At 40.6% G+C, this 425,208-nt stretch overlaps 1 protein-coding gene across 4 annotated transcripts; it reads left to right on the forward strand.

The window, feature by feature from the left end:
- The first annotated feature begins 131,920 nt into the window (after nt 1-131,920).
- On the forward strand, nt 131,921-407,100 carry pappaa (pregnancy-associated plasma protein A, pappalysin 1a). 4 transcript variants are annotated; one of them, XM_052037112.1, is made up of 23 exons: nt 131,921-132,445; nt 157,540-158,596; nt 187,203-187,348; nt 188,716-189,009; nt 190,447-190,639; nt 192,258-192,379; nt 198,052-198,544; nt 231,588-231,716; nt 236,894-236,985; nt 242,389-242,585; nt 265,253-265,366; nt 266,927-267,062; nt 269,268-269,481; nt 287,139-287,307; nt 317,933-318,116; nt 323,316-323,526; nt 328,191-328,362; nt 330,492-330,639; nt 335,405-335,514; nt 340,979-341,050; nt 356,210-356,311; nt 360,958-361,098; nt 400,312-407,100. In XM_052037112.1, the coding sequence occupies exons 1-23, from the start codon at nt 132,031-132,033 to the stop codon at nt 400,423-400,425; spliced, it is 5,025 nt and encodes a 1,674-aa protein (XP_051893072.1). In that variant the 5' UTR covers nt 131,921-132,030; the 3' UTR covers nt 400,426-407,100. The 4 variants fall into 4 exon arrangements, with proteins under 4 accessions (XP_051893072.1, XP_051893073.1, XP_051893074.1 ...); XM_052037113.1 differs by having other exon boundaries at nt 356,213-356,311; XM_052037114.1 differs by lacking the exon at nt 360,958-361,098.
- Nucleotides 407,101-425,208: the final 18,108 nt, after the last annotated feature.

Below are 425,208 nucleotides of genomic sequence, written 5' to 3' on the forward strand. Positions count from 1 at the left end.
AACAGAATCAACATTTCAGGTCAAGACCCTTCATCATAATTGTTAAAGAGGATAATAACTTGATAATGAAAATAAAAGAGCTGGAAATCTGAAAATGCCAGAAACACTCAGCATGTCAGGCAGTGTCTATAGAAAGAGAAACAGAATTTATATTTCAGGCTGAAGACCCTTCACCAGATGAGCATTCCACAGAGATCTGATCTGCATTTCATAGCTTTTACATCTTCCTTTGTTTGTGTTCTCTCTCTACAACTGTCCTCATTAACTGGTCAACCAGTTGGCTTATCATCACAGTAACCATGGACTCACCCTGTCAAAAATATTCCCTTTGTTTCTATCCATCTCTCCCCTATCCTCACTGCAACTTAAAACAAACTCGCTGCAACAAAAGGTTTCTCTCTTTCGCAGTTCTGATGAGGGTTCTTTGCCCTGCGACAATAACTCTGTTGCTCTTTCCTTAGATGTTGTCTGACCTGCTGAATGCTTCCAACATTTTCTGTTTTTGCTTAGCAAGACACATTTTCTAATTGATTGTTGTTTAAGCATGAGAATTTGGAGCTATCTTTTGTCATTAGAAGAGCTGCATCAAAGATTACAAATAAATTAATCATCAGCTTCAGTCTCAAGAAATGAGTCAGTCAGAAAGGAGACCGTTAGTTGGCAGAGAGGTACTGAATTCATCAAGATATAAAGTTGTTTTCACATGAAATTATCTTTATACATATACATTTCAGTGCTGGCTTATTAGGGAGCTAATTATTAGCAGTATAAAAAGAACATATAATGTCTAAGGTTTGGATTGGAAACAGGAAAAGCAAATGTTAAACTGAAGAATGAAAACATGCAATCATAAAAGGTATGCGATAAATGGAATTAGAATAAGAACTACGACTTCCTCACAATTTCCTTGTGACTGAAATCTTGCAAGGACCAGGGAATATTTGTTTGGGAGTTCATTTAGTATCTATCAGAACAATTCTAAACACCAAGACAAAATCATTAATTTTCTGACATATTATTGTGGAAGAGGTACACCTTCAACTGATTTTAATTGAAAAGCAAATAGAACTGCAGATATTGGAAACCTGAAACAAAAAGAGAAAATGCTGAAAACACTCAACAAATCAGGCAGCATCTTTGGAAAGAGAAACAGAGTTAACATTTCAGGTCAATGATATTTCATCACAGCTTCCAACACATCTTGCTTTTATTTTCATTACTTTAATTAAAGAAGAAGGGAATCTGGGTTCATGGTGTAACAACTTGAGAAATATCGTAACCTAGCATTGAATATGATTGAGGAAAAGTAAATTCATGAAAGGGGAGGAATTGTTTGCTGTATGTCAATGGAACATGAGAAACAATTGATCTATTCAGCCTTTGCAGCCTGCTCCACTGTTCAGTTGGGAATTGATGTTGTGGCAAGGATTACACCAGCTCGGATCATAGTGAATGTTGGAGCTGGCTTGAGGAGCCAAGTGGTCCATTCTTGCTTCTATTTCTTCTGTTCTTATTCAAGGGGTGGGTGGAGGGGTGTACGGGAATGTACATATGTATAGGATCAGAAACAGCATTATAGTCACTGAACACTCATCCACAATCACCTTACCAGAAGACAGGTCTGGACCTGCAAGCAATGTAATTTAAACAAAATTAATCAGATTGGAGTAATAAGATTTGTTTGTGCTTCTATTTTAAAGTTGGATGGAGACTAATGAGACAAGGATATTCCTGACATTGAATCATAGGAACACAGAATCACGGATTTGGTTCAGCACAGGAGGAGGCCATTCAGCCCACAAAGTGCCAAAAAATGATAATCTCCAATAAATGGAATTCTTTCTACATCTGAGTTGAACCTCAACTGGACTAGCCACATAAATAGTGTGGCTACAAAATGAGGTCAGGGGCAGGGTATCCTGCAGTAAACAACTCATTTCCTGACACGTCAAAGCCTTTCTTTCATGTATGAGGCACAAGGCACATTTGCACCTCATCCAGGCAAATATTGTCCATTTGCCTGGATGAGTGCATCTCCAACATCACTCAAGACTAGCTTAATTGGCCTCCATCCACCACACTAAACGTTCATTTCCTCCACCATCATAGCACCTGGCTGCGACCTGAGCCATTTCCCAAACACATCATAATGCACCAACAACACCTCCCTAACCCACAACCTCCACCACCAAGAAGGACAAAGGCGCAAAATGCTTTGCAACATATCACCTCCTATGCGTTCCTTACCGGGTCATACATTTTTATGGCTTAGAATTATATCATAGAATCTTCATAGCCACTGGGTCTAAATCCTGGAAATCCCTATCCAATAGTACTATGGAAGGACCTTTGTAAGAAGGACTACCACAGTTCAAGATGGCTGCTCACCACTACCTTCTCGAGGTCAATTAGGGATGGCAATAAATGTGCCTGTGATGCCATTTGCCAAAAAATGAATTTACGAAAGCTATCTGCTTGACTAACAGTTGTCTGCAGTTTTAAAGTTATTTCTTTGTTGGAGAGATCATGGTTTAAGCAGAGTTAACATTCCATGACTTAAGTTTTAATCTTGTGCTGTATGTTTATTTTAACTTCTGAAACAGGCATGAACAGCTTGCACTGTGGAAGAGTGAGATCTGAGAATTTTTAGCCGGAGATGGGGTTACTTTGAAATAAGGGGCCTCACAATTGATGCACAAAGGAGAACAATTTGCCAAAAATTGAAGAAGCATATGGTGCAACAAATGGCCAGTGGTGAGCATAAATTTGGACAGATGTGAGTTAGAGGAGGAGGATGCTTCATCTTAGTGAGACTGTTTGCTCCTGATGGCCAATCAGCACATTTGGACCCTTGCAGCACCCCTTCCCTTGGGGAAAACCCCCTGAGGCACTTTGGCTGTTACTCCACGAATCTTACACTGTATCCAACACTCCATTAATCCCAAATTGCACTGTGCCAATCCTGACTGGTTCCCGCTGCCAGCAGTGGGTGCATCTTTCAGTGCTCCTCCACTACTTTAACTAACCAGGCCACCAAATGTAAAGAGGCATAACTTGCTGCTGACTGCTACCATTCCCACTTTGGAAACCTTCTGGTTCACTTGGCAATAGTGAACCAGAATTTCAGTAAAGCTTGCCACGGGACTGCTAATTACGGAAGAGACACTTGGGGCAATCTACCTCAGAGTTCCAACAGTTCTGCTTGCATCATATCAATGAGAAACGGCTGTAATTTATGTTACAAAGTGTGCTTTTTAAAGATGCTACAACAAGACAGTGAAAAAAATGACATTTTCTTAGGCAAGACAGTTAACTTTCAATTAACCCTTGTTTTCACTATAAAATAAAGCTTTTGATAATGATTCTTTTTAAACTGCTTAAACCTTGATATTTGATATTTATTATGTAATTTTAGATGGTAGCTTGAGTTCTATATTTATGATTAAGCATTCAGCAGGTCAGGCAGCAATGAGGAAAGAGAAAAGGGTTATTGTCTCGGGGCAAAGACCCCTCATCAGAACTGGGAATGTCCATATGGTGTTCAATGGCATTAGCCTCAATGAATTCCCCACTCACTGGCCAGAAACACAGCTTGGCCAACCATGTACGTACCATGGCTACAAGAGCAGATTGGAGATTGTGGTGACTGACTCAGCTAATTTCCTATCCATCACCTACAAGACACAAGTCAAGACTGTGATAAAATGTGCTTCATTTGTCAGAATGTGTGCTGATCCAACAAAGCTCAACAAGATCAACCTCATCCAGGGCAAAGAAGCCCAACTGGCTGGCACCCAAGAAGCCACCCAAATCTTTCTCTCCCTCCACCACGGGCACACGATGGCTGTAGTGTGCACCATCTACAAAACACTCCCAAACCTACAACAAAAATTAACACCATATCTGTGTACCATTATCCTGACTTGGACATAAATTTCCATTCCTTCATTGTTGCTAGGTCAAAGCCTTAAAATTCCCAACCTAAACACCATTGTGGGAGTACCTGGTACACACAGCTTGCAGCTCATCACCACTTTTGAAGAGTATCTAAAGAATGGTAAAAACAAAATATGGCCTTAGCAGTAATGTCTGCAACACATTATAAGTTAAAGCTATAGCCTGAAAATATCAATAGTTTGATACATGGTCTTGCTGTGAATTAGATATTTCAGATATCTAATCAGATATCTTTTCAGAATACCATTGGGGCCTATTTTCCTTACGATGGTATTTCTGGTGAAGTATTAGAAGTGAGTAAAACATCGCCTCAGTGTTAATAACATATACATTCAGGTATTATTTTGCATTTTATCCCTTGAAAAATGGATTAACTATTATTTGTAGGAATTGAGAAAAATGTTATTTTTCCCTGCTTGCTAACTTAGCAACTATAAAGTTAAATAGTAATATATTTTATTCCTGATCAGCAGAGACTGAATCTGATAGCTAAGCAACCTTTGTGAGTAATATGTATTTTAGCACTTCTACAGAAGCTGATGAATTAATGACAAATGATAAAAGCCTCCTGTACTGGCTAAACACACAGAGGAGATTAACACCAGGCCCCCATTAGGTTCTTAGGCTTTCTTAAGCACTAAAGGTTTCATTGTAATAGATGTGAACAACCTTTCACTTACTATAATTTGCTCTTCTAGATTTAACAGGTTTAACAAGTGCTTAAATTAATAGAAATGCCTGCTGAAATGCCAGCAAACTCAGAACTGACGTGTACATTTCTGCATGGAATGTGTTTCCAGATAAGCATTATGCAAGTTTGTTAACATCCCTTGAATTTAAATCAGTGTGGAAATCCACAGTGGGATGGTCCAACATAAAAAAAACAATGGCCTAAATTAAATGCAAAACTCTTGAGGTTCTCAATGAAATCTGGCAATCATTTTAAAATATATACATTTTCATTAATAAAAGAGTAATCTTGATTATACGGAGCTTACAGTTGTTTAACAATTACAGCTGAGGGGAAGGTTGGAATACTACTTGTTGCATGGAGAGAACAACAAAGCTTCTGACAGCACAGAAGGAGGTCATTTGACACATTGTGCCTGTGCCAGGTCTTTGAAAGTACTTTCAATTAGTCTGACTCCTACGCTTCTCCCCCTCGTCCTGCAAATTTTTCCTTGAATGTATGATTGAAGGGACAAGAGTGAAAGGTTTTCCAAGGAGACGCTGAAGAAATAGATCATTGTGAGTTTAACAGAACTGTGAGCCTGAACTCAGTGGGATGATCTTTAGAAGAATAAATACTGAAGGTGTATGATATGGTCTCCAGCCTGCACACCTGGAATAGGCAATGCAATGACAATCTTGGTGGCTCCAAGGCAATGCTTTGTGACAAACACTGACCCTTTCCCACCTCTTCTCCCGTTCCAGTTCAGATTAAAAAGCTACTCCAAATTCTATTTCCATTATCTTTAACTCTGTTGTTACTGGCTAATTCCACTAAACTGCTGCCATGGATGAGTAACAGAATCAATCATGTTGCCTATTATCCATTGCCATCGTCCACTCATTTACAGAGAGACATGGTGTGAAGTTGGCCCATATCTCCAACCCCGTTCTCACATGGGAATGATTGCCTTCACAGAAAAGGGAAGAGAAGAATAGCAGTACAATATGACTGGCTGCTTAAACATACTTGAACTCGTTCAGTATTTTTAAATAATGTGAATAGTGTTCTCACATTCTTACTCTTGTCCAGTAAGTAGAAGTAGCAAGTAATAACAGTTCATGTGTGACGACAAGATTCACTAAATTGAGTCTATTGTCCATCAATGTCGCATGAAGAAACAGAGACTTTGAAAGTAAACAGTCGTTGAATTTTACACCAGACTTTAATATTTTAAAATAAATTTTGACTGCAGTTACTTGTTACCTTATTTTAAACGGATGCTGTTGTTTTGGCATACAAATTCAGAATCGTACATGTCACCTTTTATTGTGGCATTTGTTATTTTGTGCAAAAGATCATGGATGTTTCTTTTTATTAGTCCAGTCAATTGTTGCTTCTGTAATGGAAAATATTCACTATTAGTGTACTGAGCTATAATGTGTAATTGCAAACTTAAAATGTGCACATCTACAGTTAGTCCACAGTGTTTGTGTTATACTTTTATTTTTATCTTGTTTTCTTTGAAAATGGTAGATGTTTACAAAAATATGGGTGTAGAGATGTCACTAGCCATACTTGAAAAGTTTTCATCTGTACCCATGTTAATTTTTTTTAGATATTCATTTTTTGGGACCTAGGTATCACTGGCAAGACCAGCATTTATTGTACATCTCTTATTGCTCTTGAACTGAATTGCTTATTGGGCCATTTCAGAGAGTTGAGAGCATTTAAGAATCAACTACATTGGTGGTCTAGGGTCGCATGCAGGCCAAACTGGGAGGCATGGCAAATTTCCTTTCCTGAAGGACATCAGTGAACCAAATGGGTTTTTGTGACAATCTAAGTCATAGTCATTATTTTTCTTCTAAATAAAAGTTCCAGATTAATTGAATTTAAATTCCTCGACTGTCATGGAGGGATTTGAACTCAGCTCTTTGAATTGCTAATCCAGGTAACAGGGATGGGTCACCAGTGCAGTATGTTAAACACTGGGCCGCCGTTATTCCTGATTGCAAGCATTCATACACTGTTCATGGAGAGTAAGACTCAATCTTAATTATTGAAGTCTACACAAATGAACATTTCTACAGTGTCCATTAAATAACAATCAGGTAAGAAACCTGGGCTGATTATTCCACTCCAGGAGCAATAAAACTGTTTACAATATCCAATTGTTGCCACATCCCAGACTAATTAGATTGCTTTCCTATTTTCTTGATTTGTCCTTAATTCCACAAATTATCTCATTGAAACTGGCTGTTGAAACATACCCAAAAAGACGGCTTAGAATAATGCCTGCATTGGCGAGCTGATTATTAAAATGAAAAAGGTAAGATTGGGATCTTTCCAGATTCCCAGAGGCATGGAACCTTTTCATTATGTTTTAAACACTGCGATAGAATTGATGCTATAGAGTCATATACAGCACAGAAACAGGTTCCTCAGCCCAATGTGTCCATGCCGACCAATGTGCCTACCTGAGTTAGTTCCATTTGCCTGTGTTTGGCCCATATCCCCCAAAACCTTTCCTATCCACATACCTGTCCAAAAGTTTTTTGAAAAACTGTAATTGTACCCATCTCTACCACTTCCTCTGATAGCTTGTTTAAAACTTGCCCCTCAGATCCCCTTTAAATGTTTCCCCTCTCACCTTAAAGCTATGTCCTGTGGTTTTAGACCCCCTACCCTGGGAAAAAGACTGACTGTCCACCTTTTCTATGCCCCTCGTGAATTTATAAACCTCTGCAAGGTCACCCCTCAGCCTCCTTTGCTCCAGGGATAATAGTCCCAGCCTATCCAGTCTCTCCTTATAACTCCAGCCCTCCAGTCTCGGCAACATCCTTATGAATCTTCTCTGCACCCTATTTAGCTTAATCCCATCCTTCCTATAGTATGGCAACCAGATCAGCATACAATATTCCAGATGCAGTCTCACCAAAGTCTTATACAGCTGTAACATGACATAAGATAAGATAAGATAAGATAAGATAAGATAAGATAAGATATTTATTTATTAGTCACATGTACATCGAAACACACAGTGACATGCGTCTTTTTGCGTTACTGAGAATGTGCTGGGGGGTAGCCCGCAAGTGTTGCCACTCTTCCGTTGCCTTCATATCATGCCCACAACTTCCTAACCCGTATGTCTTTGAAACATGGGAGGAAACCAGAGCACCCGGAGGAACCCACGCAAACACGGGGAGAATTTACAAACTCCCTGGTCGCTGGCACTGTAAAAGAGTTATGCTAACCGCTACACTACCGTGTCGACTCTTCTACTCAGTGCTCTGTCTGATAAAGGCAAGCGTATCACCATCTTGTCTACCTGTGTCGCTGCTTTCTGGGAACTATATACTTGTACCCCTGGGTCTCTCTGTTCTACAACACTCTCCAAGGCCCTATCATTTCAATATGTACATCCTGCCCTGGTTTAATTTCTCAAAATTCATCACTTCGCACTTGTCTGAGTTCAACTCCATCTGCCATTTCATTGCAAACTTTCCAAGTAACCTCAGACAACCTCCTTCCCTCCAATTTTGATGTCATCTGCAAATATAGCTCAAAAGCTTTAGCTAGCTTTTAGTATAGTATGGTATAGTTGAATGATATGTTGCAATGGCAATTAAAATGATTAGCTCTGTGGTTTATTGGACCTTAAACTATTTGAAAAATAGAAATTTTCATAAATAATAGGGGTGCATTAAAGCTGCTAATATTTAGTGGAATAAACACATACCAGTATGTTTGGTATTTATCTAATGCATAATACCACTGATTTGTGGAACTGGAAATGTATCAATTGTTTGACAAGTTACTAAAAAGGGAGTTCATGCTCCTGTAGTTGCTGATATACTTAGTTAAACCTTTGTCCCATTAATGGACTTTTCAAGTAATGGATAAAATCCTCCGGAGGGAATTGAAAATGCTTCATATAAAACAGATAGCAAGTATTAAATGCCCTCTATTCTTATTATAGCATCATGAAGTGTCAAGTAGATGAAATCCTATTCAAGTTTACAAAAAAATTGAAATCAATCTCATACAGAATGCTCATGGTTGAAGGGAATTGTTAGTGGTAACAATATAACAAGCTAATGGCCCTCATATCAATGCAATGTATTCCATATTCAGTGCTTCAACAATCTTTTTTCCAAACATAGTGAATTTTATAGACATGCCAATTATATATTCAGTATGTTAAGATCAAATAAAGCAGACATTAATTGCCCATTATATTTGAATGGATATGAGTTAATGATTCATTTCATTTTAAACGCCTTATTTTATTGACTAGCGACTGCAACTCTGTTGGTCTGATTTTATCCAGACTTCTTTCCATACAAGACACATACCCATATCAGATCACATCTCTGCAGACTGATTCTGGTTTGGGGTTAGGCTGTGTGCTACTCTTCTTCTTAGAGCTTAACCATTACATTGCATCTTACACAACTTGCAGCTCTGTCCATAAAAAAATACATACTTGAAGATTGTAATCATTATAGGTCTTCCTCCACTTTTCCTCCCTCTTAAAATGTTGGCTTTAATTCCTTAACTAAAATAAAATTAGAAAAAGTAGAAAACTGGTAACTGTAATAGGAGGTACAATGTGAATGGTGGAGACAAGTGTCCTTGAGGATCTTTAAAAGGTGCTTTTAATTCATCAGTTTTTAATATACCCAAATGTCCCAGCTAACTTTGCTACTACTTCGAATCACAAACTTATCAGATTTGCTCAAATTGGAACACTGGCAGAGCTGGAAAACGTACCTAAATATTTATTTTAACAAAATAACTTGGCAGGTAATTATTTATTTTAATTTAGTAGTGATGGCATACTGCATAAGTTGAAAGAAAGGCAAATGATTAGTTGAACTATCACAAAGAGACGGGAAGTAATAGAAATGTTGCATTCAATGCATAGGCAATGTTAAGCAGATTAAAGAATCATAACTTGCTGGGCATTTGTAGGAAGATTCAAAAGTTATCTTGAAGTTTCACTACATAATGCAATCACAAATATAAATGAAGATCAGCTTTGTTAAAGATGAAGATGAAGCAAAACTTCATTAAGGCATGAAAAGAATTAAATGCTGAAAAATAGATAACATTCTTATAACATCAAACCAAGGCTGTATGGCATAAATGTAAATTGGCGTAACATGAACTTTAAACATGGTTAGAAAGAAAGCTTTTAATTCAAATAATTATCAATGTTTATAAACCTCTGCCAGAACAGCAAAGAACTTTGTTTGCAAAGTGACATTTTTCACTATTACCCCCACACTGCCCACCCCAGCACTACCTTCAGATTGTTGAATCACTTTCTGCTCTCACCTCAAAATATTAACATCTTTTTACTTTGTTGTAGCTACTTACAGACATGTTGCATCTCTCCAAAATACTCCATTTCAGTTCACGATCTCAGCAGACACAGGTTCTAATTTTATTCCCATGTGAAATTGATTCATAACAATGTAGTAAGAAATATATCCTTGAGGATCTATTTGTTTCTGCTTGGAAAGATTTGAATGTTTCCATGCTAAAGGGGTAGCCCTCCTTTATAAATCTAATTCAAAAATTCAACTATCTAAATTCTGTTTGTTTAATTAGAAATAAAAAATGGCTTCTGAGAAATAGAACTATTTTTTAAACGAGTGTTCACAGCATACAATAAATTAAAATGGCAAGTTGTAAATTTCTACCTTGTTCCTTTTTACGGTACAACAGTAAGGAACATTTACTATTCCTGTTGCTCATTATGGGCCCGGTGGTTATCTGGCTGAAATTACTGTATACCCCAGATAGCTGAAAACCACAGATGTCCCAAGCAACACAGCAAATGATATATGTTCTGTCATAGCTGCGCTTCTCATGAGATAGAGTAAGTCTTCCCATAAGTAGCACACAAATAACATCGCCACATTCATCACAACATAACGTACTAATGGAGTCATGGACAAGACTACATCATTAATGAATAATGAAGACCGTGAAGATTTATACATGAGGTCAATGAAGATATCTTCAATTAATCCTGATTTGACCATCATGTGCAGTTTGAAATGCATCAATATTTGTTCAAGGTTGATTTACAATGAAGGCCTTTTTGGATCACTATTAATATAACAATTTATAAATCTCCACTAGGTGGTGATAGGGTATTCCTTGATAATTTCTCTATAGCAGACAAAGCCAACAACCATTTCAATTACAGATGTTCACAATGGCATGGCATAACTAGTTTGATGCTACCGTACCTACCTGCTATAAATCTGAAGTTCCTTGCAAGCAAAAATTATTTTATTATTCTATGCACACAGCACATTTCAAAATGATTGGCTTTTTACAAGGAAAGTAATTATCCCAAGACATAATTAAATTATGTTAATTGTATACTGAATTACAATTGATTCAATATGAATCAAACTATTACATAATGATACAGATATGTTATCCATGTATTAGTTACTTCTTCATTCCAAAGGGCAGTATTAAATGACCTTTGGAATCTAATGTCAGGCAGGTTTAAGATACTGTATTCGTAACTTTCTATAAGGACAGAAGTAGGTAACGAAATATATAAATATCTATGAAGTTAGATCAATATTTCTGTGTCACTAGTGTTATATTTTACTAGCATTCATTATTTAATAAATTAAAGATACGTATAGAAATGATTATGGACATAATAACAAAACATGCTCTTATCTTATTCAATTCATAGTCGTTAAAGATGCAAGTCTAGATGAGTTAAAGATGGTGGGGAAATGAACTTCACCTACATGTAGTTAATGTTGTGTACCAATGTATAGTATGATTTTGCAACCCCACTGTATAATTAAAAGTCATGAACCTAGCTGGCATCTATTGTGCCATCATTTGCAAACTACCACATTTTTCTGAAGCATCTCATGTCCCGTAAGGTCAAAAACATTCAGGGGCTCAAATAACTGTTTATCTGTTAAGTTATCAAATGTCAAATGAGCAAAAGGAAATGAGCGAAACAGAGTGATGGGCAGTGAATGATCAGCAGCACAACCAGCAATCAACTCTTTCTATTTTTTAAGTTATAACTTACAAACTATCAGGTACCAAAAACATTGCCTGTTAAATAGGCCACCTAATTTCTTCACACTGCACCTGATTCCCACTTTTTGCTTACACTCTGGTCAGTGAACATGTCTGGAAAGAAATGGGGTCTATCTAAAATACACAAGTTCAGAGTTTGATGGAATATTTTCCAGTTGCCTGATGGATACAAACTCCAACAATAGTCAACAAGGTTGATGCCATCTGAAATTAAAGAGCCCATTTAATTGGTACCTGATCCACCACATTAAAATGTATTCCCCCTTCCACTAGCAAATGTGATTTAGTGTGCACTATCTACAAAATACATTGCAACCACTTGAGCAGAACAACGTACCCCCTCCCTTCACCTCCACCACAAATCTGCAATCACTACCACACAGGACGATGGCAGCAGGTGGATGGGAATATACAGCCTCAAAGATTCCCTCCATGGTGCTGCGTAGCATACTATCATGTTGACCTGGAGGTTCCAGACCTGGAATCCATGAGACACCATAGGTCATCAAGAGCAGAATCAAATTTCACCACACCCTGCAATCTCATGGCCTGGCATATCTTCCCCGTGCCACCACTACCCCCACCCCCACCCCCATGCCCCTGCCACCACCACCCATCCACCCCACTTCCTTAGCACCAAGCTAGGGAACCAACCCTGCTTTAATGAGGAGTGTAGCAGAGCTTGCAAGGAGAGGCAACAAGATTACCAAGGTTCCAACTTGGTGAAACTGCAATGCAGAACTGTTAAACATCAGAAGGTGCAAGCAATGAAGATAAGCATTCCCAGAACCAACATCAGACTGAAGCTCTGCAGTCCTTTCAAATATGTGGTGAACACTCAAACTAACAGAAGGAGGAAATTCCATGAACATCCCCACTGAACTTATACCAGCTTCGACCTTCTGCAACCTCATGCAGGGTCAGTCACTCCTTTCGTTTCAGTAGAGAAAAGTGGCTTTCAGGAAGAATGGTAAATTTCAGGTAATTTCCTTTTTATGAACCGATTGAGTCAATTTAAATGTATTTGTTTAATTTAAGATGTTTTGCATTTTTCTTGTAATTTCTTAAAACTTTCAATGTTAATAAATTTCAATATTATATTTAATTTTAATATTTTTTGAATGTTTTCAAATGTTTGTGATTGTCAGAGACATTCAAAAAATTTCAAGGTATTTCACAGCTGGTTCACTTTGGGGACTGGGCTTCACTGGCTGTTACTAAAAATTACTGTGGGATTGACAACCAGAAATGACTTCACTAATAAGGTTGGAGCTGGCTTTGTTCAGGAAGTTCCCACTAGGGTATACACTCGAGGTATGAGTAGGTTTAGTAAGCAGTGGAACAGTGAGCAATGGAACACTCCAAGGAAACTCTGGGGAAAGATTTCAGGGAGAATGTAACCAGTACTTTTTATAGTTGCAGCAAAATTTCTTCCCTTTTTTTTATTCTAGCTCTTTAGTTTTTTATACTAACACACTAGATTTTAGAGATTGATGCAGATGGACTTTTAAATTTTTATGGACCTCCAATGGTTCTAAATTTTCACTATTTACATAAGGTTTCAAAAAGTCTTCTTATGATCGAGAAAGGAATGAAGTTTCAGGTGGTATAGTGTGTTGACAAAAAATATATAAACAGCTGTAGAGTTAGATTAAAAAAGGAAAGGATTTAGCTACAACTATAAAAAAAGTAGATGACACTCAACCTGAAATCTTGAGTGCAGCAGAACTGTAAATGCCAGAGTCAATAACCCCACTTGGTAAAGTAGATGGGTGTAGAAATGCATCATTCATTGTGAATGCTAATCACAATGTAGCAGTTGTATGTTGTTTCACTGACTTCAAATAGAGTACAATGCACAGCCAGTATCATGTTTTGTGCTTAATTCTCATGACCAAGGACTGCTTTCCAAATTCCTACTTTCTAAAACATTTCTGGGATTACTGAGTGGGTTTCACAGGATCTATTAAAATATGGAGGCATGCTTTAACAAACCTCCAGATATTGAGGAATGTAAAGAAACATTTATTGTGGATTGTCCACTTTTTTTTTCCAATTCCATAACTTAAAGCTATCAGAAAGTGCACACTAAGTATTGGAGGCCAGGAGAGGATTTAATGATTAACAACATCAGCGGAAAAGCCAAATGTTTAAGGATTTATGCTGAAAAAGTTATTCAATGAGAGAGGTTTTTTTTTATATCTTGCCAAACATCCTTGAAATGTCAATCAGTAGGTATGAGGGTTTCATTTCACAATCTAACAGGCCATAAAGAAAATAACTCTCTACAGACTTCAAGAAATAACGATCAGCTGTTAACTTGACTATTGAAAAGGGTTAGAATGGATGGTGTTTTTCAACTAGACAATTATAAGTATTTTTGTTTAATTTTAATTTAATTAAAATTTGTTTAAATTTAATTTCCAGTTGCATATCACTTCCCTACCGCAGCCTATTCATGAGTGAAATTTTACATCCAGGTTGTAAAATTGTGTATTATTTTGACCAAAAAGGGATTGTTCCCAATGACTGTTATGTGAACAGCATAATCACGGCAGAAAAATGTTTTAAACTCACAATTCATAACTAAAACAATCACAATAATGCCAATTTTTATATTTATTTGTCCCTTGAATATGTTACTGTCTAAATGCACCTCCTCTAAATGCACTGCTTACATTTGAATGGTTTGTAAATGTATGCACTTCCATGCTCACCATCATTTGAGTCAAGTGTTCCTATTTAAGGAAGCTGGCTTTGTGTTCTTGTTCAAAGTGAATGCCAAACTGATACAGTGGAACAGTTGTATTAAGACTTTGATCTTCAATGGGTTTTCCCTATTTTACAAGCTGCCCCTAGGTGGCATGGTTGCAGGGTATGATACTGGCACACAGTTTTCAATGACTCCAACTCAGACACCTATACCATTGCTGCAGAGTTAACCTCCTTAGGACATTGCCTGCAATCTTTCTTCAAGCAGCTCACTTCCTTATATTAAATGCCATTCATTGGGTTGAAATCGTGAAGGATGCCAATCACTCAAATACACAAGGCATCTGCTGGCTTACTCTGCATTGGATACGCTGAGTATCTGGCCTCCCAGCTTGACACCAGGCTGCTCCATACATGTGAAGGGTAAGTGAAGGGAACTGGCTGAACTTCATTTTAATTAATATTGAATGTTTAATTTATTTACATAAAATGGAAGCCGCTTAAGACAAATTTACTGTTTTTCATTTTTTTACATTTTTATTACACTTTGTAATATTTTAATTATCTTAATGTTTTTGAACTATTTGTAAATGTCTCCACTCGTACACTACTCTACCTCATGGAATGGCAACAGCAGTGAGGCTGACAGCTTGTTGGGGACGCAATGGTTGTAAGGGTGGACGTCCCTTGGAAGGCCTATGTGAGGTGTGGGTCAGGTTGAGCATACTCTGAACTGATCTCGTATTCACTTTTCTTTACTGTGCTAATATTTAACCTCCTTCTCTTCATGATTCACAGCATGTTTTGAATAAATTCAACATGCATCCTGGGGCAAATTAGGATGAGGAATCAACTCAACCAGTGCCAAAGACTCCAGCCTCAAATTTTACCTTTCAAGCCAACTGAAGAACTATTGAAAATCATGCTCTATTACGGTCTGACTGCATAATATATATGTCATGGATAGGACTGTATCTGTTCTCAATTCCTTTGAAGACTGTCCATTCACAAAAACAGTTGTGGTTGTTTACTCCAATGCTAGTCACTGTAAAGGAAAAGTCTAGACATTACTCTCTCAATCATTATTATTGGTTATATTATCTTTTCTGTTTTAATTCATGGATACCTATACCTATGTTTAGTAGATGGCCCTAAGAATTATGTATGAATCCTTCTGAATGATGCCATTACTCTCCCTAATTTAGCAACGCAGACAATATAGGAAGACGTGTTATATATTCCTGATAAGACACTTCAGAGCTATTTTCTTCATATTGAAAAGCCTGTTGCTTCAAGATGCAAAGACGTTCAACAGTTAACACTCAACTCTCCAAGATATTAAGCACTCAATTCCTCAGGCTGTCCAGTATAACGTTATGGCATGTTTGATGAATATCTTGAACACACTGCATACTTCTTTAGAACAGTACATCTACGCAGTACATCTACATGAATGCAAATTCTCCATACCTAACTTTACAATGATTTAGTTTCTGAAACTTACACCCAAGTTAGTGTAGACATTGTAATTTCATATTAATACTTGATATTGTATCTCAAGTCAAGGAACTCCTTCCCCCAAATTCTTTCCTGTTTTTCAGGGTTGGTGAAGGCATGTTGAAAAATTGGCACAGGGGCACTGATTGTTATCATGTTTACTCAGGAGAACGACTTCTGATTTCAAGAATACCCATCACTGACAAAACCCTGATCACAACCTGAAAACTGGGTGTGCACACAATCCATATGGTCACTGCTAAAACTTTTCGATTTTCTGTCAGCAAAAGTTGGTTCACAAGCATCCTTCAACAGCTGAGAAGCAGATATTTGAGAAGAGCGAGAGATACGATTGCACATTGATGCGATTTGTCAGATGAAAGATTATAGCAACATAGAACACTCCCCTTTTCCTGCTTGGTGGATCTTTGGTTGCCAGGCACTGAAAGAATGTGCCCTTCCAATTTCTTGCGGCAATATAAAAATATATCTGTGTGTGTGCGTGCATACGTGCGTGTATGTGTATGCATATGCATGTGTGCGCAGGTGTGCATATACATGTGCGTGTGCATGCATGTGTGTGTGTGTGTGTGCCTTCAGTTCTGCTGTAAACAAATACTGACCCACCTCCTTTCAGAAACTGAGTTGAATTTACAGAAATAATTTCTCTATGATGGCATGCTATCCCATATGACTGATGTACTTCAGGCAATAACTTCCTGTCGTCATCTATTTTGACACTGATGCTGGTTTCCTAAACCATACCACAAACCAGACTGGGATCAGGCAACATGGTATAAACAGGCGATCATCCTTACTTTCCTTTAAGTACTATTGTAGATGCTCAAGTCATGGCTCGTTGGCTGAGCTGACCCACAGCAGTGTGATCAGTCTGGGCTGCCGGACAATGGTTGCTGCTTTACTGCCAATTACTCCTTTATTGTCCTCATTGTGATCGATTTTCAGGAAAGATTTTGTCACTGTTTCTCTTGGAGAGGTTTAACCACATTGCTTGATAATATCTCTTGTCAATATTGCCATTGCCCTCCAACTGCCCTTTGTCATGAGAAGGAAGTTAGTGGTGATGAGTTGCCATGGCAGGTGAGGGCAAGCTTGTTAAAACATTCAATACCCATTTAGCTCCCACTTTTCTGTCTTCTATTTATATGTTTACGCAATTCAATAAGCAGTGTATCTCCCAAAATATTGAAGCTTAACCTGAAAATTTTCTTGCTTTAAAACTGTTCCCTGTTTGAACACTATTTTCTCCTATTAATTAATCAAAAGAACCATGTGCTCATCTTTGTAACTAATAGAAACACCCCTTTCCCTGCAAGCAATTATAGTACTTGTTTATTTTCGCCACATTTTGCCAGCCTAGATTCCATCCAGTCAGTTGCGAATATTTTCTGAAAAAACTGATAAGAATCCCGTCACAGGCTATGAGACATGCCAAACATACTTAACTGCAGACAGTTAATAAATAACTCCAAATATGAAGAGACCCTTCAGTTTAGCAATGGCTTATGAGTCATATTATATGCTCCATTATTGCTTTTTAAAGAGGGTCATCTGACAAATTTCCCCAAAGTGATTCCAAAACACACAGTGTTTGTCATAGATGCAGGCCACCCACCCTGTAAATGTCAACGAAAGTGAGCTGGCAGAGTAGAGAGATGATGGGATTCAATGAGGGAAATCAGAGGTGAGGAGGGAGAAGACTAATAACTTCCTCCTCATGAGAAAGTTGAACACTAATAAATGGCAGATATCAATATTTGATTAATAACCTGACCTCTGATAAAATGTTTGCCACAGCAATTGAAATTAACTCCTTGCTTTCTGGCGTAATTTCAAACATAAATGACTATTATAAATCTTATACACAACATTTTTGTACATGGCAACTTTTCATTACATGCCATGTGCACACTTCTTTTCAAAATAAAATGCATTGTAAATTCAATCATCAAAGCTATCAGCAAACTATTAACAGGAACCTAAGAAAATGGTTTAACTATCATAGTTTCCCAATAGAAAAAAATTGAAAAGGAATGAACATTAAATAGTACTCATTGGATTTGTCTGAATATTTATTGACAAAGCAAATAGGGTAACACAATACAGCATCATACAAATTCCTTTAAATCATTTAAAACACAATTGCTTTTTTTTGTTTCTTTTGAAGATAACTGATATACTTGGCATCCTGAATGTTTTCTGTAATAACATATGTAGGAATCTCACTGCAGTGTTACAAAGGATAGAGTTTAGATTAATTAGCAGAAGATAAGATGTTGATTTTGAAAATCCAGTCCTCTCTATATAAACACAATAGCAGATGGGATAATCCATTACAAAGACACAGGCCACACAGCCAAAAGTGCTGTGTAGCAGAAGAGTCACAATAAATACACACTATAAAAGAAAGAGCTTAATGTGTGAAATACATTGAAGCTTCGTTAAAACAACCTCTTCTTGCAGTTTTATTTGGTGGAATCTCAAAGCATTTATTCAAATTTGGTTAATTTTAGGGTTCTGTTCCATGATGTGATTTTTGGTTTTACATTGAGAAACAAATAACAAATTGTATCATTGGAAAGCATAAAGCTAGCAGGAACTTTTGCTCATCCCAAGTTTTATTACTTTAATTATTGTCCTTTCTTCCAACTTACTGCTTCACCACGTTGCTTTTAATTTGGAGAAAGTATTTTGCAATGTGGCAAGATGATGAATTCATTTAAAAAGCTCTTCAAAAGGGCTGGTGGATTTTCTAACACTCAAATCACACAGGTTTACTGGTTAAGGAAAGATACACCTTTTTCGAAGTTCAACCACAGGCAGATTTTCATTCCTTTTCCATCTCCCCCCAGGATTCATTCGTGTTTGACAATAGCTGCTCCTACTTTTTGTTTCAATGGAAATGAGATCAGTTGGTGAGGTGTGATAAGAGATATCCAGAAGATCTTTTATACTAGTTGACATAGATGTGGACCTTGCTAGCTTGGTGTTGTGAGTGAAGGGAACCGATTCGAAGGATCTCGAAAGTAAAGGACTCTGAACACAGTCTGGCAAGGAAGGATTTTATTTACAAAGACAGACCAGGGAAAATGGTAACGGGAATAACACACATACACACACGCACACACAGTTGATAGCGAGCGTGGGAGAATTGCAACAAGGGTAAAATACACACATGTACACACACACACACACACACACACACACACACACACACACACACACACACACGCAATGAACTGGGTACATACAATTAAGGAAAAACAACATGACACCTGCCACCCCTTGACTCAGTGCAGGCACAGCTCTATGCTACCAGGGATACTAACTAATTTCTCATAAACAGTGCACAGCTTACAAACTAGGCATCCCTTGGAGACAAAAAGAGACAGAACCAAGCACATGTGGCACTCTTTATAGTGCTGGAGGGCTGGGGGGTCCAGTCCAGGTAGTTCAAACAGGCCAATGGCCCGAGGCCAAGTACAAAGGTGCTTAATGGGACCAATGGTCAGGTGTGCACTGAGAGGTGGGGTGGAGCCAAACCTTGATTGACAGTGGTGTGTCTTTCGACCAGGTAATGGGCAGTGCTGTCATCTGACCAGGTAAGGGCAGTGTCGTCACGTGATAGCCACTACCCTCCACAATACACTTGGCCAGAAGTTGGCATTCATCCCTACTTGTTACTAAACTTCTGAACAGAATGGTTTGCTGGAACTTTTCAGAGAAGGTTTGGATTGGGGGTCTGGAGCCAGCAAAGACAAGAGGGGCCAATTTCCTTTCCTGGTGGATATCAATGAACCAGCTAGCTTTTAAGAGCAACCTGATAGTTTAATGGTTACTTTTACCCATAATGTCTTCTTAATTCCATCGCTGTTTAATTACACAAATGATCCAGATGTCATGGTGGGATATGATTGATAATCCAGGAGTCTGCATCCCAATCTAGTAACTAAACCATAATGGCAGCATACACCTGTTTATTGGTCTTTTCATTGCTCATAATCTACTGCACCATTAACATTTCCATCTGCTCAGCAATTGGCTCTGCCCTATGCCGCAGGTTTAATATTCTGTGAGCAATTTCCTGACACACTGAAAATATATCAGCATTCCTTCTTCATCACTGGGTCCAAGACCTAAAGCTTGCCACCCACAATGATAATGGAAGTGCCATCACCAGAAGGACTATAACCTTCTCAAGAACCATTTAGGACGAGCAATCAATACTGGCCTTGCCAGCAATTCCCATGTCCCATAAATGTATTAAAACATTGTGTGAGAGTGTTGTGGATATTTGAATGTTACCTCAGAGTCATGATAGGGATTATTGTTAGTGGAGAGAAGGAGTGAACTGCTTGGAGCACGGTGTGAAGTTAGTGATATGATCATTGGACTCTGGGATTTGATATTGTCCACAATGTCTTCACCACATGTGAAAGGGTATTAAACATATTTTGACATGGTGTCTCTGCCCTTAGGGCTATACTCCTGGCATAGACCTAATTTGAGATCTCTTCCTCTTTACACTTGATGATGAATTTACAAGGTTTTCTTGGTCCCCTCAAATGGAGGACCGCTCTTTCTCTCCACTTCGTCATCCGATGTGTTCAAAGCCAAAACACTCACACTCATGTTATTCCATGATTCCCTCAAAATATCCAAAATGAGGAATGAGCACCTCCCCTTTAAAGAGTGTTAGCACAGTTCAATTTGCATCAGCCCACTAACTGGTGCAAGAACAAACAAACTGCTGGAGGACCAGTTGAGTCAAGCAGCATCTGTGGAGGCAAAGGGACGGTTCAGGTTGGGACCTTGCGTCAGGACTGAGGTGCAGAGAGAAGGGGGCCAGTATAAAGAGGTGAGAGGAATGGGTGAGGCAGGGGCTGGTAGGTGATAGGTGGAAACAGGTGAGGTGGGGGATGATGGCCAGATGGAGCAGGGTGTGAAGTTAGTGGTATGATCATTGGGATTTGATGTTGGGAGAGGAGGAGCGGGAGGGGGAGTTTAGAGACGGAGGCTGGTGTGTGATAGGTGGAAAAAAACAGATAAGGAAAAGAAGTGAGCAGATGGAGCCAGGGTTCGGGCTTGTAGGGGGAGTGGGGGAGGAGAGGTAGTGGTAGAGACATAGGCATGAAGGTGATGTGGAATAAGATCAGAGAGGGATGATGGGCAGCTGGAACCAGATGGAGGAGGGTAATGAATCTGGGTAATGGTGGCGGTGGGGGGTGGGGTGCACTGGAGGAGGGAGGAAAGAGAAGGCGAACAAAGGGAGAGTGACCCTAGTTGGGCAGGAGGAGTGGGAAAGGGAGACTGAGGCTGTGGGTTACCTGAAACTGGAAAATTCATTGGGTTGTAGCTAACCCAGTGAAGTATGAGGTGACCACTCCAACTATCTACTGCCCATTTACACGGATCCTACATTCATCCCGTTATTTTTTTATTCTCCCCACATTCTCATCAACTTCCCCCAGGCTCTACCACTCACCTACAGTCTTGGGGCAATATCCAGTGGCCTATTAACCTATCAACCCACACGTCTTTGGAATGTGGGAGGGAACTGGAGCACCCACTGGAAGCCCTCGCAGTCACAGGGACAATATGGAAACTCCACACAGACAGAAGACGGGACTGAACCTAGGTCTCTGGTGCAGTGAGGCAGCAGTTCTCCAAACTGCACCACAGTGCCACCAAGTCAGGCTTTGCAGCAGCATCACAAACCTGCTCTGCCTTTCCAAATATACTTCATCGCCATAGTCCTTACACTGACTCACATTTCAACACTATTTTTTACTTCCTGTCACTGAAGCACACATACCTACAACCTGTGCCCCATATGTCCTTATCCATTCTACTCCATCAGCCAACTCTGCACACCTAACTACATTGCAAGCACAACCTTCCTCACCACCTTACGTATCATTAACCCCAAACTTTCCGCAAGGAGCTGCTTCTGGCAGTTAGTCTCCCTCACTGAATGCACAGCATCTCTGAGGTGAACATGACAACTTGTCCTTTATATTAGAACCTTATACAAAACACTGGAAACAGAGGTGAGACTTAAGTTGAAGACCTTTCATCAAAGCTGGGAAAGGGAGAAGACAAGTTAGCTTTAATTGCACAGAGGGTGGGGGAGAGATGGATAGGACAAAGGGAATAGGATGGGACCAGGATTACCATAACTTATTGTTGAAGTCACCTGGCTGATAGCTTAGGGAGGGAATTTTGAGAGAGAGAAGAAAGGGGACAAGTTAAAGCTGTGAAGTGTAGACTGGAACTGTTGCTGAAACCTGAAACCGAAAGGTCAATGCCCAGCAAGTCAGGCAGTGTCTGTGGAGAGAAATGCTACAGATGGATAACTTACATCTGAACTGGCTGGTACCCACAGAAACAAAGAAAGTGAGTTGGAGACACAAGGAACTGCAGATGCTGGAGTGCGGAGCAAAAAATAAACTGCTGGAGGAAATCAATGGGTCAGGTGGCAGCCGTGGAGGAAAATGGACCGTCGATGTTTCAGGATGAGACCCTTCATCCGGACTGAAAGGTAAAGGGGAGATAGCCAGTATAAAGAGCTGAGGGGAACGGGTGGAGCAAGAGCTGGCAAGTGGATCCAGGAGAAGAGGGTTATGAGGCAGATGGAGGAGGGAAGAGTGGAAATGGCCTGGGAGGTGATAGGCAGAGGCAACAGAGGACTGCAGATGATGGAATCTGAAAGGAAAGGACAGTGGAGCATGGAAACCAAATAAGGGAGGTGGGGTGGGAAGATGGGAAGAGTTGGGGGAGGGCACCCAGTGGGAGGGGTGTGTGGGTGATGGACAGGTGGAGTGGGGTGGAGGAGGGGAAAGAAACATGGTGATGGGGGCTGGGGTGGGTGTAGGAGAAACTGGGGAGATCAGGGGGAGAGAGAAATGGAACAGAAGGGGAGCAGGTGACCTGAAATCAGAGAATTCAATGTTCATGTCATCAGGTTGCAGACTACCCAGATGGAATACCAGGTGCTGTTATAGAGCCATGGAGCCATAGAATACTAGAGCAGGGAACTAGGCCCTTCAGCTCAACTCATCTGTGCTGACCAAGATTTTGGTATTGGTGTTGGTTTATTATTGTCACTTGTACCGAGGTACGGTGAAAAACTTGTCTTGCAAACCAATCATACAGGTCAATTCATTACACAGTGCAGTTACATTGAGTTTGTACAGATTGCATTGATGTAGTACAGGTAAAAACAATAACAGTACAGAGTAAAGTGTCACAGCTACAGAGAAAGTGCAGTGCAGGTAGACAATAAGGTGCAAGGTCACAGCAAGGTAGATTATGAGATGTCAATCTAAGCTAGTCCCATTTGCTCGTGTGTGATCCATATCCCTCTAAACCTTTCCTATTCATGTACCTGTCCAACTGCCTTTTAAATGTTGTTATTGTACCTGCCTCAACCAATTCCTCCAGCAGCTCCTTCCAGAAACTCACCGCCCTCTGTGTGAAGAAGTTGCCCTCAGGGTCCATTTTAAATCTTTCCCCTCTCACCTTAAACCTATGCCCTCTGGTTTTTGGTTCTTTTTCCTAGCTGTTCTGAACTATTCCTAAAGAAAGTGAGTTACCTGAAATTGTTGAATATTGAGTCTGGAAGGCCAAACAGAAGATGAGGTGCTGTTCCTCAAGCTTACACGGGGCCTTATTGGAACAGTGTAAGAAGCCAGACAGATCAGTTGGAGTGGGAGTGGGATGGAGAATTAAAGTTACAGGCAACTGGAAGCTTGGGGTCATCCCTGCTAACTGAATAAAATGCCCCACAAAATTGTCTCACAATCTGCATTTGAGTCTTCTGTTTTCTGCTTTTATTTCAGGTTTCCACCAACTCCGTTTTGTCAATTTTTCAGGAACTAAAATCTGCCTGCCACAAACTGCACAGCATACAGATGCAGAGGAGGAAGTCATGGAGATAAATGACACATCTGTTCCCAACCGAGACAGAGAGACTGGGGACTCACAGTTGCCTGATGACAGAATTAAAAATATCTCTGACACACATGCTGACTTTACTTCATCAATGACTGAACTGTGAGAAGCCTGAGAATCGTGATTGCCAAGGGTGTTAATTTGACACGACTAATTGATATCAGTTTCTTTTTCCCTTCCAAGCCCTCGCATGCAGAGCTGGAGCCTGTGGAAATACCTGAGGATAATTCCTCAGAGGGTTTCATTCCTCTGAGTTAGCACCACCACAGGGCATGCACCCCAGTTACTTCTGTGGGTCCATCAGGACACTTTGTTGGGTTTTCCAGCAGCTGGCTCTGAATTCACAAGCAAGCTCAAATAGATACGGGTGACCTGGACAGGGACAGATATGGAGATGCTGCCTCAGGAGAGGGGAGGGGAGGGGAGGGCAGGGCCACAAACACTGCAAGCTTGGTTCAAGTGGACACAACAAACTTTTAACACTCCCATGGATTGCAGTTAAATCTTCTCACTTTTCAGAAACCCATGCCTGAGGCATTTGTAGTATCTATGGATGTGCACATACCTTTAAAAAAAATGGATACCATGTGATATGACTGTTGATGCATTGTTTTATCAGCCACTGACTGTTGACTACCTTGAATAAAGGGTGTGATATTGATACAGCTCTCTCCTTGTTTCGTGCTAAACAGAACAAACAATGGACTAAATTAGCTTAGACCTTGTTCTGTTGCTACTTGGGAAGCAATAGATCATTAATCAAGAGTGAAGGAAAAAAGAACAGGGTTCGCTTGGCAGAACAGTGATTGTGGCAATCTGTGGATGTGGTGGATATGTTGGTGAACTCGAGAATTATGAAAAATCTCAGCTATTTGTTCTGCATGTGGAAGGAGGGGAGATATTCCTGAGAACAAACAATATTATCGATGTCCTGGGAGAGTACACAAAATGGAGGTACTCAGGCAAATGCAAAAAGAGTAGGGTGATATTTTTGTTGGGAGTAGAGCCTGAGATATGTAAGATGTTGGTGAGGTTACTGGTGCTCAGGACAAGGTCTTCTACCAGGGTATTGTAGAAGCCTTGAAGATAATTTTTAACTCATTCTTGTCAAGGAATCAGAAACCAAAAGAAATGATTGTTGACTAGGTAGTTAGGTGAGGAGATGCAATTTCAAGATCTTTCTTGGTTGGAAGATGGGGTATTATTTAGCCTGTTTGCTTGTTGATGAGAAAATCCAGACAGAACTTTTTGATACGGAGGGCTTTAACTACACTGAGGGCATTTCTGCCATGGAAATAACAGAGGTTGGGTTGGCTTGTTGCTCTGGATGGCAGGTACTGGACAGACACCAGTGATGGTGATGCCTCCTTTGACCACAGTGTGTGCCACATAGTCACAAACAGTGACCTTGGTGGGAAATGCTTGGGTTACAAGGCCTGGGACAACTATGGCAGACAAAAGAATGCTGTTACATAAAGATTACAGAGTCAAAGACCATTGAAGGTAAGCAGAATCCATTGTCAACTGCATCAGATTTATTGGCAAGCTGGTGGGTTCTTGATATTTCACGACATTGAACCTGTCCCTTAACGATGAGCAGATGATTGTGATTCAGGAGACCAGAAATATTTCACTATTAATGTGCAACAGGAGTTGTATGCTTATACCAAGTTGCCGTACAGTGTTGTGTTGGCTCCAAACATCCTTCAACACATTGCTGGACAAAATGCAGCAGGGAATCGTGAGTTGTCTGTGTAACCAAGATGGCAAGCTCGTTGCCTCTGAGATTGAACAGGTCGCCTGAGAAGGTTTTGGGTAAAGTACTTGGTAGACTGCAGAACTACAAAGTGCTGCCAAAACAGAGCAACCTGCATTCATGCAGGCTGAAGGTGTTTGTTTGGGATTTGGAATTAACAAGAATGGGCAGAGAACAGTCTGGGAGAAGGTGACAGCTGTGTTGGATGGTAGAGAGCCAACAAATGTTACTGAGCTTCACTCTTCCCTGGCACTAATTCAGTATAGTTTGAAAATTTTACAGGATTTGGCTGCAAGTTGAGTTCCCCTCGCAAGTTCTGAGGTGAGAAACAATAATATTGCATAAGCTATGTAGAACAAAAAATCATAGTGAATCCTTCTCAGTCCACTGTTATTTATACAAATTATTACAGCTGTCGTGTAATGTGGAGTGTATGTGGTCTTCACCCATGTCATGGTAACAAGCAATGGATACTAATTGGGCACACTTCTCACACCCTCACTTCCAAGGAGAGAAATTACCAACAGATTGAAAAGAAGGCTCTGGCTGATATTTTTCAGAAGCTTCCTGAAGCTTCATTCTGGTCACAGACTTCAGTCTATACTTCAGATCATTAATCAACTGGGAAGAGAAAAAGAATAGGTTTCCCTTGTCTCTCCGATGTCTGCCTGACCTGCTGAGTGTTTCCAGCACTATCTGTTTTCAGTTTCAGATCTCCAGCATATGCAGTATGAACAGGTGGCTTGCACACTACCAGATTCACCTGCTGTAAACACTGAACCGATTGCACTGGTAGAGGCTGCAGTCTTCTTTGTAATTTTGACTACTTTCTATCTGACTTCAGTGAACATGTTATTGGAAGCTAAATTATCCTTTGAGCCTTTGAAGTAGTATTGTCAATATCAATGCTCAGGGGTCAGAGGAATAATATTTTGAGATGTTTCAAACAGAGCAAGTAGTTAAGTGTATGTTTGGGAGAAACTGATGGTTTAGTACCAGTGGCCCAATGTGTTCATAAGTAAGGCTTTCTTTGCTTTATGCCTGGATCTATAATGAGTTAACTAACAGTGTGATAGCTATGATTGGCCAACAATGCCTTTACATCACGTCTTCTTCATCTTGTGCCCATTCTCCAAGTCCATGTTCTGTCCATTGGCTCACAAGTTGACCTCAGGAAGATCCCAAATTGTACTTGCCCATCCGCAGGTAGTGGTGCTGCGTGGTATTCCTCACACCTCAGTAGCAGGTCTCAGGCATTGCAGCTTATCCAACTTAACCATATTGACTCCTGATCATCTGAGTTAGGTACAGAAGTGGCCAAAGACCTTCCAGGTAGTCCATTCCTCATCTGCCCACAAGGAGCACCTAGCTTGCAGCCCCAGCAGCCTTCTGCACTGCGTTCACCAAGCAATTATATCATGTGACCAGTCAGGATGAGAGAAGGGAAAATAATAGTCATAATTTTCTCATCTAGAAATTTCATTGGCTAGAAATTGATCCTCAGTTACATGAGTTTGATGTGAGATACGGTGCTATATCTTTGTTGTATTCTGCTATTGAAAGTTGGTTCCATTGACTTCAATGGAATCAAATGCCAGAAGCAGAAAGCAATGCACATTCTCAGATGCCTCATTTAATACATATAACCTGGGATGAACTTCCACCCCTTTGTTCCTCCCATCATATCTGCTGGCAAGGCAGATTTTCAATGCTGTTGTAATTGAAAATAACAGAAGCCGTTCACGATTTCTGATTATTGATATTTTGTTACTGAACACTTCGATCACAAGATCAACAAAAGAAATTTTGACCAGGCCATCAAAATGGACGCACTAAATTAGGGTAAAAAAGTAATTAATCTACTCAATTTGAAGTGAAATTGAGTGAACAGGAAGCTCAGGTGCTGTATGCTTTCACAGAAATACCTTAAAATTAGATCAACTGATTGTTATTCCAGTTTCCAATACTGAAAATATTACCATTCAAAATATCTACCCTTCAGTAAAGCTATATCACTTATAGTTTTATTATTCCGATTAAAGTTCATTGACCTGAAAGTTTAACTTTATTTCCACATATTCTCCGTCATCTGCTGAGTATTTGTAACAGTTTCTGGTATTATTTAACTTTCTTTGAGTGCAGCACTAAAGAGGTATGTTACTTTTATCTTTGATCTGCTTTCATCCATAAACGCCAAGACCATAAAATGTCTAAACTACTTTGCACCAAATATATCTATGGCATGAAGTCTTTGTAATGAAACCTGTGATCCTTTGGATAGAGGGAAGAGAACTTCAGGCAAAATCTTAAGAAACAAAGGTTCAAATACCAAATGTTGTGAAGTAAAGTACTCACAGCAACTTTATAATTCGGGTGATATTGAACCATATTTTTTTCTGTCACAGGGTGAATAGTTGTGACTTGGATAAAACAATCAAGGTGAGTTTACCAATCCATTTCTTAATTCAGCAATGTATTTGTATTTGCAAATTTATGGTGCAATAGGATTGAATTTTGCTTTCCCTGTCTTTACAAACTTCCAGAATAAAGTGTAAGCAAGGAACTTGTATGAATTTATGCCACTTTCAGATGGTGACATCTGTCAGCTGAAGCACATGAAGTCATCAGTTTTCTTTGCAGTTTCATTACTAAGTGTCAAACCTTTGATGCATGAGGCATATGTTTAACTTTCTTTCGTTTTAATGCCAGCCCATTCTTGATGGTGTCAGGAAGTTTTATGAGTCGTTCTTGTGTTCCATCTGGACTATTTTTAATGAAAGCAACATCATCAAAGATGAGGCCATCCAAAGTGTTTGCAAGACTCCTCTTTAACTTTCTTGGCTGGGACATTCAACATTTCTTGAGTCAAATAACTTTCCAGATAACGCAGCTGATGATCAAGGTGGAGGACCAGGGCCAAAATATCTCTCTGAAGAGCTTTCAACTGTTTCATAAGGTGGCTGTCCCCAAGAATGAACCTTCTTGGGTTTGGGCATGAATTTTTTTGGGAGGGGGTGTATTGCTATGATTTCTTTTGTAATGGAAAGTAATCTATCTGCAGGAATCAAGCCACTAATCATTTTGAAATGAAGAGGTGATAAATAGTGGGAGATGTTGAATGGTTGTTTCTTTGGTATGGATGAGAACATAGTCAGTGAATCTTCTCTTGATTTGGAACCCGATCATTGTTTAGCTCTATAGAAATTTTTTAAGGACTGATTGTATTTTTCCAGAAGACCATCTGTCGTAGGCATTCACAATAACAAGATGTTACTTATCGACAGTACAATAAAATCTTACATCAATCAATCAAAACAATTAAATTACTTATCCAACAGCAAGCTCTCTGAGATATCATGTGTTATTATTTTTTTCTTTTTCCTTGACAATTGTTGAGGTCAAATGTTTACTTACAATAAAATGGCAGCAGGAAGAGAAATAAACTGGGAAAAAATGTACCAATAATTTGTGCAATAATTTGAAAAACTGTAATAATTGTGTTTGACTAAAAATATGGTTTGCTTAAAAAATTGCTTTAGCATAGAAACATAGAAAATAGGAACAGAAATAGGCCAGTTGACCTTTTGAGCCTGCTTCCCTATTCAATATGATGATGGCTGATGATCCGAATTCAGTACCCAGTTCCAGCTTTCTCCCTATATCCCTTGATGCCTCAAGCCCTAAAAACAGTACTTTTCTTCTTTGTGAATGTATTTACTGAGCTGGCTGTGATGATAACAATTATAGTTATGTGGCTGTATGTAAAATAAAATGTTCAAAACATATGGAAAATGGAATATTAGAAATGTTTCAATATAATTTGGTCGAACCAGAAATTGGGATGAACATGTTATTTTTTTCTTTAAACTGCTTGGTTAACTTCATCTAACTTCCTCATTTTCAACTCATTTCCCTTTTTTTTTGTCAAAGGCACCAATGTTTTGCTGGAATAAGAATTTTTCACCGCTGGTTACCTAGTGATACCCGATTCAGTTTGCCATTGTTCATTATTCACTGGTGAGCCTGCTACCAATATTGGGATAAGTGCAGGAATCTATTATTCAGGAATTGGTATCAGGGCACTTGGACAATAATGATAAATTTGAGCAGAATCAATGTGGATATATGAAAGGAAAATCATATTTGACAAATCTATTGAATCTTTAGAGGTTGTAAATAGCAAAATAAAGGTAAACCAGTTGATGTAGTGTGTATGGAGTTTCAGAAGGCATTCAATAAGGTGCCACACAAGATCAGTAAATAAGATTAGTGCAGGGTTTCGGCAATAATGTACTGGTATGCATTGATGATTGGTTAGTGAGCAGAAAATAGAGAGTAGGAATAAATAGGTCTATCTCATGTTGGTGAGTTATGACTAATCAGGTGCCACAGAGATTGGTGCTGGAGCCCTGGCCATTAACAATCAATATCAATGATCTGTATGAGGGTATGAAGTACAATCTGAAGTCTGTTGCTGATACAAAGCTGGGAGGCAGTTTGGGCTCCATGGAGATGCAGGCAGACTTCAGAGGGGCAGAGACTGTTAAGTCACCAAGTGAATGGACAAAGACAAGGCAAATGGAATACCATGTGGAAAAATGTGGAGTCATCCACTTTGACAGAAAATATAAAGAGAGACCGAGTATTTTTTTAAATGGTAAGAATTTGAAAGACGTTGATGTTCAGAGGCAGCTTGTTGTCCTCATGCACAAATCACCAAAAATAAATATGCCCGTTTCCAAACAATTAGGAAGGCAAATGTCATGATGGCTTTTATTGCAAGAGGAGAGGTATCTTGCTCCAGTTATAGTCAGCCCTAGTGTCATGTACGTGGAATATGTTGTTAAGGTCCGCTCTCCCTCCCTAAGAATGGATTTACTTGTGACAAGGTGCAGTTGTACGAGGAGTGATTCCATAGACCACGCCTGAACTCTCTTGAGTTTGGAAGAATGAGAGGTGATCTCATTGGAACATACACATTTTTTATGAGGCTTGACAGGATAAATGCTGAGTTGATGCCTTCCCCTGGCTCAAGTATTAAGCACCAAGAGCCAGAGTCTCAAAATAAGAGGTCAACCATTCAGGACAAAAGGTCTTCAACCAAAGGTCTTTGGAATATTCTACCCATTTTCTACAGATTTTTACAAATTAAAGGACTCAAGGAATAAGGGGTGCAAGCTGTGGTAAAAGATCTGCTGTGATTTGATTGAATAACCGCTGAATCACAAGAGGCTGAATAGCTGTGTCTTGTTTCCATTTCTTATGTTCTAGTGCTGGTCTGGACTTTGAGCTCTGTTGATTACTCCTGGCTAATTACTCCTTTCCTTCCCCAATTACTTCAGCCCACTGCTGTACCCTGTCTCTCACAATAGCCATTTCTGCTGGTTCTCCAAGGCTTCTACCAACCTTGTACAAAAGTTATGATTTAGGGTCAGAAGAACCCTCTCAAAAAAACTCCTTGATCTGCATTTCATATGGCATACTTTGATCAAAAATATACAAAGGGGAATTACAGCTGCTACTTAAACAGCAATTATGTAACCTTTCTAACCTATGTGTTCCCAAGGTTAGGAGCTAGACATTTATGAGCTATCTTAATTAACCACTAACTGACCTTAGCAGTTTATAAGCAAATAAAATTACCTGGATTTGCCTATAAAGACCGCTTCTCAATTGTGCTTAACCTCAACATGGGATTAAGCATAACTGCATCAGTTGCCAAATATTTTCACTGCTTTGCAGATACAGTCAGACCACCTTTGATTAACACAAGCTTTGCCAACATGTCTTGGAGTCACAGAGTCATAGAGTAATACAGCACGGATACAGGCCTTCAGCCCGAGTCCATGCCAACCATGGTGCCCACCCATGTAGTCCCAATTTCCTGCATTCGGCCCATATCCTTCTAAGCCCCACCCCACTTCCATGTACCTATACAAGTGCTTCTTAAATGATACTATTGTGCCTGCCTCAGCCATTTCCTCTGGAAGCTCATTCCACATACTCACCACCCTCTGATTGAAAAAGTTGCCCCTCAATTCCTTTGTAAATCTTTCCTCTCTCACCCTAAATCTATGCCTTGGAGTTTTGGATTCCCCTACCCTGGGGAAAAGACTGTTACTGTCCACCTTATAATTTTATAAACCTCGATAATATCACCCCTCATTCTCCTAGGAATAAAAAGACCTAGCCTGACCAACCTTTCCCTATAACTCAGGCCCTCTAGTCCTGGCAACATCCTCATAAATCTTTTCTGCACTCTTTCCAGTTTAACCACATCTTTCCTATAATAAGGTGACCAAAACTGCACACAGTACTCAAAGTGTGTCTCATCAGCGACTGATACAACTGTAACATAATGTCCCAACTCCAAAACTCAGTGCCCTGACTGATGAAGGCCAGTGTGATAAATGCCTTTTTCACCACCCTCTCTACCTGTGATGCCACTTCCAACGAACTATGCACTGTAGTCTTAGGTCCCTCTGTTCCATTACACTCCCTAGTGCCCTTCCATACATAGTATAAGTCCTACGCTGATTTGACTTTCCAAAATGCATCAGTTCACACTTATCTGTATTGAAATCTATTTGTCACTCCTCAGTCCACTTCCCTCATTGATCAAGATCCCCCTGTAATCTACGAGAAAATTCTTCACTATCAACAACACCTCCTAATTTCATGTCATCCGCAAACTTACTGATCAAGCCTTGTGTATTTGCATCCAAATTATTTTTATAAATAAGGAGTAACAAAGGTCCCAACATTGACCCCTGTGTCAGACCACTAGTCACTGGCCTCCATTCCAAGAAACAACCTTCAATCACCGCCCTCTGCTTCCTACCTCTGAGCCAATTTTGAAATCACCTAACTAACTCTCCCATGGGACCTAACCTTCCAGACCAGCCTACCATACAGAATCTCATTGAAGGCCTTGCTAAAGTCCAAATAGACAACACCCACTGCCCTACCCTTAGCTACCCTTTTGGTTACCTCTTCAAAATACTCTAGAAGGGTTGACAAACACAACTTTCCATGAACAAAGCCATGCTGACTCCTCCTAATCAGACTTTGTCTATCCAAATGCTGGTAGATCCTGTCCCTCAGAATTCCCTCCAGTAACTTCCCCACCACTGATGTCAGGCTGACTGGCCTATAGTTCCCCAGCTTGTCCTTGCTGCCCATCTTAAATAACTGAACAATGTTAGGCACATTCCAGTCTTCGGGAACTTCATCGGTGGCTAACGATGAAGCAAAAATCTCTGCAAGGGCCTCCGCAATTTCTCCTCTAGCCTCCCACAAAGTCCGAGATGCACTCGGTCAGGCCCTGGGGACTTATCCACCTTAATGCGCTGGAAGGCTGTTTTGGAGGACGTTCATATTACCTCACTGGTAATATGAATGTCCTCCAAAACATCTTCACTAGTTTCCCTTATCTCTTGAGCAATCATGATTTCCTCCTCAGTAAACACTAAGGAGAAATATTCATTAAAAATCCCACCCATCTCCTGTGGCTCAAGACGCAGGCAGCCCTGCTGATCTCCAAGGCAATCTACTCTCTCCCGAGCCACTCTTAAGAGTAAAATATAGCTATAGAACCTCTTGGGATTTTCCTCAACCTTATCTGTTAAATCCATCTCATAGCTCTCTTTTCCCTTCTGATCTCCCTCTTAAGAATATTCTTATTCTTTTTTATAGTCATACGAATACACATTTTGGAATACGAAGATAAATCGCAATCAAAAACATGATGAGTTTTTTTTAGTGGTGACTTTTGCTTTCCAACAAATACATTATCTTTGATATGCTTGTGTGCATTCTTGATCAGTCAGGTGGAAAATGAAAAAGTGAACAATATTTTGTGTGAATGCATGGATGAGGTGCATGGATCAAATTTTGTCCAGAATGGAACCAAATTTATTTCTGCAACTTCTCATCTGAATTGAGTCATTTCTTTACAATTCATTGCGAGTCAACTTATGTTTAATCTGCACAACTTGGCGTTGAAATTTCACCCATTGATGCAACAAATAAGTCAACATCTCACCATTGGATCTCTGCTTATCACGTAAGGACATTTGGCTGCTATTAGTGACTGAAACAAGATAATGGGAGGTCGCATTTCTGAGGAGGTTCTCCCAATTGTCTGCTGTATCTCTGCATGAAGATTCATCACCAGCCCAGAGAGGTCATGGAAATGCTGATTTTGCAGTTTTCCCAAAGTTCATCAAATGTCCCTCATGTACCTTAAGTGATCAGGAAAACTATCCCTTCCCTACACAACCTCTTCTACCAGAAATCTGCTTTCTTTTTGTTCATTAATTAAAATATGAAATTCGCATCATCACAGAAGCAAATTTAAACTATCAAGGAAATACAGAGAACACATTGACTTTTACTTACCTCAATGTACATTGTCATGTCATGTCACTTCACCTCAGCCCTTCAATTTTACGTTTTCACTTCCCAGCTCATACTAACTCCTATTTGCTTATCACCCCTACAATTACTGATCTATATTGGGTTCCATTTATGCAGCACTCTAATATTAATACTTCCAGTCTTGCAATCATCTCCTTCCATGGCTTTACTCCACCCTATCCCTATAATTGTCTCTTGCCTGATTTCTGCCTTAAATCTCTACGGTCTTCTAAATCTGAACTACAGGTCATCCTTACTACTTCATCATTGGCAATATTCGCAACTCCCAAAGCCCTAAACGCTGGAATTTCCTTCCTAACCTCTGTTTCTTTCTCTCTTGCCTTCTTTATGATGTTCCTTAAATTCTACCCATTTGATCAGCCTGGTCATCTGTCCTCATATTTCCTGGTGCCTTTGTATCAATTTGTGTCTGACCATGCTATTGCTGTGAAGCAATGTAAATCCAGGTTGATGCTGGTTTTTCATTTCAGCATGATGCAGTTGATCTATTTGCCTTCCTATATATGCGGATGGTAGGTATGTGTATGTGTGAGGGAGGAAAAGTGTGGTGGGAGAGGATTTATTTCTTCTTTTGAAACCTCTTTTTTCCCATGTTTTTGTTTTTTTAAAATTTTATTCATTACTAATCTCATAATCAAAGATCCATATCCTAACATTAACAGAAGTTCCGTCTACATGGTCTACATGACAGTTGAGCATTTTCAACATTTTCTATTTTTGTTTCAGATTTTCTTGAACCGTCAAGCTTGATCCATATTCCATGGAGTTTTTGCTACCCACGGTACTCAGTTTTTCATCCGTTTTCTTCTGGAGGATCAGGGACTGAGGGGCAACCTGATAGAAGTACAGAAAATCATGAGAGGCATGGATAGGGTTGATGAAGTTGGCCTGTAACCTTGATCTGGTAGTGTCTGCAAACTGGAGACTTCATAATGCCTCCCAAGCCAACTGACTAGTGGGTTGGCAAGACTTGTGCATCCTGAAGCACAAGTGGGTAAGTATCTCCTGGATCTACTCACTGCCCAACATTATGATCATTTCAAATATCCAGTCCCTTAATCTGAGTGACTCAATCCATTCTCTATCTCATCTACCTTCATCGCAGGGGATAGGCTAGTGACCAACGTCCATTACAAGCCCCAAGACTCTCAAAGCTACACTCCTCCCACCAACTTTCTGTAAAGACTCCTCTCCATTCTTCTTATTTCTCCATCTCCTCTGTATCTGGTATCTGTTCTGATGATGATGTTTTCCAGACGAGTGCTTTCAAGATGTTTTCCTTTTCCCTTAACCATGCTTTCCCCTGCAATGTATCTGACAGGACTCTCAACTAGATGTGCTCTATTTCCCGTATTTCTGCTCTCACTCACCTCCTTCTACTGAGCAAGAATAGAGTTCACCTTGTCCTCACCTTCCACACCACAAGCCTCTGCATTCATGCCCCTTAATTTCCACCACCTTCAACGTGATGCCCCCAATGGACATAACTGTTTCTCCCCTTCACTTTCAGAATTCTGAAGGGACCGTACCTACCGTGACTTCCTGGTTCCCTCTTCCATTGCCACCAACACTCAGTATTCCTCTTGTGGAAACTTCACTTATTCTTCTTCCAATCCAATATACTGGATTAGGTGCTCACAATGTGGTCTCCTCTACATCAGAGAAACTAGACACTGATTGGATGACTGCTCAGTGCAACACCATCATTCAGACTGCAGACGTGACGGTGCCTGTCACTTTAATTGTCCACTCTGCTCTCATTTTGACCTCTCTGCCTTTGGCCCCTTACATTGTTCTAACAAATTCCAACACAGGCTTGAGGAAGAGTATCTAATCTTCTGACTGAACACATCATAGCCCTCAGGACACTGAACTCAATCATTTTGATAAAACCTTTCCGGTTTGCATCGGAAGTGTCAGTCTGAAGAAAAGTCAGCAACCTTTCAACTTAACTCCTTTTTCCGTCTCTTCATCGATCTTGCCTGACCTTCTGGGTGTTTTTTTTTAGCATTTTAACCTTTTATTTCAGAATTTTAACATCTTCTGTTGCTCACGATCCCAGTGTTATTTGACCCTCTCTCATTCCTCTCTCTCCTCATTACTTTCCTTCCGCCAACATCTCCTTAGACAGATCACGTGATTAACCGGACTTCACATCCCTCTCTCAGCTGGCAACATCACCATGTGGAGCACTGTCTCACCATCAGTTCTAGTGAAAGATCAGTGACCTGAAACATTAACCAGATTTCCTCTTCTACAGATGCTGCCTTACCTGCTGAGTATTTCCGGCATTTTCTGTTTTCATTTCACATTTACAGCACCTGCAGTGTTTTTGCTTTTCATTCTAATTTATTCCCTTGAATATTGGTGCATGCTCAGGGCCAAGAGCTATGATAAGCAATTGCACCCATCTATCTCCACTGGCAATCCAACAATTCACTGAAATCAAGCACAAAGATTCCCCTGAATACGTGTCAACACCATTTTGCTCAACTTCAACTGGAAGTGTGTTAGGTATTTCGGATACATATACTGTCCAATCACAAACTGATTTGTTACAGTATCAATACACATGCTTCTTGTTGCTTCCTTGATCAATAAGATGGCCTTGAACGCACTGTTCTTATCACCCTCCTTAAATCTGCAATGGATTACATTCAATATGCCCATTTCCACTTCCTTGTTATCCAATTATACCATGTGTACATGGCCCCAGCTGTTCTAGAACTTTGACAACGTTCACTCGGGGCAAATAACATTGCCCCAGTGTTATTTGCCTGCTTTAACAGCAGCTCCTTCTCACAGGTACTTATACCCCCCGTAATACAGCCCATGCTGTCATAACCATGTATTCAGGTCACATTGAAGGGACATTCTGAGGCCGGGTAGTTCCTATAACATTTGTCTGATGCTTCCCACCTTTTGCACCCACATGACTCAAAGCCTTTTTGCCTTTTGCACTCACATGACCTCCAACTTTGCTGCTGAACTTACAGGCAGCATCCACATCACTTAGTGGGCTTGTACCTTACTTGCACCTTGGAATGAGCACCAAAGTAACTCTGGTGGCGTTATTAGCCTGAACATGTATTCACCAGGCAATTCCTCTGTTTCCTGGTTGCACATGCCAAATGTAGCTCTCCAAAAACTCTAACCATGCCATATTAAAATGTGTACTCCACGTTTTCACTGTGTTCACTGACTGCCATTACCACTGCTCTACTTACAGAACCCTGTTCCCTATTTTCTTCAATAGATTAATCTTCTGCCACCTCACCAAGCAACTCTTATGTGCTTGTGAATGGAAATAACAAAGGTCAAGCTTGCAACAGAGCATCCGTTATTGAAGGAAGTGACCCTCAATTGATAATGGGAGCTGGTACCACAATGTATCAAAAGTTATACTACATGGCACATTCAGTTCTTAAAGGACAAATTACATTTATAAACACTGTTCCATTATTTCAGCTTAAAAGTGAGTTAATAACTATGAACCATGCTCACACAAGGTTCCTCCAATATAACATCCCGAAATGCAACTTCCGGTAGAGTCAGAATAACAGCGTAATCGTGTGTTAGTCTTACAAATAGAGGCATAAAGTGTAGGGATAAAGATGTAATGATCCATCTATACAAAACATATCTAAAATAATGCAAATTCCAAAAATCTTTCAAATTAACAAAACACTAAATCACATGGTTGGTGAATCAATTATTATTGCCAGAATGCTCTGTTTTTTTTAACAAATTAAACATTGACTGAAATGAAGGCATCTCATGAATTAAACATCACCAGACTCAGCCGTCCCACAGCCAGGTCAGCATGATAAGCAAAAAGCATTTTTATACCACTGAAATCCCCAGTCCGGATGACAGATATCAGCAGAAGAGTTTTGAGAGGCCAGTGCAGAGATTAATCACTGTTAAATCACATGAAGCACCATCAAGTACCAGGTGAAGGTCCTTCTACCATATTCTAGAAACATTTCGAAAACCCAAACTCAGCAGACTAAGTTCAAAGAAATGATGTTTTTGAAACAATCCTATGGCTTGCTAAAGAGAAGCTCCCAATTTGGGCCACTTGTTTAATGAACAAGCTGGGTTCTTACAAACACAGAAAATGCTAGAAGAACTCAGCCAGTCAAGCAGCATCTGTAGAAAGAGAAACCGGCTTACCTTTTGGATCTGGGACCCTTCCCCTGACGATCATTTAATATCAAACAAATCTGAAAATAAAGCCAGTATCAAGAACAGTGACCATGAATCTATTGGGTTGACAGGAAATTCCAATTTAGTTCATTTATGTGATTTAGAAATGCAAACTGCCATCTTTATTTTGCCTATCTTATATATGGCTCCAGATCACAGCAACATGCTTGGCTCTTAAATGTTCTTTGATGTAGCTGAAGAAATCACTGAATTGTATCATATGAAAATACACAAGGATAATAATAACATCAGCTTTGTCGTCGGGTTCATACAGAATGAAGACACAACCAGCCCAGCTAACCATGCACTTACATCTGGTGACTGTGCACAAATTCGGAGAGCCGTCTCACTTAAACATCATTTCTTTCAGACAATATCCAAGTCAAACATCTGCGAATATCCCCAATTCTGACCTCATGACTGAGGGAAGAACAGATGAAGAAATTTGGAACTAGGGAACTGTCCAAATAACTCTTGTTGTGATATCAAAGAGATGATTGGCAGCCAACAATTCTCCTTTGTGGTAGGCAAGACTCCAGTTGCTGCAGAGCTTTTTCCTCATGCCCATCTCCTTCACTACTGCTCCTAGTTATGTGCGAACAGTCCTTGGATGGAAGCTTGAAAAACCATCACCCTTTGGGCCACTGACTCAGTGTTGGAATGCAGGAGAAGTGTGGATAGTTCCTTTCTAACTGGTACAATGAACTGAATGACGTCATTCCTCATCATAAGTATTCTCTGATCCTACATTTTGTCCCACCATCCCATCCCTGAGAAGTTGTGGGGCATCAGCTGCAATCTGGAATATCATATCCCTCACTCTGCACTTACCTGGTTCAGTGAGGAGTGTCGAAGACCATGGCTGAAGCAGCGCCAGGTCAAAGTTCTTCAAATACGCATCCACCTATTGTTTGAACGTGACTGGGGACAGTAATGAAGGAGGCACGGAGTGGAAGTGCCACTCTGATGAGTCTACGATGTGTAATTACATGCTTGTCATAAACATGGCAAAGCAATCTCACTTGCGAAAACATATTAAAGCTCTGTAATCTTGCCACATCCAGTCATGAAAAGTGGTGGATATCAACATAACAGGAAACAGCTCCATGAACATTCTTAAACTTAATGATGGCATAACCTAGCTTGGTAGTGCAAAGCATTTACAGCTGCCTTAATCCAGAAGTGATGAGTTGATAATTCATCCCTGCCTCTTGTGATCCTGAGTAATTTTCAGCTAACTCAATCCACTCCATGTGACGTCAAGAAATGGTTGAGTGCACAGGAAACAGCAAACACTTTGTACTCTGATAGCCTCCCAGTTGCAGTGTGATAAACCTATGCTCTAGAGTTATCTGCAGCTTTGCACAACTGTCCCAATACAGCAATGGCATCTACCACTCGAAGTGGAAAACTGTCCAGGTATGCCCCAACCACACAAAGCAGAATGAATTCACTCCAGCTATATGTCACCCAATCAGTTCAATCTCAATCAACTTCAAAATAATGCAATGTGCCATCTACTGTACCAGAACTTGTCATGGCTAAACCATGGGCAAAATAACTTCATTATAGAGTTGAGGTGAGAATGAGTATCCTTAACACTGCAGCAAATTTTGATTGAATGTGGAATCAAAGTCCATAAATAAAATTAAAGTCCACAGGGATAACTCCAGCAGCAGAAGTCCCGCTAGCATAAAGAAGGATTCTTGGAGGCCAATCACTTCAGCTTTAGGGCACAGTTGCAAGAGTTGTTCAGGGCAATACCTTCACCTTCTTCATGAATGTCCTTCCATCTACTGTGAGGTCAGAAGTGGGAATGTTCACAGATGATTGGAGCGTTGAATTTCAATTGTAATTCCACAAATAATGAAGCCATCGACTTTCACATAAAGCAAAATCAGGGGAACTGTATTATCAGGGAGACCATCTTATGGTGAGACCTTTGAAGAAAATCCCCTCTGCCATTTCAAATGAGAGTAAATAAGTCCTATGGTGTTATCTGAAGAAAAGTGAGAGAATTTCTCTGGCTAATATCTAACCCACGATCACGACCACAAAAATAAAGCAGTGTACCTGCACCTTGCTGCATTCAGAATACCTGCTGTGATTGTTTAGATAGCAAAGGAAAAGATGTTGTGAAGTAGTTTCATATATTCCAAGGTTAGGCACTTTGACCCATTGCTGGATTTAGACTAATGTTTGGGAGTGAGGGGAAAGTCATTTCCTTCAGAACCAGGGCCCCTGAGGCAATTTAAGAAAACAAGAAAATAATCTAATCCCAAATCTTGACCCATAATCCTAAAAAGGCCTTTTACAGGATCCTGGCTCTGCAAACAGCAAGATTTAGCACTTTGCCTGATTTTTCCATACAACCCTCCATGTGAGACAGTAAGGCTGAGGACACAACATCTTACATCGTTGACTGTTGCTGACCTGTGTGACTTGTGTTGTTGGCCCAATAGAACATTTTGAGAAGGTGAATAACTGTCCCTCCAAATCTGTGAATTGGTAATAAACTGAATGTTTATCGAAGTGGGGAGGTTAATTGGACCTTAGGCAACTGGTTTATCAGACAGGGAACAGTTTATCATAAGTAACAAATAAAGTCAAATCAATGCCTGTTGGTTAACAATTGCATAAAATAGTAAAACATACAGTTCTCGAAGAGGGAGTTAGATCTGGGGGATATTTAGCACTAATGCAAGCATAATAGGCCATGTTGCCTCAGTCTACCTATGGTACATTTGGACAGAATTTATATTCTAAATATCTTGTTTCTAAGCTGATACCAGATTTACTTCAAAGCAACAACTATACAGTTAGTTAAACTATTACATAGTTCAGTATGTCTTGCATCGTCCTATTGTTTTGCAATAGAATACTGTCTGCTCTTAATTATATTTTATCCTAATGCAGATGCACAAAAGGAATACCTTTTAGCAAGTGAATTATTTATATGTTGCTGGGAATTTTGGCAAGTGCACTGTTCCACTTTCAGTATTACTGTAAGTGCCACACTGATATTTTACACAAATCACCTGTTTTCAGTGCCAGCAAACATCATAATTAACAATGTGCCATTTACTGCATTTGGGAAAATATAGCTGTTCTGGTAAGATGGTTGGTTGTTGCCTTCAGTTACAGAATGTTCTAATTAATTATAGCCTTGAGTGCCGATATTTCAGGAAGATAATTGAAGTCTTTCTGAACTGTTTCCTGAATGTACAGGACTTCCTGAGTTTAATTGCTATTGTTGATATTTGGCTCTGTCCTTATCCTGGGACACATACCTACATTTCATGAAGCCTCTTCTTTGCAATTATACAACTTTTTCTATTAGAGGCAATCCTTTTATATTGTTATTATAGAAAAAGCCAACTTGATGACAAAGCATCTCTGTCAAGTCATTGCCTAGGCTCAGCTTAAGTGCATTCCACGTGTAGACAAGTTATGAAATCAATGCAAACTGAATGCTCCAGATACATAGAAGCTAAAGTAAGCTTACAAATCGAAGTTAAAACTCCTGACCTTAAGTCATCAAGGTATTTGCAGGTCACCTCTGATTAGCAGTGGTCCTCAACATAAAAGCAATTGTTTATTGTTTGATACTTGAGATTTGAAAGATTGCTGCAACTTCTCTTCTGATTGCATTTGGCTTCAACAGGTTGAATGTTGGAAGCATTGGGACATGGCAGGATGGTGTTCACCAACACTGCACCCAGGATAGAAGAATTTGCATTCATAAAGCACCTTTCATAATCAAAATGCTTTATAGTCATTTATGTACTTTGAAAGTTTATTCACTGCTGTAATATATTGAATTGGTTTCCAGTGAGAATGAAGGAATATAGGAAGATCCTATTACACACAATATACCTAGAAAATCAAGATATTCTTTCCTAAGCACTTGAAGTCATTAAGACAGAAGGGTCTATTTCTTCATGAAATGAGTGCCAAATGTAAACACAGTAAAAGGAACAATGTAGAGGTAGGCTGGTATGAATAGGCCACTACAGTACCATACATTACAAGATATTTTAAGTCTGTTTACAGACTTGAATGCAATATAAACAAAACAAATCCCAGAAACTTCACAATCTTAAATGCAGAGATCTGTTGTTTTTATAAGTTTGTGACTGATTCCTTTGAAGGGAATGGTGAATATCACAGTTTCACCATCCTCTGAGTGAAGAAAACTTCTCATCTCAGTCCAAATGAATGACTTGTTCATTCTGTGACTGTTTTCTCTAGCTCTTAACTCTTGAACCATTCTCTCAATATTAACTCTGCTAGGATCTTAGACTTTTCAATGAAATCTGCTTTTTTTCTGAGTTCCAGTGAAAATAGAACCATCTTAATAAATCTATCCTCACCTCATCTCATAAATCAATCTGGTGAATATATGCTACATTATTTGCAAGTCAAATGTATCCATTCTTACAGAGTTCAACAGCACGGAGAACACCTCAGATGTCAACTCACCAAAGCCAAGAGCAATTGCAGCAAGACTTCTTTATGCATTCTCCTCAAGGCTTGCATTCTCATCTAGCTTTGCTCTCTCATCAACCTTGGATGCATTACTCTCATTCTCTTTATCTAAGTCATTAATATAGAGGGTAAATAGTTGAGATCCTAATGCTGAACCTGTGACATTCCACTCAGAAAATTTGCCAACCTGAAAATAATTCCTTCTCTGTTATTAACCTCTTTTTTTTCAATCCATTAAGCAATATATTAGTGGTTACTATTACCACTGATCCCTTATTTTCTCCGATAACCATTGGTATGAGATCTTATTGAATATATTATGAAAACCCAGAAATATTCAGGAGGCGTCACATCAACAACCTCACACTCAACGTCAGCATGACCAATGAATTGATTGTGGACTGCAGGAAGGGGAAGTCAGGAGAACACACACCAGTCCTTATTGAGGGGTCAGCGGTGGAAAGGGTGAGCAGCTTCAAGTTCCTGGGCCCAACACATTGATACAATCATGAAGAAGGCATGCCAGTGGCTATACTTCATTAGGAGTTTGAGGAGATTTGGTATGTCACCAAAGACTCTTATAAATTTCTATAGATGTACGGTGGAGAACATTCCAACTGGTTGCATCATCGCCTGGTATGGAGGCTCCAATGCGTAGGATCTCAAGGGGCTTCAGAGGGTTGTAGACTCAGCCAGATCCATTATGGGCACAACCCTCCCCACCATCGAGGACATCTTCGAGGTACCTCAAGAAGGCGGCATCCATCATTAAGGACCCTCACCATTTGGGACAAGCCCTCTTCTTGTTACTACCATCAGGGAGGAGGTACAGGAGCCTGAAGACCCACACTTAATGATTCAGGAACTGCGTCTTCTCCTCCACCATCAGATTTCTGAATGATCCATAAACCCATGAATGCTACCTCATTATTCCTTTTTTTTGTGCATTATTTATTTATTTTTGTAATTTATAGATTCTTATCTTTGCACTGTACTGCTGCCGCAAACCCAATCAAGTATTGATTTTCTAAATAACCAATCATCACTTTCCCAATACTGAATTTCAGCAATAGGCTAGTGATTCACTAGTTGTCTCTCTTTTCTTGCATAAGAACATAAAAACATAAGAAAATGGGAACAGGAGTGGGTCATCCCACCCCCTCAAACCTGCCATGTCATTCAATGTGATCATGGTTGATCTGCCTTATGCTTCAGCCCTAATCTCTTCTTCTGTGCCGGTTCCCCATACCCCTCGATTCCCTGATCTTCCAAAACTTTACCTACTTTCTCTTTAATTATCCTCTATGATCCAGCCTCCCCAGTCCTTTAGCAGATAATTCCAGAGATTCACCATCCTTTGTGAGGATAATGGGAGTTGCTTCAAAATCTGAGGAATTTTGTAAGATGCATTTAATACTACTGCCATTACTTCAATTAGAACCTTAGGATGCAGGATATCATGTTCAAGGGATTGAGTAGCTTTGTGTCCCATTAATTTCTCCAGTACTTCCTCTTTATTAATATTAATTAGTTTAAGTTCCTCATTCTCATTTGACCCTTGGCTCCCAATACTTCTGGTATTTTATTTATGGCACCTGTCATGAAGAGAGCGACAGAATATTTGTTAGACATCTCAGACATTTCCTTATTCTCTATTATAATTCCCCTCAGACTCCAGCAGACCTAAGTTAAAGTACTTCCCTCTTTTTTCATAATTATCATACTCATAATCTTTATCTTCGTTTCTTGCTAGAATCACTCTCATGCAATAATTTTTTCAATTGTTTCAGTCATCCTTTGCTAGATTTTGAAGCTCTCTAAATCCACACTTTCATGACTTCTTCAAACTCTTATTTTAATTTTAGGTCTTCTAGGGTTTTAACCAATTTTCCTCACTAAGTTCACCAATTGTTCACCTCCAAGTTCTTTGTGGGATCTTATGACGGAATGATATTTGAAGTCACCTACGTTGGAAAAAATTGCACAGTTTTAATTTGACGTGTTCTGAGTCTGTAGTTAATTCCTGCCTTCAGAAATAACACAATCTGTGTACAAAGGGCTACATTTCAAACACATCACTTCCCACCTATCCTGAAAGACTCAAATTGACAAAGCTTCTCAGTTAGAGCCTTGTAGTAACTACAGCTCCTTTGGAATCAATTCAAACACAGAACACTGGAAGAACTCAGTGGCCAAGCAGCATCTGTGAAGACAAAAGGTATGAGCTGACGTTTCAGGTTGACATCTTGCATCAGGATTGAGAGGGAACTGGAAAGAATTGGGAATTGATTGAATTGTATTGAAAGAGAAGTAATTGGGATCAGTTCCCTTTTCGTTCTGTATTTTGATGCTGACTCTTCCTGTCAAAAGAATCCATTCAGCATTGGCTTTTTGGCTCTGTAGGGTTTCTACAGTCCTCCAAAGAGCTCATTTTTATTTCTAAAGTTGAGCTGTGAATAACTGCGCAGAAGTCTTATCTGAAGTCCAGAACACATTGTTGGGCCACAACTGAAATAACGTGTCCAGTTCTGGGTGCCATACTTCAGGAAAGATGTGAAGGCATTGGTGAAGGTGAAGAAGAGATTTATCAAAATCATTCCAGGGATGAGAGATTTTAGTTGCGTGGACAGACTGGAGAAACTGGGGTTGGTCTCCTTGGAAAAGAGGAGGCTCCAAACAGATCCATTGGAGATACTGAAAAGCATGAAGGGTATAAGCAGAATAGAACGAGAGAAACTGTTCCCTTTGGCAGAAGAGATCAAGATTGGCAAAGGAATCAAAATTGATGAAGAAATATATTTTTACTCAGTGAGTGGTTGAGCTCTAGAATGCACTGCAACAGTTCTAGTAACCTGCATTTTCCTATTTACTAAGTATTTATTTTAAAAAATTACAACCATTAACTTAATAAAGGTCTCAAAATTTCTACTTTGTTTCTGATACAGTGTTCCTGTCTGAAAAATCATCTGTATTAAAGTAAGTCTCATCTTTTTTTTTCCAGCAGTAATCTTAAATATATGTCTCTAATGAATGACCTATTGAGGATATAAAATCGCCTTTTGCTATTTGAATAAAGCTTTTAAGCATCACAGTCAAATCTTTCTTAAATATTTCTGCTCTAATGAAATAAGCCCCAGTCTCTCAGGTCTGTCATGATGAATAATTCTTCATATCCCTGGCATCAACTTAATGAGTCTCTCCTGTATCTTCTTCATGGTTTTGATATCCATCTTGAAGGAAAGATTCCAAAGTCCAATACAATTTTCTAGTTGTGACCCAGTCAACAATTTACATAGATTTAGATCTCCCTTTTGTTCTGTATTCTGTGCATATGATATAATTTGCTTCTTTAGCCGCTTGTCTTTTCAATATTTGTGCACCAGAATATCATACTGCTGGAGGTTTTATCGGCTAATGTGCTCAAAGTGCTTCACCTCACACTTCTCTTCAAGAAAGTTCTTCAGATGTCTATGGATCCACTTTATCAACCTGTCTATGACCTTCTTAAATTTGCTTCATAATTAGCCAAGTTCTTTCCTTTAGTGTCAGCTGCAAATGCATCTTACACCCAAGTACAGAATACTAATACCTACTGAGAAGAGCCATTGTGCCAACATCAATGCCTGGGGGATATCATTCCTCACAGTACACATAAGATCCATTAACCATTATTCTCAGTTTTCATTTTTTTTTCTCAACTGTCTATCCAGGCTGCTGCCTTCTGCTGAATGTTGTGTGCCTTTGTTTTATCATATGCAGAAATAATCAATGTTTCTTTTGGAAATATAGAAGAGCCACTGAATTTTCTTCAATAATATATTCCATTACTCACACAGAACTATTGAATTTGTCACACTATGTTTGTCTTTTACAATTCCTTGCCATCTATCCTTGATTAACCAATTTCAAAGCAGCAAAAACCCCCTGCAGAAGCTGGAAATCTGAAATAAAAATAGAAAATGCTGGAAATACTCAGTAGGTCAGGCAGCATCGGTGGAAGAGAAACAGAGTTAATCTTTCAGGTCAATAACCTTTCATCAAACTAAGAAAAGTCAGAAATTTAACACGGTTTACAGCCGAGAAGGTGGAGAGGTGGAGAGAACAAAGGGTGGAGATTGTCTGTGGCAGGGCGTATGTCCAAGAAAGACGGAATATCACAAGAGGTTAGCTGGGAGAACGTGGTGAAGGCTCGTCTGTCTGTCAGAAAGATCAGCTCTGACTAACAAGCATTCACCACCCCCTCTCTGCAAGCACCAACACCATTTGCATTGTTCAGTGCGTCCTGGCTTCTACCCTGTCATAGACAGTTGATTCGTTCTCTCCACCCCTCCCCCTTCTTGCAACTTAAGGTTAAGCTTAAACATGCTTGCTTTCTGACTTGACCTGATAGAAAGATCAACGATGAAAACATTGACAGTCTTCCACTCCACAGCTGCTGCTTGTCTTGCTGACTATTTCCTGCATTTACTGCTTCTTAAAATATTAACTTTCATTTATATTATGGCCTCTGGAAACTTATCCTTCACAGTTGCATCAGAAAGGAACAAATAACTAGCATTTGGATAATTCCTTTCTTAAGTCCTTCACAATTTAAAAAAATACTTTTGAACCTAAGTTATAGGAATGCAGTCAGCCAATTTTCAGACACAAAGTGGTTGGTGAATTCTTGTTAGTCAGATCTGATCTTTCTGGCAGACAGACGTGCCTTCATCATGCTCTGTCAGCTAGCGTCATCATCTCTTGTAATATCCAGTCTTTCTTGGATATACACCCTACCACTGACAGTCCTTTTGTTCTCTCTACCCCTTCACCTTCTCTGCTACAAACTGTTACATTTTTGACTTTTCTTAGTTTTGATGAAAGATTATGTTGCTTGTGATGATGTTCAGATAACTTTCATGTTGTTACTTGCAGGATGATATTGTCCAGAGAAAATTTCCATGCTCTTCTTTGAAATAGCACCATGGGTTGTTTAACCTGCACTTGAGACAGGTGGGTAGGAAGGTTGGTTAATTGTCCACTGTAAATTGCCCCTAGTGTATAGGTGAGTATAACATGATGGGAATGTGGAGAGAATAAAATGGGATCAGTGGAGTAAATGACAACTGTCCATTTCCCTCCACAGATGCTGCCTGACCTGTTGAGTTCCTCAGGTAGTTTGTTTGTTGCTCCAGATTCCAGCATTTACAGTCTCTTGTGTCTCCATTATGGCAGCTGAATTCGCAGCCACCAACAGATTTGGGGTGATCAAAAGATCAGGCTGAGGAAGTGCAGTTATCTGAGAGGATCATAAATCTGAAGGAATTGCAGAGACAGGGAAAAGTAATGTGAAAATGGGGGTGAAAATTAAAAACAAAACAAGCCATTGCTTTACCAGAAGCCACTGAAGGTCAGTAATCCCAGAGGTGGTGGTTAAGCAAGAATTGATGTGAGTTAGGACAACGGGAACAGAGCTTAGGATGTTTGCAACCTAACATAAGATATAAGAAGGGAGGCTGGTCTGAAGTGCATTGGAACAGTCAAGTCAAAAGGTAACAGAAGCATGAATGAGGGTTTTGGCATTAGCTGAGCTGAGGTAGAGGCAGGATCAGATAAGGTTGCATTGGTAATATTGGGAAGCCTTGGTAGAGGCACCAATTCATGGTCTACGGTTCATTTTGCAGTCAAATATGACAACAACAGTATGGATCACCAGAGTGCTAGGACAAAGAATGTTAATGACATTAACAAACTAAATTGGTTGATTGGTCTACTGGTCTGCTTTTCTTTAATTCTACCTCAGTCAGACATGCCACATTGGTATGTGTCCCATATTGAATGAACTTCAGGAAGATTGTCTCAAAGCTTCAGTTAGTTTGTCACAAATTTTTCTCAGTACTTCAGAATGCATACCATCAGGACAAGGTGGTCTTTTGACCTTGGGTTCTACCAATTAATTATCCCCTATTCCCTTATCAATGATTAATTATCAACTATTCCCTTAACTATCCTGTTAATTCCAATTTTTTGACTTTCTTGTTCTCTTTCATTCCTGCTTTAAGACTGTTGTGAAAATTGAGCTTAAGAAATTATACAATTCTTTGATGCTCTTCAATAATATCTCCTTCATCCCTAGTGATACCATATTAAACCGTGCATATATTCTTAAAATCCTGTGCACTATTGCTTCATTGTTTGTAAACTTGAGGAAGGGTGTGAAGTTCCTGGGGAGACTAGATTGGTTCTAAGGAATGAGGGATTTTGGTTACAAGGTTACACTGGAGAAGCTGGGGCTGTTCTCATAATGCAAAGGTTGGGAGGAGAATTGATGTATATGTACCAGATCATGACTTCATTTGAATTGGTAACTAGAGGGAAGCTGCTTCCATTTGCACATTGGCTGAGAACCAAGGGCAGAGACTTAAAACATTGACCAAAAAGTGATTGTGAGGATAAGCTTGTTTCTGCACGTAGCTCTAATGATTGGCACTGAGTGTCTGTAGGGGTAGTGAAAGTAAATTCAGTCAAGGCTTTCAAAATAAATCAGATAGGCAATTGAGTGCAGGCTATGGGGAAAGAAGGGTGTGTAGGGACTAACAAAATTCCTCTATCTGGCACAACATAGAGTCAATGGGCTATAACAATTCTACAATGCTAACAGACAGACCAGTAATTTTCCTAAACCTCCCTATTCTCTGCTTAATGTTGTTGTGTTATCAGCCTTAGACTTGACAGAATCAATAGTCCAGAGCAATACCTTATTTTGGTTGATGGTGTAATTCAATAAAGCATTGCAGTGCTTTATTTTGTCTGGGTGAGGAATGGAATCAGCTGGCTGAGATGCAATAAATATTTATAAGCACATATATTCCAGTTTATAGACGCTATTTAAAATTTGTAGGGATTTCAGAACCATATTGACACTGATCTACTCTTCCAATTGTACCAGAATGCAGGTATAATGAACAGGCAACCTCACTTCACTCCTCCTCCTTTCTAGACACCAAAATCTGAATTCCTGCAGAAAGGAAATGGCTCGTAATTTTCTGTAGGAATGAATCTAACAGCGTCTGCTATTAGTTAGAGTTGCTCTTATATTTTAAGTTACTAATTTTTTTCGTGTGGCAGGTTGGTCATAGAGTGAGTTAATGATGTTACATTGAGGAAAACCAGGCAGCTCTCTCCTTCCCACCCCCCACCCCCACGTCCACCCCCTTTTCTCTCTCTCTCTCTCTCTCTCTCTCTCTCTCTCTCTCTCTCTCTCTCTCTCTCTCTCCCTCTCTCTCCTCTCTCTCCTCTCTCTCTCTCTCTCTCTCTCTCTCTCTCTCTCTCTCTCATATTTCTAGGTTTCTTTCACTATCTTTATTTCTTTTTCAGTACCTGGCTACCAAGTTTTACACAGTATTCATCCCTCTTTACTGCCTCTGTTAATATCACAATTCTTCAATCTGATTAAAGAGCTACTTTGTCCCTTGTCACGTCAATTCACTGAGATAACTTGACTCTTTAATGAAGTATCATTTACAGAAATATATGGCAACATCTCAGCATTTTCAAGATACTTATGTTCATAATGCTGTCAATTATGTCAGTGGAATGATCTTGGAGACTACAGAGGTGCAACTAGGAGAGCTGCTGCTTTACAGCTCCAGTGACCTGGGTTCAATTCTCACCTCTGGTGCTGTATATATTTGTGTTGTGTGCAAGTGTGGACTTTGCACATTCTCCCTGTGACTGCATGAGTTTTCCCCAGTTGCTACGGTTTCCTCCCACATCTCAAAAATGAGTGGGCAAAATGAGTTAATTAGCAACTGTAAATTACCCCTGATGTGCAAGTCTCTGGTAGAATTAGGGTATGATTAGTATAAAAGGGTACTCAATGGTCGGTGTGGACTTGGTGGGCAGAAGGGCATGTTTCCATGCTGCATCTCTCTATAACTCATTGACCTTCAATTTTCCCATACTAGCCTGAACCTTTAACAAAGAAATAGAGCATAGCTTTAGAACAACATTAACATACCTCTGAATAAGCTACGTTAAATCATTCAAACCGGTCCAACACAGGCCAATATACAAAATACATATTCCAATCAAAATTGTCCCTCAGAGACTTTAAACTGCAACTGAACTTCTCTGTGTTCTGGTCAAAGGAAATGGGGAAAGGTAATGTATCAGCACTGCAATGCAAATTTCAAATTCCACAATGTGCTACGGGATCATTGCCCACGAAAACTGAAGATTGGTTAGCTGCTGAAAGTGCCAGCAGACACAATTAAGAGCTTTGGTTTCTTGTAGCAGCTGCACAATTACCTGGAGCTCTCTCGGGTCTGTACGCCATGTGGTTGTCAGTGTGTACCTATTAAAAACTGATACATATCGTGTTGTGCAGTTATAATGACACTGGCAGTCACTACCTTCTCAAGTATATGTTCCTTGGGTTAAACAGAACCTCTCCGGGTTCCTCACCTGTTCCAAAGCCATTTCTAAAAGCCTCCAGGTTATAAAGCAACGGGTCCTTCCCTCTAAAATTTGGTTTTCAGTGTGCAGATAAGCTACGCTAGAATGCGTGCTACACTTAATGAGATTTTCACCATTTCAAAATCTCAAATGGAACATCTGTGATCAACTTTGTGTTCTCTGCATTCTAGTTTTTGACTGCAGTGGATTATCTAAGGCATTTTGGTTCTGTGGCAAAATTTTCATCTCACTGATCATACAGTACAGCAGTTGGATGTAGATTTGACAAGATAAAAACTGGCTACGATATTGGTAGGTGAGGGAAGAAGGACAAATACACTTCTGAAGTAATTTGAAACTTCCAGGACTAAGACTGAGATTTTTATTATTTCAGGGTATCAAGAGGTACGGAGGAAAGGGAAACACTTGCGGTATAGGGACAGGTCAATTATTGCAGGGCAGGCTCAAGAGGCTGAGTACCCATTTCCCTTTTCTGCATTCAGCTGTGAATAACCTGGACTGGTGGCTGTATCAGGCACTTAAATGACAATGGAAACCTCACTAGTAATAAACAGCAGATTCAGTTTGAAGCAATCACAATCCCAATGGATCATTAGAGTCTTTGCTTAAAGATGAAGAATATCTGAATATTGTGCTCATCCAAACAATTATCACGGAGACAATAAACTTTTGAATCAAAGTTCTTGACTTTCCTAAATATATTGACAATGGAATTCTAGGTTCCCATTAGCTGACATATTTGCCTTGCTTATTGCATTGTGGTAAAAATCCCTGAATTTTGAATCCAGGCTAATATTTGAGAGATTAACAATATGCCCTCAACAACATGCTTTCAGATGATTCTAATGTTAGTGCACCTGAGTGTTTCCTGGCTCTGCCGCAATTAGTCCATTGCCCATTGCTCTGGCAATGAATAAAAGAACATTATTCAACTTCCAAACACAAGCTCAAAGAGCACCTCATCTTCCAACTTCCACAAAAACATTATCAAAAGCAGAAGATCTGAAATATTAAATATTTACAAGTGCTTTTAGATGTTTTGGATACTGTTAAAATTTAAAAATGTAATCATTTTCCAGTTCTTAAAATAAATTAAGTTTGTTTTGTAATACTTTGTAGATGTCCTTGGATGTCAGAAACCTACAGAGACCTATAAAAATTCTCGCAACTTTAACAGGGGTGTTATGGGGGCTGGGCTCCCTTAGCAAGTCTCTGATAGGTTTGTCAGTGCTCAGTCCATGCCACTTACTCTATTATTGGCAGTAATTGCATACAGCAAACCTGTGCCCTCAAAATCTGGCCTAATTTTCATCAGTGTTCTGCCCAATTTTCATGAGAGTCTTCAAAGTTGTTTTTGTTTCCTGTAATTTTTGTGAACTTAACAAACATGATCCTGGGACACTGATGAAATATCATTGACCTGAAATGTTAACTCTGCTTCTCTCTTCACAGATGTTGTCTGAGCTGCTGGGTATTTCTTGCAATCTCTTTTATTGCAGGTTTTGGAATCTGCAGTGTTCTGTATCTCACACTTCCAGCATTATCTTTTTTTCTCTCTCTCATATCTCCTCATCGGTTTCCTTCCACTTACATCTCTCCAGACAGATCACAGGTGATTAACCAGACTTCACCTCCTTCCCTTAGTTAGCAGTCATCATTTGCATCACAGTCTCTCCTGGTAACCACCCTGTCACTAATATCCCCCTGTAACAAACAAAATGCCGGAGGAATTCAGGGGGTTGAGCAGTGTCTGTGGAGGCAAATAGACAGTTTGGGGTCTAGACTCTTCATCTGGACTGAAAGATAGCCGGTATAAAGAGGTGAGGGGAAGGGTTGGAGCAAGAGCTGGCAAGTGGCAGGTGGATTCAGGTGAGGAAGGGTGATAGAGCAGATGAAGGAGGGAAGAGTGGAAATAGCGACAGGTAGGTGGAGGCAACAAAAGATGATGGAATTTGATAAGGAAGGAAGGCGGAGCAAGGAACCAAACAAGGGAGATAGGTTGGGCGGATGGGAGCAGCAGGGGGAGGGGACCCTGTGGGAGGAATGTGTGGGTGATGGGCAAATGGTGGAGGGGGGGGGAAGGAAGGGGAAAGAAACAGGGTGATGGGCTGGGGTCAGTGAAGGAAGAACTGGGTGGATCAGGAGGACAGAAAAGAGAGACAAGGGACAGAGGGGGAGCAGTTTACCTGAAAGTGGAGAACTCAATATTCATGCCGTTAGGTTCTTGACTACCCAGGTTTTCCTCCTCTATTTTGTATTTTGTTTGTTGCTCCAGATTCCAGCATCTGCAGCCTCTTGTGTCTCCACTAATATCCCTGTTATTCTATCCACCCCTTCGCCATCCATTCTGATGGAAGGTCACTGACCAGAAATGTTAACCCTGTTTCTCATCCAAAAATGCTGACTGACCTGCTGAGTATTTCTGGCACTTCCTGTTCTTATTTCAGATTTCTAGCATTTGCAGTGTGTCACTTTTGAAAGAACATTGACTGCAATTCTCTCACATAGAAGTCCACTGCAGCAGATTTGCCACTCTAAGATAGATGGACGTAAATTGAATTGGATAAAAGAATGGCTTTAAAAAAACTTAACAACTAATCATCCAAAAAAAAGATATCTAAGCAGAATTCAGTTGTTAATAATGTGGTACAGGGCTATGTGTTGGCACAATTGCTGTTTATCATTTTTTAAATGACAGCTCTCTGCAGTGAGCTGCAAAGAGTCAAAATTTTAAAAAAGGGCAGCAGAAATTGATATAACAAAAAACTAGTGTTGAATTTCTGCCAAACAGTACAATTCAGCTGCAGTAGTTCCAGAAAAAAAATTGAGTTGTAAATCTACGAATGCTTGTGTTGCTCATTATGCTTCATCAAAAATCACCTTGCTTGAGTCAGACCTTACCACACTTTCAATGAGAAATAATGGGGACTGCAAATTTTCTCCAACTGTACCTGGGGGGGGGGGGGGGTGGTCCATTATGTTTATTTTTAACAGTGCTCCTGTCACAAATTGATGCATTAATAAATAAAGTTAAATCTTTCCAATTGATCCCCTTAGGACAAGACATTTTTGGTCATTGATGGCTGGACGACTTTTAATCTTTTATGTCAGCCTAAAAGCTTATTAGAAGCTGAGGAAATGACTATCTTGATTGACTATTTTTCTTATTATTCTCATTATTGAAATTATATTGCACAAAATCAGCAGAAATAAACCAAGAGAGCCCCCAGTATGTTGAACACATAACTAAAATAGAGTAATGAATTCTTTGTAAGAAATAGGCACACCAGGCTATTATTGTCAAAAGTGGAAACACTTGCAGTCCTTCAAGTAAGGGTTGCACTAATGAAATAAAAGGACTGAGGGAATAAATACACCTCAGGCTTTTTAGGTTGGCTGTGGGGCTAACTTTACTATATTGGAATAATGATTTCTCCTCATGCAGAGCTGGCAATCCAATCAAAACAGCCTGCTTAGTCTCAAATGTTCTGGAAGATGACCCATTCACAGATGACTGTGTATTCCCTTGAACTAAATCAGGCATAATTCCCAGAAATTGCTCTTCCTATTTTGGAGTATTCTACCTGCCAAGTTGCAGAATACCTTTACTTTTGAGCCAATCACTAGGTTTCTACTCAGAGAACTCAACAAGGAAATAAGGTGTGAACCAATTCTTGATAATTTTTGGACTCTTTTTTGGAGCAGGATGCATTCAGCTGCAAACTGGGATATTTTGAATTTTTTGCACTTTTCATTTACACCACAATACCCTATCATGAGGAACTTGCAGCATACTAAATCTCTGCTCAGTGTTAATTCCCAATACTACCATTTTAATTTTAATTTTTTTGCATGCTCATACAATACTTTTACAACCAAAAAATGCCACATCTGTAGTCTGGATCATTTTAAGTGCAGTTGGTAACACTTACTTTTGGCTATGAATTAACAGGGGAAGACATTTTGTCCAGTAGTTTCCTACAAATAATGCAAGACACCTGCAAGCAAAGCCCAGTTGTTGTTACATTTACTGTTACACTTGAAATATGAATAACTGCAGCATACAGGGAAGGCAGAGGTAGACATCTCAATAGTATGATCAGTTAAATTTGTCAGGTGTGTCTCAGTGGTAGCATTGTTTACAGTCATACAGTCATAAAGTAAAGAAACAGGCCCTTTGGCCTAGATCATCAATGTCAACCAAGATGCCATCTAAGCTCGTCCCATTTGCCCATGTTTGTCCCATGCCCTCAGCCTTTCCTGTCCATGTACCTCTCCAAGTGTCTTTTAAATGTAGTTATTGTATGTCCTCAACCACTTCCTCTGGCAGCTCATTCCATATATGTACCACCTCTGTGTGAAGTTGCCCCTGCGGTCCCCGTTCAATCTTTCCCCTCTCACCTTAAACCTATGCCCTCTAGTTTTTAATTCCTTCTTCCTGGGAAAGAGACTGTGTGCATTCATCCTATCTATGCCCCTCATGCTTTTATACACCTCTATAAGGTCACTCCTCAGTCCACAAGGAATAAAGTCCAACCTCTCCCTATCACTCAGGCACTCAAGTCCTGGCAACATTCTCATAAGTCTTCTTTATCTTCTTAAATTCAGAAGGCTTTGGTTCCAAATCTGACTCCAGAAACCTGAACACTAACCGCCACAGTGTTGGATTACTGCTGTTTCTATCTTTCAGATGAGGCTTTAACTAAAGTTTATGCTTACAAGCAAATGTAAAAGATTCCTATTCAAGAAAGGGTAAGTAGCTATTCCTACTCAAATCTGTTCCTGAAACCAATACCAAAATGAAAGACAAACTAATCATTATCATATTGATGTTTGTAGCTTCTTGCTCTGCATAAAATGTCCCATCACGATACAATATAAATAAGCACAACAGTAAATACACTTCAAAATTTATGACAATAGGATTCTTTAACTGAATCATGAAATATTCTCAGACCACTTAGCAACTAATGCCTTAACAATTGTTTGACACCATTTCTTGCTAAAGAAAGCATTCAACCTGAAGTTACTTCTGTGGGGGGAAGAGGGTGGAAGAAAGAAAGAGGTCTGGACTCACATGACTAAATCTCTTTGTGTGCAATGTTTGGTAGGTGTAGTTGTATCATGTGAGAGGGCTTTTTAAAAAAAAATCAATCTATTATTTTCAGTATTAAGCAGTAATTTGAGTCACAAAAACAGAAAATGCTTGGGATACTCAGCAGGTCAGACAGTTGTGGAGACAGAAAGAAGGGCTCAATATTTCAGGCCAATGACCTTTCATCAAAGGCACTTGGTTCACAATTCCATCTGTATCAGTAGGTGAAGAGGAAATGGTTTAGCTAAAGACCAAAAAAACCTGGTAAAAATTCAACAGTGCCATACTGGTCCACAGAACAAAATCCACCCAAGCCCTACTCCACAGCACAACCAAAACTGCCAGTTCCCTCCCCACACCCCACGTTGCACCTCCTAATTGATGCAGTGCTCCAGTTCTACATTATTCATTCTCCTTGCCCATGCTCACAATGAGGGGAGTTGACTAAAAGGGAAAGATTTTAACAAAAGGGAATACTGGATCAATCATATTATTATATGGGAATTTCTCCACTCTATAATAGTCCACAGTTATGGTACATTAAAATGCTATATTTTTGGATGTAATACATTAAACGAGGAATCACTTGATGTTAAGTGTGTCACATAAACATGCTCTGTTGTAGTTGCCACTGACACTTAAATACTATTTCAATTTTGCCTTTGCTGGATTTGCTCACCTTCAATGTCAAGTATTTTTTTACTTGATGACGTAACATTGTTGAAATTAGTGTGGATTGCATTGAATCAGCACCAGGTACTCAATTTTTGAGTAAAGGAGCAGGTATTCTTCAAACCACCAAAATAAAACCTGACTGAAGAAAATTAGGTAACCTTTGAGCATATTAATTTGAAGAACAAGCAGCTGTTTTGAGGTGAACAGGGTTTCTGCAGTCAACAATGCATTACAAATAAGTTATCAATTCTCTTTCAAAGCATTAAAATTTGTCAGCAGAAAACCCGGGGAAATGTTTAGTGCACCAAGGATGATCTCAGAGATAAGCCTTTCTCTGACAATTAGTGAGACAGACTCATCATTTATGCAAAGTTAGATTCAAATTTAGCTGCATTCAGTTGTGGAGCAGAAACTCAATAACGGGAATGAAAGCAAAACAGTCAATCAAAATGCTTATGCATTCAGTATCTAATTTAGCATTATTCCATGAGCCAATAAAAGTTACATCATTAATTATCTCTAGTTTGTTTCTGGGAACTGATCAAATACCAGAACATTCTTCCTAAACTCCAGACAACTGAACATATGTTCAAGTGCAGGAAGGATCTACATTAGTGCTATTAAAAAGGATTTGTTTGAGTGCAATATATCCAAGTTCATTGATAATGCCAAGTGGGGTGTCAGTATGGGCTTTGAGGAGATTGCAGAGTGGTTTTGGGGAGATGTGGAGAATCTAAGTGAATGCATAAGGACATGACAAACAGAAGATAATGTGGAAAAAAACATAACGTCATCTACTTAAGTTTAAAAAAAAACAAAGTTGGAATAATTTTACAAATGGTGAAAGATTGAAAGGTGTTGGTGTTCTGAGAAATCTGTGTGTCCTTGTTAATAAATTATTGAAAGCTACCATGCAGGTTCAACAGGGAAATAGGAAAGCAAATGATATGTTGGCCTTTTTTGGTCAAGGATTTGAGTACAAGAGTGAAGGTATCTAACTACAATTGTATCAGGCCCTGGTGAGGTTGCACCTGGAATAGTGTGTGCAGGTATATATCCCTTTATCCCCGTATACAGGTGTGCATCCCTTTCTAACAAAGGATATATTTGTGACAGAGGGAGTGCAAATCAGAGAGAATCAAAATCAAGTGCAGCCATTCAAGACAGCGATAAGAAGAAATTTCTTCATCCAGAGATTATGAATCATTGGAGATTCCCACCCAAGAGGGCCACGGAGACTCAGTTGTTGAATATATTCAAGAAACTGATAGATTTTTGGATATTCAGTGCATCAAAGGTTATGGGGTTAGAGTAGAAAGTGGTGCTGAAGTGAGAGGTCAGTTTTGATCTCATTGAATGGTGGAATAGGCAAAAGAGGTCAAACAGTATACTCCTGCTTTTAGTTCTTAATTGTGTGCAGCTTCTAAGATCTGCTTTATCTCAATATAAACTATATTCTTATCCTGGCAACACTGAATTAACCCTGTGAACTGTAAGTTTCCAACTCCCTGACTTTCCAGTACTGAGTTAGACTCCTTTGTTGATTTATTGCACTCATTGTAAGAAAAACAAGTTCAGACCTTGCAAATTAGCTTCATATCTGGCTTCATACATGAAAATACTTGAGGAACTATGCAAAGCTTTTTGTGACTGAAAAAAAATTGAGAAGATATATGAATGATCTGGCTGATAATAGTCCAAATAAACAGTAGTCTGTACAAGAAAACACACTTGCTGTTTGGATTTCTACGATATTTTCTGCTCGAGTGTCTCTGGGACCTCCTCAGCTTTCTATCACCTTTCACAAATTAACAATGGCCTCTAATTTCCAGATTTATGTACACTTTTCATAATAATCACACATATTCAAAGAGTTTATTTTAATATTTAAGTATTAATATCACTTCTACCACTCACAGTTAGTGGCAGAGTTACTATGTGCAAGGATGTGCCCTTTTACAGCTACTGGCATCAGCATTGTAGAGTCTGGAGGTTCTGTAATTGGGGATACGGCAATAAGAATTACACATGCACCATCAATGGGGATCATCTGTGGCATCTCCCCAATCTAACCAAGTCAGGTTGGGTTTGCCTACTCCAAGAACAGCCTACTCCAAGAAATTTCTTTGCAAGGGTGTTACATCAAAACCTCACTCAAATATTTTCATTGGCTTCCATCTTCAGGGCTCCGGAAAGGAATAGCAGCAGTCCAAAACTAGGCCTTCAAAAGACCAGAGCCAACTCTGGTCATCATCCAAAGCCACAGAGAGTCTCTTCACCAGAAATTAACAATCTTCCACTGGCCTACTCCAGACACTGAGCATAAACTGCATAGAAGCATCAGCAAAGGCAAAGAACCTCTCCAAGTAAATGTGTCAGGTTAAGTAGTTTACTTATGTCTGGCATAGCTATTTTTGAAGGTATGAATTTACATCTGAGTATTGATTGAGTGTCAGGTTTTGTTTTGTCATTGTGGTCAAGAGAAAGTTGTGAGAAATCAAGGAACAGTAAGATGGGATCGACTTGGAATAGAGAATTGGAGTTAGAACTGGAACTGGGATTTGTTTTGCCCTTGTGTTGTACAACCTGGCCTGTACAGGCCACTTTATGTTCCCTCCTCCACTGCATCCTCCTCCTGACCAATTACTGGCCAGAGCTGAGGAATTAACCCAATGATTGTAGGGCATACAGAAGGCCACAATGAACCAGTCTGCTAAATGCTGCAATGCTGCCTTTGATCTGACCAGTAGAATTATAGCCCAAGCACACCAATATTCTGCCATATCAGATTGTGATTGGCAATATGGCATTTGCTGTACACACATTACCCTTGTACGTGGTTTGTGGACTGAAGTCTAAAGTCCTATTTTAAGAGTATGGCTATTAGCAGCAAGAACCCCTTTGATTTTGCATGGTTTGTCAAATATGACTGATCAAGTGTACTGACTGCTTCCGGGACAGTGGTTATTGCAATGCACCTTGCATAATTACATATGGCAGAATTTCCAGAGAGTGAAGTAGATTTGTTGTGGTATTTCTTGAAGTTTCAAAGCGCCACCCATAATACGGTGTGTCTGCATCTGTGACATCTCAGTGGCTGCAGCAAGGCCTTGGAGGATGATTAGAGACAGCTCTGATCTTAGGCCCAGACTTGGAATGTAATCCTGGCAATGTTGTGGACTTGCCTCAATAACCAAGGGAGAATGAGGTGAACTCAGCTCTCTGGGAAGAGAAAGTCTGTGACATCCCGAATACAACAGTGCACTGCTGCATGGGGAACGTTGCAACTGTCTCATTTCCAGTTTAGAAAGAGCTACTTGCAATGCAGTTCAAGTGCCATTCTGCACCAGCAGAATGTAGTGTCGGGGCCCTTACTGAAGTGGACCCACTTCACACATTGCTCTTCATTGAGGCAGATGTGTCAGAATTGCTCCTTGAATACCCTGAGTGAATAAAGACTCTTATTGATGACCCTGCTTCTCTCATCCTTTATCTTTTCTGACAGGTTGCTCTGCTCCACATGCTGTCTCTTCTTTCTACCCATCACACTGGTCTCCCAAGGGAATGACACCTCAAACATCCATATCTGATATTTGGAAAATCCTTGAAGATAAATTCCTTGCTTCTGAAACACCACTTCCTGTAAACTTCGTAAAATGTGACAAGACCTGGAGAAACACACAAAATGCTGGAGGAACTCAGCAGGTCAGGCAGCATCTGTGGAGGGAAATGAACAGTCAACATTTTGGGCCGAGACCCTTCATCAGACCTGGAGATATGACTGATTCCAAAACTGCATGCAAATGATCCCAACTAACAGTTCAGGAGTCTGACGGGGAAGGGGTTGCAGGTTATTCCTGCTGTTAAACCATGGATCCCTCTTGCAAGTTGAATAGATGATGACAGCTACATCAATGGGGTCCAGATTGGGAGCACTGATATCAATTCAATTTTGTCCATTAATTGACATAACAAATTGCCTGCTCTGCCTATAGCTGGCATCCAAGAGCAATGCACAGCTTATATCCTTTTCAGAAGAGCGGTCACCATGACTCAAGCAGCAAATGAATGCAAACACATGATAAAATGGACATCCAAACAACTGAGCCAAATGTTGTAATTAATGGATGACATCAAAGTTCTGGAGAAGGTGCAACAACTGGTAAACACAACAATACCCGAATAATAGGAGCTTTTATAATTAAGACTATAAGCTCCAAGAATTACGTCTATTTGTTTTTTGGAAACAAGAGCTTGACAAAAATATAATTTCAGTTTTTAGAATAACAGAAGATTTGGCCACAGTCAGATTGGATGGGTTAGTTGATATGGATAGGGGATGGCAGCCAGAGACTGCATGATGGTTAGGTTAGGTGCCAGGAAGTATTTGTTTTCAGAATCATTGGCTTCTGGGCCATTTGCTGGGTATGGAGTCTCTGTATTCCTTTAAAAGAGGATTTGGAAGCAAGCATCCCCAGTTGGACAGGAAAGCAAGCATGCTATTCAGCTGTAATTGTGAGTTATGACAGAGCTTTAGATCATCCATCCCAATATCTTCCTATGTAGTTCAATATAGACACTTTGATGATGGTCCTGTGAAACACTTTGTAGTGTTTAGCTTCACTGATGGTGTTGTAGAAATGGAGCGTTATTGTTGATGTAATTATGGGTTTTAACAAGCTTCTCTTGAGCAACACACAAAAAGATGGGGGAACTCAGCAGGTCAGGCATCTATGCTGTCTGAACTGCTGAGTTCCTCCAGCTTTTTGTGTGTTGCTCCAGATTTCCAGCATCTGCAGTCTCTCTTGTGTCCCCAACAAGCTTCTCTTGACCAGTTTATGGAATCAGAGAGGGGATTTCCAGGAATTGTTCCAAACCTTCATTGGAGTATTTTTTCCTATAGATTATAGAACTTGGCTGGCGGGAAGAAGAGTGGGGTTGGGGGTGAGAGGTGGGTAGAAGATGGGGAATAGTGGGTACAGAAAGATGATATTTATTCTGGCATCTCAGGAGGTGCCACAATAATCTTTTGCTATATTTCTGTCTGTTCGTATGCAAGTGAGATTCATCAGATTAATAATAACTCCAATAGAAGCAGGGGCATTAGTTTATGCAAGGAAAAACTTAGACAAGGCTCATTACAAAGCTTGCAGCTTTGAATGTTGGTTGACTCTGTGCATGGAACAGAGAAGTGCAGGATGGATCCTGTATGATATTTTGAGTGTTGTTGGACACCCTTCATTGCCTTTAACTTAATTTCATAGCTAAATGACATTCTCTTGGTGATGTATTTTAATTTTAATTGTCCTTATTATTTAATTCCACAAAAGATTCCTTTCCTGTTTGCTCTTAGTTCTGAGATTTTGCAATGTACATTTTATGAAGTTCATCTTGTATAATTGCAAAATGAACTAGATTGTTTTACTTTAAAGAGAATACAGAAAAGGAGAGACACAAGTCTGTTTTTCTCCGTGTAACAATATTCTGTACTTCATCCTAGGCCTCAGGTACCTGGTAGACAAGGTTTCACTCCAGTCATTTGGAGTTCCTGAATAAGAGAGTTCTTCTTTCCCATCCTCAGTATATACATTACCTTCAACTTCAACTACCCTATAACAATTCTGATGAATGGATTGACTTTAATTCAGGTGGGCTGTATTTCAGATTGGAACAATACTGGACTGACTGGAGTCAGCCACAATTGTTGTTCAAAGGAAACCCAATAATCTGAGAGTGAGATTTCTGGAACTTCTCTGTAAAGCCAAAGAATCAAAAATGTTTTGCTTAAATTCCCAATGGAAGAACTTCATATTGAATTCAGATAACATTTTTTTTGTGTGTCTGTGGCTTCCCCTCCTGATCTTTCAACTGGATTTAGCCAAAATCTACAAAAATGTTTCCAAATAAGTGACTGTGATAATGTCTAAGCACCCAATCCATGCCAAATTAACTTTGTTGTTGCAGAACATGAAGTTCAGTGACAGCCTGAAGCAATTGGGGGATTGTATCCTTTATAAATGCAAGTTGTTATTATTGTTTGTAAGATGGTTGATTTGATGTTTGATAGCCCCAGTGAGAAACTGAATTACTTAATGACTTCAGAGACTTTCCCCTGAGCAATGCTATCGACTTTATTAAAATATCTCAGAGATAGGAAACTCCGAACTCCTGTTTGTCATTTAAAACAACTTTCAATTAAATTATCTACATATTATAAAAAGTGCCTGTATTTCAAAAGTGCTTCGTTAACCTTTGGGACATCTAAATAACTTGAAAGGTACTAAGAAATGGAAATGTTTTGTTTACTGTGACCTTAGGTGAAAAAAATGTTGCTTTAAGGCTGTGCAGATTTCACATTTCTGAATTCTGACTCCGTCACTAACTTCGTCTGAAGATGTGTCCACCTTAAAACAAGAAACCTGCTGAAGCCACGGAGAATGGGTAGGATACTAAGAATGCATGCCTGTGGTGATATTCAGTCAAAGGTTAGGCTTGCTAGAAATCACTAGGTTTCACAAAGTTGGATAAATCAAACATTCAGCTGGTCTGCATCCAGATTCTGAGATGAGACATAGAAGTGAAAGAAACATGTACTGATAGAGTGGGGGAGATTTCATGAGGGATTTGGGGTGTGATTATGGGTGGGTTAGGCTCCAGATTAATGTGAACATGCATCCAAAGTAAGCTTGAATGACTTATGTTTTCTGTCCAGAACTTCCAGTGATCTCATTACAGGCTACTAATTAGACCACAGCAAGCCAATCAAAAATGGCAAATGGGTATCAGTGGGGTCATTTGAGGAATCTGCTATCTGTGGTGGAGGCTGCCGATCAATAATAGACAATCAGAAGATGTTAGCTTCCAAATTCATCCTGATGTACACGCACTTTGCAACCAGAAACTGAACACCATGCTGGCTAATTTCTCTATTTTTGTGTCTATTTTCTCCCAGTGATTACATGAAGATGGTTATTCTATCTGAATGTCCTCAACACAATGTTTCATTAGATAAATTTCTATCCAACTGCACTGAATGCTTTTGTGGTTTTAATTCTAAGATTGATTGTCTATGTACAAGTCACTAATGCCATGTTTGATCTGAATCAGAGATGCTTTAATCATTTTGTGATAGGTCATCTTACTGTCACGTGTATGATTCTAAGAGGGAATAACATATTAGATGCTGTGAACTTGCTTCCTCAGGTGGGAGGGTCTGGAACAAAGTGATATATTCTCAGGATAAGTGATTGGCTGAGATGGTAGTTTTTTCAGAGGGTTGTATATTCCTGGATTTTCCTATTCAGAGGGTTGTGGGTGCTTGGTCATTGCATCCATTCAAATCTGAGACAAGTAGATTTTTAGACCAAGAGATATGGGGATTGGGCACAAAAGTGGATGAGACGCAGGATCAGCCACGATCTTAATGAATGACAGAGCAGGCCTGAGGGGCCATATAACTTTCTCCTGCTTCCATTTCAATATCTTACTGAATGAGTCAAAGAAGATCTTGATGGGATTTATTTACCTTTCAAGCTGAGTCTATTTTGATGCAAACCTTGTAGATATTCTACTCATTCTGCTGCAAATAGTCATTCTGTCTTATGTGGTTGAATAAATAGAATTTACCATGATTTTACAAATTCATTCTTTTTTGCCAGCATGTTTTTGGCTAATTTTGTCTTCTAAACTCATTAACTTTCATTCTCCTCCTTATTTTTAGGAAGGAAACACTAAAATTTAGAGATAACTTTAACTTTGGAACAATACCTAAGAGCTTAGCTTGTCTGCTTGCCATATCGTTTGCAATTCCTTCTTGAGCTTTGATCCAGAGATTTTGGATTTTGCTTCTAAAACTCTATCACATTCACAATTTACAGTTACTTAAAATGTTCTGGTTCACTGCTGTTCAATTTTAGTCAACTTCTGCTTAAGTAGTTGCTTAACCTCTCATGCTTCATCTAATTTTCCGAAAATGCCTTTTGTAGTCTATCCATGGTTGAAAGGGTTAAGGATTGAAGTCAATTCTGATCGGAAAGTCTTCTTATTTGCCTTAGTATGGTCATTCCTTTCACAGGTATGATGCACATTGGAACCCGTCATTACTTAACTGGCAATTTACCATGGTATTGTAATTGAAAACAGTTTATTCATTCATAAATTTATGGATATTTACAATTTTTAGTCACAACTTGTACGTATATCATAAATTGCCTTATATGTCCAAGAACAAACCTTCTGTGATTGATGTTTTGGATGCATACATGCCAAATTTGGCTGAAACACCATATTCTCCTCAGGGAGAAGGGAGAGAGCAGGAATTCAGCAATTTAAGAAATAAGTTATAAATCATCAAAAGTTATGTTTAACTGAATTAATTTGAACCAACAAAACTCAGGTGATCTCAGGTTTCAAAAACCTTTTAAATTCATCTTCCATTTTGTGAGTACTACGTCAATACCTTTCAGGAAGTAATTACCTGATTCTGGCACTTTTGAATAACTGGAACACGGTAATATTGTTTATAGTTAACCTCATTGACTGTTTATCTGGCTGCAGCTCTTTGCGCTCCAGAATACTTTTTCAACGAATGAGATCTTAAAAGGCTACAAATTTTGTTATGTTCTCAAACTATTGAATTCAATGCCATGCAGTTCATTTCACTTGCACTTTTCCACTCAACATTTAAAATGGCATTTTAAAATGCATTCAAGATGTTGGAATAAAACTCAGGCTGACACACACAAGAATGAATTGAGTGACAAGGGTTGAGCAATCTGATATTTGCTTTTCAGTGGGCTGAAGTCCACAATAGAAGTAAGTCCCCAGTACAACACAAACCTGACAACTTTGCTCACAGTGGCTGCAAGGGTGGAAAGTGTAGAAAGCAGCAGGTTCACATGGTTTGCTACAAATAAATTGAGGTTTAAGAATATTATTAGCAGGCTATGTAAAATAGGGGTGGTGTACTGCTAACCATTTTATTTTTACCTAGTTTGGTAATGTTTGGTGCAGGAGATGGAATTCCAAAATGAAAAAATAATCCTTCCTTGGCAATAACATGTTTTACATCAATGGGAAGAAAATGCAACGTTTGTTTTGAAAGAACCAAATGAATAAGGTTGGACCAGATTTTGTGTTTGCAATGGTGGCAAAACCATAAGTGTTCTTGGTCATTACATTCCGAGACTGGTAGCAACATTTGGAGCACATCGAGTTTCTCCAGTTCAATAGTAATAAATCCAAACGTTGTTATCATTAAGTGATAACCTGCTCCTCTGCTGTATGCAGTGCCAAAGTCATCATAAGTGAAAAATAATTGAAATCATTGAACTGATAGGAAGTTCAACTTCTAACACATTATCTTCATTGTAAAAACACTTTAAAAAGGTAAGACTTGTTGAATGAGATATAACTGAGTTTTTTAACATTATCTAAAGTTGTAAATTAGAGAAATTAATGATGTAAAAGCCCTCCGGCCCTGAAAAGCTAACATTCAATTTGCAGATTCTCAAATTTCTTCATTCTATAATTTTAAAAAAGATTGAATATGCTCAATTACTTGAAAACAATGTCTGTGCATGATGTTTCAGTTTTCACCTTAATTCCTGGGCACGTTAATATTTTGCATGATTAAAAACTCATTTGTCAACAGGATTATTTAAAAATGAGAGTTTATTGGCTTTAATGAAAACAAATACCAGGAGAGGTGAACAATTGGCAGTTGATTAACTTATGTCCTCATCTGGGAAAAGGTGAATAGACCAGGGGACCTCAGAGATGCCATAATCATGGCTATCTTCCAAGAAGGAAGACAAGTCCTACCATGGTATCTACAGATGGATCTCCCTGACAGTAATCTCCCGGGTCTTCATCATCCATTTCCTCTCAGTGGCAATGGAGGTCCTTCCTGAATTGCAGTGAGAACTAGTTCATCCAGTGGCATAGTGGACACGATCTTCACTACGTGACAACTCCAAGTGCATGGGGCAGCACCAACTGCTAGGCATGGTCTCTTTCAAGCTCACTAAAGCCTCTGACTCTATCATTCAAGTGAAACTGTGGAACACCCTCCTCAAATTCAGTTGCCCACAGAAATTCATCACCATTTTAAATTTGTTTCATGATGGTATGCAAGTCATAAGCTATTCCAATGACGCTTGCATTTGCCCAGACTTGAGAGGTCAAGCTCTAAGCTATTGTTGACTCATCCATTGAAGCTTACAAGAGGATGGCCTTATATTCAACAGCTATAAGAAAGAAGCCACCTACCAACCTGTTCCTGTGGAATAGCATTGCCCCAGAACAACAGAGCTTCTTGCTAAGGTCCCAGAAATATGGACCACTTTCTATATCTCGGGAGCCAATTCTTGGTGAAGGTGGACATTGATTAGAATTTTGCCATTGCCTTCCATGCACCAACACAACTTTTGGTTGATTGAGGAAAAGAAAGTCTAAAGATCAAGGCCACAGACCTGGTACAAAACTCATCGTCTATCAGACATCAATAATCACTCCCTTCCTATATGTTTCTGACACCTGGATAATCTCAAAGGAACCACTATAATCAACTCCACAAAATCCTCTGAGTTCGCTAGAAGTTCACTAGAAAGACCACTGAAACAATATCAGTGTCCTCTCCCAGGTCATCTCCGGTTACAATATCCATTCCATTGCTCAGACCATATCTCTTGCATGCCCAACACAAGACCCCTGAAAAGGACACTCAGGTCCAAGTTCTGGCATGGTAAAAAATGACCAAGTGGGTAGAGGAAAAGATCCAAGGGTGTGCTCAAAGATTCCTTAAAAAGAATTGCAACATCTCCATTGACTGCTGGGACACTCTGATTCATGAGCACTCAATGTGGACAAGGAACATTTGGAATGGTATTGAGTCGATGAGTCAGAAGCATACTGAAATAATTGGCAGAAGGAGCTCACTGCCCCTCTCCACCCCCTGCCCCATCTGCAGAAGAGTCTGTGATTCCCACATTGGCCCCATCAGCCATCTCAGAACCCACAAATCTGGAGTGGAAGCAAGTCATCCTTGATCCTGAGGGTCTCTCTAAGAAGCAGAAGGAGAAGCACGAAGATACAATGACCAACCTGAACACCCAATATATCCTCCAAATATGAGCTAACACATTTAATGATGTATTGCGAAAGAAAGAAATTAAGTCCTGAAATATGTTTACTATCCACCAATCTCACCAAACCTCCACCCACTTTGAAACAGGATTTTTTACTTGGGTAGTATTAGGAAAGAGGAAGTCTGGAAATGGTGATGTCATCTGTTAGTTTAAATGGCCAATCGCATCAAAGAGCTTTCATTGACAAGATCTAAAGTTTGTATCATTTTTTAGGTATTTTAGAGGAAGCAGAACATAGATTGTGATGCATTCAGGATTAGAATTGAAGTTAAAATAAAAATAAACTTTTAAAAACATATTATTTTATAAACTATGAAATTTTGAAAGAATCATCTGACCAAATTAGACTCTGGACATAGGAAGTCTATTTAAAACCAGAGAGATTGTGAATCAATAATTGCAACTTGGTCCCCTTTTAAAATGTTACACCTCCTTCAACAAAGTGTAGCAGTTGCATGGATTTTTTTACACTGAGAGCAGTTGGTTCAGAGTTAATGTTCTTAGTCAATCACTAATTCCTGATTGCATTGGAGAAGGTTACAACTTCACAACTGTGAAGGATCACATGGTTGCTGACAGAAACTGCTGGATTTCCAGATTTAATTGGCTTGTGTGAACTTTGTTACATTAGAAGAAAATGATCACAATTTCTGCCATTCTCTGATAGCCCTGAACATTGTTAGCCTCACTATTAATCTTACCGCATATTCCATGCCAAAACTTCTTATTGGTAGGGAACATTAAGAAAACTTAAGATGCAAAAAATTTATCTCAGTACTCTACTCTCTGGTAAAAGGACCTCAAATCCTTGCAAAGATACTTAATGTAAGCATAGAATGTTTGTTTTTTAAATACTTTTCTGCTTTTCACATAGCATCTTGTACGTCCACATCCACTGTCAACCAACACCTTACCATTTAACATTCTGCACTTGTAATCCAAGGCAATGTATATTAATTGATTTTGCAAGCTATTATTGCTCAGTCCAAATCTCCCCTCGACTGCCCTTACATTCTCTGCAGAAACTGTCAAAGGAAAGTGATCAGCAAATCTGGCCTCTCATTTTCTGTTCTCTAACAGTGGCTAGTTGTCACAATGCTTCTAGTTCAACTTTCAGTTCTATGTGATTCAAATACCATTGGGGAAACTAAATCTTTCTTCAAATGTCCTGTGCCCTTGTTATGCAAGCATGGCACAGAGGAAATACAAAGCTAGTCATTTGGTCAACACTTACTTCTCAACCAACAAGAGGAAAACTGGTCCTTTAGTTCATTGTTGATTTTGGGAGCTTGCTATGCATACATTGGCTGGTTGCATTTTCTGGCCACAGTAACTATGCTTGTTGCCAGCTAAGAAAAGCTCTAAGTCACTTTGAAGACATGAAAGCCAGAAAATAAATGCAAATTCTTCTTTCCTTCTTTAACTTCCCTAATTCTACTAATTTTAATTCATCAAATCACCAATATATTTCGAAGGAAATAAGACTCCATCAATCAGTCAAAAACAACCATGAGGCATCATTTTCTCTCTGTAACAGATGTTCACAGAGTACAAACAGTAATGTTGCCCCATAAAATAATACCCCATCATAATATCTAAATGTTGTAACAGCAAGCAGCTGTTTTAAGTAACTTTGATGCCGTTGCAATTTTGTCACAAACACATCATTAATTTTTTTGTACACAATATTAAATTTTTTTACCAGAGGGCCAAAGGAGATGTTTACTCCACTAAGGCTGACATGAACAAAGAATTGCAGCTATAATATTCAGGGAATTACCACAAGAATATCCAATTATATGGTTCTTTCATGCCAGGTTTAATGGAGAGACCAATTAAAGTTGCTCATATGGTCAGATCTGAAGGGCGAAACTGACAGTAATCCTGCATTTTTAATTGTATGATAATGTCTGTTATTTCATTGCGATTCTTAGGCAAAATGAGAAATAGAGAAAATGTCTCTATATTTGCTAAAGAAATTGTTAAAGAAGCTGGAAAGTAGAGGAGTTTTAATTTAAAAAAATCCTGGCCTTGAGCATTACTGAGAAGATTAGCATTCCTTGTCCATTTCTAAGCACCTTTGAGAAGCTGGTGGTGAACTGTTGCACCTCTTTGGTAAAGGTACTTTTAAGGTGCTGTTCAATAAGGAAGTTGCAGAATTTTGCCCAGTTGTGATGAAGGAACAGCAATATATCTCCAACTTAGCTAAAGTTTAACTTGGGGGACTCTTGCAGATGGCAACACCTCCATTCCCCTGCACCTTCATCTCTCTCCTTCCCTTGTTAGGTTGTAGAGATCTCAGATTTCAAACGTGCTATCAAAGCAACCCTGAGCTATAGTGGTATAGAGAATGCAGCCACATTGAGCTGCTGGTACAGAGTCTGAATGTTTAACTTGGGAGATGTGGTGCCAGTTAAGTAAGATGCTTTATCTGGAATGATATTGAGCTATTTGAGGATTATTGAAGTGACGTTCATCCAAGCAAGTGTTGAACATTCCATCACATTCTGATTCATGTCTTGTAGATGTTGAAGTGGCTAATGCTGCGATTGAACCCCTGGGAACCAGCACGGATGAATTGGCTGGATGATCTCCCTCTGTGTCCTTATAAGTAGAAGAAGTTTTAGTGGCTTGCAAAACCCATACAGTGACAGCAAATCTTGCATCACATGATTGGCATTAGAAACTTAAATCAGTAAGAAAGTTGCTACTCCGTGCATCATCTTATCTACCACACCGCTTGGAGAACAGGTAGGCCTCTCTACATTGAGACTTTCTTTTTAGAGTAAGCCTTTGTTTCAAAATCAATTGATATTGCTGCTGTTTCCTGGCTTATTTCAACCTTTGTATTGAAAAATGACTTTTTCTTGCTGGCTGTTTTCGCATTACTTCATACAGCCTTCTTGGCTCTTGAGGCTCAGTGGCTTGTCTAAGGGTACACCCTATTACACCAAAAAACCACATTCATTTACATTGTAGAGTCACTCTTGATTGCATCTTTGTAGAATCTGGGGGGAGTTGATGAAAATGTGGGAAGAATAAAAAGTAACGGGATTAATGTAGGATTAGCATATATGGGTGGTTGATGGTCAACACGGATTTGGTGGGCCAACGGGTCTGCTTCAGTGCTGTCTGTTTCCATGACCCTGTATATGAGCCTGAAAACAGAAAAATCCTGAGGACCTGATCTAGATCCCATAAAACTGTAAAAAGTGGCAATTGACATAGTGGATATTCTGATTATAATTTACCAAAATTATAAAATGTATAATTATATCTATATATATTTTAATTTCCCTTCATTTTGATTTTCACCACTGTTTCACAATTAAATATCCAAATCAAACTTTTCATCATTATCTCAATCAATAGAATCTGGTCGTTAACCTTATTATCATAATCATCAGCAACACAAAAGCAGGCTTAAAGTAAAGGCAAGACAAAAGGCATTTGTAAATATTTGTGTAAGTCCAAATAAGCATAAGATGGCAATGGTTATGGGAGATGTTTCCCCAGTATTCTGTTGGAGATGAAATAATATAGAATGGAGAAGTTAAATTCTCATGAGCTACTTTTAAGTCTATTTCCTTCAGTAACTTCCAACTAATATGACAACCAATCTTTTTTTTTAATGTTACTCCATGCAGCAGGTGAAAAGAGAAATTACAAATATATACCCATCAACATATTTTTGAAAGATCATCACTATGTTATAGAGAGAAAGCATCATTCAATAAGTACACACCAAAAAAGGTAAATGCCTCTGTTTCTGTGCTGGTTAAGTATATTGGTCTGCTCACATCTCCTAGTCTCCCTCAAATGTTGTGAAAACATTTAAATCAAGTGGAAAGAACAGGGTCTTGGTTTGACAATCCCTCCAAAAGTTCAGGTTACACAGGATGGTCAGCCTGGATTATTTGCTCAAAATCTGGGAGTGGAGTTGAACCCATAGCTTCCTGGCTTTTTCAGCAATAATCCTACAAACTACACCATGGCAGATACCTCACTAAATCCAGAGCTGTTGTTGATTTGGAATACTTTCTACCAAGTTACGTCATTTTGAAAAAGGCTGATGAGGCCAGAATGGCCACACAGTGAAGCTCCAAGTAAAACAACTTTTCGTCTTCATAAGGAGTGCAGCTATGGATGAATGGAGGAATATCAACCCAATTTCATGAGTGGTTTGAAATGGTGACAAGAAACCATTCACCAAACACACCAATACAGAAACATTCCTCAGATTCCAACCAAAGACAATGGAGCACTAATTATTATTCAGCAATTTAAGAAGTTGATCAATTTGATTCTTCCCCTTCCCTTACAATTCTCATTACACGAGCAACCACTGTGAACCCAATGCTTGCCCTTTCAAAGGCAGCAAATTTAGATGAAATAAATTCTTACCCTGGCTAACTGCATTGAAATATATGGATGGACTTCATTCACATACTCTCATTTATATTTTAACAAGATCACTACTGGAGGCACCCATACAGCCATCTGAAAAATGTGTTCAGACAAATGTGGGCGACAAAATACAAATACACTCCATGGAGAGATACAGCAAGGGAATGGGCCCTTCACCCCAACAAGTCTGAGCTGAGCATCAACTACCATTCAAACTAATCCAACATTAATCCCACATTCTCGTCAACCCACCCCCCAAATTCTACCACTCATCTAGGGACAATTTACAATGGCCAATTAACCTAGCAACTTTTGGGATGTGGGAGGAAACCTGAGCACCTGGAGGAAAGCCACGTGGTCAGAGAGAAGACGTGCAGACTCCACACAGACAGTACTCAGGGTCAGGATTGAACTCAGGTTGTTGGTGCTGTGAGGCAGCAGCAATCAGTGGCACTCTGCTGCCTATTCTCCTTCTCCATTTTGAGCAGTCATTGGTCAGAGGTTCTCAGTAACCAGTGTGGATGTTGCATTCCATTGAGGAGGTTTTACATGCATGCTTTTATCATTCCTCGATTCACTCAGTAATCTCTTCCCGTGACAGAATTTTTGGATTAGTATCTGTTTTGGAAGTCTGGGGTAGGACATGTGAATGGTGTTGGCTGCCCATAAGAGGACATTGAGTGCAACTTGACCCCCTGGGGATGTTGCCCTGGGAGACGCTGACTTAGCTTTGTACATCCTTCCAATGAGTTTGGAGAATTTTGCAGGGAAAGAAGAGTTATATCTTCTCAGTGCTTTGAGGTGCCTGCTGTAGGCAGTCCAGGTCTCAGAAGAAGATAGGAGGGCAGGCATTTCTGCTTCCCAGTAGACCATAAATTTTGCGCTAGTTTTGAGATCTTGCTCTTCAAGCATCCTTTCCCTCAATTGACCATTGGTTGTGCTAGTCCATTGAAGTTGGTGGTGAAGTTCATCATCGATGTCTACCTTCAAGAGGGGGTTCTGAGATGTGGGAAGTGATTCACGTTTTCCAAGTTCTTATCATGAATCTTTCATGTCAGAGGGCAGTGAGGTGCAGTCGGGGTAGGTTGCTGGAGGACTTGACCAAGCAATGTTGATTGTAAGGCCCATTCTCTCCATTGCTTCAGTGAGTCTGTCAACAATAGCATGGAGCTCAGGCTCTGGGTGTGCACAAATACAAATATCTTCTGCATACTGCAGCTTGACTCTGTAGGTTAGGATGACCAGAGTCCATGAGAGTAGTTGCCATAAGTTGAACTGATTCCATTTAGTTCTGAAGATTAGCTCCACTCTCTTTAAAGGTTTGTTGGAGGAGAGGTGCAAGAGCATTTTAAAGTGCCTTCATGACTTTCTGTTCATTGAAGTTGCTAATATAATGTTATTATTGTGGAAAGGCAACAGAAAATACAGCAAATTTCCTTAATATAATGATAACATTATACATATGACCTTAACAAGCAATGAAAATTTTAAAACCACTTTAAAATGCTCCAAAATGATTCACAAACAAGTCCATTACTTTTTGAGAAGTGAATTTCAAAGAGTCATAATATGGTCTAACATAACAGGCAATTTGTGAGGTGCAGATTTCCATAAGCAGCAATAAGGGAACATTAAAAGGGAATCTGATTTATCATTATATGTTGAGCGATGTTGGCATATCTCTCCAGTTCTCTGAATAGAACCTTAGGAATTTTTAACATTCAAATGAACAGACAGGTAGTCCCTCAAATTAAAATGTCATCAAAAAGACAGCAACTACAACAGTGCAACAGTCCATCAGTTTTACATTCCATTGCTAGTCTCGATGATGTGTTGAAACTCTGTAATAGAGCTTAAACCATAGACTTAGTGACTCAGAGGTGAGACTGCTACCACCATGGAGACATTATTTAGATGATCTAAAACACCTGTTGAGTTCATTATCTGAAATGAAATAAAGTCCTTTGACAACATTACTAAAAGAATTTTTTCAGTCCAAAGAATGAATCTTAATTCTTATGAATGGCCAGTGATAAAAGATAATCACATCTGCAAACTATTTTACAAGACACCCATAAAATTCTCATAATGAGCAATCATTTTAATGCTCATGGTAATTGTCACTTTTTTTGTTTTTGATTTGGGTCCCCAGCATGAGGAAGCAGGGTGACAACATTTAAGAAGCATCTGGAGGTGCACTTGAATTGTTAAGGCATAGAAGACTGGTAAATGGGGTTAGCTTAGATAGGCACTTGATACCATGGATGAGGTGGACTGAAGGATCTATTTCTGTGCTGAATGACTCTCTGACTTGAGGTTTCCCAACCAGAAAGGGTCACTCAGGCCTATGGATAAAATTGCTGCCACATCTTGATCATTAGAGAAGGACCCCAGTGGCAATGATCGTCATTCTCAGCTACTCAGCTAAAAATCAACAACTTGCTTCAAGAGATTGGGATGTTGCAGAGGCAATTCCATGGATGATTTTAATGTCTAGTTTCCAAGCATCAAACAACCTTATAAATTCACTTATTTACATATCAGAAAGCAAAATAAATAAAATCAGTAAAATATTTGGCAGTGAGAAAGTCCTAATTATTCACTGAAACTCTCAAGTCTGTTTTGGCAAAATAGTCAAGGCTTTACCTCCTCCTGAAACAAGTCATTGTGATATGAAGTGCACGTGCAGGCAAATATAAGCCAGCAGAAAAAAGGGTTTCCATAAAATGTAACCCCTGCCTTCCACAGCAAGCCATATGTCATGTTTGTAAAAGCTAGCAGCTGGTCTGAAAGAAGAAATACCAGTTCAGTTTCTGTTCTGTTGCATAACACGTCATTACATTTCTTGCACGTCATTAAATTACCTTCGCGATGAGCCAAAGGAACTGTTTACCAAGGCTAACCACAGCATGAGGCTTTTCCCTGGCTCATGAGAGGTGAGGTGGGCTGTGATGAAATTGTACCTTCAAAGCTACTTCATATAGCAAAGTGCTGATTTCACATTGTTGTCAATGGGAAGGACAAGAGACAGGGTATTGAAATCACACCTGTCACAGAGTCGTGGAGAACAGAGAGGCGTCCTTTGGCCCACTGAGTCCACACCAATAACCAAGCACCCATTTTGCACTACTCCTATACTAATCCCACTGTATTCTCGCCAGAATCTCAGGGAAATTGAGAATCACATCAGCTCTCCCTAGATACTACCACTACACTACGGCTAATTAACCTAGTGATCCCCATGTCTTTGGGATGTACGAGGAACCCAGAGCACTTGGGGAGAACAGGGAGAACGTGCAAAATCCACACAGACAGTGCCAGAAATTGGGATTGAAATCATGTCATGGTCTGGAGATGTGAGGCTGCAGCTTTACCAGCTGTGTTGCAGCATTATCATTAACCAAAACTAACATCTATTAATGTACAAAGAGTGTGCAATGACCAGCAACACATCATGCAGGCTTGAGCCTGGGTCTATGACACTCCCAGACGTAGCTAATCCAATCTTTGACCTAAATGTCACATGAGAAATTGACCGTAGTATCACAAGGGCTTTTCCCCCTATACCTCAGTGTCAGTGGATTCCCTGAGCTAGTGAGGCTCACTGACAAAATAACAGTACAGGCAGATCCATGCCACCACTAGACCTCTCATTGTTGAATGTGAGGATGGGTTCAGAAGAAATAAGACCTGGGTAAATAATGAAGTTTATGAGAAAGAGTCAGAGAGTCATGGAGAGATACATCATTAGAAATCGGTACTTTGGCCCACTGAGTCTGCTCCAACCATCTACCACCCACTTACACTAATCCCATTTTATTCTCTCCATGTTCTCACCAAATCCCTCACAAATCCTACCATTCACCTACACACTAGGAGCAATTTACAGTGGTCAATTAACCTACCAACTTGCACATCTTTGGAATGTGGGAGGAAACTGGAGCAGCCAGAGGATACCCACGCGGTCACAGAGAGAACTTTCAAACTCCACACAGTCAGAAGCCAAGGTCAGGAATGAACCTACATCTCTGACACTGTAAGACATTGGCTCTACTAGCTGTTGATCAGGATAGATCAGGAAGTCATTGGCGTAACTGCATGAATTAGGGATAACATAAAGGTCTGAATTTTGTGGGAGTTTTGCAAGGATATGTTGGCATTCACTCCTGTAACCGTCCACACTTGCTCAAGCAAAAGAATGCAACTTCCAAATTTATATGTAAACATGGAATTCACAGACTTGTAGTCAGTTGTTCATGTAATTTTGTCTACTACACTCTTAATGCCAGACTCCTCATGGTTTACTTTGTAATTCCCATTAGATTTTTAATAAGTTTTAAATATTTTTGGATAGGTTAATCGACTTTTTATAGTTCTTAAGTGTCTTTGAATATTAAAAAAAACATTCACAATGTATTAACAGCTTTGACAGGCAGAATTTTTTTTCAGCTGTTTTATGGGTGGGGCTTGTTCTGGACACCTCCATGAAATGGCTTTTTGGTGCAGAAGGCCCTGTTACTGAGGATTGTCATTGAGATCCAGCAGACTAGATGTCAGTTGATGCCAATCAAGTAAGTGTGCACCTCTTTTTGGGCACTGAGTTACTGACTGAAAATTCAACAGAAATGGTTAATATGAAAGACATCATTAGAATTGAAATAATGAATGGGAAGCAGTATTTTCCACAACCAACCTAATAATGGAAATGCAAGAAAAATTGTGTGAGCAAATTTATACATTTAGTAAATGACAAAAAAAATGGTCATTGGGGTGATAACATTTCCAAATGGGTACAATAGAAAATAAAAGGACTCAACTTTCATAGTGCATAGAATTTACTTTGTAGCCAATATATAAAAAGAGAAGAATTGTTACTGGTTCTGATAAAAGGAGATGAAGCAGATGAGGTTGAAGTATTGGAGAACATCTGGCCAGTAGTGATCACAACAGTGTGTAAGATAATGATTGAAAGAGGAGATGCTAAAAATCTGAAATAAAACCAGTTAAAAGTTGGGACAACTTGTCAAATGGGAGGAATGGTCATCAATCCCTTATACTAACTTTTGATACCCATTGATACCAACGTCATCAACACCTTCCATTGTTTTGTTGATGTATGACAGTCAGCTGACGGAATGATAATTGGCTGGATATGTGCACGGGATACATCTGGGCAATATGTTGTGGATGTCAGTGCTACAGCAGGAATGGAACAGATTGGCTAGAGATCCTACTTCCCTGCATGTTGGACAACATACTTTTCAATTCAAATAATATATCTTTGGGGTACCATGAGAAGAACATTTAGCTTGCCTTCTGCTATGAGTATGCCAGTGACAGGAAATTGGAAATAGCAATGATATCTGCCACAAGTGATGAAGGTGTGACTTTGGTTGAATAAACTTTGGTTGAGGGATCCATTAGCTGCAACACACGAAGATAACTGTTCATAAAGCTTTACTTTTAAAAAAAAATCATGAACAATTAACTTGGGAATATCTATTTAAGCAAAATATCTTTAAAGCAAATAACCGCTGCTCTTTATGTGGATAAAATACCTACAAAGGATTCAGGAAAGGATACATTAGGAGGTCTTATCTGTGCCATGTTTTTTAGCTGTTGCCAAATGTGCTGTGTAAAGGAACAAAGTTGACAACACTTCTGTCCAGGGCGCAGAACCATGAACTGAAAATTCTCTCTGTACAATGGAGATCGATCAGCTGTGCCGCATGCTATTAACATCTGCTCCCCAAATTCAAAATGTATTATAGTGAACCACTGAAGTTTCTGTATGATATGTAATGGAGATAATGCATGACACCAACAGGGACAATGAAATTTCAACATATCGAGGAAGGCGAGATTGATGACATTGAGGATCACAAGGAAACAGCATGGTTCTCAGATATCCTTGCGGCAACATCACTTAATAAATCTCTGCTCCCCTACAATAAAAGGTCCTCTTTCCCAGTCCTATCATCACCCCAAGGCCAACATTGGTGCTGGTTTAAAGAGAGGAATCTCTGCCACTTTTACTCTGCCTCTACCTTGGGGCTGCAGCACAGATCTACAGAAGAGACGATAGGATGTCCTGGTGTGATTGAAGTTGCTATTCATTTAACTGCTAGGCCTATTCAAGAGAGAGATGATGGTGAGCCACAGGGCTGGCATACCACTGCACCCCTGAGACAATGTATGTCTTTGTGACAGAGGGTGCAAATGTAACATCCAGCTGCAGCAGTCCTTAAGGACCCCACATTGTCACTGGATACCTTGAATGTGTCAGACCTGCCATACAGTGAGTAGAGCTGCTTCCTCATAGCTCCAGTGACCCCAGGTTCAATCCTGATCTCTGGTGCTGTCTGTGTGGAGTCTGTGCGTTCTTCCTCTGACTGCGTGAGTTTCCTCCAAGTGCTTCGGTTTCCTCCCACATCACAAAGACCTGTGGTAGATTAATTGGCTGCAGTAAATTGCTCCTAGTGTTTAGAACTTGGGAGCAGTTGATGTGAATGTGGGGAGATTGAAGTGGGATGAGAATACGGTTCGTGTAAATGGGTGCTTGATGGTTGGTGCAGATTCATTAGGCTGAAGAGCCTGTATCCATGCTGCTTGTCTCTCTTATTCTAAGTTTCTTCTGAATTTACAAACAGTAATGACTCATCCTTCTCGGTGCAGGATGCCAATACAGCCCAGCAGTTCTCCTGAAGTCGAGCAGAAGGACATAGTAGCAGGAGGTGGCAGCCACCATTATAAACATCCAGTTCACTCTTTGAACTTGGCTTGCTGATCTTAGCACCACCATGTGCAAGAGAACCAGAATGGCTCAGTTTGTGCCTGTTGAAGGTTAAGGAATGTGCATGAAACAGCAGGTATAGGAAAGGAGGATATTTATCTTTCAGAATAATAGCAGGGGCTGACTATGCAAGGAGAAGCAGAAGGGATTCAGCAAGGCAGCAGAGATAGCACTGGAGAGAGAGGGAGATTAATACTGCCGGAGCTGATGTAGTATGGTACTAGTCCCAATGTTGATGAGATCATAACTTTTTCACAAGATCCCAAGACAAAGGAGCAGAAGTAGGCCATTTGGTCCATCGAGTCTGCTCCATCTCTGGTTTGCTGCTGTCACCACTTGACAACATTTGCTACATTTATATATTCTACCAGCTCCCTTCCATTGCTGCTGTTTAATTTTCCCAGATGGCTGGTACCCTTCACTTGGGAAAATCCTTTCCTTCCTGCAGTTGATCCATTCCATAAGCATCTCCACAGCACCAGAGGTTGCAGTCACCTTCTCCACCAACCTAAAAGATCATTATGGAAAAAGTGCACCTCCCCTTTAAGGAGTGCAGGCTGCCTTTATATAACAATACTGTCAGTTCCTCATCTTCCAAACAGGAAAATGTCCAGAGAGTGTGCCGATGACATCATTTGAAAATTAAAAGGATGCCTCATTATGAAAATAGTTTGGCCTCTCACAAAGACATCAGCATGGAGGTGATATAGAAAATGGGTGCTTGGGCTCCCTCATATGTTCCCAAATATTCAGCCACGCTTGATTTGTTTTTGGGAGCTTTATCTCCACCTACTGTAAAATTACTTTGAAAAGTCAAATCCAAATTGGATGGAACCTGGCAAAAATTTGGACTTAGCTCACACTCTGTGAACTGAAGGCACTCCGTGTGATCAGAACCTGTACATTGTTGATTCTGCTAAAGAGATGATGCCAGACATTAAATAATTGGTCTAACTCTGGCATACTTTGAAGAGTTACTGGAACACTGAGACAATGTCTGCAGTTAATAACTATTGTCAGCAGTTGTGCTGACCAAAGAGTTTTAACACAAAATTCTCACCATAAAACAACTACAGAAGGCAGACAACCTGATTGTGTGAAAAATCAATTACATTCTCAAGCCATTAAATGGTATTTGTGTTGGGACGCTTAGCTTGACTTTTGGGCACAGATTGGTCTGCTTCAACAACTGAGACATTCAATTTATTCTCAAATAAAAGGGAAGGTAATCCAAGTTTTATTTAAGTGTTTCATTATTCTTAAATTATCAGTCATAATGAACCACATTTATATAATAATATTTTATGTGACACATCTTTAACACATGCAGAAAGTTGGACTCACACATCACATTAATATGGTACATATTGAGTTAGCGAAAAAAAAAGCATTTGATATCAACGTATCAACGACATTTTCCAACCAGCCCCATTGTAATTTAGGCTAATGATAACATAATCCTTCTAATGGAATAATAGATAATCTTATATAGATTTAGTCCCATGACAAACAGAAAGATATCAAGCTTTCAGGACCTTTGAAAATCTCATTTGGCTCACCTGATGACTTGAAGGCTAAAACAAAGGCTTCTATTCCCTTGAGTATAAAAGATTAAAGGATGATCTAATTAAGCTATTTAAGGTTATTATTGGAACTTGACAGTAGGTTAAAGAAAAGCAATTTCCCATAGTGGGAAATCCCAGTACTAGGGGATACAACCATAAAGTTTCAACCAAGCAAATCAAAGATAGTATCAGTGGTATCACAGGTGGGTGTATTGTCTCATAAGGAAAGGTTGGACAGGTTAGGCTCTTAGTTACTGGAGTTTAGAAAAGTAAGTGGGATCCAACTGATACTTACTAGATTCTGAAGGGTCTTGACAGGGTGGATGAGGAGCAGATGTTTCCTGTTGTGGAAGAGTCTAGAACCAAGGGGTCACTGTTTGAAAATAAGGGGTTGTCCATTTAACATATCAATGAAGTGATTTTTTTTCTCTCTCTCAGAAGGTCGTGAGACTTTGGAAACATCTTCCTCCAAGAGTGGTAGAAGCAGAGTCTGTGAATATTTTTAAGGGAAGTGTTTCTTGAAAAGCAAATGGGCGAAAAATCACTGGGATTGCAGAATTAAGTTTATCATCAGAATAGCCACCACCTTTTTAAAAGCGGAGCAGTATGTGGAAATCTTCAACACTCTTCTCTCTATAGATCCGTGAGGCTCAGTCAATTGAACTTGCTAAACTTTTGCTCCTTAAGGGCACAAAGGGTTATAGATCCAAGGATGGATTACCCTTGATCTAACTGCGTGATGGAACCGGCATTGCTGGCAAGGCCAGAGCTACCCCTGTTCTGTATGCACCACACTGCATAACATTTAAACATATAAATCAGAAGAATGAAACTGGATCCCTGCTCTGTGTTCAGCGGGTTGCAATTCCAACAGTAGTATCACAAATATTGATAGGTTACATGAGGTGAGGTAAGTAGTGACCTACTGCACCGTCAAAGGTCTGAAAGATCTTCACTGAGAGGAGTCTCAGTGGATGTCTGTTTTGGGGAAATAATACACAAACAAGCCAAGGGAATACAATCTTCCAATTAACTGCTGAACAACTTACTCAGAGGATCAAAAGAAAAAGCCTGCCAGAAAAACCCGATGATAATAGTATTTAGTTGTAGTCACATAGCAACAAGAAAGGAGACTAATCCTCAATGGCTCAGTCAATTCAGGTAGTGAATAACTGAGTAATGTGGTCAAACCACCTCCCAGATTTGATTCCCCAGTCAATGCTGGGCCAGCTGATCAAAGTGTGAGAAATAGCTTCTGCACATTGAGGTTGTCAAAGGCAGGGGAGTAATTAGCCATGGCTTCAGTTACTGCTGAGTTAAAAACAAACTGCTGGAGGAACTCAACGGGTCAAACAGCATCTATGAGAGGAAAGGAATTGTCGATGTCTCGGGTCAAGACCCTGCATCAGAACTGAGAGTGGAGAGGGAAGATGGCCCATGTAAAGAGGAGAGGGGGATAAGTGGGACAGGGGCTGGTAGGTGACAGGGGAGTGAAGAGGGTGAGGGATGATGGGCAGAAGGAGCCAGAAAGCGACGGGGAAGGGTGGAGGTGGGAGAGGGAGGCAGGTGGGTGATAGGTGGAAGCAGGCAAGGTAAAGAAAAAGAAAGGAGCAGATGGAACCAGGTGATGGGAGTAATGGATGTCCAACCTTCAGACACCTCCATCCCCCATCAGGAAGGTCTTAAACCCCTCCGCTTCTTTCCGCAAAAGATTTGTTGCTACTGAGTTCTGCTCCCATGGAAAAGGGAGAGTAAAGTATTGAGATTGTGCACTCCAAGTAGCCATCAAAACACGTCAGCAACAGCATCCCCAAAAATAGATAAAGTGCAAAAAATACTCAAAGGCGGAGTCTCTCAGAAATTGGTCAAAAAGGTGTACTCTCCCGCCTTAAAAGATTGACATGTACAGTGTAACCCCAATCTCTCGTGTCTCAAAATAATTGACTTCTTTATATCACAGTTTGAGGTATACCAGGTATTATACAATATCCCAAGGTGGATATAGAAGACAAAGTCTATTGTGGTACAATATCTCATTAGGTTCTGCAGTTTTATTAACTTTATTAGATTATATTAGATTTACAAAGAGAAATTAATGGATTAAATAACTAGGTGGAGTTGTAGCAATCGGATTCTAATAGAGGCAAAAACGGAGTCACGAGAATCAGTGGGACCTACAGTATATGCCAGTGCTTCATTGACTGCAGACCTGTCTCTCAATGAGAGTCAAGGTGTGGAATTATTTCCCAGTGAGAATTAGTGTTTGTAAGACCCATTGCCAGTGAGAGCCAATGTCTGTGGAACCATACCTAGTGAGAAACAATACACGTGGGAGCTGTCCCCCGGGGAGAGTTGTTGTGAATAGGACCTGTCCCCTTGGGGAGTTGGTATCTCTCCTAAGTATAGTTACATGGAATTTTATGACTCCAATGTTCTCAGCAGTGTTTGCTACGCTCATCTGTCCCCCAGTTATTCTAGGGTCGCAGGGAGACAGTAACATTTCCAGCAGATTGGAACAAATCTTTATTAGTGCCTCTCATAATGATAGCATTGAGGAGGAAGCAATAGATTCTAGGAGAGGATTGGCAATCCAGCGTATCTGTTCTACAAGTTATAGCTGTGGGATACAGCAATGAAGACTGAATGGAAAGAATCGGGTGAATGTCAGGAAAATGTGCTCAAACTTTCTGTGTGTGCATGTGTGTTTAAGTACATGAGAAATGGTGAGGTAGCTTTCTATTGGGAGAGGGTGTTGGGTTAGGGAGCCATGTTGTGGGAGTGGAACTGAGGTGCAGATAGAGTCACAGAGTCATACAGCACAAAAAAGGGGTTCAAAAATCTGGTAAATGTTAGCTTATAATGCATGTGTTGATGTTACCCTGACACCCACATTATATCAAAGTTGCACTATCATTATTCTACCTATAAAGTGAGGAAGAAGGCTGAAAACATTTTGTTATTTGATAATTTACATTGAAAAATAATACCAACAGATCTACAGGTTTAATCATCTGTGAATCTGGCCAGAGGGAACTTCAAGAGCATGGCACCCACATCATGGCAGAAGCATCATTGATACCAGTCGCCCACAGAGACCTCATGGTCTCCCTTCCTTTATTTCGCCATCTCTGTCTCTACCCCAGTATGGATCCCGCTGAGGTTGGCAGGAGAATGGATAATTCATCTCTGCCTTCAGAAAAGCCTTCATGTTGTCTCTTGAGCAGGAAAATAGAACCTTTCAGTGTACAGAGTCCATGCCACTGACTCTAATAAGGCAAGCAGGAGGCTGCAAACTGAGTGCAGCAAAGTTCTACTGTTTTCTGCTCGGCTGCATTGCTTTCTCAACAAAGTTATGGCAGAAATCAAACTGAACCCTTAAGAACATTTAGGGCCAATATATCCCAGAAACCAAATTCATCAATAAAAAATAATAATGCTAATGGTCCAATGATGGTTTATAAGGACCAACCAAATCAATGTTTTATGATATAGTATTGATTAAAAGAAACTCTTCAACTCACACAAAATAAAAATTAATTTGCTCATAAAATCTCACTCTGCATACCCACACATAATTCCTATTCATTCTGCGATTAAAAAGAATCTTTGCTAGTAAACCTAATCATTTTCATAAGACATGACAAAGAAGATGAACCTTTGAAGATGCCAGGCATCATTAATCCTTAATATTACAAAGTGATAGACTGTGGCAAGAAAATTCAGTAACAACAACCTCTCATATCCAATGTCAAGCATAAAACCAAGAACATATATTTAAAGGACTCTATGTCCAATCCGCAAGACAGAAGCATTACCAATCCAATGCAAGGGCAATCACAAAATGTATCTTTTCACCTTCTGTTCAGTAAAACATTGTTGGAGTCTAATTCAATGGAACTCGGATTGCAAAGGCTTCAGGGAGTTTGAATATGTCCATAGAACATTATGAAATGAGAGGTATTCTATAAGATAACATTTGGATAAGTTTCCTGAATATGCCAGCTGCAGTTTTTAAGTACTGACCATTTAACAGAGTTAACCAATAACTGAGGTAAAAATGATGCTGCAGATCCAACATCTGAGGCATTCTTGAAGGTACAAAATGAGATCCAATTTGAAGTGCAATGCCTTGATGTAAAGAATTTGTTTGACAAATTGACAAACTGATGGTTAATGTGTTGCTGATGCATGTCTGGAATATGAGTCTCTTTCATTTACTTCAAGGCATTACATTTCAAATGCAATCTCATTTTGTATCTTCAAGAATGTCTCAGATTTTGTCTCTGTGGGTTTATTTTTACCCAGTGCCTAAAAACTCACTAATGTTGGCAGTCAAAGCTTAGGATGGAGATATCCAGAAGTCACATACTAAGATTGTTGGTCAGTCTCTGGGAATGTGAGCAAATCACACTTTCAGTTGATACAGGAACTGGTTCTGTGAATTATCCATCTGCAGGTTCATTCTTTCAAACTTCAGCCATCCAAAACAATTTGAAATAATGGACCTAATTTTGACTCTGGCCAGTAGTGTATCATGGCCGATAGCAAATCAAATGTCAATTTAAGTGAAAATTGGATGAACTATGAAACTGCTGCCAATCTGTAATCTCTGACTTAAACTATTTTCCAAAGGTAAAATTGCAGGCAATCACTTTTCAAGCAACTGTGAAATGAACAGGCTTTTAGATCCGTGGGGTTTTGTCTAATTTTAGTCTTAATTTCTCCAGTACTTCATTTTTAATAATATTAATAACTTAAGTTCCTCATGGTGATTAGACCCTTGATTCCATTCCATTTTTACCTCATTTATTGTGCAGTGAAGTCAGACACAAATTTTTCCTTTTATGTCCCAACCAATTCTTTACTCCTATTTCCCTATCATTGTCTCCTTGGGAACTACATTTAGTTTAGATACTTCTTGTTTTACATAGTTGCAGAAGCTCTTCCAATGTTCTTTCAAACTTCTTGTTAATTTACTTTCATAATCTCCTCTATCAATTTTTTGGTCATTCATTGCTTCTTTCTAATTCTTACCCAAACCTTAGACTTACTGCTCTTTCTGGGAGCATAATAACTATGTTCTTTCATTCCTAACCTCCTAAATTGACCATGGATGGATTAACTTTCCGGCAGAGCTATTACTTCCCTATGGAATTCATTGAGATTTTTGAAACATTTTTAAATGCTTGCCAATTGTGTCATTAGTTTGAATGTCCTTAATTTTCCCCTTTTTGCTAGATTTACATGTATTGACTTTATTTACTAATGCACTATCACCATTAAAGTTGTCTTTCCATTTCCCTATGTTTTAACCTGGTGAAACTGCACCTGGAATAACGTGTACAGGTCTCATAATGTAAGGAAGGATGTACTCGCGACAGAGGGAGTGCAACAAAGATTCATCAGATTTATTCCTGGGATGGGGAATTTGTTGTGAGGAGAAATTACGCAGACTGGGCCTATGTTTTGAAAGTTCAAAAGAGGTGACCTCATTGAAACATTCGAACTTCTTTCAAGGCTTAACAGGGTAGGTGCAGGGATGATGTTTCCACCAGGTGGGTTGTCTAGATTGGTCTCAGAATGAGACCTCAGCTATTCAGGACTGAGGTGATTAGAAAGTTCTTCACTCAGAGGGTAATGAATCCTTGGAATTTCCTACCCACAAGAGATATTGAGACTGGGACACTGAGTATATTTGAGACAGAGATTGACACTTCTTTTGTACATTAAGGTATTCAATTTCGGGAAAGAGGCCATAATCTCAGTGAATAGCCAAGCAGGTGTGAGGGGCCAAATGGTCCACTCCTGCTTCTTGTTCTAATGCTCCCATATACTAACGCTGCCTTGAGCTTCCTTGTAAATCACCTGAATCCTGTCCCCACATTTACTTCAGTCCTACCTACAGACCTGGATATCCAATTCATCAGCATGAGTTCTGGCCCAGTTTGCATGCATCTTGTCCCAACAGAACAGTTTCAGAGGCCAGAGTAAGGTAAATATTTTCACTGTGTTTGTAATGGGTTATCTACCCCTACAATTTGCATCCTTAATTGTGCTTGTTTTGAGAAAGGTTATTCCCCAAAGTTTGCTCCTCAAACTATTCAACACATTACTGAATGTAAAATTACTCAAGGGCAAGTGTAGTAACACAGTGTTTTAAAACATAGTTTTCAAAATTAAGTTCTACATCACATTTTTTGACATACAGATGGTGACTTAGTCCAGTTTGGTTGCCGCAATTGAAAGCATATATTCTTGATCAGTGCCAATACACCACTTGTAACCCAACTGTAAGTTATTAAAAATGACATTTGGAAAAATACATTGCAGTACTTGCTTGTTACACAGGGGTACAATAATTTCTGGAGCCTTCTCAAAATGCTTAGAACGAAGAACAATTGTTGGAAAATTCCAAAAGTGAATAATTTACTCAGGTGTCATGGCCAATTTAGTAGGCAAGTCCAACTTCTCATCCGATGATTATTAATCTTCTGAAAGATTATGGAGCCTCAAGGTGGATACAACTGACACAAACTTCTGTGACTTCGCATGCCGCAAACTTGCTTTTGGGCAACTTGTACAGAAGCTAAAAACAACACAGCCAAGTGGAAACTCTACCTCTTCATACGTGATTGTGCTAATATGGTGACTCTACTAGTGGCCTAACTTCACAAAAATATTGATCTAAAATGCCAACAATTAATTAAAAATTTCTGAAGACAAAACCTCATATAGGTTTCTCCATGACAGCCAGATAACAGCAAAACAGATTTTACCCCACCCCATTCCAAAATCAATCCCAGCACCCCATGAAAGAAGCACAATTTGTCTCCTATAAAATGACTTTGCCTTCATAATAGCCCACAGTATCTTAAAGCCCTAACAACAGCCAGTTGTTTAAAACAAATGGTCTTCAAAAGTTGCACAAACACATTGTTACATTTTTTACACATCATTAATTTTTTTTAGTTGATAGCCAAGGAGCTGTTTACTCTAAGAGTCTGAAATCATAGAAGGGCTTTTCGACAGACTGATAAGTGAAGTCAAAGGGGATTTTACCTTCCCTTTAATTAGCTTCCTCTGCCTCACCATTCTAGAAAAAAGAAAGACATTGGCCAAGTCACTTTACAGTGAATGGTTAAAAAAGAGAATAAAACACATCCTTTCAAAACAGACTTTATATCCCATCAGGTGTGATGGGGACGCAAATGCCCCATGACTTACTTTAAAAAGATTGTTTCAATATTCATCTCAATATATTGCCATCAAAATATCTCTGTTGGAATTGGTACATGGAATCAATCTAATTTTGAGCGCGTAATCTTTTATATCAACTGCGTATTTAATGTGGTCATCTCACAGTTGTTGGCGTCACTCCTGATTGAATTAAAGCATTGATCTTGCTCAGTGATCCTCCTTTTGAAAATACAAAGAAAAGCCATTGCTCAATCCAAATAAAAACATTCTCATTTCAATCACTTATTTCGAATGGATAAGCTCAGAGTTTGGAACCAGTCTGACACTTAACATTTATATGAGTACATCCTACTGTTCTTTCTGTACAGTGATTGAGCTGGTTCTGACTTGTTTTAACAGTATTACATTCAGATCTAGTGCCATTAGTTTTGGCTGCTCCCCACCCTGCTTCATTATAAAGTTCTTTCAATTGAAGCAGCACAAAGAAGTAGAGAAGGCATGTCAATTCTAAAATCTGCTCTCTCAAACATTTATGATGAGGTATTTGTTGATTTGATTATCTTTGAAGCTAAAGCATGTTTGACACTGAGCACATGCATTCCTAATGTTCATCTTTTATGCACATGTTAAGGTGCATTTTATATATTTGAATAAAATCTGCTCTGATGTGTACATGCGTGAGATACAAGAAAAAGAACAACTCACAACAGCTGCATTTTGACCTATGATTCATCTCTGAACTATTCATATGGCCCTCTCCCCAGTATCTATCTTTATAAAATATTACACTAAAATCATACCTACACTCTGATGCCTGACTACAAAGCATCAGGAAAATACATATCCCAGTTAGTCTTCCAACAGCTCTCAGGAAAGGTGATGGCTTCCTTGCTGTATCAGTTCAGCAAAAAGATTTTTAGAGGTATTGGAAGCCCTCAATCAATTCCAGATGACCTTGCATCTCTCAACTGCAAGTTCCGTGGACAGCTCTGTCAACATCAGTCATCTGACACCTTTCTCTTTAGGGTGACATTGGAATCATCTAGACATGGTAGAAAAAAAAAGGACCAGATCTGCAGAGCACTGCATTGATGCGGCATGCAATGTTAACTCATTCAGTGCTTGACTGATTCCCAAGGTAGCTACTTGATGCTAAAATTAAAGAGGCTTGTTTTTCAAGAATTATGAAGGAAAATAAAATGATTTAATAAGTGACTGTCCTTCTTGGCTTGGCTTAACAATTCCTTCATAAAGAGTTTCCCTGAGCTTGCTTTTAGGAGACAGAAGAAACCTGTGTTAGAAGCAGAAGCCGAAACATTTACTATCACGTTACCCTGAGCTTCTTAAACTTCAAATTACATTATAATATGAAAAAGTTACTTGTGAAATTGCCAGTCTGATAAGTTGAACAATAATTAAAAAATTGTTGGAACAAATGAATATAGAAATGAAAGTAGGCAGAATAAACATTTCCAGTTGCTTGAATTAAGCTTCCTATCTATCATGAAGCCAACCCAAACTTCCCTGACGGTCAAGATCATCAATATGTAAAAAATAAGTAAGAAAGGAAGCTGGATTAAGTGTTTGGAATATTTGTCTGGCAAGAATATGGACAATCCAATTCAGAGAAAGGGAGGAGGAAGGAAAAAGTGAAGATGTTGAATGTGAAGGATTAACAAGCTTTCCATTCTTGAAGAAGGTATGTATTGCTGCTTTTATCTGCTTAAAGAATTTTCCAGAAAATCTACAACCAAATTGAACTTGAAGATTCCACAACCATATTTAAGAACACCTCAATGAGAACGAGCAATCTATTTTAAAGACTCACCCATGCTCAGATATGAAGAGATCCTCAAAAGAAAACCGTACCAGTAATGAAAATAACTTGACATTGATCTAAAATGCTTAAAAAGGTAAACCCCTTGAGATTCTTAGTTGATATCAGGTAAATTATCAGTAAATATCTGCCAAACCAGTACCCTTTTGTGAAATGTGTTCCAATTCGATAAACCTGCAGCGTGATCATTGATTTTTTTTTAATCATCCCTAAATTAGATGCTCAAACCAAAGGTATAATGTTAAGTATATAGCTTCCCAATGCTCTTCAGTCTCCACTACTAACATCATTCCCCTCACCTTTTTAAACTGGATAGAGCCCTCTAGGCTGAAAGAAATACAATGAATTAATAATGAGAGTCTGGCATTACCTGCAGGAAGTGAAAGTAAATTGATTCCTCCAATAGCATTAACTTGACTAAAATAAGAAGTGTTAATCCTCACCAGTGTTTACCTGGGGAGATGCCTGCATTTGTCAGATGAAGTCCCAGTGTGCAACCCTGGCTAAAGCCAGCCAAAGCATCTTCCACCTCTGCTGTTGACTGCCCCTGCACTGCACCAAATAGTGCAGAGAGGTTGTGCCAACTTCCACACAATTCCAACTCTCATGCCCATGAATGAAAAAAGTTGCCTGCCAGGAGGAAAATAAGTGGAGCTTTAATTTAATTGTTAGGTTTAAATATTTTGCATTGTTTTAAGTGTGTAAGTGTGTGTGTGTGTGTGTGTGTGTGTGTGTGTGTGCGCGCGCGCGCGCGCACGCGTGTGTGTATACGAATGTCAGCGTGAATGTATTCATGCATTAGTCATTTAACTAATTTTTGAAATGCCTTGAATTATATTCCTAACAAATTTAATTTTTATTCCTTGGAAGTTGTATTGAATGTCTGTGAACCAGAGGCATTTGATAAATTTTAGCTTAACAGCAAGAGAGTCTGGGGGAAGGGCCGGAATGGCTGCCAAAGTCGTTCTGTGAGAGCGGCCTGACTCTCCGCACTGAAAAGTCCTCCAATACCAAGTTGACGTGTTGGGAACTGAGCTCCCAGGTGAAGACTGAAGCCAAAATCATTCTGGAAGAAGTAGCACAGCCCAGTGAGCAAGCTGTGTGCTCACCTCTGTGCAGTGGAGAATCTTCCCCTTTAAGGCGTGCCTTTGTAAATGGGAGTGAAAGAAAACGTGAGGATGAGACAATTGTAAGACTGTTGGATAGGCTGAATAACATTTGAAGGCACAATCATTTATGTTTTCTTGTCCAAAAAGTAGCCCAGGGCTAGTTGGAATATTTTGTGGGGCAGCAGAATAGATCTGGGCCCAGAATGGAATTTCATCAGTGCTGGATCTGAGAAATTTGGTTCAATTCCAGATCAATCTAAACAACTGTAAGGGTTCCAGGTGAATTGATTTTGGGCCAATGTAAACCCAGTTGCTTATGGATCTGGGCCACTTCACAAAATTGCCCCAATTTAAACTCAAATTTCTAATCATACTCAAGAGCCACTGGCAGAATGAGTGGAAAACTCTCACAAAGCAGCAGTCAGAACTGATCATCTCAGACTGAGGCAGAAGTAAGTTGTTATTTGTTGGGAGAGGCTAGAGGAGAATCTGCAATGGATGGAATTGCAGGGGGCTCAGTGACACAAATGGTAGAGCTGCTGCCTCACAGCTCCAGGATCGAACGCTTTCCTCAGTTGTTGTCTGTGTGGAGTTTGGACGTTCTCCCAGTGTGGTGTGGGTTTCCCCCAGGTCAGTTTCCTCGCGCATCCAAAGCCAAGCAGGTTGGTAGGTTAATCGGCCACTGCAGATGGTATTAGTCTAGGAATAGTACAAATGGGTGCTCGATGGCCGGCTTGGTGTGTCGAAGGGCCTGTTTCTCTGGTCTTTGGCTCTGGGACACAGCAGCTGTATGCTTGTACTGACCTGGTCTGGATGTGGAGGTCACTCTCCCTGACCCAAAGTAAACCATAGTCCAGCAGGGTGGTCTGAGCAGGGTGTAGCAGGCAGATGGAAGAACACCTATCGCCTGAATGCCCTTTCACCTTTGACAGCTGGCAAGCCCCACTTCCGTCTTTGGCAGCTCTCAAAACCGTCAAGGTAGCTGAGAAATATTTAAAATGTTAAAAGTTAAAGATTTGTTCCAAATTCTAAAATGTTAAATTAGCTAAAAAAGCCTAAAAGCACTTAGAGATAATTAAAAAAAACATTGAACTATACCAAAATAATTAAAGTAAAGCAACTTACCTTCCCCTTTTGCTTCATAGCTGCAGCTCTACAATTCCCTTTGGAATCAATAGGGCCCCGGCTCCAGTGCCAGATTTAACCCAGTGCAGGATCCAAGAGAAAATTTCCCAGAAATGCTGGGGTTTCCTGACAAAACTGAGCTTCATCCCTGTGGCAGAGTGAATTGGACAGTTGATATTCCCAATTCCATAAATTCAGGAATACCGCAAGTGCATGGAAGTTTCAGACTTATCTCCATTTAAATTGGTAAATGACAAGAGTCATATTTGGAAAGGTTGGCTTTGACCAGTAAGATCCAGATCAATACATCTGAGCAAGCTGTAGCTGATCAACATAAACATGATTCTGCTAATGGGTACCAGAGAAAAATGACCTCCGTTCCTCTGTAAATATCCCTCATTTTGGTGAGCTCAGAAAAACGACTGAAACTATAAAATACTCAGACTATAGAGAAATGAGATCTTTTTATCCAAAGGATAAATTTTTGTTATGCTGAAGGAATATATTCAGCTTTCTTGCCTAAACCTGTGACCAGCAGCCAGTTCCTCCTTCTTAAAAAATATCTCCAGTGGAAGTGGGGTCTACACATTAACTTCAGATTACACAAACATAATTCCAAAGAGATTCAGGGATCCATGTACACAGATCATTAAAAATGTCATGGAAAATAAGCAGAAAGGCCAAAGGAATTCCAGCCTGTGTATCTGGAATGTGAAAGGGCAGAAGTTATGCAGCGGTTATCTTAGGGACTGGAAGATATCTGGTGCTTTGTGTCCAGTCTCTCCACCTCAATATGAAGATATATTTGTCTGGGGGAGAATGCATGCTGACACTACCAGTATAATACCTAGACTCTCAGGGTTAACCTTTGAGAGGAGGATACACAAATTAGGGTCATTTGGAAGATTTGGAGGTGATTTGAATCAAATTTCACAAGGTAGAAGGGGGAACTGAAAGGATTGATGGTGCTAAACTATTACCGTCAGTTGATGTATTGATAATGATGATGATTATATGAACAGCAGCTAGTGTTTGGAGTAAAACAGTGAATGTGCTGCCTCACCTAAGCTCCTGAGTCCTGGGGCACTCTTCACTGTGGTTTCACCTGGAACCAGAATGAACAGCTGGGGACAAAGGAAATATCCTCAAAATCAGAGCTCGGTTTGGAAACCTTTTCACAGGCAAAGATTGGTAGAAGGTTGCAAGTTAACGTTAGGCGAACTGCTGACTTTATTTCTGAGATTGATAGATTTTTGGTCATTGAAGACAATGGGCCTAATCATGCTGAGTCTGTCCCCACCCCTTGCCAGGACTCACCACTGTGATTGGGAGGCCCTACCCCACAGGTCCTCTGCATTCTGCAGTGTGGTCTGGTCAGTGACAAGGCCTCAGGCAGTGCAGCAGAGAAGCCCATCCTCCTCCAACAAAATGCCCTGCCAACCTTGGACTGCTGCCAAAGGTGGGGGCAGGACTTGACCAACTGTGAAGGTTGTAGGTGACTACAAAAGTTTTAAAATGTCTCTGACAATCATCTTTATTTGTGCTTCAGTGCCCAAGAATGTCAGTTTCTTTTACTCATTAAACAGAGGTGAGGGCAAAAAAACCCCACAATGTTAATGCCTTTATATGTGACATAAAATTACATTGTATTAAAACAGAAAGAGTCCCGTTAACATAGATCTATCGCCCATTCTACCTGTAACAGCCTATCCATTTTCTTTGTCCCCTTTTACTCAGTTAGCTTGTGCTAAAGCTCCTCTGCTTTTCACTTCATTTATTACATGTGGCAGGAAACGATGCACAATGGAGGCAGATAAGCAGAAAAATAAGAATGTGCACAAGATGGTAAACATCCTGCATGATTATTCCATCTGAGTAGGCACAAGACAAGGAATGAGCCACCTGCCAATCCCAGAAAATCAAGGCAAAGTTAATAACTTTGATATTAAAGAGAGGAAGTGTCTTGGCAAGTTAACCGGTAAATAGTATTTATCCTAGAGCACAAGTTGTGTCAAGATAGGTAGTTTGTGAAGCCCTGAAATCATTAGGTGGGATCAGTGAACAGTGCAAAAGCATGAATAGAACAAAATAGATCAGAGTGGAACTAGAAGCAAAAAGGTGTAATTGGGCACAAATAATTATAAAACTATTGGTGTTACTTTTATCATGTGTAAAATAATGGACTAAATTAAAATGGATTTGACCTGCCTCCCAGATTCACAGCCTGGGGTTCCTGCCTGTTGACATTTATCTGGTCCAAGTGTCATCCACCACCATCTCATGATAATGCAACAAGTGCAAGTGTTAAGCATTTCCAAGTTAGCAAGATGGAGGACAATGACATTGCAGGCATGGATGTAGTTCAGAAATACTTTTCTTACATCACTTACCAAGAACCCACACAGTGTGACAAGGAGTGCATTAGTTAAAGAAAGGACAACTGCCAGGGACAGCATAATGCAGCACTGTCATTCCCTATGGGGAAGGGTGGGCATCTAAGAAGGCATAGCAAAGCCTCAGCAGCAAGTAGACCTCAGCCAATGTTTCAAGGAGACTAGCCCCAGCACAGGAAGCAAGGCTGGGGGCATTTTCACAGTTTTAAATGATGTCCAGTGACATTTAAAATATTTTATAATTACTTTAAATAATTAAAAATATAAAAATTGCATAAGACATTAAAATATTAAAAATAATTTAGAACTTTAAGAATGTAAGTAAGAAATAAATAACATATTTTCTCCAAATTTCTAGGCCAGTCAACTCCATTCTAATAAACAGGGATTTTACTCCTATCGAGGATCACAGAGATGGATTGTCCAGTGGACACTGCTTTGGACTGCCTATGGAAGTAGCAATGAAACATCTGCCACTCAGTCTGTTCAGAATTTCAGCCTGTCCATGGGATGTACTGACTGGAACCCCTTCAGAACTGCCAGACATAGCCACCCTGCTTTAGCTCAATGGATTTCTTCATCAGGAGTAAATAAGAGTATTACCTGTGGCATATTAACCATGGAAATTATAATCAATTAACGTCTCAGATCTGCAAGTCTTCAGTAGAACAAGGAATGAGAAAGAGTTTTTCTCTCTTTTCCAGTTCTGATGAAGAGACTCAGACCTTAAAGGTTACCTGTTTCTCTTTCCACAGATGCTGTCTGACTTGCTGTGTGTTTCCAGCATTTTCTGTTTTTGTTTCAGATTTCCAGCATCTGCATTTTTTTGATTTTCATTTGAAGTATAATCAGATTGAAAAGATCTTTGAGGGGTGCATCAACAAAAGACTGTGACAAGCATCTCAATGGGGAATTAATAATATTCCATATTAAACCACATTAGTTAAATTTAGAGCTGTGGGAATTCAGGGAAAAGTCTTGGATTTGGACAGAAACTGATTGAAGGGTGAAAAATAGTGGTACTTTTAACAGAACTAACCATGGCAAGTGGAGAAGATATAATGGTTCTTCAGTAACAGCTACAAGTAACACCATATTTCCAACTTATATAAATGACTTAAACTCATTTGTGTCCATGGTACCAGTGTGATCAGAAGAGACATGTTTATAATTACAAATTGGGTTGATCAAAATCTACAAGAAAGGAGAATGATGATGGTGGGTCTTATTTACCCAAAATATGGAAGAAACACAGATTAGAGAGAAAAATACATGACCCAAGTACTCAAAGTCGCTTGCATGGCTAATGAAGAAATTAGGAATTTTAGAACTTTGAGATTCAATATATCCAATGAATGTAAAGTGCCAATCATTAATATTGAAATATATATCCAAAACTGGAAAGTATGTCACCGAAAGTCCTACCTAAACAGAATAATGCTGTGGTCAGACCACACAGAGTGCATTTTCCCATTCTGGTAACCAAAACACATGGAAGATATTCAATCACATTGTAGAGAAGCATCATGAGCTTATCCTAAGTGTTAAAGATTTGAGCAATGAAAATACCTGTTTTTTTTTGCAGACTTCACAGGAATCATGTGAGAAAGGAATTAATCAAGTTTTTAAAGAAAAGAAAAATCTGGAAAACTGAATGATTTCAAGGAGACACAGGTTCAAATGAGCAAATGGTTCAAATGTTAATTTATATACTTAGCATCAATTTGTAATTATCTATATTTTGTTTCTTTTTCTTCTTTTCCTGTATATGTATATTTACTACATTTGTTAAATTGGATCCTGAAACGTAAGACCATTTAACAAACATTTTCCTAATTTGTTCTTTCCCTTATCTCCTCTTCTTTCATGGACTAGCTGCTCATATTCTCTCCCACTCAGGTCTATTCTTCTGGTGATGGCTATATAAATGCATCACGCTTCAATCAAGTATGCACAGCACTGTGCCATCCTTTATGTCTTTGTGCTGAATTCACACTTTCAAGGAGTCAGCTGATCCAGTTTCCTGACAGAAGTGAGAGCAGATAATGGTGTTGAAAGCCAAAATAAAACCCACATTTATGAAGTAATTGGAGTATTTCAGGATTGTGGCTCCTGCCACATTCTCCGAGCAATTAGTAATGGCCAATAAATACCCACAACCCAAAAATTAAATTAGAAGAAAAAAGTTCTCATTCCCATCTTCTGCCTTAAAAATGATGACAAGAATGTCTCTCTTGTGAGGTTATTCTCGACTAAGCTTGGAAATTACAAGTCCCCTGACAATCTAGGAAGAATAACTATCGAAATGGTTACTGAAAATTTAGCACACCGCATCACAATATTCAAGAAATGGAAAAATTCTGCCTGCTTAAATATTCCTAGGAAGTTCCACATGTATAGAGTTGAATATCTCAACCACAAGTGCACTATTATGTTTTCTGAAAAGTAACAACACATTTAAATTTACCTTCTTGCCATGGAATGATCACAAAAATTACAATATCAATCTGCTTGTTCAACAAAACTAGCCATCTGTTCTATGGTTAGAAAGGGATGCAAACTCTGCACCATGGCCAGTCTAAACTTCCTGCCAGCAGTGGGAAATTAGTAATTACCTCTCCATTTTGTCTCCATTTGGGGTTAAAGGGAACCAGGGAAATAAAGTACTGTTGACACAGAAATTCAGATACACTGTTGGACGTTTCCCCAGACTTACTTAATTTCATCAGGGCCACCGTTGCCAATCTGAGCTGGGCCTGCCCAGATGATGTCTATTTCCTCAAGTTATCATCTGCTCCAATTATGAATTAAGCCATTCATTTCTCACTCCCACATTGTAATATCCAGAAATGGGTCTGCATTGAGAAACAGTTTGAGTATCATTATTAATGGCTCAAGCTGCTTCTCAATGCAGACCCATTTCTGGATATTAGGAAACTTGCTAACTAAATCCTTCAAGTTGGTTCTGTCATTCATTTAGATCAGAGCTGATTTGCAATGGGATCGAAAATTACTTTTAATACCATCACCATATTTGCAGAATCACAAAATTCACAATTTGCCTCAAGTATTTATGCAAGAAATACTGGCAAGTTCCAAGGATTACTGGACCGAACTGCCTATTCGACCATAAACATCAGTATTCAGTAAACTCAAAGGACCAGGACACAATTGCCACAAACATGTATTAGATTGATACACCAAACCTACCAGCATTCTCTGAGTTACTTTGCAGAAGTCATAACAAGGTGCAGTTCCCAAAGGGCCGACTAAGTAAGAACATTGGCTCTGCCATCAGTCTTGCAGTACAATGGATATTCTCAGTAATTGTTTAATATAAATGCAACTCCTTAGTTCCCTTGTTCACCCTTCCAACTAAGTGAACTAACAAAAAATGAGGCTGAAATTTTCATTGTGAGTTTGAATCTGAATTAAAAGAGAAGTCTAAGTTGGACAGAAATTATCCATGTGATTGTGGATTGTGGATCACTCCAACTCTTTTAAATTGAGATAAAAAGCTCTTATAAAAATAAAAGCAACTTGAAGTATAAATTAAATAGATTTACTGAGACAAAAGAAAAGAACTATTGTAAGGTGAGAAAGCTCTCAAAATGATTCAGTGAATTTTAACTCAGAATGAAATTCGGAAAACTTGTCTGATGTCTGAATGATGCCCAATATTATAATTGAGCAAACTGGCTGGTAGTTTTTAGCGAAGTGATCCCTGCTTGAATAACAAATAAGTGTTAGTTTCTGTTGGATGTGCACATCAACCTGAATCATTAACTCTTTTTTTCTCCACAGACGCTGCCTTACCTGGTGAGTAGTTCCAGCATTTTCTATTTTTATTTCAGGTTTCAGGTCTGTAGTTTTTTTTTGATTTTCATAGTCTTTATACTTAACCTGCCAAAACATTCTTAAACAAAGAACACACTATTGTCCAGCTCCTTACTGATGTCAAATTGCTTGCATGCACCCATGCATTTACAAAGATATGCCATAGAATCAGTTAGAATATTTTCAGAGTCCCAGGTGTTGTCCAGGTGATGTGATCTTTGATGTGATAATATGAATAAAAAGGGTGCTTACATAAGACATTGATTAACTTGTAATGGTGCTGTCCTTGCCATGCCAGGTCGCTTTCCATTCGCTCCAAGTCAAGGTAAGTGAATGGGTACAGCTTGTTCCAGGGTGGTATTTGGATGCAGGTTACTGGGGTTGTTTACTTTCCATTTTGCACAAGATAGAACAATCTTTCAGTGTACACATTTGACTGAGAGATTAATGAAATTATTTTACCCTATTTTACAAGTAGAATTAAAACACCCTCACAGCATTCAGTTAAAATAAAACAACATCTCACATTCATCCAATGTTGCTACTGAGTATAAAGGAATCATGTTGACATCTCAACACATTGTTACCATGTGTAAACCGAGGTAACTATTACATTTAACATCTTGAACTGCTGAGCATTGCAATTCTGCCCTGTTCTGCTCAGTTGACAAGTGGGAACCAGACATCATCTAGTCAAAGAGTCACAGAGCAATACAGCATGGATACAGGCCCTTCAGCCCAACAAATCCATGGCAACCATTGTGTCCACCCATCTCGTTCCAATTTCCAGCATTCTGCCCATATCCCTCTAACGCACACCCCTCCATGTACCTATCCAAGTGCTTCTTAAATGATATTATTGTACCTGCCTCAACCACTTCCTCTGCAGCTTGTTTCATATACTCAACACCGTCTGTGTGAAAAAGTTGCCCCTCAATTCCTTTTTAAATCTTTCCCCTCTCAGCCTAAACCTACGCCTCCTAGTCTTGGATTCCCCTACCCTGGGGGGAAGACTGCTGCCACCCACCTTATCTATGCCCTTCATGAATTTATAAATTTCTATAAGGTCGCCCCTCACCCTCCTACACTCCAAGGAATGAAGACGTCCCCTGGCCAGCCTCTCCCTATTAACTCAGGCCCTCTGGTTCTGGCAACATCCTCATAAATCTTTTCTGCACTCCTTCCAGTTTAACCACATCTTTCATCTAACAGGGTGACCAAAACTGTACACAGTACTCCAAGTGCGGCCTCACCAACGACTTATACAACTGTAACATGAGGTCCCAACTCCTATACTCAACGTCCTGACTGATGAAGTATGCTAAACACCTTTTTCACCACTCTTTCTACCTGTGACACCACTTTCAAAGAACTATGCACTTGTACTCCTAGGTCATTCTGCTCCAATACACTTCCTAGTGCCCTACCATTTATAGTATAAGTCCTACACTGGTTTGACTTTCCAAAATGCATCACCTCACACTAATGTGTATTGAAATCCATTTGCCACTCCTCAGCCCACTTCCCTAACAAATCAAGATCCCCCTGTGATCTACGACAACCTTCTTCACTATCAACAACACCTCTTAATTTCGTGTCATCTGCAAATTTACTGATCAAACCTTGTGCATCTGCATCCCAATCATTTGTATAAATAGCAAATAACAAGGGTCCCAACACTGACCCCTGTGTCACACCACTATTCATCAACCTCCATTCCAAGAAACAACCTTCAACCACCACCCTCTGCTTCCTACCTCTGAGCCAATTTTGAATCCACCTAACTAACTCTCCCTGGATTTCATGGGACCTAACCTTCCAGACCAGCCTGCCGTGTCGGACCTTGAAGGCCTTGCTAAATTCCAAATAGACAACATCCACTGCCCTACCCTCATCTTGCTTTTCGGTTACGTCTTCAAAAAACTCTTAAAAGGTTATGTCAAGCACGACTTTCCACACACAAAGCCATGCTGACTCCTCCTATTTGGATAGACTCTGTCTATCCAAAAGCTGACAGATCCTGTCCCTCAGAATTCCCTCCACTAACTTCCCCACCACTGATGTCAGGCTGACCAGCCTATAGTTCCCTGGTTTGTCCTTGCTACCTTTCTTAAACAACAGGATGACATTAGCCACCTTCCAGTCATCGGGAACTTCACCAGTGGCTAATGATGAAGAAAATATCTCTGCAAGGGCCTCCGCAATTTCTTATTTAGCTTCCCACAAAGTCCAAGGATGCACTCAGTCAGGCCCTGGGGACTTATCCACCTTAATGCGCTGTAAGGCTGCAAACACCTCCTTTCTGATAATATGAATGTTCTCCAAAACATCTTCACTTGTCCCCCTTATCTCCTGAGCAACCATGGTTTTCTCCTCAGTAAACACTGAGAAAAAATATTTGTTACAAAACTCACCCATCTCCTGCGGCTCATAGGCAGCCTTGCTGATCTCTAAGGGGACCTTCTCTCTCCCTAGCCACCCTTACTCTTAATATAGCGATAGAACCTCTTGGGATTTTCCTTAAACTTACCTGCCATATCCATCTCATCCCCTCTCTTTGCCCTCCTGATTTCTCTCTTAAGTGTATTCTTAATCTTCCTATAGTCATCAAGGGATTCACTTATCCCCGACCTCCGAAACCCAAGGTATTCTTTCTTCTTTTTCTTGACAGGAGCCTCAATATCTCTCGTCAGCCAGGGTTCCCTAAACTTGCCAGGTTTACCCTTCACCCTAACAGGAACATGCTGTCCCTGGACTCTCAATATCACACTCTTAAAAGCCTCCCACTTGCTATTCGATCCTTTTCCCTTCAAACAGGCTCACTCAGTTGACCCCTGCTAGATCCTGCCTAATTCCTCCAAAATTATCCCTGCTCCAGTTTACGACCCTAACCTGTGGACCTGTCCTATCCTTTTCCATCACTATCTTAAAACTATTAGAATTATGGTCACTAGAGCCAAAGTTGTCCCTGACTGCCTCTTCAGTTACCTGCCCTACCTTGTTCCCTAAGAGGAGGTCCAGTATTTCACCTTCCCAAGTAGGGCCCTCCATATATTGACTCAGGAAACTTTCCTGGACACATTTCACAAATTCTATCCCGTCCAGGCCCTTAACACTCTGGGGTAGTCCAGTCAATTGCAGGGAAATTAAAATCTCCCACCAATACAACCCTATTATTCTTACAAATATGAGCAATTATTCCACACACCTGGTCCTCAAATTCCTGCTGACTGCTGCAGGGTCTATAATACAGCCCCACAAGAGTGACCCTTTCTTGTTTTGAAGTTCTACCCATATGGCCCCACTGGGTGATCCCCCCAAGAATGTCATCTCCAAGCACTGCTGTTATGTCCTCCCTTATCAAAAAGGCAACATCCCCTCCTCGCTTACCTGTACCCCTGTCACACCCATAGCATCTGTATCCTGGAATATTGAGCTGCCAGTCCTCCCCTTCTCTCAGCCGTGTTTCTGTTCCAACACAGATCTAACACAGATATCTGATCAGCAAACCCACCAACTGATAGCACTCCATCTTTCCCACCTTCTGTGGTCTTGTGGTTCACCCCTGGCTTGTATGTTTGTTTTAATGTTATCGACCTCGGCTGTTGCCAGAAGAACGGCTTGAGCTACTACTGGTTATCCAGATTTGTTGGAGACAAAAGCCCTTGAAGAAATATAATGGAGGGAAAGATAGGTGTAGAGGAGGGGGATGGGTGGTGGTGGAGAAAATTATAAATAACAATTATCACAGTCTTAAAGATTAAGGTTAAAATTGTCTGGATTGCTTTAAATTGCTGAGACAAAATGAAAGGGTTTATAAAGACGTGTTAATCTAACATTTATTCTTATACTGCTTGAAACATTCCAAATACAACATAGACAGATTCTTCAATGATAAATGTCTGACTTATTAGAAAAAATATATAAAGTTCCAGTACTTCAATAAGTGAGTTTGTTAAGCTTGAGGTACTTTAGAAAAAATTATATTGATCAATTTGTGATGTGCTCCCGATGAGGAGATCCTGATTCAAAAGCCATTCGCAACAGACATTGATAATTAGACTTCTCCAGATGGTGAATCTGCAGTCTGAGCCAAGGATATCTGTTTGTAGACAGAAGAAATGCAATGAAATAAATACCCTCCTGCATTATTTAAGTATGTCTCTTGGTCAAGTTGAAGGATATTTAGGGGGTGATGTTTTCAGGATGAATCAAGGACAGGGTAAATGTTTAGAGAGAAGGGAAAGTGAATAAAAAATAAAATTGGAGTGGGCTTCTGCATGGATCTGAAGGTGGTCAGTATTCAGAAGTAATTTTATCCTCAAACAAATTGCACATGATGATTATTAATTCTTGCATAATTATTATTCTATTTTCTTTCCAAAAGTTTTAAAACACAGATGTTACTGGCCTTTATTAAAATATGGTTTAGATGGAAACAAAATATAGAAAAGAAATATGTGCCAGTGGATTGGAAGATTGCCAAGCTAACATCCCTGCTCAAAACTAAATAGATAAACCAGTTAAATAATCGACAAATAGGCAAAATTAAGAAACAAATTTTAGCAGGTGAATGCATGGGGATGGATTGTTAGATGTGAGTGCAGTTAAGTAAGTTCCTTGAAGAAGTACTGAAGGATTTAAATTTTGAAAAAATGAATGGTTACATATGAATTTTCCAAGAGTGTATGATCTGATGTCATTTGAGAAGTTTGTCAATTAATTAATTAAAATATTGGTGAATAAGAAGTTGGTTAGAGATCAGAAAATGGCAGATACTAGTTGATGGTCCAGACTATACAGTTGTAATTAACTATCACATCCACTGTCATTACAGTGAAACTGACAGCAATTCCAGGTTATCTCAGCTGATGTAATTTAAGACTGGAATCCCAAAGATGCTGTCTGTGATTTAATGCTTCCCTGCCGGCTGTGCCATATGCAGCGTTTGCCTCTGTAATCAAGGGAAATCAGTGATTTCATGTAAATTTCAGATATTTACATAGTCTTCTCTGTAAAAATACCTCAAAAATGTGCTTTGTTACACAAGCTTTTACTAGGTTTTTAATAGTACACTCAACTTAGCAAACACTTTGATCCCAAATAAATATTTTTGTGTGTGTGTATTATAATTCCCTCATATAAATATTGCATAATATACATGAGTTTTCATATTTTCCTTTGATCTTTTAAAATACATTCATATTTCTGCTTCTGCTTTCTGTGCATGTACCTAGTATTATTGAGTGCAAAATAAACTGTTTAAAATGAGATAAAAGTTGCCCTTTTTCCTTCCTGTAAAAATTCAATATGAGTGGCTGATCTGCAGTTTAATGATATCACAACTGCTGGATGTCAGGGATTCCTTTTGAACTTATATCTGACAACAACCAATTTTGGAAGAAGTCTGTACCACAAAGACAACTGAGTCTTCAAGATCAGTGGTGAGTGCATTCAGGTGGCTGCCAAGCTGAAAAATCCAGACCATTGAATGTTTTCTGAACTGGAAGAGATAAAGAAATAATCTACCCCAGAGGTCTCTGTAAGTTCTACCACTTACCTCAATATAAATAAATAAGTCATGCTCAAGTATACTGTATATCAGGCTACAGAAAAACACATCAAACAATTGGCAGATTTGGTTGCACAAAGTGGACTCAATCAAAAGATCAATACAGATTTGGATGTTAAAGGAAACCAGGGATATGCAGTCAGTGCAGAATAGTGTGCATTTAGCCACTATTCTGCACTGAATGGCTGAATGGGCCTATGCTTGCTTCATTTTATGTTCTTTATGTTCTTTCTTTCCCAGCTTCATTTCTGGAGAGAGACCTTTAAATTGTCATGGTGCTCTTGGTTGAAGAATCAGTTGGTACTGATGCTTGCAATCAATGTCCAATGACCTCCTGCCCTTCTAAGCAGAATGTGTGCAGTTGCAGATTCTAGAGGAAAGGTTCAAACATGGACTAAAGCAGCAATGACGCATCTCATGCTTACCACAGAAATGAGGGCAGACTCTGACACCAGCAGTAGGGTAGGTAGTGGGGAAGAGAGCAATGGAAAGATGGAATTTGGAAAATTGAATCACAGAGCTACAAAAGTCTGAATAGGACGGTTGTGGCAAACTAAAGACGTATTTGAAATTGCAAGTAAATTTAAGGTCAATGGAAAAGCACTGGTATTTTTAATCATAGTGTCATACAACACAGAATCAGGCCCTTCAGCCTGTTATGCCCATGCTGGTCTTCAAGCACCACATGTACTAACATTTGGTCGGCAGCCTTCTGTGCCTTGACAATTCAAATGCTCGTCTGGATGCTTCTTAAATGTTGTGAGAGTAGCTGCCTCCACTACCCACTCAGGCAGTGTGTTCCAGCTCCCAACCACTCTCTGAATGAAAAAGTTCCTCCTCAGAATCCATATAAACCTTTTGCCCCCTAAACCTATGCCCTCTAGTTTTAGATACCTCTGCTATGGAGAAAAGTTTCCTACTATTTCTATCCGATCTACTCCCATCTTGAGTTTCTGCTGAAATCACATCAAGAGGGCTTGGTCATAACAGGAAGATAGGTGAACAGGACTCAAGGGTTAAGTACGGCCTAGGCCTTCTTCCAATGAGGAAGTCAGTACCTTCACCGGAAATATAATGTCCAGTCTGACTGTGTCACCTTCTAACCAAATTGTGCATAGTTTAAACTACCTGTTGGTATTGTTAACAGTTAGAATACAGCCCATGGATTTGTGAATGGGTAAGAGTTATGCATGAATTTGACATGTTGGCAAAAAATGTAAGCAGAAGGATGTTACAGAGTGGAATTAGTATCAAACCGAAAGAGGTACATGAAGACTAGTGCAGCGTCAAACAGGCCGCTAAGGTGGAGCCTAGTTTTTGGGATCCATGTCAGTTACTTTCATTTCTTTTCCCATTTTTATCCCTATGGAACCACAAATTTCTCCATTTGATTTCAAATGCTTCAACTTCATTCACTTCTGGTTTTGCACAAATTATGACTCTGTGTACAGCTGCTCAAATTATCTTTTTTTCTCTTGCTTTATGATCAGATCAATTTATTTTTATTTCCTGGTTTAGCTTGGACAATAACTCCACATCCACATCGCCAATTCCCTTCAGCATTTGGGGAAAAAAATCTTGGACTGCTTACAATTGGCCCCGGTACCTCTGGGCAAGGGAATGGAAAAGTCAGCCAGGGTTCCCCCTCCACTGTTATCCAGTGCTAGAAAATGTACTTTTGTGGATGTTGGATGTGGATACCATTGAGCTCAGCCATGGCATTCCTCTCACCATATCTAGACTCACACTTTGAAGAACATTCACTTGGATGAGACACTGGAAGATGGCTGGAGGCCTTAGAATCACATTCCCACCATGTATCAACTCATTCACGAATGGAACACAGAATATTATTGGGAACAGTGAAACTGCAGAGGGAAAACATCTAATTCCCCAATGTCCTCGCAGGCAGCAACTTTCTTTCCAACAAAATCATATTTCAATTCTTTCAGCCTCTAGTCATGCGCCAATTGACTCTAAACATAATAGCCTTTAAAGTGTAATAGAAAAATAAACATTTGCACCTTTTTTTAATGAGTGAACCATGCATAAACTGATGTTTTGCAGTATTTGTATTCATTTCCTGTTGAAGTCCTGTTGATTAGGAAATTGGACCAGCTATTTCTTGTCAACATTCAACATGTGTTATTTCTCTGTTATATATTGCATACATGATGACATCATCAACATGTGCCACGTGTGTTTCTAAATTCCTGGCAACAATTGGATCAAAAAGTTGTGACCTCTGTTGTTCACTCATAGATGTACAAAGGGCAAACCACACAGCAAGGCTGGAACACATGAATTAAAGGGTCTCCAATGGAACATCAATTTTAGTTTTATTGACTTGCCAACAATGATTTATAAGTGCTGTCCTTTGGCAGAGTGGAAGCATTGATAAAGACTGTAATAGCTGCTGTGATCTGTGGTCCCAATGATCGCTGTGGCAACAGTCCATTTGTGCACAGGGCTGGTGCAAGCACAACATAGCACAATCAGCCTTACCTCACTTCACTGCCTGTTTAATCATGTTCCCACTCAATTTCTCCCCTCCCGCTCCATTTCTCTACCTCTGTCTCCATTTCCCCCATCCTTCTCTGTTTTACTACCTCCCACTCCCCCTAATTTAGCTCATCTCTCTTGTCAGCCCTGTGTGGTTGCCACAGAGAGTGTATTTTAACAGTGTTGAAATGTTCCCGATGTGCAATGTGCAAATAAGATGGCAGCTGGGAGCACTACGAGCAGCTGATCTCTGTAAGTGCAAGGGTTGGCTTCTATCACTTTTAAGTGAGGGAATACCCACAATAGTGATTACTCAAACAAGAGAATCCAAATTTAGCAATAGTTTTGGTGACAAACAATTTGCCCACCAAGAATGGGCGAAATCCAATTAATATATCTTTGATGTTTTTGGGGAACATTTTCCAGTGTCCCAACATTTATATTGCACTAAATCGAGCAAAGGAATAGACACAATCATTCAGTGGGGGTGAAATAATGGAACACAAGTCTTCTGGCAGTCTTCAGGGTCTACATTGGATGGTTACAGGTTCTACTGGTCAGTATTTATGGAGTACGTACATCAAGTTCATCATCCAAAGCCCTGTGTTCAATGGCTAACTCAAGAACTGTCTATAGAATTCAGGAACTGCCCTCTGTGAAAGAAAGATCAAGTGACAAGTTTAAGAAATTCAGCATCCACATAGAAAACTGGGAGAACTCTGTCCACCATATTTCAAGCTGGAGCAGCCATGTCAAGCATGGCATATCCATTTTGGAGTGCCACTGGAAAGTCCAGGCTGAGACCCATAGGTGAGGCAAGAAACAGTGAGTGCTCCAACCTCCATCTGTCAAGTGGACTTGGAACCACTGTTAGAAAGCTTGCGGCTTCTTCATCAGGCACTTGTCCCACACAATTGCCAGACATTATTGACTAAATGACTTTGTTGCTTCTCCTTCTATCTGTTGTGAAAACAGAGAGCCTTCTTTAGCTAATGAAGGAATATCTACTCCGAGGTCTTTGCATTAAATGGTGTACAATTAGTCTGGAATGATATTGGATGCAATATCATTACAAGTTTCTGTGGTTATAATTCTTGTACCATAGTTGAATCAGAATGTTTATTCCTCAGCAGCAATCAATAGCAGGCTGCACTCCAGAGTTGCAGAGAAAAGTACCTCATATTCAGCAAGATGGTAAAATATAAAACAAAGGAAGCAAAGATACTGGAAATATGAAATAAAAACAGAAAATGCCAGAGATGCTCAGCAGGTCAGGCAGCATCAATGGAGAGAAGAACAAAGTTAACTTGTCAGGTTGATGACATTTCATCAGAAGATGGTGAACTGCCCTTCAGTGATATTGTTCAAGAAAGGATATAAGCAGTGCTCCATGATACCAGGGCAACATGTTTCTGTGATGTTGTCTGTCCATAAATCAGTAGCAAATTATGAGATTCTTTTCTGGCATCTAATGCTACTTTACCAGTTCACCACAATTACTGTTTCAGGACAAGAATAAATTGAATAGCACCATTTACTGCTCTTTTACTACTATTGAGACTATTGAACCGTTCCCGAGTATGATAAGATAGACTCATGACTTCACAATCTACCTTGTTATGACCTAGCACCTTGTCTACCTACACTGCACTTTCTCTGTGGCTGTGACACTTTACTCTGCATTCTGTATTGTTTTACTTTGTACTACCTCAATGCACTGTGTAATAAATTGACTTGTAGGAACTGTGTGCAAGACAAGTTTTTCACAGTACCTCAGTACAAGTAACAATAAGAAACCAATTCCATTTTAAGATTAAATCACTTAAGGTTAAGTCATCCAGGAACAGAAGTAGATCATGTCCTCCCTAGAGTCTGCACTACCATTCAATAAGATTGTGGCTGATCTGATTTTGGCTTCAAGACCTCTTTTCTGCCTTTTCCTCATAACCCTCAACTCCCCTTGGGACAAAAAAGTCCTACCTTAGTTTTGAATGTATTCAAAGATTCAGCCTCCAGAGGTCTCTACAGCTGAAAATCCCAAAGATTCCCAACCTTCTGAAAGAAGAAATAACTCTTCATCACCATCTTAAATGAGCGTCCCCTCATCCTGAGGCAATGCCCTCTAGGGCTGGAGAGCTCAAGAGCTCACAAGCAGAAACATCTTTTCAGCAGCTACCCTGTCAGAACCCTCTCAGAATCACATACGTTTTAAGAATGTCATCACTCGTTCTTCTAAACACCACTGTGTATAGACCTAACATGTCTATACCACGCTTCATTTCAGCAATTAACTCAGTTAACCTTCTCTGAACTGCCCCCAAAGTACTAATAATTCCTCTTTAAGTCAGAAACCAAATCTGTACACAGTGCTTCAGGTACTGGAGACACCAGAGACTGCAGATGCTGGAACCTGGAGCAACAAACAATCTGCTGGAGGAACTCAGTGGGTCGAGCAGCACCTGTGGGGGGAAAGGAATTGTCAATGTTTTGTGTCGAAACCCTGCATCGGTACACCAATTACTGTTTTAAAAATATCTTGTACCATTGAAGCAAGACTTCCCTTCTCTGATGCACCATCCCCTTTGCTTTTGCACAATCATTAATTATCATTTCAGATCAGTGACCTTTAATTTGATGAAAGGTCATCAACCTGAGACATTAACTCTGTTTATCTCTCCATGGCTTCTGTTTGAATTAATAAGTCTTTTCCAGCACTTTTTAAAATTTAAGATCTCCAGCATCTGCAGCATTTTGTTTTGCATTATTAGTCACCGTTCCGTTATTTGGCGGTGTCAGGATGTTCAGAATGGCATAATTGGTAGAGTTGTTCTGTATGTCATCAACAAGTCAGAGGGTACAAACAGGTATAATTCCAGAAAGGTCACCCACGCGATCACTTTTCATTTATTGGCGTAGGCAATGGCAGATGGAAATATTTTACCACAGGATGCATCATAAGCAAACCCAGTTCTGCTCTTGCTAATCAACCAGACCCTTGCGCAAACATACTTTTTAAAAGGACACCATATAATGAATGAGCAAGCTTTCATGCATAAAAAAACTATAAGTACAAATTACTTTACTTAATCCCCTTTATTTTTGTTTGAGTTTGATGCAAATTAATTGATAGGATGGAGATGTCTGAGATGAGTGCCCTAAGATATTGTATAATCAAGCAGTAAATTCATTTATATAAAGAGTATAATCTTCTACCAAATAATCTGTATTTGGATTTTGGTTGTAAGATAAATGTTGACCAGACACTGACAATAATTCCTGTACACACCTACAAAGTTAGTATAATAAGGGGCAATGCACACAAAATGCTGGAACTCAACAGGTCAGGCAGCATCTATGGAGGGAAATAAACAGTTGACACTTTGGGGTGAGACCCTTCATCAGGACTGGAGGCTGCAGAGGGGAGATCTCCAGAGGTGATGAGGTATAAGGTCTTTTGTTTCCACTTGTGAGACCAGCCACAGGCTTGATTGATTCTTCCCTTTGAAAGACAACCTAACCTGTTTCATGATTGTGCTTTCATGCTGATGTAGCTGTAGGTGTGTTTTAAGTTTCTTTTAAAAATGCCAACAAATTTTACTTCTGTATATAAGATTGAGTCATGTGAAGAAAAGGTAGCACATTTGACAGAGGCACCAAGGTGAAGGGTCAAGGTCCACAATCTGAAAAGAAAAATAATGCAAGCAGAGTATGTCGGGGAATCGTCCTTCAACGGTCTAACGCTTGGGTCCTTAAGATCCTGCAAATTATAGTAAATAAAACCAAGAATGTAACAGAACAGGGCAAATTTTCGATGCTCTGGATAAAAGCTAGCTGGAGTGCTGGGGAAGCTGTAGTGCTTTACATCCATCTGCATTGTGTACTTACATTCACTGGTCTTTTCAAAATAAACTTAGTTTGCCCAGGGAAATTAAGAAATTGTCCTTTGTAAAAACAGCAAAGGATAACATTCTAGAGGTTGAGGTAGTATGTGCTTCAACCCATCCAATCTTCAAACTACTGCAAAGTTGTTGGAGCATGGTTACATCAGTCGAGGAATAATTGTGAGTTCTTGAACCATTGAGAATAGCAGAACTTTCCTTCAAGAAGATGCTTAGGAAACATTACAATCTACAAAGAGAAAGTCAACATCATCACGTCTGTTTATTGAATCTTGTTAGAGGGGCTGTTTTTGATTCATGATATCTGGCATCAAATTCCCCTGCAAGAGTACAAGCTGCCATACCTGATCCTCATCCTTTGCAACATCCAAGCCTGCTTCTTTCCAGGGGATGAGTAGGACCAAGAACTATGGGTGACATCTTTCCTTCCGTAGCCCGGAAATGCTGAAACCATGAATAGTACGTGTGAAATTAGCCAGATTAGTTAAAGACCATGCCATTCCTGCCTCAGTAGCACACTAGGTGACTCAGTTTTCCACTCACCACCATGGGAGATAGTGGAAAAGTTATTTTTTATGCAAAATAAAAGAAGTATAATTTCACAAGGTAACTGCAAACATATTTCCAGCATTTAAAAATGATAAATTGATATCAAACCAATAAATGTAAAGGAAATTATATTAGCAATGTTAGAAAGTAAATAGGCAATTGTCACAATTACAGGTATATTTAAGCAGGTAGTTGATCTATGCATCCTTAGCTTGTTCTTACTACTTATGTAGTGTGCCTTACAAATTAGTGTTTTGACATAACACTGCAAGGATTGTAATTTTGTTCAGAATGCTGAAATTCAACTTCATCTGACAATTAATTATCAACAAATTCTGAATACGTTTAGCCCAAGAATGGCTGTGGTAATCTAATGAAGAGCGCACGCAGGTAGACTTGCCAGTGCCTTGTTAATGACAATGATATTTTGCACAGAGGATTGCCAAAAGAGTCTGATGGAAACAGTGCAATATCTCTTCAGGAGATCTAGGACGAGAAAGAATGGAGCAAATTTTTCTCCTCAACTAATCCATTTGAGGGATTCTGATACCAGACATCCGAAGGCTGAGAAGGATTGACAACTTGATTTCAAATCAGGTGCAGAACAGAAAGGGAAAGAAATGTAGATCATCTCCAACAACAATTGCAGTCTGAAGGAATGAAAATTCACACTTGCAATAGTTAATAAATGCTTTCTAATGTCAAAACAAAAGATTTGATTTAACTTTATGTGACCAGTTTACTTTATATCTACACTTTGAATGGGAACCCAGACAGGGAGATCAGGCCAATGTATCATTTGAAACTGGAGTAATTTCCTATATTTCACAATTACATTTCTTAAAAGAAGATATCCAATTCGATAACACAGTAACAGAGCAAATACTTAATGGTAAAAGTGCTTCGGAAACACCTTTAACATGAGTAAATATTGGTTAGTTAGCTTGGTTGCTCATATCTAAAAGAAAAAGTCAGATACCTAGTTTCATAGCTATAATCCATGTCTCCATTCTTTCTTTAAACATGAAACCTTAAGTGACAACTTTATGGGTTTATTCAGGGTCATCTTCATGGCTTGAATGTTTCCCTTGTGTCTCTGAACAAAATTAGACAGAAGGATAAATATGCAAGACTCCCTGGTTACTTTCAGTTTTACTGTAATACTTTGTAGTATGCTCTTAACTTATCTGACATATAATTAATCATTCCATTCATCTTTCTCAATTGCTGCCACATACTGATTAGCATGTAAGGTGTCAAAAATACCATCATATCCCATCTCCTTCCCATTACAGTCTAGTTATCTTTCTACTAGCTATAGTGTCCTTATGACACCCATTTACACATCAACATGTTTTCTTACTTGAACTGTATCAAATTTAGTCTGCCACTGAATTCGTTGGGCAGATTATATTCATTTAGTTTAGCTACTCCTGTCTGCTTTGCTCCATGGTATTATCTGTGAAGTTGACCAGTTTGCACCTAGAGCATCTGAATGGTAAGGTCGCACACACAAAATGATGTTACGGATTGGAGAGTAACACATTAGCATGGATAGAGAATCAGTTAAGGATCAGAAATCAGATAGCAGGAATAAGAGGCCTGTTTACAGGTTGGTAAGCTGTACTGGTCAAGTGCCAAAGGGATCATTGCTGGGCCCTCTTATAGTCATAATTTATATCAATGACTAAATTGAAAAGGCAGTTCGTAATATATCCAAGTTTTCCAATGATACAAAGCTAGGTGGGAGAATGCAAGGTGCAAGGAGTCTGCAGAAGGGTGTAAGTGGGTTAAGTGAGTGGACTAAATATTGCAGATGAAATACAGAATGGGAAAATGTAAGATTATGTACTTTATAATAGAATATAAATAGAATCGAATAGAATAGAAATTTTCACTTTGGAATAGAAAAGTAGAATATATTTTAAAAAGTGAGTAACTGGCAAATGTTGGTGTATAGAGGAATCTTGGTGTGATACTTCATGAGAAGGTAAGAAGTAAATATGCTGCTGGAGCAAGCAATCTATATGGTAAGAGGGCCTTTCAGGCAGGTTGAATTACAAAAGGTCTTGCTACAATTTACAGGACTGTGGTGAGACATCTTCTGTGTGCAGTTTGGACCTACAAACCAAAGGAAGGATGAACTTGAATTCAGTGCAATGTAGATTTACTCAATACATTCCTGATTTGAGAACTCTTCATTTAAGGAGACATTGGTGAAGACTGGTCAATGTTGACAAGAGTTTTGAACAATCAGATATACTGAAAAGAGTCTGAGAGGGATAAAGGGTGGATGTTGGGAAGTTATTTCCTTCAAACTGGAGAAACTAGAATGAGAGGGGATAGTTTCAGAATCAAGGGCTAGCCATTTAAGACTGAGGCAAAGGGAAACATTCTTGCACAAAGGATTGTAAATCTTTGGAATTCTCTACTACAGTGGCTGTGGATGTTCAGTCATTGTGTTTATTTAATGCTAGATCAACAGATTTTTGGATGCCAAGGCAATAAGAGGATATAAGGATCAGGCAGGAGTGTGGTCATGAGTCACAGCATCAGTCATGACCTTAGCAAATGGCAGAGCAAGCATGAGGGGCCATGTGGTGTACTCCTGCTTCTTTTTCTTATATCCGCAGTTGTTTCTATTCCTAACACTAAAGCAGAAGGCACCAAATTCATTTCCCTTACCCACTCTGCCCTTGACCCTAATGAGAATGCCTTTTGCTCTTTCTTTCAATTCTTTATACTCATGCAGGTTTAGCATGAGTGAAATCCATAAGAAATATTACCAAAAGGATTTTAGGGAATCAAAAACATTTTTAACTTCTGTGAAGTTGTCGCTTCTTCAAAATGAAGTTTAGTCAAACAGAAGAATTCATTTCTAAAACTGTACCAGTGTATTTATGATATATTCTCATTCTATCTGAAGGGCTGTCATCACTTCATAAAGTACTTCACTAATTTCATATTTTATTATTTCCATTATTTGGCAATATGTTCTCTAGGTAATGGCTCATCTGCATTCAATTAATACACTAGTAATTGTATAGTGTAATATATTTGTATGTAGATATGTAAATAAGTCACACAGGCAAATGTAGCACTGTCATTATATATGTGGCAGAGCAAAAGTATTAGTTGTTTTTATTCTGTAATTAAATCTGCTCCACGTTCTGGAGATTAGGATAGATAGCACACACCAGTATTAGAAGACTGGCTCACAGACCAACTCTAACTATACCGCAATCTGCTTTTCTTCAATTTCTTTGAAACGTGGAGTTTCCTAGCACTATCTCATCACCATCTCTCATGACCCCTCCACCATGTGTAAGTTTTCAGACATCTTGTTCGACATTCAAGCAAAAATTTACACCCATTAAATACTGGGGAAAATCAAAGCCATTCTCTTTGGTCAACACAAGCTACATTTCTCAGGTAATTACTTCATCCCCCTCCCTTGCCACTGTCTCTGAACCAAGCTGCTTAAATCATATTTGACACCAAGTTAAACTTGAGACGATTTATCCACACCACACGAAAGCCTGCCTATTGTCTCTGTTATGCCATCTGATTCCACATTTAATTCAGCACTTTCACTCCTGAACTCCTCATTTGCAATCTTTAGGTCTGATTATTGCTAGTCTGTCTCCCTCATATTGTACTCCTAAACTTGAGGTTATCTATAACTCTGCCTAACCAACTCACAACACATTGTGCTTGTTGACTTCCTGTGAAGCAATATTTTGACTTTAAAATTCTGTCCTTGGGTTCCAAATCTTCCACTGCCTTTCCCCTTCCCTCTCTCTGCAATCTCTTTCAAACTTACTATGTCCTGAGATGTCTGCTCACCTCCCAATCTGACTTCCTGGTCATCCTGACTGAAATCCCCACACTATTGGTGGCTCTGATACTGATGATGACCTAATTCCAAAACTTTCCTCCTTAAATCATTTTGTCTCTCTAACTCCCTTCCCTTCTTTAGGACATACCCTACCTACCTCTTTAGCCAAGCTTTTGGTCATCTGCATTGAAATCTTTTAATGTGGTACAGATCCAAACTTGGTCTGACAATGTCCCTGTGAACTGCCTTCAAACGTCTGGCTTTGTTAAAGAAGTTATTTCACAAGTTATAATTGTTGATCTGCTCACCACTAACAACTGACTTGCTATCTGATCACTGGACAATGTATTTCCGATTGTGTTTAGCATTTGTATCCATACACATTTCAAGTTCCCCCTTTAACTACTTATACTTGCTTAAATTCTAATTAAAGTGATTACTCCATTTCTTTATACACTCAGAAGCCACCAGACATGTCGAACATTTTCCAGCATTTTCAATTCTTTATTTCAAATTTCTATTTTATAACTGTGAATATTCCAGTATGTTGATATTTGTTCAATCTGAGTTGGAGCCTTGATTTAATAAATTAAAATATTCCTTTATATAAAGCTGTAGAACTGTTGATTTATTCAACAGATTAATAACGATTTAGTTAGCGATAACAAGTAAATGGGTTTTATTACTTGCTGTATATTTTCACTTTGAATCATAAAGTAATACATGTAATGCCAATGATATATTGGGAATCTTTTATACATTTCACCATTCTGTTTTTCACAGTATTGAATAGTTTTACAGCTCAAATGTCCTCTGTTGCTGTCATACCCTAATATTTTTCATGCCATGTTCATTTTTCCATACAAGGCTCATATTTTCCATTCTGCCTGTAAAGTTACTACATCAAAGCAAATGAGACACTGGAAATATTATTTTATAAAAACACCAGCTACCTCAAAGTATCTTCAAGTCACTTGTTCCAATACATATCATTCTTGTAAAACGTGGTCTTCATTTCAAACTGCCAAGAAAACAGATGTCAGGCTGCTGCACTAAAGAAAGAACTATCTTCTCCAGCAACCACCACCAAGCTTTCCAATTAGCTTCATTAATAATACAAAACGAACTAGTGAAGGCAACAATTTTAATTCAGTATCCAAATGTCAATTGTGATGTTTGACAATTTGTAGCCTGTAGGTAGATCAAGTAATTGTGATCATTCAGCCTTTCAGATGCCTCTGGGGATTTTCATGAAGAAAATGAAATGCCCAGCCATCAAACTACATTGTAAGTCTAAGCATTTAGAGGATCTGTCTAGGGATTGTATCATATCTTCCCCTCAATGACATGGTGTGTCCCTTTGGAGCCTTTATAGCCAGAAGGTGCCAGCCACACAATAAATCTGCTCTTGCGATGCACACAAGAAATGGGAGGGAGATTGGCAGTCTCAGCACCAAAACAGTGGGTGGTAAGATCCCAATTTCACAGCCCATTCCTTGATTTATAGAACAAAGGATCTCATTGCCTAAAAATTCACCCTAAACCAATAGAGCTAATTGCACTCTCTTGTAGTGTGAGCATGTCCAATCAAGCAGTGATTCAAGCTCTGCCTCTTAAATTTATTCCATTGACATCCTATCATATAATGTGTTTAATATTACTAACTAGAAAAGAGTTTCAAGCCAAAGAGCTTTCTCACTTTGTTCAGATGTGTATAGCATTGACACCTGAGTCCTGCATGTATTTTAGTTAGTGCCATTTTGTTAACATTGCCCCTTCCTATGTTCCCTACCAAGCTGAATCATGTCACATTTCCCTACATTAAAGCTCATCTGCCATGGTCTGCCCATGTTACCAGTTTGCCTTTGCCCGCCTGAAATCTGATACTATCCTCCTAACTATTTAATACATTTTAAACCTTTACCTCAGTTGCAGTGAAATTATACACACAAGTGTAATGTGGCCCAGGTAGTTAATATGAATCATTAGTAGTGGAAGTCCCAACAACTACGAATGGGTATTCCTCTCCAGTGTGAAGTGAAGTGTCTGAAAAACACCATCCCAACTACACTTAGTCTTCTGTTCCTCAGCATATTTCACCTTATGCAGTTACTGCTCCTCTAATATGTAAGGTTTCAAATTTTGCCAACAGACCCATTATATAATATTTTATCAAACATCTTGGGGAGTCCATATGCACAATATGAACCAAATATCAGCCCTCATCCATCCAACTCTTCTGTTACATCATCAAAAGAACGCAATCATATTTGTCAAACATGATTTGCCTTTGACTAATCAGTGCTGGTTTTCAGTTATTCTTCCAAGTGCCAATTAATATTATCCAAGAGTAACATCTTGAAAACTTCCCCTACCTGACTGTTTACATTTCCCCTACATCAATGTTTACATTTATCCCTGGTTCTTTGAACCAGGGTGTAATATTTGCAGACCTCCTGAACCACTTGAGGATTGAAAGCAGCGAGTTACTAACTTTCACGCTTATTTCTCTTAGTATCGAGAAAGTATTCCATCTGGACCTATTGACATTGTCACATTGAGTACTAGCAACCTTAAGTACATCCTTTTCATCTATTTTTACTCTCATTAAGCTCACCAAAATGCTCCTCTTTACTGCTGCCTTGGTATCTTCCTTCTTTTTATTGAAGAACAATCCCAAGTACTTCTTCAGCCATGGTTATGCCTTCTGCCTCATCAATTATATTTCTGTTTTGGTCACTGTTCCTCTTCACCCTTCCTTTGATGACCCTACATGTCTGGTAAAGGCTTGCTTATTCCCTATGATATTAACATAATGTGTTTCTACTTCCTTTTTATCATTTCTCTCTTGTACTTTTTGTATGTAGTTTGCCTCTCTACTGAATTATTAATCTAATATTTATCATATGTTCCTTTACTTGTATCAGTTTAATCTCTATTTCTACCCCCTGCCTCAGATATCTTTTCTTTCTTCATCATGGAATCCTGAAGCCAGATAATATCCACTTTGAAGGCCTGACATTGCTCAGTTATTATTTTACCTGCCAATCATTGATTCCAGATCTTCTTTCAATTCTCTGAAACTTGCTCTGCCCCAGTAGAATGTTTTCACAATTGATTTTCCTTTGTCCTTTTCTATAATGACTTCAAACTTAATGATATTGACTTTCCCAAATAGTTCTGCACGCAAACATATTTTCTTTGCTTCACTTCATTTGCTGAAACAAGATGTAACACTGCTTGATTGGGCTGGAAACATACAGATAAGAAGGAATCCCTATCACACTGACTCACAATTTCTCCAGCACCCCAGACTGGATTTCCCTCCACATTCTTACTTTCCCTCACAATAACTGAAGTACCCCATTATCGAAACTGTATAGGTCTTGCATAATTCTGCAATGTTTGCAAATTTGGTCCTCTCTACCATGCCCAGTCCAGTACAATAACTACTCTGCTTTCCTTATTTCAAAACAAACGTGTTCTATTGCTCCTTAAAATGCATCATTCCTTCACAATATTTCCTGAATAAATCATTGCCAGGACTATTGAGTATCCATTCATCCTCTTGTTTCAACCAGGTCATAACTCCTTGCACCTGTGGATCAGCACATTTTTACCACACCCTGGGCATTTACTCACAAGCAAAATAAACCCATTCAAATATATCTTGCACTTCCCTTTATCTCATATTCCTTCTTTTGCTGAACTATTTTTAAAAATCTAATGCCATTTGTCTCTTAATCGGATGTGCACTCTCATCTTGAAGACTTCTTCCTGATTCCCTTCTCCACGACAGATCAGTTTAAGCCCTTGGTTTAACTCCAACTCCCAGCCACATGAAGGTACAACCTTTCCATCATGCACATCCTTTTTGATGCAGAACTTCTCATATCCCAGGGATTAGAACTTCTCCCTCCTCCAGCAGTTCCCAGCCATCCATGATCCTGATTTATCCTACGTTTCCTACACTCGGTGCTGCGACCTTTCCTGTTTGTTACATACATTAATGATTTGGGTATGAATGTAGGGGTTATGATTAATATGATTTGAATATGACATTGTTGATAGTGAGAAAGATAGTCACAGGCTATAGGATGTTATTGAACACTTGGTAAGATGGGAAGAGCACTGGCAGATGGAATTTAATTCTGTTAAGTGTGAGGTGATGAACTTTGGGGGACAAACAAGGGTAAAACAATGAATGTTTGGGCCTTTGAGAGTACCAAGAAACAGAGGGACCTCAGTATACAAGTCCAAGGATCTCTGAAGGTGGCAGCATAGCTCGATAAGTTGGTGAAGAAGTCATATGGGATACATGCCGCCATTCAGTGGGACACTGAATATAAGTGCAGGGAGATTATGGTACAAATTTATAAAACATTGGTTTGGCTACAGCTGGAGTACTGTGCACAGTTCTGGTCACGACACAATAGGAAGTGTGTAATTGCTCTGGAGAGGGTGCAGAGGAGATTCATTAAGATTTCACCTGGGACGGAGTGATTCAGTTATGAGGAGAGATTGAGTTTGTTTTACTTGAAGTGGACAAGGCTGAGGGGGGTACTGAGAGGCATAGACATGGTAAATAGTAGGAAACTTACTTCCCCATTACAGAGGTGCCTAAAACTAGAAAGCATGTTTAGGGTAAAGGAAAGAGATTTGGAAGGGATCTCAGCAAGAATTTTTTAACCAGGATATTGGTTTGAATCTGGAATGTATTGCTTGATGGGGTGGTGCAGGCAGTTACTCTCACACATTTAAGAAGTATCTGGACGAGTACTTAAATTGCCAAGGCATAGAATGCTATGGACCAAGTGCCGGCAAGTGTGATTGGAATATATAGGTACTTAATGATCGGCACAGAAATGATGGGCCAAAAGGGCCTGTTTCTGTGCTGGATGATTCGGTGACTCTCTGGGAATGTGGGTAAGGGAATGGCTAATGGAATTTAATTTAGACAAGTCCTAAGCAACACATTTTGGGATGTTAAACCAAGCTAAGATATACACAGTGAATGGCAGGGCCCTCAGGAGTGTTATTGAACAGTGAGACCTTGGAGTACAAGTACATCGTTTCCCAAAAGTGCCGAGACAGGTACACAGAATGGTGAAAAAGGCATATGGTATGCTTGTCTCTGACAGCCGAAGCATTGAGTATGGGAGTTGGGACATCATATTACTGTTGTACAAATCATTAGTTTGACCACACCTGAAGCATTGTGTGCAGTGCTGTTCACCCCACTATTGGAAGGATGTGATTAAATGAGAGTGCGTGCAGAAAATATTCATAGGAAAGTTGCCTGGACTGGAGGGCTTGAGCTATAAGGATAGACGGCATAGGCTGGCACTGTCTTCCCCAGAGTGAAGGAGGCTGAGGGGTGACCTTAAAGAGGTTTATAAAATTATGAGGCACAAAGATAAGGTAGATAGGCAGTCATTTTCTCACGGTAGGGGAATCTAAAATTAGAGGGCAAAGGTTTAAGGTGATAGAGGAAATATTTAAAGGGGATCTGAGGGGCAACTTTTACACAGGGAGGGTGGTGGATAAGTAGAATGAGCTGCCAGAGGAGGTGGACAGGAACATGGATAGGAAAGGTTTGGAAGTATATGAGCCAAACGCAGGCAACTGGGAATTGAGTAGATAGCAACCTTGGTTGGCACAGACAAGTTGGGCCAAAGGGCCTGTTTCTGTGCTGTATAACTCTAAGACACTCACTGGGACGTAGGACTAGGTGCATCATTAATTTCCTTTGCAACTGCTGAAGCTCAGCATGTGGAACCTTGAATGTTATCCTGTCGCATTGATTGCAACAAGGATCACGATATCATCCCCTTCTTCCACAAAATATTTTTTAAGCATTCAGAAATGGGTCTCAGCCAAGAACCAGGGAGCCAAGACATCATGTGAGACAGAAACAGAAAATGCAGGAAACACTCAGCAGATTAGGCAGCATCTGTGGAAAGAGAAACAGAGCTAATGTTTCAGTTCCTTTGCCAGGTTTCCAGCATCTGCAGTTTTTCTTTCGATTTTCACATCTCGTGATTGTATCGTGTTGGTTTTACAGTCATGTGTACTGAAGAGAATATAGAACACAGAACAAAGAACAATACAGCACGGGAACTGGCTCTTTGACCATGATATCTGTGCTGACCACGATGCCAATCCACACTAATCCCATCTGCCTGCATATAGACTATACCCCTCCATTCCCCACCTGTTCATGTGTTTGTCTAAATGTCCATCTTAAACATTGCTATTGTTTCTGCTTCCACTACCTCCTCTGGTAGCTCGTTCCAGGCTCCTACCACTCTGCAAAAAGAGTTGCCTCGTAAATCTCCTTTAAACTTTCCCCCTCTTACTTTAAAGCTATTCCCACAAGTATTGGATAATCTCGATCCCTCTATTATATATGTTGTGAAAAGATATTATTTTCCTTCTTCCTCCTCTTCTTCTTCGAGGATGATTTGCTTGCTCTCCTACTCTGTGAACTCTGAGGTGACTTATGTGGCTAATGAGAGACCCACAAATTTTGCAACAGGTGGGGCTGTAAGTACCTGTGGGGGCAGGTGGGTAGTTTAGCCCAGGCTTTTGTGTGTTTCAAATGGATGGGCTCAAGGTTCTCAGTGCTATCCCAAATCCCACTCCACTTTGGACAAGGGATTCCCTGGAATCAGTGGGTTTGATGCATTATTTCAATGAGGTTTCAAAAACATGCTTGGATCTTTTCCTTGGTCCATCTGTGGTGGCGCTGAGAGTCTTATATCTGCCATGCAAACAATGTGACCTGCCTAATGGACATGCTCAGTATCATTAGAATTTCTGGAGACAGCACTGGTGGTTTCTTTGAGTTGTTTGCAGTTGGTTGTCCATGTTTCAGAAGCATATGGGAGGGTGGGGATGAACTCTGCCCAGTCGATCATATGTTCTTTCCTGGGACTGAGGCCTTAGTTTTCAAGCTTCCTCTTCTACAGATGGCCAAATACTGTGCCGGTAGAGTGAAGGTGATGGTGAACTTCACCAATGATGCCTCCGCTGAGAGTTGATTTCCAAGATATGGGAATTGATCCTCATTTTCCACAGTCTTGCAAAGGTCCTTTAATGCCAAAGAGTAGTGTTGTACAGCAGAGACAGGTTAAGAGAGGACCTTCATTTAGCGGATGTTGAGGACGAGGTCCATCTTCTTGCTTGCTTCATGAATGAGTCGACAATGACTTGGAACATGCTCACACACAATCATCATCTGCACACTGCAATTAGACTGGCGAGGCTGGAGCTGAAGCAACACAGTTGAAAACTTTCCCACTATTCCTGTAGATTAGCTCCAATCCAGTGAGAAGCTGATTGGAGGTGAGGTACAGCAACGCAATGAGAAACAGATCAGCTGCAAAATGTAGCACTTACTGAGGAACCCAGCTGACTGAATATTCATTATCACTGTTCTATAGCTTTAAAACATAACAACTAGATAAAATTTTGTTTTGATTACAACACACTCTCTGCACTACTCAACACCAATCAAAAATGTTTGGCTAATTTTTTCAGGCACATAAAAATCAACTTAAATTGGAGGAAAGCGTAAGTTTATTACCAGTACTTAACTACTTGAACGATTTGTCACACTAACAAAACTGCATAATTCTTCTCTTCCCCTGGCATTTTGTACACATTTTAAAATTATATTTCAAAAATAAACTTTATTCATAAAAATAAACGCAAGAAATAAAAAAAATGCATGGCTTTCTTTACCCTCATAATGCCATTCAGTCGATACATTCATTGTGTTATTCGGCCTATATATTTGTACTGTTAGCACATTCTATGTATAAGCACCACAGTTAACATATTGATATATATAACTTATTGACAACACTGACCAACACTCCTCCATCAGTTCTCAGTGTCAGGATTTCACCACCCACCATGTAGACTATGACCAAAGTTAATATTAAGTTTCGCTTCATTGAAGCCCATTTCATTTACCAATAGACCCGATGATACGATGAACTGGTTTACCCACTTTAATTCTAAGTTAAGGGAAGCAAGAGCAAAACAATTATTCAAAGCAGTATTGTGGGTTCATGATAGAAGAGAAGGTGATCCTGCTTAAACTTAGCTAAATGATTACAGGCTGAAAGAAATTATTGGTTAAATACTTGTATAATTAATGTTTGCATCCATCCATGATTGTGCAGTGGTTGTTTTCGAGTAAACTATGAACAAAAAATCTCTAAAGTGGAATGTAAATTTTGTTATCTTCTTTTATTAAATAGAAGCCTATTTTCCTTTCCATGTTTTTATTGATTAGATTTTAGGTTTTCAATTAACTTTCACCTCAGCAAAATTAACACTAAAACTCAGACCGCAGCTCTGCTCTTTTGACGATACAGCAGAAACTTTTATCATGCACTGATTTCATTCTGAACTATCGATAGCCTTTTGATTTTCAATGACATAGGCTTTTTCTGATGAAGAATTCACGTCTAAAGTTTATCTATTCCCTTCAAAAATGTTGATTGGCTCATTGAGTGTTTCTGTAATTCTTTTAATAATTAAAACTGTAGATATATGATTTAGTTTATTGTTTGAAAAATTCCTTTGAAGGATTTCTGTGATTTATCCTCAACAAGCTCTATTGTACCAGTCAGTAGAAATACTTATTTGCTAGTTTCCCTAACAAGAGCAATTTGCTGAAAGGAATGCTTTGGTCAACAAAGACGTTTCCATTGATACTCCTTGTTTGCAAAGAATAAGGTGAGAAATCTGTAAAAGATGCAGTGTCCCATGGTCAGATTGATTGCACACTGAATGGGTGGAACATAGGCATCATTCAAAGTCAATGGGTGGAATTTTCCTTTCCATTCAAAACCAATAGATGGAATTTCCCACTATTCATAGTCAATGGTGGAATCTACCCTTTCATTCAGAGTCAAAGGTAGAATATTTCTTAAAGTAACAATAGGAAGTTTGTGAACCCTGAATCCCAATCCATCCCCATTATTGTATTTATTTCCCGTCATCAATGCACCTTATCTACCTCCACCATGACTGTTCAATCCATTACCAGGGTGGTGTTATCAGATGCGTAACTATCTCTGGATTACCAGAAACACAACTTAATGACGACCAGCTGACAATGCTAAATGGAGGTAGACTTACAGTGTTATAGTCATAATTCCTCTCTCATAAAGCACTTTTAAAATGTGATTTTGTCAAATATTATCTGAACAGATCCACTAAAGTAAATCTGATCTCAATGAAAGACTGTGGTGTGATAAGAATCACCAGAAAATAAATTTGAACAGAAGAGTGCATTTCCAGCAATCCCATTAATGTATAATGTCAGCTCACAAGCCACAATTAAATAAATATGAATCACATTGTTGAGATGACACATCACATTGTGCAAACAATTGCAACTTTTACAGCATTTTCCTACAAATCATTCAATACAAATCATCTGTTAATGAAAAAGAACCCATTCTTTTAAAGGATGTCCCAAGGGACAAATCATGGCAGCATCATTAAATGGACTGATTGAGATGTCTCTTGTCAGAATAAAATGATAAGTTTATCATAAATGCATTATTTCCAAGTAAACCATATGCCCATCCTATCAAGCACCTTCTGCCCCAATTGTACCAAGGTCTGATCCAGCATTGGCCTTATCAGTCCACTCAGAACCTACAGAATTGATGTGGGAAATAAGTCATTCTCAATTCTGGTGGATGGCCTCTGAAGAAGAGGCCAAATGTATCATGTGTCTATCATTTTATTTGGAATGGTAATTGGCAGAAATTTGTGCAGTTTACATTTACAACTTCTACTCTTGAATTGGAAAGTTTTTGATAAGAAATATAAAATGCAGTTCTTTTCCTATTGGATTAGGATTTGAGGTACAATGGTAGCCTATCCCAATCAGCCATTTTTATTGTTGAATATTTCTGATGCTTATGCCGAGATTTTGTGTTCAATACCAAGCTCTGGTTTGCAGGATCTTTCAGTCTGAAACCTGTGTTATTGCTTCCACACCTGCTCTGCTTGAATGTAGAGTTTAGAAATTGCCCAAACTGCATTATTTGTGCATTGGAGTCAATGTATGACTCTCATAATGTTTTCTGTCGAAATAAATAACATCAAATACAGACTGAGATATGACAGGCTAAAGATGCACTTTATATTCAGTTATATTAATGTTGGTATAATTAAAAAGATGCTTTAAGTGAAGGAGGGCATGGAGAGGGGAGAGCAATAGGAGAATTTTGTGAAGAGTAATGCAATGGAGTTCTGAATGGGCAGGTGGAATTTTGGAGACCAGCACATAGTGAAGAGGAAAATGAAGGTGACATGGAATATGAGTTTCGGCAGCATTTGGCAATGGGAGATGGTGATTTTTCATTGGTGAAAGCAAGCATATTTGATGATAGACTAAATGTCAGACATGCACATTTTCAGAGTAAAGGATACCAAGGTTGTGCACTATTGAATTGAGCCTGAGCAGGCATCCAGGATGAGGGATGGGAATGAGTCCAAACAGATGGTTTTGATTTTACCAATGTTGAATTGCACAAAGTTCTGCCTCATGCATGACTTGAAATCACACGGGAAATACAATAAATTAGGCAAATATTTGAGTACAAGACAACTAGATTTTAAAACAAGCAGTTCATTCAAGGTCTTATCAACTCTTCTGAAACAGTTAGACTCGTTTCAGCAACACAACAATCAATAAAAGTCCAATGAACTAGCATGTCCAATCTTCCAATGTTCTTTGGAATGTTCTGAGTTCATAAAAGGTGCTATATAAAGGAAGTCTTTTCCTTTCCATCTCTTACTTTGAATATCATTTATCAGCTACAGTTTTTAATTTGGCTACATACAAAAACATTCTTGGAGTTCTTCACCACTGAGGACATTTCAGAACAAGCAGGAAACTCTTTGAAGGATAAAAGTACGCCATCCAAATGAAAATACTACGTAATAACATTTTTATAACTTTAAAGAACTATTACTTTGATGCATTCCAGTTAGGAAGGTTAAAGATAAAATCTCAATAAAATCAGATTTAAGTCTGACTGTAGACAGGTGAAATTCATATGTGCAATTCCTGGATGTGAAATGAATGATTGGTGCCAATTTAGATACTCAGTCCTCTAAATATGGCCTTTAACTAATCCAGTTCACAGGAACAAAGGCAAAATAACTGCTTTGAAGATGAGGAATTTTTTTAAAGTCTCTTCAGAAGCAAGCTACTATATAAAAAGTAACATAACATTTAAATTTGTGAGCAGTAAGTGTCTTCCTGATTTTTATCCATGGAGGTAATCCCATCCTCAATCATCATTAATGCATGTACACTTGGCACTAAGGCAGTTGAGAATAAGAAGACTAGATGACAGTTCTTCAAAGCTCAGGAAAGCTGAAATATGCCACTCCATTTTTGTTGTACATCCAGTACTTATATTTGGGTCTCTCTTCATCTGTGTGGCTCAATCGCTTTGAGAAGCCTAATATTTTGCAGGTACGCAGCTTCAGTGTTTCACATTGCTGCTATAGCTGCCTATATTTACTTTCTTTTTCACCTTGGCTTGGTGTTACTATTGACTGCCTCATGTTTGCATGTTATTCCTATACTTGACAAATTGCTGTTTCTAATGCATAAGAAGTAACAGTTTTCTGGATCTGATATTTCGGGCTTATTCTGAAGGATGATTTTGCTTAAATTACACCAACATCAAATTATTTTTTTTCATTCAGTTTGATTTCAATACACAATTATAACTTGAACTCTTATTGAACCAGCATAAAATTCCTAGCTATTCAACTCAAAAGTTGAACTGGAAACTTTAGGTAATTCAATCACAACTAATAAGATGAAAATGTAGGAGAGTGAGGAGTGTACTATTTAAAAACATAGTGTGGGACACTTAAGAGTCAATTTATTGGTGTATAATTAAAGTAAATCATTACCTTTGCAATAAATTTTAAAAAACCTTGTAAAACCATAATAATCTGGAACTGGTATATTTCTCAATATATATTCGGCACATACACTTTCATCAGAGCTACACTGCCTGTACACTGTCTGCATGCAGTTTAATAAACTTATTTTCACAATTCACCAGAATGACAGTTTCCAGGTCAGGCCCATCCTAAGATGTTCAGTAAAACACATCCTTTGTTTGCCAATGACCCATTTAAAGTGTGCCACCTCATACAATGCATCTGAGGATAGACGGACTGTACACAAGTGTTAATGTAAAAACAAAACGCACAAGAATGAAGCGACGTACAGTGGGGCTGCATTACTCATGTTCTAGAGTAGAAAAAGTTCCAATGACAGCGTTGTTGGGTACTCTATTAAAGACTTCAAAAACACCAACACGCCTGAGTGCTCTTATTTGATTGGGTTTGACAACAAACTTCAAACTGGTCCCTTTATATTCTATTAGTTTACGAAACTGAATGTATAAACTAATTTGTCTGCTGCACAGCCCCATACTGCTGTTGCCAAGGGGACAACGGGACCTCTTCGTTTATATATCGTCCAGATGTTCTATCGACAACCAAACAGCTTTCATGAACGCGCAGGACAACTTCCCTGCGATGAAGTCGATGCCTGTCAGTGGGCGAGCCCTCAGACCTCTTTAAAGCAAGTCATTCCGCATTTGGCCTGCTTGTGAAGATTTCTAAACAGATGTTAAAATTATTAATACAGTTTGGAATTTTGGGGGATTTGCAAGTTTTACTCTAAGACCAATTCTCCAGGGAGGTCTGTCAAAGAACTAACTTTGTAAAGCTACCATTAAAATGTTTTTATTAGGGGCGAGTATGTTATCTATACTGTAACCTTTCATCTCGCACTTTTAAACAGTTATACAACAGTTTTAGAGTTTGTCCAATTCACTGCTACCGCAATAGGAAAGTAGCATTTTGCGCTTCAACTAATGATTCAACGTTCATCCAAATGTGTTCAAATCAATAAATCTATCGTGTTCATTTTCATTGAAAAATCAATGCAGGCTTCACCACCAACCGAAAACAGCGAGCTAATAGTTACATTATTAGGTCGTTTCGGTTGACATATATTAGTCTAATCCATTTTATTTTGCCACAATAGCGCATTAAAGACCAATTTGTCCATTGATCTGCTCAGCTCGTAAATGTTTCAATGCCTTTTCCAGGTAATGGTCAAGACATTTTTTTGTAAATATTTCTATGCGTCAGTCTTTCAAAAAGGGCTATAAGAACGTCTAGAATATATATGAAAATTGTGGGAAATCATGTGAACAAAACCACTTACAAGGAGTGTTTATTCCAGGGCGATCGATAGCACATTGAATATCCCAAGGAAATAAATGAAACTTCCTTTATAAAACATCTTTTGAAACACTTAGTGACGAACCATGTGGCCAAATATATGAGGGGCACCGTTCTCATCGCCCAGACAGAATCAATGTGTAACGCTCCCAAATCTGCTCTCTTTTTTTGCACATTTTTCTCAAAAAGTTTCCAAATGTATTTCTTAATGTTATTGCGTTACGATCTAATTCTCGTGCGTAATACCCATTAACGGCAAAAATTGTGTCGATCACCATTTGTAGAGATGGGATATTAAATGGAGGACTATTTATTCCCCACTCGCCCAAAATTTCCACGTGAAAAGTGAACTGGTCAAACTATTTACATGGTGTTTCCAGACAACCGTTAATCTCGGTGTGAGGGGTCTGTTTTGTTCACTGTCTCTCAGTGCTGTAAACCTCGCACTGGGTTGGAGTTCTGCCCTGAGATCCATACTTAAATAGCGCTGGGTAAGGAGGTGACTCACTGTAGGGGTTGGACATGAAAACCGAAACAGAAAAAAATAACAGGGGGCGACGGGGGTTGGGGTGGCCATTTACAAAAACGCACAGGAGAGCTCAGAATCCAGCCAGTTTCAAACCAGTGATCAACTGGCTGAACTGTTAGGCCTACTCATCACTGAGATCTCAATGAGCTCAGCCTACAACCCAGAGTAAAATCGCCCATCCCTCAGCGCAGCTCTGTCCACCAGCAGCGACTGCAATCGCAGGCAAACGCACAGGTATTGCACCAATGGGGATCCTGAGGAGACGCGCAGCATTTCATTCAGTTAGTTCGTTAGATGATTAATTAGAAGGGAGTTCGGGACCCAGATTTCCCTCACTGACAGCAGTATTGACGAAAAACTCTCAAAGGTGTCCTGACGTTTTGGAAAACATGAACTTGGTCTAAAGCTAAGACGACATATATTGTGGATGGTTTATTCTGCAGTTTACAATTTACTCCAGTTGTGCTCTTCAAGAACACATTTTACGAATTAATTGAACATTGAGCAATAACAATGCGACAAATCTGTAAAGGGTGTACCATGGAGATTGCTCAATTGTAGGTCCTGTCTATTACCAAATACGTTTGCTTAATCGGACTCTGGCATTAATAACTGATACCAGTTTATTTTTCGTGTTATTTTTATATCAAGTATTTGTAAAACTCCCAATTTAATGACCAAATTATGCAAAGAAATGGGAGGTGCTGTGGAGCCCTTGGTGAGACACAGCGCGGTTGGCACTGCTGCTGATGTGATTATTTACTCGCAAAGTTCAGCAACTCCAACTTTAGCTGCAGGTATCAACTGTTCTCCGTTATACTGAAGAGACACACATCCAAGCGTGACACGCTGAGTTAGAAATCCATTCATTAAAATGGGTTACAAAGGGGAAATAAATATAAACATCTTGTTTGCAATTACAGGTCAAAAGAAATGGAGCAAATGGGATACGATTATATCTTGCTCCAAACTGTCGCGGACACTCTTCAGCATTAGAGTGATTAATCCATATCAGTGGTGCCTCTAAAGTACCACAATGAGCAATGCAAAACCGTGAAAGAAGCAAGTTCAGAAGTTAGAATCTAAAGCGTCCGTTGAACAGTTGCAGTAGCCTAACATTCAGACTCCCTGTGTGTGTGACCTGTTGGTGGGAAATGTGGGAAGAGAAGGGTCAGAGAGCAGGAACTCAAGTAGATTCCTCTGGTTCACGTCAGTAGACAGAAATTATTGAAATCAGCTTTGTTTGGAACTTGACAAACGGTTGTGCAAATTCTGATTAAAACCTGTCCTACAGTTTGAGGTCACCGTGTTAAAATACACTGAAAGTTAATAAAAAGGATTAGCTCCTTTTATGAATAGATGTTGCATTCACTGGGGTAACTAATCGTTCTTTCGAAAATGGTTCGAGAGTGAGTTCAGCACAAATCTTTACTGCAAACAGCATTGAACAAAAATGACAGTATCGTTAGTGAAGAAGCACCTTGCTTCCTTGGTGGGTGCGCTAAATCTATTGGCAACGAAATTAGTCCCATGCAATGTTTTACTGGGGAAATAGCCGTTATTTTTTTCACAGGGACAATGGAGCAAGAAAGCAGCCGCTTAGTACCCGACTCTCTGGGTCATTCCTAAAACGGTCCGTTATGAAACGTCCCCACACTTTCTTCTCCCTCTACCCGCTGCGTAAAAAAAACACAGCACTTTTTGCTCCCTCAGCGTGTTCGCAGTAGCGGGAGGAAGGCTGTAATGTGACGCAATCCTCATTGGCTATCTTTAATTTTCGTTTCACTCCTCCATGAGCATTGGAAGCTGGCGGTGTGGGAGGAACTCGGATCCGACCAATACAGTGCAGGAGGACCCGAAGAAGGTTCCAACATCACGGGGCCTCCAATCCTTAATTCACAACCTAGTGGCGGGTCTCATCTGTTCCAAGCTCTGGAAGTCGTTACAAAGTCCCGCTCTTTGGGACTTCTCGGGGAGAAATTCAACGTTCCCAGGACAATCTATTCCTCAGTGCTGCGTTTCGGTCGCACTTTTTGGGAAGGTGGGGTTTGCATTTGGCCCGTTGAAGTAACCGGTTTAGAGAGAGAGGGGAAACAGCCCAGAGTCCTGCTTTTGTTATTTGGGTTTTAGGTAAACTAAGATTGTTTATTCTCTATGTATTACCTCTCGCCTCACCTCCACTCGCTCACCAGTAATCGGACACCTCCAGCTAAATCTCGCAATCTTTCGCTCCAAGAGAAAACTGCATCATTTACCTTTTTCTAGTCCAATCTTACCCGTTTACTGAATAAAAAAAATAACATGGATAGAAATTCTATTAAAATGCAACATGCTTCAGGTGGAAAACTACTGACAAGATCCCACAAGGCGATGGCTTTCGCTTTCAGCATTAAGGTCAAATCAAGCGAAGCATGCTTTCAGTGAAAAGCGTCTTTCACCTAAAGCAACCCAAACATTTCCGATCAAGGTCTCCCTTTCCTTTCAGTCCCAAGACTTGCCCCCGATCGGATGAAAGCGCTCTCAGACGGAGCTCCGATCGGCGCGTTTGAAGTGAAATTTCAAGGGAATAACATCTGGAGGAGCTAGCGTGCACGTAAAGCACTGAACACCGTCCCCAATCACACATTCAACTACACTACACACACACACACACAACACACACTCACACACGGGGAAAGCGGCTGCTTCCTCGGTCACCTGTGGCTAAAACGCGGACAAAAACAAACCACACACTATCCCGGACTCTGAAGTGTTTAAAGGCGTGAGTGTAAATAATACAATAAAAGAACAAAGCAGCAAACATCAGGCGAAGGAGAAACGTCACCCGGGCTCTGCTTGTCTCACTTGTCGCTGAGTGTGCTCCGTCATGTGAGATTCTATTTATTTTAATAAATATAATAATGCAACTTTAAAGTTAGATTTGCTCCCCCGCCTCCTTTTTCTACAATGGGACTAAGTCTTGCGAAGGAGGTGGTTACAGCTCCAAAATCAACCCAAAGCTCGTCTCTGTGTCTTGGTCGGGGTACCTCGGGTACTCTGAGGAGGGATAAAAGTAGGAAACTGATTGATTGATTAGTGTTACTAGAATCCTCTCAATGGGAACACGGGGAAGGTGGTGCTTTCGCTGGTGCAGGCTGATAAATTAGCATATTCTTGTTTACCCATCTCTGTTTCGTGCGTATTTGAGAGGGGGGACGCAAGAAAGGGGGTCGTGTCTTATTAAGAAAAAAGGTTCTGTGTAGCGGATCATTGTGGTTGAGGCGGCAGAAGAGGAAACTCGTAAGCGAGAGAGAGAGAGAGAGAGCGAGAGAGAGAGTCAGAGAGAGAGAGAGAGAGAGAGAGAGAGGGAGTGAGTGAGAGGGACAGAGAGGCGAAAGATTGACTGTAATGAAGATGCAAGTTTGGAGTTTGTTGTCCACTCTGTGTGTTTTAGCCCTGGGCATGGGGTCGGAGTGTGACGGGCGAAAGACAGGTCAGCCCCAGCGCTCCAAACGCGCCCTCCTACTGGCTCTGGATCACCAGGCAGGCGCCGGGACGGACTCATCGGGATCGTGTGGCACCAGGCTGCCCCGTGGCAAGCGGGCAGTGCCCCTGCCGCACTCGGACCATCCGCTCCGGCAGCTGCCGCCCTCGCACCCGCCGCCGCCGCCACACGCTCACAGCCCGGGCAGATTGCTCTATTTCGCGGGCATAGGGAACCAGCTGCGCCTCCGAACGACCACCGAGCTTCCCCGGCGGAGGTTCACTTTGGAAGTGAGAGTGAAAGCTGAAGGCGGACAGCGTTCTCCAGCTGTCATTGCAGGTAGGTGTCCGCGACCCATCGACCGTAGCCACGCACAGGAATCCCAAAAACACAATCTCAAAGTAACTTTTGACATGTAAATAGTTATAACACGCAGATTTATCTTGTACTGAAGTTTGTTCGCTCAATCTACAATCCTTTATTTTGTCTTACATGTGTGTAGTGAGAAATTTCATTCAGCGAACAAGGAAAAACACATATTTCATAATATTTCAATTTCAACATTTCAGCTAACTTAAGTATATTTGTACCGGTGCCCAATTATTAACCCTCAATGCGTCCATCACCACGTCAAAAACACCCAGAAATTGCTCCCGTAACCACAGCATCGTGTCGCTTCAATAAACATGAAACACACACACACACACACACACACACACACACACACACACACACACACACACACACACACACACACATTCAAACACATTTCTTGCAGTGGCTCTCCCTGCCCATCCATCATCCCCCTCCTTCCGCCATCCTACCCCTTCTTCACAGACACACACTCAGTGCGTAACGGTGCCGCTTTAAGCTCCGGATTCTATGAATGGTTTAAGATATAAAATTTGAGTGAGGCGTGTCGTTCTGCCCGCGGTAACAGTGAAAGTATTCGGCGCGTTTGATCCCGGTCTCAGCCAACAGAGAGCGTAATCCCCCGACTAAAATAATCCCACAGGCGCACAAACCGGGGAAAATGTTTTGCCTTGAATTAGTCAAAGGAAAACAAACCTTTCTGCTCCAGCCACGGCATCGGTTTGCCCTCGCTTCAAAGTATGGCATTGGGGATTTTTTTTCTCTCTCTCTTCAACACTTGATAGATTTACTTAAGGACAATTTACTGAAATGCGGGCACCGTTGTTCAACATTGTTTTATAATTCACTGCATTTGGCTGCTGTTTACTAGGGGCTTGCAGTGTATAACTGACAACCGCTAATACCCCCAAAACTGCAATGTATAAGGTTGTTTTTAAAAATCGTGAATAAAGTTTGACGTATCTGTGGATGCTTTGTTTTGCATTCAAAGAATTAAAAAAATGCACATATTTGCGGCATATTTTAGGTCAACCTTTGGACTAACTTGCTAATCAGATGTATTTACGGAATCATTCGGGAGGTGGGTGATCTTTGCAACGTTATCTCATCGCATGTGTAAGGCTGTTTCCAATGTGACATTATTGTTTACGTCTGCGCGCGTCCGATACTATCTATGAAAACGACGAGTGTAGCTCTTTCGCTCTTTCTCATTCCTCCTTCCATTATTCTTTCACTCACGTTCTGTCTCCTCTCTCTCTCTCCTGTTCGCCCCCGTGGCGTGGCAGAGACCCGCTAAGACTATACAAACAGCGGCATTCCGCAGGTCAAATCTCCTTTCACACGCAGAGCTGTGGCATTTCTCTCATGTTTCTCGCACTCATTCCAAAGCGTGTGTTGTAGCAGTTGGCGCGAACACGGTTCATGCCCCAGAAGAGTTAACAATCAACCTTAAAGCCAGTCGTTTCAGTTTTTTTAAAAAAAGGGTTGCGTGAAAAAATGCAAGGCATGATATTAATGATGTCATGCTCCAATTAACAGTCGTACCTTCCACGATAGGAAGATTAACACGCTCTCTGTTCAAATATCAGGTTAGATCTATTCAAATTCGCATTGGGTGGCGAGATAAATCGAATACATATTCTGTGAGAACCAAGGACCATTTTTCGTTGTACAACTGAAAATGTCCACTTGCAATGTGAAGGGTCTGTTTGAGAAACTGTTGCACGATCAATTTTAAAACCGCGCCTTTATTAATAGAATGAATAAAATTAACAGTGGCAGAATTTTATTTCCAGCGGGGATCCGGACGCGTTGGTAAAACATTCGAGTTGCACGGTTGTTTAGGACCTTGTAGGTTGGGAGAGAATTGTTAGCGTGGGGTTGGACGAATCGGTTTTCGCACTTGGTTTATTTCCGAACGGTTTGCTCGAAAGCTGTTAGAGGCAGAGCGCTGGAAAGCCCAGACTGATTGTGCACGCCGACCGGGATTTGTTGACAAACACCGACCCAGTCACAGGGAAGGGATTTACTGCTGCGCCGAGGGGAAGCTTTTAATGCGAAACAGCACCGGTCTCGCGTGTAGCTTCTTTCTGTGAGGTCTAATGGGGTCGCAGTATGATATTATGCAACACTCTCTCCGTGCAGCGTTGGGAGGTGTTTAGTCTAATTTGATGGCTTCGGAGTTCAACATTTCAGTTGCGCCTGGGGAATTTTGACACCTTGGCTGTGAGGAAATGTTGGATTGAACGGCCGGGGACTGTGTTCGACAGCAACAGTTTAGTGGCTGCACTTTTCAATGGGATAGTTGGAAGCGGGCGTGATGTAACCGTGTCGTGGCCATCGCGAACACCGAATCTTTCCCGCAGAAGTGCCGAAAGCGCCCGTTTCACGTTAGTCCCGACTGCAATAACCACACCGGAAACATTGTGGGGCTCAATCGTGTGAATGGGGTGCGGGAGAAAGGTTGATGTGAAATCCTTCATCTCGAAAACAATCGCCTATCTAATGGTGAGGCGAACAAGGGCTTCCGATCCCCATCGTAATCGCTTGCTCTGTTAAACCCTGCGAGTGAACCCCCGCCCCCGGACAGGTCGGGGCTGGACAAAACAACTGTCTGTGAAAACAGCCCGTGCAAACATAACTTCAACATAAATGGTTGCAAGGTAGCAGAGTTCGTGTTAGGCGACTCAGTCAGGATCTGAACAAAAATCGGGTTTCTGTTCTCACCAGTGACGGCACCTCCCCTCCCCATTCCCTCCACCTCCTGCGCACTGCTGAAAGCTCAGCGCACCAACAGCGCAAACCGAATTCATCCTCCGGAGCCCCCCGAGAGGGAGGAGCCGGCTCCCCTCGCCAACACACACAACTGCTCCGGCAGCACACTGACACGGGCTTTCCCCGACAACCGCAGGAGGAGCGAAGGCAGGAGGCAGCTCCGGCCGGACCCGGTATCATCCTCTCCCTGCTCCGCTCGGCACTGGCGAACCGGTGGCGCACACCACAGCCACCCCTCCCAGCAACAAGTCTCCCACATCCTGCCCATTTATCTGAAGGCGACAGCGCGGGGACACTGGTGAATGATATTTGGAAGACGTGCATTGGTTTTATACGATTCGTCGCGGGAAATTCAAACGCTCGGTTGTAAAACTGAAAGATAAACAGAAAATGCTGGAAATGGACATCAGTCCCGGAGCCTGAAACAGAGTTCGCTTCTCCGCTCGAGATGCTTTCTCTCTCCCTGGCTGCTGATCGATCTGCTGAGCAATTCCTGAATATTGTGTTTACCATTTGTCAATTTCACAGGCCGTTCAACGCTGCCTAAATTCCGTGCAATAAAGAAACTGTTACAATAAAACTGCACGTCAATCGGTCACAGCGTCTACCCAACGCGCTGACCGACCAGCTGTGCATTTCCGGCATTTTATTTTTGAATCAGATGCGGAGTGAGGATGCAATTAAATTCACTTGTCACATCTTTCATCGTCACAATTAAGAAGTGCGGTCATTACTCGGGGACTGATGGAAGCATCAGATCGGATGGGTTCGCTTTACCGTGAACCTTCTCAAGCGCAGATGAGAAACTTATTCCAGTATTAAAGGAGACACACGTGACGGCAGGTGATGGAATCTGGAGCAAAAAAAAAACCCACAAGCTGCTGGAGTAACTCTGCGGGTCAAGCAGCATCTGTGGAGGCGAAGGGAAAGTCGATGTTTCGAGTCGAGATCTTGCACCAGAAATCTCTTCGACCATCCTTCTGCCTCCACAGATGCTGCTTGACCCGCTGAGTTCCCCCGGCAGTTTGTTTTTATTTGCTCCAGTTTTAGAAGAACCCCCCGCCCCCCGGCATTGTATGAAGCAGATAACCAACATACACCAGATCCATGTTGTCCCTGAACTAAAAAGGAGGTGATAGTGGTGATGAGAAGGAGCACGGTTGCTTTATGAAGTAACGCTTCACAGTCTATCGGTGTCTAGTGATTTGCTTTAAAACGCAGGTGTTAAGATAAAACCACGAACAGCGTTGATCTGGACAGACTCGTCCATTTTAAATGGAAAATCCAGTTTGCTGATATCATAAGAAAATAGGAGTAGGAGTAGGCCACTCGGCCCCTCAAGTCTGCCCCAGCATTCAATATGATGATGGCTGAACTGCCCTGGCTTCTTCTCTTCTTTGCCAGTTCCCCATAGCCCTCAGTTCCCTGATTTTTCAAAAAAATATCTACTTCCTCTTTAAATACCCTAATAATCCAACCCCCACAATCCTCCAGAATAGGTAATTCAAGTTACTTACCACAAGAAGTTGCTATGCACTCAGTTTTAAATGACTGTCCGCAAATCTTGTAACTATGTCCCATTGTTCAAGATTCTCCCGTGGGAGCATTTCAACATCTACCCTGTCATGCCTCCTAATGATGATCTTTTTCTTGTTTCAGTAAGATCGCTCCTCCTTCTTCTAAAATCCAAAGAATATAGCTATAATTTCTTTAGCCACTTGTGATAAGACAACCCTCTCATCCCAGGAATTAGCTGAGTGAATCACTTTTTGGGCTGTCTCCAATGCCAGTATATCCTTTCTTAAATAAAGATACCAAAACTGTGCACAGTACTCCAGGTGTGGCCTCACCAGTAACCTGTCCGATTGCAATAATACTTATTTCTAAACTCCAACCCTTCCACAATAAAAGCCGACATGCCATTTGTCATCTTAACCACTTGATGCATCTGCCTCTTTTCTTTCTCCATTTAATTAATAGTCTGCCTTTAGATTCCTCTTACTGAAGTACATAATCTTGCACTATCCCACATTAACTCCGCTTGCTCGTCACTCAGTCACTCAACCTATCTATATCCCATTGAGAGGTCTATTATCCTCAGCACAACAGACCCTCTTACCTATTTTTGTATCATCTGCAAACTTAGATAGTTCACACTCTGCCCCCTCTTCCAGGTCCATAATATAAACCATAAATAATTGAGGGCCAAAACCTGATGCTTGGGGCACATCCTTCCAAACTGAAAAAGATCCACTTATTCTAAGTCTCTACGTGATAACTAATTTGCATAATCATACAACAATGTTAATGGAGATGCAATCACTCCAGTCTTTACTTGCTGCATATATGGATGTCAAGTGAGGCTTTCATAGTCTAAGTGATCAACTGGAACAGTGGCATACTGGTTAAAATAATCAGTTAGTACCCGGGGGACTGGGCTAATGATCCAGAGATGTGACCTCAAAACCCTCCATGACAGCTGGGGAATTTAAATTCAGTCAATTACTCCACAAGGGAAGAAAAGCTGTTGGCCCTATCCCATCTGGCCTTTATGTGACTTCAGACACAGAGCAGCTTGGCTAACTATTAGCCATCCTCTGAAATGATCCAGCAAGTTCAACACCAGTTTGTCAAGGACCATAACAATTGGCCTTATCATGCAATTTGTGAAAGAATATAAATAAAATTCAGCTAGGCTAGAAGGGAAAATAACAAATTTCAAATGTTTTTTTTAAAACTCACATTAAAAAGCTGTTCTAATTGGTCTACTATTTGAATATGGATCCTTCAGGTGCCCCACCAGCACGACATGCAATTGTGCTGGGAAGACCCATGAAGCTAATTCCACGGCTCAGAGGACTGAGTTATGAAATAAAGCTCTAAAAAATGTCCTCTTCATTCTTAAAACGCCACATACAAACTGCAAAAGAAAAAAAATATTACACTGGTACCTTGCTTAATGCATGAGATAAATTTGCAGGTATGAGAGTGCTGGTGGAGTCAGTACTAAAAGGGGTTATTACCACATTTTCTATATGTGCATATATTTATATAATATATACCAGCTGATGCAAACCCCTGCTCTTCTCTCTGATATATACTGATGTACTGAATACCTGGCACAAGTCCCTGCCATCTCTGCTGCTGTTCTGGGAACTAGGTGTGAGCTCTTGCCCTCTACTGGTGCTCCTGCAGCAATGAAATGGTGACCTCATCGTCCCATGGCTAATGACCAATTTGTACCTCAGTGAAATTGATTGGAAAATTACATCCAATGTGAAACACAGACAAGAAAGCAGCTCTTAATGGCACGGTCAAGACCTGCACCCTGGCTATTTAAAAGGATCATCAAGTACTTGGAGGTTTGTTGAGGACTGACTTTGAGGAAAGCTCATTGAATTCCATTGGATTGAACACTGCAGTTGTGAGTTTGGAACAAGTTTGGGTGAGAAGTGGGTTCTCTGTTGCTTTTTATTGCAGGGAGTATCAGCAAGTGTCGGCTTGGAGCAGGAGAGGGGTCAGTGCCAAAACTGACTTGCCGAGGAGGCTTTGCTGGAAGCTTGGTGGAGAACTACATCAGGTTCCTCACAATTACATTCATGGTCATTGCATGGACAGGAACATGGACAGGAAAGGTTTCGAGGGATATGGGCCAAATGCAGGAAAATGGGAACCTTGGTCGGCATGGATCAGTTTCTGCGCTGTATGACTCTACATTCCACTGACATTGCCACTCAGAAGGCACTCTGTAATACTAGAGAAACAAAGGACTGCAGATGCTAGAATCCAGATGTAAAACACGATGATGCTGCAGGAACTCAGCAGGCCAGGCAGCATCTATGGAGAAAAGCAGGCGGTCAACGTTTCAGGTCCTGAAGAAGGATCCTGACCTGAAATGTCAACCGCCTGCTTTTCTCCACGGATGCTGCCTGGCCTGCTGAGTTCCTCCAGCAGCATCATGTCTTTCATTAGGCACTCTGTAAAACTTTCCATTTCATCCACATCATCACCTGCAGCATGCTAAGTAATTTGACCACCATGAGAACACAGATCTTGCCTACTGCACTTCAGCAGGAGGGAGAGGAGGAGGAAATCAGCACAAGGTGGTGAAGAGCAGCCATCCATGGATATCATGTCATCACGCCTTATGGCAACCTCACTCCAGTACCTCAGGCCATAAACAGAGAATCAACACTGTGACTGTGAAACCATTTGGACATGCAATGATTCATACCAAGTTACTGCTGCATTGTATTAATATTTGGCTATGCCCAAGTGAAAGCCTTACCATTGGCCCCTTGACATCCGGCATCAGTGTCACTGTGCAGTCATCCAATAGGAACAACATTCATCATAAAATGATTGGTGCCAGGCATTTAACTGTGTGATAGCATGTTGCAGATTGTCCATGTTCCTTTAAGGAGCTCAACTATGAACCTTGCAAACCTACTCAAAAATCTGCAAGAGCCAGGTGAGGATTGCCAGAGGGGACCTCCGCAGCTCTGAAGACAATGAAAGTAGCTCTATCTCATTCAGCATGAAAGTCTGCTACCCGACAAAATTCATAAAGCACCCTGACTTTGCACTGCAGTCCAACACTCAAGCAGTAACTGCAGTGTGTGCCACTTTCCAACTCCAGGCAGAAGCTCATGAAAGCTTCCTTCCCGTCACATGGCAAAGTCTCAAGCTGGAATTCATGCAAAGGCAAGAGCAACTGCTCTTTGAATACTTCAACATGGTCAAGGTAGACTCCAAGCCACATAACATCACATTTGCCTTCACCATACCATTATGTTGGACATGAGAACACAATGACAACATCAAGATTACCTCCTTACAAACACTGCAGCTGGTCTAGAAGGAAGCTGCTTCCTATCCTTAGTGGCAATGAGGATGAAGGACAAGTGGTGTCCTCCCAGTGCTTCAAAACACCCACAAGTGATAGGGAATAAAATGGGAACTTCAATCTCCATGGTGATACTTTTCCATGTTGCCATCCATTTGTTATTGATTTCTTTCTGGAACCAAGAAATTCAACTTCTCAAATGTTTTTAAACATCCAATTAAAAACTATCATTATTTAATCACTCTTGTTAATTCCCTTTGCTCCTAATTTCTATGTTCTTTGCCTCTCCTACTCCTTCTGCTCCCATGCAGCAGCAGCAAAATTGCTTGATGGTTGCTTCCTTGGAGTGGAGGAGATTGCAGGTGGCTGGCCTTCTGGGCTCTCAGCTGCTTGTAGTCACTGGCTCTCTGAAGGGTGACTGCTCAGGGCCCAGGCAGGCCAGCTTTGGACTGGGCTAGCTGACTAGTGAACCTTTGCGAGTGGAATAGTGGAGTGGGTGGTGGGATCACCAGAGCTGTCATCCTGTACCTGTACAGCTGGAACACACAAGGACCCACCATGCTGAGAACCAAAATTGTAGGTTTAACCTATCAAGGACAGAGAAGTAGTATGTGCCTGTGGGAAGAACACTTCAAAGATCTCCTTATCTATGACTCCATCCTTGACTTGAATGCCTTTGATTCCATTCTCTCACCAACTCCATATGTGGTCCAGTTTTGCAACCATTCATCACTGATTAGACACTAAAAAGGCCATTTGCCAACTGAAAACAAGGCCTCAGAAATAGATGGTATCCCTGCAGAGTTCTAAAACATAATGCCTCAATCACAAATTTACAATTGCATTTCCCATGTCTGGGGACGTTAGAGATGCCAGAACTGTGACCATCTTCAAGAAAGGAGAGAATTCCAACCCAGTGTGAACATAGGGGTCCCCCTACTGTCGGCTGGAGGGAGAGTCATCGACAGGGTCCTCCTCGCTTATGTCCTCCCAATGGCATAAATGCTCCCCAAATCTCAGGGTGGGTGCTGTCCATCTAGAGGCAAAATAGACATGATCTTTACTGCACATCAACCTTAAGAATAATGTAGGGAACAGCATCAACCATGTGGATGCTTTCTTTGACCTCACCCAAACCCCATAAGTCAGGAGAACTGTCCTTCTCAAATTCAGTTGCCTGCTGAAATTTGTCTCCATCTTACATTTGCTTCATGATGGCACACTTGCCGGCATCTCACCAACACATTCGCAAGAGATTCAAGTCTAAGAACAGATTGGTTTCAACCAAGGATGCATCAACACTTCAACAAATTTCCCAGTCTTTCTTCCCACAATGCTGGACCTCACTTCCAACAAGATCCCCACTGAAGTGGAGCGAATCTAAGGACTAATAGGGAACTGTTCAACCTCTGCTGCCTCCAGTCCAGAACCACAGTGACCCTAATTTCAGTTACAGAGCTGTAGTATGTAGAAGATGCTCGAATATGTACATGTTTGGAGGGCGTGCTCTAAATCAATGCTGATTCATTTTTGTCACCTATGCAGGAATAGACCTTGTACTAAACACCTGCAAAACAAAGTCATGTACCAACCTGCCCTGCTATTGACCATCATCATCAAACAATAAAGGTCCATGACAAGACCTGGAAAAGTGGTCTGTTTTCCATATTTTGGAAACATCCTTTAAATGAAGGCAGACATTAGTGATGAAATTCACCACCACCTTCAGTCTTTGGATGTCTGAAGAAAGTTTGATGGTTAAGGCCTCAGATGGCACACACATCAATGCACTGGTAGTACAGAGGATCTGAGGTGTGAATGGGCACCAATCAGGTTGGCTCCTTTGCTCTGGATGGTATTGTGCTGAAGTGTTGTTGAGCTGTGGTCATCTGGTCAAGTGGAGTGTTTTCTGACACACTCCTGGCTTGTGCCTTGAAAATAGTGAAAAGACTTAGTGGAATCAAAGTTATTCACAGCAGGATACAAAGCCGCTGACCTGCTTTTGTAGACATATATGTTTTGATTTCAAGCATTTTTGTTTTGAATGAGGATAAAGCATTTCCTTTTTCTGGTACGTTTCCAAAATCTTACACTCTGAAGTAAGTCACATTAACAAATGCACTGGTTTGCTACTCCCATATAGTGTCTGAACTCTAAAGTATCTCTCATATGGTCTAAAACATAGCTCAGTGAATTTTAATCTTGACAAAGATATCACAGTTAGCAATTGCAAAAAAATCAATCCTCTTACTGTCTATTTTTATTTCATAGGTCAAGCAAAAGATTATGTTTCAGGCATATCACTAGTTAACAGTTCTCATGAAACATTTTTATGATGGGGAGAAAACTTAGTGTGCCATCTAGAAGTGTGGGCTTATTATTGTAAAACATTCACTGTTGAATGTTAAGGTATTTTTAACTTCCATATTGTAGATCTGTCTGGATTCCTTGTGCAGTTTAATGTTTGTATAAAGATAAAGCAATTTATATTTTAATGTGTCACTGTTGCCATGGGAGCATTTATTACAAATATACCTTAGTCATGCACCCACATGGTGGTTGAGTAGTTTAGCGCTGATGCATTTAAGGGGAAGCTGGATAAGTTTATGAGGGAGGCAGGAAGAACAGGTTATGTTGAATGGGTAGGATGAATTAACATGGGAGGAGGCTCATGTGGAGCATTACAGACCAGGACAAGGGAGCTGGTTGAGCGCTCAGTTTCCGTGTTATGAAATCTCAATGCAGGGGAGGGAATGCTCATTTTGGAATGCAATTAATCATCTCCAATGCTACAAATTAGTTTTTATCTCCTGCGTTACAAAAGTAGAAGATAAAAACTCAAGTCCACATTGCAAAAGTCTGATTACAAGCAATTGCAGAGCGTAACCTTTCCTTAATGCTCGAATGTGAGCATAACAATGATTCAGAGGCAAGTTCTTTATCACAGCTGCAGGAACTGAAATCATCAAAAGGTTTCCACCATCATGGCACCTTATCCTTGCCTCCAATATTTTGTGCTGCTGCTCAGCAGAAACTTGATTTAAGGATACATTATTACATTTCCTTTTACCGTTTTGTCTGTCCCAAGTTTTGAAATGGAAATTGAGTATGGTGAAAATGACTGGCTGAAGGAGTTCAAAGCAATATTCTTCCATGTTCAACTCAGATGGACAAGAAGTAAATTGCCTTTCATGAATTTAGGAATTGTCATTAAAATAAATTTGGACAATTTCACGTTCAATGTTGATGAATTTGTGTCAAAGGCAGAAAATACACGATAATTCCACAAAAGATAGTATTAAATTCTCAGACAAGATTGTGCAAAGAATGAACATTACTTTCTGGTATTAAAAGAAACATTTCAAGGATTTGACTTGTTCTTGAGAGAGTACAAAATAACTTTCTCCTAATGCATATTGGACTTGGAAAACTCAAAAGTGAAAAATAAATTTAAATGTTGTCCTGTATTTTCTCACAGACAGACTTATTAGTTCAGTCCTGAGGGATGTCTTGATCAGATTGATATCCCCATAGATAACATTAAACACCAATGAACATACAAAAATTAAACTTTGTCTTCCTATTGAAGCAAATATTAATAAAAATTGTGAAGCTACATCAACATTCCAACTGCAAACCAGTGACACAGTACTTTTCAGTGTTAGCTCTCAACTATATTTTGATATCAACAAAATTATATTTTTCAATAAAATTTTGGTTAAGGTGTTGTCAGTTAAAAACAAAAATTAAAATATTGCTGGATTGACAAATCTCTATATTAATATAAAGAGGTGTGACATTATGGGGGTGCTTGGCTCAAGTTGCCCTAGAGGCACTCATTGTTGGCACTCCTAGGACAACAGCGCTTTAGGAGAGCACTGCTGGTTTGAACCCCAGCAATATATGTCGACTATGTTTCGTCCTTTTCCTGCAACCCTCATTTCCAATCCTATCCCCATAAGGCGCAGACTCACCCTTGATGTACCAGACTTCCACCCAACATTTCAAGGTTCAGGTTCCCTTCCCCCACCCACAACAACCCACCAGAAAACTCACGAAAACCCCAATGAGTCTGACACCTCAGCCCTCTTCAATCCACTGATCCCTTCCAGCATCCCGAATCCCCTAATGCTCCCAACACCCTGATCCCACAAGACTCATACAATCCTCCTGATCCTCCCAAATTTCTGATGATCCAAAGCCCTTAACTTTCTGCCAAGTACAAGAGCCCTCCATCCCTGACAGTCGCCAATCTCCTGACACTCCAAGGCTCCCAAGCCTACGAGGCCCCTTGGATCTTGTGGACACCTCCTTCAGATAACTCTACGTTAGGGTTAGGGTTTCCCTTCAAGCTCCTGACACACCAATCCCCCAACCATCCACCTCCACAAAAAACTCTTCCAATCTTCCAACAACCCAACCCCTCAACGTTCTAATGCTCCCCATCCTCACAAGGCCTGATCCTCCCAATGCCCTATTAGTGCCTGTCCAAACCCCATAACCTCCTCCTTGAGACACCTGGAGTTTTCCTGATACCATTATCTGTCACCCCTCAAATTCTCCTGAACAGTTCCCTGCCCCTGAAGTCCCTCCAATTCCCTGACTCCTGCACCTTCTGAGGATCCCAATGGCTCTCCTCTGCACTCCTCCCCACTTCTGACTGCCTTTCTATCCTCTCTTACATGCTTATTGTGAAGTTAAGTCAAGCACTTAAAATGCACACAAAGCACACAGCTTGGTTCAATGAGAAACAGCTTGCAAGTTTCTGATGGTGGATCACATGCCTCTGGTAAACTGCTTGCTTCACAAAAACCACAAAAATCTCAGTCTGTAATAAAAACAGAAAATGCTGGAAAAACTCAGCAGCTTAGGCAGCATCTGTGGAAAGAGTTAACATTTCAGCATCGAGACTCTGCGTCAGAACATTTGAACTGTTTCTCCTTCCACAGATGCTGCCTTACCTCCTGAGTATTTTCAGCATTTTCTGTTTTTATTTCAGATTTCCAGCTTCTGCAGCTTTGTACTTTCAGTCTGTAACTTTGCTGTTTGCTTTCATGATTTGGTGATTTGAACCTGAATCTGGAGAATACACTCTACAACATCATCCATCCCACACCCTGCTCTTCAATTTCCTCAGTCCGCCTATTTATAGACGTGTACCTGGGACAGTACCGCTGTGTATGTGGTGGGAAGGGAATTTGATGTGATATTGTCAGAGTTTAATCTGCAGGCTTTGGATCTTTTTTCTCCTTGCTCCTCTGTCTGCTTGGAGCAGGATCTTTTGTTTCTCAGGTGAGGTGGTTCCCTTGGGTGCTTTCTTCATCCTTGTAAAAACAACGTGACAATGTACTTGCACGCACATATACTCATTCTTCCTCAGGCAATTTTCCTGTCCTCCTGTCACTAGAACGGGTGCCAGGATACATTGTAGAAGCATATTTATGGACAACCGATGAACTAAAAGATCTGCGCACTGCTAATGGAAAAAAAGATCACTGGAAGCTCTGTACCTTTAACAGCTGGAACGGTATGACAACATCTTCCATGCATATCAGTCTGCATGACCACAATGTTTAGCGTTGGCACTAAGACACATGCGAAAATCAGTACATGCTCATTTGTAAGCTTTTAAAGTAATTTGTTTAAGAGTTTGCCACTACGTCTGTTCTGAATTCAAGTATTTATACTATCTAGGTCAAGCAAACTACAATGATATCACAACTGAGAAAACATGTTATTTATAGCAATGACATATTAGGCACAGGAGGTGCCACCTATGTGTGTGTTACTATGTGTTTTTTTTGGATATGTTGTATCAGACTGAGAGGCTTCACTGCACATTAATGCATTAATGTTTACTGTTGGTTACCAACAGACTATATTTCCAGACTCAGCTATCAATGTCCACTCATTTTCTGGTATGAAAACAAGTGCAACATTTCTCTGGTAGGTTGGAAAGAGGAATATGAACCACTGTTCCTGGTCCTGATCACAGAGGTTGATATTTGTGCACATGTGTGTGCATCAAATTAGGACAGCATGACACCAATCTCTGCTGCTCCCTACTTTCCCAATCCTGCAACATGTCACCCGTCCCATCCCCAACCTCCTCCACTGCCCGCACCACAACTAAACAGCCCACCATAAAGTCCAGTGTGAGATACTGAAGTAATGCAATGAATTGGAGTACAGCCCCTATCTCTCATACTTTAGCCCAGCTGCAACCACTCCCTTAAAGAGGGTGAGAAAATTGGAACAGAGAGGAAGTAGACTCATTAAATGTCATACGATTTATTCTTAAAAGCTGTATTTACAAGTTCTGGTAATCATCAAAGACATAAAGAGGAATATTCACTTTTTTTTTATTTTATTAGCTCTTGATGAACATATTTAAACAAGTCTTAGTGCCATATCCCCCACCTAACCCTCTCAACTCCCACCAGTGCTTATCGCTTGGGAGACTGGAAATCTGCATTATTTTCTTGCAAACAACTAAAACTCAGCTGTTCAGCATTGTACTGTATCTTTTCTGTAGCAAAAAGCCTCCCACATGCTTCGAGGTACGTCCTTAAAAGATAGCTCAGCGCAAATTGTTTTTGAATTAGCTAGCAATGATGGTGCATCACCACAGGTCTGTTTGGAAGGAGGAATTTTTAATTTTATTTAGTTGACTTTACGAGGAAGTTCCATCTCCTTGTGAATGATGCCTCCTAGGTGTAAGCACTTTCCGTTTAAACTTCCAGAAATAGTGCAACAGTTATTGTCACTGGAGTGTTTATGTAGGCTGTGAAGTTGTTGGAAGCATTTTACACTGTGTAAAGTTACGGAATGGCACTGCTTTACAGGCTCCAATTCTGAGGGATAAACATGTTTATTTTTAATGGTTGGTCTAACTTGGTCTTCAGATTAATTTGCAGTGTTTGACAAACATTTCTGAAATCAATTGATATGGACTTTGACTGATTCTGGAATTCACACACAATCTAGTGCAAGTCTGAAGCCAAAGAAAGCATTTTGTACCTGTACTACATGAGGTCACCCTTAATAGTTTGCCAAGAACAGTTAGTAAAAAGCTGAACAAGTTTTATTTGTAGTGGAAACTATAAACGCAATGGGGTGCAATTAGTAGAACATACTCGGCAAGAAATTGGGGTCATAAGCATCTATTTGTTGGGCACTACAAGTGCCCACAGTGCATTGAAATGGTGCTGTGGTGTATGGGTGTGTAATTGTGTCGGGAAATTCAAAATTGATGCCACAGTGGTGAAAGATTTAGCACTCCCACACTGTTATGTCTGGAGGAAAGATGGAGTGCTGGCAGATCGCGACATCACGATGAAAGTGCTGCCATTTTAATACTCTTTTAACCTCTTAACCATGTGTTGAGCAACCAGAGGATTGCTGTCAATGACGTTCAAAGCTACCATGAACTAATTATAGGTTTAAAAGGTAGAAAAGATAAGATATTTATTTATTAGCCACATGTACATCGAAACACACAGTGAAATACATCTTTTTGTGTTATTGAGAGAATGTGCTGGGGGCAGCCCGCAAGTGTCGCCACGCTTCTGGCGCCAACATAGCATGCCCACAACTTCTGAAGCCATACCTCTTTGGAATGTGGGAGGAAACCGGAGCACCCGGAGGAAACTCACGCAGACACGAGGGGAACGTACAAACTCCTCACAGACAGCAGCGGGAATTGAACCCGGGTCGCTGGCGTTGTAATAGCGTTACGCTAACCGCTACAACTATTTTTTCTGGCCGTGCTGTAATTGTTTTGTGCTTTCTATAGTTGTTTCAAGTCAACAGACAATGATATGGCAACTGCTGAATGGCTTTTAGCTGACTTGAGGGCTTTTGCATGACCGTTTTGTTCCTAGGCACATGCGCACTTGTAACTAGGGAGAAAAATACTTTCAGCAGGACCCCATATCTGACATGGATGTCCATGGATTATTACTTTTATTTCAATCTCAGTGAGAACAAGATATAAAACATCTATGTGTTCCACAGGACGTTCTAACTGAAATCTGCCACAAATGGAATTTCAAAGCACGGAAAGGACTGCATTGCCAAAGGCTCTGGAGGTGAAGATAGTAATGAACTTCCATGTGCCTGGCTTCTTCCTGGAGCTGGTGATATTTGTTACAACTTTACCTTTTAAAGTTGTACAGAGTTGATCCTCTCTATTCAAACAGAACTCAGAACTTTTTTTTTTGTCCTTTGCCAAAACTAAGCAGGGGATTGGTACAGGGCAGATATGATTGCATGCACATTGATTTGTGGGACCTGCATGCCAACTTTTCCTTCTACTGGAATTGAAAGTGATCCTATTTCTTTTAAAATCTACCTGATGCACAAGCATACATAGGAAACTATGCTGGTCAAAGCCTAGTATCCTGGTAGCAGTCTAGATGTCCTCATTCTTTGCTTATTCATTGTACTACCTGTAACTGATAAACTGTCAAAGGCCGGTTACTAAGCATCAAGAGCTTAACTAGTGATTCTTCTGCCTGGAGTAGTCTGGAGGGCCCCTGTAGTACCAGACGGAGTGGGCATTGAGATTCATGATGAGTTGTGACATGCTGAACACGTTGCCATCCTGAGAAGATGGCTTTTGTCAGCAGCCTTTCGACAAGCAGCTGAGAAGCAAGATCAGGAAGATAAGGATTACAGGAATGAACTATGTGTCATGCAAAATTACAGGATTGCTCTGACTGGGATCTTGCTCTGTAATCAGCATAGACTCAATGGGCCGAATTGGACTCCTTCCACGGCATAAGGAAATATGGAAATATTGATGGGGGGAGGAAGAGAAAATCTGGAGGCAACCTAGACGTCCCTTCCTTCCTCCCTTCCTTCCTTTCTCAGGGTATCAGGAAAGAACTCAGCCAAGTTCAATATGAGCAATTGAAATTCCCCAGACACCATTAATCCCAAAATTTACCTTCTCTCCACTGTGGCTCAATGTAAAAGTAACAAAAAATAAACAATTTGAACTAAATTTGTTTTTGAAGTCAATCTGTATTGCACATTCCCATGCATACCTGTACCACCTGTCTTCCATATGCCTCTGTTTACCGCAGTCCCTCTGTGCAGTGCTACCCCAGTGCATCAACATGGTTGGCTGCTGACTGTCAGCATAGCAAGCTACAACTGGTCTTGGAGGATGAACTCATGTAGCTCTGGGCATAAAGCCTGCTCTGAGGATTGCATTAAATACTGCCTGGCAAAGAGGCAACATAAAGTGGTGAATGCAAGAGGATGAATATTCTCTCCTAAGACAGTTGATCCAAAACCCAAGCCCACTTAAACACTGGTATCCAGAGCAATGATGGAAGAAGTGTGAGCTTCTAAGGCAGGAGAATGGTCTGGGCGTTCCATGGCAACAGTCAGACACTAGATATTTACTGCTTGCTGGTATCATGGATCATCAGCCAAGGACGCTAACCATGGCTACATGTATCAACATGCCCCTTTTGTGTTTAAAACTTAAGTGTTTAGGGAGTTTGGGCAATGAGAGTTAGAGAGTCCAAGAAACTGCCTTAGGTATCCAGTTTGACACTGGAGTTAGGCCCTGCTTTGTGGTTCAAAGTTAAATGCTTGTCTGGCTGCCCCTTATAGCAAGTCTCAAAAGATCCAATGGTCATTAAAGACTGAAATGAGAAGAATTATTTTTATTTAGAGGCTTTAAATCGTTGGAATTCTCTCCCCTAAAGCGATGTGGCAGCTCACTTGTTCAGGGTTAAGATCCATAGTTGTTTGGCCATCAGCAGAATCAAATGTATGAGGATCAATTGGGAAAAAGGATGAGATTCAGGTTCAGGCAGGAACTTGTTGATTCATCAAAAAGCACCTCCTCATGCTCCGATTTTGGGGTTCTTATGTTCATATTTGTCTCCAGTCATGGTGAAGCTCACATCGCTATTGTGAGTTTTGAGTCGTTGAGAAAATCAGAAAGGATTTGCTGCTCTGTTAAATTTGCAATGCAACTTCGCTCTTCTTATGAAGGGTAGAAACTGAAAGTGATTCCAGAGAGCTTCAGAAGATAATTGGTATTGGTATTGGTATTGGTTTTTTATTGTCACTTGTACCGAGGTACAGTGAAAAGCTTGTCTTACAAACCGATCGTACAGGTCAATTCATTACACAGTGCAGTTTCATTGAGTTAGTACAAAGTGCATTGATGTAGTACAGGTAAAAACAGTAACAGTACAGAGTAAAGTGTCATAGCTACAGCTACTTATGCACTGCAATAAGGTGCAAGGTCACAACACGGTACAATGTGAGGTCATAGTCCATCTCATTGTATAAGGGAACCGTTCAATAGTCTTATCACAGTGGGGTAGAAGCTGTCCTTAAGTCTGGAGGTATGTGCCCTCAGGCTCCTGTATCTTCTACCCGATGGAAGAGGAGAGAAGAGAGAATGTCCCAGGTGGGTGGGGTCTTTGATTATGCTGGCTGCTACACCAAGACAACGAGAGGTAAAGACAGAGTCCAAGGAGGGGAGGCTGGTGTCCATGATGCACTGGGCTGTGTCCACAGCTCTCTGCAGCTTCTTGCTGTCCTGGGCAGAACAGTTGCCGTACCAAGCCATGATACATCCTGATAGGATGCTTTCTATGGTGCATTGGTAAAAGTTGGTGAGAGTCAAAGGGGGCAAACCAAATTTCTTTAGCCTCCTGAGGAAGTAGAGGTGTTGGTGAGCTTTCTTGGCCGTGGCATCTACGTGATTTAACCAGGACAGGCTGTTGGTGATGTTCATTCCCAGGAACTTGAAGCTCTCAACCCTCTCAACCTCAGCACCACTGATGTAGACGGGTGCATGTACACCACCCCCTTTCCTGAAGTCAATGACCAGCTCTTTTGTTTTGTTGACATTGAGGAAAAGGTTGTTGTCATGACACCATTCCACTAAGCTCACTATTTCCTTCCTGTACTCTGACTCATTGCTATTTGAGACATGGCCTACAACGGTGGTATCATCTGCAAACTTGTAGATGGAGTTAGTGCAGAATCTGGCCACACTGTCATGAGTGTATAGGGAGTAGAGTAGAGGGCCGAGGATGCAGCCTTGTGGGGCAACAATGTTGAGAATAATTGTGCCGGAGGTATTGCTGCCTATCCTCACTGATTGCGGTCTGTTTGTTAGAAAGTCAAGGATCCAGTTACAGAGGGAGGTGTTGAGTCCTAGACAGTAAATAAAATCCAGAGTCATTGTTTTAACCCCATCCACTTGGTGGGGATGCTGACAGCTTCTACATGGGTAGATCAACCAATCCCACTAGTTTCCAGCTGGACTGGATTTCATTAAAATTATTTCAAAACCATTTTGTTTTCCCTTCATGTCACCTCCTCCTCTGCTGAAGTTTGTAAGTCAGGTTTATAGTGCAGACAGATATGATGGTGAATAGTTCAAAACTCCACCTTTGGAAAATCTTCTCTTGTCAGCTTCCATGTCTTAATAAAAGTATTGCCACATAGAAACATTTACACAAGTAATTAGAACTAAATATACGATTTCCAAAATTTACGAGGTGTTCCAAGGATTTCAAATCGACAATAATCTGACCCACTTTCTCATAAAAGCAAAATATTAGAGATGCTGGAAATCTGAAATGAAGATAGAACATTTGGGAAACACTCAGAAGGTCAATCATCATCGGTGAATTCAGAAAATTGGACCAATGAGCTTTGATCGCAAGGTGATAATAAGCCATTAACCCGAAACAATAACCCTAACTTTCCATCTTTGCTGATGTTCCTTGACCTAGTGAGTGCTTTCAGCCTTTTCTCTGTTTTTAGACTGCTTTCTCAGAAAGCATTTTCACAAGGCTACTGATGGCAATAGCACGACCATTTTGTTACAGTGAGCCTCACAGACCAGGGAAGGCTGTAGTTACATAGAGTTGAAACAGTGATTACATTTCTGAAGCAATTAATTGTTTAGTACATTCAATGTATCTTGGAAGTCAAGAAAGACATTTTTATAGACACATAGAATGATAAAGCATTGAGTGAGGCCATTCAAATTGGTAGAACTACCCTATCAATCCCATTTCCTTGCTCCTTCCTCATGGTCCAGTAAATTGTTTCCCTTCCAAGTACTGATCCAATTCAAATTTAAAAGTTTCTATCGAACTCAGGATATGCATTCATGATCATAAGAAAATGCTGACTGAAAAAATGTTTCCTTCTGTTGCCTTTAGTTCCTTTGCCAATCACCTCAAATCTCTGTTCTCTGGTTACTGGCCCTTTTGCCACTGGGAATCATTTCTCCTTATTTAATATATCAGAATGATTCATGATTCTGAATACTTCCATCAAATCTCAATTAACATTTTCAGCTTCATGCTCATTGGTCCAATTTTCTAAATTCACTGACGATGATTGACCTTCTGAGTGCAACCCCAGCTTCTCAAGGCTTTCTCTTTCTGCAGAACCTTCATGTTTATATTGCCTATCCTCATGTTTGCCTCTAAAATTGTGCACTTTACAGTGCCCTGCATTTAATTTCATCTGTCATGAGTGTGCCCACTTCACTGGTATGTCTGTGATTTTAAAGGCCATCATTATTCTCCACACTGTTTAAGGTATTTCTGGGTTTTGATTCAATGCAAGCTTTGAAATTATGTCCCTTGGGCCCAATTTCAGGTTATTAATACATATCAAAAAGAGCTGCAATCCCAACGACAGCTCTCAGTGCAACAACATGAGTGCAGATTTTCTTCCAGTCAAGGGCGCCACAGTGGCACAGCTAGTGGAACTGCTGCCTTACAGCTTCAGTGACCTGGGTTCGATCCTGACCTCCGGTGCTGTCTGGGTGGAGTTTGAACCTTCTCCCTGTGACTGAGTGGGTTCCCCCCAGGTGCTCCAGTTTCCCCACATATACCCATGGCGAATGGGTTGGTAATTGGTTGCTGTAAGTTGCCCGTGGTGTGAAGATGAGTGGTAGAGTCTGGGGCAGTTGATGGGAATGTGGGGAGGATAAAATGGGATTAATGTAAGTGGATGCTTGATGGTCAGCACAAACTCCATTGGGCCAAAGGGCCTCGTTCTGTGCCATATGACTCTATGATTATTTGCAATTATTCTATGTTTTCTGCCCCAATTTTAAATCCACCCTGTTCATTATCCATTGCTTCATCAAAGAACTCAATTGAAATTATTTAAACATGATTTGCCTTCAGCAAATCCATAATGGCTTTCATTTAATAATACATATTTCCTGAGTTCCAATCCACTTAGTCTGGAATATTGTCTCTAACAAAATCCTTACCTCGAAAATTAGAACGAAATGCCTGGAATCATTTATTTTTCTCTAGCCCCCTTTCTGAGCAAGGCTGAAGCACCTTCCTTTGGCACTACTCCCATTTCAAGGGATATTTGAAAGTTTATGGCTAGAATTTCAATTTCTACTTCCATCCTTAGTTCTCGGGATCAATCTTATTTCGACTGGTGAATATTCCACTTTGAGCATTGCTGAGTTTAAATACCGTCATTAAATATGTCGTTTTAAAGATGTCATTAAGTTGGAAAGAGTGCACAGACAGATTTACGAGAATGTTGCCGGACCTCAAGGGCCTGAGTTATAGGGAGAGGTTGGGCAAGCTAGGTCTTTGTTCCCTGGAACATAGGGAACTGAGGGGTGACAATATAGAGGTGTAGAAAATTATGAGGGGCATAGATAGGGTGAATGCACACAGTCTTTTTTGCAGGGAAAGGGAACCAAAACTAGAGGGTATAGGTTGATGGTGAAAGGGGAAAGGTTTAAAAGAGACCTGAGGAGCAACAACTTGATGCAGAGGGTGGTACACATATGCCAGCGAAAGTAGTTGAGGTGGGTATAATAACAACATTTATAAGGTATTTGGATAAGTAGATGGATGGGAAAGATTTAGAGTGATACAGGCCAAATGGGACTAGTTTAGGTGGGCACCTTGGTCGGCATGGATGAGTTGGGCTGAAGGGCCTGATTCTATGCTGTATTACTGTGACCTCTTTGTTAGATCTTCTCCAATATTACTACTGGTTTCTCCTTTGCTTTGGCATTGCCAGCTTTTTCTCCTTCAATAAAAACAAGTGCAAGGTATTCCCTCAGTTCCTCACCTACTCATCCTGCTTCTCTGAGAAGATTTGATTCCTAATCAGCCTCACCCTACTTTTGACTCTTGTTTTTATATTTATAGAGTCATAGAGTCATACAGCATGGAAACAGGCCCTTCAGCCCAACCGGTCCATGTCGACCAAGATTCCCATCTAAGCTTGTCCCATTTGCCCATGTTTGGCCCATATCCTTCTACACTTTTCCTATCCATGTACCTGTCCAAATATCTTTTAAATGTTGCTAATGTACCTGCCTCAACCACTCCCTTTGACAGCTCATTCCATATATTGACCACCCTCAAGGTGAAAATTTTGCCCCTCGGGTTCCAATTAAATCTTTCCCATCTCACCTTAAACCTATATCCTCTAGTTCTTGATTCCCAACCCTGGGAAAAAGACTGTGTGCATTCAGCCTATTTATGCCCCTCATAATTTTATACACCTCGATAGTATCACCCCTCATTCTCCCAACTCCAATGAAAAAAAGATCCCAACCTGCTCAACCTCTCTCCACAACTCGGTCCCTCAAGTCCTGGCAACATCCTCATAAATCTCTTCTACATTCTTTCCAGCTTAATGGCATCGTTCCTAGAGCAGGGTGATCAAAACTGAACACAATATTCCAAATGCGGTCTCACCAATGTCTTGTACGACTGCAACATGACATTCTGACCTCTATACCCAATACCCTGACTGATGAAGGCAGCATGCTAAAAGCCTCCTTCACCACCCTGTCTACCTGCAATACCACTTTCAGGGAACCATGTCCTTGTAATTTCTTCACTGTATATTCAGCATTCAGTTGAATTTTCCACACTATACTCCAAAGCTTCAGCTTTGGATGGTCACCCTTTCCTCCTTGTGGGAATGTACCTCAACCATCTTTTCCGTGAAGACCTCCCATTGTTCAATTATCGTTTTACCTTTTTTAACAACCTTTGATTATAATCCATCTGATGTTGATCGCTTTTCAGAATAAAAGTAGCCCTTCTCAAGTTATGCATTTCCTTTCCCTTTCTCAAAACTTAACCTGATGTTATAATGATCGCTTTTCTCCAAATGCTTCCCAATTGCTGCATGCTGGATTTGGTGGTCTTCATTCCCTAATATCAGGTATAACATTATTTCCTGCCTCATGAGCCTTTTGAATACATTGCTCGTGATGTAACATCCTTATGATGGCACAGGAAGTATTGTGCACTTTCAAGAATGTCCCTACCCTAAACTTTGCTCAGTTATTTGATTGTATGCAATAATATCAAGATTTCCCCAAAACTATCATTCTTTGTGGGAGACATTGGAATGTGAAATTGACTTTGGTGTTATCTGGAAACATGGGAGCTAACACAGAGCATCAAAACAGCTTCAGCATTTTAATTTATTCCCACAATGGATGATTACAACAAAATTTGTGAATAATTTGCTTTATAGAATAAGCCCAATAATACACGAGGAACCATATTTCACAAAATTCACCTCTTGTACAAGGTGAACATCCTTTTGACTCTGATATCAGTAGCTGCCCTCTCAAGACAAGTTGAGGCATTCTTTTCTCATGAATTTTGTGGCAACTGCGTCAATATATTCATGAGAAATTTTTTTTTGTGTGAGATCATGTCACCTTTGTGAATGTGCAACCTTCAGCTAAGTTTATTAAAGGTAGGGCAAGTTTATTAGGAGCAATCTGACGGGTATTAGATGATGAAATCCTTTTGGCAGTCAAAGAGTGAAGAAGAACAATTTCCCTTTTGACTTTTCTCACATTCCAGCTCTTAATCTTTTGCATTTCTCGTGCTCATCCAGGTATTTTTATTAAAAACGTTGAGGGTTTCTGCCTCCACCACCCATTGAGACAGTGAATTCCAGACACCTATTTCTCTTTGGATGAAAACATTTTTCCTCAACTTCCCAGTAATTCTTTGATCAATTAACTTAAATCCAAGTTGCCTAGCTGTTGACCTCTCTGCTAAGGGAAATAGGTCTTTCCAGTTCATTGTGCCTGGGCCTCTCATAATTTTATAAACCTCAAGTACATTATATGCGCTAAAAATAATAATGACAAAAACCAGAGGCATTACAGAAACCCGCAGCAGAAAACCTGTTTGTGTCACGTTGAATTTCACAGTCCTAGGAATAAAGAGTGACAAATGCTTGTGTGCTATATTGCTAAGGAGGCAAAACACGTCAGGAGCAAGAGAAACCAAAGGTGTTTAAACACGTGAAGAACTTCAGATGACAATTCCCTTCTGTTGATTTTCATCAGAAATACCTTTGACAAATTAGTTGATGAAGTAATTGTGTGGATGGAAGCTTGCATTCCTTCACCTCAGCCTTAGGTATGCGTTCTGTTCAACAGTATAGGGTTGTCTTTAGTGCATTTAATTGGGTATTAATAAATTGGCATTTACTTGGTCAATTTTACTCAGTGAAGAAAATTAACACAACAGTATGAAGCGTTATTTTTAAAGCTGAGACGTATGAGATTTTGCTCCACTGGGCATTTTAACACAACTATGCATAAATGGATCAAAGGCTTTAACATGAGTATGTAAGGACTATATTTGAAATGACCCAGACAAACATTACCGCACTTGCAGTCAACGTTCCATGTTTTTTTTCAACCAGTGTACTTGAGTTTTTTTTCTTGATTGTACGAAAAGTTTCCTTCACATGTACAAACACATTACCTTCCTGAACTTGACATCTGCTTTCCAAAGGAAACAGGAAAAAGGGATTTTAGAGCCCCTAGGAAAATAACATTTTGCAGAATGTACCATTTTGATTTTCTCTTTCCCATCAGTGAGGTAAATTTTGAGAAAATATGGCGAAATGTTCATGTAACCTTTACTCTGTTGACATTAGACCATACTACTCATGACTGATTGTTAGCAGATGGCCTCTCTGTTATTTAGCAAAAAGTGACTTGCTCTTAATAAAAAAAATACATCTAGAAAATTAATTTTAATTTTAAAAAATCCAGTTTGTTTTCTGATCAACTCAAATTCTCTCCCTTCTTAAAACAACCCACCACTCAGCATAGCAGTGACTCAGATGTTGTCAACATACGCCACCTCACAGACGAACAATTCATAACAGATTTGTTTAACATTGGATCCATTTCCAGAGACAAATTTACAAAGATCATTGAATGTCTCTCTTGCATGTTATGCCGTGCAAGCCTGGAGCAGCAGTTTGTATAACTGCTGAATTTCAGGTTCATTAAATGGTTACGCCCCACAATATTACAATTATAATTGTTTTTTACTAATATATGATATTGAAAACCTTTCCTTCAAAACATCTCACACACTTTTGTGTTTCTTGAATGTAGGACTTTACGACAAATGTTCTTCTACATCCCGGGACAGAGGATGGATTCTTGGCATTCAGTCCGTGAGTGACTTGGGTAACAGAGACCCACGATTCTTCTTCACTCTAAAAACAGACAGAGCTCGCAAAATGACCACCATCATAGCCCAACAGAAGTACCATGCCAACCAATGGGTACACTTGGCAGTAAGCTACGATGGACGTAAGATGAAGCTGTATGTTAATGGAGCACAGGTGGCTGTGAGCAACGAACAAGTCGGTGACATCTTCAGTCCCCTCAGCAGAAAGTGCAAAGCTCTCACGCTTGGTGGAAATTTTCAAAATCAGAATTATCGTGGCTACATAGCTGATTTTAGCTTGTGGAGCGAAGGCAGAACCCAACAGAAAATAATCCAAGATATGAAGCACCACACTCAAAATAACAATGAGCTTGTCCTTCATGACAACTTTGAGGATGTGGAGAGGCACTGGCTAACTGTGAAAGACAGCAAATACCCTCAAACAGAACCAAAGCATCACCTTGACTGGATATCGAGTACTAACCTGGAACCTCCGCCCTGTGGCCAGACTGTCTGTGACAACATTGAAGTCATAACAAGTTACAACAATCTCTTCAACTTCCGCAAGCTAAAGACTGTCCGCTACAGGGTTGTCAATGTCTATGATGACAATCACCAAAAACCTACTGTTACCAGAGAGCAAATAGAGCTTCAGCATCAACACTTAAACAATGCCTTTGACCGGTACAACATCACCTGGGATCTTACAGTTTTGGATATCAAGAATTCCTCTCTGAGGAACCGCCTCATTCTGGCCAATTGTGACATAAGTAAAATAGGGAATGGGGAATGTGACTTGGAGTGCAATCACACACTGACAGGCAACGATGGTGGAGATTGTAAACCAATGAGGCGTTCTCCTTTGCTGAAGAAGAAAGGAGACGGCGTGTGTGATATGGACTGCAATGACGAACTGTACAATTTTGACGATGGCGATTGCTGCAATCCAGAGGCAACTGATGTGACAAAGACATGTTTTGACCCCAAATCTCCCTACAGGTAAAATTAACAATCATATTAAATCATTATTGAATCATTTGCATGATATGTTTATAACAAAGTTCAGTTCAAATAAAGTCCCCTGGAAGTTGACATTTAAGTATAGTACAATTGAGAGTTCAGGGTGCTGCAGCCCTCAGTCCTCTCTGTGTGGAGTTTGCACGTTCTCCCTGTGATGATGTGGGTTTCCTCCGCAGTGGTCTGGTTTCCTTCCACATCCCAAAGATGTGCCGGTCTAATGTAGGTGAGTGGCAAAAGAATCAAAAAGGGGAGTTGAAAGGCAAGTGGGAGAGAACAAGTTAAAACTTTTCAAGGCAATTTTTTTGGAGGGAGTGAGGTGAGTTTAAAAGCACTGACAGTGATATCAGATTACAGTTCTTAATGAGGTATGATAGGGCTAATTTACCTTCTAATCAGCAGATCTTTGGGATGTGGGAGGAAAGCCACGTGGTCACAGGGAGAACGTGCAAACTCTACATCGACAGCTCCAGAGGTCTGGATTGTAATGGGCTGCTGGACTTGTGAGGCAGCAGCTCTGTTAGCTGTGCCACTGTGCTGCCCCTCACTGCTTAATGGTCTTTAGCATCTTTGAACTCAATCTGTGGAAAATTGAATTCCATTAATTTCAACACCAATTTGGCATCCTCTGTTGATTTTATAGTCATGTTTGTCCCTTTCCCTCCTCAACTCCTAATCATGGATTCTTTAATCCAATTTTGACATTTAAAATTATTATGCTAAAAATACGTAGATCCAGATCCATTATCACCTTATTCTGTTTCACGTGTCTCACTGATCCCATCATGTGGTTAAAATCTTAGTTATAATCTTGGTCTCCTTATGCTCACTCTGAAAGTTAAACGAAGGTCAACAGATTTGGTTAACAATACAAGTTATCAATTATGATTTTTAACTTTTTAGTGTTAAGCATCTGAGTTTATTTAGATTAATGAAAGCATGCAATTTTATTCAATTCTATGGAATCTGAAACCTTTCTTAATATTCAATGGGAAACAAATTTAAGTCGATCTGGTCTTTGAATGGTAGTCTCCTTGTGATACACAAGGACTCTATTACATCACCTTGCTTTGTACATAGATTCTTGAAGGCTGAATGCATTTGAATGAACAATAGCCCTATCTTTGTATAAATCTACATGCTCTAGAGGTTTATAGTGGTAATTTTATTTGATTTTTTTTCTCATCTATGTTTTCATAGAATTGTTATCAGTTTACCTCAGTGATAATAAGTGGTATCAAAAATCTATACAAAATTGTGGCATTCACTAGCCCACTTAAAATAATTAGTGATAAGATCACTATAGCAAAGAGCTAACTGATGACAAAGTGGCATAAACGAGTAACTGTGCAGTCTAAACCTCCCCCTCCTAGAGAGAGATAATTTTGTAAATGGGCAAAGTTTGATTGAAGATTTCAGCTGTCTTCCCTTTTGCTTGACCTGTTGCTGGCTACATCCTGCTATCTCAGTAACAATTTGTTGATTTTATACAATTGACTTATTGCACAGAATGAATAGGTTAAAAGAGGAAGAAGGAGAAAAAATGTTTCTTCCCAAATCCTGCATATTAGAACAATTGCACCAAATGAATTAGCTTTAATGAATTTGAAAATCTCCCTCTCTTTCTCATGAAGCTATCATAATGTATCAGTAGAGCAACAGTGATAATATCATACTTGGTCACTGAGTCAACATAACTGCAAGAAGAACAGTAAAAACTGGAAATATGCAGCTGGTCAGGTAGCATCTGTGGAGAAGGAAAGAGAATTAATGGTTCACGTTGATGACCTTTCATCAGAATTAGGAGTTAGGAAGCGAGCATTGTTTCAATTGGAGAGAAAACGAGAGGCAGAGAGAACAAGGGAGTGTCTGTGATACAGTGGAGGCCAAGAGAGACTGTGATGCAAATGATGTTGGTGCTGTTGAGAGGGATGTGAGGACTTGTTCATTGCAAACGATTGGTCAGCAGAAGGTGTAACCAGAAGGAGATGAATGAGGACAAGGAAAGAACAATTGTGAGATGTAGATCACTGCAGCTGTTGGAAACCTGAAATAACAGAGCATGCCGCAAATACAGCCAACATGTGGAGAGGGAAGAAAGGAGTTAATGACAGGTTGATTACTTTCCTCAGAACTGGCCAGTTCAGATACGGAGAATGCTGGTAAACTGAAACTTTTCAATCCTGACTGTTGCAAGTGCCTATATGGGCAAATTTATTCAATTACTTGAATTTAAATCCCCCAGCTGCCACAGTAAGATTTGACATTGCATCTCTGGATCAGATGTCCAAGAACCCAGTAACTTGTCCAGTAACATAACTACTATGGTAACATGACATACTCTAACTCCTGGCTTGGTTGTTGCTAATTACCTTTTGTCTTTGTTTTGCTGACTACCTTCTTTAGGTAGTCCTTGAAACCATCAAGATACAGCATAGCATCTAGAAAACTGCCACAGAATGTCGGGCTAAAGGTTTCGTTGACTCAATGCACAAGAATCAACGTCAATTCCATGAATAATATAACCTGTACTCATTTCATCCAACTTAGTGGCACTCAACTTTCCTATGTGGGGACCAGATCGACAATCTGAATCACTTCTGAGGACCACTCATTCAACTGCAGAAGTCGCAAACCTCTTCACAAGACCTTACTATTTTCATTCGGACTGAACTCTGCAATTGGATCCCTTATGGAGTCCAGTGTAGGAGTGTCAATCTTCCACCATTTCCCAGCAGTTGCTGTGGGAAATCTGGGAACAGAACAGGTGAAGCAAGCAGGTTAAAGCTATTTTACATTCTGAATGAATTGGGTTGATTTAAATGCAATTATTGGGAACTTAAAAATATCATTGTGCCTACCCTTGCCCAAACCATTTGTCTTCATGTTGCATTTCTTCAAGGAGGCTTTGAGCATATCCTTGAATCTTTTACTCTCTCCAGGTGGTAATCTCTTCCCATGCCTGTTCCGGGAGTCTGGCGTGAATGATGTGGCTGCCTAACATAACTGCCTGAGTGTGACTACTACCTCAGTGCTGGGGACCTTGGCCTGAGTGAAGATCTGTCATTGGTTTGCTTATCCTTCTTGTAAAGTTAGAGGATTTTGCAGAACAAACAGCAAGTCACCAGCGTGAGACTATACTTGGTCCATGCCTTTCTCTCTGCCAGTGACTCTTGGGATCTGGAGTATTGGGAGATTCTGATCTCCTATTTTGAAGCTCTTTATCTTTTTTTTACCGTTTATCTTTATTTATGTAAATGGCTGCACAGAGCCCAACCCCCTCTCAACACAGCCCACCAATTGTGAATGTGTTGCACATGTTCTCAAGGCACATTTATGGATGAGCGTGAAATTAAAATGAACTTTATTTCCTTCTGTTTCAAGGAGCTCTAACTCCACCGAATAATAATTTATCCAAAAGTGATTTCCACCCTATTGCCCCCAATTTTATTGTTTTTCAAACTCTCCTTCAGCAGGGGTGTTTGATACCAATGGGCATGGGTTTAAAGTAAGGAGTAAGATGTTTAGGGAGACCATGAGGAAGAATTTTTTTACCTCAGGATGGTTGGAGTTGGAATGCACTGCTTGATAGGGTGGTGAAGGCAGATACTCTCACAACATTTAAGAAGTATCAAGATGAACATCTGAGTCATCGAGGCATAGAAGACTATGGACCAAGTGCTGGTCGACAGGATTAATGTAGAAGGGTACTTGATGGTTGGCATGGACAGGGCGGGATGAAGGTCCTGTTCCTGTCCTGGCTCTAGGATTCTGTAACTCTACACAAAGCAAGCTTCAATTTTGGCATAAGTTAACTGGGCTGGAGAGGATTGCAGTTGACAATGAACTATTCTGTTGTCAAGAATTGAGATAATGTAAAGAAAATGGTTGGAGACTTTGTACCAATATGACTGCTTTTCCCTGAACCCGGTTCTATAAATTGATGGTGTGGGTCAAGTGCTAACTGAGCTCTGGCTTATTGATGAAATGTTCTGTAATCCTTTTGTTTATAAGAATGATCCATAATTTCCTTCATGTAGAGGTATCAACCCAGATCACTTGTACGTGACCCTACTTCAACAAAAAAATACAAATGGCTCTTCACTCTTTGCAAAGTAAACTGGGTCAGGAAGACAGTACCTTCAAATGGCCTTACACCCATTTTACATCACTGATCACATTTAGTCACCTCAACAAATCCAAAAATAAAAAAGAACTGCAGATACTGGAAATCAGAAATAAAAACAGAAAATGTTGGAAAAACTCAACAGAACAGAAAGTAGCTGGAGAAAGAGAAACAGTCAATATTTCAGGTCTGTGACCTTTCATCCAAACTAGATCTAGACTTGAAACATTAACTGTTTCTTTTTTCACAGATGCTGCCTGACCTGCGGAATGTTTCCAGCATACGAATCTAACGTCAGGCTGCTCCTAGTTCCTTGCAGCCACTTTAATCTCTCTTTCCATGTCTTAGCCCTGTTCTTCCCTATATTACACCACGTCTCCTTTTCTCAAGAAGTACCTTAGGAATAAAAGCCGTGCCTCACCAATTGTTTCAACCACAGTGCAGAGAGGAAGAATTTCTCAAATAGTAACAGCAGCTACTCTGAAAGTGGATTATTGTGACGAGATGTTTGTGCTACTTTTCCAGAAACCAATCCACCCCTGACCTCTGAAATTATCAGGGGTCATGTTCAGGGTCAAATATGGTAGCAAACATGTCACTTACTGCTGAATATGCCCCTGGCATGGGATCAAAATAATGAATTTGGCATAAATACCTTCTGAAATTAATTTCGTTTAATCTTTTATGCAGCAATAGCAGTAGAATTAGATTTGCTTCATTGGCACTTTCCATTTCTAACATGAAGTAATCCTTTAATACAAGTTTAAGGATTAGATATTTCATGTTGCTCATTTCAGTGTAATTGTTTTATATCAGTGAGCTTATCCACAGCATTTTCATTGCAACCTTTGTTCTGTTGTCTTAAATCCCTGTGTTGGCTTTGATGTATGCCCAAATTTTGTCAAACACGATCTCCATTAGCCATTCTAATGCACTTAGTGAGCTGCAAGGCCAACAAATTACATTAAGATGCTGAGCTCATAATCATCACTATCTTTATTTTTTATACCAACATTGACATGTTTTTGTGATTCGTAACAGTTTTTTCCCAGGACATTAATTTTTAAACGCACATTTGTTTTGATCTTGTTGTCACTGCCACACCTTTCCATCTGAGCCCCTTTCACTTCTGGATCTGATGTCCCTCTTTGTATCATGAAGTGCCATCTGCTGTCACGGACACAGGCAATTCATGTGGACATTTTCTTCTCCCCTCCCTCTTGTCAGATGGTAAGTGTTGAATGGTCCCCTGCACAAGGCAACTGACACCAGCAAAAAATGAGTGCTACAGCCTCTGGAAAGAGTGGAAGAAGGTGATCCTAAAGTGTTGAATCTTGGCATTAAAGATGGGGGATTCAACAGTGGCAAGGCTTCACACGAACCATCAAGTCATGGAGTCCATGCTCACACCAACCACGATACTTATCCTTGCAAGTTTTACTGAGCACGCTACTATGGAGTACTAATTTGAAATTGAAGTCCTGCTTTCCAAATTACAAGACGATACCAGGGGTGCCTTTTTGCTTCTGGTTGCTGCCCTTGGCCACTTTGAGCATCAAGTTCCACAACAGTACGTATTGTATTGTAATCTGGCAGAAGTGCACATTAACACATGAATGTTTCAATGTATGGAGGGGTTCTGCTCATCTTGTTTGGGTAAGTGGGTGATGTATTTTAATGCTGGGAAAATCTTCACAGCTCCAGCAATACTCATTCATAATTATCATCACAAGATTATCATATGCAGACTAATTTCTACCCACGAGATATTTAATACATCACAAGATAAACCATTTTCTCCATGAACAATTACACTTGTATGCCGCTTGGTACACGAACTAGAACATCTAAGATATCTGTAAGGATTATTGAATAATTTTCATAACTCAAGTACATGCACAGTTGGTTTTTACTAATTTGGTTGAAATTTCCCACAGCTACAGTGAATCTCAGGATTATCTCATAATTAAGTGATCAGGATTTCAATTTAAACAGTTTAGCTGAGAAGATTTGAATCCAGACCATGAAGTTAAGTGTCAGCAGTGCCAGATTGATGAATGTGTTGAGACTATCAAAACTGCTTGGGATAAAGATGGATTTGATGAGCAGGTTCCCTTGTATGATGGGAAATGTAGTATGTGAAAGAATAGCTTCCCTAACCTTTAAAGAAAATTGGTACTCTGCGCAGACAATATATAGATCACAAGATCACAAGATCACAAGATAAGGGAGCAGAAGCAGGCCATTCGGCCCATCGAGTCTGCTCCAAGGAAAAGGGAAAAAGAAATGGGGTGGGAAAAAAAGAGAGAGAAAAAAAAAACTATTCTAATCCCATTTGCCAGCCTTATCCCCATATCCCTTGATACCCTGACTATTTAGATATCTGTCTATCTCCTCCTTGAACACCCCCACTGATCTGGCCTCCACTGCTGTGCGTGGCAAGGAGTTCCACAATTTCACCACCCTCTGGGTAAAGAAACTTCTCCTCATCTCTGTCTTGAAACTGTACCCTCTAATTCTAAGATTGTGCCCTCTGGTCCTGGACACGCCCACCAAGGGAAACAGCCTAGCCACATCTACTCTATCCTTACCTGTCAACATTTTAAATGTCGCTACGAGGTCCCCTCTCATCCTTCTGTACTCCAGCGAGTACAGTCCAAGAGCCGACAAACGCTCATCGTACTTAAGCCCTTTCATTCCTGGAATCATTCTCGTAAATCTCCTCTGAACCCTCTCCAACGTCAGCACATCCTTCCTAAGATGCGGGGCCCAAAACTGCGCACAGTATTCCAAATGAGGCCTCACTAGCGCCCCGTAGAGCCTCATCAACACTTCCTTACTTTTATACACTATACCTCTCGAGATGAATGCCAACATAGCATTCGCTTTCTTAACCACCGATCCAACCTGGTGGTTAACTTTTAAGGTATCTTGTATAAGTACCCCCAAGTCCCTTTGTACTACCGCACTATCAATCTTCTCTCCTTCTAGATAATAATCTACCCGCTTATTTCTACTTCCAAAGTGTACAACTGCACATTTCTCAACATTGAATCTCATCTGCCATTTTCTTGCCCATTCTCCTAAACTGTCTAGGTCCCTCTGCATTCTTTCTATTTCCTCTATGCTCCCTACTCCTCCACTTATCTTGGTGTCATCCGCAAACTTAGCCACACAACCATTTATTCCATCATCCAAATCATTGATGTACAAGGTAAAAAGGAGAGGCCCCAACACCGACCCTTGCGGCACACCACTAGTAACCGGTAACCAACCAGAACGAGATCCTTTTATATCCACCCTTTGCTTCCTGCCAACCAGCCAATTCTCCACCCATTTTGCTACCCTGCCCATAATTCCATGACCTCTCATCTTATTAATCAGTCTCTTGTGAGGCACCTTATCAAAGGCCTTTTGAAAGTCTAAATACACAACATCTACCGCCTCTCCCTTATCCACCCTACCTGTGATTTCTTCAAAAAACTCCAATAGGTTGGTCAGACAGGACCTCCCCTTCACAAAACCATGTTGACTAGGTCCTATCTTGCCTTGCGCCTCTAGGTATTCGGTAACCTCCTCCTTGAGGATAGACTCCAATAATTTTCCCACCACTGACGTCAGACTAATAGGTCTGTAATTGCCTTTGTGCTGCCTCCCACCTTTCTTATATAACGGAACTACATTCGCTACCCTCCAGTCCTCCGGAACCATGCCAGAATCTATCGATTCCTGAAAAATAATCGCCAACGCCTCCGCTATCTCCACAGCCACCTCCTTCAGAACCCGGGGATGCACCTCATCCGGTCCGGGAGACTTATCAGCCTTAAGCCCCTTTAGTTTTCCAAGCACCTTCTCCCTATTAATCTCAATTGAACTCAGCTCCAATTCGTGAGACTCCTGACTAATGGGCACATTGCTTATGTCCTCCACGGTGAAGACCGATGCAAAATATTCATTCAATTCCCTTGCCATCTCACTATCATCCATTATAATACCTCCTGCACCGTTATCAATTGGTCCTATGTCAACCCGTGTCTCTCTTTTATTCCTTATGTATTTAAAAAAACTCTTAGAATCCTTCCGAATGTTGTCCGCCAGCTTCCTTTCGTAACTCATCTTTGCTTTCCTAATGACCTTCTTAGTTTCTCTCTGCAGATTTTTAAAATCGTTCCAATCTTCTGTTTTCCCACTAATTTTTGCTACTTTGTACGCCGCCCCTTTTGCTTTTATTTTATCCTTCACCTCCCTCGTTATCCACATCTGTGCCTTTTTTCCATTCAAAACCTTCTTTTTTCTTGGAATATATCTGTCCTGCATTGTCCTTATTTCCTGTAGAAATTTCTTCCATTTTTTCTCTGCCGTCCCTCCAGCTAACTTACTCCTCCAATTGAAGAGCTGACAGCTTGCATTTATATAGTTGTTTCATCACAAAAAATAATCCAAAGGTGCTTCCCTAAATGACAATTTTAGAAATGGAATATTGAGCAGTGAAGGAGATGCTAAGTAAAGTTACCAAGAGTGTGACCAAAGAGCTGGATTTATGGAGGTGAGAGAGGGAGAGAGGGAGAGAGGGAGGGAGGGAGAGAGAGACAGACAGACAGACAGACACGCACACCAGTGGGAATGTGAAGGAGATTGAAATCATGGGGTCCATTTACTGGAGGTAGGGCTGCCACTGATGGAAGATGCTCAAGATCCCAGAGTCAGGGTAGAATGAATGTGTTCAAGGTAAGTGGATTTTCAGAGCAGGAGGAAATAGGTTGGAGATAGGGAAAGGCAAATTCAAAATGGTATTTATGAGTTAAAAATTTTATTTTTTCCTGAATTGGGCAATGTAGATCACTGAGGAAGGAGTGACAAATGGTGGGACATTGATAGGTTGAATGTGGGCAGTTGAAATTTTCAGAGGGGTGGATGGAGGCCAATCAAAAGAGCATTGGAATAGTAGGATGCAGAGGTGAGATAGGCAGGACCAAGTGATGGATGGCTCACAGGAGAGAAATACATTTCCAGCAAAATGATGATCTCAGCATTGTCAATTAATCTTATGTTAGTTGCCTCAAATAGTGTTCAAATGTTTACAAGATTATGGTATACAATATGCGGAGAATAAAAAACTAGTCTTATACATAGCCCAGTTCTGTTAATGAGGCAAGACTGAGGACAGGAATTGTCTTAACATCCATGCCTTAAGTTTGAGATTTGCATTACTGGAGGAATTTATAATTAAGAATATTTTAGGTAAAGGTTGAGGTAAGGATGAGTTGATAGGGATCAAAGAAAACACCGTGGCAGCTCAAATTGGAAATACACTTGGAAGAAATACATAGGAAATTATAACATGTAAACAAGCCATATATCCCATTCAGTTCCTCATGGTAATTATTGCCCACAAAAGCAAACAAAATAGTTATATTTACTTAGTTTCCATATTTCTCCACCTGTTTTTTCTTCATTCATCTGCGCAATCTAATCTAGTTTTCTGACATAGTTTCTGCTTCTGCTGCCAACTCTGGATATGAATTCCTTTGCTTACAACTCTTCCTGTGAAAAAATTTCTTGTGCCCTCTTTTAGACCTCATCTTACACCAGTGACTCATCATCTTATATCCCTCAACCGCTAGAAAAGACATTTTATCAACCTGTTTCCATTCTTTTCCAAACCTAAACACTTCAACTATATTACCTCGTTATCTGTACTGTTTCCTTTTTTGGTCTTTCTTCCTACTTGTAATTAGTCAACCTACAAGCAGTGAATTAGAAAATTTGTGTGGAATCTTCTCTGTTGTCTCAACATCCATCCAAAAGTGGATGCTCTGTGGTCTTATCATTAGCCCTTTTTTGTATTTTATGCCATAAATGGACTTAGAATACCATTAGCATTTTAACAGATTTGTCAACTTTAGTTGTTTTTTGAAGTCAGTATTCCCATGTCTTCCTGCTCTTCAAAAACACCAAATACATTGCACACTTCCCTTAGGGTTACCAGTACTGCTGTTTTTTTTTTAACTCAAACCTAAATGCCCCAAAGTTATTGACATCACATTTTCTCTGTCACATGCTAGCCCATTCCCTTTGATCTTTTGAAGAATTAAGTACGAATTTAATGTCTTCTGAAAATTTCACAGCACTTTAACTTACCGATTTACACTTTGAACAGAAATAACTGAACCCTGAGGGAAATCATTAACCATTTCCAGTTACCTCGAAAATAAGTGTCTCTAACCCTTAGCTTCCATATCCAGTTAGTCACCTCCCTACTCCAATCTTCCCTAAAAATCTTCCAGGTGGCACTTTGACAAGTGATTTCCCAACATTCATGTATACTACGTCCACTGCATTACCCTGTCTGCTAAGTTCTCAAAAAATTCTCTTCAAGTGAAGGATGATCACTTCTTATGAAATCTGTGCATGGGTGCCTCCAATATTTGAGGTAGCACAGTGGCACAGCACATGGACCCATTGCTTCATAGTCTCAGCAACCTGGATTCAATCCTGATTTCTGGAGCTATCCGCATGGAGTTTGCACGTTTTCCCTGTGAGTGTGTGGGTTTCCTCCAGGTGGTCCTGTTACCTTCCACATCTCAAAGACGTGCAGGTTAATTGGTCACTGAAAATTGCCCCGAGTGTGTAGAATCTGGAGGGAGTTCATGGGAGTGTACGTTTGGTGCTTGGTGTTCGACATGAACTCAGTGGGCTGATTGGCCTGTTACCATATTGTATGACTATGATTCTAACCTCCCACTATGTTTGAAACCACAAACATTACTTCCACCACCAATGTTAACTACAATTACTTACATTTCCTCAGTCCAGATCTCCAGCATATATCCATAAACACACAGTGACCATGAAACTAAATATCTAGGTCCTTAGAAATTTTCTCATTATTTTTCTCAGGGTCCTAAGATGTATGCAAATAGGCCCCGAAGTTTCACCTTGCAAAAGTTTTAATAACTGAACTAAAATGTTCCTGTTATTCATCATAGTAATCACTTAGCTTGCTCTCGGCCTTTCCAGCATTCATTTCCTTTCCAGAGTCCTTCTGTGCAGTGAAGGCTGGTTCAAGTGCTTTCTTTAAATGTCACCAACTGTCATGAACCAGCAACAAAAGAAACACACTGAGCATGTTTCAGTGTTAAAAACTATTTTATTAATCACTACTATTGATAATACGTAAAATAAAAGTAAAAATGTTAGTATGTTAGAATTCAAGAATGTTAAACCTCGAACGTTAACCCCAAAACTAAACTCTTCGTGTGTGTGTGTGTGTGACAAAGTCCAAAACTCCCAGTTCCTGAATGGTTCTTAAAGTTCAGTTCCGCAAGCCATAAGGTGAAACGTGAGCAAGGGCTTCTTCAACAACCACCGTTGTCTGAAGATAAGATGTAGATGTAGAAAAACATAGAGAGAGTACATACGAAATCCAAATGTTCCACGATGGAACCCAAACGACACTTCAGTGTTTACTCGGTAGTGACTTCCTCACCCCGAAAAGCATCCGAACCGTGGTCGTCCACACACAAATACCTGTTTCCTTCTACAGGTCAGCAACAAAGTGAACTCCACCGGATTACTTCCAACTTCCATACATGGATTTCAGTGGCAAACACAGTTATTGTTTCTCATCCATCGATAGAGAAAACAAGCAGGCTGGTGTCTCTCTCCCTTCTCTCTCTCTCTTTCTTCTTCTTCTGACTTCTTCAACAACGTCATTACGTCCTTTATCTTCTATTGACGTAAGCACGCCCCACACACACATACACACACACTCTCTATCTTAAAGGGACTTTCACTGAGTCCGTAACACCAACACTTTTGCAGAATTGTGTACAAATTAACGATCTTCAGATGACCCACTTTGCTTCAAGCAATTCTCTTTTTACTTGTATACATGTAAAATATTACTCATCTTTTGATAATTTTTCCTGTTGCTCCTTATTTCATCCTCAATCTTCCTTACTGACTCTTAATTTCCTTCAGTTTTCATTATTGTACTTATCCTGAACTAGTGCCATCCAGTACATCTTCTGTTGAATTCTAGCTCCCTATATGTATGCATGGGATGTTCAAATTTCAAGCAGTTTCCTTAATGTAAACAATTTATTTAGTAATGCTTCGGTCACTATTTAAAATCATCACAATGTTGCTCCTCATTCCAGATGCAAATTGCTCTTTTGTCTCCATTTAATTTGTTAGTTCTTTGTCTTAATCTTCATTTGCCCTGATGAACACAGAGACCTAATGTCATGCTGAAGGATTTTTACACTATGTATCAACTGGAGATTTGCTTGGGTATAATCACAAGCCAATCATAGCCCAGGGATTTATAACTTGCTTGATACTTCACCCACCTTCACATGGATAGCTGGGTTCCAATTGCTTGAGGTTTCCAATGAAGTCATACATTGAGAAATTAGAACTATCTCCTGTATTACCCACAAGCTCCCAGCTATTTGTGGGTAGTTAGCCCTACCAGGAACAGCTCATGGTACTCAGCCTTCATACATTTATTTATAATCAGCCTGACTTTGGTCAACCTAAGCCCAAGAGCTTAGGTATAGGTATTTAAAGAGCAAATGGGTAACACGAGGAGTTATATTGATTTACCTCAACCCAATGCATATAGTTGGGACACTTCATGCTCATTTCAGTTGGGCATACTCCAGCACCATGATGACAAAACAACAAGATGCTGGAGGAACTCAGCAGGCCAGGCAGCATCCTGAAGAAGGGTCCTGACCCGAAATGTTGACTGTCTGTTTTTCTCCACGGATGCTGCCTGGCCTGTTGAGTTCCTCCAGCCCTTTGATTCTCCAGTAATACAGCAGTACCAACTACACAATCTATCATTGGCTCACCGCAATGAATCTTGGTAGCAGAGCGGCCCAAGGCATGAGCTGGGGGAGGCTTCTCCTTGTCCCTGCACACTTTCCTAAATGTGCCGCAGAACGCACAGCATTTTGGGAACAAGAGGGTTGCTTGCCAATTAGGCCCCAGTGTGGTTTTATCTGAAGAGTGGGAAGGCGCAGTGGGAGCAAGTAAATTTAAATAAAAATCAAGGGTCAGGTTCCCAATACTAGGCTGGGAACTGCTCCAGCTGAGTTACAGAAGTGAGGTTGTCTTGGGAGTGCACTGTGACAGGGACACCTTGAATAATCATGTCAGATGCACAAAGGTAACCTGCAACCTGAATATCTGGAGAATCGTCATTTGACCTGAGAATGGTCACAACTACAATCCATTCTGGAAATGTGCAATGTTTGCAAAGGTAATACAGAACCACAGTCTTGAACTTCTAGGCAAGGTTCTAAAAAGTGGACAACACAATTCTTTAAGTCAATTTGGGTCAGGGTTTGGGAAAGGTAGGGTGGGAAAAGAATATGCTACCTGTTGGCCCTTTAGTAGAAAGTAATTCACTGTCCTTTCCTGTCTGTAATGCTCCTTAACCTTCAAGTAACCAACACTGCACCGTGAATGACTGGAATCTGAGGAAAGGGCATTTAGGCCTCTTTATACATTAATCAAAGTCTGGCAAGCAAACCTGTAATTGAACAACGGGCGATCTTTAAGTTGGAGATAACTGAGGTACAATACAGGCACATTCACATCAGGCACTTAAAACCAAAAGTGGAGAGTCATAGAAAGAACCTAGGGAAAATCAAGAGGCAATTAAAGGGCATAATTTCAGAAGTGGTTTGGATAGAGAGAGATCTGGGAGTACTCATATATAAATTATAGAATGTAATCAATAAGTTGAAAAACATTGGGATTCTGAGCTTTATAAAGTGGAGCACAGACTATATGGGAACAAGGAACTCAGGATGAACCTTTATGGAAAACTGGGGTGCAGCCACAATTGGAATATTGTGTCCTGTTCTGGGTGCCACACTTTAGGAAAGATGTGATGGCCTTACAGAGGGTGCAGAAGAGATTTACTGGAAAGACTCGAGGAATTAGGGACTTTTGTTTTGCGGAAGGACTGGAGAAGCTGGGGTTGTTCTTCTTCAGTCAAAGGAGGTTGAGAGGGAAGGTGATAGAAGTACTTCAAATCAGGAAGAGTCCAGGCAGAGCAAATTGAGAGAAACCATGCCCAGAGAAGCTGGTGGAGGGCTCAAGACCCAGAGGACATGGACTAAAAGTGATTGGCAAACAAAAAACTAACTTGTCTTCCACGGTGACTATTTAATATCTAAAAGGTAACATTGAACGAGTAATGGAGGCAGATTCAATTGGAGCATCCAAAGGGAAAGAGAAAAAAAGAAATTGAAAAGCTATGGGCAGGAAGACTGACTGGATTGGTCTTGCATAGAATTTGTAGAGTTCAATGGGCCAAATGGCTTCTTTTCATTCTGTAACTTAGTTCATGTGATTCTGTAAAAAACAATAACTTGTGTATGTGCATAACCTTTAAGCACCCATGGCATTTCAGAAGAGCCTAAAGAGGCAAATGCTGGAAACAAGCCACATATAGAGATACGGAGACACAAGAAACAGCAGATTCTGCAATCGGGAGCAACAAACAATCCGCTGGAGAAACTCAGGGGGTTGAGTAGCATCTGTTGGGGGAAGGAATCGTTGACATTTCGGGTCAAAACTCTGCTGTATCCTGATGCAGTGTTTTGACCCGAATCATCGACAATTCCTTTACCCCCACAGGCTCTGCTTGGCTCACTGAGTTCCTCCAGCAAATTGTGTGTTGCTCCACACACAGAGATACTTGTGCAGGTGAGTAAAACGTTTATCGTACAGATTGGTTTCAGGGAGTGTCTTAAAAATAAAACAGATGCATGCCTAAGGTCGTCAAAGCTGATAGCCAAGCCATAGTATTTCACAATTAGAACAAAATGAGACACATCCGTAAAGGTAATGGAAAATGCTATTGCAAAAAACTGGCTGAGAAAGGACCATGCAAAGACAATTTTTGACAATCAGCCCACGGACATTGGAATCAAGTAGAAAATGCATTTTGGCACACAACAAATTTTCAGATTTGTGGTTTTCAGTATTTTTATAATAAAATTATAATCCACTCTATTTAAAGATGAAAGGTTAGGGATATTTTATACATATAAAATTTTATTATGGCTTGTCTAGCCGACATTGCCAGAAGCTAAATGACAAGTGATATTTTACACTTTTTATCAATTGCAGATCCCTGTGAAAGTATTGTAATGTGCAGCTGTTCTTTACGGAGGGCTATTATGAACATGTTGACATTCCTCACAACAGACATGTTTAATTCTTGAGAGCTGGTCAGTTTTCTGTCACACCTATCACACTTGGCAGGTCGGTGCAAGGAATAATGTAATAACTTTTGTGATCTAAAACTTTCCCATCCAGTGTCAAAATGTCTAGTCTTCCTGTCAGTTGCTATAATTTACTCCCTTGGATCAATTATGATCTATATTGTGACTGCTGTTAAAAAAAAACACTGACCATTTAAAGATAACTGACCACAAAGAGAGCAAAATTTAAAAATTCCTCTCAAACTTGTTACTTGATAAGTAATACCTTGGAAACTTTGTGTGAAACTTATTTAAACGTTAGATAAAACAAACCTTTGTATTATTGAAAGCACTAGCCCTTCATTAATTTGGTCTTTAAAAAAATGACAGACTTTATATTTAGACATCATTTCATGTTTTGTAATCAGCATATAGAAAACTTCTTTAGAGAGTAACGGTTTAGAGAGTAGCCATGTCCAGCAGTGGCTACCAAGTGGTAACCAAGTAAAATTATTCAATGTAGGAAAACCTCAAGTGAATTCCGAAGGTCCATGTTTATAATTTCTTTGCACTTTGCAAACAAAAGGCATTTTTAATACGTGATATCCATTCACGTGGCATTGAAAAAACAGCATCACGTGTCTGAATTTTATGAGCTGGGTTCCAAAATATGGCAGCTTAATCCTTTGTTTGGTATGGGGCTTGTGTAGTAGTAGGCTTTCACCCCATTGGATTTTTAACCTGATCAAATTTTTGCTCAGCTTTTCTAAGTGCCGGAGTTGGTTGCATCTTTGAGACTTCTGTTATTTCTCAATTGACAGATCAGTTTAACTATTATATTGATGGTAATGGGTACCTGCACTGTGCCCAAGTGCCTAATTATTTAATTGGTTCAGCATACCCAAAACTTTTACCAAATCAGACCTGTTAATAGTGCACCAAGCAATACATGTGATGGATTTTTTTTAAATTTATGGAACTTATTTCGATTGTAGTTATTAACACATTACAGAGGTACAGGGAATCTTATCAATATGGAGCCAGGGATCATGGTTATGTGGAGAGGCTAAAGAAGCTGGGATTATTTTCCCTGCAGTTGCAAAGGTTAAGGGAAATTTAGTAAACATGCAAGGTTTTGATAGATGATAATTAAATGCCTCCAAGGCAGAAACTGGACAACTAGGGAGTAACGTTTGAGGTAATTTTCAAACAGGCAAGAGCTGAGATGAGAAGAACCTCTGTTAGACAGTGAGGTGTTATAATTTATAATGTGTTTCCTGAACAGATGGTGGAAGCAGATTCAACAGTAACTTTTAAAGGGACTTGGATGAATACTTGAAAACAAACTACTTACAGGGAAGAGCAGAGGTGTGGGTCTTCATGCATAGATCTTTCAACAGGCATTGTGCACTAAATTACCTCCTTTATTGAGGTGTCCATCTTTAATTGTCTTCTGAATTTAGTGGATTGTTGGGTCAATAAACAAACTGCTGGAGGAACTCAGCAGGTCAGGCAGCATCTGTGGAGGGAAATGGACAGTTGACGTTTTGGGTCGAGACCCTTCGCCTGGACTGAATTGTTCGGCCATTTCAATGAGGGGCTATTAACAGTCAACCACGTTTGTGAGTATGCAGAGACCAGACCAGAAGGACAGCATATTTCCTTCCTTGAAGGACAAAAGTCAACCAGACAGATTTTTAATGACAATCTGGTAGTTTCAGAAACTCCATTACTGATATTAATGCATTTTTTCAAGAATTACTTTAATTGAAAAATCCTCCAGCTGCAATGGTGGAATTCAGAGTCACAACTTAATTTTTATGGTCCAGACTTTGGAGTAATCGTCCAATATCTTAATATCTGTGCAAGTCGACTGTTCAATTAATCTAAACTTCATTTAAAAGACAGAATTAATTGCTATAGGCAACTAAAGTATTTGGGAAAGTTACAGAATTTCTATATCTCACTCAAGGAGCCTTTTTTTATTAATGGGGCAGATACATTAGGGACATTTAAGATACTCTTAGATAGACACATGAATGATAGAGAAATAGAGAGCTATGTGGGAGGGAAGGGTTAGATAGATCTTAGAGCAGGATAAAATGTCGGCACAACATTGTGGGCCAAAGGGCCTGTACTGTGCTGTAGTGTTCTATGCTCTATGACATCTAAGATGTCTTGAACAGCAGTGGGCTGAATGCGCTCAATCCGCCACTATGTCTGCTCTTGCTCCCAAATGCTTTCCAAACTTACTTCTTACAAATTAATTGGTCCAATCATTATGGAAGTGTGGCTGCTGCAGCCATGTCAGGAAGCAGATTGGGCCTTTAACGATGACAAAGCAGATTGGGAGGCTTTGACATCCACTGGTCCTGATGATTTTTTGATAGCCGCTGCTGTCAAAGGACTTTGTACAATTTTAAAATGTTTTTGTAATTTAAAAATTGTTCAGACAGATATAACTAATTCAAAATAAATTAAGAAATAAATAATGAATTTACTTGAAAGCATATTTAGCTGCCAGAAATTAATTAAAACATTAAGATTAAGTAAAATAACAAAACCACTTACAATCAAAGTCAGCAACCATATTTCAATGAATGGTGTTGCGTTACATGCCACTTATCCATGATGTAGAGCTGAGGAACCAGATGTGAAGTGCATCTGGCCACTAAGCTCGTTTTGCCCCAACTCAATGCTGAGTCTTGCTCTGGAATGGGAGATTAGATGCTCCAACACCTGACCGCCAACACACTTGTAACTTCTGCATTGCAATGTGCAGGCACAGAGGTCAAAAACAAACTGAGCCCCACCAAGCGATTGGTCAGCAGTTGTCTACTGAATCAGCACCTTCTGGCCCATCATTTTCATGCTAGTTTCAGCCTGGCTTTATATACCTTAAATAAATGATAATCAGAAAAGCTGGCCTGTACAGCTTGACCAAACCATGACCAAAGGTCACATTCTGGAGGCAGTTATTAGGTGTGTAATCAGGAGCAATATCCTGGTTTATGTTTACGTGCTGAAACTAATTGTGGTCCAGAACAGGAACCACAATCTTCCAGGTCTCTGTGGCTTAGCTACAGGCAATGCCAGAGAACTTATTAACAGAGCTGTCAAAAGACTGAGAGATACTATTAGCAATTTGATTCACAGAGGGAAGGGAGACAATATGCTTGTAGAAGTAATATATGGCCTCTGGAAGGAATGTGCTTGATGGGCCAAATGGCCTTTTCTCAATTCATGTTTTCTTATGATCCTCACACTGGGTGACTTGAAAAATTATTAGTTGCTGAACATTCCTAACTTTTAAAATAATTTGTGAATAAAACATTTCCAGACACTATTTGGAAAAAAAAAGTTCTGAAATGACCTTGCAGAGTCACTACTCACAAGGAAATCCTGATCCAAAAAATGCTAAAAACACGTGCACATTCTGTAGTAATTGTCCCATGACTTGCCTGTTTTATGGAGCAATGTCCCAAGAAAGTAAATGGCTTTTGCTGGTAAGATTAAAATAAAGGCTGTTGTTCTATCCAATCCAAATAATTATAAATATATTAAAAGTTTTTTTTATATAATTAATGGATGTCATCTTGTTCAAAGAAAAATAGAATATTTCTGTCCACACCTTTTCATTTGACATATTATCCTTCTCTTGGGGAATAAGTGACCCATATTTTAAACTTGTAATCCCTCTAATGCACTGCTGTATTGATCTATATTTCATGGGAAACTAGCTGACAGAAATATGTTGTCAGGTCTGAAACATCCAGAAAATTTTCCATCACTGTAGTCCAATTTTCTCTGGTAAAGGAGAATTCTCATCCAGTTAAGAATTGTACATTTCAGCGATTTCTCATCAAAATAGTCCTTAGAGCTTCATACACAACATGCTGAGAAATCATTTTGGAAAAACTCGGCCTTTTATGCTGAATTGCAAAACACAAGACCAATGATATTCCTTCTCCCTTCAACGCCTGCTAATTCAATAGCAGAGTGGCTTCTCAGTGAAATAATCCCAGGTGGATTGCATTATCTGGAGTTCTGGTCTGATAACTGGCTCCCCATGGCACCTTGCAACTTTATTTTCTAACCAAGCTACTGCAGTGAAGAATGAACATGAGTAACATCATAAAGCTCCTCAACTCCATTTAATTACAGGACAATTATAGTGTAGTGGTCAAGATACTGGATTAGTATGTTGAGGCCTAGACTACTGATCGTGACACATGAGCTCAAATCCCACCATGGCAGCTGAAAGACTTAAATTCAAGTTTTTAAAAAAGAAAAGCTGAAATAAAGTGTTACTCTCACTAAAAATGAACCAGAGTGTTGCTGTAAAAATATACATGTGATTTGCTGTTGTAACTCAGGAACGGAAATCTGTCATCCTTACGTGGTTTGAAAATTCAAAACTTCACCAATATGTTTTACTCTGAACAACCTCCCTCATAAGGCCTAGTGGGCAATCAGGGATGGGCAATTAGTCTCGATCTTGCCAGAAACGTCCATATCCCATAAACATGATAGAAAAATCTTGCATTCTGATCTGTATCTTAACAATAAAATAAAAACAGAAAATTCTGAGAACATTCAGCAGATCAGACACAACTGTGCAGAGAGAAAAGAGTTATTGTTTCAGATCAGTGATGATAAAATGACAATAAAAGGTACCTGGAGAGGTACGTGAACAGGAAAGGTTAAGAGGGATATGGGCCAAAGATGGGGAAATGGAACTGGCTTAGATGGGAATCTTGATTGGCATGGACCAGTTGGGCTGAAGGGCCTGTTTCCATGCTGTATTACTCTATGATTCTATGACCATTCGTCGGAACTAATGAAAGGACTCCGACCTGTAATGTTGACTCTGCTTGTCACTGCAGAAATTCTACAGGTGAAATTCTACCTGAAACATTGCCTCTGTTTCTTTCAGCAGAGTATTTCTGGCATTTTCAGTTTTTAATTCAGGTTTCCAGCATCTGCAGTTTTTTGCCACAATTCATGTATCTTTGCATCGTCTGCCTGCTGTGTGTGCAAAGTTCTTAATATTCTCACCTATAAAAGGTCTATCAGACTTGGTTTTAAAGTGCTCCATTGATCTAATTTCAATACTTTTTTGGAAGACGGTGTTTCAAACCTCCAAAACATTAATTTTAAGATTATGTCCTCTTGTACAATGTCTGCTCACAAATGAATCTCCCTGTGGTTAAAAAAATTGAAGTAACATTGTGAACTTGCCACAAGCACTGTGAATTACGGTGAATGGGTTGAGTGATACTCTGGCTTCATGTATAGTCTTTATTTACTTGGGCAGTATCTTCAGTTGTAAGACCAGTTTACTTTCCTGGTAGATCTACTAGCCTTTATTTCAAGAAGATCTGAGCATGGGAGTAAGGATACAATGTTACAATATGGGACCTTTGTGAGAATGCACCTGGAATATCATTGATGTCACTGATCAGATCCACAGGATTCTTGAGCGGGAGGGAGAACAGCCAGAAGTCGTGGTTCATGTTGGTACCAACGACATAGGTAGGAAGAGGGATGAGGTCCTGAAAAGTGAGTTTAGGGAGCTAGACAGAAGGCTGAAGAACAGGACCTCAAGAGTAGCAATCTCGGGATTGCTGCCAGTGCCACGCAATAGTGAAGGTAGGAATAGGAGGAGATGGCAAATAAATGCGTGGCTGAGAAGTTGGTGCAGGAGGGGAGGTTTTAGATTTTTGGATCATTGGGATCTCTTCTGGGGAAGGTGGGACCTGTACAGAGAGGACGGGTTACATTTGAACCTAAGCAATATCCTTGCAGCCAGGTTTGCTAGGGTGGTTCAGGAGGGTTTAAACTAGTTTGCGAGGGGGATGGGAACTGGAGGATTAGGTCAGAGGAAGAAGGGGATGGGGAAAAGTCAGATCCAACAGGTAGAGAGGCTTTGAGGAAGGAGAAGTAGAGTACAGGCTATGAAAGTAGTAAGGTGGATGGGCTAAAGTGCATTTACTTAAATGCAAGAAGCATTACGAATAAGGGAGATGAACTGACAGCTTGGATAAGTACATGGGACTACGATATTGTGGCTATTACAGACACATGGCTGACACCAGGGCAGGAATGGATATTGAATATTCCTGGTTTTCAGTGTTTTAAAAGGGATGGGTGGGGTGGAGAAGAGGAGGAGGGGTGGCAATACCGGTCAGGGACACTATTACAGCTGCAGAAAGGGTGGATAATGTAGAAGGATCCCCTCTAGAGTCAGAATGGGTGGAAGTTAGAAACAAGAAAGGAGTAGTTACTCTACTGGAAGTTTTCTATAGGCCCCCCGGTAGCAGCAGGGATACTGAGGAGCGGATTGGGAGGCAGATTTTGGAAAGCTGCAAAAATAACAGGGTTATTATCGTGGGAGACTTCAAATTCCCAAATATTGATTGGCACCTGCTTAGTGCCAAAGGTTTAGATGGGGCGGAGTTTGTTAAGTGTGTCCAGGACGGATTCCTGTCACAGTATGTTGACAGGCCGACTAGAGGGAATGCCATATTAGATCTAGTATTAGGTAATGAACCGGGTCAGGTGACAGATTTCTTGGTGGGTGAGCATTTGGGGGACAGCGACCACTGCTTAATAACCTTTAGCATTGTCATGGACAGGGATAGGAGCAAAGAGGACGGGAAGATATTTAATTGGGAGAAGGTGAATTATGAGGTTATAAGGCGAGAACTTGAGAGTGTAAATTGGGATGACATTTTTGAAGGGAAATGTACTGTGTAGATGTGGTTGTTGTTTAGGGGTCTCTTGCAGGATGTTAGGGATAAATTTGTCCCAGTGAGGCAGAGAGGGAATGGCAGGGTGAAGGAACTGTGGGTGACGAGTGAGGTGGAACAACTAGTTAGGAAGAAGAAGGCAGCATACTTAAGGTGTAAGCAGCAAGGATCAGACGGGGCTCGTGAGGAATATAGAGTAGCAAGGAAGGAACTTAAGAAGGGGCTGAGGAGAGTGAGAAGAGGACATGAAAAGGCTTTGGCCAGTAGGGTTAAGGAGAATCCCAAGGCTTTTTACTCGTACGTGAAGGGCAGAAGGATGGCTAGAGTAAAGGTAGGTCTGATTAAATACAAAGGTGGGAAGATGTGCCTGGAAGCTGTGGAAGTGGGTGAGGTTCTCAATGAATACTTCTCTTCAGTATTCACCAAGGAGGGGGGTCTTGATAATGATGAGGACAGTGTTGGTAAGGGTAATGTTCTAGAGTATGTAGCTATCAAGAGAGAGGATGGGTGGAGTTGTTAGAAAATGTTAGGACAGATAAGTCTCTGAGGCCTGATGGAATATTCTCCAGGCTGCTTCGTGAGGCGAGGGAGAAGATTGCTGAACCATTGGCTAGGATCTTTGAGTCCTCGTTGTCCACGGGGATGGTACTGGAGGACTGGAGGGTGGCGAATGTTGTCGTCTTATTCAAAAAAGGTAGTAGGGATGGTCCAGGGAATTACAGACCAGTGAGCCTTACGTCTGTGGTGGGTAAGCTGCTAGAAAGGATTCTAAGAGATAGGATCTATGATCATTTAGAGAATCATGGACTGATTAGGGACAGCCAGCATGGCTTTGTGAAGGGAAGATCTTGCCTCACAAGCCTGATAGGGTTCTTTGAGGAGGTGACCAGGAAGATTGATGAGGGTAGTGCAGTAGATGTGATCTACATGGATTTTAGTAAGGCGTTTGATGGGCATGGTAGGCTTCTTCAGAAGGTCAGAGACTAAGGGATCCAGGGAGGCTTGGCCGTGTGGATTCAGAATTGGCTTGCCTGTAGAAAGCAGAGGGTTGTGGTGGAGGGAGTGCATTTGGATTGGAGGGCTGTGACTAGTGGTGTTCCACAGGGATCGGTTCTGGGACTTCTAATTTTTGTGATATTTATTAATGACTTAGATGAGGGGGTAGAAGGGTGGGTTATCAAGTTTGCAGATGACACAAAGATTTGTGGTGTTGTGGATAGTGTGGAGGGCTGTCAAAGCCTACAGAGGGATATTGGTAGGATGCAGAGCTGGGCTGAGAAGTGGCAGATGGAGTTCAATCTGGAGAAGTGTGAGGTAGTACACCTTGGAAGGACAAACTCCAAGGTGGAATACAAGGTAAATGGCAGGATTCTGGGCAGTGTAGAGGAGCAGAGGGATCTGGGGGTTCATATCCACAGATCACTGAAAGTTGACACACAGGTGGATAGGGTAGTTAAGAAAGCTTATGGGATGTTAGCTTTCATAAATTGTGGGATTGAGTTTAAGAGCCGTGAAGTAATGATGCAGCTTTACAAAACTCTGGTTAGACCACACTTAGAGTACTATGTCCAGTTCTGGTCGCCTCATTATAGGAAGGAAGTAGAGGCGTTGGAAAGGGTGCAGAGAAGATTTACCAGGATGCTGCCTGGATTAGAGAGTTTGGATTATGAGGAGAGACTAAAGGAGCTAGGGCTTTACTCATTGGAGAGAAGGAGGATGAGAGGAGACATGATAGAGGTATACAAAATATTAAGAGGAATAGATAGACTGGACAGCCAGCGCCTCTTTCCCAGGGTACCAATGCTCAATACAAGAGGACATGGCTTTAAGTTCAAGGGAGATGTCAGAGGGAGGTTTTTCACCCAGAGAGTGGTTGGTGTATGGAATGCAGTGCCTGAGGTGGTGGTGGAGGCTGATAGGTTGGTTAAATTCAAGAGATTGTTAGATAAGCATATGGAGGAATTTAAGATAGAGGGATATGTGGGAGGAAGGGGGTAGATAGTCTTAGGAGTGGTTTGAAGGTCGGCACAACATGGTGGGCCGAAGGGCCTGTATTGTGCTGTACTTTTCTATGGTTCTATGGTTCTATGAATATTGTATACAGGTCTGTTTCCCCGATCTGAGGAAGGATATCCTTGTGAAGCAAGGAGTGCAATAAAAGTTGAAAACATAAAGGGATTAAGAAAGCAAGTCGGCTTCCATCCTGAGGGACTGTCTAGGAAGAAGGAGAGACCTTCACTGTCCTCAGCCTGAGGCACTGGGATTTTCCCCATAACCTCCCTATATCTTCACATTTTAGTCCTTTTGGATGCCCCACAAAACCTATCACTTCAACCAAGCCCCAGCAGAGGTCTCACCTTTGTACACCAGCGGCCACACCTCAACGAGCTCTGGGCCCGTCATGTCAAGTTCTCCTTCAAAAACTCCGGCTCTTCAACCAAGCCCTTGGCCACCTGGCCTATTGTCCACAAGTTGGAGCAGATCTTGCTGGGAGTTACCCAGATACCCCCCCCCCTTAAAATCCCATTCTTCAGCATGGGTGTGGGCATGAGCCAGCAACAGTAATTTTGACCCCGCTGTCTCTGGTTGTGGTGACACCTCGGCAGCTTCAGGAGACCCCTCGTGAAGTCACAATGCGGCAGCATGAATGTTCCCCCTCTCTGCATGGGAAACCTGCCACCTCAGCATGTGGCAAGTTAAATCTGCAGTACTGCTGCAGTTCCCATTCAAGCAAATGGGAGACATTGGCTGCTGGGAGAAGGTAAGCTATTTTAGTTACCGTTTACCTCACTTAACTTCAATCTTTTTAACTGGTTTTTGGAGTGTTGAATGCATTTCTTCAATGTGTTGAAGCAATGAATATTTTAAACTTCTGGACAGGTCCTAAGTGTTAATGACTGCTTACGGACGTGAAGGACGTTTATAGTCTTTGACAGCTGGTGAGACAAGGGGCAGGGTCTCTCCAGCTGACAAAGCTATTCTATGAGAGCAGCCAACTGTCTGTGCTGAGACAGCCCAGTACTGCAATCAGCATATCATGGTGCTGGGGATCTGAGGGTCTGGTGTCCAGGGGCACGCTAGAACAAGAAGCAGGACGATCGAAGATTTGCCCCACTGTGCTTGATAGTGCACCTGAAAACAAGATTTTACGACAACAAAGGTGATATATAAATGGACATTGATGGCGTGCGGTTCCTGCATTGTGACATGTTCGAGGTTTGAGTTTATGACTGACTCTCTTGGGCCTGGAAAGAAAGACAGAAGAGTTCAGGTTCATGGTCGTAACCATTATCCACTGTCCTCTGCTTTAGAGTAAACAAAAGTAAGTCTCAATAGGCAGTAGATTGAGACTAGTCTGTGATGCATTGAATTATCAAATAGCCTGTGATATCTACAGTCAAAAGTGGTTTTATGGGTGAAATACTAAAAGATCACAAGCCCATAAGAAGTAGGGCAGGGGTAGGCCACTCAGTCCCTCGAGCCTGTTCTGTCAATCAGTAGGATCATGGCTGATCCAATGTTCTTCAAGTCCACTTTCCTGCCCTTTTCCCATAACTGTTCATTTCCTTACTGATTAGAAATCTACCTATCTCAGCCTTAAATACTCTGCCCCTGAAGTTCTCTGGAACATGGAGTTCCAAAGACTCAAAATACTCTTGGAATAAAAATTCTTCCTCATTTCAGTCTTAAATGGGTGCCCGCTTATTCTGAGATCATGCCCTCTGAACCTCTTGTGATGGGAAACATTCAGCATTTCCTTCTCCAATCCCTAAAAATCTAATACATTTCAATGAGATCACCTCTCTTTCTTCTAAATTCCAATGAATAGAGTCCCAACCTGTTTAACCTTTCTTTGTAGGACAAGCCCTCCAGATCTCTGAACTGCCTCCAATGAACTAATATCTTTCCTTAAATAGGGCGACCAAAGTTGTTCAGAATACTCTTGATGTGGTCCCACTTGCATCTTGTACAGTTGTGGTAAGACTTCCCTACTTTTATTCTCCAATCCCCTTGAAAAAAGGGCCAAAATTGCATTTGACATCCCTCTTACCTGCTGCATTTGTGTGCACAAGAACCACTGCAATCTTTCACCGTTTAAATCATGCCATTTGTTCATTCTACCATCCAAAATGAACAACTTCACATTTTCCCAATAGGGTCTCAGAATTCTGGACTACAGCTCAAGGCATACAATTTAGTAATCAACTATGAAGTGCAACCCCTTACACACTACAAGCTCCACACAAAAACCTGGCAAGAGTGGTATCTGTTTAAGGTGTATAGAGACAAATCCACACACAACACATACGTGTCTGCTATAAATGAAAATCAAAACACTGCAGATGTTAGAAATCTGAAATAAAAACAGAAGATGCTGGAAACACTCGGCAGGACAGGGAGCATGTGTAGAAGGAGAAACAGACAATGTTTCAGGTTGAAGACCTCTCGTCAAAACAAATTGCCTTCAACCTGAAATGTTAACTCTATTTCTCCTTCCACAAATGCTACCTGACTGAACTGCTGAGTGTTTCCAGTGTTTTCCAATGTGATGTCATGTGAAGAAAAGCTGATTTCCTCCTTCCTATTATGCTGCCTTCTCTTCACAGTGCAACGATAGCCACGTCAGGGACAGTTTGCCATTAATTCTCTCTCCACTGAGAGTGAAACCTCAACAAAGATTCAGGGCATAAGTTTAAATTGAGGAGTAAAAGATTTAGAGGGGATCTGAAGAAGAATCTTTTTTCACCCCGAGATGGTTGCAATCTGGAATGCACTTCCTGAGAAAGTGGTGGAGGCAGGTACTTTCACAACATTTAGGAAGTATCTGGACAAACACTTGAATCACCAAGGGATTGTAGACTATGGACCAAGTGCTGGTAAATAGGATTAGTACTCGAAGATCAGCATAGACATGGTGGGCCTGCTTCTGTGCTGTATAACTCAATGGCCCTATAACACAGATTGAGGGATTAGATTTTCAGCTGGGATTGAGAGGGCCAAGTGTTTCTGTGCCCACATAACAAAAGTTTCAAGTGTACTTCCCTCAAGGCTCTCTCTCCTTCCCCTCCATTTGCAAAATATGGACAAGTCAAAGCACAAGGATAATGTTCTCAGTTCACTATTGACACCTGCAGAACACAAGCAATCTGGTAGTAATCATTGCAGAAAGTGTGCTATTCTTCAAGGGTGTTAGCGACAGGTTTTTGGAAGGAGTAAATTTAAGTGAAACAAGAAAAAGGAAATCACAATAACACCATCTGAATCCAATTTACCCAACACAAGAAGCACCTGAAGATCTGGACTCAACTAAACCTTTGGAAATGTCAGGTGCAGCCCAATTCAGCACGATAGATGCTCATTGAAACAAAAGCTCTGAGCACCAGCTAATGAGCTGAAAATTAGTTCCTATAAGAGTCTGAGCTCCATTCAGTGGTCTCTCCTAGGATCAGTGAATGGATTTACTGTGTACACACAGTATTATTACGGTACAGCGCATATAATTAGTGCATTTAACTCCATAATGTAAGTCAGAAGTCTACCATTTGGTATATACAGCAATTTCAGCACAATTAAGCTCTTCAGGTCCCATTGTAAAAAAAATCATTTGGTAGTTTGTAAGATTTTCTTCTGGCAACATTCTTGATAACTAAGAAAGAAAATGTTGCATAAATTCAACTTCTTTCAGTCTCAGGCCATACAAAGCAACTTACAACCAACAAAATAGAATTGGTCAAAGTGCAGTAATTTTCTAATGTAGTAGTCAAAGTCAAATTTGTGCACAGAAAGCTCCCATAAACAGCTATTGGCTGGATAGCCATATGAGACACCAGACAAAGTTTACTCTCATCTGGAAGATGACATCTCAGACAGTGCAACATTGAAACATGAACTCGGGTCTCTTGAATACTTGTGACTAACTACCAAGAGGGCTAAGATTCATAAAATTTTCTTTAAGATAGGTGCAGATAATTTGGTTTCTTGGAGGAAATGGTCTAATTACTGTCCTACATGGCTTTCTTGCAATCTTTCATTTTCAGTGTTATGGAGGTGCTGGGCAATAACTGACATTTGTCACATTATTTAAAGGGTGCTTAGACCAAAATGAGCAGGACCAAACCCCCTTTGGTGGGTTTGATTCACAGTAACCATACATTAACGGCAATGCTGGGCTCTTTGCTGCATGTGAATGGTTGGCTAGTAAGGGGGATCCCAGTTTCACTGAGAAAAAGACAGTGTGGTGCCAGGCACAAGGAGCATCTTTCCCCTGAGGGCGTGGTAGCACTTGTACATAAATAACTCCTACTGCCATCAGCCCCATGGTCACCTCAACAGCTGATTGTAGAACATGATTTTTAGTTCAGCCACAGCAATGATCATTCTTGAACTAATTTACTTGAAATGGATCTGGAATTATTTATCAAATGGTGAAGGAGCATGATGTATGACAGAATATTTTCATGGGACTTGTGTTTCAATTGCAGGGCGTACTTGGATGTGAAAGATCTGAAGAACATTCTGAAACTGGATGGTGCAACGCATCTCAATATATTCTTTGCCAATTCGTCTGATGAAGAGCTGGCTGGAGTTGCCACATGGCCATGGGATAAAGAAGCCCTTACTCATCTAGGTTGTTCATCCATACATTTTTAAGTAGTAGATTTATAAAACTACTTATTCATCTTGATGTCTTATTTTGTTGATAATCAATTCATCCATTCAGCATGCTCTGCCCCAACAATTCCATCTCTCCCTCTCTCTGTCTCTTTATGTCTATCTTGCACACTTCTCTGCTGGCCACTATCCTTTCTTTCAAGTAACCGTAGAAGATTCCTTTTTCTAAAAGAAAAGAGCCACAATAACTTTCAAGGAAAACTTAAAAGGGTAAACATGGACCAATAACTATTTCTTTACAAGACATCATATTTTCAAGATCTGTCTATATTATCAGAGGAGTAGGTATTGGTCAATGTAAATACTGCCGCCAGTTTCCATAAATGAATCACCAGGAGATTTAGAAAACAGTATGACAGACATGTCTCAATCAGACTTTATTACAATTTGTTTTAAAATGACAGCACAGTATGTGGTTTACATTCACCGGTATGGCACAAGACAGTAAGCTGGATTGCTGGGTAGGCTCTTGGAAAGGGTTGCTGCAACTTTAAATAGCTGGACTGTTTTATGAAGGCAGTGGCAATGACCTAATGGAAAGCTGAGAGAGAACTGAATGCTTCTGGGATGTATGAAGTTAGCAATACAGGCGGCAATTTGCAAAGAGTTGCAGAATGCCATGTGGTAAAGCAATAGATATTCCATCCAAAGCCTCCAAGTACAGTCAGTGCAGGAAAATAAACGGGAACCTAACCACTTTTCATCAGCTGATATCCTCCCAGATGCTCTGACCAATTATTCAGAATTTCTTTGCATTTCTTCACACGCTGAGATTAAATACAAACAGTGACATAAAAAGGCCAATAGAAGGAAGCGGAAAATCTTGAGGGGAATGGTGAGAATGCATGCCAATCATAAGGTGTAAACAGTTCAATGAAATGGAATCTAATGAATGAAATAATGTGTCAGTTGTCCTGCAGTTTAAAAAAAAACTGTGTATTAAATAATCTGAAAGGAAACTGTTGTTCTGGTGTAGATGACTTGGACAAATGAAACTGGGGCCAGATTTGTGTGAATGTTTCTTTTTGAGGCAATTGCCTGTTCTCAGTCAGTGGGTACAGGTTTCAATTCTTCATTTAACAGTGTGAGTTTGAGGTATAGGATTAATAACAGAATTATTGTATAAAAAAGGTGATTAACTCAGATGAGTTTATGCAGCGTGGATATTTAAAACGATAGTTGCTGCAGATCAGAAGAGATTGCTACAACTTAAGCCTGTGCTGTTCACCCCTACACTTACCCCATCCCAGCTGGTACTTTTCCAGCATTCTGACCTGCACATCAAAATTTCCACATATAAATTACTTCTGTTTGCTCACCCAGGTGGCATAGTGCTGAATCCTTCATTCTATGGAATCCCTGGTCATACCCACACCATGATCCATGAGATAGGCCACAGTCTTGGGCTCTACCACGTGTTTAAGGGGATTTCAGAAATTGAATCCTGCACAGATCCCTGCATGGAGACTGAGGCTTCGATGGATACTGGCGACTTATGTGCTGATACTAATCCAACGCCGAAAAATAAACAGTGCAAAGACCCTGACCCTGGAAATGAAACATGTGGTTTTGGCCATTTTATTAATACTCCTTTCTTTAATTACATGAGTTACGCAGGTAAGAATGCCATTAAATTGACTGTGTATATTCACCTTTGTTTGAATTTCCATTACTGTGGAATAGCTTCCAAACTCGCTGCTTGTTGCATTTGGAGATTTTGCTTGAAATAGGCATTAACCAAGGAGGAAGTATCAGTGTAGGTTGTAATAAGACCAAAAATCACAGCGGACATCAAAAAAAGTGGTGGTGTAATGACAATGTAATCCCTGTTTGGTCTCTCAAGCAGTCTTCTGAGAAACAAACAGATTATCTGATTCCTGCTTTGTTCATTTTTGTATCAGGGACTGCAGTTAAACTTTATATAAGTTCCATATTTGTGTTGGCTAGTACTTAACTGATGGCAAATGCTGCACTCAACAAATATACAAATATTGTTAAAGGACAATTACATTTTTAGCAATTTTGCACAGACCTGTGTTTGCCTGAGGCAAAACCCTGCAGGAAATTATTGTTTTTAAGGAAGAAAGAACTAAAGGTCAAAGAACAAGAATTTCCTTTTGCTTGATGGACCAAATCCCTTTCAGATAATTTATTTGCTTTTTGATGTTCCTGTATTATTTTATGCAGTAGCCAAAAGTAGTTTAATTGGACAACCAATAAATAAGGCTTTAACCTTTAAGGGGGTCAGATCCTGCTCACTGCTAGTCAACAGTTCTGAGGGCACTGGTCCACCATCCACCTTCTCCCATTTGATGTTCCAATCATTTTAGACGAACTCAAAGAAGTCTGTACTGGTGTGAAGGTCAGTGCCAGCATGCCTAACCTCCAATTCTGCTGCCAGATGCAGTAAAAGGGCAACAATTTTATGAGGAGATGGTCCGAATGAACTTTACATCTGGCCCCTCAACTTAATGCCAGAGATGGCTGGGTACAAACAGCAAGTCCAGTTTGTATTTTAAATTGTTTTTAAGTATTTTTTAAAAAATATTTTTCATTCTTCTTAAGTATTTGAATCTATTCACATAGCTTCTATATGTTCCAGACAATGATAGATTTAAAAACTGTTCAAAAACCTTTGAAGCCAGTGAACTGTCAAAGGCGATGGGATCTGAGTGGTGTATCACTTGAAGCCCATGGAGTCTTAACTATTCCACAATGCTCAGCCTCAGGATTGGGAAGCCCAAGATAATTGAAGTTCATACATCTGTATCAAGTTAGTATGGTTGGGGTGGAGTGGGCAGTGTGTTAAATCAAGTAGGATTCAGCCCATTGTCTCTTGCCCATTGTTAATTGGACATTAATTACAATTTATATGCAATCTCCATAGTCTTAAATCAGCTTTTTCTTAATGTAAGATACAGAATGTCAGTCAAAGAGGAGGAACAAACACTGCCATTATTCTTTTGATGGGAGTATGTGAGAGTAAGAGAAAAGTGTTGGTATACACGTTGCGTGTGATGTGACTGTCACGAATGCTCTATTTCTCTCTTAAAGACGATGATTGCACCAATTCCTTTAGTCCCAATCAAGTCGCCAGGATGCACTGTTACTTGGATCTGGTGTACCAGAGCTGGCAGCCAACTACAAAGCCTCCCCCTGTTCCTGTCGCTCCAGAGATAATACATCAGAGTGCAGAATCGGTGACATTCCACTGGCTTCATCCAATCGATGGGCAGTTCTACGAGAGGTAGCAATAGCCATGTGCTCATAACAGGCTTTTTATTCTTTGCAACTTTGTGGAAGGTTCAGTGACATGTGAAAGCTCTTCCAGCAGCATCAGAAATACTCAGAGCTGAGGAGATGAAAATAACACAATTGCAGAAAGAGGGAAATAAGTATTGCCCCAAAATTTGCTGCAGACAAAACGGAGAAGGAACACCAGAGGATTATTAATGCGCAAATTGGGAAAAATCTGGTGGCGAGGGAGAGGTGGTCAATGAATTGGGAACAAAGGAAATTGTTCAAAAACAATTTACAAAAGCTGCATTCCGTCCTCAATTTTTCTCTCAGTTTTATGAAGTTTCTGGATTTTCACAATTATTGGCCATTAAATAGTCCATTTGTAATGAGCACCAAAATTATCCCTTAAATTGTGCAATGATAGTGCAATAAAGTGTCCAATCTAGCTGTCTGGTCCAAAAAATGAACAATTGAAAGTGTGAATCTCCTCCCCTCAGGTTGTAATTGTTGGTGGAGATTTTAAAATTCAAATATTTTCCTGTTTTCCTTGTGCTCTTTATTAATACAAACTTCCTTTCTCTCATGTTATTTCTCTTTCTGTACCTGATTTGTCACTGAATTAACCCCCTTGTTATTTACTCTTTCTCAGTCCATCCTTTGTTTACTCTCAGTCTTTCACTCACAAGGGTTAAGGAGATGCATTGTTTGTTTTCTGTTCATCTAGGTCCTACCTTCACCTTATAACTAGCTGGCGATTTTGTGCAAAAAAATGTTCAAACCAAAATAAGCAGAAACAATTAATGGGGCATTTTACAAATCGTTCCATCTGGCAAAATCTGGACCAATCACTTAGATAGAGTCACAGATCCACAGAGAGACACTGCATGGAAACAGGCCCTTTGGCCCACTGAATCCATGCTGACAATTAAGCACCCATTTATATTAATCCTACATTCATCCCATTGTTTATTCTCCCCACATTCTCATCTACTCCCCCGAGGTTATACACTGACCCACACTGGGGGCAATTTATAGTGGCCAGTTAACCAACCAACCTGCAGATCCGTGGAAGGTGGAAGCGAACTGGAGCAGCTGGAGGAAACCCATGCGGTCACAGTGAGAATGTGCAAACTTCACACGGATAACACCTGAGGTCAGGACTGAACCTGGACTGTCACACTGTGAGGCAGCAGCTCTACTAGCCGCACCACTTTGCAACCCCCAGCTCAACCATGTTTCCCCCAAAAATGCCTACACTAGATACTTATTGATGTATCTGACCTGCCCTAAAAACCTATGTGGCCACTGCACAACTCATTTTCCTGAGGTTTCTCTGTGTTCCATTGATGGAGAATCGTAAATCTGTCAATGTACCCGTGACAATGATCTTCTGCATGGACAAAGTAACACTTGCAGCCTGGGAATTGTTAGACATGACAGAGGGTGCTGAGATGTGTTGATAATGTTAATATAAAGCACTTTGGAAGATTTTCAATGTTCAAGGCATGACAGAGATGCACTTTTTAGCACAGTGAAGACTTGAATCTGAAGCTGTCGTGCCTACTGCTTGCAAGATGTACTGATACAAGTTCTTTTATATTTGACTTTGCGTTTTGAAACTTCAGCGAACTGGGATCAGTCTGTGACGCTTGTACTGAACGTGGAGAACTTGTCCAGTATGCCTTCAATGCTTCTTCCCCAAGACCATGTGACCCTTCTGGACACTGGAGCCCCAGAGAAGCAGAAGGTTAGTAACAACTAAACATATGCAAAGTATAAGGATATCCTCTGCCACATGGAAGATTTTAAAGATGAAAAATTGTATTCTGTCATATATTTGATTTAGGCTTGGTCTCTCCTATCTTGTAAAAGCCTCTTTCATTAACACCACTCACCCCCACTTCTAACCTCTCATTCTTTCCTCCTCATTGCACAACAATATATTTCGCCATCCACTAACGATGGCAGCAGGCAAGTAAGCTTTCAGCCTTCAATCCCTTATTAAGAGGCATGCAAGTGGCCAGAGCTGAATCACCCTTCTACTAATTTACTTTTTCACAGCATTTCAGTTCTTGTTGACTCCAAATTACAGCCAAGCTAATTTTGAGAAGTTTTCCTTCAGTATCGCAGAAAGCTTGAATTTTTTTTCAGGGAAGGTCTTGTACGTTTCTCCACCGATTTACACACTGCGACAGATGTTAAGTCAATTAAGCAATCAATTGTTGTATTTACATTGAAATAAGATGATATTCGTGGCCATGCACTTAAAGAAGATGCATCTTTATTACTTACGTTGATGGGTGAAACAAAGAATTGCAGTTGGACCTCTATTATTGGATCAGGGGATATCTTGTTGGTTCTGCCACCTGATGTTATAAATATTCATGGTTGTACAATGCTCAGACTCAAAGGATGAAACAGATTCTGTTCATCATCCCTTCCTTTCTATAATATGGTTATTATTGTCAGATATTTGACCCATTCTTTGAAAATGTATGTTTAGATTTACCATTTGTCAAGCTGAACCTTTCACCACACCCAAGTTATGAACACCAGTTCTTTTATTCAGAATCAGAATTATTATCACTAACATGTGTCATGAAATTAGTTGTTTTGCAGCAGCAGTACAGTGCAAGACATTAAGACATAAAAAATTACTATAAGTTACAAAATAAATAAATAGTGCAAAAGAGGAATAACAAGGTAGTGTTCATGGATTCATGGACTGTTCAGAAATCTGATGGCGGAGGGGAAGAAGCTGTTCCTGAAACGCTGAGTGTGGGTCTTCAGGCTCCTGTACATCCTTCCCGATGGTAGTAACGTGAAGAGCACATGTCCCGGCTGGTGAGGATCCTTAATGATGGATGCCACCTTCTTGAAGATGTCCTCGATGGCAGGGAGGGTTGTGCCTGTGATGGAGCTGGCTGAGTCTACAACCCTCTGCAGTCTCTTTCGATCCTGTGCATTGGAGCCTCCAACCCAGGCCGTGATGCAACCAGCCAGAATGCTCTCCACCGTACATCTGTATAAATTTGCAAGAGTCTTTGGTGACATACCAAATCTCCTTAAACTCCTAATGAAGTAGAGTCACTGGCATGCCTTCTTTGTGATTGCCTCAATGTGTTGAGCCCAAGATAGATCCTCTGAGATGTTGATGCCCACCTTGAACTTGAAGCTGCTCACCCTTTCCACGGCTGAGCCCTCACTGAGGACTGGTGTGTGTTCTCCTGACTTCCCCTTCCTGAAGTCCACAATCAATTCCTTGGTCTTGCTGACGATGAGTGTGAGGTTGTTGTTGTGACACCACTCAACCAGCCGATCTATCTCACTCCTGTACGCCTCCTCCACATGATCTAAGATTCTGCCAACAACAGTGGTGTCATCGGAGAATTTATAGATGGCATTTGATCTGTGCCTAGCCACACAGTAATGAGTGTAGAGAGAGTAGAGCAGTGGACTAAGCATGCATCCTTGAGGTGCGCCTTTGTTGATCTTCAGCGAGGAGGAGATGTTACTACCGATCCTCACTGACTGGTTTCCCGATAATGAAGTCGAGAATCCAGTAGCAGAGGGAGGCACAGAGGCTCAGGTTTTGAAGCTTGTTGATGAGCACTGAGGGGATGATGGTGTTGAACGCCGAGTTGTAATCGATAAACAGCAGCCTTACATATGTTTTGCTGTTGTCTAGGTGCTCCAGAGCTGAGTGGAGAGCCAGTGAGATTACATCTGCTGTAGACCTGTTGTTGTGGTAGGCAAACTGCAGCAGATCCAGGTCCTTGCTCGGGCAGGAATTAATTCTAGTCATGAACGACCTCTCAAAGCACTTCATTAAGTGCTACCGGGCGATAGTCGTTGAGGCAGATCACACTGCTCTTCTTGGGTACCGGTATGATTGATGCCCTTTTAAAGCAGGTGGGAACCTCTGTCTGCAGCAGTGAGAGGTTGAAGATGTCCTTGAACACTCCAGCCAGTTGGTTGGCACAGATTTTCAGTACCCTGCCAGGTACGCCATTGGGTTTTCCTCTATAATTCCAAATTTCTCCAAACTTATGAAATGTTTGATTTATTGCCAAAAAATTTTCATCCCTCGTTGGCAGAGTTAATATGCTATAAAGTTGCATCAGTGTATTGTACTCTGACTCTGAAATTCATTCCAGCGAAGTCAATTTCAGACACAGAGTACAATGCACGGATAGGACCATATACCGCTACTGATTGGGGATGAAAGACATTTCTTGGGTTCATATCGACTGACCTCACTCTTGCCCCCATTTAAGATGATGTTTGTCCTACTTAATCTACGTCCCTTTACAACTTCTTGCTACCATTTATATCTCTTGGCACCATCAGCAAATTTAAATACTTAATGCTGTCCCCTCATTCAAGGCGTTAATAAACGCAGTGAAAAGTTTTGGCTTCAGAAGAGATCCCCAGGGAAAACTACATGTCACATTCCACCACATATTGACATGACTACCACAAACAAATACAAATAAAAATTGAGAATAAATATTGCTAAATTAATTTTGAAATCAGCATTACACTTTTTTGCTGACTATTAATGCTCCATAGAGTTTATCACACCACATAGGAGTGTAAAGATCATCCAATTGTGTTCCTGCCTCAGACTTGCATGATTTATTAAAACAAAATGAGCCTTTTGTAAGGAAAACAAAACACAACTGTGCTGCAAGTTGTGAGGAAAATCAATCACTACAGACATAAAGAGGTGGTCTCAACAAAATACTTTGCATCTGTGCAAAGCTGTTTACTGCATGTCACATTTTAGCCACAATGGATTAAATTGTAGTGCCAGTGATGTGCTGTCACTGATTGGGCCTGCAAGTTTATGTACATAGGTTTCAGTTTTGTGAAAGTCCAAACTCCTCAGTTGTCAAATGCGGTAACTTTTGTTTAATTTCAGAAATATTCTTTATTCATAATACATGTCCTCCACAGATAGTGAACACTCACTTCTGTACAAACACATACAGATAAAGAAGCGGTTGGGAGACTGGTGGGGTGGATTGCTGGCTGCTGCAGGGCTGCAGGCATATTCTGTCATGTGGGAACTTGGTTTGCGGCAATATCATTGCATTTTGCAGAGAAGTCTGAATGGTTCAGTTAATTGCCCTGGTTTAACTGCACATTGCCCGTGGTTGGCCAATATTTTTATTTAATATATTGCTGGGAAGCTGCATTTCTGACTTGTGAAATTCGGGTTACAAACAGTTCTCAGGAACAGAATGCTGTTGTAATCTGGGGAGGACCTGTTTATGTTTTAAATATAATTGGTCCATATCTTTCTCTATGTTCATTGTACCATCAATTCAATACATTCTCTTGCAATGCATGAGCATACGCAAGGTTTCACCTTAAACAAGGCACCGGTGATGCACTTGAGAGATTGTTACACTGGGTCCATCGAGGGCAGGACCTTAGACTGTGACCCTTCCCCACAAAGCCTTAGTGGGGGCTGCACTGAGCTTCTGTGCATCCCTCAGCACATAGCCCTGCATCTTGGAATGTACCCAGTCAACAGCATTCGCTTCTGAGCATCTCCATGCACTGGAAGACCAACAAGTTTTGGGCAGACCAAATGCAATGATTCAAGTTGCAGAAATCATTGCGATTTGATCCTCAGTGTGAACTGAGGTGGATACAATCTGTCCTTTCACTTCAAAATGAGGGAACACAGGGGCAGAGAAACCAAACAAGGGCAGGCACGGTAGTGTAGCGGTTAGTGTAAAGCTTTACAGCATCAGCAACGCAGGTTCAAATCCGGCCATTGTCGGTAAGGAGCTTGTATGTTCTCCCCATGTCTGCGTGGGTTTTCTCCAGGTGCTCTGGTTTCCTCCCACATTCAAAAGACTTACAGGTTAGGAAGTTGTGGGCATGCTGTGTTGGCACTGGAAGCGTGGCAACACTTGTGGGCTGCCCCCAGAACACTACGCAAAAAATGATGTATTTCACTGTGTGTTTTGATGTACATGTGAATAATAAAGATCTCATCTTATATTACTCCTAATCACCAATTAGTGAGCACTGTGCTTGGTCCAGCCAATGAGATTGATACACTCTAATGTTGACTGGCCTGTTGGAACTATCATAGCTCATTGTTGATGGGTGAAGGTGTCCTCTTGTACCTCAGTGTAAGTCAGCACTTTTAGAAGTGAGAAAGTTGGGAAAGATTACTCAACCCTTCTGTTATTGCTCTTCCCTTGTGCTACCTCAGTGCAGTGAGTGATGAAATGATCTGTATGGATGGCATGCAAAACAAAGATTTTCACTGTACCTCAGTACATGTGACAATAATAAACCAATTTACCAATTTACTTTCCTCATAAAAGAGAGGAACATGCAGAAAATGTAACCAAGCTACCTGAAAATTATCCTGCTCCACTTGATGCAGATATTCATGCCAATAATTCCCTGATCACTTAAAAGAGGGAAAATAAAAACACATGAAGAAAATATTTTACTTCGGACTGACTGCCAGCTGAGAAAACTGGAGTCGGAAAGGAAAAGGATCACGTGATAACCCTACTCCAGAATCTTGAGTTGTGGATTCATCACCACAACTGACAATCCGAATGGAAGTGACTGCTCAATTTGGAACCAGTGATTTACCTCTGACTTGGACAGTCTGGTGAGACTGTTGAGCCCTCTGGAACTCCGTTCCAGTGCTCCCTTGCTCGGACACATATTTGAACACATTCTAAATTCTTTTTTAGCACTTTGATAATGTCCCTGATGTAATACAAAGAGAAAAATAATGTGCACCATTTGTGCAAAACCGGGCTAGCATTTATTAGACTTCAAATTGGCAGCAATTAAAGCAACAATTTCTCTCTGGCATCTGTCTTGTTTGGAATGAAATTTGTTCTTTTCTGCTGGGGTGATCTCTTTACACATTCTTCATACTTCCCCCTTTACATGGCCCCACATTACTCTTCAGTTAAAATGTATTATCAGTCAACAAATAAATGAGGAATAATAAATCAAAGGCAAGGACAATAATAGTAAAGATAATAGAAAATAAATAAGTATTTCTAAAATGAATAGTTGGTTGCAGCAATCATAAGGTTTGTAGCCATAGTTTCTATAGGATACAGGCATCCAAATTATCAACCATTAATCTTTCTGACTAATGTTATACATTAATACACTGATTGAAGTAGAAGGGAACTTCTCAACTGAATTTTTCTGTGAACTTTAATATGTGTTTTGTAGTTAATGCATTACTAAAATTTCTTGTTGAATAGAAAGAGAAACCCCTGTGTTATGTTGAACAGTAATTTTAACTCTGAGTTGACAAGACTTCAGCCATTCTGTGTCCAAATAGCGAATGGTTGGATCACATTTATTTCAATTAATCACTGGGAGGATTTCAACATTTTTATATGTTTCCCTGTCCAGGACCCCCTGATGTAGAGCAACCTTGTGAAAACAGTGTGAGAACATGGAGCCCCGACGCTGGTGTTGACGATAAGACGGTCCCCCCGGTCTGCCCAGAGCCTCAGGGCTGCTACTTGGAATTGGAATTTCGCTACGCATTGATTCCCGATTCCCTGACCATCTGGGTCACCTTCACTGAAGGGGCTGCTCATGGGGCCGTCCACAATATCAAGTTACTGACAGTGAACGGAAACGAAATCTCACTTGGGCCGCAGAATGTCTTCTGTGATGTCCCCATTACAGTCAGGCTCTTGGTGACGGAGGAGGTTTATGCTGTCCAAATCTTCACACTCGATGAGCACCTGGAAATTGATGCTGCTATGCTGACCTCAGCACCACAGAACACTTTATGCAGAGAGTGCCAACCTATCCGGTATAAAATCACACGGGATCCACCTTTTCAAGAGGGACCAACTTCCATAGTGAAAGACCTGAGCAGAAAATTCGAAGACGTGTAAGTACACAAGTCAACTTTTTCCCACATTGTCCAAACTGTTGATTGATTCCTGTTTTTTTCCCCCAATATTGTAAGACTCTGAATTCAGAGCCAGGTTTACTCAGAAATTGCTTTTCTCAAAATGAAAGAGGGACCACGGGCAGGGAAAATAATGCAGTAAAATTTTATTGGAAGATAGTCTGTTTCCTATTTTCCTGAAAAGATATTTAATGCAGTATTACATTTTATTATTCCCAAATTACAACCTTTTTTGACTCTCATGCTTCATTAGAATTTAAGAAGCCAGCACCAGTGACATAGATTTTCCATACCATGTGAACTGACAGAAGTTACATCTTATAGTGGAATTCAAAAATTAGGAACATATTTTTTTAAATGTAAATGCAGTAAATGGAACTTAATCCAATAAAACAACTTCTGAGAAATGTCACTGGCTAATATCATTAAACTGCTAAGATTCCAAAGCATCCTTTGGATAAATGGTCTCCAAACAGCTCAGATTTTTTCAATAAACTGTTCACATCTCCTCAATGTATCCCAGATGAATACTTATTGAATGCACTGGGTCATCAAGGCAAGTATTGTGCAAAAGGCTTTGCAAGAGGAATGCATGAAGATAGGATCAGTGACATATTTGTCGCACTGCTAATGTATTCTTTTTATCCTCACTTTAAAAGAAATCATCGTGACTGTGTTGCAAATATTCAGCATCTGTTGCCTTGTCAACTTATTTTGCAACCAACAGCAGCATGATGGCCTAATGTTTGGATGGATTCCTTCAGAAATGGGACCTGGGTCATAAATACCAGTAATACACTTTGAATAGAAGCTGCATTCATCATGGAAAAACATCCTATTTACTCTGTGAAGGACAACTCAAATGAGAAAAAGTTGTCAGTTATAGGTGACGAGTGCTTGTTTGATGTTTTCTCATGTTTGGCTGATGAATAGCTGACCCAGTTCAGAGACAGACGATGCTGGGATTGATCTTTGTCTCTGAGTTACACCAGTTGAAGTCAATGCTAGCTGGGGGAAAAAAAATTCTGTTTGTGACCATGGATTAACTTCTGCTGGAATTGCAAGTTTGGTGGGTATTACATGATGGAGAGGGAGGTGGAATGTGAAGGATGGTGTCTGCACTGACACCACGGTCAATTCCAGGCAAATAAACCTCACATTTCTCATAATTTCATTCATTGCACGAGACGCAACAGCTTCACAAAACCATCAAAGGGACAAAGGGAAAAATTAGTCGAAACCTACAATTAACAAAGCCTCTTTTTAATTGCTAAATGAACTCCTCTTCCTCGAAGTTTTCCTCACACATATTAACCAGTACTAAAAACACAGAGGTCGAATTATTGCCGCAATGAAATTATTAAAACGGATAACAGTTGTTTTACATTTTGTCTATTTGTCATTCCACAATATCAGTGGACGAGGCTGACAGCCTGCTATTATGCCTGTTGTACACTCTCCCTTCATGATCTATTGCCAGAGGGGCAACATGCAAAGACAGTCAAATTTACTCCTCACACTTTATCCCTCATGTGTTGGATAAACTTGTGAAGGGAAAGGAACAAGATGAATACGGAGATGAAGTTAACTAAAAAGGTAAACCAGGGTGGAGCAAATGGACTGCCCTTTGGTTGTAGATACATGGTAACCCATGATAATATCCTCGTGAATTGCAAACACAAAATGGAACGAAAGTCAAAAGACAAAAAACATACAGGATCAACCAAATAAAAAACAAAGAATGTTGGAACAATTTAACCAGCAGTGAACATCACTGCCTTCTGAGCAGTTTATCTGGGTTTTATTCCCAGCCATCACAATTTGCAGTAAGTTAATGGATATCTGTTGAACTGCATAGAGAAGGCTTGTCTCACCTTCACAGAATGGTTCAACACTCAGTGTTATCCACTATTTGTGAAACTTAAATACATCCCGGACACATTGTAAGAGTTAAAATTTTGGATTAAACATCTTTCATCACCTGAAACGTTAGCTCTCTTTCTCTTTCCACAGATGCTCACTGACTTTTTGGGTAGTTCCAACATTTTCTGATTTTATTCTTGATTTTCAGTGTCTGCAAGCATTTTGCTTTTGTAGGCTCGTACTATTTTGCCTCATTAGATTGCAAGATACATTCAATACCAGGCTGTGAGTGTCCTCCAAATAACAAGATGCTGCAAATGAAGGATAAAGGGTGGTTAGCACCAAGACAAAGACACACCAATGAAAGTTAAAATGGCACTGCATGAATATCCAGCTGAACAACCCACAAGCGCAGCTTTCAGCAGAAAGTGAGATGAAAGTCTGGGGAGAGGTGAGAAACAGCAAAGGATACCAACGTCACAAAATCATTTCACAGCAATTTTAGTTACCCACTTTCACCAGCTTACCCTTCGATAGAGTAAATTAATGCACTGAACTGCCACCTTCCATCACTGCCTCACACATTTTATCCTTATTCAGTTTTGTTTTGTGCATGTTTCATTGAGAACACAACCAGACCTCCAAAGCTGTTGAGTGATCCTTCTCTTGGCAGGATGGCAGTGACTAGTGCCGATGATTTGGATGATATTTCCCCTTTATAAGAACATTATAAAGCAGCTGAGACATGTTAAGCATGTACACGAGTCCCAGTGGGCTAGATCTAGAACACACAAGATCAAATGCTGACAGGCAGGAAAAAGAAAAATCCATGTAGATTCCTTTCAGTTTATTTTTGTAACCAGGAATCAGGCTTATTCAGCCAAGAATGTAATATATATGGTACTCTGCAGAACAATGACAGTACTGATGAAGGGTACAGTCAGAATAAAGTAACTTCCACACTGATGCATTACATTCAGAACATTAGTACCTATTTGTGCAGACTCTGATTGACCAACTGCAATGAGAAGACACCTTCTTCCAAACTTGCTTTGAAAAGAGGAAAATGTTTTGACTTGAGTCATTACCAATTTTCACATGCATTAGAAAAAACCTGCTGAACCACCAGAGGAGTTCCGATGCTTTTATTTTTAATCTAAGAGTGAAAATCCATCTGTTGTTGTTGTAAGCTGCTGTCTGCGGCTCTTCCCAGTGGAAGTAGTTATGGCTGACATCTATAGCATGGTTGCTCCGTTTGGCTGATGGATGTTGGCGCTGAGCTGCTCAGCAAAGATGCACTCCGTGACAAAGTCATGGAAAGATTCCTTGGATTTAATCTTAAACTGACCTCTAGGAAGTAACAATAAATTTGCACAGCGGAGTTGGTCGGAGGAAATACTAATTGGTGATTTGAGATTTCTTGGCTTTTTGAGCGCGATCACTTCACCAAGAAAGATAACAATCAGGGAATTTCTTTTTTTTCTGGAAAGGTTTTCAAAGGTATATGACAGCAATTTATGTAATACACAATCTTGCAATATAAATTACAGTAGAATAGGAAATACTGTGGAGTCCAATGCATATTGTAGGTCAGGCTGTTGGCATTCTCCCAAGAAATTAATTTTGTGTGTAACTAACAGCAGTTTTCGGAACTAAAAAGACTGAAAATTACTTCAAGCCAAAGATACTATGTGCTTAATTTCTTGGCAAAGGAATGATTAAAGAAAAAAAATTGAGTGATGATTTTAACCCTAACTGCCTGGCAGAAACTGGGCAGGTGGGCATTTTGAAATCTTCCAGCTGGCTTACCCCTGGGAACACTGGCAGCAACTCAAGTGTTCCAAATGTTAACCAGGTAGGCAGAGAGGATACCTACTCGGGGCCAACAGCATCTTCCTCTACAATATCAGGCCTTAATGATATTTCTGGAGTCTTTGTTTGAGCAATGGGTGCTCTGATCATTTCAAAAGAATCAAAAGGTATTTTTTCTTTATTTGTGGAATGAAGTTCTCCACCTGGGCCCACCAAAGGAAACTAAGACTTTTCCTTCCATAGCCTACTTGTTTCACTAATTCTTGAGAAGTTTCAGCTGGTGGTTTTATTATGTTTTCTTACACTGTGACATCTCTGGTGTTATGAAGCAGTAGGAGCTCAAAAATGTATAGTATTTAGCTGTGGCTCAATTGGTGATATTTCTACTTCTTAGGCAAATGATTCTGAGTTCAAATCTCACCACTGAGTCGAGCAGAGAAATGTAAACTGACACTTCAATGTGGAATTGAGAAGGTGTTGCACTGCTGGAGGTATGGTCTTTCAGCTGTGATCTTAAGCTGAGGTTCTGAATGATCTTTCAGGAGATAAAAAAGATCCAATGACAGTTGTTCAAAGAAGAGCAGCAGAGTTATCCCTGGAGTCCTGGTCAATGTTTATCTCTCATTCAACATTATTAAAAAAGATCTAATTTTCGTGTTGCTGTTTGTAGGAGCTTGCTGGGTGGCAATTGTGACTGCAATTCAAAACTACTTCATTGACTGTAAAGCACTCTGGGATATCCTGCAGAGGATATGAAAGGTATGATGTCAATACAAGTCCCTTAGGAGATAATATCATGTTTATAATTCTGCAAGAAGCTATTAAAATGAAAACAATTGTGAGTCTGCTTCAAGACTCAGAAGTCCATTTTTTTCTATGTATTTCCACTTTCTGGGGGATAGCCTGTAGGTTAAACCGATAGAGTACTCTGTTAAAAACCAGATCTTACAGAGATGGACAAAACATACTCCTGGACAGACAATGCGTTCCAGTCAGTTCAATATTCACAATGTAATGACGTTTTCAAGGACAACACATGGTCTCATTGTTAAAAGGACACACAGCAAAAATTATACAAGCTACACATGTTACATTTTATTAATAATGAAAATAAAAGAAAAATAAACAAACATCTAAAGCAATCGTCCAAACTCTGCAGGTGCTTTACGTTGACACTAAGCCCTCTGGGTACTTGGGTCGGTGGGCTATCTTTGCAGTTCCAGGCACGGGCTGTTCCTCTGGAACAGGATGCCCTCCATCTTTATGACCTGGTAAAATCCAGGGTGTGATGTGTGTCACAGTATCACTGCCTTCTACCACATCTGGTGTGGGCTTCAGCTTCACCCTGTCTCCAACTCTCGGTGGCGGCAGGTCTTTGCCACCTCTGTGGGTGCAGTGTGCTCATCCTTTTTCAATTGCTCCAGATCCTGTTGTGATTTACTTCCATCAATTCTATCTGCTGGACTGCATTACTTCCAAATTTGGACCTGATATCTTTCTTGTCATCACAATGAAGTCACCTCATTGCTCGAGTTCACCACCATCAGAGCATATCTTACGGAGGGCTGCAGTGTAGTCTTGTTAGCACATGACTCAGGTTTTAAGTTCACTACCTTGAGATTGATGCTTTGTTCTGAGAGGACATCAAATGTTGTTTGTGAGTGAAGTTAAATGTCCTTACGCCAACAACTTGGCGTGGATATATCTGGCAGATTTGCTTCTACAGAATTGATCTTGTTTGACACCAGCTACCTTGTGTTCAACTGGTTTTCAGACTCTGACCCTGTCTCTGTCCCTACACAGTTCATCGCATTCACTCCATGGATTTTCAATGTCCTCTTCATTGTGAGCTACTTGTAGAAATGATTTCCCAATCCATATCATGCAGACTTTTCCCCTCATCTTAGGGGAGTTTTGTCAGCCTTTTAAATTCACATCCACAACACTTGCAACATCTAAGCCACCATGACAGTACTTTCCCTGATCCACCTATTGTCTTGTGCTTCACCACATGTACTGCCTTCTGTTGGCCATCCAACATTTCGCGCCTGGCTTCGGATTGCTCTGCAGCTTTGCACATCTGTCTGCACATTTCTAGAGTTAACTGTGTCCCATAGTCACCTAAGGACACTCATGTTCTGTTGATAATCTGATCTCTGAAGAATGAGTCCTTCAAATCTGCAAAACTGCAGTTATTGCAAACAGTTTTAAGGACGTATCAATTGATGTCTCCACCTTGGTTTCTTATGAACAATCTCTTCACACTGTTTCACACATCGGCAGGCTGTAACATGCTTGCAACATACCCGATTCATTATGTTGCGTCTCATTTGACTGGCCTGGTTATGATACAATTTTCTCCCCTTGTGACAGTGAAAAACAATGACACTTTTACTTTCATCCATTACAGTTTATCCATTGTACCCAGCTTGATATAATTCGTAAATTCTTTTCTCCATTGTTTCCATTCTTCAGACAGAATTCTTGCCTGGAAATCTAGCAACTCAGGTATCACTGTTTTTCAGTGTGCATCCACATGTTATCTTCATTTTCAGGCACAGAGTCAAGATTTCTTAGTTTCATTAACCAAAACTCCAGCCGCTTTCACTTCCTAAGATACTGGAGGACAGCTGCTAAGTAAAACTAATAAACTGCTTTATGAAACAAAAGAACTTATAGGGAGGGACAGACCATTTACTTTCTCCTGGACAGACAATAGATTCCAGCCAATTCAATACCTACCATGTGACAATATATACATGGGAGCAGCTGGTCACATTTAACTGATTCAATTCTTAAAGGGGTACACTCTCAATATGACATCAGTCATATATATTACACCTTTGAGAAACAAGGAATGCAGATGCTGGAATCCAGATGTAAAACACGATGATGCTGGAAGAACTCAGCAGACCAGGCAGCATCCGTGGAGAAAAGCAGGCAGTCAATGTTTCAAGTCAGGACCCTTCCTCAGGACTGAAGATAGGAAGATGGGAGTTGTCATTTCAACTCCCGCTCCCACTCCACACTCCATCACAGATATGTCAGTCCTCAGCCTCCTCCACTGCCAGGAGAGGTCCAAGCGCAAACTGGAGGAACGGCACCTCATTTTCCATCTTGGAACCTTGCAGCCTAGCGGCATGAACATTGAATTCTCCCACTTTAAGTAATCCCCTCAACACCCCACCACCCCCCAACCACACCTCTTCTTTTCTTCCCTTTCCTAGCCTATCTCTTTTTTCTCCCCTTTCTTCTTCCTTGCCTTTGGCCCATCCCCTGGTGGATCTGCTCTCCCCTCCCCTGCACCTGCCTATCACTATCTCTTAGCTGCATCTACCTATCACCACCTTGTGCCCACCCCGCCTCCCCCCTTTTGTCCACCTATCACTGCTCTGCTTTTCCCTCCCATATATTGGGCTTCCCCTTTTCCTCTGTTATACCTTTCCTGGTTTGTTCAGTGATGGACCTTGCCCAACCCTGTATGCTTGTTAGGGGAAAGTTCTTTGTAAAAGTAAAAGTAATTTCAATGAGGTCATCGAAAACCACTAAGATCAACTTTTTGGGAAGAATAAAGATTCAACCAACAGTGATTATATTTGAGAAAAATTGGCATGGTCCTTAATGTGTTTATCCTTCCCAATGACACTGAGACCCAAAAGATGGGAGGTGTACTAAGCTAAGACTCTTCTTTCAAGTCACATGTGAAGATGCATATTCAGAACAAAATTGCCACTGCACCTTACTGTGTGTATCTGCAAGGATCCTATGATCTACAAAAGATCACAGTTCCAATCTCACACAGTTACAGGACAGGTTACATACCAGAGACAGTTCTCAAGTTACTGAGCTACAGCAACATTGAGAGGCATAACCCTCAGATCACAGAGGGCTATGACAGAGAGGATCTCAAACTTCACTACAGAAAGTGATTGAACCCTTACTGGAGAAAGCACATCAAACTTTCTTTCCTGTACCAACATCTGCATTTCTGCTTAAGTCTCCATGACATACGGAGACTTGCTGAAGAAACAGTTCTCTTTCTTTTTCAGTTTCCCTTTCACCAACTTTTATCAATTTTATTCTATTTATTTATAAACTATAGTCTGAAATGTTTTGGTTTGCTTAATTAAAATTAACTTTCTAGCTGCATGGAATATTCCTTTCTTAGCCAGTTTGTTCAATGAAGTAAATTTAATTTGCAGACCCATATGTTTTCTTTTGCTGGACATGCCTCTGTGTAATTTCCTATGGTATGTCCATCAAATTATATTGCCGTTCAAGTTAGAATGCCTTCCTTGACATCACAGTGAGGAGCTTTTAGGGAGAATATCCAGCTAAGTTGATGAAATGGAGCAAGAAATAAAACAAGCTGTAGGATGCAGAAAACGTAGATGATCAATTGAGGGGGAGGCACTTGAAAAGATTAAGCACAAGGAATTGTATTCGAATATGCATGAATTTTTTCTTGGCACTCTCATTTCACAGAGTCATCAAGTCACATAGAGATACTGCACGGATATAGGCCCTTATGCCCACCAAGTCTGTGTTGACAACTAAGCATTCATTTTTACATTAATCCCACCTTAACCCATTTTATTCTCCCTACGTTTTCAACAACTCCCCCAGATTCTATCACTTCATGTTCAGGCAATTTGCAATGGCCAATTAACCTGCTCACCTGCATATTTTTGGGATGTGTGCGGGAACCGGAGCACCTGGAGGAAACCCATGTGGTCAATGGGAGAACGTGCAAACTCCACAAAGACAGCACCGAATGTCAAGATTGAATCCAGGTCACTGGAGCTATGAAGCAGCAGCTCTACCAACTATACGCACAGAGCTGCCTATACTTTCCCTTCATACTTCTGCCTTTTGCAAAAAATACTTCATATTAATTTAAGTTTGATAACCCTTGTCTGAACCATGTCTGTATTGTGAAAGGCTCACAGATCAACTTCAGAATAAAGAAGGGTGCGATGGAACTGGAGTTCACAAATGAATAAAAACATCCAAAGATGTCAGAATCAATCCATGGATAGATGTGAAAATTATTTTAGGAAGGGTAACTTATTTTTTCAAAGTAGAAACAGAATTATATAATTGGAGAGATGTTTAATTGTAGATTTTGTTCAATACAATTAAAGTATTAAGAGTAATATGATCAACATTATAGAGTTACAGAAGGTGAAGTAAAAATCTGTGCTGTCCAGACTGAGGTTAGAGATGCATATAACAGGAGGTTTGCAATACTTTATAAAAGAAGGCTGTCTAATAAAAGGGAAAAGTTATGAAACCTATACCAACTCAGTCCTGAAATATGAGGCAGAAAATCTGGCTGCCTGGTCTCCACTAGTAGCTGGAGGTAAAGAGAATAGGAGAGTGTACACTAGAAACTGAGATAGAAAATTTGAACTCTTTAAAAATAATGTGCTGTTTTTCAAATAGATAGGAAGCAAGTTAAATGAACCAAATCATTTTTCCACTGGAAAATCCCTCCATAAGATACAGAAAGAGAAGAAGCAGGACACTGAACTTTACTGAAAAGAGAAGAAACTGAGGGAAGGGATCTCAGGAGGAAGCCAAGATGGATCATCCAAGCCATTTCTGGCAAAAGAGGAGTGGACATGTCCTTTGGCACCCATTCTGATCTTTACCATCCTTGAGGACTGAAACATTCTTTGAGCCTTCTCCTCTCTGGCTGTTCAATAGTCCACTACCATTTACAATTGACTGTGGTGGGATTACCACATTTTGTTCTTACACATTAACTGCGGAATTACTTAGCTCTGTCTATTGCATGTAGCTTCACCAGTATGGCACTTCACTCTTGGTAGAGTACTTATTGTCAACTTGTTAGTCAATGAATTGGAGGTGGTCTTGGAGTAATAATTCATAGCAAAGGGTCTATTATGATTATGAATGATAGTAACTATAACTTTTCATTTAGAAATATGCAGTGTTGAGGATAGTTAGATGTAAACAAACTACATAATATCATTCTCAATCACTTACACCAGTGTCACCGAGTGTGATTGACAGAGGAATTATCTAATCAGTTGTATTTCAGCATTCTTACCAAAAGCAACCTTTCTGATGTGCCTGGTGTTGCCCTGAGCATATTTTTCATCAACTCAAAGGCTATAAAACTGTCAACCAATTACTGTCAAACATCCTCCTTCTGATGATGAATCAGTTGAATGCTACTTGGAAGAAACACTAACAATGGCAAGGATACAGAATGGATTCTGGACGGACCATCACTCTCCATTATAAAGTGTGTCTCAGTAAGACCTACCAAAAACACTGTCTAAGTCCTGAAAGAAACCAACACCAAACTACACAAATGGTAGACGGCAAAAGAACTGACACTAGGGGTAAAGTTCAATGTCGCCAAACTTATGATATTATTATGTTTAACCCACCTCCATGGTCCTTCAGATTCAGAGTGAGATCTCCTGGGGATACTTCTTTCAGACAGTACCCCAATCTGCCACCATGTGTGATGGTCCCTCCTGCTTCTGAAACAGGGTATTCACAGGATGGGGGTGGGGGAATCTGGGATATCGGCTGAAAGGCATGATTCTCTGGGTAGGACTGTTCCAAGCTATTGCTTGTCATATTTTTAGGTTATCTCCCTCAATAATAGCAGAAGAGCCAGAGGTATCAGTACCGAGAACTTTAAGGGTCTACTGGGCTGAATATCCTTTTGTCAAGCCTGAAACTGGTATACAAGTCAATACTGGGTAGTTCATATTTTTTCTTATTATTCCTATCTCAATCTATTTGACCCACTGCAGTAATTTTCAAGGTAAGTTCAGATGATGTTTAAGAATCGATCATACTGCTGTGGACATGGCCTCAAATACAGACCAGACAGGGCAGGACAGAAGATTTTCTTCCCACAGCGGTATTGGTGAACGTGTCAAGATTACAACACAATTTGTTGGCTTTGTGGTTAACATTACAAGACCAGATTTATAATCCAAATTTACTTAATTAATCAAATTTAAATTTCCCAACTGCCATGGTGGGATTTGAACTGGTGTCTCATTAGCTCATTCTCTGTAATATTCTCCGCAAGCTTGATAAAATGGCTAGAAGCATAAGGGAGTGGATAAAAATACTTCATAAAATGACCAGACATTGTTTTCTTGAAATGGTCAGGGAAGGTGAGTTTAGATTTGATACCCACCTGTGCCCACCTGTGACGCGACTGGCATCCTCATCACCAATTTGGGCTGTGGATAAACTTGACAAGCCCACATTTTCTAGAGTTGTGTTCGGAAGCTGTGTCAGATTTTTACTGGCCCATTAGCCTGCTGTGTCCCTTTGTAAATTTTCACCCATATAAACTGAAAGGTGAAACAAAGGTCAGAGCTAATAAAAACCACATTCTTTGAGATGCTACCTTATTGTGAGGCAAAAGCACTGTGGATACAAGATACTTATGACCTCTGTCCTGAAAGAAGACGTTTTGATTTTTTCCCTCTTCATAACTGCTATCAAATTTCCTGTAAAACTTCACAAAGCTTTTTTAGTTGCAGGATAAACGAAAATGCAGGAATTTTAATGATGGAGATTTATCTAAATTATTATTTACCTCATAGGATAATTTCAGAACCTTTCTGGTCTCCTCCAGGTTTGTTTTTTGGTTTGACCTGAGAGGTCATTTGTGAAGTTCAGGCAAGCTTTTGGTGCATTCTAAGTTCCTTCTTTGTTTGCCTTCAAGCTAACAGACACAGAGTGTTGGAGGGATCTGGCTGATTGGTGATGAGTTGTGTGTAGGTTCTGTTGTTAAGACCATCAAGGATTAATGCGGTTTCACAAATTCTAACAATGCATCAATGCATAAACATACAGAGTTTTACACAGTATCTGCCAGAAGTTTCCTGGGAGCTCAAGAGATGGAGCTATTCTTGCCTCTGTCATTGGGATGTGGGCAAGGCTGCAGAGGCCTCATTATTTTTTGGCGGCTGTGCCCTGATGGTGCTGTTGAGCCTTTGCCCAAAAGAACCATTGCAGATAATGATCCCACATCAGTGTTATTGCAGAGACGAAGGATGATGAAGAGTGGAGGAGTGATAATGTACATCCTTATGTGATGGTGTAGACAACGAGAGAAATTTTGAGATGATTGTGTTCCAATAATTTTGTTTCCCCTGTCTCACACTGTGGCAGAGGTCATGCTGGGAGGAATTGTTAAAGTAACCCAGGTGAGTGATTGGAGTGATTGCTGCTGCAAGTCCTGTAATACACCCACCAACCCTCCCCAACACCACCACCACCTTTGCTTTCTGACACCCATCTGCTTCCAATCCGGAACTGTCTTGACATTAAACTCCTTGTTTTCACACCCTTCCTTGTACTTGCCCATCTCAGTGGCCACCTTCAGCTCCAGAAGGTGATCTGAGTTCCCTATTGGCAGGTGACCCTCATTCTGTCAATACAAAAACTTTCGAGTTCCCTCTCCAAACCTCTTTTGAGCATACATGCAAATTAGGAGCAGTAGTAGCCCTCAGACCTGCTCTTCCACTTGATAAAATAACAGCTAATCTGATTGTAACCTCAACCTCTTTGTCTCCATCTTTCTCTCCATTCCTTTAAGCCTGCCCCTCTAAGTGATATCTTGAGCTACTGCCTTCTGACATGTCTCTGCCCAGCTTTATTTGGTAGTGGTGTTGTGAAGCATCGTTGCAAAATGATTGCATTAGAGGCACTGTTTTGTCCAAGTTTTTGCTATTTTAGACATATGTAGTCCAGCTGGTAGGGAGTGGACATTGAGACTAACACTTGGGCTAACACTTAAGTAGTTTCCACTGTCTGATTTGTCAAATCTCTGTCTGTCTCAATCAGGACCATAATGACTAAAGTAACTGAAGTGGTGTGTGAGTGAGCTGAACAGAACAGAAACAGTTTTGGTTTTCACAACATCAACAATTTGAATTTATAAAACACCTTTTTACATGGACAAATCACCAAAGCGAGTTCAAAGAGTGTAGTGTTAATAAAAATAGTCAAGACAAGGGGCTTGACAAGGTAGATGCGGTGCCGATGTTTCCACTGCCTGGGGTGTCCAATATCAAAGTAAGAGATGCAAGAGACAACAGATGCCAGTTAGCATCTCTTCATCCAGAAGGTAATAAATCGTTGGAATTCTATACACCAAAGGGGTGTAGAAGCTCAGTCACTGAGTATATTCAAGATAGAGACTGACAGACTGTTGGATATTAAGGTAATCAAGGGATATGGGATTAATGCAGGAAAATGAAGCCGAGATAAAAGATCGGCAATTAATTCATTGAATAAGAAAACAGGCATGAGTGTTGGATGGCCTATTCCTGTTTCTGTTTCTTATGTTGGGATTCATAACCTAAAGCCTGGGTATGAGAAGATGATGGTTCACTGTTACTCTTTGCGGAAGGGATGGGATGGCCGGTCAGCACTGAATTCTTGCATCCACCAAGGGGAGGGAGGGGACGGAGGTCTCTCCGCTCTGATGGAATCACACGCTGTCTCTCTTATTAACTGGCACTAACAACCTTGGAGTGAGATAATGATAGTATGTTCTAAGGGGTCTTCCAAATGAAAGGAGCATGGTTTTGTTATTGGTATTGGTATATTATTGTCACGTGTACCAAGATACAGTGAAAAGCTTTATTTTGCAGGCCACCTAGGCAGATCATGCCGTACATAATTAGATCAAGGTAGTAAAAAGAAAACAGAATACAGAATACAGTGTTGCAGTTACAGAGAAAGTACAGTGCAGGTGGACAAATAAAATGCAAGGGCCTTGACGAGGTAGACTGGAAGATCAAGAGTTCAAGAGTTCATCTTTTAGCATATGAGAGGTCGATTTCCAATCTGTCCTGAGTCATTATTCAGGGATAGGCTTCTGTGTCTAGAGCTAGGCAAGGTATTGGTATTGATTTATTATTGCCACTTGTACTGAGGTACAGTGAAAAACTTGTCTTGCATACTGTTCATACAGATCAATTCATTACACAGTGCGTTGAGGTAGTACAGGGTAAAAACAATAACAGAATACAGAGTAAACAGAATACAGAGGAAGGACAACAGCCAATATTCCTTTGAACGAATGTCAGCCTGTGATCGGCGCTGTAAAGGTATGTCTGAGCTTCTGACTCAGCTGTGATGCACTCAGTGAATGTCTGACTCTCCCACATGAAGAATGGCTTACAGGGTAAAGTTCGAGCAGCTGCAGGCACCTACAAAATCTACCTCAGCATGAATCATCAGAAAAGGAGGATTGGAGGTCAGCAACTGTCAATTCTTGTTTTAATGTCAGTTGAGTGCCTCACATATAATTCATCTCATAACCACCTCCTAGCTGTTCATTACACCTTTCTATATATTGTAACCTTACGAATAGGTAAGTAACTTGGGTTCAGAAACAGGTAATGAGAAACACTTGCCGTAGAAATTCTGCGACTGTTGTAGAGCATTGCTCAACTGTAGTGCACAGTCTGGCCACTGTTAAAGACACACAATGATGTTCAATCATTAAGCACTGTCAATCTCTCGTGTGGTTTGTGCATAAGATTCTCTGATTCAGCACAGGAAATGTTAAATAGAGTCTTAGGCACTTCTCAACTGGGAGAAGAGAGGAAGGAAGAAAAGATAGCATCAATAATGACTCACATTTTGCAAAAACTTTAATAAAGACATTCTCCCAAGGTACTTTACAGAGATATAATCAATGCACATAAGAAAAAGGAGACTAAACTACAGCGGCAGCCTTGTAAGGTTACCCTATCAAAGGAGAGTTGAAGAAAGAGAGAGAGAGAGAGGCAGAGAGCCAGGAGATGATTAGAGGGGGTGTTTTGAATGTGGCCCAAGACAAGGCTACTGCTGATGAGATGGAGGGTTTCCACAGGCAGCTAGAGTCAGAGGAATGGTGTGTTTGGGGAGGGAATAAGAGAACTAGAGCAGATGTTGAGACAGAGAGCAACATCGTTGATTCTTCACCATGGGGTTTGAAAAGGAGGGGAACACACAGTTCCCAGTCCTGGGTTACAGGGCACTATCAGGAGGGACAGTTCCAATCAGGCCAGACACCAGTACACAACACAGGGAAGGCAAAAACTGTTAAATATAGATAGATACTGGAGATGGATGGAAGTTCATTTTTTTTAATGTCTGTAGTCATCAAGGCAAGAAAATCTGCTGGTGGAAAACAATTTTGTTGGTATGTGGCTTCACATGTATTGCTACTTACCAGCCAGGGCAACCCCTCAAGGCAAACAGCATCTACTCTTCCCAAGAAAGGTACCACAGCTCAGATGAAAGAACACTCCAGTGTATCAATATAAAGTCTTCCTGAGCATAACATGGGTGCAGGACATTTGCCCAATCATGGCCCTAGTTCTCCTGAATGGATATTCACAGAGTCACGCAGCACAGGAACAAGTCACTCAGCCCATGCCTCCCGTTGTACCTACCGACACTAATCCCATTTATTCACATTAGCCTTCTATGCCGTGGTGAGTCAAGAATTTGTCTTGATGCTTCTTAAATGTCATGAGACTATCAACCTCCATCATCTCCTCAGGCAGCGCATTCCAGACTCCAACCACCTTGTGTGTGAAAAATTCCCCCAGAGATACAGATACTGGTCTAAATGTACTATATTTAAATGCACGTAGCATTAGGAATAAAGTGGATGACCTAGTGGCACAGCTACAGATTAAAAAATACGACACTGTGGCAATCACTGAGTCATGGCTTAATGACGGATGTGATTGGGAACTGAATGTCCAGGGGTACACAGTGTATAGGAAAGATAGGCGGGTAGGCAGAGGGGGTGGTGTGGCCCTGATGGTTAGTAGTGATATAAAATCAATAGAGAGAAGGGACAGAGGGTCAGAAGAAGTGGAATCCTTATGGGTGGAGCTAAGAAATGGCAAGGGTAAAAGGACAATAATAGCTGTTATATATAGGCCCCCTAACAGCAGCCGGGATGTGGACTATAAGTTACAGCTAGAAATAGAAAAATCATGTCAGAGAGACAATGTCAAGATAATTATGGGGGATTTTAACATGAAGGTGGATTGGGAAAGCCAGGAAGGCAGTGGATCTCAGGAGAGCAAGTTTGCATCTACGGGATGGCTTTTTGGAGCAACTTGTTGATGAGCCCACCAGGGGATCAGCTATTTTGGACTGGGTGCTGTGTAATGAACCTGAGGTGATTCGGGAACTGAAGGTAAAGGAGCCATTAAGAACTAGCGATCACAATATGGTTGAGTTCAGTTTCAAATTTGAAAAGGAGAAGCTGATATCAGATGTGTCAATATTTCAGTGAAACAAAGGAAATTACAGTGGCATGAGAGAGGAACTGGCCCAAATTGATTGGAAAAGTAAGCTAGTTGGAGGGACAGCAGATCAGAAATGGATGGAATTTCTACAAGAAATAAGGAAAATGCAGGATAGATATATTCCAAGAAAAAAGAAGATTACGAATGGAAAAATGGCACAATTGTGGATAATGAGAGAGGTTAAGACTAAAATAAAAGCAAAAGGGAGGGCATACAAGGAAGCAAAAATTAGTGGGAAAACAGAAGACTGGGAAACTTTTAAAAACTTACAGATAGAAACTAAGAAGGTCATTAGGAAAGAAAAGATGAATTATGAAAGGAAGTTGGCAGATAACATTCAAAATGATACTGAGTTTTTTTAAATATATGAAGAGTAAAAGAGAGACACAGGTTGATATAGGACCAATTGAAAATGGTGCGGGAGAGATTATAATGGAGAACAGAGAGACAGCAGAGGAACTAAATGAGTATTTTGCATCGGTCTTCACTGTGGAGGACATCAGCAATATACCTGATAGTCAGGGGTCTCAGGGGATAGAACTGAGTTCAGTCAAGATTACTAGAGAGAAGGTGCTTGGGAAGCTAAATGGACTAAAGACAGATAAGTCTCCCGGACCGGATGAGGTGCACCCCCGGGTTCTGAAGGAGGTGGCTTTAGAGATTGTGGAAGCATTGGTGATAAATTTCCAGGAATCAATAGACCCTGGCATGGTTCTGGAGGACTGGGGGTCGCAAATGTAGTTCCGCTGTATAAGAAAGGTGGGAGGCAGCATAAAGGAAATTACAGACCTATTAGTCTGACATATTACAGACCTATTAGTCCTGCTTGACCAACCTATTGGAGTTTTTTGAGGAAATCTCAGGTAGGGTGGATAAGGGAGAGGCTGTGGATGTTGTACATTTAGACTTTCAAAAGGCCTTCGACAAGGTGCCGCACAAGAGGCTGATTAATAAGATGAGAGGTCATGGAATTACAGGTAGGATATTAGAATGGGTGGAGCATTGGCTGGTTGGCAGAAAGCAAAGGGTGGGAATAAAGGGATCCTGTTCTAGTTGGCTACCGGTTACTAGTGGTGTTCCGCAGGGGTCGGTGTTGGGGCCGCTTCTTTTTACTTTGTACATTAACGATTTGGATGATGGAGTAAATGGTTTTGTGGCTAAGTTTGCAGACGACACCAAGATAGGTGGAGGAGTAGGGAGTATTGAAGAAACAGGAAGGTTGCAGAGAGACTTAGATAGTTTAGGAGAATGGGCAAAGAAATGGCAGATGAGATTCAATGTTGAGAAACGTGCCGTTGTGCACTTTGGAAAAAGAAATAAATGGGCAGATTACTATCTAGATGGGGAGAAAATTCAAAGTACAGGAGTACAAAGGGACTTGGGGGTACTCGTGCAGGATACCCTAAAGGTTAACCACCAGGTCGGATCGGCGGTAAAGAGAGCGAATGCTATGTTGGCATTCATTTTGAGAGGCATAGTGTATTAAAGTATGGAAGTGTTGATGAGGCTCTATGGAGCACTGGTGAGGCCTCATTTGGAATACTGTGTGCAGTTTTGGGCCCCATATCTTAGGAAGGATGCACTGATGTTGGAGAGGGTTCAGAAGAGATTTACGAGGATGATTCCCAGAATGAAAGGGCTTACTTATGACGAGTGTTTGTCGGCTCTTGGACTGTACTCATTGGAGTATACAGAAGAATGAGAGGGGACCTCATAGAAACATATCGAGTGTTGAAAGGACTGGACAGAACAGATGTGGTTAAGCTATTTCCCTTGGTGGGTGAGTCTAGGACTAGAGGGCACAATCTTAGAATTAGAGGGTACCGGTTTAAAACAGAAATGAGGAGAAATTTCTTTAGCCAGAGGGTAGTGAAATTATGGAATTCTTTGCGACGTACAGCTGTGGAGGCCCAATCATTGGGGGTGTTTAAGGAGGAGATAGATAGGTATCTAATTGGTCAAGGTATCAAGGAATATGGGGATAAGGCCAGAAACTGGGGCGAGATAGGAATAGTTTTAGTTTAGCTCATGGAGCAGACTCGATGGGCCGAATGGCCTACTTCTGCTCCTTTGTCTTGTGATCTTGTGAGATCCCCTCTATACCTCCTATCTCTCACCTTAAACCTATGCCCCTTATCTTTGACACTCCTACCACGGGAAAAAGATTTTTACCATCTACCCTATCTATTCCCCTCATAATTTTATATATCTCTATCAGATCACCCCTCAGCTTCCTGACCTCAAGAAAAAATCAAACCTAGCCTGTGCAATCTCTCTTTGGAACTGAAATGCTCCAATCCAGGTAACATCCTGGCGAATCTCCTCTGCACCCTCTCCAGCGCAATCACGCCCTTCCAAGAGTGCAACAACCAGAACTGCGTGCAATACTCCAGATTCCCAAGTTAATTTTCTGCTGGGAGCTTGCACTCAGATGAAAGAAAAGGCAAACATGCAAATTGTTGCTTCCAGACTTTGCCCAAAGTTTTAATGATGGTGTTCTAGCACACTCCACCACCATAAACTAGGCAGTGTTTATCATCCTCTATTAAATTCCTTGAGTCCTCACTTTCTCATTTTTATCTATTTTTTGCTCACCACATTCTTTAATCTGTCTATTGGGAAATTTTCACAATGGAGGAGAAGGAAATTGAAATCAGGCTGCTGCCAAGATAAACTGGTTGAGGAATACTCAGCACCCGAGGTCCATTCAGAATGAATGGCAATGCGATCTAGTGAGAGGCAAATTGCCAAAGCCTGGTACAGAAAGGGAATGGAAAGTGTCCATTTAGCAATTCTAAATACGCGGTTGCATTCGCCAATTATTTTTATACTTTAGTTACAATGCTTGACAAATATGTACTGAACATGTACTGAAGAAATCAACCCACTGGGCTGCCTGTCCTCCATGTTAAGGTCAGGTACTCCTGAAGCTCTCAGTGGTCTGAACTGTTCCAAAAAGTTCCAGCTGCAGTTTTGTAGAAACAGCTCAAGACATTCCAGTAAACGATCAGTAACTGTTTCCATTGCTATCCCTGGGCAATAGGCACTACGGGAAGATTGTGTGTGTATATGCTGGGATTTAGGTTAAAGGGGGCCCCTCCAATAAAATAATGTACTTCGATTCTTATAGGCTGACAGTATTAATCTTTCAATTATTTATAGCCAGAAATAGATGGTACAGGATGATGAGGCATGTGTCATTCTGGGATTGAAATAGATGTGGAATTATTCTGAGTTGAAAACAGAGATGAATCTAGCATCTTTCTTTCATTTTTGTTGGGCTACAGTTCTCTCATTTGTACCAGTTTTGAACTAAAGCCTATTTGACTATGTATCAGTCTAGTAATTGGATTTCAGGCATAGAAGTTAGTTTGCACTGCACATGTTATACAGATACAGAAAGGGCTTAAACATCCAATAAGGCAGGTCCCAGGAGTGTGCTTGCTGAGTGTTCATAGTGTATCACCATATCGGTAAAAGCAAATAAAGAGGCAATAAGGCCTGTGCCTGAAACAGACATTAAATCTTATGTACATGCACACTCGAGGCCTAATGCCTAATTAAAGCCTATTTGCTGAAGTGTTTTCTATGTTAAGGCACGGCTAAGGAAAAGGTAACGTCTAGTGCTGGTACTCGCCAGCGAATAGATCACAAGATCACAAGATAAGGGAGCAGAAGCAGGCCATTCGGCCCATCGAGTCTGCTCCAAGGAAAAGGGAAAAAGAAATGGGGTGGGAAAAAAAGAGAGAGAGAAAAAAAAACTATTCTAATCCCATTTGCCAGCCTTATCCCCATATCCCTTGATACCCTGACTATTTAGATATCTGTCTATCTCCTCCTTGAATACCCCCACTGATCTGGCCTCCACTGCTGTGCGTGGCAAGGAGTTCCACAATTTCACCACCCTCTGGGTAAAGAAACTTCTCCTCATCTCTGTCTTGAAACTGTACCCTCTAATTCTAAGATTGTGCCCTCTGGTCCTGGACATGCCCACCAAGGGAAACAGCCTAGCCACATCTACTCTATCCTTACCTGTCAACATTTTAAATGTCGCTACGAGGTCCCCTCTCATCCTTCTGTACTCCAGCGAGTACAGTCCAAGAGCCGACAAACGCTCATCATACTTAAGCCCTTTCATTCCTGGAATCATTCTCGTAAATCTCCTCTGAACCCTCTCCAACGTCAGCACATCCTTCCTAAGATGCGGGGCCCAAAACTGCGCACAGTATTCCAAATGAGGCCTCACTAGCGCCCCGTAGAGCCTCATCAACACTTCCTTACTTTTATACACTATACCTCTCGAGATGAATGCCAACATAGCATTCGCTTTCTTAACCACCGATCCAACCTGGTGGTTAACTTTTAAGGTATCTTGTATGAGTACCCCCAAGTCCCTTTGTACTACCGCACTATCAATCTTCTCTCCTTCTAGATAATAATCTACCCGCTTATTTCTACTTCCAAAGTGTACAACTGCACATTTCTCAACATTGAATCTCATCTGCCATTTCCTTGCCCATTCTCCTAAACTGTCTAGGTCCCTCTGCATTCTTTCTATTTCCTCTATGCTCCCTACTCCTCCACTTATCTTGGTGTCATCCGCAAACTTAGCCACACAACCATTTATTCCATCATCCAAATCATTGATGTACAAGGTAAAAAGGAGAGGCCCCAACACCGACCCTTGCGGCACACCACTAGTAACCGGTAACCAACCAGAACGAGATCCTTTTATTTCCACCCTTTGCTTCCTGCCAACCAGCCAATTCTCCACCCATTTTGCTACCCTGCCCATAATTCCATGACCTCTCATCTTATTAATCAGTCTCTTGTGAGGCACCTTATCGAAGGCCTTTTGAAAGTCTAAATACACAACATCTACCGCCTCTCCCTTATCCACCCTACCTGTGATTTCTTCAAAAAACTCCAATAGGTTGGTCAGACAGGACCTCCCCTTCACAAAACCATGTTGACTAGGTCCTATCTTGCCTTGCGCCTCTAGGTATTCGGTAACCTCCTCCTTGAGGATAGACTCCAATAATTTTCCCACCACTGACGTCAGACTAATAGGTCTGTAATTGCCTTTGTGCTGCCTCCCACCTTTCTTATACAACGGAACTACACTTGCTACCCTCCAGTCCTCCGGAACCATGCCAGAATCTATCGATTCCTGAAAAATAATCGCCAACGCCTCCGCTATCTCCACAGCCACCTCTTCAGAGAATAGGATCATCACTGGAATATCTTTGCTTGAAACAAATGGAGCAGGAATGTTGCACTGCTGGAAACTGTTGCCAGTTCCTGCTTTGTCCCATCACAATCACTTCTCCCCTTATTTCACCCCCCAACCCCTGATCACACCTGTATCCCATTTCCTTCCCTTCCACCACCCCACTTACTCCCCTGACCCCTCTTTCCCAATCACCACCTCTCTCCCCATTGCCCCCAGCAGTCCACCCATCCCCATCTTCCCTAACCACCACCTCTCTTTCCAATGTTTCCCATACCTGACATCCACCCCAGTCCCTCTCCCTTATTCATCACCTCTCTCCTCATCGATCCCCACCATCCCACTTCAACTATTATCCCCCTTTGACCCTGTCACCATCTCCCCCCCATCGCCTCCCACCGTATCACTTCCACTCACACCCCCCGTGTCCTCCCATTGTCTACCACCACCCCATTTCAATCCCAATCCTCCTCTCTTCCAACCACCACATCTCTCCCCATTGTCTCCCACTACCCCACATCTACTCTCAGTTCTTACCTGAAGGATACTGCCAGCAGCCTAGAATCCAGTGAGCTAACTTGAGATGTCCAGAGTTCATGGGGGTCTGAATCCCAATTCTCTCCATGTGTCAAATTTAACTTGCCTGGAGCCTGCTGCTGCTGCTTTTCTGGACATGTACTAAGCATTCCCACACTGATATATGCAGGAAACTAACTGACCTGTGAAGTGCACTCTGATCAAGCTAATCACTGGCAATGGATCTTGCTCACCTGGCTTCTGTTGTCATAATGTACCACAACCTTCCGCTGTGGCTGCTGACCTTAACTCAAGTAGACTGAAGTTCTACTATTGGTGGCGCACTGCATTTATTGGTTGGAGTTTTGCCCCGTTCCACTGGGCACAAGAGTCAGAATATCGAAAATTATCTCAGCTCTTACGTCAATCCCAATTGCAAACCATTTTCTAATGATGCACAAGGCAGCGAAAGTCTTTCGTCTCCATCTTAGCATCTCCACTCTTGGTTCTCTTTCTGTCTGTCTAAAAATAGTAAACGACAAACTTAAATAAACTAGACACAGTATATATTATAAAGAATAACAAGTGTCTGGCAGGAAGCTTAGGAGTCTAATTCAATCTTGGGGCTCTACTGATGTTTACGAAATGTCCAAACTTCACTCTCACTTAGCTTTTGACATATTCTGCTTTACTGAATTAACACAATACAACTCACTGCCAGCCATTTATTATCTTATATTTATTACAACTAAACCTATGAAAAAAAGACTTAAATCTTTTGCCCTGTGTTTTCAAATACATTTTCATTGTGTTGTTTTCAATGGTGCACTCTTTCCATTGCCCTGCCATATCAAAAGGTTGTGCATTCTACAATATGGTTGCAAGAGATCTTCAAAATAGTGTTGAATTGTTCATTGGTGGAGTTCGATATATCATTTCTGACATTGGTGCAGGGCACAGAGTAAAAAGCCAAATGCTTAAATACAGGGCATTTGTGTAATGTTGCATTCACAGATTGGAGTGTCTCAATAAAAGACTTTGCTATTGTCCTCGGTCAAAGGCAGATTGTTCAACTGAACACCCTTAAAGACACAAGCAGACATGCTAAGCAGCATCAAATCTTCCTGCTCCTCAAAACATTGTTAAGACGAGGTTAATTGATAACATCAAAACTGAGATTGATTGCTATTTATAAATGTTAAATAGGGTGCAGATTGGAAATCAGAAATAAGAGCAGAATCACAGAATGGTTAAAGGATGGAAGGAGGATATTTGATCATCGTCCATATTATATCTATGTGAGAATGATCCAGCAAGTCCCACTTAGCTGTCCTCTCTCCACAGTCGTGCAAATTCTTTCCTTTCAGAAATTACGCTGCAATTGAAACTGCCTCCGCTATTACCCCTGGTAGTGTGGTCTGGGCCCCAAAACACTTCCTGTGAAAAGAAATGCTCATGTCGCTTTTGGTTCTTTTGCTAATTACCTACTTTCTATGGCTGCTAGTTCTTGACCCATCCACTAATGGAAACAGTTTCTCTCTATCTTATCTGTCTGGACCTTAAATTATTTTAAATACTTCCACCAGATCCCTTCCCAACCTTGTCTGTTCCAAGAAGAACAACCCCAGCTTCTCCAGTCTATCAACACAACCAATCCCTTCATTCTTGGGATTGTCCAGTCAATCTCTTCCACATCCTCTCGAGGGCCTTCATACCTCTCCTGAAGTGTGGTCCCCAGAACTGGACAAAGTACTCCATTTGTGGACGCACTTGTGTTTTATAAAGGTTTATCATAGCTTCCTTGCACAGGGAAATTCTGCCCACATTTAGTTCAGGATCTCAGATGCCTTCTTAACCAATTTTTTCAACCTCCCCTGCTACTTTCAACGAACGATGCACACATACCCTAGATCTCCCTGTTCTTGCACTCCTTTGAGAATTGTTTTCTCCAGCTTTCATTGCCTCTTCTCATTCTTCCCACCAAAGTAAAACATTCAGCATTTCTCAGCATTAAATTTCATCTGTCACTGATCTGCTCACTCCACCAGCCTATCTATATCTCCTTGAGGCCCATTACCATGCTCCTCATGGATCTCCACACCTCTGCATTTTGCATTATCTGCAGATTTAGAAATTGCGTCCTGTACACAGACATCCAAGTCATTGAAATGCATATTAAGAAAAGCAGTGATCCGAGTAATAATGACAGGAATAATGCTGGAATCTGGACTGAATAACGGGATGCTGGAAGAACTCAGTGGGTCAAGCAGCACCTGTGGAGGCAAAAGGTGTAAGTTGACGTTTCGGGTTGAGACCCTCCATGTGGATGTGATGCAGGGTCCCAACCAGAAACATCAACTTGCACTTTTTGCTTCCACAGATGGTGGTTGACCCACTGAGTTCTTCCAGCATTTTGTCCTTGTAATGGTACTTTGGGAACTCCACCATACAATTTCCTCTAGTCTCAAAAAGCATCTTACACTTTTTTCTTATCATTTAGCTCATTGTCTATGCATGCATACACCGGCTTTTTTATCCCATTGACTTCAATCTTGTTGCAATTTATTAATTGCATTTCAGAACTCCACATATACCTGCATTTCCCTCATCAACCCTACCTGTTCCTTCGTCAAAATATACTATTGAGTTAGTTAGGCATGATTTGCCTTTAACAAATTAATGTTGGCTTTCCTTAATCAATCCAAACTTGTCAAAGGTCCTGCTAATGAGATGCCTGATTATTGTTTCTGGAACTTGTCCCATCACTGTGGTTAAACTGACTGATTTGTTGTTGTTGGGTTCATCCATACATCCTTTTTTTGAACAAACGTGTAACATTTGTATTACTAGAAATATCTAGCAGGTTTGGTGGCAAGGATTTTGGCAAGATTATTAGAGGTCACAAAACTGAGGTGCGGTAGTTGGAGCAACAATATTGTTCTAAATGAATGGTAGAACCATCTCAAAGGGTTAAATGGAACCCCCTCTTCCTATAAGTGCAAATAGATTCTCAGAATTTACTGAGAGTGATATTAGGATTGATGATCTGTTCTTCATAAAACAATAAGTAACTAGCCAGTGTATACCTTGCAAGAAACCAAGAACATTTCTGAGACTCGGATGTGATATAACTTGAATGGCCTGTGACTGAGTGAAAAATGCTGTCTGATCTGAGACTGAACCCCTGGGCTCCACAAGCCTCCGTCATCACCCAACATTTTCCTCAATCTTCCAGCCACAATGTTACCCATTACCTCCTTCAAGCTTCCCATGGGAGTGGAGTGAATCTATAGGAGCAAAGGGAAACAGTTTGAGCTCTGTAGCCTCTGCTTCAGAACAAAAGTCATCCCAAATTCATTGCAGTAGGCAGACAATACATGCATACGCATACATTCAGAGGCCAAGTTCCAAGTCATTGTCAACTCCTTCACCGGACTTTATTCTAAACATCTACAAAACAAATGTCCTCTCCCAACCTGATGCACTGTACAACACTGCCCTCCAACAATGAAGGTCCATGACCCGACTCTGGAAAACATGGATGGCTTCCCATATTTCGGCAGCCCCCTCTCGGCAATGGCTGGAATCGGTGATGAAACTCACCGCTGCCTTGACTACCAGCACAGCCTCTGGTTGTCTGAGGAACAGTGTTTGAAGTTCAAGACATCAGACCTGACACGAAGCTCATGGTCTGCAGGGCAGCAGTGATTTCTCCCTTCCTGTGTGCTTCTGGGAAATGGACTACCTGCAGCAGGAACCTCCGAGCATTGGAAACATAATACCATCTGTGCAAAGTCCTCCAAACCCATAGTAGAATAAATAAATGAATGTCAGTGTCGTCTCCCAGGCTAATGGCCCCAGTACCGAAGCCGAATTACACTCAGCCCATTCCACTGGACAGGACATGTTGTCTGTTGGGACAGCATCAGACTCTTGAAACAGGCACTCTACTACAGAGTCTGTCACTGCAAGAGACCAGTGGACGGACAGACAAAAAGATTCAAGGATGTACTTAAAGAGTCCTTGCAAAAGTGCAACATGCCCACTGACTCAACAGAATTTCTGGCCCATAACTGATCAAAATGGAGTATTCAGATGGCATTGAGAAGCTCATGCCCATTCATTGTGAGCACACAGAATCCCAGTGTAAACAGAGGAAAGGATGAACCACTACCCAAACTACCCACCCACCTGGTCAAACCCCACCTGCTCCACCTGTGGCAGAGTCTGCGGGTCCAACATTGGCCTCATCAGCCACCTCAGAAGCTGCAGCACTGGAGCAGAAGCAAGGCACCCTTGGACTGTGTGAGAAGGTGAAGAAGGAAGAGTAAAACTTGAATTCTGAATGTTTGGAGACCCTGTGACTGTACAAAAACATATAATCTGGACCCCATCCCCCAGACTGTGAGTAAACTGCTGTATGAGCTGTGGTCAGTGATTGAGTGAAGAATACTGTATTACCTGAGAATTGGTCCCCTGACTGACGAGGGAACAATGCTGTATGAGGTGAGGCCCAGCCCCTGGCCAAGATGTTAAATATGAGTCCAGGACTGTTGAGCTAGTGAGGGAACAAAGTAGGATAGGGTTGTCTGCCGATCTTCTGAGAAGCAGCAGAATGCTTCTGGCTACAGTAAAGAGACAGTGGTCCTTCCAGTACCTGGAGTTATCTCTCTCTGACATTGCACCAATACTGCACCTCATCTCCGAAAGTCTCAAAGGTCGACCATCTCTGAGGGACCACTCAGCCCAAGTCCTTGATACTATCCATGACCCATTGCTGGAAAGTGGACCTTTGAGGCCATTTACTCATGCTTGCATGTGATGACTTACACAGAGTTGTATCGCACAGAAACAGGCTCTTTGACCACCAAAATGACCATCAAGCACCAATTTACACCAATCGTACATTAATCATATTTTTATTCACTCGACTATCCCATCCACTCATCAACTCACCAAGGGAAATTTACAGTGGCTAATTAACCTACCAACCCACGTCTTTGGGATGTGGGAGGAAACCCAAGCACCCAGAAAAAACCCACTCAAATCAAAGAGAGAAGGTGCAAGCTGCACACAGCCAGCACCGGAAGTCAGGATCGAACCTGGATCACTGGAGCTGCGAGGCAGCGGCTCGACAAGCTGTGTCACTGTGCCGTCAACCACAGGGACCCAGTACCTTTGCTCACGTATGAAGGATACCCCCCCCTCTGACAAAGAAATAAACTTTCGGCCAACAAGAGTTATCACTTTCGGGAGAAAGAGAAAGGGAATTGGGCAAAGGTGCAACATGGAAGGCTGGAGGGCCTTTCCTATGCAAGCATCAGGAGGAATTTTCTTCACTGTGAGCTTTGACCAGCAAACCAGTCTGTGATCTGACTTTTGATGGAAAACACACCCATTTCTTGACACTATAAAAATCCTCCAAAGTCTGCAAAACTATTTACTGCTTGCTCCATTTTAGTGTGTGCCTTTCGTTCAGACGGTAGTTGTTTATTGTTCTACACACAGCCAGCCATTCAGTGAAAAGGGCAGGTGAACGGGTCACCGGCTTGTCTGCAGCTCTTGGCATCAGCTCTGCACTGTCACTTAGCTCAGTGGAAGCATCTTTCAGTAGCTGATAGGGTGGATGAATGATCTGCAGAATTACATTTTACCATAACTAGTAGAGGGGCCCTAAAAGGGGGATTGCATTGTTGGGAATATCTGGCTGGCAAGCAAGTAATTCATTTCTTCAGAAACTCCTAAGATGAATCATTCTTTTCACTCAGGGGTCAGTTTAGCCATTTCAAGGATTGCAGTAGACATTTCCACAACAACACATACAAAGTTTTTGTGCATCTGAGTCACTTTAACTGCAATTCCCAATAGGGGACAAAAATCTCCAACCTCCTGGTAGTATAAGTCCTGTGAGATTTTTGGAACATATCTGTCACAAATATCAGTCCATGGACAATAATTGTTCCTTAAATACTGTTGCCTCTTTAAGGGGGGTGTGACATGACTAACAGCTCTCTGCTGGCAATGTTGTTCAGAGTAAAAAATTCCAGAGGCAATCGGTTTTGGAAGAAAGCCACTGTAAGTATGATGAATGATGTTTGTAAGGACTTTTATTAACAAAGAACCTAGGATGATGGTTTAAGTTAGTGACTATTTCCAGTATCTAAGAGTGTGAATAAGGGAGATACTGAGACATGGTGCTACAGGTGTTGGTAATCTCAGTGTGACTGACAATGGAGTACTGCACTGGGGATTGCAAGCTGCATGATTAGGTTGAGAGACCTCATGGTAGAACAAGTAAAGATGTACGTTTGTATTACAAGCACAATGCAACCCATCTAGAACTGAACTAGTTGAGTGTAACTGATTCCTTGTAAACAGCCACGATCTGGGAGAGTCATTTGATACTTGCTTAAGTGATCTCTATGACTAAGAAGGACAAGGGCTGCAGGCACATGGGAATTGACCACTTTCAGGTGCCTCTCCAAGTCACAAAGAATCCTGATTTGGATATTGCCAGACCTTCATCATCGCTGGGTTTAATTCCTAGATCATCCCACCCATCTACCTTCTGGGAGCACCTTTACCCAAAGGTGGCAGCAGTTCAAGAGAGTGGATTTTCACCATCTTCTCGAGGGTGGTTACAGGTAGAAAATAAATTGCTGGCCATACCATCAAAGTCCGAACAAACAAATTAAAACAAAGCTGCAAAGGAGGGACATAATAAACAGATATCATTCTTCTCATCAGGGAGAGAATGCTTGCCTCTGCAGAGTGAGGGATGAATGGGGAGTTCTGGGACCATGTGTAGAAATGTGAGATCGCCAGATGTTCGAAAGAAGGGGCCTCCTCACTCTCATCAACCATGAGAAACCTTGGGCAAAAGTCGGATCAGAAAGAAAGAATTGGATTCAACAAGAGAGAAACTGTATCTGAAATGGTAGATTATTTTTCCAGAAGATCTTCCCAGAAAACATCTATTCATTGATAATTATTTACAAACTCAAAGGCGATTTCACCAGATCTGTCACCCTTAATGTGCAGACCACTGATAAAGGGCACAGTTTACAGTAGAAAACTTGCTGAGATTCTCAAAAGGGTGGCATTTTGACATAATCACTTTACTTCCCACAGAATAATGGAAAAGGCAGAGAGTTGAGTGAAGGTGACCAAGGAACTTCTGAAGAAGGTTAAATCATCACAGTCAGATTTCAGCTTACCCTTCCCTCAGCTCAAGGGTTGACCAGCTGTCCTGTGCATAGACTGATGAGAAGATGAGCTGGAACTCCCAGCAGAAAGGCTGCTAGAACCAGAAGCTTAGAAAGGTGTAGGACAACTAGAAGCAACCAGCTGAAGACAGGGACACTGCTAAACAAAGGTGCCAAAGATCTGGCACTGCTTAGAGTTGGAGACGCAGTGAGAGTGAAGATTGAGACTAAGCATGGTAGGAGTGTCCCATTACAAACTACTTCCTAGATCACCATATCAGAGGAATGGACATCACTTCAGGAAGACCATCAAAGAGGTCTATTTTATGGAAGCAGATGTGGAGATATCACCAACCCTGCAGAGTGGGAACACCATAGCTCGACATTAGGCCCCAGATGGAACTTCTTCCAGTTTGGTTCTGATCCAGAAGAACAGTTCACTGACCCATTTGTGCCAAAGTAAAGTACACCGAGTCCAGCCAGTTAGTTTGGAGAGTTGTAATTTTTTGCTATTAGGAGAGGGATATTAATATATAGACCAAATATAATTAGGTCCACCAACATATCGCATTGTACGTGCTGTCACCTCCAGCGTTTTCACAATGGGACTAACTGCTTCCTTTTGTCGATAAAATTTAGTGTGGAAATTTTAGGGAGAAATGCCACAGTAAGGAATCTAGTTGGCACTTTAAGTTCTTTAAATATTAAAGTCCCTTAGTTGATATTTTAAAGTCCCAGCTGTTTTTAGTATCTAAGAGGGCGAACAAGGGAGATACTGAGACAATTTTAACCCCTGGGCCCCAGTTAAATCCACCTGGTGGGTGGTGCAACCTGTCTGGTGGGTGTGGTGGTGGATGGATCTCAAATGCCAGCTGTCCTCTGCTGGGGGACTGAGAAAATAGCCTATGGCAAATTTTAGGGAGAAGGGAGAGGGCCTGTTGTGATACAAGAAGAAGAATGAAACTGGGACCAAGAATTTCCTTGTGAAGCCGAGAGGCCTCTTTTCTCAGAAAACTTTAATTCAAACCAGTTCCTTCTTTTTGGTTCACCTCAGGTGACCCTGCTTCTGCTCTTGTCGGGTTTCACTGAGGACTTCAGCATTGGGAAGCAATTAAGTTGGTGTTAAGATCTGAATGACGCTATCGCATCCTGTTACTTACATATTAAACCCCGTCTGCCTCTGCCAAGAACACGGAGGGTTAAAAAGCAGTGGGCAGTCAGTAGGCACCCATCAGCCACGCCCAATGCCCAAGTGTCATTTTAATAACCACCTTGCCACTTTCCCAGCCAAGCCTGCAGGGTTAAAATTAGGTCCTTCGTACCCAAGAGTCTGCAGTAAACACTGAGATTAATTTGAGTGTGAGATATGCAGCTTCATTATTAAGCCTGGAAGGAACACAGGCAATAAATCACTTGTACCTTGCAGCCACAATAAAGGCTGCACTGCAGCAGTCAACACCTGTGAGGAAGGCCTGGCTCAAGATTAACCCCGGGCTGTATCTAAAAGGTGGATCACAGAGCTCTGGCAGATGTAATTTAAACCTTCAAAATTCTCATTAATACCATGGACAGGAGCTATCAATCTGGACTGTATCCGAAATGGAGATTCAGATGATGTCATCAGATGGAAGAACAGAGTGCCAGGAGCTTATGAATGTTCAGTGACCTGCAAGATTGTATTACAACCATTAACTTCTTTCCAAAAAATTGAGGACAATTTTAAAATACTTGCTCGTACAGCCTGCACCATTGTAAACGGCTGACAGATAAAAAAGGGATTCTTTTGATTTTACACTGCCTACTTTCCACTCCTAACTGTGTATTAGAGATGGTTTCAACCCCACCAGCTCTTGTGGGCAAGTGCAGAGTTATAGCAGAGGCAGAACTGAGTGCTCCGGCCTGGTTCTGCACTCATGCCAACCACAATATTTTATTCCCATATTTCAGCATGACCCAATTTTAAAACAGTGTAGTGTAAAATTATGATGTCTTTGCATCTTACTAAGTTTCCCAAACAAGGCCACAGTCCCAATCTTGCGCAGTTTGGAGAGTGGAACTCAGCGAACTGTTGTCCAAACAGATTTTCCATTCATCGGCCACAGAATCACCACAGAATACAGAAGAACACCAATCAGCCCATCTCACAGTACTGGCAGTGAAAAGGTTATCTGATTCATCCAGTCCATCCAACCACCTCCCACTTACTCATCACCTTGCATTTGATTTTTTTCTAGTATACATCCAATTCTTTTTTAAGTAACTGAATATCAAAAAAAAGCTACAGATGCTGGAAATCTGAAATAAAAACAAAGTGCAGGAGAAACTTGACAAGTCAGGTAGCACCCACAGAGAGAGAAAAATAGAGTTAACATTTCAGGTCAATGACCCTTCTTCAGAACTGTTGTCTTTACTCCTTTTGAAAATAAGATATCTTTATTAGTCACACGTACATCAAAACACACAGTGAAATGCATCTTTTGCGTAGAGTGTTCTGGGGGCAGCCCGCAAGTGTCGCCACGCTTCCGGCACCAACATAGCATGCCCACAACTTCCTAACCTGTACGTCTTTGGAATGTCGGAGGAAACCGGAGCACTCGGAGGAAACCCTTGCAGTCACAGGGAGAAAGTACAAACTCCTTACAGACAGTGGCCAGAATTGAACCCGGGTCGCCGGTGCTGTAATAGTGTTACACTAACTGCTAGCGTGCCTGACCTGATAACTAAGGCTGCTTAAAATGATTACTAAGGCTGCTTCCACAGCCTGTTCTGGTGATTTATTCCAGAACAATACAACCTATTGAGTTTACCAAATGCATTACTTCAGTGTCTGTGCAGTGGGAGCGAGCTGGAGCTTCAAGTCAGTCCGAATGCTAAGAACCATCCAACTCAGGAAATGTCATTACAACACGGCTGCACTTAGTTGCTCCGTCAGGTTTGCAATGCAGCAGATGCCATCAAACTAGGTTTTGCACTGAGAAGTAGTCAAAGGAGCACACTGATGTGACAAAGTCACCACTTCACAATCTGTGTTGTAGAACTGGCTCTCCTCCCAGTCTTCAACCTGTAACCAGAATGAGAATGGCAACAAAAAAAAACAACTGGAGAAACAGCATCTGCAAACTCTGCTGAAGGACTGCAGCTGTTTTGAAAATAAGGCTATGAACCACTGACAAGAGGAGTTTCTATTCAAACTCCAGTCTGTAAAGTTGGACATTGAACAATCCTGGATGTAAGACTTGGACCAAGAATGGATTACAAATTGAAGTGTCAAAATTTGTGTGTCCATTCTGGCCTGATCAGAACATCAATTCTAGACAGAACACCCTGTGTGTCAGGGTACATGAGGCAATTTGCCGACCATTGCTCTCTAATAATAAACCTATCAAAGCAAAGGGCAGCAGATAAATATTAGGTTTAACTCACAGCTCTGCCCAGTTTTGAGAGGCCAGCTGCTGTCTGAAGTTGTACTTCTGGAAAATTGTTTTCAGTTCTTGTCTCACTTCTTGAACTCAACAAGTAGACACACTTTCCAAAGATGTTGGGTGTCACTATTTTTCTATACAGCGACAAGAAGAGACAGATAAAGGTAGAAAACAATGTATCAAGCATTGTACATAGACTTCAAGTTTTGATACCATAAGCATTCTGTTTTGAGGTTCTAAAATGTAGCACCTGAGTATTTATTTGCTTCCCAAGTACTTACTACTCCCTCTTCTCCCCTCCCCACTCTCCACACTTTTCCCTGGAATGGAATAGTGCAGATGTGGATTCCTTCAAGACTAAACAGTGAAGGAATCAAAAGAGAAAAAAATTTATAAGCAAAAGAGACATGTTAGCTCTTCTGTTTGTAATTTTGGAATTTGTAACGTCTACATGCACACAGTCAGTCTGAAAGACATCATTCGTTTCAACTATGTGCCCATGTACACCATAGACTGTGGATCAGTACAAAATGCAATGTGAATGTATATATCTGTGGCCTTTGTCTGGAAGGTGAGAAAATAGGAAGTGTTTAAATAAATAAAACAAAGTACACTTATTTTGCTTTTTTTTTGTGTCCTCAGAGATGTAAAGCCCAACACTTTGTACACTTATCAAGTGGTGGTTGCCAAGGGCTTGGAAGACAGTGAACCTTCCCCACAACTGAAACACATGCATGGAGCTGCTTACTGTGGAGACGGATTGATCCAAAGGTAAATTAACTTATCATAAGCCAAACTCTAGGTGGTCTCATTTTCAGGCTGTTAAACAGTTAGCCTTGCAATGGTTGGTGTTTGTTTTGCAAACATTAAACATTCACATAGATTCCCTGATGAGGCAGGGAGTCAAAAGATTCTACAGTCTGTGCAAAAGCATCATGGGCACGTCAGTAATGTAGACAACACCACTGTGAAACCAAACACCTTCATTACAAGCAGTGACTCTGTCTTCTGGAGTTGAGATATCTAACCAACAACTTATAAAGGAACCCCTGGAGATTGCTCAAAAGAAACGCTCCAGTATATAATTAAAGTTCACTTGGTGTGAAGTCAGGAGAAATGGGAATGTCTGTACAAGCTCCTCAGGACAATGGCAACTGCCAGCCTACCCTTACACATACTTCCATGCAGGATTTGCCAGTGGCTTAGTGTCATCCAAAATTTGGTGGGCTTTGACAGGTGCATCACCTCCAGGTAACCTGGCAGTTAGCTGCAATAAGGGTGAGGCATAAGGATGAATTTAGTGGGACTTGGGCTTTTCTGCTCTGGTGCACAATTGCTGCTCCTCTCTGAAGGCATGTTTAGCCAGGGACAAGAGCCCAATTGGTGCCCAAGACTTCTCCTTCTCTGGTGGCTGGTCTGGATACCTGATGGTATAGCAATCTGCTTGATTCCTCTGAGATGCAATGCAGAGTTACATTGGCCATTTCTACAGCCCTAGGCAAGTTAAAAGGTCCCTGCCAATGTAATTTACATTGACTGTCATTCCCACATCATTTTACTTTTATTAAGAAGGTGAGACAGAATGCAGCAGGCAACAGCATCGCAGCACACAACAAAGAGCAAAAAACATGGGCACAGGGTAATGATGTGCCAGAGGAGAAAAGCCCAAGGATTGAAATAAATTACAAATCAAGCCACATCCTAGGTTGCCTGAAAGTGATGCACCTGTCGAGGTTTACCAGATATTGGCAGATGCCGATAGGTGGGGAACAGGTGGGGAAAGTGAGCCAGGTGCAAGTGAGGACTGCTTTGCTGTGCCCACGGCTCTACTGTGGTGGAATGGAGATTAATGAACCTTCCTGAAGTTAAATCTGGACTGGCAGCAGACAAACCGACACCATCATGGCCAATGTATGAATTCACTTTGGCAAAGTGATGTCTCCATTGGAATATTAATTGCATAACTGTTCATTAAATTGGAGCTGAGCCTTCCATATATTCATGTGGTGAGTCAAATGATCCCCTTTACTTCCAACACTCAGAGGCAGAAATGGCTTACTAATCCAATCCTGACAAAAGTTCAGCTTAAGATAGTGTCAAATTGATGTAACACAGAATATCTGGGAAATGAAGGGACTGCTGGATTTGAACACATGCAATGATTAACAGTGTGCCAGGTTACAGTTACTCAGTAATTATCTCATTTCTGTTATACTTGCCCTTATCTCCTCCTCCTCCTCCTCCTCCTCCTCCATCTAATATAAGAAAGCATGGGGTCAACATATCCAGCACACTTTAAACCATTTGTAAACCATCGTTCAATTTAACAATCCCAAAGATTGTTACTTGCTTTTTAAAGTTACAAAATCAACTTCCCAACTTTGGCACAAAGCATTTGAGTATGCATTCTTCGGTGTTTTTGGCACAGTTTCCCTGATAATGACACAACTGGTGTGAAAGATTGCAGAATCTTAAACAGGATTCCCTGCAGTGCAAATCGAGATTCAGTGATCTTTAGAGCTCATCTTTAAAAACCATGTACTCCACTTAGGCCTTACCATCAGAGTGAATTAATCATCCCTGGGAGTTCCTGTACTTCTTTACATGTTTTATGGAATGTTCAAAAAGTTAAGCTGGATATTTTGAGTGTGAGAAAATAGTTTTGATTAGACCTTTTCCAAATTTACTGAAAACTAGTAAATGGTTTTTATGATTTTTCAAAAGTAATTTTCAAGCATTTAAAATCATGTGATTCACACCTGGTGGAATGATACTGCCGCTGAAAATATTTACTTTTCATTATAAACCTACTTTCCGATCCATTAAGAAAACTTTGTCATGGTACCACATGCAAGTATACAAAGGAAAAACTTTAAAAAGTTGTAAAAAGAAAATAATTTTTTAAGCATTGCCCAATTTATGATGGAATTTGCATTCAGTGAAAAGCAAATGGGTTTGTCTGAACAAATCAGGAGAATGTAATCACTTTTCAACATGACCACAATTCTGGACTCTATTTGCACTAGATTCACCTCTTGCATTGAGAAAAGAAAGTCTATCAGGTCTTCCAAAATTCCTTCTGTCTCTAACTTTATACCTAGAAATGTTACCTCCATTTACCATTTGAATTACATACTTAACGACTAAGCATGCAGAGAATAACTGATATATTCCAATTATTTCATAGCAAGAAATGTGTTTTTAAGCTGTTTATCCTCTACAATTACAGAGATTAGTTCTTGAAAACTTAAATACCTTCTAAATAAGTATAGCTTCAAGCTGTAACTTACCGAGTTAAGCTTACACTGGAATCCAAGCAAGATTCACCTCAGTTCTTTTCAACATTTAACTCAGGTGTTGCAATTGAAATGGTCACACATCCTTCATATAAACTCAAAAGACTCCTTGATTACGTTCAATATGAGAGATTCAGATAAAAACAAATAATGTTATGGATGCACAAAACTGGGAGGACAAGAAGAGTAAAGTTGACTGCTGTTCTAAGATGATTTCAGTGAGTTCCAATGGGACTCACAGTACCTGACAAACATAGACACTAATTCTGCTGGTTATGTTTGAAAATAATTTCAAAGTGGATTGCACTTTCAGAGAACAAACCTTCTGAGAGCACAACATGGCAGCTGAATTGACAGTTGCTGGTTGTAACTCGATCGTAGAGACTAAAGCAATATTGTCACTGAAGAATCTAATTTAATCAATTTGGTATTTATCACCAGTTTGCCAAAGGAAGGACAGAAGAACATTCTCAACTGATCTTGTTGGAAGATTAACATACATTGCACTAGAAGTTACATGCTAGGTCCTGATGTCCTGAATCACCACACACAGTCTCCAGCTGACTGTATTTACCAGTTCCAGATGTGGTGCACCCGCTTCACTGGCTCGAAACAGCGGTGTGTTGTGAGTGACAGCAGGGCATCAAAGAACACATTGAGATGGCCCCGCCTCAAAATGTTCCTGAAAGCTTCAGCAACCTGCGAATGTTCGCCTCCAGCTTGCTCAGTTGTGAAAGCTGTCAGGGTCATTTCATCATTTTTAAAAGTCTCTAAATTTGGAACCATTTTAAAAACTATAGTGTAAATAATTTCAACAAAAATAAAAATGATCAAATTAGGACTCTTGAAAAGGGATCCTAAAAAGACTGGTTAGGTTGCATTGTAGGATTCTGAAGATCCCCTTGAACTGATCAACCATGGCTATGTTGTAGTCATAAGTTTTCTCAAGTTTTAGGTGGGGTATATTTGCCCATTGATCTGGTGAATTACTTCCACTGAACAAATGTACTACATAATGTATTAACTCAACAGACATGTAGAGAACAGCTAAAATGTTCCATAAATTTTGATTCTGGTGACCAACAGTGTGGTACTCATTTGCACAGCTAGAGTTTTGACCACGATGTAGACCCAGACCAGTGCACAATTACCAGCAGCTGATGGGTATACTGCTGGAGCTGCTCTTTGAAGTACACCTGTGTTAGAATCCGAATGCTTCAGGGAGACAGGTGTAGGCTGGTGACATTAAGATGTCCCCTAGCCAGTTTCTTGTTGAGGTTAAAAGCTATCACCATGGCTTTAGAGACAGTGATTCAGCGTCTCTGTTGGTAAAAGGACTCACCATTTACCTCTGGTCAACAGTGAAGGTTTGTCCTGTGGTGATAAGGTTATTCTTTGTGTTGTGAGGGCAATGATATCTTAATACATGCAAAACTGAGGAAGGTTTGTCTTTGATTAATGAGGGGGCCAGTGGGAGACACATTTGTCTGCTGATTCAAAATCGTGGTATTTTGCTGATGCAGAACATGAAAAATAGTGAAACCTGGGTAATTACTGGCAAAAACACACAATGTTCGCTGGGCTCCTTAGCCCCACTGGAGTCAAATAGGAGCCTTCATCTACTGAGCCAACTTTTCACCAATTAAAATGTCTTTGGCTTCAGGAGCCAAACAGAATGTTGTTGAATTGGCAACAAATCAATAAAACATGACAGCATTCAGAACCAAACTCCTCTTCAGTTCAGAGTCAAAGCCACTCAAAAGCATCATGCTAATTTCCCCAACCAACTTGCCAGGAAAACAAACAATGATAGGAGTGTTTTGGCTGACAGTTTAAATAACTATTCGCATGTAGGGCTGCAACATCAAACACACTTTTAATTTGAGACACTTGCTGTGAAATGCGAGTTAATCCAAGGCAAATACTCTGGCAACAAAGAACGAATGGATTTGCTCCGCAGTAGCGGGATATGTCGGCAAGGGGCCAAAGCTGGCAACCCGGTTCACCTCGGCCACGGTTCACTTTACCACAATGCTCAAGGCCACTGGTAGTTTTTAGATGCAGCATAAACCTTGTAGGAATTGTTCTGAGGATTGATTCAAAGAAAATAGCTCAAATGCATGGCATGCAATGAGAACATAAGAAAAGGACATAGACCATACTGCCCCCCTTCAGTCTGCTCTGCCCTTCAATAAGCTCACAACTGACCTGATCTTGGCCTTAGCTCTATTTTCCTGCCTGAGGATCAGGCAGGAAACCATTCCACTGTTTTGCATTCAGCGTTGTAGTTATTGTTGCATTTATTATGACCACCGTTCACTGTGAGCTTCATGTGAGCAAGGAATTTCATTGCACCCTGACAATAAACTAATCTGAATCTGAGTTGTCAGCTCCCGCTAATCCAGAAATCTGCCTTATCTTGGCATATCCATCTGCTCCACCTCCACACCTCTCCGGGGCAGGGGATTCCAAAGAGTCACGACCCTCCGACAGAGAAGTAAAAACTCCACATCTCCACCTTAAATGGGGGACTCCTAATTTTGGAATAATTAAACCTGCAGTGAATGTCAGAGCAACTGTGGAGACCAGCACCTTTTGTTATCATTTCATGTTCAATAATTCTCTCGTGTTCATTCTGTGTTATGATTGCAGACATCTGGGAGAGGAATGTGATGACAAGAACAAAATGAATGGAGATGGCTGTTCTAGCTTATGTCGCCAGGAGCCATCTTTCAACTGTGTGGGTAAGTATTCTGTCACACATATTATGTGGTCGGGATAATGAGAACATACTCTATTGATAAACCTGGAATTGTTTGAAAGCTCAAGCTGGTTGAAGTGTATAGGAATGCATTTCAAAAGCTGGTGATAATTACTGGCAATTATTTAAGAGGCAAAGTCAGATGAGAACCAATCATGATCACAAAAATATTTAAACTCAGTATTGACTGAAAACAACACCGTTCCATCAGTACAAAGGAATAGTCTACAGAGAAACAAGTGGGGGAACGGGATTGATGAGGTTGCTCTAAGAGCTAGCATGGCCTCAATGGGCCAAATATCCATCCCCTATGTTGTGAGAAGTTAGGAGAATTCTACTTACCAGAATACATCTTTGTTACATCTGAGCAAAACATCTGTGTGAACTTTAAGATATCTCGGAGCACAGACTTAGTATGAAAAGCCACATGGCTTGTGTTGTACCTTTCCATACATGTAAAGATTATTACAGAAGAAAGCTTCAGTGTTAGGGAAAACAAACAAGCTAATTAAAAGCTGAATAATTTAATTGGTTATTGGAATATTTTTAGATTGCTGATATTTCACTGTCAAAAAAATTGAACATATCCATGAATTGAGTTTAAGCTCACTTAGGGTCTCTCTTAGGTAAGTTACAAAGAACTAGAATGTAGAAATTATTGCCTGGAAATTGAATTTCACTTGTTTTTCATGCACTAATTCAATATTATGTGCAATTCAAGTGCCAAAGCAGGATCCCCTCAAAAAGTCATGAAAGGTTGTTTGAAACAGTGCTGGGTGGTTTACATCTAGAAGCATGCAATAAAGCAAGACCTGCACGTTTCCTGATGGGAGCTGCACAATGCAACTGTTGCACTGATCACAGGGAAGCCCCTTAGACCATGCAGTACCTTTCCTCAAGGCAGACACAGACCAGCTGCATTAGAGGCTGTCAGAGAGATGAGAGAAAACACATGGGGAGGGGGGATATGGGAATCTGTGCGTGTGGCCACCACACCTCATGTGATCCTCTGCTCTGACAGAGTCCTGTGGCATCAATGGCCCCACATCAATGGAATGATCAACAATACAAGGCATGTGTTGTAAAAGAAAGGTTTCAATCACTACTGGACTAAATAATACTTGGTCTGTCGAAACCTTGAACAATGCAAAATAATGCTGGCAGGTGTTGCATAGAATACATCAATGTCAGGACTGAAACCTTTTAATTCATGATTAATTGCCAATCTTCAGTGGGTTTTGCTCCTTCTTTTGTGATTGCAATATGACAGGCAGTCTCTCGACAGAGGAGGTCTGGTTTCAGTGCTACAGAGTGAAGAATGCTCTGGAGAACTTGTGATACCATTGCAACACTGTGTACAAGTCAAATGAGTTAGTGTGGAAAGCATTCAGAAGTGCCCAGTCCAAAATAATTGGTTTGCAATTTTATCCAGAAATGCTCACAAGCAGTTAAGACCGATCTATGCATGGTTGGTGCTTAAAATTAGGCACTACATGATCCCATTGTTGACAGGATAGCTTTCATTTCCATCCATCACATTTTGCTCCCTTTACTTTTCCTAATGGAATCCTAATGGATTCCTAAGAATCAGCAGCATGTCTCTGATTGAAAGCCAGAAATTGCTGTAATCTAATTGTCTTTTGTTTCTCATCTCCTCCTAATCAAATCATGTCTAATCAATGTATTTCAACAAGGTTTACATTGAAAACATTATCTCAGTTGGGAAGCTTGGTCTGGCATTCCCATAATGTGGCCCTTTTAAGACGTCATCTTTTGGAGATTTTCTTTTTAACCAAACATCATTAAAGAACAGATTCCATTCATTTCCGTGAGTAGTTGAATCTCCCATGTGTGTGCATCGAAATCCATTCCTAGACAAAACATTTCTCAAATTTCTCCAAAATAACACTGTCAAAATCCAAAAAAAATGATTTAAAGACTGCTTTTTGTCAATACAATAATATGTTATTTAATCACCAGCAACTTAGTCGACCATTTTGACCTAGATAAATAAAGTAACCTGTAGTGTCATTGTCATTTAATGCTTTGCCCTGTTTTTGGCATGTTTATGGTTTTGTTGTCCAATAAAGTTAGAGGTTTTTATTCAGCCTTGGATTTTCCCATTAATTTAGTAGCATCTTCTTTTATTTTACAAAATTTAAATACTTTACAAATGAACTAACAATATCAATTTCATTCAATATTGGTCCATTCAGTTTTCTAAACTTACACAAGGTAACATGCTTGCTTGTCAGTGTGGGAAAGATCTGTGTACGATGACTGTCCTGGGATCTTTCCTGTTCTCAAATTGGGAGGGTTTTCTACATGAAAGAACTCCTGTCAATCCTGCCAGTTAAGTGATGCCCTATTCTACAAGTCTTTTATTTGGCTAGAACTATGTGCCAAGGATACACTAATCAATGATTTAAAAATAAAACTGTGATTGCTGTTTTACCTGCGCCAGTTTTTTCTCTTTACTGCCGAGAGTTTAGAAAGGCTACCAAATATGCTATTCTTTGCTAAGTGAAAACCTAAAAAAAATCTGCAGATGCTGGAAATCTGAAACAAAAACAGAAAATGCTGGTTTCACTCAGCAGGTCAGGCAACATCTGTGGGAAGAGAAACAGAATTAATGTTTCAGGCCAAAGACCATTCATCAGAGCTGACTAAATTTTTAGAAAGCAGAAGTCAGTGATGCCAATCCTGAGCAGAACCTTTGAACGTAAAACCAATTCTAGTTGCCTTAGTACTCCCCAAATGATGTTACCCAACTCATAGGATTCAGTAGCCTCATGGTTAAGTTACAAGACTAATTTCCACAAAACCTGGCCTGTTGATCTAGAGACATGAGTTCCACTCCCACTATGGCCAACAGGGAATCCAATTCAATTTAGTTAAATAAATCTGGAATGTTAAAGAAAGTGCAATGGCAAAATTACTAAATTATTGGAAAAGCAAATTTGGTTCAGTAATATTTTCTGGGAAGGAAATATATCATCCCTGCCTGGTCTGGTACATTATGACCACAATCCCACAGTCGCGGGATTGGCTGTGAAGCGGCCAACAAGCAACTCAGTGCAGGGGAAATTAGGAATGGGCAATAAACGTTGGCTCAGCCAACAATGTCCACTTCCTGTGAATGAAATAAAAGTGCAGACTGGGAGTTAAAACTGAGGCTTACCTGCTCTGCACTGGATAGGACATCCATCTGCTGAGATACAAGGGGAATTTAGATTTTACCACGATCTAAAATATATACTTCAGTTGCTGTTGAAAATATTTGCAATATTGAAAACAGCAGAAGAGCACATACTGTATCAACATTGTTCTCACACTATTAAAACCATGATATTTGCCAGTTGTACACAGTTAGACTGCAGAGCTCCCCATCTAAATTTTTAAACTTGGATTATGGAAGATCCTCTTGGGTGTCTTTGCACTGAGTCTTGAAAAGCCCAAGAGGAATTCCACCTACTTGATGGTAATGATGAAACCAGAGCAAGAAACCAGTTAGACAGAAACATAGCTGAGGAAATAACTCAGCACCAAGATCAAAAAGGAACACCCATTGTAAGACAGAAAAAAAAGTTGCATTTTTGGACTTTTAAATGACGCCCTCAGACCAGCAATGGAGTTACCATTACGTTGGTGAAAAAAATGCTCCTGTGTTTACAAATAGATGACTGCTTTAGCATTTACTGTGCGCTGCTTGTGCATTCTCATATAACACTACCACTGAGGGCTGTAATGTAAGAAAGTTGTTCAAGGCTGTAATAAAATTGCAATTCTTTTCTAATGAAAAGCTGCTTACACACATATTCAAACATTATTTTTGTTCAGCGTTGGCACCAAACCTAAAAGCCACAGGAGCCAGGAAACAATTTACGTGCAGGGCTTTCATGACATTCACATGAAAATTGACTTCTAGATGGGTTTGAAAACAGGAAAAGAGGATGAGGGACTTTCATCTGCAGTGCAGACTTTGTGAACTCTGTCATGCCCCTCCAAGTCAAAACCGATTGTGTAAATGGGAGTTATTACTGATATAAATAGGTAAATGAGAGTATTTAACACAAGGATGACTGGTTACACAGATAAGTCTGCATCCTGCAAATCTGTTTCCTGTCATGCAGTAGACTTTAATGGTTTAAATTTAGCACATGGGCGCCTTCACAGCAGGTGACCAAATTGCAGACCGTTTAGTGAGGGAAAATCTCTTCGTTCCATCCAACACTGCATCAAGCAGATCAGTGAGGGATACACTTTCTCCCAGGAAGATGTGTGAGCTTAAAGCAGGTACACTCACTTGAGTCACAGTAGTATCAACAAGAAGGAAACATTTCATTGTGGGTTCAGTGTTTTTACACAACAATCTAGAGAGTAAGAGGCCAATCTGATGGGCTCAGCTGCTGATTCAGGGCAGATTTGTGCAAAAATATTTCCAGTCCTTTCACTCAGTTCATACCCCAGAGCAGGTTTCATTAATTGTGCAATGTCATGTAATTTTAAAAATCTTGGTCCAATATTTCATACTTGAGTCAAGGAGACCAATTTGCAGTTTATAATGAAAAAAGGGCAAAATTATGAATACAATCCCCCAAATACCAGTAAAAATCCTGTAATCCTTCACAATAAAAACAGAATTTGACTTATTCCTTCACCATGAAAACAGAGACCCTGGGGATCAAGCAAGTCTGAAATGCTTAATTTGATTTCTCACATCATTCAATAAGTGGGATTAACATTTTATTGTGTTATGATGGTTCATAGTTTAAAGTTTAAATTATTTCATCAAACATTGTACTCCTAATTCCTTTGATTAAAGAGTCCAGAGAAAAGTGTGGAAAGATACTCCAAATTTACATATGGATTTTCAATATCAGAGCTGTGCATCTAATTTAATGAATGCATGTAAATAATACTGCTGCTCTTTGACCATTCACACAGATAACACAAAATGTACTAACATGCTCCTTATTTTAGCCACTGTTTTTTGAGTCTGTGACCTTGTTTGATCCTAATTTGTAGATTGAGAGGAATGGCCAGAAACGAGAATTAAAAACTATTGGGCAACCAATTTGTTTTTGGTAATGTTTTCTGGAGTTAATTAATTTTTAGCAGATTGTTTTCATTAAGAAAAGTTTTTTCTTTCAAATTTTAATTGTGATTTTTACTTTGCAATAACGCTTTCAAAACTTTCCTTCCCAGATTTTTTTTGTGTGTTGGAGAGGCAGTTTTATAGATTCTTGCAAAAGGAAAACAAGTCCTTCATGGTTCGCTACAACTCTAAATAGAACAGAGTGTGTAAAACAGCAGGGCCTGAAATAAAGAAATTCATTGAAATCTCTCTTTTGTTGAACTGTTTTCTTCTGTTTTGTTGCTACAGATGAACCTAGCAGGTGTTATTTTCATGATGGTGACGGTGTTTGTGAAGACTTTGAGAAAAAGACGAGCGTACAGGATTGTGGTCTATATACACCCAATGGTTTCATGGATCAGTGGGCCAATAATGTCACCGTCTCACACCATGATGATCAATACTGCCCTGGGTGGGTGATAATTGGTCACCCAGCTGCAACAAAGGTAAGAGGCATTTCAAGTTGTACTGTTGTACTTAGCAAACGATATAGGTGATAGCAGCAGACCAATTTGTTAACTCACTTGCTGGGATCTTCCTCTGCTGTTTTGACACAGAAACTAACCTGGCTTATTGCAAATGCCCTCATGCTTCCGCTAATGCTGTAGAGAGAAGATTGTTATTTAAAGATGCTAAATACACGTAGTATATTATGAAACCAATTATTAGAATGGAACAGTTTGTAGGACAAATAACAATTGAATACTAATACAAAGAAGCACCAACTAAGAGTTTACAATTCTGAATTCCCACTTTGGAGTGCTTTTTTCAGCTTGCTACAGATGTTCCTGATGATAACAGGTAATGAATGAAACGACAGGATAGTGCAGCAAACATATCACTGCATTATCTGCAATGCTTTATCTAACATTTATATTTCTAGATGCACTTAGTTACATTGTGCAGCATAACCATACAGTGGTGCATCACTTCCTTTTCTCCACACTTCAAGTGATGAAGAGGCTGGTTAAACATTTTTTTGGAAAAGTCGAGAGATTCAGTTTTGAAGTTGTATGATGACATGGAACAGGGGAGAATGAAAAGGAATAGTGGTTTAAATCACTTGCAAAATTTATTTTCCTGTTTCTTTGGGAGTAAGGGAGTGGGATGAACAAGATAGTTTGATCCTACAGCTGGCAAATGTGCTCTGTTCTCTCCATTATTTATAAATGGAATGTGGGCATGGCCAGCCATACACGTCCCTCTCTAACAGCCTTTGAGGAGGTGGCAGTAAGTTTATTTAGAATTATACAGTGCAGAAACAGGCACTTCAGCCCACCATGTCTGCACTGCCATCAAGCACACCCATCTCCACTCATCCCAATTTTTCCCTGATATTCCCATGAACTACCCCCCCATCCCTGATTTGTCTGCCACCCACCGACACTGGAGGTCATTTACAGTCGTCCATTAACCTACCGACTAACATTTCTTTGACATGCGAGATGAAATTGGAGAACCTGACAGAGAATATGCAAACTCCACAGGACAGCAGCCAAGGTCAGAATCTGGAACTGGGAGGGAGCAGCTGTAACTACCGTATCATTGCACCATCTTTGAACTGCTAAAGTCCTTGTGGTGAAGAAAATCTCACAGTTCTGTAAGATTCTGAGTGGAAATAAAAGTCAGGGATTCGACTTGTTCAATTGGTTTGCGTAGGAAAAGGCAGAAATAGCTTCAAAGAGTGTTTTGTGTGGTAGAATATTGTCTGATTTCAATAAACAAAGAAAAGCCTTGGTTCAGAAGCTTGGTGTGGTATTGGACCAGTTTTAATAATCCCAATAGATGGGGCTTGACTCACATATCCTCATTTGGTGACAAGATAAAACAACATTTATAGAATTTGGTTCTTCCTTTCCAAACAATTTTTGCAGTGTTCTGGGTCAATTATGGAGACAACAAACAACCTTCATTCTTTGGCTGCCACAGTTTTTCACTCATGTGTTCACTTCTTTTGTTTACACCTGTTCCTCTTTTGGGTGATTCTAATTATCCCTGCCACTGTCCTTCTGTTAACTGTTGAAAGAAGGTGGTTATTTTTAATGCTTTTCTCTCTGGTTTGCTGGTGATCACCAAATGATCTCTGCAACCAACAGAATTGCACTGAGTATAAAGACCAGGACTATGACTTCAGATGCAAACCTGCGAACCAGTAAAATAGGTGCAGCAATTCTCAGGTCAATGAGAGTAAATCTCATTGTTGGCTGCTTGCCCGAGGCAGCGGGAAGTGTAGACAGAGTCAATGGAGGAGAGGCTGGTTTTCATGATCGACTGGGCTGCATTCACAACTCTCTGTGATTTCTTGTGGTCTTGGGAAGTGCAGTCGCCATACAAAGCTGTGATGCATCTGGATAGGATGCAATTCGATACAGAAGGTCATGAGGCTTTGAAGGACCTTTTGTCATGGCAGCCACAGAAAGGATGTGTAGAAGGCTGACTGGTTGTTCAGTCTGTGTGGTCACTCCTCCAAGGGATCAACTGCTCTGATGGAGTCTCATGGGCCAGGAGTGGTCCAACACTATCGCAAGATGTAGAAAATGATTAGTGCGGCAAAGATCAAAGCATGGGGCACTGGGACTCAGGGCATAAAGTGAAAAGGCTGCAAATAATGACACAGCAACAGAAATAGAAGTCCAGCACACAGCTGCATTCAAAACAAAATATAGAACACTGGAAGAACTCAGCATAGGCAAAAGGTATAAATTGACCCTGCACATCAGGACCGAGGGGGAATAGATAACCACCGTATAACAGTGTGTGGGAGGGTAGGGTGGGGTGGGGTAGGATAGAGTCTTGTAGATGATAGATGGAGCTAAATGGAGAGGGGATGATTGACAGATGGAACCAGGTGGGGGAGGAGGTAAACAAAGGACAAATGGAGAAGAAAACCAGGTGGACAGTGTTTGTGGGACGAGAAATTTGGGGGGGGGGGGCGTGACCTGAAATTGTAAAATTCAGTGTTCATGCCATATTATTCCTCTATCCAAGCAGAATATGAGATGCTGGAATCAAAAGACCAGAGTCAGAATGGAGACCCTTTAATTCATGTCTCAGTGGGGATTTCATCTCTTTGTTTAGTGATGCGTACATAGAGCACCTTTGAGCTCCAGTTTACGTCAGTAAGGAAGCAAATAGTCATTGCACAACAAATGACAACATTTGATGCTTGCCTGACACAGGAAAATCTTCAAGTGCACTGACATGGATATTGCACATTCATTCCTGGCCCAATTTCACTCAGAAATAATCACTGGCGCCACTAACTGTGTGGTTACAATTATTTTCTGTGATCTGCATATAAGATACAATTGCTGATTGATCCAATTTCTTGGCTAAAATGTTTAACACTTCTTTTTACACTCTGAATCCCACCTGTCTGGCAGTTAATTTTCTTTTCCTTTAGCCTGAGCGAAATATGACAAGTGAATGATAGGTTTCCACAGAAGGACAATGATGGAATTACTTATATCAAAATAGGTGGAGGATTTGCTAATTGCATGATTAATAGTGTCATTGGTGATGGTAGACAGAAGATAATTGCCTGGAAATCCATCGCTGGTTGGGAATGCTAAATACATTCCATCGTAGCAACAGTGCTTTACGCACTACCTCTGATATTCTATTCCATTGACTTCAATGGACTGAATTTCAGTGGTAGGATGCAAGGTGCTGATGCCACTACAGGGTAAGTTCAATGTTTCTGACCAGCAATGAATTATAGACAAGTGGAGTGCCATGAGGCACACAGATCCAACAAGTTATAATGGAACCTCTTATATGGGGTAAAGATCCACTGTCACTGATGCATGAAGAGATACTGGAATGAAAAAGCACAGTGACAGAAGATTCAGGTTCTGACAACAAAGAGAAGGAAGTCGAACCATTCAGATATTGTTTTTAAGTGGTTATATGATGTATTATATAAATACACACATAACCCTTAAAGAACAACAATTGGTTAAAGATGGCAAAGGTTTAAACCACTGAAAGGTAAATTTAAACAATTCAATTCACGTAAAATATTTTTTTAAAAATGAGAATAATTTGGGGTAAGAGAGACCATCTGAGTCATCCAGTGTTGGAGAAGCTAAAGATGCAAATGTATGCTGTGAGAGGGCACTACAATTTTTTTCTGAATGGACTTACACCTACATTTAACTTGCATTCCTGTGAGAAATAAAGTTAGATGCTGGTGCTAATAAATAAAACATTTACTTCTGGTGACCTATCTTCCGAATTAGAAACACAACTCACATCCTGAGAATAAGATCTTTGTGTTGAATTTTCATCAAGCAAATGCAATAGTGGGCAACAGGAATGTAACACTTGTTAATTCCTTGTTAAACCTCCCCATTGTTGCTGGCTTGGATGGTGAAAGTGGTCATGAAAATAACAAAATGAGGTGTTGTATAATGCAAATTCCATCATTATTCTTGCAGGCAGTTGAGTTTTTGTTCGCTTTAGACTGAATGTTTTCCAGAAACCAGTGTTCTTAGAATGTTGAGGTGGCACATTACAATCATCTAGTTCTTTGAGAATACCCCCCTCTTGTCCACCATTGTTGACAGCTTTGTTTTAATCTCCAGGGTCAATTGTTTGAAAGCCAAATAATACTTGATCTTCACTTCAGAAACTTATGGATGGGTTTAGAGAGGAAGATTAAAAGTTTAGAAAGCACAGAGCTCAAAGTATGCATAAAACACTGCAAAAGTTCATGGAGGTAGATGTTACAACACTTTACACGACTACTGTACTTTACTGATTGTATACCTCTGAATAGAGGTAAAAGCCAAGGAGGATTTATTCGTATAGCTGTTGTTTTAATGTTTCCATAAGGTTAATTTTGGATCAAGCTTCAACTTATTGAAGATTGGAAATGACACTGTCCTCTGTGCATGCAATATTCTTTTCAAAACTTTTACCAAACCTGAGAAATTGCTATCTATAAGATTTGTTGAAACATCCTAAACTGAGCCCATTAAGTTTAGTAAAATTTTGGTCAGACAGGGCAGCTGATTAAAATCTTTGCATTCGTTCCCATATTCACAGAAAGGCATATTTAAACACGCTTATTTAAAATGTCAATGGGTACACTGCCAGCGTGAGCAAAATGTTTACTGTTTCCAGTTGTTCCCATTAAACAAACATGGTAGAGTATCAGGAAATTAATTGTGCTTGAGCAAGTTCCTTTTGAAGTGAATGTTCCCATTAAAAAAGTGCCTATTTATCTGGTATGTACAGTATATGCCACTGCCTGCCCCACAGGGAGCATTTTTGATGGTATAAGTGGGCACACATTATTTTGATCTCACTCATATTTTAGCAATTAGTTGCAACACTGAATCAGAAATTAATGATTACACCGTGCATACATGTCTCCACAAGTGGAATTGGTATTAAACATGTTGTAGTCACATGCCTGGATGGAATAGCCATAGTTGGATATCCTGCAAAACAATGGACAAACATGGTGTTTTGCAGTCTATGAATAATAAACCATTTAAAATATCATTGATGGGGCTGATGTTCTCCCTGTGTTTTACCACCATTCATTCCGTAATTTTACCTCCAGTACCTATTAATGGGATAGCTATCCCATCTCCATTGATTTTAAGGTTCTTGAGTGAGATGAGTTTGATTATAGCAAGAGAGCCTGCTCTTTTTAAAGCAGATTGGAATGCCATAAGACCTGGAACAATATTGTACAATTGGAGGATGACTTCTTTTTACTGTCAGCTTAAATTGGTTGAGCACAATGTTACTTCTGAGCTTTAGGCTACCTCTGAATGTAAAACTCAACCCAGAACCTGAATTTCCGATCCAGAGAATATCCCCAGCATTCTGAAATGCAATCCTCTTTCAAACAACAGAATTATTTAATTAATAAAATCCCCAGTACCATAGCCATGAGTTTTAGATGAATACATCATTACAGATCAACTGCCATTCACCTCAAAGCTATTAGTTATATTTTACTATGTGCCACAGTAAAATAGCTAACAAAAAAACCTGCACTTTATTACATCTGAAGTGTTTGCATTATTTCAAAGATCAGAGGAAGTGTTATGTGGGGATAATTTTTTTTCTTTTTCTTTTAGTTAGAAGGTCCTTTTTCAATATATTTCCTCTACCAAGTGGTCTTGAATGAGAGATTCTAAGTGAATAAATAACTTTCGCAATTGCCTGATATCCCTGTGGGTTCCAGCATTTTCACTTGAAAGATTTAAACCAAAATATTTGAAATGCTTGACGTTCTATAGTGATCTACGATTAAATAAATAGATACAAAAATAACCATGTTCCAAAAATCATTGACCACAATACCACTGAAACAGTCACTGTTTTAGTTGAAAGGACTGTCAAAAGAGGAACAGGATTACAATCCTACTTCACAGTATCTGATGAAATATTCCCTGTTGGAAACAGCAACAGAGATATTGCCTTGCTTGTCAGAACTGATTAGTTAGAATATCCTGCATGATGCAATGGGTTTTGATGTTCCAAACCACTGGAGGCTTTGGAAACTAAGGCTGATAATACAAATGTGTGGCATTTGCCCATTGACCTTGATGGGACATTTCTTCACTTTGCAAGTAGAAGCATTACATTAAATTCAGTTGCCTCTATGAAGAGCACATGCAGGCATACATCATATGATGGTGACTCAATGGAAAACAAAAGTACAATAGATCCCCACCTGTTTGGTACTTATAATACTGTTATGCCTGTGTCATGGGTTGTGAAGCAAAAGGATCAAAGTAGTGGAGCTGCATGTCTCTGCAGTTTGATGAGTGATGAAATTTAAAAGAGGAATGCATTGGGCAGTTTCTGGAAGTGTATCAATATTCAACATTAGAGAGCAGTTATCCCCAGTTGGAATCCATTATTAAGTCATACCACCACAAGTATTTACAATACTTGCACTGCAATGTTCAAGGTAACTGCGGGTGAAGGTCCTTTCTAAATCTTTATATAAAGAAGACAATGACACAGATTAAAAACTTCTTGATTTCATGAAATCAAGATACCTACATTAAATTATTAAAATAGTATTGAGTGCAAATCAAATCCATTTCAAGATATCACACTGATCAGCATCCTTTGGTCACAGACAATCCATTCTCTGGCAAAGAGTTTTAAAAGGTTTCATTGTGAGGAATAAGAAAATATAAAGTAGACTCATCTAAAACGCTCATTGTTATGCTTAAACCTTTGTTAGTTATGCTGCTGTTTGTAACTGATCTGCAGTGCAGGTATTAAAAGCTGGCTATTTGGGCAAAAGAAAAAGACTATCCCTATCTTGATTTGTCACCTTTCTGTACAACCTCACATGTAATCTGCTGTTTACCAAGAATCCAATCGAAGAGACTTTCACCTACAGTTCAGAGCTGGAACAAGTCCCAGACACATTTCAGGAAATGAGAGAATGACACTTCAGTGTAAGAATCGCTGGTCATCTTTTAACATCCTGGGTTTAAAAAAAACATTCTGTGCTGGCCACCTCAAGTGCCCTTGTGTGATTGCCGCACAAGGGCCATTTATGTAATAGCAAGACGAAAGATAATCCAGCCTTTGTTTTGTCACCATCCTTTTCACAGGAACAGCAAATCTTTAACAATTATCTCTGCCAATTGCTAAATCTGAGTCCAATCTTATTATAATAAACATTGAAAGCAAAAAGCCATAACAACCTTTGGACACCACTGATCCTGCTGATGGATTTTATGTAAGAGTTAGCAACTGTTTGATAATAACTTCGATAAAATTATAACTCACATGAGGCGAAAAGTGAACAATTAATTCACCATTATCCCGACACACTGTTGCACAAAATCAACATCCCATCTGTTGACGCACCTTTAATAAATTGGAATATTTGTAAGTTTTTATTCTCTCTTTTTGCTTACTACATCCCCACCCACACTCCCCAGTTATTTCCCTTTTGAACATACTGAGAGGCCAGATTGCTCACAGTCTGGCCAGAGTTATAAATGATCTGTCCTGGGAGAGGTACAAGAATGACCTCAGTAGGACTCACCATCCAGTTGTTTCCTCTTAAAGCTTCCTTTGGTTGTCTCAACTGAGATTTTGCTCCCACTTCTCCCAAAAGTGCCCTCCTTAACTCTACTCTAAAATGCAGATTCTGGCTGGCTTCCTGGTCCTCAAATGGTACCTCCCCCTCAGTAATTCACGTGAACCTGGGAAAGGATCTTGGTGAACCGGGTAAGCTGGTAGTACGTGGTGAATTGTGGGGGTGAAATCCTGCTTTAATGTTCACCCTATGGATATATATAGGAACCATAGATGATACATTTCCTCCCACAATCCCTAACCCTGTAGCCAATTGTTCCCTCTGGCTGGATTGCAAGTTGAGGTTACATGGGACCTGCCTGATGTAGATCAGCTTGATACCATGATATTTAGACTCCGCAAAACCATGAGTGGAATACGGTCAGGAGTATACCAGTAGGTGTATACATTGGCCAAAGGGTTTATGTACCCTGCTCTCCTACAATGTAAATTCATTCATTCATTCCAATGTAAAATGCTGTAAATATATAGATGCAGATCTTCCACTAATTCTGAGATCAGCACTGTTTGTTCTTGACAATGCTCCTTCTTCTAACATGGTCCCAGATGCAGTCTTCGGCCTGGAGGCCAGCTCATAGCAGCATAGACTGTCTCTCTTGGGGCAACTGCACCCCCCGAATGATTTTGACAACCACTGAGACCTCAGTCCCAAGCTCAGCAGAAATATTTTTAAAAAATGAAATCATAAAAATAAAGCACATTCAAAAGATAATAATTATAACACTGAAAGGTACAGACTTATAAACAATTAATTGCACTTGAACTAAACATACTGCCCATTGAACCCGACAGGAAGTCCATTCCCACTGTGCAGATGACACAATTAAAGATACTATTGCCAGCTTAAACAGAGCTTTCGTGAAGAAATACAAATAGGTCCATTGGAAGCACTAACTTCCCCAGGTCAAATGTTTTACTCAATATTTCTTCATGTTGACATCTCACTAACTTACCTCAAGTTATTGTGTCTTGATCATGGAAAAATGATCAGAGAACACTTGTCATAACACAACTTGAATCAAATACAGCATAACCTCAGCATCCTCATTTGCTCATCCAACAACATTCACAGTATTTAGGCAAGTGTGCATTCCTTTTGAAGCAGTTTTCACAATATGGTCATGATGCATATAAATGCAATAAATAAGGTACCTTCTGTACATCTTGGGAGTGGTGTCCAATCAAGCTGAAGAAGTATTTTGTTCAGTTCGAAAAAAAGATGTATTCATTTCTAAACCCCCATGTGTCTTTGTCCTGAAATAAAGCAAATTGAATCAGAAAAATTATTTTTTCATCCTTCTGAAGTGCCTCAGGCAGAGAGAAAGGACAAAGAGAGAAGAAAGAGAGCAAGAGGGGGAGACCAGGAGATTGAGAGGAAAAGAGAGAGAAAAGGAGGGAGAGAGGGAGTGAGCAGGTGAGAGAAAGAGAGAGGACGAGAAGGTGAGGACAGGAAATAGAGAGATAGAAAGACAGAGAAGAGAGTGGGAGAGAAATAATCTATGCAAATGAATGGGGTTTAGGGTTATTCAAATAGTGTGGAGATTGCCTTAATATCTGGGGTCAGTAGGTTGCGTATTATCCCCCATTTTTCATTCAGGAAGTTGTTTTCAAAAGCTGTGTGTTCTGTTATGACAGCAGTATGGCATTAGTTTGCCTGCAGCAAATAAATACAGTATATAGCATAATAAATGGCTGGCAGCAAGTTACAGGGCAGTAATTCAATTGAGCAGCACTGATGATGCAATAAACCTCAAGAGTGAAGCTTGGGCAATTTACAAATGTCACCAAGAACTGCAAGATTGAATTACAGCCTCAAATCGGATGCCAGTTCTTCTGTTATTCTTAATAATATGCAGTTTATGGTGTATTTTAAAAGAAAAAGAAAAGAAAAAATTGTGCCTTTTTTTCTTTTATAGACCTTGAAACACTTCTTATTTAACTGGTGTACAGTGGATTTTGTATTTAAAGAGGTGACAATGATCAATAGAGGAAATGAAGATATAAATGGGAAGAATGGGGGAAAGTGTACATGCCACCATCTCCCATCCGCACCCCACTCACCAACACAACTTCTAAAACTTTTACCTGTAGGCACCAGCTGAGACGTGGGACCCACCATGTCCATGTAGCTATTCTATAATATGTAAGTCTAGGTACTGGAAAACACAGTAGGACATCAGGCAAATAGTATGCAGACCCACTGGAGAGTGAGACCTTATTGGTTGCTCCCAACACTACCAACAGTCAGTCAACTGAAAGCCAATCATATACCTGGCCTTCATCAACTGGCTCAGTGCAAATCAGAGACAGAACTTGGGACATGACAACCCGTCCGGCTCAGATGATTATCAATGGACAGCAAAATGTGAGCTGGTCACTTCAGAGTATCTTCTCAACTCCAAAAAGATTTTGAAAACATTTGTGGTTACCAACATGTTACCAATTAACACATCTGACTAATCTTTAAAAGAAATAGAACACAGAAAAATACGCAATACACTTTGCATTATAAATGAGTCCAAGATAAGTGTCCTTCATCAGTTAATGAACACTGAATCATGTCATATTGGACAGTTATTTTTTAATAATATTTCAGCCAAAGCAAGTCCGATTTTCACATTATTACAGATTATTATACTGTATGAAATTTCTGTGCATCTAGCTTTATAAATTTATGTGTCCCATTCATTCGGAAAGCGAGGCCAAAATTTAAACTATGCACTGTTAGAAATGGGCACCATTTTCCACTCCATTTATTGCACTCACAGGGCATTTATGTAGCTATGGAACTCCTAACTAATGATGCTCCAAAGGACATCTTTGCATCATGGGTTGCTTGCACTCAATGTGTTGAGGAAATTGTCACAATAACTTTGCCCCATTGACTTTCTGCTGGGTATCTGAAGGAACCACTAACTACTTTAATTTTGGCATTTGGGAGTGAATTTATGGATCGTAATGTGCAAGTGTCTAGTGTTGACAAATTTGAGAGAAAACAGGATGGATATTTGCCAGCAAAAGTGATTGAGGGGTCTGAGAGACAGAGGAAAATAAGGTATTCTTTTAACTGTGGGGCTCAATAGTTTCTTCCCCTTCTGCACATTCTCATGTTTCCACTTAAAGCCAGACGCTTGATTTTGATAATCATGATAGTGACTTTAAGGCAATTGTGCAGCAAGGCTTTTCAGCCATATCATTGATTTTTAAGCTTCTGGCTACAATCTGCTTCCCAGAGTAAGAGCTCAGGCTACCCGCAACCAGCATGAATTAGATGTCAGCAGCACTCGGCTCCATCTTCTGGTCGCCATTTACATTTGCCACCCATGCCAATGGAACAGAAGTGCCTGGTAGCATTAGCATTGCCCTGTTTATTCCAGATCCTTCACCAATTGTCCACTTGCGGGATTTGTAGAATTTTATGTCTTTCTCCACAACCCTCCACTGAACTGCTACCCCCTAAAATAGAGTCATAGAGGTGTACAGTACAAAAACAAGTCCTTCAGCCCACTGAATCTGAATCAGATTCATTATCACTGACAGATGACATGAATTTTGTTGTTTTGCTGCAGCACTACAGTGAAAAGACGTGAAAATCTATGAATTACAATAATAAATAAATAGTGCAAAAAAAGGAATAATGAGGTAGTGTTCATGGGTTCACGGACCATTCAGAAATCATATGGCGGAGGGGAAGAAGCTGTTTCTGAATCATTGGGTTTGGGTCTTCAGGATCCTGTACCTCCTCCCTGATGGTAGTAACAAGAAATGGGCATGTTTCAGATGGTGAGGTTCCTTAATGACAGATTCTTGAGGCACTGCCTCTTGAAGATGTCCTCGATGGTGGGGAGGGTCATGTCCATGGTGGAGGTGGCTGAGTCTCCAACCCCCTGTAGCCTCTTGTGATCCTGTGCATTGGAGCCTCCATACCAGGTGGTGATGCAACCAATCAGGATGCTCTCCAATGTACATCTATAGAAACTTGTAAGAGTCTCTGGTGACATACCAAATCACCTCAAACTCCTAATGAAGTAGAGTTGCTGGCGTGCCTTCTTCATGATTCACCAACCATTAACCACCCATTTACACTAATCTTTCTTTAGCCAGAGGGTGGTGAATTTGTGGAACTCCTTGCCACGTACAGCAGTGGAGGCCAGATCAGTGGGGGCGTTCAAGGAGGAGATAGATAGATATCTAAATAGTCAGGATATCAAGGGATATGGAGATAAGGCTGGAAATTGGGATTAGAATAGTTTTTTTTCCCCCCATTCCCCATTTCTCATTTCTATTTCCCTTTCCTTGGAGCAGACTCGATGGGCCGAATGGCCTGCTTCTGCTCCCTTGTCTTGTGATCTTGTGAATTCCATATTTTTTTATTCTCTCCACAATCTCTACTCTCCCCAGATTCCACTGCTCACCTACAAACTAGGGACAAATTTTAGCTGCCAATTAACCTATCAGCTCTCATGTCTTTGGAATGTGGGAGGAAACCGGAGCATCCAGAGAGAACCCACATGGTCACAGGGAGAATGTACAAACTGCCTACAGACAGCAGCCGAGGTCAGGATTGAACCCAGGTCTTTGGTGCTGTAAGGAAGTGGTCCTATTAACTGAAGCACTATGCCACACTCGATTTTGTATTATTGCATGGAAGAACTCCATTCATCCCATCAAGTCATGCAAGCTCTAAAAGTAAACCAAGCTTGTCTCAATCCCCAGTCTTCTCCTCAGAGAGCTGCAGATGTTTTTATTTCATGTAATCATTCAGTCTATCTCCACTCTTTCCAACAGTACATTCCGGATTATGACCACTTGCTGTGTAAGAAAGATTTTCAACATGTAATAGTTGATTTTTTGTTTAACCAATGACTTTCATCCCATCCCCTGTGGTTCTTGATCCTCCCACAGACAGGAAAGGTTTGTCTTTATATAATCTGCCTAGAGCAATTGTAAACTGAGGTGCCTTGATCAGATCCCCTCTCATCTGTTCCAAGGAGAACACCCCACCTCTATCCATGTAACTGAAGTCCCTTGTTCCAAGAATCAACCCTTTCTACATCTTCTCTATGGTTTTCATGTCTTTCATAAACCGCAACACATGGTTATAGCCAAACCAGCATTCCATGACTTCCTTGCTCTGATGCTATTTAGATCATATGGGATCCAGGGTGAGCCAGCCAATTGGATACACAATTGGCTTTGTGGAAGGAGTGAGAGGGTGGGAGTGGAGTTTTTTCCCAGATTGGAAGCCTGTGACCAGTGGTGTGTGCAGGGATCAGTGATGAGTCCTTTACTATTTGTCATAGACATTGATGATTTGGAAGAGAATGTTGGTGGCATAATTAGTCAGCTTGCAGATGACACCAAAATTGGTGGTGTACTGGGCATTGAAGAAGGGTAACCAAGGCCACAACAGGATCTAAGTCAACTAGGAAACTGGGCAAAGGAACGGCAGATGAAATTTAACTCGGATAAGTGCAAAGTGATGTATTTTGAGAAGTTAAGCCAGGGCAGGGCATACACAGTGAATGGCAGGGCCCTGGGGAGTGTTGTCAAACAGAGAGACCTTGTGACAGAAATACATACTTCCCTGAAAGTGGCGACACAGTTAGACAGGATGGTAAAGAAGGCATTTGGCACAGTTCCCTTCATCAGTAGGCTGAGGGGTGACTTTATAGAGACTTATAAAACCATGAGGGGTATAGATAAGGTAGAAAGGTGGACGGTCACGATCTTTTTCCCAGGCTAGGGCAATCTAAAACTAGAGAGCATACGTTTAAGGTGATAGGGGAAGATTTAAAAGGGACCTGAGGGGCAATATTTTTACACAGAGGGTGGTGGGTATATGGAATGACCTACCAGAGGAAGTGATAGAGGCAGGTATAATTACAATGTCTAAGAGACAGTAGGATAGGAAGGCTTCGGAGGGATATGGGCCAAATGCAGGCAAATGGGGCTAACTCCGGAAGGTACCTTGGTCGGCTTGGACGAGTTGGGCCGAGGGGCCTGTTTCTGTGCTGTATGACTCTATTTACCAAGGCCAGATTCTCTTGTGCTTTTTAACCACTTTGTCAAAACGTCCTGCAACTTGCTGTAATCTATGTACATTCAATGTTTTAAACAAAGGTTAACGCTACTGTCATGAGCACAGAGACCTCTGAAACATATAACTGGTGCCGCGCTGAATGCACCAATGGATTTCTTTTGTTTATATTGCACATCGTCAAGTTGATAATTCCCTCAGAGAATAAATCCACTAGATGTGTTCGCTGATGACAGCTGCTGCAGGGCTGATTGTGATGCATTTATGACAAAACGCACTGGTATGGATGGGAGGAGCTGCAAAGAGCATGTAAACAAATAATGGGAGTTGGGAAGTGGGTGGTGATGGGGGGAGGCTGGAAGAGACCACATTTATTTGCCTCTTGCAGTGGTCTGTAAACAGTGAAGCCACAACTGCTTGTCAGTACCCTTTAGTTTTAATCATCCCCTGTGGATAAGTGCAATCACAAAGGTTAAAAGCAGTCCCGCGATACATTTGAAGCAGGAACACGGCCTACCGAGGTGTTTGAGAGAGAATAGCAATATAAACATGGGCAATTATCAGTTGTTGTAAGTGGCCTCTGTAAGAAATTACCACTGGGCAGAAACATGTGGGTTTGCAGCTTTAGTAAGTACCTGCCTTTATCTCATAAATGACTTAGAAGTCATTTGTGGTTTCCAAGGCATTAACAACAAACAAGACCTGATTACCCAATTTTTATGTCTCTTGTGATTTGAATTTTCATCTATTGTCAGCTACAGACAACAATAAATCTTTAAAGATGTCCCAGCAGCACAACAGCAGTAGTTAGTGAGATATTTGTGTATTTTTAGAGCTTGCTTTCCCATGCTACTCAGCTGTCATTAACTAATGCATAACAAAGTCGTCTGCCATCAGGAGTGAAGGGTGCCCAATCTGAGCTGTTTTGATCAAATAATTTTTCACATGAAAGAGTTAGGACCTGAATAGTGTCTAATTGTAATCAGTTTACTTTGGTCTCTGACAACCCTGGGTGGCCATTAATGGAGCACACTAGCAAATTTACATTAGAATATAGGGTTTTAAGATTGAGACACACTGCTCGGTGTAGTGCCCTGAATGGGCTGTCCCAACAGTGTGACAACAGTCCCTCAGCATAAAGCTTCACCAGGGAGAACGTGGGGTCCTGGAAAAAAAAGCAGATTCCCGACTTCAGAGAAAAATAAAACATTGGGATAATTCATTTGTGTTGGAAAAATGAATGGGAATTACAATATAAAGAAAACAAACATTTTCCTTCAAAATACTGAGATCGAGAAATGATTCTTTGGAAATTTTTCCTGTATGGTGTGAATGCAGATTTCATTTTCTTTGGTTGTGGAGAAGTAGTTTTCTGTGAATAAGTTAATTATAGGAGGAAATTAAATAGAGGACACACTTGCATTAAGGCAGTACCTTTCAGGATATAAACGCTCCCCAGAATGCTTCAGAGCCTTTGGTGTAGTCACAGTGGTGCAGTTTATAGAGTTGCTGCCTCACCATCCACCAGCCTGGGTTCAATCCTAACCTCCAGTGCTGTCTCTGTGGAGTTTGCTCGTTCTCCCGGTGGACACATGGGTTTTTCCTGGCTGCTCCGGTTTCCTTCCACATCCCAAAGATATGAGGTTTGATAGATTATATCAACCTGCATATCTTTGGGATGTGGAAACTTGCCTCTAGTGTGTGGGTTAGTGGTAGAACCCGGGAGGAGTTGATGGGAATGTGGTGAGAATAAAATTGGATTAGTGTCGGATTCATGTAAATGATGGCCGGAACGGACAGGGTGGACAGCAGGCCTTGTTTTCATGTTGTTTGGCTCTATTATTGTACGACTCCATGACTGTTCAGAGGGAAGTCAATGGTCCCATTTGCACACAGTCAGATCCCACAAAGAGTGAGGTGACTTACAAATAGATAGTTTGCTTGAATCATGTCTGTTGACCAATAGAGATTGGCCAGGAGTACAGCTGGAGAACTCTCCCACTCAATTGTGCATGATGCTTTAGAAAGGGGGAAACAATTGCATTGATGTAGCACCTTTCATATCCCGTTCTGGATGTCCCAAAGCACTTTACAGCCATTGAAGTACTTTTGAAGTGTAGTCATCTTGTTGGAAACGCGACAGACAATTTGCATTCAGCAATCTCCAAAAAATGTGATATTGACCATCTCTTTTAGAAGTGTTGACCAAGATTACTTTATTCTCATAACCCTGGAGGAATAACATCCCAATCAATCAATAGTTCAGACTTCTGTTAACAAATGGAATTTTGACCAAACACAAACTCCACTGTATCCATTCTGACACTGCAGAGTCCAGAAACCCAGTTCATTAATCTTCAGGTATAAATAATCTCTAGAGGCACCGAAACATCTTAAAAATGAAGGAATTAAAGGATAATGTTTTCACTCAATAGGTACAATTTTAAGCCCAAATTATTTCCCATGCTAATTGGTTTTCCAAATAGCCTTTTGCTCTAATTTAAAAACCTAAAGTGTAGTCCTTCCCCAAAACTGTCCAGAGTTAACATAAGAACATGAGAAAATAGAAGCGAGAGAAGGGCACTTGGCCCCTCAAGCCTTCTCCACCATTCAATATGACCTTGGCTGATCTGCCCCACACCTTGAATGTAGTCATCACCATTTTGTGTTTCTGGTAAATTAAGCTAATTCTTCTGGATGCAAGAGGGTGAAAAGACACATTTACAAAGATTTTGAAAGCATTTTTAATAAATTTACCAAGAAACTAACCACTGTCACCCTAACACAACAGGAGTATTGTTCAGAACAACTTTAATGAGTCATTGTCATTGGTTTAAAATCTAGTTATTCACAGATAATATACTGAATATATTTTATTTTCAGCTGTATTAATCAAGCTGTATGTAATAGATTTTAAATCCATATTTATTTTCATGTGCTCTATCACAATGTCTAATTGCAATTGTTATCTGCAAGTTTCAGTTTCAGTGATGTACAAAGAAATTTGAGTGGAAGGTTGTGGCATGGGACTCCATGGGCTGTTGATCATGTAAGAGAAGAAGATTGCTGTGTCCCCCACTCCTTAGCATTTCCCCTCATCGCCATAGTAACCTTTCATGTAGTGGCTCTGCTGCCCAATCGGGTCAGATGGGCCTTTCCAGCGAAAGGTGTGACAAGAGCACAATGGTTGTGAGGTCCTTGGGAAGCTACCGTCAGGAAGAATGCTGCTCGAGGTTGGACATATGCGCACATTTTCAATGGACTTTTCATCCAATTTGGCAATGTATGTCAGGTGGGGATCAGTATGCAAATGAGACAGTTAGTAGGAAAATTATCCCCATGGCACAGGTGTCTAAAAGTAGATGGCATGGGTTTTGGAAAAGGTCCAAGAGATTTAAAGGGGATCTGAGGAGGATTTCTTTCAACCAGTAGGGTGGCTGGTATCTGGAATACCTGAGGGGATGGGCGAGACAGGCACTCTAACAATACTTAATGTATCCAGGCAAGCACATATATTGCCAAGGCATAATGGACCCTGGACCAGATGCTAGTAAATGGGATTAGTATACATGGGTACTCATTGGTTGGCATGGACATGATGGACCGAAGGGTCTGTTTCTGTGATGTATGATTCCATGACATAAGGGGTGATGCAAGTGTTCCATGACTTGAAATTTTACTGAACTTAAATGAACTTAAATTCTAGACAATCAAGGTTTTTTTTGCACAGTTTTAAACAACCAAACTTGGCCTAAGAGCGTTCCAGTTGGTTCATAATGCAAATCAGGATAATCATTAAAATGCCTGTTCTTCCATAATTAACAAACAGCCAGTTAAATCATGGGAACTTGCAAATTTTAAGGTATGACTTTTTTGGGAGGAAATCTCATTTCATTAATGGGTCATTAATCCTAAAGAAAAACAGGCATTCTCCTTTTTTTCACCCGAAGAAGAAAAGAGACCCCCATGGTTTAAAATCTAATTATTAACCCCATTCTCCCCATCTTCAGTACAAGGCAATGATTATGTTTTGCTGCAGACTGCCTTGCGTTGTGTTTGACACCAGCTTATGGAACTCTCGTTAAGGCACACACCTTGTTATAAGATACAAATCATGTAACTCCCAGGGACCATATTCTAAGTGCTGGCAAAGTGTCTATAATGTAATTTAAAACCCAAAATCCGGAATAAAATGCTTTGCAGCAATAAAAGGCACAGGAATGAACAAAAGGTTTGCATTTGACAGCCCTCTTTAAAAGGAATTTATTGGCTCCCACTGGATCTCTACATACCCAGAAAGTGTGCAAGTTTGGTAATAAAAAGAAAGCACTACTTCTGGGTGGCTGAACACCAATAGGGAAATATAAAAGCACCCCAAATAAATAATAAATCACAAGGATTATTAATGCCTCCTTTGGGTGTTGGTCAAACCCCAAACATCTTGCTTAAAACAAAATGGTATTTTTTATAGTTTGGTAATTAAAACCTCACTCACAAACTATTCACTCAGAGTAACACAGGACTGAACTGTCACCCATCAAGTTAGACGGTGTGATTTACTATGTGTACATTCCCGCCCACCCCTCCTCTTTGTTACAGTCGCTAGCAGAGGCTAAGGTTAATGCTTGCAACTGGGCCGTCTGGATACTATTGCGTTCAGACTCGCCTGACCTTTTGCACTCATCATTCACATTTTATGATCAGATTTTGGAAAAAAAAAGTCCGTTTTATTGCGAGCCCAACTTGGGAAAATGGGGTTTTACTCGCTATTTTGACACTTTCAGCCAGTGCTTTCTCTCCATTCTTCAAAATATGGCAAAACTGTATTAGACAAATGATGCTACAACATGGGGAACACATCTTAGTTTAGTCATGTCTTTGGCTGGGTCCAAATATGTTGTAACCCAGGGGTCTGCCTGTGGTAGCAAGGAGCAAAAACGCGGGACTTAAAAGAACAGAATCACCTCCTAATTCTTTCTCCCTGGGTGGTATTTGCCTTTAATCATTGTCTGGAAATGAACAGGAAAGGACAGGTCATTCCCTGTGTTTGAATTGCATTGCGTTATAGCATAATGTGATCTGTCAACGTGAGTTGTTTTCTTAAAAGCAAGCTGTTTGAGGCATCTGAAAGATACAAAGAACCCTGTTTTGTTATATTTAAAAGCTAAAATAAGTTGTGATTTGCATGACAAACCTCACCAAAAACCCACCGGTGTACTTCCCTACCACCCCACCCCCTACTCCCCATGCAGGGAAACATTCTCCATGGTGGGAGGCTCAGGGCTAAGGCTTCACGTGGGTAGAATGTGCTTTCTAGGATCACAGATCTCCTTGGCCTGACAGAAAATACAAATGTATGCAGAAAACTGGTGCCTTACCTGCAGGTCCAAATAAGTTATTTTAATTTCTGTTCTGTTCAGAAACCTAACCTTCATTAAGTTCTGAGAACAGTGCTGTCTGACTTCCACAGCCTGAACTTGACTGAACACTTTCCCAGCATGTTAAACTCAGTTTACACGTATCACTGAGGAGAGACAGATTAATGGATCTTAGACCGTCAATGTCCAAGCACAAATCAGACTCCTGCTCGTTGTGGTTCTGTTTATAGTTTTTTAAATTGAGTTTTTAGGTGTCACTGGCAAAGCCAGCATTTATTGCTTATTCCTAATTGCCCTTGAGATGGTGAGCTGCCATCTGAATCACTACAGTCCTTCTGTTGAAGGTTCTCCTATTGTCCTTTTGGACAGAGGGTTCCAGGATTTGGACCAGGCAATAATGAAGTGTCCACTGCCAAAGAAAAAAGGTGACAGTATAAAGCATCTGGTTAACACTTCCACTGTAATTCAGGGACATCATATGACTGGTAATGCCTCAGATGCTCCGAGTTGAAAATCCATGCAATCTGATTCAGACCTCTGCTGTACTGCAACCAAATAGATGGGAATATGAGTTAAGGTGTATTTTTGTTAGTGTAAGAAAGTTCAAAAGGTTGCAATTTGTGCACATTTAAGCCAGAAATATTTATGGTTGAACAGATAAAAGTTGGGTTGAATGGCCTTTTCTCACTAGGCATTTTCTTATGTTAACTCAAGGACATTCCTGAGATGAGTTTGAAGGGTGGAAAGACAAACAAAATAGCTTCTCCATTCTGCAGCATGGGCATTAGTTCGGTGTCAGCAACAGTTCCATCTCTCCACCTTCCCAGAACCAGTTGGGGCACATGTTCAGAGCTTCCCCGCGATGTCTGCGCAAGTGGCCAGTCTCTAAGTGTGACATTTGGTTTTACCAGGATCCTCAGTCACGAAGCGCATCACAGACGAGCTCCATCCTGTGCTCAGTTCGCTCGCATCTCGTCCTTACGATTACCACATGCGATTTATCACGGCTTTGCCCAGCAAACAGACCTTGCTTGATTTGTGTTCTCCATGTCAGTCCAACTGCCTAAAATCAGCTTAACTAATTCACTTCAGGCTGACGATAGAATAAGCAGCAGTGCCCAGTCTGACACTGAGGCACAAAACCCAGGCTGATATTTGGTCCTGTCGTCAAGAGGCACTAACTGCCTCTAGACTTGGGCTGTCAAGACTTGGGCAAGTCAAAAGGCTTTTGACTTGAGCTGAGCCTTGTTGATAGGTGCCTGCATATCTGCAGCGGATTGCCATCCTACAGGTGGAGGTAAGATCTGGACATTGCCATTGGTGCATCCAAACAGAAAAATCCTGAACTTGCTGAGATACCACTTGACTCAGCAGGGCATTCAGTGGTAGACCACTAATTTGCTGAGGTTTCCACAGTATATACACAGGGGAATCTGTACATGGATCATGTGGCAGATAAGTCATCTTTTTAAACGATTTGTGTTTGTAGTAAGCTTATTCATTCTTTGAAAGTGACCAGTATTCTTAGATGATTGCTTTATTTATAAAGATACATTAATAAGGTTCCATTAATTATATTTTAATTAGAGTCAAAAAGTCATTCAGCACCGAAACAGGGGCTCCAAGCCCACCGCACACACCCATTTATGCTAATCGTACATTAATCCCTTTTTATTCTCTCCACATTTCCATCAACTCCTCCCAGATTTGACCACCCACTTACACAACAGGGGAGATTTACAATGGTCAATTAACCTACCCACTCACACATCTGTGAGATGTAGGAGAAAAGCACAGCACCCAGAGGAAACCCATTCGGTCGCAGGTAGAACCCACACAGATAGCACTGGAGGTCGGGGCTGAAGCGGGGTTACTGGAGCTGCGAGGCAGCAGATCTACCAGCTGCACCACAGCTGATGACAGGGAAATTCAGAAGCATTCCAAAAGCTTGGAAGCTGGGAGAGTTGGTTTACTCTTTGTCAAAGGTTTTCTCAAAGTCTGATTGCATGTATACCTGTCACCACACATGGGCCTCACTGATGGGGTCCAGGACACTCTTGGTCAGCAGGTTCATTCATACAGATCTGAACGGGGTAAGTGCAGGGCAATGGGGAATCTGAGCAGCAAGCGCAGGCACCAAGAAGCAAACTGCTGGAGGAACTCAGCAGGTTGTGCAGTATCTGTGGGAGGAAAGGAATAGTCGACTTTTCAGGTCAAGACCCTGCATCAGGACACCAAGTGTGGGCACCAGGCCCCTTGTCTCAAAGGTCTTTCAGATTAAAGCATTAAACAAATTTTCAGTGACTGCCCAGTGGACATAACCATAAAGATGAGGGAGAGAGTTCTCCCAGAATCCTGACTACGTTTGCCTTCAGTCAAGATCAACAAAAATAAAAGACATATTTGTAACATCAGCTGCTTATGGAATCTTGTGCGCAGACTGATGGCACATTTGCTCCACCTGCACTGCAGAAGATTAATGCATGTTATGGGAGTAAGATAACGCCCTACAAATGCAAGTTTCTTTGTTTGAGTGTCCTTTCTCAGTTCTGCAGGGAAGTTTCAGGCTGAACCTGGATTTAAAGCCAGGGTGGGATTGCTGTACAGGATGAAAGGAGTCCTGTCCCATTGGCAGTGATGTCTTTCAGGTGTGACTTTAAACCATCCTGTCATGTCAGTGGAGTTATGCCTTGCAGCCTGGCAAATATTTAACATTGCTAGACTGTCCAGTCCCTGTTGGTGGGACCTTGTTGACCATGAATTGGCAGCTGTGCTTCACTGCCAGTGAAATACTTCAGATAATCCTGAGACCAAGAGTAGCACAATATAAATGTCGTACTGTTGTAAATATTCAGAAAATTGTTTATTGTATCCAGTAAACTGGATGACAATATTTCTGCAAATGGATTAAGCAAGCTAGCACTCATGTTCTTTTATCTGTTCAACCATGAATATTTCTGGATAGCCAGTTACTGAGTAACATTAGTTCTGTTTGACCATTGACCCAAACCTAAAAGGGAGCTGATGTTTGGTTAATTATGCATACAGAGAGACCTACTGATTGTTCTTTCACAGTTTTGGAAAGTACACTGCCAACCTATTAGTAGTAGAATCAATCTTATCTCAGTTGATCTTGCAGTCAAGGACAAAATTTTCAGATGCTTGATGGTGGTAGGACCTTTAGCTAGTGGCAGTGTTTGATGCCAGTAATGTTAAGATGTGCAGTTTAAAATATGGGTTCTAAAGAATTTGAAGGGAAAAAAATCAAAACTGGTACAATCACTCACACTCCAGAAATGCTGCAGGAGATTCCAAGATGATGTCACTACAGGAATGCCAGATAGCTTGAAGTCATTGTACCATTTGATTCTGCATTGACTATTGTGACTGGTACTTCCACTGTTGTGTTGGCAAGTGGTTTGGCTCAATGAAAGGCAACTCCAGCCAGTATAATTTGGCACTGCACAGGTAATTTCCGTAATCTGCACTCAGCCTAGTTAAATCTTTGGCTAGATTTGCAAAGTAGATATCTAGCCACTTGGCTGTCAACTGCTTTCCTGGTCATATTACCGATTATAAATGAGTGCATGTGCTCTGTCCACAGGTGTGCAAGACCAGGGTTATCGATTTGTCTGATGGAGTGGCTCAGTATGCATGGTTCCCTTGTCTGGAAGCATTTCACAGTACTCCATTCTATCCTGCAAAATACTGGTTAAAGGTAGGTGGATTACACTGAAGGGCTTTGAACAGATACCGATATGGATTGAACACAATGCACTGTGTATGTAACTAAGCAATTTTTTAAATAATGATACTTCAGCCCCCACCAGCACACCCCCAATTTCCCTTTCATCCATCACCTCATGGGGTGGCACACTTGCACAGCAAGTAGAGCCGCTGCCTCACAGGGCCAGAGACCTGACTTTGGGTCCTGTCTATGTGGAGGTTGCATGTTCTCTCTGCGATTGGGTGGTTTCTCCTAGGTACTCTGACACACTCACGCTGACATACTACAAATATTGTCACACTCACGGTGACACACTACAAATACTGGCACACAATGACACAAATACTGGCACACTCAGGGAGATACACTACATATATTGGCTCATTGATGGTGACACACTAAAAATACCGACAGCTTTACAGGGACACACAATACTGGCCCACCCAGTGAGACACACTACAAATACAGACACACTCACAGCAACACACTACAAATGCTGGCATGGAGACAGGCTACAAATCCAGACACACCCACGGAGACACACTACACTACTGGCACCTTCATGGAGACGCATTACAAATTCTGGCATATTCATGGAGATACACTTATGACTGTATACTACAAATACTGGCACACTCACAGTGACACTACAAATGCTGGCGTGAAGATTTAAACAATTATGGACACACCCACAGAGACACACTACAATATTAGCAGATTCATTGGAGACACATGATAGACACATCACACTCATAGAGACACATCACAAATACTGACACACTCACAGGGATGTTCTACAGGTACTGGCACACTCACAATGACCTTTTACAAATAAAACAATGTTACCAATCAAATATTCCCACATGAACACAATAAACATTGACACATGGCCAAGATCTAATTGGGAATATTGACACACTCCTGGAGGCGTCCTTTGAATACTGACAAAGCTCGACAAATATTGAGACACTGGGCAGGGGTCTATGAATGCAGATACATTCCTGATGATGCTATATAAATACTGACACTCTAAGTGACATTGAATATTTACACTCCTTTTGACATTCTACAAATATTGGCACACTGCTAGTGACACTCTACAAATTCCATTCTTGATGGGACTCTGCAAACAGTTACAATCTCATTAACATTTTACAAGTACTGACACACTCTCCTTGTGATTATTGACTCACTCCCAGTCGCATCCTATGAGCACCGCCAAGCACTGGGGAACAGACCCATCATCACCTTCTGAGAACCGTACAATCTACTGTTGTTTAGTGAAGTGGGTACTTGAAGGGTAATTACTTGCAGGGTCATGGAGCAAGAGTAGGAAAGCGGTTTTAACACTCAGTCCAGCTTGGATGCAATGGGCCAAATGGCCTCCATCTGTACCTTAGATTTCAATCATCCATGATTCAATGAAAACAAGCAGAGTGCATCTTGTTATGTCACAAGAACAGGAAGGCAGATGCAAGAAATAAATAGTTTCTTTTTCCCACCTCCCCTAACCAAATGCTAATCCTTATCAACTTTTTTCTCTCTAATGAGGCCTACTTTGCTCAGCCCATGGTTGCTGCTGCTGTCATTGTTCACCTGGCTACTGATGGAATTAGCCTCATTGATCAAAAGCAAGAATCAATCGCAGTTCAGTTGGTTGACACAAAGGATCAGAATCATGACCTGGGTAAGTCTTTTTTTCACAAAGCACAAATGGATCATATTTAGAAAGGACGTTGTTATCTCCCAAGCCTGAAGGAAGTTCAAATGGCTCAATTAGTGGAGTGGCCCAAGTACGGAGGACCGCGAGGATATACTTTGGGAATATAACTGAGACAAAGACCAGCAAATGAAAGGGGTGAAAGGAAAACCAACTGAGGCAATCTCTCTCTTTCTCACTCACTCAGACACACACATGCACAAATACACATGCCAGTACTCACACGCACACAGACACACACCCCATGCACATATACACACACTCCAGCATACACACATACACCATGCACGCACGCACACACCACGCGCACACACGCCATCCACCCACACACACAAACAACTTTGCTTTCTTCACAAGATTCCTTGTTGTATCTTTAAAATGCATGAAGCTCTTTCTCAGAAGCATACATCCTCAATCTGTTCCTTTCCCTGATGACTTCTGACTTTGCATTTTTTCCTTTCTTTCTGCTGAGTATTTATATTATTTATGAGCTTGTATATTGCTGCAACTTTGTTTGGAGATCACTGTTCATTACATGGTGACATTCACCAAAGACCCCTGATCTCTGCTGCTCCCAGAACTAGAGAAACTTGGCCCAATTGTAAATTCAAGTATAACCAACAGTGTAAAATCAGTTCATTTGACTGTACATTTAGTACATAAATACACATTATTTTTCAATGTTCCAGTTATCCTGCAGTTTTTGCATCTACACAACAATTTTTACATTGAGTTGAGACAAGTCCTGCACTATTACTAGGGCAATTTTTATAATGTAGAGCAAAGAACTCTTGAATCCCAAAGCAAATAACACCTGTGAACATGCTGTCCAGATTTGGCTGTATGAATCTGTGTTGCAGGCTTGTGCAACTCACCAGCCTTTTCTCACCTTCCATGAATTTAAGAAGTATCCTTGCTCCGCTACTGTGCTAAAATTGGTGTGCAAATTAAGACTTGTCATGCCAAGTTACAACAGATCAGTTACTGAAGTACCCAGCGGCCTTAAACACCACTCCCAAAATTTCAAATCCCAATTATTTTGCAGCTTGGGTTTAAAAGTACAGAGTAATAGGGGTCCACTCATCCATGTCCAAGATCTTCAAATGCCTTAATGCTTCAAATTGATCCCAAAATCAGGAAGTTATATCTGCAACACAGATTTGTCCAGATTAGGGAATATATTGAAACTAGAATTTTTGGGGGGATGAGGATGTTGAGGATTAAATATGCAGGGCAAGCTGATGGATTTCAGATACATTAGGAATTGGAATAGGCCATTCATAGCCTATTTCACGATTCATTAAGATCACGGCTAGTGTAATCGAATGGCAAAAGAAGGTTGACTAAATGGCCTACGCTAGTTCCTTTCCTGATGGATATCAGTGTATGTTAGTACGTATAACGTCAACAATCACAAAACGATTCCCTTATGTCACTCTATAAAAAACAAATGTTCCCTTAAACAACTGGTGTTATAAACTGCGGTCCAATATTTAAGTTCCAATTTCTTTTTTCTGTAAAAGGTACAGTTAGTTGTGTTGCACTAAGAGCAGCAAAGCTAGCAAGGAAAATAAACCATCCTTAATTAGTAGGGCACAGATGTGAATGGGGGAGGTGACACTTGTGTTTGGAAAGGATAGTTTTAATGGAATATCTGTCTGTTGTAAAACAAATTGTGAAACCACCCTACTTTTGTCATTGCTTCCCATGCTGTAAGTTTGTGGTTTTGAAGCTTTTTCTGTGTGTTGGGGACCCCTCGCAAACATTGACAATTGCAGGGACATCTGTTCTAGCTTTTCAAAGCTACCCAAAGGAAAGGAGTACTATCACCACAGAAAAGGTTTTATTTAATTAGTACACACAAAAAGTAACGCAGCGGTATGATTTAAAATTCAGCAATCCAATGACAGGTAGGTAGGTCTGATTATCTTGTGGAATACCAATGCAAAGATCTATATTACGTATTTTTTGTTGTTGATAAAGGCTCTTCTTTAGTAAATAATCACCCGAAAAACTGTGTTAGCGATATTCTACCTTTTAAAAATATTTTCTCCATCTCATTATCGCTGGTTAAATGCATCTTCCTTCAATAAAAATTTGCAGTTGCAAAGACTGAAATGCCTTGCTGATCTTTAACGGCTGGTGTTTGTTTCCCGCTTTTGTTTTCTGCAGGAATGCACCTTTTAAACTGTCGGAACAACCCCCTCGTTATTCCTGTCATTCACGACCTCAGCAAGCCATTCTACAGGACCTCAGCCATCCTAATTACCTTCCATTCAATGTACATTGCCATCTCTGGGGTGGCCCTGCGCTCCTTCCACAACTTTGACCCCATTACAATTAGTAGCTGCCAAAGCAGTGAGATGTACAATCCCACGGAGCAGAGGTGAGCCTTGATACCGCCTTTTAACTTGTTTTAATCAGTGGGTTCCCAGATAAAATAATGATGTTGACAGAATCTACTGCTTGCAATCAATCCTTCAGGCTCTTCTTCCCAGCTAACAGAACTGGAAAAGCTTTATCTCTTTCAAGAAGGAGATAAGACCACAAAACTGTCCACCAGGAACGGATGCAGACAGATCCAAAAGGCCCCAGGTTCAATTTGCAGTATGTGCTGAGCTCGCTGCCCTCCAGCATGAGTCTTGAATGCTCCTTTTGACCTCAGAACCTGAAGCTGGGCATTAGGATGGAGAAAAGTAATCGAACACCTTTCTGTTGCCTTATCGTCATTGGCCTCCTGCCCCTAGACTGCACTGCTTCTCCCAGTCTGAACCAAGGTACGGGCTTCCAATGAGAGTCTGGTTCCCAGTGCATCAACAAGGTCCAGCTCATAAGGCAGTGTAAGACTTGTCCGTGTGCAATTGGCTGCATGTTCAGACAGAGCAGCTTGACAGCCAGTGAGGTCTTGTCCCCAGGTTCACCAACTGCCAAAGCGGTCATCATTGTCGAATCTTTGGCTCAAGTGTTTAGAGAAATAAAGAAATAAAAAGCATCCCCCCCCCCCCTGCCGAACACACACACACACACACACACACACACAGACACAATTGAACCAAATAACACTCTCCTTTTACACAGTAGCTAAATTTTCCCATTCATATAAAGGGCTGGATGCACTTATGCCAGAGTCAGGTTTCGCAAGCAGATTTCCCAGGCTGCGAGCTGGGAAATTTATGGAGGTTGGCGTTGCCTTGGTGGTTGCCATGAGCACTCCATTGGCGGGCATCCTCTGCTTGGCCCCTGCCCAGTTTTGAACTTACCTGTCAACCGATCCAGGTGTAAGACATGCCCCAATATTTCGAGTATCAAGCCCAGCTACTGATATCTCTCTCCAGTGCCTCTTGTTCAAAGTCATGCTTAAACAGATAGTGGTGAGGGCAGGATGAAGCTTAGCTGCACTCTCCCCTGAAATGGACCTCCACTAGTCCCCAGTGGTCAATGGACCTCTGCTATTCACCTGCAGACAACTGACCGACGGACCTCCACCATTCCCCTGCAGACAACTGACCAATGGACCTCCACTGTTCCCCTGTGGGCAACTGGCCAATGGACTTCAAATATTCACTCAGTCTCTGACATGACGAATGGGTGTTTGCTGGTATCCACGGTACCCAGCCCGCAAGTGACTGAGGGGAAAAGGGGGAGAGCAAATTAATAACAAAAAAAGTAAACACAAGCTCTGTGTACATTATCTTCTGGATAATGTCCATTTTGAGCTGTGGAAACATTTGATACAAACTGTCTTTTAGATGTCAGATGATAGGAAAAAAAGTACATTATACAACTGGAAGGAATGTGTACCTCAGTGGAGTTCCCGTTTAGTAATAATATCATCAAGAGCTGCAGAAAGGCAGATTGTGGACTCTGACATTTATTGATAGCACAGATGGGTGAGCTGAAGGCATGAAGCCTTGGAATGTGAAAAGGTTACCTTTAGTGTGCTGTGATCTGCTTCTATTTCCATCTCATTAGAGCAGTGCTACCTTCTGTGCATGTAGCAATTATATGTTAAAAGAAAATGCATGATCTTTTATTTCAGGTGGAAGTGAACTCATAAGTTCACTACATTTGCCATTATTTGTGGCATTCAAGTTTTGAAAACAAGTTTCTATTGTGCAAGCGATCACAATAACTTCTTTCATTCAAATGATGCCTTTGATTTAGCAAAACTGCAAAGTGCTTCATGGTAATATTATTGGATACGAACTGATGATGAATAACCCAAAGAGATATTTGACTCGATGACCAAAAGGTTAGCCAAAGAGGTTGGTTTTAAAGAAAAGAGAGCTTGTCTTTGAGACATGTCTCACAGCACCTGAGACATGGGTTCAGTTCTGACACTGGGCGTTGTCCTCCCTGTAACCACACAGATTTCTTCTGAGTGCTCCAGTTGCCTCCCACATTCCAAAGATGTGCAGGATGGTGGGTTAATTGGCCTCTGTAAATTCGCCCCAGTGTGTAGGTGAGTGTGGAATCTAGGGTGAGCTAATGAGAATATAAGGACAAATAAACACTACAATGAAAAACTTGCTTGCAACTGCATCACAGGCACGTAGGTACAGACAACACACAAAACATAAATTATACATAAATTGTACAAGACAGTGAAGGGGGAGAAAGACTGTGCAAAAAAACACAACGGAGACAAGTCCGTGGCAGTGCATAGAGGTGGTCCACAGTGTTCCATTGCTGAGGTAGGATTAGGGTTGTGCAGACGTGTGATTTCTGGCCCTCATGACTGGGCAGGTAATCTTGATGGACTGAGTTATTATTTTTCCTGCCCCTTGTTTACACATGTTCATACAGTTTAGTACTTGAGAGGAGCAGAGGGGACAAAGGACTCAAGAGGCAAGACTTTTATTCTACTGTGCCTGTTTCTAAAGGATCTGGTTATGGACAATTTTCTGAATAGTAATGAATTCTGGAATTTTCAGGTTGTTCATAACTCCAGGCTAAAACTAAAAACATTTATCCCAGACTTAACAGCACTGCACAAATAGTATTCCGAGGCATAACATTAAACCCACATTGTTTATTTCATAAAGTCTCAGCCACTGAGTAAACAATAGCCGACCATCTCAAATGCATGGTGTATGTCAAAATTCCTACTAAGCAGTCTATTCTATTAAATTGCATGTCATATTCTCCTTTCAATGCCCCTGGGTTAGGGAGAAGGTAAAAATCATTTAAGATCGTGTATGTGTGTAAGCACCACTCATATACTATACTTTGAAGGCAGCATAGTGGTGCTCCTAGCAGAGCTGCTGCCCCACAGCTCCAGCGAAATAGGTTCAATCCTGGCCTCTGGTGCAATCTGTGTGGAGTTTGCACTTTCCCCCTGTGAGGGGTTTGCTCTGGGTGCTCTGATTTCCTGCCACGTCCCAAAGATACAGATTGGCAGCTGAATGAGGCACTGTAACTTGCCCCCAGTGCGTAGGTGATGAGTAGAATATGGGGGAATTGATCGGAATGTGGGGAGAACAAAATGGGTTTTGTGTAGGATTAATGTAAATGGGTGCCCGATAGTCTGCACAGACTTGCTGGGCTGAAGGGTCTGTTTCCATGTTATATAATTCCATGACACTATGACGTTGGGCCTTCATTGAAAATTGCACAGGCCAATGCTTCTTTTCTATGGTGACAAATTAAGAATGATAATTTACCTCAGGAGGCCGAATGTGTGACAATGCCCATCGTATACAAACTATATCAAAACCAAAATCAGGAGAAGGAGAAAGTAAAAAGTGCTGAAAAACATTTACAGTATACAGTAGTCAATACTGAAATGAGCATTGAGTGAGGCAGTTACTAACAATCATAAGGCTCCCAGTACTATGTTGTTGAGGGGTAGAGGTCATTGAAATCAATAAATAAGGAGTGAAGTAATTGATACTGCTGTCGGTGAAAAAGCAAAGTTACCATTGTGGAGATCCAACATTCCTCAAGACCCTTTCTATATTTCTGCAATTAAATGTACTTTTTTGTAAATGTGCAATCAAATAAATTTCCAATTTTGCAATGAAAGTCTGGAAAAGAAGATAATAAAAGAAGAAAATAATACTGCAGCATTATTGCTCGTCTCCAAAAAAAATGGGCTCAACCTCACTTAGAATATCCATGTCGAGATATTGGAGGTGGTAAAGGCAAGTTAGACCACAGGTGTGCCATTAGACAAAGAACCTTTTGTTCAAAGGGCTTTTTCTGGAAATTCAGTGGTGTTCTTGGCCCAGGCCATCCTCGTGGAAGTCTCAAAGGACATCAGGTTGGTCTGGATCCAAGTCTCAGAGGAGAGAGGTCTGAGCAGGGAAGTGGCAAGTTTTGGATGGAAGGGGTCAGTGGAACATTAAAGTGGGTCAGCGTCCATAGGTTACAATGAGGCTCAGGTTGGCAGGGTGGATTCCAATTGACTGAGGGGGATTGGTGGGATGGGCGTGGTGGGTCAGACAGATTGATAAGCGTGGGATTGCACATCAGTAGTGGGGGTGCCGGGTGAGTGTCACAAACTGGGAGTTAGGGGGATGTATGGTGTAGGTGAGGGTAGAGCAATATCAGCAGGAGAGCAACGTGAGTAGCAGGTCGCTAGCACTGGACTCCACAGCTGGGGTCTGCTCTGGCAGTGTTGACGTGCTTCTGAATAACTGAGCACTAATGGAATGGATGATATTTTTCCCCAAAAATATACTTTATTCATAAAATACACTGTCATATAATCATGAGTCATTATCTTCACTCACTGTACCAAGCAGTTCAATACACTCAGTTGCAACATGTCAACATCACCAATGTTTCAGCTTCAAACACTGCATCAGTGAAATGTTTGAGAGTCTATTACATTGGGCCCAGTCCCTTTCAAGGGGGAGTAATTTTTTTTCCCACGCTGTGACAGCCACACTGAGGCAGGGTTTGCTCCCATCCATGTCTGATGCACCCAGCAAAGGTAACGTGGGGGCAGGCAAAGCCAAAAAGGGCATGAGTCAAACTCCTGCCTGGTCACCATGCTTACAAGAAACTGTGCACAGGCACAGAAGGCACCAGATCCCAGTAGCGGTTTCCAGGTATAGCTTGCACATCATTGGATACTATTGCACACGTCCAAGCCACTCTAGGCCTTAACTTATGACAAGTATAGAGGTCATTGAAAGAAAATCATACACTTCATCCCACTGGACCCAAGTTCCTTGATTTTCCTTTCCATTCGACTTTATATTGAAATTGAATCACCCAGCAGACGGAAGTGTAGCAGAATGTGATGCAATTGCTCGTTTGTATGCACCTGTGCTTCTGGTTGCCAGGGCTCAGCTTTTATCTCCACTAATTTTTCTGCCTGTGGTTTGTAGGGCTGGAAATGGTAGTAGAGTTAGGATGAGGAACAAATTTTTAACTGGAACTCACTGCCCACAAAGGTGATGGAAACAAAATCAATCAGGACTCTCAAGAGGGAGTTTGACAGCCCCTTGCTGGAAGATAATTTTCAGGGCTCTGAGGGAAGTGTGGCACAAAGGGACTGACTGGTTGCTAAATTTGGAGCTGGCATAGATTTAATGGGTTGAATGGCCTACTTCTGTGCTGTATCAATTCTCTGAGTTAGTGATAGCAGTGGGAGAATCAAAGGTCAATAATACCACAGGGAATGCTGGAAATACTCAGTGGGTCAGGCAGCATCTGTAGAGAGAGAAACAGAGTTAACTGCTTCTGTTAAATAGAGATAATATTTCCTCAGAACCCAAAAATGCTAACTGTTTTTGCCTGCACGGATTCTGCCTAACCCACTGAATATTTCTAGCATTCTCTGTTTTTACTTCAGAATTCCAGCATCTGCAGTTTTTTGCTTCCTGAATCAGAAGCCAATGTTAGTCAATTATGACAGGAAAGATCAGTGCAAGTGACAAACTAACTGGCTCTCACTAACATGACAGGATGTCTTCTCAAAAGTTAGGTAGCTTCCAGCACAGGTAAAATGTAAAAGTTAATGTGGATAATGATATGAGCCAATGTTCAAGACAGAAATTTTGCTCACAAACTGATAATACAGCACTCATAATGTTAAGTAATTCAGCCAAATCAAACTTAGACCCAAAGACAGTTTATGATTTTTTTTACTAATTCATTTTCTTGATGCAGGCAAGGTCAACACTCATTGCCCAGTCCTAAATGCCCTTGAGATGGTGGTGGTGAACCACTTTCTCGAATTGCTGCAATCATTCTGATTAATGTACAGCCCCGTAGATTCTGTTGGGTTGGGAGTTCCAGGATTTGGACTTTGTTGTGATAAAAGAACAGTGATAAGTTTCCAGGTCAGTAAGATGAATGAGTTGGAAGGAAGGCTGCAAGAGCTGGTGTCCCCGTGCACTTGCTGCCCTAGTCCTTCCTGGTGATGGAGATCCCACGTTTGGGAGGTGCCACTGGAGTGGCCGAGGCAAGTAAATGTCGTGCATCTTGTAGATGGCACAGACTTTAGCTACAATGTACTGGTGGTGGAGGGAGTGAATGTTTAAGGTGATTGAATGAGTACCAATCAAGTGAGCTGCTTTGTCACAGACAAGTCACTAATTAGACTAACGTGGAGATTTTGGTCCTCAGAACAACTGACGTTGGGCCTTGTGATTGTCCCTCCATCTCAAAATCTAGTCTTATTGAATAACTTGCCATTGTGGTAATTTTTGTGGTAATGTCATCAGTAAGCATTGAAGGAAATGCAGATCATTTGATGTGTTTTTGTTTCTGAAGGGAATTTAATTTGACACTTTGTGATTTTTTTTCCTTCGCTTAAAAGCAGCAAATTAATTTGCACCATTTAAGCACAGACCACTGAGAGAGATTAGAACCTTTTCTTAAACTCCCAATTTTTTTTTAAATCCATGATTGCTAATTGTGGCAGCACAAATGCCTCACTGAAATAGGCCCCTTTACACTATTACAATTGCGCTAGGGCTGATTGAAGGCTCAGTCTTTACCACTTTGTATAGCACTGCAGGAGAGCCAAAAGCTTCAATCAGGGAGGTGTGACTGGGTTTCCCCCAAGGTCTTAGTGTCTGCTGTATTCAAACACAGAGGGGTAGTGTATTGCAGTTATGAGTGTACCCAATTTCATCAAAAGTAAGATTGCTCATGTTCAGTTTGAACAGTACACATTTGCTAATATGCTCATAGACATAACAAATGTGGCTTACATCTACCTGAGTCACACATCAGCATAGTTAACTCTTAATTGCCCAATTAAATGGCCAAGCACAGTATCCAGTGGTTCAAGAAAGCAGCCAATCATTACCTGGTAACCACCGATCAGGATCATATGCCAATCTTTTAAGTACTGGGAATAAGTACACTGGGAATCACGGAGCATTTGGTGAAGACATTTGAAAAAGATAGTAAATACACACATACATACACACGCACACAGGTGCTTGCGCGTGCGCACGAGAAATTAATTAACAAGTTGTAAGACACTTGTCTAAGGTGAGCATTTGTCAATTACCTCTCATAGAGTCAGAGAGTTAAACAGCACAGAAACAGGGCTTTGACCCAACTAGTCCATGCCGACCAACGTGCCTTCCTGAGTGAGTCCCATTTGCCTATGTTTAGCCATATCCCTTCGAACCTTTCTTATCCATGTACCTGCCCGATGCCTTTTATAATTGTACCCACCTCTACCCCTCCTCCTCTGGCAGTTCGCTCCATATACCCATCACCCTCTGTGTGAAAAACTTGCCCCTCAGGTCCCCTTTAAATCTTTCCCCTCTCACAAACCTATGCCCTCTACCCTGGGTAAAAGACTGTAACAATCCATCTTATCTATGCCCCTCATAGATTTTTATAAACCTCTGCAAGATCACTCCTCAGTCTCCTTCGCTCCAGAGAAAATAGTCCGAGCCTATTCAGTTTCTCCTTGTAACTCCAGCCCTCTACTCCCAGCAACATCCTTGTGAATCTTTTCTGCATGGTCTCAAGCTTAATCATATTCTCCCCATAGTATGGCAACCAGAACAGCACATAATATTCCACATGGCTTTCTCTCATTGCATTCTATCCATCTGGTTCCCAAGGACTTATCAGGCTATTTGTAGGTTTTGTTTCAAATGATAAAATAACTCCTCTTGCATCATAAAAACAAATTGTGTTCAATCAACTTGATTGGAGCTTTCAGATAACGTAACAGTATTGAAGAGGATAAAATGGTTGATGCTGTCCACATGATTTGAAGAGGCCTGAATAAGCTTGTTGGCAAAACTGGAGGCCTTAAAAGGAAAAGTGGCAGCATGGATATGAAATCAGCTAAAGGGCAGAACATACTGCTGAACAGAGCAGGGTATCTGTGGCACTTCTTGGGAATCAGTACTAGGTCCGCTGCTTTTCTTGACATGTATTAGTATTTTTGATGCATGTGCAAGTCACAATTACTAAACATGCAGATGATACGAAACATAGAAACATAGAAAAACCTACAGCACAATTCAGGCCCTTCGGCCCACAAAGCTGTGCTGAACATGTCCCTACCCTAGAAATTACTAGGCTTACCCATAGCCCTCAATTTTTCTCAGCTCCATGTACCTATCCAACAGCCTCTTAAAAGACCCTATCGTATCCGCCTCCACCACCGTTGCCGGCAGCCCATTCCACACATTCACCACTCTCTGAGTAAAAAACTTACCCCTGACATCTCCCCTATACCTACTTCCCAGTACCTTAAACCTATGAACACGGAAGTGAGTAAGCAGTTAAAGGGACAGCACTAGACTTCAAGAGAATAGTAGATGAAGTTTCACACAGAGCAGTGCAAAGTGATACATTTTGTAGGAAGAATGATGGGAATCAACATAAATGAGTGGGTACAATTCTAAGTAGCTAATAGGAACAGATCTCTGGGAGCAAATAGACACACATCATTGAAGATGACGGGTCTGATTGAAGAAGAGGTTAAAATGATGTGCGAGATCCTGGGCCTTCTTCAGAGAAACACATGATATTTGACAAAAGAACCAAAGGAGACATAAGGAAAAACTTATTCAAGCAGTGAACAGTTATGATCTGGTATGCGTAGCTTGAAAGAGTGGTAGATTCCTTTTTGACTTCAAAAAAGAAATGGACAGGAACTTGGGAATAAGAAAAATGTACAGGTCTACATGGAAAAGGTAAAAGAATGGAAACAACTAGGGTCCTTTTACAAAGCAACAGCACGGATCCAAAGGGTCAAATATTCTCTTTCGGTGCTGTTATCATTCAAGGATTAGGGGTACGAATCACAACTGATTCTTTTTTCCATCCACAGCCAGTTGAGTTGAGCCAAATGTAACATGCAAAACATTGGTATCTGCTAACTCAGGGCAGACACGAATTGTCAATATGTCTCAGCACAACACTGGAGACTGTACTTAGCCAGCAAGCCAACAATACCACTTTACAAACAGAGAAGTCCAAACCTGTAATGTTTACTTTTTAATTTTCACTTTAAGATTTAATCAGCTCTTTCTTTCAATTGAAGCAGTTATTTCTTGCACTGAATGTTACAAAAATACTTCAATATTTAGGACAAATAAGTTGGTTCTGCCAAGCATTGCTGGTTTACGTAGCCAAGTAGCTTCCTGTTTGGCAACACTGAGACAATTGCAGTCGAGAATGACTGGGTAAATTAATTCAAATGCATTGACGAATGATTGTGTTTTGTTGCACATGGTGAAAAAGACAAGTAGCATGAATCTGAAACAGCCCCCCAAATATACTATTGTATACAAATTGTATATTGTAGACAAACACTGGAAATTCCTATTTTCTTCAAATAAATCACTGTTTTAATCACAGTGCAATCAACATGGGCAAGAGAACTAAACTTTACTGAAGGCATAATCATACAGGATGGATTCAAACCATGTACTTCAGTAAAGATCCCAATTTAATTTTGAGATCCAACCTCAATTTGATGCGAATCGTTGCTTAAGTTGATCCCTGTCTCTCTACCAGTCGGTTTGGAGTTTCTAATTACTGCCCAGTATTCAGTAGCATTTGTTCATATTGTTCACGCATGACGGTGGCACCATCCCAGCAAATGGGCTTCCAGTATTCGCCATGGATCACAGCCACTTCGATAAAAGTATCGGAGGTCTGTGTGGCCTGAAACCTTGTGCCCAGCACGACAGAGGATATTTGGAATTACACAGAATTTGCAGCACAGAAACAGTCCATTTGATCCAATTGCTCCATGCTCCATTTGAATCTCCTCCAATCACTTGTAATCTAACTCCATCAGAATACACTTCTATTCATTTCTCCATTATGTGCTTATCTAACTTTCCGCTGAACATTTCCAATGCCGTTAGCCTCAATTACTGTTGCGTGAGTGAAATCTACATTCTGCCCACTCTCAGTAAAAGGACTTCCTCCTGAATTCCCTCTTGGCTTTATTGATGATTATCTGAAATTCAATGGTCCCTAAATTTGGACCCCAACAGAGTGGAAACATTTCTGTCAATTTTCGCTTTATCATATCGTTTTATAATCTCAGATCCCCATGAGCCTATCCCTCAGCCTCCTGTAGATTAAAGAGCCCTCGTCTGTTCACTTTGAAAGAGCCTTAGTCTGTTCAGGGTGTAAACTCTTAGTTCTGTACCACCTGGTGGTTAAGAGGGTGGCTGAGGGGAGTTGGGACAGGGGTGGGTGGAATGTTGGGGTGGTGGTGCAGTGGAGAAAGCATGTCTGGAGCAGTGCAGACTTTGTTTATGTTAGAGTTATCCATCCATCTAGTTTACTCTCATTCCTAAAACAATTACAAGCAAGATTTCATGAAGTCAGTGTTTCCAGAGAAACCAAAAGTGAGTTTTGAATTCTGTAAGGATACTACAGAAACCACGATATTCTTAAAATGCACAATCCAATCGCACAAACTTGCTCATCGCCACCTGTCAGTGAGCAGAAAATATTGCATCTTTATCTCCTCCATCTGGCAAAACTATTTGGCAAAGTGTGACCTAGAAGTTTTCACTTTTTTATGCCCTCAGTTTGCTGTCATGATGGTGTTATATTGGAGCTTGTTTGGAATGGCCTGACCCTGGCTCTACTCATACCATTAATAAAACTGCATCTTTTATTGCAAAGCTCAAGTGTGGTCTTACACAAAGCCCAGACATTAAAAGAGAGAAAATTTGCCTTTAAAGGCTCAGTGGCAAAACTATTATTCTGAGAAAACAATCCAAATAACAGATACCAGGAAAGTGTTAGGAGATGAAAATGATGGAATAAGTGCCTTATTTTTCATTTTACTCCAATAAACTAAGTGTCTTCCAAGAGGGATATAATTGTATCAAGGTTCTATTCAACAGACACATTTTCAAGCATGTATTTTGTTGTTTACAACACCTGTCAAAAGTAATTCTATTTAAATAGAATTCCAATTAATTATAGTAACACTAAAATAGACATTTAGATTGTTAAGGTCTTTTGGCAAGTCACATGGAGCATCTGCATTTCTAGCATCAAATAGGGCATATGTTCACTTTACTGCTGAAATCATTCTTTCAGTACACACTGATATACAGTGCAGTAGAATACAAGGAAAAGAATGCATTGGTAATGTCAGGAAAGTATAAGCAACAAGCCAGAAAACACTGTTGCTGTTTGAAGCTTGATTACACTGCTGGTGTTTGATCATATCCAAATCTGCAGATTGATTCTCAGTGTCCATTCATTTCGCCAAATAATAACATAAATACTATCCAGTTTGTGGTTAACCTATGCACTCCTAGAGATACCGAGTTAGTTAAACTCAGACATTAGGGGATATATACGTCATTACCCAGGGACTCCTAGTGCAAACTACTTATGCAGGCTTTAAGCTTATTTGTGAGGTCTCCCAAATCATGTGCCAATTCTCATCAGCTTTGCTTACAGATAAAGAATGAAGTAGATGCAGCACTTGTAGGATCAGTCTGGATATTCTTTGAAGGAAAAGATGAGGAAATATTTTAATAAAAAGACGTTTTTCCACAAATGCTACCCAAACAAATGGAATGAAAACAGGAAATGCTGGAAACACTCAGCAGGTCAGGCAGTATCTGAGGAGAGAGAGACAGTTAATGATTAAGGTCTTGGCACTGGGAAAGAGAGATGCACAATTTAACAGTTTTTTTTCCACAGAAGCTGCCTGACCAGCTGAGTGTTGCCAGCATCTTGTGTTTTTTTTATTTCAGATATTCAACATCAGCAGTTTTTTTGATTTTCCTAAACAAATGGAAATTTGATTTCTTAACCATTATGCCAGAATAAAAACACTAGATTGAGAAGTTTGCTTTCTTGATTGTTAATACTTTTAACATTAGTGGTACAGTGACATAGTTCATAGAGCTATTGCGTCACAAGTCCAGTGATCCGGTCCAATCCTGAACTCTGGTGCTGTCTGCATGGAGTTTGCACATTCTCCCTGTGACTGCATGGTTTTACTGTGAGTGCTGAGGATTCTCCTTCATCCCAAAGATTTGTGGGTTGGTAGGTTAATTGGCCACTGTAAATTGCCGCCAGTGTGTAGGTGAGTGGTAGAATCTGCGAGGAGGTGATAGGAATGTGGGGAGAACTAAATGCGATTCATGTAGGATTAATATAAATGGGTGTTTAATGGTTAGGGAGGACTTGGTGGGCTGAAGGTCTGTTTCTATGCTGAATTACTCCATGACTCTAAGCTGTGCCCTGCATTGTATGGATTGCTAGCAGAATTCAAAACACCTTCCTGTGACTGTGCATCTCTGCAGCATTCCTAACCCTTTGGGAAAATTTTCTTCTCGGCTGAGACTGTCAACTGAAGTCCAGACGTTCTAGGCTGCCTAACTTGATGTCCACCAGCAGTGCTCTCAAATCAGTAAATCCGAAAGAAGTTCAGTAGCTTTGGTCCTTGTACAAAGATTCCAGGCAAAGCCCTGCTGGAACAGTGTAGTAGTTTGTAAGTCTATTAATTACCACATATTTTGTTTGGTTTGCGGTTCATTCTCATTATTTATAAACCTCTTCTATTTTCTGCAGTGTTGTGTTCTATTCTGGAAATCTGCTTGGCTGCAAGCCTGTTTAATGTTGTTCTGTATACTGCAGAATGACAATGCCTCATCTTCTGATTTTACAGGGTTGTATTGACTATTTGGAGGATTTTGTTGACCATTATGAAACAAGCATATTCTATCATTGTTTTTGTATATATCCAGCCTATTTGTAAGATGTGAGGATTTAAGGGTGTTTGTGGATTTTCTGGTTGGCAATATTTCATAATTAATTGTTGAATTGTTTGAAAAGATCTTGGTATTACGGTTGGGTATACATGTTTTTGGTAATGTTGTGGTCAATTTTTTTTTGCCAATTTTCTTCTTTTGATTCTCTTAAACTCACTATAAACCAAAATACTCACTGCCTTTGTTCTTCATCTATCACTGAAGTAAGGATTGACTGAGTCCTCTCCCAGCTGAATTTATTCCTTCCTACAGCTTCAGATTTCCCTTTTCCTGATGGCCTACATATTTTTGCAAAGACACTACAGCTCTGCTCAATAAACATTTCCTGGTTTACCTCATCTGTTTTTCCATTGTAGCATTACCTCAAAAGATGAACCATTCTCCTCCCTTAAATCAGGCCAAATATTCCTGAATTTTTAACAGAGGAATTCCAGTTACCTGGATACAAGATTGGAGGCTACAGGGAAAGGTATAGATGATGACACGTACCCTGATACGTACAAGTCCTTGTGCTCACGGAGGGGGTAGAGATGGTGTTTGTGTGGGATAGTAGGCAAGAGCTAAATAATCCAAATGAAAAATTGGACAAATAATTTTGCTTAGTAACCTCTGACAATTGTTAAGCCTTATGTTACATTAAGCCTGCTGTGTTGCAGGGACTGGTGCTGGGTTCTTTATTATTTGCCATTTGGAAGAGAATATTGGTGGCGTGATTAGTAAGTTTGTAGATGACATCAAAATTGGTGGTATTGTGGACAATGAAGAAGATTATCTGAAGTTATAACAGGATCTAGATCAACTGGGAAAGTGGGCAAGGGAATGGCTGATAGAATTTAACTCAGACAAGTGTGAAGTGATGCGTTTTGGGAAGTTAAAGCAGGGCAGGACATACACAGTGAACGGCAGGGTCCTGAGGGGTGTGACTGAACAGTGAGACCTTGGGTACAAGTACATAGTTCCCTGAAAGTGGCAACACAGGTACACAGCGTGGTGAATAAGGCGTATACTATGCTTGCCTTCGTCGGTCCAGCCATTGAGTATTGGAGTTGGGACATTGTATTACAGTTGTACAAACCATGGGTTAGGCTGCATTTCGAGTAATGTGCACCATTCTGGTTGCCACACTATTGGAAGGATGTGATTAAGCGAGAGAGTGTGCAGAAAAGATTCACAGGAATGTTGCCAGGACTGGAAAGCTTGAGTCACAAGGAGAGACTGGATAGGCTGGGACTGTTTTCCCTGGAGCCAAGGAGGCTGAGGGGTGACTTTACAGAGATTTATAAAATTAAAAGGGGCATAGATAAGATGGATTGTTACAGTTGTTTTCCCAGGATATGGGAATCCAAAACTAGAGGGCATTGGTTTAAGGTGAGAGGGGAAAGATTTAAAGGGAACCTGACGGGCAAGCTTTTTTTTTACACACGGAGAGTGGTGGGTCTATGGAAAAAAATTGCCAGAAGAAGTGGTAGAGGCATATACAATTACAACATTTGTAAGACATTTGGACACATGGATAGGAAAGGTTTCGAGGGGTATGGGCCAAATGCAGGCAGATGGGATTAGCGTAGATAGATATCTCGGTTCGTATGTACGAGTTGAGCTGAAGGGTCTGTTTCCATACTGTATAACTCTATGACTCTGTACAGAACTCCCCCCAGAAAACTACACAGCTATATCCAGTGTTGCACCTAAGTGGAGTTGCTGCCTTACACCGGCAGGGACTCAGGTTCAATCCTGACCGTGTGCAGACTTTATGGTTGCACATTCTCCCTGTGACTGTGTGCGTTTCCTCCAAGCACTCTGGTTTCCTCCCATATCCCAAAGACACGTGGGCTGGTAGGTTACTTTAACATTGTAAATTACCCCTATCGTGTCGATGAGTAGAGATCCGCGATCTGCGGAGAGTTGATGGAAAAATAGGGAAGAACAAATTACTGGGGAAACAAGAGGAGCAATGAGGTTGCACTGTGAGCTGGTGCAGACCTGATGGACCAAATGCCCTCCTTCTATATCATAAGGTAATATGGAACATGGCAACATCCAACAATCCAAGAAAAGATTACACCTTTTCCTTCCAATAACTTGACACACGGATCATGTGAGCAATCTTTCTTGAATCTTGTTCTCCTGGCTTGTATGAGACAAAATTGATGCTTTGATAATTTAACAGGACTAAGAAAGTATTTCTTGGAAGGCACTAAACTCTGGTGTGGTAAATACATAAAGCTTCCACTTTTTCGGAAAATAGCAGCCCAAAATGAAAATCAGCAAGAGCTATCCTGATAGGAGGGTGAATGGCCAGGTGATATTCAAGGACTTGTAAGCCGAGATGTATTGAGAAGGCCAGCTGTTGTGGTAATTCTCTGCAGTTGTTCTATGCAGTTTATTCAAAGTCACTAGTGACATGCCCTATTGCAATACCCAGTGCAATTGACCGAAGTTCTGAAGTCTCAACACATTAACTCACAGAACAGTATTTATATTGGCAGCAAATAAGAACAAAATATCAGAAGGAACATTTCTTGTCCACCTCTGTTTTCTTCAAGCCTCCAGCTTTCTCGGAGACAACTTCACTAGTCTGGTAACATGGTGGATATCCTCTTGAATTAGAAATTTGGAACAAACTAAACTTCTAAGCATCTGGGACATGGAGAGTACAATAAAACTGTTCAGGATTGGAGACTGGGTCAAATGTAAAAAAAACCATTGAAGTCCAGATGACTATTAAATAAACAGTGAGAAAAGTTAAAATGAAAATGAACAAGTAGACAGTGAAAGAAAAAGGCAACTGATTGAACAATCCCCTGGGATATGATGGGATTACTTTCAGAGGTCTTGCAGGAATGCAAACCTGTAGGAATATTTGATGAGTTTTATGGGATCCAGAAAGATTTCAGGTTGAAAAATGGGAAAATCCTTTGGGAGTTATCATCAGAAATAATTATTTGCAGCTTTCTCCAAGAAAGTTACTGTACTAGATTGCAGTAAAATGTACAATATCCAAAGCTGTTAAATTTGTGCACTTGAGTTATCTCAATTTTTAAAATGACAAGGTCCCATTCTTATAATTGACACAGATTTAAAAGGGATCCTCACAAGGCGATTTAAAGAAAAGCTGCCTTTGTATCTAAATTTGATCCCTGGATTTCTCTGGTTGCGTAGATGCCCAGAAATTGCTCCGACTGCCCCTATGTTAGGGAGGAAAATGTAACCCTGTTTGCATCCTAATATTTATGTATTGAGTGGAATGTGGTATCTGTAATTCAAAATCACAAATAATGGCATCAACTTCAGCTGTTCCTACTGAGAAAAAAATGAATCAATGGAAAGATATATTAGGTTAATTCATTTTTTCCCCATCTTACGTAAACACTCAAAAATCAAAGCAATATTTAATTTATGGTTTTTGTCTGTATCAAAATATAGTTTGAGTGAGTAATTTGACCACCTCATAAAAAAATCAGAAAGAGGACAACAATAAATTCACAGATCCTTCACTTCAGTGGGGACCCAAGGCTTAATTGGAACAAGCTGAACAATTCCAGGTGATATGGTAAAGCCCTACAAAAGCCCAGCCTATTTCCAAATTGGACTTCCTTTGAACATAACTCCCTGTTCGTATAACTGGATAGGGAAATTTACCTTTTTTCTCCTTTTATATAAATTAGCTGGATTTTGCTGCCTGTTGGACTGCAGACATTGTTCAGTGTAGGTGCCGGTAAATTTCACATTCACCAAAGTCCCAAACTTATGAGCTAAGCTCTGTCAGAGATTTTGCTGTTGAACATCCCACTGGTTCTAACAGAGGCTTGCTAAGATTTCTCAGGATTTACACTGGACTTTGAAATGGCTTGACATGTCACTCAGTTCCAGAGGAATAAGGGATGGACAATAAATGCTGGATTAGTCAATGGTATCCATGTCTCTTGCGTGGAAAGGAAATGACTGAGTTCACTTCACATTTATCTATGATGCAGGTGTAGATCTATATCTTCTGACGTATAAATTTACTGCCAATATTTTTTTGCTGAAAGTGCACAGAACAAGTGGACTCTGTGACCCTTACTTTTCAACAATCAATTTTCATGTTCAGCATTGCAAGATTTTGTGCACATTCCATGCATCTGGGAAATAAATAATACAACTGTTAAAACCCACAGCTGGCACTCTCAGTGAGTGAAACCTTGACGCATAATCTCCATACAGTTTGTGGCAGATATCTTGTTTCATCCCAATTTAACGATAACAATAAGATGTTCAGTTCAAATTATTTGGAAGCTTTTTTCACCTAAAGGTTACACCTACAGCATTGTCCTGGAAGAGTGAGTTTTATTGCACACCTATTGTGACAGTCAGAGACTGTTCCCCAGGGCGACAATGGCTAACATGAGAGGATGTAATTTTAAAGTGATTGGAGGAAGATATAAGGGGGATGTCAGGGGTAAGTTTCTTTTACACAGAAGAGTGGTGGGTGCTTGGAACGCACTGCCAGCAGAGGTTGTGGGGGCAGATACATTAGGGACATATAAGAGGCTCTTAGATAGTCACATGAATGACAGAGAAACGGGGGCTATGTGGGAGGGAAGGGTTAGATACGTCTTAGGGCAGGATAAAATGTCAGCACAACATTGTGGGCTGAAGGGCCTGTACTGAGCTGTAATGTTCTGTTCTATGATCTAGGCAATCTGGTGTAAACATAGAAGAAAAATCATATGGTTCAGGCAAGTGCATTTGTCATTGTGAACCATCACAAATCATCTACTGTAGGCTTATTAATGTATATTGAGGATACAGGAAGAGGAACAGCAAGGCCATTCCATCATTTTTTCCTTCGCTCTTTCAGCTGCGTCCACTACTCTTGTGAAGCCACTGACTGTCAAGAGCTCAATCTTCAAAATGCAGTGCTGAACTGTACAGGTGCTGGTCGCTACAATGGGGACCAATGCATCGTGTCCTGCAAGGAAGGCTATGTGCTTCACCAGCGAAGAGACGAAGAGACCTCTAAACGCCAGGTCAGTTTACACTCTTTATATATTTGAGATGGTCAACAACAAGAAATTCTAATATTGCACTTGGCTATTTCTCTCATAACTTTCTTGATTCTATTAACGCCTGTCCAAGCCATGTTTTTCTTGTCTCTCTTTAAACTACATTCACCATTTTAGAGGAAATTTGGAAATAGCAGCACTGGTGTAGAGAACTAAAGCTGGCATTACAGACATCATTGGTTATGACTGCTGGAAATTGAGCAGAAGATTGTAGCCCTAATGTGTAAGACACTGTAAATTATTTGATATCATCTCAAGGTTGACGTTTGATGACCAAGAGAACATGTTTCAAGCTAATATTTGGTTTTAAGAGGCAAATAGGAAGCTGGGATCAGCTCTACCATTGCCATGATGATTGAGCAGGTCTGAAGGTAGATAATTCACCAGGACCAGATGGACTACATGCCAAGGTTCTGAAAGAGGTAGCTGAAGAGATTGTGGAGGCATTAGTAGTGATCTTTCAAGAATCACTAAATACAGGAGTGGTGCCAGAGGACTGGAAACGCGCAAATGTCACTCCACTCTTTTAGAAGGGAGGGAGGCAAAAGACAGGAAATTATAGGCCAGTGGTTGGTAAGATGTCAGAGTCCATTATTAAGGATGAGGTTTCGGGGTACTTTCGTATGCTCAATTTCGTATGCTCATGTCCAGTTGTTATGGTTTGTACTTTGGATCTTTGTGGTTAACTGCAGTCTAATCATTTTTCTGATACAGAGCAGCAAATTGTTCCAAAGTTGACCAAAGTATCATTGCAGAAAAGAGTTCATAGATGCTAAAATATCACAAAGCCCAAAGGTCTTGGAACCGCTTAAACACTTGCAAGGTGTTTGGTTCCAATGAAACATAGAAATCAAGCAACTTCCCTCCTCAAGCTTGATGCAATCTTGCAGCATGCCTGAGTCTATAGATTTGTCAGTACAGTACAGGAGGTGGCCATTTGGCCCATTGACCAGGCCCTAGTTGACAGAAAAGAAACAAGGGTTTTTTTTAGAACAGTATCAAAGCTTGAAGTGAAACACACTGGGTCTGACATTCCTGAGATGTTCATTAATCTGCCATCTTTCATTGACTGAGAAAATTAAGTCTGTTTTCCAACATTCGTTACCCAACTACAGACATCAAAAATTTTACACTGGGTTCTGTGGTAGGCTTGGAGTACTTCCTCCCCCCACGTGATTCTATAAGCAGAAATAGACTTGTTTGGAAGAAGTGTAGAAATGGCACAACTATCTTTCCGCTGCCTGCTCTTCAGCCTTTCTCAGACTTCTGTGCCTGAATGTTCACGGGCAGAGGTTAGGAACAAGCGGGAGGTTAAATATCACTGCGTCCATCCTCCTGCTCTGCCACTGAGCTCATCTCTTGAATTCACTGGTGGAGTACTAATGTCCTGAACAGGTTCTGCCCCTTGACTTTAGGCCAGCAGTGGGAAGCACAAACCTCAGTGAAAAGGTAAGTTGCTTACCTATTTTATCTTATCTTATACAAACATCTCAATTAGGAGCAAGAGCCAGCCCCTCAGTCTTCCCTGCAATCTAATACAATGAAGGCTGATCTCATTGTAACCTCAACTCTTAATGTTTTAATGGCTTAATGACTGATACTTTAAGATGCTTTTAATTTTTTATATTGGTTTTAAATAATTAAGTAAAACATATTGAAGTTCATTTGAACTGTTTTTAAATGACTTTGATCGTCAGGGACATTTAAAAATAGTTTAAAGACCCCTGGCAGCAATGGGCTATCGATAATTCATCATTATGTTCGAAGGGTGGGGCATTAGGTGATGTAACTTGAGGTGTAGTCAGTGTGTCTCCTGAGACACTGCTTGGGTATGCAGAGTCATCCACCCTTCTCTATCTGTAACAGCTTCGTGCAAGCAGGCACCATGGACAGTAAGTCAGGCAGCAGGCAGGATTCAGAACCATTTCATGAAAGAACAGAAATCTGTCTCATTCATAAGCTTCCAAAGTCCTTCTGTTTCTATCACACCACGCCCATTATATTCTAATCATCAAAAGTGCACAGACAGAAGTAATTTGAAAGCTTGTAAATTAAATATTAATTTCTTAAAGGTGGGAAATAATTGAAGGAGCTATATTTAGTGGATTAATAGCTGCCATTAAACATTTTTCTTCAGAAAACTCGAAGAGTTAATTGTCATGTTGCTGATGGTTAAAATGCCATGTGCATTTTTGACAGACGTTAGTCAAGATGCCCACTACTTCAAATAGTCTCTCATTTTTCACTCTGTGAGCTCACACATGAACAATAGATATCAGGTGAGGTACAGGGTTACCAACAGTGCAATAACGAACATGCCATCTCAATTTTGCCTGGAAAAATTGGCCACCCATGAATGATCACATTGAGATATCCATTTTATGATCCATATATAATTTATGTAATTTCCCTAATCTCGGCAGCTGACCTGCAAGGGTCAAATCCTGGACTTATTCCCCCCTAAGTAATCACAGGACCCAATCTATCATATCAGATAGAAGGGACCAGGGTTTTGTTGTCTTCATTGACTGCTGAATTGATCAAAACTTATCTGAGATTGATCCTCCCAGCAGGTCCTTCTAGGAAGTGCCAGAACATCCCAATGAGGTAGAACAAGCCCTGCCCATGATTTCAAGCCCACCTACAGCGATATACCTCACCCATAACTCGTTTCTCATGTATATTTTTGGCAATTCTCGTGAGGCAGAGTGTTGCTAACACCCGTGGAACAATACACAGCAAGGGTCAGGAAAGTAGAGCCCAGAATTAAAGCTGAATGCTGAGGTACTGAATTCTCTATTGTGTTGCCATTTTAGGAACAATGACTGTCAATGAGTAACAATAACTGTGAGATGTTCCCTCTGTAGGATTACAGAGAAAACAAATTTTGTTACTATCAATTAAATTTAAAGCATTCAAAGGCTATAAAACCCAGAGGAAGGGGAAAATATGAATTAGTGATTTCCAAAAGACATTAACATTCAGGGTCAACCAGTCATTTCAAGCCCAACTGTAGCTAATTAAGACAAATGTTTTGGTGTAGGCCTCAATTCCTCCACAGGGAGCTTTCTGGGTTTGAACTGAGCATGTGCAGGCTATGCGCGTGTGAATCCTGCCTTTGCAATCCACTGGGCTTCTTTATTGCAAAAACAGATTGAGCAAAGCAAAGCATTTAAAGGAATAGTTTGCTGACTGATAACAGATCTACTGCACAACAACTTTCATAATGTGGCTCTTGTATTTCACAACATTCATTCTTTAAGAAGAAAATAATAATAATAAATTATAGAGCCAGACATAAACTGAACCAGGGCATTCTTACATGTGGTAAGACTGTTGATGTAGAGGATAATTTAGATTCAGTACAGATAGGTTTCCATTTTAAACTGAAAGAATCCATGCAAGTTGGATGCCTCATCTGCAGTAATTAGCACCAAGTTCTGTTTGTAAGAGGCAAATGAATGCAAAAAGTCACTTATGCTGCCAAGATGATGTCCATCAGGAACTGGGGCCACAGGGTCTGATATTCAACCCTATTGTCAGTGACAATGCTAAGATATGAGGCTCTGAGGACAATAACTCGCAGGTCTATGCATTTAGCTGAAAGACTCATCAGGGGAAGGTTGTCCCCTCCTGGTTACCTGTCTGCACTTGAAGGTTAACGAGTACAATGGTGCCTTAGGTCAGGTAGCTATGTCATTTGCTTGTCTGCGTGGCAAAGTGACAGACTACTATTTCTAAAAATAAACTGTCTCAAAGCAGAGGGCCTTCGATTTGTAAAATCTGTGCACATTTCATTTTTATTACTGCTCTGACGCACTCACGAAAACTGTCAGAGAGGAATGGCACATCTTTAAATCATTAAGTGTAAGGTTTCTTTTATTGGCTGTGTACTAACAATGTTTCTTTTAACTGCACATTTTTCTCACAATTTAAACTATTTTACAAACCAAAAAAGTCTTAATTTAATTTGAATAGTTCAGTTTCTAGGTCGCTTTCTACATACTTTAGAGGTCTTAAGTAGGTCATTAGTTCTTAAAGGGGTACTGTCTTTATAAGATGTCCGATGTGCATTATTTGCAATAACACAATAGCATAAATCACATAAAACAATTAATCACATCACTTGCACATAATATCTTATAGAAAAACCATCCCAGTAAAAATATAAAAGTTATGTGCCTCTTCAAAGTTCCAGTTGAGTTAACTGTGGAAATTCTGATTTACTTGAAAAGAAAAAACAAGAGACTCTCAATGTTAGAATAATTTTAAGATGAAGAAATATCAGTGTAAGAAACATCCATGCATTCAATCTTCACTTCAAGTTACTTTATGGAATCACCTTGTTGGTCTCATTCAATTCTGGCTCCTTGGGCATCATGTAATTTCCATTGCTTCACCACCAGTAGTCTTCAGTGAGATGTACCTTAATACTCTGGAATTTCACACCTCCTCCCACGACCCCACCTGCCCCTCCCACCCCTGGTATCTTTCTTTTCTAATTTAAAACTTCCCCGTTTCTTAAAATCTGTCACTTTGATCAATTTCTGGATCATCTGTCCCTATATTGCACAGGATAGATTGCTGTCAAATTTTGTTTGATAAATGCTTCTTTGGACATTTTAACTACTTTAATCCAGATTATTTCTGGTAAATTGTTGTCATTCTGACATCATTTTGGTTCACAACGTTATAAAGGATACAATCTTTTAGCACTGATATCCCCTACATTCAGACAATTCTTAGCAAACAAAAACCCAGATAAAATATATTGTTGTGTACACTGTTGAGAAAGATTTATATTTGTGGCTTTAATTTTCAGGTCTGGCTGGCATTATGTATTTGAACCCTGATTTTCTATTGCAGTTCACTCTCCCTTGAGAGTTAATTTGTGGGATAGATATCATCACTGCTATCGAATTTCTTCTGTTATTAAGAAAACCACAGTCTGCCATAGTGGCAAATCTGTTTCCAGAATAAATAACCAAAAGCTAGGTAAATATCAGCAACTGAGAAAGAAACACTTTTATGTGACCTCTATAATATCCAAGTAATTGCTAAGGTCTGGCAGTTTCAAGGAATGTTCTCCACAACAATGAACAGGGAGTTTTGGAGAAATGAACATGAGCAGGCATCGAAAAGGCAACTCATTATCAAACAACATAATTATAATAGGAAGAAAAAAAAGGAAATCTTTCAGCCTTGTTCATAAATTAAAAGAATCTTGATAAAGAAGGCAAACAATTTAGCTACTTGAAGTGCATTTCCAAAAACGTCAGCAGCATCATTGCACCACTGGCCTTCTGCGACTTGTACACTGCCTTAGCTTGTGCTTGATACTTTCAGGGTCCACAGTTTATGTCTGATTGGTTAACTCCGAAGGGTGATCTGATTTATGCATGTAACTCAACAGATATACAATGAGGAGCAGGCACATGATCCCGAACCAACCAACCATCTCTCCATTATGCAGATAGGAAAACACTTTAAAAAATCACCCTCCTTCGGAGAGCTTTGAATCTGCCCCTTTTTAAATCTACAAATCTGTGCTATGTACACTGGAGTTTGTGTGCAAGCTATTATAATTAATATAGGTGTTGAGGAACTCACAGCGTGCTTCATATCCCTTACAATTTTAATTCAAGAGAGGTATAAAGTGGGCTGCCAGTTCACTATTGCCTTTGTTACATAACCACGCAAAGTGAACATAAAGAAACAGAGAAACAAAGGACTGCAGATGCTGGAATCTAGATGAAAAACACAATGATACTGGAGGAATTCAGCAGCCAGGCAGCATCCATGGTGAAAAGAAGGCAGTCAATGTTTCGGGTCAGGACCCTTCTTCAGGATGGAAGGGTCCTGACCCAAAACATTGATCGCCTACTTTTCTCCACGGATGCTGCCTGGCCTGCTGAGTTCCTCCAGCATTGTCGTGTTTTTCATCAAAGTCAACATGAATCCCACTGAGTTTGATGGAAGGAAAAAGTGGTCATGTTTCACAAAGGAGGCAGTCCTGAATTTACGCTGTCCATGTACCGATCGACAATAACAGTGCAGCATTCTCCATTTGCTGGGAAGTCATTCTCGAAGTGTCAATTGCTGGTTAAAGGTTGAATGACAATCAGTTTTCTGCTCAGATGAGAAAGATTAAAGTTGAAGTTTAAGAAGTTTCCCACATTTGCCTGGGGACTTTTTAAACTTCACTTTGCTTGCATTGATAAAGTTGCAGACAGTCCAAAGGAAAGTGATCTGACATTGCTTGCTATGCTTACAAAACACCAAATATCTTCAGTTCTGTGACCCATATTCAAGGTATAATAAAGAATTTGAGTCAACCTGAAGCTGTAGCTGTTTTGCATCACTGCTACAGCAACAAGCCATGAAGCGATTTATAAATCGGTGCCAGAGCATTTCACGTCAGTAGCCTCCATTTCACAACATCCTGATGACATACTAATGACCTTTAGCATAACGGTGTCAGATTCTGGAAATGTAAAATTGATTATGCTCTCTTTCCATACCTTTTTAATACTTTCTCTACCCTCTTTTTAGTTCTGACCTTGGAAAGTAACCATTCTGGAGACTGGGTGGAGTATTGTGTTATATAGTGCCCTTTCACCCCTGGTACTTTGGTTCAAATCCAGTCCAGGCTAAGGCAATGAAAGTCTCTTCTGTCTGCCGGCAGTTAGGGTCCTACGTGAAATGAATCTGTACAGTCTCAGTCCACTTTCTAGCGGGCTTGGGTCTACAGAACAAAACTCTTTCACCGCCATTTGGCAGTTCTGCTCTGAGGGGCCACGGGATGGCTGATGCAAGTAATCTTACACTGCTGCATTGAGGATGCTTTTCTGTAGTTTGAACTGAGGCACATTATTGGTACAGAGTGGAGTGAATTTTACACTGTATCTGTATAGGAAATAAACAACCATTTCATTCTCCGCGTGGGATTGCCAGGAGGCAACTCACTCTTGATCCTTTGCCAATATGAATCTGTCGGCACATTTGGTATTGGCCTGCAATAAGTAATTCAGCCCATTAAGCCCATTGCTTCTGGAGCTTGCCCTTTGATTCTCCTGAATCGCACAGGGCCAGAAATTTCAGTTGCTTAAAGCATATTTTTATTCACTGTGCAAGGGAAATGAGCTGCAACATTAACAAAGAAATGCAATTCTCGTGTGCGCAATGTCTGAGACTTGCAATCGCAGACTTCAATATGTTTGATACATTGCACTTAAGGCAGTAGAAGTGATGTCAGAAAATGCTAGACAAACTCAGCAAGTCAGGCAGCATCAGTGGAAAGAGAAGCTGTCAATGTGTTGAGTCTCAACCCTTTGTCAGAACTAAAGGTGATGTCAGTCAATGTGCAAGCCCAATTGGGAGGTCCCCTACGAAAATGATTCATTGAAGTGTGATTAACAAACTGTGAAAACCTTCCATGGGAAAGTAGGTCTTATCAGTAAAGTCGAGCCCAGCGCCAGTGCCATTCAAAGGGATCGATTGCTCAGACCTTCGTTGTGAACTAACTTGGAGGAAAGATTGTTACGTTCAGTGGATTTGAACGCTGTGGTTTGAAATCTTGTTGTGAGTTAGTGTAACCAAAGAACTTATGGTTGTCTTCAGATTGTTGGTTAATCTTGGTGTCATTGCAGTGGTCCCAGAGTCTCCAGCATTCGCAGAAGCAGGGGAACAGGGGTCTGAAGTGAGGTCAACTTGTCAGTGGGGGCCTTCGGAGGAGCTGAAGGAGACATGGTGTTTGGCAGACAAGGGCAGTCCCCTCTCTCGTGTATCCTCTCTGTAATGAGGACTCAGTTATCACACCTCTTGGAGCCCAGAGTCCCATCGGAAGCCTTGGTTGAGTTTCGGCAGTGAGAAGCCTTGCAATGCTCTTCAGAGGCAGGTGTCATATTAACCATCATCTGCAGCATTCCGCATAATCTGGCAATCATGACGACAGCCCTTACCCAAAACAGAACCACTAGAAATAGAGGAAGAAGTCATCAATGAGAAAGGTGGCAGATGGCAATGGAGAAACACGTCTCAAGACTCCAGCCCATTAACACAGGCCAGGTGGTGCAGCCGTCTATGCCATAAAGTGGCAGGACCTCCCATCACTGAGTTTTGGAGTGGGTAATTAGGAAGTTGGCACCACTCCTTCATTACCCACCTGCATCAAATAGAAGTCTCATCATTTCCTCTTGACCTTCAACATTGGCTATTCTTCCAATGGCAACATCCCATGGACTGCCAATGAATGGAGAATCATCAGAACTGGGCATTTAGGGTGGGAAGAGGGCACTGGATGATACAGAAAGGGACTGAACCCCTAACCTCACAAAGCTTTTCCCACATCTGCAAGGCTGAAGTTCTCTGCAACCCCCAAGACCACTGAACAATATTCTTCACTTGCCTCAGTGAACTTTCACACTGGTTAATCCACTCTTGTTTAATAATTCACCTAATGCAGAGACCCAACCACTGACTACCGTCCACACATTGTCAGAACCTGAGACTGCGGCTATGCAGATGCAAAGATGTTGTGTCTCCTTTGATGGTTGCAGCTCATCTGCCTGGCATCTCCAGATAGTATGTCTTGAAATAATAAAGGAACCAGAGCAGTTCTTAGCAGGGGCAGGTGAAAGGTGGATGTTTGAGCCATCCAGATGGCAGAAGGGACCCTGGGCTTAGGAGGAAGTGGGATGTGAGAGGGTGAATTGGATGAGGCAGCAGCTTCATTATCAATGATCAACATTGGCCAGTGGCTCTGTCGCACCCAGCCCGTCATCTCCTCCACATTCTACTGTGAGGCTGTGGGCATCCCCTCCAGCCTACTTCTGCATTTGGCGTTTTTAAACACAACACACACCATTCGGGGCCACTCCATGGGTGTCCACGCCTTCTGCAGGGATATCCAGGCCATGTTGTTGTGGCGACTCTAGGTGTTCCTCAAGTTGCCTTCCAGCAGTGATTAAGTAATTCATTGGTACCTCCTGTTTAAGAGGTGCAGCATGTCATCAATTAGTGCAGGTTAATTCTAGCAGGTGTGTGGGATTCCACAAATTACTTGTGCATATTGTGTGCTGAAGGGAATATCACCACGATTGGCGCCAGCTTAGCGTTCAAGCCCTTGTGGCTGGTAAATAAATTACACACTTATGACAGCAGAACGGACTGGCACTGGTCCCTCTGCAACACCACTTTTAGCACAGCTATTTATTGGCTCCTAAATTTCTAGCCCGCAAGGCCAGCGGTCCCATCATATGTGTGCCAGTGAAAGAGCTTTTCAAATTAGTCTCACTTCTCGTGTGCTCCATGGTCTTGATTTTTTCGCGTTTAAATTGCATACAGAATTGCCTTTAAAACGTTACCTTTGATTCTGCTTCTCCTGCCCTTTCAGGCCATGGATTCCAGCATAACAAATCATTGCATTAAAAAAAAATTCCCCCTCATCTCCCCCCTGCCACATGCTGTGCTGATTTTCCCTAATCCGTAGAAAACAGCTGGAGGGAAAAAGTTACGGTATTTTAAAGCGGAAACTCCCATCTACAGTTGTTCACTCCCCTTTCAGACAGCGAGTTCATTGGAAACAAAAGCCGAGACTAAGGAAGGTTCCTGACAGCTCACTTGGTACAAACGTTGCTTAGCGTGGATCTCAGCCACAGAGATGTTTGACTGCTGCTTGGTGCCCAGTTCATTGCTTTCAGCCAGAGGGGAAACTGGGCTTTGACCTCAGTACCACTGGACAAGAGAGAAAGGAAAATGTTTGGGGAACGTAATGTCACTGGCAAAGCACACACTTATTGCCCATCCTTTACCCATCCTTGAACTGAGTGGCTGATCAGTGTATTTTGGACCAACCATGCTGGTTTTCAGTCTAGGCGAGGATGGGAGATTTCTCTGAAAGATTTTTTTCAATGAAAATGTGAGCTTTATGGTCACAATAACTAATCCTGCTTTTAATTCCAAATTTATTTAATTAATTGAATTTAAATCGACAGTGGCGGTGGCAGGATTTGAACTCAGATTTCCAGATCAAAAGCCCAGACCTCAAGGTACAAGTCCACGATGCTACTTTATTTAATGCCAGAAAGGGTTTGGGGATGATGGACAGAGGCCAAGTTCCTTCTGCTGATCATAATTCAGTGATTTCTGTTTGATTATTTGCATAGGTCGATATTTTGTGCTCAGTAAGTTACAAGCAAGCTCTCTTGTACTCACCAGCCAGACTTAAACAGGAAGAAATGTCCTATTTAAGTCTGGTGCCAAGGACTTGCTTTCTGTGAAATTACATCCCAGCAAGAGTCAGCAGCTTCAAGGGAGAAAAAGAAGACCAAAAAAAAGGAGAATGAAGGAGAGATACATGTTTAAGTAAAATTCAATGGCAGTTCAGTGTTTATCATAGTTATAAAATACACTCAGGAATCTGCCAGCTTACATATAATACAAAAAAAGAACATAACAGGAGAAAGCAAGTTAACACAGTCACCTACAGTTTGGGTGGGTCATGGCAATCACTGACTGTTTTTTAATGCTTCATTTAAACTATCCACGTTCTTGCTCCTGTAACTTATCAGTAGTAATTACAGCCAAGTTCTCCTCGACATGAAATAGGTCTCAATTTACCAAAATCTCTTTGCTCACACAAAACATTTTGGAAATATTCTTGGAAGTGCTATTAACGTAGCACGCAGGGAAATTATGGAATGAATTAGAAAGGCAAGTTACGTATCTTTGTCTGCATTTGGGTATTTAGTTAAAACAAAACACTTTGTCATGGTCTGCATTACACAGAAGGGTAACTGCAACAGTTTTAGATTGAAAACGTGATTGTTTTAAGAGTAATGGCTCACAGTTTGTGTGTGTTTCAGGACTACAGCTTGAAGAGAGTTTCAGCTAAACTCCAATTCTGCAGTTGTACTTTGAACCCCTTCAAGAGTCATATTGTGTACTGTGTAATTGTTGAGTGTTTGCAGACAGGACAGTTCTGTGGGTCAGAACATGAAACTTAGAAGCACTGAATTGTGAAGTGGAGAAACATACTGAAAACAAGGTTATAGGTAGAAATCATGGGAAAGGTTTTTTGGGTTGGAAGTGGAACTTCAATCTCTCCCCTTGGCCACTCACTTCCCCTCTCTTACAGGAGAGCTCCATCTTACTTTGACAGCAAATGCTGTCGTTATGGAAGGTGACTAGAGGTGTCATCGCAACTGCCATCCACCAGATTTGACAAGGGCATGAACAATAACAGCTAATGACCACAGACGTTGAACTTGCTGTATCAAGTGACAGGAAATGGCATTTTAATTTGTGACTGTGACATTGAGAAAAAAAACCTTCTGTGCACAACTGAAACCAAAACTGTAGCTTGAACCATTCAGTGCCTATGTGGCAAGAGTCCCTGCACCAGAGAGGTGGGAATGTGGACTGTTAGCAAAAAAAGCAACGTTTAGTTATATAGCACATTTAGCATGACAAAACATTCTGAGGCACTTTGCAGACAAAATTTGATACTGAAATAAAAACAGGAAATGCTGGAAACACTCAGCAGGTCAGGCTGTGTCTTTGGAAAGGGAAACAGGGTGAACATTTCAGATCTAAGGTCCTTTGTCAGGTGCTGACAGAGATGCTGTCCGACCTGCTGAGTGTTTCCAGCATTTTCTGTTCATTATTTGAGATTTCCAGCAATTGCAGTCTTTTTTTATACTCAACCAAGTAAAGACCATGAGACACAGGAGCAGAATGAGGCCATTTGGCCCTTCGAGTCTGCTCTGCCATTCGATCATGGCTGATTTATTTTTCCCTCTCGACCCCATTCTCCTGCCTTCTCCCGTAACCTTTGACGTCCTTGCTAATCAAGGACCTATCGACCTCTGCTTTAAATATACCCAATGACTTGGCCTCCACAGACACCTGTGGCAATGAATTCCACAGATTCACCCCCCTCTGGCTAAAGGAGTTCCTCCTCATCTCTGTTCTAAAGGGACGTCCTTTTATTCTGAGGCTGTGCCCTCTGGTCCTAGACTCTCCCACTACTGGAAACATCCTCTCCATGTCCACTCTATCCAGGCCTTTCGATATTCCATACGTTTCAATGAGATCCCCCCTCATCCTTCTAAACTCCAGCAAGTACAGGCCCGGAGCCATCAAATGCTCCTCATACATTAACCCTTTCATCCCTGGGATCAGTCAAAGGGATATATTTTAATGACTCAAAGGAGGAAAGAAAGATGGCGAAGTTTGGGGAGGACATTCCAGAATAAGTATTCCAAGTGTGTATCAATCATCCATGCTCAAGGCTTTCAGCCTGTTATGCCTGTACATCTGGTGGTGCTATCCTGAGAATTCCCCAATTACCTCTGCCTGTTCCTGAGTGTATTTTTTTTTAAAAAGTGTCTGGCTTGAAACACTTCATCTGGAACACATGTCTCCATTGCCAAGGATTAAAGCAAGAACAGCTTCGGGGCTATCTGTTTACATTTTCATTGGGTGGGAGTCTGGGATTTTGATGGACATTTTAAAAATCACATTCAGTGATGCTCTCTGTTTACGGGTAGGTCCAGAAGCTTACAATGATTGAGTTTGCCACTCAACTTTTTCAATATGGGTCTTCCAGAATTTCAAAAAATGGTTTAGTACACTGAGCAATTCCATCCACCTTCCCGTTGCAGACACATCTGTGGGTGTGATACTCTTGTATCCTCCTGAATAATTCACAAAGCTAGGAATACATATATTCCAATCAGTGAATTTACGGGGGAAGGGAGTGGGAAGAATTGGATTTAACCATGGGCAGCTTCTCTTCTATAAACATTTTCAAAAATCTGCACTGTTGACAGACGGAAGGAATGAGGAATTTTCTGCATAAATATCTTAAATCAAGGGAAGACAAGGAACAGAGTATGATTAGCATTGATAATAGTTTTGAGAAAATTCTATTCCAATAACATAGTTTAGACCAATGGACATGAGAAGCAAATATTAATACATGTCAAAATGAACAGGCTGGTAAGGGAACCCTGAATAGAACAACATAGAGGTATGAAGCATATGTTTCAGTGTCTGGCCTCTATTAATTGACCAATTGCTATTGGTATATTATTGTCACATGTACCAAGATACAAAGAAAAGCTATTGTTTTGCCTGCTATCCAGACAGATCATGCCACACATAATTAAATTGAGTAAAAAGAAAACAGGATGCAGAATGTCGTTTTGCAGTTACAGCGACATTGCAGTTCAGGTAGACAAATAAAGTGCAAGGGCCAATCATTCTGTATCCTCTTTGTTGGAGTGTAACCTGACATTGTTCCTTGTTCTAGGCTGCAGTGAAAAAGGTATTCATTTTACCTCCTTAATTGCTCTGAAACCCTTGTAAGTCAAACACTTTGCCCAGGATGGAAGTCTATTCCACGTAGGTGGTGGATGGTAATGGGGCTGATGGGCTTCCTTCCCTGAAGGACTTAAATTAAATCAGTTAGTTTTTCAGTAAAATTCACTTTTGGTTTTCTGATGCAGATTCATGGTGGAACTTGTTAAATTGGATCTGAGCTCACAGTTGGCGGGTTGCTAGTACAGTGCCATAACTACTATGCAATCGACCTTATGTTGTGCAGCACTGCTGTTCCTAGATCCGTGATGAGAAGTGAGGTATGATCTGGTAAATTTCTAAGTAGTTGGAGATATTACTTTCACCCTTTTATTCTAAATGCAGACTTTTCTCAATGTTGCAGGAGTGTTCTGATTTGAAACAATAGCGAAGGCAATGTACATTCTGAAGAATGTAGGATTGTTGGGGTAGGACTTGAAGTATGACTAGCATTTTCTTGATATTAAAAAAGGTCATCTTAAGATTGAGGACCAATGGTAAGGATTTATTTCACGTGCAAAGCTGAAAAATAGAAGTTTCACAATTGTGTTTTGTAATGTGTTTTTATTGGACGCCATGAATGCTGAGTTGGTGCCAATATGGCATACAATGCATACGTGCACATCTGTAGTATGAAATATGTTGATTGCCATGCTGGTGAGGATATTGAAACACTGGTAGTTGGCATCTATTGCGAGTATATAGATGACAGTCTCAATCAGCATGTAGCCCTGCTCTGACTGATAAAGTGGAGCTGAATGGTTCAGCTAATGTCCTCTCTTATCCTTGCTCCTTACACAGAGGAACATGTTCAGCAGGGGGGAAGAATTCCCCTGTTGCATCTGAAGCAGTGCACCAGAACTGGTAGGTTATCAGTTGGTCTTTTTTTCTACTGGTGGCCTCAAGGATTCTTCAAATGCTGGATTGGCTTCTGAAGCTTCTTAAGGTTGCCAAGGTCTCCAGCGAGCGATAGGCTACGATTTGCGGGACTATGAGTTGACATCAAGACCTTTGCATAAAGTAGTGTCTTACACACGTTGGTACATTGGCAACATTCCCCTTGGAGAAGAGCATTCCTTGGAACTGTTAGTAAATACCACTGATCACTGAAAAAGTATTTGACACGAGTGGTCCCATCACCTGAGACCAAGTCACGCAGCTCCACCTTGCTGGATTGCCAGGACAACGAGTCCACCAGAACAATCAGATCGATGGGTCACACAAAAAGTAAGTTCAGCCATGAATATAGAATGATCCAGCCCTATTTAAATGCATTTAATTGCTTTCATGTTGTTAGTTCTTTGGAATTCTAAATTCTTTACCGATTTAAAATTTTACAACTGCATGATTAGTTTTGGATATTTTTGAACACCAGAGACTTTCACAAACATTCAAATTATGAGAGTTTTGACAGCCAGCAGCTCAGGGGGGTGTGGCTTGGCTGGCTGTCTAAGCATTTCTGTCGCCAGGGCTTGCCAGTTACATTATGAAGGGCGCAGAGGTCAGAGCTGGCTTCATGGAACAAATTGCTCTGGTAGATCTGCTCCAAGTAAGTGTGGACCTAGTTGTAGAGGAGTGTCATGTGGCAAGCCATTCCTGGAAATTCTTGGGCAACATGATAATGGCCAGCTTGCCGACAACTTGCAAGTTAAATATTGGCAAGCACGCAAAGAGAACTCAGCTACTCTTTTTAAGATAATAACATAGGATCCTTTACATCCACCCGTGAAGGAAAGAGGGGCCCATGATTTAATATCTCATGCCAAACAGGTTAGGAAAAGAACAGCTGCTTTGTTTCAGCACATTCAGCATTTGATCAACAACTGGTCCACAAAACAAAAACAGACTCTTTGTTGGACTTGAGATGTGAAAAGATTTGTTTTCAGTAAATGAATATGAAGAACACAGAAGAATGAAAATAGGAGAAAAGGACATGTAGGAACTAGGTCCCAAGTTAATATCTGTGGTGAAGTTTCACCTCACCAGTCGGAATGATAGGACTTTAAATTGTGTGTGTGCACAAGTAAAATTGGTTCTATTTTTGATTCAGCAAGAATGCTGTGGTAATCCTTAAATGGTTAATAGCCATGTGGTTAAGCTAATTAATATCTTCAGTCATGAACCTTTCATCTCTCTTACAGCAGTGATCTTACGTAATTCTAACAATGTGGCTCCCGCCACAAAGCTTAAGTCAATCATTAAGGTGTTATATCAAAGCATTAGTTCCAACAAAGCTCATAGTTGGTGATTTTGGACTGAGTCACTTGGTGATTCCTATGTTTCTTTCTCAGCCCCATGGAAACAGTCTGTTGACCTTGGGTTGCAAATCGACAGTAAAAATTAGAAAGAGAAAGATCTAAACAAAATACTTACATCAATACCAGGGAGGAATTTACAGGCAAGGATCAGATTGATGAGTCACAATGATGTCAGTTCATATCTCACATTTAATATTAGATTACAGCTTTGATAATAGTCCCTGGTGATCTTTTTATGATATATTCTGTTTCATCAGTGGTAGGAGAGTGCAGGGGGCGGGGATGATAGTTACTTGGCTTCCTTGCAGTCAATGTCAATGTCACCTTCACCTTTCAGACCATTGTCTGGCTCTGATAGGCAATGGCATTGATCAGAAGAATGAAATTGTAATTAGTATTACTTTCTTTTTGAAGTAAAATGTGGATCTAATTCTCAAGGAGTACTTCAATGAGTATTCATTCATTGCATCACTTTCATGGTTCTGACTTTATAACAGTGACCACAGTTTCAAGGTACCTTAGTTGTAGTAACAACACTCTGGAATCTACTGAGGCTGTGAAAGCTCCTTTACAGATTATTTCATCAGGGCACGTCTTTGCTTATTGGACCTCAGATAATTGGACAGAGAAAAGTGCAAAGGCAGCTCAGCTCTGCAGCCTTGCAATCACTACGAAAAGCTGATCCGACTTTCCACATCCAGGTAGCATGGGAGCGGATGGGAAGATAGTCCAAAACAAATTCAGGAATGACGTCTTAAAACAATTCCAGCACATGTTTTCCTCTGTTTTTAGAATCAGACAGTCAGTATCAAGACTCTGAAGCAACCCAGGTCTTCATAGGAGCATTCAGTGGGGTCTTGTATTCTAAGACGATACGGAAATAGTATCAAGACTGTAAATCCACTATTGTACTTCCCTGTACCTTTTGTCTGAAAAATGCTCAAAAAGGATATTGGTCTCAAGAAGTAAGTCATGCCAGTCTGTTTCTTTTCCATTTGTATGCGCATACACACCCACCATGCCTCATAGAAGTCAAAATCCACATTGACATCCCTCTAACAAATGTGTTTGTGACTGACCTAAGCTCACTGTTTATTGACCTTGATCTCTACATTGAGTCTTCCTGAGACAGCATGGACTGGAACCAGAAAGAAATCTTCTTGCACACCCTGAAAGCTCCTTGCGCATCTCCCTTTGCTCTGTGGTGTGGCAGTCCGTCCTCCTGGTATCTTCACACCTCCAAGCAGATCAAGCACTGCCTGCTTGGAGATGAGGGATAGCCCTGAAATGATTGGCTGGAAACTTCCTATGAGTAACTCATTGGCAGAACAACCAAAGCTACCTGTCAACAGGAATTCCAATTAAGTAAGTCATGGGCATTATGAGGATATGTTGCACATGCCTTGACTGGTAGGTGCCAAATGGTTGTATTTTGCAGAGCATTACACTGTAGCAAGGGTTGGGCATGGTCTCTGTGGACAAGAAAGGATGGCGAACAGGAGGAGGGGAAAAGTACTGATAACGTAAATGGAACTATGTGCAGTGCTACTTGGTATGTGCTCCTCATTGTGATGCTTATTCAACCACCCAGCCACTTGACATCTGAACACTTAAACCCTTTTTCCCAGTATAGTTCCACCAACTTAAACCAATCATGCGAACAAGCATAGGTATAAGTTCTGTGGGTGAAAACTGACAATGGAATTTGAACATTCAAGGTAAAAACACGAGATGGTGTATGGTAACTTTTCATTTGCTGCTGACATCTAGTCCACTCAAGCGAGTGCTGTGTGAAGCACAGTGAGATGGAATTCTGCCGCTGGGTAAGTGAGAGACTCTCATGTCACCATTTCCCAAGGCCATGCACTGCATCACACCAGTTTTCTCTGGGACCATCTCCTTGGTAGGCTTTATCAGCTCCCTCCCTCTCCTTGGTATTCTGTGCCCTCTTCTCCTGCAAGGAGACATATTAAGTTTATTTTAAGCTAATTGCTGGGATGAAAGTGTTGTCCTATTACAAGTGGCTAAAAGAAGATGAATCTATATTCTTTAGAGTTTCGAAGAAATTAGGAGTGATCTTACTGAATCATATAAAATCATAAAGTGGCATGACAGGGTAGATGATGAGGTGTTTCCAAAAGTGGTAGGATCTCAAAACAGGGTTCATAGTTATAAGATTAGGGGCAGTCACTTACAACTGTCGTACCTAAGAACTTCTTCTTATGAAGAGGGGTGAATCTCTGGAATTCTCTCCCCCAGTGGCTTGTGGAGGCTGGATAATTGGGGGTATTTAAGGATGAGGTGGATCCATATTTGAATGGCCATGCACAGTAGCATAGCGGTTAGCATAACGCTATTACAGCACCAGTGACCCTGGTTCAATTCCAGCCACTGTCTGTAAGGAGTTTGTACTTTCTCCCCCTGTCTGCATGGGTTTCCTCTGGGTGCTCCGGTTTCCTCCCACATTCCAAAGACGTACGGGTTAGGAAGTTGTGGGCATGCTATGTTGGTGCCAGAAGTGTGGCGACACTTGCAGTCTGCCCCCAAAACACTCTACGCAAAAGATGTATTTCACTGTGTTTCGATGTATATGTGACTAATAAAGATATCTTATTTTATCTTATAAAATTGAGGGCTATGTGACACAAGCACAGAGGAGGAGTTGAGGTCTGGGGCAGATCAACCATGATCATATTAAATGGCAAGGCAGGCTTGAAGGGCCAGGTGTCCCACTCCTGCTCCTATTTTCTTGTATTAATATTGAGGGTGAGACATGATATTGGATAAAGACGTGTTGACTGTTATTTGTAACTGGACCGATGTAGACATGAGGGAATACGTGGTCAGAAAGTGAGAGCAAGTTGGTAATTGAAAATCATAAAACAGCAGATGCTAGAAATCTGAAATAAAAACAAAGTCCAAGACTTTGTCACGGTAGTGTAGCAGTTAGCGCGACGCTATTACAGCGCCAACGATCAGGGTTCGATTCCCGTCGCTGTCTGTAAGGAGTTTGTACGTTCTCCTGTGTCTGCGTGGGTTTCCTCTGGGTGCTCCAGTTTCCTCCCACATTCTAAAGACGTATGGGTAGGTTAATTTGGGTTTAAAATGGGTGGCGCGGACTCGTTGGGCCAGAAGGGCCTGTTACCATGCTGTAAATAAAATTTAATTTAAAAAAATTTTAATTTAATTTAAATACTCAGCAGGTCAGGCAGCATCTGTGAGGAGAGAAGCATAGTTAATGTTTCAAGTCAATGACCCCTTATCAGAAGAGGAAAAATGGAAAAATCGATCATGTTTTCAGTTGCTGAGAGAAGGTGGTGTGGAGAGAAAGGGAATGTCCATGATAGGGTGGGACCCAAGATTGTCCAGGGGAACACAATACCACGAGAGATTCATGAATAAATGAATGAGATTATGTTAGAACTGTGAGAGGCAGATCACTGTGGCTGCTGGAAATCTGAAACCATAAAAAAAGTCTGGAAATACCCACTAGATCAGGCAGCACCTGTGGAGAGAGAAAAACTGAGTTCATGTTGCAGCTGGATGAACTACATCAGAACTGGTCAGTTCTGACAAACAGGAAGATATTTATTTATTAGTCACAGGTACATCGAAACACACAGTGAAATGCGTCTTTTTGCGTTACTGGGAATGTGCTGGGGGCAGCCCGAGTGTGTTGCCACTCTTCCAGTGCCAATAAAGCGTGCCAGAAAGGCTGGTTCTCTGAAATTGTTGAGTTTAATGTTGAGTGTCAAGGACTACAAAGTGCTTTAATGGAAAATGAGCTGCTATTCATCAAGCTTGCATAAGTAGCTTAGTCAATGGACTGCTGTGGGCAGATTGAGGGGTATTTAATGTCCAAGCACATCAGGATGGAAGGATACTAAACTGCCTGGGTGGCAGTGTGGCTTAATAGAGCCGCTGTCTTACCGCGCCAGAGATCCGGGTTCAATCATGACCTCAGGTGCTGTCTATATGGTCATATGGGTTTCCTCCACATACTCCAGTTTCTTCCCACATCCCAAAGACGTGCAGCTTGGTAGGTTAATTGGCCACTGTAACTGTTCCTATTGTGCAGGTGAGTGGTAGAATTTTTTTTTGGGGGGGGGAGAATAAAATAATGGAATTAATGCATTACTAGTGTAGATGGGTAGCTGATGGTTGACATTGACTCGGTGGGCTGAAGGGCCTGTTTCCATGCTGTATCTCTCTCCCTGACTCAATCTGGGCTGAGAAGTCACTCTCCAGCAGTTCAGATCTGTGGCACCCTCTTTGTGTTACTGGTGGGCTTCTCTTCCCATCAGCAGGGAATGTGAAGTCCTTGCAAAGCTTTACAACCACATCTGTGGCTTCCAGAGTGGAGCCGTTGAAACTCAGGGAGTCCCTTTTTCTGCCTCCCTCCCCTTACATTTGGCAGCCAAATCCAGAATCTGTCAAGTGTCATGCTTGCAATGTTGTGAAGCAGAAATTCAGCCATGTGCATTGTCATCACGTGTGCTCAGCCTGCAAAGATATGTTACTGTTGTGCATTAAAGCAGCTCTGAGAAACACACAGGAGATAAATTTTACCACCACCACAAACCTATCATATTCCATCCATCAGCATCTCCCCCACAATATCCACCCATCCCTAACACCAGTACACAACACCTCCCAGCAGATTAAGAAGTTAAATTGTGCCCATTGTTTTCACAGTTGTCTAAAAATCCAATTCAATGCTAACATTCTCGTTTCTATTTTTGTCCCAAGAGTCTCTGGACATGTGTTTTATCCTCGGTCTTGAATTTGATTCAGAAAATTTGATCACATTGCAGAACAAAAGCAAAATATTCTCAAGCGCGGAACCCCACTGTCCTGAACTGACTTGATCTGGAATGTAGAAATACAGTAACTGGATTGGGGTGGTGGGAGGAGAGGGGGTTTGCTTGTGTGGGGTGGGGGGAGTGGGGAGGAGGGGTGGGAACAGAGGTGAAAGCAGGACAACTGGGTAGCCTGCCCAGTTCTTGTCACTGATGTAAACACATGATATATTCCCAACACCAGCATTTGCTAAGCCATAGTACCTGCATATTTACAATGTGTGCCTTCCTAAATAATCCTCCTGTGTACAACGTGCATTATCTCATAGTTTGCTGTCCCATCCTTGCAGTGGGAGTTAAGTAAGTGCACTTTAATTTTGTACCCTATCATTCCTGCAGCATTCTAAAATTAAGCTGTTTTTGCTCAAATAATTTGAATGAATTCCAAGAAAGTACATCTTTGTTAACTGTGTTCTGTAATTGTGTTTGGCTTTGCTTGAGGCACAACTTGCCCATGTAAACACAGCTACTCGGCTACTGTGCCATCCTGTGCACTCCCTTGAACAGCGAGGCTGTCTCTTGGCTGCTCCTTGTACAGCTGCCAAGCCGCAAGTCAGCACTCTGAGCCTGTGGAAAACAGTCCTTGGAACGCTTATATATTATAGAGTACCTACAAAGGAAAATTACTCAGTTCCTCCAACAAAAAAAAAGACCTCATGTTCCTAATGGCCAAGATTTTGTGGTCAGTGGCGAGGGGATGGTGGTCCCCGTTGACACTACAGCAAGCAGCCCACAAGGATTTAGCAAGCACTGCAGCAGCAATATACCCTATTACAAAGTGGTTTTCAGGTGACACCATCTATTGGGGGCCCATGGTGTCCAGGAACAGTAAAGCCATTAAGCAGGTTGAATAGCCAATCACATCAAGTGTCACAGTCGGCAAACCAGGAAGCACAAAGCACGGTTTATAATTACCCTTTTGTAGGAAGGGAAGTAAAGAAAGGGATATACAAACAGGATTGAGTGAAAGATTATAAACAAAAACAATAAAAAAATAATTGTGATCAATGCAAACAGCTGCGATACTTTTACCACAGAGAATAATGTGCCTCACTCGTTTCGCTAATTTTTTCAGGACCAGATACATTGTACAGCAAGAATCACAATGCAATGTGCAGTTAAAAACTCAGTAACCTATCAGTCAACACGGGGATTATGCTTTCAATGGTTATTACAAGGAAAATCTTCGGTTAAAAGTTGAGCTTCACACCAGATTGGAGATTTTGCATTGATTGCCTCTATGAAGACTACAACTTAGCACCTGGTAGAGGAGCTGAGTATTACTAATAGCGTGTGCCCAATTGTGCCTGTCCCGATACCAGAGGTTACTTATGAATAAAAACGGAAAGTGCTGGAAACATTCACCAAGTCAGGCTGTGGAAAGAGACACAGAATAAACATCTCAGATCTGCTGAGTTCCTCCAGCACTTTTTGTGCATTGCTCCAGATTCCAGCATCTGCAGAAATTTGTGTGTCTCAGATATGTTTAATTTTGTTTCTATCTCTACAGGTGCTGCCTGACCACCTGAGTGCTTCACGCATTTTCTATTTTGATTTCAGATTTCCAGCACCCACCGGTGTTTGATTTTCAATTCAGTCAGTCCAGTAGCTTCGACAGTTTTGCCATCACTGGAACTGCATATTCTATGTCACAATACAACAAATATGACAGTATATGCTATCCTCTTTATATCTTCTTTTTGACCCCTTCAATGTAAATAAAGTGGTACCAGAAAACATTAAAATGGAGTATTAAGAATGCCATGGAAAAAGAAAGTACGAATGTGGGAGTGGTCTGCTAAAACAGCAACACTAGTTCAACACAACTAAAGAATCCAAACTTATTTTGAAGTGAGCAGCATCCCAGGAGCTACCTCACATCTTCTCTTGAAATGTACCATGTTAGGTTACAGAACCGGCACTGAGGTTTTGCCCCTCTTGTACAAATCTCCCATGACGGATTTTTACCCCTTTGTTCCCTGCTGTGTTCCCGATCTCATCAACGTGGTTGTGGTCAGGAGAAAGAAATAACGTCGGACAAAGGTATGTGTTGGGAAGGACTCCCCCCAAAGCACCTTCTCGGAGGAAACTATCCAGAGAACTGGGAGCTTTTGTCTCACCCAGATGTGGCTGGCACACTGCTAAGGGGAGGGGGGAACGGGCGTGCACATGTGGAGAAACTCGGGACTGTCAGGGTTGTGGGAGGTAATGGTAACTGAAAACAAACCTGGATTGAATAAAAAAGTGGGGGTTCATAACCTTACAATAAAAAATACTAGCATCTGTGATTAATTAGAGGCACAGTAGCCAGTGGTAGTTAAAAAGTACTTGAAGTGGAACACAGCTGTAAATTTTTTAAGGAAGGAAACTCCTCGCACGCAGTATCTCTGACTTAACCATAGAGCAGCCCAATTGAGGGCAGCTTGATAAGTTCCACCAGTACAATTGAGGCAGACCTGACACCCAGCACAATGCAAAGCGCTGATGACAGCCTGCATACAACGGTGATTAGCAGGCAGAAAATGCACTGCCTAGCAGGAAATATTTGAATGCACTTTATTAATGTAATCAGATTTGTAGTTAATCTGATCTCAATTCTGTTCAAAGTGTAATCCTTCCCCTTGACATATAACAGAGAGAGAAAAAGAATAACTGCAGTTCTGAGGTGAAACTTTTAAGAGGAGGAACATCACCACCGGGGCCCCTTTTTTGGAAGAGTGTGTCTCGCTATGCAGACAAGCTAACATTCTTGTTCTTTGTTCATTTTTGTCTATTTCTGTTTTTCTTTTCCATCTATAAACAACGAGGGATGATGGCCATGGCAGGGGATTTGGCTGGAAGGAGCCTGACATTCAGAAAGAGCTGAACTAACAGCAGCAACAGTATTCCTTCCAGCTCCCCTAATAGATCAGCACTAAGTGAACTACTCTGCTGTATAGAATAGAGAACTCCAACTTCTCATTTGAGGTCTGTGCTAAGTTAACTGGTATCAGCCAGGTCAGTGGAAACAGCTTTAACATTGACCTCATCGCAAGGACATTCTGAACAGGGTAAGGACAGAGTCGGGGAGGGGGCGGGGGTGCAGGAACAGATTAGGAATGTTGCTTCTGATTGCTATTGTCCAAAGGTGCGATTCCAGGAACAGTAATGGGATCAATCGCATTGAGGCACATCATCAGTGGTGTTTCATCCTCATCTCTTTAGTTTTACTGACAGGAGGTCACAAATCACTTGCAAGTCCTGCCATTGGCTCGGAATACTACATCGCAGGATCAGTTCTCCAGCACTGACTTGTGAAAAGTCGTTCGTCATATGAAATTGTAGCCACAATTTAGAGAGGATGGCCCATTTCTATCGAAACAATCTGCTTTTAGCTTCCCTCTTCCACAAACTAATACATGGAATGCTAGTCTTGTGAAAGGGATGCCAATACAGCACATCTCAGCTTTCTGAGTCTATCTACTATCGTAGAAAGGCTCAGAAAGTTAAGATTCAACTGTGACGGTCACCCAGTGTCACCTAGCTTGCCATGGGTCAATGGGCAAGGGCATGGTGCTGAATGGTGCTATTCCTCAGGATGAATTGGCACACATCAAGGAGGCAAGCGAATGAAACATTTAAAAGCAAGTTTCTTCACCAATTCGATAAGCTCCCGACTCTACCCTGCCCCTCCCCCCAAAAACCAACGCAGCCCCATTCCCATCTATCATCTTTTTCAAATGATATACACCCTTTATTCTTTCCGGACAATGCTCTCATTACATTAACAAAAGCAAACAACAATGTGCCAACAGAACAAAGTTAAAGAATAGTAAGACTTAATTCTAAGTCGTTTCTTTACACAAATTACTGACTAAAATGGGACTATCCCCTTTAAAATAAAAGAATGTATTCGTATGAAGGAATGAGCTTCCAAATATTGACAAGTCTGAATTTGCAGACAACGCCAGCAACAGTGTAAATGTTCCTTCCATTTCTGTGGGACAACGTGTCAAAAATTGCCTTTTGTTTCACCTCAGCACACTGAACTTAATTCTTCTGCTAAAAGCATTTTGAGTTCCACTATACTTAGAACTCAAGATGTGAGACTGACACCAGTACTGATGCTGTGCTGCACCAACAGAGTGGAAGACTTTCAGTTGAGACTTTAAACCACGGCCCTGTTTGCCCTTTCAAAAGGGCCGTAGACTTCATCCAATCGATTTCCAATTTGATGTGTTAATCCTCACCAAAACTATCACAAAATAACAATCACCATAACTAAAAAAAAATCAGTTATCTTGTTGATATCATACTGCAGTTTGCAAGGGCCTGCTAAACATCAATTGATTGCCAAGCCTGTTTTAGACAATACAGTACTTCATTTTGGCTCAAAAATTCTCATGAAAGGTGCAATATGAATGCCATTCTCTCTCTAATCTGACAATGAATTTTGTTAGCCATTTGAAAATTAATTGCTAAAAATTTTAATTTTGTTTCTGTTTTCAGTTTAGAATGTAGCAAAACAGCTAGCGGGTAACATTTGCTGGAAAACGCAATGCTAATAGGTATTTTGTAGTCAGGAATGCTGACAAACAATTTCCAAAATTTATGGGCTGCAAAGGACAGTACTACACCATGGAGATACTCAGATAAATCCATGTTAACAATTAGCAAACCAATGGGAGAACAAGAGGCCAATGTTGTGACAATTCAGATACATTTGTATTTGTTATCTTTGTTGCTTCACTCTCAAATCATGTGATGGTGGTGCTGTGTTACCTATACAATAGAGAAAGATTAGAATTTACATAAAATTGGAAGTTGCAGGTTACAGCCTTTTTGGATGGAATAACAAGATCTGACACAACACAATTGTTGGACTGCTGTAACGGCTTTGCTGCTGATTTTGCATTTGTCTGTCTGGAAGGCTTAGAGGGAGGGACGTGGAAGAAAGGGGTTTATGGATGACGCAGCAACTGGCAGGGAAGGACAGAGGGAAGTAAAACTGAGCATATTAAGTGACATGTTGAAAACACCACAATCTGGTCTGACTGAGATCAATTATTGCACCAGCTTTGTAGCTTCGTCAGTGTTCAAAAACACTGGGCAACTCTACAGGGGGACTGAAATTTTAACTCAATAAAAACAGGCTCATGTCAGAAAGGAAATCAGAAAAATCAATTCACATTGATTTATAACCAATAACTTCACTGAGCATTCCTTAAATTCATTTCAGCTAAGACCCTTAAGTGACATCAGGAAGGAGAATGGAATTACCCATCTTGTAATGAATTGGATTTAAACCAAGATCAGAGATGAATGGATGGCCTTTGACGTCAAAATGAAGCTTTCCTCATGAATGTGTATCATTTTTATGGATGAAATTTTTGAGAATGGATACCGTGCATGATTATGTTAACTGAATCTGTTGGTATTATTATTTTTCTTATCAGTCACAGTGGCCAGTGATACATCTTACAGAACGGAGAGAGGCAGGGAGCATCTACAAACGTCAGGTTAATGGTCGCACGCAAGGGTTGGGGTTGGAGAGTGATGGTAGAACCTAATGGACTGCTTTCACCAGCCAAGTAGCAACTTGACCACCAACTAGTGGCAGTTTGCTTGCTTTGCCATGTCCAGAAAGGAAACATATTTTGTGATTTGAGTACTCCCAGACAAAGAGTGTTAAAAAAAATATCAGAATTTTGCAAGCCAACTGTGCAGACTTTATACTTATGCTTTCATTTTCCAAAACAGGGAGCTCTCCCACCAAGAGGCGGTGGAGGTAGATATTCTCACGATATTTAAGAAGCATCAAGACAAATACTTTAATTACTGAGGCATAGAAAGCTACAGATGCAATGCGGGTAGATGGGATTGGTGTAGATCAGTATAACAGGCAATATGGACATGGTCGGCCAAAGAACCTGTTCCTGCGCTACATGACTCTGAGTTATCTTTTCCAGCCAGTGGATTTGGAGGCAGTGCTGGTGGTATTGTTCCAGTGCTTTGAGGTGCCTGCTATAGGTAATCTAAGTCTCAGAAGCATACAGGAGGGCAGGATTCCAGTGGACCATGAATATTTTGCTAGGTTTGAGACCTTGATCATTAAACAAATATCAGTTATAAAGATCATCAAATGCAACCCCAACATTGAGTGACCACAGAGGCTCCCCATCCCACTTTATAACCCTTCCTCTCACTTCACACCGCTATCGTACCTATGATCACAGAGATGCCTGTTGTCAGACACAGGACTCTTCCAGTCAGCTTGTAGCAATTACAAAGAGCATAGCTGCAACCTCAGCCAAACCCAAGCTCACCAACTAACTTAAGGCAAATGATGCAGGCAGGTGCAAAATACCACATTCAATACAATGTGGTTTTAATGTTTTGAAATGGAGTGGTACGAACAGAATCCACTGTGCTTTGATTAAAAAAATCAGAACATAAATGGCACGAGCTGAGGGTCTCGTTAGTTTAATCGTATTAACAGATTATCAAGAGGTGTCCATAAAACATCTGCAAAGAAACTAATGACTCAGAAAAGTTACTGTATAGTAAATGAATTAGAAGTAAAATATAATAAATGCTGCTTTTTAATGCTGAACTTAACCAATAGACTCTGACCATTATGTAACATGTGGAAAAGTCATTACTAAATTTGAGGCTGAACAGGAATGATGCTTATTTGAAGTTCGGAAAGAAAAACACTGTTGGTTTTGGAGTCCCGGAGAACAGAGTGGCATGGGAATTCTCAAGTGGCTGAGCCACTGAGACATCCAATTGTCTCTGGTGGTTAAATATCTTTCAAAGCTCTTGACATCTGAGCACTGGTTGCAGAGGGTCCTCTGTAGGTCATCTCACTCATGAGGATTGCTTTCTTTGTCGACTTTACTTTGTAAATTCAATGCCCTCTTTATGCTGTGACTCTGGCGTCACTGTTGTGTTGAGAGTTTCTCTGTAATTTTGATAAAGGTGTTGCATATCCAGTTCTGGTGCTGGAGAAAATGATATTGACAGAACATTTTTGCTCTGTTGGCACTTTATTTGTACCTCTCCAAACAGCTCCTTTAATCTACCATTATTTTGAAGTGAGGTATCCATTTTATCTTTCCTGATGAAATGAAAGTGCCCCCTTGTGATTGTTTGTGATTAGTAAGCCTCTCACTGGAGGGCAGAGCCCCACACTCATGTTTGAGTTGCCTTCCACGGTTCTTTTAAACCATCTCCTTCTACATAGCAATGTAAAGAATCGTGATCAAAGGTTGCTGTTCCAACCACAGATGTTAGGGTATGTTGAGTTGGAAGGAAAAACTAAAATATGACACTTTATGTAGTTGCAGTTAAGGTTAAATTGTGTGGGTGTAGGCTACGTGGAAAGCAGGAGAATGGAGATAACCTGGTTTTTAAATCCTGGGGACAAATTACAGCTAACCCATACTACAAGAGGATTGGACTACCCACCACATGTACAATCCTGCTTAATGTTACTTTCCTCTCATTTCACCCATGGATGATCCAATCCTAGGAATCAGGTTTATTATCACTGACATATGTGGTGAAATTTGTTTTTTTTGTGGCAGCAGTACAGTGCAAGGCATAAAAATCACTATAAATTACAAAACTAAATAAATAATGCAAAAGAGGAATAACGAGGTAGTGTTCATGGGTTCATGGACTGTTCAAAAATCTGATGGCAGAGGGGAAGAAGCTGTTCCTGAAATGTTGAGTGTGGGTCTTCCGGCTCCTGTACCTCCTCCCCGATGGTCGTAATGTGAAGGGGGCATGTCTCGGATGGTGAAGGTCCTTAATGATGAATGCCGCCTTCTTGAGGCACCGTCTCTTGAAGATATCCTCAATGGCAGGGAGGGTTGTGGCCGTGATGGACTTGGCTGAGTCTACAATCCTCTGCAGCCTCTTTTGATCCTTACTTCCTGATGTTTCCATCCATGAAAGCCACCCTGCACACTTGTTACCTGGAGTGCCAGCTAATCAATGTGATGACATATTGACCTCAGTATGTTTTATTCAAAAAGGGAACTGTATACTTAATATCAAAGAAGCCCAACCCCCAAGGACAGCTGAGGTACATGTCCACTGAAAATCATTGGATGATACTGCTCAAAGGCAGGTTATTTGACTCATTGCACTTTCCATAACTCTTTGAAAAACCTATTCCATCTGAATATCTCCCCTGCTCTCTCCTCATGGTCCTACAAAAGGTTAACTTATCTTTTCTCTTTCCTGACAATTTCAAATCAGTTTAGATAAAACCTGGTGTACACATTAAATAGGATACACTATTCCTTTGTATCACTCACTTCAATGTGTCTTGCCATTCATGCTCACTCACTCTTGTGAGTGCAGCCAATTAGCAGCAGCTTTAAGAAATCCAGCTCTGGCGGTGTTGCCTCATTGATTCCCCTTCCTGGAGGTGACAGGCTGTTAACATCCATGTTCCTCAATGATGTGACACAGTGACGAGCCTTAGTGCCGAAAACGTGGCCTGAAGTGACAAATTCCTCTGAACACTGGTGCCAATGATGGTGATTGTGCCTGAATTCCCTTCACCTCCATCAACTTCCAAGACCTCCCATCTCACTCCCAATCTTGCTTTCACACCTTCCTCACCACTCTCCTGACTGACTGAAATCCTCCCTCCCACTTGCTGATGCTACCTTGCTGGCCTACCCTGGTCCTCAGCTTACAGCTGGCACATCTCTTTCCCTTGGTCTCCACTACGCCACCTCCACTGGGATTAAGCCTCTGACCTGGTAGCACAAGGGCAGGGTTCATCCTTGGGTGCTAATGAAATGCAGAAGAGAACCCTTGGTCAAAATGGTTGTCAATGTATTAATGCTGTGATCATCTACTGCCTGCATTTGGGTCCACTTGAACTTTGAGGTGATTGTATTGTGAATCACAGAGACAGCACCGATCAAGTGTTTTGTATCTCTCGGTAGAGGTGGAAAGTAATCATTCTTCTGTATTCAATCAGGCTTAAATGCATCACCTAAGGAGAGGCATAATGCTCGAGTTTAACAAGCGATGCTTAATAAATAAAAGCAGGCAGGTGCTCCACTTACAGGTTTAACCAATTTCTGCCACTCTTGCTATGTTTCATACATTAACATAGCTAGTCAGAGCCAGACTGGGTAGGTGATCTTTAGATCATGCTTCCCAATAGAAAAATAAACATAGTTCTGTTCCAACAACTATACAAACATGTAGGCTTTCTGCCAAATGATCAGCATTTCCATTTGCAATGTCTTTAGAATACAACATTGTTGCAGGACAGATTAAACTGGAGATGTTTTGCGGACAACCTTTCAGAAAAAAAGATTGGTTTGAAATCATGAGACAGCAACACTGATGGAGCATCTTCACCACATAGTCTGCAACAGGACTAGATTGGTCTTCACCACCTCTTTCATCAAGCCCTATTGCCTCTTCTTTGGCTTGGAAAATACAGTTAGGCTTTTCTGAAGAAATTTGCAACATCTTACTTGAAAAGGAATTCTATGATGGCACGTTGCTGTTCTTTTCCTCTCTGACATTCATTTATGCAGTGATTTTGGTTGGAGTAAATATAATCAATGAGGAGTGATTTAACCAACAACCAAAGAGTGGCCCAACTGTGGTTCTAGACATTTTTTAACCAACAAAACAGCAAAGTACTGCACTTAATGTGGTATGAAAATCATCCACGTCCGTCCTCCAAGTTGCCCAGAGCCAAATGCACCATCTGGAGTGTGGCAAGCCAATAGACCAAGAAAGGTCGTCACAGGGTCAGTCTCAGTCAACAACTAGTGGTGTTGCAATGGTTCTGTAGCTTGATGGCACTCTGTGTAGGTTCAGGAAATGCTGATGGGGAAGTAAATAGCATCATGGAGCAGGTCCTTCAAGCCTTCTCTGAACTGGACCCATTCCAGTTCTCCAGATTAATAACGGGGAATAACTTGGAGATTGCGCTTTGGAAAGTGATACTCAGGAAAGTGAGAATCATTTGGCTCAGTTTCAGTTTACGAAAATTGGAAGCTCTAATCTGATCATAATTGGTGTTCTTAGGTCAATGCTGAATACTTCGCTGTCCTAAATAAAAAGTGTTGTGAATTGTGTTTCCAGCCTAAATTGGAGATGACAGTCATCTGCACAGATGGGAAATGGAACCAACAACTCCAGTGCGAGCCAGTAGACTGCGGGATCCCTGACCAGTATCATGTCTACCCTGCCACCTTCTCCTGCCCTGAAGGAACCACTTTTGGGAAGCAGTGCACTTTTCAGTGTCGACCCCCTGCCCATCTCCGAGGTAAGAAAAGACGGCTGTACGTAAATATACCAGCTGCTCCCCCATTCCTCTACCCTCATCATCAAAAAAAGAAAAGTCTTCATTATCCCCGTGTTCTCACTTGCTCCATGAACCACCAGCTAAGGAGCCAGAATCTCAACACAGATGCCTGAGGATGCCTAAGGCAATAGCCCAACTCATAAGTGCTGTCACTACACTCCTCATGGATAAGATAAGAGATAAGATTTCTTTATTGGTCACATGTACATCGAAACACACAGTGAAATGCATCTTTTTGCATGGAGTGTTCTGGAGGCAGCCCGCAAGTGTCGCCACGCTTCCGGCCCCAACATAGCATGTCCACAACTTCCTAACCCGTACATCTTTGGAATGCGGGAGGAAACCGGAGCACCCAGAGGAAACCCACGCAGACACGGGGAGAATGTACAAAATCCTTACAGAAAGTGGCCGGAATTGAACCCAGGTCACCGGCGGTGTAAAGCGTTACGCTAACCATGCCTGCCCTGAAAGTGTGAGAGCAAGCCATGAGCCTGGAAGCACTAGACTAGCCCTGATTGATACACTGCACAGAATGTGTGTGGATTTATGCAGGTGAGTGACAAGGTCTTACCTCCCCACTAAAATAAAAAATACTACCATCTGCAAACTCTGCACAGTCCATAAAACTGTACAGTAAACTAATATACAACTGCAGATCCAGACAACTGCATCCTTTGAGTGTCATGTTCCAGAGATGGGGAGGGAGGAGAAGGGTTGAATAGATAATTCTTTTGGCATCAGTAGACCCATTAGTCAACAGCATGATGTGAGTATTACAGCCCATTAGCGCTCTCTGCTTGCACCTTCACCACCCAGTACTCAAGGCCAAGAATCTCTCACTGTTGTTTGAAGGGTTTTATACACATAGTTAAACTTTATTATTTTTAATCATGTTGCTCCCATCAGGATTGAACCAGGAGGAGAAAGTGAAAATATGGCATTTGCCAGATTTTGAATTAAGCAAAGACTATTTCCTTTTATGAGGCACTGACAGGGTTGCACATCTGTCGTGGTCACACACAGATGTGCAAACAGTAAAATAAACAGATGAGGGGCAGACACACACACACACACACACACACACACACACACACACACACACACACACACACACACACACACACACACACAGAGTTAGATTATCTTGCCTTCTTCCTTACCTTTTGCATCCTTGGGGATGGTCTAAATAACAGAAATGAGAGAATAATATTCAACTAATTTGACATTTATGTTGCTATGTTCCTAAAGTATTAATTAAATATTATGGCACTGGAAGCAAAATTCAACCAAGACTACAAGATTTGAAAATAAACTTAAAAGCAGAAGGATTGTAAATAAGGTGCCACACAGGAGCACAGATTCCAGGAGGAAGTTTTCCTGAAGGATAATGAAAACAGAAAATGCTGGAAATACTCGTCAGGTTGCATCTGTGGGAAGGGAAATAAAGTTACCATTTCAGGTCAAAAACTCTTCATCAAAACTCGGAAGGAGACAAAACTACCTTCTGATTAAGGTTCTTCGACCTGAAATGCAAATGGTTTCTCTTCCCACAGATGCAGCCTGACCTTCCAAGTATTTCCAGCATTTTCTGTTTTTATTTTAGATTTCCATCACCTGTAATTTTTTTTTATTATTGTCCTCAAGGAGTTGTTTACTTGCACAGAACTGTGTGTGTGGGAAGCTAGGGGATAAGCCAAACAGACCAAGACATGACCAAAGGGTAAATTGCAGGCTGACTGAGATCAGACAGCTAATGAGGCAACAACACAATGCATGACTGTACCACCAAACAGATGATCAGGACATACTTTTGGTGGCACACTCATGCTTTATGTTGTTGTTTCCTTTGCTTTGTTCATAACTTGTACAACATATAATTTAAAACATGGTTTAATAATAATTTATCAGCTGTCGACAGAATGACAGAAAATATAGTTGGTTTGCAGATTTGGGAACTGGCTGATCAGTGATTAGATACAAGGGGCAGGATAATTCTGTCCAGAAAGGAATCTGTGCCAGTCATTTTGAACACAATTGAATGGCCCCAGTTATCTGCCTTTGCTTCATAACACTTGAAATCCTTAACCCACCGAAACCCATCGATCTCAACCCTGAAATCTCCAATTGCCAAAGCAGCCACAACTTCTTTGTGAAAAAGAGATGACGCTGTCTCACTATGAATGGAGCTGAAAACAGAAAATGCTGGTAATACCAGATACCATCTGTGGAGAGGCAAGCAGGGTTAATGTTTCAGATCAATAATTCTTCATCAAAACATAGTTCAATTACAAAAACCTCGCAGGATTTTGCTTTGAGATTTTGCAAGATTAACTCTGATCTCTCCTCAGATGGTGTCTTATCTTCTGAGTACTCTCAGCTTTTACAGGTTGTATTTCATATCTACAGCAGTTGCAATGTTTTCATTTGATGAGATGAAGTTGCCCCCAGCCTGGAAAGTGGAGCAAATCTGTGGAGAAATTACAGAACTGTGCACAAAAGCTGTATGTAGAACATAGAACAGCACAGCATGGGAACTGACCCTTCGGCCCACAGTTTCCATGCCAACCATGATGCCAATCCAAACTAATCCCATCTGCTTGCACATGATCTATATTCCTCCATTCCCTGCCTAGTCATGTGCCTGTATAAATGCCTCTTAAATGTCGCTATGATATCTCCTTCCACCGCTCGCTCTGGCAGCGCATTCCAGGCACCGACCACTCTCTGTGTTAAAGAAACACTTGCCCTCTAAATCTCCAAAATGAGCCAAGGTTGGCCATGTTTTTGGGAGAACACTTGGGGAGCAGCAATCATCAGATCATAATGTTTAGATTAATAACGGGGATGAGCAAGGAGAACTTCCAGACTGGAGGAGGGCTGACTTTAATGGAATGAGAAGGGACCTCAGTATGTCAATATGGAGCCAAATGTAAACAGGTAAAAGGAAGGGTCAGTGACTACTTTTTAAAGAATAGATGTTTCAGGTACAGGCTAGGTGTGTTCCCACAATGAAGGAAGGGAGAGGAACCCAAGCTCGAATTCCCTGGATGGCATAGAATGTAGAGAAGATGAGGGAAGAGAAAAGAAGACAATGTGACACGTCTCACATGAATGGTGAGAACCAGGGTGAAGATCATAAGCTGAGGGAGGAGGTGGAAAGGCAAATGAGACAAACAAAGACAGAGTGTGGGGGGAAAATGGAAGAAAATACAAAAGAGAATCCTAAGGTCTTTCTTTGATAGGTAAAAGCAGGGAAGTTATGTTGAACCTGTACAAAACAATTGACATTATAAGCTTAATTCTGTTTGCCACACTTTAGGTGTTTTGGGTCCTTGGCAGCAAAGATTTACTGGAATGATTCCAGGGACAAAGGATTCCAGCTTTTAGGTTACACTGGAGGAGATGAGGATGTTCTTGAAGCAATAGAACATAGAACAGTACAGCACCAGACAGGCCATTCAGCCCATGATGCTGTGTCGATCTTGATGCCAATTTATAATAAATGTCCTAATGTCCTGCTCCTGTCCATATCCCTCCATTTCCTTTACATTCATGTATCTATTTGAAAGCCTCTTGCACTCCACCAAACTGCCTGCTTCCACTACTGGTAACCCATTCCAGGCACCTGCCACTACCATTCTCTGCGTTAAAAACTTGCTCCTTATGTCACCTTTAAATTACCCCCCACCCCCAACCTTAAAAGTATGTCCTCTGGTGCTTGAAATTTCTACGCTGGGGAAAATATTCTGACAATAAAGATTAATTGGAGATATGATAGAGGTGTACTAGATCATGACTGATTCACATATGGTAAGTAGGGGGAAGATGCTCCTGTTTAGAAGTTGTGCGGAAGGTACAAGGTAATATCATGTAAAAAAAAAATTTTACTCACAAAGTGGGCAGAACCTGGAATTTGCCACCTGTGAGGATAATGGAAAGCGAATTTGGGCCTTCAAAAGGGAATTGGATAGCCACTTGAGTGAGAATGGGGAAAGAATGGGTCTCTCAGATTGCTCGACCTAAATGGGCCAAATGGCCTTCTTCTGTACTTAAAATTTCGATGAAGTTATTGGTCAGGATTCCACAAAGAGCTTTGCAGTTGGCCGCAGCAGACCTGGACTGGAAAGGTAACAAGTAGGGGCAACATTGATTTGCAGGGTCTCTATTCTGCATCTCTTGCTGGGTCCATGGAGAAGGGGTGAGTGGAAAATCATATCCAGTTCTAGAGCTTCCCATTGCAGCTCACAAAATAAGAACAACTGGTCACCTGAGGTTAAAAACAAAATAGAAATGCTGGGGATACTCAGAGAGTTCAGCAGCATTTGTGGAAAGAGAAACAGAGCTAACAGTTCAGATAAGTGACCATTCGTCAAAACTGGGATAGTGAGGGTAGAGTGTGCTTGAAGTTGAAGAGGGGGAGCAGTGGAGAGAACAAAGGGAATGTCTGTGAAAGAGTGGAGACCAAGGTTGTCCAGTGACACAGTTGGTGCGACCAAAGAGTGGGACAGGACAGCAAAGACTCACATTGAGGACGAGGAATGAAGAATGGTACAGCAGCAGTCAGTCAAACCTTCTCACAGCAGTGACGTGATGGGCTCTCACCCTGTGAGCAGGACTTTAAACTTGTTCTTTAAGATTGCGCAACCTCATTCAGCCTGCTGCTTAAATGCTTCTGATAAAAGTATGTTAAGTAAAAGTTTCCCCTCCTGCCCCCTCCTTCCTACCCCACATCCACCCACGCTGTATGTATACATTTCTTTCTGTGAACAGCCAAGTGCGTCAAGCTGACAAGTTACTTTTTGGAACCAGTCAGCCTAGAGCAATAATAATAGTTTTTTTTAATCATGAGTAACTTTAAGAAAGTTGTCGGAAGACTCTGCCAACAAAAACAAACAGCCCGAGGCTCAAGGGTAGAAAATGGGATAGAGTTTGTATAAGTGAATGTCTTTAGATACATTTTGTGCTATAAAACAGTGTTTAGTTGTGGTTTGTAAGAGCGTGTACAGGATACTCAATTCTGGGGGAGCTGTGAACAATTTGCTTTCCAAAATCATGTGCCAGCAATTCCAACAAGGTTGCTTTAGTTTCTTGTCAATGAGGTTTCGGACTGTGCCAAAAATGAGTCTTCCATTTGGACTAATGCAGTATGCTGTTCTGCAGGGACCAATAACACTCTGACCTGCCTCGACGATGGACTGTGGTCTTTCCCCGAATCCCTCTGTGAACTGATGTGCCTGGCTCCTCCTCCCGTGCCCAACGCCGTGCTTCAGAGTTTGCACTGTCAACAAGATGGGCACAAGGTTGGGTCGTCGTGCAAATACAAGTGCAGGCCAGGATACCACGTCCCCAGTATTTCAAGAAAGATAAGGAAGTAAGTGAAATCATTGTGTCATGTGTTGACAGGTATGTGTGCAAGTGCACACGTGTGCATGCAGGTGCATTTATGCATGTTTGGGCATTGCATACACATATGTTCATGCATGTGAATGTACATGAGTGCATGTGCATACAGGTGCATGTGCATGTGTGCAGTTCTCTTCATGTGGCAATATGAGTGTTTCCATTGACGTGAGTAGAGACAAAGTCACCAAGCTGTCATGAGATGTAACATATGTGTGGGGAAATCATGCAAAATGGCTGATGGGTAACCTGCAGCTCATTTTGGCACTCAAGACGGTTTTTTTTTGCCTTCAATTTCAATGAGGAAAAGAAGGCTGGTGATTCCCTCGTACCCGTTTAGTGTGACAACCCGAGATGAATGTTATACCCCCTGTGGGATTGGCTCCTGTTGCATGATTACATCAATTTCTTTATACCTACAAAGTGGATCCCTTGTGTTAGTGTTTACGTCTGAAAGTGAGCTCATAAACTGGTTAAAGGTGTTGGAGTTATGAACTAACAAATAATTAAGGCTTTCCTTTTAAGCTGTACCACAAGAATGCAGAAAAACATTTCCTTGCATGCTAATGCAGTACCCAGTGCCGTAATGTTAAAGCTATTACAGGGAAATCACATTGTTTTTGGCAGCTAGATGCCAGACTCCAATGACATTACCTTATTTGGCTTGTGCAATCACCAAGAACTTCTTTGATGCTAAATTCTGTTTTAATTAATATCAGTCACTAGTCTGAGAAGCACTGTTAGATTGTTACATATGTCAAGCTACAAAGAGCAGCAGCGAACATGTTTCCCAATCAGTAACTAAACACAGATTCTCTCAGTGTTGAAGAAAATGCTTATTTCTATTCTTTAAAAATATTAAAATTAATTCAGCATGCTAATAGCTTTGCTGCACAATGGACAGAAATGAATCCTCAGGGAGCTGACTGACTAATGGCAGCTGTTTTGCACTGACTGACTTTTAGTCATGGTGAGCACTTAAGAAACCTCATGCATATTTAATTAAATGCATGTTTGTAATGAAACTGATAGATTACCTTAAATCAGAACCAAATTCCTTCGCTCGCACCCCCCCCCACCCCCAATTCCACCCTCCGTCCACCTCTACCACCACCTGCACTGACTTGAAATTTTATTTTTTCATTTCTTTAACTGTAGCTTTCAATATTTTGCAAACAAACAATTAATTCCAACTGCCTTTGGGGCATGAAATATTTTCCTCAACACCCTGTTCAGAATGGACAATAAGAAAGCGGCCAGGAATGTCACACTCAAAACCCATACAAAGTTCCTCTTGAAAAGAGTTTCTAGGGCTAAGGTCTTAGCTGCCTGTTATACTTTCAGCAGACATTATCACATGGCACATGGCATGATTTCACAATCCCACAAGGCGCAAACCTGTGGCCTCATCTCCAACTCCTGGAATCTCAGGATTATGGAATTACCCCTCACCACTTGAAGAGCAGAGAGTTCGCTTTGCTGCTTGGCCAACTTTTTCCCTTCAAATCAGAAGAACTCAACATTGAACGAAAACAGATTTTCTTTAATTAGGATTAAGGTAGAAAAGCACTTGACGGTCAGCATAGCTGTGATGTGCCAAAGAACCTGTTTCTGTGCTGTATGACTCTGACTAAATATTACTGTTTGTAGTAAAATGACTTTGTACCTTTTTCATTTCCCCAAAGTGTTTATTTTCTTCGCAAAAGAGGCACTAAAACCACTGGGTGAAATAGAAATTCACAGAAATTACTCCACCGAAATTCTCAGAGTGCATCACATATTTTTTAGAGAGTGATTACTTTTTATATTACATCAATCTTAATTATTACCCACAAACTGCAGAGTACATTCATATTTGTCTGAAAAGATAAAAATAAAGAGGGAAAGAGTGAGAGAGAAATATTTTTTTCTTCTGGAGTCATATGAACAGTTTTGAATAAAAGAAACCTAATCTTTGGAATTGGAGGATTCAATCAAGATCTCCTCTCTCTTGAGTTTAGATCTCCTGAAAATACATCTTAGAATAACAAAGCATATTTATTTGGCCATTTCTGTGAAGATTGAAATTAAAAATGGTCTTATGTATAGGGCTTTTGTTATCTCACATCAACTCCACAGTGTTTATACTGTTCTGTGTCAAAGAATCTGTGATGGAATTAGGAGAGCTGGATATATCAGCTCCTCAAAGGCCATCCCTGATGAGATATTATGTAAGATTACAATGGTGTCTATTAGGTTGAAACACTAGATTTTCATATGGTCCAAGCCACTACTGTTCTAACGTTTCAATTGCGTTTATTGAATGGTATAGCTGAGCTTGCCGAGGATTCTGCTGTGGGAATAAAGAAAACAAATGTAACAAAGTGACTGGAAAGAATCAGCGGATATATACTGTTCTTCCCATGAGCACAAATGCAGAAAATACAAATGTGAAAGCATCAGCAGATGACAGGGTAGCTCACTGTATTGGGGTTCTACTGGATGAGAGCTTTCCTTACAATACGCTGCAGTAGGGGCCTTTGGACTCAGCAGGACTGTGACAGAAGTTGATGCAGCATTACATTTAGGGAAGTAATTTTCCTTTAGAGCTCATAGGCAAAATTAGTCCATGAGCATGCACCAGCATCTCCTGTAGCCAACCATTAGCAGCAAAACCAATGGAGCAGTTCCAGTTACTCTCACACCCAGACGAGGATAACTGAAGGAAAACAAGCAAAGCATCAGGCAGTGGGTTTAACAGGATTTTAAAAAATAATGATGAGCTGAATGCACTTGTAACTACCTTCGGTCCATAGCAACACACCCTGTTAAAAATCAGTTCCATTCATTACCCAACAGCTGTCCTTTGGAAACACACTAACTGGGACGACCACTCAAGCAACTGTCAGCCAGGTCCACTTACTGTCAGCATCCATGCTCATTAGGTTTGACAAGAAAGGAAACAATCCCGGGCACTTTTGCCAGACTTTAGAGGGGAGCAGGAATTGTTGCGTAAGTTAAGGAAGAAATACCATTTTAAAACAGAAAGTCACAGCAAGTTTAACTGTAACATTGAAAAAAAGCAAATGAAATGTTAGAACAGTAGAACTCAGACTATGTGAAAGTCTGGTGTTGCATACTAATAGAAAGCAATGTAACCTTTGCATAATACTTTCATAATATCTATTGACCTCTTAATTCACTATGGATTCCACTTTAGGACTGTAATTTGATTCAGTATTTATATCCTGCTGTAGAATGTGACCATACTTTTGCTGAAATATTTCATCAACAGAAAGCATAAATGTCAATTTAAATTGTTCAGATTTAAACCTTACAATTATTGAGGACTTTCCCTCTATTTCTATTCAATGCTGGAAAATGCTGGTTAAAAAAAAAATGCAAAGACCCAGAGTGCATGTTATTCAAAAATGTGAATCCAGTTTGCAAGAGGACGTTATAATTTAACCTTGGCAAGCTGCATCCTCATTATGTTGGATGCCAGGCTTGCTGTTGTTTCCCAATTGAAGAAATTCCCCCCAAACCTCAACCCCAGAACTTCTTAATTCTTCTCTACATTCCACACTTTTCAGCTACTTAGGGGTAGAAATTCAGCCTCCGTTGTATTCACTCACTGTGCCACTTCATGCACTGTCGAGGCAAAAGCCATTGAGGATGGAAACAGGCCCTTCGGCCCACTGAGTCCATACCAACCATCAAACACCCATTCACACCAATCCCACATTAACCCATTTTATTCACCCCGCATTCCCTTCAATTCCACCCAGATTCACCTATGCACCAGGGGGAATTCACAGTGGCCAATTAACCCTGCAAACCTGCAAGTCCGTGACATGTAGGAGGAAACTGGAGCACCCAGAGGAAACCCACGAGGTCACAGGGAGTATGTGCAGACTCCACACAGACAGCAGCAAAAGTCAGGATTGAACCCGATTGCTGGAGCTGTGAGGCAGCGGCTCGACTCACTGTTCCTCTGTGCTACTTCCTTCTGAAGTTTAGCCCTATTGCTTTCATCAGCTTCTTCCCCTCCGCCATCAGATTTCTGAACAATCCATGAACCCATGAACACTAACTCATTATTCCTTTTTTTGCACTATTTATTTAGTTTTGTAATTTATAGATTTTTATGTCTTTGCACAGTACTGCTGCCGCAAAACAACAAATTTCACATCATATGTCAGCGATAATAAATCTGATTCTGATGAAACCATGGATGAATTTCTAACCTTGGACTTGCATTAATTTACAATACATTTCCCAACTCAACCCCTTCAGTTGCAGCTTAAGCTCTTTCAGCCGAGTTCAGTATTGCCACATTTCTCCTTGCTTTTTAAAAAACCGTCCACAAGACTACAGTAATATTTTCTGGACATCATCCAAAATTCTCCTCTTAATCAGTACAAACTTTCTCGTGCTCCCCTCCACCCCTCTCACTTCCCCATGTTCCTATTCAATGAAGTGCCTTGGAGTATCTTAAAAGCAGCAGATATGCTGTATATGCTATTATTCTGCGCAAAAACACGACAGAAAGTGAACAGTTTTTAAATCTGCTTTGTGAGATTAATTCAGTGATTTTCACATGGCTAACTCTTCATTGTGACCAGTTTCCTGATTTTAATTCTCAAAATTTTAAAGGCGGACCTTCAAGACAAAGTGTACAGAGGATGGGAGCTGGCAGCCAGGAGTATGTGTTCCTGTTATGTGTGAGGCAGTCCCAGCAAAATTTCATGGGTTTTACCATTGTACAAATGGCTTCCAGTTCAACAGTGTCTGCTGGATAAACTGCAGTGATGCCAACAATCAGACTGTAAGTAATGAGAACTGCAAAAACTTTACGTGTGGAGAGTTAGAAAATTAGCTTTTAAGTAGGAAAACTGTAAAGGCGAAACGTTACCGCCTGTTGGAGAAAGGAACACTTCCTTGCTAATTTTACCTCACAAAATTTTAACAAGGTTTTTTTTCCCCTGTTTTATGAGGGTTTCTCTCAGCAGACTGACTCACATCACTGTCTGAGACTTTCTAATGTGCAATGCAAACAGTTTTTAGTGCAGATGGATGCCATTTGACGGAGGAGTGGTTAACGGGGGATTTGCTCTGTTGGACAGCCCCTCGGGCTTCACGATTCCCAAGGTTTTTATCAATGACAGTGCGGATGATTTTATTTCCAGTGGCCGGAATTGACATCTCAAACAACACTTTGAGGTAAACTTTACGATGTAGCCATCCTAGAGCAGATCCACCTGGCAGAATGTATTGGGAACCCAGGGAGCCCATTTCTCCAGGTACTTCTATAGCGCTCTACATTGAAAATAATGAATCCTACAGATTTAAAAGCAGGCAAGATCTACAGAATGTCTAAATGTTGCATCTGTGTGCTGGAATGTCACACTTAGTTATAAATACAGAACAGTCTTTTAAAACTATAGAAAGCCAGCCACTTAACACTCAGGGTTATTGTTCTGGATTCTGAAATTCCTTAGCATTTTCCATTTCACAAACATGCCCTCAACAAACAGCAAGTACACTTTGATTGATCTTAAACTGCTTGTTAGTTTTAAAGGCGTATAGAATAAAAATACATGGTGTATTTCTCGGTACAGAATTGATGAATTGCAACAACTGTGCATCAATTTTAATTGTCAATTGAACTGATTCATGGAAAGTCATTAATGGTTTGCCATACTCTCTGAAAGAGAAAATTTTGAGGTCCTGGCCTTGTTAAAATCTAGCAGGTGAAACTTGCCCAGCAAACTAGCCAGCTGGCAGATTTGCTACCCAAGGATCAACAAGATCAGCCATAAGTGAACCATGAGATAGGGGGAAAGGTCTGAGACAGTGCAGTAACCGAGGGCCCTGGAGTAACACCAGAGTTCATTCAATCCTTCAGCAAACACTTGTACCAGAGCTTATTGGCTTCATCAGCTGTGGAACTATTATGCAGGACAAAGCAGATCACCTGACAAGAATCAGTAGATTCCTTAATCAGTGCACTGAGGCATCAATATGTGTGATCTACATGCTATAGTAAGTCAGCAAAGTTCTTTTGACAGCACCTTCCAAACTCGCACTTTCTACTAGCAAGAAGGACAAGTAGAGCAGGTACATGGAAACACCATCACTTGGAGGTTCTGCTCCAAGTCACAAACCATCCTGATTTTTGAAATACATCGCTGTTCCTTCACTATCGCTTGATCTACATTCTGTTAGTATTGAGATCAGTCAAGACAAGGCTGGAATAGTCAACACTGGGAGGTTTTAAAAATGTATATTAGGGGTTCAGTTGCATGAAACAGAGGCAAAGACAGGCAGTTAAGAATGTGGAAGTAGGCAGTTTTAGGTGTTGGAGTGAATATGGGGACTTCTCAGGCACAAATGGGACTGCAGAGGCGATGGAATCAAAGGTGAGGGAATGGAATTTGTGGCGGAGGCCCAAGACAAAGGATCTGGTTTTGGCCGATCGCCAACACTGCTCCAAAGCCAAGATCATACAGCCCTGTTAGCTCAGCACATTTCAGAGTTTTACTTTTCCTGCATTTATCTTTCTAATGTGCTGACTTCACCTGGTTTGAAGTTCATGCAAACAGAGATTTGGATAGTTTGAGAAGCACAATTGCTTGTTGATGGATCAATAAATCAGAACACTGCAGTCTGTTTGTGGGAACAATGAAAGGTGCATGCAAATAAGTGGCAATTGATATGCAAGTTACCTGTGTTCCCTTGCCCACTGTCATTCTTGACTTGCAGACTACAGCTCTGAGGCAAGAGATAGCCAAACACTTAGCACAGTAAGACCGATATCTGTACTACAGTGAAAGCAGATTGAAGCACTTGATGCTGCTTCAATGCAGCACATATGGGGCTGGGCAAGCTGCTCTTTAAATTTTCAGACAGGATCTATGTTATGAATTAAGGACATCCCCGTGTCATATATTCCAGGAACCAATCAACAATGTGATTCGCTGCCGGAAGGATGGAACCTGGAATGGCTCGCTACAGGTCTGCAGCTCCATGAAGGGAAACTGTCTGCAGCCTCATCGCCTGAACTCACACATTAGACTGACCTGTAGACAAGGTTATGGCATAGGTAATGCACTGAAGCAATAGTGTTTCAAACTCAGTGACGGCTTGTACCAACTCATAGAGTTTCACAGTGGAGAGGTACAGCATCGAAACTGTCCCTTCAAACCACTGAGTCTGTGCTGACTGTCGATCACCCATTTACACTTTACATTTATTCTCTGCATATTCTCATTAACTCCCCCCTGCAAAATCCACCACTCACCTACACATTGAGGGCAATTTACTTACCAACCCACACATCTTTGGGATCTGGGAGGAAACTGGAGCACACAGAAGAAATCCATGCGATCACAGGGAGAATGTGCAAACTCCACACAGACAGCACCTGAGGTTAGGATTGAACCTGGCACAATGATGCAGCAGTTCGATTACCTGTGACACTGTGGTCCTCCTACTTCCACAGACAAATGTACAGCACAGAGATTGGTCACACAGCCTAACATCACTCTTTATGGTCCATGCAAAGCCTCCTTCTGCCTCTCTTCATTTAACATGTTGGCAGGATCTAGTATCAATTGTTTCTTCATGGTTACCAGGCCTTCCCTTAAATGGATGGCATTTCCTTCAAGATGTAATAATATTGATAGTTGCTGCTGCAACATTTATTTCTTCAGAGTAATCCACAAAGTGGCCAGATGACGGTGAGACTAGTTTAGGCCCTGCCAGCTGACAGACAGATTGCCTTTTACTCCCAGAAATTCCAGAGGTTGGATTCCAGCAGATAAACTTGGTTCATGCCCAATGTGAGACCGTAGCTTTGCCAAAGTTGGAGGTTTAGGGTAAGTCTTGAGAATTTGGGTTCTATGCAGAGGGAGGGAACAGTCAGGATGTGGTAGGCCTTCATAACTCTGGAGTGGATCTGTGGAGTCTCCAGAAATATGAGCGGCAGCCGATTCCGGGGATGAGGGTACGGAGGAACACCATAACACCCCTGAAAGTCTTGATCTTGGGCGTCCAGCTCCCAATACCAGTCAGTACTCATTTCTGGTAGGACAGCCAGTTTCTCTGGCCAATTTACCCAGTTCTTCCTTCCTGACTCCCAACTGCCATCCCATTTTCCTGGTGATCAGCATGGATTCTACTGCTCGCTCACTCATTCCAAGGTGCAGCATGACACTGGGTGATGACCATGCCAAGCTGAAAACTGTGGTGATACATTAGCATAGCACAGAGTCACTGCCATGCATGGCCAAAAGGTATGGGAGTAGTTTATCTTTGTAAATTCCTCATTTGGCAGGCTACCAGCCTCATCAGGGCATTGGCCAGAGACAAGTTGGAGTGACAAACTACTTTCCGTTGGGAATAGAGGGGAAACAAAGAAACAGAGCAAGCATAGAAGGCTTCCAAAGGATACAGTGGGATATAGATCAGTTGCAAATATGGGCAGAGAAATGACAAATGGACTTAACCCAGCCAAATGTGAAGTGTTGCACTTTGGGAGATCAAATGTAAAGGGACAGTACACAGTTCATGGCAAGACCCTTAATAGTGTTGATGTGCAGAGGGATCTTGGGGTCCAAGTCCATAGCTCCCTGAAAGTGGCTACATAGGTTGATTGGGTGGTAAAGAGAGCATATGGCATGCTTGAATTGAGTTCAAGAGTCGGGAAGTTATGTTGCATCTTTATAAAACTCTAGTTAGGCTGCATCTAGAGTATTGCATTCAATTCTGGTCACCCCAATACAGGCAGGATGTGGCGGCTTTGGAGAGGGTGCAGAAGAGGTTTACCAGGATGCTGCCTGGATTAGAGGGCATGTTCTTTAAGGAGAGGTTGGACAAACTTGGGTTGTTTTCTCTGGAGTGGTGGAGGCTTGAGGGGAGATCTGATAGAGGTCTATAAGATTACAAAGGGCATAGACAGAGTAGACAGCCAGTATCTTTTTCCCCGGGTTGAAATGTCTAATACCAGAGGGCATGCATTTAAGGTGAGGGGGGTTAAGTTCAAAGGAGATGTGCAGGGCATCTTTTTTTTGGTACACAGAGTGGTGGTGCCTGGAATGCACTGCCTAGGGTGGTGGTGGAGGCAAATACGACAGAGGCATTCAAGATGTTCTTAGATAGGCACATGAATGTGCAGGAAGTGGAGGGTTATGGACATTGTGTGGGCAGAAGGTTTAGTTTAGTTGGGCATTTGATTACTAATTTAATTAGTTCGGCACAACACCCTGGGCTAAAGGGCCTGTTCCTGTGCTGTACTGTCCTACATTATCTACAGAATGACGCACTCAGGGTGGATTAATAGAAAGAAAGGTTTGATGACTGATGTAAATTTAATTGAACTTTGACAGCAAAGGTGACCTTGGACCATTCTTCCAAATATTCTCACAGTTTCCCAGATAATGCAAAAAAAGTCTGGGAGAATAATTCTTAACTATTGTTGAAATCCTGCTCCTGGTTATGTTATCATTTATTTCATTGTTTTATTTCAAAAATAGTCTCCGGACAGAAGGCTTGGAAAATTACAGAATCAGTACGTACAGCTAGGTGAAAAAAAAACATTGAGATTGACCCTTGGCTGTTCCAAGTGAAAATTCTCTCTCCAGGTTTCCTGTTTCGCACCACGTGTTAAAAGTGGCAGGATTCCTTCCCACATAAACCTTTGACTCAATTCTAAAAAAAATGGAAACCTGTCAACCAGTAATTTTCTGACAAAGTCCTGTTTTCACACAAAAAAATGTCTGAATGTAGCTCGGTCAGGGCTGAGCTGAAAGGTTTTATGTGCACCGGGAATATTCAGAAATACCATGGGGTTTAATGCCAAGCTGCACAAAATTTACTGTTTAGGGAAATTAAACTGACACAAGGCTTGATGAATTCTAGTCATCCAAAGCACTGGTTAATGTTGGTGGCTGTCACTTCTATTGTAACATTGCTTAAGTAAGGAGAGATACAAAGGTGGCTTACTGGTACTTTCTGATGACCTACTTCCAGACCACAAGATCTTGAGTGCAAAGCCACTACACTGTCCTTTGGCTAGTTCATAACATGACCATCCACCTTCAAACCTATAAGTCTGTTCTACATTTGCAATGCCTCTCCAGATCTTGCTCTTTATTGGACTCAGAGCTCAAAGAAAGGTAAAGAGGAGGCAATGTAATAAAAGCCCACGACAGTCCTTTATATTGTTTAAGTAAAATGTTCTGTGTAACTTGTAAACTCTAAAATAAACAGCACCTGCCCTGTTGAGTCCTGATGGGCTGGCCCTAATCATCGAAATCTCAAGTCCAAAAATGTAAAATTAATTAGTATAAAACACAGTGGTGAGTTCATGTCTTGGCTGTTTATTCAGGCGTGACTGATGCCTGATTAGTTAGGAGAGAGGAGAGAGAGAAGCAGACAGATTAAGTGCGAGAGTTCAGGATAGTGGAGCTATCCATAGTGCTTAAATATCTTGGCCCATCATTTGTGGAACTGCTGGACTCCATGGAATGTGCTGTCAGAACGTGGAGGAATTCCATTGCCACAATCTCTGTTGCAAATAAATTATTTTGGATTTTGCCAAAAGAAGAAAAATTAATACAAAATGTATGCATTTTAAAATAATTTTAATGTATTTAATTTGCATAGTGCTAAAATTCTTGTTCACAAGCATTGAATGAGGGAGCACCATCTCAAGGAACTTAACAGTTAAAGTCAAAGCATTAAGATTAAGATTTCTTTTTCTATCTACTCTCCCTCTTTTGCTCTTTATCATTATTCTGTTACTAATATTAAATGGATGAAGTCATTGCTGAGTAGGATTACTTAGGATGATTGAGCATAGCAGAGCTGAACAGCAAAGTTAAACAGACAAAAGCTGAGTTTAAAGACAAACGTTCTACTTGTGTTAGCACAGCTGGGTGGTGTGGAAATCCACAACAGACACAAACTGACTTACAAACCCAGCAAGATTGGATTCTGAACATGAAACATCCATCTTAATTGATCAGTGAATCTACCAGAAGCTCTTAAATTGTTTCTTTCAAAGCAAGAAAATACAACTAAAGTCCTAGAACGAATATTTTCTATGCACTTTTGCTGAATGTTTCTGTTAGCTGAATGTTACATCTGCATTTAGAGCCAAAAAGTTGAGTGGGTTACCGAGCAGGACCGTTTGAAGGTGCTGAACTAACAGCCACGATTGAAACAGGATGTTGCCGAGGTTCATAATTGTTCCTCTGAACATGGATGTTGTGAAAAGTCTACCTTACAGGAAATAACAAGTTCAATTATGTAAGTGACTTTGCACAATGCTCAACCGTGATGAGTAAGGTTTTAAATAGGGGACAGATTTAATAGGAACGTTATTAAAGTGAACCATGTTCTGACTGAGCTGCTGATAGGCAATGGCTTCGAGATGAGACTAAATCAATCATTATCAGTTTCATACCGGGAAACAAGCATTGCTTTTCAACACAATGTACTTTATCTTGAATAACACCAAATGAAAAATGAATGTACTAAATGCCTTCTGCACTCTTCCTGCTCAAAGTCTTTCTAGCACTCACTTGGAAAGATTTTGGGTTGACACTGAACATCTGATGTTTATGCACTGGAATACTGTGTTCATAAGAGAAACTTCATAATGGAATTGGCATGCACACAGGTTCACACTTCTGCAAAGATAATAGAGGGAGTTTAACCTACTTGGATGTTAATATAACAAGATAATATCCCATCTTTTGACTTTACCCACTTAAACATCCACCTCCCCTCAATGTTCTTGAAAGGTTCCTTTCAAGTATAAAGATAATAGAGATAAATAGAATTTTCTTTTCCTTTCTCTTCAGGTGCAGAATGTACCACTTCATGTTTGTCACATCAAAATGATCCTGTGATTTTACCAAGTAACATGACTTCAGATGATGTGAAGTACTGGATGAACCCTCCAAAGGCAAAGGTGAGTTTAAAATGGTATTACAGAAACTTTATTTTTTTAAATTTTGGATAACACTCTTCCAAATTATCAAGCACAATATTTGGCTTATGTTCACACTGGCTTAAATATCACTTTATCTGCAGTACAAACCTTACCAAGGCTGTTTATTCATAGTCCATCACAATAAAAGGAAAACACTCACAGCAATGTGGATTGTATTGCTGCTTGTAACATTGCTGCCTTTCCTAAGTACAACAAGCAGGGAAAAGTGTCTTCTGAAGAGACATCACCATGACAATGACGTCTTTTAAAACATGGGTAACCAGTATGATAACATTATAAATCAGAAGGTAATTTGTTCCCAAGAGTCTTATTACAATGACAGACTCGATGCATTTCAAGGGGTCTCAAGTGGTAGTATGAGAGATATTATGCAGTGTTCTGCATCCAAGACAAAAAGAAATGCATTGAGAACACACAAGCAAAAATTTGCTTTTGCAGATCATTTCTGGAGCCAGAGCTGACTATGTAACCAGAAGACATTGTATGCATTTTAGCTGATAAGGTATCAGCATTATTGATTCTATGTAACATCAAGCTCCTGATCATACTGGACCCTGCAAATCGTCTGAACTCACTGTCCAGTTTGTCAGCCCACCAATCATTACTCTTCCTAGATGTTGAACATAGGGCAAGCTGACCCACCACAGCCACGAGGTGTTCCATAAGGTGGAGCCAGCTCTGAGAGCTGTTGATTGTCAGAAACATTTTAAGAACTATTCAAACATCCTTTAATCATTTTGTTAAATTTTTTAAAAAAGAAAGATACCCCAATATATTAATAAATCATTATAATATTAAATCAAAGCAAAATTAAGTGAATCAACACAAGCACTTAGCTTGTTCCCCCCAGAGTTGGCAAGGCAATTCTTCCAAATGAGGCGGGGTTGCCTTACATTCACCAACCAACCTCGATGTGAAGCTGAGTTCCTCTCTCCAGAATTCAGTGCTTTACCACTGGACTCAATGACAAGGCACTGAGCTTGCACAGAAGTCCAAGATGAGCTGAGCCACAAATAACAGAGCTGACAGTTCACTATAAAACTGTCGGTTGTCAGTCATTTCAAGTTGATCCATACATATTTTTAAATGAGAAATAAACAGAATTAGTAAAACATGAAGACCCATGAAACAATTCTCAGTTTACATGTCTAGGATAGAAATACAGTTATTCGTAGAAACATTGAGCACACTTCAAGTGAGTCACCAAGTTGGATTAATGCCTGTAGATCGTGAGGACTCCAGTCTATGCAAGACCATAGCATTTACTCTAACACTCATATATGTACTACAAGTGAACCTTGGCAAAGATGCAGAAATCAAATCCAAAAATGCAACCTCTGTATTGCTGAAGAACATCTATGATTCAAGTGCTGGGATAAAAGGATAGAATTTGTAAGATGTATTTGAAATTCTCACCAAATCTGCAAGGATTTAGTAAGGATTTCAAATACATCTTACAAATTTTTACCATTTCAGATTTAATTGCTGTAACATCCAATGAGTGGTTGTTCAGTTAACTCAGTATCTTCCACGTTGCTGGACACTAGAGATACCTTTGAACTGATATCTGACAGCAACATACATTGGAAAAGGGGAAACCCATGCCACAGAGGTAGCTAGATCTTCACGGGCATCTTCTGTGAAGAATGGTGGGATGGACTGCTACTTTATCACTAACTGGTAGGTTCAAACCAATGACTGACTGGTCTTTTGAAGTCTGCAAGGCAATGCTGGAGGATGATTCATTCACTGTTGCGAAAGCTATCGAAAAATGTTCAAAGGTGCACTTGATAAACCAGGTATTTACTGAAACTGAAGACTACTTTTTATTCCCCACACAGTGTCAAAACACAAGTATATTCTAGTTGCAATCTTTAAGTTTCTAACTTTGTGCATTCACTTGTGGAAGTGTTTTCTTGCAGCAAACTGCCTGCGGTTTTTCACAAAGCAAGGTTTTCATTCCTTGGTATATTTTTTTTTGTAGGATTTGGTGGCCAGGCAGTAAGCTGTAACCAACACTGCAAGATCTTAATTTACGAGTTGGTGCACTGCACCAAATCAGTTGGTCCAGAAATTAGGTGTCACAAGGGATTCCAGAAATGCTCCTTCATTAGATATTATTGACAAATATCTAATGAAGGAGCATTTCTGGAATCCCTTGTGACACCTAATTTCTGGACCAACTGATTTGGTGCAGTGCACCAACTCGTAAATTAAGATCTTGCAGTGTTGGTTACTTTGTCAATAAATATTGACGAAGTATCAACTTCTAAATAATTGTGTTGGAATACAAATACTTTCCTTTTTCTTCCCTTCTCTTCCCATTTTGCTGACTTGATTGAGCAAATCATCAAAAGCCCAAAACCGAACAAATTCTATGTAAACAGGTTCACAAGCTCAATAACCACACAGCGTTTACAGATATCTGTCAAGGAGCAAGAAAGCAATTACGTGTTGCTGCAGCTTTTTGGCTACCTGATTTGAAACTTCTGTGCAAACATGGAACAAAGTGTACTTTTTATACTCATAAATAAGTTCAAAAGATTTCACTGTTCACCTGTGTTACAACCATGGGTTTAATACAGAGCAGGTCAGATGCGAAGGAAGTTTGAACCAACTCTGGTGGAAAGTAGCTAATCACGATTAAACAATGACAAGAACATTGTTCTGAGCAAAGACTACTTGCATGTGTGTCATCAAATATTGTACAGGTTTCTGCTTTTCTCTATTGTCCTGATGCCTATCGTGCAGTTAATGTTTCTTTTGAAGAGTGCATTGAGTGTTAGTGGGTTTATAGAACATAAGTATCTTGTATTTGTTTCATAGTACAGATGTTACTGAAAATCCTGTTGCCACCATTATGCTGTAATACCCATGACTGTAGCATGCACTGCAGGCTGGAAGATCATAAACTTGATTGACAGTGAACTCTCTTTCTGGTCCACGGCTCCCCCTAAGGACTGTTTTGGCTCCCATATCTTCTATTGACCTTAAGACCCTCAGCTGTTTACACCAATGGTAGAAAACCTGCATTTTCTCTGATCATATTTTTTTCACTGCACCATGTCCTTTTGATGAAAATAATGAATCATTGAAAAATGTTGCCGTTTAGTATACTACAAATAAAAACATCTCGGCAGTCATTGATAATTGCCACATTGGATGATTTCCATTTCTTTTTGACACTTAAAGCTTTTAAAAATTTAGTTAGGTAGGAACAACAGTGGGGTTCAAATGCTAACATGGAACTCTCTGAATGCAGCAGTGAAGTAATTCAATCAGTTAAGGCCATGTTGAAAGGAGGATTTCTGTACAGAAGCTCCTTGTTAATGAAACAAAGTAGTCACTCCCAGCATACAGCCAGAACTTTTGAATTCATTTTCTGTTCCCCAGAACGGAGGCTTGAGGGAACTAAATTTCAAAGTGCACATTCTCAGCTGAGTGTGCATTCAAGGGTCCCGTGCGCATAATAACTGTCGATGTATGGAGTCACACACTGCACATACAGAAACACTTGGAGTTAACCAAGCAGTGGGCACCAGAAGGAATAAGTGTCAAGGAAAGAAACATGGTCACATGTAGATAGCACAAACAGGACTTTGTTAATGGCAGCAGACTTTAGGAAGTTGAATCTAACTTTCGGAAACAGAGGGCATAAACTAACTACTGCCGACAACGGGATTCCCACTAATGAACATTTCTCTTCAATTTTTTGCCCACTTTATTCTAAAATTTCAAAAGGGCAGGAAGGACCAATTAAACATCATTTCATTCATCACCACTGTAAGATGCTGAACTTTTCAACACCCAAGAAATCATAGTTGTATTTTTTTGCTCTCATTGTTATTCCTGACTGAACTCCTGGATTCAGGCTTTAACCTGTGACCCAGAGTTCTGGTAAAGTTACAATTTGATAATGTACATCTTGTGGACACTAGGTTCTCTGTTTTGCTGTTTTTGTTGGTAATTGTGTGATTCTCAGCATTTAACAAATGCATATCCGTGAGGTAAGAACATTAAAAGAGCAACATCTTGCAGGAAAGGATGTTTGCCAAGCAACTTCTTTTTTCAAAGGGAATAGAATTAAATCACCCAGGTTTTTACTGCAGTGATAATATCAAACATCAGTGAAATAATTATACATTAAGCCACCATGTTTATACCCAGCACCGAAAGAGTGATGTTCAGAACATTGATTTTATTAACTGGACTCTGAACTCGGAACCCTGGAAGGACTCAGTAGTTCCAGGCAAGTCTATGAAGAAGAAAACATTTAACGCTGATGACCTTTAACGAGTTTAGTTCAAGTCTTGCCTCTCACATTCCCAGCATTCAAATTTTCCCCTTTCACTTCTTCCAATATTTTAGATTCTATTTGCCTTCCCTGACCTACACCTCTTTTAGACATGTCTTTACCACCCACTTTTAGCTCGCACCATTGCCATGTGTTACTTTATCCATATCTATATCCTATCCAAGACCTTCTCTTCCGCTCTTCACACCTTCCTTCTTACTCTATCACCGAAAAAGTGCTTCATTTCTAAATTTTCCCATTTCTTGTGAAAGGTCAGGGACTTGAAATGTTAACTCTGTCTTTCCCCACATATGCTGCCTTACCTGCTGAGTACATCAAGCATTTATTTCATTTACTGTTGTGCCCATTTTAGAACATCTGGACTGTGGTCAGAGATAAAAGCCATAACATGAATGTGAAACTCTTGAAACTACTTTGCAATAGCGAATTTAAAAGTCAGTCCATTAAGATCATTACTCAAAGAGAACACAAAGGTGGTTCCAGTCTACAATTTGATATAATGTAAGGTATTAATCACACTCTTTTTCCACAATCACAGCCAATCTAAAAAAAAATTCACAGCTTATTATCTATTACAAAGAAGGAATTAATAAATCTCACTTTAGGAGCTCAGGTGGTAAGTAAAACTTTGCTTCTGGATCTTATCCCCTTGATTATTGGTTTATTTTCATTCCTTTGTATTCACTTGGCTCTCCACCATTGACAACATAAAATCAGCTTCAACCTTTGGTTAGATTGCTGCCTTGTAATCATTCCAAAATAACCAATGTTTTCCATTTAATTCTCACATTCAACATTTTGTCTTCTTGTGACAAAAAAAAAGACATAAAAAAGTCAAATGTTCTCTCAATTATGATGGCCAACGTGAAGTAGTATTGGGTGGAGAAGTTGCAAATGCCCTTAACATCACTTAAATCGTGTGTGGTTGCTTAGTCTACTCTAATAAGCAGAAATTTGTATGACTTCTTTTACCTTTGCACATTGGTACAGTAAATCAGCATGGTCAAAACAGCCAGAGATTCCCATTACCAAAGCTGATTTCATACTGATAGCAGAACTTATTTTGAGTGCAATATTGGCAATGACCATTTGATTTTCTCTTCACAGAGTATAGTTTGTACAGCAGGACTTAAGTGGCACCCACACCCTGAAATGATTCACTGCATTAAATCATGTGAGGTAAGATTCTTTATATCATTGTAGGCTTTCATTGGCAGACTTCACAAATGCCAAGTCTCGTCTTATTATATTTATATAATTGGTGAAAGAAAGTTTGCTTTGATTGTTTAAACTTACACATGTGGACTTATGTCAATGTATTGGAACATTATTGTTACCTTTATATAAGCAGTACAACATCATCCATCCACAGAAGCTGCAGACTTTTTGGCTGAGGGTTTGACTCTGGAAGCCCATCTGATGTGCCCAGCTGACCAAACTGCTAACAAAAGCAATAATTGTAAAACTGTTCCTCATTTAATCGAGCAGTGAAGAACTAATTGTTTGTTTGAAACGTTTATTAAAGTCTCAGCCTCTTCTGCATGTCTTGATAATACGATATCATGGCATGCCTAATGTGACCCAACAATCTGATCCTGGGGGGAGAAAAATTATGACGTATAAGAATTGGAATGCTGTGAAATATTTTAAGTTCTATGCCACAGATTCTCAGTTTTGGTGTGGTTGGGTAAATGTTTAATGGAATCCTTTTAAAAAATAATCAAATCCAACAGAACATAAAATTCAAGTAAGAGCATATGGTTAGCAGGGAGTTTAATGTAATAAATCACTCTCTGGGTTGTGGTATGAATTCAGCTTTTCTATCTCTTTGTCACCAGATACACTTTGCCTGCTGCCACGCAGGTCTGTGCTTTGTTATAAAGAAAGGCTGTTTTATTTTTCTTAAACATTGAACACCCTTTTAGAAGATAAGTTTGTCATCTGATAAGATTTCCAGACTACCAAATGTTATAATTGCTCTTCTGAAAGTGTCTCCTTGAAGAAAAGTGTGATGCTACATGAGCCAGTCTGTTTGACTGTCACTCCATCAAGCAGCTCAAACATCCACTCTTTCCACTACTGGTGCATTATGGCTGCACTATCTGCAATCTATTGACATAGGACAACAAGTTCCCAACTCTTTTTTGGTCAACTCTACCACCAACAAAGTTGAGAGGCAGCAGGTGCATGATAACACATTATCGTCAATCCCCTCCAATTCACACACTAACCCTCAGCTGATGGTGAAAACATGGCTCCATGACATTCAAATATACTTGAATTTCTTTTTCTCCCTGTAAATTGAAAGCAGAAGAAAAAGCTTAGACTTAATAGTCTTTCCTTACACAGCAAAATCTCAGATCTAAAGTCAGTAAATGCTGGGAATACTCAACAGGTCACACAGCAGGTAGAAAATGGAAAGATCTTTGACCTGATAAATTAATCCTGATTTTCTCATCACAAACGCTACTTAACCTGCTTGGTATTTCCAGCATTTTCTGCTTTTATCCCAGATCTCGAACATCTGCTGTTTCTCTTTGCCTTTAAAATCTCAGGTAATATAATAGCGGAAAAGTGGTCAACAACTAGAAGGAACTTAGACGTAGGGAATGAAGACAGCAAGGTAAAAAGTTTAGGAAGCACTGAAGCCAGGACTTGCACAATCTTAAAGAAAACTTTGGGGATTAGGGATGAATGCGACTATAACTGCATTAAGTTATGCCTCCTCATCCTGTCCTTTGACAAGTTGATCGCACCACCCTTGTCCACAACACCTCTCCAGTCGGGTGGGGATGTGCTCAGCTTTCATTCATATGGAAGCCATGGAATCACCTGCAATGGCTTCTCTTCCTGCTTCTGCACCATGTCTCCCCAAGGAGCAATCCTTGGTCCCTCCTCTTTCCCATTCAAATGGTACCCGGACATCAGTATTCAAAAGCACTACACAAGTCTCCACATGCGTGTAGACAACATCCGACTCGTCCTCACCATCACTTCCATTATTCTGGACGTGGAGAAGTTTTCCTCCAAATCATTATTAACAAGACTGAAGCCATTTATCTTTGACCACAACCACAAACTTTTGTGGCTCATTTACTAGCCCCTGGATTCATCCCTGGACATATCTAATCTGTAACCTTGGAGTAATTTTTGACCTCAAATGACCTTCTGTCCATATATTTGTACCATGTCTAAAACTGCTCATTTACACATCACACAACTCCACCCTTGGCTCAACACACACTGCACCCTCATCCATCCTTTAGTGTCTCTGGTTCTGATTAGTCCAGAATATTTGCTGGATCACGGTTCCCATCCTCCATCCATCTCCTGATTAATCTGCACCTTAATTTTAAAATTTGCAACTGTTTTATTCAAATTTCCCCTGAGCTGTGTCCAAATCTCTTCTACCCTCGGGAATGTCCATGTTCCTTCAGTTCTGACCTCTTGAGCATCCTCAGTTTCATTACTTCAGGCCTTGCTGACAGTGTCCTCCTCCTCCTTCTCCAAGGTGTTCCTTGAACTCTACCATTCCTACATCTGACCATCAGCTCTAATATCTCCGTACACAGCTTGGCACCAAATATTATTTGATAACACTTCTGTGAACTGCATTGGACTATCTTACAAGCTTAAAAAGCAATAAATGAAAGTTGCTGATCTGCTGTCATGATCTGAGAAAGTCAGCGAAAAAAAAACAAGCAAGCATCTCAAGTCAGAGGAAAGGAGATTTGAACTCTAGCATGCCTGGGGAAAGATAAACAAATGGGGACACAAGAGACTGCAAATGCTGGAATCTGGAGCAACAAACAATCTGCTGGGGGAACTCAGAGGGTTGAGCAGCATCTGTGGGGGGAAAGGGATTGTCGAAGTTTCGGGTCAAAACCCTGCATCATTTGAGTCCTGATGCAGGGTTTGGACTCGAAATGCCAAACAATTCCTTTCCTCCCACAGATGCTGCTCGACCTGCTGAATTCGTCCAGCAGATTGTTTGTTGCTCAGTAAACAAATAGGGGCTGTCTACTGATGCATGGAATAGGAAATGCCCATTTTTGAGTTACCGAGCTTGTTCAGTCAATACACCATATACAGCTGATCAACTATGCTTAATGCGTTTAATTTTTCAGAATGTTGCCGAGCTGTCAAATGTAGCCCCATTTATTTATGTCCCTGAATTAACCAACTCATAGTTTTCACAGGTGGGATTCCACTGTCCTGAGTAAATATCAATAGTGTATTTCTTGTGATGATATTCATCGGAGCATTAAATGTGTCACATTCCACAGAGTTCTCAATCATTATTGCAATCTCAAATGTCATTTCTAACCAATATTCATTCAGTTCTTTTTGGCAGTTAACCATCAAAATTAAATTATGCTACATATTGAAATGCTTGCTCCATTTATCCATTGCATAAACAGACTGAAATGTTTTTTTGCAGCTTTGTTTGAGTTTTCTTAATTTTATATTAGTTTTACAGCCATAGTCAAGTGCCGCCTCATAAATTAGAGCACTAGTAAGCAAAACCATCCATTTTGTCCTTCTGGGAATCCTCTCCAAAGCATAAATATTCCTTTGAAGTTGGGGATCTATTATTTCCTCTTCTTACCTGTGCAAAAACTTTGCCTTTTCTCTGCACAAATGCAGACCTCCATTGTTGTGACAATATAAATAACCACGTGAATGGACTGGGGCAGTCTCTGCTCGACTCACCAGTCCCATTCAGCACCCATTTCTCACACTGTAAGATCTCAGAGGTCTAGGTGTTTCAACACTGATAGCTCTGCCAGGTGCCAACCTAGCCTTCATGAGACTAACAGCAAAAACCCTTGCCATTATAAGGAAATGCCCAGATGCCATTTCAACATGCCTATTGAGCCACACCACTGAGCTCACAAACTCAGTGAGGGAGTTTGGGATTCCCTGCTCACTACTGCAGCAGTCTCCTGGGGGATATGTATGATACATCCGATCCCAGGAACGTGGGGATGAAGGGCAGAGGATAGATCAGAGAAATAATGCAGCAGTACACTTTAATCATAGCTGTGGAGGCATTTGGAGAAAGGACCTCCAAGACAGTCCAGTGGATGATTGGTGGTTGGCAGTCGTGGCTGGCATATTGTGAGAAAATGTAGGAAATGAGCTGATAAAAATGATAATAGAAAATCAAGTGATTAAAATATAAAAGTTATGTGGGCAATACGCATGGGCAATACTTTAACCGACAAAGGGCATTCCATAAAAGAATGGAAACTTCTGCTCTAATGTTGAAAGTACTCTGGTATTAGGCTTATACAGAAGTGGGAGATGATTGCTGTTCTTCATAACCTGCTGGGCTACACTTCTGATTGAGAGGATTTTTTTCTCCATGTTCAGTATCTTTTCAATGGAAAGGGGTATTCATTGATGACATGCAATTGTGGTATTAGGAGCTAGCACCCAATTTATATATACAGTATATCCAAAATATATCACTCACTGTAACATTTACTGAAGTTCGGTGAAACAAAAGTAAGGAGAGATAAAATAAAAAGCCGACTTCAGACTTACTACAGGGTCTCCCTGGGTTACGGAAAACCTGACTTACTGAAATCTGACTTGCAAGTACTCCCATAAACCTTTTGTGCATTTTTCAAGACAGAAAAGTCAGTTACAGAAATGCAAACATTTTCAGGAGTTATGGAATAGAGGAAGCAGCTAGTTAATTCAAAAGGCAACCAATCTTTGAAACAAAACCTGTTCACATGAAAACTTCCCGCTGTAATCAAGCAAAATGCATTGTCTTTAAGAATGCAGTTGCCAAGTCACAGTGTGAGACTATTTAAGAGATTTGCTTTGGAAACTGGCAAGTTTATACTTGATAAATACTTTATCAAACATTTATCAAACAGTTTGATAAATACTTTATCAAACAAAGTATCATCCATTGATACATTAAGACCTTTGAAACCAGCCAGTGGATGTGGGACATTCTGATTCTGTTCTATTGTAACTGCACAGGGAAGACGACAAACAAATGTTCATTTTAATCAACCCTCTTTGAAATTGTTGTTTCTGACTTATGGAGAAATTGATTTATGGACAGTTCTTAGGAACAGAACCGTTAACTAACCAGGGGACAGCCTGTCTCATCCAATTTACACCATCCCACTGCCAAAGTCTGCCTTAAGATTTCTAATACATTATTACCCGGTTCTTATCGTTTTCTGACATTGTATGATTGCTTAATGCAGCCAAATTAAATCTTCCTGTCAAATATTCCAACTAAGTTGCAACCTTTAAGGACCGGCAAATCTTACAGAAATATATTAAGTACTGTCACATCAATAGAAAAGTATATTCCTCAATACTCTGGTGGCTCTTTCATACAAAAAAGCAAACATGAAAAGGAACCTTGAATTTTTGTTGAGAGGTTGCTCATCAAGATTGGCTTTCTCATTTGAACCTCACCCAAACCTTTACCTCTGACTGGTAACATTCCATCCAATTGCCTTGGTTCCACTTTTTTCCTGCACACCAGTTACACTTCATTAGGTAAAAAAGTAGTTTGGTTCTGTGAGGGTTAATATCACAATTTCCGATGTGAATTCTTATTACCTGCATTGTAAAGGCCATACGTGGTTACAATTCATAGATTTATGACTCCACTTATGGAGACCTCATATAAAGCACTCTGCCTTTGCTATAACATTTTTTTGTACAAGGGCCAAAGAAAGCCCTATGGAAGAGATTTAGGGTAATGTGATGATTTACAATGCAGGGTCATAAATTAAATTCAGCTTTTCTGCCTGCAATACGGATTAGTAAATTTATTTTGTGATCTTAGTCATACTCTGCTTTTCTTAATTGCTCTGAGACTCAAGTTACCCAGTGCAGTGTGCATAAATTTAATCCAGTCTCTTCAGGTCCTTTGTCATTAACATAGCAAAGAGACAGGTTACTGATATGACATGATTCCACTCTGGGATACAGTTCCATAGGTCTCTGTTGTGCTCTGGGAGTAACTTGTCAATGTGGCTATTGTACAACAAAAGTCTTGGCAGTGAATGTTCGGAGATTTGTTAACCTATCACACTTGAATTTGATGGAAATCTTAGTGCTTGTGTGTCTATGCTCATCTGGGCACCCTTTCAGGGATTTCCGGACATCAACCCAGATCTTGGCTGGGGTAATTGGGCAATGTTTCCATACCTCATATAAGATACAAAATCAACCACACCACCCCAACCTCTACACCAGTGAAATCGCTAACCCTGAGGTAGACTTGCCATGGGGTAGACGCATTCTCATCATCGGTAATTCTTATTCCTTCTCTGCTATGGCAATATGACAAAAAGCAGACAGCCTCACCATCTGGAAGGTCAAAGGAGGTTTCCAGGGCAGGGCAAAGGTTGGCATGCGATTGTGAGCTTTGCAGGTGCACTGTGTGGCTCTCGATGTTCTGCCTAAATAAAAATCAGCAGCTAATTCCAGCTCAGAATTGAATTAACAGACAAGCTCTCTAGAAATGCAGGACATGTATTCAACACAGGAATGATTCAACATATCCATTGGGAGAGCTCACATAGTAATAAAATCCTTCATGAATGTAAGTAATGATTAGATATAAATAGCATGTGAGCCAAGGTTATGTATTCTCAAGGCAATAAAAGGCTAATTTTGCTTTAAATTTTAATGACAAAATAATGAAATCCATTAACTTTCAGTATTAAATGAACGCATTTACACCCAGACGGGAAACATGTCAGATCATACTCGACCTTCCTGATGAGATATGCAGAGGGAAAAGATCTCTCCATTGACCCTGTTAGGGTGGGGGGAAAAAAGGGGAAATGTTTCTCCAGGGTTTCCTCATAGGGAATATAGCTAAAAGCATTTCTCCATTCATGTTCCTGAAGGAATACAGTGCTGGGGATGAGAGGTAGAAAAGTAATTGCACACATGGTATTTTTTTTCCTCTGTAAGGGTAGTAACAGTAAATTTACATTTTACAAAAATGATTGCGATAGCATGATTGACAAAATTCATATGGCAAAATTCCAAGAATCCACTCAGCTACAGACTCAAACCCAACCTTTGCACCACCCACTACACCCCAGGAATAAAATTAAATACTAATTGCATACCTGGCACATTTACATTGCTCAAAAAGGTACCAGTGCCAAGTAGAGTTAATATAGATTTTATGGTTTTCTTTTGGCCTATTTCAGCTGCCTAATCGCATGATAGGCAAACAAAATCATAAGCAAAGAAATGTCAGATCACCCACACAAAGATCCTTTCAAAGTATTTACTATCATACATTCTTTGTTAAAAATTGTCTCTGTTTACGTGCTATTAGAAATGATGGAATGAAATCAGGGAAAATAAAAATCAACATTTTGAAAAGTCACTTTCTCCCTCCCCTCCATTATTTTCTGTCACCTATTTCTGTCTCACCTGAAGCCAGTGATTCTTTTTGTGAGGCACTGTTCAACAGCCATGAGCACACTTGCAGCTAGCACCAAGATTCTATTCATGCACAAAGCTCTGGCTGTACTGTCAATGGGAGGGGTGGGGAAAACCTTTATATATAAAGTTATTCTACTCCATCTCTCACATCAACACCAGCAGTTTATACCAGACTCCTGGGATAACAAACAGCAGTAGAAACCCTGCGTGAATCCTTCCTTTGAGCCAATGGGTATTGAGGGCAATTGTAGTTTGGTACTGAAATTACATTTTAACTCAGCTGAGTATTGAATGAGTCCTTCACAAATATATCTAACAAGTGTTAAAATGGATAGAGGTAAATTCTGTCCTGCTATGTTTGAGCAGTATCTCTGTACTTTTCTGTGCAAGAATGTTATGTCTAAGCTCCTTCAACAGTACAGTCAACTTTTCCATTGACTAGCTGAACCATTAGGACCAGGAAGTTCTCAGATTCAGTCATGAGTATGAGGTTGGTTTTAGCAGCAAAGCATTAAAACTGGCCTCAGTGGTAACTCCCTTTCCCTCTCCCCTCACAAGCCCACTTCCTGCCCCTCAAGTCTCACCTGCAACACCTACCCATTCCCTCCAACCACCACAGTCCTCAACAAGCCAGACAGGAACACTCGAAGCCAGATTTCCTTTTCCAAACACGTTCCTTGTGATCCCTGCTGATAAGTGGAGGATAGCCAGTGGTTGAATTAAAACGTAATGCTGCTCTCACCACCTAGGTCCTGACTTTTTTTTAAACCTTTTTCCTACCCTCCGCTGCCCTTCTCCCCTCACACATACAATCAAGCTGAAAATCAACATTCCCCACACACCCTATCCACCCCATGAGCTGCTGCTGGTGATGTACATATGAACAGCCAACGCATGTTTCATAAGTGGGGAACTTGCACACCAGGCCCAAGGAACTTTGTGGAATGGAGCAGGCCCTACATGTGTAAAAACACACACAATCCTATTCCTGAATAGCTCCACCATTGCTGAATTTGTAATGGGCAAGAGTAAAGTTGCAGTTTGCAGCTCATGGGACGGATAGGGCACATTGGGAATATCAGAGCTCCAGCTTGATTGTGTGCGCGAGGGAAGGGGGAGGAAGGAAGCGGAGGGTAGGAGAAGGGTTTAAAGAAAGTCAGGAGCTAGGTGTTTGGGTTGGGGCACCAGTGGTTGAGTCTGCAGTTGGCTGGGAGTTCAAAGTGCTGGGCAGGGGTGTTGGAACCAAGGATAAGTAAATGTCTTACAGGGAGCTTATCTCTGGAAGTATCATGTGCCAATCTTCACAGTTTAGGTTGGTCCATTTTAAGGAAACCATCAGTAGGTCTTAGCAGTCTAATGAAGGCCTGCTTCATGGGAAGTCCAGACAAAAATGAATTTTGTGCAAGTGATATCAAAATGATCCATACAGTGAAGTTTTTGATTAAATTCCTTCACATAACACACAGAAATGTTGCATTATAGAGTGGAATTTCCAGGCGCTTGTTGTTATGTGGCACTTTTCATGACCAACATGAAATGCAAAAGCACTTTACTGCCAGTGACTTTCAGGCTGGACACACGGGGAACCACGATAGCAATCAGTCTACAGCAAGTCCGACAGACAATGGCTAAATATCAGTTTCCTTTTTAGCGGTTAAGGGATAAATATTGACCAAAGGAGCTCAGCTCAAATTGGAAGAATCATTTACATCCAGCAGGAGCGGATTCAGTTTCTCAGGAGAGGTCTTGTGTTGTTCCAGAGCACTGACCAGCAGACTGTTTCTGCAGAATGGCCGCTGCACATTTGTCTGCAGGGAGCCTGCTTCCCAGTGCTTTAGCATGGCTGAATGCTACATGGGGCTGTCTCAGCACAGCCGTCGACTGCACTCACAGAATGGCTTTGACAGCTGGTGAGGTCCCACCCACCTCCCCACCCCGCCCAGGCTTGATAGCTGTCAAACATTTGCTCAAAGGAAATGCTTGTTGATGTCTTTGCCTCAGAACTCTTAACTTTAAAGTTAAAAGTCTGAAAATAAAACACACAAATACAGACACATGCATGCACACACACTCTTACTCAATCACACACCCACACATACTCATGCATACTTAAAAACAAATCAAGAACATTTAAGCAATTATTTAAGTGAAATAAAAACAAGCGTTATCTTTCTCCTGACAGTTAATGTTTTTCCATTCATTAAATTTGGGTCAGTCCGGTTTAACCGAGAGCAGTCTCGCCCAGCAGATTTGCCAGCCTAAGGGCTGGAAGTCTGCAGAAGTTCACACTGCCCTGTAGGATTCCATGGGGAGCCCAGCAGTGCAATGCAGGAGCAGCCAGTGATACATGCAGCAGGGTGGAGGATACCGTCACCAGCTTAAATTCTGGCAACACCAGTTTAAGGGACTTCCATTGAGAAATGTGGTAAGTTCCTGCAGAAGATTATTTGAGAGGCAGTGTCACCAACAGTGCTGTGCCCCTGCAGTACTGCAATGTGCTTAGGATACTGAAGTGGGGATTGCATTCAGATTCAGCATTGTTACCACTGCCCAAGGACTGACAAGTCTGGCTAAATAGACTAAAAGCTTGTTTCCAAGGTGTGAAAAGTGGTACTTGTCCAAAATAAAAAAGGGTGCTAACAGCCCTACACTACTGCACTCCCAACAGGATTCATTACCTTCTATAAAAGGGGGAGAAAAAACATATGTTCAAAAAAAAATGAAAAATAAGGTCCAAGCGCTGTTCTGAAGAGAACATCTGTAAATTAACAAACCAGTCAACTTGAGAAGACAGAAAGTGGCTTTTTGTTTCATGTTGTAATCCATTAGGTGGCTAAAACAATTAGATCCGTATTCTTTGGAGTTTGGAAGAATGAGCGGAGATCTTATTGAAAGAAGCAAGATCCTTTTGGGGCATGTTGAGATGTTTCCACTGGTGGGAGAACCTTGAACAAGGTGACTTGATTACAAGATTAAAACTGAGGAACATCTCAGAACGAAGTGAGTCTTTACCCGGGGAGTGTTGTGGAGGTGAGACCATTGGGGATATTTGAGAAGAAAGTGGATAAGAGGAAAAAAAAAAATCAGGGAATTGAAGGTGAAGGGGGAATGGCTCAGAAGAGAAGGTAAAGCCTGAGGCAGATCAGCCAGGATCATGTAATGGTGGGGCAGGCTTGAGGGGCTGAATGGCCTATTCCAGCTCCTATTTTCTTATGTTCTTATGCTTAAAATCCCATTTTGTTCAGTTTTGGTCATTCTGTACAATATCGACAAAACATTGAGGAGAGTGGAAAGGGTTCATGGAAACAAGCAGAGTGCCTTGCATGATAGCTCTGGAAGCAAAAACCATTGTCAGGTAACTCAAGGTGAGAAATAGCATGGGGAAAATGGCGATGGTTATAACATGAAGTGAGACAGGAGCCAAAACAACAATCCAACAGGATGGAAAGAAATTCTGTGAGCTGAAGCAGAAAACAAAAGAGACAAAGAAAGAGAAATGGAAGTTTGACCTCACAGCAGGAAAGAAATGAAACTCATCCAACTGTGCCTGATTCATAGACAGAACCAATAGTGTGAGCTGGATAGACTTTATTCAGTCTGACTTCAAAACCCTCCATCTTCATTCTAAGACTTGCAGTTCAAACATGTCTTAACTGTAAAGGCTTCTGGATTTCAGTTCTCAGCTTACGATCCCACACATACCCCACCAACAGGCTAAGTGTTGGTCTGAAAAGCTTCTGGATTCTATCTCCCAGCACATGAATAGTTTTTCTTGAGAACAGATATAAATAAGGTCAGAACAAACATTAGTGATCGTTCACCAGCAAACCAGCAATATCAAAGTATTCTTTGAGCGGTTTATTTTTCTTCCTTCCTCAGAGAAGCTGAGCTACATTTGTTTTACATTGAAGAAAATTATATTTTAATCAGAAACATTAATAGCTAATTTTAATTCAGACAAACCACATTTAAAACTTGCATGCAAGAATATTAATGCACAATTCTTTGGTAAAAGCAATCTATTATGCAGTCTGCACTTTATCACTTCATCTTCACCTCTTCAGGACAGCGAAAAAACTCATGTAATGTATTTAAAACAAAAAAATTACCTGGACTTTCTCACAAGTTACAGGAGTAAGGCAAAGACACAGGAGACGTATTAAGAGGCCCCACTCTCAGTGGGGAGTCTTTACCACGGTAAGCAATGAACCTGAGATTTGGGGACCCACAAACAAAAATGTTTTGACTTAAGACATCATTGGGTGATGCTCTGCACTGTCACTGCAGAGTTATCAAGTGATACTCAACTCCGATAGAACAGCTTTTCTGTGTGGTTACATCAACCAGTGTCGAAAAGCACTTCATAAAACCACTGATATAAAAACAGAAAATGCTGGAAACACCTACCAGGTCAGGCAGCATCTGTGGAAAGGGAAATAGAGTGAAAGTGTTGGGTAGATGGCCTTTCATCAAAACTGAGATGAGTTGCAAATCATCGGAAAGGGGGCATGGTGGAAAGGACTAGCAGAATGTCGGTGATAGAGTGGAGAGGAGGAGAGGTGGAAAGACACATGTGATGGTGATGCTGGCTGGTGAAGACCTGTTAATCGTAGATGACCTTTCTGGATGACATGTAAACCAAGGGAGAGGAATCAAAGCAGAGAGGAGAAAAAATGCTGGAATTGTGAGATTCAAACTGGGCAAGCAAAATTCTGGGCTTTGTAAAATCATTTCTATGGGATGTGCAGGGAGCCTGTTTGATCCATTGAGTTCATACTAGCTCCAAATAGAACAACCTCAGCAATTCATTTTTCCCTCAAAACCGGCAAATTCTATTCTCTCATGTGCCTATATAATTCCCTTTTGAAGCCACTGACTGATTCAGTTTCCACCAACCTTACAGGCAATGAAATCCAGATCCTCTCACTCCCTGATGAAACAAAAGTTTAAATTTTGCCCCTCCCCCCGCCAATCCTTGGACTGCTTCTGCCTATCCCATCCAAAAGTCATGATCTATGACCCCTCAAACACTCCTTTGTTTTCACTGCTGCTGTGTTCCACTGAACCAAAACTGGACTTTGTTCAACATTTTCCAGTATCAAAAGCTTAATTTATTAACAACCTTCAGATATGCTTTTTAACAAAGTAACTTAATGTGCCGTCTAACTCCTGTTTTCATCATAATGCATTAGTTCATTTAAAATGTTTTTCAAACGATTGTACCTGCCTCAACCACCTCCTCTGGCAGCTTGTTCCACATCCCCACCATCCTCTGTTTGAAACACTTGCCCTTCCAATCCCTTTTAAATTTTTCTTCTCTCACCTTAAACCTATGACTTCTAGTTTTAGACTCCTGGGGAAAACACCGCATCGATCTACTCTATCTACATCCTTCATGATTTTATAAACCTCTGTAAGGTTATCCCTTGGTCTCCTTTGCTCCAGCCTATTCAATATCTCCTTAGAACTCAAGCCCTCCAGTCCAGGCAACTTTCCTATGGATCGTTGCTGCACACTCTCTCACTTAATCACATCCTCCCGATAGTGTGGTGACCAGAACTGCACACATTACTCCAGTGCGGCCTTACCAATCATTTGCACAACTGACACCCCGACACCTACCACGTCACCTTTTGTGATACCCACCCCAACCTTTCTCCTCCTCACCAGTCTTTGCAGGCAACTCACATCAATATCAACTTCATCTCCAATCTCCAGAAATTTCCCATCGATGGTTCCTTGTTTCCAAACGCATGTCCCTCCACCTCCCTGCCTCTGTCCATTCACCCCCATACCCTCCTAATAACCAGTGTCCTCTTGATTACTGATCTGTCCATTCTTCCCAATTACAGCCTTCGAACATCAGCCAACCTCCTCCCCAGAGTTGGTAATGAACCTGACAAGAAAACCCATTCTTATTCAATACTAGATTGCACAACACTGTCTCTGCCCACCATAGTATCAGGACCACAATATAGTGGACCTGAGGCCGTGTCCTCTTTTTGAAGTGAACCGCTGGAAAGTAGACTTACAGTTGCAGAACAAACCAATAAACAAAATGGACACCAATCAAAATTGCAAAGTGGCAGGTTCAAAGCAAAGAAACATAACTTGGTGTCATGTCGATTGGCTTCACTTGCTGCCGGAAGCAGTCTTTGATATGATCAAAATGCATGGCTACTGCTTAAGGCCTCTGAGCCAATATGCAAAATAGTTTGGGCCTGTGTCCCTCAGAGTTTAGAAGAATGAGGGGTGACCTTAATCAAACATACAAGATCATAAGGGGGCTTGACCGGGCAGATGTTGGGATGCTTTTACTACTGGGAGAGTCTCAAACACGGAGACATAACTACAAGATAAGGGGCGGCCATTCAAAACTGAGGCACACAGAAATTTCTTCTCTCAGAGGGTAATGAGTCTCTGGAATTCTCTGCCTCAACGGATGGTGGAAGCTGGATAATTAGATGTATTTAAAGTGGAGGTGGAAAAAATTTGAAAGATCTAGGAATAAAAAATTGCATCATCCAGTCATTCTCTCTTCTTACTAAGCACCTCATGGAGCAGGTGGACGGAACTCAGCAAGAATCCAGCACAAAAGCAGAAAGGACAATACCCAATCAAGGGCAAAGAAATGCAGCACGCATCACGGCCATTGAAAAAGATGCTTCCTTCTTGTTTGTTGGGATTGTCTCTATCTTCTAATAGTTACATAATAAATGACCACAGAATCAGATAAGTAATAATTCACACACAACCAACTTCAGAACAGCTGATATAAACAAAAAAACCTTGGCCAAACAGAAAGGTTTTAAGGAAGAGGTTAAAAATAGAGAGGTAGAAAGTTTTCGGGAACAAAGTTCAGACATTACAAACTAGATAGCTAAAGAAATAGCTCAGTAATCCTGGCAGAAGGAGGTCAGGGAGGTCCGAGAGGTTAAAACTGGAGGAATTCAGATTGTAGTTTATAGTTTTAAACTCAAAGACATAGAAGGCCCTGAACGTAAATTTGATATCCGAGGTGTTGGTGGACTGGGAGACAACGTGGACAAATAAGAAAAGGCAGAATGGATGATCTTGTAAAAAAGACTTTGTGAAACATCAAATGGGGAAGCTGAGTCTTTGGTGGTGTTAAATTCATTGAGGGTGGAAGTTGTGCAGCTGGCAAGGAAAGCATTGGAATAGCCAATCCCCATTCAAGGTCTTCCATTCTAAGGTGCAAAGTAGAAAACACTGCAAAGTTTACAAATGTTCTTCATTGAAACCATCAATGTTGGTAGAGTTGATCAGTGGCTAAGTGCACACTAATTTCCTCGTTAAAATTTCTGCAATCTTCAACCTGATATTTAGACTCTGTAGTTAAATGCAAATAATAGCATATTTAATAAATTACTTGTTAACGATTCAACATCCGACAATTAGACAGATGTTGCCTTATACAGTTGCTTTTTTTTTGTTTTTAAAAATCCAGTGTGAGAAATGTGAAATGGAGGCTTCTACCAACAAAGAAGATTATGCAGAGTCATTTAAAATGCAGATTGCTGCCAATTAAGCAGATAAAGCTTACCTGAAGCACAAGGTTACACACAAATGAGTGGCTTGAGTTTGAAGCCAGATAATACCAGTGAAAGGGCAGATCCCTTACAGTTTAAGAGAAAATAACTTACCGGAATTGATGGAGCCCCCCACTGTCCATAATGTTGCACAAAACTTTGCATTAAACGCCACCTGTCACTGGGGAAGTCCAAATGTACATCTCAGTGACGTGACCTGTGGTCAATTGCCTGCCAAATCATCCCTCACTTTCATAAGTGCAAAATTCTGAAAGACAGGAGCTAGTTTCTTTGCAATCTCTACCAATTTTAATTCCTATTGTTTTTATTGCCATAGCAGCCTTTCGTGGGGGACAGCTATTGCGATGGAAATAACAACAGAGCGTACTGCAGTTATGATGGCGGGGACTGCTGTGCTTCAACTGTCATAACTAAAAAGGTTAGAATCCTTCAAAATTGCTTCATAAAAGTTATTTTCGCCCAATGTTTGAACTACAGTGTTCTTGTGCGTTGTGCCCTCTGACCCTTTCTCACAAGAATATAGACAAAAGATATTAATGAGTCACCACTGGCTATATTTCACAGTGTGGCCAAATGTCCTCATTAAATTTTATTGATACAGGTAAGAAACTGATGGATGCGTCATAAGGGCAAATCTGTGTGTTTCAAAAGAGCCTTTAAGCAATTACAAGGAGGGAATAACAAGCCAGCTCCTATAATATTTTATTTAGCTCCCATGAGATAAGTGGGCCATTAAGTTTTGTAAATACTGTAGAACAGAAGCACCATAAATTTTTCTGCTCTGGATTTAGAGCTCCTTCTTCTCCCACACACAAGTGCCTCCCCCACCCATATTCACCTCTTGAAAACTGGAATTCTAGTTATTCTGCAACATACTGGTCTCATTACTCCCAATGTGACAGATATTCCCATGCAGCAGAAGGAATGGAAGCCCAACATATGATCAGTTGAAGCTCAAGAAAGGTAAAAAGTAGGAAATTCTTTGGAGGAGGACCTACATCGGTGAAGAAAGCATTCTTTTTTGTTTTGCTTTTCCCCATCATCTGAATGTGGTTGAACCCCTGTGTAGCTAGCACGGTAACACTGAACCTGAGATGTGACAGGTTTTGTTATGGGGAGGAAAGCTGGAGGGCACTGACCTGGCCTTCAGACCCTCTCCCCAGAAGTCAGAAAGGGGAAAAGCATATGGCCAATGCAAGGAACTCTTTGTAATTGGAACAAAGTTAGCATCAACAGAGTCTTCTGGTCACCAATGATTCCTCAGGCACGTAAACAAATTAATGGAGGAATTAAATCGTTTTGTACAACACAAGAAAGTTTTGGTCCCAATTACATCTTTAGCAGTATCCTAAAAGTGGTGACACAGGTGGATAAGTGCAGTTTAAAAGCATTTGGTATGCTTGCCTTCATAGGCTGAGGCATTGAGTATAAGAGTTGGGATGTAATGTTGCAGTTGTACAAAATATTGGTTTTACTGCACTTGTGTGCAGTTCTGGTCACCACACTGCAGGTATGATGTGGCCGCAATACAAAGAGTGTAAAAGAGATTTACTAGGACGTTCCTGAAATGGAGGGCTGTAGTTATAAAGAGAGATTGGATAGGCTGGTTTTATTCTCACTGGAACATCAGAGGCTGAAGGGTGACCATACAAAGGTTTACAAAATTAAGGAGGGGCAAAAATAGGTTCGATAGAATCTTTTTTTTTTGCAGGGCAAATGAGTCTAGAACTAGAGGGCACGGGTTGCGGGTGAGAGGGGAGAAATTTCAAGGAGGCCTGAGTGACAAGTTCTTCACACAGAAGGTAATGACTATTTGGAATGAGCTGCCAGAGAAGGTACTGGAGGCAGATATTATTACAATGTTTAATAGGCATTTGTACAGATACTTGAATAGGAAGGGAGTAGAGGGATACATACCTAATGCAGGCAAATTCGATTTGCATAGAAAGACATCAAGGCTGGCATGGATGAGTTGGACTGTAAGGGCCTGTTTCTGTGCTGTACGTTTCTATGACTCTATGATACAGCCTGGCTAGAATGGGCTCAGCTCAGAGTGGAATCGATGGAGCATAACACTGTTAATTGCACATGCAACCCAAATCCACCACATTCACAACAGGGAAGGTGATTAAAAGTCAAGATTTTTGCATCACTTTGACTGCAGTGTGTTGCCATAATATCGAAAATGCCATCAGATTCAATAATCCAAGTGCCTGTTCTTGGTCCAGAAACGTGCATAACAGGACCTTGCCGACACCAAACAATAACTTGCCAGTGAAATCATGTTTTGATGACACTGGCCACCCAAAACACCTGGTGAACTTCCTGCTCTTCTTCCTCAAGGACAGTGGAACTGTTCATCTCTACATGATCTGATAAGCCAGGCATCACATAAGTACCTCATCAGAAAGGGAAGACTACCTTTCATGTATTATGCAATGTTCTCATAGTATTGCATTGGAACGTCAGCCTGCAATGAGGCTTAGAGCAAAACATTTTCTGTTTGAGCTGAGAGTGGTACCAACAAGTCAAGCTGACACTATGTAATAAGTGTTGGGAAACTATCCATACTTAGTGCAATATTAAAGAAAGTGAAGTGTGCAGAAGGTCGAATAAGGTGCAAGGAAATGAATCCCTTATTTAACAACATAACAAAATAAGGAATCTGCTTTAAACAAGTTACATATTCAGCAACTTAGAAGAAGCCTCAATTAAGTTAACAAGAAATATCAATAAGAATTCTTCCCTGTGGAAGAACAGGAAATAGGAAAAAATGGATCAAGAAGAGCCAGATGTACAGAGATCATTACTCTTTCTGATCCTTCCTGCTCTCAGTGAATGCCTGATCAATTAACGCCTTGCAATCTCCCCCAGACTAGGCCAGTTAGGATATGGGAAGGGTCTCAAGACTCAACGTCATCTCAACTTGACATATTCTGCAATAGAGCTGTTTAGTTATCTATACAACATCAAAATACGGATGTTAAAAATCTGAAATAAAAGGTATGAAATGTTGGAAATGTTCAGCAGATTTGGCTGCATCTAGCTGCCTGACCTTCTGAGTATTTGCAGTATTTTCCGTTTCTCTTGTACCCTTATCTAATTTGATGAGTTTTCTTTTCTATGTTTAAAAAAATGGAATAATTTCAATCCAGAAAGAATTTTGGGAAAATAAAATGAGAGCTACCTCAGGCTAAAGTAAAAAAAAAACTGAATTTGACTTTGCACAGAAACTGAATTTTGCACCAAAGGGCCTTGGAAATAAAAGCAGGAATAGGCCATATGGCTCCTCGCACTCTTAACATTCAGTAAGATCATGGCTTATTTCAGTGCCACTTTCATTCACTAACCATATATTCCTTAATGCTGTTAACTTAATATTTCCCTTCAAGATCTCAATCTTTAAAATACTCAACAGATGAGCCTCTTGCAAAGATTTACTACACCCCAGGTGAAAACATTTCTTCTTATTTGTGTCCTGAATGGCTGACCCTTTATCTTATGACTTGTGACCCCTGGATCTAGACACCCCAACCAAGGGAACTACCTTTCCTGCATCTACCTGTCAAGCCCCATAAGAATTGTGTGTGTTCCAGTGAGATCACCTCTCATTCTTCTAAAGTGTAGGACCAGTCTGCTCAATGACTTCTCATATAACAAACTCACCATCCCAGAAATGAATAAGGTGAACTTTTGCTCCACTCCCTCTATTGCAAGGATGTCTTCCCTTAAGCGGTGTGACAAGACTCCAGACAATATTCCAGATGCAGTTCAATCAAGGCAAATGGGGCAAGATGTGCCCATTCTTGTACTCAAATAATGGCCAAAATAATGGCCTTCCCAACTGCTCACTGTACCTCCATGTTAACTTTCAGTGATTCACGTACAAGGACACCCAAATTTCTTCAAACAGCACCAACCTTCAAAGTCTTGCCATTTTAAAAAATACTTTGTGTTCCTAATTTTTTCTCTGCCAAAATGGATAACGTAATTGATTGAGCAAGGGCATGGTCTGACGTGAGGTGGAACGGGACATTCTTCTCCATATCCAAACCCAAACCTTAGATACCAGAACATTTACATTCCTAACTGCAGCAGTGCTAGAACATGAAACGGTTTTCCACCAAAGCTATACTTGCATTATAAGCACAAATGAACTTTGATCAAATGGATCCAATAATGGAGAAGAAAAGTCTGTGATAAGTGTATTAAAATTCCTTTACTAATGGACCATCCTAATCACACATAGGAATTATTCCCTTAAATGGTGGGGATGAGAGTGAAGCAGATCAACATATATACATATATATGTGTGGGAGTGTTTGTGTATGTTTGTCAAGCCAGCTGATCACAGATGATGTGTTATTTTAGTGGTAGGGATGACACCCTTCTGCTTTTGGATGAGTCTATCCAGATATCCAATGGGCTGTCCATACATTTCTGAGCTGTGAACCAAGGGTTGTCTGTTCTTTCAGCAAAAGTTACTTGGCTTGACAATTTATTCTCATCATTGAAATTGCCAAGATTTTCACCAGCTGCAAAACAAATTTAAGAACTTGTACCCTGATCACACCCTATTCCTCTGTGATATCCCAATTCTGTCCAATTTCACCTCATCAAACAGTGACTAGCCATTTATAAAACATGAAGAATAACCAAACAATTAGCAATAAAAACATGCACCTCACTTTATGGGCAGATAAAAGCAAACCCCCATCTCCCTCTCTGGTGGAATTATAGGTGGGTGCTGAAGCTCATGCATCACTGCTTGAAGGAGAATAATCTTTTCTCTCAGTGTCCACCAAAACAAAATCATCTCACCATTTTGTGGATCATGCTGAACATTAAATAGGAGTTGCACTTAGATTTATAGTAACTGTATTCTGAAGTAATTAATTGTACATGAAAAATGCTGTGGACTGTCTCTAGAATATGTAAGTGCAAATTGTTCTCTGACCACACTTGTATAATCCCCGCTGCTTATAGCAGGCGCGTTCATATGAACGCGATGGCTAGTATAACGTGGCAGCGCTCTATAACAAGAATGTTGTCATCGCTCATCAGCATCCACAGCTCCCTGAACGAACATCCTCACTGCCGGATCCCAGACCTGACCAAGGACCACGAGCTGCACAAAGCCATCAGCACCCTGGCCGCACTCGTCGGGACACGGGAGGAGCAGGGAGCAGGACTCGGCGTTCAAAAGTAAGCCGTTACCAGGTAGAACATCTCAACAAGTCCCAGAGTAGAGAGAACAACACACAAGTTGTAACCCTTTCACCAATCTGCCATCTAAACAACCCTTGGCACTTTAAAACAAAAAACTATGCATGTTTTATCACATGTTCTTCACTCATACAATAACACATGTACCATCCTGGAAACTGACTAAACAGATGCTAGAGAGGTTCAATTGTTAAAGTGCACAGCAAGTGATATTGATAAAAGGTCATTGACCTGAATCATTAGGCCATTGAAATGTTCTGTTCCAAACAAAGCCAGGGTTCATTTGGGACTAAAACCCCAATCATTCAAATGGGATTCCAGGCTTGCAAATTCGGAGGCAAATGTTATTTTGCTTTAGTTACAACATTGATATATTTTGTTTGGTTTACTGTTTTTTTTGAAATATTTTCTTCTATGCTAATAGAGCCTCTAAAAATCTCTCAGTGTTAGATATTTAAAAACTATCATATATTAATATTTTAAAACTAATGAGTCTAATTGCCAGCTTTGATTAAATACAAAGTTTGGCTCTTAGCTTGGCCTTCACTCAATATCCATCAGGGTTCTCCAGTGGCCTTCCTCTGCACTATGTTACCAGGTGCCCAGCTGCTGTTGGACCTTACCGCCCCGGTGCAAGGTTTAGCGAGCCACGATGTTGGGGCCTCCCCATTGTCCCCAGGTAATGTCAGGACACGTGGACGGCATGGGTGATGGTAACCCCAGGCAGCAGACCAAGGCCAAGCCATCTTGCTTGTTAATTCTGCTTCTTTCACCTCAGATGCTACCTGACTCGTGACTATTTCTGGCATTTTCAGTTCTTAGTTCCAAATTTCAGAACCTATGACATTTTGCTGTTTTAAGCAAGATGTTATATTTGGGCTCACTTGCTATGAACCTTAACAAAACATAAACTAATGAGTCTAATTTTTTCTAATCCATTCATTTTGGCCATTTAAGATGCTCGAATTAGCATCTATAAAACTGACAGCATAAATGGGTGATGGTTATTACCTCGCTGCTGACATACACAATTTGTTTTTGACAAGGAGCTTGAAGTGGCAAACTCTGTAATAAGATGCAATTTTGGGGCACTATGGAAACCAGGGGGATTACGCATTGTAACTGTGCCAATTTCAACTGCTCATGGATTGCAGTCAATTCCTTTGGTAGGGTGAAAAGTCAAGTGAAGTTTTTGTTTGTACTTTTCAAAACCTTGAGATTAATTGTTGTGAATATTCAAAATCAGCTGGCACGGATTGCAGATCAAATAAAAAAGCAACTAATGTGCTTGCTTTTAAACATTTTTCATGGGTAAACACTGTCCTACTGACTTCCCCTGAAAGACTCCCTTATGTCTTTCAGAGTGTTGGCTCTGACAGGCTGTTTCTAAACGCCCCTTGAATTACAGGAGTGGAGCACAGCTGTGGCCCATTGGAGCTGTGTGCTCCTGAACACATGTTTACGCTGCTCTCAGAGCTGAATGCACACTGCATGCATTACGTGCACTGTATTGCAGCCCAAAAGCATTCAAGGGAATAAAACATGAATAATAAAGAAGGAGTTTTATCACAGCAGAAACATTCTGATGTTCTTACCAGAAGATTATCGCTTCATCCAGCCGACTCTTCAAAACCACTAACTTCATTTTGGAACTAATGAACCTGTACCTTTCTCTATTAGCAATTAATCCATGATATCTTTAAAAAGTTAATTATACTGTTCTCTCAGAACTATTTCATGGTTCTGTCTTTCCAAACAAAAAAATAATGGGCTATTACGTATCATTTATTGATGCCGTAATATTTAAATTCCATTCCTCAAGTCTATTAGTCGAACAGAAAAGTTTTTCTGAATTTAGATTTTCTATTGCCAATTAAACCATCACGCCCTACTTTGTGGGAGGGAGAGGCCAGTAGCAGGATGGACAATGTTTCTTCATTCCTTCTAAGTGGTTTCATAGATTTTGTGCAGTCTTCCTCCAATAAATTTTCACCTTTTCTACATTAGGAATCAAAAGAGAGCCCAATACTCCAGATGCAAGGGAAATTAGTTTAGATACAACTTCAGCATTTTGGAATTATAGATCATATCCTTAATTATTTAAGCTTTAATTTGCTTTCTTTCATATCTGAGAGTAGCAAACTGACAGTAAATTGACTTTAAACCAATACATATAAATCTCTAGCCAGTGTCTCAGCCTCCTCACCACATGATCTTCGACATTACTCTTCATGAATTCCAAATATCACTTTCCTTCCCATTGAATACCTGAAGATTAATTACAGATTAAAATCATCAATCAATTTAGTGTCAGCTACAAATTCACGATAGACAACTGCCCAAATAAAGTCAATCACAAACAACCCAATGGTTGATCCAACTGATAACTCAAGTACTTTCTAACACACTTCATCATATTTTGTTATCTACTTTTCAGCCAGACATCTTAACTTGACATTTGCTCTACGACCATGTAACTTGAGCAATGATGTTGAATGTCCTCCAACATCAGAGCAAAAAATACCACTGCCTCGCCTAGGTCTCCAACGTTCTCAATTTAAATTGACCCAGCTATTCCAAATCAACTTCCATCTTTCCAAGTAATCCTTCATTCTATTCTTCAAAGGCTCAAAAACTCACACAAAGATAGAGCTCACAGATGTGACTTCATTTTTAGATTAGTAAATCATCAATTAACCGTTAGTGAGGACACAAGATCTGAAGGTCTGACCTCTCGCCTTGCATCCATCTTTTCCTCCTCTCAGACTAGTCTGCTGCTTGTCACACGCTTTTCCAGTTTACATGTTGAGCATGTCCCTTAAGTCCTTATGACTCTCCTGAATTCATGTTCTCTTGCCAACTCGCTTCTTTATTAACAGTTTCCTAAGAGGTGGTTCTTTGTTCCTCCCAGTCACAGAATTATATAGCATCGACCCGCCATGTCAATGCCAACCATCAGGTACCTGTCTTTACTAATTCCATTTATCTTGGTCCATGACCCCCTTTGCCGGCGATTCAAGTGCTCGTCCAGATACAACTTAAATGTTGTGACAGTACCTGCTTCCACCACCCACTGAGGGGGCAGTGCATTCCAAATCTGGATGACAAAGTTCCTCAGATCCCCTCTAAACCTCTTACACCTTACCCTTCTCTTAATGATTTCATCTTGTTAACCCTGATTCAACTCTTTAGCATGTTGAGTTGCAATGGTGCTACAGAAATGCAAGTTATCTCAAACATGGTGGGTATTGTTACTGAGAGAAGAATTTCTGTATCCATCTAAAACCGGCAACGTGGGTCCAAGTTTAACATCTCATTTAAAAAGCAGGACATCAGAGTGCAGTATTCCCTCAGGACTGTGCTGAAACATTAGCAAATTTATGTGTTCAAATTCTGGAGGTATGAGCAGAGCCAAATGATTAATTACTGCAGTAACAGTTTTACCAATTCCCAAATTAAAGCTGATTAAATTAAAAAAAAATAGAGCTGGTTGAATAGGTTTGTCACATTCTTATTGACTTCAGTATGCTAGCACACAAAAGCAAAGCAAGAGATGCGACAATCAACAGCCAAAATTCGTTAGAAGTCACATGCCTCTCAGTGAATCCCCATCACCATGAGCAGAGGGGTCAAAGTCTGATAAAAATTAACTTTACTTTTGTTTTATTTATCAAATGTTGAACACGTTATTTTAATCTTCCATGGAAGATTTATGATTGCAGCCACATGACTATTTATGAGCTGTGTTAGAAAATGTCCCGAGCTCCAAGCAGCAAAAGAAATTTATAATGCTGGGTGATAAAACTGTTGAAGTCAATTGGAGCGGAAAAGTCGAGGGTCTCTACAGAACATTTGACAATATCAAAGGTTCTGACTTCCATCCAGGCATACAGGATCTGTCTGCTTTTTATACTTCATCCATAGTTCTTATTAATCAGCTCATGGAGACAGTAAAAGGAAAAGACCCCAGCCTCTCCCTTTAAAACCTGCTTCAAACTTCAAAAGTTCTCTTCACATTTTAGGGGATGGAATAAATCTAGCTAAACCTATTAATTTAACAGCACTGATTTTATATTGTAATTAGCTTTCCAAAATATAATTCCAAATTGATGCAGTTGTAAATTGCCATTTAAGTTGGTTAAGGCGTCCCAAGTTTAGCAACACAGGCATTGCTGGATTTATGTCCTTCATCCCAATCAAATGGAAATCAAGTTTAATGTCTTTAATATTACACAATAAGCCCCGCAGATGCCGTTTTGATGCTTTTACCATTAACATGACTGACCATAGCCTTGTTATTAAGCTTATTACTGGTTCTAATGACATCCAAGTAGCAAGTAGCCCTCAGCCTTTAGTACACCCACTAATCCCGCCCTAATTTATTATCCAGTTCTTAAAACAACTTCTGTGCTTCCCATGTAATTTCTTTAAATGCATAGCCTTGGCTTCTTCCAGCCTAAAAGGCTTCCACTTCTGACCTCTTTATGCCGATAGAATTGTTCACCTTTCAGCATTGATAACATTATAATTTAGCAGAGTGAAGGAGAATTTTTCTCAGACTTGTATCCTTTCCTCTCCTGAGGAGCACAAATAATGCACCTCAGTATCCACTAGATTAATCCTCTTCATTACAAAGTAATGTGGGGCAGCAAAATGAATGCCATCAGGAATTATGGAAGCCTGATTGTAAATGGATGCTAACTCCAACGAGTAATTTGTTCAAGTGACCTGATGTCGGCGAAGCGGGGTACAGAAAAACACTCACTCTACAGTGCTGCATGTAAAGCCTTAGAGAAGGTTCAGCTCACGCAGATCATTCTCTGAAAGCAGGATCCCAAAATGAGCACAAATGCAAGGGAAAGAATAATTAAAAATAGACAAATGCAAGTCTCAGTTCTGCTTGGGAGTATACGGACCTGCTACTAACCCTACCACAACAGAGAAGAGGAATTGTTTACAGAGGCCAAGGGTTTAAGCATACAACTTTCCTAGATATTTCCCAAGGACATAGGAGGCCTTTCACCCCATTGTGTCTATACTAGCACTCAGAGTAATCCCATCAATCCCACTCCTACATTTATTTCCCTGTAACGTACACCATCAACTCCTTCCCGATTCTCCCACCACCCACCTACACTAGGGGCAATTCACAATGGCCAATTAACCTACCAACCAGCATAAGTTTAGAATGTGGAAGGAAAACAGAGCATACGGGGGAAACTCAAGCAGTCACAGGGAGAACATACCAACTCCGCACAGACAGCTCCTGAGGTCAGGATTGAATCTGGACCACTGGAGTTATGAATTATGAGGTCTACTAGCCGCACTAGTGTGCCACCTTACACCCTCTGTACTATGCTGCAAGTAAATCAACATTGCTCTCGAGAGAAGCAGATAAAGCAGGCTCCATGTAGGATTACTCCTTTCTTGGTTCTGAGAGAGCTGAGAAACACCAGCACATGTGAACACCTGGGAATATTGCAGGGGTGCTGCCCTTACATGTAGGCTTCCTGTGAATTACTCTAAGTTCCAGTTTCTTTAATGGCTTACAAATGTGCCTGTTAAAGTGTCTTGCTCCAGCATAGCACAATCACCATCACACTGGGGAAACAGAGGATTGCTTCAGTTCTTCAGCAGGCAGTCAGCATGACCCAGAATCTCTGTCCACTACCTGCCACATTGTTCAGTCGGGGGAGTGGGTAGCAGGAGAATTATTACATCAAGTAACTTGATGTCAGTTGTGAAACTGAGTCGATACCATGGTTCAAAAGAAGATAAAAGGCAGCAAATGGTGCTGTTTAGACTAAATCTATGTTTATAGTCAGAAAATAGTGAGACAATGCAGACAGAATCTCTACAAAAAAGACAACACACAAATGTTGTTGTATTAAACACTTAATTTTCCAAGTGCCATTGTGCAAATGAAACATATTCCTTTGGAAGACATACACAGATTGAGGTGATAACAGAATGGTGTCCTTCACAATCTCATGTTTCACAAAGTACTATAGAGCCACGTGAGTGTTTTGAGATGTGGTCACTGTCATCATGCTGAATTGTGTACAGGAAACCCTAAAGTTAATGATAAGACTAGGTCTTAATTCAGATGACGTAGATAAATATTGACTAGGCCCATGCAAGAATCCCCTTCATCTCCTACAACTGCCTGTGAGAGCAAATGAGGAGTGGCAGGGTTGGGGTGGGATGCTTTTTACAATGTCATCCAAAAGGTGGCACCTCTCAACAGTGCAGAACTCCTGCAACAATGCGTCGGAATGCCAGCCTAGACTTTATGCTCAGGCATACGTTGTGGGTCTTGAATCCATAACCTTTTGACTGACAGGCTTTGACGTTACCACTGAGCAACAGCCGACAAGGTGCCCACCTTACCTTCATTGCTGTTTGCAAAAGCAAACAAAAACAATTTAACTTCAGCAGAAATCATGACTTCCAGCTTATTCTGAAAATCATTTAAAGAACCTTAAGGGCAATGTGCATATTTGTATTCCAGCAGAAATGTTACAAAAAGTCATTTTTCCAGATGTTATAATAGAGTAAACATGTAGTTTTTGAATGTCACAAAGAGTTTTTAGTGCTTGGCAGTGGCTATATGCTCCCCTAAGATCCGTTAGTGTTCTAAAATGTTGCATACAAGGGATTTGATAACAAAGATTGCCAAACCACTAATGATTGGGTTAAAATAAAGCTATTCAAATACTGAGTAAATAAGTATAATTGACCTCCAGGTCTCTTACTTTTTTAATCTTCTGGCTGGAATTGGAAAGGTTTAGTGCAATGATAAAAGCAGATTGGCAGATAGTTGGCTTGGTGGTGAAAAATTGTCTGGTGTTTCCGATTTATCCTGGATGACTATTTTACCCTCTTTAGGGAATGCGTAAAGAGTAATGGGGCTTTGGAGTGCGTGTGCGTGTGTGTGTCTGTGTGTGTGTGAGTGTGTGTGTGTGTTTAAAGATCAATGCATCGATTTCACCAGAGGAGCTCCCTCTGTGGACCGCATTCTATAGTACGAAGAGGCTTGTCCTCAGAGTCAACTGACCATTTGTCCATGACCTAGGTCCAGGTGGCCTAGTCCAATGTTCTTGTGAAAATATGATCCTGCAAATCCTCTATCGGTTTACAACATATCCCCAAGTTACATATGCCCAATTTATGAGCACCCTTACATTCGAATGAGTTCCCATAATATTATTAAATTCAAATGCCCAAAGTACACACATACGTTTATTCCTATGAAACGGCAGAACTAGTTTCCTCTCTTTATCCACTTTTAGTTCTTTCAAATCAGGCTTAAGTACTTTTAATTCCATTTATTACGATACTGGAAGTATGGTTACCATATCGAGTGATTTTTGTACATTTTATGGCGTATGGACGAAATTGACTTGTGGACACCTATAAAAACAAAACTCGTTCGTTACCTAGGGATGACCTGTATAGAGGCATCCGTGCTAGCCAAAGCCAAATGACATGACCTCAGCAATAGCATCTGCTGTTAATCTGTTTATTTAAGGAAGGACCTTGCAAGTTCTTAAGTTATTTACATGAAGTAGGATAGGTAAGGCAAATGAAAAGAATAATAGAAGTACGAATTGTTCTTTTGTTGCACGTATTAAGCATGCAATGTAAGAACATATTGTGTGTTGGATTTTGGCTTCCAAATTTCACTTCCATTAACCTCAATGAAAACAGCAGAGGAAGCATCTTTGCCTCATAAGTTAAAAAAAATAAATGCTGAAAACACACAGGAGGCCAGGTAGCATCTGTGGAGAGAGAAAGAGCAAATGTTTTAGGTTCAAGACCCTTTGATGGCGTTCTGACAAAGGGTCTTTGACCTAAAACAGTAACAGTCTCTCTCCACAGAGGATGCCTAGAGGGTGTTTCTAACATATTTCAGTTTTTATTTCAGATTTCTGTTCTCTGTGGTTTCTTTAATTTTAATTTACTGGGATGGTTGTTGGTTTTTGTGTGAGTTGAGATCCTAACGTTATGAACAGTACAGCTGGTTATAATGGAAAGTACAAATGAAAGTGTCAGAACACCAAGCATGACATACGTAGAACATAACGAATGCTCAGTGACAGTCACTCCGGGAAGCGATCTCTGTGGAGATCTCCCGCCACTTCACCTCAGCTCATGGTACCAGCCAAGAACTCTTGGCACAGAGGCTCTTTCACACACTTTCTGTTTTTATTAAACATGTTAATGAACTTGTTTCCTCTCGCCTAACTCCTACAACGTTATTTTTGAGGGCCTCATGCTAGGATTTTTGAAAAATGTTAACGTGTCTGTCAAAGTAATTCAGACCGATCCTTCACACTTTCTGGAAAGTAGCAGCAACTAACAACCGAGCAGTCTTTTTAAGAAACATAATTAACTAAACAAAAGCCAACCACTTTTTGTTGGTCTCCTAACTTGAGATAAGTGGCAATGGAAGGAAAAAAGTAGTTGCCATTCGAGTGAAATTCCAACAGTGACTGTAATTAGTTTTTTTTTAACCTCAGCATGAACCTATGCTAGTTTCACAGTACCAGTTCACAGACCTTAGAAGAAAGACTAGACAAACAATGAGGGTGTAAGCCCCAGTCTCTTTGGATCAGATAGAAATTGCTTAAACAGATGTAACATGTAACAAATGATGCTTATTCCAGAAATTTGTATTCTTTTTATATAAATGTCACGGAAAAGGACAAATTGATGCATCTCTATTAGAAGCACACATTACAGTATTGCAAATCCATTTTGCTAAAGCATTCCCCACCCCCTCCAAATAATTCACTTTTTGGCTTCAACAACATTTAGAGTTGGTGAACTGAATTCGAAGGATGTCAGAAGGGCTAGGGGAGAAATGCTGATTGGGCCTGTGATATACAGCCGCACATCGAAGTATATAGATTTGGGCCATCTTAATTCTTCTTTCTCGAAGTGATTTCAAGTAACTGTGGTGAAACAAGAGTATTAGGGAATGCTTAAGTTCATCATTTTTCAATTCTAACCCTCCATGTAAATTGCATGTTGCAGACAGATTAAATGATGTTACTTTGATGTGGCTGACTGCTCTGCTAATGAGTTAATTATAAACATGCAGACAAATGATATCTGCACCAGGCATTCAGAGGGTGCAAGCCCGAGGTCCATAGATTCCTGGAAATAACATATACGTGACTTTGCTGCAAAAACTATTTTCTATTTGGAACAAAAAAGTATTTTTTTTTATTTTCAGCTGCTCTTTTTTAAGCCAGAATTCCTTCTAGCAAGGAAAGACAGTGTTGTGGGAGGGCAGTTGTGACAGATACAGCATGGGTTCAGCTTCGATTTCATTGCAAAGTGTTGCTCATTTCATTGTCAGTGGTGGCACAGTGGTTAAATTACCAGACCAGTAACTCTGATGCCTGGACTAACCCTTCAGAATTCCGAGTTCAAGTCCCACCCTGGCAGCTGTGGAATTTGAAAGGAAAAATAGTCATTGATAATGAGGACCACAAACCACCAGACTGTTCTATAAACCCAGCTGGTTCACTCATCTCTTTCAGGAGAGAGAATCTTGCTAGTGTGGGATTCTAGAACCCCTGCAAGGGGGTTGACCCTTTTATCATAACCACAACTGCAGCAGTTCAAGAAGGCAGCTCATCATCTTCCGAAGAGCAAGTAGGGATGGACAAGAAACGCAGCAAGGCCCACATCCTAAAAAGTGGATGAACTTTCAAAAATATCTGCGAAATCAAATTCACAGCATTGAAATGTTGGAATCATTTGATAGTTAGCTTTCCACACAAAGCCTGGGGGCTAAACCACAGAAGCTTTGTCAACAGGTTCATCAAAACTTACTCCTCTTACATTCGGTTCCAATTCAATACCCACTTTGTACAAAGGCAAAAAAAAACGAGTTAATGTCTGCCAACAAAACAGAAGTATGAACTAGCTCAGTAAATCTTCCTTGGTTATGGAAGAGATACTAGTAAACAGTAGATTTTGCACCTCTATTTAAAAAGGGAAGGAAGATAGACCCAGGAACTACAGGTAAAGCAACCTCATCAGTGGCAGCACAGACAGATATGGTGGTGTAGAAGACTAATAGGATACATCATTGGCCGAGACATAGGCTATAAGAGCAGGAAGGTTATGGTACAACTTTATAAAACATTGGTGAGGCCACAGCTAGAGTACTGTGTGCAAAGCTGGTCAACACACGATGGGAGTGATACATTTGTACTGCAGAGGTTGTAGAGGAGGCTCACCAGGATGTGGTCTGAGATGGAGAGATTCAGTTATGAGGAGAGACTGGAGGAAGCTTAAAGGAGACCTGGTAGGAATATACAAAATTACAAGGGGCTTTGATGAGGCAAGGGAACCTTTCCCCCATTGCAGAGGTCTCTAAAACTAGAGTACATAGGTTTAGGGTAAGGGGAAAGAGGCTCAGAGGGGATCCAAGGAAGAACTTTTTCATCCTGAGGTTGGCTGGAAACTGGGACACACTACCCAAGTAGGTGGTGGAGGCAGGTACCCTCACAGCATTTAAAAAGTATCAAGACTACCATTTGAATCACCAAGGCTTCTAAGCTGTAGTTCAAGTACTGATAAATGGGATTAATATGGATAGGTACTAAATGGTCAGCATGGACAGGGTAGGCCAAAGGGCCTGTTTCTGTGCAGTATGATTCTATGACTGGAGTGGGAGAAAGTAAAAATAGGAGATGCATGTCATCTGTAGGTAGGTTGGAAATTCTCAGGAGTAAGGTACATAGAGAGAGGCAAGCACAGGATATTAGTTGATTCAACACTTATTTTCACGAACAATGCAGTATGATATTAAATGAGGCCATTCTGGCATGGCCTAAATTGAATTCAAATGCTTGAACATGTATGGTGACTGGGACAGGCTGTCAGGAGTCCAGTGCATGATTCAAATCATTGCGATATAAAAGGATTGGCTGGTTCCAGCAGCCGTGCAGGGAAAGAGCAACTTACCTAATACGCAATGTAGAAGGGGAAAAACAACTCAATAAACAACTTGGATGACAGCTCTTCACCTGCAGAAGGAGGTGGTGCTTTGCAGACAGATGCTAAAGAGGGCCCAAGAAATCTTGCAATGACCTGAATCATGTGATGAACCTGACTGAGTTGGTCACCTCGCAGAAGGATACAAAATTTAGGATGGAAAAGGTGTTAAAATTGGAAAATATTTCTTTACATGGAAAGTCATTAGCAACTGTTTCCAAAAAGGGTAGTTGAGGTCAGAGCACTTGACTCATTCAAGAAACAGCCAGATGCTGTCATGGGATGATTGAAAAAAAAGTCTGGCTATGTTGGAAGGATAAGATCAAACAAACTGAAGCTTTTCATCCAAACTTATCCTGTGATCTATTAGGCAAAAAGACCTTCCCTTGTTCTTGTTAAAAAAAATTTAATTCTAATTTTGCTTACACCAAATAAAAGACAACCTACTAGTCCTACCAGTAACCAACTGCAGTTTGCTGAGAAATTCTGTTCTTGTTGACCAAAAGGTTCATCCCATTGTGTTAATTCAAGGAATTATTCATTAAAACAAGAAAACTAGTAACTCAGTCAGAGTGAGCAAGGAATTGGCTTCTCCTAAGTATCAAAACAGCTTGAAGCCCCTTCCCGGAGGCCCAGACAAGACCCCTCACAAATTCCAGAAATACTATCCAAGCTTTTCAATTTAAAATCACCACATTTGTGTTAAACATTCGAGCAAATAGTCAGTCTGTTTAACATCTCCCAAAAGAGTTGATGCAGTGCTTATGTGTGTATTTAAAGGCTTGTTTTCATGTACATTTTTGTGAGTTATAAATTCAAATCCTCAGAACATTTTCATTTGCAGGAAGATATTATATATCTTGCACTCCACACATCTGTGATTGTTAACAAAATATGAAGGTCTAATTACCACTAACTTTAGCTCAATGTAATCATTCCGTTTGCAGACAAATAATTGCAGAATGAAGCATTTTTTTTCCCAGACTTAGGAAAAATATACAAATTCTTCACGAGGGGTATTTGCATACAAGGTAATGCCTTTAGGTACCCGGAATGTAACAATTCTGGGAGGTCACACTGTTAATCTCTGCAGACCAGGTTTCTTACGGCTGTGATTTAGGTGTTTTTCTTGATGTTTAAGGATTCACAATGAACCCTGAAATGGTTGGGGTCACACTCGCGCTCAAACTAAGTTTGCTATGTGAGCAATGGACCAATTGGGAAGCATTGTTCACGGTCAGGGGCTGCACATGTTAAGAGACTGGCGTTCACTAGTCACGATATTTAAGCCTGTCTGTTTTCTGTTCAGATACAGTCAGCAACTTAAGAAGATTCCACCCATTAAAGTACCTGACACTTGGATTGTTCCTTCAGTGCAGATCTTAAGGACGGGTGTGCAACAGGTTATAATGAGTTGAGAGGGAGATAGGAGTCGGAGAACATGAATGCACAAGCCGGGGCAGAAGAATAAGGAAAATGTAGAAAAGTAATGCAAACCCATTATGGCCAAAATTCTCTGACACTGAAAGCCTTGCGTATTTCAAAGGAGGTTAGAAATAATAAACAGTGCTGGATTGAATGACGATTAAGAAAGCCTGACCGAGGACGGACTAGAATTTGTTTCTGGGATTGGCAACTTCTTAGCTTGTTGTTCACATATTTTGTCTTAGCAGCAATGTGATTTTTTTCTCTCTCTATTTATATTTTTTTAACCAGTTTTGCTCTTTATTATCTACTATGACCATCCCTGAATTGGGTGTTGCAAATCAAGGGTGGATTACCTCCCAACACTTGGGAGGAAGGAGACAGAATTTGCAGCGACTCTAATTCATGTTGTTCATATAATCTCCAAGGAAAGCAAATTTGAAGGAAGTAGATAATTCTGCTGTAGGGCCATGATTGAGAAGTTGTTTATCTAGCACAGAGTGTGGCTATTCTTAATACTAGTGATTATGTCAGAAATATAGTGCAAAATTTTAGTTTGCTACACAGAGGAATTTCATCAAAAAACTTGACAGTATTGGCCATACAGAATGTTAAATTGTTCACTAGACATTCGATGTGCTTTTGTGTAGAGGCATCCAGACATGCAGTGATACCAAACAGTACGCAATGCTTATTAATGAATTACCACCATACCCTAGCCTAAACTCTTGACCCAGCCACCCCTCACCCAGTTGTCCAAATCCCTATACCCCATCCTGACCATGAAAGCTTAGGAAAACTCCCCCACTGATATTTCAGCATGACCTTCAAAGTCTTGATTCTGCCCCCAAGTGAATGTCGAACTTTCCTCGCCTACCCCTGTCCCTCGTCACTGCCCACAATTGCCATGGCTAGTTCCCATGTTCAGTTCCGCATCCAGCATGGCTGGTGGAAGAATGGCCTTTGTGTGTGCTTGTAGAACGCATGATCTAAGATGACAAGTGAAGTGGAATAATGCCATGGGACAGATCAGCATGGTCCACCTGCTCACGGCTGGTTTTAAAGCATGGATCTACTTATAGACCTGAGGCAAAGCAGACCATTGAAGAAGTCTCCCCACTGCAATTATTTAATTGATTTTACCTCTTCTTACCCAGCAAAACACCTTCCAGTTAAAGTCAAAGGCAGAAGCTACAGGTTATTACAAGATAATAAGAGGCAGAGATCAAGTGGGCAGTCAGAGACTTTTTCCCAGGGCGACAATGGCAAACACGAGGGGTATAATTTTAAGGTGATTGGAGGAAGGTAAAGGGGGATGTCAAGGGTAAGTTTTTTTTTTAAAACACAGAGAATGGTCGGTGCATGGTACGCACTGCCGGCAGAGGTTGTGGGGGCAGATACATTAGGGACATTTAAGAGACTCTTAGATAGACACATGAATGATAGAGAAATGGAGGGCTATGTGGGAGGGAAGGGTTAGAGAGATCTTAGAGCAGGATAAAATGTCGGCAAAACATTGTGGGCCGAAGGGCCTGCACTGTGCTGTAGTGTTCTATGTTCTATGTTATTTGTACACGTTCCCCCACCCCTGCCCACACATGATCCTAATCATTGACAGTCCATCTTACTCAGCACTAAACAGAGCATTTCTGCTCTGTTTTGTTCAATGTCATTCTTGGCATTGCAATCCTTGCAAGAGTCAAAGGTATGCAAGCATATCAAAACCAATAATATGTTGAATTTACTGACAATTCACTTAACTCGAAAATTCAACTCAACACCCATTTTTCAATGTACACTGTATTTACCCACCAACCCATAATTTAAATGACTTCTTAGTGAAAATCAACTGCTGTTCGAAGCAAAACATTGACTTCGGCTGACTCAAAGTCTGGTACTAAGAATAGAGATGGGATTTCAGATTTGCAATTGCCATGCAGTCTGTACATTAACAACAATGACGTCAGTATGCCACCCGATGACAAGCAATCTACTCAACACAAATGCTCGTGGTATTTTCATGGATGGGATGTGGGCATTACTGGCTGGACTGACATTTATTGCCCATCCCTAATTGCCCCCGAACTGACTGCTTACTGAACCATTTCCAAGGATAATTCAGACACATCAACATTGCTGTGCATCTGTGGTCTCCTAATGGTAAGACTAGGTAATGATGATTGGATTCCTTTCCAGAGGGACATAACTGGACAAGATGGGGTTTTGCATCAATCTAGTTGTTGCCTTGGTCACCATTATTGTAACTAGCTTTTTTATTCTGAATATATTTAATGACTTGAATTTAAAGTGGCTCCATATCACCGGATGACACATGAAACCAAGAGCCCTGTCTGCACAGAGGCTTTGCTGTTTGTTTTCGTACAGTTGGTCAGCACAGCCCGACCATTGTCCCACAGACTTTCTGGCCTGGAGTTGTCCCTTTCACTGCTTGCCTGCCTGTATTGCTACACATTGAAGAGGAGAATGTGACATTGATGGCACTTCTTATTTGTAGAAATAAAGCTGCAAAATCTGGAATGAGTTACTGGTGTAACTCCAGGCTGCTTTTGGAGTAACTGTTTTGAAAGGTGTTATATGTGTAACACTTGAAGACGATCCAGATTGAAAACCAATTGCATTTTAATGGATTTTCTGGAATATTTTTTAGGATTCTGTGTTAAATATTTACTGCTCTGAAATAACACCACAAACAGTGATGAGTCCTCAATTCCAAGTTACTGGCAATCTTCCCACAATGGATTTTAGTCTCAGTGCATGTTACAAACATTTAAGAAAGATGGTGAAAATGCCACACACACATCACACTGATATATACCCAATATGTAGTTCAAATGCATCAAATCTGAAGGTTCACAAAAACTAATTTTTCCATCAAACTTCATAAAATTTATGGTCATTCAGCCCATCTGATCAACATTGAGTGTTAAGAGGGACCACAGTCCGTCTGTGTAAACTTAATCATGGTATAGTGAGCAGAAAACAGTGTTCTGATGAGTGCTATGGTAGCACTAGGAACGGGCAACACCCTGCATTGTCAAATCACATTAAAACCGACTGTCTGCAAGGGTTGGCAACACCTTTAGTGAGTCTTACAAGGACAAAGCCATAGCTTTCAGGGCGAAAGGGGAGGAGGTAATTGGAAGATGCTAGTCTTTATACTTAGCAATTTGATACTTTTTTAAAAAATAATATTCTGCATATGGTCAAGGATTTACCTTAAAACCTTCAATATGTCTATAAAAAATATAGACATATCTCATATATAGACATAGATCATCAAATATTTCATCCAAATTCACCTCATTGTCCATTGAGCATAAAGTACAACAATCTAGAAATTGGTTTGGGTCCCCTTAAGTACGCTAAAAGGTCATCTGAGTGCAAATTCGGGAACACTCCAAGCACAAAAAAAACTTAAACAAACAAAAATCACTCAACTGAATGCAAAGTTCTTTTTTATTTTCCACCTTGAAAGACGCACTAAGGCTCGACCTGTGCAAGTCCCAATGGGAGGTGCATAGAAAGCTTGTAACTCTTGTGTTGTTGCTGCACTGATCACCAGGAGAGTCATCTGACCTTAGAAGGCCTCTCCAAGCTGCATGAAAGACTACCTTGGAGGCAAGAGAAAACATGGAGTGAAGGTGGCAGGTTGGGGTGGGGGGTGGGGGGTGGGAATGGAATATGATCTTCTGAGCGTGTGACCAGTCTCCTTCATGGTTGTCTGCTCTAATTGAGTATTGTGCCATGAGTGGCTCCCATATCACTGCGAGGTGCAGGATGATCAGTGAGGCAGGGATCGCAGTATGATGTACTGAGGTGCATAAAATAATGGAGGGGACAAGCAGTGATGGAACAAGGGAGCATGATTATACAAGTACTTTGACCAGTGGAATCCAAATCAAGCAGATGTTGCAACTAAAATATCAAAGTCAGATTGGAGATCCTTTAATTCACACCTCATTATGGATTTTCGAGTCTTGTACTTCTTGATTGTTTGAGCTTATCATACAAAGTCATTCTTTTGAAGTAGGAGGTGAAAGTTCAGTCAGAAGAGGTAGGGTGGGCCAACGGTGCGGTGTCAATGATGTGCTATCATTGCATGTACGTCTGATGCTGCATTGATGCCAGGTCATTGGGCGAGCATAAGCCAAGATCAGGAGTGGCCAGTTCAATTTCAAGTAAGTGTTGTTTTCACCCAGAAGTGATGGCCAATGCAATTCACTCCTGGTAAAATCGATTTTAGATCACATAGCACTGAAAAACAAGCACTGTCGGCTTTAATTTCTAGGCACATTCTTGTGCACTGCTCTGCAGTATGTTACTAAAATAGAACTAATCCAAACAACATTTGTTTGGAAACTAAATTTGATCCAGAATTTGGGAAAGAGTGGGAGAGTGATTGGAGGTTTCATCAAAAGCTTTGTTCAAATCCTTTGATCTTCCTTTTGGCCATTTACTATCTCAGAAGGCTGAAAACATATTAAAAGGCACAAAAGAAAACACACACATAGATGAACTTTGGCACTATCCTCAACTGCAGCGGACACTTACCTGACAGCTAGGATGAAGGGATGGATTAGATGGATGAACGCTTGTGTGAGTCAGTGGCCAGACAAAAAATGTAGATGCTTAACAGAAGTAGCAAGAATTTATTTTGGGTCAGAACATGAGATCTTAGTCTTTTAAACCTGAGGTCCAAGGTTATCTATACAGGCATGAGATCAAGAAAAATTGATGGGCCCATGAACAGCCAGATCTTTCGAAATCTAATAACCAAGCCAGAAAGCTTTCAGTACAGATCAGCACGATATTATGTATTTTTTTTATTTTAAAACATACATAAATATGTAAACTTTCTATTACATAGAGCGATGATCCAGCCACATGCAATCCATAGCTTACATTTGTAAGTTGAGCGCTATTGTTTATAAACAGAAGTGAGTACAGTTCCAGTGTTCAGTGCGATCGTGACCTGGCACAGAATCACTTAGTTGAACAAGATCTCTGATTCAGTCTTGGGTCCAGACCATATTAGCCGATTGCAGCCAGGAGATCAGTGTGGAAAGATGATGGGAGCCATATCCTTACTGGCATATCTTTACTGGACACTGAGGGAATGATGAGAGAATTGAAATTGACCTCCTTCCAGATGTGCGGGTAATGGAACCTGGAACGGGGTAAGGGATAAAATAGTGGCTTTTTAGAGGCTTTGAGATAGCCACATGGATGGAACGTGAATGGAGGGATATGGATCGTGTGCAGGCAGAAGAGATTGAGTTTAATTTGGCATCGTGTTTGGCACAGACATCGTGGCCGAAGGGCCTGTTCCTGTGCTGTACTGTTCTATGAAACCTGTTTCATTGGTTAATTGGGGTCTTTACCATAAAAGACTTAAACCATTCAGAATTTAAACACCTGAACATCAAGGACACCGAGAAGGCCAATCATTTCAAGTTGCTTATTCCACTTGAATAAATGGTCTTCATTCCAAACTCAAGTACTCAATGAGAACTAGACCAGAATTTGCTGTGAGCTCAGCCAACATTCTGAGTTAGCCAGCTTTATTAGACTTGATAGAAGGTGGGGGCATTAAGATCCACCAGCAAACCTGTTGCTGCCACAATAGTCTCCAGAAACCGAAGTACAAGCTTGGAAAAAAACACATTACTTGTAGCAGTAGGTCCCTGTGGCTGCAAAGCCTCCTAAAATTTCTCTGAGAGTGAGGAATGTAATTTATGTAGTCTGGACTACTTTCAGTGCATTTTGAGTTGTCAGGAAGGACACATTCCTAACAGGCCCCATGTAAATCATGAAATCATCCACAAGTACAATAGTTCATTGAAGCTTTGACAATAAACAAGATTGACAATTTGCCACATACCTGAATCCCTCTTTCATCTGGCTTCCAGACAGATGCTTCTTGCACACTTCCTTTAGACTGAATCAATCAATATCTGGCACTATCACACACATCTTTCAGACTGAATCAATCAATCTGAGGCCCTACTGCCTGAATCAACTAATAGGCAACATGAAAGTGTGATTACCATGGAGTTCACCCAACTGATCATTAAACAGATCTCCATGAATGTCACACTGCACAACAATTGGTGTTTTATTTGTTTATAACCATTTTGATCTAATTTATTTTACCACTTTTATTCATTCGTGAGATTGATTTAAATAATTCCCCCCCCCCCCCCAGAAACACCATATTGGTACTAAAGTATACCAATTGCGAAAAAGGAAACATATTTTGAACAGTTTGGTGTAAGCTGGACAGAGCTGTAAGAAAGTTGTTCAATCTGTGCATGAATGTTTCTCACCATTCTCTTCATTCTGGCCCCTGCCAAAAGTTAAAGCTCCCATTTGGTGAAATTTCCTTTCGAGAAGCCCATAAACTCTTTGGTCTGAGACAAAAGCACAATAATAAGCTTCTAATGCCAAAAATCAAACTAAGGGAGAAAAAGATAAAATGCATTGGAAACAATTTGTCAGTCAACCTGCAACCTGCATAGACAAGGTTAAGTTTTCAGTGCTTTAGGTGTGAAGGGTCCAGACATGAAATGTGAAATTATCCTTTCATACCCAGATCTGACTGATTAATGAGTTGTGTTGATTAATAACATTATGTTTCTTCAATCCAATAGCTATAAAAACCCTTTATTAAAACTTGAAGATTGGGTTTCTTCAGCAGCTTTCTCATTTTAATTGAGCAGCCTAATGAATGCCAGGGGTCTATGGAACAGACCAACAAATGCTTCAAAAGTGTAACCATGATGACGGCTTCATCATAAAGTCCTTGGGTAATGCTACCCTTGGATAGCTAATTGGTAGCAGTATTGTCTTTGAATCAGGCTCCATGTTCAATTCGTACCCCAAATACTTAAGGACTGAAATCATGTTTGACACTGCTTTACTGAGGGGATGAAAATCAAAAAAACTGCAGGTGCTAGAAATCTAAAGTAAAACAGAAAATGCTGGTAATACCCAGCAGATCAGATTGCATCACATCAGAAGAGAAACAGAGTTAATGGTTCAGGCCTAACCTGCTGAGCATTTTCAGCATTTTTTGTTTTTACTTCTGAAGGATGCTTCACTGAAAGAGATATTAGGTTTCCAAAGAGAGATAACTGAGACTTTGGCATAAAATTGCTCAAGACCAATTTTTTTGGCATTGTGAGTCACCCTAACACTGAAAGTTGCATGCCTACTGAGTCAAAATCCTGCAGCAGTTTCTCAAAGATCGGGGAATTATCCTAATATGCACAGTAGATGGCCAAAGCAGACCCTCTGAGCTCTGTTGTGGGTGGAGATGACCTGGTGGACAGAGAGAAAGATTCAGGGACAAAGCTTCAAAGCTTCCCACTAACTCCTGGGAATCCTGGCTCAAAGTGGAAGAGCATTCAGGATGGTACAGAGAATCTCTCGGCTATACATCTGGAGCACACAGAAGCCCTGCAAAAGGCGCAGAAAGAGGGCGCCACCTCACCACCTACCTACCCACCCACCCCATCAGCCACGCCCTGCCCCATCTGTGGAAGAGTCAGTGGTTCCCACATTGACCTCATCAGAAGAAGAAGATCTTCAATCGTACAGGTGTAACAATATGCATACATCTAAGAAGGGAGATAGAACAAAATCAATATTGGCTGTAGAAAATATAATGGAATCTCTCCCAAAAGTACAAAAACACAAAGTAAACAAAATATAACAGCAAATATCCTGACATCCTGGCATATATTTAAACCTCATTCAACATTTCTAAAACACAAGTTATTTGGTCTTCATCACCACTGTTTGTGTGAACTTACAATGGGAAAAAATTGGTTGCTGCATTTCCTTTTTTACAGCAGTTGACCATGCTTGAAAAGTGCTTCACTAATTGTAAAATGCCTTGGGAAGATGTGAAATGCAAATCTTGCTTTCTTTCTTTCTTTGAAAGCATGGGAGTTGTAGAAGGAAACAAGGCAGGGATCTCCACAGGTTGGGGTTCCTGGAATAAACTGAGTTAGGTTTGGAGACATGCAATCAATCTTTATGTCAATATTGTGAAGATGGAGGGGGGAAGAGATTTGTGTGAAACAATGCATTTGATGCATGGGAGGTCTGAGCAAATGGTCCAGGCATCTTTACTCACCTAAACAGTTAACCTTTGTTATCTTAGCTGAGGTACAAAAGTAAAGATTCATCCTCATTGGGTATAACTGGCTCAGACTATGAAGAAAAATTACTGGGTTGAATTGTTTGTCAAAGATTTGACATGTTAGTGGGTATTACAAAATAATTTATTCTCTTCAGAGGAAGAAAAAAAAGGGACTTGCTTTATTTTAAATTTGTCAGTAGAGTTCCATTTCAGATTAAACATTTGTACTTTAGTGCAGTGGTAGGTTCAGAGTGTGTCATCCAGTGACAGGTTTCCTGATCCTTGTCATTGGAGAATCTCTTCCTTACAGCCCAGATTGTCTCATTTTATCCCAGCAGAGAGGGGTGGCTGGAGCAAGCACATCATAGATAATCCCCATGACTGTATCCACTGCTCAGAGTGAGATTTTTAACGTGATGAGCATTATTGAGAGACTTGCCTTTACTATTTTATGTATAACTCTTTACTTGGCAATTGTAACCCATGTGTAAATGCAAAAATGCCATTATTTTGCACAGGCAAAAAGACTGACATCAATGGAGCTTTCTGGAATACTAATGAAATCATAATGAATTTATGCTCCTTTAGTACATACAGAAGACACCTTTCTGGCAATAATCTCAGATCCAAAATGTTGGAGGATTTTGATCTAGTAGTTCTCACTAGTGAGTTATCTTTATTCAATCACATCCTATTATCATCTCCATATCGGTGTTACGGGAACACTATATGATTGTGCTTGGATTTTATTTGCAAGAATTTACAGGAAATCACACAATAAAACTTGATAAACTATCATCCTCATAACTTCCCATTGGAAGGTGACTTTCTGTAAGCTGCTGAGTCTTGTTTACAAAGCATAAAAGCTGAGTTTAATCAATTTAATACAGATAGGTTTAAAAACCAAAGAGACGCACCAACTTCATTCTGTCAACTTCACACGGAGGTGACACCCTGCATACATTGACAGTGGCTCTGACATTTTGTGGTAGTTTGTGTTGAGATGAGCTTAAAAAAGGAACCTGGAAGGTTTTCTTTTTTAATAATAACTACATTTTATTTCTCAATAAACAGTGCTGTGTAGAGAATTCAGGTAATTGTGTTAATAGAGCTTGGCTGCCACAGTGTTTAACATAGTGAGATCATAATTTCAGAAGTCAGGAATATAGAAGGTCAGTAAACAATCCAGCCATGCTCAGTCAGCACATGTAGTAGGAAAAGATAACCACCTCCTTAAGTGTCAGTCATTTTGTTTATAGATCTATTTGGACCCTCCACTGCCTACATTCCCCACTGCTGCTTTCTTTTGAATTTGCCTTTGACAATTTGATTGATGTTTAGGAGTTTTCCAGAGCAGTTTAAGGTTTTGTAAGTGATTAAGCTTTGATCAATTCCCAGTGAAATGTCTATGGTATTTAAATAAGAGAAGCAACCTGTTTAAAGCAGTGATGAATTAGTCTCAGATTGTCTAAGAACAATTGTTGTGGCAGGTATGAGATAATGTGACCATACTACAACAATTTGGATTTATATGGCACCTTTAATATAGTAACAAATCTGAAGAAACCTCACACCCAAAGCCTGAATCACATTAAGAAGTGCAATAAGAATCCCCATCTGGTTTTTCAAAGTGTTTTTATTCCATTTTACTTATTGCTAAATTTTACTCCTCCTCTTTGGCACTATGTTCCATTCAGTAGTTGAGAGGCTGGTCAGGGTGTCTATCGCAAGTTCTGCCAATGATTGCTGGGAAGGATATGAGAAAACTCCGGAGATACTTCCAGGATCTTCCCTACCCTTTCCTTCCCTGGCAAGATGCTTCATCGTCACTTGCGACTTCCCACAAAGCTTTGGATTCATAGATCAGAACATCATGCCTCCAAGATGTTCCATAGCACCATACAAGAAGTACAGTTGATACTGTTGTCAGAAGTTGTAATGTTTGATTTGGGCACCTTGACATGAGAACCTCAATCTAATAAACTAATAATCTAATTAGAAGCAAAATGGTAGATTCCAGTTGGAAGAGTGCCACACTTTGAAATCATTCTTAATTCAATTAAATTGTTAGAATGGCATCTGTAGTTGGTTATAGTACATTATGACTGAAGGAAATCTTCCTACAGCTTTTCTGCACATGGCAGTTGTCCAGTGGCTATTTGAATTTCCATCATGGGGGTATTGAAAAAGTTACTTCAGGTCAATTCCTCAGCCTTCTGTACAAGAAATGGTAATGGACCAGTCAAAACTGTTATAGAGATAAGAAAGCAAGTGAGTTCCTGCCAGCATTAAAAGAGTGATAATCAGGGGAAAAAAAACTAGGCTGATAGACTTCAGAAAAATATACCGACATATGTTGTGAAATGTTAATGCACAAATGTTCAAGACATCTGGAATAAATTCTTCTCTCTGCCACTTTAGTGGAGGTATTAACTAATTTATTTTCAACATGTCAGTACCTCTGCAAAGTGAGTGAAGAGAGGGACTTCAGGTAAAAGCATTGTGTCTATGTTCCATCGTTTCAAGGCTATATTCACACATTCTGACTGCAAAAAGCATGAGGAGCTTGTTTATTTTCCCTCTAGAACATAAACTTTTATGATGCAGCTTCTAAAAGAAGCACAACATAAAAAGGAAATTACTGAATGAAAACAGGCAAGGTGGATGAAGCCACAGATTTGTTTAGATAGGTCTACTGAAGCCGTGATGTAATGCTCCTGCTTTTTGTCTCTTCCGGCACTTTGTTTTTTTTCAATGCCTCAGATCTTTACTTGTTATAAGGAGGAGAGGGAGGAGAACATTTACGCGACTTGCTAAAAGATTGATTTCCATCACCTTAATTACTCATTCGATCTGTGTGAAGTCTGCACACATTACTTACCACATTCCTGGAACTCATTGCTCCATCTGTAAGCTGAGCACTTATATTTCTGCCACTGTGACTTTTATCCCGGTACAAACTACATTTCACTCCAGTCCCCCTCCTCTCTGGCAGCCCTGTGAAATTCTAAGACTTAGAATTAGATCAGAGACTGCAGATGCTGGAATCTGGAGCAACACAAAAAGCATTGGAGGAACTCAACAAGTTAGGCAGCATCTACGGAGGGAAATGGACAAGCAACTGGACTCAGATGAAGGGTCTCAACCCGAAATGCCAACTGTCCATTTCCCTCCATAGATGCTGACTGACCCGCTGAGTTCCTCCAGCTCTTTTTGTGTTGCTCCAAATTCGATAACTTTTCTCTTTTCCCTTCCTCACTGGACAGGGCAACATGACTTGTTGAGAAATCCCCACCTGTATGTCGTCCATCTCAGTGCCTTGTTCACACAGTCATACTTATCATGTGAGCCGAGAATGTTGACTGTGCAGAGTGAGGCGGTATATGGGGAAGGGACATGCCCAAAAGTTCACTCTGTCCTCAGCTGACTCCAAAAGCACACTTTCCTTTGACAACATCTCACAATCCAATAATCTCTCCCAAATAGAAGGATAATGCAGCAGTCACATTAGGAACACCGCCACAATCATCTCCAAGTCAAACAACCTCCTGCCCAGGCAACATAATGGTGTTCCATCACCATTGCTGGTTCAAATTTATGAAAGTTACTCTCTAACGGGACCGTGCACTGCACCTCATGGACTTAAATTCAACAGAGAGGTAGTAAAAGCTGGCTTAGTTTAGCAACAGTCACATTTCATTAACAAGTGTGTTAAGACATCTGAAGGAACTTCATTCTCAAAGCCTGAATCACAATATGAAGTACAATAAATTTATGGATCATACTATGGATCTGGAAAAAGTAGTCATGTTATTTGTTTTCTCTCAATTCCAGCTTTGCTGAGGGCAGATGGTCACATCTCCCCTCTAACACTTGTCCTTATCAACCATTCTGCAAACATAAAGGAAAAAATAGGAAGGTAGAATGGAGTGAGGCTCAATGTTGGTCCCAGTTAGAACATGGAGCTTCAAAGATTGCAGAAAGACTCAGCTTGTCTGATTACAGTTAGAACACCCGTCAACACTAGTTTTGCCAAAAAAATGTTTACATTGATTAATTTTTTTACATCCAAGTAAGAAAGTGAGAAGCAGAATTACACAAGAAATTAAAGTAGACAGAATGCTTAATCGAATGCGTAAAATGAATGTAAACATTTCAGTTAATGCTCATCACAGTGAAAGAAACGTGGGAAAAAAACAGAATATGGCAAAAACATTCAGCAGTTCAGATAGCATCCGTGGAAAGAGAAACAGTTAATATTTCAGATTCACTATTTCTCCCTCCACTGATGCTGCCTGACCTATTGAGTTTTCCAGCATTTTCTATTTTTATTTCAGATTTCCAGCACCTGCAGTTTTTTGACTCTCATTTACTGAGAGAAATGTGATAGCTGACCCACCATGGGTCTGGAAAGTGTATTGTACCTGACGGTGCATGGGGGGGAGAGGCCATGGGCAAGTAATTTCCTTGTGCAAGCATTGTGCAAGGGGCCATGCATGTAAGTGGTGCACTTCCCGCAACTTCTCCAAGGGTACTTACCTTGGTCACTTACAACTTTAAGAGCTGCACTGCACAAAATACCAGTGTGATCTGCCCCGGGAGAGCTTAAAGTGGTGCATCTAAAGTACAATTGCTGGTTCATCTGCTCTCAGTTGAAAGTCCAACATCAGGAGAGGTGGGTTGGAGACAAAAGCAGGTAACCTGCATCTCTATCAGATCACAGAACACCATGCCAGCAGGCCATATTGGGAAAGCATCAGAATAGGCATGGACCTGTCCCCAAAGAACAAAGAAAGTCTTACCTTGACCCTTGAGACATCCTGATCCATTGGTTGGCTTCTGTGACGGTCTGTTCAGTAGTGGCTCAGTCAAGCCTGGGTTCTTTTATACTCAAGCAGGCCTTCATCCTCCTAAAGGTCTGCTCTTCCAATGGAGCCACATGCTGTTTCTTCAGTACATATTCAGGCTCCAACACTAATGTAACCACTGCATGTCCAACAGCCTCCATGCAGAAGAACACCACATGCATCAGAACTTGTGATTCATTTTTATATTGTACACAATTGCAGAAGAGTCTGTTGTATTTCACAATCAAATTTCTGCTTCAAGTCGGTCTTTTGCTCCATAAAATTTGTATGGTACCATTGAATTTTTAGGCCATGACATCGTGCAGGTTCAGCGTTTATTGCTGTGAATTAATGCTTAGACAGAAATGACTTCCTTTCACAAAGATATATATATTGTTCCCATTACATCAATCATGTATCATCAAGTATTAAGCAGACAATTTATGACATGACAATAGGATTAACAAATATCAAACGTACAACTTTCGTCTTTAAATACTAGCTAATGTCCCTTGGTATTGTTCTTAAATAGTCTGGGATCTAGAGAATGTGTGAATTGATTGGCTCACAACAGCTGGTCTTAGGGCCAACACTTTACACAGCAAATGTTGATGACAGGAGAAGCAAAAAATATTTGCATTAAATTTAGAATATCATTAGTTGTCTTTTGAAGGGATGGAATAGTCCAGTTCATCTGTTGAGGACTTACTCCTTTAGGCTTCTGTCAAAAATACCTGACAGCATTTTGCATTTCGTGAACAAAGTGCAAAGGCAATTATCAGAACAGCATTCTTGAGTTCCTGCAAAGCAGTGAATTGAATGGTCAGTTAATAGAGTTCTGGTGCTGTTAAATGATGGAGGAGTGTAATCTTTTGAATAGTACAATGGCTCCTCAAACACCTGCGTGGAGCTGATTTACATCACACTCAGAGGATGGTACCTTGAATACAGCATCCTCAGGATTGCTCTAAACTGTTGACCTAGTTTATGTACAGCTGATTTATGTACAGCCCGTACATGCCAATGAGTGTTTGGGAGAGAAAGTGGGATGAGTTTGTTGGCTGCTGCTGGGCTGCAGGCATCTTCTGCCGTGTGGGAACTCAGTTCACGGCCAGATTTCTGTCCCTTCTCTAACTTGGGGAGGAACTGTACTCAGATCCTGGTGAGATTGTCAAAGCTACATTAGAGTACAAGAGCCAGAAAACAGGCCCTTTAGTTCAATGAGTCCATTTCAAATATAAAATACACATTTACACCAATCTGACATTAATCCCATTTTTTAATTCTCCCCAAATTCCCCACAGAACCACTCACCCTCATACCGGGGCAAATTACATTGTGCAGTTAACCTACCAACCTGCACATCTTTGGGATCTGGAAGGAAACCAGAGCACTGGAGGAAACCCATGCAGTCTCAGGGAGAACATGCAAACTCCACACAGAAAGTACCAGGGATCAGGATCAAACCTGCATTGCTGGAGCTGTGAGACAGCAACTCTAAAAGCTGCATCACTGTGCTGCTCTCAATACTCTGCTGTTTAAAAGTATTTACAATTCAGACCATTTTGATGGTTTCACATGGACTTTGCCCTCTCATGTCATTCAATAAAAGAAAGAGTTTCAGATAAAACACATAGAGATACAGCACAGAAACAATCTTCTTCAAACAACCTTGAATTTTATAGAGCTATAACCATTTGTACAGCCATCCCTAACCTCTCACCTCCAAAAAAGCAAGGAAAGCATTACTAAGCCTCTGTTAAATAAGTGTGCAGTTGCTGCCCATCAGAGCCCCAACGTCACTGGACCACTATGAGCAGAGAGAGGCTAACGCAAGAGCAGTTGTAGTTTCTCAGCTAGGAGGAAATTTGGGAGAAGTTCCTTTTTGCACCTTTGCGAGTGCTCATGCTGTTGGCAGGGAGCACTCAGCCAGAAGCCAGACGGGCAAGGAGGGATAGTGACATTATGCTCCCTCAGCAGTAAAACAATGGATTGTTTAAGAGTGGTTGCTTTGATACAAATTCAGCTCAAGGGAGCTCCCATTTGTGGATATAGTTGTAAAGAAAGTCTTTAAACTAAATCATGCCAGGATACCTATGAACTAATACAGTACTTTTGAAGGGTTGTAATGTGGGAAACATGGCAGACAATCTGTGCACAGCAAGACTCCACAAACAACAACAAAGTGGATTTTTTTAAACGATAAACACAAAATGCTGGAGACATTCAGTATGTCAGGCAGCATCTGTAGAAAGAGCAACAGTTAACATTTCAAGTCTGGGACTTCCCATTTGAGCTGGAAGCAAAAACCAAGTTAGTTTTAGGTTGCAAAGAAGGTGGGGAAGGGTTGGGTAGAACAAAGGGAATATCTCTGATAGGGTGAGACCAAATAGGTTAATAGGGACAGAGTCATAGTGGCATACAGCATGGAAAAATACCCTTCTGTCTGCTAAGTCCCTGTCAACTGTCAATCTCCCACTTATTCACTAATCCCCATTTTATTCTCCCCACATTCTCATCAACTCTCCCCAAATTCCACTACCACCTGCACTAGAGGCAATTTACAGTGGCCAATTAATCTACCAACCCTCAGGTCTTGGGATGTGGGAGGAAACCCACCCAGTGACAGGGAGAAGGTGCAAATCCCTCACAGGAGGCAGACCCAGTTGCCCCAGATTCAATGCATACTTCCTTCTAATTCTCACTTTAAGAGCCCACAGCTGCTGCTCTCCACTTCCAATTCTCTTGTGAATTCATGACCCAGGCTCTTCACTGCTCTTCTGACACGTAATAAAGATGAATCAGCCACCGTATCTGACACCTGCCCGCACACACAGGTAGAAGCATGTCAGCCTGAACCTTTAAACAAACACTTTTTTCATACAATTTCATACAACATAAATCACTTTTACTCTTCACTTTAACAGTGGTACCAAGTGAGTAAGGAGCGAAGAAAATAAATGCCAGACTCTAACATTACCCTAGGTGTGGTACACCTTGGAGCAAAACCTTTATTAAATTTGCTTGTTTTTCACCAGTATTACATTAACAACCAGGGAGACTGACTGGGGCAGACTAACTGCAAGTCCTTTCAAGCCTCACTGAAAAATATTGATTTTATTATATTCTTGGCCATGGCATGCAGACTGCCATTTTAATGTTGTATATTCAGAAAAGAACGAGCACTTGCAACTTACGCATTACACTGTAGAACTAGAGTAAATAACTTGCTTGTGCAAGCATCCTGGATACGTTACAAAAACATAAGACTGAGGTGTGGGGGTGGGAGGAAGGGGAGAACTTGACTGACCCTGAAAACCCATGGGTTTACTTGCGCAAGTGCTGTAGGTAAGAAAAGGCAGACTCAGACTCCAGCCATAACTGATTAGATACCACCTTCATCTTAGTTTAATTCCCTTCCTGCCCCAGTTTTTCACTAACTGTAATCTCCCAGTCATTTTTCTTTTAAATTTTAATGCTAGCCAGAAGTAAAAGCAGAACAATCTGAGACAAGGTCTCCTGTGAGTTGGGGCCACGGTGAAAGGGTAGTGGGCCTAACCAACATCAGAGCCTTTTGAACTCTTTGGACTGAAGCAGAGCTTATGAGCTCAGAGTATTGGATTCCTCACAGAAGGAAAGCAGTCTTTAAGGGGCCATACTTTAAAATATGCCAGAAAAATATGGAACATACCAATTCTCAGTGGGGGTCAGACCATACAGGCTAAAGAATGATCACGAGTACAGTAATGCAGTAAAAGCACTTGTTTATTCATTTGAAAGAAAATCTTTCAGCCACTCTGGAATCTTTAAAAATAATTTTCTTTCTATAGAATGTTTTCTTCACAGCACTAGGCCTTTTTGGGTTGGCAATTTTGGCTGACGTTTCACACTGGTCTGTAGTTTTCATAAACTGAAAAAAAAAATGCAAGTGTTAACCTGCTTCCACCCCAGACTTAGGGCAAAGCTTGCCAGATATCAGATTGGAGGCCCAGCCAGATTTTAAAGGTAGACTATACATCTTCCTAAAGCTTCAAGCAAATGTCCCCAGAGAAGAGATTTTGTCAGAACTGACACTAAAATAATTTTAGTTTAATTCAGGATTGCCATCTACAGATTTGCAGCCACTTCTGATGCCATTTGTTTGCTGCAATAAATAATTTGTCACACATTTGGTGTTGATCAAGTTATAAACAAATCTCATTTTCCCTAATTACCAAAAGGCAAAGATGGTGAAATTCCAGTCAGTTCTAGGGTCAGGTACGAGCTTAAACTTAATGTGAATGCAAAGGGGCTTGCTTGCCCAGAGAGGAAAGATAACTACCCTTAATATAACCATTTATCCTTACCCTCTCAGGTTCTGATTAAACAATGCAAACTGCCAGCATTGTCTGAAACTATTTCTGATTTCCAACAACTGTTTTTTTTAAATAACATTATTTTTTCAATAATCCCACTTCTATGAGAAGATGTTTAAACTTGGCCATTCAGATTATTTACAACAAACTTGTTCAAACAGCATCTAGTTCATTTCTTACTCCCAAGAGCCTTACCAATTAAGCCCTTGAAAGAAATACTATTAGGGCATTTTTTTCTCATTTACTAGTTCATCTTACTTGAATTTCTTGAGCCCAGAGACTGACCAAATGTGCTCTCACCTCACTGGTGGATAAATTCTAAAATAAAGCACATGTCATGTCTGCTAAGTTTATCACTTGAGGTATGTGCACATTAATGAGAACGTTGACTCAAAAATTGCATGTGGCTCATGTGACCCTGGGCAGTCAACTCAGATAAAATGTGTGGAGTGTCTTGATCTCGTGGAAATAATGAGGTTTCTTTTAGTGAACCTGTGGAGGATCAAATAATACAAATGAACTTTAACACCTTTCACTTCAGTGGATTTCTATTCATATTTCTTTCAGGTCATACAAGGAGAAATGAGGTGAATTAAGGAGAAATAGCTCAGTGAACAATCTAAACTAATATTGTGGAACTCCTGCTCTTCAGTCTCACTGACTTTTCACATCAAACCAAACTTATCACCTGTTGGGAAATTCAATCCTTATTTTATTAACCTGGTTCTTTAGTGAGTGTTTTGCCAGTACTGTTCTCATTTATTCACGTTTATTCTTTTTCTCAGCTGTGTATCCCATAAACACCAATTAAACAAAAATAGATGGAATTAACAGCACAGGAATAGCCATCTGTGTTCATGCTCCACTCAAAGCTTCTCCCAATGTATTTATTTCATCTCAATCTCCCCACTTATCAAAATAATCTTCTATTCCTTTCTTGTTCAGATACTTATCACCTTTCTCCTGAAATACGCTGTGCCTCAACCATTTCTGTAGCTGCTGTGGTCTATAATTCACAAATGTTTCAAATGGCTCGGTCGCTATTGACAGAAAAGCTGAAGTTCAATAGCAACTTTCAAAGGTGAATTGGATATAATTTAGACCCATGGGAATAAAATAGGGAATTAGTACTTTTTCAAAAAGCTCTCACTGCCAGAGAAGACACTTCTCTTTGTTAATTCTCATATGCTATGCGTCTGTATATGGACTCATCTGGCTGTGTCTTTCTGAGGTCTGTTACTAACTTCCTCATTACTTATAACATGTCAAAGTTTTATATCATCAACAAACTTTGAAGTGCCTGTATACCAAGGCTAACTGATTAATATATAGAAAAGTGTGCAATGCTGTTAAAACCAGTCCCTGGAGATATAATGTGATAAACAACTGTTCACTGTTATTCCTCACTTTATCCATTAGCTGATTGTATATCGATGCTACGATGTCCTTTAATCGATGAGCTTTAATCTTACTATTGAGTAGTACGTTGTTAAATATCTCTTGCAAATTGATACACACAACAACAACCGCATTATCTTCATTAACCCTTTTCTGTACTTCCAATTTTAATGACAATAATAATCTGGTAAAGAAAAGCTGTTCCCTGTGAGATTCTAATGTTATCTGTGCAGCATTTGCGAAGTTCCTCTTGCCATCATTGACTTCACTGGTTTTCTTGGCTAATGCAGATTTCATTTTCTCAGTTCCATGCGGGTCCTGGACTAAAGGCAAAGAGCACCTGAGAGCACCATTTATAATGTCAACATATTGCTTAAGAGAACTAGCACCCACAGATAAATACAAGGTCCTAAACAAAACCATTGTAATAAGCTCCTAATTTTAAAACTGCTATGATTTTGCAGTGCCTTTAAGTTTGATGTTGAATGAACCTGCAAACAGATATAGTCCTTCAATGTGCTCATTGGATCCAAGCCTCATTCAAGATCCAAAGCAGAATAATGTGAGAAAACTTGGAGTGAAGTTGCAAAAGTTCTTTAAGAAGTTAAAATCGATGCAAATAGGAGCTTTAGCTGGGTACCTTGGTCAGCAAGGATGAATTGGACCAAAGGGCCTGTTTCCATGCTGTATGACTCTATGACTCTATGACAGTGACTGATTCCAGCTAGAAAAAGCTCAGCTGTTGTTGCTTCACACAAATTCACATGCATGGAATGAAACCATCAACTGACACAGGTAGATTGTTAGAAAAATAACTAACAGTATATCCCATCCTACTCCCAACACCAGGGCATAGAAATCAATCCATGCTGTTTTCTTGGTGTTGAAACAGTGTTGTGGATCACCCCAAATGCTCTTTGAGAAACTTACATAAACAGCAAGAACATTAATTGCAAGGTTCACAGAATAATGTTCTTGGGTGTTTTTTTCAATTTCAACCCAGTATTCTCTCTTGAGGTGTTCCAAATTCTCACTGGTGTTACAATGGAGGTACGATCTTTAAAGAACGTAATTCTATACAAGCTACACTCTTCAGTCTACATGGGAGTGTTGCCAAAGAATTAGTTGAAGGGATGGGAGAGTGCCTGGGGGATAAAGAGGTGGACAGGCTGCTGGTGAAGAACAATGCCAAAGGAGCTATGATCGCTGTGTTGGGCGAGCCATGTTAACTCGCCAGGACTAGAGCCTGGTTCTCCTGGAAGGAAATTGCAAGGGAGATCGCTGTAAAGACACGAGAGCAGTCTCTCAAACTGCACTGTAGGGAAACATGTGGCATGAGGGCAAAGTCTCATCTCTTTGGCTATGGAGTTTGGGTGACCTCCCTAATGCACCAATTAGCATTAAACCATGGCATGTGACAAAGGTTAACAGCAGACATCTGGAGTGATCCAGAGGCTAAGAAATTGAGAATGACTGCAATAGATGAATGAAAAGCAAAAACTGAAATCTTTTGGTCATCATGGAGATGTGATTGCAACTGACCAGATTTAGGAATTATATATTCCAGGAGATTTAGCTTTGAGAAGAAATAGGAAAACTGGAAAAGGTGGTGAGGAATAGCCCTGATAATGGAAGACTTGCTTCAGGCAATAGAGAGGAAGGTTCTTAGTTTGGGAAATCAAGAATTAGAACATAGATTTAAGATGAGCAGGAAAGTTTAAGGAAGATTTACAAGGCAAGTTTCTGCTGTTTTGTTTATACACAAGAATTGTGGATGCCTGGAACACACTGCCAGGGGGAGTGATGGAAGCAGGTACCAAAGCAACATTGAGGATGCATTTAGACGGACACATGAACAGGCAGGGGATGGAGGAATATAAAGCTTCTGCAGACAGATGAGATTAGTTAGATTGGCATCATGGTCAGCACAGACATGGTGGACCAAAGGGCCTGTTTCTGTGCTGTATGGTTCTATGTTCAATGTAAAATCAATCTGGCTGAAGCTAAGAGACAGCAAGGGCAGAAAACATGGTTGGGAGTTGTCTGAAGCATCTCAAACAGTAATGGTGATGCAGGGTATCGTATAAATCAGGAAATTAGAGGTACACGTAACAAGGGTAATACAATAGTCACTGGACACTTCAACTTGCATAATCTGCAAAACCACACACTCAGAAATAAGTATTCAGTTCAGAAAACAAATACTGCCGAACACCTGATATATTGATCTAGGAAACTACCTTTTACACACTCCATATAAGAAGTGCTTTTCTTGATCAGTATGTTGCACAACCAACTGGGGAGCAGGGTCTTTTAGTTTGAATACTGCACATTAATCTGGTGGTTGAGGAGTTTTGAGGGAAGAGCAACTGTAATATGCTGGAATCTTGTATAAAAATTTAAAGTACATTAGTTCAATTAGAAGCCAGGGTCTTAAATCAAAACACAGCAAACAATGAAAGTTTAAGGTGCAAGTTTCGATGATAGATTGGGAAACTACATTAAGCACTGGTCCACATGCCAAAGGCATTCTGGTAAGTGAATTGATCTTTCCACATTACGGCCCCCCCCACCCCCCTTTGTAGGTCAGTGGTAGGAGAAGCTGGGGGAATTAATGAGAATTAATACATAGTTCATGGGAAATAAGCAAATATATGCCTCTGAAACATAACAACTCAAAAGGAAAAGTGCTCCAGCTATGGTTAAGACAGTATTAATTCATAGGGAAAGGCTTCTAACATTGCCAAGAAATGCATTAAGCCTGAGGATTGGGAAAATTTCAGAATTCACTGAAGGAGGATCAAGAAATCAATAAGGAGCAGGAAAACAGAATATACTAATCCATCAAGAAACATTAAAAACAGGCTGTAAAAGCCTCTGTAGATAGCAAAAAGGAAAGAGTTAGCTAAACGTAACCTGGATCCATAACAGACTGAGAGAGGAGGCATTATGTTGGGAATAAAGAAAGGGCAGGAAATTTAAATATATATTTTGCTTCCACTTTCACTGGAAATAACGGAGAATAGCAGGTGAGCAGCTGCATGAAAAGCCGGAAGGAATTGGTAAAAATAGTATTGGAGAAATTAATGGGACTGAAAGCCAACATATCCCCAGAACCTGATCATTTGCATCCCAAGATTTTGAAAGAGGTGACTATGGTGACAGTGGATAAGGTAGTTGTTATCTTCTAAAATCTCAGCAATCCTAGAATGGTTCCCACAGACAGAAAATAGCAAAAGCAACCTTATCACTTAACGAGAGAAAAAACCCAACAGGAAACTGCAGACTTGCCAGTCTGACATCAATGGCACGGGAAATGTGAGAATCTTTAAGGAAGTTGTAACAGTTGTAATCAGTTGGGCGGAGTCAGCATCCAGGGGAAACCTGCTCTGGGTTAGTCTGATTTTCCGATGCAAACTACTGCTATTTTTGGGGTTATGTGAACAAATTTCAAGACTCATGAACGTTTCACTTGTCAAATTTACAAAACTCGAGCAATGGCAGGCTAGGTGGAGATTTGTAAAGCAGCAATTGTATCTGACCAAACTAATCTTATCAAATGGCAAAGACAAGTGCCATCATTGACAGATGCCACTGATCGTTGCATTGTACTGCATGAGTGAGAGCAGTTGGAGGCTTTTGAGTTCACCTGCTCCAAACCCCCACCAGCAGGGTCAGGATTTCATACCAGCAATGTTTGAATGGCCTTACACCCTTACCTGTGAGAGTGGTGTTAAATATTTTTCAACATCTGCAATTTCCTGCCGAACATATGCAATAAAGCTGATCAGCTGTCAGAAGTGAGACCAGCATTAAGTCCTAGCTCTCACAGTGGTGTTGCTTTTACCTCAACTTATCTTTTTAACAAGATGGTAGGGGTATTATTAGCAATGTGGCAGCTTTTATCTGTAACTGAGCTGGTGAAGCAACCACAGCTATTACGCCGTGGGAACTGAATTGAATAAGGAGCCATAGGCTTACTGAAAAGGACCTTTCCATCCACAGTTAATAGGTCAGGAAAGACGATTGAAGGATGTCATATTGGTAGGATCAAAAAGCAATTGGATGTTTATCTAAAGAGGGAAGAGGATGTGATAAGAACATTTAAGTCTGTCATTAAAACAATGAATTTCCTGAGTCTTGGAGCCTTTTTGTTTCTCTCATTCTCTCAGAAGTGGATGAGCACCATGCACAGAGCAATACCACTGAGCAAGAAATTACCTTATATTGGTGAATGGAGTCGGCCCAATCTCTGCCTCAATCACACAGTATACACCTGGTTTGTGTTGATTTTGATTGCAGAAGTCATTTAGATTGACAAATGTAACAAAAGAAGTAATTGCATTCAGATTGCATTAATTCATTCTGGTAAATGATTCAGCTCATTAATCCGTTGCTCTGTTTCACCCTCCACGACTGCAGCCTGACCTGCAGAGTATTTCCAGCATTTTCTATTTTAATTCAGAATTTCAGCATCTAGAGAAACAAAGGACTGCAGATGCTGGAATATCTAGATGAACAACTCTGTGATGCTGGAGGAATTCAACAAGCCAGGCAGCATCCGTGGAGAAAAACAGTCCTGAAGAAGGGTCCTGACCCAAAATGTTGACCACCTGCTTTTCTCCAAGGATGCTGCCTGGCCTGCTGAGTTCCTCCAGCATCATAGTGATTTGCATTTCAACATCTAAACCTTTTGCTTTGTCATTTATTGATTGCTAACCAGTCATGAAACCCTGGATTGTAATTTTTTGCAAAGAATAATCAAGTGCCAGAGACCTGGGGCTTGACCTTTCATGAAGGTGTAAAAACACTTCTGAAGCAAATAACACACTAAAACATTGCAGCTGACTGTAAACTTTTGAGGTTGATTGAGATCCATGGAGTTTGTGGGTTCTAGTATTGTTTGTTTGTTCTTGGAATTGTGAAGAGATGCTTCAAGGTCATCATGTCAAAGATCCTTTGTCACTCTGGGATCGTGCTCAGCAACAGAGTTTATAACTGAATAAGTGAGCTTTAGAATTAGCTGCAGCAATTGCCAAAGCAATAAGTGGCACAGATGGCAAGTCAACGAGTGTTGGCTCCAGTTGTTAGCTCATCCTTTTCCACTTCACCACGAAGCAGATCAATAGCATGATTTACTGGATCAGACACCAAGCCATTCAGTGGTTTTTCTTATCAATTTACTTTGCCCTTTATTTTAAGCTTACTCTTTGAGCTTCTTAAAGAGAAAACCCACAGCCCCTCTCCCCTCCACCCTTTCCAGTGGGTGACAAAATGTTTCTTCAGTCAGCCAGATGCTCCTTCCAACCAAATAATATATTTTTGCCTTTTTTTTTAACAGCTTTTCCCATTAGTTGTGTACACTTCAGCTGGCAAATATTACACTGCCAACTGTGTTGAGAAAAAGTGTGCCTGATTGAACTTTGTGTGCATCCCAGACCAGAAGTTACCTACATTGTTAAACTCTCTGTTTTTTGTTTGTTAGTTGCCCATTTATTCTGATAGAGAGGGCTAAAAATGGCACACATGAGACTATTAAGCATACAGTTGCTTCAGACTTGTTCACCGACATCTTGTATTTAGCTTCTGACCACTTAAGATGAGACAAAGGATTAAATAAACCCCAGGCAATTGGGAGGAGGATATTGACATTCGATGTGATCTCTGGGACACTTACACGCATTTTTATCTAGTGCTTTGCTGGATTATATGTCACTGACCCTTGGGAAAAAATAGGGTGGAACTCATAATGAAAATGAATTGGAGTTTGTGTGGGCCAAACTAATTAAGATTTCTGCTGTTAAACATAAATTAATGGATATTTGAAGTAAAGAGATTTGTTGAATGTGAATAGCTTTAAGGCCCAATTATATTAAGAAGCATTTAATCCACTAACCTACTGACACCACTTGTAATAACACAACCTCTGTTGTTCCGAGGCATCTTCTGAATTGACATGGCCCCTATTTAAAGTGTCGTTCCCTTGTGGTACTCGTGGATGCATGGTTCAAAGCAGTTCTTCATGCTGGAATGGTAGAAATAGACACAAAAAAAGAACAAGAGAACACCACACAGAGGTTACTGTCTCTACTTCAGTGCCATTCCAAGGCTCCCCCCTTGCCAACAACAACGAAAACATGTTGCAATGATATACCATTAGTGTGCTAAAATAAGTTTGAAAACATTTCTCAATTAGACAAATGCTAAATTCTGCATTGCACTTTTAAAGCTATCGCTACACTGCAGTTGACGGAAGAGGAGAGTTTAGAAAGAAGGTTCAGAATCATTTCCCAAAGATACATGTTTTTTCCTTGGAAATAATCTCATCTATTATTTCCTCACCTCTGCCAACCTCCAACCCTACCCCAGAGTTAACCTTGGTCACTGCTCATCCTATCCAGATCTGAAATGGATTAGCATCTGTTTAAAAATATTGAATGCTAAATTGAAGCAAGAGCACATTAAGTGCTTGTACATGAACTTAATGGGTTGAAAACTCCGCTCTCTGACGTCTTGTTTTTCCGAACCACATTGGTAAATATGAGCAACTCTTCCAAGCTAAACAGGCAACTGCAGAAGATTTAGATGGTGTATGCATAAAGGGTAAATTTCTGGCACTGTGTTTCTGGCAGGAAGCTGGACCCACTGGCAGAACATATCAAAATTCACGCGTCCAATGTCCATGGTTTTCCGACCATTCATTTTAAGCAGGAGCAGAAAATTTCTCTTAGAATTTACTGATACCTATTAGAATTTAAAATTTACATGAAAAGCTTAAATAATCAGAAAAGACCAAGATGTATGCCAGTGAAAGGCATTTCCTGGAGTTCGTATTGCAAATAAATACTGGAACCAAAATGTTACTTTCTCCTGTTCAAGTAGGTATTGGTAGAAAATATATTTCAAGTCGGTAGCCATAACGTTATTGACACCACTGTCACCTGCTTTGAGTAGAGTCTATCCTCACGTTTCCACTTTTGGGAGAGCAGGTCTAGAATCCACTTTGTCACTAATTTTTTTTCTTGCTGAGACGCCTGAATATTTTTCCCAGTTCAGTACATTCCCCTGATTTGTTGTGCTGATCAATTGCATCACAAAGCAACGGACTTTATATTCTTACAGTTCTACACAGAAACCTTTGGATTGCTCCTCCCAGTCTTTTTACTAAGTCCATTTTTTTTGGAGCAGCAAACAAAATACTGGAGGAGTTCAATGGGTCGGGCAGCAGCAGCAGCATCGATGGAGGGGAGTGGACAGTCGACATTTCGGGCCGACTCCCTTCATCTGGACCAAAACATCGACTGTCCATTTCCCTCCACAGATACTACCTGACCCGCTGAGTTTCTCCAGCATCTTGTTTGTTACCTCAGATTCCAGCACTTGCAGTCTCTTGTGTCTCCATTGTTTTTTTAGATGCATTTCTGTGCTTTTATTTGAAAATGTCATGAATGCTTTGAAAGGGAAAGCCACTAACTTGCACTCAGGTGGATCTGTTTCACCAGATGAAACAAGCTCTCATTCTAATGCCTTTCACAACCTGATGACATCCCAAAGCACTTTCCAGACAATGACTTCCTCTGGAAGTGCAGCCTCTATCTGCAGCATTCCCATGCACAGTGCTGCAGACAAGTCATCTGGAATGGGTACATAAAAAATTGTACCATTGGGACCCGACCACCATATCGTCCATGAGAAACGTACTCAGTTCTCTTTTTAAATTGATGTTGTGTAGGTGAAGGTAAAGTGCAACCAGGCAGTCCCTGATAATGGAGTAAAAATGTGTTACTGAGCCTAATGTGCCATCATATTTATGATTCACAGTGAAGCTTTTCTGCAGCTGAATAAATGATTAAGTAAAATGACATGGTGTTGGCAGGTGGATGTGTTATTTTGTCATTTTATGATCTATTCTGCCCCTCATGTGTCACACACCTCAGTGGATGACAGCTCGTGAGAAGCATCTAATGCACCCCTTGTCTTACAGGTCATACCTTTCCCAATGTCTTGTGAACTTCATGGAGACTGTGCTTGCCGAGATCCCACAGCTCAGGAGCATGGCAAAGTGAGACAGCAACGCTTCTACCACGGACACCATTAGCCGGGAGGAACCGGGAACTGCTAACAGCTGAAGGCAGACTGGAAGAGCCACACATTCCTTGCTGCTTAAAGGAGAAACTTCTCCAACCAGATGATACTCACACAAACACATGCGCACGCGCGCACACACACACACACACACACACACACACACACACACACACACACACACACACACACACACACACACACACACACACACACAATTCGACTAGTCTGCCTTCTGTCTGAAGACTGGAGTGAGAGAAAAGAATAAAGACATGAACGACACATTGAATGAACAAACCCCAAAATAGCATGTTTTATGCCTGCTTGACTGGCCTCTCCTGGCCAATCCCTTGCCCCCACTCGCCTGACTCCCACAGTACCGTCTCCCCGAACTATACTTTATAAGGGTTACAAACACAATACCACCACATCCAAAAAATAGAAATGTTTTCGGCAAAGTGAGTAAAAAAAAGTTCAGATACAACACAAAGATGATTGTCCATAGAAAGATTAAAGAACAATTTACAGATGGAAAAGCAATTAATACACATTTCTGAAAGGAAACAGCTGTTACCATGGCTGTTGCTGCTGCCTGATAACCAGCCTACACACAGTGTAAGAGCAGGTTAACACCAAACCCAAACTTCAGTCTATCTGCCTTAAGCAAAACTTAAGCTTTGTTTTAAAACCCTTTGATTTCATCTCTTAATCTTTTCATTGAAAACAGATCCAGCCAAAAGAATGAGCCATATTTCAAGGGAATCAAATCTGCTTGCACTCATTCCAATTGCTCTTCCCAAGGAACCCAATTTCGATCCAGAGGAGATTCAGACCAGTGGAAGGTAACTTTAGGGGATTGGTGTGAGGATGTTAATGTCACTCCAAAGGTGATCAATGAGTGGAATAAACTTAAGGTGAAGGGAGACAAAAGCCCTTGAAACGGCTTTATCTGTGTCAAAAGGGTGTTTTATATCAGCAGTTGCCGAAACACTGGACTAGCACACCTAAGGACTACCTTGTAAAACCAGATCTGCAAAGGGCAACATCCCATGAACAGAACTGCTAGACACTAGTTTTTACCAATAGGCAATTATAATTGTCATGAAATGCGATAGTGTTGGTTAAATTTAAGGGGATTAAAATCTTAGTCTCTCAGCTACTTGGATAAAACCTGAAAGGAACATGAATAAACAGACAAAACAAAAGTCAGCTTTCAAAAAAGAATCTCGAAGCAAATCTTGGCAATTGTTTTAACAATGCAGATAGAGTTACCAATGAAGAGGACAGCCTGGAGAATGATCACATAGATTCTTGGTGCAGAATATATGGTGGGTTAGGCATAAAAAAGCCAGGCACTCGATCAACCAGAACAGAGTTCATACATTGAGCACCTTTAACTAAATCTGCAGCACACACCATCTACGTTTGTGCCTCGGTGCAGATCAATGCAAGACTATATATTCTATTTGTGGGGGAAAAGCAGCACAAAGACTGTACGCTGTACAGTACTCTTTGGTTGGCATCAAATATAATTACTGCCATAAATATATTACATAGTTTTGCAGGCAGTTAAGGAATAGAATCGAAACTGTATAGAGAAAGATAACACTGCTACCTTACTGAAAGAATTTGCTAAATTCTGTTCCACCAGCTTCCGAAAACCCTAAAAAGTACAAACTCTTGTTGAAGTGTCTCTGTTGAATTGCCATCAGCTTCTAAATTGCATTCCTTGAAGTAAATGTAAGAGGTAGACTTCCATTCAGTTGGGCCGGAGAATGTTGTTTAAAAAAGAAACTGCATGATCCTTCTATTGAGAAAGGAACACAAGTTTGGAAATATAATTATAGAAGTCACTGCTGTAAATGCTTACTGGAACATGATGAATCCCCATTTCCACACACTCAGTGTGTAGAAACTTTCAAAGGGCAGAGGTCAGAATATCAGTGTTGCATGTTTGTAGTTTTATTTCCAATCTACAATTGTTTATGGCATAGTTTTCCTTGGGGCCATTGGTTTGGTGATTTCATCCAACTATCTCTGTAAGTTTCATTCAGTACAATGTTTCCAACGGGAGATGAACAAGAATAAGTCAAAATATCCGTAGGGAGCATCAAAAGTAGATATTTTCTTGCATTGTCTTACAGTTGGGCCACTCCTGATATTTGTCTGGAATATATTTGCTTGTTTAACAGAGGCATTAACCTATTGAATTAAAAATAACTGCAGTGGTCCAGTACACAAGTTTGCCAAATATTATCTATTATCAATAACAGTAATTTATAGTCTTTTAACACCAACAGTCAGAACACTTTGCTCTAAATTCACAGTGGAAAGATAAAAATATCCTGCAACTGAAGTCAATAATTCTCAGTAATATTGGTTAACACCTTCTTCAGCTTACACATGGAGAATTGCCATCAGCTTATAAGGACCTGCCAGTTTTTCCCCTAGGATCAGTTTCCCGATGCAAAGTGCAGCGTTCAATACCCATTGTAAATTTAGTGGAGCCGGAATATCTGGTTAACAATAATCAGGTGGCATATACAAATAAAGATCCCAACAGTATGAATAAAATGATATCACATTGGAAATTACAATGTGAATATTAATTTACAAATTCTCCACAAATTCATGTAAAATCATTTAATCATTCCCGTAGCAAAGTTGTTAACGTCTTTAAATAGGTAAGTGCCTTGGTTAAAAGAATGAACAGCAATCTGAGACAAATATGTACCAATATTTGTGCAGTGATATTTGTGATGTACCTCCATGGCTGATGCTGTAGTCGTAAAAATAAAAAGGTGAGGATGTATACGCTAAAAGGAGAGAATCATGGGAGAATGATGCACATTTTGATTTTCATATCTATCACTCACACGACTTCAGTGATAAGACAAACTTTTGCTTCAGCTTAATTTTTACAACAAAGAGAGCAAAGTGCAAAATCTGAAGCAGTACCACATGCAATCGTCCAAGTTTCACTGTTCTGTAAGTATAACTCTAAATTTTCCAATAGACAGTATTTCCTCATAAACTGTTGGTCAGGACCTCAGTGGCTCATACTTTTGGCTGGTTGAGGTGTGTCAAAATGTGGAACATGCCAATTTCAAAGGGAATTTAAAACAAGCCAAGCTACCTCCCATCTCTCTTCCATTTTGCCTGGTTGTAACTGTCGGTTCTTATCGGTTTTACCTGTGTTGTTTAAAAAAAAAGATTTCATGCTGCAAACTCCTGACAGACGAGGTTGTGCAAACTGCATGGACCGAGATTGAGAAGAGAAAAAAAAACTACCACAACATTAGGGTTTAGACAAAAAAAACATAGTTCTCCATAGGATTTTGGTGTAGTCGCGTCGTAATGTCTTGTCGACTTTTGTGCATAGTATTAGCTCCAGATAGAAGAAAAAGGAACAACTTTTTGACATTTAATTGTTTAAGTGTTTAAAGTGTTTATTTGTACTTTTGTTATAAACTTTTGCTTAATTGTATTTAATCAGTATTTTTATTGTGCTCAGTAACTGCATTTGGATTTTCTGTACAGTCATTTACAAAAGTCTACATCAATGTTTGTTTTTGAAAAGCTGCTAAGGTCAGACAGGTATTTTTTTGTATCTGATTCTATTTTAAAATTTTAATTTTTGTTTCCTGAGGCTTTGCATACATAATATCTCGTGCATTTAAACATTTTTTTAAGAGGTGATTAGTTTAGCTATGATAGCAGCCATTAAAAAGGGACAATCGGATGCAGGAAGCACAGATGGAGGAAATTCCAGAAAGGTTGGTGTCAAAAGAGTTAATTCTTAAACTTCCATTCAAGCATTTTGTATGACGGTGAGGTTTGCTGGGAAGACCCTTGGCTTTTGCTAATTAATCACAGATATTTTGTTTTATATAATCAACAAAATTGTATTAAGATGATAGTTAATCAATATTTGCTTTTTCTTTTGTTGTTATTTAACAGCATACAGAAATATTGCTGCTTTTAACAATGAAATATTTCAGTAATGGGAGGCAGATAAATTCAGTCTAAATACCGAATACTGATAATTGATTTAAATACCAAGTCACATTTGCTGGTGGGATGCTGGTTATTTTCTCTCAAGTAAACTGGTCACAATAGTATGTTTTAAAACACTCTCCCCCACAACCAATCATTATGAACAGAAGTTAAACTTATTTGCAAAATTCCCACATTATCTGTTGAGGCATTTTTATTTTCCAGAAGAGTACATGAAGTCTTGGTTTCTGATTGATCATTTACCTGTCTGCATAATACAAGTCAAGCTGTGATTTCTTTGAGAGAGGAAATATTTTCATATGGTAACTGCCATTGTGAAAAACCTGGTATTTATTAGTCATACTAGTTACTTGTTGGGCACCTTATGGAAGTCATGAAAACAATAATCAAATGAAGTGCTGAAAAACGTTATAAATGTAACAGTCTACTGTAATATCATATCTCTTGCTGTACCTCATGCCTGTAAACTAGCTGCTTTTAATTTTTAGTTTAATTTAAATTTCCTAGCAATATATAAAGATGTAAATAGTAGAGTTATTTATTAAGAATGTCATCCATTTTTAATTTATATTTACACTTTATCATCTAAGTTATTTTTACAACTTTACAATTCCGTTGTTACAGCCATTTTATTACCTTAATGGTATGATAGGATATGAAATCTACATGAGACATACTCTGTGCTCTTGTAGCTCTCTCATTCTGAAGTACAGGACATCGAACCACAAATGAATTTAGTATAACACATGCATCTGTGAAATGATTACCCTTGCCATTGCTGTGACTTTCCTTTGGAGTAAAACCTCCATATATCTCTGGAAGTGGATTTGGATCAGTCAATGACCAAATATCAACAGTGTTTCATTAACAAATGTATAAGATAATACCACTGGAAGGATGACCTGAATTAGAGTTCCATGGGTGGAGTGAGTTAGAATGCAATCCTCAAGTATTGATGTTGAATGGTCAATATTGATTGTACGAAACAGTTCTGTTGTGCAGATTTTGCTCGTGGCACTTACCACACACACTGGGCCATGTTTTTCTTTGATATGATAAATTTTCCATGACTGTATTTGCCAAATTTTAAATCTTCCATAATTCAACAATAATCTATATGAAATCAAGGCTTTGTCACTGTATTGTGTGTGCAAATCTGCCTGTTAAAATCTAGCAGTTAAATTGCACTTACCAAAACAACCATTCAGCACTGACATAGTAATGTCTCTCACCCCCTGGGTTCACATGATGAAGTTCCTCCTAACCTTTATCCAGAGTGTCCAACACTTCATCCTGGATTCTGAGATGAAGGATGATTCATCCCTGATTGGCAGCAGTACATAATAGTCACAGCATGTTTTACACTGCCTTTTAAAGTTCAGTTCCATTGGAGAGTTCATTTAGCATCATCAACCAGAGATGAATTTCCAGGCAAAAGTTGTGCTTTTTTGTTGGTCTTCATTCCGGTGAAGCAAATGTGCTTTGAGATATTAAAGAAGTCTAAATCAATCTCAAAATTGTTTCTCTTGCAGGAACAGTGTAAGAAAAATAATTCTTTGAATACATTGATGTCCCTGTTGTGGATAACATCATCTTTAATCATTTGTAGCCTGTTCTCAGTTTCCATAGGAACATGAAGCAGGAGTGAGAGAAGATGACATGTCCTTCTGAACCAGCTCCCCAATTCAAGATTATCTCCTTCCTGAGCTTCAGTTTCCCACCTGATCTCCAGATTCCTTGATTTCCTACGATTCCTAAAAATTATATTAATCTCAGCTTTAAATATTGAACAACAACTGAGCACCCAAGGTCTTTGGGATAGAAAATTTCGATGACTCACAACATTCTGTAATAATAATTTCCTTTTGACTAGTGTCTGAAATGTCCAATACTTTATCCTGAGACAATGCCCCTTATTCTAGACACTGCAGCCAATGAAAACAGTTTCCCATCACTCACACAGCTAAATCTGTTCAGAATCTTCTTTTATAAGTTCCAACAAGATCACCTCTCATTCTTCTAAACTTCAGATATTAGAGACCCAATCTACTCAATCACTATAGAATCTCTCTGAGTTATCCATAAGTATTTCACATTTACTGACTTACACTACATTTATGCACAGCAATGGCAAAGTGAATCAAAAGAGCTTTGTCGTGAATGTTTTAAAAGAGATAATAATTTTTTCATCTGTTGTATGTAGTCACTGGTCCTGACAAACCAAAATTTAGCTGCTTTACTCCAGCATCAACCCAGATGCAAGAAACCATTGTCAGGTCAAGTGATCAGCAGCCAGCATTGAAGCACAAGGAGCTGTTTTAGTACAACTGGTGGTTAGAACAAGTTTCATCAGTTTTTCAATGGATCAGAGTTGACCATTGACGCTGTACTTTAATACCATTATGGTGTTCAGAAAGCACTGGTAAATTGGTGGAATGCATTCCACTATCCCATACTCACAATGCACTGTGTTGGGCACTTACCACAGACATTTTTTTTTGTTCTTTTGTACCGCTGCATATATTTTGTTGGTGCTCTAACTTTACACAACAAACATCTGTCTGGTGTACTGTATATTTGTTTCTCTGGAAATAATTATTTCTTATGGATAAATAATGTCTCCTCCCTGTTATGTATTGGTTAGAAATAAACACTGGCTAAATGAAGGAAAGTGAAGGTGTGCCATACCTCATTTATAAATTTGTTTTTTTTTGCAAGCAGTGTCTGTTTATTGGCCACGCATCTGTCATTACTGCTTTCAACTGACAGGTCCATTACTCAAAACAAGCTGTTTTCATTAAAGTAGACATGCCAATTTAGAGGTGAACAAGTGCTATGGTCTCCACTTGGTTTGATCAAATTCTGTCACACACATCAAATTTGGAGCCAAAACAAAAAAAAAGCAAAGATGCTCTTCCAAATTACGCTGAAGGGAAACCCATGTAATGTATAGTCTACTTATTTACATAATTAGAAGTCTCCTATCTCGTTGGCTGATTTGTTTCACAGATTCAGAGGTATCCCAGTTCAGAAGAATCATACCTCATGACACCACTACAAAACAAACCAGTGCATTTCACCCAAATGATAGACATTTGGAAGAAATAAGCGGCGGGAAAATAGAGTTGAAAATAAAAAAAACTGTAAATGTTGGGAATCTGAAATATAAACAGAAAATATTGGAAATATTCAGCAAATCAGACAGCATCCATTGAAGGATTTGCAACTTTAAACGTTAACTGTTTCTCTTTCCATGGATGTTGCCTGAGCTGCTGAGTGTTTTCAGCATTTTCTGTCTTTATTTAGGAAAATTTTCTCCATTTTGTTCTGTTCACAAAGCTGCAGGAACCACAAAAACAGGTAATTAGTTAAACTAATTTTTTGTATGGTATTTTTCCCCCAGTTTCTTTATTTCATCCAGCTGAATGTCAATAATGAAGAGCAACAATGGGACATAAAAATAACTAACACATTTAGCGTAACGCTTTACAGCGCCAGCAACCCGGGTTCAAATCCGGCCACTGCCTGTAAGGAGTTTGTACATTCTCCCGGTGTCTGAGTGGGTTTCCTCCGGGTGCTCCGGTTTCCTCCCACATTCCAAAGACGTACAGGTTAGGAAAGTTGTGGGCATGCTATGTTGGTGCCGGCAATGTGGCGACACTTCCGGGCTGCCCCCAGAACACTCTACACAAAAAGATGCATCTCACTGTGTGTTTCGATGTACATGTGATTAATAAAGATATCTCCTATACTATTCCGTGGGAAAGAAATCAATAAAGTGAGACTTAAAAATGTTCCTTGTGAAACAACGATAAAAAGATTCCCTTTGCAAAGATTTTATCTTGAGCCTAGGCCTTCACAACTGGGATTTTCAGTCTCTGTGAAAGAGTGCATACTCGAGGTGCATGCTGAGAATTGCAGAATTTTCCTAGTTCACATGAAACTGCAAAACTAATAGTGCATCATATCAGCCAGTATCACATGGCTACCCTGGCTGACAACAGGAACATCCTGGGAAGGACTAGGACATTCCTGTTCCTGTTCCTGTGGCTTGGTTGTAATAGGAATTGCATTGTTCATCTTGTCCTGGTAGAACTGCCAATGTCCAGAATATGTGAAAATAACTTTAAAGTAAAACCATTATTTGTTTCAGGTGATTAATGCAGCTTAATCTATAAGATTTATAATAACATAATGACATGATTTGCCTATGACCCAGGCTTATGTGGGAGCATTATGGGTTCCCATTTTAGATACTGACATCTGGAGTAAGTCACTCAATCTCAGCCCATGACCATGTGGCAATTTTTTGATGTCTTCATTGGCAGGTACCAGGAGAAAGGGTATTCATCATCATCATTAACTTGTAATCTGAACTACGTCACTTTTGGCTAGTTCCACTTCAATTTAAAGATCTCTGTTCTCATCTGTAAACCTGTCAATAGTTTCTCCCCTCTGAATCTGCAACCCCACTCAGCTTCTCCACATCCTTACCATGTGTCATTGACACAAATGCCAACCTCAGCCTGAAGCAGCAATTGAATTTCAGGAGTGGCATAATCTAACCTGGAACTGGACACACTTGCATTTCACTGTGGGTAAAATCAATCTCCTTTCATGCAGCACTGAAAACAAAACATGCAACATGAGTGGATTGCCAAACAAACGTGACCTTATGTAGACTACCACGCGGTTGACTATTAAAAGGGCTTGCAGACCACTGTGTTCAAGGATTAGGAGGGCTAGGTAATAAGCGTTGGCCCAGCCAGCGACACCCATGCCCAGCACACATTGAATTAAAAGAAGAACACTGTAAAATCACTTTAGCTGCATCTTTAAACACCTGATAGTCTCAGGATTAAAACGATGGAGACAAACCTATAAAGCTGTGCCCACAGCTTCCCTGTTATCCTTTCCCTTCTTATAGGGAGGTCACTAATGCAGAATTACAAATCACTCATTCTAATGCAGACTGGGCAAAGGTGACCAAACTTCCTGAATTGGAACTATCTTATAAGTGCCAATGAAGTAAAGATTTTTCTGGTATCTGCAACAAAACATTCATTCCACATCATCAAGAAAATAGGTTCAAATTGCAGTATTAAATTAGAATATGAAGCTGATCCATTGGATTAAATAGTGGTGTATTATAAGCAAATTGATGTCACTAGTCAGGTGACTCAGATCTCCATCAATCCAGGCATGCACTGGAACTGAAAGGTCCTCACCACTACTGTTGAACAACAGTCTCATTGGGTTTAGGAGAACTTTCGTCTTAGTTCTTGATATTGTTCTTACTTAAAGGGGCCCTCATCAGGAGACCTGACCAGGCAGCCTTAGAACTAACTGCAGACTGTTCAAACACCTTCCACCGAGCATGCTCCAACAAATAACAGAACTCTGGAAGATCTCAGCCTGGCAAGCAGCATCTGTGGAGGCAAAAGGTGTAAATCAATGATTTGGGTCGAGACTCTGCATCAGGACTTAGAACAGGAAAGATTGTCAGTATGGGGTGGGATAGAGCTGACAGGTGACAGGTAGAACCAGATGGGGAGGGAATAACGGGCAGGTGGAACCAGATGGTGGGAGAGGGATGGAAGCGGTGAATAAAGGCAGAGGAAAACTAGGAGGAAAGGTGAGAGTGTGTTGGAGGAGAACATTGAGGGTGAGGGTTCCCTAAAAGTGGAAAATTCAATGTTCATACCATTGGGCTGTAAACTACCTGAGCAGAATTTGAGATGTTCTTCCAGGTTACATTTGGCATCTTCGTGCCAGGGACAGACAGTCTGGGAGTGGTAAGGAGAGTTAAAATGACATACAGCCGGAAGTTCAAGAAGTCCATTGTGGACAGAGTGCAGGTGTTCTGCAAAACAATTGCCCTGCTGACGCTTGGTTTCACCAATGTGGAGGAGGCCATGTCGTGAGCACTGAATTCAATAGACCAGGTTAGAAGAAGTCAGATGAACCTCTGCCTCACCTGGAAGGGTTGTTTAGGTCCCTGGATGATGGTGAGGGGGAGGTGAAGGGATAGGTGTCACATCTCCTATGGTTACTGGGGAAAGTGCCAGGGGACATGGACGGGTGGGTGGAGAGGGAAAAGCAGACCATGTGGGTCACAAAGAGAGTGGCCCCTGCAGAAGGTTGAAGGTGGGGAAGATGTAATTGGAGGCGGGATAATGCTGGAATTGACAGACGTGATGGAGGACATTGGACATGGAGTGAAAGGTGAGGACCAAGGGAAATCTATTGCTGTTCTGTTTGGGGAGAAGGGAGGTGAGAGCAAATGTGCAGGAAGTGGAAGAAACGTTAGTGAGGGCTTCATCAACTGCAGCGGAGGGTAAACCACATTTCCAGAAGAAGGAGAACATTTCAGAAGCTTTAAAGCAGAAGGCTTCATCTTGAGAACAGATGTGGTGAAGATGTAGAAACTGAGACAAAGGGTTTGCATCCTTACAGGAGGCAGAGTGGGAGGGTGTACAGTCGAGGTAGCTGTGGGCATCAGTGTGTTTATGGAAGATGTCAGTGGCAAGTCTGTCTCCTGAGATGGAGACACAGAGATCCAGAAAAGGAAGAGAAGTATCAGAGATGGTTCGGGTGAATTTGAGGGTGGGGTGGAAGTTGGTGATGAAATGAACAAGTTCTGCATGAGTGCAGGAAGCGGCCCCAATGCGCTCGTTGGTGTAGTGGAGAAAGATTTGGGGTGGGTAAGGTGCCACGATAGGTTTGGAACAAGGACTGTTCCGTGTAGCCAACAAAAGGCCAGGCATAGCTAAGGCCCAATGTGAATGCCCATGGCTACCCCCTTTGATCTGCAAAAAGTGGCAGGAATTGAGAAGTTATTGACGGTAAGGACAAGTTCTGCCAAATGGATGAGAGTGCTAGTAGAGGGGAACTGTTTAGATCAGAGGACCCGAAGAGCTTCCTGATGGGGGAATGGAGGTATATGGAGACTGGACATCCATGGTAAAGATGAGCTGGTTGGGACCAGGGAATTGGAAATTACTGACATGATGAAGAGCATGAGAAGGACTGGAGGAAGGGAGACAGGATAGAGTCAAGGAAAGAAGAAATGAGTTCAGAGGGGCAAGAACAGGCAGAAACAGTGAGGCTACCAGGGCAGTCCTGTTTACCGATCACAGGTATGAGATAGAAGCAGGCAGTGCAGGATTGGGACACGATCAGGTTGGGGGCTGTGGAGGGGAGATCTCCTGTTGTGATGAGATCTGCAACAGTTGAAGTGACGATGTCTTGGTGATCGTTACAGTGTTGCAACAAATGATTTTTTTCCTAGCATTTAGCTGCTGTACAACTTATTCACAGTGACAGTGCTGGCAACATTCTATAGCTGCAGACTTCAGGACAGGCCTTCAAGGAGGATCAGGAGCATTGGGGGCAAGAAGCAAAAAAGTGCCAACCTGTGAAGAGTCTGCTTCCAGACACCACATTCTATCAGAACCTATCAGATGACCAAGGAATTCACAGGATCAGGTTGCCAAAGTGTGTCTTCATGGAGATATGTGGCATCCTGCAGGAAAACCTTCAATAATGATCTCAGTGGGGGTCAAAGTGATGGTGACTCTCAACTTTCTGGCCACTAGATTATTCCAGGCCACAAGAGCAGATCCATGACATGCTTGCAATTTTCTGCTTGCTGCAGCATCAGGGAGACAATAGAGTCTTGTAAAGGAATGATTCATCTCTGATGATTTTAGTGAGAAGGTAACTTTACTGGCTTCCTGTGAGTGTGGCAGTCATGTCCCCACAAGAGCCACGAGTTAAGATCCCACGAATGGGAACAAGGGAGCAGAATGACGAAGGCTACCAAGTGGATGTCTCTGCCCAATATTCTCAGCTTCATCTCCCAGCTGAGCAGGAGATAAGGACTCCCTCACAGGGAGAGACACTTCTCTTCTAGACAATGAAGAATCACAGTCCCCAATACAAATCAATGACCGTTTCCACTTACTAATTTTACCATCAAGACAGTATAATTGGCTGAGAGAGATTGGGCAATGCATAGTAATCACTAAGTATTGTAAGAGTAGACCATGCTTAAAAGAAGAATCCTGTTATAGGAACCAACACAGTGGTGCAGCAAGTAAAGCTGCTGCCTGACAGCTCTAGCAGCCCTGGTTCGACCCTGACCTCTGCTGTGTTATGCGGATTACATTTGCTGAAGTAGGAGAGTGATTGGTCACAAGGAGCACGTCTCTGCACATGGAGGGAATAATCTGTCAACAGGCAATATCAATCTTTGATGAGCAGGCAACTGCTCTGATTCAGCTGTTGTTCTGAGGTGGGCTGGGAGGAGCTAGGGGCATCCTCTCATAACCAGGAAAGACAAAACAGAAGACACCTGCACTTGCAAACAGTGCAATTGGTAATTGGTTTATTGTTGTCACACATATCGAAATACAGTGAAAAGCTTTTGTTTGTAATAGTACCATAATGGTGACATAGAACAGTACAGCATAGGAACAGGCCCTTTGGCCCATGATGTTGTGCTGAACTAATTAAGCTAATGATGCCCAATTACACGAATCCCTTCTACCTGCACATAGCTCATATCCCACCATTCTCTGCATATTCATGTGATGATCTAAGAGCCTCATAAATGCCTCTATTGTATCTCCCTTCACCACCACATTCCAGGCACCCACCATTCTCTGTGTAATAAAACTTGCCCTGCACATCTCCTTTGAACTTTCCCCCTCTCAGCATAAATGCATGCCCTATCAACTTGTGCAACCACTTGCAAGGACATTTGGTAACGATGCACATAAATAAACTTCGGGAGCCACACTGAAATGAATGGGGTCCAATTGGAAAATGCACACATGCATTTCTTCCTGGTTATGAAACACCCTAATGTTGTTGCAAACATGTTTCTGACAAATTTCATGATATGTTAAATTGAACAATGGGGTGAATCTAGGTGAAATCTAGGCTTAATGGTCACTATCCGTTGTATTTCCTTTGCAATTAATGTTCTCTTTGCATTTTTTTAAAAATGGGTTGTGTGGAATCAAATTGACAGAAAGAATAAAATACTCAGATTTAAAACTCTCATTCTCATGTTCTCATTCCTTCATGGTTACCTCCCTCCTATCTCTATAATCTGCTCAGCTCTCTTTTCCTCCGGATCTGGCCTCGTGTCTCAAAAGTCCCTTCCCTCACCTTTAACTCTAATCTCCATTGCATCCGAAAATACATTCCCCAACCTGATGCCTTCTACATTTCCTCTTTTTCCTTTCAAACCATCCTGAAAAAAAACTCTGTGACCCAACTTTCAGTCACCCCTTTTGGACATCTTTGGGTGAACATTGAATTCTGTTTGATTTCACTTTGTGAAGACTTTGGAATATTTAATAGGAAGGATGTTGAGGCTTTAGAGAGGGTGCAGAGGAGATTTACTAGGATGCTGCCTGGATTAGAGGGCATGTGCTATCAGGAGAGGCTGGACAAACTTGGGCTCTTTTCTCTGGAGTGGCAGAGGCTGAGAGGTGATCTGTTGGAACTGTATAAAATTATGAGGGGCATAGATAGGGTGGACAAGCAATATCTTTTTCCCATTATTGAGAGATCCAATACCAGAGGGCGTGCATTTATGGTGATAGGGGGTAGGTTCAGAACAGACGTGAGGGGTACGTTTTCACTGAGAGAGTGGTAGATGCCTGGAATGTGTTGCCTGATAGGGTGGTGGAGGCAAATTCATTGGGGGCTTTTAAGAGGGGTTTGGATGAGCACGTGAATGAGAGGAAAATAGAGGGATATGGGCATTCTGTAGGTAGGAGGGAATAGCTATGTCAGCACATTTTGGGCCAAAGGGCCTGCTCTGTGCTCTGCTGTTCTATGCTCTGTTTTTCCATGTCAGTTTTTTAAATGCAGGTTCCTGATTTATATTCTCCTTACCCTGGCTGTAATGTGAAAGGCTTGATACACTTTTTAGGTAGGGTTATGTTTCGTATGGATAGTCTGGTTGTATTTACAACGGGAGGTAATCTGCTCTGTTAGATTATAATGTAGGCAGAGGAAATGAAAATTGTCTTCATGAGCCTTGAATTTCTATTACTGTATGTAGTACAATGGGGTTGTGCTCTACAGAATTTTAGTAATTTCTTCATACATTAGATATAGATTCTCCTGAAGTCTGATTTTAGATCTTCAGGGAAGAGCTACAATATCATATTTCATGCTATTTTAATGTCATTTGATAAAATTATCCTGTGTCAATGAAGGCAGGACTTGTTCATTGAAGCAAGTTTTTAACAGGAGGGTTGAGGCCTGCTTTAACCTAATTTACAGGGCACAACGTTCCAGGGATCATTGCCCAGGAGTGTGAAACATTACAGGTGGGTACTTCTTCAATAACAAACAATCTGCCAGAAGAACTCAGCAGGTTGAGGAGCATCTATGGCAGGAAAGGAATTGTTGACGTTTCGGGTTGAAACCCTGCATCAGGACTCTTCAACTTCAACTTCTTCAAGTTGTCTCTGTTAAAGACAGCTTGTACTGCATTTCTCAGTGCCAGCATCCTCAACCAGCCCATCACCCTGACACCCACGGAACACCTCTCCGCTCCACATCTTTAGCCATCACCACCCAAATCACTAGCCTGATCAACAGTGACTTCAGAAATTCTTCACTGTTTAATAAGCGGCATGAGAGATCGTTAATCTTGTATTATTGGGCCAAGTAATTATAATGTGCCCAAAATTGCACCAAAAATAGGGCTACTGACAGCTTTGTGTGTGATTCCCATGAAACTATTTTGCATCAAGCATAAGGTCAAGGCAATAAAATAAGCACTACATGACAAATGATCTCCTGTTCTTATGGTCAAGGACATAAGAAAATAGGAGGAAGGGTAGGCCTCTCAGCTCTTCAAACCTGCCCCTCTATTCAAATGACCAGGGCTGATCTGCCCCAGCCCTTCATCCTTTCAAATCATTCAGGACGAATGACAAAATGCCTGCACTGAAATGCGGAGCCAAAATCTAACTTCAGAAATTCCTAAATGTTAAATAAGCAACATCAAAGATTCTTAATCTTATTGGGTCTGGTAATTATAATGTGCCTGAAAATGTAAACTGAAGTAATACCTTGCATGGGGCCAGTGAGAGTTTTTGTGTGTACAGCCAAAGCAACATTGTGGAGTCAATGGTAGTGAAATCTCTCCAGTGCTTTGTGGTGCCAACTGTACGTTCTTCTTATTGTGGTAGACTTAAACTGGGTGTTGAGTTTGAGGTTTTCAGCTTCAAGCACTCTTTTGTCAAATTTCCAAAGGCTGTGCTGACACAGTGAATGGAAATTGCGGTGAATTTCATTATTGATGTCTGCCTTTACTGGGAGGGTGGCTTCTGACATATCTGAATCATGGCTGCTGATTGTCAGAAGATTGTGTAGCCATGACAGGTTGCTAAAGAACCACTGTATTCAAGGTCAATGGCGACTTGGAGCTGAGTTTCCAAATGTATATGCACGTAAGCATCATCTGCATACTGTGATTCAATGACTCAGATTGGATTGAACATGGTTCTGGAATGAAGGTAACCAAGGTTTCATCCTCAGACAAACTCTACTCCAGAAAAAAGCTTGTTGGATGTGCAGTGCAGTGCTGAAGTGAGGAAGACTGAGAAGGCAGTTGGTACAAAGATTCAGTCTTTGCTGGCCAAAATCTGCCGCAGGATTGGATCATGGTGGACCTGCTGTTTAGGATTACATCTTGTATGCCATTGTGCAGCAGACATTGAATGGTAATGCATTCCTGGGGGCAGTCAAATTTGAGGAGGATTTTCCATAATGCCTCCCAGTTGTTGGAGTTGAATGTTTTGTGAGGTCAGAAAAGACCAAGTACAGTGGTTGGTGCTGCTCCCTGAATTTTTTTTTGGATTTATCACATGGCAAATACTTTCATGCATCACATGCTGGAAGAAATCTGGATTACAAATCTAGGAGGAGCTCTGGGAACAAGAAGGGGGTGGTTGAAGAGGATCTTTGCACCACCAGGTTCAAGAACGGTTATTTCCCTTCAACCTTTCAGCTCTTGAACCAGCCTGCCTAATTACTACCTTGGTATATCAACACTATGGCCACTTTTCCCTACAATGGACATTTTTTTTGTCCTAATTGTGTTCTTTCTTGTAAAAATTGTCTATGTTTTTCTTGTGAATGTTGTGTAAATGATGCTATGTGCCTGTGATGCTGTTGCAAGTAAGTTTTTCATTGCACGCGTGCATACATGTACTTGTGCAGATGATAATAAACTCAACTTTTGACTGTTTTGAATCTTTGATGACTTCTCACCGGTCTTTGTCATTTGTTGAGTGTGGAGATTGGGTGATTTCCCTCATACAACTGGGAGCTGCAAACTGTGAGGTATGACCAAGGTCAATGGCAGCAGCCTGGAATGTTTCTGAGGCGAGGAAGCTGTGAATGGGCTTACCTTGAGCCTGCAAGTAAAGCACCCATGTCAGACCATGTTTGAGGTCGCAAAAGGTCACAGATTTCAAATGAGGACACGGAGTGAAGTTTGAATGCTGGCCCTTTAGATAGCACAGATTCAGGGCAAACAGGGTGAGGAATTCTTACATAAGTACAGCTATTTCCCCTCAACCTTTTGGTTCTTGAACCAACCTGGCACATACCACCAAGCTCAAGGACAGCTTCTATCCCACTGTGATAGGGCTATTGAACAGTTCCCTTATACGATGAGATGGACTCTTAACTTCACAACCTACCTTGTTATGACCTTGCACCTTATTGTCTACTTGAACTGCACTTCCCTGTGGCTGTGACACTTTACTCTGAATTCTGTATTGTTTTACCTTGTACTACCTCAATGCACCGTGTAATGAATTGATCTGTACAAATGGTATGCAAGATAAGTTTTCACTGTACCTCAGTACAAGTGACAATAATAAACCAATACCAAATTGTCATTTTTCAGAAGAGTGAAATTCACAATCTCGCATACATTGAATTGCAGAGTTGAAGTCCTATTGATGTTATCTGGGAGTTCCTCATCAGAATAAATTGCTAGCGCAAATGAAAATCCTGCTAAAAAGCCAGGAGTCCAATTTTCCGATGGGTGCAAAAACACCCAGAAATGTTCACAATATTTCTCTGCTCCAGTTAAGCTAACTCTCAGCAACCCTGCACTGTTATTTTTGGAGTTGTGTGAAGCAAGCCGTCGGCCAAGTCCACAACTTACCACCTGAAAACACATCGTGTCAGCAATAAGATATTTTTTGGAAGCATTTAATAAATGCAGGAGTAATACAAGCAACATCTATCAATGAATCTTCATTTGTGAATTCCTCCGTTTTGAGTACGAGTACCTGTTCTTCGTACATTACTTTTGTAAATCAGTTCAGCGAGCTTTGGATTTTAAAACCATTTGAAAGGAAACATAAATGATGGAAAATATATCAAAGGAAGCAATTTTAAACCTACAATTGCGCATTTTGCATCAGGGACTGTTCAGATAGTATTTATATATTACTTAATTTATGATTTGTAGCAAGGGATTGGGTGTGTCACACATTCTTGGATCTGAGGTCAATTCCTGTCCAAAGATGATTAGATGAAAACCTTTTCTATGTAATATGTATGAGGAGCTTGTTCCTTGATAACCCTGTTATATGTGGCTATGTATCTGTGGCATAAAGGTGTCTGTAATTCAACACCATTTGTGTATCTTCATCATTGCCTTCATACCTTTCCTGTATTTCCTTGAACATCCAAAAGTTAAAAAGGCACTAGAGTAAAGTTTGGCTCAACAAAGGGCAGAGAAAGACAGGATGTGCATGTTTACACCACCTGCAACTTATAAATCAGAAGAAAGTGTGGGCTGAAGCAGAAAGTGATTGGAAAGAGGATCAGGTGTGACGAGACCACAATAATGAATATTTTCACAACCTCAACAAAGGGCACTCCATTTTCACCAGTGTGGTGTTTAGGACATGCCAGGATCTTGCCCTCCCCAGTTAGTTACTGTTACCTCCTGACTTGGGCCACCTTCTCCAGTGAATGAGGGAAGTACGTCAGTGATGCTGCACAATGTGTCTCTCAGAGTGATGTATCTGCAAGCTTGCGGCAGGTCGAAATGTGACAGGACGTGGTTGAATATATTAATGTTGGGTCTTAGGTGATGGATAGAAACTGTTGTCAGGTGAATGACAGGGGTGAGACGCATTCAGAAAAACTTGAGGCCAGTGCAGTTGATGGGATATGGCATTAGAAGGTGCATTTGCTGAACACCACCACTTGTGAGGTCATTGAACATTTTGCCAGTCGACTTCTGGGTACTTGGATCTTAGGACTTGGAACTTGGTCCTTGACCTCCGGCATTGACAATCCTATTGACTTTAGAGTGAAGGGCCTCCTACCTCTTTATGTTTTTATCATGCTCTCCCCCGAAGCATCCAAAAATTGGTGACCTCCCCCCAGTTTTGTCCATTATCTTGTTGTGCATCCATTGGCACATCACTTCATTTTAGCAATGGTTTCCGCCAATTGCTCCACACACAAAGCACCCGCACTTTAAGAGGAGCAAGCCAACTTCAATGGGTGTGAACCTCTCATAGATTAGGCCCTCCTCTGATACAATAGAACTTGCAACAGGGCAGTTGGCATTAACTGGACACTGAAATTATTCCAAAGAACAGGCAGGATAGTTTCTGCTGCCAGTCAATTGACCAGCTTGTGGGACGTGATCCACTTCAGACTCAATTGTTTCTGTTTAATATAGAAACATTCTTGTCCACCTTGGCATTTTGCAACATTGGAATATTTATACCCACTCATTTCCCTCTGCTTCAGTGCTCACTAAAGATCCACACTTCACAAAGGTACTCCATAATTTATATATAACAGCAACAATTAACAGCAAGAGTACAAATGGTTTTCAGCCGACTTGTTCATGCTCACTCTTCTCTGGCTCCTCCTCCTTTTATAGTACGTTTGGCTGAATTAGTCCGCAAGTCATCAGATTTAAGTTGATTTTGACATTTTTCAGCAAAATCATGACAATCTTCAATGCAATTTATGATATGAATCATCAATGCATTGCAGAATTGTATCTATGGTAAACTATTCCCTTTAATGACTACAGCAATGTCAGTATAATAAGCTGTAATTTTAGTAAAGCTGTTGTAACAGACTATCTAGTCCAGAGTATTGTGCAGTCACAGAAAGGAGTGGAATGTTTCCGATGGGAAACTCACAGGTAACTCCAACAGCTACAGTAACCAGGGCAGAAACCCCACAAAGTTAATCCTGTTGAGCATCGACAGTAGAAAAGGCCCAGTCTGGTTGGTTGTCTGGGTAAGAAGAGGGCACCCCCATAGGCGAATGGATGTTTCATGTGCCAAAGTTCAGCTGTTGACGGCAAACTTTATGTTTAACCTCTGTCTATAAAGGAAAGTTCCACCGGGCTGAGGGATCAGTTTTACATCCAGAGATTTTGCCTTGGCACAAATCCCTTAGGGCATTCACAGTGGAACTTGTGTTTTGTGTTACTGGCATAGGCATGGAGGTCTGGCATCTGTAGTTTTAAATACCTCAGCTGAAGGCTGTGGGTTAAGTCAGTCCGGCACCAAAAACAACAACTTTCATTATTTAACACCTTTAGCTTTGAGGAACATCCTTCACAGGGGTCTCATCAAGCAAGTAGTTACACTATAATCAAGAACAGGGTGGCACAATGGCACAGCTGTTCGTGTGGAGTTTGTACGCTCTCCCTGTGACTCTCTGGGTATTCTGGTTTCCTCCTATACCCCACAGATGTGCAGGTTGGTTAGCTAACTGGCCGCTGTAAACTGCCACCAGTTTGTTAGTGTGTGGTAGAATCTGGGGGCAGCTGATGAGAATGTGGGGAGAATATAAAATAGTGTTAATGTAGGATTAGTGTAAATGGACTGTTGATGGTCAGTATGAGCTCAGTGAGCCAAAAGTCCTGTTTCTGTGCTGTATGTCTCTATGACTCTAATATGGTCAAAAAGCTGGACTTAAAGGGTGATGGTGGAGAGTTTTGGAAACAACTTCTTGAGGGTGGAATCTTCCCAGAGAGGCCAAAGATGAAACTATATCACAAGGGTACACACTTGCAGATTTGGAGAATTTGATGGTGGCTGAAGGGCTGAAGGATGTTCCGGAGGTTGAGGAGCGGATCCCCCAATGGGATTTAAAAGGGAAGGAAGAAACTGAAAGTTAAGGCAATTTTGATCCAACATAGGTCTGCATGGAGGGGATGAGTGAGTGGAACGACAGTGGACGGCATAAAACCAGCAGAAATTCAGAAAGTATAGAGAATGGGAGTCTAGAAAGTGTTGGGTTTCTTCAGTCTGGAATTGAAAGAGGCAGAAATAAGGATTTCAACAGGGCTAAGGCTATGGCAGAAGCCTGTAATGTTACCAAGGCAGAAAATGGCAGTTTTTTAAATGGGGAAAATAAGGTGGTAAGAGTTCAGTTTAGAGGCAAGGAAAGAGAAACCTTTGAGGGGCATGGTGTGATTCACCAGGTCAAAGACTGCTCAGAGCATAAAGAGCATAAGGAGGAATAGTGGTGCACCACCAATGTAACTTTCATTAGGGCTGAAAGAGAAACAGAGACTGTTAATCATATCACCACAGACATTAAAAAAGGGTTGTCATATTTCAAGATTATTGTGAAGAATATTTTCAAGGGATATTTTTTAATGATTCTGCTATCACATTTATTATATTATAGTGTGCTCTGCCTAAAGTAAACTTAATTCAACCACTCTACATAACTGAAGAAATGTGCGACGCAATTGGCTGCCACAGAGGACAATCATTTATAACAGATTACATTCCAGGCAGGTCATGGCAACTTTCAAACTTCCATAACTGTCAGATGCCAGTTTAAAGTGACGCATGTGTGGTCTTATAAGTAGCACAATTTGTTCTAAAATATATCATGTGATTTTGGCCATCTAAAGAACAGAACTTTTGACTGAAGTTAGCTTGATTTGCAATAGAATCCTTGATCCAAGTACTTAACTTTTTGGCATCAGACAATCGGCTTTCATAATTTGTACACATTTTTTGTGCAACATTGTTGGGCCCGTCTCAATCATTCATGTGAAGGGTAAATTTATCATAACTACACAGTTTTTTTAACCAAAGAAGAACAATTTAACATCTCAAAAGATTTAAAATGGAGTTTTGAAGCATCTGGAATTCCTAGAACAATGCTTTCCTCAATATTTTTTTGAGAGAATTTAATACCTTCCTATGCCATAGATAGAATAAAGATTGCAAAATATGTTTTTCTATGGAAGAAATGGGGGAAATTTTAATTTACAAGGATTTGTGGCAGATAAAGGAACCAACTTCTTGTTTTTCGGAAGAAAAGCTTGCTGTTTCCATTAAATGATATGTCCATAAGATTTTTAGATGTTAGTTCAGAAATAAGAGCGTGGTGCCTCACCTTTTATGTAGTTTTCCAGCGGGAAAACTCCGACCACCATCTGCTAAATTCAAAACATTTGAGTTCTTGGCAGTAAGCCACAAGGTTATATAACATACCATTAAATAAATGTTTGAATAGTAAAGAGAAAATTAGATGGAGTGGGAAGACAGATTTAACATGACAATGTATTAACAATTTTACACAAAGCACTTAACTGTTCATAAAAAAGAGGGAAATTATTTCATTTTCATTCAAACATTGAGAAATTCCAAAATTCCATATTTTTATTAGTTTAATTTTCATCCTTTAGTTTATTGAGGGAAAGGGTTGCTGGCATTTCATATCATGTATTCAACACACAATGGTATTTTTCTATGCCACTCACAAATCCATTACATTGACTGACCTACGTGCTTTTAGTTTTGTTGCTCAGATCTTTATATACTACCAGGGGCTTCCAAATACCATTCCTGCTTTTAACAAGCATTTTTCCCACTAAATATTCTTAACTTTTAGAATCACATAAATTTCTTTTTAGTGCCTTGCAAATTGTAAAGTGCTTCACTCTGTATAATTATTGACATGCAAAAACTCAGTGTTGTCCTTATCTGTAAATCAAAACATGAATGACATCTTGGTTCAAATACTACAGGCACATATAGTGACTGTTTCCCATAACTTCAAACAAATGTGTATCAGTCATGCAAAATACCATGAAGGGCACATTCATTACACCATTGCCCCGATTTCCATTGGTAGAGAGACTGAACGGGAAAGGAAATTCAGCTGAGATGTGGTCATTCTTGGTATTCCAGTTAGGAGCTGAGGCGAGGGACAGAAACTGCTGGGGGTTTCATCAAGATATTCAAAAATGGGAACAAAATGGATCCTGCACAATGTTCAGCCAAGAAGCAAGATAATTGGCATTTGAATGAGGAGGACCTGGAAATGGGAACACTTTTGTGAAGGTCCACACATTCACAACGTAAAGGAATTACTTCTTTCTTGAAGTTTTGCTTTGGTTACTTTTTGGGGCATTTTGGTTTCAGCCATGGTTAGATAGTCATTTTATTTGTTCTTTATAGGAATCAGAAGGCTTGGCAACAGGGTTCCAGACGGTTGGTGTGTTTGGAGGACAAGGTGACCAAAAGGTAGTCATGGCTCAATTGCCCCAAATTGAATCTGAAAAATTTGCAGAGGCAGGTAGTAAACTTCACTTGGAAAATGGAGCTGTCGGAGACTTTTCTTCCTGATGATGGCTGATTATACAAACTTCCCAATGACGTTGTACTGAGAAGACCACACAGTAACGGTGGGTCGAAGAGCTTCCTCCTGTGGAGTACATTTCTATGAACCTATATTCTTTATCCTAGTTAACCTTAGGAAGTTTTCAAGTCATGATGTGCTTAGGAAGGTAGTGCATGGTCAAAGGTGTGTGCAGGTGAACAAGTACTAGTGTTTGTTCAGCTCCACCTGTCAAGATACCATTGATCACAGCTGTAGGCCTATGGATAGAAAGAGATGTCGGCTGTCAAGTACCTTTCTATACTAATCCAATTTTCCAACACTCATAGCCCATCGCCCTCTATGCCATATATCGTCATCTAAATATTGTGAGAGTACCTGCCTCCATCACCCACTCAGGCAATGCAGTTCAGATTTCAACCATCTTCTGGGTGAAATAATAATCTTCCTTAATTCCCCTCCACATCTATCCCTCATCTTAAACCTTTGCTCTCTGTTCATAGCTACCTCTGCTAAGTGAAACATTCTTCACTAGTCTATGTCCCCCACAGCTTTGTCTACCTCAGTCAGGACCCCTTCATCTTTCTCCAGCCCAGCCTATCCAGTTTCACCTCATCGCTTAAACACTCCATCCCAGGCAGCACTCAGGTCAATCTCCTCTGCACCCTCTCCAGTCTGGTCATGTTTTTCTTATAACGTGATAACTAAAATTGCACACAATACTCCAGCTGTGGCCTTACTAATATTTCATATAGTTTTACCATCATCTCCCTGCTCTTATTTTCTATGACTTGGCCAATGAAAAAAAATACCATATATCATCTTAATCATGCACTTCAGGGAACCTTGGACATGTACAACAAACTCCTCAATTGCTCAGTATTTTCTCGAGTCCCACCATTCAGTTGTATATACCTTAACTGTATTTGTCCTCCTAAATTGTAACACCTCACGTTTTTTTAGGATTAAATTCCATTTAGCTTTTCTCTAGCCATCATACCAACTGATCAATATCATTCTGTAAAGCCAAACACTACCCTCCTCACTGTCAACACCACCAGCAATCTTCATGTCACCTGCAAATTTGTTAGTATGTGTAACCAACAGTAAGAGTCCCATTACTGATCAGGTCACAGGTTTCCAATTGCAAAAACAACCTTTGACCATCACCCTCTATCTCCTTATCACCAAGCCAATTTGATGTAGAACCAATATGGTTTCAAGAACCATGGAAGTGAAGAAGTGAGGCAGTATTGCCTTTTGGCTGCAACCTTCAGCAAGCACTGATGTACTCCACTGGTTCGTAATCTCATTATGCATCAACTTTTTAAATCCACACCTCCCCAACTCACTCCACCCCCTTATGACACTTCTCCTTCAATTGACTCCAACCCATTTTCATTTCTTATCGGTGCAGGAAAAGCAAAATGTTTTTCTTGGAACTGTGAATCATTAAGCAAAATGAGGTCAAACCACAGAACCACGTTATATTGGCACTTTATCTTCCGGCAAACTTTGAAGTAATGCAAACTTTAACAGTGCTTCCTCACTCATAAAGACAAACAAAAAATAGCTGCATGCTTCTATCTTTTATCTCGGGAGTTAAAAAAAACATTAATATTTTTCTTAAAATACTGGTGCACTGACCATTGTCAAACCAATGTACTGTTGAACCTTCTCCGTTTCTAAGTTTGGCATAAGAATGCAGCCAGAGGGAAATAGAGAAAGAAACAAGAATGATTTATGTTTCGCCTGTCCCCCAAGTCCAGGTAATTTCTTATCATGTGCATACATTCTGTCAAGATAGGATGAATTGCAACAGAAATATAAACTGGTTTGGCATTTGCCCAACAAACAAAGCCTCTGAACCTCAAGGGATAATGGAATAGTGGATTGAGAGAATGAAACAATACTATTGTTCTAAAAGAGTGTAAATTCAAATTACCTTGAGAAGTGAGACTGCACACGTTCTTTTGAATTGATAAGAAGTGTGAATATGTGCATGGGATGCATGAAACGCTTTATTTTTATCAAATCAAACGATATATTTATTACAGTGAAATCCGATCATACTGCTTCATGTCATAATCAATTATCA

This window comes from Pristis pectinata, chromosome 23 (assembly GCF_009764475.1).
Source record: "Pristis pectinata isolate sPriPec2 chromosome 23, sPriPec2.1.pri, whole genome shotgun sequence".
NCBI lineage: Eukaryota > Metazoa > Chordata > Chondrichthyes > Rhinopristiformes > Pristidae > Pristis > Pristis pectinata.

Excerpts from the sequence above, each read along its gene's own strand:
- pappaa (XM_052037112.1), top strand. The coding sequence starts at position 132,031 with ATGAAGATGCAAGTTTGGAGTTTGTTGTCCACTCTGTGTGTTTTAGCC. Across the intron at positions 132,446-157,539 it reads TTCTCCAGCTGTCATTGCAG|GACTTTACGACAAATGTTCT; the intron begins GTAGGTGTCCGC and ends TCTTGAATGTAG. Across the intron at positions 158,597-187,202 it reads GACCCCAAATCTCCCTACAG|GGCGTACTTGGATGTGAAAG; the intron begins GTAAAATTAACA and ends TTTCAATTGCAG.